The 576,716-nt window shown below is 37.9% G+C and overlaps 2 protein-coding genes across 8 annotated transcripts in view; one reads left to right on the top strand and one right to left on the bottom strand.

The window, feature by feature from the left end:
- Positions 1 to 128,068: 128,068 nt before the first annotated feature.
- On the bottom strand, positions 128,069 to 410,090 carry ZCCHC7 (zinc finger CCHC-type containing 7). Of its 4 annotated transcripts, none has more exons than XM_021004481.2 (9): positions 409,995 to 410,090; positions 399,444 to 400,071; positions 226,861 to 226,904; positions 209,829 to 209,957; positions 208,090 to 208,260; positions 165,448 to 165,483; positions 138,301 to 138,396; positions 133,511 to 133,628; positions 128,069 to 129,386 (listed from the first exon to the last, which is right to left on the bottom strand). In XM_021004481.2, exons 2-9 carry the CDS (start codon positions 400,048 to 400,050, stop codon positions 128,947 to 128,949), a joined length of 1,641 nt encoding a protein of 546 aa, XP_020860140.1. In that variant the 5' UTR covers positions 400,051 to 400,071; positions 409,995 to 410,090; the 3' UTR covers positions 128,069 to 128,946. The 4 variants fall into 4 exon arrangements, with proteins under 4 accessions (XP_020860140.1, XP_020860141.1, XP_078009164.1 ...); XM_021004482.2 differs by having other exon boundaries at positions 409,991 to 410,071; XM_078153038.1 differs by lacking the exon at positions 138,301 to 138,396.
- Positions 410,091 to 473,979: 63,889 nt separating this feature from the next.
- Positions 473,980 to 576,716, top strand: part of PAX5 (paired box 5) — a 354,065-nt gene continuing 251,328 nt past the window's right edge. For 2 of the 4 annotated variants that reach the window (XM_021004586.2, XM_078153036.1), the window contains exons 1-5: positions 488,909 to 488,999; positions 496,158 to 496,323; positions 499,877 to 500,074; positions 507,163 to 507,227; positions 511,952 to 512,080. In XM_021004586.2, the coding sequence (XP_020860245.1) occupies positions 488,957 to 488,999; positions 496,158 to 496,323; positions 499,877 to 500,074; positions 507,163 to 507,227; positions 511,952 to 512,080 (601 nt within the window). In that variant the 5' untranslated portion in view covers positions 488,909 to 488,956. Of the gene's footprint in view, positions 474,423 to 488,908; positions 489,000 to 496,157; positions 496,324 to 499,876; positions 500,075 to 507,162; positions 507,228 to 511,951; positions 512,081 to 576,716 lie in introns of those variants that run through there. The other 2 variants (XM_078153035.1, XM_021004585.2) reach the window with 2 other exon arrangements.

The raw sequence follows: 576,716 nt of genomic DNA, 5'->3' as shown, positions 1-576,716 counted from the left end.
TGGGACCCAGGAATGTAATTCAGATAAAGTTCAATCCTGGGTATTCTCACCTTTGATAAGAGGGGTTAGACTCTCTTTTCTTTGGCTAATTCTTTGGCTAATTCACAACTCTCCCCCCCCCCCCCCAGTCCTGGAGCCCTGGGAACAAGACTTAGGCTTTTGGTCTCCCTAAAGATGAGAGTAGGAAGGTATTCAAAGTACAATACGAATTAGGTATGGGACAAATAGGGCAGCTCTATGGCACAGTGGACAGAGTGCTGGACCTGAAGTTAGGAAGACTCATCTTTGTGAGTTCAAATCTGGCCCCAAATACTTACTAGCTGTGTGACCCTTGTTAAGTCATTTCACTCTATTTGCCTCGTTTTCTTCATCTGTAAAATGAGATGGAGAAGAAAATGGCAAAATGGAGTGGTCTCCAGTATCTTGGCCAAGAAAACCCCAAATGGGTTTACAAAGAGTTGGACACGATGAAAATAACTGAACAATAGTTACATGGGACAAATTTTTATTTCCTACATATAAAAGAAATGCTAAAGGAGAAAAAAGACTCAATTAAGATTATAAGGTCATAGATATGGACCTGGAGGAGACCTCAGAGGGCAGCTAGTCTAAGAATCTTCATTTTTACAGCTGAGGAAACTGAGGCCCAGGGAGGTAAGGCAGGTAGTAAGCTTCACAACGTGCATTGACGATTTGGTAACGTATCTTACAAGTACTATTACAATCTCTTGGAAGGCCATCGGAAATTAAATCAATTTGTGGGACCCCCCAAACAGGCATAACCTATTCCATCTTATTTCTGAATTGTACAAACTACCCGTAACCTTGTTCTTGCCAATAGTGATTTTCTCTGATGAAGAAATTCCCCTTTGCCTCCACTCTTCTGTGAACAAAAAGAGCCTAGGATGTCCAGTCTTCTGAAACTCACAAGGTCACCTCCAAGCTTGGAAAGCAAAGGAAAGAGAAGAATTGAAGACACATAGAAATTTTATAGTTTGGGTGACAGAGGATAGCAATGACATTAAGAGACAAAGGAACATCAGAAGACTTTTGTTTTGGGAGTATTTTGTGTCAGGATGGCAATGGACACTGAATATATAAACTGAATTTAGGTAATGCCTGAGGGAGTGGTCAGTTAACCTGACCATCCATGTTCTTGGATCCAAATCTAGTTCCTAAGAGACAAAAGCTAGGGTGCTGTTGTAGGTCAGGAATGACTCAGGCCAGAGTGGTGCTTTAGGTTCAAACTGAAAGGAGACATTTGTAGCCCAATGAACAGTTAACAAGATTTTCTTCGCCATAGCTTGGTAATTATTAAACAAGCTATCTAAAAGCACCATTAATAATTATACCACCTTTATTAGCAGAAGATCATCATCATCAATAAACCTGGTTTTATTACCAATTTACTAAAACCAGGTTTATTGATGATGAGAATTTTCTCTATAACCTGCCAGTCTCTCTAAATTATCCCTGAAGACATTTTAACAGATTGTGATTTTAATTTATTTTTCCAGAGAAGTTCTAAAATACAATTTGTCTGTTACTACATAGAAGGACAATGAGTTTAGGTTGCACAAAGAAACTTCCAAATTCAACATTAGTATAGCCACCTGAATTATTTGGTTAAGGCTCCAAATTTAGAATTAAGCATTATTATTAATGAATAAATATAACAAATATTAAAAGTTATTAATAATAAAAATTTACATACAAAGTAAACCTTTTAACTACCATTAATTTTCTTCTTTCTTTCTTTCTTTCTTTCTTTCTTTCTTTCTTTCTTTCTTTCTTTCTTTCTTTTTTTTGCTTTGTTGCTGCCTTTTGTTTTTATACTAGAATTACTTCCTTTGAAAACTTTTCCCATTGTCAAAGAAAGAAACATTTAAGTTAAATGTTTGCCGTAATGTAGTGATCCTGTTTGTAAATGCTTTCTATATTGTGCACTCATAGTTCCCCTACTTCTCTGTGAGAGCAGAGAGGAGTGTCTCATTATTTGTTATTATTTTTTCAACCTCATGTATCATATTGTCACATGGCCCGCCTTCTCCGGTCAGGTCCACAGTCCTATGTGTTTGAATGGTGTTTCTGCCCTGTGGTATCACTCAGTAGTTATCCTAGTCTGGAATGCTTCCCTCCAGTCACTTAGTCAATATATGCCCCTCAGGATTTAGCTTAAAATTGACATCTTCCATGCCGACATTGACTCTACTTGGATTCTTCATGACAGATTGCTCAGCATGTATGGAATTCGGGTTTTACTCTTCTATCTTGTACTTTTTCTAACGGTATGTTGTAATTCTACAAACTGAAGGCTACGGATTTCTCAGGCCCCATCCAAATGGTGTTCTACAATTCCAAATGTTTTCCATGTGTTTTATGTTGGTATTCTCTTTTCTCAGTGACAGTTTCTGGACTGCGTGTTGCCTTAGTTTTAAAATGTAATATCACCTATGTTTTATTGTATTTTTATTTATTTTGTTAAATATTTCCCAATTACAATTTAATCTGGTTCAGGCCACGCTGGGAAGTGCTGTCAGGCCACATGCTGCCCACAGACTGAATGACTGATACCTATGCTGTAAATCACAGTACTGTATAGAATCATGGGATAGTAGAGTTGCAAGGGAAGAAAACTGAGTCCAGAGAGTAAAAGTGACTTGTTTAAAGTCACACAGCTTATCAGTGTTTTTGTTTCCTCCCACAGTCTTACACACGTAACAGATACTTAATATGCATTTGCGAACAGGCTGAGTAAATGAATGAATGAGTAAAATGAAAGAATGAATGAATGTAGGGAAGAGGTCTTGACAGCTAAAGAGAAAAATCCAAGACTTTTGGAAATCTGTAATTTTTCCTAATGCCTTTCTTTTTTTTGGTGAGGCCATTGTGGTTAAGTGACTTGCCCAGGGTCACACAGCTAGTAAATGTCAAGTTTCTGAGGCTGGATTTGAACTCAGGGCCTCCTGATTCCAGGGCCGGTGAGCCTCCTAGCTGCTCCCCTTTTTTTGTTTCCTAATGCTTTAAAAATATTAGTCACAAATTTGTTATATTTGACAGTATAGTCACCAACCAGACAACTTAACTATTTAACCAGCATGACCAATGCTAACATTTCTCTCTGTCCCTACTTTTCTCTCTGCTGAATCGGACAGAAGGCTTTAGAAGAGAACAAATCAGTGTCTCCATTTTATCTGAGCAGATCCTCCTGATACCCAGCGGTTGAGAATAGGACTTTGGATTGACTCTTTGTGGGGCAACTTCACTGACCAGGACGAGGCAAACAGGAACTGTGATAAATGTGTTCTGTGTGTGTGATGACCATAAATATGACTGGTGATAACAGCGTTTTCTAACTAAAGAACAAATAGAAAAGCAGATCCAGCCTATTGCTCAGAATCCTTCCTACATTTACCTGGGAATTAGACAGTGTTCAGGGCCATTGCTGTTCCTGTTTGTCCTTCATTCTCAGAAAGGACCATGACATCAGGGAGGTGATGCCATGACTTGCAAGTGAATTGGAGTTGAGTGAGGGAGGCTGTGCAAAGTCACCAGCCTCACTTTCTCCTCCAAAGCCGCCTGGGTCCAGTGGCCAGATACAGATCAGGACACCTGGAGATGGCCCCCTCGGGGCCATTATTGGAGAAACAAAGGATAATGAAAAGTAGATATCTGCCCCAAGGTGAAGAGGAATGAGACTTGTGCTCACTATTAAAGATTGCCCAGAAATACAGGAAAGAATACACATTTTATTATGCCTAGAGAATTCCTGAAGTAGAATAATAATCTCAGGAACATAGAATCAGAACTGGAAGGGTTTGTGGTCCAGCTTATTTTGCAAATGAGCAAACTGAGGCTCAGAAAGGATGATGACTTGCTCATGGTCATGCCACATATGTGTCAGAAGACGGACGGGACTCTGTGCCTCCCTGAATCTAGACCCAGTGTTCTATGTCCTCTGCTCTTGTCACTTAGACATGAGAAATGGAACCATTTGCAGGTGTTAGAAATGTGATGGACAGGGCAGCAGCTGGGAGGGCAGGAGTGGGAGGATGAGGTTTCTTCTCAGTGGGAACTTTCCAAAACTCTTCCTTGCTGATCCATGCTCTTTCCCATTTTCCAAATAAGAACAGTAATGATTATCATCAGATACTTCTGTGCTTCAAAGAGTCACGATCTCATTAGAACGCCATCCGCCAGTGACAGCTGAAATTCATTCACACCCTACTAAATGGTCTTTGTATGATGTTGGTATCCCTAAAGTGTAAGATGACAGGAAATGTAGGAAGGTCTCAGTTGTTGCTTTGGTTTCTTTTTTGGTGAGGCAATCAGGGTTAAGTGACTTGCCCAGGGTCACACAGCTAGTATCATGTGTCTGAGGCCAAATTTGAACTCAGGTCCTTCTGACTCCAGGGCCAGTGCTCTATCCACTTCACCACCTAGCTGCCCCAGAAAGTCTCAGTTCTTCACGAGTTTGAAATGCCAAACAGAGGAATTTCTTTTTGATCCTGGAGGTAATAGGGAGCAGCTGGAATTTATCGAGTAGGGAAGTAACATGAACACATCAATGCCTTCGGAAAATCACTTTGAGAACTGTGTGGAGAATGACTTGATGTGGCAAAAAGAGTTGAGGCAGGAAGAACAGTTAGAAAGCTATTGCAATAGTTCAGGTGATAGGTGATGAGGGTCTGAACTATAGTTGTGGCTGTGTGAGTGCAGGGGGCGGTGTATACAAGATATATTGTGAAAGTAGAAATCACAAGATTTGGTAATGGTTTGGATATGTGGGGTGAATGAGGAAAGGATGACCCTGAACTTGCAAGCCTGGGTTCTTGGGAGGATGGCAATGCCCTTGGCAGTGAAAGGGAAATTCATAAGACAGGAGTGTTTAGGGAGAAATATAATGAGATTTCATGTAAAGTTGAGGTGCCTACAGGACATTCTTTTTTGAGATGTTCAAAAGGAGTTGGTGATACCAAATGTTGCTCAGGAGAAAGACTAGGGCTGGATATATGAAAACTTGGAATCATCTGAGTAGATATAATAATTGAACCCATGATAGCTGATTAGATTACCCAATGAGATCATATAAAGGGAAAAAAAGAGTAGGATCCAGGACAGAACCTTGGGGGTACTGTGGTAGCTCCAGAGGTCAAGAAGGATAAGTAAAGGTCACTAGATTTGGCAGTTAAGAGATAATTGATAACTTCAGAGAGACCAGTTTCAACTGAATGATGAGATCTGAAACCAGACTGCAGAGGGGGTAGGAGGAAACAAGAGTGGGAGAGGAGGCATGTGGCTTGTGGCTTTCTTAAGGATTTTAACCAAGAAAAGGAGAAGAGCTGTAGGATGATAACCAGATGGATAGAAGTGGAAGGGAGAAGATAATAAGAATACAAAAGCCCCTGTTATGTTCTAGGCACTGCGCTGAGTGCTTTTTTTTTTTTTTACTACAAGTATTGTCTGATTTGTCATAACAACCCTGTAAGATGCTGTTATTATCCTCATTTTACAGTTGAGGAAACTGAGGCACACTTGCTTTGAATTACACACCTTGTAAGTGTCTGAGGCTAGATTTGAACTCAAAACTCCCTGACTCCAGGCCCAGCACCCTATCCACTACTGCCTCTGGATGGAGATACAGGTGTATTTGTAGGCATCAGGGAAAGAGCTAATGGACAAGCAGAGCTTGAAGATGAAAGGGAATGGGGATAATTTGGGGAGCAATCAGCTAGAGAAGTCAGGAGGGGGCCAGATGGAGGGTACATGTAGAGGGGTTAGCCTCAGACAGCCCCTTGGGGTAGGATCACCTCTACAACTGAGACCAGCATGAAGGAGGAGAATTCGGGGTAAGATATCTGAACGATGTGAGATAAAGAGGAGGAGAGAAGAGGGAGCTCTTAGCTAATAGAAAGCCTTAGCTTTGTTTTTTTTTTTTGTGAAGTGTGATAGCAGGTCCTCAGTTGAGAAGGTATTGAGGGAGGAATGATGTGAGAGGCTTAAGGAAAGAAGAAGGGGAAGGGAACAAGCATTTATTAAGTGCTTAATGTTTGCTAGGCACAGTGCTAAGCATTTTACAAATACCTCATTTGATCTTCACAACAACCCTAGGAGGTGTTGTTATTATCCCCATTTTACAGCTGAGGAAACTGAGGCAGGCAGAGGTCAAGTGACTTACCCAGGGTCATGCAGCTAGTAAATATCTGCAGCTGGATTTAAATTCAGGTCCTCCTGACACTGGGTCCAGCACTCTATCTACTGTGTCCCGGAGCCACCCTTCCAAACTGACCTTTTCTTTGTTCCTTACACACACACTCCATCTCACATGCCTATGCCTTTGCTCTGACTTTCTTTCAGGTGTGGGATGCACGCTCTTCTCATCTCTGCAAAGTTTGGAATACCTACTGGAGAAAGTGAGCTAGTGAATCAAGTAAGCAGGAATGTAATAGTTTCCTTCCTAGAGTGAAGACTCAATGAGATTAGCTAGCATAAATTTGTAGTGGACTAGCATGATTTTATGATTTCTTTTTCCTCCAACTCTGTTAAACAAAATGTGAGTAGAAATAAAGGAGGATGGGCAGCTAGGTGTTGAAGTGGATAGAGCAACGGCCCTGAAGTCAGGAGGACCTGAGTTCAAATCTGGCCTCATACCAAACACTTGACACTTACTAGCTGTGTGACCCTGGGCAAGTCACTTAACCCCAATTGCCTAAAAATTAAAAAAAAAAAAGAAAGAAATGAAGGAGGACAGTGGGTACAGTCCAGGGCTGGGGATTTGATGAGGTTTGTATGATCAGCGTCATCCTTGACTCTCTCTCTCTTTCAACATATCCAATTGGTTGACAAACTTCGCTTTTTCTACCCTCACAAGATCTCTCGATTCACGGCTTCCTCTTTCCACCCATAACTAGCACCTTAGTTCAGGCCTTTATCACTTCTCCACTGGAATGTTCCAACAGCCTCCTCAATGGTCTTTCTGCCTCAAGTATCTTCTCATCTGTCCATCTTCCCCACTGCTCCAAAATGATTTTCCTTAAACACAGATCTAACCGTGTCCCTCTCCTTCTCAATAAAATCCAATAGTTTCCCATTGCATCTAGGATAAAACGCAAAACTCTCTGTTTAGCTTTTAAACGTCCTTCCCATCCTGACTTCAATCTACTTTCCGAGCCTCATTGTTCATCACTCTTCCTCCTTCACTCTTTGATCCATCCAAACTTTTTTGTTGTTGTTGTTGGGCAGTGGGGGTTAAGTGACTTGCCCAGGGCCACACAGCTAGGAAGTGTTAGGTGTCTGAGGCCAGATTTGAACTCACGTCCTCCTGAATCCAGGGCTGGTGCTCTATCCACTGTGCCACCTACACCTTCTATATGAAGTCTTTCCTGATCTTTTCATCTGCTAATGCTTTCCCTCCTAAACCACATATCTCATCATTTTGCATATTCTCTTTGTGTTTATTTATTTTGCATATGCACATGCATACATATAAAACTATACATCCATATGCGTATATATATACACACAAACACGTGTATAAATATGCATGTATGTGAATGTAAATAGGTACATATGTACACATTGTATCCCCTATTAGAATGTAAGGTTCTTGAGACTGTTTTTTTATTTTTATTTTATCTTCATCCCCAGCACTAGCACAGTGCCTGGCTCATAGTAGGAATTTAATAAATAAATGCTTGTTGATTGGTAGATTGGAGCATGATTGGACCACGGAGCCCCAGGGTAATTCATCCCTTGTTTAGGGAATTCATACCTTGTCCAGGAGACAGAAGAAGAATGAGATTATCCAGATCGTAATGTAGCTTACCTGGTACATCTAACACAGTATTTAATTAAAAAAATAATTTGAGGGTGTACAGCATCTTGGTGGGAAGAGATGGGGGTGTGTGTGTGCCTTTGCATATTGCCACTAGCTCTAGCATGATCATGAGGGCACAGAAAACACACACATGCATGGAAGAAGAAAATGAGGCAACATTCACAATGGACTGTTGGAAGAAAGGGGAAGAAAGGAAGCAGATGGTTGGAATCTGAGAGCATGCAAAACGACTCCCACTCTGAGAATTTCCCAGTGTGCCTCTCTCTTGTTTTGGCATTGTTCCTATAATTAATTTATGGAAAGTACCTAAATTGGGAATAAACACAATCTCACCAAATCCCTTCTAATCTCTGTCTGTGTTTTGGGGATGATACCCTTAAGGTATAGTTTCTTACAATGATTAAATTCTGTTTTCTTTTTAAGAATTAAAAAGGTCTTTTCCCCCTTTCTACAGTTGTATAGGACCTGAATGGTCAAGGTAGAAAGCAAAATAATTTCAAAGGCAATCTATTGTCAGCCATGGTGAGAGGTATTTTTGAGTCTTCTCCACCCCCATGCCCACTTTTGCTTGACTTTCTGGCTAACAATATTTGAATCTCATTAGAAAATAGAAAATATAAGAAAATATCTAATGCAGCTTCTTCCTTATAAGCCACGCAGACTTATCTTCTAAGGGGGCTGTTTGTCTACAAGCAACACCTTCGTCAGGTTAGGACAGAAGGAGAAGCAAAGGAATTGATAAACACTAGGAAAGGTATTGGGGAATTCCTGTCATGGGGCCTGATTTTCTAGGAATCCATGAAGAATAACCTCTTCTCTGAAAGAATAGATTCTAAACTCTTGGAAGATGAACATCTTGTCTATGGAAATAGCACACACTGCCTACTTGAGCTGTGCTCATTGGATGGTTTTAAGTGAGGTTGAAGATGTTCAACGTCTTACTCCATCCTTTCTTCCTCTTCAAAATCCTAATCTAGTCCTTGTCCCCCTGCTCCTCCATCCCCACCCACGAAGTCTTTCTGGTTACTCAGGTTTGTTTGGGTGGAAAGAGAAATTGTCTGGGAGTCAAGAAGACTGGACTTCAGTCCCTACCCACAACATATACTACCTTTGTGACTGTGGGCAAGTCACTTGACCTCTCAGTGGCCCAGGAGACTCTCAACATTTTAAATTGTAGAACAGCACCAATCAGCATTGGTATAATAGGGAACTTCCTCCCTGGAAATTCCCTGTTTCAGAGAAATCACATGTTTGGACCAAAAATACTCCCCCAGACAATACTCTTTTATCATTTGATGCATATGGTCTTGTGATATTCTTTTTTTTTTTAAAGATGGCTTTCTAAAATTTAATTTTAATGCACATATTTTACACCTCTTTAACCCAGTTGTAAGCATCTTGAAGGTAGATACCGTTCACACTTCTAAACTCCCTTAGTACCTAGCATAGCATTCTGCCCATATTAGGCACTTGGTAAATACTGGATGGATGAATGAATGAATGAATGAATGAATGAATGAATGAATGAATGAAAGGAGAAATCTGCCCACCCATGTGAGATAAATACAGAAGCAAACTGTATGTTTCACAACTTTATCTGTGTTTGAAAATGCTGGAGATCGTACAAAACTGAGGTAACCTGGAGGTTCCAGTCAGATGAGGACCTTTAGCCAACCAGGCCCCTGTTGCCACTAGGACTCAGAAATGGGGAACCTGCAGCCTCGAGGCCACATGGCCATCTAGGTCCTCAAGTGAGTCCAAGTTTTACAGAACAAATAATTTTATTAAGGGGATTTGTTCCGTGAAGTTTGGGTTCAGTCAAAGGGCCCCACTTGAGGACCTAGAGGGCCACATGTGGCCTTGAGGCTGCAGGTTTCCCACGCCTTCTCTAGGTTCATTTCAAGGGTTCCATATGTTTTAGCATTCTCATTTTTTTTAGAAGCCCAGTGACTCATGCTGGGGAAAATGCACCTTTCTGAACCTGTTAGAGGAAAGGCAGGTGTCTGGGTAAATAAATTGCCATTGAGTGGGAAGCCTGGTGGTGTGGAATAGGTTCCGGACAAGCAGTCAGATGGTTGGGGTTTGAGACCCACTTAGGGGATTTATTAGCCATGTGACCTTGGGAACCACACTATGTATATAAATGGAAGCTTTAATAATAATGCTGAGCACTTCCTTTGGGGGCTGACAGGTGTGCTGTGATGTGGAAGCAACTCTGGCCATTTGGTTTCACTGCTACATTGGTGGTTAAAATGCAAAATATGCCTCAGCTCCTACACAGATCCGAGAAAGGAAGACACTACAGTGCACGTGTGTCAACCCTCATGGAGACCTGTAAGAGGTAAATAGTGACAACATCATGGTCTACTGAGTCTCAAGGACTTGACTTTATTGCTGTTTTGTTTAGAAACAGAAAAAAATTAACCTCCCTCACTTTCCACATCCAGAAAATGAAAATAAGGAAATAAAAATATATTTTTATATATATATATATATATATACATACACCCCCACATATACATACATATATGTGTATATATACATACACATATAAAATATATATTTATGTCTGTGTATGTGCTAGCGCGTTGGGGAGAGGGGGTAAAAGTGGAGGAGGGAGGGCAGTGAAAACTTCTGGTATCTTTAGCTCTCCACAGATCTCTGCACAGATTCAAATGACTGAGCTCAATTCTGCCGGGATCCTCAGCACCCCATTATGGGACAGATTGATCCAAAATGACATAATGCATGTAAAGTGCTTTGCTTACTTTAAGGAATGAAATAAATGTTAGCTATTATTATGATCAGTATCGCCTCTCTAAAGAAGACCCTTGCTAAGCCTGCAGGTGGATAGTTACCACACAATGCCCTCTGGCCTTCCCCAGCAGTAGGCTTTGCATCCCTCCCCCACCTTTAGCCTCCAGAGACCCTGACCCCAAGCTTAGGGTTTAATTCCAAATCAATGTAAATCCTAGGACTGGAAACTGCCTAACCCAGCAGGCTCCTCTTGACTTGTTCCAGCTTTCCGTTTTCTTTCTTCTCCCCAGAGCAGAAAGTTAGGAAACCTTTCTCCTGGGGCAAAACCTTTTGGGATGGGGGTGGAAGCAGCACAGAGGACAGATGCATGAGATAGGAAGGCTGTGGGAAAAACAGAAGATCCAGATTGAAGGAGAGAGGAAAGAGAAAGTATTGACCTCACCCCCCACCCCCTTCAGATGTCTTCGCCACACAGGAAAGCCCTGTTTGGCCCACATTAATCTCTGCATCTTCCCAAGCTGTTCAGGGTGCCTTCCACCTCAAACCCACACCTTCCCTGGAAGCCCAGTGCCCTCAGACTGATTCATCTGTCAAATGAAAAAAGAGATCTCATGGGACCATTCAACTCAAGCTTTTTAACCCTTCTTTTTAGGAAATGCTTGGGCTAAAACAGAGCTTCATCTTGTTCAGTGTTCTGGATTCCTCTGACTGTCTGGTTAAGCCTATGAACTCCTCATATTTTTAAATGCATCAAATAAGATACATAGGATTACATCGGATTACAAAGGGAACCAGTTATGTTGAAATACAATTATCAAAATACAGTCATCCCCTTTTACATTGCAGGGGTTAGGGGCGTGACAACCCTGGGGATCTGGAAAGTTCTGTGGAAAATTTTTTGGCCCTCCCTTCAAACCAGAGAAGTCTGAGTAATTACGGTATTAAAAGATAAAATATGTTGATATTATACAATACTATACATACATTTTATGCATTTCAGAGTTTCTAAACTTTTTCTGTGTCATCTGTGTGTTCTGCAAAACTCCTCCAAATTCACATTTAATTTCTGATGCTGACCCTCAATGGGGAAGGGATAACTTTATTTTTGTCTTTTTTTTTTTAAGCTAGGCAACGGGATTCAATGACTTGCCCAGGGTCACACAGCTGGTGAGTGTTATGTGTCTGAGGTCAGATTTAAACTCAGGTCCTCCTGAATCCAGGGCTGGGGCTCTATCCACTGTGCCACCTAGCTGTCCCTAATAACTTTATTTTTAAAGGACAGGAATCCCTGCTAAAGGAATGAATTCTAGAATGTTAGAGTCTTTGAGATTCGGTGGTCTAGTCCCCTTATTATATAGACGAGAAATCGAGAGGAACTAACGTGTCTTAAGATCCCAGGCAGAGGTGTGCTAGGGCCAGCTAAAAATGTCTGGTGACAACTGATGGGAACACTGATCCCTCAGAAATTGGCAAATGCTACAGATCAGGGGTTGATTTATTGTTTTGTTGATGACCTAGCCCCAGACTTAAGAGAATGAATAAAAGATTTAATAATGCGAACTAAACTGAAAAGTGCGTCTTGCTTGCATCTCTTACAAGCACATGAATGCCTGTGGGCACAAGTCCAGCCCTGCCCAGCTCCACAGACTTCTTCAAGTTCTCATGCCAACAATTACCTTCTCTTCTAGATATAACCATAATTCTGGATTTTTGCACATAGACCAAAAGTCAGAAAAGGCACCCTTAATTGTGGGATGTGTAGGACAGGGCAGAGACTCTAGAACGTGAACATCAAGGCTTAGTGGAGGAGCACACTTCTTCAGATCAACTAATCCAATCCAATGAGCATCTATGAAAGCACCTACTCTGTGCAAGTTGAGGTGAAAGGTGCCAAGAATGTTGTTGGTGTTGTTGATGGTATTGAGTTGTTTCAGTCATGTCTGACTCTTTGTGACCCCCTTTGAGGTTGTCTTGGCAAAGATACTAGAGTGGCTTTGCTATTTCCTTCTCCAGCTCATTTTACAGATGAAGAAACTGAGGCAAACAGGGTTAGGTGACTTGCCCAGAGTCACACAGCTAGTAAGTGTCTGAGGCCAGATTTGAACTCATGAAGATGGGTCTTCCTGATTCCAAGTCCAGTGCACCAGCTAGCTGCCCAAGAATACAAATAGAAAATGAAAAATAATATCTGTCTTCAAAGAGCTTATATTCAACTAAAGGCATGTAACATGAACACAGATAAGTCTATACATAATTCAAGGAGGGAGAGGCCAATAACAAATGGGGGGGACAGGAAAAGCTCCCTATAGGAGGTGGCAGAAGGGAGAAGCCTTGCTGGAAGCTAGGAATTCTAGGTTATATGACAGGCCTACGCATGGAGGCTCGTTCAGGGAACCCGAAGAAGACCAGGATTACTGAAATTAAGAGATAGTGAAAAGGACCGATGTGATATAAATCTGGAGAGGTAGTCTCAAGCTAGATTGGGAAGGGTTTTTATTTATTCATTCATTCTTTCTTTCATTCTTTCATTCATTCTTTACATATTTATTTATTTCATCTCTTTATTTATTTATTTATTTATTTATTCTTTTATTCATTCATTCATCCATCCATCCATCCACCCATCCACCCATCCATCCATTCATTCATTTGTTTATTCATTTGTTCATTTATTTATTTATTTGGCTAGGTAATGTGGTTAAGTGACTTGCCCAGGGTCACACAGCTAGTAAGTGTCAAGTGTCTGAGGCTGAATTTGAACTCAGGTCCTTTGGAGTCTAGGGCTGGTGCTCTAAGGGTTTTTAAACACCAAGTTAAGGAGTTTGTATTCCATGCAAAAGGACTGAAGAGTTCTTGATCCCAGAGAGGAGTGGTTTTGTACTTTAGGAAGATTATTTTATCTGTTTGTGGGGAATACATTGGAGAGTAGAGAAACCGGAAAGCTGTCATCTAATTAGAGGATATGTCGATATCCAGGCAAGAGATGATGAGGGATAGAACTAGAATGAGGACTGTGGAGTGGAGATAAGGGGACAGATTTGAGATAGAAACAGGAGTTGGCAGCTGATTAGATAAGGAAGGCAAAGAGTTGAGGATGACTTTAGCATTGTGAGCATGTGTGATTAAAAGAATGATATTTTGCTCAACAAAAAAAATTGGGAAATTTGGAGGAAGGGTAGGTTCTGTGGAAAGATAATGTATTCTTTTTTCATAGAGTGACTTTGAAATGCCTGTGGGCCCTTAAGGGGCAGCTAGGTGGTTCATGGGATAGAGCACCAGGCCTGGAGTCAGGAAGACCTGAGTTCAAATCTGGCCTCAGACACTTACTAGCTGTGTGACCCTGGGCAAGTCACTTAACCTTGTTTGCCTCAGTTTCCTCATCTGTAAAATGAGCTGCAAAAGGAAATCTAGTATCTCTGCTAAGAAAACCCCAAATGAGGTCCTGAAGAGTTAAAGAACGTGGAGACGTCCTGCAGGCAATTGCTGAAGTGCAACAAGAGAGAAATTAGGGTTGGATATTTATATAAAGGAGTTCACTTGACTGGGAGGTCATTGACTTGGAGTTCTGACAGAGGTAGTTTCTGAGGTGAGTCTGCCTAGCAGTCATATTTTGAGAAGGCACAGCATTTGCATATGAAAGGATTTAGAACTTTCAGCAAATGGAGAAAACAGTCTGCTTTAGTGATGTGATGTGAATAACTGGAGAACTTTTAGGTTAATAAATGAAGAAATATGGACACTAGTATTGTTCTATGATTACTTACCTGATTATAGATCAAAGATGAGCATTTGTTTACTAACTACAAGTTAAGGTGCAGTAATTTGTAGAGAGAACCTAGCTGCTCAGATTATAGGGGAGAAGTGAGAGAGAAGTAAAAGGACAGATTTCGGAACTTTGAAAACATAACTTTCTCTTTCTCTCTCTGTCTCTCTCTCTCTGTCTCTCTCTCTGTCTCTGTCTCTGTCTCTGTCTCTGTCTCTCTGTCTGTCTCTGTCTGTCTCTCTGTCTCTCTCTGTCTCTGTCTCTGTCTCTGTCTCTCTGTCTGTCTCTGTCTGTCTCTCTGTCTCTCTGTCTCTCTCTCTCTCTCTGTCTCTCTCTCTCTCTGTCTCTCTCTCTCTGTCTCTCTCTCTCTGTCTCTCTCTCTCTCTGTCTCTCTCTGTCTCTCTCTGTCTCTCTCTCTCTCTCTCTCTCTCTCTCTCTCTCTCTCTCTCTCTCTCTCTCTCTCTCTCTCTCTCTCTCTCTCTCTCTCTCTCATCACTTGTTACCAGGCAGATTGTCGGCCAATGAGGGACTAGAGTGTTCTCTACTGCCACCTCCTGCTGAGAGGAAGGAATAAATAGACTATATTCTGCTGTGCCTTATTTCTCAGAGGTATATGAAAAAAGACAGAAATTTCTCTGCTTTGGTGCCCGTTGCTGCTGAGGAGTAGAGCAGAAGGAGAATCACGTACCAGAGAACTGTTGGAGAGGCTTTTGACAACTTTAAGATAAAAGTTGTTGTCTTTTTCTACAAGACCATAAAACTACTTCAGCTGAAGGTGTCTGTTAAGCCTGAAGCTGGAAGTGACAGGTACTACAGTTACTACCAAGGAGTAAGTCCACTTGCATAGAGGAACAGCTCGGAAACTGAGAATTAAAGAATCCACCCAGCAGATTGACTAGCTTGGCCATGACAATGTGATTAGTAAAAACAGTAATAACAGCTAGCATTTATATAGTACTTTAAGGTTTGCAAAGTACAAATAATATCTTATTTGGTCTTCACAACAACCCTGAGAGGTAGCTACTATTATTATTTCCATCTTACATATGAGAAAACTGAGGCAATATTTAAACTCAGGCCTTCTTGTTACCACTTAATTGTGGTGTAACAAACATGGATTAGTTCAGCTTAGCAGTGGAAGCATCTATTCAAAGTAGAAGCTTCAATCATCAAGGAATCAGTCAATCAGTCGATATTGTTAAGTACCTACTGTGAGCCGGACACAGATATAAAAAGAGGCAAAAGATAGTCTCTATCTTCAAAGAGCTTACAATCTAATAGGGGAGACAACATGCAAACAAATGTATACAAAATGAACTATAGGATAAATAGCAAGTAATTAATAAAGGGAGAGCACTAGAATTAAGAAGGATTGGGAAAGGCTTCCTGTAAAAGATTAGGTTTTAGTTGGGACTTTGAGGAAGCCAGAGAAGTTAGTAGGAAAAATTGAGGAGGAGGGTATTCCAGGGATTAGGGACAGACAGAGAAAATGCCCAGAATGAAGAAAGGGAATGTCTTGTTTGTAGAGCATCTAGGAGGTCAGTGTCACTGGACTGAAGAATATCTGTTGGGGAGTAAGGTGCAAAAAGATTGGAAAGGTAGGAAGGGGCTAGGTTAGAAAGGATTTTGAATACCAAACAGAGCATTTTGTATTTGGTCCTGGAGGTGACAGAGAACCACTGGGATTTACTGAGTAGGGGAGTGACGTGGTTGGACTTGTATTTTAGGAAAAATCATTTTGCTGGCTGAATGGAGGATAGACTGAAGTGGGGAGAGGTCTGGCAGGCACACACCAATATGTTATTATTGCAATAGTTGAGGCATAAGGCCTGCACTAGAGTGGTAGCAATGTTGAAGGAGAAAAGGGGATGTTTCGGAGAGATGTCGCAGAGGTGAATTTGATAGGCCTAAGCAACAGCTTGGATATGGGAGGTAAAAGACAGTGAGGACTCCTAGGTTAATACTGGGAGGATAATGTTGCCTTCTAAAGTAACATGAGGAGGGAGAATTTAGAAGAAAAGATGAGTTCTGTTTTGGACATGTTTAACTTAAGACGTCTACTGGACATCCAGTGTGAGATATCTGAAAGGCAGTTGGAGATGTGACCGGAGATCAGCAGAAAGTTTTGTCAAGATAGGTAGATTTGAGAATCATCAGCATAGACATGGTAATTAAATTTATGGAAGCTGATGAAATCACCAAGTGAAGCAGTATAAAGGGAGAAGAAAAGAACCCTAGGATTTTTGGTTAGAGTGATGTAGATAAGGAAGGTCAGATAAGAACTTTTATGGACAGTTCCTGAGACAGAAAGAGGATACTGAAGTCTATAGTTTCAGAGGTCTGAGTTGCCACCTATGTGCCATATATATGTAGCTTACTACCCTGGGACTTTAAGTACATGCCCACTCTCTCCACAAGAACGCTGTGCATTGTTGACAGAATGCAATTGAGGTTTGTGGGTGGAATGTTATATTAACATTATTCATTTACTTTGCATTTTCAGTAAATGTTTTGGCTAGTATTGAGTATTAGTGGCTGATCTGATAGGATTGCTTCCCACAAAATTTATCCTGAGGATCCCAAGAGATAGAGTAGTAGCCATGTGTCAGTGCCTCTGGGGAACCACTCTGACACAGCATGCAGCGGGTGCAGGTGGAATGAGCAAGCCAGCCCTAGTGGAGAGAGAAAGATAGCCTAAGTAGAATTGGGGTTGGTGCCATGCCCAGACGTATAGATCTGTACATCCTCTTCAACATATAATCATTGAACCCATAGAAAAGTTATGAGATCCTTTAGAGAAGGTATAGAGAAAAGAGATTAGGACCAAGTGTTGGGTGAAACCCATGCATAGGGCTGGGCAAGATAAAGATCCAGCAAAGGAGACTGGGAAGGAGGCATCAGCCAGGGATTTTCAAGGATAATGAGGAGGGGTCAGTCAATGTCTTAAGAATTAAAAAAAAAAAGTGCACAGGCCCTGGAGTCCGGAGGACCTGAGTTCAAATCTGACCTCACACACGTGACATTTACTAGCTATGTGACCCTGGGCAGGTCACTTAACCCTGATTGCCTTGCAAAATAAATAAATAATTAAATAAATAAATAGATGAAAGAATGATACATAAATAAATAATAAAAGAATTTTTAAAAAAGTTTGTAGTTGAAAAAATATCCAGGAGTGAGAGTGAAAGTGTCAAAAGCTACAGGGATTGGGACAGCTAGGTGGTACAGTGGAGTGGATAGAGCACTGTGCTGGAATCAAAGGGACCTGAGTTAAAATCTGGCCTCAGACACTTACTAGCTGTGTTACCCTGGATAAGTCACTTAACCTTGATTACCTCCCAAAACCCCCCCCCCCCAAAACTACAGGGATTTCAGGAAGAATTAGCAATGAGGAAAGACCATTGGTTTAACATTTAAATTGCTCAAAATCATTGCTAACTTTGAAAAGAGCAGTTTCACTTGGAGGGGTAAGGTTGCAAGCTATACTGAAAGGGGTTGAGAAGTGAGTGGAAGGTTATGGAATCACAGATGTGGAGCTGGAAGGGATGGGAGAGGTTACCCAGTCTGACCCTCTCGTTTTTACAGATGCGAAAACAAGCTCTTTACCCTGGGTTTAGATGTAGAGGTGATCCTATCCCCTCAACAACTCATTCCTCTGTTTACTCTCCCTGCTGTTCAGTTTTTTCAGTTGCATCCGACTCTTCATGACCCCCTTTGGAGTTTTCTTGGCAAAGATATTGGAGGGGTTCGCCATTTCCTTCTCCAGATCATTTTACAGATGAGGAAACTGAGGCAAACAAGGTTAAATGACTTTCACAGGGTCACACAGCTAGTAAATGTCTGAGGCTGGATTTGAACGAAGGTCTTGTTGACTACAGGCCTGGTGCTTTATCCATTGTGTCATCTATCTGCTAGTTCTTGTGAAATGCAAATCCATAACCAGCCCCCTCCCCAAGAAAGAAGAGAGAGGTGAGGAGAGGTACAGAGAAACAAAAAGGGAAAGGGAGGAGATGGAAGGAGCAGAAGGTAGAAGAAGAAGGGATGGGAAAGAAGAAAGAAGAGAGAAAAAAGGATGAAGAGGTGGGGGAAAGGGGGAAAGGAAAAGAAAAGAAAGCAGGGAAGAAGAGGGGAAGGGGGGATTGGGGGAGCTGAGAATCATTATAAGATTTTGGATTGTGTTGGAGAAATTCCCTCTCTAACAACCTAGAAAGAGAGACCTAGGGTAGAATGAGAACCTTGGGCTCCAGGAGAGAGAATACTAAAGACCACAATTTGATGCAGAAAGGAGATGGAAAGATGGACAGTCTGATGACAAATCAGAGGAATGAACTGGAGTCGTTGGAATCAAACCCTCCATCATCAGGGCAGCTAGGTGGTACAGTGGATAGAGCATTGGCCCTGGAGTCAGGAGGACCTGAGTTCACATCGGGCCTCTGACACTTGACACTTCATAGCTATGTGAGCTTGGGCAAGTCACTTGACCACATTGCTTAGCCAAAAAAAAAAAAAAAAAGAAAAATCTTCCACCTTTTTTGCTGAAGCCAGTCCCAATAGACTAGTTCTAAAATTGCCCACAGACAGTCCCTCGGTGAGTGTGGCTTATAACTTTACTAAATCTACAAAAAAACTTTTTGAAACTCTCCCGGAACAGATTCCACATTGCCTCGTTATTCTGGTCAGCCCTAACATCCTTTCTTTGTTTTCCCCTGCACTGAACTTAATTTTTCTTTAGTTGGTCTGGACCAGACATGAAAGAGAGTTCATGTTTCATTGTGAAAAATCCAAAGAAATTGTATCTTTATAGCCTCAAAAATGGGCAAATCGCTACTATAGGCCACAAAAAGGGGGATTTCCCCACCATTGGTGGAGACCTGAGGTCAAAGGGGGAAGTCCATAGACTTAGGACCAATTTTCTCCTTGATGAGAAGTGAAACCTCAAGAGCTCACTGAACTTCCTCAGTCTGTACTTTTTGGGTGAGAGAGTTAGGAAAGGAGGTAGAGAGATGCTTAGGAGATTAATAGGGCACACCAAATTTGTTGGGGATTTTCAAGCAGATATGTAGGGAAGACATTTTTGCCAATTTGTCTATCTAACCCTGGCCAGAGAGAATGAAATATATATATTTTTTTCTAAGAGTAAGCAGAACTACAAGTGTTATTTCCAATCATTGTACAATATTTAAGATATTCTTTAAAAATAATTGTTTGGGCATCGGGTTTTATTGGATAATGTATTTTGCGCCTTGAGGAAGGGAATTCTTGTCTTTCCAACCCAAGGCCAGGAGAAAACAAGGTGAGATGATTATAAAGTACATAATTGGAAGCTCATATGCATTTGCATAAGACTCTCCTCACTGGGAGGGATTGATTACTTAATGCCCCATGCACAACCCTTTCCTGTGACAAGGAGAAGTGAGATCCTGGTCTTTTGGCTTCAGCCTTCAAGGGAGAAGACCTGTGGTTCTAGATTCTCTTCAGAGATTCTTCCCTGAAGGAAGAGAAAGAATATGGGAAGAAGCTGACACCAAGTAATCAATCTCTATTCTAGTCATACAAGTAAGCTTTGGGTTTCTGCTTACATTCCTACTTGTCAAGTAAAAGGACATTTTTCTTAAACAGATAAGAAAAGGCAGTGTTGCAAAGTGGGTAAAAAGCCAGCCTTGAAGCCAGGAAGAGCTGGGTTCAAATCCTGTCTCTGACACATCCTGACCCTGGGCACATTCCTTAACCTTTCAATACTTTGAGCTACTCTCTAATGGCAGAGAAATTGCTGACTGCGTTGGTAAATACAGCAAATTGGTAAAGAGAATTTCCTTATCCTGGAGTTCTCTATACTGTACTGCTGAAACCATAGGTGCAGTCTAACCCTAACCCTAGTTGAGAAAAGATAATTTGTGCTCCTCACCAAAGCTAATCTCACTACCTATTGAGGCAATCTCTTTCCATCACATGCCCTAGAACAGATTGTCCCCTCTGTCATCTCCACTCTTTCACTTATTTTCAATCTCTCCCAGTCTACTTATTCATTCTCTATAGCCTGTGAACATGTCCATGTCTTCTCTATTCTGAAAAAAAGAACCCACCTTCACTTGATCCTTCCATCTCAAGTATTATACAATACCTCTTTTGCTGTTTGAAGTTAAACTCCTTGAAAAGGATGTCTACACAAGCATGTGGATTTCAGAAAAACCTGGAAAGACTTACATGAACTGATCCAAAGTGAAGTGAGCAGAACCACAAGAACACTGTACACAGTAACACCAACATTGTAATATGATTGATTGTAAATGATTTAGCTATTCTCAGTAATACAATGATTCAAGACAATTCCAAAGGACTCATGATGAAAAATCTGATCCACATCCAGAGAAAGAACTGATGAGGTTTGAACGCAGATCGTAGCACACTATTTTCACTTTATTTTTTTCATGCTTTTTTTTCCTTTTGGTTTGTTTCTTCTTTCAAAACCTAATATGGAAATATGTTTTACACAATTGCATACACACACACACACACACACGCATATATATACATACATATATGCATAAATATATGTATGTGTATATCTTGGGGATGGGGGGAGGTAAGGGAGTGAGGGAGAAATTTTGGAACTCAAAACTTTAAAAAAATGAATGTTAAAATTTGTCCTTACATGTAATTGGAAAAAATAAGATACTACTTAAAAAAAAGAAAAAAGCTGTCTACAAAAAGTGCCTCCACTTTCCTCTTACTCTCTCCTTAACTACTTATATGCCAAATCCGATGGCCTTTACTCAACCCTCATCAACCTCTCTGTAGCCTTTGACACTGTGGACCATCCTCCCCTCCCTCTTCTCTCCAGGCTTTTGGACACTACTGTCTCCTAGTTGTTCTCCTACCTATCTGACCACTCCTTCTCACTCTCCTTTGCTGGACCTCATCCAGCTCATAAGCGTAAGTGGACCACAGGGTTCTGTCCTGGGCCCTCTTCTCTTCTCCCTCTATACTACTTCGATTGGTCATTTCATCAGTCCTATCGCTTTACAATCGTCATCTCTATGTTAATGATTCTCAAATCCATCTGTCCTGTCCAAAACTCTGCTGACCTCTGATCTTGAATCTCCAACCGCTTTTCAGATATCTCAAACTGGATAGACGTTTTAAGATAAATATGTCCAAAACAGAATTCATTATCTTTTCCCCTAAACTGTCCTTGCCTTCTACCTTCCCTGTTACTGTAGAGGACATCATCCTCCCAGTCCTTCAGACTCTCAACCCAATAGCCTTCCTGGACTACTCACCATCTTTTACTCCCCAAGCCAATTGGTTGCCAAAGCCTGTTGATTTTATGTCTGTGACATTTCTTTGATACACTCTCTTCTCTCCTCTGACACTGCCACCACTCTGCTGCCGTTCCTCATCACCTCCCACCTTGATTATTGCAATAACCTGCTGGTGGATTTGCCCGCCTCAAGTCTCTCTCCACTACAATCTGTCCTCCATTCAGCCACTCAAGTGATTTTCCTAAAGCACAGGTCTGACCACCTCATTCTGCTTCCAGGATCAAATACAAAATGCTCTGTTTGGCATTCAAAGACCTTCATAACCTGACCCTTTACTACCTTTCCAGCCTTCTTACACCTTACTCCCCAACACATACTCTTCAATCCAGGGACACTGGCCTCCTGGCTGTTCTATAAACAAGACATTCTATATCTCCATTCTGGGCATTTTTTCAAGCTGTCCTTAATCCCTAGAATGCACTTCCTCCTCAATTCTACCTAATGACTTCTCTGACTTTCTTTAAGTCCCAGCTAAAATCTCATCTCTTACAAAAAGCCTTTCTCAATCCCTTTTAATTCTAAAGCCTTCCCTCTGTTAATTTATTTTTTACTTAACCTGTATATAACTTGTTTCATACATATTTGTTTGCACGCTGTCTCCTCCATTAGATTGGAAGTTCCTTGAGGGCAGGGACTGTCTTTTGTCCCTTTTTGTATTGTAGAGCTTAGCATAGTGCTGGCATATAGTAGACTCTTAATAAATGTTAATTGGTTGATTGATTAACTCCAACAAAGAGAAAATGTCAAGCCCAACTACATTCATATTGAACATTGTGTGAAAAGAAACTATAAAATCTTCTTCCTGCGAAGTCTGTTACATTTTTTCTCAGTTTTTTTTTGTCTATTCCTACCAGAAGGTATTCATAAAATGCCTTACGTTAATATTGTCACTACAACTTTGCTTAGGGCACCAGACTGCACAGTTAAATCTCAGCCAGACACAGAAGTTGAGAAAATGCCTGTTAGTTAAAGAGTTAGGTATAAGTTCTCTGTTTTATAACCTAATGACACATTTTTGAGGATGACAGTATTGCTGTCTAATTTCAAGGGAACTTCTGGTCCTAACATTTCCCCTATGGTCCACAGAAAAGAAAGGGAGGGTTGTGGGGTGGGGGTGCCGGCTACTCCATTAGAGGCCTTTTTAATTGACTGAAAAAGGGGCTCATTTCTATCTCTGTTTTTAGAGAATAGTAGGTCTGTAGAACAATTAAACCTCTTTAGAAGCAATTCTATTCCCTCAAGTAATAAGTACTGCATTTTTAGACTGTTTTACTCAATTAATTTTATCAGTTAATTATGTATTAATGTTTTAAAGAAAATGAATATTTGCTCCATTACTTACATGAAATCATTAAATATGTATTTATTCCTTTTTAATGCACATTTGTTATCTCATACAGATGAAGAAGGCTCATTTTGAGCCATCTGTATCTCTGAAATAGACATTTATACAAAAGACTGGCATGGTACCCTTTCCTCCAGTGGCCCCAGCCCCATATGCCGCCCACCCACAGCCCAACAGTATATCATCTTCCCAGCCATCCCAGGCTCCTGCCTGCTAGACAGACACGGCTGCTCACACCCCTGAAATGAACATGGAGTCATCAATTCTAACCCTTTCAGGGAGATGGGGGATCTTATAGCCATCTCATCTACTCTGCAGCTTTGTACTCCAAAGCCTTGGACATTTGGACCTGCTGAGGAACCCCAAGAAAAGGCCCTGCTGCTGACCTCTCTTACATATGTCTATCCCAATTAGAAAGCGAGACTTTCTTATTTTTTTATTCGCAGTCTTAATACTTGGTACTATGCTTAGCAAATAGTAGGCATTGGATACATAGTTTTCCATTTCCTTCCACCGTTGATTCAAAGGCCAGAGCTTGTTTGGGGCTAGTGAAAATGATACTTTTCAGTCATTTGTGCTGTTTTTCAGAGTTCTAAACCTTCAGAGCATTAATAAAGATACCTTCATGAAGATTACACACACAAACTTGTTTAAACTTTAGGTTAAAAACAGAAAACCAAAATTAGGCCAAACAACTGTATTTCCATAAAAATTAAACTGTCAAACCTAGAAGAGATCTTGGAAAATATTAGAAAGCATTCATTCTACAAGGAAGCCCTGTCAGGCTCTAAGTGTCCTTCTCCTCTTGTCTTTACCCCTTTGACTTCTGCTTTTGCCACCTTTCCAGTATCCCCAATCCCATTTGGATCATGAGAGAAATGATTATTTCTCTCATGTATTAATAACTAATCATTGAAATCAGGACCAAGGTTTTTCCCTCTTTCTGCTTCTTTATCTAGAAATCAACTAGTGTGGGAAATGTTAGGCAAAAACTTACTCAACCAGGCTGAGAGAATTGATGAATTCCTATTCATTGTGTTTGGTCAGACAGGTCTGGGGTTGAAGTGGATCCCCTCTTTGATATGTATATTGAGACATATGATGTATGATACAAATGATACATCTAACTTTGAGCAAGACTTGGGTGAGCCAAGTTATGTACCCCCAAGATCCTCACTAGAATGAGCCCACATCTCATTATAATATTCATTCTCTTATCAATTGCTAACCAATCAGAGTTGATTGCCACCCTCAGGAACATCTGCTTTTCCAAGGGCATATAAACTATGAGCCCACCATCATGTGGGGCATTTGAGAGTGCTACTGATTCTTTTATTAATAACATGCTGGCCTTATTCATAAAATGATTAAATTACCCAGAAACTATGTCTCTCAAATTTTGAAATGTCACAGTGGGTAGAGTGATAAGAAAATTTGCCACCACCACCAGCAAGGCAGGGCCTTCCCCCTTCTCTCCTTACTCCCTTGGACCCTCTCTCTCAGACCTGTGCAGCCCAGAATCCATCGAAGCTGCTTGGCTGCTCTCATGGTTTGGGTGAGATGGAAGCCATCAACTCTATTCCTTTGGCTGAGATTGGAAGACCATTAGGCCTTCACATCTCTCCTGCTACTATATCCTTAGGTCCTCCAGGCATTACTATCTTTATCCTCTTACCTTCCAGACCTCCCTCACTGTGTCATCTGACCTACTGATATAACTTAAAGATATATATACCTGGCCATCTGCCTAGCTTCTGACCCTTAGGACTTCCAGGCCTTTCATTCTGCCTTGAAGCTGAAATTTCATTTGTGTGCTATCTCCTCCAATTAGAGCATGAGCTTCTTCTTCTTCTTCTTCTTCTTCTTCTTCTTCTTCTTCTTCTTCTTCTTCTTTGCTTTTATTTAGGCAATGAATGGGGTTAAGTGACTTGCCCAGGGACACACAGCTAATAAGTGTTATGTGTCTGAGGCCGGATTTGAACTCAGGTCCTCCTGAATCCAAGGCTGGTGCTCTATCCACTGCACCACCTAGCTGTCCCTGAGTATAAGCTTCTTAAGAGCAGAGACTTATGTTCTCATTGTACCTGCCATGCTTGGCAAATAGTAAATGCCTAATAAATATTTCTTGTCCATTCATTCATCATAAGATCGTAGATTTTTAGCCAGAAGGATCTCTAAGACATCTTCATTTTACAGATGAGGAAACGGATGCTCATTGAGGTGAAGTGACTTGCCCAAAGTCGTGCAGCTCATGTTATAATAGCAATATCTACTCAGGTTGCCTGCCATGTAGGCTAGCCAGTTTTCCCCTAAAAAGGCAAGAAAGTTGCTCCTAACACTTGATTGGCCCAGGAGGCTAAGGCTTGAACCATTGATATGACTTCGTAGTCAAGTAAGGGCATGAAAAGGGGCTTTCCCACAAGGAGTCAATGCTCTTTAGACTTGATGAGTGTCCATTGTGAATCACCACACTCTTCTTTGCTGGCCAGACAAATTTTTGTACAGAGATGTATGGAGTTGAATTTATGTGAATCAGTGCTCTATCCTTATTGAGTATCCTTTTAATGTTATGGCTAAATAACTCTTCTTTTGTTAACTTTAAATGTTCTACAAGCATGTCATTTTGTTCCAGTTTCAAACTTGAACTAGTATACTGCTCCTTGGTCCCAGAGTCAGGTCTAGAACCCAGGTCTCCTGATTCCTAAGCCAGTGCTCATTCTGTATCACCATGATGCCACGAATTTGGACCCAGGGCATTGTGTAAGTTTATATTTCATATACAACATAAATGAAGGTCCAGGTAAAGGTCCAGGTAACCATGATTGATTTTTTTTTTTTTTGCTGTGCTAGTAACTGAGACTTTAGTATAGGTCTTTTGTTTGAATTATACGAATGAGTGCTTTAGTTCCCCACTTCAATTTTTGTGGTTAGGCAAAGAGTAAAAGTAATGAATCAAAAGGCCATGTTGCTTGCATCACTTTCTCCAAGCATATACAATCTAATGACCTCCAGCCTCAACCTTATCCTGGCACTGCCCAGAACTTGTAAAGCAATCTTTTAGGGGGATAAGTCCGATGTCGTGAGATCAAATACAATCAAAAGGACCCAGGGGAAGGATTCTCTTGGGGAAAGAGGATGCATTCCTGATTTATGGGCACAGAAAATAAAGCAGAGGTCTTATGGGGTCTAGCCAGAGTTTATTGGAATTTCAAATCCTAAGGGCAAGACCATAAGCAGGAATGGAGTTCACAACAATGGTTTGAATGTTGAGAAATCGGCTCAAAGTTTTTCGTGGTGAACACCTGACAGCGGTACATTCTGAATCAGAAAATACGTTTTTACGGGAGTGTACTATGGAAGCTAGCTGTGTACCCTCCCCCAACAGCAGAGCTGCTAAGGAACTATTAAGCAGTTGGTGCTACTAAGGAACTTTCCATACATTGTCTTATTTGGGCATCCCAACAATCCTGTGAGTTAGAAGTTAGATGTTTGAGTTCAAGGTTCCCAGGTTAGTAGATGCGTAGTTTGCATTTATATATTGCCTCCTTTTCTCCTCACAACAAGCCTAGGAAGTAGCTGCTATTATTATCCTAATTTTACAGATGAGGAAACTGAGGCAGACAACGATTAAGTGATTTGCTTAGTGTTACATAGCTAAAAAGTATCTGAGGTTGGATTTGAATTTAAGTCCTCCTGATTCTAAGTCCAGTGTATTAGTCATTGGGTTACCTAGATGCCTCTTAGCTAATGACACTGAAAGGATAGCAATACATACTCTGCCCACTTCACAGAGAGGTTGGGAGGAATAAATGAAATAGCGTTTGTGTAAGTGTTTTATAAATAGTGTGTTCACTCTGACAGATTCTGTGCTGACCCTATTACTTTGGAGCTGCTGTGACCTCTATTCCTGCATCCAGTGAACCATACTGCTCTTTGGAATTGAGAGCTATAGCTCTCTATATCATCTATAGTTATAGCTATATCTGAGGGTCTAATTCTCTAGCAGCCTAAAGTTCATCTTTGTTGCAGAGGAAATCCAAACCCTTAGGGTAGTACTAAGAGGACTTGAGGCATATATAAGTCCTGGGTATAGAAAATGGAATTCACCAAAAGGACAAAAACTGTCTTGATTTTTAACAGGCTCCTGTGAATTCTTTATATTTTCTGCCTTCTTCCAATGGGACAAAATAAAAGCTGTCCTAAATCAGACATGCTTTGTTATCTTGAATGCTTACTTAGGAGCTGAAGCCCCTTTAACCCAATCTGGGGAAACCAAGGTATGAGCAAATTAATCAAAAGAGACATTTTTGAGACGCCCCCAAGGATGAACCTGGTCCACCCTAGCCCAGAGCTCAAAGAAGGGCCCATAGTATAATGGAAAGTATGTTGAATGAGATAGTTAGATTAGATGAACACTAATGTCTTTTTTCAAATCTAAATCTAAGGTAGTATAATGGAAACATCCCCTGGCCTGGAGTCAGGGAGACCCGAATTCAAATATGGCCTCCAATACCTACTAGCTGTGTGGCCCTGGGCAAGTCACTTAACCTCTATTTGCCTCAGTATCCTCAACTGTAAAATGGGGATGGTAATAGAACCTGCATCCCACGGTTGTCGTGAGGATTAAATGGGATAATATTTGTCAAGCACTTAGCACAGTGCCTACCACCTATTGGCATTATATAAATGCCAGGTATTATGATCGTTGTTGTTAAATCTGTAATCTTGTATCATGGTTCTTGACCATCAGTTACATTTCTATACACCTCATTAATGTCACCACACTTCCTATTCCCCACTGTCTCCTCATTTCCAGAGAGACAATGGAATGTGATGAGCCTATGGGCTAAGAGCATGCATCAGGAATGTCTCTGCCTCATGCCATTGGTTAAATACATAGAAGTGTTTAACCTGGAGAAGAGAAGACTTAGGGTGAGATTCTAGTTGTCTTTAAAATGCTAAAGGACTATCACGTGAAAGGTGGAATAGGTTTGCTCTGTAAGTTGTTGAGTGACCTCTGAGGAGGACAAGACTTGGAACAATGAGCAGAAACTATAGAAGTAGATTTAGGGTTGATATAAAGGTAGTGCCCTCTATGGATTACTCCCACAACTCGCACTCACACTCAGAGGTTGGGTCCCCAGAGGGCAATTGCAACCCCAGTGGGTACCCACTCTGCCTATCTCATAAACTCCCATCGAGAGTGCTCCCTAGGAAGAATCAGCCAGTCAACACCATTAACTCAAAGCAAGTGTATTTATTAAGGTGGCAGCGTCAAAAATAGAAGCTTCAAAAAGGCCATATGGTCCATGCCTATAATCTCTGCCTCTGAGGAGGCTCAGGCTAATGGAGAAGTAAATGAAATAGCTAGAGAAATTGGTTTTATCATGTTCTCAAAAGTAACAAGAAAACTCACTTTATGAGGCATTTATAGTGCAGGACTCATGATTAATATTTGCAAAAAAAGACCACCATGAAAGTAATTGTAACTTAAGGACCAACTCTGTTGTACAGGGTGAAGACATAGGAAAAGTGGTATGAAATACTTAATAAGACCCTTCCAACTAAGTCAGGGAAAAACTTTGATATTTAGTGATGTCATTACAAGGATAGGAATAGGTGAGGATAGTGAAAATCATATTGGAAATCATAGATCAGGAATAAGGAAGGGAGTATACCAAAGACTTGTAGACTTTGCAGAAGCCTTGAAGATTGTTTTCTTCAAAAAAAGAATCAGGAGGCACTGTGCATGGAGAGCATGAACCGTCAAAAAATGAAATTGATCATGTGCTAACAGAACAAGTAATAACTGATTTTTGATGTGGGAGTCATTTCTGAACCAACTATACTTGTTTATAAGAGTCACTCTACTGATTTGTTGGGGTAAAGATCAAAATTAACACAGAGCTAGAAGAAAGAATAAAAATGAGAAAAAGATATGTTATATAATTAAAATAGTTTCATCCTAACCTATTCAAACAAAGTTCTGATAATGAAAAATGGGATAGAGATGAAAAAAGGGCACAGTCCATAATAATTTCACACAGTAATTTAGTCCATGTCAGTCCTACTCAGTAAACTCTGCTGGATCTCCAGGGTCAAATACAGAATCCTCTGTCTGTCATTTAAAACCTTTCAGAACCTGTCAACTGTTCTAGTCTTCTTATACCCTACATCATTCCCCTGCCCCCAAGTATTCTTCAAACAATCAATACTGGCCTCTTAGCTGTTCCTGGAACAAGTTCTTCCATCTCCTGACTCTGGGCATTTTTCTTGACTGTTCTCAATGCCTGGAATGCTCTCCCTCTTCATCTCTGCCTCATTCATGCTCTAATTTCCTTCAAGTCTCAGTTGAAATTCTACCTTCTCGATAGAATACTATTGTGCTGTAAGAAATGATGGCTTCATTGGAATGGTTTCAGAAAAACCTAGGAAGACTTATATGAACTGATGCGAAATAAAGTAAGAAGAACCAGGAGAACAATTTATACAATAACAATGATAGTGTAAAGATAAACAACTTTGAAAGATTTTGGAACTCTGATCAATTAAGAACAATGATCCATTCCAATGTTCAACACAATTCCAAAGGACTCATGATGAAACATGCTGCCCACCTTCTGCAAATGAACTCAGAATGTAGATTGAAGCATGTCTTCTTTTCTTTTTTCCCCATCTTTTTTTCTCTTCTTTTGAACATGACTAATGCAAGAATTTATTTTGTTTAACCATGCATATTTGTAACAAGTTTTATTTTTCTTTCTTTCTTTCTTTTTTTGGCTAGGCAATGGGGTTAAGTGACTTGCCCAGGGTCACACAGCTAGTAAGTGTTATGTGTCTGAGGCTGGATTTGAACTCAGGTCCTCCTGAATCCAGAGCCGGTGCTGTACCCACTGCGCCACCTAGCTGCCCCAAGTTTTATTTTTCTTGCCTCAGTGGGTAGGAGAGGAGGAGGTGGGAGAGAGAGAATTTGGAACTAAATATAAAATTGAATTTTTAAAAATCCTACATTCTACAGCACAGCCTTTCCTGATCCCCTTAGTTTCTAGTGCTTCTGTCTGTAGATTATTTAAAATTTACCTGTGTATAGCTTGTTGGTACATAGGTATTTGCAGGTTGTTTCTCCCATTAGACTGTAAGCTCCTTGAGAGCAGAGACCTTGCACATAGCAGGCACTTAATAATTGTTTATTGACTGACAAGGAAACCAAAAGAAACTAAAAAGCTCCTACTAAGTAAACACTAAGTGAAGATAGCCAAAGAAAACACAAATTTAGAATATGTTTGTTCACAAAACTTATAGAGGATGATGGAAGATTATCAGCAACATAGTCTCATAAGACACACACTTAGCAGTGGTGGTGTGGTGTGGTGATAAGAGTTGCTCAACCACATTTATTTCCACCTTTCCCTATTATGGACTTTGATCAGATAGAATTCCTAATTTGAAGGCTCTTTTTTTTTTTTCTCTAGGAGACAGCTACATAGTATAGTAGATAGAGTCCTGGACCTGGATTCAGGAAGCCCTGAATTCAAATCTGGCCTTAGACACTTACCAGCTATGTGACCTTGGGTAAATCATTTAAGTGCTGTCTGCCTCAGCTTCCTCATTTGCAAAATGGAAATAATAATAGTCAAGTTCTCTATTCCATTAAAGATACATTTTTCCACAATAGGATTATATTCAGCTTAGCAGGGTAAGCTATTCTTGGATTTAAACCTATCTCATTTCCCTTTTGGAACATTCTATTCAAAGATCTCTCATTTTTAGCAGAAGGTGTGAAGGCTTGTATGATGCTGATTGTGTTCTTTGATGGTGAAATTTTTTCTTTCTGGATGAATGCAGTATTTTCTTCTTTGATGTGGGAACTCTGGATTTTCCCTAGGACATTCTGAAGTCTTTTCTTTTGGGAGTTCCTTTCAGGAAGTGATCCAAATTACATGAATATATCACAATAGTATATAAGTAAATTTGAATAAAAGCAATGCATACTAACATTAGTAGGTCTACATAATAACAAAACATGCATAAACAGCAGTGTGTATGCAAATAGACAAATAACAAAATTATGTATAGCTAATAGGCAAATAGGTGGTGCAGTGGATAGAGGGCCAAGCTTGGAGTCAGGAAGACCTGAGTTCAAATCTGGACTCAAGACACTTAGTAGCTGTGTGACCCTGGGCAAGTCACTTACCCCTTTTGGCTTCAGTTTCCACATCTGTAAAATGAGCTGGGGAAGGAAATGGCAAACCACTCCAGTATCTTTGCCAAGAAAACTACAAATGGGGTCACAAAGAGTCAGACACAACTGAAAAATGACTAAACAACAAATAGGCAAATGTTTCTTTAATATGCAAATGTGTAGTAATTATGATGTGCATCAATTTATTTATGCAATTAGATGACAAGTATATTTTACATAAGAAATGCCAGTATTGTCATTTAGCAACATGGGTAACCACATCTCCGATTTCACCTGTAAGATCTTAGGTTAATATGGTCATAGGTCAAATAGACCTATGTCTCTTGTGACCTGATTATCTATCTGCCCCTATACTTGAATTATATATGGTATGGGTTGAAAATAGTCATCATCAAATCTATAGTCCTATATCCCCAATCCTGAACTTGTGAAGGGTCCAGATGAGTAGCTGTATTACTATATATTCTGTGGAGTGTCCTTGTACTCTTGGCATCTTTGCAGTTGAAGTTCTAGGCAGGAAATCTTTTGCTTCTGAGCTCATTCCTCTCCTATTTGGATTGATCATTGGGTCATAATAAGTGTTCTTCATTTGAAATATCTGTTTCTGAGCTATTATCTGGTTGTATTTTATAGCTAGTTTAATGCCTCCTTTTCTGTTCTCTTTGCAGTGATTAAATTTGTGAAAGACCAGCTTGCTTACAGAAACAGTGGAGGTTAAAATTAGTTTAAAGAAAGCTTTGCAAGAAAGCTAAGAAAATCATTGCCAGGGCATTTAAGGATAAAATGAAAGGACAGCAAACAGAAGAAAAATGGAAAAGATCTGCAAAGATTTTTTTTTAATTTTTTAAATTTTTTAAAATTACTATAGACAACAGAATCAACACACTTGGACTTTAACATTCCAGTCTTGAATATGTTTATAGAAGAGATAGAAATAGTATCACAGAGAAAAAAATAAACAGGAATAGTAGCTGGAGTAGTCCAAGTACACATAGAGGAGATCAATACTGAAAGTGACATACTTATGAGGGTATTGACGGATCAAGCCACAAAGCATTAAAAGAAGGGAAAAATGCTGAAGGCATGGGAAAATTTTAGACTATAAATACTGAAAACAAGTGAATGAGAGAAAATCCAAACCAACTTAAGTGCCTACTTTCACTAAGGTCATGGAAGAAATCCAGCATAGAATACAAGTTGAAGGGGATTTCCTCTGGATGATGAAATCTTCCATATGCTCTTGTTTACAGATGCTATCATGATGGTTGCATCAAGCCCTGGAACTCTGTAAAGCCTCCTGAAAGACATCTGTATCCATTCAAAAAAGTTTGACCCAAACATCAGGAAAAAGAAAATGGGCGAAGAATGACTGTTGTCCAATGATGACATACAATTAGATGGACAACCAAGTTTTGGTATCAGAATATGTCAATTTAAGTAAACCAAAGGGTCAAGACAGGAGAGGGTAGCACAAGAAAAAGAGTCAGAGTGTAGTCTACTGGTCTGGGAACCAGAAGTAGGGTAATATCAAATGAAGCTAGAAAGGTAGGTTTGAGCCAGATGGTGAAGGCCCTTGAATAGCAAGATGAGTTTATACTTTGATGAGCAATATGAAGCCTTTGAAGCTTTTTGAGTGTGATATGATCAGAGCAATATATTTTGTTGTTTTTTGGGCTAGGCTTGCCCAGGGTCACACAGCTAGTAAGTGTTATGTGTCTGAGGCCAGATTTGAACTCAGGTCCTCCTGAATCCAGGGCCAGTGCTCTATCCACTGCGCCACCTAGCTGCCCCCGATCAGAGCAATATATTAAGACTACTCTGGCAGTAAGATGTAGGATGGATTGGACTGGGGATAGATGGAGACAGAAAGAAAAGTTAGGAGGTTATTACGATAGTCAAGCAGGGACAAACTAGGGCCCTAACTAGAGTAGGATCATGGATTTCAAGCTGAATGGAACCTTAATAGGCATCTACTTCAATATCCTTCTTTTGCAACTAGGGAAACTGAGTTCCAGAGAGATTGTGACTAGCCCAGGGTCACGCAAGTAGTAAACAACAGAGCTGGGATTTGAATCCTGATTCTCTAAAGTCAAATCCAGAGAGCATTGTTGTGGCATTGCCCTATATCTTGTACCTATAATGGAAATGGAAAGAAGGGAGAAATCCAAGAAATGTTAAGAGATAGAATTGACAAGACTTGGCAACTGGTCAATGGCCCTATCTTTGTTGCATGACCCAGCCTTCTTTCTGTTTCAGATACATGACATTCCATCTCCCATCCCCATTCCTGGAGTGCACTCCCTCCCTTCTTACCTCTGCCTCATAGAATCCTCCTCCTCCTTCAAGTACCACTGCCTACATGAAACCTTTTCTAGTCCCCCCTGCCGTTTTAGCACCCTCTCTCCCAAACTATTTTACGTGTATTTGTATTTATTTTCTTTGTATTTATTCTTGTTTCCCATGTTAGAGTGTGAATTTCTTTATGAATTATTTTGTTCATTGTCTTTGTAACTCCAGCATCTAGCAGACCTGGAACCTGTCGTTGTTGGGTTAATTAGTCATGTCTGACTCTTCATGGCCCCATTTGGGGTTTTCTTGGCAAACATACTGGAGTGGTTTGCCATTTCCTTCTCCAGCTCATTCTACAGATGAGCAAACTGAGGCAAACAGGCTTAAGTGACTTGCCCAGGGTCACACAGCTAGTAAGTGTCTGAGGCCAGATTTGAACTCAGGAAGATGAGTCTGTCTGACTCTAGGTATGGCACTGCCTACTGCCAGTCCTGGCACATAGTAAGCACGTAATAAATGCCTGTTGATTGATTGCTTGATGGTAAAGATTTCAGACTGAGGAAAGAGGAGGCAATTCCATCACAATAACAGCTCACATTTCTATATCATATTTTCTTTATGAGCTATTATTCTTACTCAGATGATTTGTGATATCTGCCTGCCCATTCTGTGTGATATTTATTTACTCAGGCAACATTTATTAAGTGAATACTATGTGCCAGACACTGTACTAAGTGCTGCAAATTTAAAAACAGTCCCTGCCCTCAAGGAGCTTATATTCTTTTTTTGTTTGTTTGTTTTGGCTAGGCAATAGGGTTAAGTGACTTGCCCAGGGTCACACAGCTAGTAAGTGTTATGTGTCTGAAGCTGGATTTGAACTTGGGTTCTTCTGAATCCAGGGCCAGTGCTCTATCCACTGCACCACCTAGCTGCCCCTAAGGAGCTTATATTCTAATGGTGAAAAAAACACATCCGAGAAAACTGAAAAGCTGAAGTGGAGATGAGGGAGGGAAGGTACCTTCATGGAGGACCAGGAGAGAAATTCTGTAAAGACAGAAGCTCAACCAGGAGAGGAATAAAGCATGGCCAATCTTTGCTCATCCCTGACATAGAGGCCCTAGAACACAGAAGTTCCACAACTGGGGTAAGGAAGCTGATATGGAGGAGAGATGAGAAAGCCCCAGGCACTGAGGGAAGTTGCAAGATGAGAAGGCCGCTGAATTATGGGGTTATAAAGCCAAGGAGAGTCAGAAACACAGCCCCCTGGGGAACGTCCTCCATGTCTTTCCACCATCACTTCCATATGAGACACCTTCCTGACTTTCTCCTGACATCAAGAGTGTACCAGTGGAGCGCTCAAGCTGTCTACCTGATGTTGCTTACCTCTGTGTGCGTGTGTGTGTGTGTGTGTGTGTGTGTGTCTGTGTGTGTGTGTGTATGGGGCGGGGATCTAGACTTGTGATTTCATCAGTGTGAGGAACTCCCAATCTGGAAACTCCTTCCACCAATAAAGATCAATATGTCATGTGAAACTTAGAATCTTACAGAGTTGTCTCATACACTGAGAAGTTAAATGACTTGCCCTTGGTTTGTTGTTGTTGTTTCGTCATTCGGTCATGGCCAACTCTTCATGACCCCGTAGACCATAGCATGGCAATGCTGGCCTGGGGGTTTTCTTAGCAAAGATACTGGAGCGGATTACTATTTCCTTCTATAGCAGATTAAGGAAAACAGAAGGTAAGTGACTTGCCTAGGGTCACATAACTAGTAAGTGTCTGAGGCTGGATTTGAACTCAGGTTTTTCTGACCACAGGCTCCAGTGCTAGATGTCTCCAAACAAACTGAGATCAAGTGACTTGTCCAGAGTCACACAGCTAGTAAGTGTCTGAGGCCACATTTGAACTCAGGTCTTCCTGACTCCAGGCTCAGTGCTCTATCCACTGAGCCACCTAGTGGCCTCTGTGGTTATGGTTACATAGTTAATATATGTTAGAATCAGACTTGAACCCAGATCTCCCTGACTCCAAGGCCATCTGCCTATCCCATTATACCATATTACCTCTCATCTTGCCCAAGGTAGTTACCTAATGCTTGTGGAATTGAATTAAACTATTTCCAAAAGGACACTTTTGAAACACACTATGTTGTTTGTGATAAGAGATGGGGAGGCAAGCCCATCCTTCCATTAACAAATCCTTAGTGATTAGGTTATCAGAAAGATGCAGTGATTCACCTGGCATATTATCCTGAAACAGGCTCAGAGAGCGTGACATGGAGGTCAGGAGATGAGTCATAAAAGTTACAATATGGGGAGGGAGAAGGTGGAAAAGAAAAGCCCATTTCTGGCTGACTGGAAGTGAGAGAAGGCCTGAGCAAGGAGGGGCAGCTTAATAGTGTGAGGTCAAGGACCGAAGTATGTTTATGTTCATGCATATATATATATATACACACACATACATTTATATACACATACACACATGCACGTGCATGTATTTGCTCATGTACATGTATGTATATGATTATACACATGTACTATGTATCTATTGGCAGCTTGGTGTGTATCTGATTATATGTATGTACATATGCACATGTTGGCAGCTAGGTGATACAGGGTTATCGGGAGGATCAAATGAGATAATACTTGTAAAGCACATAGCACAGTGCCTGCCACATAGTATGTGCTTAACAAATGCTTATTTCCCGACCCCCTCCCACCCCTCGCCCCATACACACATACCTCGCCATGTACATGTATGTAGCCCAGAGTTGCCATTTCAATGATCTAGGGAACTGTGAGTATGCAAATTCCTCCCATCTAACTTATTATTGAGAGTTTTTCTGAGGCTTTGAGAAGTTAAATGCTATATCATGTTGGGTGAATACCACCCAAGGTTGCTAAAAGGCAAGAGCCCACCCAAATGGAGAGCCACTGGGATATAGAGTTGAACCATTGCAGTTCAAATCCACCTGCTTCCAATCAGGCTCTGTCTGTTCCTTGCCCGACTGTAAATAGAACTGCCATCTTGGCCAGGCATTCTTTTTCTTCAGAAAGTCCCAAGTGTGGTCTGCAGGCCTTCCTCCTCTTGCCCTCGCTAATCACCCCAGCCATGGAGGGCCTGAAACATTGGAAACAATGAACTTCGGATGTACGGTATGGTGTGTATATCACACCTATTATTTCTAATATCTCTTGCATAATTGTAAAATGATAATACAAATGACATTGGGGGTTTGCCAGAGTTAAATTTTAATAGCAAGCCAGTGCCCCCTTTAATGGCATTTTATATATTTAAATTGGGCACGCTCCCTTTGGGAATGGTAATTTTATTCATGGAGATTCTGTCTAATTTGAATATAAAAACAGTATTTAAAAGATATTGAATTTTCTGGTATGTCTGGGTTTTTTTTTCCCCCATAGTAACAGCTCAGGGAGTGCTTCCGGCTGGTCAGGCTTGTTCTGTGATGGTAGAGCTTTGGTGCCTGGCTTTGTTTTTGTTCTTGAAGGCAAAGAATCCTAGAGAATGCCACGTGTGTAGCCATTAGTATGTACTGACTTGTTCCTCAATATTTCAAGAGAAATCTGTAAGGCTTCAATACTGTGATGCGTGGGAGTGCTCATGGATGTGAGCACGCCCTCCAATGGTGCAGATTGTGGCCCCTTCACTCCTCATGGCCTCCAGTCTCCATTTTGGGTATAGCTTACAAAGAGTTTTAAAGCCGGAAAATCATATTAAGAATGATAGAGGCTTCATCTGAAAGAAGTTCTTAGACTGTCAGAACTGGAAGGGAACTTGGGTATCTCATCCACTCCCCTCATTTTACAGAGAAAGAAACTGAGGCCCAGAGTAACAAGTTAGGACTAGAACTGAGGCCTCTTGACTCTCAGTTTAACAACCTTTCTAGCATATTGCCTCTGTGTGTAGCTCTCTTGTTAATAATTTATAATCTTTATGGAGATTGTTAACTTTTCTCCTTTTTATTCATTTCAGTTGTGTTTGACTCTTTGTGACCTTATTTGGGGTTTTCTTAGCAGAGATACTGGAGTGGTTTGCCATTTCCTTTTCCAGCTCATTTTACAGATGAGGAAACTGAGGCAGAGTTAAGTGACTTGCCCAAGATCACATAGCTAGTAAGTGTTTGAGGCTGGATTTGAACTCAGGTCTTCCTGACTCCAGGCCCAGCTCTCTATCCATTGAACCACCTAGCTGGCCCAGATGCTCTAAAAATAATAAGAAAAACACAATGTCATGTTGTAAATGCATTAAATGGCAAAAAATGTACCCATCAGGACCTTGTTATGGCAAGCCATGGTAGGGGAAGAGAGAGATAGAAATGGAGGAAGCGTAATGCGTAGTGAGAGAAACAGGGACAAGAAGAGCTTGTATGGGGAAGTGGCAGAAAGAAAAAGAAGCAGGGAGAAAGGAATGGAGACAAAGAAAGTCTATCATCTCTGAGGTGAGAATGTAAGTCCTGGAAAACTGTAAAAATATATCTTCAGAAATTCCCCACGGTCTCATGCATATCTATTGCTTAACTTACACTTAATAATAATAGCTCACAATGATACAGCATTTACTACATTCCAGGCACTATACTAAACACTTTATAATTATTTTCTCATTTGGTCCTTGACACAACTCTAGGAGGCAGGTGCTACTATTATCCCCATTTTACAGATGAGGAAACTGAGGCAGACAGAGGTTAACTGACTTGTCCAGGGTCACACAGCTATTTTGAGACCAGATAGGAAATCAAGTCTTCCTAACTCTAGGCTGATGCTAAAATTATCCTTGCATAATTTCATTCAAAAAAAAGTTATTTTGGACTGAATTTTACCAATTGTGTTTCAATTCTAGGTCATTCTATGTCAGTGAAACTCAGGCTCTTTAGTGTTAAGTGAGAGTATCATTAAGTCAGTAGATTTTGGAGCAAGACAGGACCTCTGGGATTTAGGTCAACCCCCTGTCCTTAATTTTTACAAAGATGAAAACTGGAGCCCAGAGAGTGTGAGTGATTTGCCTAAGGTCACACAGGGAGCAAGTAATAGAGCCAGAATTTGAACCCAGATCTTTTGGGTCCAAATCTTTCAGTGCTTTTTTCCTACCACGTTACATCTCTAAGAAGCAAATTTTAAAATTATTTCACATGCTTCAGCTTCATCTTCTAAATGCACAAGCATCTTGAAATTCACATTGTTTCATAAAGTTTCATATCTTTTTGTTTCCCTAAGACACCCTTCCCTTTTTGGTCTCCATGTCTTTGTTCATATTATCCCCCAAGTCTTGAACATCCTTCCTCTATGTTTTAGTGAAATAAATTTCAGCTGCATATCTACAGCTATAAGTTTTTATAAGCTGTTCAAAACTAAAAATGTTGATTAATATTTTATAATAAGTTATAGATAAAAATAGTTGATGAAGTATAACTTTTTTTTTGCTAAATAGCTATCATCTTAACTCGGCTTTTACAAATCTGGGACATATTCTCCCAACCCAGTGCATAGCTGGCTATATCTCCCCGTCAGGGTTCTAGGGGTACCCCTGAGGGGTAGCAGTGCTTTCTAATGCTATTGGCTTCAAGTCGCCATTCTGGTACATACCCTCTCCCTTATCAATAGCCAGTGGTTAGCATCCCAATATCATGTAGCCAGTTAATATCTCTTAATGTAATCAATAAGCAATTAACATCGATGAGGCTTTTCAAGGGGCAGCTAAGTGGCACAGTGGGAAGACTGCTGAGCTTGGAGTCAGGAACACTTAAGTTCAAATCTGACTTCAGACACTTACCAGCTGTGTGACCCTGGGCAAGTCACTTAACTCTGCCTTTGTTTCCTCATCTATAAAATGAGCTGGAGAAGGAAATGGCAAGTCACTCCAGTATCTCTGCCAAGAAAACCCCAAATGGGGTCACAAAGAGTCGGACATGACTGAAATAACTGATCAATGAAAGGCTTTACAAGGGAGATTTACTGAGAAGATCTAGCATGAACAGAAGTACAAGCACATGCCTCTGAACTGGAACATGCTCCTCTCTCTACCACCGCAATCCCTGGTGAGAATAGACTGGATTTAAAGTAATTGTTGCTGAACATTTGTGGCGCCAAGCTCCCTTCTGGGCGTGGCATACCCAATGGATGTCCGACACCATCTGTGTCTTAGCTGCCCCACAGTCTACTCTGTCGAGCTGTGCCCCTCAACTGGACTTGGCTACTTACACACTCTACAGTTATCCCTTCCACATCTCAAGGTGGGGGTTAGGGGTGCGGGGCCCCCCAATCTGGAAAATCCATGTCAAACTTCTTGGCCCTCCCTTTGTACCAGAGAAGAAGTCTGAATTTTTTGTGGGGTGTTTACAATACCTTATAAAATTTGGGTTGATATCATGCAATACTCGACATATATTTTATGCATTTCTAAGTTTCTAAACTTTTTCTGTCATCTGCGTCCACCTTCGTGTGTCATCTGCAGCTTCTGCAAAACTCCTCCCCGATTCCCATTTAATTTCTGATGCCAAACCAGGATATATCGAAACCTTGATGGGGAAAGTCACAACGTGGAAGGGGTAACTGTAGTATGAACTCCAGTTTTTGGACGTCTGGTCACTCTTGTGACTTTTTGAAGCTCATAAGGTCATAGCCTAGTCAGTCCATTCTGCCTCCTATAGTCATTCACCTCTAAGGATGGTTAGTCAATCAGTCAATAAGCATTTCTTAAGTACTTGCTATAGGCCAGGAATTGTGGTAAATGGTGGGAAAACCAGGAAATGATGAAGCTGACTTCTGCCCAGCAACAATAAGAGCCTTACTAAATCTAAATCTGCCCAGTAACAGGGGGCCCTATCTGTTGACAAGAAAACCTTGTTATTTTCTGTATATGTGACTTATCCCTGATGTTTGTGCCCATATCCTTGAATATTACAATTTAAGTTCTCTGCTTTGTGACCACATCCCTGAACTGCTTTGTAAAGTACTCAACACACCTGCTTCCCCTTTCCTGACATCCTTCCTTGTGGTTAACTGCCCACGTGGAAGCATGTCCTTCATCCCTAGCGGAGTGCCCAAAACTTGTATGTAAAAATAAGCTCCTGTTTTATCCCAGGCTGCTAGTCCTCCCCCAGGACTAGCCCACCACTTTTGCAACAATAAAGCTCTCTTGACTAGGAGAACCTCTGCCCCCTGAATTCTTTCCAGACAACCCAACTCCAAACATCATCTATCTCTTCATATGGTTCCGTTGACTGGGAAATCCTCCAAGGATCGGATCTTCTCCTAGCCAACAGGTAGTCATCTCTCTCTTTCTCCCTGCCCTCCCCTTTGTCTGTGTCCTGCAACTGGACCCCTCTGGGTGCCTAGATTACCTGGAGGGGCATTGTGGGTCTCTCTGACTTCTACACAGTCAGGTAAGATGGTTCTTGCCGTCTTGAGGGGGCCGCCTCTCATTTAGCCATCTTTTCTCATTCTCCCCCTCTTCAGGATGCTGAAGAGGAGGGGAGTGGCTGTAGGATATTGGACATGGGGCAGGATATTTCTATTCCAATGGATTCTCCCCTCGGTTGCCTCTTAAGGCATTGGGAGAAATTTGGGAAGGGGGACCTTGAGAGAAGGCATCTCATGTTTTTCTGTAATGCAGACTGGACATAATGTAACTTAGAGGATCAGGAAAAGTGGCCAGCCAATGGCTCCCTTAATTACAATACTATTTTGCATTTAGATCTTTTTTTTTTTTTCCGGAGGGAGGGAAAATGGACTGAAGTTCCCTATGTCCAAAATTTCATGGCTCTTTCCCAAGACCTTGACCTCCACAATTCTTGCAAAATGTTCTTTGCATGCCCTCAGTTTGGCCCCAAACTCCCTAAATCTGAGAAGGCACGGAACCCCAAACCCAACATTCTAGATGATCCAGTTTTGTACAGGATTAAATCTCCACCCACGACCCCTAACTTCCTGTCCCTCATATTCCTCACCTAGACCCCTTACCTAGACACCCCCTCTTGACTACCCAATGCTAAGTCCCTCAAACATCCAGGCCAGGGAACCACTTTTTAGTGCCCCCATCCCCAAGCCCCCTTCAATTTGTTCCAATACTCCCTCTAAGAGAAATCCCTAATCCCATGGGGTAGAACAACCAAGTTCATGTTCTCTTTTCAATATCTGACCCTTCCCAAGTTAAAGAGAAATTGGGCAGCTACTCGGTAGACCCCACCAAATTTATAGAAAGATTTCACTCTGGTTCCTTGCAATTTGACCTAACCTGGGGTGACATCAACCTTATTTTTTCTACCTCATGTTCCATTGAGGAAAAGAGAATGATTTAGGATCAGGCTCAGAATTATGGTGATGATCTAACCAGGTCTGCTGCTGGCTCCCATCATTCACCCTGGGGCGGCTGCTGTCCTTCTAGCTGATCCTTCCTGGGACTATCTTGATGAGGAGGATCAGGAGAGAAGGGACCATACAGTCACCTGCCTTCTGGAAGGCATGAAAGGTGGCCTAAAGAAACAAGTGGACTATGAAAAATTAAGAGAAATTACACAAGGGTCAGAGGAGAACCCTGCCCTCTTTAGGAATAAGTTAGGAGAGGCTCTAAGAAAGTAGACTGACTTGGATCCTGAATCTCACAAAGGAGCCACAGTTTTAAGTATGCATTTTATTTCTCAATTGGCTCCAGACATCCACCAAAAGCTTCCATCCCACATTCCCTCTGAAATCTGGAATTCAGTAGATTTAGTAGTCTGGGACCATGGTATCCCTGGGAGGGCTACTCATGTGTCTCCTATTAAAGTACACCTCAAAGACCCCAATGCCTTCCCTCACCACCGGCAATACTCTATCAAGCTAGAGGCATGACTTGGGTTGCAACCTCTTGTTGATAAATTTCTCCAATATGGGTTGCTGGTCCCTTGTCAATCACCTTATAATACTCCTATACTCCCTGTAAGGAAACCAAATGGGGAATACCAGTGGTCCCCATTTACCCTATTGTGCCTAATCCATATACTATCCTGGCTTAGATTCCGGGTGACACCCACTTATTTATCACCCTAGACCTCAAAGATGCTTTTTTTTTTGCATCCCCCTTCACTGAGAGCACCAGTTTATTTTTACCTTTGAATAGGCATCTCCTGGGAGCTGACCCCACACCAGCTAACATGGACTGTGCTCCCACAAGGTTTTAGGGATAGCCCTCACTTATTTGGATAAGTTCTGGGTAGCGATTTAAGGGACCTTCAGTTATCTAACAGCAGCCTCATTAAATGTTGATGACATCCTCATTTGCAGTCCCATTCAAGAAGCCACTTTTATAGCAGCCACACAAGCTCTTAATTTTCTTGTGGTTATAGGGTTTCTTTACGCAAAGCCCACATTGCCTGTCAGTTCATAAAATATTTGGGCCATACTTTAACTCTCACCTCTTTAACATCAAAACAAATAGCAAATCATTCTGTCCTGCCTTAAACCAGCCACAAAGAAACAGTTATGTACTTTTCTTGGTATGGTCGGATTCTGCAGAATCTGGATTCCCAACTTTGGGGTCATTTCCAAACTTCCGTATGCTGCCACACAGGGTCCCAACACCCTTACCTTACCCAAACAGACCCAGGCCTTCAGCACTCTTAAGTCCAAATTAACCTCTGCCCCTGCTGTAGCATTACCTAATCTGGAAAAACTTTTGCTCTTTATGTGGATGAGAGGCAGGGACAGGCCTTGGGATTCTGGGATTTGACCCAAGGCCCATGGCCTATTTTTCTAAGCAGCTTGACTCTGTTGCAGCCGCCTGACCTTCCTGCCTCCGGGCTGTTGCAGCCATTGCCTTCCTTATCACTGAAGCCTCCAAACCAACCCTTGGCCAACCACTGGAAGTTCTGACTCCTCATTTAGAAACCAAAGGGCACCAGTGGCTGGCAAGCAGCCGTCTTACTAAATATCAAGCAATTCTGCTAGATACTCCTGACCTGACTCTCCTTGTATATAACACCTTGAATCCAGCCACTTTGTTTCCTGATTCCAGTGGATCTGGGAGCTTTGCCCACAATTGCAACAAGATCCTTGATTCTGTCCATTCCAGCCATCCTGATCTAAAGGACTCCCCTCTTGGTAATCCTGATGAGGAATGGTATACTGATAGTTCTAGCTCTGTGGAAGGTGGGGTAAAGAGAGCCTGTTATGCCATAATCAGCCTACAGGGCACTAGAGAATCTGCACAAAAGGCCAGGCTGATAGCACTCACCCCAGCCTTGGAATTAGGGAAAAACAAAAGGGTAAGCATCTTTACAGATTCCAGACATCCCTTCCATGTTTTACACACCCATGGTGCTATTTGGATGGTGCAGGGATTCTTGACCACAAAAAACTCCCCTGCTAAACATGAGACTGAAATTCTGCACCTCCTCCAGGCAGGACATTCTCCTGAAGAGGTGGCAGTCATATATTGTAAAGGCCACCAGAAGGGGGAATCTGAACAGACTGTGGGAAACCAACTGGCAGACAAGGCTACTAAAGCCTGTACTAAGGAATCAGCCTTGATGACACCCCTGATACCTCAGTGTACTCCCACTTTCACTCCTCAATATACTACTGAGGAACAGAAACACTATCAGGGGAATGGACTTGAACTCTTGCCTTCTGGTTGATTTAAGTCACCCTCTGTTCAATTAGTAGTCCTAGGATCTGGAATATGGAAACTCCTTTTTGAACTCCACCATACTACATATCTAGGAAAGCATGCACTTTACAATCTGGTGAGGCCCCTCTTTACTGGACCTAAATTGCTAGAAAAAATTAGGCGGGTTTGCAAGGCTTGTTCTAGATGTACCCAAGCCAACCCTGAAGGAGCAGCTAGATGACCATCTCTCCTTACCCCTGTTCAAAATCATGGGACCTTCCCACATTGGCAAATAGGTTTTAACCACATGCCACCCTGCAGAGGCTTTAAGCTTCTCTTCATGCTAATAGACTCAGAACTTGAACTGGTGACTAAGTATTCTCTCACCCTGGGGCAAGTGCGAAAGGCAGTATCTGACTATGCCAACTCACACCTCCCCAAGCCAGACAAAACAGTTTACAGTCCCTCGCTATCAGTTAACCCTGGAGTTATGGTTTATTTAAAATCTTGGAAGTCACAGAGTACTGACCCTTTGGGGGTAAAATGAAAGGGGCCATACAAGGTCATCTTAAGAATCCCTACGGCTGTGGAGCTTGGAGGCTCCCCTAGCTGGACATGTGTCCCAGATAAAACCTGTTTCTTCTATTGTAGGGCAGTCCAACCAGTTCACCTGTGAAACAATCGATCGAGGATCTGGAACTTCTCTTCAAAAGAGACAAAGGACCATTATAATCTGCTGCTTTTCCATCATTTTGTTTTTCCATTTTGCCTTCTATTCCTCTGCTTTTAGCTCTGCTTGTGAAAACACTATCATGTTATTCTTCCTTTTCCTATCATTGATTCCCACGCCAGCCACCTCCTAGGAAGCTAGGCCTGCTTCCCCTCTACTGGAAGTCTAATGCTTTGGTTTAAATGGGGAACTCTGTTGGGAAGGGTGGGGTACGGGATTGCTGGGTATGTCACAACCATTCCCAGGATATGGGTTTACTTCTCATAGCCCTTTCCTTATCCCCAGAGGACTCCTTCGAGCATTCCCCTAAGGACCTCCCTGTTATAGTAGTTGTTTGTCTATTCTCAAACCTGAAAGCCAACGACCCATCTTCTGGCCTGGGGATTACCAATAGACTGCTATTACTAGCATCTCAACTAGTATGAGTGCAGGCAGCAAAGGCCCAGGTGCCATAGACCCCCACTTCCTTCTCATTCAGAACCCTCTCAAATATCTTCCCTTAACCAGTAGCATTCTTATCCTTGTAACATTACCCAACACTTGCCCAGGTATCTCTCTGGTTCTGCAACACATCGCTCATACCAGGAAAAGTGTTGCAATGTAGCTTAAATATAACCACAAGTTCTCTTTGTACTACCCCAGGCACTGTCTTCCTTTGTGGACTAGCCATCCCTGATGTTATCCAAGCCCTCAATATTGTCCTGACCTCTCCCCTTATCAACCATTTGGACAGCACACACTTGGCCAGCTGGTTCCCCCAATACAGATTTACAATCTTATTACTCATTCCCAACTCCCCCCCCCCGCAACACCTGTGTCAAAGGGGGATTCTGGGAAAGCACCCTCTCATATCTATCCAAGAGAGCTGAGTATTTACTCCCTTGCCATAGCCACTTTTCTGCATGAGGCTGTTCTTTCTAACTTAACAGCTACCATCTTACTCCTCACAAATGACACAGCCCATGGCTTATCTGAACATTGAGAGTCCCTTGACTCCTTAGTCAATGTAGTTCTAGACAATCATATTGCTCTCGACTGTCTTCTTGCCCCTGCAGGAAGTGTTTGTGCTTTGGCCAACACCTCTTGTTATATGTACATTAATAATTCCCATAAGGTAGAACTTCTCACTCAAAGGATACTACAGGCTGCCTCTTGCTTACAAGACATCCATTTCAACCTAATATCTCCCTCTACCTCCTCTTGGGGCTCATGGTTATCTCCTATTTTGACTCCCCTTGTAATTATTCTACTGCTTCTGATTTTTTGGGCCATGTTTGTTTAATTTGTTAGTGCACTTTGTGTATTCTCATGTAGAGAAACTTCATTTCTGGCTCCTGGGCCAACGTGTCACCTGGTATAGGACTCTCCACCTTAGACTCCGCTGGTAACAAGTTCAGACTTCAATTCCCCCACCTCTTCTCCTTAGGGACAGCAGGAAATAGTTACCAAAGAAGAGACCACCACCCTTCTTCCCGAAAGATTTCTCCTATAAATAATTAGAGGGGGGAATGACGTGACTGACTTCTGCCCAGCAACAGTGAGAGCCTTACTAAATCGAAATCTGCCCAGTAACAGGGGGCCCTATCTGTTGACAAGAAAACCTTGTTATTTTCTGTGTATGTGACTTACCCCTAATGTTTGTGCCCATATCCTTGAATATTACAATTTAAGTTCCCTGCTTTGTGACCACATCCCTGAACTGTTTTGTAAAGTACCCAACACACCTGCTTCTCCCTTCCTGCCTCCCCTTACACACCTGCTTCCCCTTTCCTGACATCCTTCCTTGTGGTTAACAGCCCACGTAGGAGCATGCCCCCCATCCCTAGCTGAGTGCCCAAAACTTGGGTACAAAAGTAAGCCCTTGTTTTATCCCAGGCTGCTAGTCTTCCCCCAGGACTAGCCTACCACTTTTTCGACAATAAAGCTCTCTTGACTAGGAGAACCTCTGCTTCCTGAATTCTTTCCAGACAACCCGACTCCAAACATCATCTACCTCTTCAGAAAGGCAAAAAAAAAAAAAAACCAGTCCTTGCCTTCAAGGGATTCACATTCTAATTGGGAAAAAAAAACCATGTATACATACATATCCATCTATATCTATATCTATATCTATATCTATATCTATATCTATATCTATATCTATATCTATATCTATATCTATATCTATATCTATATCTGTATCTGTATATATATATATATAGAGAGAGAGAGAGAGAGGATGAATAGATTGTAGTCTTTTCAAGGAGTTTACCCAGGAAAAGGAAGAAAGATATAAGATGATAAGGATGGTTGAATCAGAAGAGGGTTTTTTTCTTTTTGCTTGTTTGTTTGTTTGTTTGTTTTAACAATGGCGAGACATAGGTAGATTTATAGGCAGCAGGGAAGCAGCCAATAGAGAGAAACTGGTGATTAGGGAGAGAGTGGAGATGATAAAGGGGGGCAGCCTGCTGGAGAAGATGGAATGGAATGAGGTACAAGAAAGACTGAAACATACCAGAGTGTCTGAGGACAGATTTAAACTCAAGAAGATGAGTCTTCCTGACTCCAGACCCATGCTCTAAGCACTGTGTAACCTAGATGCTACTTATTATCGGCCATTACACTAAGATATTAAAATGGACATCTTGTTAAAACCATAGAGCCCAATTGTAACTGTTTTCAGTTGCCATTCCTTCTTCTGTATCCTCAGCAATTACATACAAGACAAAACTTTATGACACTCTTGAAAAACGTGTTTGGTTTTCATTTGCTTTATCATAGTTTTTTTTTTTAAGAACTCAGTTTTGGGAAGGTCCAGGCTTGTAATTTCATTAGTGTGGGGGACTTCCATTTTGGAAACTCCCCAATACTGTGCTGATCTCTACCTCTTCTCATTCCCAATGTACTCACAACATACTTTTAAGTCCCCCATCACTTTCTGAAGCCTAGAAGCCAACAGAACAATAAATCAAGCCCTGATTTGTATTGTCTGCCAGTTTCTGAGGTTTGAATGCTCACATTGAAAATTGGACAGCTCTCTTTGAGCTGGTTCTGGGAAAATTGTTGTTGGACTTTCACTACAAAAACTCCCTCCTCTAACACACTTCAGTAACTCACCTGGAACTTAAAGTCAGTGCACCTGGGGGCACCAAAAGATCAAATAAATGGTCCAAAGTCACAAAACTAGTAAATGGTAAAGCTGGGACTTCAAGTGAGGTTTTTCATTCCAAGGCCAGACACTATTACAGTCCTTAAAAGAGAACGGGTGACCAAGGTCTGTTAGGGGAAATTCTCTGTGCCTTCATGAATTATCTTCTCAGGCTATTCAAGAAGCCAGGTCAGTTAAAAATATTTCTTAGCTTTGTCTAGATATCTGGGAGTACTGGAAGAGACAGGAATAATAATAATGATAATTAGCATTTATACAGCAATTTAAGGTTTGCAAAGTCTTTTAAGTATGCAATCTCATTATCTTCCCAAAAGCCCTGTGAGGTAAGTGTGCCTATTATCCCTGTTTTACAGACGAGAAAACTGAGGCTGAGGTAAAGTGACTTGTCCAGTATCACACAGTTAGTAAATGCATGAATAAGGATTCAAACTCAAGTCTTCCTGACTCCAGGTCCAGCCTTCTATTGACTTCATCACCTAGCTACCTCTGGAATATGGTTAGACAAGGGAGGGAATGGAGCATAATAAGACACCTTAAAATATTTCTTTTACTGGTTTCAGAAAAACCTGGAAAGACTTACACGAACTGATACTGAGTGAGTGAGCAGAACCAGGAGAACATCATACACAGTAACAGCAACATCGGATGATAATCAACTATGATAGACTTAGCTCTTCTCAGCAATACAATGATCCAAGACAATTCCAAAAGATTCAAGATGGAAAATACTATCCACATCCAGAGAAAGAACTATGGAGTCTGAATGCAGATCAAAGCCCACTATTTTCACTTTGTTTTTGTTTTCTTTCTTTCTCATGGTTTTCCCTTTTGTTCTGATTCTTCTTTCACAACATGACTAATGTTGTTTAACACGATTGTACATATATAACCCATATCAGATTGCTTGCTGTCTTGGAGAGGGTGGGGGGAGGGAACGGAGAGAGGAGGAAAAAATAAGAAAAAATATTGTCTTTAATAAATGCACACATTTTTTAAATGCCGCGAAATAACCACTGAGCACTCTGTATTTATTTTGTGATAACATATTCTAAAGAGCGATTGATTTATTTGAAGAGAATTGCTCATATGCAAATGGAAATAATCAGTTTCTTCAAGCCAGAGGTTATGGGAGGCTCAAATGAAGTAATGAGGTAACAAGGCACTTTGCAAACCTTAAAATGCTATGCAGTTATCCCTTCCACATTGTGGAGGTTAGAGATGCTGGGATTGGGGTGGGGTGGGACAGCGTGATCTGGAAAATCCACATAAAGTGTTTTGGCCCTTCCTTTGTACCAGAGAAGAAGTCTGAATTATTTTGATTTTAAAAGATAAAATATGTTCATATTATACAATCCTATACACATATTTTATGCATTTCTGAGTTTCTAAACTTTTTTTGTGTCATCTGCTGGCCTTTGGGTGTTGTCTGCGGCTTCCATAAAACTCCTCCAAGATTCCCATTTAATTTCTTATGTCAGCCAGTGATGTAGGGAAAGTCACTATGTGGAAGGGATAAACTGTATAAATGCCATTATTATTGTTGTTGTTATTATTATTATTATTATTATTATTATTATTATTATTATTCCTCCAGATTGGTGATGACTTCATTCCCTGACCTTTCTATTACACTCCTGCTGAACTCAGGCAATGTTGATAGAGTAATACAAGGTATGACCCAGTTTAATAACTGGGCTCTCAGAAAGAAAAAAAAAGGGTTTGCTCATGCACTTTTCAGTTTAATTTGCATATTAACACTTTCATACATCTAGACAATCAACAGACCAATAAATGAAGCTCTGATCTGCAGTGGTTGTGGATTTCCGAAGTGCAAATGTTCACTCTGAATATTTAACAATGGACTCTCAAAAGTCCCACCCCTGCCCAACCCTAAGCACCTCCACAGTTGCCCCAAATGCTAGAGAACTTCCCTAATACATTCTAGTTCCCACTCCCCCTCTCTCTGAGTAGTGTTTCTACATAAACATTAAGAAAGATTTCTTAAGGTGGAAAATATTTCTTGCTTTTTAAAAGTTTTGGGAAGACTCTAAACATTTCAATAAAAGTTAGGTATCTGGCATTTGGTGAGTCAATAAGGGAGAGGAGGTCGAAGTTGGGGGTGGTGCCTGCTTTGGAAAAACTGGTTTTAGCTTTTTTTTCCCCTTTAGGTCCCATGAGGTGGATGGTAGGGCTTGGGGTGGGGGGAGCAGCAGGTGTGATGCAAATTTAGGGAAGCCCAGCTGTTAGCCACCTGCAGGGGCTCAGTGGTTGGACTTGTGGCTTTGTAAGGCTAACTTGCCAGTTTGGTTTCTGGTCTGAGGAAGAGTTGTTCTTTATTTTCTTACAGAGAATCCAATAAAGGCAAAATTTCATATTTTATTTGTAATTTTATAAAGTAATTAAAATGCTTTTTTAAAAACCCTCAATTTTCTCAAGACTAAAACTGAGCTTTTTTTCTGCACTTAATGGGAATAGGAGACATTTAGACTTGAATATGTGGGATGAGAAAGAGGAGAAAGTCTTGTTATTCACTGGACATGATGGAGAGATGTGGGCTAAACAGATGACGCTTAACTGGTTGGAGTGCTAGACGGAAGGAGTGGTCATGAATGGTTCAACAGCTGCTTGGCAGGAGGTCTCTAGTGGAGTGCCCCAAGGCTCTCCTTTGCTCTGGAACATGTAACATTTTTATTGATGATTCCAACAAAGGTATAGATGACATGCATATCAAATCTGCACATGACACAAAGCTGGGAGGGACTGCTAACATGGTAGATGAGAGAGTCAGGATCAAATAAGATTTAAAGTGATTTGCAAACCTTAAAGCACTATATAAATGTCAGCTATTACTAGCCAAAGAAATCTGAACTACCTCCACCATTGGACCTAATTTAAGGAGTTAAAATTTAACAGAGATAAATATAAAGTCCAAGTGCAAATTGGAAGGAGACATAGGTAGATAACAATTCGCCTGAAAACGATCTGAGAGGTTTTTATTGTTACTCTTCAGTCGTGTCCGGCTCTCTATGACCCCATTTGTGATTTTCTTGTCAACGATCCAGGAGTGGTTTGGCATTTCCTTCTCTAGCTCATTTTACAGATGAGGAAACTGAGGCAAACAGGGTTAAATGACTTCTTAGGGTCACACAGCTTGTAAGTGTGTGAGGCCAGATTTGAACTCAGAAAATGAGTCTTCCTGACTCCAGGCCTAGTATTCTATCCACTGTGCAACCTAGCTACCCCCCACTGAGAGCTTTAGAGCTCCATATGTGCTATAATAGCCAAATAAACGAATGTGAACTTAGGCTGAATTAAGAGAATAATGGTGTCCATTTGGCAGTCTTGATGGGTTCAGCCGTGGTCACACCACCACATGTACTTAGTTCTGGGTCCCATGGTTTAAGTAATAAGCTAGAGGAGTGTATGAAGATGAGCAGGAGGGTGAAAAGTCATAACTGGTTGGAAGAACTAAGGATGTTTAGTCTGGAAAACAGAAGATGTTGGCAGGGGCATGTCATGGTGCTTGTCCCCAACAATCCCTGGCAGTTATGTAGGAGGGAGTGGTCTTAGCTTGACCCCAGAGGTCAGGGCTGGGAACAGCAGACAAAAGTTGCAGAGAGGTAGATGTAGGCTTGATACGTAAAAGAGCTTTCTGGCAATTGGAGTTAATCGCTGTGATTAAATTAAATTAACTGCGAACAAAACATTTTAGCCCACAAACTGGATCTGGTTCTAAAAACAAAGCCTCTGTGAAAACTAATTGCTCATTTCTGTGTAATTTTCTTTAGGTCTAAATTAATCTATTAGCAGCCACTAGAAAATAATCTCATCACCAAAGGCAATTCACACAGCATCCAAGACTTCAGCTTTCTTGGTTGGGGGTTGTCTCATTATGGCATTTTGATGGCTCAGTGACTGCAAATAGCTCTGTCCTGGCCAGAAACTCTGAGGGTCTTCCCCTTCCAGAATGACTCTTTTGCAAAGGCAAACTGAGTCATCTTTTTTTCTCAATTCTAACCTAGCCTTTAATCACTGAATGGGCATTGAGACCTGGGAAAGACTTCAGTTTAAAAAGGCCAAGGTCTCACACTGCGTCCAGGGCCATCACAGTCCTCCTGACTTATGTCTTTACACTGGACTCCATTGACTCTGGAGGAGCGAATGAGGCTGATGACTTTGCACTGCAATGCCTCCCTTAAATCCAATTCATTTGCAAATCAAGACAACGTCCTCCTGATGTCATTGGTCCTCTTCAAGAAGGAAGAACAACAATTATGGTGTCCAAATCCCATTGGAGAAAGCTGTCTATCTGAAGAAAGATGAAATCTACAGACCAAGGCTTGCAGAGGTTCTGGTTTGGATGTAAAAGCTGACGACAATCTTGTGAACACAACAGAAATACTCCATTGCATAAGATGGACAAATAATTGAGCAACTGCTTCCTTAAGTGAAATGTCTACTCCCTTCAGGTAGACTTAAAACACCAGATAAGGGCAGCGAGGTGGCTTAGTGAATAGTGCTCTGGACCTGGAGTCTGGAAGACCTCTCTTTATGAGATCAAATCTGGCCCCAGACACTGATTAACTGTGTGACCCTGAGCAAGTCACTAAACTCGGCCTCAGTTTCCTCATCTGTAAAATGAGCTGGAGAAGGAAATGGTAAGCCATTCCAGTATCTTTGCCAAGAAAATCCAAATGGGGTCATGAAGAGTGGGACACAACTAAACAATAATAAAACAGATACTTAACAAGGCAGCAGTACTGACATCCAGAGAGGGAATGGGGCTGCATTAGGAGTGATGAGCTTCCTTCTCAGTGAATTTCCTCAAGACTGGACAGCCACTTGTTGGGCATGTTGAGGGAAGTGAAACAAGGAGTCCTATTTAGCTCCAGATTGGACTGTCCATTGCCCTTGATTAGATTAGGTGGTCCCTTCCAACTCTGTGATTTTTTTTGGGGGGGGGGAGGCAACTGAGGTTAAGTGACCTGCCCAGGGTCACACAGCTAGTAAGTGTCAAGTGTCTGAGGCCAGATTTGAACTCAGGTCCTCCTGACTCCAGGGCCAGTGCTCTATCCACTGTGCTACCTAGCTGCCCTGAAACTTTGTGATTTTACGGGCACAGTTTTGTTAATATGTGCTGGAATTAAGGATGTTTGTAAATTGATAAGGGGAGGAAAAAGGGAGAAAATAGGGAATAGAGAAAAAGGCAAGGGAGTTGTGGAAAAAAGAAGGAAGAAGAAAGAAAGGAAGAAAAGGTGAACAGAAATAAAGGGAAGGAGAAAAAATATAAAGGGGGGGTAGTTAAATAAATATTTAAAAATACATATATAAAATAATGTAAGGGACAAGAAGATAATAACAATAACAAAGTAGCTGTCCCCCTTTTTTCCCATAGTAATGCTGAGTAAAAAGGAAATATGCCATAGGACTTTAGCTGGAATAGATGACTATACACCTTCATTTTACAGATGAGAAAATTGAGGACCAGGATGGTTAAGGGACTTGCTTAAAGTTATTTAACTAAAGCCAGAACTGGGAGTAGAACCAGAATTTATGCATTTAAATAGGGTTGTCCCCTTAGGAGAATACACTTTTCCCATCTGTCCATCATTGTTCATATAGAGTACCAACAAGTAAGTTAAGGTTTATAGATGGCCTAAAAATTGATTGATTTTGGCACCTGCTAACTCCTTTCTTTTTTAAATTCTTCTTTTTTTTTTTTCAATGAACAAGCATTTATTTTCTCTCTCCCACCACCACCCCCTGCCCCCAGGGAAAAAAAGAAAAACAAAACCCTTGTAACAAATATGAAGAATTAAGCAAAACAAATTCCCACAATGGCCATGTTAAAAATGTGTGTCTCACTTTGCATATTGAGTCCATCACCTCTCTTTCAGAAAGTGAGTAGCTTTTTTCATCAGTGGTCCTTTGAAGTCATGGTTAGTAGTTGTATTGATCAGATTTCCCAAGTCTTTCAAGGTAGATCATTTAAAAAATGTTACCATACACATTTTCCTCCTGGTTCTGCTCTTTTCATTCAGCATCAATTCATACAAATCTTCTCAGCTTCTCTAAAACTTATGGCACCCCTTTTCCATCACTGTAAAAGGGGGTCTCATAGAAGTGAGGCCCATTTTGAAATTTTTTTTGGTTTCATGGGCTGCCAGTATGGAATGGCCAACATAATGGTGATGAGTCTTTCTGTTCTTAGCTAGGTTGGTCCCAAGAAAAGTAAACATAGTCTTTCGTTGGGACTGAACTTTTTGAAGCCTTTTCCCAGCATGATGGGACCTGCCTGAGCTTGTGCTCTATTAGCAAAGTTTTCAAGAAGCCAGGGTTAACCTCTGTTCTATGATGAGGCACTCTTCTAGCGATCCCAAGCTGCTGCTCTCTGAAATAGCTACTTTTTTTGGTAGTGGTATTTAGCAAGTCAACCGACACTGTAGTTAATGCCTATAGTCATTGAAGATCTAAAGCTTAGCACAATGCCTGGCATATAGTAGTTGCCTAATAAGTGTTTAATGATTGATTTGAAGATGTTGGAGATTTGAAGTTGAAGATCACCCAAAGAGCAATGAAGATGATGGGTTCATGAGACCTGAACCCCTAAAAGGAAAAGACCATATCTTTGAACACAACCATATGTTGTGATTTGGGGTGCTGGGAACCCTGAAATGCAAAGGTACAGGGGGTTCTACTTCGAAAGAATTCAATGACTAAAGCCTTCTTTCAGTCAGAGTAGTGAGGTTTTATTGTAACACTGGTTAGGCGGGCAAGATTCCTAGTAAATCTGAGGTATTGTGATGCCAATAAAAACTAGTGAGATTCTAAATGAATCTGTGCTATAGTATCACCAACAGAAGCAGGCAGAGTTCCTAGTGAGTCTGTGAATTTGATGAGATGGGACTGATATTTTCATACAGAAAAGGCTGTGAGATCTGGATGGGATTAAGCAGTGGCAAGTAGCCTGGGATGGCCCAGGTGCAGACAACGGAAGGAGTTAAGTGGTCAGAGAGCCACAGCAGAAAGGGCAGTTAAAAGGATCATTGAGTATTTAGGTAGACTGGGATGGACCAGATGCCTCAGGCAAATGCCAGGGACTGGGTTCGGTGGCTGGATTGTATTCAAAGGCATAGTCTTTTCCTTTTAGGGGTTCAGGGTTCCACGATCCCATCAGAGAGGTGAATGGTGGCCATAAGCAGACTGCCACATATTGCAGACAAGAAATTATGAAAGAGAGCTTGTGTAAGGTGTTATTAAAGAAGGGGAGAGAAAGGAGAATAGGCATTTATTTGTACCTATTATGTGCAAGGCACTGTGCTAAATGAATTATAAATATCTCATTTGATCTTCACAACAATCCTGGGAGGTTTTATTGTTCAGTTGTATCTGACTCTTCATGACCCCATTTGTGATTTTTCTTGGCAAAGATATTGGAATGGTTTGCCATTTCCTTCTCCAGCTCATTTTACAGATGAGAAAACTGAGGCAAACAGCATTAAGTGACTTGCTCAGGGTCACACAGCTAGTAAGTGTTTGAGGCCAGATTTGAACTGTGGAAGATGAGTCTTCTTGACTCCAAGCTTGGCCGTCTATCCACTATACCACCTAGCTGCCCTATCCTGGGAGGCAGGAGCTATTATTATTCCCATTTTACAGTTGAGGAAACTGAGGTAGACAAAGGTTAAGTAGTTTCAACCATGGACTGAGGTGTAGAGGGGAAAGTGTAGCTTAGTTTAGGGAGATATTTCTATTCCTTGGTTCTTCCTCTCTCTTCTCAGTAAACATCCAAAATGCTAACTGGATATCGATGACATTGATACATCAATGTCAAAGCATTTGATATAGCAATATCAAAATGGTCAAAATTATGGTGGGGATAGTAGTCACTGGTTATATGATGCTGGGGAGACAGCTGGTAATTGAGATCAGGGGATGATAAAATGGATGGGGGCTTGAGAACAAGAACATTAGAAGATCCCTACAGTGTCCCTAGAACCTCAAAGGAAGATGGAACAGAAGCCTTGTTCTAGGAGCCCATGTGAGTGAGCGTGGAAGAGTGGCATCAACACTATATAGGCACTTCATATGATTTACGTTGTATGTATATATTATTTGTATTATCTCATTTACAGATGGATCATGGTCTGCACTGTTGGAGACAGGACCTGTAGCAATGAGATCTTAGACCCTTTGCAGCATCAAACATGCCTTTCTTCAAAACTTCTTTGGAAAAACTCGTTTTTTTAGAATTGTCTTTTGAGTTTTCAGCCTGGTTGAAAAAAATTCTCAGTGGTGGAAAATCTCTGTCCTTTGAGGGTACACTGATGTTTGGAAGCAGCCAAAAGTGAAACCGGGTGAATAAAAAGAGGGATCAAGCCAAACTATTATATTTTTAGTGGGGGAAAAAAAACCTAATCAGTGACTCCAAAATAATGAAATTGATTTTTCTTGTGACTCGGGTACCTAAAAACATTAGGGAGTCGTGCTTTTAGAAATTTTTTTTACAACTGTTTGAAACATATTTTCTCAGTCTTCATCTACTGCGTTCTCCCAAACTAGGTCTTTGGGTGTATCTGAATGCAAGACATGTCCTCAGACCTTATTTTTAATGCACAAAAAGATTTCAAAACTGGAGAATAAAGAAGGGAGGAGAGGAAAGAATTGATCCTGAGGCAGGAAACAGTTTGAAACAATATAGTTTAATCATTTTGCAAATTACAAACAACCTCGTTAGAAACTGTTGCTATGCAATTTTCTTTCCTGTTTGTTACTTGCGGATTGCTTAGTTATTCTTTTGTGAAGGTCCTGTCTTTGTCCGTTAAGAAACCTTCCATTCAGCCATCTATTAGCACACCTGGGCCCGTTCAGTGGAATAATCTTCTCTTTTTTCTTGCCAAAATGCCTGTCTCCTCTCTACTTGGAACAGCTACCCTCCTAATGAAACTTCCAGAGACCATGTTCCCCTAGGGGAGTTTATCACTCAACATTGGGACTCTTCTCTGGAGTTGTCCCATCCTGATTGGTTGGTTAGCAAGTGAAAACTCACCTTGAGTCACTACACCTAGTGAATACCCAGACCATGCTTCTCATCACAAACAGTCCATCCATCAGAACATCAGGGCCTACCCAGCTTGGGCATCCTGCTAGCTTGCCATGTCATCACAAGTACATATCTTTCTCCCTACTTCCTTCCTTCCTTCCTTCCTTCCTTCCTTCCTTCCTTCCTTCCTTCCTTCCTTCCTTCCTTCCTTCCTTCCTTCCTTCTTTTCCCCCTCACTTCCCCCCTCCTTTCCTCCCTCCCTCCCTCCTTCCCTTCCTTCCTTCCTCCCTCCTTCCTTCCTCCCATTCCTTCCTTCTCTTCCTTCCTTCCTTCCTTCTCCTTTTTTAAATTTTTCTCCTGAGCCGGGTCTCTCCTCAGCTGGAAGCACAATGGCCACTTCCAGGCTTGACCCCACTGCTGAACACAAACACTTCAATTGCTCTGTTTCTGACCTGGGCACGTTTGCTGTCCCTTAGGCAGCCTGTAGTCCCACTCTGCTGAGAACCTGCCCTATTGATATTGTACTTACTGAGGACACCTAATCTATTCCTATTGTACTTCAGAACGCCTGAACTCAAGCAATCTACCAGCAGCAGCTGTCTCAGAAGCAGGGACTAGAGCACAATGCCACGCCCAGCTCACCCCATCACTTTCCACCTCTTGCTTCTGCTCTGATAACAAGAACCAAACCAGTACTTCCATTACCAGTAGGAAGGGCATAACTCTGTCCTACACTATGGCTCCACTTACAATCCCTGGGACTATATCCAAACAGAATTACAGAATTTGAGAAGTGGAAGGGATGTCAAAGGTCATCTTGTCCAACCCATGTATAGAAGTGATACCTCCAAAAACTACTCTCCACTGCCCTCCTCTTCCCTTTGCTGGAAGAACTTCAAAGAAGAGGCAACCTACCACCTCTTAGGTAGCCCATTCCACTTTTGCACACCCTAGATCATTACTAAGTCTGTCCTAGCATCGAGCCTAAAGTAGCCTTTTTGAAACTTCCAACTATTGCTCCTGATTCTGCCCTCTGCAGTCAAATAGAACCCATCTAATCCCTCCTCCTCATGTCAGCCCTGCAATACTTGAGGTCAGCTATTGAATACCCCTTCAGACTTCTTTTGTCCCCAGGCTAAATTTCTCCAGTTCCTTCCCCAGTCCTCATACTACATGGCCATTCTTTGCCTCATTTCTTACCTAGCCTTAATCACTGAATGGGTGTTGCCTCAGTTAAACTGAGGCATGTTAAAGACCTTGGCTTAAAAAGGCCAAAGTCTCCCACTGCATCCAGGGCCATCTCCAGTCATCCTGATCTATATCTTGCCACCCAGGTGGCTGTGGAGAAGAAAGTGAGGCTGGTGACTTTGCCCAGCCCTCCCTCATTTAGATGTGATTCACTTACATGTCATGGCATCACCTCCCTGATGCAATGCTCCTCTTTGAAATCAAAGGTCAAACAGCAGCAACCTACTGCAGGGACTTAAAAACCTCTATCCTGCTTCTCTTCTAGGCTCTGTTCAGTTTGTCAGTGTCCTTAAACTGTGACACCCAGAAAGGAGCACAAAACCCAAATTAAGTCTGATGAGGGTGGAGCACAAGGGACAGTTACCTCCCTAACTGGGGAAGCAGTCCGCTCTAAATGTAGCCCAAGCTTTCTAGCTTTTTTGGCTACTACTTCACACTGCTGACTTGTAATCAGCTTGCAGACACCCCCTTCCCCAATACCCAGGTCTTTTTCTTTTTTTTTCCATTTTTTTTGTGAGGCAATTGGGGTTAAGTGACTTGTCCAGAGTCACACAGCTAGTAAGTGTTATGTATCTGAGGCCGCATTTGAACTCAGGTCCTCCTGACTCCAGGGCTGATTCTCTAGTCACCGTGCCACCTAGCTGCCCTGGTCTTTTTCTTTTTTTAATTTTAACTTTTTTTTCCCCCCCGATTACATGTAAAAACAATTTTTGACCTTTTTTTTTTTTTTTGCAGTTTTGAGTTCCAACCCTAGGTCTTATTCAAAACAACTCCTATATAATATGTAATCATATTTCCTTCATTTTACACTAGCAAAGTTTATTTATTTATTTTTTGTGCCAGAGTATAAGACTATGGATTTCATCTGATTAGGTTCAGTACATTGTTCTAACCCAGATGTTCTTAACTTTGTGTGTCTATATGTATGTGTTAGACTCTTCTGCTCTGGTAAAGACTATAGACACCTCCTGAGAATGTTTTTAAATAATTGAAGGAAATGCCAATTTTCAGTTAGAAGTTAGTCAAAGTATATAAAATTTTTTTCCATATAAATTCACAGACCCCCAAAATTTATGCATTTACCTTTTGGGGAACTATAGACTCCAAATTAAGAGACCCTGCTCTATCCCCCAGGGGCAGCTAGGTGGTTCATTGGATAGAATGCCAGGCCTGGAGCCAGGAAGACCTGAGTTCAAATCTGGCCTCAGTCACTTACTAGCTCTGTGACATCACTTAACCCTGTTTGCCTCAATTACCTCATCTGTAAAATGAGTTGGAGAAAGAAATGGCAAACCACTCCAGTAACTTCGCCAAGAAAACCCCAAATGGGGTCACAAAGAATTGGACAAGACTGAAACAACTGAACGACAATAAAGTTCTGTCCTCCAAGATGTTTTTGGAGCCTCACCCTATCACTCATGTGTGAGCTATATTCCTCCCAGCTTATTGTCATCTGCAAATTGGATGAGCAAATCAACCATGCATTTATCCACTCATTGATTAAAATGTTAGATAGCCAGAGCTGAGCACAGATCCATGGGGCACCTCCCAGGAGTGTGCTGGAGCCAGCTCTGCCTGGTTGTTAAAATTTCTCAGCTGCTTGTTAAAATTTCAGTGTGAACATATATACCTCAGAAATTGGCACTCTCTACAAATCTGGGCCTGATTTATTGTTTTGTTGATTGTCTAGATTTAAGAAAGTGATGGAGATTAAAAGCATTATTTAAGTATTAAAAGTAACTCTAGGAGAGTATGCTGTTAAACATTTAATAGCACCAGCATGGATACCCAGGAAAGACCTCTCACCACACTGATAATGAGCAACCAGTTTTTTAATTCCAGTCCTCCAGCTACTTCTTTTCACCTTATTAGAATGTAAGCCCCTTGAGGGCAGAGATTATCTCACTTTTGTATTTATATCCTTACAGCACAGCTCATAGTAGGTGTTTAATTAATGCTTATTTTTAAATTCATTTATTTTTAGTTTTCAACATTCACTTTCATAAGATTTTGAGTTCCAAATTTTCTCCCCATCTCTCTATTCCCCTGCCCAAGATGGCATGTAATTTGATATAGGCTCTACATATACATCCATATTAAACCTATTTTCACATTAGTCATGTTGTAAAGAAGAATTAGAACCAATTGGAGAAACCACGAGAAAGAAGAAACAAAAAAGAGAGAGAGAGAGAGAGAGAGAGAGAGAGAGAGAGAGAGAGAGAGAGAGAGAGAGCAAATAATATGCTTCAATTTGCATTCAGACTCCATAGTTCTTTTTCTGGGTGTGGACAGTATTTTTTATCTTGAGTCTTTTGGAGTTGTCTTGGATCCTTGCATTGCCAAGAAGAGATAAGTCTATCAAAGTTGGTCATCACACAATGTTGCTGTTACTGGGTACAATGTCCTCCTGGTTCTGTTCACTTCACTCAGCATCAGTTCATATAAGTCTTTTCAGGTTTTTCTGAAGTCTGCCTTCTCATCATTTCTTATAGCACAATAATATTCCATTACATTCATAATTAATGCTTGCTAATTGAGTGATTGCTTTCTTCAGGTCTTTCTGTTCTCTCAACAGTACAGGGATTTATTTGGAATATCAGGAAGGGTCTCTTTTGGGAATACATCGTTTGAGCCTTTTTCAGATGGGCTACTCCATTACTCATCCTGAGTGGTCACTTAGACTTGTAGACTCCAAACTTTTTGATCAAAGAAAAAAATAGTTGAATAAATGCCTCAATTTATATATATTTATTATAAATTATATACATGTACTGCTGGAATGATATAATATGTACATTATAAGACTTATTCAAAAATAGAAATTAAAAATAAGATAAAGATAAAATAAATAATATTTATATTTTTAAAATTACAGTATATTTATTAGTGGTACCTTTTGTTCTCATTCAAATATCAATAAGTGATGTGATTGAATATCCTTTGTTATTTCTGAAAAATCCTTACATATGTCTTAGGAGGTAAAGAGATGTTAAAAAAATGATCAAAATTAATTATTCAGATAATAGCTAGCCATGAAGGTGAATTCCTTATTTTAAAAAAGATAATGTTTTTATTGAGAGATAAAGAAACACAATAAAATATAGATTATAGTAGTAACCTATCAATCAATCATTATCAATCAATAAATATTTGTTAAGTGTCAGGCATTGTGCTAAGCACTGGGGATACAAAAAGAAGCAAAAGATAGCCCCTGCCCTCGTACAATCTAACAGGAAACAACGTGCAAACAAATAAATGCAAATTAAAATAATTAACAGGAGGAAGGCACTAGAATTAAGAGGGATTAGGAAAAACTTGCCGTAAAAGATAGGATTTTAGCTGAGACTTGAAGGACACCAAGCCAGGAAGTGGACATTGAAGAAGGACAGGATTCCAGGCATGAAGGACAGCTAGAGAAAATGTCTGTGGCTGAGAGACAGAGGGTCTCATTTGTGGAACAGTCAGGAGGCCAGTGTCACTGCATGGAAGAAGAGTGTGCATCCAGGAGAAAAGAATTTGAGAAGTAGGAGGGATGTCAAAGGTCATCTATCTCTGGATTCAACTCAACAGAAAGGTTTCAGTATAAAATCTACTCTTTCCTATATTCCATGTTTGGATATTTCAGTTGTGTTTTTGTTAGAGAATGAAGAACAGCAAAGAATGCTAGTTTGGATGAAGAGTACAGAAAAGACAGTCATGTCCAATGAGGCTGGAAAGGCGGGTCGGAGCCAGGCAGTGAAGGGTTTTAAATGCCAAACACAGAACCACTATTGGAGTTCATTGAAAAGGGGTAGAGAGGACTGCCATACAGAAAGGCTATCTTTTTGATGCATGCTACGTAAACCAGTATTGGCAGCTAAGTAGTTCAGTAGTTAGAGCACTAGACCTAGAGTCAAAAAGACAGGGTTCAAATTCAGCCTCAGTCACTTTCTAGCTGGGAAAATCTTGGGCAAATCCCTTAATCTCTATCTGCCTCACTTTCCTCATCTGTCAAATAGGGATAATAATAATGTCTACCCCTGAGGGTTGTTGTAAGGATAAAAACATTTGTAAAGCTTTTTAAAAGACTGCATAAATGCTAATTATAATTGAGGAGGAATGTGAGTCTTCTAAACTGATGGACTTTTTATTCCTTTGTAGACTATTGTTGTTATCAACCCCCACCCCAAAAGGCAGGGACCTTGGAGAGGCACCCCTGTCAATGTATTATATCCTTGTCCAGCATTTGTAGTTGGTAAGAGAGGTTTTTCTTTCCTTCCTTCACTTTTTAATTATATGTTCACTTATTCATTTATACCTATGTACACATACACATACATACAATTTGCCTCTTGACATAGTATCTCCAAAGCCTGACTTTGTATTTGTGGCTGGTTTGCTCCAGGCCTAAAACACAGACTATAGTTATGAGGATTTGGTGACATTTGATGATGGGCTTGTGTCTTATCAGGGGGAGGGATGTCAAAAACTGGGAAGGACACATGGGCTGCTCTAATAACCAGGGTGGCTAGATGTTGGCCCTTATTAACCGGTAGTGCAGGAATTGTAGGCCACGAAGGATAAATTCCACCACTGCCATAAGTCTGGAGTCTCCAAAGACCAAAAGGAGCTGTCACTTGCTATCGGGCTTTATCATTCCCTGGCTGTTGCTAATTACTACTTAAAAGACGATAGATGGATTAATTAAAGGGAAATTGAGCCACAGAACACTACCCCTTACAGGTGTAGGAGGTGGAGGCCCTAGTGGTAAAATTTGTGAAGGCTGAGTTAAGGGCATGAAGAAGGCCAGAGGTTAGGTGGCTCTCGGGTCTGTCCTAGTCCTAATCTAATTTCATGTTCCCAGTTACCGGCTTTTATAGATGAGGTTTGAGAGAAGTGCAGGGATGGGAGTGAGCCTGACTCCCCTTGGTCTAACCCCTCCTGCTCATTTTGGCCCTGCCTTCCTCTGGGAACAAGACTTGGAGGGTAAGACTGATAAGAGGAAGACTGATGGCCAGCCTTTTAAGCCCCTGGTTATGACCTCTCAGAAGAGGAAGGAAAAAGGATGTTGTGGTCTCTGGTCTCTCCATCAGCTCCTTTGTATCCTGACTTTATATTGCTTAAACTATTTATCATATCATATCATATCATATATTATATTGTATTATATTGTGTTATATTATGTTATACTATGTTATATTATATTATGTTATGTCATATTATATTAATTATATTATATTATATTATATTATATTATATTATATTATATTATATTTATTATATTATATTATATTATATTTATTATATTATATTATATTATGTTATGTCATATTATATTAATTATATTATATTATATTATGTTATGTTATGTTATGTTATGTTATGTTATGTTATGTTATGTTATGTTATGTTATGTTATATTATGTTATGTTATATTATATATTATCGACCAAGCTCTATACAGAGACTGGAAACCCCATGCTTGGCAACAGTTTATTGGGTGGCAGTGTTGAGGGCCAAGATACAGATGGAACTGGGGAGGTGGGAGTTAACCACCCCTCCCTCAATGCTAGCTGGGAAGGTGAGTTGCAGACATGGAGCGCTTTTACCTTCACCCCTAGGTTGCTTGATCTGGGACCAGCTGTGGGCCTGTTGGGCAAAGATCAGTTCTTAAGCTTTGGATTGGGAGTTTCTAAGATCCTAGGGAACTACCTTGTCAAATGCTTTCAATCACTTTGGCAACTTTTATTTATTTTTGTCTTCTCGAACATCTTTTAAGCACCTTAGAAACTACTTCTACATGTAGTGTTAGAATATATTATAGGAAGATGCATTGTTATTTGGACCCTCAAATGCAACAGGATCACAGCACAAGGAGTCAGGGTCTTCTGGACACGAAAAGTCAAGTAACTATAGGTGGGAAACCCACTTGGGTTGCACATGGAACCCATCTGGAGGTGGGAGGTCTTGGGGGGAGCTGTCACGTGGGGGACAAAGACCACAATCCAGATAAAGATGGCAGGATTACTGGTACCATGTGCTTCTGTCATAGTCAGCCTGGATGTGTAGTATAGTGGGGCTGGTTTTATTAAGTTGGTGAGGGGCTGTCCTCGTTTGGGCTATTTTTTGGTCAGCTTCAAGGGCAGCTAGGTGGTGCAGTGGAAAGTGTTAGGCCTGGAGTCAGGAAGACATCTTCATGAGTTCAAATCAGGCCTCAGACACTTACTAGCTGTGTGACCCTGGGCAAGTCACTTAACCCCGATTGCCTCAGTTCTCATCTGTAAAATAAACTGGAGGAGGAAATAGCAAACCACTCCAGTAACTTTGACAAGAAAACCCCACATAGGGTCATGAAGAGTCAGACGCAACTGAAATGACTGAACACAATGGTCAGCTTGGTCCCTTAACAGTGAGGAGAGTTCATTTGAAGCCCTTCAATTTGTCCTGTCTGCTCCACATTGACAAGAGCAAGTGGAACCTACCAAGGTATTGCTGAGATCTCACCCTTATATTGGCCATGAACTTTAATAAGGTGGGTATTGTGCCAATGCCCTCCTTGAAAAGATCCCTGATCACCTAGAGGGTGAGGTCCCCATTGAGAGCCTTCCTTTCCCTCTGTCAGCTCTGGCCACTTGGGCAGCCCCTTCTATGATACTTCTCAGCTTACCTTGGTGTGGGGTTTATAAACTGGGTATGAAATCTGCTGCTTTCATTCTTTTTAAAAATTATTTTCTTATTCATATTACTATTTTTAAGGCAATTGGGGTTAAGTGACTTGCCCAGTGTCACACAGCTAGTAAGTGTCAAGTGTTTAGTCTGAGGCTGGATTTTAACTCAGGTCCTCTCAGGTCCAGTGCTCTATCCACTGTGCCACCTAGCTGCCCCTGCTGCTTTCATTCTTGCCTTGTTTCCAGTGAGTCCCTGAGGGGATGGGCACCAGGGTGGTCTTGGATCATTGTGTTGCTAAGAAGAGCTGAGTCTATCAAAGTTGGCCATTGCACAGTGGTGCTGTTTCTGTATAGAATGTTCTCCTGGTTCTGCTCACTTCACTCAGCATTAGTTCATTGAAATCCCCATGGGCCTAGTATTGAAAACACTGCATATCCTCTTATACCCCCCAAATGCTGGATATTCCTTTCAACCTCACATCCACCTTTCCCCTTGGATGGTTTAGGTGAGTTGTCTCCCTGAAAGCTATGAAATGCTTTGCAATGAGTGGAGGGATAGAGGACCCTGCCTATATATATGGGACATGTACAAGTGACCCAACAGAATTTGAATAAGGGAAAAGTTTAGCAGAAAATAGGGGAAAGTGTTGCCTAACTGAGCCTAACTGACCTAGGTGAAAGTCCTGTGGACAAAAGCCCTTGGGGGTGGGCAGTAAGACCTTGGAGGAATTCAGTGATCAGTACAGTCTGGTTTTATTCACTTTCTGGTGGATGGCCCTGTGAGGTAGAGGTGGTAGTCAAGGGACCCAAAAACACAGAGTGGGTGGTAGTACAAGGAGAGGAGAGGTATCATTTCAGGTTGAGAGGCTATTGTAAACCCTTAGCTTCTGCTTGCAGATATAATTTTGCAAATATTCTGGAGCAGAGATACATTTCAAACTTTTGCTTCTGGTAACCTGCTCCACTTCTAGTGGTTGTCCTAGTGAAATCTTCGATCCTTTAGCTCTGTTCTGACTTTTTGACTAGTTTGTGTTTTGGCTTTGTAGGGAGTGGTTGTGATTTTGGCTGTGATGGCTTTTTAAAATTTGTTTAGGCTGCAGGGTTTCTTAGTGGGAGGTCTGTGAACTTTAAAAAAAAATTATTTTGATAACAATTTCAATATATTGGTTTCCTTTCTAATCTTATGTTTCTTATTTCATCACATTATTCTGAGAAGGCTTCATCAGACTATCTGTGAGAATCAAAAAGGTTAAGAACCTGTGATTTAGAGTATGCATTCATGTTTTTCTTGGAGGTGTTATCCGTTAGTACCCAGACCCTAAGTCTGAGTCATTTACTATCGGGCCTGCTGTGGTCATGCTAGGACTGAGGAAGGGGCACAACATCTTTGGCATTGTTCATTTTGCCCAGGCTTTGGGCTCACAACTAAGTTTTATGACATTAATGATTTGAAGTGCACTTATAGTCTTTATTTGTGGAGACCTGGAGCAGGATGGACTAAATGCATTTCAGTCTGCTTTTGGTGAATTTCATTGCATAACCAGTATGAGAAAACAAACAGGAGGTGTAGGTAGCTCTTTGGACCTGACAGATAGCATAAGATGTTGTTGATCTGGGATCTATGAGAAAAGGACAGAGCTATACCTGTCAATGAATATCTTTGCTGAGTGTCTGCATTTAGTAAAAGAGGGCTTTAAAAAAAACAAACAAACCATTATATGTACTGTTGATTCAATCTATCCAAATTCTGCTTTTGCTTTTGGGGCCAGCACACATCTGGTCAAAAAACAAATGGTCTGCTCTGTCCAGATCTTCTGGGTGAGAGGATGGAACCAGTCATGCTGTGCACCAATCTATTCTCCCACTCCGACAAACATTTTAAACTTGTTGCAATCAGGTGTAAATGAACGGCAAAGGTAGCCTTGAATGGGAAAATAAGTTACTAAGGGACAACAAGCAGTCCCACATAAGGAGGGCATGAATAAACTAAATTTAGAGCTAAAAGAATCCTAAAAATCACCTACTGTAACCCCTTCATTTTACAGACAAGGAAACTGAGATAGTGGTGGGAAAAGTGACTTGCTCACTGCCAATAGTTAATAAATAGTGGCCAGAATTTGAGACCAGTTTCTCAGATTATAGCTGCAGTGTTTGCTCCATTATATTAACCTACACTGAGATGGTGATGGAAGTTATGGGTGGACTGTATATATTTATATTATTGGTCCAGGTGATTTCTAGGGTCTTTCTCAGAAATAGAGGGACTTGTGTTCACTGTAGTGTACTATGAAAGAGCTAAATTCAGGGACCCTCTGAAGTAACTAGCTCAGCTTAAGTGCCTGGTGAATCTATTTCTGTTTTTTTAAAATTTCTTTTGTTTGGCTTTGTCTTTAATTTTCTGATTTTATATTTTTAATTTTGTGAATTACCTCATATCTTTTTCAAAGTGAATGGGGTATAAATCTTAAACCAATGGGACTAGAGGATTTGTGAGATCCCTTCCAGCATTATGAATCCACGGGAAAAAATTATGTTGACATCAATAACTATAATTGACTAGAAGGCTTGCTCAGGCAAACCTAATAATTTCTAACTTTGAAATCAGGGCTCAGGAGATCTGTGTCAAAGTTTTAGTTATAGAAAGAAATTAAGATTTTTCTTGAATTATTTTTTGTCGTTGCCCAAATTGGTAGGAAAGGGCGAGAGGTGAGGGTTGTAGATTCTTCAACTTGTCTACTGTTTAAATCAGGTTAATCGACAACCCTGCTCCAGGAAAACTCAGATGCTCCAGGCCTTGATTGAATTCAATCAATCCACAAGGATTAATTAAGTTTATTACGTACAGGCACTTTGCTAGGCTTGAATATGGAGAAACAAGCACAAAATTCTCACCAGGCATGCCAGAGGAGGTAGTCTGCATTCAGGCAATAAATGGACCTGTTCTTTGCCTGGCAGGCTCCTCAGGCAAAACCCACTAGGCTTATTCCATTCAAGTGGGTCTGTGATGCCACATCTGCAGCCACCAATCAGCTCTAACCAGCCTCTCTTTTATTTTATTATTTTATTTTTTTGGTAAGGGCAATTGGGGTTAAGTGACTTGCCCAGGGCCACATAGCTAGAGAGTGTTATGTGTCTGAGGCCAAATTTGAACTCAGGTCCTCCTGACTTCAGGGTCAGTGCTCTATCCACCACGCCACCTAGCTGCCCACCCAGCCTCTCTTTTAGTCATCTGTTCTCATTCCTCTTCAATCCAGCTCTGCTCAGGACAGATCATAAGAATTAGAGATTGTTAGAGCTGGAAAAGATCTTAGCAATCACCTAGTACAACTCATTTTTTTAAATTATTTTATTCCATTTAACAAGCATTATTTTTCTTCCCTACCCAGCCTCCCCAGGAAAGGAAAAAACAAAGCCCTTGTAACTAACCCAGCAATCGATAAACATTTATTAGGCACCTATTATGTGCCAAATATGCATAATCAAACAAAACAAGTTCCCAGCTCGGTCATATCCAAAACTGTATGTCTCATTCTGTTCTTTGAGTTCATCGCCTCTCTGTCAGAAGGTGGGTAACCATCATCACTGGTCCTCTGGAATTGCGGTTACTAGTGCTATAAGTGGCAGCTAGGTGGCACAGTGGATAGAGTGCTGGGTTTAGAGTTAAGAAGACTCACCTTCCTGGGTTCAAATCCAGCCTCAGACACTTACCAGCTGTGTGACCCTGGTCAAGTTACTTAACCCTGTTGGCCTCAGTTTCCTCATCTGTAGAATGAGCTGGAGAAGGAAATGGCAAACCACTCCAGTATCTTTGCTAAGAAAATCCCAAATGGAATCAAAGAGTAGGACATGATTGAACAAGTGGTAGAAACAGGACTAAAGCTGATATCTCATTTTCCAGTGCTGTTTTCATTTTACTAACTGCCTCCAGGATCTGAAATGTAATGTGGAGAGACTACCTCAAGACAGGGATGCTCTGAAATCTTCTACGAGGTCTGGCTGTTCTTTGTTATAGTTGAAAAGCTTCCTGGCAAAGTGTAAGTGGGGTACTGAAATTTAGAGGCTGCTGACGGTACTTATAGTCCGTCAGCAGCCTAGAAATAACTGAATTTGAAACCTGCTTAGGAAAAAGAATTAGTCAGAATAGGAAGCTAACAGGAGGCTAGCTATATTACAGGTGAGTGCCTTGCTACTGGGCTCACTGCCTCACCTTGCATCAGTTTCCCTAGAAGCAGTTTGGAATACAAAAATAGCTAGGTAGGACCTCCTTCCAGGCCAAGTTTTTTCAGGGCCATAGAGAAGAAAACTGAGTCCAGAAAAATGTGTGTAACAACTGTAAAGTCAATCCAGTCAAGTCAAACCAGCAAGCAAAACTTTAAAAAGCCCCTGTCTTCAAATATATTAGCAAATGTAAAAGTAAATGTTAGTATCACCCTGTCAAAATTAAATGATGCACCCACCCCTGCTTTCTGTTAACAGTTGGTAAACTGACTGTTTTGGGAGGAACATATTTTATACAGATATCTATATGGTTGGGAAGTGTCTGTTATATAGCCAGCAGTTTTTTAAAAAGTGAATCATATGATTAAAAATCATTGTGTGAGCTACTTTAATTTTTATTTCAACAATGGTGAAATATAGCTAATCAAATTTATGGATCTTAAACAAATACGAAAGTAATCAAAGCAACAGTATAATCAGTTTTATTCATTCGAAAGTGCAGGGCTATAAGCTTAGGGCTAATCATTGATTGATTTCACTCTCGTGGACAGTTAACACAATCGCTTTTTTTATGTTTGACAACATTTAATGATCAACCAGATTTGAAGTGTGTTCTTTGGTTTCCAGTGAACATCAGCACAGTTAGAGCTTCCGATCATTTTCTCAAAGGGCCTCATCACGCGAGGTACTTTCTTAGATAACTTTCCTCTGTGATAACACTGGAGACAGGGGAAAAGGGGAATCTTTATACTGAAGGGGGGATTTTCTAAATCCTCCTTTGGACTTCTTGATGTTGAGTCATTTCAGTAGTGTCCAATTCTTTGTGACTCCAATGGTATTTTTTTTTTTGGCAAAGATACTGGAGTGGTTTGCCATTTTCTTCTCCAGCTCATTTTACAGTTGAGGAAAACAGGTTTAAGTGACTTACCTAGGGTCACACAACTTGTAAGTATCTGAAGCTGGATTTTAATTCTATCCACCTAGTTGCCCTTCCTTTGGACACTCCCTGGAAAATACCTGTTTTTGTAAATCCTTCCTCACTTTCCTTAGTAAAACTGCTGAGTATTATATTTCAGAATAGACACCACTATAGGAAGTTGGCTGTTATCCTTCATTACTGTTGCATGTTTTACCCTGTACCGGCCCACAAACTTGTATTTTGAAGATGATGGTCAAAATGAATGGATGGTGGTACATCCAAAATGGATGGATGATTTGTAAATGAAGCAGTTTATTTGAAAGTCAAGATGGCCTGCAGGCTAGCTGTCTTAAGCCCTTTGCTAACTTGTTCTCTTGTCAAGAGCTTCATCAGTAAAGATTATAAAGCACTTTTGTCAGCTGGGAAAAATAAGTTTAACTTAGACAAAAGTTATCCTGAGAAGGAAAGTGAAAGAACTCAAAAGCCACTTTTGCTAGAAAACACTTGAGCTTGATAAGCAGAGAGACATGGCGCCGACAGACAACTCTAGATTAGATACAAGCTTATTTGTTAGATGGACAATATCATCTTAAACCTAGATGGTGAAGTGGATGAGGTGTGGAGCCTGGAGTCTGGAAAACTCATCTTCATGAGTTCAAATCTGGCCTCAGACACTTTCTAGCTGTGTGACCCTGGGCAAGTCACTTAACACTGATTGCCTCAGTTTCCTCATCTGTAAAATGGGCTGGAGAAGGAAATGGCAAAACACTCTAGTATCTTTGCCAAGAAAATCTCAAATGGGGTCATGAAGAGTCAGACATGGCCCCCCAAAAAAGGTGAACAACAAAAACAAAACTGTTTTCACTACTTCAAGAATCTATGATTTTAGGGCAGCTAGGTGGTGCAATGGATACAGCACCAAGCCTGGAATCAGGAAGACCTGAGTTCAAATCTGGCCTCACACATGTATTAGCTGTATGACTTGGTCAAGTCATTTAACTCTGATCACCTTAAAAACAATTGAGAAAAAATCTATGATTTTAACATTTTTGAGTATGCAGTAGCATGAGTATTCCCTCCACCAGCACAGACTACAATCCCCTATAACTTCCAGATGGACAGTTCTTTTTTCTTTTTCTTTTCTTTGTTTCTTTTTTTTTTTTTTGGCTAGGCAATGGGGTTAAATGACTTGCCCAAGGTCACACAGCTAGTAAGTGTTGTGTCTGAGGCTGTATTTGAACTCCTGACTCCAGAGTCAGTGCTCTATCCACTGCGCCACCTAGCTGCCCCCAGATGGATAGTTCTTGAGAGTTGCTGTGCTGGGGGAAAAAAAAAGGTAATTAGAGGACAGAGAGTATGACATGGGATCTAGCTGAACCAGACCATCCTAAGAACCTGTGTGGCGGGAAAGAGAACAGCAAACAGGAAAAAAAAAATAGAGCAGATCATCCAGCATCTATATGGGGATCAACTCCCATCAGCAATGATGGGTGGAACCATCTGGACCCCATCACTTCAGTATCTGCCACACTACTAAGGAAGTAGCAATGGCACTTTAGATTAATTTGGGAAGAGATGCTTGACCTGACCAGACAGAAACAAGAAAAGTCTATGCTAGAGGGGCCAATTTTCAAATAGAAGAGATCATGTATGGTACCATTCTTTAAAAAGGTGACCAAGAAGAAATTATTAACTACTATCCCATATGCTTTTCTCATCTCTATAAACTCTTTAGGAGAATGTGCTCCCCCCCCATATACTCATACATTCACACACACATGCATACATATATATATATATATGCATGTATACTCACACACATTTGTATGTATTTATACACATCCTTGATGAAAACAGAAGTGAACAGGCAGGTTTTCATAAGATCCCTCTGTGTTTATTTGCTGATTACTATTAATATTATTATTATTATTATTTTGGCTAGGCAATGGGGTTAAGGGACTTGCCCAGGGTCACACAGCTAGTGAGAGTTATGTGTCTGAGGATGGATTTGAACTCAGGTCCTCCTGACTCCAGGGCTGGTGCACTATTTACACTGCCACCTCGCTGCCCCATTTGCTGATTATTTTTTTAAAATGCTGAGACAGTGTGGTACAATTTTGAGAGGACCTGGATTGAAATCTCAGTTTTTCTACTTACTCCTATGTGACTTGGACAAAAATCTTCACTTTCTGTGGCTTAGCTGCCTCATCTGTAAATGAGAGGATTGGACTAGATGACCTCTAAAATCCTTTCTACTTCTTAGTCTACGATCCTGCGATCATCACAGGGCTGAACCTTGTGGTTTTAAGTGGATGAAGGGCTGGCAGTTTGCTTCAGTTTGTACTGTTGGACACTCAAGCTCTGTCTCTAAGTTGTTGTTTAGTCATTTTTCAGTCATATCCAACCCTTCAGCACCCCTTTTTAGGGGGGGGTTTCTTGGCAAAGATATCGGAATGATTTGTCATTTCTTTCTCCAGCCCATTATACAGATGGTGAAACTGAGGCAAACAGGATTAAGTGACTTGCCCAGGGTCACACAGCTAGTAAGTCTCTGAGGCCAGATTTGAACTCAGGTGTTCTTCCTGATTCCAGAACCAGCACTCAATCTGCTGAAACCCCTAGCTGTCCATTCAGTACTTGGCCAAAAATGAACCCTTAGACTCTGACTCTTAGAGTTAAAAAGGATCCTAAAGGTTATCTGGGGAGTTAGTAGCTTGGAACATTGAGGGAGGACTAGTGCCTCCGGTGTGAAGGTTTGCAGAGCCCTCTGCTCTGGGACTTTGTCCCTATTGGTGGAGACCAGTGCCCTGCACTGCCTGAAGGGCGGGGTAGAGCTGGCCACAATGGGGAAGAACCCTCGGCTTTTCAGGTCCAGTCGCCTGACAGAGAGAGTGGATGGTGTCAACCCCACTTCAGGTTGCTGACGGGAAAATAAGACTCATCACAGTCTTGTCCCCAGCTTATTATAGTAGAGACTACAGGGAATTCCCCGTTGGGTGAGCTCTAGAACTCTTTCTTGGTTAAGCTGAGTTACTTTGTTCCCAATGGGAGAGGTCCTTCACGCTGGATTGTCTGGTATATATCCTCCTATGCATCTCTTCTCTGATTGCTGTTCTGCTTTCAACTTGGATAAATGAGTTTCTTTGCTAATTACTGTGTGTGTGTTCATTGTGGAACCGGTATTTGGTGAGAAGGGAGTCGAGCTTTGGCAATAATACATAGGGTCCTGCTTCCCCCATTGGTGAATACCGATCAGAAGTTAAGCCTGTACCTGAAAACCACATCCCTTAGATTAATAGTATTTAAGGAAACAGATATAATTTTAGCTGAGTACCTCCTGCTCTCTGAGGAGAGCAGAATGGCCAGGCTTCTGACTCCAAGCTCCTGCTTTCCCTCCTGTCAGGAATTAAAGTCTTCCTTGGAGGAGGGTGGGGGCAAAAGAGGCTAGAGATGTTTATTCTGTTTTATTCTTTTTTCTTTTTAGGCAATTGGGGTTAAGTGACTTACCCAGGGCCACACAGCTAGTAAGTGTCAAGTGTTTGGTCTGAGGCTGGATTTGAACTCAGGTCCTCCTGCCTTCAGGGCCAGTGCTCTATCCACTGCGCCACCTAGCTGCCCCTAGAGATGTCTATTCTGCCTCCCTCCTGCAACTTGGATAAAATAAGGTTGCTCCTAGGTATAGTCTCCCATCATCTGAACTGGTGTTCTCCTGAGGGTGATATATATACTTGGTAGAGTTCTCTGACCTTCTTGGGGGAGGGTAAAAATACATAAGGTTTTTGCTTGTTTTTTGGTAAGAGCAGAAGAAGCAAATGGAAGTAATCCACAGCTAATATTTGGCAGGGGATGAGTGGCAACAGGAAAGAAAAGCATCACAGGATTAAACAATTGAGGACAGTATGGATTTGAACTGGCTAACCATAAGGTTGAAATTAGAAAGGGAGGGAAATGAAGTCTAAGTAGGAGCAATGGTGTGAGAAAGTACTGAGAGACAGGGGCACTAGAGGTCAAGACGAAGGCAAAGGATATGTTTAGAAGAAGTAAACTTTAGGTGGAGATGGAACGACAGGTTGTGGTCATATGGAGGAATTTTATGGTTTTTGACTAACGAAATGGAATAGTTGTGGATAATGGTGAAGTCCAGAGTATGACTGTCCTAATGAGTAGCCGAGGGAGAGACATTGAAGAATTTGGAGGTTAGGGAGCTTGAGGGAGCATCAGTATGGATGTTGAAGCTCCCTATTATGATAAGAGAAGGAAATGGGGAGGAAAAGAAGATGGTGAACTACCTACTGAACTCCTTGACAAAGACATTCCTTATGTCCTTTAAAAAGAGTGATGTACCAGTACTTACCCCGTACGCTTCCCAGGGTGACTCAATTTCTAGGCCCCTGGCATTTGCCCAGAAACAACACCTCTTTGAGTCTATGTGTATTATTATTAAGCTGCCACTAGTAGCCGCTATGGTGAACATTCTGACACTACCTCTTTCTCTCCCTATTCTAATATTGCTGACTGATGGTGGAAAAAGGCAAAGTCTGGATGTGGCAATGAGATGAAAGAGTGTTGGGTGTGGGGGAGTGGAATGGGATTAAAGGGGGCGAGTGAAGGTGCAGAAGTTGCAGTGTCCTCAGGGGGGACCCAGATCTTGGCCAGGGCTAGTGAATGAAAAGAGTAGGAGAGAAAGAAGGTGAGAATTAAGGGGATGTTCGTTCATTATGGAATGAGAATTCCAGAGGGCACAGTGGAAGGGCATGGGGGTAGGCAGGTTAGAGTGGGATGTGAGACATGGGCGGGATGGGATAAAGTTGAGAAAGATGGGGACAAGTGAACAGGAGGTAGAAGGTGGGAGTAATTTGCTCCTAGGTGGCAATTGAGTAATATGAGGATAAGAAGAGACACAGGTGGGACAGCTAGGTGGCGCAGTGGATAAAGCACTGGACCTGAAGATAGGAGGACCTGAGTTCAAATCCAGCCTCAGACCAAACACTTAACACTTACTAGCTGTGTGACCCTGGGCAAGTCCCTTAACCCCAATTGCCAAAAAAAAAAAAAAAAGGAAGAAGAAGAAGAGACATAGGTCTTAGCAAAAGGGCCACAGTGGGTGGTAGATGAATAATAATGCTCATAGATTTGGAAGGGTATTGTTGCTGGGCTATAGGATCCCAGTCATTCCTGCCTGTTCCTCCAGTGTGACTAGGGAAGGAATAGGGGAGGCAGTGGTATAGATAATCTTGTATCTTCACTTCCCCTTACCCCAAGCCTGATTCCCTGAAGAGTGATCCAGGCAAGGCCTGGATCTGCACATTGTAGGCACTTAATAAATGCTTCTTGGATTGTTCTGCATTAGTCCTACATCTCATTGTGTGACCTTGAACAAGTCCCTTCACAACCAGGCTCTCAGTGCCTTCATCTGTAAAATGAAGGGAGCTTAATAAATGATTGATGGAAGACATTGTAGCTGAATGACTCTTTCCCAAGGGCTGTAAACCCTTAGGGGTGTGTGACTTTTCTTATTGGAACCAAAGCTGACCTTCATTCCCTTTGGGCCTCAGCCCTTCTGCCTTTGTCCCTAACTGCTTGGAATCAGCAGACTTCAGAAAGGGTTCATTCTCATTTCCAAAGGAGTCAAGCAGGAGCAGTTACAGTCATGCAGAGAGTTACCAAGGACCAAACCCTGGTTGATAATTCCTCCCTGCCTTGGAGACCTTCAGCCAGCTGTGTCCAGAGACCTCCAGCCAGCTGTGTCCACCAGGCCATAGGGGCTGCACTGGGGGCTCAGCTTTTGTCTCAGGCAAGCTGCTGCATCCCTATCTCTGACACCGAGGGCATGATAATGGGGAATCATTCTGTCAGAGCATTTCACAAGGCTAGGGCCTTGTTTCCTAGTTGGGATAAACTATTTGGCCTTTGGACAAGATTATTTTTGCATGAAACGGGATTGTTATCACTTAATTGAAAATAATTATCCAATGCAAATTGACTTCAACTTGTCTGGCTGGAAATAAAGAAGTGAGCATTCGTGAACAGTTTCACTATTGCCAGGGTAGGTATTTTAAGTAAATGAAACTGACAAGATAAATGCTGATTTTCTTAAGTAAGCCTTCTGAAATCTAAAAGGCTAAGCTGAATTACTCATTTTAGCAAGGGACTCAGTATTAAGGTACATGTGTCCAAATAAGTGTTAGAGGGATTTTCCTATTCATTTGCAAAGAAAAGGAACTCCTGACAGAGAGGAGGGAGGCTGGGTAGGAGGCAGCTAGCTGAGCATTACAACGATGCATATAATTCCACTGAGAGGTTCTGGGGGCGTCCCTGAGGTGCCATGTGCTAAACCCTGATTGTGCACGGCCCCTATCTGCCTCCACGAAACAGGAGGAGAAGGTAGAGCTAGGAAGAAGGCAGAATGTCAGCAGAATAAAAAGACAATGAGGCTTTAACCTTGAACTTGAATCCTTAGCCACATGACCCCCTTCAACAAAAACCAGACCCACCTCTACTTCATAACTTACTTATCATGGCAGTGTCAACAGCCTGAAAGGGCTGCGGACCTGCACTGACCTTTGATGAGGTTGAAGTTTAAATGTGTGTTTAATGTACCCTTTGGTGAAGACGTGATATACCCTCTTTACCAACCACCTGGGTTACTGCAATATCCTCTTTTCTGGCAACTCAGCAAAGGAGGCTGTCAGTTCCTAGCTGGAGGAGGGTGTGAACCCAAATCTGAGCCCCAAGTAGAAGTTAATAGGGAGAGTAGCAAGCCACCACTTTTTCAGATTTCTCAAATGTTAGAGGGACTCTGTCATCAAGAAAACAATTAAGGTCAGTTAATAGTAAATGTATGTTGAGTGAATATAAAAATAAAACATTACAGCTCAATTCTTTATTTTAAAGGCAGCATGGACCAGACATTAAAGAGCTGACCTTGGAGTCAGGAAAACCTGGGTTCAAGTATCTCTTCTCACAGCCACTGGCTATGTGACTCTGGGCAAGTTACCCAGAGATTCTGTTAACTGGGCATAGCTTTAATCTGTGGCTCCCACAGTCTTTTTGGATGCAAGTAATGGGAAGGAAACAAATCCCCCCCACCTGTTTTTCTTCCTCATTGTGGAGTGTGTCTGTTCTTGAACTCTATTCTCTATTTCTTCTTTCCAGAGTGCTCTGAAGAGCAAAGCCATCCCCTACACTTCTCAGAGATTTTCTCCCAAACCTTTGACGCTGTGCATTCTGGGATTGCTGTGACTTGCAAAGCAGGGTTACATTTTCATTCAACATATTTTGACTGGGTACCTACTGTGTGTAGGGGGTCATTAGGGGCTCAATAATTTTAGACCACCCATGTAAATTAGAACAAGGACTAAAGACTCAGCCAAGGGTTCTCAGAATTTGAGAGCCAAAATGGACCTCAGAAATCATCAGTTCCCTTAATTTTACAGGCAAGGAGTCGGAGGCCCGGAGGAGTCATAGGTCATAAATTTGGCAGATGTTCTGAATCCTAAGGGTCTAGGTATCTTTCCGCACCATGGTTCTGTCTTTCTGATCTTCCTCCCATGAAAAGCCATAAGGATCACTGTGACGTTCTGAGAGTTCCCCAAAGTGGCCCAACAAATTGGATTTAGGAGAATCAAATTTCTGAGAAATATGACATGTAATTCCAAAGAGTTTACAAAATCCATGGGATACCAGTTGCCCTTTCAGAGTACAGGGATGAAATGCAACTGAAAATGAAGTATGTCTCTGTTACAGATGAATAGTTCCTCTCCAGTTCATAGCACGTGCTAACAAGTGTGCGTGTGTGTCTGTTGGGAGGTAAGCTTAGTCTCAAACAAATTGTCTTAACCACGTGACTGTCTAAATGATCTTTTTATTCCTTTCTCTAGTCTTCACAATTTTATGAGATTAAGCTGTGATTTTACTTTATTTCTAAAGTCATTCATCATTCTAGCGTCCCCTCTTAAAAATTCAATGATGCAAAGTGCAAAAATATCAAATGCCAACTGTTACGTAGGTTCTTTCCTGATCTCCCCAATTGCTGATGCTTCCCCCAAGCTCCTGCCAAAATCGTATTTACTCTGTATTAATTTTTATATATTTTTGTACATGTTGTTTCCCCCGATAGAATATAAGCTCCTTGAAGGCAAACAATATTTTATTTTATTTTTTCTTTGTATCCCTAGAGAAAGTATGGGAAAATCTGATTGGGAGAAACAGAAGAGAGACCTGGGTAATATCTCCAGAAATTACTGAAATACTGTGTAAATATGAATTGTTATAGCTGTCTTCTGCCTCCTTCTTCTCCTCCTAATCTCCTTTTTCTTCTCTCCATCATCACATACAATCTATCTCTTTCCGTCTGTTCATGGCCCAAAAACAGTTTGAAGCCTCCAATATTTTACCACCCATTTTTTTCCTCCTCCCCTGGCAATCTGATTTCCCTTTCCACCACTCAAATGAAACTGTTCTCTCCAAAGTCACTGATGAGCTCCTAACAACCAAATCTGTTGTTTTCCCCTTGGTGTCACCCTCCTTTGCAGCATTTGAATGGTATGAATTCCCCTCTCCTTCTAGATGCTGTCTCCTCTCTTAGCTGAAGCCAGGTACTTCTCCTTCCTATCTCTTTCATCACCTCTGTCTTCTTCACTAACTCCTGACCATCTTCCCTACTTCAGCTGGTGTTCCTGAAGATTCTCTCTTCAGTTCTCTTCCATTTTCTTTAGCATCTCCTTGGCAATCAAATTCATTCTTACGGTTTCAGTTATCTCCTCTTCCCTGTTCAAAACATTGAAGTTATCTGTGACTCTTCTCGTGTTCAAACAGTTTCCACTTCCTGTTCTGTTGATTCTACTTCTATAATTTCCCTGAATCTATCTCTTCCTCTTTATAATGACTATCATCTTCTGGGTACTGGCCCTCTTTGCAAACCATTTGGATTATGGGAATATCCTCTTTTTTTTTGTCGGGGGAAGGAGGAAATTTTAATTTACGCATTTATTCAATAGCCATTATTAAGTACCTTTTATGTGAAAAACACTGAGAATCAGTAAGAGAAGAGCTAAATTCTATTGACATTCCATTAAGCAACACTTATTAAGTACTTGTTCTAAATAAAAGCCAATCGAATTCAAACATTTATTAAGCATGTACTTATGTTCAAGTCACCATGCTAGGCACCAGATTACAAAAAACAAAACAATAGGGAAAGGAAATAGTCCCTGTTCTTCAGGAGTTTGAATTCTTTTAGGAAGCTATTCACTAATTAATGACCACTTAAAAATAACATATTTCACCTCTCTCTCTATCTCTCTCTCTCTCTCTTTCTTTTTAAAATTCTGAACTTAGCAAACACCAAATAAAGAGGCATTTCTATATTCATTGTAGAACAGCAGATTGTACAAGAAACTTTGAATCTCTGTCTCTTACGTATTTCTTTTTAAGTATATAATAAATGCATCATGTAACTTTCAGAGCTGTCCACCTTGTTTATGATTCCTTCTGGCTTTCCCTCTGTTCTCTTCTGGTTTAAAGGTGATGGTAATGGGTGAGATACTTAGCTGCACTCTCCTTCCTGACTCCTCTGAACTGGGTGGGGTGGGGGGGAAGAAGGCAGCTAGGTGGTGCAGGGGATAGAGTAATAGCCCTGAAGTCGGGAAGATCTGAGTTTAAAATCTACTCTAGGATATTACCCCAACCCTTGTTTGCCTCATTTTCCACATCTGCAAAGTTAGCTAAAGATGGAAACGGCAAACCGTTCCAGTATCTTTGCAAAAAAATCCAAAATGGGGTCACAAAGAGTTGGATATGACTTAAAAACAATGGGACAACAACAAATATTCATAGTTAAACAAAAATCACAACAGACTCTTAACAGATCCTCCTGCTTTTACTCCCTCTTACCTGCAAACCATCATGTTCTTTCAAGGCTAACCTATAGGCTGATTAGAACAATTTGTTCTGATGGCCATGAAGGTGGCTAAAGTAGGCAGTATGGAGCACTTAGGGCTTGGTCAGACATTGAAGATGCCAGAGTCATCCACTGCATCCTGAGTGACCTCCATTTGTCTTGACTTTTGTCCTGTGTGGAAAATGACTTTGCTAACCACCTTGATTTGCTTGAGCAAATCCAGGGGAGGCTGGATTGACCTGGGAATCAGAATCAGCCAATCAGGAGGCAGACTGAGTGTCCCTTAAGTTGGACATACCAGAGATCCTTTGCAGTGTTTGCTTGCTGAACCCAGAAATCCCTCAGCTATGCTAGCAACCACAGAACTGACTTAACACCGGCTCTAATGGACAGAACTAGCACAAGCATTCTAGTTCTGGGACCTTGGGGACTTTTCAGCCTGACTCTCTTCCTTGTTCCATCTATGTGAAATGTCCCCTCCCTGGGAAATGGAAACTGAGCCCAAGGGACTGTGACAGTACCCAATTGGGCCATGACATGGTAGGAAAATCAAACCCATGGGCCACAAAAGGTTACTTTTCGTCTTTATACTCTGTTCAGCCTAACCCTAAGCGAGTGCAGTTTTGACTGCAGCTCCCACCGCTTTGAGAGAAAATGAACATGCATACAACCTAATTATATCTGTCTTTCTTAGACCAGACTCTGGAGGATGCCACTGGACTTGGATGAATCTGGAAGAGGGAGTGAGGCTGATGACTTTACAAAGTTTTGCCTCACCTAAATCCAACTCATATGCAAGTCAAAACATATGATGTCCTTGCCCTTCTTTGAGAATGAAGGATGGACAAAGGACAATGACCACCTTTGTGTAGAGATCTGGTTATGTTCCTCTACTTTTAAACTTTGCCAAGGTTCCCTGTTATAGACCAAGTGAGTTCAAATACTTTAGCCAAGAAATCTCATGCCATGCCCCTTTATCTCCCAGCTGAAATGGACTACTCAGTGTTCCCCAACATGCTCCCTGCAATTTCCCACCTCCATCCTTTTGTTTGAGCTGTTCCTTATATCTGAAATGTGCTTTCTCTTGCTCCCTTGGCCTGATGATTTCCTACTGAATGTTATTTTTCTTCATCTACTTGAGGCTACTGCCTTCTATTAACAATCTCACTCTTTTTCCTCTGGCCACCTGGATGGGATTTTTGCAGGAATAATACCTTTTTGGAAATTCATCCTGAAATGGACACAGAATTGTTCCCAGGGCGTGTAGTCACTAATACCTAGGTTTGTCCTGAATTTCTGCAGGCCCTTCCCCATCTTCAAATGAATTAGGTGGGCAAGTCATCAAACTATATGAGTAAAAAAAATCTAAAAATGACAAGTAAAAATCTTCATTTTATGATGTGATCAGCATGGTAAAAGGTCACTAGAGAGTATAGTGAATAGAGTGCCAGGCCTGGAGTCAGAAATGCTCATCTTCCTGAGTTCAAATCTGGCCTCAGATACTTACTAGCTATGATCTTGGACAAGTCACTTAACCCTGTTTGCCTCAGTTTCCTCATCTGTAAATTGAGCTAGAGAAGGAAATGGCAAGCTACTCTAGTATCTTTGCCAAGAAAACCCCAAACAGAGTCACAAAGAGTTGGACATGACTAGAAAATGACTAAGTAACAAAATGATAATTTTCTTACATTTTCATGATTTAATTTTTCAAACTATAAATAACACACCCTTTACAAATACAACTATCTCCTTTAGGGTCATCAGTTCATAGGATTATAGACCCAGATCCAGAAGGGACCTCAGTGGCTATTTAATTCATTCCTTCAGTATACAGATGAAGAAACTGAGTCCCAGGGAGGTTGTGACTCATTCAAGGTCACCCAGGGAATATCCCAGGCAGGCTTTGGCCCTGGATGTCTAACTCTGAAGTGATATTTTTATCCCACTGTCTTACTATATTTACTTTGACAATGAACTGAGTTGCTGTAATGGTTTTTTGTTTTGTTTTGTTTTGTTTTTGAGAGGCAATGGAGTTCAGTGACTTGCCTAGGGTCTTACAGCTAGTAAGTGTCTGAGGCTGCATTTGAACTCAGGTCCTCCTGACTCCAGGGCTGGTACTGTAATGTTAAAAATAAAAGTCCAATTATTAGCAGGTAACCAGGACATGTTTGTTCCTTTGTTTTAAAGGGCAAGAAGATTCTAATTCTTTATTATCAAATACAACCCAGAGTCCGTTCTCCCAAATTTGGCATGAGGGAGGAGATAAATGGTAGAGAAATAGAGCATTCATTAAGTGTTTAATACGTACTAGGCACTATGCTAAGCACAGCACTTACATTTCAAGCAAGCAAAGACAGTTCTTGCTTTCAAGAAGTTTAAATTCTATTAGAGGAAGAAAACCCATAGAAGGGAACTGGGAAGGGGAAAGGAAATTTGTTGAGAGTAAGGCAGCTGGTGAGAAGGTGGAGAAAGTCAGAGTAAATCCAATAGGGAGTGAAGCAAGGGGCCAGGGCTCCTCATGAAATGGTGGTCATAGCTAAGGGGTTGTTGAGGGTCCAGTTCAGAATGTATGGACTGGCCACAAGGCAGACAATGAGTAGAGCAGACTAGGTAGGTAGATAGTAGGTCTGTCTGCTGTTGCTGCTTGGATGACTCTTATCCTCTGTGGGGCTGGGCCAAAAGCCCAGTCGTGGGCACAGGGGCTGGCTGGGTGTCAAGGGCCAGGGATTGCAGCAGCACCCCTCATCCATTTGCCACCAAATCTTCTAGACTTGTCTTGGTGCTACAGATTATGAGATTATTTCTAGTCTGGTAGGCTTGGGGCAGGTGACTCAGCCAGTCTCTGCAGGAAGGTCTCTCCCTCCCTTCTTCACTCAGTGCCATGTTTATTCTTTGTAAACTCCAGTTTCAGTACTAGCAGAAGCCACATCTACCCACCCTCCAGCCCCATCATCTGACCCAGTGTCCCCACCAACCCTGAGGGCTGCTAATAGATTATCACCCACCCCACTCTACACCATGAGTGGGCAGAGGGAGGGGTATCTAGCCCAGTGGACACTATTCCCTCCCTCCTCCTAGAAACACAGATATTATTCAGGGCAATCTTTTGTAAAAACATGCTCAAAACAGAAGCAATTAAAGGTATTCATTCTTCTCTATATGCTAGTTATGATTTTTTCTAAGATATCTGAAAAATAACTCATACTTGCCACTTTCTTAGTTATAGCTAGGAGCCTTTTTTTTCCCTAACTTGTCTGTCCTCTCTCCTCAGGAATCACAGCCTGTTGGGGTTTTTTTTGTTGTTGTTGTTTGATTAATTATTTCCACTATTAACCTAAAATGACAAGCCCTCAATAAGCTTGATGTAGTAAATAGGATGCTGTATCAGAAGTCAGGAAGACCTGGTTCAGATCCCATCTCTGATATTGACCAGCTGTGTGACTACAAACAACTCATTTAACCTATTTGGACCGCAACTGCTTCATCTGTTCAGTGGGGATAATATCTGGAGTATGTCACAAGATCATCGTGTGACCTAAATGAGGTAACCTATGTGCCCTTCTTTGCCAACTTAAATGTTTTATATATGTATTATTTATTTGTTATTTATTTAAGTATGTTAGTTTATTATTATTACCATTTTTTGGTGGGGGAGGGGATGGGACAAGAACCAGTGACTTCATTTGTAAGGATAATTCCCTCTACCAATGCCAATCAGGAACTGCTCTTTAATTTTTATGATCTCAGTTGTTTAGGCAGGGGTGAGAAGTTAAATGACTCACCACAGGGTCCCAGTCAGTATGTGTGTGCCAGAGGCAGGATGTAAACTCAGCTCTTTCTGAGTTGGGCCTACTCTCTATCCATTATACCATGCTTTCTAAAAACCCTGAGGTTTTAATGTCTTTTTCCTACCAGGTTGGTCTCCCTCCCTTTTTCCCTTCCCTTCCTTCCCCCTTTCTTTCCCTCTTTTCCCTGTCTCTATTTTCCCTCTTCTTTCTTTCCTCCCTTTCTCCCCCTCTTTCTTTCCCCATTCCTTTCCTCCTTCCCTTCTTTGTCTTCTTCCTTTCCTTCCCTTTCTTCCTCTCCTCCCTCCCTGGCCCTCAATAAAAAGAATCACAGCATTATAAATACAGAGGTGGATGGCCACTCAGAGGCTGTAGAATCTGAGCCTTTCATTTTATCGGTTAGGAAACTGATCCCCAGGGAGGTTAAAGGACTTGTCACATGTCACACAAGTAGTAAGTGGCAGAGCTAGGATATGAATCCAGCTTCTTTAACTTCAAGTCCAGTGATCTCCCTCTCACCCCTATACCTTTCCCTTGGAATTCTGAGGTTTTACTTTTAAGATCTCTAACAACTCTTGGTCCATGCAGCTGGCTAGGCAGCTGGATGGTGCAGCGAATAGAGCACAGGACTTGGGATTAAGAGGTCATACGTTTGAATTCAGCTTTAGACACTTTCCAGCTGTATGACCTCAGGCAAGTCTGTGCCTTAGCTTCCTCATCTATAAAATGGGGAAAATAATAACACCTACCTCACAGGGTTGTTGTGAGAATCAAAAGATTTAACATTTGTTAAGCACTTTATAAGTACCATATAAATGCTAGCTGTCAGTTTTCCCCTGAAGATTGTTTTTAGTTGCACCTCACAAATTTTGGTATATGATTTTGTCATTATAATTTTCTTTCATGTAGCTACTAATTCTTTGTAAGATTTATTCATTGACCCACTCATTATTTAGGATTTCATTGTTAAATTTCCATTTGAATGTGTATCTTTGTGGTCTCTGAATTATTGCATTATGGTCTGTAAAGAACATATTAACTACATCTGCCTTTTCCCATTAGTTTGTAATATCTCTGTGCCCAAGTATGTGGTCAATTTTTTTTTAAAGTTCCACATGGTGCTGAGAATATACGTTCTTTTGCAGTCCCATTTAAAAGATGCTATAAGTCTTTTAAATCTAGTTTCTATACCAATTTGTTCAGTTTCATATTTTCCTTTCTGTTTTAATCTTTCTGTAAGACTTAAAATTGAGAGACTGAAATCTCCTGTTCACTACTGTGTTACTGTCCATGTCTTCTTGTAGCTTGGATAATGTTTCCTTTATGAATCTGGATGTTAAGGCATTTGGACTACACATGTTTATACTGATATTGGCTTACTATATATGATTCCTTTCAGCATAATGTGGTTTCCTTGTTTGTCCATTTTTATTTTTTGAATGTTTTTGCTCTGTCTGATAGCATGCTTGCAATTCCTGCTTTTTTGGATTCATTCATTGCATAGTAAATTTTTCCCACCCTTTCAGGTTTATTTTGTGTATGTCTTTGGTTTTTTTTGTATGTGTTTCTTTTAAGCAACAGATTGTAGGGTTTTGTTTTCTTATCCAATCTGTCACTTTATTTCATTTCATTGGATTGTTTAATCCATTCACATTTATAGTTATGAGAATTATGTTTAGATTTTCCTCCATCTGTCTATAAAAATGTAAAAATGTTTTTGTTGTGACTTGTCCCCCTTCTCTGATATGAATACAGTGCTATATTCCTTTGTTATTTTGCCTTAATCTTTTTTTTAAGGTGGCTGTATTCCCACCAGCTCTCTTCCTCTCCCCTATGATTGATTTCTCTTGTTTGTTAGCCCTTTCCTTTCGGAGTTTTGCTTACTTGTTCCTTTTTTTCTCTTTTTTTAAATTCATTACATAATTCTTCCACCTCTTTTCCCCCCCTCTTAGTCAAATATATTCCTCATGCTTCTCCTTTAACTAGTCCTGTTCATTTTTTAAAAGTTTCACTTTTTGCACCTCTTTCCAGAAAGGATTTCTCTTACTCCCTTCATTATTCATCCTCTCTGTCTACTCTAGATGCTTATTCTCTGGTTCATAACCCCTATAATTATCTAGTCTTACTCTGTTCTTTGTATTCCTCATGCAATCAAAATTTCCAAGGTATCTATTCTAGGCTTTTCTCTCTAGGCAATTTCTGCCACAGGCTTGTAGAACTTGCCTTGTGGATTCTCCTTTTATATTGTACCTCATACCAGAGCAATGCTGATTCTTGCAGATGTCAGAGAGCACACTGACCCCTGGTAGGTCTCCCCTTCCTGCCATTCATGATTATACAGCCCACCACTGAGCCATATCTTCCTCTACTGATCTTTCCCCACCATTTGACTTAACATCTCCTTCCTGCGTCCATGCCTTCCCACTCCCCCAGGTGCCAGTTGACCCTTCCAACACCCCTCCCCACCAAGGTAGGATGAGTGGACTTTTCAAGCACGAAATCTCCCAGACCACCCCCAATTCTAAGTCCTTATCTCCCTTCACAAAATATCTCTTTTCACTGGTAGAGTTCTAATTGAAGTATATATTTTTTTACTTTCTTTTTCTTGGGTTGTTTGTTTGTTGCTGTTTTTTTTGGTTTGTGTTATCTTTCACAACTTGACTAATATGGAAATGTTTTGCATAACTGCACATGTATAACCTATATCAAATTGCTTGCCTTCCAAATGAGGTGGGAAGTATAGGAAGGGAAGGAGAGAATTTGGAACTCAAAATTTTAAAAAACAAATGTTAAAAATACATAAAAAATCCCAAAAAACAAGACAGAATATCTCTCTTCACCTACAGGAGCATTCATCAGTGGAACCCTCTCCCACCACCAAAGCAAGGTCTCCTTTCTTTCTCTTCCTTTTGAGTTCTCCTTCCCTACCCCTCACTCTTCCCCGGCACTCTCCTCTCTTACTGAGACTGCGGGGGTCACCTACTCCTTATTGCTAGCCCTCATTTCCAACCAGGCATATCACCCATTTCTCTCTATCCCTCCTATACCCTCCCCACCTTCATGTACCCTCCCATGTTGTAACATAGTCCCAGAAAAACCATCGATTCACTTGTAGGCAGAATGACAACAGGTTCTGGAAATTATCCTTGAGGCCTGCCTCCTCTTGGAGTCCCCACCAGACTTCTGCCTTCACCTCTGTCTCCTTGTTACATTGAGAAAGAAGTCTCTTACTGGTCTTTCTGCTGTCATTCTGTTGCTGTTGCTGTCCTGGGCTGCATTTATTTACTCCTCCTACGTTTCTATGGTTTGGGGTGTTCAAGAAGCAAATAATCTCTTTAGTTCTGGTTTTCTTTCTAAAAAAATGTTCCAGATGTTATTGAATGCCCATCTTTTTTTTTTCTTCCTTTGTACGGTTAAGCTCAGATTTGCAGGGCATGTCACCCTGGGCTGCATCCTGAGTTCTATTGCTCTTCAGAATACATTATTCCATTGCTTCTTGTATTTTCTGGTGGGTACAGGATAGTCTTGTGTCATTCAAATTTGCTTTCCTTTGTATATGAAAGTCTTTCTTTGGACTGCTTGCAGAACTTCTTTCTAAACTGAATTGCTGAACTTAACTACTATGTGTCTTGGTGTTTCAGCCTTGCTTTTTTTTTTTCCTGGAGGTGGCCTATAAATTTTTCAATTGGTACTTCACTTTCTGTATCCAGAAGTTCTAGATGCTTCTCTTGTATTATTTCTTGCATTATAATGTTCAGTTCTTTTGTCTTCTCATGTTCTTCTGGGAGACCCATGATCCTTAGGTTGTCTCTATGCCTCCTATCTTCAAGATCAGTATGTTTTACTTGCATAATGAGAATATTTTCTTTTAATGTTATTTTTATATTCTTCTTAATTGTCCCATCCCACACTGTCAATTATTATGTGATTTAAATCTTTATTACCTCTTGCATGAACTACAGCAAGAACCTCTAATCTTTTATTCCTAACACTCTTCAGTAAGACCCCTCTGTTCTAAGCAGGCTGGCTTCCTCTCAATTTAAAATATTCTTAAATTCCTGTCCTACTGTTAAACATACCACATCTTTGGCTCTCTGCTCCTACAAGATTATCACTGTCTATCTCTGACTCCTTTCTTACCTCTCCATCCACATTTCTACTTGAATGTCTCATTGGCAGCTCATTTGTTCATAATTGACATTTTCTTCTCTCCTCAATTTCTCAAGTTTCTTCTTCTATCAACATCATCACATTTTCCCAGTTGCTCTGGCCTCACTTAAGGCCTTCAATAGCTTCAGTTTTTCTCTCAGTCCTTTCTTCCCTTATTGGCTCAGTCACCTAGTCATTTTAATCTGCATCTAAAAATTCCTCTCCTTTCTCGCTGCTGCCACCAGTTCACACAGAGAAAGGATGATCACGTATTGTGAATGTTACAGATGGTATTCATGATTTGGATTGGGCAGCTTGGCTCTGCAACCTGAGGTTTATCTAATGAGAGTGGGAGTTGGTATAAGGATCTTTGGGGCTTATATGGATTATAATACATAGTAATTTGCAGATGAAGATTACATTATTAGCAACTAGGAGAATTGTGAAAGCCTTCAAGAAGGTTGAGAACCTCCTGACAGTCATCACTGGTGGTAATGGTGACTCCTTCCTTCCTTCCTTCCTTCCTTCCTTCCTTCCTTCCTTCCTTCCTTCCTTCCTTCCTTCCTTCCTTCCTTCCTTCCTTCCTTCTTTCCTTCCTTCCTTCTCCTCTTTCTCTTTCTCTCTCCCCTCTCTCCCCTTTCCTCTCTCTCTCCCTCTCTTCTCAATAAGGGATAGCTCTCTGAACAAAAGGAGGGGAGAGGGATATAATGAGAAATGAAGTTGATTTAAAAACAAAAGATAGCAATCATTTTTAAAATCACAGAGCTAACATAAAGTTCATTTGCATAAATCCCTCACCCTACCCCTCTTGCCCACCCCTTTCCCCCCAAAAGGAGTTGGCAAGTTGAACTAAGTCTTGAAGTAAAATAAAGATGCTGAAAGATCTAGATGAGGTAGGAGTACATTCTGAGTAGAAGGGATAGATTGTTTAGAGACTTGCTGATAGTTCAGTTTGACTAGATTGTTAAAATGGATGAAGGGAAGCAAGGTGAAATAAATGTGGACAGATAGGTGGAAGCCAGGGTTGTGGAAGGCTGTGAATGCCAGGCTATTGGAGATTGGAATAAGTGTTCTTGAATTTAACTGAATTGAAGAGAAATAAGTTGCTAAAATCAATTGTGGAATAATGAATATATTAATTGCGTGCGCTAATCTTTCATCAATAGATGAGGTTATAAGGTACTATCTGTGGTTTTATTTATTTTATTTAACCTCAACACCAATGCCTTCTATGCTCTGAAAAAATGAGCAAAGGTCCATTCACTTTTTTTAATTGTTTTTTTAATTTATTTTTAGTTTTCAATATTCACTTCCACAAGTTTTTGAGTTCCAAATTTCTCACCCCTCCCCCCACCCCAAGATGGCATGCATTCTGAATACCCCTTCCCCTGGTCTGCCTTCTCTTCTATCTCTCCCCCTCCCTTCTCTTATCCCCTTCCCCTTCTATTTTCCTGTAGAGCAGGATAGACTTCTGTACCCCATTTCCTGTATTTCTTATTTCCCAGTTGCATGTGAAAACATTTTTTTAAAACATGTGTTTTTAAAACTTTGAGTTCCAAATTTTCTCCTTCCTCCCTCCCCACCCACCCTCACTGAAAAGGCAAGCAACTCAATATAGGTTGTACATGTGCAGTTATGCAAAACACTTCCTCAGTAGACATGTTGTGAAAAACTAACTCTATTTCCCTTAATCCTATCCTGCCCTCCCATTTATTCTATTCTTTCTTTTGACCCTGTCCCTCCTCAGAAGTATTTGCTTCTGATTACCCTCTTTCCCAATCTGCCCTCCTCTCTATCACCCCCTGCTCTCTTGTCCCCTTCTCCCCCTATTTTCCTGTAGGGTAAGACAGATTTCCATACCCAATTGAATGTGTATGTTATTCTCTCCTTAAGCCAAATCCTATGAGAATAAGATTCCCTCATTCCCTCTCACCTTCCCCTGTTTCCCCTCCACTGTGAGAGACTTTTCTTTTCTTTTTTTTTTTGTGAGATAATTTACCCCATTCTACCTCTCCCTTTCTTCTCCGAGTATCATCCTCTCTCATCCCTTAATTTTATTCTCCAGATATGACCCCTTAATCTTCAACTCACCCTGTGCCCTCTATCTATCTATATCTATACATACATACATACATTTTTTTCCTTCAACTACCCTAAAGTCTCATGAGTTACAAATATCATCTTTCCATGCAGGAATGTAAACAGTTCAATCTTAATAAGTCTCTTATGATTTCTCTTTCCTGTTTACCTCTTCATGTTCCACTGGAGTCCTGTATTTGAAAGTCAAATTTTCTTTAGCTCTGGTCTTTTCATCAGGAATGCTTGAAAGTCCTCTATTTCACTGAATGACCATTTTTTCCCCTGAAGGATTATACTCAGTTTTGCTGGGTAGGTGATTCTTGGTTGTAATCCTATCTCCTTTGCCCTCTGGAATATTATATTCCATGCCCTGCTCCTTTAATGTAGAAGCTGCTAAATCTTGTGTTATCCTGATTGTGTTTCCACAGTACTTGAATTGTTTCCTTCTGGCAGCTTGTAATATTTTCTCCTTGACCTGGGAACTCTGGAATTTGGCTACAATTTCTACAATATTCCTAGGAGTTTTCCTTTGGGGATCTCTTTCAGGAGGAGATCTGTGGATTCTTTCAATTTCTATTTTGCCCTCTGGTTCTAAATATCAGGGCAGTTTTCCTTGATAATTTCTTGAAAGATGATGTCTAGGCTCTTTTTTTGATCATGGCTTTCAGATAGTCCAATAATTTTTAAATTCTCTCTCCTGGATCTATTTTCCAGGTCAGTTGTTTTTCCAATGAGATATTTCACATTGTTTTCTAATTTTTCATTCTTTTGGATTTGTTTTACAGTGTCTTGATTTCTCATAAAGTCACTGTCTTCCAATTGCTCTATTCTAATTTTTAAGGAAGTATTTTCTTCAGTAATCTTTTGGACTTCCTTTTCCATTTGGCCAATTTTTCTTTTTAGGGCATTTTTCTCCTCATTGGCTTTTTGGACCTCTTTTGCCATTTGGGTTAGGCTGTTTTTTAAGGTGTTATTTTCTTCAGTATTTTTTTGGGTCTCCTTTAGCAAGCTGTTGACTTGTTTTTCATGATTTTCTTGCATCACTCTCATTTCTCTTCCCAGTTTTTCCTCTACTTCCCTTACTTGCTTCTCAAAATCCCTTTTGAGCTCTTCCAAGGCCTGGGACTGATTCATATTTTTCTTGGAGGCTTTGGATGTAGGAGCTTTGATTTGTTGTCTTCTTCTGGTTGTATATTTTGATCTTCTTTTCACCAAAGTAAGATAATATAGTCTGACTCTTTTTGCGCCGCTTGCTCACGATCCCAGCCAGTTACTTGAGTTTTAAACTCCCTTGTTAAGGTAAGAGGCTGCTTCCAGTGTGGAGAGTGTACTGTCCCAAGCTTCAGGGGTTTGTGTAGCTGTTTTCAGAGATACTTGTAGGGACCTATAAATTTTCAGTTCTTCCAAGGTGGTATGATAAGGGGCAAGGTGTTTACTCCTTTCCTGGCCTGTGACCGCAAGTATTCTTTTCTGTCCTGTAACTGTGAGGAGGGGTTCCTCTTCACAGCCACTACAAGCTTCACCACGCCAGCGCTCCTCCTCATCCCAGCACTGCGGCCCAGAACTGTGACCCAGATCCACACAAAGGCAAAGCAAGAGATTCCTGCCTCAGCACTGGCAAAGAGATCCCTGCAGTCCCTCTCTGATTAGCCACTGGATTCCCCCTCAGTCTGTGGGCCAGAAGTTTGGGAAGCAGCTGCACCCAACCCCCCAGGCCAGGCTCTTGGGGAATGGAGCTGAAACCCGCCTTCCTCTCTGAGCACCGACAGAAACAGACTTTTCCCACTGACCTTCTAAATTGTCTTTGGCATTCGTGGATTGAGGAGTCTGGAAACCTCCACAGCTGCCCGGGATTCAGTCCTCTGAGGCCTGCTCCAGGTTTGCTGCAGCCTGTGCACCCATGCTGCGCTCCCAGCCCTGCGGCGATACACCTTTCTGATCAACCATCCAGGTTGTCTTGGGCTGGAAATTTGTTTCACTCTGTCTTTTTGTGGGTTCTGCTGCCCTTCAGAATTTGTTTAGAGCCATTTTTTATGAGTATTTGGAGGGGTTTGGGGGAGAGCTCAAGCAAGTCACTGCTTTCACTCCACCATCTTGGCTCCGCCCCCCCCATTCACTTTTTTTAACTGAGAAGAGATTGACAATTTTAAAAAAGGGGTTGAAACAAATTTGTATTAAATTCAGTGGAATGGCTTTTGGAATGATAGGCTTCATTTTCTTACTTCATGGGTTCCTTCTGCATAGCTTGGGACTTATTTTTTGGTAGACACCTTAAGCAAAGGACTTGGCTTTTATTTATGCTGTTTTTGTCACCTAGAAGGCCTTTCTTCCCTAATACAAACACATCCAGATTACCTTTCAAGGTCCAACTCAAATTCCATTTCTTCAGTAGGACCTTCTCTGTCATCACATCTGTCTTCCAAGCCCTGTGAGGTGAGCTTGAATGATGAATGAATCAAAAGCATTAATTAAGCACTTACTATGTGCCAGCCACTGTGCTAAGCCTTAGGCACACAAATGCAAATTAGACTCTGATAGGGGGATGTAATACATATAGGAGAATGGTGACTAGGAAGGGTATTTTGGTCTGAGAAGTCACTAGGATGGTGAGTAGAGCCATGATGTAGTCAACTGACATCCTTTTTGAGAAATTCTGGTGGTATCATTTTGATTATTGCTCCTAGAGCAAGAGGTAGAAGTGAGGAATGGAGAACAGAGTGAAGATGACAAGGATGAACAGTTGGATGTGATGGAAATATGGTCTAGGTCTCCAGGATCTAAGGTCAGTTAGATATAGGGGGCCATGTGAGTGCAATCATGACCCCATAGTCCCAGTGATGACATAGCTAAGGGAGCTAATTTCTCCTAGAACATGATTTCTGAAGGTCTAGTGGTTTATTATTGTTGTTTGTCCTACATTTTTCAAAGATCAATGGCATCACAAGGGTGATGTTTTAATTTGCCAGAGAATTGGACTTAAGGAAGGCAGAATTGTACAAGATCATCAGCCTCACTCTCTCTTCCACAGTCATCAAGGTGGCAAGGCAAAAGTTAAGACAACTGATGATGGCCCCAGGATGCAGTGGATGACCTTGGCCTTTCTAACTTTTTTTTTTTTGCTTTTTAGTGAGGCAATTGGGGTTAAGTAACTTGCCCAGGGTTACACAGCTAGTAAGTGTCAGTGTTTGGTCTGAGGTCCGATTTGAACTCGGGTCCTCTCGTGTCCGGCGCTCTATCCACTGCGCTACCTAGCTGCCCTGACCTTGGCCTTTCTAAATTAGGGTCGATGCATATATTTGCAAAACCTACCTCTCCCCTGGCAGCCCATTCTGTTTTTGGAGTGCTCTGATTATTAGGAAGTTTTTCTTGTTCTCATGACTAAATTAATTGTTGGTAACTTCTACCCAGTGCTCCTGGCTCTAGTCTTCTAGGTTAAAACAGATCTAATCCTTCTTCCACATGCAAGCTCTTCAATATTTAAAACAAGTATAAGACATATTGCCACCAACATCTGAAACCCAACCCCCACTCCCAGAATCTTCTTTCACCCATCCTCATGTAACTTGAGGTAGAAATGGCCATTTATCATTTAGAAGGTTCAGTAACAGAGCAGACAGCAAGATGGCTGTAGACAGATGGATGGGATGTGAAGCCTGGTTTCATTATAATGTGATGTTAAAGACCCAATAGAATGTAATCTTCTTGAAGGCAGGGACATTTTTTCCCCTTTGAATTCCCAGGGCCTCATTCATGCCTGATACATAGTTGGCACTATATATGTTTGTGGGGATTGAATAGAACTCTGAATTGAACATTGGTCAGGACTATTAATTCTCATTCCTTTCAGCTCCTGACACCCTCTCTCCTTCAAGTTCCCAGATGCTCTAGGTGTTATATTGTACTATTTCTCACCACGCAGAAAAAATAGATGAATTATGCTACTTTCAAATACTCATTCTCTGGTCATGCAGGGGATGTATCGATATGTCCTGCAAAAAATTGGGATGCTCTCATGTGGCTTCTCTCATCTGTTCTCAAAAGAGTCCTAGGCACATTTGACAGCTGCAATGAGGGCAGGTTTCTAGAAGAGGTATTAATTCAACTATTCTCTTATGATGAGTACCTAATTTGGTAGGAAGGTTTCTAAATTTTCCTTGATCTGTTTGAGTTCTCCTATTCTCTGCTTGGATGGATGATCAGCAATTTGGTGTCCCTCTCTTATCATGACATTATTTGAAGCTAAGCATTCCAAATTTTGGGTCCGTCTAAAGCATTTGGCATTATTCATTCTTAGTATGGGCACCATGCAGGTGAAGTTAAGGAATTATTTTGCTGAGTTAATTGAAGACCCCTTTTCTAAAGCTTACTTTAAAAAAAAAGCAAGTTTATTTTATGTTAAAGTCTGGTGGTTATTTAGTTCTTTTGTTAAAATTAAGTCATTAAAGTAAAAAATGAAAAGACAAAATGGAAAACCATGGTGCATAGAAAATCCACCGAGAGTTTAATAGAGCCTCCTAAGTCACAAACGGAAGTGAGAAGGCTTGAGACTGAGGCTGCTCAATAAAGGGTGAATTCTCCAAACGTTGTGCTTCCTGAGGCTTATATTCTGTTTAAACTTGGAAAGAATAGGATAAAAACTAATTCTAGTGAGAGCCTGGCAACATTCTCAGAGTTATTATGAAGTGGCTTAAGCTTGTGCATCTCCAAGTTGAACCCTAATTAACAATACTTAAGACAAAACAAAACAAAATGTTCACTCCTTGAGATTTAAAGTGGAGTTCATTGAGAGCATCGTCCGTTTAACCCTGGAAGCCCTGTTGGCTCATTTCTGTTTGGGGAATGGTTTTTGCAAGCCCTGGACGGAGGGGAGTTTTGTGCCACATTGCTGTGAGAGGCTGGCGAGCTTCCAATAGAACGTGGCCCTTTCTGCAGTCATCACACGGGTAGGCAAGCAGGCGAGAAGCATTTATTAAGTTCTCTTATGTGCCAAGAGCTGTGCTAAGTACTGGAGATATAAATAAAAGCAAAGAAGAAGAAGAAGAAGAAGAAGAAGAAGAAGAAGAAGAAGAAGAAGAAGAAGAAGAAGAAGAAGAAGAAGAAGAAGAAGAAGAAGAAGAATCCTTTTCTCAAGAAGTTTACACTTCAAGAAGTAAAAGGGGCTGGGAGAGGGATGGGGAGAAGATGCTTGTCCTGGGGCATGGTGGTGAAATCTGGAGAGTCACAAGCACTACTGGGAGAGGAATGAATCATGGGAGGTCTGAGCCCATCCCCAAATGGAAGCCTCCCAGAAAAATCTCACCAATGAGAGAAAGGGGCCAGCATTGTAGAGGGATGTTCCCTGGTGAGAAGGCAGCTGAGTTGTGGTGGTGAAGTCTAGGAGGGTCAGCAGCAGAGCCTGAAGGAGACTGAAGCCATCCCCCAAATTCCCACCTTCCCCCAAGAAACTCACAGTAGGAGAAGGGGGCCTGTAGACATTGATGCCATTGGCCATTGTTGAGGCTTTTTCTATGAACAGTTGAGGGAAGTCTGGCTGAATATTAGATTATGGATGAACTATCTCTCCCCCCTGCCCGGTCCCCCACCCCAAACAACCATGAAGTAGCTGTTTGAAAGGAGCATTCTTCATTCAGCTGTTTTTTTAATTGTTAAAAATGCAATATAGCTTCTAAATCAAGGTCAAATGAGAAAATAGTTGTAAAGCACTTAGCACAGTGCCTGGCACATAGTGAGCTCTATATAAATGCTATCTATTATTAGTCTAGGAATGAGAATGATGGAGTGGAGAGAGGCCAGAGCTGGTTCAAATCCCAGGTCCATTACTTTTGCCCTCTGTGGCTTTGGAAGAGTCACCGAATATTTCTGGGCCTCCATTTCCTCATGTAGCATGAAAGGGGACAGGGGAAGGTACACCTGATGCCTTCTGAGCTCCCTTCTACAATCTCCGGGGGAAGAGTTTTGGAGATAGTTGGGGCTGAGAATTAACAGTTCAGGCCAGTGTCACTGGGGTTCTATAGACTGGGACCCTAAAGATATTCTGCTCAGTCTTTTGGCCGTTGCAATGGTAATAGGCCAGTGAGAGGCAGAGGTCAGTCTTTGGGCATGACAGAGAAGATGGAAAAGTGTCGAGTCCTGTGGAGATTTGGATCAGATGCGCACAAACGTTGGTGGTTCAGATGCAAACAAGGGAGAGAGAGAGAGGACCACGAATCTTCAAGATGGTCTGTTCATACCTCATGCATATTTAGGGGGAGATCTTCTTTGCCACCCACCGAGCTATATCCACCTTTGATGACAATTTCTTTTCCATGCATTTTCTTGGCTATTTGGTTCAGATTGTGTCTGAAACGGATCTTTGGTCTTTTTGTTTTAGTAATCACATTGTTGGAGTATGGTCTACCCATAAAACTACCATGTAAACTAGACAATCCATTCATCTAGGAATTCTGGGCTCAGGCTTGAGTAGGCAAATATATATGCACACATACACACACACTCACACTCACCTTATGGACTCTGTGACATAATAAAGTGCTGAACTTTGGAGTCAGGGGACCTGGGTTCAAAATCAGGTTTCTGCTGTATGAGTAACTTTGGACAGGTCACTTAACCTCAAGGAGTTTCCTCACTTGTAAAACAGAAATGATAATATTTGTATTACTTACCACACATGGCTACTGTGAGTAAACCCTTAAAGCCCATTGCAGGGTGGTTCCAGCTTGGCTGGCTGGAGCCAATTATTAAATTTTCATTGTGAGCATTTATAACTTGGAAACCAGCAAATGCCTTCATATTGGCAAAAGCTTTCAAATCAAGGCTTTATGTATTGCTTTGTTGACTGCCTATATTTAAGAAAGTGATTAAGAAAATGTTGATAATATAGATCAAACTTAAAAGTGTGTTGTATATATTAAAGGAATAGTAAGTAATGCATAATAGATTTGCAGTTTTATGTATAACCATCTTTTTTCTATTCTACCACGTTATGGAAATGCTTGTTTCATTTCTTAAGTTCAGAATAAAATGAACAACATTTTTTTTAAAAGTGTGTTGTGAAGACATTTCTTCCCCCAAGAGAGCCAGTCATTAAACATTTACCAGCACACCCTTGACAAAGGAAATATGAATTATTCTTGTTTCAGCCTGTACTAAACAGAAGGTACTCAGAAATTTTTCTGTTGAGAGTAAGATAGTATTTTTCTTGTGAAAGATACTATTAGAAAGCTTATCTCCAAAAAAGTAAAAATGTACTTCTCTGTGATCTTTTTCCATATCGTAGACAGCTTGCTTATGTATTCCTGGTCACTACTCCCTACCTGCTCTAGGGGCAACTGGATTATTTCTTAGTCCTAGAATAATGGGATGTTAGAATTGGAAAGGATTGTCAATATTGCCCCTTACTATCTGAGTGACTTTGGGCAGGTCACTTGACTTCTCTAGGGCCTCCTCTGTGAAAAGGAGGTTGGAGACAATGACTTCGAAGGACCTTTCTAGCTTTGAGTCCTATGATCCTATGTGTGACTGAGAGTGGAAGATAAATATAAAATGCACACACACACGCACACATATATATGTACACACATATGCATATATGTATATTATGTATATACATATATATTTCTCTCTATGTAGACATCTATGTATATCAATCAGTTTTGTGGAAGATATCACTGTTTTCAAAATGATTATGAGCAATCATAGATAAAAAGGAGAAAATCTTGATAACACAGATACCTTCTTAAGAGGGAAATATAGAATTATGGTATCTGGCTACAGAGTCAGAGTAGGAAGGGGACTTGATGCATTTGACTGTGAACTTGGAAGAAAGGCTGTCTTTTGCCTTTCTTTGTATCCCTAGCATGTCTGTTGTTGTTTCAGTCACGTCCTACTCTTTGTGACCCCTCTGGGGTGTTCGTGGCAAAGACACTGGAGTGGTCTGCCATTTCCTTCTTCAGCTAATTTTAAAGATGACAAAACCAAGGTAAATAGGGTTAAGTGACTTGCCCAGGACCACACAACTAATAAGTGTCTAAGGCCAGATTTGAATTTAGGAAGATGAGTCTTCCTGACTCCAGGCCTAGCATTCTATCTACTGCACCACCTAGCTGCCCTAGCATACAAGAGGAGCTTCATAAGAGCTTATTGACTAATCTAACGTATACATGGGAAAAAAAATCTCTTCTACAATAGACCCAATGGACTCATCTAGTCTTGTCCAAACAGCTCCACTGAGGTGGAAGCCATTATTTCTAATCATTAGGAAGTGTTTCTTTAATTCAAGCCTAAATTTGTTTTGTTGTAAATGTTAATGCAAGAGAAAATCAGAATCTTAAAGTTTTGTTTAATGTGCTGGTAATGTATGTATGGGGACCCCAGCTTTATCCTAAGCATGCTTCTGCAGGTGCTAAACAAAAGACTGTGGTCAATTTATGTTTTCCTATGGGCACTGGTTTTGGGTGCCCCTCTCTTCCATCTGGCTGTTTCACTTTCGTGTTCTCTTTTCCTCACAACATGACTACCTCCATTTTTTCTACTTCATCTCTTGAAATATGCTCCCGATTGGGGTTAAATCCAGATTTGGCCCAGATCACTCCTCACCAGAGTTTGCATGTCCATCTTCTCTTTCCTCTCTAAACAGTGCAGAACTCTATTGCCTTCTAAGCTGGCTGTTTTTATTCCATTTTTTCCTTGCTTCCTTCCCTCCCTCACACTCAGCAATGGTGGTTTCTTATTCTTCTGAAAACGCAACAGCTCAGTCCCCTGTGAATGGGCTCTCTTCCAGGTGTTTACTCATATATAAACTTTCTTTTACCGTTCACTTTCTTTACTTTTACCCTTTTTTGTCCTCTGTCTTTAATCTTTCTACTGTAAGGCATAGAATAATAATGATGATGATAATAATAATGATAACATCATATTTATAAGGCATTTTAGGGGCAGCTAGGTGGTGCAGTAGATAGAGTGCTAGGCCTGGAGTCAGGAAAACTCATCTTCATGATTCAAATTGAGCCTCAGACACTTACTAGTCATGTGACCCTGGGCAAGTCACTTAACCTTGTTTGCCTCAGTTTCCTCATCTATAAAATGAGCTGGAGAAGGAAATGGCAAACCACTTCAGCATCTTTGCCAAGAAAATCCCAAATGGGGTCACAAAGAGTAAGACATGAAATGACTGAACAGAACAAGGCACTTTAAGGTTGACAAATCATTTCCTTCACAATAGTCTTGTGAGGAAGCATTACATATAATCAGCTTTCTATTACAAATGAGAAAATGGAGATTAAGTGATTCGCTTAATATCCAACTAGAAGGTATCAGGCCTGACTGGGATTTCAATTCAGGTCCTTCCTGACAAAGTCAAGTACTTTTTTTGTTTTTGGTGAGGCAATTGGGGTTAAGTGACTTGCCCAGGGTCACACAGCTAGTAAGGGTCGAGTGTCTGAGGCCAGATTTGAACTCAGGTCCTCTTGATTCCAAGGCCGGAGCCCTATCTACTGCACCACTTAGCTGCCCCCAAGAACTTTTTCCATTAGATGATACAACCTCTCTGACTACAAAGAGAGGATCAATAATGGAAAAAATGTGGGCCTTGGAGTCAGGAGACCTGGGTCTATGTTCCAGTTCTATAATTATGGGTGAATCACTTGGCCTCACTGAGTCCCAGTCTCCTAAATCTATCTAATAGATCTAATGGCTTTTTCTCAGTCTTCATCCTTCTTGACCTCTTTGCAGCCTTTGGCACCATTGACCACCATCTCTTCCTTGGTATTCACTACTTTCTAGTTCAAGGGTGGGGAACCTGTAGCCTTGACGCCCCATGTGGCTTTCTAGGTGCTTAGGTGTGGCCTTTTGGCTGAGTCCAAGTTTTATGGAACAAACCTTTTTAATAAGGGGATTTGTTCTGTGAAGTTTGGATTCAGTCAAAGGGCTGCACTTGAGGACCTAGAGGGCCACATGTGGCCTTGAGGCTGCAGGTTTCCAACCCTTGCTCTAAGTTTTTGGGACATTACTATCTACTGGCTTTCCCTTTATGTGTCTGACCATTCCTAAGTCTCTGTCACTGGAACTTTATTCAGATCATGTCCATTAATTGTTGGCATCCCCAAAGCTCTGGTCTGGGCCCTCTCCTCTTCCCCTTATATACTATTTTGCTTGGTGATCTCTTAATCTTTCATGGATTCAATGCTCTCTATTCGGGGGCATCTCCAGGCATCCTGATCTATATCTCACCACTGGACCCAGATGACTCCTGAGGAGAAAGTGAGGCTGGTGACTTTGCTCAGCCCTGCCTCACTTAAATCCAATTCACTTGCATATCATGGCGTCACCTCCCTAATGCCATGGTCCTCTTCGAGAACAAAAGACAAACAACAACAGCTCTCTATACAGATGATTCTCAAATCTGCTTATGTATCCCTAACTTCTCTCTCATCCTCTGGTCCAGGGCTTCTTAAACTTTTTCCACGCGTGACCCCTTCAGCACTTCTTAAACTGTGGGTTGTGACTGCCCAGTCTAGCATCCTCAGCTACCTACTAGACGTTCCATAGACATCTTAAACTGAAAATGTCCAGAACTGAACTCATTCTCTTTCCTACCAAACTCTCCCCTCTTCTGAGCTTCCTTATTAGTACCGAGGACACCGCCATCCTCCCAGTCATCCAGGTTGACCACCTAGGTATCATCCTTAATTCCTTATCCCCCCCCCACCCCATATCCAATCGGTTACCAAGTCCTGTCAATTCTATCTTCACAACATATATCTTGCATATGCCCCCTTTCTCCTCCGACACTGCCATCACTCTGGTGTAGGCCCTCATCACCTCATGTCTGGGCTATTGTGACACCCTTTTGGTTCATCTCCCTGTCTAAAGTTTCTTCCCTTTCCAGTCTGTCTGCCAAAGTGATCTTCTGGGATTTAAGGCATTTATTCATTTATTTTTAGGCAATTGGGATTAAGTGATTTGCCCGGGGTCACACAGCTAGTGTCAAGTGTTTGGTCTGTGGCTGGATTTGAACTCTGGTCCTCCTAACTCCAGGGCCGGTGCTCTATCCACTGCACCACCTAGCTGCTCCTAGTTTTTGCATTTAAGACTTTTTTTTTTTCCCCAAAGTGATCTTAAATCACAGGTCTGATCATGTTTTCTCTCTCTTTAATAAACTCCAGTGGTTTCTTATTGCTTCCAGGATCAAATATAAAAACCTCTGGCTTTTAAAGACCTCCAGAACCTGGATCCTTCCTGTCCTCCCAGTCTTCTTGCCAGTTACACCCCTCCATGTTCTATACTCCGAGTGACGCTGGCTTCCTTGTTGGTCCTGGTACAGAATGCTTCAACTCTCCATGCATTTTAACTTGTGTCTCCCGTGCTCAGAATTCTCTCCCTTCAGGTCTCTGCTTCCTGGCTTCCTTCAAGTTTCAGCTAAATTCCCATTTTTCTGCGAGAAACCTATCCTAGTCTCCCTTAATATTAGCCCTGCCTCTGAGATTATCTTCAGTTTGTCCTGTATATATATTATTTGCACATAGCTATTGATGTTTTCTCCCCCATTAGATTATGAGGGTTTTTGTTGTTCAGTTTTTTTCAATCATGTCAGACTCTTTGTGAGCCCATTTGGGGTTTTCTTGGCAAAGATACTGGGATGGTTTGCTATTTTCTTTCCCAGATTATTTTACAGATGAGGAAACTGAGGCAAACAGGGTTAAGTTACTTGCCCAGGGTCACTCACCTAGTAAGTGTTTGAGGCCAGATTTGAACTCAGGAAGATGAGTCTTCATGAACCCAAACTCAGCATTCTATCCACTGCACTGCCTAGTGACCCAGATTATGAGGGTAGGGACTGTCTTTTACCTTAATTTGTATTTCTAGTGCTTAGCACGGTGCCTGGAATATAGTAGGCGCTTAATAAATGAAATTGTTGATGACTTTAATCTAATACTGAGGTATTACTGATGGGTCCACAGGGGTTAAGGTATTGTGCCCATTGGGTATAGCTCACCATACCTAGATGTGGAATTTGGACCAGATCTGGTACCAAGGAGCCTGGCCTCAACTAGTTTTGACAATCACTCTTTACAACATAGTTGAGGTCTTGAAGTGCTTGAAGTGTTATTCTCCCTTCATTCTTTTTGTCAGTATTAATCTAGAATCTCAAGGGAAATAAACTTTCTAAATTCATTTTGCTATTATTTTAACACCCTGGTGACTTGGTATAGCTCTAAATCTGTTGGTTAATTTAGGTAGCACCATCGTTTTTTATTACATTGGTGCAGCCCAACCATGAGCAGTAAATAGCTCTCTAATTATTTGTCATCTTTTATTTCTGTCAATTAAAACTTGACTATGTCTTGGGAGATGAATTTCATGATATTTTGTGAACTTTGCAGTTATTTTGAATATGATTTCTCTGTTAAGTCCTCCTGATTTAAAAAATATTATTCTGTTGATGTACTAATGATTTTTGTGGATTTATTTTGTATCTTGCTATTTTTCTGAAGCTACTAATAATTATACTTAGTCTCTTTGCTGATTCTCTGGGGTTTTCTAAGGAAACAATCATATCATATGCAAACAGATATAATTTTGTCTCATATTTGCTGATATTTATTTTAATATCACCTACCTCTTGGGGTCATTGATCAAATGAGATAACATTTGGGAAAACTGCTTCTTATGGTGCCTGGCACCTAGCAGGCACAATATAAATGTTTATCCGCTTCCCTACTGTTCAGCCCACATCTCTCCATCTTGTCCACAAGGATAGCATGATCACTGTGTCCAATGTCTTGCTGGAATCTAAGTATGCTATACATCTGCAGCATAAACCTGACTAACCGGTCTAATAATCTGGTTAAATAAAGGTAATGGGACTAATTATGAGAAATTGCCCAGTATTGGCCTCCCTTTAAGATAATAGGCACCTGTGTCTATGACTATCAGTGACATTGAATGTGTTCCAAGTTTGATTTAATCAAAAGGATAATCGTGAGTTCAGAAGAGACCATCCACGATGAGCTCAGTAGTGTGTACCCTGGCAAAATAGCCTTAAACTTCATGGCCAGATTGATAGCAAGAATTTGCTTTTGTGAAAATGCTTTATTATTTATTTATTTTAAACATTCTTTTATTTTTAAATTTTGATTCCAAATTCTCCCTCCCCTACCTCTTGAGAAGGCAAGCAATATGATATCGATTATACATGTGAAATCATGCAAAATATATGTCCATATTAGCCACTTTTTTCTAAAAAAGCAAGAAAAATAAAAAGAGAAAATTATACTTCAATTTGTACTCAGTTCATCAGTTACCTTCTGGAGGTGGATAGCATTTTTTTTTTATCATGAGTCCTTTGGAATTGTTTTGGATCACTGCAGTAATCAGACAAGCCAAGTCTTTCACAGTTGATCATCATTACAACATTGATAATACTGTGCACAATGAATTCCTGGTTCATTTATTTTCATTTTGCATCAGTTCATACAGGTCTTGCCATGTTTTTCTGAAACCACCCCCCTCACCATTTCTTACAGCACAATAGTATTCCATCACAATCATATACCACAACTTGTTCAGCCATTTCCCAATGGATGAGCATCCTCTCAATTTCCAATTCTTTGCCACCAAAAAAAGAGCCGCTATAAATATTTTTAGACATAAATTTTGTCTTTCCACTTTTTCTTTGATTTCTTTGGGATACAGACCTAATAATGGCATTGCTAGGTTTGCACAGTTGTATGATCTTTGGGCATAGTTCCAAATTGCTCTCCAGAATGGTTAGACCGGTTCATCACTCCTCTAGCTGCTCATTAGTGTACTTATTCTTTCCCTTATCCCCTCCAGCATTTATAATTTCTGATAGATGTGAGGTGGTATCTCAGAGTTGTTTTAATTCGCATTTCTCTAATCAATAGTGACTTAGAGCATGTTTTTTCATATGATTATAGATAGCTTTGATTGCTTCTTCTGAAAACCACCTGTTTATAACCTTTGACCATTTATCAATTGGAGAATGGCTCTTATTTTTATAAATTTGACTCAGTTATATACTTAATGTATATTTGAAAAATGAGGCCTTTGCCAGAGAAACTTGCTGTAACATTTTTCAATATTAATCATCTATGATACCCTTTAGGATAATGTAGTTTCCCTGATTATCTCTTTTAATTAGGCGTATTGTTGCTTTTGTTTTGTTTGAGATCATGACTGCTATCCCTGACTTTTTAACTTCAGCTGAAGCATATTAGATTCTGCTCCAGCCTTTTATTTTAACTCTGTGTATGTCTTTCTGTTTCAAGTGTGTCTCTTGTACACAACATATTGCTGGATTATGGTTCCTAATCCATTCTGCAATCTGCTTCTGTTTTATGGGTGAGCTCCACTCATTCACATTCACAGTTATATTTACTGTGTATTTCCCTCCATCCCATTTTCTTCTGCTTTTTCCTCTCTTTTTCTTTTTATCCTATCTGTCCTCAAAAGTCTATTTTGCTTCTAACACTTGCTCCCTTAATCTGCCCTCCCTTTTATCAGCTCCACCCCCTTTCTCTTATCCCCTTCCCTTTGTATTTCTTTATTGAGTAGATTACATTTCTATGCACGTGTGTGTGTGTGTGTGTTTGTGTGTGTATGTGTGTGTGTATGTATTCTTCCCTCTTTGAACATTTCTATGCACAACTAAGTGTGTGTGTGTGTGTGTGTGTGTGTGTGTGTGTGTATTCTTCCCTCTTTGAACCAATTCTGATAAGAAGGAGGTTCAAACATTGCCTACCATCCTCACCACCCATTTCCCCCTCTTCCTTGCATGCCTCTTTTATATGAGAACAACTTCCCCATTTTACTTCTCCCTCTGCATCCTTCTTTTTCACTCATAGCCTTTTACCTTTACTCTGTGTGTGTTTCTCTGCTTCAAATGTGTTTCTTGTAAGGAACATATTGTAGGATTCTGGTTTTTAATCTACTCTGCTATCCGCTTCCATTTTATGGGAGAGTTCATCCCATTCACATTCACAGTTACCATCACTACTGTGTATTTCCCTCCATCCTATTTCTCCCCTGTTTATTCCTTTCTCTCTTCTTCCACTCTGTCCCTCCTCACTAGTGTTTTGCTTTTGACCTTCCCTTCTATCATCCCCCCCCCCCACCCCATACACACCTTTTCTTGTCCCCTTCCTCTCCTACTTCCCCATAGGATAAGACAGATTTCTATACCCAACTGAGTGTGTATGTTATTCCTTGGTTGAGCCAAATCTAATGAGAGTAAAGTTCAAATAATGTTACTCCTTCTCTTCTTTTCCTCCACTATAATAGATCTTTTGTGCCTCTTTATGTGATATAATTTACCCCATTCTGCCTCTCCCTTCCTTCTCCTTGTGCAATAATTTTTCAGCCTATTTCATGACTTTTAAAGTTGAACTCGGCTCCTGGGGTGCAGGTAGCACTATCCCAAGCTTCTTGTGCTGGGGGCAGGGGCAGACAGGGGCCTGGTCATTGACTTACTGTACTGGGGGCCTCCTTGGCTGGTGGCTCACCTGCTGTAGTGGGGCTGGAGGCCTCCCAACTGACTTGCTGTGCTGCTGGCCTGCTGAGCTGGACTTGGGGGCCTCAGTTGCAAATCTATGCTGCAGCTAAGGGCCTCCTGCTGGTTTGCCTAGACACTGCCTCTGCTGGGCTGTGCTCCCCTTTTACTCAAGTGAACTAGACCTTTACTGCAGTACTGCAAGTTATCTTGGGCTGGAAAATTGTTTCACCCTGTCCTTTTGTGGGTTCTGTCACTCCATAATTTGTTTTGAGGCTTGACTTGAAGTTGTTTAGAGGGAAATTGAGGAGATGTCAGGCCTCTCTTGCCTTTTCTTGGCCATCTTTTTTCCATCAAACTCATAATTTCTTATAGTGCAGCAGTATTCCATCATGATTATATACCACAACTTGTTCAGCCATTATAAAACTGTATGCAGTTTTATAACTTTTAGGGCATAATTACAGATTGCTCTCCAAAATGGCTGGATCAATTCATACTTTCACCAACAGTGTCTTAGTGTCCTAATTTTTCCATATACACTCTAGCATTTGTCGCTTTCCCCTCCTGTCATTTTAGCCAATCTGATAGGTGTAAGATGATATCTCAAAGTTGTTTTAATTTGCATCTCTCTAATCAATACTGATTTAGAGCATTTTTATATGACTATGTTTAGTTTTGATTTCTTCATTGAAAAACTGCCTCTTCATATCTTTTGACCATTCATCAATTGGGGAATGACTTGTATCCTTATAAATCCGACAAAGTTCTTTATATATTTGAGATATGAGACCTTTATCTGACAAACTGTCAATAAAAATTTTCTACAAATTTTTTGTTTTCCTTCTAATCTTGGCTGCATTGGTTTTATTTGTACAAAGCCTTTTTACTTTAATGTAATCAAAATTATCATTTTACACCTCATAATACTCTCTATCTCTTGTTTATTCATAAATTATTCTCTTTTCCATTCCAACTAATATGTTTCATGTTCTTCTAATTTCCTTGTATCTCCCCTTATATCTAGGTCATATATCCATCTTGATCTTATCTTGGTATATGTATAAGATGTTCTATGCCCAATTTCTGCCAGACTTTTTTCCAGCTTTCCCAACAATTTTTACCAAATAATGAATTTTTATCTTAAAAGCTTAAATCTTTACATTTTTTTAACTCAAGTTTGCTTTAATCATTTGCTATTGCATATTGCGTGTCTGCTCTGTTCCGCCGATCTGCCTTCCTATTTCTTGGCCAGTACCAGATAATTTTGATAATTATTGCCTTATAGTATAGTTTAAGACCTAGTACTGCTAAACCTCCTTTCCTTACATTTTTTTTATTAATTCCTTTGACATTCTTGATCTTTTGTTCTCCCAAATGAATTTTATCATTTTTTCTAGCTCAGTAAAATAATGTTTTTAGTAACTTTATTGGGATGCATTGAATAAACAGATTAGTTTAAGTAAATTATCATTTTTATTATATTAGCTCTGCCACCCCATGAACAATTAATATTTCTGCAATTATTTAAATCTGACTTTATTTGTATAAAAAAAGTGTTTTATAATTATTTTCCTGTAGTTCCTGGGTTTGTTTTGGTATGTATACTCCCAAGTATTTTATACTGTCTACAGTTATTTTAAATGGGGTATATCTTATTATCTCTTCTTGCAGGGTTTTGTTGTTGATATGTAGAAATGCTGGTGATTTATGTGGGTTTATTTTATATCCTGCTACTTTGCTAAAATTGTTAATTGTTTCCACTAACTTTTTAGTTGAGTCATTGGGATTTTTCAAATGTATTATCATATCATCTGCAAAAAGAGATATTATTTCTTATTACTTCATTGCCTATTCCAATTCCTTCAATTTCTTTTTCCTTTCTTATTGCTGTTGCCAGCATTTCTCATACAATATTGAATAATATTGGTGACAATGGACTTCCTTGTTTCACTCCTGTTCTTATTGGGAAAGCTTCTAGCTTATCCCCATTACAAATAATGCTTGCTGATGGTTTTAGGTAGACACTTCTTATAATTTTAAGGAAAAAAAATCTCTTTATACCTATGCTTTCAAGTGTTTTAAATAGAAATAAGTGTTGTATTCTATCAAAAGCTTTTTCTGCTTCTATTGATATAATCATATGATTTTTGTTACTTTTGTTATTGATATAATCACTTACAGTAATAGTTTTCCTTATGTGAAACCATCCCTGCATTCCTGGTATAAATCTCACTTGGTCACAATACGTACACAATCTTTGTAATATATTGCTATACTCTCCTAGCTAGTATTTTATTCAGGATTTTTGCATCAATATTCATTAATGAAATTGGTCTATGATTTTCTTTTTGTTTTTGCACTTCCTGTTTTAGTTATCAATACCATGTTTGTTTTATAAAAAGAGTTTGGTAAGACTCCTTCTTTGCTTATTATTCCAAATAATTTTATTTAATATTGTAATTAGTTGATCTTAAAATGTTTAATAAAATTCACTTGTAAATCCATCTGGTCCTGATGCTTTTTTCCTAGGAATCTCATTTCTGGCCTGTTCAATTTCTTTTTCTAAAATTCTATTTCCTCTTTTGCTCATCTAGGCAGTTTACATTTTTGTAAATATTCTTCCATTTCACATAAATTATTAAATTTATTGGAATATAATTGGGAAAAGTGACTTCTTATAATTGCTTTGATGTTCTCTTCATTAGTGGTATATTATTCTGTTTTTTAAGATATTATTTTCTTTGGTATTTGCCTCTTTTTCCAAGCTGTTAATCTTCTTTTCATAATTTTCTTTCATCACTCTCATTTCTTTTCCTTGTTTTCTCTTTCTTTAACTCTTCCAGGAATTCTCATTGGGTTAGGGTCCAATTAGAATTTTTCTTTGAGACTTTTTTAAATAGTTGTTTTCCCAGATTGTTGTCTTCTTCTGAGTTTATATCTTGGTCTTCCCTGCCACCAGAGTAGCTTTTTAGGGTCAAATTCCATTTTCTTGCTGTTTGCTCATTTTTTTCCAGCCTTTGACTTTGCACTTCTTGTTTAAGATGCTCCTCGCACAAAACACTGTACCAAGTTTCAGGCCTTTTCATCCTGCTGTTTTCAGAGCCAGGATTCTGTAGTTTTTGATACTTCCAAGGTGGTGTGATCCTGGGAGAGGTGTAGTCACTCCTCTCTTGTTCTGTGCTCTGATCTTTACCCAGGAAGGACCCCTGGTCCTCCCACAACCACAAGCACTAGTACTCCTCTTTGCTTTGGTCATGTCAACACGGTCCCTTCTGTCTTGTGACTGACCACCAGTGCTCTTCTGTACCCTGGAACTACTACCCAGAACTGCATGTGGGCAACAGAGTTGCCAGCTGGCACCTGCTATAGCCAGTGTTAACAAAAGGTCCTCTGTAATCTTTTTTTAACCAGTTGTCTGACCCCCTTCCCATCTCTGGGCTGAGAGCTCCTGAAGCTGCCGCTGCTATATGTGTGGGCTCCAGACAGCACTCCACCGTGGTGCCACAGACTTCCCCTGTGAACTTAAGTTTTATTAGGCTTGAAAAATGTTTCACCCTGACCTTTTGTTGGCTCTGCTGCTTCAAAATTTGATTTAAGTAGTTATCTTCAAGTTGTTTGGAAGGTAATGCTGGGACAGTTCAGCTGGGTGGCTGCCCCAAGCCACCATCTTGCCTCCACTCCTCTTACTTTTTTTTTTTTTAAATGAAGAGCAAGAGCAACCGCATACTCACAAATTGTCTTCTAGTTTAAAATATACTGTAGAACACTCTGTGGTCTGGAGTGGAAAGAAAGGCTTATGAAAGAAAAAAACGCTGCATTTTTAAAAGGCTAACTAAGAGGTTATAACTTATGGTGTATACTTCAAAGAAAACTTAATGTGCAAGCAAAAGCGTTACATGATTGCTTCTACTACTTAGTAAAAGAAACTCCCCAAATGGAGGTTGTGTTGGGAATTTCAGCATATAAAAATCAAGGAATGGATCCCATCCCATGCAGAGACTTGGTCCAATACCAGTATGTTTTCTACAGGGGAAATTCAGCTCAAATCATGAGGTGACTCCAGTAGTCACATAAAGCATTGGCCAATAAAAAGGGACCTGCAATATTATGGACCCCTCACTTAAGCCACATAGGCCCAGCTGCTTGTCCTCCATGCAGCTACACTGCCTATGATTTGGTCCCACCTCCATGCCTTTTGTTTTCAACATTTGCTTTGCCTAAAATGCCTCCCTTTTCATTTTTGCCAGTCAGCGTACCCTATAACTTTTCAACTACTGCTCAGGTCTTCTTCACTCTGGGAGACCTGGACCTGGTAAGTCAGGCTGTTGTTTTGCATCCCCTTAGCACTGTTTCTAGTTTATAGAAAGTTAATTTCTACTTCTCAATGGATTACATTATAAGCTGTTGTGTGAAGGAACCAAATGTTCTTAACTGGGGGTAGGGTCCAAAGTAGTAGTTTTGTTCATTTATTTTATTTCAATTAATGAGGGGTTTATTCAAAATAACTATATTCAAATATTTGGAGGTCTATTATATGGAATAAGGAGTCTGGGTGTCTCCAGAGGGGATGATCAGAACCAGGACATAGAATATTTACCTATGGTGAAAGGACTGCAGGAAAGATCTCCTAGCTCTCATTGTAAGCTTTCAATGTTACCTAGTACGTCTTTGAGACCTATCAGACTTCAAGACAACATACATGGCCCAGATGCAAGCTGCTTAGGGCATGCTGGCAGCTGAAAGAGCAAATGGAAAGCATTGCATTTATTCAATTTCAGCCTTAGAAAATCTCAGTAGGTGTGGACCAGATTGGAGTCCTTCTGCCTCCATCAGTCAGCAACCTCTCCTGCTTTGAGGCTGATTCTAGCCATCTTTATCACCAAATCTAGATCTTTGTGGCTATTTTCCACCAAACTCTCAGGAATTTTCTCTCCTTTCTCAGTGAGTTCATTGCCTGAATCACAGTCTTCCTCACAGTAGGGGATTTCAACATATACACTGATGTTCTCTCAAATACCCCAAGCTCCCATTTCCTCCGTCTGACCAAATCTCATGACCTACTCATTCATTCTGCCTCAGTTGCACAAAAGAATAATCATACCCTTCAGCTTGCTGTCACTTCCAAGTTGTCCACTTCCATGATCAAGAACTTTGAAGTTATTTTATCTGATCACAGTCTCCTCTTATTCTATCTCCCCTGCAGGTTTGCTCCTATCAAACTTATTCTTCATCCTCTTGTGATCTGCAGTCTCTCCTTTCACAGTACTTTGCCAGGTGTTCACCCCTGTTCTGGCTATACATTTTTTACTTTTCAATCTTGATACATTCAGTGAACCAGTTCAACTCTATGCTATAAAGTTATCCCTTCCACACTGTGGAGGTTAGGGGCATCACACTCCCATGATCTGGAAAACCTGTGTAAAATGTTTTGGTCCTCCCTTTGTACCAGAGGAGAAGTCTGAATTATTATGGTATTAAAAGCTAAAACATGTTGATATTATACAATACTATAAATTCTCATTTAATTTCTTATGTTGACCTGTGATATATTGAAACCACAATGGGGAAAGTTGCGATGTGGAAGGGATAACTACTCTTAAATCCCTTTTCCCCTCCAATATCCCTTAATCCCTTGAGCTATCCTTGTTCCGTTCAATGGATTAGTCAAGAACAACCCAATCGACTTCACTGCACCTTTTGACCCTGTCAACCATCTTCTCTTGGCTTTCATGATGCTGTTCTCTCCTGGGTCTCCTCTTACCCTTATCTTCCTCAGGCTTCTTTGCTGATTTATCCTCCATATATCATTTCTTAACTATGAGGGTATCCCTATGCTGTCCCTAATCCTCTTCTCCTTTCTCTCTAGAGTCTTTCACTTGATGATTTCATCAACCTTCATGGGTCTGATTGTTTTCTCTATGCAGGTGACTCTCAGATTGATCTATCTTGCCATTGGCTCTCTGTTGAGCTTCAGTCCTGCATCATTAATTGCCTATTCCAGAACGTAATGTTCTATAGGTATCTCAAACTTGATATGTCCCAAAGGGAACTTATTCTCTTTTCTCACTTATAACCTATCCTTCTGAACTTCCCTATTGGTATTTTTTTTAAAAACGGGGTCTTTCTTTTTAAAATAAGTTTTTATTGATATTTTCTGTTTCTTATATTACCATAGTTATCTCAAATATCCTTCCTCCTACTCTCCAATAGAGTAATTCCTTATGACAACTAGTATTTTTTTTAAGAGAAGAAAAAACATCAGCACCACTGATCAATACATTGAAAAAGTCTGGCAACATTCGCAATGTGTAACACCTGTGGAACTCCCGCCTCCATGAAGGGGTAGGTTGAGGGCGTCTTCTCATATCTCTTCATCTGAGTCCTTCTTGATCTTTATAACTTTGCCGCATACACTTCTGATCTTTTGGTGTGTTATTCTATTTACATTGTTGCAGTTATTGTCTATGTTGTTTTCTTGGCTCTGTTTACTTCACTCTGCAGTGGTTTATAGAGATCTTTCCATGCTTCTCCATATTCATCATATACATAATTTCTTACAGCATAGTGATATTCCATTAGCCATTCCCCAGTTGAAGAGCATCTACTTTGTTTCCAATTCTTAGCTATCACAAAAAGGGATATAAATATTTCTGGAGTATATTCTTAATTACTATTGAGAGTGTTACCATCTTTCCAGTTGTTGTTGTTCAGTCATATCCAGCTCTTCATGAACTTGCAGACCATACTGTCCATGGGGTTTTCTCGGCAAAGATACTAGAGTGGTTTGCCATTTCCTTCTCCAATGGATTAAGGCAAACAAAAGTGAAGTGACTTGCTCAGGGTCACATAGCTAGTAAGCATCTGAGACCAGACTTGAATTCAGGTGTTCCTGACTCCAGTGCTCTATCCACTGAGCCATCTAGCTTGTTGTTCAGTCATTTCAGTTTTGTCTGTCTCTTTCTGACACCATTTAGAGTTTTCTTGGCAAAGATACTGGAGTAGTTTGATATTTCCTTCTCCAGATCATTTTACAGATGAAGAAACTGAGGCAATCAGGGTTAAGTGACTTTTCCAAGGTCAAAGCTAGTAAGTGTCTAAGACCAGATTTGAACTCAGGAAGATGAATCTTCCTGACTCCAGGCCTGGGAATCTATCTACTATGCCATGCTGCTCCCTGCCATCTAGCTTACTCAGGTTCAAAACCTCTCTCCAACTCTCTCTCACCCTCATATCTCACAATATTTCAAATCTTATCATTTCTATCTCCACAACATCTCTCTCTCTCTCTCTCTCTCTCTCTCTCTCTCTCTCTCTCTCTCTCTCTCTCTCTCTCTCTCTCTCTCTCTCTCTCTCCCCTCTCCATTCATATAGCCCCACCCTAGTTCAAGCCCTCACCACCTACCACCTTTTGCTTTGGCCATTGTAATAGCCTCTGGTTTTGTCCTCCCAGCTCAAACTTTTCCTCACTCTAAGGCATTCTCTCCATAGCTACCAAAGTGATTTTCCTGAAGTGCTAATTTGATAATTCCACCTTTCTAATCAGTACATTCTAATAGCTCCTTATGATTTCTAGAATTAAATACAAGCTTTTCTGACATTCACCTCTTCACAACCTGTCCCATTCCTCCCTTTCTATTCTCCTTATACCTTATGCTCCTGCATACACACTGTGTTCTAGCCATACTACCCTTGTATGTTCTATATCTTGACTCCATATCTTTATACTGGCTGACCAGCAAATCCACCTCCTTCCCCACTGCCTATACACACACTTGGTATATACTACTTCCTTAATTGTGCCTTTTGTAATCCTTAGTTTCCTTCAAGACTTAGTTCAAATACCTACTTCCTGATCTTCCCAGCTGCTAGTGCACTCCTGAAAACTAGCTTGTATTCATTTTGTATGTATAACAAAAGCATGGATCTCTCTCTTTGGGCTGAGGCTGGCTTGCTCACTTTACACTCATGCAGGCAGGTTGAAGTGGCTCCCCAAAGGGTAAGCTACCCTCCTACAACCCACTTTCAGTGTCCAAAGAGTAACCCTGATGTAAGGAAATTGTATGTCTACTATTCACAACTGTAGTTCTTGAGCCCCCACCAGTGTGCTCATTTAAACAAATCAACCAAGATGACACCACTAACCCTTAGTAATGAACCATTTACTAAACACATAATAGTTCGCCTATATCCTGTGTCACACTCTCTTGCCAATGCACAGTGTCCATGGCAGTGAGTGGGTGCAAACTTGCAGGAAACTACCACTTGAATAGAGTAACGCAGGTGCACAAGGCAGCTTAAATCTGGACTGTTGGATTTGATTTACTTCATCTCCTTAGGTAATAGTTTGTATCACACTTCACCTTCTGGGTAGGGTTGTTTCTCTTCTGGGCCTCTCTGCTCTCCTACTAGGTGAAACCATTTACCTGCTTGCTGCTACTCTTAGGCTTCTAAATCAATGTGAAATTCTTTTAGTGACAGTAGAAACTGTAAGCCTTAGGAATCTGCAGAACTATTAATAATCTGGCTTCTCCAAAGATATTTAGGTAAGTTTCCTGGGCTCTGAGGGGGTATGTCTCTCTCAAGCCACAGGTGGTAGCAAAGGACAGTGTAGCCTAGATTACCCTTTCCCAGTCGGCTCTACACATGAGTAAGGAGCCTTTTTTCCTCCAAGCAGCTCTTTTGAAAAGCAGGGCTTTTCTCTGATTAGATTAGCTCACAGAAGCAGTTGCAAACTCTGTTTTTCTCCAATTAGATCAACCCCCAGCAGCAGTGACAGAGCTTGTGTTTCTCTATTCTTTTGGTCTTGGGGCCTTAAGCAGTGGCCTCCTGTTGTGAGGTGACTCACCTTTATCTTAGGATGAGAAAGCAAACTTCACATTTCTGTAAGACGCAACTTAAACGGGCCACATGCAATTGTCTCACAGTCACTGGAAAGTTCCTGTTATCAGGGTTTCCCAGCTAGCAACCTCAAAGTACTCATAATAGTCATATGTAAATTAACCGCCGGGGAACAAGACCCCTCGGCCAACTTTGCTTTACCTTTCCCTCTAAGGAGCTGTTTTCTTGCAGGTCCCCTTCCACACTTTTCCCTAAGGGGCTGCTTTCTCTTAGGTTCTCAGAACTTCTGGGGTCTCTCTCCAACTACTGAGAAGCTGATTTTCTCAATGTTTCTCGTGCAAATGTCCCTTCTCCCTCCTCTGCCCCTTTTAATAAATAAAATGTCTAAACACAATCACGCTCAGATCTATACTCTCATATGCATGTGTTGTCTTCCCATTAGAATGTAAGTTTTTAGAAGTCAGGGATTATTTAATTTTTTCCCCTTTGCATCCTCACTGGCACATGGTAAGTGCTTCATAAATACTGCTCGATCTTTGTTGACTGATTGGAGAGGTGCATACAATTGAAATGGGATTTAATCATCCTTTCTCAGCTTCAAGTAAAGAAAGCGGAAAAGAGTCAAGTCAGGGCGTCTCAACAATTGCCTCAATGATGATAGTTAATAATAGACAACATTAATATAGCGCCTACTACGAGCTAGGGACTGTCTTAAGTGCTTTACAATTACTATTTTGTTTGATCCTCACAACAATTCTAGGAGGCAGGTGCTATTATTATGCTCATTTTATAGACGAGGAAACTGGAGCAAAATGAAGTCGTGACACTTGCCCAGGGTCACAGAGCTATTAAGCGTCTGAGCCTGGATTCGAACTCAGGTCTTGCCGACTCCAGACCCTGTGTTCTGTCCGCTTTTCCATACAGTTGCCTCAGCCACCGATCCCTTTAGTGTGTAAAATGGGTGTGGTGTAAGGCATAACAAAGGGACGGAAAATGTGTTGATTAGCTCTGAGGCATGACAGCCTAGCATAGCCTCATAAAAGAGCCATAACTGCTCCCCAAGGAAGTGGTGGCAGCCATGTTCACAGATGATTCTTTCAGCATATGTTAGCTTGGCAGAGGAGCAGCATATGGAAGTTCAGAGGCAGACAGTACTGGAAGAAGATGTAGTATCAGTGAATAGTGGTAGAGATGAAGCGAAACAGAAACTACAGGACCATGTTAAGGAAGATGCAAGAAGGGGACCCAAACAGCAGCAATGCACACTTGGATGATAGATTCATGAGATGCTTCAGCCATGATGTGACCTTTGCCTGGTTTAAGGTGTGAATTTTTGGAGAAGTTTATCCCTTTTCTGGTTAAATGGGTATCTTTGGGATATCCATATATGCACAGTGAGGGGGTGGGAGGGTAGACAGCATTGAGAATCTCTCCTTGTCTACTGGATGCTTCCCTGCTATCTACAAACACACCCATGTCTCTCCTTGATCCCCCTCCCCCCACCCATGTTCAGAAATCCCTCATTTGATCTGTCCATCTCTGCTCGCTCTGGTCCTATATCTCTCTTCCCTTTCAAGTCTTTCCCTTCCACTTTCTCTCATACTCTCTTTATTCAATCAATAAATCAATCAGTAAACATTTATTAGGCACCTACTATGAGCCAGGCACTATGTCAAGCTCAGTCTAACTTCCAACCTTATCATTCAACTGAAAACTGCAAACTCCAAATTTATAAATGCTCTATGATATGATTGTCAAATATAATGGTTTTTTCTTGAGCCTCATCCTCTTTGACCTCTCTGCCACCTTTGACGCTGATAGTCTCTCCTTCATAGGTTTTTGTGACACTTTTCCTTTGGTTTGACCATTCCTTCTCAGTCTCCTTTCCTGTATCTTCACCTAGACCATGCCCATTAACCATGGGTGTCCCCCCAAGCACTGTCCCAGCCCTCTTCTCTTATCCCTCTCTACTGTCTTGCTTCATGATCTCATCAGTTTCCATGCATTCAATAATTATCTAGCCTTAACCTTTCTTCTGATGCCTAATCCTGCATCTCCAGCTTTCAGCCTGACATTTTGATCTGTATGCCTTGTAGACATATTAAATTCAGTGTCCAAAACTGAACTCGTTATTTTCCTTGACCTAAGCCTGTATTAACTTCCCAATTACTGTCAAGGACACCATCATTCTCCCAGGTACTCAGGCTTGCAGCCTAGGTTTCATCTTTGACTCCTCACTTTCCTCATCCCACATATCCAATCTGTTGCTAAATCTTTCCAATTCTTTAATACGTCTTGTATATTCCCCCTTTCTCTCCTCTGCACCAGCTGTCACCCTGGTGTTGATCCTTACTCCCTCATGCCTAGATTATTGCAGTAGCCATCCAGCTTGTCTCTTTCCTTAAGTCCCTCCCCACTCTAGTCCTTTTCCCACTGAGCTGCCAGAGTTATTTCCTAAAGTGCTGGTCAGTTCATGTTCCATCCTCCCCCTAACTCTCAACACAGTAAATTCCAATGACTCCCTATTACTTCCAGAATCAAACATAACACCCTCTGTTTGGCTTTTAAAGCCCTTCCTTTCTGATCTTTTTTACAATTTACTTCCCTCTACATTCAGTGAAACTGGCCTCCTTTTTGTTCTTCCCACGTGACCCTCCATTTCCCGAGTCCATCCATTTTAATTGGCACAAATTCCTGTGCCTGGAATGCTCTCCCTCCTCACCTCTGCCACCTCAATTTTCTGGCTTCCTTCATGTCTCAGCTAAAATCTCCCTTTTGAGAAGCCTTTCCTGATCCCTCTCAATGCTAGTGTCTTCCCTTTGAGATTAACTCCAATTTGCTCTGTCTATATCTTGTTTGCTTGCATGTGGTCTCCTTGACCATTAGAATGGGAACTCCTTGAGGTCAGGGTCTGCTTTTGCCTTTCTGGGCTTAGGACAGAGTCTGGCATAAAGTAAGCTTGTAGCTGATATGCTGGTGAGTTTTGTAGAACTGGTTTTTTACACCTCGTTCTTTTTTACTCTTCTGTTAGAAAGAGAAAGCTCATTGATTTGGTATGAGAGGAATATATTAAGAAATTTAAGTGATGCAAAAGGAAAAGATATTAATTACTTTTCTTTAAAATAACATGCCTCTCTGACATTTAGCTCTTGTTGAGGAGAGGGGAAGTCCATAGTGATCTGAAAAACCAAGTTTAGTTCAGAAGAAAACATGTGAAATTCCACTGAGTAGCCCAATATAAGAAGAAATGTTATATAAATCTCTAGGAAGAAATGATTAGTTCAGGGACAAGAATCTAAAACACATTTTGTTTGCCTGACCCATACAAGGCAGGAATCAATCATCAAGTGTACCTATTATGCGCCAATCACCATGTTAGACACTGGGAAATATAAACAAGAACATCTACACTCTCAAGAAGCTAAGATTTTTTTTGGAAGGTTGAGGTGTGTTGAGTCAGTCCTCTGTGAAAGTCACTTGGGGAGGAGACATCTCTGTATCTCTGTTTTTGGAGCTGTAAGAATGGCTTAAAGAGAAATGCACCAGAGACATGTGCACATTCCCATTCATCTGCCTGTGTTTTGGGTTACACTAGGATCCCATAAAAGGGAATCATAATGGGTCAGATTGGCCTTATAGAGAATATAAGTAGAAAAAGGATCAAAACAAGTACAAAGGTCGAGGGATTGCCTTGGAGTTAGAAGTCTTAGATTCAAGCCTCAGTTTTAATGCTTACTCAGTGATTGTAAGCAACTTACTTAACCTCATTAAACCTCAGTTTCCTCATTGGTAAATTGGGAATATCAGGCTATATGATTGGTCATACATATTGGCTTATACATGTATGGTACATCGTGGAACACATTGGCCACATTCTTTTGAAAGGTCACAGTTTCAAGTGTAAGCTTTGGGGACTTCTGTTTTGTTGTTGTTGTTGTTGTTGTTGTTTTTGCTTTGTATGTGAATGTCACTGGCTTGGCTTAATTGTTCTGATGTAGTCAAGGTTCCATTTATTTACATGAACCTTAAGAAGGATTTAAAACACTGAAAAAGTGGCAGTGTGGAACCACATGACTGTCAAGCTGTGTTTAAGTCCTATCTTTGTTTTTTGCTAGCTGTGTGACTCTGGGCAAGTGACCATCCCCTTACCCAAGGGCCTGTGGGGCGAGGAAGGCAGGGGAAGAGAAGAAAGGAAGTTCATTAAATCTACCTTCAAGGGAGATAATAGAAAGTTGCCTGAGACCACTGCTTCAGATGTTACTGACTCTTGCTCACTTACTAAGTTTCATCCCACCAGGTAACTGGTAGCTCATCCTGTCCAGGCTAGTTTACATTCATTTTGTCTTTGCTTTGACTTGGGGGAGCTATTATTAATTTATTTTAATTTATCAACAATCACTTCCATAAGTATTTGAATTTTAAATTTTTCTCTCCCTCCCTCCTCATCTCCCTCCCCAAGATGGCACACAATCTGATGTAGGCTACACATATACATTCCTATTATACATATTTTCACATTAGTGATGTGAACCAATAGGAGAAACCACAAGAAAGAGAAAACAAAAAAAAGAAAAACATAGCAAATAGTATCCTTCAATCTGCCTTCAAACTCCATAGTTCTTTCTTTGCATGTGGATAGTACTTTCCATTATGAGACTTTTGGAGATGTCTTAGATCCTTGCATTGCTGAGAAGAGCTAAGTCTATCAAAATTAGTCATTGTACAAAGTGGCTGTTACTGTGTACAATGTTCTCCTGGTTCTGTTCAGTTCCCTCTGCATCAGTTCATGTAAGTCTTTCCAAGTTTTTTGAATTCTGTCTGCTCATCATTTCTTATAGCACAATGAATATTCCATTACATTCAGATACCACAACTTATTCAGCCATTCCCCAATTGATGGACATCTCCTCGATTTCCAATTCTTTGACACTACAGAAAGAGCTGCTATAAATATTTTTGTACATTTGGGTCCTTTTCCTATTTTTGTGATCTCCTTGGGATACAGCCCTAGAAGTGCTATTGCTAGGTCAAAGAGTATGCACATTTTTATAGTCCTTTGGGCATAGTTCCAAATTGTTCTCCAAAATGGTTGGATCAGTTCACAACTCCACCAACAATGCATAAATGTTCTGATTTTCCCACATCTTCTCCAACATTTATCATTTTCCTGTTTTTCCAGATTTGAACTCAGGTCCTCCTGATTGCAGGGCTGGTACTCTATTCACTGTGCCACCTAGCTGGCCCTGATATTCTGGACCTTTTTCTCTCTTTTATTGATGAAGACATTAGAGATATAACTTTCCCCCTAAGTATTGTTTTGGCTGCATCCCACAAATTTTGGTATATTGTCTCATTATCATTATCTTTAATGAAATTGTTGATTATTCCTATGATTTGTTCTTTCATTCACTCATTCTTCAGGATTAAATCATTTAGTTTTTTTTGTAGTTGTTAATCATTGCTTCATGGGCCCTTTGTTGAGTATTATTTCACTGTAGTCAGTAAAAGATGTATTTGATATTTCTGCTTTTCTGCGTTTGTAAGGTTTTTATGCCCAAAAACATGGTCAATTTTTGTGAAGGTCCATTGTACAGCTAAGAAATTGGTACACTCCTTCCTGTTCCCACTTAATATTCTCCAGACAGCTATCATATCTAAAATTCCCATCATGTTTATAATTTCTAAAATTCTATTCATCTCAACTTCTTTCTTGGTTAGATTTATCTAGGTCTGAGAAGGGGTAAATTGAGATGCCTCACTATTATGGTTTTACTATTTCTTCCTATAACTCATTTAACTTTCCCTTTAAGAGTTTAGGTGCTATGCATATTTTTCTTATTAATATTAATTTGTTGGCTAAGGTGCCTTTTAGCAAAATATAGTTTTTCTGTTGACTTCTTTTAATTAGCTCCATTTTTTGCATTTGCTTTAAGATCATCATTTCTACCATTATCTTTGTTACTTCAGCCAAAGCATAATAGATTCTGCTCCAGCCTGTTAACTCATGTGTATCCTTCTGTTTCAAGTACATTCCTTGAAAACAATATATTGTTGGATTCTGGTTTCTAATATATTCTACTATCCTCTTTTGTTTTATGAGTGAGTTCATCTCATTCACATTCACAGTTATGGTTGCTGGTTGCATATTTTGCTCCATTCTATTCTCTCAAACTTTTCCTTATCTTTTTCCCTCTGCCCCTTTAAGAGTTTGTTTTGCTTCTTGACTATTCTCTCCCTTAATATGCCCTCCCTTTTATTCTTCCTCTTTCCCTTAAGCCCATTTACTCCTCTTTCCCTGTTGGGTGAAATCTTTCTATATCCAACTCTGTGTGTGTCTATATGTATTCTTTCCTCCTTTGACTAGTTCAGATGAGTGAGGTTTGTGTAATCCACTCTCCTTTACTCCCTTTGCCTTATTTTATTGACTTTTACTTGAATATTCCATTTATAGGAGATTCTTTTCTCCATTATTCCTCTTCCTTCCCCCATTTCCCAGTGTATTCCCTTCCCCCACCCTTTCTATTCTTCTTTTAAGATCATGAAACCATAACAGAATCACTTGAGAGCCCTCTAATTAAACTCCCTTTGTGATCCTTGATGATGACAAAGATCTGAGGGGCTACATGTATCATTTTCTCATGTAGGAATGTAAACAATTTAACCTTGTTTGGTCCCTTGTGATTTTTCACCTTTTTTTTTTTAATGCTTCCCTTGACTTCTATTTTTGTATATTAAATTTTCTACTCAGCTCTGGTCTTTTCATTAAAAATACTTTTAAATCTTCTGTTTCATTAAATGTCTATTTCCCCCCTGTAGGATTATACTGTTTTACTGGGTAGATTACCCTTGGCTATAGGCCTATATCCTTTGCTTTCTGGAATATCATACTCCAGGCTCTCTACTCTTTTTGGATCATTGCTATAAATCTTGTGCGATCTTGACTGATTCCTCAGGACTTGAATTCTTTCTGGCTACTTGCAGTATTTTCCCCTTTTGACCTGTGAGCTCAAGATTTTTGGCTACAATATTCCTGGGAGTTCTTATTTTGGGGTTTCTTTTAGGAGTTGACCAGTGAGTTCTTTCAATTTCTACTTTGTCTTCTGGTTCCTAGGATATCTGGGCAGTTTTCTTTTATGATCTCTTGAAATACGTTGTCTAGGTTTTTTTTTTTTTTGGTTGTTTGTGGGTTTGTCTTCCATTCCACCCCCCCCCCGCAGTAGTTTTTCCTATGCTTCACTTTTTTTTTTTTCTATTTCCCCCTAGACTTTTAACTTCATTATTTCTTGATCTCTCATGAAGTCATTAGCTTCCATTGGCCAATTCAAATTTTCAAGGAGTTAAGGTTTTGTGCTTTTTTCTAAGCTATTTTCTTTTCATAGCTTTCTTTTCTAGTTCTTGCTTCTTTTTCTATCTCCCCCCTAACTGGTTTTAAAAATAATTTTTAGCTCTTAAAAAAACCCCAACAAACTCCTGATTTAACTCTAGTAATTTTTACTGGACTTGTGCCCAAGTAGTATTTTTTTTCCTTTGAGGCTTTGTTTGTAGATATTTCTGAATCATTCTTTTCTTTTGTGTCTGTATCTCGAATTTCCCTATCACCACAATAGCTTCTTATGGTGGGATTCTTCTTCTGCTGCTGCTTATTCTTCCAGCCTACTCCTTGACTTTGTACTTGGTTAGTGCTGAGCATTGGACATTTTTGGGAGGGGTTATCTGGTCTAAGTTTCTTACATCTTGCTGTTTTCACAGATCAGTCTGGGAGCCTGAAGGCTTTCAGTGCTCTCAAAGTGATGTGATCTGGGGTAAGGTCTGTTCACTGCTTGCCTGTCCTGTGCTTTAGAAGTTCTGACCCAGGTTTGGGTCTATTAGTTTGCCCCAGGTTGAGAGTTTCAGTAAATTGGTGTTGCACTCAGTTGTTTGTCCTTTGTTCTCGAAGAGGGCCATGACATCAAGGAGATGATGCCATGACCTGTAAATGAACTGATTTGTGTGGGAGTGCAAAGTCACCAGCCTCATTTTCTCCTCTACAGCCATCTGGATCCAGTGGCCAGATATGGATCAGGACAACTGGAGATAACCCAGGATGCAGTGGCGGATCTTGGCTTTTTCATGCTAAAGTCTTTAACAGGTCTCTTTGGCTAAGGCAACACCCATTCAGCTAAATAAGAAAGGAGGCAGAGAACGGCCTCTTTACCTAATCTGGCTTGGAATCTCTGCAGGTTCAAAGCAACTGCCAGCTCCCCTTTGGTCTGTTAACTTCTGCCCTGGGTTTTCCAATGCTGGCTTCTATGACGGACTAAAGGTTACAGCTGGGTCACTGACCTGCTCCTGGGATCATAGTCACACAGTTATTATTCGCTTCTGAACTTGTTCCTTGTTCAGTACCCAGCTACGGCCCTGTACACTGCAACTGCCCTTCTGTACATGGATGCATGCTTCATGGCTTGTCCAGTTTCTCCACTAACAGAGCAGTTCTTGAGGAGCAGGAGTCCCTGTTTGCTGGGTCTACAGCCCTTGTGTTTACATCCTGAATCATAATGCCATGCTTCTCAGGTAAGTGGGGCTGCCGCTAAGTGTCTGACAGCACCCCATATTTATTATGATTTGGTTCCTGGAGTACTGCTCACATACAGTCTGGATTTGGTTCCTGGAGTACTGGAAGGAAGGGACAGACTCCTAAGTCACTCAGGACAGGTTTACTGGTGGTGCATTGACATTTACCATGGCCAGCGGTTGGCAGTGGGTCAGCAAAGTACAGAGGCAAATGGTACAGATTGGTGAGAGGAAGAACATGGCAACCCAAGAAGGCACTTGGAAAAGATCTAGGTAATGCCTGTAGAGAACAACAATTTTCTTGGCACACTCCAAGAGCATACACGTGGCCCTAGGGTCAGAGGAACAAGGTCGTGATTAGAAGTAGTCCCAGTAGCTGCTTCCTGGGTTGGCTGGGCCAGGCACTTCCTAAGGGAACTTAATGGTGGGTGCCGTTCTGTACCCTTTTTTTTCTGATATGTCAGGTGAATGGGGCACTTTCACTTTGCTGGCCATCAGGGAGGCTTATCACAGCCTCCTAGAAGACCATAATGGGGAGTAAGGCATGTGCCACTAGCCACTAGTGTCACTAGAATAGGTAGGACACAGACTGGGTAAAATGGGAAGTAAAGGGGCCCTTAGGATTATGCACAGTTTTGGAGGTGTACACCCATTCAGAGTATGCTAGTGTCGAAGGATTATATAAGCATTGTGTAAATAAAATCTGTGACCCAAACTTGGGTAGTGGGTGACAGAGTGGCCAGATGGCACCTGTTCCTGTACCCTGGGGTAGTTCAGGATTCCCCTGGGATTTCCTCCCTGCCCTGGCACCGTTTTGGCTCTCAGTCTATGAGCACTGGAATGCTCTATTTTAAGGTATGCTCCTGGCCAGACCTCTTCTGTGCCCATAGACCCCTCTGTCTTCATGGGCCATTCTGGTTTACAAAAAAACGACTCACTGAGACCTTTTCTTGGATTTCCCAGTCAGATTTTGGTCTGGTGTGTTTTCTAGATCTGTGTGGAGGAACTACACCGTACACCTTCCTGCTCTGTTACTTCTCCATCTTGTCTCTATCTCTTATTCACGATTTCTTGAAACACGGTGTCCAGGGCTCTTTTTTGGGGGTAGGGGTGTCATGGCTTTCAGGTACTCCAGTAATTTTTGCATTTTTTTTTGGTTTGACCTGTATTGTTATTTCTGATATGAGATACTTACATTTTCTCTTCCCCTCCATTTTTTGACTTTAATACTTCTTATTGTCTCATGAACATAAATTCTGTTTTTATTCTCATTTCCAGGGAGTCTGTTACCTGGGTAAATTTCTATATTTCTTATACTAAGCTGTTCATTTTTCCAAGTCTTTTCTCTGGAGCTCTCATATCTTTTCCATTTCTTTCCCCTAGAGCTAATAATGGTTAAAATTCTTGTTCCATTTCTTTTGGGAATTTTAGTTACCTTGGAGTAATTGCCTTCTGGATAGATGTCTTGGGCATTCCCTGGATCCACAACAGACCTTGTTTGCACTTTTGTTCACTCATTCTATAGTCTTGTTTCTTGAATCTGGGCTTTGTACTAAGGTCAAGATTTGCACTCTTGTGGGAGAATGTTGGGGTCTTATGTAATCCTGACCTGTATTATCTGGGATCCTGCTGCTGCTTTTTCTGGGTATTGAGAGCTGTGTTCTTTACAGATCTCGGGTGCGTCCTTGGCCAGGGAGCTGCAAATTGTCAGCATCCCTAAGTGGTTTGAAGTGGGCTGAAGTCCGACTGCTGCCCTTCTGGCCTAGTCTTTCCTCATTCCCAACCCCCTTATGCATCTCCATTAGACAGCTGCTGAGCCCAGACTTGTCAAGTAGCTAGAAAGCTCTGTAGATTCAGAGCTACAGTGCTATAGGCTTAACCTTGGTCTGAAGTTCCTGCCTTGGTTACTTAGGCACAAGCCAAAACCTAGGTCTATGGGTGGAGATCTAGAGCTAGAGGCTCACCAAAGGTCTGCAGTACTAGGTGTGGCTCCTCAGCTGTAGGTCCTAGCTTTAGTCTGGGCTATATCTTGAGGTCCTGCTGTCTGCTCAGAGAGCAGACACAGAGACACACAGCTGTTGGCTCACTCTTCTTGTTTCTTGTCTATGTACAGTCATAGGCTCTAGTTCTTGAGCTGGAAGACACGGGCATGGACTTTCCCGGATGGACTTTTTCCCAGTACTGGAAAAATGACACACTGCGGCTTCTCCTTGGGTTTCCTGGTCACCACTTGATCTTTCTCAGGGTTACTGTAGGAAAGAGCTGGGCTGTCCTACTGCTTCCCATTCTGCCATCTCTGCCAGTCTCCTTCGTCTTTCTTGTTCAGTCATGTCCAACTCTTTGTGACCCCATTTGGGGTTTTCTTGAAAAACTTACTAAAGTGGTTTGCCATTTCCTTCTCCAGCTCATTTTACAGATGAGGAAACTGAGGCAAACAGGATTAAGTGATTTGCCCCCAGGGTTACACAGCTAGTAAGGGTCTGAGGCCAAATTTGAACCTAGGAAGATAGGACTTCCTGACTCCAGACCTGGCATTCTATTCACTGAGCCACCTTGCTGCCCCCTTCATCTTAATCTTTTCTATAGTGAATAGCTATTAATTATTTTGTATAAAGATCCCTGTATCTAATAACCCAAGTCATTCTAAGGTACATGTTTATTAGATGGCTGCACAAAGTGAGAAGTTTTTTTTTTCTGTAGGATGATTTTCAAGTTTTGGCTGAATCTTGAAATATCAAATTTGACACTTTTTGGTGCAAAGAGAATTACTGATAGATTAGAGGAGATGGAGGCAAAGGAGAATGAAGACTATTTTTTGGCTTCTCCCTTCTTTAGGAAACAATAACTGCATTATAGTAATTAATGCTGGTAAGAGGAGTGAAGGGGGGAGACTTTTCTAACTTATAGACAGATACTTAATTTAGAAAACACAAACAACATACAAATATGCTCAAACACAGAAAAGCAAAATATGTCTGTCATTCCATTGTGGGAAACAGCAATAAGATAGTGAAAAAGAATAAGGGGAAGTCTGTGGTTCAAGTCCTAGCTTTAACACTTATTTGTGTGATCCTGGGGAAGCCATCTTTGGCCCTTCAGTTGCCTAATCTGAGAAAATGAGACTATCTACAGTACCTTTATTATTAGGTTGTTTTGGGTGGTATTTTTTTAAAAATACATTTTCATTGATGTCTTTTGTTTTTATATCATCTTGCTACATTTCCTACTGTAGTTAAGTAATGCAGCAGACAAAGTGCTGGGCCTGGAGTCAGTAAGATCTGAATTCAATTCTGGTTTTAGCCATTTACTAGCTGTATGACCCCGAGCAAGTCACTTCACTGTTGTCTGCCTCAGTTTCCTCAACTGTAAAATGGGGCTAATAGTTCCTACGCCCCTGGGTGGTAATAAAAGTGCAGTAATGTTTGTAAAGCACTTAACACAGTGCCTCGCACACAGTAGGTGCCTAATGAATACTTGCTCCCTTCCCTTCCTTTGCCTGTATCTTTTCTCCCCACCTCTTCCCAGAGAGCCATCTTTTACAATTTTTTTTAAAAAGAGGAACAAAAAAAATTCTGCAAATCTAATCAACATATCAGACTAGTTTGAAATAATGTGCAATTATTTCATACCTATGGTCCCCCACCTCTGCAAAGAAGGAAAGGTGTCTTTTCTTATATTTCTTCGGGACCCAGCTTGGTCTTTATTTTGCGACTGTTTAATTTTCTTGTTTTTTCTTCCCATTTACACTGTTGTAGCCACTGTGTACATTGTTTTCCTAGGTTCTGCTTACTTCACTTTGTATCAGTTCATTTAAGTCTTTCCATGCTTCTTTGTATTCATCATATTTATCCTTTCTCACAGCAGAGTAATAGTCCGTTTCATTCATGTACTGCAATTCGTTTAGCTATTCCTCAACCAATGGGCAACTACTTTGTATGTTCAGTTCTTTGCTACCATGAGAAGTGATGCGATAAATATTTTGGTGCATATGGGGCCTTTCTTTTTGTCACTTTTTTCTTGAGGTAGCAGTAGGACCTCTGGGTCAAAGGAGACAGATGTTTTGGTTGCTTTCCTCACATAATTCCAAATTCCCAACCCCTGCAACAAATGATGAGGAAAGGGCTTTTTAAGCCTTGAAGTATGTATATTTCTAGTGTTAGTCATCCAGATATCCTTTTTAGCACCCCACTCTGCTGTCTCCCCCACAACCCATCACTTCACAGATCTCCTAATTTCAATCTCCACAATATATCTCCCATATATCCCTCCTCCACTCACACAGCTACCACTGTAGTTCAGATTCTCATCACTTTTCATCTCAACTGATACAAACCTCCGCTCCAATTCATCCTCCATTTAGTCACCAAAGTAATTTTCCTAAAGTGAAGATGTGACATGGTTGAGAAGGGACTCAACTCCAGGCCCAGGATCAACTATAAACTCCTTTATTTGGCCTTTAAGGCCCTTGACAACCTTTCCCCCTCCTGCCCTCTAGTCTTCTTACACATTGTTTCCCTCCATATACTCTCTGGTCCAGAGGGACCTGCTTGCTGTTCCTCAATCCCCCTCTGGTACCTTTGCCCCGACTGTTGCCTATGAATGGCTGGAATGCTCTCCCCTCCATGCACTCTGTCTCTCAGAATTTCCTTCTTTGTTTCCTTCAAGAAGCAGTTCAAACGCCACCGTCTGCTGCAGGCTGTGCCTCGTCCTATGTGGTCCCTCAAGGTGCTAGTGTCTTCCCACCTGAAGCTACCCTGTATCTGCTTAGTATGTGTCTTGTATACACTTACCACATGTCTCTTCAGTCAGGAGGGCTTGAAGCTTGAAGGCACGTACCGCTTTGCTTGCCTTTGCATCTCCATCTCTTAGTATACTGCCTGTCCCATAGTAATCACTTAATATTCACTGATTAACATAAAATTTCCATGTTTTAATTCACACCACACTTTAGCTCTACAGAAAGCCTTATGGATGGGTTTCGAGTGGCCAAGGAAATAAGATGTTATATTTGTTTTTATTAACCTTGTCCCTCCATATAATAGTCACTTATTTTCTTTTCATGTAAAGGACAAATTTATTCACTATACTACTGTGTTATTTTATCTTGGCATCTAGTTCACTTATTCTCAATATAACTTAAAGTACAAAAAAATATATCAGAGCTTCTTAAAAAGCCAGGTAATTTTAGTTTACATTGTAATAAATGTTGTGATTTTTATTTTTTTTTAAAGTTTTTTACATATTTGGGTGCTTGACTTTATTAAGGTGATTTTCACACTGAGGAAAAACATTCTTTAGGGATTACATTGAGACCTTGATTTATTCTCCTTCTCATACATTTGTCAGAACTTTTGTTCCTTTTACTAGCTATAGCAGTATGATTTCTTCTGTATTCCTACAGCTCAGGTTCCTTATCTCCTTAATGCCTCAATAATTTCACAATCATGCTATACTTAGGACAGGACACCTCACTCATTTTCAAAGCCAGCCTATCATATTCCTTACCAAGGATGACTTCAGAACAAGCTTTATAAGTAGGAGAAATTGAACACAGAACAAAGCACAGTTTAAACTTTCCCAATTGGTATAAAAGCAAATCTTGAAAATGACTGAGTAAATCTTCTTATCAATGTTCACTTCTTTTTTACTTCAAGGTTTTGTGTTTTAAAAAAGAAGACGAATGACATTTCATAAACTCTTTTTCTTGGTAGAGTATATTTAAAAGGGCTTCTTTAAAAAAACAAACACCACCACCACAAAATTAAGCTTTCTCATTCCCAGGCTTCTATGTCAAAAGTACAATTTATCAAATAGGAATAGTCCTGAAAATGGAAAACTAATTTACCTTTTTACCTTCTCACACAATAAACAACTTCTTGGTCACAGAGAAAAGCAAATCAATTGCTTAAAAACAGAAGACAAGAGCTCAATGATCTTTGTTCAGTGAGCTTAGCTTCTTTAGAGCTGGAATAAACACATCTTACTTCTTTAATGAGGTAAGAAAACACAATGCCAGGGCCCAGGCAGACAAGGACGCCAGATTCTTATGCAACTGCCAAGTTAGCAGCTGTTTTTCAGCTTTGATTTCTTTTTTCTCTGCTTAATAAGGAATAAACCTTCCTCGTCATCTACTCTTTTTCTCTCTCCTTTCTTATACTTCTCCCATTTACCCCTTTTGGGAAGCTCCCCTCCACTTCTCTTTCGATGATGGTACCCTATGTGGGAGGAAGGCCTATGAGATGAAGAGTGACTTCTGGGTCCTCTGATAAAGTCCTCCTCTGCATCATACCACCTCTGGACATCCCTCTGGGACTTTTTTTCTTGGCTTCTACTGCTCCAACTGCTCATTTTTGTTCTTCTGAAATACTTCTTTTCTTGATGCCATTTGTAGTCTTCCTGTAGGGTATGTCTCTTCTTTATTCCATGGTAGGGACTCCTGTTTGTTGATTCCATTCGGGGTCTCTTGACTGGTCTTGGAAAATCTCCATTTTTTTGAAGTTCTGAAAAATAGAAATGTTTTTGCATATTCAGAATCTGAAGAAACTCATTTCACCATGCAGGCCTGTAAACAATCTACAATCTTAGAGTGTCATGAAGCATGAAGGAATGGCAGAAACTTACATACACTGGAGTCACAGAATTTTAAGAGTTGGCAGGGTATAATCTAAGTCATCTAATTGAATCCTGACCTGATGAATGAGTCCCTCCTACAAAAAGCCTGGCCAGTAATCATACAAATTTTGTTTGAATACCTCCAGTATCTATTTTTATATAGGCTAGGAAATTTTTCCTTATACCGAGTTGAAATCTGCTTTCTTTGTAATTTTTATCCTGGTTTTAGCCATGGTTATGGCCCTGTCCTTGCCTGTCCTTTTCCATAGACTGCTTCTCAAATACTGTAAATGATTTATTATGACTTATTAGTTTTCTCTTCTATAGACCAAGTACCCCCCCAGTTTCTTCAACTAATCCTCATATAACATAGTTCTGTGTTTCATTACTACCTTGGTTGTCCTCAGTTGTACTCATACCAGTTCATCCCTCTTAAAATGTGAAGCCCAGGCCTGACTAGCTCAGAAGAGAGTGGAATGAAGAAGAAGGAGAGAGAACTCGCTTATTTGGGGCATTATCTGGTTTGATGGAATGAATTAGATGACTTATAACAAATGTGGAAATTGAGACATCACACAGGTAGTAAGTGGTAGAGTGGAGATTTGAACCCAGGTTTGCTGACTCCAAATCCAAGTGCTCCTTCCATCATAAAACACTGCAGCTGTTTTACACAATCAGCTAAAATCCTTAAGGGTTTTTTCCCCACCACATAAAGTGCTCTTAAGCCATGTATGTCCCAATTACATATTTGTGAAGTTGATTTTTATTTCAACCTAAGGGCTACGTTGACCCTTATTTAATTTCACTTGTATCTGAACCCTTTTTATATTTCACCATCTTAGTTGTGGCCACTGTTCTAAGTTTTCAAAATACTTTTGAATCTGACCCCATTGGCTAGTGTGTTAATGATCCTTCCTGTCTTCATGTCATTTGGCAAACTCAGAAGCACAACTGTGCCTTCAAGCCAATGGAAAAAAGTCTCAAATAGGATGGGGTCTAGCAGAGGTCTCTGGAGCCAGCCCCACGAAAACTAGGAGGTCACTGGGCAGATGCTGACATTCTGTGGCTCCAGTTGCTCTACTAGTTACAAAATCGCCTTAGTGTAACTTATCTAGTCTATGTGGGAGACTTCAAATGCCACCATGACATGCAGATAAATCTCTAGAGAACTTTTCCTGATTTACTAAACTAGCAACCTTGTACAAAAACCAGGCGAAGCTAGTTTGGCCAAGTTTATTTAAAGGGGCTTCTTAAGACTTAATTCTATTTCCCTTTCTAAATATAAACAACCTATCAGTTTAGAAACCTATTCTAGAATTTTCCTGGGGGCAATAAGCTTCCCTTAGTGAAATCTAACTTCTTTGTGTTTTGAATCCTGGGACATTATTCTAAATGGTCTCTATTAAGGTGAAAAATTATCAGTTAACAAGAATTCTTTTTCCCTCTGGATTTTTCCCCCCTTTTTTTTTTGGTGAGGCAATTTGGGGTTAAGTGACTTGTCCAGAGACACGCAGCTGGTGTGTGTTATGTGTCTGAAGCCAGATTTAAACTCAGGTCCTCCTGACTCCAGGGCCAGTGCTCTATCCACTATGCCACCTAGCTGCCCCTAAATTCTTTAAGTATCTACTATATGCAGGCATCTATATCTTTATATTTCATATAAAGTGTATCTTTATAAAGATAAACACAAAACAGTCCATGTCCTTAAGAAACTTACATTTTATTGGGGAAAACAACATGTATACTGATAAATGAAAAAAGTCACTATAAGTAATGTGGGGTGGGGATTAGCAATGATGGAATAGGAAAGGCTCCCGTGTAGGAGGTGGCACATGGTGGGGCAAAAAAAAAAATTAATTGAGCAATGTCCCTTATTGCTAAACCTGAAAAAGATTCGTAAATTCAACATTTAGAGAATTACATTCAATTTAGGTAGTTAACTAACTCACGAAGAAAACATAAATCTGAGGAGTGATCATTTTAACTTGCATCCAGACCTAAGCACATAGTCAGAAAGACCTAAGTTAGAACCTAGTCTCAGGCACTTACTAGCTGTATGACCCTGGGCAAGTCACTTAATTGTTCTCAGCTTCAGTTTCCTCCTCTGTAAAATGGGGATAATAATAGCACCTACATTCCAGGGCTGTGAGGATCAATAACTATAAAGTGTTTAGTTCAGTGCCTAGGACATATTGTAGAGAGCTATATAAATTTATTATTAATTTTGCAAAATATAAGTTGTCAGATCAATTCAAGAGAGAGTGAAACAGTCCTTGAGGCAAGGGTGTAATCTGGCCTTCAGGAAGACTCTGGACATGGCCCCACATGACATTCTGAACCAAGGACAGAGTTGGGATCACAATACTGGGGGGTGCCTGGGGATTCTACTCTAATGTGGTGGTTAGAGGCCCACTGTGGTGACTTCTCACAGGGATTTGTTCTGAAGCTGCTATTTCGTAACATGTTTGTCAGGACCTGGAGGAATGTAATTAAGAGCCTGGTGTTAGGGAGAGCAAGCAGAGAATAGGAATGATGATGACACGTTATAAAAGTAGTCAGTGGACAAAATCTTCTCAGTGAGGGGAAAAGTACTTGAGAACTGAAAATGAACTACAGAAAATAAAGCATAAACCAAAAAAACAGAGCCAAGGAATGATTATTAAGATTAAAAAGACCTTCAGATCACAGGAGGTTTATCAATCTGTGCCATGGTGGAGTTAATACAAAGCAATGACATGTAAGAGCTGAAAAATAATTGTTTCTCTCTATTGACTAAGCACTGGACTTCTCACTATAAAATGGGCAGGGAGACCTTAAAGGAGGTCTAAAGGGAGCACAAAAGCTTTCGAAAGGTCCGGAAATAATGCACAGAAAATTTAAACAAGATTTTTTTTTTGTACTGAAAGAATAAAGGATGAACAGAGAAGAGATGTAGAAACACCCTCTTCCTTTGAGAGAGGTGGGGTACTATAGATACAAGATGCTGTAGACACTATCAGCCATGGTCACTGGGTCAGCTGTTTTTGCCTGTTCTCTGTTATAATGGGAGGATCAGTTCTTATTTGTGTAAATCTAGCAATGACAGGGATTTAAAACAAAAAGTACCTAATGAAGCTTAACTGAGAAACAAATGAGAATGAAAGGTGCCTTCCTAATTTCCGTAAAGTATACAGACAAGCTGCTCCACACTGCCAGAGAGCAGAGCTGGGGTAGATGAGTTTGCACTACGAGTGACTGAAGTTAAAACAAAACCAAAATCCAAACCCCAAAACCTGACTTTATTAGCAAGAGTGACTAACCATTCCACACAGAGAGGCAGTACTGTTATCCCCTTGCGCAGCTAGTGAGCTGCCTGGCTACCTGAGCTGAAGAGGGAATGTGGCAGCCCAGAAGCATGCAGAGACATGGAGGCTGGGCTCGGATTCTGCTTCTAACCCTTCCTAGCTTGGTGCCCACCCATGGATAAGTCACTTAACCTTTTCATTCTGGGGCCAGAGTTTCCTCATCTGTAATCCAAGCTAATACATTTTGTCCTTTGTTGTGAGGATCAAACACGATAACGTCTGTGTCCTGGGACACGGCAGGAACTGAATCAATGCCAACTATTACTACTGTTCTGACAATAAAGAGTGGATCGGATGTTGGCAACATACCTGTTTGTTCCCATGAAGTAAATCACAGTTAAATACAGACCTTAAAAAAGTACTTACTTGTAAAGAAAATAAATTAAAACAATATTTCAAAACCTGGAAACACATAGACTATGGTAAACATTTTTAGAAATTTACTCAATTGAATATTATGGAGGAGTCAACACTATACAAAGTGGAGATCAAAATACCTCCAATTACTTCTCTAATCACAGAGGGGTCCACTTTTACTAAATCGATGCTACAGACACAAAAAAGTATTATCAGTGCACGCAAAGAGATCATAAGATTATACATTTAGAGCTGCAGGGGATCTCAGGCATCGTTGCAAAAACAATTCGCCAAGACATCCCTTATCATACCTTCTACTTTCCACTGTATTCTTTGTTCTTGTTCCCGGATATCACGCTCTTTATCATAGTAGTAGATGAATGGTACTGTTGGAAACGTCCCACTTAACATCCGTCTTTCTGTGCACTCCTAAAAATTATATTTAATATTACAACTTTAAAGAATCATTGCAGAAATTTTATATTTTTTTACTAGCTTATAGATAATGTGTACTAAGGACAGCTGCAATCATTGTCTCCCAGCTATATGGGAGCTCCCTGCGAAGGTGTTCTGAGGGTACATGGAAGAAAGCGCCCAAGAGATGGAGCCATATTGTAGCCATTTTGGTACATCAGTCAAATGGAGAAGGCATAATGTTGATGCCTGATACCAACTGAGTTGTTACAATGAACTCAAAGCAGGCTGGCATAGTGACATATCACTGGACTTGGAGTCTGAAAGGCATTCCCTTTTGGGGCCTCCATTTACTAGTCACCTCCCTGGGCCTTAGACTCATCTGTAAAATGGAGATAATATCTGTAAAACATACCTTAAAGAACTGTTGTGATCAAATGAGATGCTATACATAAAGTGCTTTATAAGCCTTACATTTTTATATGAATGCCCATTGTTATCGTGAGCTCTTTGAAGCCAGGGACAGTTTTGTGTTTGTGTGTATTTCTCTAGCACCTAATACACTTAATACAATATCCAATGAACTGGATTATTACTTAGGATTATTCACTGGAGTTGTGGTAATTATTGTCGCCACAGCCTTTTTGAATTAGGCCTTGCAAGTGTACAGTCAAGTTCACTGTAGGATCACAATTTAGAGTATATGATAAATCTACTGATTAAATCTAGTCTTATGAGATCTCCAGGGTTAATTGTTCGGCTTTAGGCATCTTTCAAAAATTTTCCCCCAGCACTCCAAACTCCTCCTCAATCTCTTAGTTACAGAGCCATAAAAACTCCAGGGACCTCAGAGCCCCAATATGAAAAAAATCTCTACAACACCCTCAATGAGTGTCCATCGAGGCCTTTTCTGAGGGGAAGCCAATACTTATGGATAGATAGCTGTTCCACTCTGGGACGGCTCCAACTGTGGGCAAGTTTTCTCTTTTATCAAACCCGAATCTGTCTCTTTCCACCTACTGTTCCTCATTCTGTCCTCTGGGGTCAGGCAACAGCATCTAATTCTTATCCCATGGGACAGACCTTTAGACACTTAAAAACCACCATCAAGTCCTACTAAGTTTTCTCTCTTACAGGTTAAACATCCCTAGTTTCTTCAACTGATTCTCATATTGCAATAATGGTAATCTCCCTTAAGGCACTCTCTGCCTTATCAATGACCTTCCTAAAACGTCACATCCAGTAGTCAACAAAACATCCATCTGTGGTCTCACCAGTGTGGTACACAATGATATCATCTCTCTCAAACAGGCCACTCAACCTCCCTATGAAGCCCAAGATCTCCTCAGCTTTTCTGACTGTCTTATTACATGACTGATTCATTCTGTACTAGCAGTATATCAAAACCTGAGATCTTGTTCATAGGAACTGATGTCTAGCCACGTCTTCCACATCTTTGTACTACAGCAAGTGAAGTTGATTTTTTTGGACTCAAATGTAGGAATCTACATTTATTTACCCTCACTAAATTTCTTTGTCCAATCACCCCAATATTTGAGACCCCTAAGATCCTTCTGGATTTTGACTGAGTCACTTATCCTTCTCAGCTTTGTGCCACCTGCAAATTTGGGTGAGCATCCAATCTATGTCTTTCTCCAAGCCACTGATAAAAATATTAACCAATATTGTCCCATGCATAGATCCTTCCCAGGGGTATTCCATGAAGAATTCTTTCTGAGGTTACAAAATAGCTCTCTCACATCACTCTGGGCGGGGCTGTCCTCACCAGGCTCCAGTCAAGGACCATGTCTAGTGCCCGCCTATAGTGGGGCACCTGTTCAGAGAGCCCTGTGAGGTTGAACTCATCCTGGAGAGAGTCTTTACCCGCCTCACAGAAGAATTAATTGCCACAAAGCCCCGAGAACCACGCGATCCATGATGCTTCTTCTGAGCTATTTGTGTTTCCCTCATCGGCAAACACTGGTCTGGGGCTGGAGAGGGAGAAGGTGCTCCCAGGGGGTGGCAGCGGTGGCAGCAGCAATGGCTGCAGCCTGACCACAGCAGGACAAATGGTGGTGGGGAATCACAGATGTTTTCATATCACATTAGAGCTTTTGCAGGTCTTCTGACATACTGTTTACCATTATTCTAAAATTACGGTAGTTATCACCTGCCTCTAGATTGCATATGACTGAAGTCTTCCTACCTCTAGATGCTAGGCAAATCTATGCTTAGCAGCTGCTTAGTCACCAAATAGCAAAATCTGCATTCAGTTTCACATTGGTGAGTATCTATGTTGCTTTCCAGTAGTACCTTTCTACCAACGTTTATCGATCAGTCATTTGCATTGTTTGTTAAAGTTTTACAAAACTGGGTAGGTCAAATAAGATTTCTTTCCATAATGCCTGCTGTAACAGTGTTGGCCACATAATAGGTAGTTAGTCGAGAAAACTGAGAAATAGAGGCGTTTAAGTGCCTTTTTTCTGATCATACCCACATCTAGTGTCAAGGCAAAACTTGAACTCAGATCTTCTATTCTAACTCTAGTGCTCTTCTGATCACATCAGGATGGAATTAACACAAACTATGGATTGCAGTTCAGAAGGTTATTAATGATTTCCATACACAATAGCTAAGTGTTCTAACACTATAAGAATTACAGACTAATTTCTTCATCCTGATCCTTGCAATTACTTGAGCAGTAACTCTTTAGTATCCTTCCTTATCACTTAGCACAGTATCTTACACATAGTAGGAACTCAATAAAAATTTATTTCATTTATTGAATTGAAATGCACAAAATAAATTGGAGGAAAGGAACATTCAAAGACATTTCACTAGACTGGTTTTTGTTATATCTGGATCATACTTGGTTCAGATTTATCCAGTCATTTGGAGTTATATTATACAAAAATATCTTACAAAGTCAAATGTAAATTATTTTTTGATTATACACATCACTAGTCTTTTCCATCAGTATGGAAAATCTATACTTGCTCATATAAATTATTTTCATATTATCTACTTTTTGGATTATCTACACCATTGCTTTTCTCCCACTGTAAATTTGGATAATTGAGAGTTTGTCACCTCTGGTATAAGGATGTCAAGTTTGTATTATAAATTTAAAGTTACCTAATCCTAGATTTCCAGGGATAAATTTCAAAGACTCATAACAGATTTTTATCTTCATTAACAGATAACAGCACATGTGATTGAAAATAAAAATTTAATTTTTTTTAACTGAGAAAATAAAATGGGAATACTTCATCCTTTTGAAGCCCCGCTTTAAAGAGATTACTACTCAGAGGCAATGCAACTATAATTTTTAAATAGCATTCCTTAAATGAACATCAACCCTGAAAGTTTACCACCATGGATACTGTATGAAAAATGTGTATAACAAGACAGAGCTGATAAATTAAACAAACAATACCTAGAAGTGTTGAATTCTATCTATTATAGTACAGGATCTTCCAAGGGAAATCTCAAAGGTACTTAAAATACCATGATGAATTTTACTACATTTCAAATGGGCCAAGTGCAATCTTAGAAATGAAAATTCCAAATTTTAGACAGCATAGTAGTACAGCTTCTAGATGAGTTGATTAGAGACCTCTGATGAGGTAGCCAGATAGACAAGTAACTTTGGACTTATGAGTGAAATCCAATTTCTTTCCAGAAATATATGTCATAAAGGTTAAGCTGTACAAGGTAATAAAGAAAACTTAATATTGAAACTTTATCTAGAGAACATGAAGATAAAAATTAAAAAACAAAAACTTGATTTGGTTGTATAAAATTAATACTATGTACTCATTTGTGAGAACTCCCTGACATTTGTTATTATAATGGACACAACTATTACATAACTATTATGTAAAACATTTTTTCTGGACCTCTGATTTCATTTGCATAGGGAACTTTTGGAGAGGAGCTTCTACTAATGCAGACTGGCACCTTCTTTGCAATTTGTAGTCTTACAGAACTGCCTCGGGGCACTGAGAGGTTAACTCATCTAGTTCTGAAATGTCAAACTCCAATAGAATCAGATTCCAGCAGGCCCCACATTGACTTACAAAACAACAAATTATCATTATCTATGTTGTATTGTATTGCATTTTAAATTTATTTTGTTAAACATTTCCCAATGATATTCCAATCTGTCCCCCTGAGTTTGGTGGGGGCACAGGCTAGTGTGACACCTCAGAGCAGGTGTTCCAGATCTAATCCCAACTTGAAGACTAATATCTACTACTAAGCTTCCTCAAAAATCTTCAACTGTCAAAGGCAGGTGCTGCTTCATTCAATCACATTAAATTGAATACATGTATGTTCAATCTTATGTTGCTCACATAGCATTCATTTATTCGGCATGAACATCGTGCAAGATACAAAGCCAACAAAGAAACATTCCCTGCCTTCAAAAAGTTACACTTCTACTACAGAATTGTTTGCTCACAACTTTAAAAACTTACAGAACACTAGGACTGCATCATGTTACTCTGCAGATAATATAAACTGATAGATCACACTTAAAAACAATTCTCCAAATTTAAAGCACAGCATATATTTAAAGTCACATGTGCTATGACTCTTTTAGCTACTACTCCAAACAGATGGAGTCTGTCATGACCAGATCATGTCATACAGAAGTAGCATTTAGGTAGAAAGTATTAAAACTTACATATCCATAATGGCCTTTCCGAGAACAGTTGTAGCAGTATACTAAGGCTGATCGTCCAAAATAAGTCTTTGGCCTCTTGGGTGGTCCAGGTTTGGTCTGCAACACAGGAATTTGTGAAAGTTCTATTTTAAATTCAAATCTTAAAACAAAATCTTGCCCTTTCCAACACAATTCTTATCAAGTGAGGAAAGAACTCCTTTGAAGTGGTGGTTGTAAATTTTTCTGCTGGGGATCCCAGCTGCTATAAATGTGAACTGTCATCATTAAGAGTTTTCTTGCAGTATTTATGCTTATAATACGACAATGTATCTCAATTAAAGTCTTGCTTTTGTATGATAACACAACATGGAGGTAAGCCTAGGTTCTCAAAGGGTATTCTATCAGAATGCAAGGTCATGTAGCTCCCACCAAGCTGTAAACACTGGAATATTAGGTCTAAGAATGGAAATGTGTGCCTGCTGTTTATCTCACATTTATTTATTTATTTATTTAATTTATTTTTGCGCCTGCTGTTTAAAGAACAGGCTAAGTATGTAGATGTTGACTAGTAATCAAGTAATGAATTATTATTGTTGTTGTTGTTGTTGTTATTTTGCCACAGCAACTCATGAAGGCTGCTATGTACTAAGTCACGGAGATAATGATTTGAGCTAATGGAAGGAATAGTTCTCATATTCCCATAACGATGAAACCAAGATCTTTTTAGTAACATATACAATAATATCTGTACATTTATTTCTTGCATGAGTAATTAACTTTTTAATATAATTTTTTATATAATATTTTATTTCCCTCCCCAATTACATGCTAAAACAATCTTTTACCATTTTAAAAAAAGTTTTGAGTTCTAAATTCTATCCCTCTCCCCTTTCCTCCCTCCCTGACATGGTAAGCAATCCAACATAGGTCATACATGTGCAATCGTGTAAAACATTTCTGTATTAGTCATTTTGCACAAGAAGATTAAAAAAAGAGAGAAAGAAAGTGAAAAACAGCATGCCTTAGTCTGTATTCAAACAATATCAGTTCTTTCTCTAGAGGTGGATAGGATAGCATGCTTCATCATTAGTCTTTTGGGATTGTCTTGGATCATTGTATTGCTGAGAACAGTCAGGTCTTTCACAGGTGGTCATCATATAATATTGTTATTACTGGGTACAACATTCTCCTGGTTCTGCCCACTTCACTTGCCTCAGTTCATTTAAGTCTTTCCAGGTCTTTCTGAAACTGTCCTGCTTGTCATTTCTTAGAGCACGGTAATACTCCATCACAGTCATATGCCACATATACCACAGCTTGTTTAACCATTCCCTTCGATTTTCAATTCTTAGCCCACCAAAAGAGCTGCTATAAATATTTTTTGTACAAATAGGTGCTTTTCCCTTTTATGGATGCCTTTGGGATACACATCTAGCAGTGGTATTGCTGGATCAAAGGGTATGCAGTTTTATAGCCCTTTGGTCACAGTTCCAAATTGAATCCAAATCCAACCTGAATGCTTGGATCTGTTCACAACTCCACCAATGGTGCACTGGTGTCTCAGTTTTGAATAATTAACTTTGGTATCCCTATTGATGTCTTTCTGAAAACAATGCTAATTTTTCTATTAATACTGATGATATTTAAAATTTTTCCTTTTCATCTTTTTTTTTTTGTGTGTGGTAAACCTTCATGAATGGATTATCAATACTTTGTTTTACTTTAAAATCCCTTGCCTCTTTGTCCTATTGCTAATCACATCCTGCCAGACTTCCACCTCGGATTACATCCACCATCTACCTCCTTCACTCTCATTCAAGTGCTGTTGAATAGAGATGGAGTACTGATTATTAACTTGTTTCCCCCTTCCAAACTTCCCTGTTACTGCTGAGGTCACCACCATCTTCTTAGTTCCTCAGGCTTTCAAGCTAGGTGTCATCCTCCGCTCCCATCTATCACCTTGCATACCGATCTGTTGCTAAGGCCTGTCTCTTTCACCTTTGCAACATGTCTCAATATGTCCCCTTCTTTCCTCTGATACTACCACCAAAGTGCAAGTCCAACAATGGCAGCTCATATTCAATAAACTCCAATGACGCCCTATTACCTCCACGAAATACAAAATCCTCTGTTTGGCATTAAAGTCCTTTATAACCTAACACCCCTTCCCCCCAATTTATCCAGTCTTCTTACACCTCACACGCCCCACATGCTCTTTGACCTCATGACATTCTCCTTCTAGCTGTTCCTCCAACAAGCCAATTCATCTTCAGCTCTAGGCATTTTCTCTGGCTGTCCTTTCAGCCTGGAATGTTCTTCTTCCTCATCTCTGCCTCCTGGCTTTCTTCAAGTTCCAGATAAAATCCCATCTTTTACAGGGAGCCTTTCTCAATCTCTTTTAACCATAATGCCTTCCCTTTATTAATTATTTCCTTTTTATCCCATACACAGTTTGTTTATTGTATCTGTCTGACTGTTGTCTCCTCATTAGATTGTGAGCCCCTCAAGGGCAGGGAATGTCTTTTGCTTTTCTTTTATCCCCTGTGCTTAGCACATAGGAATAATGCTTACTGGTCGACTAAGTACACTACACATTTCTGTTATATGGTCTCGACTGGACTCTCACCACAAGGCTATTCTTTTATACCCTATCCAATTACTAGGTCCCTGTCTCCTAAAACTATCTTGTATTTAACTGCTTTGTAAATGTTTGTGTTTATGACTTCGTATTTATACTTACACATTTTATATATATTCATCTCTCATATCAGAATGGAAGCCTGAGAGTTGGGTTTTTTTTTTCATTCTTTGTATTTATATACCTATTACACATTAGGTGCTTAAATAATATTTGGTTGACTAGATATGTGTGTGTCTATATGCATACAGATATAGATATAGTTTCCTCACACATATATTCTATCTTATAGAAAGGGAAATTATAGAGAGATCTAATGATGAGATTACGATGACTGAGAGGTTTCAAAATGTTAAAAGAAGCCTCAGAATTAAAACCCTAAGGAAGAGGAAAAGCAAAAGGGTAACTTATGTTTCATGTATTTCTACTTGATTGCAAAAAGATCCCAATGGAAACTAATTTTACTTATAAAAATATTGTTTAAGAGTATAGAGGATTTTGGCAATGCCAGTCTACATTTAGTGGACTGTAACCTCAAAGCGGTTAGCAGTACAATGAGGTAGATTAAAAAGGTCAATGGGATTGCAGGCTGCATTAATGTATTATTGTGTTCAAAGTGAGAAAAGTAATATTCCTGTTGTACCCAACCCAAGGCACATCTGGAAAACTGTGTCCTAGACACCATATTTTAGGAAGGATAGTGAAAAGCTCTAGTATGTCCAGGAGTGCCACCAGGATTGTGAGAGGACTTAAAATGGCATCACACTGGTTGAGCATGGTTGAGCTGGTTGAACAACCTAGGGATGTTTAACCTGAAAAAGAGAAGACTCAGAGGAAGAATGATGGTTGTTTTAAAAAAAAATGAAGAGTTATCATATTGAAACAAATTATTTTGCTTGACCTTGAAGGGCAGAACTAGAAGCAATGGCTGGCAGATTTTGGTTCACTAATAAGGCTTTAACAGTCCATAATTTCATTAATGTCAGACATTCCTTCCATAAGTGCAGATCCTAGCTCAACAAATCAAGAGGCATTTAGTAGATGCCCACTATGTGCCAGGCATTGTGCTAGGTTTTAGAGATCCACATATAAAGGTGAGTTTGTTGCCCTCAAGGCAGCTTATGATCTCCTGGAGGAATGTGTGTTTACAGATAAGCAAATATAGGACACATGAAGAATAAATACAAAGTGGCTTATTTTCGTGGAGTGGGGAGACTAATAACATGAAGGAATCAGGAAAGTCATTTTAAAGAAAATGTACTTGAGCTAGCAGTTTTAAGAAGCTGAGGTGAGGGACAGTATTTCAGGGATGATATGAGATGGAATCCTGTAAAGGAGGAACAAGGCAGGCCGGTCTGGCTGGAGCCAGAGTGTGAAGGGTTTTTAATTCTAGGCAGAGGTGTAGTAGGTATTTTAGCCTAGAAGCAATGGGGAACTATTAATGCTTCTTAAGCAGAGGACTGACATACTTTCAAATCCTATGAGCTGTATATGCATGTCCTGCCATAAATTCTCTGTATGGGGGCACTGAATGTGCTGGAGGACTTCCTCTAGCTGTTCTGGACGTTACATACTGGTATACACATACCAGTGCAGTCCTCATCTGTCCATCTGTTACCTGCTGTACTTTCTACCCGTCCAGGCTGCTTCCTTTCCCGATCACGTATTTGTTGGATGATATCTTTTAGAAAACTCTCATTCTGGTACCTTATCGTGTGGAGGCATCCCCTGTTCTCAAAGGCTATGAGAGTGAAGTGTACTCTTTTAGATGGGCTTTCAAATTAATGTATATGAAGCGGCTCATCAGTAGAGGCTGGCTATTTGGTGAAAAACCCTTTAGCCAATGTAACCCATAAAATAAAGAAAAACACAAGGTGGTCCTCAGTCTTGTGTAGGCCTCTCTGCTTCTGCTACTATGGTAGCAGAGTGGTGGCAAAGGAAGCTAAGAATTACACAATTTTCATATTGTCTCCACTCTACCAATTAAATCACAATTTAGGGGAAGACCCTAGAAAGTTAAATGGACTGCTTGAGGTAGATTTATGGGAATACGTGGGCACTGACAGACTGAATCTGTACCACTGCAAGGATCACAAATCCATAAAAGCACTGAGGAATCTTTTATACCACTTCTCATACGCAAATTTTCTCTATAATTAACTACAGATTCTTTGCCCCATCACTTTCTCCACTGGGCTTTGTGATCCATGATCAGCAGCCATAAAGCATCACTGGAAGCTGTGGCTAAAAAAAAAGGAGGGAGGAGTTTTGCTTCAGAGAGCAATTTGGGATCATTGAAAGCTGTGACCAATTTTCTAAGTGCAACAGTCAACTTTCCTTTCCCACTCATTTCTGGGCCTGATTCATTGTCCAACTGCATGCATCTGTCTAAGACATATGTACTGATAAAACAGCTCAATAAAGCTGTTCTATAATGGGTCCATTAAATGTGCAGGATGGATGTCCATCCAGCATATATTGTAGTCTAGATAACGGGCATTCTTTATCTACTTGGTCTTTCCTGTGTGTAATGTAAGATTGGACAGTTTTGACTGGATATGGAGCTCACTAATACAATGCTTGATGCAATTAGGACAGTATCTTTCATCCGCAGGCAGGAATATATGGAGGACGTCATCATTTTTAAGGAACCCACTTCTATTTGGACTCCATCCTGGACATCTTCCATAAAAGTGACAAACTTCTTCGGTGACCATATATCCTCCTGTTTTATACCTCACTTGATACTGATAATCAGAGGATTTACTGAATAAAGTTCTCCATGTTACTGACTCTATCAAAGGATCTTATATGATCTTAATATATGCACAAGAGAAGAAGATAATAGAACACTTCTGAATAACTATCACAAACACATTTGTGTTCATTTTATTGGAAACAATTAAAAATAGCTGATTTGTAGTTAGTTTCTTAAACTCTTACATGCTGATAAAATACTTTATCCAGCTCAGTAATTATGCAGAGATATTTATTTATTAACTGTCCAAACCAAATGAAATCTGTTTCAACTCAACTGTTTAGTATTTCATGATGATTTATTTTCTCAGTAAGAATCACAGAAAGTTAGAGGTAGGTGGGGTTTGAGAAATATCATTAAATCCAAACCCCTTATTTTAGAGATGTGAAAATCAAGAGGTAAAATAATTGCAAAAAAGATCTTTTGGGAGAACTGACTGATTCTGATGAGACTCATATCTGAAGGATTTTTGATATAAGTTTGATTCATAGGTCAGTTATCCTTCCTGAAACAAAACAGTAGCTTTTTTCTTTCTCAAGAATACCATTTGTATACTTTAAAAATTTAGTGAAATTTTATGTGTGTGATAATAATTACAGAAATATGTAACTGCACAGAGTAAAGTCTATAGTTTACATTATATAATTTTTCTATTAGTAATTCCTGGCAACTTGGAATGCTACTTTTCTGACAAAAGAGAGAGAGAGAGAGAGAGAGAGAGAGAGAGAGAGAGAGAGAGAGAGAGAGAGAGAGAGAGAGAGAGAGAGAGAAGAGAGAGAGAGAGAGAGAGAGAGAGAGAGAGAGAGAGAGAGAGAGAGAGAGAGAGAGAGAGAGAGAGAGAGAGAGAGAGAGGTTGTTTTCTTGAGATGTTAAAATAGTGGCTATGGGGAAACCTCAGAATCTTTACCCAGAAGATTTTTGTTTGTGGTGTTTATTATTTTATGAATCTAGGTACCTGACCAGCAGATGGAAAACTGGATTCACATAAAACCATTTAGAAGCTATGGAGAAACAAGACTGGAGGGAATTTCCATCCTTCTCTGGTCTCTGTAACTTTGCTCTTACTAATGAAGCAATGTGCCAGAAACATTATATATACCTAGTTATTCTCCTGAACAAGTGGCATCCCTAATGCCTTCTTCCAATATTTCTATTTCAATCCTTACCCAACTCTGCGATGTCCATATTCACTGTTTGTGAATAGTACACAAAGCAACTAGCAGGCATTCTATAAACATACCGTTGATAAGCTTGTCTGGCCATGGAACATGAAAGAAAGGGGAAAAGGAAGGACTTTTGTGACTAGGGAAAGTGTTGGTGTGCAAGAAAGAATTGGTAGCAGACAATACACCCAATACTCTGATATCTTCACTACATCTACAAGACAAATTGAGTGCTCTGGAATGCTGCATTAACTCTTTCAGGTCACTAGTACTCTGTAAGAAATTACTGGTTTTGTATACTAAATGATTGGAACAGATCAATAATGCACTTCCACAAGCACTCAATGTTCCCAGAATGTAGTTGATATATTGGGAAAATCTTAAACAAACAGGTGACATTCAGTGTCAACAGAAACTCAGTAGTACAGTATCAGCCACAAAGATACCCTTTGCTAAAGATTTGCCAGCATGTTTGTACATGTTATACCTTTTATTTACAAAGGGTGATCTGGTTCAAATCCCTCAAATTTAACATCACTGTTTATATATGCCCCTGGATGAAATGCAAACATTTGGATGTTCATTCATCTGAATAATGTCACCAGTGAAAAACTTCCATTATTGCTAATAAAAAAATAGCAGCAGTATTTATACTGTGCTATGAGCTTCCAAACTGTTTCACAATAATTAATTAGTAAATGACATGACAAATGCTATCTCCATGCTCTCTTTTTAATAAACTATCATGCACTAGGCACTCAATGAGAATGAAATGAAATCAGCATAGATCTCACCTAATTAGAGAACATCTCCGTATTAGAATACAGTATTGAAAACTCAGTAATGATTTTCAGTGGACAAGTTCTCGTACTATGTTCTAACAAGACTCCTCAGGCTTACTGAATGTCTCTGAAATATAAGTTTGTGTGACTTTATACTTCTGCCTCAGGGCTATGTCTTTATTTTTAATTAGCAGAAAATGCCCAATTTGTGGGGGGATGTTTACGCTGATTAGTTCCAGTTTGGATTACAATCACACATATGTCTACAACTTACAAAAGTTAAATGCAAGGGGAACAATTTTTTAAAAAAAAAGTTAAGTTCAAAGAGTATATATCTGAAGAGTATTATCCAATGGGTGGGTACCAAATGAAGTATTTATGAAAGGGGGTACCTTATTGTCATAATTTTGGGGGGGTTACAAACATTTAAATAATCTATATTTGTAGGGCGATATCTTGGAGATTACTTTACTATCAATATACAGAAGTAATAACTTGGTAGATAGCATTACCTATGAAAGGTCCATCCCCATCTGCTATTCTTGCTGAAAGCTTTTCATGCCCCAGTAAACTCAGTAAATATCAGAAGATAAAGCATAAGCCTACTACGCCACGGATTTACTTCTAATGTCTCCTCAAAGTGCAGCCCGATGCAACGATTACAAATGATTTTCTTCTAATGTCATTTTACATAACCCTTTTTTCTGCATGAGTAGTTAGTGCCGAATGAATGAATGAATGCCATTAAAACAGTTAATCATTATCTGGGACAGTGGCCTTCCTCCCTCCTCAACTAGGAATCTCCATGACAAAGGCCAAGAGACCAAAACGTCAGGGCTGCCTCAGTGTCCTATTTCGAACAAGTAATTTTTTATGTAAATGAACCTGCTGGGCAGCTCCTTCTGTGACCTTGAGATGCCCTTATCTAAACTGACTATGATCCAATGAGGCCTTGCATCTAGTTGAAGCTCATTATTACCTAGGATATGCAATCAATTTCACTAATTAAAGAGAATTTTCTACTCTAAAGAACACAAAACAGATTTATTTTTACATCCATTCATATGGTTTAAAGATTAGACTACATGTTTTTATTAATTAGCCAAGTTTGTCACATGCAAAAATGCAAATATAAAAAACCAAAAACTAAGACCTGAATGTTTTACATTCAACATAAATTATATAGTCAAGTATGTATACATGTTATGGTACAAAGTTTAAATTACATAGTAGAGCTTAGCTCTTTTCTAAACTTGTTACTGAGCTAAGTACCAAAATTCTTAAATAGGTATGATATTCATGTCTAAGAGTAGCCTCATTATTTCAAAGTAATTCTAAATCAATTTATTCTTCAAATGTCATCTACTATATGACATAAAAATGCAAATATTTAAAAACATCTGATCCAACCAGCTTTACTGAGCCACTCCAAACCAAAAGCTGAAACAACCTATTGACATGATTTTGACAACTGAATATAAAGAGTTGCAACTGCCTACTAGCATTTAGCTATTAACTAAGGTCATGTACAAATCTGCTTATAGTTTGCAGCCTATATTTATAATACACTTACTTTGTTTCCGCCAAAGAACACTGCTTTTTTTCCTTGACTACCCATGAGACTGGCCACACTTTCCTACATATTATACTGGCTCTGTGAAAAATAAATTTAGGAGTGTCCACATACCTCAACAGTGGGAAGGTCAAGAAGAGGGGCAAACTTGAGAATGTAACTCATTCTTTATATGGAAAAAATAAGGAATGGTGGTCCACCAAAACCATTTCTGTGGGTTGCAAAAAGGACAAAGAACAACTAAAAGAAGATATCTGAGCTTTACTTTAAATTTCCTTCCTGCTCCAGGGTTTCAGTCCCCACATTTGTAATAAAGAGTGGCTGGGTACGGAACTAGCTGGAAGCAAGGAACTCTGTGTCCTGTGTTAGGTCTGTCCATTTTTTCCGGCTGCTTTGGGACAAAGCCTTTACCTTCTGTACCTATCTTTATATGGAAAAAAGTAATGATTTACTTTGCTTTACAGATTTTTTTTAAAATTAGCCAAAGAATGTAGAAAGTGTTAAATTTTTAATTTTCTTCTCAGAAAAAAACCCAAACCCAAACATAGTTATATTCCAGTGGACATTACACATTATTTTCTCCATACATCAAAACCTTCTGTTGAGAGCCACTGTACTAGTGTCAGACACATAATATTTTGCGTGATTTAAAAAAAAAAACCCAACCATGTCATGTACCCTACAGACTCTCAATCCATTGGGTAATTCCTTAATTAGGCAGATTTCTGAAACCTGTATTATGTATACAACAGACTGGAACGTCTCCTTTGAAGCATTTTCTAGTCTATCAGGTGATTACATCATTAAGCCACACATGCTACGTAGAACAAATTCCTTATGAAAATTCATGAAAAAATGTACAGCACATCATTAACACGCACAAGTCATATATGCTTTTGATATTTTGGCTGATTTTAAAAAATCCACATAAAACAATTAGATAAGACCATGTAAACATTAGAAAGGTGTTGCTGGTAAAAAAGGAAAAATGCTAAAACTGCATTTCTCATTGTTTGGTTAAGGGCTATTTATTTTACTGGATGACATGTTATTGAATAGAAATATTCATTCTAAATACAGCAGAATTGCTTTATTGCTTTGATATTTGGCACATACAGTTAAACCCCCCTTCCCCCACTGGGAGGTTCAAGTTCTAAAAACCAAAGGGCTAAAACTTGCAAATGACCTCAGTGATGCCCATTATGATTATTCAAGCTATGGCATTCTAAATATATATATGTCTTCTTTTGTATACATATACGTGATGTCAGTGTGAGATTGTGTATATGTGTGCGTGTATGTGTGTGTGTGTGTATCTTCAATCACACAACACTCCCATAACACAGAACAGATATCAATTGCTGTAGAAATCCCACTGTTGAAGATGTAGATGATGATAATTATTATTTTTATTTCTAAACTATTAAAGCACTAGAGAAAATCTGAAAAACTACTTAATGGAGAATGAAATATAAGTATCTGGTAATGTGCAATGCAGGAAGGGAAACATTAATTTTTTTTTGGTCGAAGAGAACAAAAATGAAAATCTCAGTAAGTAGAGAACAATGAACATACACAAGACATTAGGGATAACAGTAATTCACTCTCTGAATGCTCCAAAATCTTCACGGCTTAAAAAGCATCCCAATTTTCTCCAAAGGTGGTGGCATTTATTCACTGGCCCATAGCTAATTTTACATGGAATGCAAAAATGTTAGTTTAAGTTTAATTTACCACCCTATTTAAATATTTCCAATGTAGTGCTCAAACTACAGAGCTCTCCTCTGTCGATTTTAATTTTAAAGTAAGTTAGCAAAGGCTTCCTTCTTAATCCCCCAGAGACTCCCTACATAGTGACACAAACGCCAAATTTACGACAGCAACATAAATGCTCTTAAGTAATATGCAACATTAAGTGAAATCGTTTCCTGGAAAGATATTACAGGTATCTATATTTTATTTGCCATCTTAAACATATCTGGGTCTTTATGACCTTATTTTTAAAATGTATTTCCTTTTTATATTTCCTGGTGCAAATGGACTGCATAAATAAGCAATGTGCTATGAGGCTTCAGACTAGCCGATAAACCCTTTCAATTTTCATGCCAGCTTCTTCTTTTGTAATTCAAATCTGGCTGAAAACTGGCAGCTCTGAAAACTGAAACAAGCGCTGCCACAAATACCTTGTAATGCTATCGACCTTGTCTGCCCATGCAGTGAGAAAGGGGGATGCGTATGTGTCTGCAGTCATCCAGATAACACAACTCATTTTTTTTGGGGGGATAACAGAAACCAGCCCCGGACTGTGCACCCAAAGCAGTCATTACCAGGCAAGCCGGAGAATAAGTCTCTTCAAAATACACAGTGCATTTAAAAACCATATACAAGGCTCAGCCACTGCTTTCATTACCAATTTTAATTTAGCTCCTTCAGTTTGCCAGCCAGATAAACTCTTTAGTGCTGTTTTTTAATCTATTTGCCACATTTTATGTTTAAGATTATAGTAATATGGGACAGGAGAAGGAATCACTTTTAGGGGAAATAAAGAAATAGATCCGTTTATCAGCACCCATCAGAAAGTTCATTAATCAGCCAGGCTTTGTGCCCTCTAAATTGAAAGGTTAAATAATCCTCTCAGGAATATTTCTCGGCCCCTCCGCCAATTGTCCAGAGAGGAGCTGCCATTCACAGCACTCGGGATCGGTGACAGGGTATTTTACCACTGTTTGGACCTCAAACAATGATGGACAAATGGCCTGGTTTACAAAGAAACCTTTTAGTACATGGATAGAAAAGGACCACAAGCTTTGAAGCCTGTGGAGGGATGAGGAGGGCGTGGAGAAAGGAGGTGGGGGGAGGGGATGAGAAAGGAAGAAAACACACACACAAACACATGTGTGCATATATGTGTATATAAATCCATGTATATTTTATCTTGATTTTTATTAGTGACTAAAACATATATATTAGTATATATTAAAAGATATTAAAAGATATACACAGAAAACATTCAAATATATGTATACATTTTGTATCAAACTGTATACAAACCTATTAGAACTACTTGTAAAATCAGAAGATGAATGTAACCAAACAAACCCCAAGGTTTTAATATTTACTGTTACTCTAAATGACTCACAGGCTTCCTTTTTTCTAAGTTCTGCTTACTCTAATGAAATACTCTTAAACATAAGATATGAAAGCTAGAAATAACATAGATGCAATAACCTGCTCAAAAGGCAGGAGTGACAGTGTTAAAATATGCTTAATTTTGTCTGTTAGTCTCAGAATAATAAACAAATATAAAATAAAAATGCTAATTGAAGGAATGTAAATCATATACTTTTGTTTAAATTCTTTACTCCCTTATTTGCTGCAATTCCAACATTGCTAAAGGAATCCAGAAAACATTTTACAAAGATCTAATATCATAACATCTTCCCAAGAAGTTTGTTGGTTTTTGGCTTTAGTAAAATGTAGGCATTCATGTACCATTAAATATAAGACTGAAAGGGTTTTACTTGAAGTAGAATAACCTGAGAAGTTATTTTTTTCTTACTTGTAAACAGAAGATTAAGATGATTTATTATATACTCTGTTCTAGATAGGAAGTTTCATTTGTAATTTTTTTGGTGGTAGGATTAAGATTAGGACATTTTTTCAACATATATGCAGGAACCAAAGATTTACATGATTCTATTTGCTTATAATTAACTATCACTTACACATGAAATACAAAATATGCTATTCACTTGTATCCCCCCTTCCCATCATCCCACCATGTTTTTTAAATAGTATATATTTTATGTGCCCATTTCCATTTAAAAAGGAGTTTGTCATAAAGACTTCTTGTTATGTTATTGGATAAAATGATTAGTCTTTATAATGGCTCATAAAATAAATCGAAGAAAAACAATTCAGTCCTTTTGCGTTGGCAAAACTAAACCTGAACGTCACAGAAAGCAAGTCTATTTTTTCAAAATATAAGTGCCAAGTTAATTGTTTCTCCTCCTTTCTGACAGAATGTAAGCTCCATGAGGGCAAGGATTGTTTCTTTTTTCTCTTTCTATCTCATGAAGTGCAGAGTAAGCTCTTAATCTCTTGTTCCCTCATCTTAATGAGATTACTTCTGGCCAAACTCCAACCTTGCATTATCCTCACTAACTGCCTCCTTTGCTCCCACTCAGGTGCTGCTGATCAGAACTGAGAGAAACAATCAATCCATGCTGATAGGTTCCACTACAAATTAATGCTAGACAATCAAGTCAATTAAATACCTATTATGCTCGAGCCACTATGCTAAGTGTTAGGTATATAAAGAAAGGCCAAAACAGGCTCTGCTCTCAATCTAAGTGGGGAGACAACATGCAAGCAATTACATACAAACAAAATATATACAGGATAACTTTGAGATAATCTCAGAAGGAAGGAATTCTTGCAAAAGGTGGGACTTCAGTTATAAAGGATTCCAGAGAAGCTTTCAGGCCCGAGAGATAATCATTGAAATTGCATGGAGTTGGGAGATGTAGTGGAACAGCAAAGAGGCCCAGCGTCACTGGATCACAGAATACAAAGAGGGAGAGTATAGTGTAAGAAGAATGAAAAGCCAGGAAGGGTCCAGGTGAAGAAGGACATCAAAAGTTAAACAGAACACTTTACATTTGATCCTAGCATTTCAGTGAGCCACTGGAATTTATTAAATAGTGGGATGACATGGTCAGATCTCTACTTTAGGAAGATCATTTCTACAGCTGAGTGGAAGGGGCTAATCTCTGCTGGTCCTTCACTGAAGCAAGGGAAACTTCCCAATTGATTTCCTATCTTGCTTACCACAGTGGCTGTTCCAAACCTTTTTTTCTATCCTCAAGCTTCCTATGTCACCCTCTCTCACCATTTTCTCAGCTAAAGACCTCCCCTCCTATTTCACCAAAAAGACTGAGGCCATTCATCAAGAACTCCTGGTTCTCTCTTCTGCCTCATCTCATATCACCCAGGCATTTCCCTAACTCTTTCTTCTTTCAATTTAGTCTCCAATGATGGGGACCCTACTGCTTGCCAAGGTCAACAATTCTACCCACGATCTTGCCCCACTCCTGTACTCTTCAGAAGACCACCCTCATCATTTCTACTTCTTTAATTTTCAAGCTATCCCTAACAGTTACTTCCTTGCTGCTTTAAGTCTCTCCTATCCTTAAAAAAACCTCATTAGATCCCACCATCCTTACTATATATCAACCTGTATTTCTCTTCTCCTTCTGGGCTAAATTTCTCCAAAAAGCTGTTAGCTATGTGGTACAGTGATAGAATGGAGTCAGAAAGACCTGAGTTCAAATCTGGCCCTAGACACTAGCTGCAGGCAAGTCATCTCTACTTCCATTTCCTTAACTGCAAAATGGGGATTTTAATAGTACTTACCTCCCAGGGCTCTTATGAGGACCAAGTAAGATAATATTTGTAAAGCACTAAGCACAGTGCCTGGCACACAGGTGCGTAATCAATGCCTGTGCCCTTTTCTTCTTCTACTCACTTCTCTCACTCCCTTCTAAACTGGCTGCAATCTGTTTTTGACTTCATTGTTTAAAAGAAACTGCTCTCTCTAAAGTTACCAACAATCTCTTGATTGCTAAATTTAATGGCCTTTTCTCCAACTTCATCTTTCTCAATCTCTCTGGAGCACTGGACACTTTCTCCTCTGGGATACTCTCTAATAGCTGGGTTTTTATGATTCTGCTTTCAGTTGGTTCTCTTACTATTTTCGTAGGGTCCTTTGCAGATTCTTTCCAATACCTTTGGATGTCCCCCAAACTTGTGTGCTAGGCCCTCTTTTCTTTTCTTGAGATATTCACTCTGTCATGTCCAATAATTATCTCTATGTGGATGACTCCCAGATCTGTTTAATTAACCCTAATTCCTAATCTGATGTATAGTTCCATACCACATATTGCAGACTTCAACATCTCAAAATTCAACAAAATCCAAAACGGAACTCCTTTCTCCCTTCCTGCCCCTTCTTCTAAACTTCAACAGTACCTCCATTCTTCCAGTTACCCAGGTTCACAAACTTCATGTCACCCTCAACTCCTTACTTACCTGACCTGTATTTTCTTCCTTGATGACATCTCTTGCTTAAGTCCCCTTCTTTCCATGATACAACTACCATCCTCGTTCTGGCTCTTCTCACCTCTTGTTTATATTAGTGCAGCAGTCTTCTAATATTCCCTCTGTCTCAAGTCTCTCCCCCTTCCAAACCAGTCTCCATTTGGCTACCAAAGTGATTTTCCTAAAACATAAGTCTGACCATATCTCTCTCCCTACTCAGTAAACTCCAATGGCTCCATGTTGCCTCTAGAATAAAACATAAATTCCTGTTTGACATACATTCTCTACAACTTGGCCTTATTCCTATGTCTTTCAATCTTTTAACTCATGACTCCCCTCCATGTACTCAATGATCCAACCAATTTGTTCTGCATATACCACTCCTCTCCATTTTCTTTCTTTGTGACGTTTTACTAGCTCTCCCTAAGCATGTAACACTCTCCCTCTTGAACTCTGCCTGTTGGGATCAACCTCTCAGAGTCAGTTCTTAAAAGTGTACTTCCTGAAAGGGCCCTTTCCTGGTTCTCCTGTGTTTTCTAGTGTTTTTCCCTATATATAGCTATCTTTTATCTGTTCTCTATATATCTTATATGTACCGATTTAGCCAGTCAGTCAGTCAACACGTATACATTAGGTGACTACTATGTGCCAGGTACTATGTTAAGTTCTGAAGATACAAAGAAAAACAAAAGTTAGCCCCCGTTCTCAAGTAGCTCATAGTCTAATGAGAGAGACAACCTTCAGATAATTACGTACAAACAGGATGTATATAAGGGACAGCCTCAGAGGGAAGACACTAAGAATAAGGAGATTAAGATTATGCACATGCTATTTCCTTCATTAGAATGCTTCTTATAGATAAGGGCTGTTTTTGCTTTTTCTAAAAACAATGCCTGGCACATAGTTACCTAATATATCATTTAGGAAATGCTTGTTGATTGAGTTCCTAGAGCTCCCTAAATATCTATAAAACAGAATTCTAAAATGTCAAATTTGCAATGCAGCAAAAATTCTTATACACACTTCTAGAGATGGGAGAGAAATACTGCAAATACATCAAAAGGAAAAACTGAGGCAAATAATGTTAACAAGGAAAATGACCACTGTATATTAATACTGACTTAAAAAATAATACTGCTGGCCCTGAATGGAACGGTCAGTATGGATTTTCCTCATCCAAATTAATAAAGAGTCCCTCCTCATTTTAAGCTTGTGCACCATTCAAAAGAACATCTCTAAAGTGTCAAGCATCCGTGAGCTGATTATGAGTCGGCAATAGACTTCTAAAGGAGGTGCTAAACACTAGAGAATGCTAATTCCTAAGCACTTGTTTAGAAATTCGGCCTGTTAAGGGATAGTTTTAAAATAAATCTCTTCTTACTCAGGACTTGTGAGGGGAAGAGGGAAAATCCCATGAGATGGAGTATTAACAGTGGGAAATCTGTATATTAATAGATCCAGGTTAAAAGTATAAATTATGACAATGTAAATCAAGGTTCTGATGTATAAACAATGAAGGAATGCCATGTAATGATTTGGAATACAATTTATCCAATGGAAAATTTTTGTGGGATGAAACATTTGTATCAGAAAAACAAAACAAAATCTTTTAAAGTCACATAAAAAAGGTTACATTTACATAAAAGAATAGGGATTGAATCTGTGATTGTGTTGATACAGGGATCTCCTGGATAAGGGAATTTTCTTTGACAATGCAGAGCATCAACATCGCTACAACTGATAGTCCCTGTAAGTTGTGTAGAGAGAAATTAAATGTCTTTTTCTCAGGGTCACTGAACCACTATGTTAGTGACAAGACTGGAATCCAGATCTTCCAGACTCCAAGGCTAGTGTTCTGCCTACTATGCAACGTTGCCTCTCACACTTCTATAAAACACATCTGAAGATGTACATATGCACCCATAGAGAAGTGCACAATAATTAAACAGTTATGAAAAGGCAGAAGAAATACTACCTAGGAGCCTAGGACAACTAATTCAATTTGCCAAATTGATAAAGGAAACAAAAAATTCACCAACATGATTCAATATCATCTAGGTGATGTGTACATGATAATTATTTTTTCCAAAGAGTAATCCAAAAAATTACCATTATTTCTAGGGACTAAATTTGTATTTTTGTTATGTGGCTTGCTGGTAGAGTTATGCATTATTCTGCAGTTTTGACAAGCATTTATTAGGCATCTACTAAGTACATGGCCCTGTATTTGGTGCTAGGGATACAAAGACAAAAATATAAAATAGAATCTGACCTAAGAATGAAGGTGAAAGTATGATTTAAGTATTCTGGTGACTTTCTATTAGAAGTAAAGTTCTTAAACTTGGTCATATTATTATGTAATATTTATCAAAGTGTAGTTCCCATGCCTAGGAAAAAGTACTTGTAGAACAAACATTACTTTCTGGTACCTTAAATAGAGAGGGGTGTGTGTGTATGTGTGTGTGTGTGTTTTTACCAATGCTTCTCTTTATCCTGTGCCTCTCCTCACAATTCGGTGACTACCTAGACCAAAGTTTGCTTCCCTGGCTACTATTTCCCAGTGCCCGGTGCATAGCAGGCACTTTATAAATGAATGCTTGTTGACTGAGAACCAACTGGGTTCAGAGACTGTGGAATACACATGCACATGACAGATTAAATGACCAATAACATTAGTTTTAAAAATTTCGATCAGGTTTTGTCAACAATCCATTTATTTTTATGTTCTCTTTCACTGTATTTTTTTTCCCCCTTTATATTTAAGATCATGGGATTTAGAGCCTGGAGGAACCTTTAAAGATCATCTCACACAGATTTCCCCCCCCAAAACTTTCTAATGCATTTATGGTATAATATTATATTTTATTGTGAAGGCATGTATCTTAGGTAAACTTTGTATTTTTCCTAGTGTCTAGCACAATGCTCTGTACATAGGAAGGGTTTAGTCAATGTTATCTGTTGAACATGCTGTCCAACCCTAATTGCACATGTGAGAAAACACAAGGTGCTGGGACTTGAAGTTATTTGCTCACGTTTATGTATGCACAGTAAGCAGCAAGTTAGGTTCTGAACCTAAGTCTTCTGAGTCCTATCTTCTTGCTTCTTCTATACTACACAATGCCTCCAAATTAGAGTTTATTTTGTAACTTATTTATTGCAGTAAAAGAACATGCATGAATTTGAAAACTTTTATTAACTACTTAGGACAATGGATACTTTTAGTGAATTATAATATGCAAATTCTAAATAAGTTTGCTTATCATATCATATTTCAAGGTTATGGTTGAAAATGCCTATGTCAGTGATTTTCAAATATTTAAGAAAGATCTCTTAGACATGTGTATATGCACATATCTGAATATGAAATTTAATTTAACATGTAAATTTAACACGCCAGTAACTCATTTTTTTGGTGTGATTTCATTGGTACAGGTAATTCCCAATGAAGAAACTCTCTTAATCAATGGAGATAGACTGTTACGCAATTTGTGCTCTTAAGGAGTTTTCTGGGTGCACTGAAGTAAAGTGACTTGGCCAGAGTCACAGAGTCAGCATGTATTACATTATGTTGGCACTAAGGCTGGCTTTCTATTCAATTATCAAACTATCAATCATGTAGACATCTACTAAATCATACACACAGCTACTGAAATCCAAAACATATAAGACAGTTCAGTGCTATCTGCTACACCACATCTGCTTCTATCATTGACTGCACTCACCTGATCATAATCACTGAAATGGTTAGTTTCTAAATGAGAGCACTTAAAATGACCACCTACATGCTGAAATGGCTAAAATTACTGTATACATTATATACATATAAATGACATGCCAAAGAGTTGATACAAGCAAGAACTCAAGATTCAAATTTTAAAGAAATAGAATAATTCATAATCCTAAAACTAGCATACACTTTGAAAAAAAGTCTAATTTTAAAATACCACTCATGATCTAAGTCTGATACTTATATTTAAATTCTTGTCATAACAATGACACTGTTTTTTAGGTTGGCTTAGCAGTAGAATAATAGTACACCATTTGATATTTAAACCATTTTTCTTAGGATTGTATGAAAAAAAACCAAATAATTGATGGAGAGATAAAAGACTTCTAAATGGCACCCCCCACCCCAACCAGTCACCAGAGCTAGTACGGCATAATGGATAGAGAGCTGGCCTTGGAGCTGGAAAAACCAGGATTCAGGTCCTACCTCTGACATGGAGTAGATGTGTGACCTTAGGCAAGTCTCTGAAGAAAAGGGGCTAAACTGCATTGGTAGAAGTTTCCTTACCCTCAGCTTCCCTGTATCAATGAAAATACAGACCCAGAATCTATCCAAATACAGAAAAAACACACTAGTTGACTTGAGAAGCAGCATAACATAGCTAGTTGATAGAGGCTGGTTCTGGAGTCAGAAAGATCTGAGTTCAAGTGCTGCCTTGAGACACCTATTAGCTTTGTGACCACGATCAACAACACCATCATTTACTCTCTGGGTGTCCTTGGTTTATTTCTTCAGATCATTAATAGATGGGATTATGCAAATCTGTGTTGGCAGAAGAGTTTCCACCCTGTCTAGCTCACCACAGTGATGAAATCATACGTTCAGATAAAACTGATTTCAACCAAATTTTGCCAATGAGCAAATAAGTCTACAATTTTTAAATGACTATTATAATCTCTGTTCTTAGCAACATATGTTAAGCACACTTGGGAGAAAAAAAATAATAAACCATACATTGTACATGACAGCACTAAAACGCTTTAACAAATCCAAATGGCCTTCTCTACCTTTTCTTTTGCCTATTTATTATCCTAATGATAAATACTTTCTTGGGGATGAGAACAACACTAATAGCAACATATGTATTTTGAAAAAACTTAAGCGGAAGTGAAACCTGAACCCAATTATGTAAATTCTAAATATACCAGTCTTTTTGTAGCAATTAAGCTGAAGGTATAAAGAAAACAGTGCTTTTTGCCCAAAGGAAAGAAACGCATGACAATTTTCCATTGTTTCTAAACTGCAGATTAAATGATTTTGTTTGATTTAACATACTGTACTGGACCTGTGTGATGTCACTGGTATAGGGAACTCCCAGTGAGGAAATTACTTCCACCAAGGCAATGTACAGCTGCTCTGTCATTTAGAGCTTTTAGAGAGCTGTCTCAGGCCCTGAGATGTTACATGACTTGCCCAGGGTCCTAGAGCCAGTACCTATGAGAGGTGGGATTTCAATGCAGGCTCATTCTGGCTCTGAGGCCAATTTTCTTTCCACTATGCTAGGCTGAATATCAATTCAGAAAAGAATGAAAACAAAACTGATAGGATCATAGATTTACAGCATGAAGGGACCCTTAAAGGTCACCTAGTTCAACCTCCCTATTTTACACTGAGCCCTAGAGAGTAATTTGCCTGTGGTTACAGAAGTAATAAACAGCAAAGCTAGGATTTGAAACTGGGTCCTTTTATTCCAAATCCAGGGCTCTTTCTGCTGGACTACAGTATCTCCTGAATTCATTGGTTATTAAGAATTTAAGGACATTTAGAGGATTGTAAGAGAATGCTCTGGCTTAATTCAGACTGAAATAACTTTGTTTCCTAGTTGTAGAATGATTATCCAACTTTCATCCTCAGGGAGCTGAAATCTAAATTTACAAGAGAATGAGACACATTAGTACCTTGTTAATGTGACAGCTAAATACTAAAATCAAAGAAATTATGTTCAAATTCTGTTATGTTAGTTTTTTATTTAAATAAAAATGATTACTGCAGTAAAATACTGAAAATAAACTAAGTCAGGAATCCTAGCCTTGGGAAATGTAGACAATTCAATTTTTCTCTGAAAGGAAGAAAAGTTTGTACTCTGTTGTATCCTAAATTTCATTTTTTTTTTTTAGTAAAAGCAGCAACATTCAAAGCCAATTATACTCTTCTTTGTTTCTCCCTTTTACATAAAGATTTTATACCTTTCTTACAAACTGTAGGAACCTTAATCAACGACATAGATACTTTGGGACAATTATGAAAAATAACACATGGATGAGTAATTTACAACAATCATTTTTTCATTTTACAGAAGCATTGGGAAACTGGTTTTAGATGTATTTTTTAATCTAATAGAATTAATATTTTTCAAATACATTGGCTTTGGTTCTTGTTTTCCAGAATCTTCCAAGGACACATTTTGTCAAAATGTGGTATGATTTACTTGTGACAGATTTTAAAAAATATGTAGTAGTTGGTTTATATGTAAAGATGCAGAATTAATACAAATGGTTGCATTATAACCAAAGTAACGACTCTGTGAAAGTTTTTATCTTAACAACATAACTTCAATTTCCTTCGCAAGTTTGAACTTTATGCTAGTAATTTTAAAATCTGGTAAATTTTGGTTACCTAAAAACTTTATAAGAATATGTTTTGCTATCTGAAAAACTGCTTTTAAAACATAATTATTCAAATACATTTATTATCCCTAAGATCTCAAATATAGTTATTATAGAAAAAATGATGTTATATATAAAATTCTAATTTAGTTGGAATTCAAACAATCAAAAATATAAAATCATCCCAACATTTTTTTTAGGTCTGTACAATGAAAATCATGTTCAGAATGATAAGTGAAGCACTGCCAGATCCTACCATGTCTTGTAAATCAGCAAATAAACTATCACTCAGTGAAAGCTTTAAAATTTAAACATAGTTATAAAATTTAATTAAAACTTATTCCCTGGAGTTTTAAAAACGACAACTTTTCTCTTTTATGTGAAAGTTAGTGATAAGAGAATGGGAAAATGTTTATATCACTTATTTATTTTTCCAAAACCCTTTATAAATTAGAAATAAAAGCAAACTAGCTTATTTGGTTTCAATATGGTAACAATAGGAAGCATATTTTATTGATTTCCAATTCTTTGAAAAAAGGTAATTATGTCACATATGACATAATGGCATTATCTCCTCAAACTAGCCATCGGGATCTAGGGAAGTCTACTATAAAAGTTACTGTACAGTATCCATTTTAAAATTATTATGCTTTACTTATATAACAGAACTCTTAGTTCCTCAGGAAGTTAGCAAAGTAATTTTTAAATACCAAAGCAAAGCTTCTACACTATTAACTTGTTACTAATTAGAATGTAAGCTCCTTGTTTCATGTATTGTACTTATACCCTCAGCATTTAGGATGGTACCAGTCACAAAGCAAACATTTAAGAAATAATTATCAACTGATTGTGAAGTATTACCTTTGGAATAATTTCTATATTGGTAGACTCAACAACTGATGGGAAAAAATGTTTTTAAAGATATTTTAGATCGATCAACTAAAAATACTCCAACTTTCCAAAACAGTTAAAATTTAAACTACCCTTCCACTTTTTTCCAAAGTAATATATGCTAAATTACTGAAAACACTTTTTGTAGTAGATACTATGCTAGTAATCAAAGTCATAAATAAAGGCCTTTAAAGACCATGGAAAAGAATGTTAGATACCTGGTATATGTCAAATTAGAGGAAATCTATTTTATATCACAAAAAGACTTGTTTGAAATAAGCATTTAAAGTGATTTATTATGATGATCTATTACTTCATTTTAAAATAACAATTATCTATTCTATCAACTGGTATTTGGATAAGTATTATTCATTATACTTCAATCCAAAATCCTAGGACAAAAACTTTCATTAACCACACTCACATAGCCACCAAATCGACCTCTAAGTCTATGTAATTATATTTTTTTTTGTTTAAAACATTTAACATACTTCTAATTTTAAATTCTATTCTCTTGACTATTCTGCTCTACCATATAGAACTGGGAAGACTTGGTGGAACAACTTACAAAGCAATGATGTGCACACACTTCTATATTATGCATAACTTAAAAAATCCATATTCAAATTATATCTTGAAAATAAGGAAAGAAAACTGAGTAGTTACTGAGATGGAATGGAATATTAATGTATACAAAATGTCATTATTGGTAATGTCATTCAATGAGCTCAGGTAAGCCCATGGTAGTTACTAGTGAATCCTGACCTTATGTAAGTTCGTCTAATTTCTATTTCCCAGAATAGGAAAGAAAGAAAACAACTGTTCTTCCCCAAATACTTTGAAGCACAGCTTCTACATTAACTGCAAGGCTATTTGTTTATGGCAAGTGTGTCACCTAAATAGCCCAAATATTGTAAAGTAAAGGTGAATTCTGAGCTTAATTATCATAAGGAAGTCATATTTGATAGAGCCACAATTTTCTAAAGTCTAGGCTGCTTACACTTTTATTTACAAAATAATAAAAAAAGGATGGTAAGTTGCACATTATTTTGACAGTGGCACACAAAGAAATAAAAGTATTTTCTTTTTCTATTTTTAACACATGTTAAAACAATCAATTCCTGATTTACTTTTTTACATAAATAAATTAAAAATAAGATTAACTAACTGTCAAAAGCATGTCAAATTATAGTATCCACCAGCTAAGAATTCTGTTAGATGTAAAACTCTGCTGGTGGTCATTTTGCCTTAGGATCTTCAATATAAATGAGGTTGGAAATGATAGGGGTTGGGGGAGGGATCTTATCGTCTGAACATCACTGAATGGAGGTAAACAAAAAGATCAAGAATCAGTTATCTACAAGGTAAAAAAAAATCTGCTTAAAAAAAATCAACTGGAGCATAATCTCAAAAATATCAGAAATTAAAACACAAGTCTTGCCGTTTTGAAGACTTTTTCCTAAACATTCTCAACCTATTTCCTGGTACAAGTCAAAACTGTTTTATTTATTTAATTAAATTAGAATCCTGTTATTTTTATTTAATCCATGTAGACCCCAAACTGAGATGTGAATAATCAATGTATTGGTGAATATAATTTTACAAGTTGAAATATATAAGAAGGTAAAGTCACAGTGAATGGAATATATTTACATAAATAGGGAATACCATCTAAATTTATAGGCATGTATTCCTCAGAAGAATTATGTTACTATGTATCCCATGAGACTATTCACCTATAGATGATGTGTGGTTAAGATTGGTTAAAAAACTGTTCAATCCATACTTGAGTAGACATACCCCATTTGTCTCATTAAATAGATGAAATAATGAATTTACTCAGTGTATTTGCCAATTCCAGGACAATGTACTTTAAGTAATACCTAATTTAGTACCATTAAATAATTCTACTTACAGCAACAGAGTATGTCTAGTCCTTCTTTCTATTTGTATGTTTAGGGATACAATGATCTTTTTTAAGGTGTCAGATTTTGAAGAAAAATAGATTGCTGGCTCATAAATAGGACCTGTCAGTTCATATTAAAAATATCTGTCTTATTTGTGGGAATCAAATATATCTTAAAGGTCTTCATTTAAACATTTTTTTAAGTTCTCAAAATGGAACATCAAATAATTCTATTTCCCAACAAAACATGTTTTATTATGTTTAATGCTATATGAATGCTAAAATTCAGGTAAAAAACCCTACAAAATTCTACTTTTATCCATGAATGGAATTTTAATCATGACAGACTTTTATATTTAACCTACAGCAATTAGAATTTGATTCCTTAGTCTGAACAATGATCTACAAACTAAATTCCAATATTCTGTTTCGTACTTGCTTTTACCATTCCAAGAGACTTGCAATGATGGATATTCTGAGGAGAAAAACTAATTTAAGTCTTAGCTTTTGAATGTTCCATAGTTCTTAATAGACTGAGTCACATGAATGTCTATTAGCAATTGCAACATAAGATACAGTTTTGGTCATTGTTCCTGCTGCTGTTACATTAAAGTGTGAGAACTACTAGGAGTCAATAGGTGGCAGTCCATCTCCTAGAAAAGAGGCTGATGATGAATAAAATCACTACGCATTCTGGTTCTATTTCCAAAAGGCATCCATACTGTTTAATTACATGCTTTTAAATATCATGCTGTTATAATGCTAAGGCATATTTTATATGTACTTTTGTTGTAACTGTTTTAGATGCACAAACATAAAAATATTAGAAATGTGTCTGAAAGAATAAAACACTGGACGTTTGTCCTCTTGTACACTAACATAGTTATCCATTTAATAGCATGTTATATAGAATACTTGAAAACTATGATGTCAAATTCAACGATCTTTTGAAAAAAAATCTATATTCTAGTCTGGGGTAAATTATTTTTAGAGCTACATTTTTGCACTATATATAGTTCATGATGAAAATTTGGAAACAAACCCATTTCTTTCCCTTTTGTGTTTTTCTCCCTATTAAGAAACTACTCATTTTAAAGTCTACATTTCCGGCAACCTATGAAATAAACAGAATCTTTAAATACTTTCTTCACCCAGGTGAAAGTAACTTGTATCTATTTTCATTTACATAGAAGTGTCATTAGGAAAAAAAAAGGAGGAGGATAAAAAGAATATTATAAGGTATTATGTAACAAAAACATTGACGAAATTAGTTTTGCTGTAAGTAAATCAGAGATCTTAAAATATGCAAAACATGGTCATATTTCAATTAAGTATAGGTTGCAAAGTTGCTGCCATGGAAAACAAAATGTCCATGGAGACAGCAAAACCATTACAAAAAATTATTTCGGGACTTCATGTAAAGTAATCAAATCAAGAGCTATTGATTATAGGTGAAGGAAACTATTGTAATATAGGTAGGATATAAATTTAATGTGATTAAATATGAAATTTATATTCACAACATTTGTATAATACTATCTTGACGGAAACTTTTCCATTTAATGAAAAAAACCTTAAAACTGTACAATCATTTCATTTGATAATTTTCAAGGTTCATTTTTTTTTAATCTTTTACAAGTAGACAGTTGTCTTGGTAATGAAGACAACCTACACTACAAATGAGTAAGATATGCGAATGCTATTTTATTAGGGAATTGTCATGGACCTAGAAAAAAACCTGAACAGTAAAATACATAAATACTGAGATACTCTGTAAATAAATAAAGTGCCTAAGCAGGGTAGCTAGGGAGGTGTATCTAATGTTTCTTGACACCTCTCTTTTGGAGTGAAGAATGATAAAGGAATTACTGCTTTCCACTGAGTGTTTTTAAAGAAATAAAGCAAATATAATAAAAGAAAGTGTAAGTACATGATCCCATGCATTGCTTTCTTCCCTACTAACTTTTCATCTCTTAAGTTAAAAGACAAAGAACAAGTACAAATAGAACTGGTCCTTTCCAAGTCCACTTGTTTGCTGGTTTGCTTTTCCCCCCCAAAATCTGTAAGAGTGTCAAGAAATAGAACAATGTATACACACATTTCTCTCTTCCTATTTTACCACTAGCTTTTATGTGAAAGTTGTCAAATATTTAAAAGCCCAAGGAATAAGTTTTAATTAAATTATACAACTATAGCCATTTTTTCAAAAACTTACATTGTGAGTCAGTTAAGATACTACAGGAGATGACAAGAAGGTGTTAATGAATTAGTGAAAATATAATTTAAGCTAAATATTAGGATTGTGTAGCCAATTAAATCTTGCAGCAAACTATCATAAACCAAGAGTGTGCTTTATACTTCTACTTAGCGTCAAATGATGATAAAAAGGAGAAATGAACGGCCTAGATGGTAGCAAGTAGATATTTTTACACCTTGAATGACTTGAGAGTGGCTGGAAGATAACGAAACTAAACTATCCTTCATGAAAGATGTATAGAACTTTTCTAAGCTTAATTTTAAAATTCATATTTTCAAAATTTAATGAAAAAGAAGAAATTATATTGAAGGCACAGTACATGTGTTGCAGATAACACAACTTTTTATTTTTAAAGTTGCTGAGTTGCTACCTAATTCACTTATGGCTCTCAACATAAATTTTAATTTTTTTTTAACATCATAACAAAAGTAGATTGGAAGACAGTGGCAATGTGATGTAATCATTACATGACGCCAGCAAAAAAAAAAAATCGGAACCTTTGAAGAATAGGAAGAGGAAGGATGGGAGTGGGGGGAGAGGGAAGCTGAGGGGAAAAAAGAGTGCCTTATTGCTTCCTCTAGTACAAAAACTCTTCAGATGTTTATTATCTTTCTGCAGAAGATGCTTGTCTATATTTTATGGTCAGCAGTTCACAGAAGAGTAAATAGGCTGGGTCTAGGAGAAAATAAAAAAGGTGTTTCTACTTACCGTTAGGTGATACTGCCTCCATATTTCTGGGCAAGTCTGGAAAATAAAAATATTGATCAGCTGGGAGCATGAAACAAGGTGCTTTACAGCCTGTTGGTTTTGGCATAACACAGTATCCACTGGTGTCGGTCACAGCAAAATAAGAAGCTTAGCTGAAAGGGTCTGCATTTCAGCTTCAAAAACCTGGCCAGACAGTTTAATTGAATTTTACACTGGTTTAACACACTCCCTGCCATTGTCAGAAAGCCAGGAACAAAGTTTTCTCTCTCTCTCTTTTTTTTTTGCTTAGAAGTTTTGGGGACTAAGATGTGATTAAGAGCCATAACTATAGTTAAACTGATAAATACACAGCTGTGTTTAAAAAAAAATCAATAACCCTCTCTGCACATACCTTTTCAACTTGGGCCTTAGGAAATAATTTACAAGCTACCTCTTTTAAAAACACTTCAGTGTGGCCCGATAATGTGTTTCACTTAATTACCATAGGCCATAATTACTTTATGCCACAACTCTCAGGTGCAAAAAGTTTTTTTTTTTAAATAAAGAAAAAAAAACTGTACCTTGCTTAACTTTTTGTCTTAATCTTAGCAATTGCAAAACTAGTACTGAAGTAGCTAAAATAAATAGAAAAACAGCAAAGAAAAAAAACGGGAAAAGCCCCTTTCATATGTACACATACATAAGCCCTCTCTCTTCCCCTACTCTAAACTCTATCCAACTGTGACTCAGTGGGAATTAAATGCTTGTGTTAAGGATACTTTTTTTTTTTAATAAAACAGATCATTATTTTAACAAATCATTAATATCTCACTATCTTTCCAGAAAAAAAAGGATCACTGTGGCTTATTATAACAAAATTATTTGTCTTTTTTATTTCAATATTCATTATAGAAACAAACCAACAGTTAAGAAAAAGAAATATGCCACTGAATTTAGTAACTATGAATTCTTGAAGTGTGATTTTGAAACCAGTTTATATTTAATGTTCTTATTTCCTTTCAGTTTAAAGGATTATATTCCTTGCTTTACATGTTAGAAATGACCCACTGAATGAGTAACAATTATTTTTGAGCACATGAGCACAGAAATTAAATAAATGTCATGATTTTAAAGTGTCTACAGATCTTGGAACACTGAAGAAAATAATGCTTTTGAATGACAAAATCCATATTTATGCCTACCATATCCAATCAGAGAAGAACGAAGGTTTTCTCTAGCTGTGTAGTAACCCGAAATCTGTGTGCATTTAAACTTTAATTTAAACTCTAGGTACTTTTTGTAGCAAGGTGTGGCAAGTCAGCCTATCAGATGGATCACCTGTCTAATTTCCTATCAGGAATGCTAAAATGACTGACATATGTGTGCATATGAGTGTGTGTACACACTTAAAGACATAACCATACATACACACACACATACATAATGTAAACTGACTTCCTAAACGTAACACTGATTGAACTGAACAACTATTTAAAAACATAAGAGGGTGCTTTTGCAAAGCAAAGAACTCTTCTGTTACTTAGTAAAAATGACAGATAGAAACTAGCATGTTTGTATATTAAAAAACCTTAGCAATGGGATGTTAAAACTTCCATTTTGTAAATGACATTATTCACACACATGTTTCTAATACACAACACCATAAAATGTAAACTTCTTCCAAAACAGAATAAGCTTTTACTGTATGTATTCTTTGAGGTAGATTGTCACAAAGATAACCAATAGCTATTTATACATTAGTTACGGGTAGTTTTTGATTACCACAGTGTCCCCAGAATAATACAGTTGAAAAATTGCAATCACTGGGTTGTCATACACTGGCAGAATGCTACTCTGCTATGTGACCTTTACTTGTGCCGAAGCAATTTAATAATAAAAGCGAATTACTTGGTTTTTTGAACAATCACTTGATTGCTTTGGACATGAAGACACCATTTAAAGCAGAAATCTACTGGTGAGAAACGTGAAACTTCCATTTGCATCCAGTTAGAGAAAGGTTATTCCATCTTAAAGATTATAACAGAATCATTTCAGGAAGCTATATTCTCCCTCGAAAACCTCACTTGCTATTTTAATTTTAAGTCTAAGAAAGGGTAAAGCTATAAAAGAAAGTTAATTTTTCTATGCTTAGGGCAAAGATGAAATATCTTTATTTTAAGTGGTCACCAATATAATATATAAAATATATACCACTAATGAATGTTATAATCATATATAATAGAGGTATAATATAATTAACTCTAGTTTTTGTTTCGGCATTTGATACTTTCTATTACTCTACAGCTGATGCACACTTTTTTCTTCATTAAATAACTGTATTGTGTAGTTACGTGTCTAAGATTAAGCTGGAGAGTTATTACTGTATACAAAATTACTTAGCTGAAGTAATTTACTATGGAGGAGTCTAATTAAATATAGCAACTGAAACTTTGATTTAATTTAAATACTGAACAGTATGAATAGTCCTTTATATTATACCTCTTGGTTCACAATAAATACCATGAACTACAGTAAAAAATAAAATTGTACTGACTGGTTGTCCCAGTGAGCTAACTCACCTAACCTGGCATTTAGAAATATGATCACCAAATGTGCCCAACCATAAAAAACAGCCCTTCTACTTAACTTACAATGAACAATATTAACATAAGGAATACTTCTAAATCTATTTTAATGGTCTAATTTCTCATTTACCAACTTTGATTTAACTATTCTTAACCAAGAACATGCTTTAAAAATAACTCATACACTCCTATTCATAAAATTCAGATATGAATCAATAAGCTTGCCATACCAGATGAACTGAGAGTATATATTGTACGTTTTGACCCATATTGCATTTTATCAGGTGCTAATTATTGTTTTATGAGAACACCAGCTTAGTGCATCTGTTGTTTAATTCCCACTTCCCTATTCTCAAATGTGAACATCAAAGAAAATAAAACACTCAATCTCAAACAGCCCCTGACAGCAGACCAAGACTCAAGTGCTCAATAGACAAGGCCCTTGCCACCAGTTCTCATATTTCCACAACAATGAACAAACACAAAAACAGCACTAAGCGGCCTTTCCTCCTTTTGAGCTCCCCTTGGCCAGTTGTCTGCCTTGTACTAGAGAGAACCCTTGAACACAACCCTGCTGGGAACACAACACAGGAGAAAGGATTAGCCTTACTAACATGCTAGCATTTGCAAAAGTGAAGGAAAAAAACCCCAGTACTGTATTTGGTATATGAATAACCAAAATGTATGAGCTGACAAGAGACCGGGACAGGCCTATGGCTCCCTGGGAGAAAATGTAGCTGTGATGAGTGACAGGGCTTTCAGGAAATATGTTCACAATCACAGACAGTGAAGGCCATGACCTAGATCGTTTAAGAGCTTGTCTTGTCAAATTATCAAAAGCTTCTTCCTCTCTGAATAAAGAGTGACATAAGTGAGTGTCAGAAAGCTGCAGGCTGACAAGCCAAGCATACAATAACAGAATGCACGTCACATACATGCCGAACACCACCACTGCTAGCGGCAAATCTTAATGAGAGCGGGGTTGGCCCAAGAGACTTGGGTCCCTGCTGGCACAGCTACTCATCTCACAAAAATCCTTCAGCTCCAAGTCAGTTATGGTCTGACACGACAACTACAATTACTAAACACAACTTTTTAACAGAATCCTCTGGTGCTTTGTCAAAGACTCTGCTGTTAGGAGCTGGCCCACTCAAGTTGCAGCAGCACAACAAAAGATTTAATAAAACAAGCAATATTCATTGGCTTTGGATAATATAGAAGCAAAATAATATAAAAGCCGAAGAAAGAGAATAATTAGTCAAACACATTTGAATGAATGGACACAATAGAGGGAAATATCTCTTTCCCCCTGCCCTATCACTGCCACCTTAACTACCTCATACTTAGGGACACAAAAATAATTCAGATGTTTTCATTAACAGGATTGAAAAGACTCTTGTACATTCAAAACTCTTTTCAAGAGAACTTTTGATAATCACAGCAGCTCAGTCACTAAGTTGTCCAAATAGTTTAGTAGATATTATACAAAAACACATTAACTATTATTTCCCTTAAAATAAAATTCATGCAGCTATTATCTAGGTATAAAACAAAACTTCTAATATCAAAATGATATTAAAAAGACTTTTACATTGTGAAATGGAACACAAATTAAGGTAGACTTGTTGAACAAATCTTTAAGAAACTATAATTAGAATTAGGTATGCTGCTGTATTCAATAACGTTTATTCTTTTCCATTCTGACCACTTGTGGCCATTTATGGCACAAAGGGAGAGAAAAAATATCAAGAGATATTCTGTTCCATGCTGAATCTTCATATTAAGGTTAATGCACAGCCAGTATGGAAAGAACATTTGTTTTGCTGTTCTTTAATTTCCAAATTCCCACCCAAAGGAAAATTGTTTCTTAGAATCATTTGAGTGGTTAAGGAAAACTTTAAATATATCAACATACCACACAAATTTAAATGGGAGGCTCCAAGCAATATCTCTTAGTATCTTTAAAACCATAAGCCAGGAAATTATCAGCCTTTTTGGTGACTACTTGGCTATGCATATGATTTTTGACTTAAATGAATTTTATTAACAAGAGATTGTGGCTCTTGCTAAGATTCTGATAAATCTATTGGCTGTGGGGCCAGAGTAGATAAAGGCAATGTCAGGAAAACCAATATGTATTATTACATTTAATACCTACTCAGAAGCTCATCATGAGAATATTAGCACTGTTAAGTTAGCTGAAATGAGTGGATCCTCTATACTCATTCAGTCAGCTCTGCATAACTGCCAAGACATGGTCAAACTGGGGAATCAGGGGTATTGACATACTCACTGCGATGATAATATTCAAATGGGGAGTGGTCTTCTTTCTTAAACAAATAATATGTTAGATTCAACTGAGATCTACTCAAGGTTTCTAACATCAAAAATATAAACAAAGTTGGATTTGACCAAAAAAGTTTGATCTTTTTACTATGAGATTTTGTAATTAGACACCATGATTATAACTGGATTGCCAAAATCTTTTTTCCCCCTCTAAATATAAAGGTTATTTAAAATCAATTTTAATTGGAGAAGATTTGGCTGTTTTAATTAATATGGAATCTAGAAAGGGAAAACACTTGAGATCACAAGACTGGAAAATTTCCCTAAAAAGATGTGGTTGGTTTAGGTCCATAGTATTTAGAAGCTCATTGGATTTGGAGATGAAAGTCTCTTCAAGATCATTTAATTCATTCAACCTTCCTTCTTACTTCCTAGTACAAATACTAATTTTATTAGTCTGTAAACAAGCAAAACAGAGGCTGAAGAAAGAGATGAAGTGAGTTAGCCTCAAAATAGCTCCAATAGGAAGTATAAAGTTTAGATAATCATTGTACTCAACTTTTCTCATAACCACCCAAAAACCAAGTCTCTGAAGTCTAATGAAAAGTCTGCCATTATTTTGCATCAGAAACATCCCAGAAGCCTGGGTCAAGAAATAGAAGATCTGGAGAGGCTGCACCCTCCCCCTGCTCTAATGTGGAGCTGATTTGGGAGCAGACAGATACATGAAGAGTCAACGCAGATGTAAACTTTTCTAGTCTTCATCTCAAACAAATCAGTATGCCTACACTTATTCTCTCATTTTTGCCTTCAATCTCAGAGAAGTTTCTTTAAAGAGTTACTTCTGGCTTCCTCCTACCCGCATCCCAAGCCCTCTCATGTTAACCCTCCTATATTCTTAACTCACAACTATTCCTTCCTTACACAGAATCATCACGGAGTAGAAGAGCCCTTCAGTCCAAATCACCTAAAAAAGGAAGACCCACTAGAACATCATCTGACAAGTGGTCATCCTGCCTGCTTAAAGACCTTCAAGAAAGAGGAATTCAACACCTCTTGAAGGAATCCATGACACCTTCGGACAATTTTTTTCTCCTGACACCAAACTTTAAATTTGCCTCATTTTAACTTCTACCCATTTGCTCCTGGTTCTGCTCACTGAGGCTAATCAGAACCAGTAGAATCCTTCCTTCCAACAATCCTGGTTGCCCTCCTCTCCCATTTATGTGTCCTTAAACACTGGTACCTGATGGCACAATGGAAAGAATGCTGGGCCTGGAATCAGGAACACCTGAATAAAAAATCCTGCCTCAGACACTTACTAGCTGTGTAACCGCAGGAAACTCACTAAACCTCTGTTTGCCTCAGTTTCTTCAACTACAAAATGGGGATAATAAGCACCTACCTTCCAGGGTGGTTGTGAGAATCAAATGAGATACTTGTACAGCACTTAGCACAGTGCCTGGCACATAATAAGCACTATATAAATGTTTATTCTCTTACTCTTCCCTACCCAGACAGGAATACAGTCTGAGGGCAGAGTACAGAAGACTAATACCTCCCTAATCCTGAAAGCTATGCTTCTCAACGTAGCCAAAACTGCACTAGCTTTCTGAGTTGCTATGTTACACTACTGACTATGTTCAAATTGCAGTTCTCCTCAAGGTCCCTTTGAGAATGGCTGCCTAACCAAGGGTTCTCTACCTTGTGCTTGCAAAGTTAGTTTGTTGTACCCAACACTAAGACTTTATATTTATCTCTAATGAATTTAATCTGATTAGATTCATGCTCTATATTTGACAACGCTCTAGCTTGTCAGAGTCTTTCTGGAATCTTTGGCCCAATATGTTAGCTATCCTTCCCAGATTTTTGTCATCTCCAAATCTGATGAGCATGTGATATCAACCTTTATCACAGTCACTGCTTAAACTACTCAAGGGGAAAGTAGCCAGCACAGATTCTGGGAGGTCCCTCAGCAGGAGACATTCTTCCATATTTTACACTGAGTAAGGAACAACTACTAAATCTGGCCATCCAAAACAGTTCTGAATTCATTCAAAATTACTGTATCTCTCTATCATCCCCATGAAAATAGTATTACATACTTTAAAAAGCTTTAGTCAAGGAAAATTATATCCATAGCATTCCTTTCATCTCCTAGTTTACTAAACTTATCCAAAAGAGGAAATGATGTTAATATGGCATGACTTGTTTTTGATAAAGCAGCTAGAAGGCACAATGCATAGTGATGGTCTTGGAGTTAGAAGATCTTAGTTCAAATTCAGACATTTACTAGTTATGTGATCCTGAGCAAGTCATTCAACATTGCTCAGCCTCAATTTCCTCATCCATAACATGGAAATATTAAGAGTACTTACCTCATAGAGTAAGTATATATATGTTAGTTGTTAATATGTATAAGGTCTTGTGCTAGGCACTAGAGATACACAAAAAATGAAACAATCCTTACTCTGAAGGACTCTGCATTTGAATGGAAAAGACAATAAATACATAAATAAATACACAGAGAATAAAGTAGTTTGAAGGGTGGGCACTACTAGTTAGAAGGGTCAGGAAAGGCTTTATGCAGAAGGTGGCATTTGACCTGCATCTCCTCCTTCTTTTCCTCCCCCTTTTTCTCTTCTTCTTCTTCTGTTACACCTTTACATGTGGGTGTTCTGTCCAAAGGAATATAAATTTTGATTTTTTATACTTGGGTGTCTTGGGGTTTGGGGGCTAGATTTTTTTTTCTTCCCTACTTATTCTATCATTGTTTTTTGTTTTTCAAAAAACTGGGAGAATTAACTCTTTTGTCTCACATAGTTTTCATTCATGATTTCTTGAAATATAGCTCTGGAAAACCAGCTTTGATAATGCCCATTGGGATTCAAAAGGAGTTACTTGACAATGTCTTTAAGCCCAAATCCAGCTCTCCCTGACTAGCCAATAATAGATCCCAGCCCAAGCCTCACTTGCTCATAGTTTGGTTTTTGATGGCTCAGAGTGAGTGTAAATAGCAAGTTGTTTCTGTTCTGGCCAGAAACTCTGAGGGTCTTCCCCTCCCAGAGAGATTTTTTTGGGGAGGCAAACTAGGCTATCTTTTGTCTCCATTCTTACCTAGCCTTTAACTACTGAATGGGTGTTGCTTCAGACAAACTGAGATTTGAGAAAGACCTTACCTTAAAAAGGCCAAGGTCTCTCACTGCATCTGGAGCCATCACCAGTCATCCTGACCTATGTCTTGCCATTGGACTCCTATGACTGGAGGAGAGAGTGAGGCTGGTGACTTTGCACAGCAATGCTTCACTTAAATTTAATTTACTTTCAAGTCAAGACATCACCCTCTGATGTCATCGGTCCTCTTTGAGAATGAAAGACAAACAACAACAAAGGATGAGGGGGTTCCTTTGAAGTGGAGGTGAGGAGGGAGTGCATTCAAGGCTTGGGAGACAGCTAGTACAAAGGCATGGAAACAGGAAATGTTATTTGTCAATTTTTTCCCAACCAAAAGGATTAATTACATCACAGAGTGATGTTTTCACTTCCACGTTAATTGAATTTAAGTGAGGCAGAGTTGCACAAAGTCATCAGCCTTATTCCCTCTTCCAGAGACACTGAAGTCCAGCGGCAGGACAAAAGTCAAGGTGACTGATGATGGCTGAGGACGCAGTGGATGCCCTTGTTATCTTTAAGTTCTGACCAAGCTCTAAGCACTCCACAGGACCTTCAAGGCTGTTCTCATCTGCTCATTCTGCTGGAGGAAGTCTTCACATGCTTGAGGTAGAGTACCCTGCCCCCCAACTCACCAACGGGTTTGAGGCCTGTCAGTTACCCTCAACCTGGTTTAGCCCCTCTGTTGAGATGGTTTTCCAAGGTGTGGCCACTGCACATACTACAGCTTCTTGGAGCTACATGTGAGAGCTGAGTGATGGTTGGACACCAAAGGTGGACAAGCAGCCCTGAAAAGGGCTCAACCAGCCCTCATACCAGAGATGACAGTCCTCCGTAAACATACCATACACCTTGACAGAAAATGTAATATGTGCACAGAATAGAGAGAAGGCTAGTTTGGCTGATTCATAGAGTGGATTCAGTGTGAAAGGAGAACTTCTATGAGGAATGATACAGGGAATCAATTAGGAAAGAATAAAAGGATTGCCTGGATGGAGTGAGGCTTTAGCTGAAGCTAAGTGACAGGATTGTATGATGTGCCCTATCAGTGGGGTTGTATGATGAAGCAATAATCACTTCTTGCCTTGCTAGATGTTCTCCAACCATCTCTTCAGTGCTACGTTCTAGAATTTTCTCAGGAATCAAAATTAAGTTTATTGGCTTATAGTTGGAAGACTCTGTTCTCTTCTTTTTTCAATATCAAGACATTTGCCCTTTTCCAGTCTTGTGATACCTCTTCTGTTCTCCACAATCTCTTTCCGGTGCCCTAGGATTTCGTTCACTGGGGTCAAGTGACTTGAATTCATCAAAGGTAGCTAACTTACTGTCTCCTTACTTAGTTTAACACTGTTCTGTCATTTTCACTGCAATCCTTGACCAAGAATACAGAACCAAACTGAGAATTAAATTGTGGTGTTCTGAAGTTATCATTCCAGCCACCCAAGCGTACTTCTTATTCCTCCACTGATCTCTCTTTTCTGCCAATATAGCTATTTTCCTCTTGTTTTTTGGTTGTTCATAGTTCCCTTCATCATCCTCAGTTCCTTCTGAGCTATAACACTCCTGACATTTTTTCAAGGATGTGCCATGCTCTTATACTCATCCTGTTACCTGGCCTGACTTTAATCTTCTGTACATTTCCTTTTTAAAATGAAAGTTTGCTTGATCAGATCCCAGTGCCATCCACTTCGGTATCTTCAGAAAAATGCAACTTTTCCTTCTCGCTAGAACTGTTTCCTTTGGTATCTTCAGAATTTCATTCTTCAGTATCTTCCTTCCCTACTTGGCTGACTTGCCCAACGGCATTTCAGTTCATAGGATGATAACTATCTGAACCCTTTGAAATCTGTTTTCCCAAACTATGTCCAGGTTTCCTCTCCTCTATCACAAACTCTAGCAGGCATTGGTTCCTCATTACTATTATATCACGTTTTTGCACCATTTTTGTGAGCAGTTTCCCAAAATCTTCATCACCTTCCTCTTTCTATTCAGATGGTTTGTGATAATACAATGAAAAAAATCATTTGTGTTTGTTCCTTCACTGATCTTCCTCCAATCACTCTTCACCATGCTTCCCTCCTTCTGGTTCCTGGATCTAATCATGAGTATGCCTTCTTAATATAGAATGTTATCCCAATTCCTCCCCTTATTTTACCTACCCTGTTTCTTTTGAGTAAAGCAGAAGTGTTTTTATTTTGTTTTTAAATCTTGGGACCCTTTTATACTTTCAAAAATTATTGAGGATGCCACAGAACTTTTGATTATGTGGTTTATATCTGCTGATATTGACCATATTTGAAATTAAAACTGCTAAAATTTAAAACTAATTAATCCATTTAAAAAAACAATAAAACTATTACCTGTTAACATAAATCACTTTTTTGTGAAAAATAACTATTATCTAAATAAAAAAATAGTGAGAGGAGTTGCATTGTTTTACATATTTTTACAAGTCTTTTTAATTGTCCTAAAATATGTGCAGTGTGCAACATTTGTGTACTTCCCATGTCTGTGAAGGAGTGGGTTGGGAAAGTAATAGCTTTTCTTTCCCGTTACACTTATTCTTTATAATTTTGCAATATTCACTTTTGATATTTTGGTGTGTGGTTGTTCTGTTTACATTGTTATAGTCATTATGTATATATTTTTTGCATCTGCTTTCCTTATTCTGCATCAGTTTATGTTCATCTTTCCATTCTTCTCTGTGTTCATTACATTCATAATTTGTACAGCAAAGAAATATTATATTACATTCACTTACCATAATTTGTTTGGCCATTTCCCAATTGGTTGATGTTTACTATGTTTCCAATTCTCTGCTATCAAAAAATTATTAATGTAAATGTTTTGATGTATATGGAGACTTTTTTCTTGCCTTCCTTGAGGTATAACCCCCAGTAGTGGAATCTCTGGCTCAAAGGGTATGAACATTTTAGTTAATTTATTTGCATAATTCCAAACTGATTTGCAAAATGGTGTGCCATGACACTTTACCAAAAATGCACATATGTTTATCTTCCTACAACCCTTCCAACATTGACAACTGATTTTTTTTTTTGGTCATCTTTGCCAATTTGGAGAGTGTGAGGTGAAACTTCAGGGTTGTTTTGATTTATTAGTGATTATTATTATTATTCTTATTCTTATTACTAGTGACTTGGAACATTCTTTCATATAATTGTTAATATTTTGTAATTCTTTTGAGAATTAGTTCATATCCTTTGACAACTATAATGATGGGGAATGAATAGCTTCTTAGATTTGTGTGTGCGTGTGTGTGTGAGTGAAACATTTTTTGCTTTACTGAACTCTATGCTATTGCGTTCAGATGAAAGTGAGGGAAGTGCCAGCCATATCCTACTCCTTTAGATGTCTACTTGTGAATCCTGTTTAAGTGAAATAATTTTCCCTAACCTTTCTCTTCCTTGTTCCCAATACATTCTTCTCCTCTCTTTGTATTCTTCTCTTAAGACCAAGACATACTGGATAAACTCACAGACTTTGTCTACTTAGATTGCCTCTATGATGCTCGTGGATGACAGAGTTCAGAGGGGACACAGATATCATCTCTCCAAATCAGAATGTAAAGAGATCCCTGTTTATTCCTTCAAGGTTGTTCATTCATATTTGCCATCTGATGTTTCTCTTAACACTGGTGTTTGAACTTCAAAGTTTCTATGTAGTTCTGGTCTTTTCATGAGGGATACTTGGAAGTCTTCTTTTTAACTAGATGTCCATTCTTCAACCCCCCTCCCATCCCTCCCTCCCAAAGGCTTATACTGAGTTGTACTGGTCAAATTATACATGGTAAGGCTGTATACCTGTATCCACTGCCTTCTGGAATACTACTTTCCAAGCTCTCTGATTATTTTCCTTTCTTTTAAACTTATATTCAAAATGAGAAAAGAAAAAAAAACACTGCCATGTACACAGCAAATCATATGAGAGGATTCAATATAAAACAAATTTTCATTTCAAGAAAACCCCTATATAATAAATACTACATATTGTTGTCACAGCTGCCTAGCTTTTCTTTGCTTCCTTGTTGGTTTTCTTTTGTTCTCTCTCTGCTATGTACTTTTTACTTTATTTTTTCCCGTCCTCTCCTCCATCCTAAAGAAAGCTACAATTAAGTATGGGTAGATATACATATACATAGATATCTATAAACATACATATATGCACTCATACACATATTTGTAAGACTGTATTATGTTTTTTTCCATCTGTCATCTGTTTCTCTGAAGGCGGACAGCATCTTCCTTCATGGGTTCAAGTCTTTCCATGTTTTTCTAAATCAACCAACTCATCATTTCCCGAACAACAGGAGTATTTGAACCCATTCACATTCTACTGGAGAGAAAGTCTTTCCCCAATTTTCTGCACTCCTTCTATTTCTGGCTACTTAAGTTTTATTTACACAAGAAAATTTTAATTTAAAATAACAGAAATTATCCTTTTTATACTTCAATAATCCTCTACCTTATAATATAGTTTAAGGTTTCATACTGCTGAATCTATTCCCTTTACATCTTTTTCTCCTAGTTTCTTTGAAGTTCCTGAACTTTTGCTCTTCCAAATGAACTCTATTTTTTTCTAACTTAGTAAAATATATTTTTTAGTAATTTAATTGGGATGACATTGAATTAGATTAGTTAGGTGAAATTGTCATTTTAAAAATTATATTGTCCTTACCTACCCTGAAACAATAAATATTACTTCAATTATTTAGATCTCAGTTTATTTGTACAAAAAGTGTTTTGTTTATGTTCATATAATTCCTGTGTCTGTTTTGGTAGATATACTCAGGTATTTTAAATGGTCTAAAACAATACTGTATAATATTGCTGACACATAGTGCAGTTTCTCTATTTTTCACTTTCAATTAAATCTATTTTAACTTTGAGTCTGTCTGAGATCATGATTACTATCCCTGCTTTTTTTACATAATAAACTCTCCTCCTGCCCTTTATTTTATCTTTGTGTATATGTCTCATTTTTATTTTTCCTGAAAGCAACATATTGTTGAATTCAAATTTTTAATTTGCTATCCATTTCCCTTTTATGGGGAAGTTCATCCCATTCACATTCTAAGTCACAATTGTGTATTTTCCTCCTTATTTTTCCTTACCATCCTCACCCTATTTACCCTATCTCTCCTCACTCCTGTTTTACTTCTACCCACTACCTTGCCCTTCTATTCCTTAATTTACCCCTCTAAAAGTCTCTCCCTTATCCTCTTCCCCCACCCTATCTCCTTGCCCTCTTATTTCTTTCTGAATTTAGAAGACTTTTATACATACACGTACACACACATACATACATACACACACCACACACACACACACCCCTCTTTAACCCATTTCCGATGAGAGTAAGGTTCCAGCACTACTTGCCCGCCCCCACTAGCTTCTTTTGTATCAATTTTTCCTTTTATGCCTCATTTGTATGAGATAATTACTTCTTTTTATGTCTCCCTAGTTTTATTTTTTTCTGGGGGGGAATCACCCCACCATACTCAGCTCGGCCCAAGCCTTTCTTTTAAACGACCCAAATAATGATAACAATCATAAAAATACTGCTAATATTTTCACACATACGAAGTAAATAATTTGACCTTATTAAGTCTCTTATAAATGGCCTTATATTTCTCTTGGATGTTGTATGTCACATTTTCCCTTTAAGTTCTGAGGTTTTCGTCACAAAAACCTGACAGTCTTTCAGTTCATTAAATGCCCCCCCCTCCCCTTTTGGTTAAATTCAGGATTATACTTAACTTTGCTAGGTAAGTTACTACCAAGATCTATGATCCTTTAACATAGTAGCTGCTAGGTCTTACATAATACTTATTATAGCTCCATGATATTTAAATTGGTTTTTTTTTTATTGTTGCTTCCAATATTTTCTCTTTGACCTGGGAGCTTTGAAACTTGGCTAAGATATTCCTGTAAGTTTTCCTCTTGGCATCTCTTTCAAGTGGTGATCAGTGGATTTTTTTTCTATTTCTCTTTCGCCTTCTTGTTCTAGAACTTCAGGGCAATTTTCTTCTATAATTTCTTGTAATGTTGTATCAAGATTCTTTTTTCTAATCATAATTTTCTTATATATTATTCCTATATTATTTCTCCTCAATCTGTTCTCCAGATAAGGTATTTTTCTGATGCAATATTTTACATTGTCTTCTATTTTTTCATTTGGTTTTATGATTTCTTGGTGTCTTAGAATGCCATTAGCTTCTCCTTGCCCAATTCTAGATTTCAAGGAATTATTTTCTTCCTTAAGCTTTTGATTCTCTATTTCAAGTTGGAGGACTTCCTTTTTATAATTTTCTTCATTTTCTTGGATTGCTGTAATTTTTTTCCCCTCTCAATCTCTCTTATTTGATTTTTAAAGTCCTTTTTAAGGTCTTCTAAGAACTCTTTTTGTTCTTGGGACCATTTGATGTTTCTCATTGAAAAAGGAGTGCCTTTTGTAGTTCCAATATCTTCCTCTGAATATGAACCTAGACCTTCTCTATCCCCATACTAACTATCTACGGTTGAGTTCTTTCTTCTTTGCTTACTCATTTTTAAAATTTATTTTCACTCCTAAGCCACAGCTAGGGCCCCCAGCCACACTGTCCTGCAAATGGTCTCGCTCCCTCGGTCCCTCTGGTGGCTTCAAACTATAGCTGTCCTCTCCGCCCCGGAACTGAAACCAGGGACTCTGCTCTCCTGCAAGTGCCCACAGCCAACAGGGTCCCTGCTCCTTAATACTGCACTCACCAGGTGTGTGCTAGCTCTTTCTCCCTGCAGCCACAGCCTAGGACACATCTGGTCAGCACAGCTGTGTTGGGCATTCCTAAACAGGGGAACTTCCTTCAATCTTCTTTCTACTCAGCTGCCTCACCCTTACACTGTCTGAGGCTAAGGCTGTCTGTCAACCCAGCTGCTCCCAGGGCTTGCTGTTTGTTGATTTTGCAAAGTAGGCCTGGAGGTCTTTTAACTTCACTCAGACTGAACCTCAGTCCTTGGAGGTAAGGTCTTTCCTGGGGTCTTCTCAAATTGGAAGACAACTGATTTACACTGTTTATTTCTGCTGCTCTGAGGCAATGTTCTGTCTTTTTTTGTGGAGGAAATTTAGAGAGCTGAAAATTTTCTGACCTACTCCACCACCTTCCCAGAATTTTTGGATCTTCTCATATGAGATTATTTATAATGGTGGCTGCTGAACTGTGTGTGATCCTAACTATGGCTCCTTGACACTCAAATTCTTTCTGGTTGCTTGTATTTTTTCTTTGACCTAGAAGCGCTAGATTTTGGATATAATATTCCTGGGAGTTTTCATTTGAGAGTTTCTTTCAGGCAGTATCCTATGGATTCTATTTCTACTCTTAGGTTTTAAGGCATCTTAGCATTTGTCTTAAGATGTCTTCAAATAGGATGTCTAAACTCTTGTTTTGGTCATGGCATTCAGGTAGTCCAATGATTTTAATTTTTCTTCTCCTCGATCCTTTTTATCTTCCTGAAACAGCCCTTTCATCACGCAACTTTAAATTGAAAAACTTTAAAAGGGATTTCAATGCCTATATAATCAAGTTAAAATTCTTCTATGTGGCTTTAAAGGACCTTCATAATATGACCTAAATCAACCGCTCCCATTTACCCAACACTTACTTATCTTCTTCTCCAATCAGGCCAATCTTTTCATTGTGCCTTGCCAAGTTCACGCTGACTTTTTTACTTTACTAACATTCCTTCAATGTGTAATACCTTTCCTTCTTCTCTACACTCATCTAAATCCCATCCATCATTCTAGTCCTAATTTAAAGCTTATCTTCTTAATTTAAGCCTTTTCTGAATACTTCAGCTTCCACTGATCCCTTCTCTGGATTCCCACTGCACTTACATACAGCATCATCTGTGAACTACCTACTGGTTCTTGAATTGTTTCACAAGTGCTTTCATAGTTATAACTAGACACCAAGTTGATCGTGGGAATGGATATCTTAAACTTTTCTTTTATCCTCATTATACCTAAAACAGTGGATAGAGAAGTAAGTACTTATGATCAATCAATCAATACACATTTATTAAATGCCTACTATGTGCCAGAAACTGTGCTAAGTGATGGGGGATACAGAAAGAGGCAAAAGACAGTCCTTGCTCTCAAAGACCTTAAAATCCAATGGGGAAATATCAATATTTATTGGGTGACTTTTCTACCTACAGTAGGAGCTCATATCACCTTAAATATATTACCATTTAGGAATGTATCTATCACAGGGCCCTATAAGATTATCACAGGCAAGTGAACAACTAAAAACCTGTCTACCTTTCTATTCTGTAACTTTAGAAGCTGTTACTTTTGCAAAGAGAAAGAAAAAGAAAATCATTTTCTTTCTCCTAGTCATGACCGGGATAGGGACCCTCTCTAAATCCTTCAAAAACTTTGCTGATAACCACAGCAAAGAAAGGATGGAAGTGGGCTTTTTTAATCTGCTAAATCTACTGAATGGAATACAAAATAATGTTGCATGTGTTGAGGACTGCTGCATAGGTTATGGGAATTTTACAAGATACTAAGATGACTAGAAATAAGACAATTTAAGTTAAATTTCAAAGCAAGTGTTACATTCCTCCAGCCTTTCTTCTCCTGCTCTTCCCCTCCCCCAACTCCTATGATTAATTATATTCAACATAAAGCACAGCAATTTCTTTGGGGGAAGGCTTTTTCACGTTGACCAAAATGAGTACTAATTTTAAAATCTGTAGTACATAGGATTACAAATTTAGAAACTAGAAAGGGTGTCAGAGGTGACTTTATATAATCCCTGTGTTTTAGAGAAGGCAAGTCATTCAATCCTGTTTGCCTCAGTTTCTCATCTGCAAAATGAGCTGGAGAAGTAAATGGCAAACCACTCCAGTATCTTTGCTAAGAAACCCCAAGTCAGGTCACAAAGAGTCAGACAAGACTAAAAACAAATAACACAAAAACAACAAAAACAAAAAACTCACTCTAAATCCAGTATTCTTTCTAATATACCATACTGCCCAATTACTGACCAAATTTCAATATTCATTATTAGGTGGTTTTGGAACGGTTCCAGTGAATTTTTAATTCCTAATTCTGAGATTTACTCCCCATACAATGAACACACAGCCACTCCCATTAACATTACTATGATTTCTGCATGCATACATTAAGGAATCCTAGACCTTCAGGCACTGAAATAGACTATGTCCTTGGAGTCAATCTGGTCTCTCAGGTATGAAACATTTTATAAAATCTATTCAAGAATTATATTTATTAAGAAAATTAATTTTTCAATGTTATGTTTAAATAATATTAAAAGTATGTGAAAGAAACACGCAAAAATAGGCATATTCAAATTAGAATTGAATTTTCTCTCAAAGGCAGCTAAGTACTTTCTCCTCTATGTCAATGAAAAGCACACATGTGGTCTCTAAAGGTAAAAAACTGATTTCCTTAAAATGCCAAGTTGTTTTCTGCCATTTTATTTTCAATGGTGATGTTTTCCAGTTACTGTTACTCTGCTTGGAACTTTACTTGGTACTTTTTGTTACACCACATAATTAGAAACAAAGTGGTGTTTACCAATTGGGGAAGGTAATGTAGTATCATTTTGCTTTAAGAAATGATGAAAATGACATTCAGAGAAACGTAGGAAGATTTTTGTGAAAGGATGCAGTGTAGTGAACGAACTGGGGGAATAATTTATACTACTGTGATATAAAGGAAAATAACTAAACCCTGTAAAGCCAGCTCTGTTTAGTCTCATGATTACTGCGTCCTCAGAAGCCACACCAAGGATGTCTGTTTGTAATTTAGTCCACTGGATCTGATTGCCCGCATCAGATTCAGACAGGGGTCTTCTGGTGCTGGTTGAGCCATTTACTCATTTGATCCTACCGTGAATTACTTTAGAATGTGATACTGTCTGTGTAGTGGGAAACTGACCAACAACGTGAAGATGAATATCCTAAGTTTGGGTATAAAAATTTGGGGTGAGGTGAAGAAAGGACAGACAGTCTAAGACTTGATGTTTCTTTGTGTTAGGGATGCTTATTCTGAGATATGGTCTCAAGTACTTCCACTTTCAAATATGACTGACATAAATCAGTAAATGCAGAAAGTTTATTGCAGTAGTACATAAAATGAATTTTATTTTACTTGTCCAGCTAGGTAGAAACAAAGTTAGACTATTACTATTAGAGAAAATACTAGAATTCTAATAGCTTCTTAGCTTGCTGTTAGTGTTTTAGCCATTCATATTATTTCAGTATTGACAATTCCCTTTTTTTTTATACTCCACTTCTCCCTCATTCCCTACCTCCACTGGAAATGTGATTCTGTCTGTGCAGGGAGCTCCCAGTGAAAGGCAACCTCTGCTGATGCAAATTAACACCTTTTCTGCAACTTGTGGTTTTAAGGTTACCTGGGGACACTATAACATTAAGTGATTTGCCCATGGCCACATAGCCAAAAGGTATCACAGGCAGGACTTCAATTCAAGTCTTCCTAGCTGTAAGGCCAGTTCTCTATACACATCATGATGCTTCCTTTTTTTGGATATTTTTTTAAAAGAAGAAAAATATCCAACTCCAGAAAACAAGGGAAATATTTAAATATGGAAAAACCAACACATGGTTTAAGTACTTAAACAGAATTATTATGAAAAGAAGAATCACTTGGGAAAAGGTTGGGGCTAAAAATGAAGTAACTATATATTGACTTAAAAAAAGTCAGTAAGAAAAAACATTCAAACAAATGGATATTCATTCTATGTACATAAATTTTTTACTGGCACATTTAACTAACCATAAGATAATCACAAAAGCATTTAAAGATGGAAATGGGAAGAGGAAAATAGACAAGAACTGGAACAAATATATTAGCATTTCTATAACAAACTAATTTCATCACCAATGATAGCGGAAACACCCTATTTTATCTCTAATATTGGAGCCTGGATTAGGACTACATGAGGATGCAGAAATGACACTAAAGAAGGTAAAGACAGAGGGAAGGACAGAAGGACAGCTTTAACACACCAAGTACATAAAGAAGAATTCTGTGCTGGAGGACACAATTTTGCAGGTTCCCTGGCAAATGGATTTCCAAGATATTTCAGAGTAGAAAATAACAAACTAAAGGAAAAAAATCAGAAGTATTACTATCAAAAAGAGGCTATTGGAGGGGCGGAGTCAAGATGGTGGAGTGAAAGCAGTGACTTGCTTGAGCTCTCCCCCAAACCCCTCCAAATACTCATAAAAAATGGCTCTAAACAAATTCTGAAGCAACAGAACCCACAAAAAGACAGAGTGAAACAAATTTCCAGCCCAAGACAACCTGGATGATTGATCAGAAAGGTGTATTGCGCCGGGCTGGGAGCGCAGCGCAGCGTGGGTGTGCAGGCCTCAGCAAACCTGGAGCAGGCCTCAGAGGACTGAATCCCGGGCAGCTGTGGAGGTTTCCAGACTCCTCAATCCACGAATGCCAAAGACAATTTAGAAGGTCAGTGGGAAAAGTCTGTTTCTGTCGGTGCTCAGAGAGGAAGGCGGGTTTCAGCTCCATTCCCCAAGAGCTGGCCCTGGGGGGGGCAGCTGCTTCCCAAGCTTCTGGCCCACAGACTGAGGGGAATCCAGTGGCTGATCAGAGAGGGACTGCAGGGATCTCTTTGCCAGTGCTGAGGCAGGAATCTCTTGCTTTGCCCTGTGTGGATCTGGGTCACAGTTCTGCGCAGTGCTGGGGTGAGGAGGAGCTGGCGTGGTGGAGCTTGTAGTGGCTGTGAGAGGAACCCCTCCTCACAGTTACAGGACAGAAAGGAATACTTGGTCACAGGCCAGGAAAGGAGTAAACACCTCGCCCCTTATCATACCACCTTGGAAGAACTGAAAATTTACAGGTCCCTACAAGTATCTCTGAAAACAGCTACAAACCCCTGAAGCTTGGGACAGTACACTCTCCACATTGGAAGCAGACTCTTACCTTAACAAAGAGTTTAAAACTCAAGTAATTGGCTGGGATCATGAGCAAGCGCGCAAAAAGAGTCAGACTATATTATCTTACTTTGGTGAAAAGAAGATCAAAATATACAACCAGAAGAAGACAACAAAATCAAAGCTCCTACATCCAAAGCCTCCAAGAAAAATATGAATCAGTCCCAGGCCTTGGAAGAGCTCAAAAGGGATTTTGAGAAGCAAGTAAGGGAAGTAGAGGAAAAACTGGGAAGAGAAATGAGAGTGATGCAAGAAAATCATGAAAAACAAGTCAACAGCTTGCTAAAGGAGACCCAAAAAAATACTGAAGAAAATAACACCTTAAAAAATAGCCTAACCCAAATGGCAAAAGAGGTCCAAAAAGCCAATGAGGAGAAAAATGCCCTAAAAAGAAAAATTGGCCAAATGGAAAAGGAAGTCCAAAAGATTACTGAAGAAAATACTTCCTTAAAAATTAGAATAGAGCAATTGGAAGACAGTGACTTTATGAGAAATCAAGACACTGTAAAACAAATCCAAAAGAATGAAAAATTAGAAAACAATGTGAAATATCTCATTGGAAAAACAACTGACCTGGAAAATAGATCCAGGAGAGAGAATTTAAAAATTATTGGACTATCTGAAAGCCATGATCAAAAAAAGAGCCTAGACATCATCTTTCAAGAAATTATCAAGGAAAACTGCCCTGATATATTAGAACCAGAGGGCAAAATAGAAATTGAAAGAATCCACAGATCTCCTCCTGAAAGAGATCCCCAAAGGAAAACTCCTAGGAATATTGTAGCCAAATTCCAGAGTTCCCAGGTCAAGGAGAAAATATTACAAGCTGCCAGAAGGAAACAATTCAAGTACTGTGGAAACACAATCAGGATAACACAAGATTTAGCAGCTTCTACATTAAAGGAGCGCAGGGCATGGAATATAATATTCCAGAGGGCAAAGGAGATAGGATTACAACCAAGAATCACCTACCCAGCAAAACTGAGTATAATCCTTCAGGGGAAAAAATGGTCATTCAGTGAAATAGAGGACTTTCAAGCATTCCTGATGAAAAGACCAGAGCTAAATGAAAATTTGACTTTCAAATACAGGACTCCAGTGGAACATGAAGAGGTAAACAGGAAAGAGAAATCATAAGAGACTTATTAAGATTGAACTGTTTACATTCCTGCATGGAAAGATGATATTTGTAACTCATGAGACCTTAGGGTAGTTGAAGGAAAAAAACTGTATGTATGTATGTATATATAGATAGATAGATAGATAGAGGGCACAGGGTGAGTTGAAGATTAAGGGGTCATATCTGGAGAATAAAATTAAGGGATGAGAGAGGATGATACTCGGAGAAGAAAGGGAGAGGTAGAATGGGGTAAATTATCTCACAAAAAAAACAGAAAAGTCTCTCACAGTGGAGGGGAAACAGGGAAGGTGAGAGGGAATGAGGGAATCTTATTCTCATAGGATTTGGCTTAAGGAGAGAATAACATACACATTCAATTGGGTATGGAAATCTGTCTTACCCTACAGGAAAATAGGGGGAGAAGGGGACAAGAGAGCAGGGGGGTGATAGAGAGGAGGGCAGATTGGGAAAGAGGGTAATCAGAAGCAAATATTTCTGAGGAGGGACAGGGTGAAAAGAAAGAATAGAATAAATGGGAGGGCAGGATAGGATTAAGGGAAATAGAGTTAGTTTTTCACAACATGTCTACTGAGGAAGTGTTTTGCATAACTGCACATGTACAACCTATATTGAGTTGCTTGCCTTTTCAATGAGGGTGGGTGGGGAGGGAGGAAGGGAGAAAATTTGGAACTCAAAGTTTTAAAAACACATGTTTTAAAAAAAATGTTTTCACATGCAACTGGGAAATAAGAAATACAGGAAATGGGGTACAGAAGTCTATCCTGCTCTACAGGAAAATAGAAGGGGAAGGGGATAAGAGAAGGGAGGGGAGAGATAGAAGAGAAGGCAGACCAGGGGAAGGGGTATTCAGAATGCATGCCATCTTGGGGTGAGGGGAGAGGTGAGAAATTTGGAACTCAAAAACTTATGGAAGTGAATATTGAAAAGTAAAAATAAATAAATTTATATAAAAAAATTAAAAAATAAAAAAAGGCTACTACTCAATAACTATTGATCTATGTGCCTGTGGTCTCATCTATACATTTTTACGAGAATGAACAACAGATGTGTCAAGGGCATTCTTAATCAAACTATGAGCAGGAAGAGGCAAATTTTCACAACTGATTTTCTATGATAGACTACATTTCCATAGTCATAAAACTAGCTGAAAGAAACAGACTAGCATCAAAATAGAGAAAGAAAATCATAGACCAATTTCTCTAATGAATATAGATGAAAAAATTCTAAACAAAATAGTAGCAGGTAGATTGCAGCAACTTATCACAAGAATAATACACTATGACCAGGTAGGATTTATACCAGGAATGCAGGGTTGGTTCAATATTAGGAAAACTATCAGCATCATTGAGCATATCAACAACAAAACCAACAGAAACCACATGATCATCTCAATAGGTGCAGAAAAAGCTCTTGATAAAATACAACACCCATTCCTATTAAAAACACTAGAAAGCGTAGGTATAAATGGAGTCTTCCTTAAAATAATAAAGAGCATTTATCTAAAACCTTCAGCAAGCATTACATGTAATGGAGACAGGCTAGAAGCACTTCCAATAAGATCGGGGGTGAAACAAGGATGTCCATTATCTCCACTGTTACTCAATATTGTACTGGAAACCTTAGCTTTAGCAATAAGAGAAGAAAAGAAATTGAAGGCATTAGAATAGGCAAAGAAGAAACAAAGCTATCACTCTTTGCAGATGACACGATGATATACTTAGAGAATCCTAGAGAATCAAGTAAAAAACTACTTGAAATAATAAACAACTTTAGCAGAGTTGCAGGCTATAAAATAAACCCACATAAATCATCAGCATTTCTATATATTACCAACAAAGCCCAACAGCAAGAGATAGAAAGAGAAATACCATTTAAACTTACTGTAGACATTATAAAATATTTAGGAGTCTACCTCCCGAAACAAACCCAGGAACTCTATGAACACAATTACAAAACACTTTTCACACAAATTAAATCAGATCTAAATAATTGGAAAAACATCAGTCGCTCATGGGTAGGCCAAGCTAATATAATAAAAACGACAATCCTACCTAAGCTAATTTACTTATTCAGTGCCATACCAATCAAACTACCAAGAAATTATTTTATAGAGTTAGAAAAAATAATAACAAGATTCATTTGGAAAAACAAAAGGTCCAGAATATCAAAGGAACTAATGAAATGAAATGCAGGGGAAGGTGGCCTAGCAATTTTCAGATCTTAAATTGTATTATAAAGCAGCAATCATCAAAACTGCTTGGTACTGGCTAAGAAATAGGGAGATGGATCAGTGGAATAGGTTAAACATGCAAGACACAGTAGTCAATGACTATAGTAATCTATTATTTGATAAACCCAAAGACCCTAGCTTCTGGGATAAGAACTCACTCTTTGAAAAAAAACTGCTGGGAAAACTGGAAAAGAGTATGGCAGAAACTATGTATAGACCCAAATCTCACACCATATACCAAAATAAAGTCAAAATGGGTTCATGACTTAGATATAAAGGCTGATACCATAAGTAAACTGGGACAACAAGGAATAGTTTACCTATCAGGTCTATGGAGAATAGAAGAATTCATGACCAAACAGGAGATAGAGAACATTATGAAAAGCAAAATGGATAATTCTGATGACATTAAATTGAAAAATTTTTGCACAAACAAAGCCAATGCAACTAAGATTAGAAGGAAGGTAGAAAATTGGGAAAGAATTTTTACAACTAGTCTCTCTGATGAAGGCCTCATTTCTAAAATATATAGAGAAGTAAGACAAATTTATAAGAACACAAGCCATTTTCCCAATTGATAAATGGTCAAAGGACATGAACAAAGAGTTCTCAGATGAAGAAATTAAAACCATCTATAGTCATATGAAAAAATGCTCTAAATTACTATTGATTAGAGAAATGCAAATCAAAACAACTCTGAGGTACCACATCATACCTATCAGATTGGCCAACATGAGAAAACAGGAAAATGATAAATGTTGGAGAAGATGTGGGAGAACTGGAACACTAATACATTGTTGGTGGAGTTGTGAAATGATCCAACCATTTTGGAGAACAATTTGGAACTATGCCCAAAGGGCTACAAAAATGTGCATACCCTTTGATTCAGTAATAGCACTTCTAGGGCTATATCCCAAAGAGATCAAACAAATGGGAAAAGGACCCACATGTACAAAAAACATTCATAGCAGCTCTTTTTGTGGTGGCAAAAAACTGGAAATTGAGAGGATGCCCATCAATTGGGGAATGGCTGAGCAAGTTGTGGTATATGAATATAATGGAATACTATTATGCTATAAGAAATGATGAACAGGCTGACTTCAGAAAAACCTGGAAAGACTTATATGGTCTGATGCTGAGTGAAGTGAACAGAACCAAGAGGACTTTGTACACAATAACAGCCACGTTATGCAATGACTAAGATTGTTAAACTGAACCCTTCTCAGCATTACGAGGATCTAAGACATCTCCAGAGGCCTCGGGATGGAAAATGCTGTCCACATGCAAAGAAAGAACTATGGAAGTCGAATAGCTATCACTTATTTTTACCTTCTGTTGAGTTTTGTTTCATCTTTCTGATGGTTCCTCCAATTGGTTTTAATTTTTACTTACAACTTCACTAATGTGAAAATATGTTTAATAGGAATGTAAACGTAAAGCCTATTGTACGCCGTCTTGGGGAGGGTGGGGGGGAAGGAAGGGAGGGGAAAATTTTCAACTCAAAAGCATATGGAAATGATTGTTGATAAATCAAAATAAATTAATAAAATTTTAAAAAATTTAAAAATTAAAAAAAAAGAAATAGATTAGCAGATCTCACTATACTTAATGGTGATTTCACTATAAAAAACAAAGGATTCAGGAAAATACAACCTTAAAAACTTATCTAACAAGGCATCAATGTCATACATACGTCAAGGTCATACAGCATTCTTTGACAGATACAAAGTAATAACTTTGTTCAATCATCCTTTGATTGTCAATTAAGGCAGAAACAGGGGAAAGCTATGACTCCCAAAGTAATCTGCTCCTTTCATGAAGATGCACAGGTTCCAAATGGAAGAGGGATTCCTTACTGATGAAATCCTCCAAGAGTTCCTGTCTGAAGATGACACCGTTTTGCCTATGTCAACCTCTAAATACAGTCTCCTTCATGAGATCTCCAACTACTCAAAATTGGTCTAATGATCCATGAGGCAAAAATAAAGTAGATCAATGGATTATTCAGACTATGATATGCAGTATGACCAATCCAGCGAGTTAGTCCATGTGTGTGTGTTTGTGTGTGAGTGTGTGTATAATCAGACATCATAGATGGATGGAGAGCTGAAGCCATAATCAGATAAGAGAGGACATGGATTGCATTTGGGAAACTGCATGATGTTTTTAGCAATCCCAAACTGTTCTTTGACACCAAAGACATCTTTTAGTTTTTTTAAACATCTATTTTCTACAAATCATAATCCACTATGATTTCTAAAGGAAAAAAAAAAGTCAAAATTATAGGTGATCCAAAGAGCAATGCAGAGATGTATTATAGGGTACAGCACATTAACAATGATGACTTGTACGTAGAAAGTGATGTAAAAGATAGAGGGCAACAAAACAATCAGTTGTTAGAAAAGGAGATGAGCTAGTCATGGAGTCAATGTTATACCACCACAGTAACTAAGAATCACATCATGAGAAACAATTATGAAAAATTCAATGAAATATAGAAAGACTTCTATATTTCTAGAAATGGCAATGGTACTCAAAAATGGTACTCAAGATAAAACTGGAAACAGTGGCTAGACCAAATTGAATCCATACAGAAGGAATCTAGACTGCAGGTAATATTTTTTTTTCTTTTTTTCCCCTTTCCTTTAAAATAATTTGCAATTTAACTGGTATCTCAAGTAAAAGTACGGAAATGGATAGCACCCCTCCCAAAGGAAATAAAGTCATTGTAGACATAGTCATAAATGCCTGTTATACGTAGATTGCTGAGGAAAAACACAACAAAAGATGCATATTGTAACTTTAATGAGCAATTAAATAAAATTATTCTTTTTTGTGTCCTTTTCAGGATATATTTTGTGTTTGCTTGTTGTTGCTATTTAAAAATATTTTTATTGACATCATGTTTTTATACATCTTCATTACTAAAAATATCCCTCCCCTTCTCCTATATAGGAGTATGGAAAAAAAAATCTATTGTTCTTAGTTGTAGTTATTTTGTATTTTGATCTTTTGATTCTGCTTCCCTTCCCCTTTGGCACGCTTGTATCACTCACAGACATTCTTCCCATGTTTCTTTGAATTCTTCATAATTATTTATTATAGTATGATAATATTCCATCACATTAGTATAAAAATTGGTCTAATTCTTCAGTAAATTATGGTTGTGACTGTTTCTGCTTTGGGGCTACTACAATTAGTATTGCTGGGAATATTTTTGTACTGACTGACTTTGACCTCCATCCTCCTACCCCTTTCCAGATTTTAACTTTCCTAGGGTATAATCCTAATAGGATTACGTGGTACAGCCATTTTTGTCACTTTTATTGTATAATTCCAAACTGTCTTTAAAAAAAAATGTTTGAGTCAAATTACAGCTTGACTGCAACAAAGAAGTATACCTGTTTTTCATAGCACTATCAGCACTGAATTTAATGCTGTTTTTTTTTTTAAATTATGTTTGCTGGTCTGATGGGCATAAGATAACATCTCAGAACTGTATTTGTATTTTAATAATTATCAGAGAATTTAGATTCTTTCATGTTGTAATTGACAGTTTCTTTCTTTTGAGAACTTCCTATTCATATCTTTTGACCATTTATTTATGGCAACTCCATCTAGATTTTGGATGTCACACTGTTATCAGATGTTTATTGCACAGATTTTCCCCAACCTATTGCTTCCTTCCTCCCTTTCCCTATCATTTCCCCATAATTACCAGTTCCTATAAACCTCTCTCGCAGTTTTTTTTTTGACTGGGTCTTCCTCTTTCCAAAAGGCTGGAAGTACAGCAGCAATTCACATGCCTGAACCCACTGCAAATTAGCATGGAAGCTTTGACCTGCTCCATTTCTAACTTGGAAATGGAGGTTCATCCCTCCTTATGCAGTCGCCACTCACCCTCCTCCTGAGGGCTCACAATAATAGAGCTGGACTTAATACAGATATTCTAATAGTTTTAGACCTAATGCAACTAGGAACTCAAGTGCCCCACCAATCTCATCCTATCCAGAAGCAGTGACAGATATGCTCTCTCGTGCCCAGCAGAAGCCTCTCTTCTAGTACGTATAGTCAAGCAAAACAAATTCACATGATGGCCATGTCTGAAAACGTATGCTTTATCTCACATCTGCTGAATACCATTTCTCTGCTAAAAAGGAGGTAGCATACTTCACTATCAAGTACTGTGAAATAATGATTGGTCAGTGCACTGAGAATTACTTGGTCTTAATTTAACTTGTTTTAACTAAACTTAATTTAACGTGGTCTTAACTTCTTTTCCTGCACATTATTGACAATCTATTTCTTTCCTTCTGATTCTAGATGTATTGGTTTTTCTTTAGAAAAAGCTCTTTGCTTTTAAACAATCACATTCATTTTGCCTCATCAATTCTAAGTAATGTCTAGGAGATTTTTCCTTCCCCACAGTTGTAAGAGATAGAATGATCCATTATTCTCTGTTAATTTAACATTTAGATAGTTAATGCATTTCAAATTTACTGTAGTGTAGTGAATGAGATAAAATCATACTAGCATTTTTTTTTGTCAAACTGTTACTCATTTAATAGAATAAGGAATCCTTTCCCCAGTGTTTTGTGAATTTGAGTTTTTCAAACATTAATTTATTGTACAAATATGAATCTATACAAGGATTGTCTAGTCTTTTTTTTCCTATTTATTACCTAGTACCAAATAGTTTGACAATCACTGCTTTACAGATAATCACTGCTTTTTATTTATATAGGATATTTTGAGATTGGGCAGTAGAATCCACTTTTCCTCATTCTTCTTTTTAAAGTGCCCCCTTGATAGTTTAGCTTTCTGTTTTTCTTCCCATACATATTTGTTCTTATTTTATCTAATTCTAAGAAATATTCCATTGGTGTTTTAATAGATATTCAATTAAATCTATAAATTAATTTGGGTAGTACCATGTCATTTAGGTTAGCCTAAACTAACCATAAATACTATGTCTCTATTTAATTCCTCTATTTCTCTAAAGTTTGTTTATACTTGTCTTAGAATAAGTGATAAAGCAGAAAGCCTGGCACAGTCTCACATACACCAATGGTGTGGCAATAGTTGATTTCACAGGGTTCAAAGAAAAGATAGGCAGGCTCTCAGGTCCCAAAATTATTTGAGAAGTGATGTTAGAAAGGATGGGAAGGGGGCAGCTAGGTGGCACAATGGATAGAGCACCAGTCATGGAGTCAGGAGGACCTGAGTTCACACTAGCTGTGTGACTCTGGGCAAGTCACTTAACCCCAATTGTCTCACCACAAACAAACAAAAAGAGAGAGAGAGAGAGAGAGAGAGAGGAGAGAGAGAGAGAGAGAGAGAGAGAGAGAGAGAGAGAGAGAGAGAGAGAGAGAGAGAGAGAGAGAGAAAGGATGGGAAGCCCACAGAAGGAAATAAGGCAATTCTGAGCATACAAAGGAAACAAAACAGATAAGGAAAAAAAGAGGGTAAGTTGTTTAAGAAGAAATGTATGTATTCATCCAATACCTCCCCTACCTGTATCCATTCTTTATCATTTTCAGAAAACCAAGATATTTGCGGTCTTGTGGTACTTCTCTCTTTCTCCACGACCTCTGGAATATAGTTAACCTTGGACTGGTAACTAATTCATCAGGAAGAGCTTGGCACTCCCATTATTTACTCATTTATTTTTAGTATCAGCTCCCTATTAGCCATTTTTGTTCTTTCTATTCCAAAGATTATTCTCCTTTGCAGAGAAAATAGAGGCAAAACAAGAATAAACTGGTAGTACAGGGGTATAAATTTACCTGTTCCACTTTTAAAATTTTGACATGCTAGACTGATATTGGTGCCTTATATTTACTGCTTCTACAATTTAATCTTCCGCCCTATTATTGAATTCTATTATTAAAAATATTACCCTATCTTTTAAAAAAGAAATCTCCATTTAGACCTGTATGTACTTTCCATATTTAATTTACCGTGATTTTAGTGTTATGCTCTGTAAATGTTATGGCAAATTGGACAGAGTGCAAGGATCAGTAAGACTTGAGTCGAAGCTGTACCTCTGACTTATAAGCTGTGTGACCTTGGACAAGTCACTTAAACTTTCTCAGTTTTAGGTTCTTCACTTGCAAGATTGGGATAATAGTACCTACCCTCACAACACTGCTGTGAGGATCCAATAAGAAAATGTGCAAAATACTACATAAATTCTAGCTATTAGTGATTAAAATTTATCTTTTTTAATTTATAATTTAACTTATAACTTATAACTCATGGAATATGAGAACATTGATCTACTGAAATATTACTTGTCATTAGAATATTTAAATATGATACAGCAAGCCTGTTTATCTTTCTCAACAGTGTGCAATCTGAATTCAGCTTTGTCTGCTGTAACAATTGTATCCCCTACCTCCCCCAATCAGCTGAGCAGAATATATTTTACCCAAAATCTCTCATTTAAAATTTTTCTGTGTTTTCCTGTGTTAAGGGTGTTTCCTACAGGCAACATACTTGGTTAGATTTCTGAAAAATCCATTCTATAAGAATCCTTTTATCTTTTTTAGGGGAATTCAAATTCATTTATGTTCAGTGTAGTAATTGTTTAATTTAGTATTTCTTCTATCAAACTATTATATTGTTAGTTTTGCCAACAAGGAGTATGTTCTATTTAATTTCTCTAGTACTAATTCAATTCTAGTCTTTGTGTCACACACATCCATGTTAGTGAACACAATTTCTTATTTTATATTATCTCTATACATTTAAAAAGGTGTTATCTCACTGTCTCCCCTTTACTAGATAGAAAGTTCAAGTTTTACTGTGCTTCTTAAGTAAATCCCACAACCAATGTATTCCTTGTCCCTTTCTTTGTCTATACTTAAAATTAAATATTGATACATATAAAATGTTTTATTTCTCCCCCTAAATACTTTTGCATTCCTTGCACTGCTACCCAAAACAATATTGTTGAATTTCTGATTATTTCTCTTATGAAATCTGCTTTTATATATTTGTTTTTGTTTGTTTTTTGACACTGGGTCTTCCTACCCCTCCCACTGGAAGTACAGTGGCCACTCAGAGGTCCAAACCCACTGCTGCTTAGAATGGAAGCTTTCATCTGCTCTGTAACCAATCTGGATTGGTTCGCCCCTAATTCAGCATCCTAATGTTTCCCCCCATCTCCACCCCCTCCTGCCTCGCCCTTTCTGGAGGCTCACCATATCAGCGCTAGACTTACTTCAGATACCCTATCAACTTTAACTCTACTACAGCTCAAAAATTTCCAGTTCAAGTGACCCATCAGCTTCTAGTCTGCCTAGAAGCAGAGATTATAGATTTGTACCATCAGGTGCCATCTTTATTTGTTAATGAAATGAAAGCAATCTTTGATTTGATATGCCCCTGTGGTTTTTACAAAGTGATTATCTTAGTCATATCAGTTCTGTCTTTTGCCTTGTCTATACTCAGGAACTCATAGAATTTATTCATTCTCATTGAGAACAGGCTCTGTTCTCAAGTGTCACCTACTGCTACTTGATTCAGCAACTGGCACAGACCCTGAAATTCCTTTCAGCCCTGGACAACTGTAACCAGTAATCACTCCCTTTCTTGGGAGGCTTTAATAATTTTTTCTCCATTGTCTTCATTCCAATATACTTATAATTTATTCACAGGTCTCCCTTAATCTTTAAAAAACAAAACAAAAATGCTTCTCTCAATCACTGTATCACCATCTCATCTCTAATCTCCTTTATCTCTAAATTGCAAAAAAAAAAAGGGGGGGGGAATTTGATGCCCCTGCTTCCTTATTTACTCTTGAACTCTTCTGTATGTGATTTTCATCCTTACCATTCTACTGAAACTGTTCTCTCAAGGGTCACCAATGAGTTCCTTGGCTCCAAATTCAAAGGTCTTTTCTCAGTCCTCATTCTCTTTGATTTGACAATAATACAAATTTCTTTTCCTCCTTGGCTTCCATGTTTCTGACCACAATTTGTCGATCTTCTAGGGTCTTCCCAGCCTTCTTTCTGTTAGTATTCCTTAAATTCTATTCTTGGTCATATCTCTTGACATTTTTTTTTGAGGCAATTTGGGTTCAGTAATTTGCCCAGAATCACACAGACAGTGGGTGTTATGTGTCTGAGGAGGCATTTGAACTCAGGTCCCTTAACTCCAGGGCCAGGACTCTATCTACTGCACCACCTAGCTGCCCCTCGACATTCTTTCTTTAGGCAAGCTAATTTATCTACTTTCAACTCTTCAACTATACTATTTATGAGGATTTCTCCCAAATTTTTACCACAAGCACAGACCTCCATGTCTATATTTACAACTATCAATGTCATATCTTCACCTGGATGTCCCATCAACACCTCAAACTCAGTATTTCTAAAAATCTAACTTTATTTTTTCTTTTCTTCTTCTTTTTTTTGTTGGGCAATGGGGGTTAAGTGACTTGCCCAGGGTCACACAGCTTGTAAGTGTTATGTGTCTGAGGCCGGATTTGAACTCAGGTCTTCCTGAATCCAGGGCCAGTGCTCCATCCACTGCACCACCTAGCTGCCCCAACTTTATTTTTATTTTTGCCAAAAACCCTTTCTCTTGACTCTTGTATTTCTCAAAATGTCACTATTTACTCAATTATTCATATTAGAAACTTTTGCCTTACACCTTTAACATCTCCTTGTTCCTCCATACCTATATCTCACCATTTAAAAAGTCCTATTGATACTACTATTCCTATCAAATCCATCCCTAATCTTGATAATCATTGCTACAACTCTATTGTTACCGCCTGCCTAAACTAGCCTCCTAATCTGTTTTCTCACCTTCTATCTTTCCCCCCTCTTCTCTTGGGAACTCCTTTAGGAGAGGCAATGAAGACCTTTGATTTTCAGCCACAGAACAGATTCTATGACATTAAAGAACTATCTTTCTCATGGGAAAACACAATAGTGCCTGACAAGTTCCTAACATTTTTTTCATCTTCAATATAAGTAAATCATATTTAACTCATTTGGCATCATTCCAGAAGAGAGATGCACAAGCTGAAAAAAGTGACTGGAATGATGAAATGGATTGTGATTTCATTTCTGCAATATCTTTCAAATGCTCCCCCGTCCTAGACTCTGGCATTGGCTGGTGACAACCCAACACTATAGCGCAGGCCCTCATTACCTCATTCCTGGATTGCTGCAGCAGTTTGCTGGTGGATCTGCTGTCTCAAGTCTCTCCACACACTAATCTATCCTGCATTTGGCCATTAAAATGATTTTCCTAGAGTGGAGATCCAACCATGTCACCCCCTGTTACTCAATAAACTCACCTTCAGGATCAAATATAAAATCCTCTGCTTGGGGTTCAAAGTCCTTCATAACTTAGCCTCCTTCTACCTTTCCAGTTTTCTTATACCTTATTCCCTAATATGTTCTCTTTGCTTCACTGACACTGGCCTCCCAGCTCTACCACAACAAGACGCTCCATCTCGGGATTCCAGGCATTCTCTCTCGCCATCTCCCATGACTAGAATGTTCTCCCTTCTCATCTCTACCTGGTAGCTTCCACACCTTCTTTTAAGTCTCAGCTAAAATCCTGTCTTCTATAGAAGACTTTCCCAACCCCTCTTAATTCTAGTGCCTACTCTCTGTTGCTCATTTGCTCTTTATCCTATATGCACCTTTATTTATATTTGGTTTTGGTGTTATTGTCTCCTCCATTAGATTGTGAGGGCAAGGATTATCTTTTGCCTCTTTTTGTGAGCACAATGCTTGACACATAGTAAGAACTTAATAGATGCTTACTGACTGATACAGGTAACAGAATGAAAAATCATTCTCTTTAGCTATTGTGTTTTCCCAATAATATTCTGTGAACTACACAAGGCCAACCTGCTGTAGCACTTAAGACAAGCCTATGAGACATCCAGTTTGAAATGTCTAAAGGCAAATGGTGATTCAGGATTGAAGTTCAGAGGAAATAGTGAAGTTGGATACCCAGATCTGTGAATCATCTGTATACAGATGATAACTAAATACATGGCAGTTGCTGAGATCACTAAGAATGAGAATGTAGAAAGAGAAAAGAGTCCAGGACAAAGCCTTGGGGAATACCCACAGTCGGGTGTGATATGGATGATGAACCTGCAAAGGAGATGGAGAAAGCAGACAGATAGTGGGATAACCAGGAAAGAGAAGTGTTATGACAATACAGAGAGGAGAAAGGATTGAGGAGGTCAGTGTCAGATGAAGCAGAAATCAAGAAGGATGAGGACTAAGAAAATAGCACTGGATTTTACAATTAGGAGATTACTGTTTGGGTTCAAGGGCATATGCGGAGAGCTCAGCCTTAACAAGGAGAAATGCTATTTTATAATAAGAGACTGTGGCAAAAGAGGAAAGAACGAAGGAAGGATAGAGTCAGGGCATTTTGAGATTAAGAGAATGGAAGAATGAGCTCACTGCAAATAGCCTAAATTTTCTGCGTCAATAAGAAACTCTTCAGCTAAGAGTTGGAAAAAGGAGATATGCTATACATGTCCTAGATGATGTGCTTTATGTCACTGCTTGTGTGTGTAAATCACTGTCAGTATTATGTGGCAGCCTATTTATACCCATTGTGCATTTTTCCATTCCCCTTTGGGGTTCTTCAATATTGTTATTTTTCTGAGATCACAGTGTTCTATTATTCACAGCTATATAGCACAACCAGGAAAATACTGGTGTTGAAAAAATGGGCTTTTGTGGTAGCAAACAATTTGGGATCACAGAATGTGGTGCACAATTTCACAAATGCATTCCAGCTCAATGTCTTATTATTCAAATTCTGGGCTCAGTTCATGTTCTCTCTCTACAGCCTGTCCTCCACACACATGTACGTGTACATACATATATATATATATACTGTGTGCCCTCTCTGCTCCTCATGGAATAGCTCAATGGTTTGTCCATGTAAAAATATGTCATATGCTTTAGTTACTTTATTTTTTCCCTTGTCAATGAACAAGACAATGTTGAGTGACGATGAAATCTCACAGAGTTACTATAGTGATATCTAAATACAATATAACCAGTATAACAATACCATCGATAGAGAAAACTTATTCCCTTTGGCCTTTTACAGTATATTCTTTTTGGGGGGGGTAGAGGGGGTCGAGGCAATTGGGGTTAAGTGACTTGCCCAGGTCACACAGCTAGTTAAGTGCTGCGTCTGAGGCCGGATTTGAACTCAAGTCCTCCTGACTCCTGGGCAGGTGCTGTATCCACTGTATCACTAGCTGCCCCTACAATAAGTATATTCTTAATTAAGATGGCAAACACTTTTGGTGAACATGTCTCCTTATTGATATTCAGTACATTCTAACAAATTATTTCTATAACACTGTCTTATCTATCATGATAGCTTACAATACCTTAACATATACACAAAAGATAGATTATTATGGAGAAACTTGAAAACTTGCATTGTGATGGACTCATTCAAATGTATTTTCATAGGATCATAGATTTAGGGCAAGAGTGAACCTTAGAAATCATCTAGTCCAACCATCTCATTTTACAGAGGAAAAAAATCAAAGCCCACAGAGGTAAAAAGACTTGAGTAAGGTCATACAAGCAATAAATGGAGGTGGGATTTGAATGAAGGTAAAAATATAGCATACATTCCACTGCCCCAGGCTGCCTCAAAATCGGGACAGAAGTTGTATGAAAATGTGCCTGTTCTCTTCTAATTTTTGGATTCATAATCTATTCTCAGAAAAATGGAAATTGTCAATGTTGGAGGGACTGTGGAAAAACAAGCATGGTAATCACTGCTGGTACAGCTGTGAATTGGTTTAACCATTTTACAAAGCAATCTGGGATTATCCTCCAAAAGGTAACTAAAATGCCTATATTCTTTGACTGAGAGATCCTCATGCTAAGCACATAGCACACACATACGTGCAGGCATATGACCCAAGGAGGTCAAAGACAGAAAGAAAGATCTTGCATACAAAATATTTATAGCAGCACTTGCGGTACCAAATAATTGGGGAATGACTAAAGCCACTGTGGAACAAGAACATAATGGAATATTGATGCACTAAAAAACTGTGAATATGAGATATTACTGGGCAAAAGGCACTATAAATATGAAGAATTCAGAGATGTATGGGAAAGACACAGGAACTGAATCAGAATGACTTGTAGACATAAAGCTGTCAACTTAATTAAGCTTTTTATTAAGGTTCAATTTCAAAGCTGGCTCTTTCTGACTTTGTATCTGTAATAAGGGCTCTTGATGAATCTGTTTTCTAGAAATAAGACCCTGATCTTATGACCTTTCTCAGTGGACTCCAAAGTAGGGTCTGATTCTAAAAGATGTGTGATCAACCAAATGGAGGGTGGGAAAACGGTTGCATCCCATTCTTCCCTCAATTGCCAACAATGGAGTTTGTCTCTAATAAAATTATACCTACTATCATCTCCCATTACTCCCTCACTTACTTCACCCCTCCTGTATATAAGCAGCTAATGGTCCAGGGATGGGGAATCTTGGGTGCTGCCTTTCACCTGAGTCCAAGTTCCACAGAACAAATCCTTTTATTAAGGGGATTTGTTCTGTGAAGTTTGGATTCAGTCAAAGGGTTGCATTTGAGAACTTGGAGGGCCACATGTGGCCTTGAGGCCACAGGTTCCCCACCCCTGATAACCTTTCCACTTTGGAGACCTTTAAATTCTCAGGGAGGTTATAATCTAACTGCATCCATATCCTTTCATAAATCCTATATCACCTTTCCTGATATTAACACAAAAGACACTTTTGATGAATGGCTAAGTGCCATTGGGAAAATTCCACCCTTTACCTTCTAGGGTAGCTACATGGTACAGTGGACAGAGTGCTAGGCCTAGAGTCAAGAAGAGCTGAGTTCAAATCTGACCTCAGCACCTATTAGCTGTGTGACCCTGGGCAAGTCACTAAACCCTGTTTCTTCAGTTTCTTCAGCTGTAAAATGAGTTGGAGAAGGAAATGGCAAACCACTCCAGTATCTTTGCCAAGACAACTTCAAATGGGTCAAAGAAGAGTTGGACACAACAACAACAACAACCTTCTAGCATGCCCATCAACTTGTGGCTACAACAGGTACCCATCAGTATTGACTGGCAAGAGCTCTACTGTACCCTACCCCCTTTTGTTTTGGGTGGGGAGCACAAGATGACACAAACAATATAGGACTGACAGACATGGATGAGCTGTGATTTTCATCGAAGATCTCATTATATTATCTTCCTTCTCAAACCCACCACTCTTCCAAACTTGTTTTTAATTGACAATGGTACAATCATTTTCCAGGTTCTACAACCTTTGCATCATCTTTGACTCCTCACTCTCCCTCATTCCACATATTAAGTCAGTTGCCAAATTTTGTAATGTCTACCTCCACAAAATCCCTCTCATCTGTTTCTTCTTATGCAGTTACCACCTAGTCCAGGACCATATCACCTCTCAACTGAACTATTATAACAGTCACCTACTTGGTCTCCCTGATGCAAACAAGTTTCTCTCCTCTCTAATCCATTCTTCACACAGCTGTCAAAGCAATTTTCCTAAAGCACAGGTCTGACCTTTTCATTCCCTTCTTCAATAAACTCCAGTTCTTCCTTATTCATTGTAGGATCAATATGACTTCACCTTTCAAAATCTTAACTTTTACAGAAAATTTTAAAATATACATAATTATTAGTACGGTACTACATGTAAAAATTTATAAATCAGCAAATATGCATACACTGAGGGTGGATGCTCAAAATTATTTTGCTGATAAGGGTGTATAATCAAAAAAACATGGAGCCCATTGCCTTATCTACTAACAGAAGAGAAAAAACTGTTCTAAAAGTGAAGACACCAATAGTAGGCAGAATATATTCTCAAGGCAAAGACGCGACAGATGTCTGGTCAATTAATTTAAAAGACTGAATGACATCTAGAACAAAGTGACATAATAAATGGTAAAGGAGAAACTAACTATGAAAACAATTGCTATTCTTAACATCACAATCTAGGTGAAGATAAAAGCCATATACACAAAAAAATTAGCTTCTTCAGGAGAGCTGTGACTAGAATAGGCAGAGGAAAAGAGGGCACTCAAGATGGATACTATATGAGCAAAGATTGGAGAGGAAAAGCATATGGGAAGTTGGAGAAAGCGGAACAAAGGAAGCAAAAAGAAAATAGATCAAGTTGACTGGAGTGGAGGCTCTCTACAGGGGAGTTGTAGGAAATGAGAAGAAACATAAGTTGGTGTCAAATTGTGGGGAGCCCCAAAGGCAAGGCAAACAAACAGAACCTTACCCCATAGTGGCTTCTGTCTGAATAGTTTTATACTTCCAAGGATTTCTGATATTTCAGAGATATACTATAATGATGACTCTTTACCACTCCTACTATTTTTTGAGAAACAAATTGAGAGTAGGGACTAAGATCTTTATACAGGAAACATTCCTTACATCAGATTACTAAGCAGCTGGACACAATTCAAGAACAGCATACATACATACTACTTATATAATTAAAAGAGGAAGGTAGGAGGTTAATTATGATTTTTAAGATCTCTTTGAATTCTGAGTTAATTATTTTGCTCTGAATTTTCAAGATTTTACTCACTAAGTAAAGGAAATTGTCTCAAATCAGAGCCTCTTTCTCATCAGGCTTAAGAAATTAAGGATTTTACAATGTGCTTTCAATTTCTACAATTAATTCTTTATACTAAATGACTGAATTTTGACTACATTATTATACTGGAAGAGTGAGGAGTTAAAGACGACACAAAGGTTAACCTTAATGACTGGGAAAATGGTGGTGCCCTTGACAGTAACAGGAAAATTTGGAAGAGATGTGGGTTTGTGAGGAACAGTATTTTTGATCATTAAATAACTACATAGCCTTTATTAGTACCCATCTAATATTTGCTTATAACATGTGCTATATTTTGAAATTATAAACTTCTATTTATTTTAACATAATATAATTTAGGCTTTTCATTAAATCAGGCAACTATCCCCTCCCCACTACATGGATCCCCAACCCTTTTTCCTCTTCTAGCTACTTTTCTGAATGATGTATTGCTGTGGTATATAGATACTTGTATTGTCTCACAGGAAATGCATGAAACATGTACAAGCTAGATGGACATCAATCAATATTGGAAAATTTGCAGAATGTGATAAATTTCAGATGCTTTCTCCTACAATATATCAGAAGAACATTAGGCCCTAGAATCAGTGGGTCTAGATTAAAATCCTGCCTTGGGCTATTACTACCTATGTGACCCTGAGCAAGTCTCTTAAACTTCTTGGGCATCAGTTTTCTCATATGTAATATGACCTCTAAGATGACCTCTAAGGTCCCTTCCAGTTTAAGAGCTATACTATGATTCTGTAATACGTTAATGCTATTGCTTATTATGTCACAGTTTTAGACTGGGGAGGAGTAACCCATTCCTATCATACAAGTTTAAATACCTTCCCATAACAACAAAAATCAGAAACAAAAACTACTCAATGGACACATATGATGAAACAAGAAATATTATCCCCTAGTAGTCTCCACCTTTTGGCTGAGGACAGAAGAATTTTTCATTACCTATTTTCTAGAACCATCTTTTTTTTTAAAAAAAAAGATAGTTTCTTTTCATTTTTTTAAAAATTGATATCTTTGTCTTAACATCTCCTTTTCCAAACATATCTTTCACATCTCTCCTAACTAGGTAGATATGCTCTGTAACAAAAATAAAAGGCAAGTGAAAGGAAAAAGGAGATTAGTAAACCTAATAACAACAAAAAATCAACCAAGTCTAACAGTACTGCAATGCTCCACACCCATCTTTCCTTCACCTCTGCATCTCTTCTCCAAGGCCAAACTTGGTCATTGTAATCACACAGCATTCAAGGTTGTTTTATTTATTTATTTATTTACTTATTGTGTGTGTGTGTTGTTGTTGTGTTGGTGGTAGTGATGGTCTTTCCATTTACATTGTTATAATCACTGTGTATACTGCATTCCTGTTTTTGCTAACCCCCTTCTTCATCGTGCCTAAGTCACAGTAATTCTTTCTGTTTCCTGTTTATCTAATCTACGCCACTGATCTTTTTTTAATCAGTAACAAATAGTTTTGATGACTATTACTTTATAGTATAATTTGTTCACTTGAGATTCAAAAACTTTGTTGTCCAAACAAATATTGTTATAATTACATCTAGTTCTACAGAGCCTCCCTTTAGCTGGCAAAAAGTCCTATACCAATGCCTCACTGTGATATAGAAGTGAGCCTTGGTTTTCAAAAGTGCCAGTGAAGCATAAGCTCTGGGAAGTTCTACCATACTATTTATTCTTCCCTGGATAATTTATGTTTTCAGGTTTATCAAACACTGAATTATTGAGTTCAAATATTTGATTCTTTTGTCCTCTCTGTTCCATTGAGCTACTTTTCTATTTTTTAGCTAGTTCCAAAAGGATTTTTATAATTGCTACTTTAATATGGTTTTAGACCTGGAAGTGCTATTCCCATTTTTCTAATCTTTCCCCCTCCCCCATTATTTCCCTAGATATTCTAGAGCTTTTCTTTTTTCAAATAAACTGTTATCATTTTGTCTAGTTCTTTATAATATTCCCTTGGTAATTTAACTTGCAAGGCACTATATCCGTAGAATAATTCCCATAGAATTGCCATTTTTATTATAATAGCATGGCTCAGCCATGAGTATTGATTATCTCTTCAAGTATTTAAGTTGTTCTTTATTAAAAGGAACATTTTATAATTGTATTTCAGGTACAGAGGGTGCTTTAGTAAACTGACTCCTAGATATTTCATGTATTTTTAGTTATTATGAATGGAATTTCCTTTGCTATTATTCCTTTCTGAGTTTTATTATTATTATAATAATAAACAGAAATGTTGCTGACTTTTGTATGCTTATTTTATAACCTGATGAGCTAGTAATGAATAAAAACGTACAGAATATCAATCTGACCGTTCCATTCTTAACAACCATGGTTACTTCTTGATGAAGGGTCAAAAGCACTGATTTTTGGAGTGGCAAATCAGGTTAAGATTGGAGCTTGTTAACATTACGCGATGATCAACTATGACAAACCTAGCTCTTCTTAGCAGTATAACATGCAAGACAATTCCAAAAGACTCATGATGGAAAATGCTATCCACATCCAGAGAAAGAACCATGGAGCCTGAATGCAGATGGAAGCATACTATTCTCTTTTTTTCCCCTTTCTTGTGGTTTTTCTCTTTTGTTCTGATTCTTCTTTCACAACATAACTAATACAGAAATATGTTTAACATGATTGTAATGTGTATAACCTATATGAGATTGCAGTTGTAGGAAGAAGGGAAGGAGAAAAATTTGGAACTCAAAAGCTTACAAAAATGAATGTTGGAAACTATCTTTACATGTAATTAGAAATAATAAAATACTTTTAAATAGAGGAAAAATGACTGGAGCTACCTAACCTGCGATCTGTGAACTCAAAAAATTCTTTTTTGATAACTATATTTCAATAATTGGTTTCCTCGGTAATCCTAAACATATTATTTTATGAAGTGGTCCCTAGACTTTCTCAGACTGCCAAAAAGGTCCACAACATAAAAAAGGCTACTGCTCACCTAGATGAATTCTAAGGTCCCTTCCGACTCTTAATCCATCATCTTCTGATCCTTGAAAATTCATTTTAGGACTTACCTCTTCTAACATCTGTTGAACTGAACTGAAGAAATCTCATCCTCGTGATCATAAGGATCAAAGACTGAGAACTGGAAGGACTATTAATGTTTATCTTAACCAACTCCCTCAGTTTACAGATGGGAAAAATGAGGCCTTGAGAACTTAAATGACTTGCATAAGATCACACAGGTGACAAGCAACAAAGCTGGGACATGAAGTGAAGCTCCGTGACTCCAGATTCAGAGCTTTTTCCTGTGTGCCATCATGTCATCTTATTCTTTTACTATTGTTATTTATCATATTTAAGAGAACTCACAGTATTAAATTATCTTTGTGCCTTTTGTTTTTTTAATTCCTTTACTATACTCCCTAATTAGTATCCTAGAGAGCAGCTGCTGCATCTTCTGTTTCTCAGAGTTCCAGGTGAAGTGCTGCAAACAGGGAAAGCCTTCAAACACTTGTCAAATGAAAAAAGAAGCCAATCTCAATGATATATGAAAACAAACTCTTGGGGCCAAAATACGCCACTGGATTTCCTAAATGAATGAGAAACTTCCCTAATGGCACATTAGTGGGCATACAACAAAGGACTCAAGCACGGAAACAGTACAAGACATAGATGCATGATTTGGCTCTGGGAAGAAGACTGCACATGATCAAGTGGGTGTTAAGGGCAGGTTCTACGACATGGCAGCTTGAAGAGAATGTCATTAACACATTTGTTTGCTGTTGCATCCAACTACCATCCCACCAAAAAGCACTAGAAATGAAGGCTTGTACAATTATTTATCTACTATACTCTACCTGGACAAAAACTGTTTCTTATCTAAACTTTATATCTTCTTTAATACCTTCACACAGAATATACCTACCAACCCAATGCATATTCATATTTGTACCCAAGTCATTTATTCCGTGTTTATTTGTTTTTTACCTCATGAACCGTAAGCACTTAGGAGAAAAACTCATACGTGGAAGCTCAATTCATATTTACTGGTGAAAACTAGAGGAGGATAATCCCACTAAAACTCAGGTTGCCCTCTGATAACCCATTTCTCAGGCTCCTAAGCCCTGGCATGCCATAGTCCTATTTCTACCCTTACAAAGAAAGGTGAGTGAAATACTCTTCAAAGCGACAGGTCCTGAAAAAATAATAATTATATACAGTGCTTTAAGGTTTGCAAAGTGCTCCATTTTATCCTCACAGCAACCTCTATTATTATCACCCCCATTTTACAGATGCAGAAATTAAGGATAAGAGAGGTAGAATGACTTGCTCAGATCACAAAGTGAGGGTCTGAGGTAGGATTTGAATCTATGTCTTCTTTGACTTCAAGCCCAGTACTCTAGCCATTATGCTGCACCGACTCACAAAGTCAGTCCTCAGCTTCACTTGATCCAGTGCACAGGATAAATCCCTCCATGTATCATAAAAAGGAAGGAAGAGAGCTATAAATGAAAACAGAATTATACTGTAAAAGGACACAAGTATTTTTCCTCATTCTCTTTGAAAAGACCAATAAACAGATTTGTAAAATGGGATACTCACATCAGCATAGTGACCTTTCATATCGCACCGTTCACAATGTTTTTTCCATGAAGGTCTTTCAAGGCATTTGTGGGAGTAACACGCAGGCAAAAAACAATCTAAACAAAACCGAGAAGGGCAGTCGTACTGCAGATGTCCTCTCTCAGCACACAGGCAACAAGCACGTATTTTCTGTAGGGAAGAAAATGTGATATGGAAAAACTTTAGCCCTCTGTATGCAAAAAAGGGAGGAAAAAACCAGAGTAAAACTGAACATAAAGTATCACAATAAATATGTTATATGTCTAAAGACTTATGAGAAGAAATCTTACAATGGTAAACCATGAGACATGAGGACCAGGTTGAGATTAAATTTTTAAAATGAATTTGACTGCAGTCTAACATACTGTTCCAAATCCATTTATACACGTGATTGTTTTAGGATATAAAATTTCTCAAGAGCGCTTTTATAAGACAGAATACTAATTTTTTCAGTTGAGAAACAAAATTCTTCTAATGTGACATTAATTAAATTTTTAGCATATTTTTAAGTCAAAAACTTTGAAAGATGTTTGATAAGAGTCATGTTAGATACGACTACTAAAAAAAGCTAAAGAAGTGTTCAGCTACATTGACTGAATCACAATATTAACATCCATTCACACAGGGTGTGGTGAGGGTGGTTAGACCAAGCTTGCAACGAAATTAACAGGCTATATCATCCATAGCAAAGTGACTAGAATGGAGAGTGGGCTGAAAACCATACTATAAGAAAGAAGTGGGGGAGCTAGAAAGTGCAGGGGACAGAATGCTAGGCCTGGAGTCAGGAAGACCCAAATTTAGTTGTGTGATACTGGACAAATCCTTCAACCTCTCTCTGCCTTAGTTTCCTCAACTGTAAAATGAGGATAACAACAGCACCTGCCTTCCAGGGTTATTGTAAAGATCAAATGAGATAATAATTGGAAAAGTGCTTAGCGCAGCACCTGGCATATAGTGTATGCTAATATAAATGTTTATTTAAAAACAATACAACAACTAAGGCTGTTTAGCCTAAGGAGAAAACTAAAGGGAGACATGATAGGTATTGTAATAATACTTGAAAGATTTTTATGCAGAAAGAGAAGACTTTGTGTTAAAGGGAGTAAATACTAGACAAGGAGCCAGGAAAACTATGACTGCATTACTAGCATCCTCATTTATAAAGTTACTAAGTTAGACTACTTAAAATCAGAGGTCATTAATCTTTTTTTTGTTTTATGGGCTCTAGCGAAGCCTCTGGGTCCCTTCTTAGAATAATATTTTTATATGCATAAAACAAAAGATGTAGGATTATAAAGGAAACTAATTGTATTTAAAAACAATCATCAAAATATTTTGTAAAAAAAGTTCAAAGCCCCAGGTTAAGAACCCCTGGACTAGATAAACTGTAATGCTCTTTTCTAACTCTCTAACTTTTTAATATCTAAGTGCAGAATTGGAATAATTTATTGAAAGTTTCAAGTATGCAGATTTCAGCTTATTATAAAAAAGAATTTAAAAAGCAAAACAAAACAAAACAAAAATCAGAGTTGTTCACAAGGGAGTAGGCTTTTTAAAGTAGTTAGCTCCCTATCACCATGAGAATTCCAGAAGATATTGGCCTACAGTCTATCAGGGATATTGTACAAGAGATTCTTACAATAATTGGCAAGATGAGAAGAGCTCAAAAGTTCTCTGACTATAACATCCTTGGAAGAAGTATTAGGTATTTTACCTACCTGTGGAACAGGGCAGTTTTTTGACAAATGACCACGTTTTTCACAATTTCTACAGATGACATTTTTGTCAGCTGAACAGTAATATCTACTTGTTCGTTTACCAGATGATCTTTTATTACTTATTTGGGCCTAAAAAATGAAAATAAAGAATTCTGTTATTTATTAAGATTTGTATCAGTCTGACATATGAACCCATCCAATTAAAAGATAATACTTCCTGGAACTGTCCATCATATTAAAAAATAAAAGGCAATCGAAACAGTGTAAAGTGAAAAAAATTGAGTCGACCAAAATCCCAAAGCCTTGACGAGAAAACAGAAAAAAAATCATAACAATACTGCTTAAAATAAGTGTGTCTAACAAGGCAGGTAAAAATTTATTTCCCTAAAGTCTTGAAAACCTAATCAAAAGAGCACTGAACTGAAATGGAAGGAGGAAGTAAAAAATTGCCTACATATATTTACCAAGCTAGATACAATATCTTACAATTTAAGAATACAACAAAAGTAGAGATTTCCAAAGTTTTAGTAAAACCTATAGTCTCAAATGTTCTTAGACAAATAATCAATAAGATAAAGCAATGATCCTAGGGCAACACAGAAAATTTGACTAGAAGTTACACTGTTTCTCTCAAGTAAGTAGATGAACAATATTTATGTGCTCTGGTAACGAAACAGGTTCAAAAAAGCTCAACTTTTGCCTGTTAATGGGATGCATGGACAACAGTTCTACTGAAAATATCTGAGGGTTTTGGTAGAATGCAAGTTATTAGCCCATTCTACTTTGAAACAGCTCCAATTAAGAAAGCTTGTCTTTTCCTCACATTAAGTAAGCATAAACCCACCTAGTCTTAGCTCTACCCTCTAAGTCCAAGAAGGTAAATTTAACTCTTTTTTCACAAGACACCCCTTCACATACTGGAAGAGAGCTAACCATTCATTCAACCGATCTCAAGCCTTTCAACATCTTGTTTATCCTCCTGTAGATATTCTCTTCCTTATCAATATTGTTCCTAAATTACTGACATACCCAGAACTCTGTGTGGCACTGTTGCCCAGTCACACCTCCCTAAATTTTTGCACTGTGTGAAGTGATATCGTGAGACGGCAGTCATTAATGTAGGCGCACTGTAACTGTCCAGGTATAGAACAGAACAGGCTGACTTGGGAGGTCCTGGGTAGCCCATCAATAATTGAGCAGCCTTTGAGCAAACTGGCCAGGTATTTTATGGTGGGGAGCAAGGGAGGAGCAAGGGGATGAGGCAGTGGATAGTGCCGGGCCTGGAGTCAGGAAGACTCATTTTCCTGAGTTCAAATCTGGTCTCAGACACTAGCCATGGGACCCTGGGCAAGCCACCCTGTCTGCCTCAGTTCCTCATCTGTAAAAATGAGCTGAAGAAGGCAATGCCAAACCACTCCAGTATCTTTGCAAAACAGCAACAACAACAACACACACAACAAAACCCCAAATAGAGTCATGAAGATTTGGATAAGACTAAACAACCAAACAACAAAAATTTTACAGGAAGAATCTTACTCAGTAAAGATTATTCTCTTTTTTTAAATGGTCACTTTACAAACCAGCAATTTTAGTGAAATGTTCTTTTTTCTTTCAGTCAAAGTTAGAAAGGGGAGGAATGACCATTTATAGCCTCAAAGGGCTGGAATGATGAGTTAGATTCTAACAATGTGAAAATTAAAGGAGAGAAAACACGCAATCCTATATGAAGATTTTTAAAAAACAACTGGACAAGAGGAAGATGCATGGCTTAATAGCAAAGGCCTAACAGGCCACAGAGAGCCCTAAACTTAATGAATCATTGTTCAATTTCCACTACTGGTCTGTCTCACCTGTACACTGGCTGCTTGGTCTCTTGGGGATCCTAATAGCTTATGTAAACTCATTCCTCAATTATCAACATCATACAATCTCCATCCTTTTGGTTCTGGACTCTAGGCAGTATTTAAACCCCCTTCTCTGCTCCCCATTGCCTTACTCTGATTCTCCTCACCTTCACCCCACCAATATCCCACTCCAAAGGTAGCCACCCTTTTCACTGCGCTCTGCAGAATGCCTACTCCATTTGTAACAAATGTGTTTTCCTCTTTAAACTTTTCCTTTCTCACTTCTTCTGTCTTCTGGTGCACACTGAAACCTGATTTCCTCTTGATAACACAACTTTCCTGGCCATACTTTTCAATACTGGCTGTACTTTTTCTTATAACCACAGATTCATTACTTATAGCGGAGGAGTCAGAATATTCCATGCTTCCCCTTGCCACTCACAGACTCTTCTTCTACCACCATTATTCAATAATCTCATCTCCTTTCAGTGTCTAGCTTACAGTCCTCTCTTCCCCAACTCATATTCTCATACTGGGGACTTCAACATAATAATGTTTTTCCTCAAACACCCTAACTTCCCAGCTCCCCAGCCTACTCATTTTCCCATGACCTTCTCCATGCTGCCTTGGCAATACACAGAAATGGTCAAATGACATCACCCATAAATTTTCTATTTCCATGTTCATAAGCTCTGAAATCCCTTTATGTGATTATAATCTGATGCCTTCTCACTTTTTCCTCTGGCTTGCAATCCCTAACCCTGTTCTTCATCCTCACCATCACCTCCAGCTTCCCCCCGCCCTTTCATATCTTTTCCAGAATATCTATCACCTTTGTACTGGCTATGCTCTCTTCTGTTCCCCACCTCGACTCTACACTACACTTCTCTAGAGTCCCTTGCTTCCTTATCCTAGCACTAATCTTGACAGACAATTCTCGGCTGTGGATAGCTCCTACCCTCTGCTGCCTTTACTACCACTCACATGCTGCTGAATGAAGTTAGAGAAAATCATGAAACCATGCTGAGTGCTGTTTTTCAGTCATTTTTTCAGTCATGTCTGACTCTTCATGAACCCATTTGGGGTTTTCTTGATGAAGATACTTAAGTAGTTTGGCATTTCATTCTCTAGCTCATTTTACAGGTGAGGAAAGTGAGGCAAAGAGGATTAAGTGACTTGCCCAGGGTCTTCCTGATTCCAGGACCAGCACTTGGTCTACTGAATCACCTAGCTGTCCCATGGGGACTGAGTACACTACAGGTTTGTTACATAGTTTCAACTGGCCCTTCATTGCAGCAAGTCATCCCTTCAGGCATCCCTAAACTTGCTCACTATCTAACACACCACTGTGACTTTTCCAGAACTTTTCATCTCTCTGCAAACTTCCCAACACTCCTTCCTTACCTCTGTCAGCTGAAAATTTTGCCTCACATTTCACTGAAAAAATTGAGGCCATGTTCCAAGAGGTCCCTCTTCTTCTTTCTTCCTTATCCAACGTCAATCACTCAGATGCCTTACGCTTCTATCTCCTTCTTCATCGCTATCTCACACAAAGAGACAGCCCATCTCCTTACTAAGGCAAATCCACCTACACGTATAAGTGATTCCATTTCAACCCATCCTTTCTAGCAGGTTGCCCCCTCTATCTGTACTCTCTCACTAATCTTAAGTCTACTAGATACTTCGTTAGTGCCTACAAACAATCCTATGTCTCCTCTATCCTCAAAAATTCCTAACTTGATATGTCCATTTCTGGGGATATGATTCTTCCTCTCTCCTCCCTTTCATGGATAAACTTGAGAAAGCCCTTTTAGGGAGGTTTATAGTAGAAAACTGGAATAGTGGGGAGAAGGGCTAGATTATAAAGAACTTTGAAGGTCAGAGGATTGTATACTTTATCCTGGAAATGACAGACAGCCACTAGAGTTTACTGGGTATAGGGGTGACACAGTTGGACTTTCATTTTAAGAAAATCACTTTGGACACTAAATGGAGGATAGACTGAAGTAGGGAGAGGCTTATGGCAGGTAGATCCACCAGTAGGCTTTTGCAATAGTCCCAGCATGAGGTGATGAAGTACTGTACGAGAGTGTGGCAGTTATCAGAAAGAGATGTTGCTATGGTGAAATCAATAGGCCTTTGCAGCATTGTTTAAAAAAAAGAAAAAGAAAAAGAAAAAAAAGAACAGCCAATAGGAGTAGCAGCAGCAAGAGGAGAAAAAGGGGATTTTACACTTTGGACTTTGTATCAGGCACTTAAATTGCTGGAGAGACATGCCATTCTGAACCAAAGGTGTGAAAAATGGGTTAAAAACATTATGAAATTAAGTCTAATAAATGGAATTTCAGCAGCAAAGTGGAGGCATAGATTCAGCCTCTACCCATCCAAATACACTGAGACACATTTTCTAAAATGCTCAAGACAACATCAGCAGCAGCAACGGCAAGAACTGTTCTGTAGTGTCTGTTTTCCTTATATGTTGTGTTGTTGACAGGAGGAGTTTCTGTGTCAAACTGAGAAGGTAACAAACTGGATGGTGTTGTGAGGAATCAAGGATGACACTAATGTTGCAAGCCTGGAGGAATGGAAGGATGATGGTACCCTTGGCAGTAATAGGAAAGTTTGGAAGGAGGTAGCCTTTAGAGGGGAAGATAATTAGTTCCGTTTTGGACATGCTGAGTTAAGATGTCTCCTAGACATCCAGTTCAAGACATCTGAAAAAGACATCAAGACAAACTGAAGGTCAGATGAGAGGTTAGGGCTGGAAAGGTAAACTTGAGAATCACTGGCATAGAGATGATAATTAAATCCATGGGAGCTGATGAGATCATTAAGTGAAATACAATAAAGGGAGAAAAGAAGAAAGTCTGTTACAGAGCCCTGTGGGACACCCATGGTTAGTGGATATGTCCTGGATAAGAATCAAGCAAAGAAGACTGAGAAGGAACGGTTGGATAAGTTGGAGGAGAACCAGGAAAGGATGGTGTCCCAGAAATGAGCAAGAAGAGGGTATCAAGAAAAAGAAAGTGATCAACAGTGTCAAAGGCTGCAAAGAGGTCAAGAAGAATGAGGATTGAAAAAAGGTCATTGGGTTTGGCAATGAGGAGATTATTGGTAACTTTGGAGAGGTAGTATCAGTGGAAGCATAATGTCAGAAGCTGGACTGCAGAGAGTTAAGCAGAGAACAAGACGAAAGGTGGTAGAGGCATCTATTGTAGATGATCATCTAAAGAAGTCTGGCCAAAGAGGCAGAAGAGACACAGGACAACTGTTAGTAGGGACAGAAGGATCAAGTAAGGGGTTTTTGAGAATGGGGGAAGAAGTGGACATATTTGTAGGCAACAGGAAGGAGTCAGTACACAGAAAAAACTGAAGATAAGTGAGAGTGGGGATGACTAGGGACAATCTTTTAGAGGAGACAGATAAAAAAATAAGATCATCTGTGCAGGTATACTTGGCAAGGAGTACGGCTACTTCTTTGTGTGAGATGGGTGAAGGGGGAGAAGAGGGAGCTCTTGGAACAGCCTCAATTTTTTGAGGCAAATATGGGCAAAGTTCTCAGCCAAGAGTGAGGAGAGGTGGAAGCCACAGGAAGCCCAGTTGAGGGTGTGTAACATAAATTTGTAGTGGACCCAGTTAGAACATTTGCTTGATTTTCTCCACCTTCACTCAGCTGCATGTTTAAGGAAGCCAGTGCTAACTTTCTGCAGTCAGGTTTCTGACCCATCATTTAACTGAAACCCTAATTTCCAAAGGTACCAAAGAATCCTTAATTGCTATCTAATGGCCTTCTTTCTTGATTTCTCTGCAGCCCTTAAAATTATCAATCATCCTCTTCTCCTAGTTACTCTTAACATCACAAAGTTTTTGTGACACTGCTCCTTCCTGGTTCTCTTCCTACCTTTCTGATGGCTCTTTCTCAGTCTCCTTTGCTGGACCTTCATCCAGGTTGTGTCTGCTAACTGTGGGTGTCCACCTAGGCCCTGTCCTGGGCTATCTTCTCCATTTATACTATCTTGCTTAGTGAACTCATCAACTCCCACGGATTTGATTATCATCTTTTTGCTGATGATTCTCAGATCTATTTATCCAACTCTAAACACTCTGCTGACTTCCAGTTTCATATTTCCAACTACCTATTGGACATTTTTAATTGGATAACCAACTGACATTTTAAATTGAACATGTCCAAAATTCAACTTTTTATATTTCCCCAGAAACTTTCTCCTCCTCTTAACTTCCCTATTACTGTTGAAGACAATACCATCATCATCCCAGTTTCCCAGGCTCACAACAGGTATCACTGTTGACTCCTCATTCTCTCTTACTTCCCATTATCCAATCAGTTGCCAAGTTCCATAGTTTCTATCTTTCCCAGAATTTCTTGTAATTGCTCCCTTCTCTCCTCTGACACTGCCAACTGCCCTGATGCAGGCCCTCAACACTTCAATGTTAGGTATACTGCAATAGCCTTCTGGTTAGTTTCCTTGCCTTAAGTTTCTCTCCACTACAGTGCATCCTCCACTCAATTGTCAAAGTAATTATCATAAAGTCTAGGTTTGACCATGTCACCCTGTGCTTTTCAATAAACTCTGACAATTCCCTATTATTCCCAAGATAAAATATAAAATTCTCTATTTCGCTTTCAAAGTCTTTCATAACCTAACCCTCTCTGGCCTTCCTAGTCTTCTTACATCTTACTCTCCTCCATGTACTCTGTGATCCAGTAACTCTGGCGTCCTTACTGCGCCTCCAACATTCCATCTTCTGATACTGGGCATTTCCCCCCACACTCCCCTTCAGTTTGAATTCTGTCCCTCCTCATCTCAACCTCTTGTCTTCTATGGCTTCCTTCATGTTTCACTTAAAATTTCACCTATCAAAGAAGCTTTACCCAGTCCTCTTTAGTGTCTTCCCTTTGATATTTTCTCCAATTAATTCTATGTGTGTATATGCATGTGTGTGTGTGTGTGTGTGTGTGTGTGTGTGTGTGTGTGTGTGTGTGTATACACAATTTATACCTAATTGTTTGCATGAGATCTACTCTGCTGGACTATGAACTCCTTGAGAACTTGTCCCTTTATTTTTTTGCATCCTCACTGCTTAGTACACAGCCTGGCACATACATATTGAGGCATTTTTTATAAACATCTGTTGCCTTGACTTGGTTAGGCAATTAAAAATTCTCACTGTTCTTGACCTTTGTAGCACCTGAATCTACTGAAAAAGGCCATCAATGAGCCTAGGGAATTGGTTGTACCAAGAGCACTGACATCTGTTCTGCCCTGTCCCATCACTCCTTCAGCTCCTCCTAAGAAGCAGCAACAGGAGGAAGCTGAAGTTGATAGAGACTCAGCCTAGCATCCCTTGCTAACTGGGAGATCTGCCTTTATCAAGGTCTTTGGGCAACCACTACGGAGTTCAAATCTGGCCTCAAACACCTTAATAGCTGTGTGACTCTGGGAAAGTCGTTTTAACCTTGTTTGCCTCAGTTTCCTCATGGGAAAATGAGCTGGAGAAGGAAATGGTAAACCATTCTAGTATCTTTTCTAAGAAAACGAATGAACAACAATATCCTTATGGCAAACACTTTCCAATTCCATTTCTCTATCACTCTATCCATGTATAATCACTGTCTACATAAGAGCAACCTGTCCCCAAACTTAACCTCAAGGAATCATAGGTTTATGGGTAGAAAGGACCTTGAAGGTCTTAACTAAGTCAAATTTCCTCATTTTCCAGATGAGAAAAACGAGGCCCAAAGTCACACAACTATTAAGTGTCCAACTCTTCATGATGCCATTTGAGGTTTTCTTGGCAAAGACACTGGAGTAATTTGACATTTCCTTCTCTAGTTCATTTTACAGATGAGGAAACTGAGGTAAATAGGGGGAAGTGACTTGTCCTTGGCAGAGTCACAAAGCTAGTAAGTATCTGAGGCCAGATTTGAATTCAGTTCTTTCTGACTCCAGGCCTGATGCTCTATCCACTGCGCCACTCTCCGGGTTTCTAGGACCCCACTCTCTCCTGGTTCTTAGTCACCTCTGCTGGTTTATCATCCATATGATGATCCATATCTGTGTTCCACAAGGATCCACATCAGGCTCCCTTTTCTTCTTGATGACCTCATCATAAGTTTAATAATCATCTTTAAGCTGCTGACTCACAGATCTATATATCCAGCCTCAGTATCTTTGCTTAGCTTTAGTCACAAATCATTTAATAGACAATCCAAACTGGATGTCCTGGAGACACCTCAAATTCAACATGTTGAAAAACCAATTCATCTTTTTTGGAAAAAAAATTTACATTTCTCTACTATGCAGAACTGATTTTTTTTAAAGTATGTAACAAATTCAATATGTAACTTTCAAAACTGTTCTTGTCAATGATTCCTTCCATTCTCTTTTGTGAATTTCTTTTAAATGCCTCAATTTTCTTCTCTCTCTCTTTTTTTAATCAACTCTATCCCTTTCTCTCTTTCTTTCACACCTCTTCCTCCTGCACTGGAAAACAAAACAAAACAAAACAAAACCTGTTAACAAATATACATGATCAAGCAAAATAAATTCACACATCCGTCGTGCCCATTATGGATTCTGAGTTTATCATATCTCTGTAACAAGGCAGACAGCATGCGTCATCTTCAGTTCTCTGGAGTAGTAGTTGCTCATTACGTTGATCAGAGTTCCTAAGTTTTTCAAAGTTATTCGTCTTTATAATGTTTTTATTGTATAAACTATTCTTCTGGTTCTGCTCACTTCATTCTGCATCAGTTTATACAACTGATCCCCTGGTTTCTCCAAAATTATCCCTTTTATCATTTCTTGCAATGTGATAATATTTCCACTACATTCATATACCATAATTTATTCAGCCGTTCCAATAGATCAACACTTTCTTAGTTTTGAATTCTTTAACACTAAAAAAAAAAGCCACTATAAATATTTTTGTATGGATGGATCATTTACCTCTTTTTGAGCTCTTTGGTGTATAGGCCTGGTAGTGGCATTATTAGATCAAAGGCAAAGCAGAATTAGTAACTTTTGGGGCAAAGTCCAAATTGCTTTTTAGAATAGCTAGACCAATTCACAGCTCCATGTTAAATGTGTCTGTTCTCCCAGAGCCTTTCTAACAATTGATTTTCCTTTTCCATCACTTTTGCCAATCTGATGGGTATGAGGTTGAATTTCAACACTATTCCAGTTTGCATTTCTCTGTTATAATTGAGGGTTTTTTCATATGGTTGTTGATAGCTTGTTTTTCTTTCTTTGAAAACTGCCTGTTCATATCTTTTGATCATTTATTTACTAGGGAATGACTTATTATTTTTTGGAATTACTTCTTCAAACATCTTGCATACCCAACCTTTACATCAGAAAAACTTACTGTAAAGTCCTACTCACCCTGATCAGTTTCTCTTTTAACTCCAGTGATTTTTGTATGTAAAAGCTCCTCAATTTTTTATAACAGAGATTGTCTTTTTATTGCCTATGATTCTCTCTAGCCCTTGTCTGGTCAAGAACCCTTTCCCTTTTCCACTACATTTTCCCCAAACTTCCCATTTCCTGTTGAGGCTATCATTATCTTTCTAATTACCAAGGCTCCCCACCTCAGTGGGTCATCCTCAAATCCTGCATTATTACTCATCCCATATATCCAATCACTAGCCAAATCTTTTATCTACTTTCACAATATCTCTTTCACATGGCTCCTTCTCCCAAATTAACATAGCCACCACCCTAGTTCAGACTGCTAATTGGTTTCCCTCATTCAAGTTTTTTTCTAGTCAAATCCACCCCCCACCCCAAACCACCCACAGAGACTAGTGATTTTCCTATTGATGTGATGATGTCAGTTTCCTACTCAATAAACTTCAGTGGCTCCCTATTACCTCTAAGATCAAATGCTAACCCCTTTGATATTTAAAATCCTTCATAATATGGCCTCATCCTACCTTTCCAGCATATTACATATTACTCTCCTTGACATATTCTTCGGACCAGTCAAACTGGCTTTTTGTAGTTCCTCTGATAAGATACTCAATCTCCTGTCACCGTGCCTTCACACTGCGTATCGACTATTCCTGAAATATAGTCCTTCCTCACCTCCAACTCTTAAGACTCCCTAGTTTCCTTTTAAAGTCAGCTCAAGCACTACACTCCAAGTGAAGCTCTTCCTGACCAACTTAGCTGCAAATAATTTTCTCTAAAAAGTATCATCATTTTATAGCTGAAATGATGTATGTGCACAAATTTATGCAAGTATGTATTTATCATTATCATTAACAAAGATCACAGGGCTGAAGATATGGTTTTGTGAGTCAATCTCTCTAGGACTCAGTTTTACCATCTCTAAAACTGGGATATTATTTGGCACTGTTTACCTTCAAAGAAATTTTGTGAGTATAGTATTTCGTAAACCCTGAAGTAAAATATGAATGCAAACCATCATTAATTCTAAGATTTTATGAATCTTCAATTAGAGATGGTCACCAATAATTAAACTGTTTATGTAATTTGAGAAAAATCTCTTTCACAACTTCTTGTCCATTCGCTTTTTTTCTCATTTGTTTTCTCAATTCTTTCTTTACGCCTATCAATGCCATGGACATACATGCTTGGTTCTTTTTGTGGCACATCATCAAAAGAGATTACTGTCTTCTGAATATTACTTTTTAGTCCTCTGATTCATAGAGCAGTCGTTAAATTACAAAATTTAAAGATATCTTCCATTTTTATATTACCTATACTTCCTACAGTTATCACTCCACCGTGACCCTTCAGTAGAGCCATCCTTTAAAACAATTAAAAAAAGAGGTAAGCAAAACTAACTAACATATTGAAAGACCACTATATTCAGACTTCCATATTTATGGTCCTTCACTTCTGCAAAAAAAGGGTTGGGAGGTGTTATCTTATATCTCTTCTTTAGCCAAGCTTGTCTGTTATGATTCTGCAGTATTTAGTTTTGATTGCTTTGTTATTCTTTCCATTTACAGTGTTGTAGTCATTCTATATATTGTTTTCCTGGTTCCATTTACTTTACTTTCCATGCTTATCTATATTCATCCTGCACAGTTTCTGTTACCACAAAAATATTTAGCTACATTAATGTACCATAATTTGTTTGGCCATTTATCATTTAAAGAGTTTTGTTTACAGTTCTACAAAAATGCTATTAGAAACATTATGGTGTACTTGGGGCCTTTTTTTTTTTTAAATAAGTGACTTCCTTGGGATATATGGCCAGCAGTGAAATCTCTGGGTCAATAGGCACTGTAATCATTCTTACAAAAATTCTATTTACTTTCCAGAATGGTTAATTTAAAATTCCACCAACAATGCAGTAGCGTGCCCATCATTCCCACTTGGCTGCCTCCCTTCTTATCCTAGTTACATTAGTTTTACTCATGAAATAGCCTTTCAATATTACATATTCAAAATTATATATTTTGTCTTTTGTAACTGCCTCTAGCCCAGTTTTTGTTACCCCCCATCCACCCACCTATACCTATAGCTGTGAAGAATATATGATATGCTTCTCTAGAAGTATATCCTCTAAGGTCTCTTTTTTTATAAGATTGAGAAACTTAATGACAATGTCGTGGTCTGAAATCTTGGTCTCACCTGAAGGAAAAATCTTATTAAGGCTTAATCAATGGCAAGGAAGGAATACCCTGTTCTCAATCCAGGGCTTCAATTTTATCAGACATGCTAAGTTTTTGTAACAGAAACGTCAATAGAGTACAAGAAGGAAACTTGATTCTTTGAAACTAAGATGACAGTGGTAACCAACCTTTGTTCTCTCTTGACCAAAATAAAGAGTTTCAGGAAGATACTTTTTTGTCTCATTGTTCAGGGAATCCTTAAGTTGTCTATGGGTATCCTGTATTTGAGGTCAATGACTCTAGCTTATACAGATATGATATGTTCTTTTAGTGTGGTTGCCATTTTCTTTTCTTTTGCCAGATTTTTCAAAATTTCAGTATTTTCAGATTCCAAAATTGTTCATCTTTCCATTCTTGGGAAAAACTCATTACCGTGGAGAATGTTGTTTGTAGTTTTTTTCCCTCTAATATATTGCTTTTATTTCTGCATTGAGAGCTACAACTTCTAACAAACATTAATTCCTAAATTCTTCTCTTTTTTAAAAATTTATTTATTTTTAGTTTTCAACATTCACTTCCACAAGATTTTGAGTTCCAAATTTTCTCCCCATCTCGTCCCTACCCCTACCCCAAGAATGCAAGCATGCATTCTGAATACCCCTTCTCCTAACCTGCCCTCCCTTCTCTTATCCCCTTCTCCTTCTATTTTCCTGTAGAGCAGGATAGATTTCTATACCCCATTTCCTGTATATCTTATTTCCTAGCTGCATGTGAAAACAATTTTTTAAACATGTGTTTTTAGAACTTCGCGTTCCAAATTTTCTCCCTTCCTCCCTCCCCACCCACCCTCATTGTGAAGGCAAGCAACTCAGTACAGGTTATACATGTGTTGTCATGCAAAACACTTCCACAGTGGTCATGTTGTGAAAAACTAAGTATATTTCCCTTAATCCCATCCTTCCTCACCCCCCACCCCCCATTTATTCTATTCTCTCTTTTGACCCTGTCCCTCCTTAGAAGTGCTTTGGACATCTCTTTCAGGAGGTGATTGGTGGATTCTTTCAATTTCTATTTTGCCCTCTGGTTCTAAAATATCAGGGCAGTTTTCCTTGATAATTTCTTGAAAGATGATGTCTAGGCTCTTTTATTGATCATGGCTTTAAGACAGTCCAATAATTTTTAAATTCCCTTTCCTGGATCTATTTTCCAGGTCAGTTGGTTTTCCAATGAGATATTTCACATTGTTTTCTATTCTTTCATTCTTTTGGTATTGTTTTACAGTGTCTTGATTTCTCTCTCTTTGTTGTCTTCTTCTGGTTGTATGTTTTGATCTTCTTGGTCACCAAAGTAAGATTCTATGGTCTGACTCTTTTTGTGCTGCTTGCTCATGATCTGAGCCAATTATCTGAGTTACAAACTTTTTGTTAAGGTAGCAGTCTGCTTCCAGTGTGGAGAATGTACTGTTCCAAGCTTCAGGGATTTTGTGCAGCTGTTTTCAGAGATAGTTCTAGGGACCTGTAAATTTTCAGTTCTTCCAAGGTGCTATGATCAAGTGCGAGGTGTTTATTCCTTTCTTGGCCTGTGCTCTGGTCTATGAGTGACCACAAGCACTCTTTTCTGTTTTGGCACTGTGAGGAGGATTTTCTCTCCACGACCACTACAAGCTCGAACAGGCTAACGCTCCTCCTTGCCCCAGGACCGCCACCCAGAACTGTGACCCAGATCCAAGCATGGGCAAAGCAAGAGAATCCTGCACCAGCAAAGAGATCCTTGCAAAATCCCCCTCTGATCAGCCACTCCTCAGTCTGTGGGCCGGATATTCCTGAGGCAGCCACTGCCCCGGGGGCCAAGCCTGGGGACTAAGGCTGGCTCTGAGCTTCTCTCTCTCACCACAAACACAGACTTTTCCTACTGACCTTCTAAGCTGTCTTTGGCGTTCATGGGTTGAGAAGTCTAGAAACCCGCCACAGCTGCCCCGATTCAGTTCTCTGAGGCCTGCGCACCCAGGCCAAACTGTGCTCCTCTCCCAGCCTGGCATAATATGCCTTTCTGATCAACCACCCAGACTATCTTTGGCTGGAAATTTGTTTCACTCTGTCTTTTTGTGGGTTCTGCTGCTTTAGAATTTGTTTAGAGCTATTTTTTAACAGGCATTTGGAGTGGTTTGGGGGATCAAGCAAGTCGCTGCTTTTACTTCGCCATCTTGGCTCCGCCCTCCAAATTCTTCTCTTATAGAGTAAACTTTTTTTTTTTTGGCTAGGCAATGGGGTTAAGTGATTTGCCCAGGGTCACACAGCTTGTGTTATGTGTCTGAGGCAGGATTTGAACTCAGGTCTTCCTCAATTCAGGGCTGGTGCTCTATCTACTGCGCCACCTAGCTGCCCTTAAACTTTTGAACCATTCTGGAATTTTCTGTTGCCATTCCATGCTCTCTTGGGATTCCAAAGGCTTCTGTGGAATTCTTTTATCTTATGATATTTGTTAAAAGAATTTTTAATCTTTTTGCCCATTTAGTACTCATCCTTCCTTCTAGTTTGTAGCATCCTCTGTTAATTTATTTGCTTATGATCTAGGTTTTATTGAATTTTTTCCTCTTAAAATCTTTGTCTTTACATTAATTTATCCTTATATTTCCTCCTGTAACTCATTTTCTGACTTCTCTCCCTTTGCTTGTGTGTAATACCTCCAGAGCTGTATTGCAAAGCACATTCAACCTCCTTCCACACTGGCTGATTTAGGTTTCATTTGCCTTGGCCTCTGCCCTGAGTCACTTCTGGAAGCATATTATGGTTCCAGATAGGTTTCAGTCCCCTTTCCTTCAGACCTCGAATAGTCATTCATACTGATCTGGTTCCTTCCTTGTATCTCCTCTTATTTCTCTAGCTAAACTGAGTTAGCCTCTGTCACTTTTTTCAAGATTGGATGATGGCATTCCAGACAATCTCTGCAGCCCTGGGGGTTCTCAACCAAGGAAACACCCCAGACAGTAAGCAGAATGCTTTCCTTTCTCCCATAGCTGGGGGAGAAATTAGTGCTACTTGTTGGAGTGCTAGGTGTGCTAGCAAAGTGCCTACAGCAGGAACAGATCCCAACATGGGGACTATGGATGAGTCTCTAGGTAGCTTTGCACATTCTTACTGAGTGTGAAGGCTGGTGAAGGAGCTTTGATGAGTAATGCTTTAAGAATGAGCATTCTTTTTGTTTCTGGTAATGTTCTCTATCTCCTGTTTGGTCATGAATTCCTCTGTTCTCCATAAATTTGCACAAAGTTAATGCAACTAAGATTAGAAGGAAGGTAGAAAATTGGGAAGGAATTTTTACAACCGGTGTCTCTGATAAGGGCCTCCTGTCTAAAATATATAGAGAATTAAGTCAAATTCATAAGAATACACATCATTCCCCAACTGATAAATGGTCAAAGGATATAAACAGACAGTTCTCAGATGAAGAAATTAAAGCCATCTATAGTTATATGAAAGAATGTTTAAATCACTATTGATTAGAGAAATGCAAATCAAAACAACTCTGAGGTACCACATCACACCTATCAGATTGGCAAAGATGACAAAACAAGAAAATGATAAATGCTGGAGAAGATGTGGGAAAATTGGAACACTAATGCACTGTTGGTGGAGTTGTGAAAAGATCTAACCATTCTGGAGAGTAATTGGGAACTATGCCCAAAGGACTATAAATAGCACTTCTAGGGCTACATCCCCAAAAGATTACACAAATGGGAAAAGGACCCACATGCACAAAAATATTTATAGCAGCTCTTTTTGTGGCAAAAGAATTGGAAATTGAGAGGATGCCTATCAGTTGGGGAATGGCTGAGCAAGTTGTGGTATATAAATGTAATAGAATACTATTGTGCTATAAGAAATGATGAACAGGCTGATTTCAGAAAAACCTGGAAAGGCTTGTGTGGTCTGATACCGAGTGAAGTGAGCAGAACCAAGAGAAAGTTGTACACAATAACAACCACGTTGTGTGATGACTAATCCTGATAACCTTAACCCTTCTCAGCAATACAGGGATCTAAGACATCTCCAAAGGCCTTGTGATGGAAAATGCTATCCACATCCAAAGAAAGAACTATGGAATTTGAATGCAGATTGAAGCATACTACTTGCTATTTTTTTTCCCTCTTCTGTTGTGTTTTGTTTCCTCTTTTTGGTGGTTCCTCCTATTGGTTATAATTCTTACTTACAACATCACTAATGTGAAAATATGTTTAATAGGAATATATATACACACACACACACACACACACACACACACATATACATATATATATATATATGGAGAGAGAGAGAGAGAGAGAGAGAGAGAGAGTGAGAGCGCGCGCCTATATCACATTGTGCACCATCATCTTGGGGAGTGTGGTCGGGAGGAAAGGGGAGAAAAATTTTAAACTCAAAAGCACATGGAAATGATTGTTGATAAATCAAAATTAATTAATTTAAAAAAAGAAAAAAAAGAACAAGCATTCTGTGGTCTTAATTCATAATTTTACACTGTTGCTGCTCTGTCTTATTTATTGTTAATTCAACTGAAACTGCTCTACATGTACTGCAAAATTTCTCTTTTAAGGGTTTCTGATAGTTAGCAGGGCCTATGCAAAGTGCCTAGTTTTCCACTTTGCTAGTCTCTTGACCCAAATGTCAATGTGTTTCTTTCTCTGAGGATTTTGTTAACAATTCCCTCTATCTGCCATACGCTCATAAATATTATTGAAAAATTTAAATGTCTCTAATGAAGATTGCTTCATGTTGCCTTCACACTGACAACATTCTTCTCTTTCCATGATTTTTTTTCTCTTTTAAAGCAGCCCAAACCAACTATTTTGAACTAAAAAGTGAGTCAAATACATTTATGACATCACACACAAACTCTAGGAGTTTTAATTCCCGCCTGCCACCCTTCTTCATACTATTTAGTAAAAATCCAATTTTTAAAAGACTGTATTTATTATTCAAATCTACAAAACTGAGTAATCTTCTTTAATCTTTCTCCTTCAAAACATAAAATGATTCTACCATTTAACAAGATGAATGCTATTAATCTGAAAGTGACAAACACCTGTCACACCCTAAATATAGGCTAACCATTTCCTTCCACTGAAGAAACAGCTATTTCCTCTGTCAATCTTGTTAAAGTACTAAGTGCCAAGCCATGTAGGCACATATACAGTCCATACCAACATGTATACCAAAAACCACAGAATTATGTTCCATTCATCAATATGCTTAAGGAAAAGAGCCTCAATTTCTCAATTTGTAAATGAGAGGTTTAGACCAGAGAAACAGGATCATAAGATTTAGAGCTGGAAGGGTCCTTAGAAATTATTTAGTCCAACTCCCTCAATTTGCAGGAAGGAAATGAGACCCAGAGAGGAAATGATAACAAAGTACAATATTTAGGGTCCCTTCAAGCTAAAAAATGTCTATGGTTTTATTGTAATTCAGTTACTGTTAGGGAAAAAAAGTTGATTTAATTTAGAGCTATAAAGGTAAATATGATTCATGCAAATAAACTTGGAATGTTATTTACAATATTTAAAAGAAATTTATTTTACCTCAAGATCTTTATCACTGATGAACCAGTTCACATCATTTTTTTCTGAAAAACAAAAATAAATATATGATTAATTCATTACACACTTTTTAAAAATACCTTTACATTTTAAAAATAGGTTGATAAATATGGAAGCTTAATTTTCTAAAAAGAACTTGTTAAAATGAATACTTGCTTATGCTATCAGTTCTCAACACTAATAAAAATCCTTTGGCTCTTCAAAGCATTTATACAGATACAGTGCCAGGAACAGAACTCATTTAAATTAAAGATAAAACCAAGCTTGCTGGCTTCTAACTGGCTTCCATTTTGAATCGCATATGTATGCACTTAAAATCAGAATTGTCTCTGATCACGTCAGGATTATCACCTTGCCACTGGGAAGTATGTAACTTAATGCTAGCACTACAGAACATCAAATCTACTGTATAACAGAGTATAAAAAGAAGCAAAACCCTTCAGTAAGTCACTGGCTAGCCTTTAATTTTAATAAGTAAAACCTGAAGGATGTAGGGACAAAATCTGCTTCTTTATATAATACCTTTCTCTCTCTCTCTCTCTCTTTTTGTAGTCCCATTGTCAACTGTAAATGGCTGTTACTTCTTCAGATCAAGTCTGCTGGCAACGTGTTAGAAGGGTACTATGGCTAATGCAGAAGCTGGGGTGTAAACAAAGAGCTGTTGCAGAGTTGTTGTGTTTTGGGTTTTTTTTTAAGCAATAGAAAGATTCTTCCACCCCCTACCTTATTCCTCTATCTCAAATATACCAATCCAGCCTGACTAGTTATTTTATTTTATTCTATTGAAAGGAAATTTGAAGAGCCATGAAGTAATCTACATTTCTCCAGGCCTGTGAGCAGTAAAAAACGTCTCATAGATACTTTCTAAAATAAAGTATTTCTACTAAGAAAACCAGACTGCTTAAAAAAAAAAACACAATTCAGAGGAAGGCAGAGATGTTTCCCTGATGATTATGTTCTTTGTAAGTTTGGAAGCAGCAACCACATAGTAGAAGGAAGAATACATTAAAGACTAGCTCTTTTTATTTTTCCTGTCATAACCACCCACACTAATCAATAGTCAAAGGATCCATTTGGCCTGGATACCAAGTTATGATGTTGAACATCATCTTTGTTATCTCAGGGTCCTCAAGCTTCCACAATATTTGCAAGGAATTTAAAATTTAGTTAGCTTAAGATTATAAGAGGTAAAAGAAAAAAGGAACCTGTTATTTTGGCAAACTACCTTCACCAGCAAGAATACTGTAATGAATATAGGATAGTTTCTAAAGGTCAAATGCACTCTATTTAAAAAGTTAACCCTGAATTTAGTAACATTCTAGGTTATAAACTGGCAATTCCTCAATAACTTATTGTATATTTTTAATAAGTATGATGGAACTAGCAAATTCCTTCATGAGGTTTTGACTATTCATTGGACTGACAGTGTTTCTTAACCAGTACATTAAGGAAAACATTTTGGTGGTGATGCAAGACAAGTTAGTCCTTTCATAGCTCCAACTTGGCTTTTCTTTTATTCAAGAACCCTGAGTTCCTTCCCCTTGTTATTTCTACTCCCTCCTGGATGCCAAATAATAGGACACAAAGCAGATGCTTAATAAATGTTTGTTGATTACCTGACGGCATTTTAATGCAGCACAACCACCAATTGATTATTTCCCCCTGGTTCAGACTGGCGGGAAAAAAAAAAAACTAAAAGCCTCAAACACTACATTTTATGCTCTGCTTTTCTTGCTCATTACTACCCTAAAAGGTGTGCGTCCAGCACAGAGTCTAAATCAAATAATTCCCTATAGATATTGAGACCCTCAGATGTTCGACCAATCCAAGAACACTGCTAAGCCTTCTAATCATAATGAAGTTAGAGGAGTGAGGTAGAGAAAGAAAATACCTTTTTAATCTGCATATCTAGAATAGAGGAGGAACTCACGACCAAACAAGTGATAGAAGTGATAGAATCCCAAAAAATTAAATAGGCAATTTTTATTATATAAAATTTTTTTAAAGTTTTTTCACAGATAAAAAACAATGAAGTTAAAATTAGAAAGGAAATAGGTAATTGGGAAATAAAATCTGCACTGAAAATATTTCTGTGATAAAAGTCTCACCATAATCTATAAGGAATTGATTCAAATATATACATCATAGAGTTATTCCCTAATAAATCTAAACAGGCAACTTTATAAGGAAGAAAGCCAAGCTATCAATGATTATATGAGAAAATGGTCCAAATCCCTAGTAATTAGAGAAATATAAATTAAAGAAATTTGAGGTTCTGCCTCATACCATCAGATTGGCTAAGATGATGAAAGAAGAAAATAATTGTTAAATAGGCTACACTACTATAAATACACTTATCCATTGTAGATGGAGACATGAATTAGTCCAGTCATTCTGGAAAGCAATTTTTAACTATACCCAAAAAGTCACTAAATTTTGACTACCCTTGAACCTCGTCTCTAGGTCTATACTTTAAAACGATTTTTTAAAGTGGAAAATTACCCATAAGTGCCAAAAATGTTTATAGTACCTTTTTTTTTTCTAGTTGAAAAGAAGTGGAAAATAAAGAGATGGCCATCTATTGGGGAGGGGGGTTAACTGGGAAAATTGTGGTTTATGAGTGTAATAGTAGTTCAACATAAAATGTGATGAAAAGCAGCATTTCGGAAAAACCTGTAAATATATTTATCAGTTGTTGCAGGGTGAAATGAATAGAACCAGGAAAACGATTTGTAAACAACATCTTTGTAAAGACAAACAATTTTGAAAGGCTTAATAATTCTGGGCTTTTTTTACAGACTACTAAAATACAAGGTACAAAATAATACTTACATTTTTGGAAATAGCCAATGGGGAAATTTGTTTGGCTATTTGGAGAATTTTTTCTTTGATCTGGAAGCTCTGGATTTTGGTTATGACTTTCCTGGGAATTTTCAATTTGTCATTTCTTTTAGGATGTCATCAGTGGATTCTTATTATTTTCACTGTGCTTTCTTGTTCTAAGAAGTTTATGCAGTTTTCTTTTATAATTTCTTAAAATAATGATATCTAGGCTTTGGGGGGGCGGGAGGAGGAGGGAGTGGAGTCATAGTTTTCAGATAATGCAATGATCCTTAAATTCACTTCCTTGGTCTGTTTCCAGGGCAAGTGCTTCTGATGAGAGAACTTATTTTCATCTATTTTCCCAATCTTTTCATTCACTCTTTCTCTCTGCGTGTGTGTATATGTTTGGTCCACTTAAACTTTCGATTACTTATGTAAAGTTATGTATTTCTTGCACTAAGTTGATAATCTTTTTCCCAAGTCTTTTCTCTGTAGCTCTCATTCATTTTTCAGTTCTTTCATCCAGCTCTCTTATTTTATTTCTAAACTCTTTTCTTTTAAAGATCTTTTATCAAGTCTTCTGGGTTTTCTAATTTTAGCTTTTCTTTGAGGCTCTGCTTGCAGGTGTTCTAATTATTTTCTTTTTCTTGACCTGTTTGTGCTTTCTTGGCCCTAAAATATTTTATTCGTCTACCTTTACCTTCTGGAATGAGACTTCGTGTTGGGCCTTGCAAAGCTCTGTACTCTTTTGGTGAGACATAGCACCCTAACTCTCTCCGAGGACCTCCTCTCCTCCCTTGAAATGTGGCGTCTTCTGCTCCCTCGGGACTGGCTTGGTTGAGAGGGACAGTCTAACTCTGTTACACAGTTCCTACCCTGGTCATTGGCCTATGGGTCAAATTTGTGATCTTGTGCTAGAAAGATGACTCACTATAGTTTTCAGAGTTTGAAGCTCTTCTGATATCTTCCTTGGAACAGTTATTAGAGGAGTGGGAATGCACTATTTTTTCCTATTCTGCCCTCTTGCCGGTACTTCCCTCTTTTGCCTCTTAAAATCCCATATCCTGTCTCCCTATCCCCACATATTTTACAATTGAATATAATGTATTTCTAACCTATGTTGTTTCTCTTGGTGTGAGAAAATGTGTACATGAGGGTATTCTACCTTTCTTTATCTGGATCAGATGAAGGTGAGTCTCATGAGATGCGTTCCTCCCTCTCTATTTGTGTACTTTTCATCTCAAGCATTCCCATTCTGTGAGATAATGAGTTCCAGATAGAGGAGTTTATGGCTGAATTCTCTTTGGTTCTTTATTTTTCACTGCATTTCATAGCTTTAATGGGGTATTGGTAAGGGATCTGGGCTCCTCTAGCCCCTAAAGCTGCCATCTTCCCATAATCTTTTAAGAGCTTTCCCAAAGCCCTGTGCTACAATGTAAAGAAAACTGGTTCTTGAGTTAGAAGACCTGGTTTCATTGCCCATATCTGATGATGCATACTACCTGATTCACTTTGAAGAAGTCTTTTAAGTGTCCTGGGCCTCATTTTCCTCATCTATAAAATGAGGGTGTTGAACAATGGCTTCTGAGGGCTCTCCTAGCTTTTGCTCAATGACCCAGTGTTTTCCTTAGATACTCTTTCCTTCCTTAGCTTCCATAGACACTGTTCTCTCTGGGTTCTCCTCCAACCTTTTTCAGTCTCTTCTTGATTCATGATTTGTCTCTAGTCTGCCAAACAAATGTATTCCCCAAGGTTTTGTCTTAGAACCTCCTCTCTCTTATTATCATCTGCTCTTCTAGGAGCAATGATCACAAATGGTTCATGCATTACAGGGGCAGCTCTAACCTATGTAAACTCCAGTTCAGCCATGCCAACTGGCATAGTGGATAGAGTGGGACTTAAAATCAGAAAGACCTGTGTTCAAACCACGGGTAAATTACTTACCTCCTCTAAGCCTAAGTTTCCTTGCTTGGAAAATGGGGATAATAACTCCTGCCTGCCAGGATTGTTGTGATAGTCAAATGAGATGATACATACACAGACAAAGACACAGATACAGACACACACAGACACACACACACACACACATATATATGTCTATTGTACAAATGTATACATACACATATGATGATGATGACTTTCAAAACAGAACTCATCATTTGCTCCCATAAACCAGTCCCTCCTCCATGTTTGCCTATGTCTACTGAGGGGCCTATCACCTTCTCAAGCATTCAGTTTTATAACTCTGGTTCTTCCCTTACCCTCTATTCTGGGTCAGGACTAACTCTGGCCAGACTGGAGATTCAAGTTCTACTTGAAGTACAAATACTTACAGAATATACAGTGCAAGAAAAGAACTGTTCTTGTAAGAAAGAATTAAAAGAATACAAGACATTGCTTCTCCCCATCTCTGCATGCCTTAGGCTTACAATGCTGGATCAAAAAGATGCCTTGTAGGGCAGTAAAACTTCTGCCAGACTTCAAGAACATCAACTCCCTGAAGGCTGATCTTTTTATGCTATTTTTATTCCAGACCAACAAAATCCTGAGAATGGCTACCTTAAAAGGAAACCATCCCAGGCTACATAAAATAGCCCTCCCTACCACATCGTTCAATCTAGTCAATTGCCCAGACCAGAAGTGGGGAAGCTGCAGCCTTAAGGCCACATATGGCCCTTTAGGTCCTCAAGGGTGGCCCTTTGACTGAATCTAAACTTCACAGAACAAATCTTCTTCATAAAAGGATTTGTTCTATAAAACTTGGACTCAGTCAAAAGGCCTCACCCAAGGACCTAGAAAGCCACATGAGGCCTCAAGGTCACAGGTTCCCCACCCCTGGCCCAGGCCAACTGATTCTATTTCCAAAACATCTCTTGATGAGCTTTTAATCTAGCTAAGTGGTAATGTAGTGAGATGATAATAGTGCATTAGACAATGTAAAGTGGAAAATAGGAGTCCTAAATTCTAGTTTTAGGTGATATACTAACTAACTAGGTAACTTCAGGCAAGTTACTCAAGGTTTTTAGGTCTGTTGACTCTATAATATCAGTTAGATAAAAAATTTCCATTCTGACAATTCTGTCCAAGGCACTGTGGTAAGTAACATAAGAAACACAACGATGAAACAAGACAGTCTATACCTTCAAGAAGTTTATGACCTATTAAGTGGGCTCTAATGTATATCTATAAGATCAGTGAAGAAATGGTCAAAGAATTAGATAGAAACTATTAATAACATGAAAAGATGTTCATCTATAGACAACTTTAAAATACTACCTTAAAACTGCTAGTGGGGAAACATGCATTCTAATAAACTGTTAGTGAGACTTCAGGACAACAATATACAATACACAATACAATAATATACAAAAAGTCACAAAAATGATCGTAACTTTTTACTGTTAGATCTTTGTCACTTTTTAAAAATATTATTAAAAGGCAAAAAAGGGTTATCTGTACATAATTATTCATAACTATTATGTTTCTAATACTAAAGAATCCAAATCAACCTGCATGTTCAAGAGCCAGAAAACAGAACATTACGAAGTGATAAAAATGAAACACACACATTAATATCTATATGAAGTGGTGCAAAGTAAATACAGAAGAACCAGATCTATCTAAACACAGAACACAAGAATATTTTTAAAAAAGAAAAGAACTTCAGGCTGACTTTCAAATTTTCTTTAGCCATGTGGTGTAGTGGAAAGAGCACTGGATTTGAAGTCAGAGAACTTAGATTCAAATCTGAATTTGGCCATTTGTCACTTTGTCATCCTGGGCAAGTCACCAAATGAGGGACTTGGATTAGTTAACTCTCAAGCTCTTTTCACATCAAAAATATGTAATTCTCTGATCTTATATTTTTAAATCCTGTTATCTTAAAGAAAGAATGAAACTAGGGCAGAAAAGTAACACAGTTTTGGTGAATCTGGAATGGGACACAAAATAAAAGCATCTAATTTGCTTATTTTGTTGTATGTCAATTTTTTTTTTGCTCTGCCTTATTAAAGGTAGGGAGTTTAGGTAAGAGTTTGCTCTTTCTTTTGTATATTTAATTATTTTGATTAATAGTTATTAATGGAAACAATTGTGACAAATATCAATAATAAATAATCGTACTGGAGAGGCACAGAAATAAACATAATACAAGGACTAAGATGTTCAGTGAAAAGGTTTGGTCTAACCAAAATGCAAGAAATTTGAAAAAGAAGAGTACATTTTCAACTAGAGGAATAGAGAAAGGTATCACAGAAGAGCTAATATCTGAGTGGAACCTTGAAAGGAGAGAAGAATACATTTCAGGAAAAGGTCACCACAAGAGAAAAGGCACAAAGTGTAAAAAGTATCTCCGTTTGGCTAGAAAGAAAAGGAATGTGCAGCATAAGGAGATTACTGTCAATGGGAAGAGGATGAAAACAGATAACCTCTAAGGTTTCTCTCAGCTCTAATTTTTATTGATTCTACGAAAACTAATACTCTGGTGAAAAATCATTACATTCTTTTCCAATAAAAGTTTTCAGACTGAAAGTCTTCACAAGTAGCTTCTAATTTTGTTATTGCTCAGTTGTTTCAGGTGTGTCCAACTCTGTGACCCCATTTAGAATTTTCTGGACAAAGATCCTGGAGTGGTTTGCCATTTCCTTCTCCAGATCATTTTACAGATGAAGAAACTGAGACAAACAGGGTTAGTGACTTGCCCAGGGTCACACAGCTAGTAAGCATTTGAGGCCAGAACTGAACTCAGGAATATTAGTCTTCCTGACTCCAGGCCCAGTACTCTGTTCACTGTGCTGCCTAGCTACCTCAGTTTCTAATAGGATAGTCTTTTTAGTGTGAGTGCTTTTTAGGAGTATTTGATTTCCTGTTTATAGCTACTGTATAACACATCTTTTCCAAAGCATCTCGAAATCCATGTTGTAGTTGAAAGAGCACTGGATTGCAAATAGAGGACCCGGATTCAAATACTGATTCTGCCATCTTCTGTGTGAGCCTGGGTGAGCCACCTAACTTGTCTGGGCCTTCTTTTCTTCCACTGTAAAACCAAGTCTAAGTCTGCAATCCAGTATTTCCAAATGAAATCTGGGATTTCTACTACCCGATTAGGTTCATGTGGAAATTCTGAAAATAAGTGCTATACAATGCAGTCTAAAATATGAAACTTGTGCTAATTTTCCGTGTCTCTTTTAGTATAAGGAAATAATATAGACTTGAATTTTATTGATAATTTAAAAGTCTATTAATTCATTAAAAGCTTCTATCAAAGCATACAATGTAGTACATAGATGAAGACTGTTTTTGGTTTGCTGCATTGACTCATCTAGATTTCATGGAAATAAAGTAGTACCACAGTGAGGAGGCAGATGGTGCACTAGATGTGAAGACTCAAGACAATGGGCTCAGTTCCCAGGACACACTTGGAAAGTCCTAAGCTCAATGTCTTCATCTAAAACACAGAGATTATATTATTTACAGAGGATCATGGATTTAGGGTTGGAAAGGACCAAGGAGGTCTTCTTCTCCTCCAATACTTTAAATTTACAGAAGAGAAAACTGAGATCCAGGAAGAGGTCACATTCCATGCACAAGAACCCAAAAGCAAACAGCAGAGTTGGCATTTGAACTGAGGTTCCAGGACTCCAAGTTCAGAACTGTTTCTACCACACAAACAATGGTACACGAAAGTAACTCTGTATTACTGTGCAGTAAAAAATAATATGAAAAATTCAGAGGAAGGTGGGCAAACAGCATAAACTGATTAAGAGTGAAATCACTAGTACTAGGGGAACAATTTATACCATGATCACAATGAAAAGAAAACAATGAAAGTCTGCAGCATTCTGATCACTCAGTAAGCCATTATGACCCTAGGAACCAAATGGCATACTTCTACCTCTAGGCAGGGAGTGGTAATTTCTACATGTGAGATGAAGCATAATGTTGTTGTTTAGTCATTTCAGTCATGTCTGACTCTTCATGACCTCAATTGTTTTCTTGGCAAAGATACTGGGGTGGTTTGTCATTTCCTTCTGCAGCTCATTTTACAGATAAGGAAATGGAGACAAATAAGGTTAAGTGACTTGTCCAAGATCACACAGTTAGTGTCTGAAGCCACATTTGAACTCAGGTCTTCATGACTCTAGATCTGGCACTCTATCCACTACACCACCTAGCTGCTCTACATACTAGACCTCTACAGAGTCCAATATACTCCAAAGTTATGAGACAAATGTTTTGTGATCCTTAAAATTTTATATGATAGCAAAACATTATTAATAAAATAATGGAAAAATCTTAGTAAGTCATTGATAATGCTTCTTATATAACCCTTAAATTTAAATCTCAGTTAAAATTATTACTGGAAAGCAAGTTAAACCACTATGGATCTTCCACATGAGTTCTAAGAATTTGTTGAATGCATGTTCTGATGTCAGTCAATAAGCATTTATTGTTTACCATGCCAGTCACTATGTTATGTGCTAGACAAACAAAGAAAAACAAAAGCAGAATCAGTGACCCTCAAGAAGGGGAAAAGACCTTTAATGAAGAAGTACACATGGAAATGGCCCTGTATTTAAAAATATAGACAGTGAAAATGAGAGGTGAGCTCAGACAGAAGGCATAGTGGTGGAAGAGACTGGGAAAGGTCTTCTGTAGCCACTGGGATTTGAGGTAAGCCTTGAAGGAATCCAGGAGACTGAGTTGAGGAGGGAGAGAACCCAGGCACAGGGGACAGACACTGAAAGTGTATGGATTAAGGAAATGAGTATCTTGTGCAAGGAAAAGCCAGAAAACCAAAGTCACTGGATTGCTGAGAGTGTGGAGGGCAGTAAGGGGTAAGAAGACTGTAAAGATGGGTATGGGCTAGGTTGTAGAGCCCTTTAAAAGTTAAATTGAGAATTTTTATATTTGATCCTAAAGGTTGACAGTCATTGGAGTTTACTGAGGACAGGGATAACGTGGACAGACCTAAGCTTTGGCAGCTAAATGGAGGATGGAGAAGAACAAAGAGATCATGGAGTACATGGAGAACAACCAGAAAGCTACTGCAATAATCTGGGAATGAGGTGATGAAGGCCTGCGCCAGGATGTTGGCTATATGAGCTGAGAGAAGAGGAATATACAAGAGATGGAACGAAGATGGAAATGTAAGACTTGGCAAGAGACTGGACATATGGGATGAGAGTGAAGAAATGAAGAGGACATCTAGGTTTTAAGCCCAGGTGACTGGGAAGATAATGGTGCCCTTGATAATAGGGAAATTTAGAAGAAGGGAGAGGAAAAAAAGTGTTCTTTCCACTACCACCTATCAGTCCTTGAGGGTAGGAACTGTTACTCATTTTTACCTTTGCAGCCCTAGGGCCTAGTAAAGTCTCTTGTACCTAGCAGGCATCTTGTACAAAGTAGGTTGTTTAATTAATGCTTGCTGAACTGAAAGTTTGAGACACTGTTGAAGATAACCAGATTAAGAAACCTAACTTTGCCCACTATTTTGTTCACAAAACTCTTTAACTGCAAGAGTTCTTAACCAGGTGTCTATGAACTTAAAATATAGATAGATAGATAGATAGATAGATAGATAGATAGATAGATAGATAGATAGATAGCCATATTTCAATGTAATTGCTTTCCTTTGTAATCCCATATATTTTATTTTGTGTATATAAAACATTATTCTGAAAAGGGATCTATAGGATCCACCAGATTTCCAAAAGGATCTATGACACACAAAAAGTTAAGAATCCCTACTGAAGAGCTTCTCTTCGTTGAAATGTCCTAGACAGCGTATTTATAATCTGTACTGACTAGCAACCATTATTGAATATGGTGTATCTATAAACCTCTATGAGTTTTGGTAACTTTCAAAGGGCTTGGAAGTTGCCATCCACACTGAACAGAAAAAAAAATTAAGAAGTATTTCTGTTTAAAAATGAAACAAAATGAAACTTCAATATAAATCATACAAGAATAATGAATGCTTTCAAAAATTTAAAATACTAAGTATTTTTAAAAGAAATGCACTTCTATCAGTAACAAATTGGAATTAGAAACTTAAACAATTTACTATCCCCTGGGAATATCTCATACTAACTGTCACCATAGAAAAAAGAAAAAGTCTGACAGTTGGATCTATGACATGGAATTTATAATCCCTATGCAGCATGCTCTATTGAGGGCTACTGCAGAGTTAAAGCTGAATTTTTCAATAAGGTTCACAAGTCCCGAGGTTAAATACACATGAATTAAGAATGTTTAATCCAACTACAGATACCATCTTTTCATATTTAAAGTAGCTTTCTTTAAACACTATATATGCAAAAAACATGAGCTGCTTCTAATAGTAAATACACAGAAATCTCCAGCATGGTTTCGGAAAAACATAAAGTCAAATTAAAACAAAAACAAAACCAACTTTCAGCACATGTTGTCTTTCCTTTAAACAACAACAACAAAAAAGAACTATGTGTAAGGTGTATTACCAAAATCATAAACCTTTACTGAAAAATAAGAAAAGTATTATTTCAGACTGTCAGAAAAATAATAACCATTACTTGCAATATTAATGCACAAAAATGATAACACTGCCACGCTTTTACATGTGTATAAGCATACACATAAATATGTATATACACACATAAATAAAAGTTAAACAGTTTCTACCTGTTTTTGTGTACTCTCTTTCAGATATTGTTCTCCTAGAGTAATGGCCTCTGGTGCTGTCTAACATGAATTCACAAAACTCAATGGCTCATGCTTTTTCAAAGCTTAGTGCTAAGTTTGCAGAACAAAGTAGCCTTTTTTCTCTCTTTCTCTCTGTGTCTCTCTGTCTGTCTCTGTGTCTCTCTTTTTGGTGGGTACAAGTATGGGGACCACAGGAACAGTTAAATTCATGGCATGGTTGGTCTACCACACAGTCGGGGGAATTCTTTAAATAGAGCCTGTCACTCTCTTGGCCCATCAATGGGATTTCCTTCTCAAACTGCTGATTCGTTCAGGTACACAACAGAGGAAATTTCAGTTAACCTTTGTTTCACCCCAGGGAAAAATCTGTCTGAAAGTATAAAATGAATAGATTAAAAAAAAATAAGCAGCTCAGCCACAGGCCTATTCTCCCAGTCCTCACTGCAGCTTAGGTTAAATAGAGAAAAAGGGACAGTGGAATGTTTCATTCCTAATGGGAAATTAATGTATAATATGGTACTCAGAAATCTGGTTAGTCACACTTTTATTTTGATGAACAAACCAAACCATCTACACTTTTTGTTTAAGGATGGCCAACTGTTGCCCTTTGATAACAGAAACTGGGGAGAAATGAGCTGTTTACATATAAAGCGTTATTAAGACGATATAATGAGGTTATTATAAAAGAGGCGGTATTAGTGTGGTTAAAAAAAATGCCTGAACTTGTGGAAAAGGGACTGAATTCTAGCTCTGTGGGCATAAGGCTGCTCCTCCCTGACCCTCCTTTTCCTTATATAAGAAAATGAACAGAATAGATGATTTCCAAGTTTCCCATAATTCTAAGCTGTCTATAAAATTTAAATACTTGATAATCAAATTTTAAAATAAATTCCTCCAGTGAAGAAATAATTATTGATTTTGATGTTTCAAATGAGATATCTAAAATGCAACATGAAAGATTTCAGGTTAAGGAAAAATGTAGAAGCATATGGTGGAAAGAAGACCTCTTAATTGAGAATTTATATAGCATAAAGGTAAAGGGAGTCATTCAAATTTCTATTTGTAAGTGTTCTCTTTGCAAATAATGGAAGGACAGTAGTAAATGCAGAGGTTATAGTTGCGGAAGAGAGGTTTTTTGGATGATTTTTTTTTTGGTTATTCTCTGAAAAGTAAAGCTTTTTTATACTTGTTCTTTCTTTGTAGTAACATATGTTTGAAACAAAATAACCAAGCTGAATTACCTCAAAATGATTCTCCAAAACTAAGCAAAAGACTTTATGTAAAATTGCCTATAGTATCCTATCATTATAATTCCTGTAAACAATTAAAGAAGAACACTGTAACTTCCAAATAAAACAGGAAAATCTATTTCTCTTTATGGGAGCGCTGGCATTTTCAAAATAGAAGATAATTTAGTGTCTACTTTGCTTGAGAGTGTCCTCTTTTTGATTTTGTTTCTGCAGGGTAAGGGATATTGCTCCTGCACTTAAAGGTCCCAGGAGAGAGTGGACAAGACATTGGCACCAGTATCTTTTTTGTTCCTTCTAAAATTATAAAGATTTTACTGCCCTCTTTCTATTCAACTGAATTCAATTTTTTAGCCAAATCAGGGATAAAAAACCAAAACAGTCCTCACCTTCAAAAGTCTTACATTATGCTGGAAAAAACAACAAGCATATAAGTAAACTTTCAAAACATATAGACTATATTTACATACACATGCACACACACAAAGTAGTTGGGATAAGGTGGCACTAACAACTGGAGATCAGGAAAAGCTTTCTTCAGGAGACAGTACTTGACCTTTGTTTTGAAGGAAGCTATGGATTTTAAGAGGCAAGGGAGGGCACTTCATGCACAAGTAAAGGTTAAAAACAACAATTAAACATCTATATAAGTCCATTTATATACATGTATACATGCATATACTGAGATAGATGTCACCGTACCAAAATTCAATCTCCAAGCAATATGGAATAAAAAAGCTTTCTAAGTACAGACATAACAGACCGAAATGGAGTGAAAATGGCCTGTAGTCCTATGTCATCTCCATCATTCTATGTTTCTGGAGTTGATCCTTAAGATGTTTTCAGTAAGCCTACAGAAAATGAGCTTACTTTCAGCCAATTACCAAGAGAAGTTATTTTATCTACCATTGTGGTAATTAGCAGAGCATTAAAATTAAACAATAGCAGATTGTTTATCTCAGTTATCTCAATGCTGTTTCTATTTGAACACCCATTGAAAAAAGAATGAGATTATTATGGTAACAATAACAGCTACTAAAACTTAAAAGGGAAAACATGAAGATCTTGAGATCATTAAAAACTTAACAGATTCCAAAAATTATACTAATATAATGAAACAGATGACAAAAACAGTACAAAAATCTCAGATTATTTTGAAAAGGAAATAGGCATACTTAGATTGGAATTATGAAAAGTTCTTTTTGATGACTTGGTACTGGTTAAAAAATAATCAAGAGAACAGATGAGGTACAAAACATAAAGAAGAAAATGAAGCTACAGGAGTAATGAATAACTATTCAACAAAAACTGTTGGGAAAAGTAAATATCAGTCTGTCAGAAATTATCAAAAGCTCAACATTTCACACTATATACTAAGACAAATACCAAATGTATATACAGCTTAGACCTAAAGGGTGACAACATAAGCAAGTCAGAAGAGCAAAAAATCTATGTCTTGGGGAAGAGTTCATGACCATACAAGTGATAGAGAAGAACCCAGAAGACAAAATGAACGTTTTTGGTTGTATAAAATTTAAAGGTTTTTTTGAGAAAAAAAACCAATGCAGCTACGATTAAAAGGAACCATTTAGCTAGCAAAAAAAGGTAATAAGTCTGATAAAGTTCTTATTTCATTCATACACACATGTGCATACATACATGTGTGTATATATACATATACATATATATATGCACACACACATATAACAAATTCAAATTTATAAGAATAAGAGCCATTCATTCCCCAACTGATAAACAGTCAAAGGATATGAACAAGCAGTTCTCAAAGAAATCAAGTTATTAATCTTAGCTTTACTCCAGCTTACTCTCCAGACTGCTCTACTTCAGGACCCCTGCCTGGAAGCCTGCTCCCAGACTGTGGGTTCCTGGTCAGGACCGTCATTTGTTGAGGGGGCTCTAGCCACACTGCTCATTCCACTCCTACCTCAATTCATTATCCAGTCTGCTCCAGCTTTCCACCAGCTACCTTTCTCTTTACTTTATGGATACCTTTCCCCTATTCTTCCCCTTCCAGTTTCCCTTTATACTGTTTTTCTACCTACAAAAATTCTCTTTGAGAGAAGGGATGGTTTTGGTTTAAAATTTTTTATTTTTCATGGTTGTATCCCTAACACTTAGTAAAGTACAGGCATACAGTAAACACTTAATGTTCTGTTTATCTAACACCATATTTTAAAATGTTCCAAATCACTAATAACTAAAGAAATGGCAACTCTGAGATTCTATTTCATACCCATTAAATTGGCAAAAATTATACAAAAGGAAAATGTTACGTATTGGTGGGGTGCCAAGAAAACTGGCATATTAATGAACTGTTGCTGAGGCTATGAATTGGTAGTCATTCAACAAAGTAACATGAAACCATGCCCCCAAAGTAACTAAACTATACATACCATTTGATGCTACATAACCACTAATACTGAGTCTATACTCCAAAAGAGATCAGAGAAAGGGAAAAGACTTACATGTACAAAAAATATTTATAGTAGTTTTTTAAATTAAATAATGGCAAAGAACTGGAAACCAAGAGAATATGCATCTATTGGAGAATAGCTGAATGAATCATTCTATATGAATGAAATGGAATAGTAGTATGCCAAAAGAAATGACAAAAGTGATGAAAGGTATACTTTCAGAGAAACCTCAGAAGACTTGTATAAACTGATATAGAGTGAAATGAGCAGAAACAGAAAAAACAATTTATACTATAACCCTACTGTTAAAATGAACAACTTTCAAAGACCTAAGAATCTGGTAAATGCAATGACTAAGCAAGATTCCTGAGAGCCAGGGATGAAGAATAAGAATGTTAACTTACCTCCTGATAGAGAGGTGATGTACTAATTTGTAGAGATACACATTTTTGGCCATAGCCAACACAGAGATTTGTTTTCAATGACTGCGTATATGTTACATAAGTTTTTTCTTTTTTATTTTATATAGGGAAGTGAAATGCTTTTTAAGTGAAAATATTTTTAAATGGTCCTTTTTGAGTCTAAATTTAACTAGCAGACCAATTATACTTATTTGGAGCAATTTTCTAAAGCTATTATCTGTCATAATCATCATGAACAAATGTATTATCCCATATTATTTGTCAAAAAGTATAAAAATATTTCAAGATCTACGTCCAAAAGTGTTTGCGGCAACTATTACAAAAGTAAGAACCTTAGGAGTAAAGGTAGAGTCATCAAGGAATTATAAGGACAGACATCAAACATGACTAAAATAGAAACAACTTGAAACAGCTTTTAAAATGTTGTGGTAAGGCATAGACTATCATTATCTAGCTAGTATGTGCTGTATTATAACTTCAACTCTTTTTCTCCCAATTAAAGATAACAAAAAAGAAACACTGAAAATGGAATTGGGAAAACAAAAAGCATATCAGAAATTCTAGATTCTTTTAATTAGGGGAAAGAAAAGGCAAATGAGCATTTACATAGCACCCACTACGTGCAAGGCAGTGTGCTAAGTACTTTTAAAATAATACCTCCTTTGATCATTAATTAAATTATTTAAATATTAGTTAAATGTAACTAGTTACTGAAAGGAAAAACTCAAAAGATTAAGATGGCACAAGGAGTCAAAGAAGCACAAAAATTATAAACAATTCAAGATCACTCAAAAGTTTTACTACAGAGGCTTGAGAAATAAATCAGAGACAAGAGAGAATCTCCAAAGAAAGAGGATGTGAAAATATAAGAGGTCCAGCATAACAAAGAAAAAAGTTAGATCAAATGAGAAACAGAAATTTCATTATTGATATAATGAATGACAGAAACTATGTCAAGGCAGCTGATATAACTCTAGTCTCTCTGAGGGAAAAAAAAAACAAGGAAAGCAGAAGAAATGAGTAAGATCCAGAATTGTTGATTCAAGGGCTTCACAATGGGACATGAATTACTAGCAAGGCACTTTAGTAGCTTCTTAGTAAGTCTGATCTCATTTTTAAAAATATAACACATTACACATATTATCAAAAGATTAAGAATACTAGTGTCCCTTCCAAAAATAGTCTGATTATGTGTTTATGTATTTTATGCAAAACACACAGCTTTTACCATGAAAAAAATATAAGCACCAATAACAAAATGATATATTGTTTGAGGAGCAAAACGAGCATACCAGAAAGTTCTAAAGATGCAAAACCCAACTTCTTATTGATTCTATCATTTCAAACTGCTCCAAAGTGCTATTTTTTACACACACACACACACAATGTGTGTGCATGCACACTCTTTGCTGCTTATCAGTCAGTTCTGTACTTCTGTACTTAGTTAATTCTTGTACTACAAATATGTAAAATAGAACCCAGTATAATGAGAAAACTAAATATAGTGTCCACCTGGAAAATTATTTTCTTTCTACAACATGCCACCAATATGTTAATGTCAAGAACAATTCATAGAAAATGTAGCCTTTTGGGGAGACAGCTTTCTAAGACCATCATAGCTCTACCTAGCCTTAAATCCATTATCACCTCTTCTAAAAAGAACTATATGTAGCTTCCAAATTAAAGGAATTTTAAACCAAAACATCTTATTAATCACTTTATTCTGATATAGGCTTGACTCAAATCAGGACTCTGGTAGTTTTAGGTTCAATATTGCAACATAAGATATTCATAGATCATACAACAACAGTTAACAAACATAGATTTACATAGCCATGGCAGGAGAAGAATATTCAACACATTCGGCACTGAGGATACCTGAAGTTGTTTCAAATGAGCCAAGAATGAAGGTTGCCTGCATCTCCTCTATTCCCTAGATCCTAGTGGCTACTTTATACTCGGGTGATGAGAAAGTGATATTAATAGTCTGAATCTTTAGTGCCTTGAGCCAAATAAGTCTCTAGGAATGTTTCAGTATCTTTCTAAGGAAAAAGTAATCTAACTTATAAGGGGAAAAAGAGTTTGAATATTGTTCCTAACACACACTTGATGAATATGGATGATATTAAACTATATAGCTCCAATGAAAAACAAATTAAACAGCTCTTGTGTGATTTTCGTCAATGATACTAAAATATTATTTGGACTCAAGTGTAAAATTCTTGATATATATTAAGGAACAAGAGACTCTTGAGATTTAGTCCAGAGGTTACAATAAACCAATAGAAGAAGGTGATACCTTGTGTTCTCTTCCAGGCAAGATGTACAGTCTAATGATATGATAGAGAAAACTGACTATATTAATTTTTTGTCATCCTGAGATCAAATCTGAATGGGAAGAACATATTTAAATCAATTAATACCTATACAATACCATTCTTAATGTATACTTTTGGAATAGTAAAATATATCATAAAAGATTCAGGGAGCATGTTAACAAAAACCCTGCATAATATTAATGAAATATAAGACAGTGGTTAAAAGGGGAATGATTCCATGACAAAAACTGAAATTCTTACAGCAAATAACAAACAAATCAAAATATACAAAAAGACTTCTGGAATAAGTTGAAATCACTTCATCAAAGTAAAGGCTGATAGCAGGTACGTGTCATTCTATTTATCAATTAAAACCAAACGTGGCTTACATATGGATGGAGCCTGTGAGCACATTAAGATCCAAGCATAGTTCCTCCATGATCAACACCAGTATGAATTCATCCAACAAAATATTGACAGATAAACACTGATCAAATGGCTAAGTCATGTGTATTTGTCTGTGGAAATGGAGTTCAGGGTAGTCATTTAGGGCCAGATCACTGATACTGTCAGTTACAAAAAGCTCATCTGAAAGGAGTTCACATTTAACAATCAATATGGATTATTACGCAAGGAAAGGATGGAGCCGGGTGCAACACATTAATGTAGTTCATAAAAATTTAGCACCTACAAGATACCTACCAAGACATGATCTGATGGTTAGAATTATCTACCTGTAGCTTATTATCTTTCATGGATATACAACCTCAAAATATCTCTAACCTACAATGACCTAGCTATAACAATGATTAAAAAAAAAAAACTTAGAACAGCATTTTAAAGAGATGCTGTCATTCCAAATGCTCATAATTTCAAAGCTACTTTGAACTAAATGCTTTCAAACTACAGTGACTAGGGGATGAGCAAACTCATGAAGGAACAGGATGAGGGACATATCACCCCTACTGCCCTGTCTATGACTTTAGTTGTAGTAAGGGTGCTTTCAGAGAGAGTACAGTGGATGAGCTTACTTCTGAATACTTTTATTCCATTACTTTAAAAAATATATATTTTATCTGCCTGTGCAAGAGTCTCTAGAACACAGAACTTTAGTAAAGAAAATAATAGCAGGATAATGACTTGTTCCAAGGCCATTTCTAGCTGACCTCCATGAAAAACAATGAGAAAAGGATCTTTATAATACATATAATAACAGCCATAGTAATAGTCTTATTAATGTGAAGAGTGGACCTGTTGCAAGGCACTTCACCTCTCTGGTCTCATTTGTTAAATAAGAGGGCTGGACTTGATGACCAATGGTTCCTTCTAGTTCTAAGTCTATAATCTGTACAACAGTTATAGGTAAAACTTATGTAAGATATAAGATATTACAAATTATTAAGCTATGTATTGCTTCATTGATAAATCAAATAAATCTTTATTCATCTAGATACCAAACATAATGACTTTTGAGTTCAAATGCTTGCTTTATTATACTATAAAACAAGTCCACTAACTGTTCTTGATTACATGGAGTAAGGCCAAATATAATCATCCATATATACATATACATATATAAATTTAAAATGAAATTTTAGTTTTATTTTAAACTGCCTTCATAGACTGGTTAAATGATTAAAAGAAAGATCTTTAGTTTCTTCTATTTTATTTTCAGAGCAGGTACTTAATTAAGTTGGGAACTATTATCAAAATAATATTTTGAAAAATTGTTACCCAGAGTTTTCCCCAAACACAGTCATTTTATCTTTTTCTGATCAGAGTGCACACTTAAGGACCTTGCACTGCCTTATTTACAGTATTATAGTACAAATTTCCACCAAACACAAAAGTTTCAGGAGGTAATTTCTTCTGTACAAATTGTTCACTCATACTATCATTAATAAAAATGCTGATTTTTCTTTAGCTCAATTTAAGAGAGAAAGCTAGACCTCTAATTTCATTGGTACAAGAAATAATTAGTTTCCAAACTATCTTTACCTACACAGATCAGCAACTTGTCTAACTAGTCTTAGAGAGCTGCCTGGGGGACAGAATGGTTAAGTAACTTGCCCATGGCCAAAGAGCTTATGTATCAGAACACAAAACCAGGGTTAGTCCTTCTGTTAATTTGGCCTCCTTGCCTCAAGCATCTTTACTCTCCAATCCATTTTCCATTTAGCTTCCAGTGTAATATTACTAAAGCAAAAGTGTGGCCATGTCACTCCTGCTCAAAAAGTTTCAATGTCTCTGCTATTACCTCTAGGATCAAAAACAAACTCCTCTGTGTGTCATTTAAAGCACTTAACAACTGGGCTCCAAACTACCTTTCTAGACTTATTACCTGTTCCTCCCCTTCCCACACTCTTATCATCATGGTCTTCTTGTAATTCCTCAAGTACGGCATTCCATTTTGCCTGATACGCATACTCCATCTTCACCTCATCACAGGTGATCCAAAGCTTCCTTCAAAGCTCAGTTCAAGGGCCATTTCTTATATAAGTAAGGCTCTTCCTGCTTTCCCCAGCTATGAGTCTCTCATCCCTACAAGTTATCTTGGAGTTATGTTCTATATATTTAGCATACAGATGCTGTGGATGTCCATGCTGTTTCTGCCACAGGACATTAAGCACTTTGAGTGCAGGTACTGTTTCATTTTTGTCTTAGTATTCCAAGCACTCAGAACAGTTCCTGCCCCTATTTAAGAAATATTTGTTAATTGGTTGATTGCTGACTCCAAGGTCAGCCCTCTATCCTGCTCAGGAGGCTGCCTATGTGCAGGAAATACAATGTGTGTTTAACAGAAAGAAAGAGCTCAAAGTGGCTATAACTTAGTTTGGCTGAAATACTCTTTTGTCTTTTTGCATAGATTAAAATGCATTTTTATTCCACAGATCATGGATTTACAATCTATGCCAAGCAGAGTTTTTTTTGGCTTACAATACCTGCTCTGTGTGTGTGTGTGTGTGTGTGTGTGTGTGTGTGTGTGTGTGTTCTTTTTGGCTAGGCAATAAGGTTAAGTGACTTGCCCAAGGTCACACAGCTAGTAAGTGTTACATGTCTGAGGCTGGATTTGAACTCAGGTCCTCCTGAATCCAGGGCTGGTGCTCCATCTACTGTGCCACCTAGCTGCCCTCCTGCCACCAATATTTAAGTCAATGACATGAACCCTAAATCAGGATTCCCCCACTGTGATCACACTGGCTACAGGTCTCAGATTCCTTAATCGTTTTTTGATGTCACCCAGAATAGGTGGCTTGAGAAATGAAGTAGGTCATGTTTTCTGCCCATGCCATCCAGGGATTATAAAGAGTAAGAAAAACGCTACCCTAGCTATAGCCCGTGCCATTCAACAACTTTGGCTAGACTTGTAAGTTTTTCACATTATAAATCACATTCCAAAATTTTCAGTTTGTTAATAGTTGCTATCTTTAGGTTTGGGGCTATATAATAAGTTTCTCTTAACAATGATCTCATTTAACACCTAAACTAGAATCTAATTATATGTAATGGGCAGGAAGGTTGGCATATACAAATATTTGTAAACACAGAGCTTTTTAAATCTATCTTATTCATTTATTCATTGTGGGTGCTAGATTTCCCTCATAATAAAAATGTTAAAAAAAAAGGCAATCTTATACACGATAGTTACAAAAATAAATTTAAAAGGTGCCAGTATGATAACTTAACAAATTGACAGTATTATGATGGGAGGATTTCATCCTTAAACCATGACTATGAAAATCAAAGAGTAATGCTAGGATCTTCTTTAAGGATGGTATCAAGAGTTATTCTGAATATTCATTTCCAAATAATTAATTCTGCATACTTCTACATATCATTCCAATACTTCAAGTGAACCATGGATTCAACGGTGTGGGTACTCCCTTCATTAACACATTATACTTTAAATGGATGGTCTTCATCTGTGGCTACGGCCAAAATAGAAATCATTAGTTAATGGTCAACCTACTGGAGACAAGTCTTTCTGAAAAAAGATATGCTGGTTCTATGACCAGATCAATCTTGAATGCCTTTTCAGTGTGGCAGAACTTACCACAGCATTGATGCTGATAACACAGCCATCAAGAAATTATCTTGTGTCTCAATTCTTACCTAACCCTTAGTCATTGCATGGGCTTTGCCTCAGACAAACTGAGACCTTGGAAAGACCTTAATTTAGAAAGGCCAAGGTCACCCACTGCATCTCAGGTCATCCTCAGTCATCTTGACTTCTATATTGCCACTGGACTTTGATGACTTATGGAGGAGAAAGTAAGCCTGACAACTTTGCACAGCTCTGTCTCACTTAAATACAATCCAGGCAAATCAAGATATCACCCTCATGATATTTCTGGTCCTCTTTAAGAACAAAGGAAAAACAATAACAACAATATCACTTCCATAACATGATAAAGCACCAGAGTAGGGAGATAAACTAGCAACAATCCACAACTTAATAGGAAAGGATAATCAGAAATTGTTTTTAATACAAAACATAAACCCAAGGTTAAGACATTTTACTATGTAATATGATAAAAGGCAACAGCATAGGGAGGAAGGGTTGCGTCTGGAAGAAAAGAGTTCAGTAAATCACTGCTCCCATACATCCTGAACACTGAAGCTGATGCAAATGACGTACGGGATTGAAAACAAGAGTATTAGAGAAATCAGCAAGAATAATTTCTAATAATAGCTGAAAATACAACACACAGCACCTAATCTAGATACTGATACTTATTATAATCATATGTATTATCTGATGGGGGGGGGTTTATACCTGTGTGAGGAAATAATTCTTTATCTTCCATTAAAATAAAATCTACAGACCAACTTACTTACTTGAGATCATTTAAAAAATAATGCTTTTCTATAAGACAATTCTGAAGGAAATAAACCAAAGTACACCTTACCAGAGTAATAGCCAAAGGATTCCAAGGGTAGAACTGACAAAAAGAATATACAATAATCCTAGTAGAAAGCACCATTTAAGAGGACAGAAAGGGAGAAGCTGCCCTACTTTAAACATTTCTCAAAAACCAAACCAAACCAACAAAAACCAGGAAAAAATACTGATATAGAGAAGGACGCAAAAGATAACTATAAACTGTAGGCTGACAGAAAGAGTAGACAAAAGGACCATCCTTGATGGTCAAAACCACAGCTGTTTCCATGAATTGTTAATTCATGGAAGTTTGTAAATATATCTTAAAATCAATGTAGTGTTCTGTGTGGTAGAGATGACCAGGAGGGGGCAGCTCACCACTGTAACGATAAAGAAACTCTGAAGAAAAATTCCTACTGCCTGCATCAGAAGAATCGACCTCATCCTCTACCCTCTCAACTAAAGAGGAGTTAAAGATATTTCAGATAAGAGATTTTTTAATGAAAACTTAGAGCTACTACAATAAAAGCAAATGGTTAAAAAAAAGTCTCGTTCTTTTCAAATAGAACCTAATGCTAATAAGTCATTGTAGTAATTTACACTTATTTTTTCACATTTCAATATCCTCTTGAGACACAATAAATTTGCCCATATCAATCAATCTACCATCTGAAATTTTTACAAAAATAAATTAATAGCAATAAAAATGTAGCAAAAATAGTAAATAAAGTAATAGATATAAAATAATAAGCAACAATAGCACCAAGGTTGTGGTCTTTATTCCTGTTCTGGGCCACGCATAAGTAGGACCAGTATAACGTTCAGCTTGCAGATTAAAATGCAATGAGACACTTATGGGCCATAAAATACTTAGTTTACCCTAACCACAAATCAAAAAGGATACAAATGTTGTTTCAGGTGGATGAAGTTCTCTTCTGACTGTTTACAGCAGCGGCAGAACCTGATCAGAATTATGTTGACTCTCACAGAAGCAGGAATAAACTCTTTACAGGTTGTGCTTTTTATACCTCAGGTGGCTAACAAGCCACACCAACAGGACAGCTTCCTTGTCCCTTAAAAAAAAAAACCTAGGGAAAAGAAACATCACTTCTACTACAATCCACCCACAGGTGGCAAGGTACCACAAATATAAGAAGGGACTGTATATCAGTTAAACGGTCATAGGGCTTCTGCTAGGTAACCATGCCTTTAGGGATATGAAAAGCCTGACTCAAGCTACACCAGAGATTTTTTGTTGTTAAGTTGTTTTTTGGTCAGGTCTAACTCTCTATGACCTCATTTGGGGTTTTCTTGGCAGACATGGGGAGTGGTTTTCCATTTCCTTCTCTAGCTCATTTTACAGATGAGGAAACTCAGGCAAACAGGGTTAAGTGACTTGCCCAGGGTGACAGAGCTAATACCTATCTAAGGCAGGGTCTGAATTCAGAAAGATGAGTCTCCCTGACTCCGGGCCCAGCACTCTATGCACTGTTACACCTAGCTGCCCCTACTAGACGAGAACAAATAGAAGAAAAAGAAAAGTGTGAGATGATGCTGTGGAAATATGGTTTATAAAAGTGTCACAACTATGGCGGCTAGTAGTATGAACCAGTTAGTCATGGATGGGAAATATTAGGTCCTACTCTTCCCACTACGTAAGTCTTTGTCATGGCAGCAGAAACGATAGCATCAGCCAATAGTCCTTCCCTTGACTATCAATCATTCATACCACAAACATTTGTTAAAGAATCTACCATGTGTCCAGGCTCTATGCTCGGCTCTAAGTAGCTATACAAAATAACCCTTGCCCCCCAAAACTTACATTCTACTAGTGGCCTGAGGAGAGAGAACACATATTAACAAATAAATACCAGATATATACATGCCAAATTCAGAGTAACAGTAAGGAGGTGTGAGGGCATTAACAACTCAGATAATCCAAAGGGGCTGGCTCCAGAAGCAGAAAATCTCCTGAATTTAAGCTGAAGCCTGAAAGACACTATAAGTTACAAGAGGCAGGGTGAAGGAGAACGGGAACTCTAAGAATGGGTCCAGACTATGCAAAAACATAGAAACAGGAGATGGGATGTAAAATACAGAGAACAGCAAGCAGACCGGTTTTGCTGGGATATAAAGCATGTGAGAGGAAGTAAACAGCACCAAAAGATATTCTTCAGCCAGATTATGAAGGCTTTAAATGCCAAAGGAATTTGTACTAAGGCAACAGAGGGACCTTGAAGCTTCTTAAACAGCAGAATTACATGATCAGACCTGAGCTCCAGGAGTATCATACTTTAGCACCTCTGCAGAAAATGAACAAGAGAACACAGAATTTAGATGCAGAGAAGCCAATTAAGGGCAGCTAGGTGGAGCCGTGGGGCATGGAGTGCTGGTCCTGGAGTCAGGAAGATTCATCTTCCTGAGTTCAATTCTGGCCTCAAATAGGTTCTAGCTGTGTGCCCCTGGGCAAGTCACTTAACTTTGCCTCAATTTCATCTGTAAAATGAGCTAGAGAAGGAAATGGAGCGTCTACAACTCTTTACCAACCATTCCCTCTTGGATCAAATATAAATTCCCTTCTTGTGACATCATTTCTCTCTCCCTCCCTTCTGCCCCTCTCTCACCTATTAAGAAGGCAAGGAAAAACAAAACCCATTACAAACATGTATATTCATGCAAAACAAATTTCCACATTAGCTATGTGCGGAAGGAAGGAAGGAAGGAAGGAAGGAAGGAAGGAAGGAAGGAAGGAAGGAAGGAAGGAAGGAAGGAAGGAAGGAAGGAAGGAAGGAAGGAAGGAAGGAAGGAAGGAGGGAGACACTTCAATTTGTACTCCCAGTTCACTAGTTCTCTAACTGGAGGTAGAAAGCATGTCTTCCATGAGATCTTTGGAGTTGTGATTGATCACTGTGCTGACCAGAGTTACTAAGTCTTTCAAAGTCCATTACCTTTATAATATTGTTGTTACTGTATAAATTGTTCTTCTGGTTCTTCTCCCTTCACTTTGCATTAGTCTATATAAGCTTTCCAAGGTTTTTTTGTGCAGTTTAAATGACACCAGAGAAGGAAAAAAAAATACACACACATACATATATAATTTTCCCAAGATTTATTCCTTTGTGATCATTTTGGGAGTGTTTTCTCATATTTTTTAAAAGACTGTACACTCAGTATACCAAAATTTTTTTTTCTATCTAACCTGATTTAGCTATGCCCCTCCAGGGTCAGAGTACTTGGAAAGTCTGCCTGTAGATTCATGCAAACGTTATTCAGCATCTCCCTTTCTAAGTCCAGGCAGCTTTTCTTTGAACTTGGGACAATTTTACAGGATGGGTTAATGATAGTGGCCAGGGGAAGATGAGTCATATGCTATGTGGCTGGAGAGCTGGGACAGAGTGAGGCAGGGAAATGACCAAGAAAAGGAGGAAGTGTCCAGGTCAGGAACTACTTTGGTTAAGTACCAATGAGAAGAGAGAGTCAGTGACCTTCAGTGTCTTCAGCATCAAGACAGAGAAGACTGGAAAGGCAGCTTGGGAGGAGGACCAGACTGTGCTGTTATTCCTTCTCTGTCTATTCCTCAAAAGCTGCCTATAAGTATCTCTAGCTTAGAAACAGTTACTTACTCAATTCCAGTTCTACCAGGAGAAGTGGCTGCTGAGTATCAGCTTTGTGTTCTTGTATATTGCTTTTAATTGAGATTTATTCATCTACCACAATAAAACATGATAGCCATTGATTCTGATCTTGTTTGAGTGTTGTTCAAAGCTTGGGAAGGATTGTTAAAGTAAAGACTTTTCTAGGGGAGTTTGTGAGACTATTCAGATTGAACTAGGCTGAGGGTGGGATCAGAGAATTTCTAAACAAGGAGAGTTATTAGTGCTTCTGAGCTTTTTGGGGATCCACAAATATATCTATACCTATAGATATGTAGATATAAATAACTCTCTCTCTCCTCTCTCTTTTTCCTCTAACTTTCTAGTCATCAAAGTGGAAGGGCCATGATGGCAATGGGGAAGCAGTCACTTAGCATATAGCAACTTGGCACCTAGTTTCTATCTGCTATCACTTTTAAGCTAACTTCAAGAAGGAAAGAAAAGCAGTCCTCATATATACCACCCCCTACCCATAGCCAGTGATCACCTCTTCTGCCTGGTAGTTAGATCTATTTTGTCAAGAAAAGTTTTAATGAGATAAATTTTTCTGACTTTTTTTTAGTGTATTCTATGTTTTGGTACATTGTTTTATTATCATTCTCTATTATAGAGTCTATGACACATTTATTGATTCTATGATTCATTTACTGGCCCACTCATTATTAAAAATACCATTACTTAGTATCCATCTAGGTCTGTATCTTTTGCCCATATTTCCTATATTAATTAGGTTTTTTAATTGCATTTCTTTTTTGTTCTGGATCTATGACTTCAGTTGTAAAAGGATTTCATGGTAAGTACCAATGCAGAACAGCAAATGTTGCAGCTGAGTCCAAGAATTGCCTAGGAGCACAGAGAGGTTAAGTAAATTTCCTAAGGTCACACAGTGTCACAGGCTAGACTTGAACCTACCTTTTCCTGACTCTTAAACTGAATATAGTCAGTTTAATCCACATAAAGCATGATAAATTTTGTTCTATCCTCTAATTTTCTGAATGTTTTAAATGTGTTGTTTGCAGAAAAAAGAAAAGAAAAGGAAAGGAAAGGAAAGAAAAGAAAAGAAAAGAAAAGAAAAGAAAAGAAAAGAAAAGAAAAGAAAAGAAAAGAAAAGAAAAGAAAAGAAAAGAAAAGAAAAGAAAAGAAATCAGTTGGGACTGAAAAGAAAAATCTATTTCTCAAATCTCTTTCCCTCCTCCCTGGAGAATTGAAAATATCCACATTTAGGATAATTGATGTTTCTTTTCTTCCATTTTTTTTACATTCTCTTCACTCTTCTTTTACTGTTTTGCTTGTACAAATCTGATCCCAGTTTCTTCTAATCAAATTCTTCCTCTTACCTTGCTCTTCTCAATCCCAAATTCCTTGAGTTTACCTTATTTGTGTCTATCTCCCTCTCACATCACTCTTTCTTTTCCCAGCTCAGATAAGAGAAACAAATCCTTCCTGTCTCCTGACCCCATTCCACTTCATCTATTCTCTTAATTTCAGTAATATTAATTTTTAATGTCCCCTTTCTAACAAAATCTTTAACATTCTACCCCTTTTCCTTATCCCATCCTTCTTCTAAGATATTCTAGAACCTAATCTCCCATTCATGAGTACTATGTTTACATAATCCTTCCGGCCTTCTTATCAGGTACAGCATCTGGTGGATATGAGCTTTGCTCTTATGCCTAAGGAGCCCACTCATTAACAAAATTCAAAATCCATTTGCCACCTCCCATCCCCACCTTCCCACCCCTTTATTTTTGGAGGGGCCTAATTCTCAGAAATATGTATCAAGTGGGATGTTGAAAAATCAGGCCCTAGGGCTGGAAAAGATTTCAGATTATCTGGTCCAAACTCATCACTTTAGAGATGAGGAAAGGAAGGTGCAGGGAGTCAAAAGTGATTTGTCCAAGGTTACACAAGAAGAGATAAGACCACAACCTAAGTCTTCTGACTTCAAATACTGTGCCCTTTCTACTATATCTGCACTGAATATGGAAGTCCCAAGTATAACTCCGATTTGTTGCAAGTAAACATTGGACAACTAAATGGCTCAGTGGACACAGCACTGAACCTGGAATTGGGAAGATTTGCATTCAAATTTGGCCTCAGACACTTACTAGCTGTGTTATCCTAAGCTAGTCACTTAACCTCTTGTTTACATTAATCCAATGAAGAAGGAAATGACAAACCACTCCACTATTTGCCAAGAAAACTCCATGGGCTGTATGGTCCACGAGGTCATAAAGAGTTAGACATGACTGACTGACTCAAAAACAACATACGGTATCCTGCAATCATAGATCTTGGTGTTTCCTTGGTTCAACATACAGTATATCGGAATATGCTATGGAGTCAGGCAACAGAATAAGAAAAAAAATTAGAGGAATCTCAGCATTGGCAGGGAGCTCAGAGGCCATCCAGCTAAAAATCTTACCTGAGTAGTAATGCCCTATACAATACCCTTGTCAGAGTAGTCATCCAGGCTTCTGAAGCCTTCTAGAAATAGTGCCCACCATACACAGTCACAACCCATTTCACTTGGAACAATTTAAACTATTAAGAGTAGTTTCTGACATTTCCTTATATCTGACATTCTGTAACTTCCATATATTTCTTACTATTTTAATGCTATGTAAATAAGCTTATGTTTCTATTTGATGAGCTTAGATGCATACCATATTCACATTAAGGTTTTTTTGAGAGTTCATTTTCCTCTCTCACTACCCAAAATACATGTTGTTTGGCTTTGCAGTTCTGAAGTGTAACTACAATATTTTGGAAAATTGAAATTGATGCTTTATTCTGTTGGTGTTCTATAGGTTTTCTCCACCAGTATTTTGCCATCTATTTTCAATATTTATGGACGGTTTTTATATATGGCATAGAGAGTTTTTCCATCATAATATTCTTGAAGACCTATAATTTTAATATTATCTTTTCATAAGACTTATATGAACTGATGCAAAATGAAGTGAGCAGAACCAAAAGAACACTGTACACAGTAAAAACAATACTGTACAATGATCAACTTGCATGACTTAGCTATTCTCAGCAATACAATGATAAAAGACAATGGACTTATGATGAAAAATACTATCCACCTCCAGAGAAAGAACTAACATAGTCTGAATGCAGATTGAAGCATACTTTTTTACTTTACTTTTTTTGGGGTCCATTTTCTTTTGCAACATGACTAATATAGAAATATGCTTTGTATGACTACATATATAATCCATATAAAATTGTCTGCCTTCTCAAGAAGTTGGGTGTGGAGAGAGGGAGAAAATCTGGAACTCAAAATTTTAAAAAAACAAATGTTAAAAATTGTTTTTACACATAATTGAAAAAAAATTTAATAATTACACTTGATTATCTACTCATAAACTATAATTTAAAATATTCTTGGTTTTTAGAGCTATTTCCTATGTACTTTAAACAATTTTTTTCAATAATTTTTCTTCTATCTGCATTTTTGTGTTCCATTGTTCTAATTCAGAGCACCTACTCTTTCGCTCTTGTTCTAATCAATTCACTCCATTGTTAATGATTTCTTCTTTCAGAGATAAAATTGTCCCTATTTTATTTCTATGATATCTTTGCTTAATTTTTTTGTATTATTCTTCTGAAATATTATTTAAGTTCTTGGAATTGTTTCACTGTGACTTCTGGAGGCTTACACAAAATTTACTGTAGTTCTTTTATGTTCTTTTGGTGATATGACTTAATGTACTTTGCAGTAATGAACTTGTTTTTTGTCATGGCTCTTTATTTTGATTGCTTACTTATTTTTTCCTCTTTGTCATGTTTCATCTGTCATTATCACAATTATTTTCCTTTGGTGTCCTTGTTATAATTGTGTTTATTACAGTCAATCCCTTCTCTGCTATGCTGCCTAGACTCAAGACAGTCCAAAGACTATTTCTGCCTCCATTCCAGAAATTGCTGCGGGTCCTCAGAAAACTGAAGTTGAAAAGGATCAGCAGCTCTTCGGAGGCCAGGTCTCTGCTACAGCAAGGTTCTGACAAGTCACTGTGACTGGATCTGTTCTCTACCCTCTTTTCCTGGCTCCTCCTTTCTCTCAAGAATTAACTTTCTGCTGTCCCCAGGCTGTCCTCAGGAGTCCAGTCAAGAAACTGGCATGAGGGAAACTCTTTTGCACTTGAGCTCAACCTTCATCTTCAACCACTGTCTTTCCTTTGAGTTCTGGGCATCAATCTACCCTGGGCACAGGGGATTCCAAGGATACTCTATATTAAAGGGTCACCTCTAAAAACTGATGCCTAAAATAGGCATCTGAAGCTGCTGTGAGAAGGTATGGGGAACTGCCTAAGGTCAGTATTGTTGGAGGCTGACACTGACTGCAAGGATGGGAGTAATTATGTGGTAATAAGGCAGTTTTCACTCATTTTTTCTAGAAAAATTATTTCTGGTGACATTTCTTTTCTTGTTTTCCTTCTTGTTTCTGCTGGGTTGTGGAGGTACCTTTCTAAACCTAGACTATCTTTTTTTCCATCATCTTCCCAGGATTCTCCAAGCAGTTTCATCCTCTAAGAGCAGCAACACTTCCCTGAGGTGGCAGCACCAGTGATAACACTTGAACAAGAAGGAAGTTCCTGGCTCACAGAGAGCTGGGGAAGGCTCACCAAAAGATGAAGCTTCATCAACTAGACATCTATGAGCTCAGGCACAAATCTTTTAGTTTTCTTTGTTCTGTGTAATAAATTGATGAATAGTGGGTAAATAGAACAATAAGTATAAAATATTAATGAAAAGTACATTTAAATGAAACTGTAAACTATGTAACTAATAATGACCAATCTTTGCCCTCCTTCCTTTCCTAGAAGAAGTGGGGGACTAAGTTACAAGGAAAGGCTCACTGAGTCAGGAGCGTGGAAGTAGAAATTCAATCTAGAAGTGACAAAACATAAAAATACAAGATTTCACTAAACTTTAAAACATTTTTTAAAAAAGGTACGAAGATGGGAAGTGAATAGGAAAAGAAATATTGCTCTATGTACAATAAATATGTATTAGCATAAAAGCAAATCCATCTTTCTTACTTTTACTTTTTGATTTCCTAGAATTTTGGACCTAAGTAAAAGCAACTAGTTCAATCTAGTGATGATAAAGCACAGAAGCAGAAAAAGAACTCATGCATGACATATTATCATTCAGGGCATCACTTAAACGTTTTATTTGTCAGCATGTTAATAATTCGTCCCTCTAATGAGAGGAGCTATGTAAATATATGTCTATCTATATATATAATATATAAATACAAGCTATATAAATAAGTCACAAAGAATAAATAAGCATAGCACTCAATACCTTCAGTTACATATGAGAGGTATAACAAGCTTTAGGGGCTGTCAAAATTTCTTTTCTTGTACTAAGTATTGCTGAAGCCTGGCAATCTTTTAGTTATACAAAGATGTTTGTTGTAATGGTATTTGACTTGTATGATAAAGCTGTCACAAAATGCCTTTGGATATAGTATGAGTCAAATCCTGCTCCTTCTGCATTTGTTACTATAACATAGAAAGTTGATACCACAGGTACTATAAACTTGTCCCTTTCTAAATATTATGTACTTTGCAATTTTTAACCTCTAAACATTACTCTCCTCACTTTGTGGAATAAGGAACTAAAAAAAAGAGAGGAGGAGATTTTTGGAACTGTTCAAAATTTACATAAAATCCTTGCCAAAAAAAAGATTAATATTTTGTATTCTTGGTTCCCAACCTTAAGTAACAACTAAATTCATTATAAATAAATTTGTGGGTGTTTCTCACCATAGTCTGAACTTTAAAGACTGGTGTATTAGGCACAGCTCGTGTGTAAAATCTCTAAAAACACTATACTGTACTTAAGTTATTTTAACAAACTAAAATATTATTAATACATGTAGATTTAAAAAATAATTGTTAACTAATTCTCATTGAAATAGCTACCAATGGTTATTGGCATTTTATATTTACTTTCATATTCACTTCACCTGCAGTGATTTAAAGGCAAAAAAAATTGGAAATCTCTGTTGGAGTTTAATATAAATTTATGATGTCAATCCTCATCCTACTATATAGATTTTTTTTCATAATGCACAGCAAATTTAAATGAAAATGCATGTGATGCAAATTTAAAATTTGTTCTTTTATTCTTCAGCCACATTGAGTTTTCCCATGTGTTCAGTGAAATCCATATAGTGTACATAAATAAAGAGTAATAAAAACAGTATCAATAGCACAAAAATGATGATAGGGAATAAATCGCAATGGTATTAATGTCTTTTACTCACTGAGGTTCATTAAAGCAGTAGTGTAATTAAAATCTGCTACTCAGCTGCCATCTTTATTCATAAATTCTAGAGACCCAACTGCCAGCATAGTGAGGAAAAGAACATTAATATTTTTAAATTAATCTTATAGATAATCATACCATAAAATAAAATGAACTTGGAAAAAGGAACAGATGGAGTAATTTGGTTACTATCCTTCATTTCTCACAAGACAAAGGGAGACAATGCTTTGCTCTTTGTTTTTAATAACAATAAAATTGAATTTTCCATTAAATAGCCAATCAGGTAATCATCCTTGTAATTTTCTAGAATATTTTACCTTTTGTCCTGATTCTTAATGTCAATATGCCTAACTTAATTTTGTATTACCATAGCTTTTCTCATTTCTCATTTTGGGAGAAAAATTTTCACTATAAAAGCAAGCAATTAATTTATATGTCTAAAAAAAGATGATCTCTTCTACTTTAATATATGGTGGTTTCAATGATTCGTATCACAATATATTTTTAAGTAAAAATTTAAAACTAATTTTCATAGAGTCCAAAATAGGCTCACTCTTGGATCTTCAGAAATCTGACTCAGCTTTTTTAGCATTTTTAGCAGCATTTGGTAAAAAGTCTGCTAATTTTAATTTGCCTCTAAGTAAATCTGTAGGTGATTTATGAATTCTCTAACACAAAAATGACAATATTACAATTATTATCATAATTCTCCACAGTTATGTTCCTTTTCTAGAAGGGCTGTGCCAGCAGGGGGGGTGATACATACTGAGCTGTAGGTTCTACTGGACTCACAATGAGTGCCAAGAGAATGGGGCTAGTGTAATTTGGAGGGGCTGGTAATTAAATTTTTAAAAAAACCTGCTAGCAAAGATGTTGGAGTTTATCCTGGATTTAAGCAGAGGTTAGATTTAAATTGCACCATTATGGTGATTAAAGAATTATATATTCTTTGCTACTAAGTTTGTGTTTTGTATTTATTGGGATGATTTTTGTGACTAAGTAGCTTTATATTTCTCAATGTAGAGAGAAGCCTGAATTTGGGTCTTTCAAAATGCAGTTTGTCTATTAAAATTGTATTCACAGTATATTAAATTAAGATCAATTATTGTTATGCTACTCAGCTCTCATTCATTTGGGATGCATACATTTAACCTTTGCCTTAGGTTAAAAATTAAAGCTAAACAGAGGTTTCATAAATATCTCCAAGCATTTGGTCATGACACATACAGCTTTTAGATAAATGTATCTAAAGATTTTGTCATAAGTTTAAAAAAAAATTTATGCAAAGAACAAAATTGCTCCCCTCAGGGATCATTTGGAAGTATTCTTCAGAATTCTGGAAAACCAATTTCAGGCTCTGCAAATGGAAAATAGCGGATCCTGGTATTATAAATTAAACTTATTCTCAATTTTTAAAAAAAGTGTAAACATCAAACAATATTATAGTTTGTACATTGCTGAGTGACTCTATTCTTTAGGAAGGTAGCTTCTCTCAAATTAATAAATGCAAATGATCCTACAGTTTATGCACTTCCAAATAAATAGGGGGAAATGAGAAGAAAAGGAAAAATTAAATTAAAACTAATGTGGGATAATACTGCTTACATATGAACATCAAGATGCCAAGGGACCCAATACAATCCTCAGTCTAACATTTTCAATGGCACAGACTAGGGATCACACGATACTGGTGATACTCTCTAGTTACCCCTGGCAACCCTTCTCAACTGTAACGATGCTACCCTACAATAGCTTTCACTGGGCAGCTTTCTCTTCACTTAGCTGAATGCTTTGGGACCATCTGCAGCGGCAAGCATAAAAGGCCAGCTTGCCTGTGGGCCCGTCACTCTGAACACCACCTCTCTGACCCTGATTAAATACAACTTTCAATCCTTTTTGTCCTCCCTGTTGACTTCTCCTATTAAGGGAGCCCTTTGACAAAGAAAGCGGAAGAGTGGACTAACTGCCCCCAAGAAAGGTGATGTCTGATACTGCTCAACACAAGGATTAGCAAGCCAATACATAACAAAAGCAAGTTTGGGGGAGGGGAGAGGAAAAGAAAAAAAATGGCTTTAGCCAGGTCTTTGACTAATTCAGTAGGTACACAATTCAACAAGTAACTATACAAGAGGCTGGCTTTGAAAGAAATAAGTATAGCAAGACAATTTGAAGAGATACCTTTCAGCATCTTGACATGAGGCTACAACACTGACAAAAATACCAGAAATGTGTTTTCTACTTATTTTTTTTAAATGAAAAAGAAAAACTAGAAGCAGCTTCCCTCAGGGAGGAAACAAACCAAACACAATATTTGAACCCCAACAGAGGAATCTAAAGCAAGGAACAGACAATGCCACTTCACACTAGCATTTCTCTAATGTTTACAATAGCCTTGATCACCAAATCACTTTGTGATTCTTTGTAGTTAATGAAATTTCAAAGAAAACTAACTTCACTCAAACGCTTGGGTTCTTCTGTCAAAATGTACTTTTTAAATTTCTCTTAAAATTTTGGAGATGGCAAATTGTCTGTCCAAAGTGGATTAAGTTTAAGGTTTGCAGATTATGCCTATATTGGGACTTGGCATTTTACTAGCCCTCTAAGGTAATCTAGACCCCAGAAGCAGGTCAGTAGGTCAAAATTATCACCTTCAACAAAAACAACATTTACAAAGAGCATTAAAAGCGCGCCCCCCCGCTCCCCCCCCTTTGACTTCTGCCTAACCAGACCTAGTACGAAGAGGGTCAACTCAGTCAACTGATCAACACTCAGCAATACAATACAATCTTATTGACTCCACCTTGAGAATACTCCCCCCACACACACACACACACATAAAAGGCTTCCATTTATGTAATGTCCATAAGCTATATTATTTTTCAGCACAGTGTGGCCTGGAAATCATTAGGAGCCAATCAATCAACCAATCAACAGGTACTTACTGACAGGCACAAATACATACATACACACACACACACACACACACACACACACACACAAAAGTGAAACAATCCCTACTTTCAGGGAGCTTACATTCTAACAGGGGAGGAAATATGTAAATACAGGTTTAACAAAAGTTTGGGAACTGATTAGCATTCTGGAATTTGAAGCCAAATCTACCCTACATAGTGTTACTGACCAGTGCAATCTAATACATATAGAATACACATGTACAAGATAATTAAAAATTAAATACAAGTTACTTAAATAAAAGGTAGTTACAGAAGGAGGGCATAAGGAGTTGTAGTAATCAAGAGAGACTCAATTACAATAGTTGAGTACTACAAAGGAGTACTTTAGATGCCTTTGAAGGAAGAGACCTATTCACTTACGAAGTGAGGAGAGAGTACATTCCAGGGTGCCTTCTATACAAGGGAGAAGCCAGAGAAAAAGCACAGAGATGGCAGATAAAAATGAGAGGAACAGAGAACATCAGTTTGGCTGACTGCATTTAGGGAAGTAATCTATAAAGAGAATGAAGAAATGGGAGCTTTAAAAGTGAACAGTTTCAAGGTCCATATACACCAAAATATTTATAACAGGATGTTTTGTGGTAGTAAAGAACTGGAAATAAAGTTGATGTTCACAGATCAGGGAATGGCTAAACAAATTTTGGTTCTCATTATTATTGTGTTGTAAGAAACTACAAACCTATTGAATATACTGAAGCATGGGAAGACTTAAAATTAACAGATGCAAAGTTAAGTAAATAGAGCCAGGAAAACAATATACAAATGGCTACAACAATGAATAGAAAGAACCGCTACAAAACAATCAAAATTGAATACTGAGTAATTGCAAAGGATTAAGCTTGGCCTCAAAGAAGTGAGATGACATTTCCCCAACTTTTTTAAAGAGGTGGAGGTCACACATGTGGAAAGTTGCATGTAGCATCAATTTTTTTTTAACGTGGTGCTCTGTATTAACATTTTTTTCCCTCTTTTAAAATTCTTAGTTATAAGTGACTCTCTGGGGTGAGGGGGATATAGGAGGAAATCTAGATGATGCAAAAATGAAAAAAAAAGCAACAAAAAACCACAACCTTTTTTTAAAAATCAGGCAAAGATTTCTTGAGTTTTCCAATGACCGGCCTCATCCTTTTGTTCAATGTTTTTAAAAAAAAAAGTTATTGTGTGCAGAATACTTTGCTAGGTGCTTTGGAAGATTAAAAATTAAAATAAAATAGGGTCCTTGTACTAATGGAATTTATAAGGAACAAATAATCATGGCATTATATCAAATGACATCTTTAGAAATACAACAGAAAAACCTATCATTCTCTTATTTGTGCGCATTGAGGGGTTCTCTCAATCATGGAAGGAAATATACCAAAGTTGTGGGAAGATAAAAAACTAAGGTTTTACTGCTGCCCCAAAACCACCAAAACTCCATCAATAACTATAGACTCACCTATATAAAATATTTATGAGAACAACCTAAACATCTACCGAGGGCACTCCCGATAAGGGCATGAGAAAGGAAGAAAAAAGCTTCCCTAAGCACATATCTGACTAAAAGATGTAAAGAACACAAGACTCCCTGTGCTTATTGTTTATTGACCAAAAATCAAAACAAAAAAACACAATTGACTTATTAAAGGAAAATGCTGCCTTAACGGCATCTTCCCTGAATATATCAAAATTATACAAGATTTCTTGAAAAATGTAACAAGTATGATCATTCTCTAATCATTAATATCAAGGGAGGCATAAAACAGAAAGATGCATATTTTCCAATGGTACATGTCATTTTCCTGGACCAGCTCCAAGGCAGAGTTCAAGTCAAAGAAGGATTCCATATAAATGACAAGGTCCTCCAGATGGCTTCTATTTGTGGATAACATTATTCTGATTGCATCAAGTCCCAGAACAGTGCAGAAACCTCCATAATCACTCTAAAGCAGGGATTATTAACCTGAGGTCATTGGGTTCGTGGATGGTTATCAGGAGGTCCATAAAATCAGATGGGAAAAAAATTATCTCTTTATTTTCATTAACCTCTAAATGAAACTTAGCATTTCCTTCAATTATAAATGCAGGTGACAAATCACAGTAGTATTAGCAGCGACTGATCAATAAAAATCACAGATTTTCCTAACACCTTACAAATGTTGCAGATTTCAAAATATCACTTATACTGATCACTACTTTGAAATTCCTTTTGTTATTAGCACTGCTGCTAAATCACATATTTTACTATCAACTATTTCAATAAACTGGTTTCCTTTGTAGTCCTATTATTTTATCTGTGTATTTAAAAACATTATTCTGAGGATGAATGAGAAATAGTCTGTAGACTTTACCAGTAAAGGGGTCCATGAAACAAAAAAGGTTAACAAAAAACACTGTTCTAAAGAGTTTAGCCTATCTAAACAGACAAAGTAGATGAAAAAGAGCCCCTCTCTCTAGCCAAAGACACATAATCAGATAAAGAACTTGTCCATTGGCAATTATACCTTGGACAGTAACTGAATGGACAATGAGCTGGGACAAGAATGGAAAAGGGAAAATATGGAATGGATTGCCTTTGGGAAATTGTACAGTTTTCTCAAAAAAACCCAAGCTTCTCTCTGAAACAGAAGCCCATTTTAAAATACTAATATTCTTCCAATGTTGTTACAGGATTTCAAGTCAAAGAACATTACAATTTCCAAAGAACTAAAACTGGAGATCATCCAGATGTCAATGAAGAATATCAATAGGCCATCACACATTACAAACAAGGAATTACTCAGAAGGGTTTTTTTTTTAGGTGGTGTGGTAGGATAGTGGGGGTCATAAAGTTCTTTTAAAGACCTCCTAACTTCTTCCTGAAACTAAGATCAATATTTTTGTTTTGTTTTTAATTGAATTTTATTTTGTCCACATTCTCTCCTCTTCCCCCCCAAACTGAGAAGGTGAGAAATATGAAGTCATGAAAAACAAATTTCTGCATTAGTCACATTCTGGGGAAAAACAAAACAAAAATAAAGAGAAAAAACCCACTTAAATCTGCATTCTGAGCTCATCAGTTCTCTCTGTAGGGGTTGATGGTATTTTTCATCATGAGTCCTTTGGAACTGTGATGGCTCAACATGTTGATCAGAGAGTCACTAACAGTTGATTATCTTTACAATATTGCTGCTATTGTGTAAATTGTTCTGGTTCTGTTCACTTCACTTTGCATCCGTTCATATGAATCTTCTCAGGTTTTTTCTGAAACCATTCCCAACATCATTTTTTATAGCATAACAGCATTCTATCACATTTGTATACTATAATGTGTTGAGCCATTCCCCAATTGATGGCATCCCCTCAGCTTCCAATTCTTTGCCACCACAAAAAGGGCTGCTATATATATTTTTTATATGTATGAATACTTTCCCTCTTTCTTTTATCTCTTTGTATGGACCTACTAGCAGTATTACTCAAAGGGTATATACAATTTAATAGCTTTTCAGTCACAGATCCAAATTGCTTTCTAGAATAAATGGATTAGTTCACAGCTCCACCAACAATGGATGAGTATACCTATTTTCCCACATGGCCCCCAACAACTGTCATGTCCTTTTTGTCATCTTAGCCAATTTGATAGGTGGAGGCAGCACCTCAGAGTTGTTTTAATTTGAATTTCTCTAATTATTCAGAAATGGTTTTATAGAAACTGATGTTAAAAGACGTCTTTCCTCTCACATTTCAACCCTTTCCAATTTGACTTCCTTTTCTCCTAAACCTACCCTCCTTCTAAACTTCATTATTTCTATGAAGGGCACTAGCATTCTTCAAGTCACTCAGGTTTGCAACCACGATATGATTCTTCCTTCTTCTCCCCAAATCTAATCAATTGTTAACTAACTGTCTAATCAACTCTTATTTCTATCACCACAACATCTCTCATCTGTCCCCTTTTCCCTACTCTCATACACCATAAGTTCAAGTACTCATCACTCTTCCCCTCCACTATTCAAAGCCTCCTAATTGGATTAATTTTCTACATGGGCTCCAAAGTGATTTTCCTAAAGTGCAGTTGTGATCATTGCTCACCCTACTCTGTAAAGTACAATAGAGTTCAAACTGCATCTAGGACCAAATAAAACTTATGTTTAGCTTTTCAAGTCCTGCACAATCTGGGCCTCCTCCCAAGCTACCGATCCAGTCTTATTAACCACTGTGTGTCCTTCTCTGTGCTCTGGCCAAAGTGGTTTTCTGACTGGTCCTCCCACTTTCTCCTCCTTCTCCTTTCTTGGTGGCTTTGCACTGGCACTCTCACAAGCCTGGGATGAACTTCCATCTCACCTTCAGCAAAGAAACCTTTGTTTTCTTCACAACCCTGAACAAGCAAAATCTTCTACATGAAGCCTATCTCAATTCTCCCTGCTACTGGTGGTCCTCTTCTCACTATTTACCTTGTGTTTATTTGTATAGACTTGTCCCCCATCCCTACACTCCACATGATAATTAATTAGGCTTTCTGAAGGCAAGGACTGTAATTTTTTTCACTAAATCAACAGCACCGAGCTCAATTCTAGAATACATTAGGTTGCATTATCATTTTAATACATCCCTTCTGACTACTAATGGATTATAAATTAAGGATCTACTATGTACTAAGCCCTGTACTGGACGCTAGGAGACAATAATTTTTAAAAACTCCTCCCTCCAAGAAGCATCCAAAAAATTAACATGTGAAAGAGGTGAGCTAGTCACGTCTTAAGAGTAAGCAACCAATGAATAGCCCACATTCTCAGTTACTATCCTCTTGATGACTAAAGACTCTAGCCCATTGGAAGGACCCCCTATGGCAAACTCATGGAAGGGCATAGACAAGAACTGCACAGGGTAGGCAGGTACAAATTGACTGTGATCCTTAGAAAGAATACCTGTGTGAATTAGATCAAAGATCCATTTTAAGTAATGAGTAACTAATAGTATAGATGATAAATGCTAGTATTCAAAAGAGGAAAAATCTGTGGAAACTGCTTTTTTGGAAGATAGGATGAGCCTTGAAGGGTAAGACTCAAATAAACACAGAGGGAAGGAAAGAAGGAAACAAGCATTTATTAAGCACCTGCTATGTGACAAGCATTGTGTTAAGTGCTTTATTATCTCATCTGATCCTCACAACAATCCTGGCAGGTAGGAGGTATTACTATTGCCATTTTTATAATTAAGGAAACCAAAGCACAGAGAGATTAAGTGATTTGTCCAGGGTCACACACTAGTAAGTGTCTGAGGCCAGATTTGAACTCAACCCTTGACGACTTCAGGCCCACCACTAGCCGAATTGTGCCACCTTAGATGCACAATAAAGGCAAGCAAAACACAACGAGCAAAAGTTGTAGGGCATTGTCTTTAAGATAAATTTCATTTTGTAGCTCTAATTCCACCCTACTCGTCAATCTCAAGAAGGCATCCTAGGGAACTATTAAGCATACATGGCAGGAAAGGGTGGAAGAGGAAATAAAAAGATACATAAAGTAGTCTGAATAATGAAAAGCAGAATGGAGCAAGTCCTAAAAATAAAGGAAACAAACTCATGATGGACAGAAGATAGAAAAAAATGAGATAACAATGTTTCATCCTAGAGTACAGAGGGCTGGGAAACATCCCTTCCACAAGGACTTTCCAGATTAGGATTGAAAATTTAAGTAATAAAAGAAATTAAATCACTTGCCAGGAAAGAAAGAAAGAAAGAGAGTGTGCTCAAGAAAGAGACAAGTATTCAAGGGGGTCTCAGACACACTCTAGAACACTCTGGAAATAAAGAATGATATCAGGGGAGCTTCTTTTGCACTCATTTCTGAGGAATTAAGATGCAGTTGATGGAATACAGCAAGAAGAACCCCAAAATACAAGCTGAATACAAAGACCTTGTTCTTGCCGTAGCAAATGAAGCCAGTTGAGGGAGCAATCAGAATGAAGATTCTCCTGAATTATCCTCAAGTCATTCTCAAACATTCTCTCTCTTGTTTATTCTCTTCCTAGATCTTTCCCTGACAATTACATACTGAATGAATAAATGAATAAATGAAAAAGCATTTACTAAGCATGTATTTGTTAGACAAAGAGGGAGAGCCATGAAGAATCTAATCACCACTCTCCCTCTAGGGACTTCTCTCTAGTTATTTGTAATCTGCCTAAATTCATTTATAATCTGCCTAAACTCAATGGTTAGCACACTCCCACCCTGTCATACTCTGCTCACCCCAGTGATTCTGAACCCCTGTTATTTTAAAAATCTCACACTCCAATCCTATTGACCACTTCCTTACTGTTATCCCTCTCAACCTGATTGGTCCTTCAATATCTCACTCCACATCCACATCTACCCATCTTTCCAGTGTTCTCTCAGGAATGCCTGCTTCACAGGAAACGAACTTGCTTTCATCTTAAAACATCTTTCATATTCTTGCCATGTTCTGGCACTCAGTGAAACATGGCTCCCTCCCAATGACACGATTTCCCTGGCCACACTTTCCAACATTGGTTGCATTTTCATTCACTTCCTAATCACTGGTCAGTGGCATGGGGTGGGAGGGTGCAAGAGAAGCCCAAGTTGAAATAATTCTTGTTCACTGCTGCCACTTATAAATACTCCCTCTACCACCGTCAGTTAATAACATCTCTTCCTTCAAGGCCAACCTGATCCATATTTATCACTCAGTCAAGATTATGGTAGCTGTTATCTAATGATACTCTCCTTCCTTCCTCAATGAGTTCAGTCCCTGACTCATAGTCTTTCTCTCCTCTAACCCATGCTGTCATATACTAGGGATTTCAACATACATAGTGATACTCCCTCAAACACCCTAACTTCCCAATTCCTCAATTTAATCATTTTCTACTCAGTACCAACTCCACTCATCTCAACTACACATAGACACAGTCAAAATCTTAATCCTGCTGTTTACTCACAAATGTTCCGCTTTCACATTCATGAACTCTGAAATTTATCTGATCACTGTCTTTTCTCATACTACTTTTCCCTCTGCTTTCCAACCTGTAATCCTGAACTTCCTTCACTATGCTCTCCAAACCCTCTCCCCACTCCACATTTTTTTCCCAGGCAATTACCTCTAAACTAGCTACAATCTCCTTTCCCCACCATGACACCTTGGTGAACCGGTTCATCTCTGGTTCATCTTCTATACTCAAGTTCCTTACCTCCTCATCCTTTTCTCCCTACAAAGCCCAAACTTTGGATAACTCCTATGATTCACTGTGGCTGCCCCTAGTGCCAAGCTGAACAGAGCTCTAGAGAATATCGCGAAATTGTACTGATCGGTTACACTACAAATTTATGTTACATAATCCCAACTGGGCCCTCACTGTAGCAAAGCAATCCTTTTACACTGCTCTAAACTGATTCATTGTCCCACTCACCAAAGCAGCTTTCCATCCCTCCTCAAAAGTCCCAGAGCTCCCTTATTTTCCATACACACACACACACACACACACGCACACACACACACTCGCACACACACACACACACATATATACACACACACACACACAAATGTGTGTGTGTATCCTTCTCCAAACATAATAGCCTTTTCTAATATTCATTTGTCCTTACTTCTCTGCAGTCATCTTCTCCTTTTCTCTGCATTATTGTGACATTATGCTCTGTTTCTACTCTTATCTCTCTGACCATTCTTTCTCAGTCTACTTTGCTGGATTTTCACATTCAGGTCACCCCCATTAATCAAGGCTGCCTCCCCAAGAACCTGTCCTGGACTCTGTTCTCATCTTCCTTTACACTGTCTATCTTACTAATCTCATCAGCTCCCATGGATTCGATTATCTTCTCTACTGAAGATGATTCTGTGATCAGTTTCTCCAGCCCTAACCTCTCTTCTGACTTCTAATTTCCCATCTCCAACTTTCTACTGGACACCTCAAATTGGATGTCTTGTAGACCTCTTAAACTCAACATGTCCAATAACTGAAATCATTCTGTTTCGCCCTGGCCACCTCCCTTCAACCATCCTATTACTGTCAAAGGCACCACCATTCTCCTAGTCATGCAGGTTTGCTACCTGGGTATCATCCTCAGTTCCTCACTCTCTCCTCCCTACCATATCCAATCAGTTGCTAAGTTTTATTGATTCTACCTTCATAACATTTCATCTCCCTTCTCTCTTTGGACACTGCCACCACCCTGATAGACACAAATTGGACCATAATGACAAAGTAGGGCATCAGAAAGTAGGGACAAAGAAGCATCTGTCTAAATACAGAAGGGTTCCTCTTTTTTGGGAAGGTATAAATGTTAGAGGAGGGAGGCTAACTTTAATACAGTTGTTACTACATCCACCTTAAAACTATCATCTTAATGTGTAATTTTCCAAACTTAATTCATATAGAATAAATGAGGTTTCAGAACTTAAGCATTGAAATTGATTCTCTTTGAGTTTATTCATCCATTTAATAAATATTAACTAGCTAATAAGGCAAGATATTATGCTAGACCTTATGGGGGATTAAAAAAAATTGGACCCTGACTTCCAGAGTACATTGTTTAGTAGATGAGATGAGCCCTATCCACAAATAATATGTGGAATATAAAGGAACAAAATTATATTAAGATTAAGAAGAAACATTACTTCTAGCTAGGGTGATCATAGAATACTTCACAGAGGAGGTAATACTTGAGCTAGGTTGTGAGGATAGGTAGGACTTTGAAGATGAAACAGAGGTGGAGGAGAGGAAAGAGGAGAAAGGCATTCTCAGAAGAGATTCCATAAGCAAAGACTCAAGTGGGGAGAATGGCAATCTATGTTTGGGAAAAAGCTGTATCTCCAAATTTAGAATTTTGCTCTAAAATGCTTCTCAACTTGTTTGATGTGCGTATGTCTTATTTGGCCAAACAAAATCCTTGACCTATTTTGTATAATTCTTTCATACTCTTCCAAATACCTGAAACAAAAATGGAAATACAATAGATGTTCAATAAACACTTGCCAACTGAATGTTTTAAATCTAATGCTTTTCAAATGATGACCTATGAACTATTTAATGGTCTGGCAGAAAGGTTAGATTATTAATGTTGTGAAAGATCATAGAATCTCTGAAACTCCAAATCAGAAGACACCTCAGGGGCAATCTAATCTAACAAAACACCTGAACAGTTTGAAAACCCCCTCTACAAATTACCCTGTTCTTACCACTCATTTTTACAACAATGCCTTCTACAAAATTCTTAATGCTGCTAAATTTGTAAACTAGTCATAATAAAATTCTGATGTAAAAACTAGCTTCTAAGAGATGGTACATCCCTGTAGGATAGATATGTTGTGCTCATACGCTAGAACCCATATTTCCTGGGTACTAGACCAACAAGATGGCAGGATATAAACTTTCTCCAATTCCCATTAACTTACAAAAAAAAATCATCCAAAAGATGCACCAACTGTACCAGCTGAATCCATTAGGTTAGATATATGCTATATATAGGCACAAGGCAGCAGACACTATCTTGAACAACCTTTCCCCTTTAGTCCTGCAAAAAACCAACCAACCAAACAAACAAACAACTAGCAACCAGAGAAGGAAAGGAAGGGAATAAAGGAGAAAATATAAAAGTGGGGCAGCTTGAATGGCAACAACAAGCATAAAGTGAACTACAAGCTGGGACCAATCCTGTTTCCCAAAGGCTACTGAGAACAAGAATGTGGCCAATGAATACTAAATCTTCCAACATGGGAAAAGGCTGAGGCAGCTTTGTAGTTCATCCATGGAAAAGTTAACCACCAACAAAGAGGGAGGAGTCTTAAAGTAAATAATGAGTGGAATATGGCAAAAAAAAAATGCTAAGACACCAAAGATCTGGGGAGGAATAAAACGCAACAAAACCCAGAGTACAGATAAATCAACACAGAACATCCTAAAAGTAAATGAAAGGATATGTACTAAATTCTTAAAGAGATTACAAAGTTCTCTGCACAAATATTACAAAACAAAGGAAAGTAAACTAATAACTGATGAAATATAGAATACTGTGGAAAACCAAGAGAGGTTGGGATAACAGCAGGAAATTCCAGAATGGTCCAAATGAGAAAAGAAATCAACAAAAGAAAAAAATGAGCAACAAATGTCAGAACTTATATTTCTCAATTGACAAATGCAAAATTCTAATCAGAAGATTAGAAAAAAATAAATTCATAGTGTAGGATTTTCTCCATAGAAGAGAGAAATGAATAGATTTGAAAAAATCAGATTATTTAATTATGTTGGATTAACATGAACTATAATTATGGAATAATAAATTATTACTATAGAATAATATGAAATATTATATAATATTATACCATATAATTATATAATGTCATGGTACGGTATCATACAATATTAAAAAAACTAAGGCAGAAAAAAGTTTTGGCAAAAGAGAAACTATATTCCAAATTGACTTAGCCTTATAATAGCTTGCTGGAAAATAATACAAACTGAAAGAATTTTATAAGAAAACAAGCACTCATGTTTCTGCCTATCCTATAAACCTATTCTGTTCTCACATCAGACCATTTATTGCTATCCACACAATTTCATTTTCACTAAAGTTAGGCTATTACAGGTATCTTGTAAAAAATATCACTTTATAATTCTTTTTTGGAAACAGAACAACATATTGGTATGTACACTTAAAAAAATGTTTTTTAATTCAATGCCTATATAAAGCCTTTTGGTCAGTCTCTTTGACTCAAGGCTCTCCCTTTTTCTTTATTTTAATTTTTAAGTTAATTTATTTTTAGTTTACATTCACTTCCATAGCTTTTGAATTTAAAATTTTCTCCATCTCTCTCCCCTACCCCCTCCCCAAGACGGCATGCAATCTGATATAGGCTCTACATATACATTCTTATTAAACATGTTTTCACGTCAGGTCATGTAAAGAAGAATTAAAATGAACAGGAGGAACCACAAGAAAGAAACAAAAAAAAAAAGGAGAGCAAATAGTATGCTTCGATCTGCATTCAGACTCCATAGTTCTTTCTCTGAATGTGGATAACAATTTCCATCATAAGTCTTTTGGGGATATCTTAGATCCTTGCATTGCTGAGAAGAGCTAAGTCTATCAAAGTTAGTCACTGCATAACGTTGCTGTTACTGTGTACATGTTCTCCTGGTTCTGCTCAATTCACTCAGCATCAGTTCATATAAGTCTTTCCAGGTTTTTCTAAAGTCTACTTGCTTATCATTTCTTACAGCACAGCAGTATTCCATTACATTCATACACCACAACTTGTTCAGCCATTCCCCAATTGATGGGTATCCCTTCAATTTCCAATTCTTACCCACCACAAAAAGACCTGCTATAAATATTTTAGCACACATGGGTCCTCTTCCCATTTTTATGATCTCTCTGGGATACAGCTGCAGAAGTGCTATTGCTGGGCCAAAGGGTATGCACATTTTAATAGCCTTTGGGCATCGTTTCAAATTGCTCTCCAGAATGGTTGGATCAGTTCACAACTCCACTAACAATGTATTAGTGTTACAACTTTCCCATACCTTCTCCAGCATTTATAATTTTCCTGTTTTGTCATGTTAACTGATCTGATAGGTGTGAGGTGGTACCTAAGAGTTGTTTTTGATTTACATTTGTCTAATCAAGTGATTTAGAGCATTTTGTCACATGATTATAGATAGCTTTAATTTCTTCATCTGAAAATTATCTGTTCACATCTTTTGACCATTTACTAATTGGGGAAGGCTCTCCCTTTTTCAATCCATCCTCCACTCAAATGTCAAAGTGATCTTCCTTGCTATTCCTCATGTAAGACACTATACATTCTAATTCTGTGCCTTTTCAATGGTTGTCCCCTGTGCCTAGAATATTCTCTCCTCCTTACTTCTGCTTCCTAGTTTCCCTGGCTTACTTGAAAGTTAAGCTCTAATCCTACCTTCTGTAGAAGGATGTTCCCAGTGCCCTCTAACTGCTAGTGCCTTCCCTCAGAATAAGTTTCTAAGGGATACTTAACAAATACGAAAAACTTGTTATGTTTTTTAACTGAAAGAAAATGAATGGGTTTTATATTTCACAATTTTGGCTATGGGGAAAATTCTTAGCCAAAGAAGGAATACAGGGGATCATAATATCATAAATCTAAAGCTAGAAAGGCCCTCTGACGTCACCTCAAGTCCACCCCCTTTATTTTACAAGGCTCACAGAGTTTAAGTAACTTAATGTCAAGCAGACAATAAAAACACAAAAGACAAAAAACTTAATTTTGATTAAATGAAATTTGAAAAAAAATTTTAGATGAATAAAATCAATGCAAGTAGGATAAAAAAGGAAACAGTTGGGGGAAAGTTTTGCATCAAATGTCTTTGATAAGAGTGTCTGATTTTGGTTCAGGTGGGACCTTAGCACAAGCCTGCCACACAGTACAGATTTAATAAACTGTTTGTTGATTGACTGAATGATTGATCTGTAACTTAACTGGCATAGAGAACTCCTGGTGAGGAAACTCCCTCTACCAATTCAGACTGGCAATTATTTTGCAATTTTTAAATAATAGAGTTACCTAGAGCACCAAGAAGTTAAGTAACTTGCCCCACTGCACAAAGCCAGCATGTGTCAGAGGAGGAATGTGAATCCATACAGGCTCTCTGTCCAGTATGTTATACTGCTGATATCTATTACACATATGTATGTGTGTATATATAAAATGTAAATATATTATATGACATATCATATTGTAACATTATGTGAATATACAACTACTATATGAAAGACAACTGTATAAAACACTGCTCCTAATTACTAATAAAAAGGGAAATGAACATTTAACTTCATACCCATGACACTGGTAAAAATGACAAATGATGGAAACAGTCAGTGTTAGAGGGGCTACAGGAAAATAGGCTACAGTGCTGATGAAGCTAGCTCTCAATCTGTCTAACCATTTAGGAAAATAACTTGGAATTACTCTAAAAGGAAAATAATTTGGAATTACTAAAATGGGTGAGCTAAATGGTCCAAATGCTTTAACCTAGTGATCCTACTGGCAGGCGTATATATTCCTAAAGAGGTAAAAGACAAAAATAAAGGTTGCATATACACAAAAGTATTCACAGCACGAATTTTTGTGGTGGCAAAAAACTGGAAACAGTAGGTGTTGATTTGCTGGGAGCTGATTTAACAAATTCAAGTACATGATTATAATGGAATATCACTCTGCTATAAGATAATGGCAATTATAAAGAATCCGAAGAAGCACAGGAAGCCATTCTGATCTGTTTATTTTAGTTATCATGTATATTATTCCCCTGGTTCTGCTTACTTCACTTTTTGCTGGGTTATGTAAGTCTTCCCATGCTTCTCTGAATTCCTAAGATTCTTCATTTTTAATAGTGCTTAAATATGTCATTACATTCATGTATCACAATTTGTTTATACATTCCCCAATCAATGAAGGGTGCCTGGGACACACCTTGGGGTGGGAGACAGGGAAGGAGTGATTAGGAGTAGAAGAGAGCAGTGTCAAGAAAAGACAGAAAGGAGAGAATGTCTTGGAAAAGAGGGTGGTCAACCATGCCAAATGAAGGAGAAAGAAGGATGAAGACTGAGAAAAAAATTTCAAGTCTGTCAATTAAGAGATCACTGGTAACTTAAGAAATCAGGTTCCCCCCCGCCCCCCCCACCCCATTTCAGTTGAGCAATGAGGTCAGAGGGCCAATATAAAGGGTTGAGGAGTGAGAAGTGAGTAAGTAGAGGTAGAGAGGGTAGATAGCTTTTTAAAGTAGTCTGGCTGAAAAGAGGAAGAGAGCTATGGGGTGATACCTTGAGAGAATGACAAGGACTAGTGAGGGTTCTTTAAATATGGGGAATAATTGGGCCCTTTTTAAAGACAATAGTGAGGGAACCAATAAGCAGAGAGGGGGAGAATGATTAAGGATGCAACATTTGAGTTGACCAAGAGTACATGCACTGTCCAACAGGACATCTTTCATGTATATGTTAAAGAACAATCAGGATCCCCTTTTAGACCACAAAATTAAACTTCTGAAATGGTTTTGTGATTATCAGTATCAACTGAGGCTGAAAACTGGGAGATATTCACTGTCCAAAGATGTCCATCAGTGTCATAGAGGATATTTACACAAAATCCAAATGCAAGAAAATTCTTTATCAATACTGAAGCTCTCCAGATGCTCCTCTTTACAACTGCAAAAAAAGATACAACAGAACCTTCTCATTGAGATTCTGAGCCACTTAAAACTGTTCAGTCTATCAATTTACACAGAAAAATCTAGATGGCTAAAAACGCATCAGGCTCAAATGATAACATGCAGTTTATTGAATTGATCTCAACAAATTCTCTCAAATATGTCCCGTTCTCTTCACTAATACTGCCACCACCTTAGTGACACCATCTCTTGCTTGCACTGCTGCAACATCCTCCTTTAGTGGCTTCCTAGCCTCAACTCTTTCTTTACCCTATTCCCATCCATCCTCCACACTTTCGCAAAATGATTTTTCTAAAGCATAGATCTGATGGTGTCACACTCCTTCTCCCACTCCATCCATTCCTGCCCAAATCCAGTAACTCCCTACTATCTCTAGGATCACAAATAAACAAGCCCTCTGTTTGGCATTTAAAGATAATCACAACTTGCCCTTTCCTACCTTTTCCTTTTTCTTATACGTTACTCTCTTCTGAACACTCTACAGTCTAGCTATAGTGATCTACTTGCTCCTCCACACACATATGATGTACCATCTACCATCTCTTCACTTTTGCATGGGCTAAATGCTCTCCCTCCTCCCATCTGCCTCTTGGGATCAATGGTTTCCTTCAATATCACCTTTTTTAAGAAGTTCTTCCTGGTCCCCCAACAGCTAGTATCCTTCCATCCAATATTACTTTGTATCTGATTTGTATGACAAGTACATCTATCTATTCTGTCTTCTCCTTTAGGATATAAGCTCTTTGAGGGCAGGTACTATTTCATTTTTACCTTTACATCACCTAGCATTTAGCACAATGCCTGACATATGTATTTAATAAATACTTGTTGAATGACTAAAAGTCAATCAATACATCTTATACAAGCATTATGGATGATGAGGTGTCCAGAATTAAGTAGAAGGATTAACGTTTGGGAAAAGGTAAAATACTGTCAATAATCATGTGCTGTTCTATTCCCTAAAACACAGATTACCTTTTTGTCTCCAATATTCTTCTAAAGATGTTATATGCCTATAAATCATGACATTCATTATTAACAGCATAATACTGGAAAAATCAAAGTTGCAGGTAACCAAACATGCAAGGAAAAATTCATAGCAGGTATAAGTAGGCAACAGCATTTCTGAACATGACAAACATTATAAAAGATATCATCAAGGATATGTCTGACTAGAAAAGAGGGTGGCTTGATCACATAACAATTGTAAAGAATAATAAATAACAGATTGACAGCCTAAGTGATGTACTGTTATCCACAAAATACTAAAAGACTTAAAGGAATGTCTCCATTGAACTGGGTAGATTATCTATAGAAGGGTTATGGAAGGACATGAACAATGATCACATAGGATGAAGGGGCATGAATGAGATTCATGGACTCCACCTATAGCTGGGAATCATCTTCCTCTTGCAGTGTGAAATCTCAGGGGGTTTAACTATTATGGGGCAAAAATTCTCTGCCTATAGGAGGATGGCCCCACACACCACCTCCCAAAGTATCAGGCAATTCACCCTTACATATACAGGGCTGTGTAAAGCAGATGTAGAAATCAATACCTGAGGACAACTAGAAATCCCACCTTTTGCTATATATATTAGACATCTGTGCACTCAGAACTTAGGAATGTGGCAAAAGAACTATGCTACATGGTTACAATTAGAAACTAAAAGCATCACAAATAATTAGGAATTTTGATTATGGATATAACTTAAAGAAAGCTTCTGGAAGCAGAAATTCCAAAGGTATTCTACCACTTAATCCTTTCTGAAGTCAAAGTATCTTTCTTATAGTATAATTAGTTACAAAGCTACTGAACTGGCTGAATGTAAATTATAACTCTAACCATAGCTCTGCATGGGCCTAGTAAACCCTTTAGTCTAATACTACAAAGAGTCACAAACAAGTGACTACTCATCCTAGACACGAGATAATTCCTTCTCAGTCCACCATATCCTAGAATCAGTCAGGACTTTAATCAAATCCTATTATAATTAATATATTATAAAAATAAAAAAATTTTTACTGTACCCAACTATCTCTAAAGCCCCGACGGTGGCCATATATACTGTCATACATAAATATATTAAATAAAATTCTCTAACAAAGAAGTAAAATAATCAATTCAATATTTAATAATGGTATACTGTAGAATATTCAGGTGCCCTCTGTAATACTTAAAAAAATATCCCTTCCTGTTAATTTAAAAATTAATAATGTTTTCACCTGTAGATTTTTTAAACTTTTGACGTGCTTCCATAGGTACGGTTTCATTTTATCCTCAACAACGCTGGGAAGTAAAAGTAGTTTAAAAAGTACTATCATTTCCATTTTACAAATGAGGAAACCAAAAGGTTTAATTTCATTAAAGAGATTTAATCTTTTTTTGAACAAAAACCATCAAAAAAATCTGTTTTGCTATTGCATGCCCAGGGACAACCTGGATCATGACTAAAAGCTGATACTTTTATAGCATAATAGTAGAGAGGGTCTAAACAAACAAAAGGCTATATGTTATTCTACTACAAAATATAGTCAAAAAAGATTTGAATGCTTCTCAGTGGAGGTTATTCTGTTTAAAATACTACCATTCTTGTTTGTCAAACAAATTCCTATGGAGAGCTCATTTCCACAGCACTTTAAGATCCATATTATCTAATCTGATCCTCACAAACCCTCTAGAAGGTAGGCAGATAGTATTTCAATCATTATCCCCATTATACATAAGGACATTGGAGCAAAAGAGAGCCAAAGTGATTTGCCAAAGGTCACATAGCTAATAAACAGAATATCTTAGATTAAAACACCCATGTCTTACAATGCAAATACTTTTTCTACTATCAGGCTGATTGAAAAATAAATATCTAATTTGCATTCATGTCGGGAGTATTATTTTGTCATAAAATTACCAGTGTCCCCTTTAAACATGTTGTTTTACAAGGTTTGATTTTTATTATGTCTAAATGACAATTATTTTCCTCATAGAAACATTTTGTCACTTTTATGCTTCACATTAATAGGAAAATAAGATCTAACATATCAAAATTTACCAAGGAGGTTTTATAAAGACCAACATTTTGATAGTACTTTTTTTGTTATGCATTCTTGAATTTCATATAATAAAATTAACTACAATGAATTATTCAGTATAATAAATGCATTATTCCATTCATCACTCATTAAAAACAATAATACTCCCACCAAAACACCCAATTTTGAATTCTGTGGCATAGCAAATGCATGTCAAAGAACATTGGCACTAGCCAATCTTGGAAGAAGCATCATTAAATGATGAGACTAGCATTATATGTTTATAACTTAATACCTCCTTTTTCCTTATAACCTGATGTCATTTTCCTTCTTCCCTTTCTTTATCAGTGGTACCACTATACTCCTTGGCATGTATGCTGGCAACACAAATCTGACCTTTTTTGTGATCTGCACGTTCAGCCCAAGATTAGTCTATCTAAGCACACTGCTCACATCCATCCCATCTTTACCATTTTTGATACCGCCACCAGCTTAAGTACAGGCATCCAGTCCCTCTTATCTGGCCTACTGAAACAGCTTCTTAAAATATTCCTAATTTTTCTTCACTCCAAAGTAAGACTATTCCTCCTAAGGCACAGGTGATGGTGTCATGACATTGGTCAAAAACCATCAGTGGCTCCTCAGTTTTTTTCCTGAATTAAATCTAAACTCTTCAGTATGGAAGTCAACTTCTGTCACACTCTGGTTTCAAGCTACCTTTCCAAGTATACCTCATGTAATCAGACTACCATATCTTACTCATTCCTACAATCTTTATTCTCTCCTTACCCCTCTTCCCAAGCCCCAATAACAATTTCCTGATGTAGCCTTACCCAATTTCCCCAGTTGGCAGTGCATTTCTACCTCATATGATTTCAGAGCAATTTGTGAACTTCCCACTTAAATAGTTAAGCTTTGATTTTTATTAGTTATCCTTATATGCATCACCATTCCAATTCAATTTTAAGTTCCTTGATGGCAAGGTCCATGCTTTATTTATCTTTGCATCTACCCCAGCAAATTACACTGAATATAGTAGGAGCTTAATAATGACAATCCATTTATGTTAAGATGAAAAACAGAAGTAAATTAGCTGTTTTGCTTTTTCACACTAATTCATGACAAAAATGAACCAAGAATATTCTTTTACGCACTTGAAAGTTTAAAGTCTACCTCACATTACATAAGTGGTATACCTCAAAAGCTGCTCTAAAGAAACTTACTATTTAAAAAAATGCACTCATGCAGAATCTATTTTGCAGCAAGTAATATTAGCAAAGCCCAACAAAAAAAATGAACATGACACGTTCATAGAGCTGATTTACTTAAAATGAGGTATATCTGCATTTGTATTATTTCTCTATTGTTATATCTATATTATCATAGTTACTTAAACAATTATTGTTTATTGGAATTTTGTATTTAGAGCTTAATTTGAAAATAATTCTTTATAAGGAAATCCCAATACAATGAAAGTATGACAAGATTTAACTTATATTACCAAACTTCCCTCTGACTCCATTCCCTACCCCTCCCAAACCACCCTATGATATTTGGTCTTTGCCCTGTTGCTAGTTTAGGGAACAAATTGAACAGAGCTAATTCAAGTTCAGCAACTACTACATTCCCACCCAAAATCACCAAAACCACTCTCATGAGGGCAATAGGGACACAAAGAATTATGTATAATTGTTTGATTTACAATGAATTTTAGCCAATTAGACTGTGATGCGGAAACAATGGGAATAAAAACTGATAGAAATAAAAAGACAAAACAGTCCAGATATTTCTGAAAAAGATATAATTTGCAACAATAGTATCTTGGCATGGTGCTACTAAAAATTGGGTTCAACTTGTTAAAATTCTCTATAATTAATACTGTACTAGAAAAATTTTCATTTGAACTTTGATCTGTGATACTTTGCTGATACAAATTTCATTAATCAGTGTGGACAAAGATTCTTTTTGTGTTCAAATCAAGCATATCCAAAAAAATGCATGCTTTACACAATGCCACCCTCTAACAGTCTTTTACTGTGTAGTCTGAACCTAATTGTTACATAATTTTGGACAGTTACATAGTATATGGATACGAAACAAAACAGAGTAATGATGATTCAAAATTCTAAAATCTGAGTTAATATATTGAATTACTGCTTGTTAATGGGAATAAAATTACATGTAAGAAATAGCTAGCATTCTTAAAATTCCATTAAAATGCAACAATATATATGCCTGAGTACCAGTCAATATTTTTGTTAAAAATTCTATTTTTGGCTTCTGTAGAAGAGTCAGAAGACAACTGGCTTATCAAGTTTCTAAAATAGTTGTAAATTCTGACAGCTTGTGTTACAAGAAGCTCTGGGTCTACATTTTAAAGATAATTCACATGATTTTACCATGGAAAATGCAATAGTAATTTCCTAATGTAAGTACGTGCTACATCATATATAGACTGATACAGAAACACAGAAGAGAAAAAAAAACCCAGCTCCCCAACAAAAAAACCCACACAATGTCAGTCAGATGATCAATTTATAATTTTTAAATTCCCAAATCATATGAAATTTCAACAAAAATACTTATGAGCAAACTAAATCTTTTAAAGTCACCTTCTCAAAATTCTGTAGGATAGATTATATAGAAAACTCTATATAACTCTGCAAAAATGAAGATAAAAAAATATATTTAAAGTTTTGAGCCATTTACCCTCTAAAAACTAGTATATTTTCATGTAATGAAAAGAATTTCTACGGAGACATTTCCTCAATGGATTCTTTCCAATGCATTCTATAAAAAGCTTTGATGTTGATGATGAGAATGGGAACATTGGAGCTTCTTTGACATATTCAGTGTGGTGGTGGCCAAAACTCATGTATAGTTTGGCTTTTCTTTAACATAAAAATCATTTAATACAATGAATTATTAATTAGGTTTTTGAACTTTATTTGGATATTTGTGTTCAAACATATTTAGGTCTATGGATTTAAAGGTGATTCTATCAAAGATCAAATAAAAGTAAACAGTAAATATGAAATATATGTTTCAGAATATCTTGCAGCAGTCATCTCAATTTACATTAACTTTTACTAGTATCTTTGTGATCATTAGTAGAGTTTTAATGAGTTTCCACTAAATTACTGTTTCATTTTGTTTTTATCAGTGTAATACAAAAAAAGTACTATAAGCAGTAATGGTAAAACCAAACCTATTCTGAACACAAAATTTCAGTAAGTACTTTGCCCTATGCAGTATTAGCCTAAACACAAACATACAGCATATGTATGAAGTATCACAGAAACACACCCTTGCCTTACAAATAACGGGAAGAAAAAAGAGGTGTCCTAACAAGAGCGTAATAATAATTGAACTAGCCCCAAAGCACAATAATAACATTTGTAATTTTCTCTACTCAGCTCCAAATAAAGCTCACACATATACAATACCAATTAAAGAAAAGTTTATTTTATTTTTTCTATCATTCTTACTGATTTAAAATCAGATAACTGTCGGAAAATATTACCTGATTGTATGTTTAAAATTTTAAAATCAGTTTGTTCAATATTGAGTCTTTAAAATTAAGTAATAATGACTATTTTCTCTACTGTTCAATGTTGAACATCAAACATAGTCTCGTCAATGAATGACAATCAAAAACCTTTTTTATTGTTTATTGTTGTTGGGTTTTTTCCTCAGCTATTTATATACCTCAAGTAACCTCACTATTACTTATTTAAAATTGAAACATGTTTCAGTACATGTAATAAACAATATTTGAAAAAATGCAAGGAGCATACTGGTTGGAATTAGGAAGATAACACTGTAACTTCTTCAGACACTAATTTTTAGAACCTAAAAAATAACAGATTCATGTTTCTGGAATTGTAACTATACATATGATCCTAGGCTGATGGGGGCAACTGGCTTAGTGGACAGCTCTATTGATATTAGCCATCTTCATTAAGTAGTCAGCACCTTATTCATCTTACACTGGGATTTAACATTTTATTTGCAATAGTCAATTTGGATGTTACAAAATTCTTTTTTGTTTGTTGGTTTTAGGAGGGGAGAGAGGGAGTGGAGCACAGCACAGAAAATCAGTGAAATCTCCAGAATGAGCAGCAGGGCACTTCAGTATCTCACAGAGCACCCAGGAAAGCAATCCTATAGAAAAGAGGTTACCGTTTATGATAGTTGTATTTTCTGTGTTATCTAGAGAAAAACAGGTTCATCCATGCAAAATGGACTGTTTTAGAAGATACTGCTGCTAAAATGAAAGACTTTTCAAAGAGAAAAAGTGATTATTCCAGATGAAATGAGGAGCTCCAATGTCAACCTTACTTCCTGAATCAGCAAAAATCAAAGCTTTGCTCAGAATAGGAAATTGGAGATTTTCTTTTATTTTATATATCTTTTTTGCTGAGTATGTTTTAGCTGAAATATGAGAGAACTCCTACGAGACAGCACTTCTCATTTCCAACAGGGCTTTCGCTATGGCATTATAAAAACTACTACTTGGAACTAAGAATACATTAATTTTACTAGTACTAGCACAGAAGAATCAAGAGCTTTAAGTCAGAAATAGCTTTCTATTTTTAATACTTTGTCCCACACTCATTAGTTGTATTTACACAATGTCAAATACTTAGATAAAAAGTAAAAATTTCAATCTATATCTGGATGCTTCCATATCATCTGGATGCCTAACATGTTACTGAAACATCTAGTTCATACTTTTCCTATTTTTATCCTGTGTTAGTATTGCACATATATAACCAAAATTTGAATGACTTTTAAAATAAATTGGGGAATGCTCCAAATGTGAACAATCTAATTTCAGAAATAATACATGAAACATAAATCAGTAATAGCTAAAACATGAAAATTCACCTGTTACCTTTATTCCTTAAATGTTTATATAAACACATTTACATTTTCATATACACATATTTCTTTATATTCTCTTTCTTGTAATATTTATAAGACCTTAGGATAACTTAAATATTTTAGGACTTAGTGCTCAATTTCCCATTAGGACCCTTCCCTCCAACTTTTCCCTTCCAAACAAACAAAAGCAAACAGGCAAAGTGATGATTTGTATGCTACAAGAATAAAATACCAATTATTTTTGAAAGGATATAGTTTTTCTATCTCATTATCTATCACTTCATTTTTTTATATCTCTTTTGGCTTATCAATAGATTCTTTTCTATTAAATTTTAAAATGAGTTGTAAAAAACCTGTATTATTTGGGGATATTTTTACTATATAAAATGTAAACAGACTTTTAAAATGTTATTCAAATAAGTCAAATAAGTGTGTCTTTTATTTTCTCTAGCTTCTGTACAATCTTTTATTGTCATTTTCTCTAATACATACTTGAAATTTTTATAAATGAAGTATTATTAATTATTAGCCTTCCAACAACTTAACTAGTAAGCTTAATTTGGCTAAAATCCCATATCAAAAAAATACCTGATTCATTGGTATCTATTCACTCCCTCCATTCTCCCTATGTAGGAATAAAATATTCCATTACTTAAAAGTATATAAAATGGAACATAAAATATCCCCAAAATAGGAATTTCAAATGTAGCTCTGATGCTTTTGATACCTATATTACTATAAGGGTTGCATTTTGTTTTGTTTTTTGGCAGTGACAGAAGATAATAGGTAAAATGACACTGTTTTAGGAATGAGTTGTATGACATAATCTGACAGAGTGATTTAGACTGGGGACAACAGGGAGATTCACAAAATAAAATACATAAAACAAAGCTGGAAAACGGAAAGGTTAGGGATATATGGATTTATCAAAGGCTTATTTGTAGTGGGTTTATTCAACATGAGAAGTCATAATAGTGAATATATTTGGTCATACCATGCATAGACTAATTTTTACAAAGTAAAAGTAATCAGACATTAATAATTTTTAAAGTTCAAATTAGTAGTCAACTTTTGAACTTTATTGTCCTTCAATACTATACAACTTTGAAATTGGGCTTATGCTGATTACTTATGCTGATTACTTTTCTAGCAGCTACTTATACATATTATTTCCTTATATAAGTACCTCAACATCATTTTTTTGGTTGCAGATACAACCCCTAATTAGCACAGAAAATCTCAAGAGGAATTTTTTTAACCCACTTTTGTTTTTAAGTTCCACTGTCCTAAATATGGCTATATATGTCTATGGCATATATCTTGTTTTAATACTTAGTAAAACTTTCCAATTAAATTTCTGTTCTTTTGCTATTCAGCTATGCTTTACTAGTATCACCCTTAAACACTTGGGATTTGTCTCTAATACTGATTTTTAAAGAGTAAAAGAAAACAATGATTTGGTCTGTTTTAGACTTAACATAGCAAATCTTACTCTGAAATATATTTTACAAATGAAACAGCAGAGTGAAAAGGAAGATTGTTAACAATAGTATAAATACAGAGGGAAATCCTCATGCAGATAGCCCTGCATTTCAAATGTAGGTTAAAACAGTCCAGGCACTTTCAATTATCAAGGAATATTTCCATCATAGTTCACTGAAGCTAATGAATAGCCAGGAACAATTCGGAATAACGTCCTGGTTTAACCAATGGGTGTATTCACATGCTGGGTTTGTTACACTTGTTGTTTTTTGCCTTTTTCCAGTGGCAATATTCTTTACTCAAAAACCCTCCCTTCTTGGTTTTGTTCATTTCTTTTGTGACAACCAAGTGCTTTAATTTGGTTCAGGCTAGCAAAAAACCAAAGGGCTAAAACATGAGGGTCACCAAGGTCCACAAGGTAGATGAACAAATCAACAAAGCAACACCACAGGGCAAAGAGCAAAGGAATTACAATACGAATCTAAGCCTAACAAAAAGAAAACACTACATACAGCACTTGTGACTGGAAAATAGTAAACACCCAGGGAAAGTTGCCTTTTGTTTTCTACTGCTTAAGTTCATTAAAAAACGTCATTTCAAATTAGGACTGATCCTCTCAGAAATTTGACATATATTATGAAAGCTGAGTAAACCCATCCAGAAGCATACAATCTTACAATGAACTACTGCTACTCAATAATTAAGAAATATTATGTCTGAATATGTTTAAGTGTAGTCCCAATCTTTTGGCTTTCTTCTGACAATAGTGAACTCCTTCTGAATTAAGCAGAATGCTGAATTATCCACACTAATACATTTTTCTTAAAATTTGAGTGCAGAAAATAGGAAGATTAACCATAAATATATGACTCCCAACTCACACTGAAGGAATAGCCTTAATTTAGAAGTCAGCCATGTAATTTGTTCTCATTCTAATTATATAAAGACAGGTTTAAAGATAATTTCATAATTACAGGACAGTCCCTTTTTACTTCAACATTCTCCCCTGCTACCTCTTCTTAACAGCATAACTGTATGCAAAGAAAAAAAAAAATCAAACAGGCTAACTTAAAAAAAAAAAAGAAAGGCTTAAAATACGATCATACTGTGAATTGTTGACAGTATATATTTTAGGACCAGTGAAAGTGTAATGATTTGAAACAGATAAAGTGAAAGGGCGGGGTGATATTACAGCATGAAAGAAAGAAAGAAATTACATAGCAGTAAATGCAAAACCAAACTTTCCCTAAAGGCATTTTTGTAAAGTTTGTCTACTTCTGTTTAATCAGTATCAACAGCAAAGCAAACTAAGTTATTAACTAATACTAATTTTATTCCTCTTCCTTCTCCCCAAAGAATCTTCAAATATGTGGGGGAAAATCACACCGTGAAGAATTACAGCCAAAATAACTAAATATTATTTCCATTTAAGGGAAATATTTAATGCTACCTTGTCACAGTAAAAAAAAAGAAAAAAGAAAAAAGAAAAGAAAGAAAAGAAAAGAAATTGACATTTCACACATATGTATGCTGATTAAGGATAATTCAACCACTTTGGACAAAGTTTCAGACTGGACAGACAGCACTGGGTAGTAGTGTACTCAGGTCAATAGTTTCCTTTGTTTTTTTGTTTCAACAGCTATGCTGAAACAACAATACCATATTAAGTGTAAAAAGCAGGAAAAATCTTTGTAGTAGCACCCTAACAGCCACACCTAGCACATTATCCCATCTGTTTGCCTACAAACAGCAACCCTCCTTTTCATCCCACAACTGAGCTACTAGTAATTTAAAAATAAAGTGTCAGGAAGAAATGTGTGGTATCATTAACATGTTGAAAAGGTAATCTTGTTTTTATACCACTTTGTTTTTATTTTACCCAGATTTATATTTCATAATGTTATAAGCTGGAAAATGAAATTTAAAATAACAACCTAGTATTTACACTGTGCCAAATCATTAGCAATATTTCCAAGTGTACTTTATATCGTAGATAAGCAAAAAAAGGGTGGGGGGTGTTTATAATCTCTGACTTTGAAGTGTTTATACACCAGCTAGGAAGCTTTCTTACACATGAAGTGACAAAGAACTTTCAAAGTGCAACATGTCCTAAGAGCAGTGGTAGGAAAGGGGTAGGAGTAGAGAGGGTTAGATCAAAGAATCCTGGGCTTAGACTCACAAGAGCTGATCCTTAAGTCCCAAGGATATCATTAACTGCATAATCTTGGAAGAAGTCACAACTTTTGGGGGCCTCAATTTTTTCTTCAATAAAATGATGAATCTAGAGGATATTTATGATGCCTTCAAGATTTAAACAGTTCTCTGATTCTGTTTGAATTATATAATACAAATTAGGTCTCTGAGCACAGGAGAGTCTTTAGCAGCAAATTCTAGGGGACAGGGAGTGAACGTGTGTTTTATTAGTTCAGGCAAATTCCAGTTGAGCAAACTCCCTCTACCAACTGGTAGTAGGTCAGCACCTCAGAAACTTAAAAGTCTTAGGGAGCTGCTGAAAGCACTGAAAGGCAAAGTCATAATATTTACATTTAAGGGAAATATTTCACTGCTACCTTGTCCAAGTCTTTAGCAAAATGTCACACACAAGCCCTTGGCCACACAACTGATATGTGTTGGTTGCAAGACTTGAACCCAGGTCTTTCCGGCTCTCTATTCATGATGACACTCAGTAAATGAACAATTATGAAATGAGTCATGTATTAAAAGCTTACTCTAGAAGTTTTAATAATTAAGTTTTTATTAAGGTTTGGAAGGCCAACAATCTCATGTCACAAGGATAAGGAAATAAGCATTCCAGGAGAGGGGAATGTCAGGTACAAAGGAACGGAAGGGACAATGAAGTGGTTGTGTTATGGGGTCAAAGAGGAAATAGACTGCCTATGCTTTGAGAATTGAGATTAGTGAAAATGAAAGGAACCAGAGATATAACAACCGGTAAAGGGTTCTTAAACATTAACCCAAGAAATCTGGACAGGATTCTAACAGCAATCTGAGTTAGAATATTGTCTCCAACTACTTTTACTAGCTGGTGCCTCATTTTCTTCATCTGTAAAATGAGGATAACACTCCTTTCTAACCTAACTTAAAGAATTACAAAGAGAGTACTTTGACAACCTTAAAAAGCCACTGAAATGTCAATTATTATCTCTGTTATTCTCTTCCATTAAAAACACCACCAATGAAGCCTGATTCTTTGCTAGTGGTTATGTCACTTGACATATAAACTGTGCAGTAGCCAAATATAAAACTCTAATTAAACTTAGAATCTCATCCAAATTTCTTTTTTTATTATTCAGATATGAAGGAAATTCCTAGTTTTGGTGATAAAGAAAAATTGGTACAGAAAAAATTTTTTTCTGCTTTTATCTTTTCCTAAGACACACAACAAAATTATTAAAATTGCATTTGATTCATACAAACAAGAAAGTCATGAATTCACAAACTCTGTACTTGACACATCTATACAGGGTCCATTCTCTATAGCAATGGTCTCCAAAATGGGGGTCAACTAAGTCATGCCATGACTCCAAGGAGAACCAATCTAAGAGTTATAGTCAATCAATAGTATGGCTTGTCTCCAACAGAATGCCACCTTCCTGTCTGCCCATTATCAGGAAACACTCCCCCGTTCCATCCCCACTGGCAGCATGTCTGTGCAAGCACCAAATCTCTCTACTTCTCTATCTATGTCTATCCCTCAGTATATCCCTTAATCCAGGTGCCCTAAGCAACGTACAGGTTCCACTGGGAAAATTTCCCTCCCTCCACCTAACATCACTCTGTGGCTATAACAGGTAACCTGTGGTGGGGTATGCTTTGTACTCCAGGGCAATGGGTAGAAATTCTGTCCCCACTTTTTTGTTTTCACTGGGGAACTGAACAGAGGAAAGTAGTTATGGATGGTTTGCAATTTCATCACATTTCTCTTCACATTTTCTTCTCCCCAAAATTCACTTTTCCAAACCAGATTCGCAACTATTCCTTATTCTTGATTGATCTTTTAACTGAAACTGCTCTATATGAAGTTATGAATGATCCCTCAATAGCTAAATGTAACGGCATTTTCTCAATCTTCCCTCTCCAGAGCATTTGCCACTACTGACCCTCCACTTCTCCTAGATACTCCTTCCTCTCTGGGTTGCTGAGAACAATATGGGTCACCTATAAAATCTCACATATCTGCACACTTTAAAAATATGGAAACGGGGGGCTGCTAGGTGGCGCAGTGAATAGAGAACCGGCCCTAGATTCAGGAGGACCTGAGTTCAAATCCGGACTCAGACACTTGACACTTAAACTAGCTGTGTGACCCTGGGCAAGTCACTTAACCATTGCCTAGCCAAAAAACAAAACAAAACAAAACAAACCAACCAAATAAAACAAACAAAAAAATATGGAAACAGAATTTTTTAACCCGCTTTAAAATTTTCCAAACAAAATTTCTGTGGATATTGAATGCATTTGTTAAACATAAAAATTTAAAACCTCTGGATTAGTTTATAAAAACAACTAATCTATTGGCAGGAATAATGAAAATTTACTACCCAAATTTCTACAACTTTTGCATAATTGGTAGATAGGAGTAAAAAATAAGTAGTATGATTTAATGATGCACTTCTTTTTTTGTGGATCTTTGTAAGGTATCTAAAACCTATGAACCATTAAAACCAAATACTAAGATAAACTGAACTAAGAATCAGACCTTCAAATTTCTATATCACAGTTAAAAATCAAGATTTTGGAAAAAAAAAGAATTAAATAATTTTCTCACTACAAATAACATTAAAATTATTTTAGTGAAAGCAAAAAAGTTTTGTACCATTAAAGATATTTTCAAAATGTTACTTCATCTTTGTCAACTTTCTGTTTTTGCAACTATATAATTTATTAATGAGTAAATATACATATATTGGGAGTGTATACTCTAAATTTTTTTTTTTTACTGAGAGTATATGATCAAAAAAGTTTGACTACTATTGCTCTACAGAGATAATAAAATAGGAGCAAAAGTCTCCTTCCTACATAGCACCTTCATTGCATACACAAGCCCAGGATTAACTGAAGTATATCTCATAAAGAAAGAGTACAAGGCTTTTTAGCTCACATTGGCCCTATTCACTTTAGTATGTGCTCTTTATGAAGAACTGCAACATGAAAACAGATACCCACATGTGATTTTTGACACACATTGACTCATACTAGCTTCCTCCTGAAAACACCCTTGGTTAGATTAGATTAGATGTCTCTCATCCAATCAGCATGGAAAAGAGGGAGTCTAAATAGGAGGGGCAAAATAGTTTCTGAAGGAAGTTCAGGGAGACAGAGCACCCTCTCAAAGATCAAATACAAGTCTGAGTGAAAGCAAGTCTATAAAACAACCTAAAAGGAAAGAGATTATGAAACTCAGGAGAAGAAGGATGTTTCTGAAGTAAAAATGTAGTAACTGAGCTGGAATTGATAAATGATTTTTCAACTTAGCACATCATCCTTCCAAGGTAGAAAAATTGAGTAACGTGCATAGTTCTGCGCATATGCCTTCTAGACGAGCTTAACTTTATGTCTTATGTAGCCATTTAAAAAATCCCATAGTACTTTATATAAATAAAAGTAAGGAAGATACCATTCTACCCCAGGTTAAACTGTATTTCAATGCAGCATTTTCCTCAATATTATATACTCAACAACCTAGTTATTTATAATTACTGAGATAAAGTTAAGGACAAATAATAAGAAAAAATTATTAAAAAAATAATCATCCTCTGAAAAGCTCAACATATCAGAGGAAGAAAAGACAGTGCTTTGTAAATGAAAAAGTGAGACATACAACCATAGAACTAAATTGAAAAAGGTGATATGAAAATGTCTTGAAGAAAAAAAATCCTTGAAAATTAGACTATATCCAAGGTCTCTAAGGAGTCTTCAGATGTTTCAAAAGGACTGTTAATATACACTCCACTACAGTCTTTCCTACAAATTAATAGAAGAGTACACAGGTGACATGGCTCTGCATTAAATAACATGTGGAAAATTTTAAACAGAGGTCAAAAACTGATAAACATGCCAAGCCCAAGACTCTATCACATTCATGGATCCTACTACCTCCTAACTAGGACTATCTACCAATATCCCAAGAACCCTGATTTTATCTGGTATGTCACCAACAACTCTGCTAGCCATACTCCACTTCCACTCAGGTAGCAAAATACAAGGGACACTTCTTTGAGCTGAGAATGCTTCTGGGAATCCCACTGTGGTCTGGCAAACCAAAAAAAAATATTATTTACATGTTACTGGCAGAAAAATACAGGTAAGTTATAGTATTTTCTGGCACAGATGAGAAGATTGACAACGAACAACCTAACCTTAAGCCATGTAACCTCAGAGAACCCCAGGCAATCCTCCAAGGCAAGCTGCAGACAAACTGCTGATCCCCTCTGGTAAAGTTTCTACACAACAAGTTCCCTACACTGATGAAATATCATGCCTATACCAAAACAAAAATAGAATCTACTGTGAAAGAGTTTGGGATCAGAGTCCAAAAGGAGTAAGTGCATGTTAAACACCTGTAAAACATTTTTTAGGATAATGTTTAAAATAAGTTATATTTGAAAGGAGGCCAAGGATATAAATTTTCAGTAGCATGTTTTGTCCATGGGCTTATTAGGGAATCCCAAAATGGGAGGAAACACTCAGAGAAAAGTAAGAAGAAAGAAGTCAAAAGGTATTCCAGAAGAGTTTACTGCTGATTATTTGCCACAGTCAAGACTAACTCTCAAATTCGTTATTTCTCTCAAACGAGGTTGGGCTCTAATGTGGACAAAGATCATCCTATGTTTCCTTGTACATTTCTTGAAATGAAGAGCGATGAAAATCATTTAGAATTCACCTAGGCTCTAATTTAAGGCATGGAATTCCTTGTCTGAATAGAAAGCAGGGGGTAATCAGAAGCTCATGGAGTCTGCCACCATGAATACTCAAATGGATCTACAAGCTTACCAGTTTGGAAATTCCCTCCAATGAAACATATCACAACCCTTGAAATACATTCATTCCATGAGACTCTTGGCCATGTCCTCCCATAAGTTTGGAACACAGAATGGATCTGATCAGTGTGGTAAAGGTCTTCCTTTCTTTCTTGGGAAATCACAAGAGTGATCACTTGTGCTTCACTTACTTTGTTAATGCATCATCACTCTCTCTCCCTGTGTGATCAGTCTATCTTCTCTTCCTATCACACAATAACTTGATAGTATCTTTTATTACTCTTCTTCAAATTTCTACACTGGTATATGCTGTAGTCTGCTCACATATCCCATGCACTTCTCCACTGTCTTCTGCATAATATTAATTTTTAATTCTTCAGAGAATGTGGTATTTTACATTGCTCTGCCACACAACAACACAGGTAAAATGCTGATATTAAGATAATTGACTTTTGCTTTCCATAGGAACCTTGGGATGAAGCAGATAGAGTACTGGGCCTGGAATCAGGAAGAAATGAGTTTAAATCGGGACTCGGATACTTACTAGCTCTGTGGCCCTAGACAAGGGTCATAGAGCTAGTAACCTCAATCCGTCTTAGCTTCCTCATCAGTATTATTATCCCATCCTCTGGGGATAATAGTAGTACTAACTTTCCCAAGGTCATTGTGAGGATAAAATGAGTCCACTTCTACTACCTATCAGTATTCCAAGCACCCTGATTCTATCTAGTATTTCCCAGATATATACACTAATATCCAAATTCTACCAAATCCAAATGCATATTGTAATCCGGGCAACAGGCACCTTTATCCCTTGGTCTTTCCTCCATGTGGACAGTCAGGCCAAACTCCAAACGACTCTAAATTTCTTCCAGGAGGTCCTACAATGTTCTGGGTCTTGATGCCATCAGCATGATGTCATTTGGAGGACTTGACCAACCACAGATAATCCATATTCAACTTGAACTTCATGCTGCATCTCCCCCATTAAGGTGGTAATCACGTCTCACCTGACGTTTATGATCAGATCATTGAATATGGTTACTTCTGTTACACTTTTTCAGGGACTGTTGGATGCTTTTAATGCATGAATTGGTGACAACACTATATACTCTGTTGGGGGGAAAAGCCTGTAAAGTTTTGTGCTTTTTGATAACTATCAATAATCATAACAGGATCTTATGTCTCTTCGTCAACGGTGAAATGGTAATGATGTTGCCCAATGTTGAATATTTATTGTAAAAGCCTGTCTTTTCCCTATTGATACCCTTACTGAAAACACTCTTAATTCACTTGTAGGTAGTTCACTGATACTTTATATAAATGGGAAAGTATGCAAATAGGCTAGTGATCATTCATATTCTCCTGATTGCTATTTTGGGTGCACTAAGTAATGAGGTCCAAAATTTTTCCCATATCTTTGTAATCTTTCCCTTCTTCAGATACCTTGTATATCAGTCCTTCAACACTCTTACAATTTTATCACATCTAGCACAGATCTATTTTATATATACTTGGATTCAATGCTTTTCCTAACTCTGTTTTCTTTACTAGTATCATTTCTAACTTCCCCATCAGCATGTCTGGGATTGTGACAATAGAGTCAAAATGTGGCATTTCCATTGCCCTTGATGGAGAAAACAGTATTATAATAATTTTCTAAAAATCTTTTCTATTTTTCTCCTGTTTATTGTCTTCTTTACATTTTTATCCTTAAAATTCCTTGCAATGTATGTTTAGCTCAAAGTCTTCCCAAATTTTCTTTAAAATGATTTTACCCTCCACTGCTTCTCTCTTCTTTATGAGATAATATTGCTCATAATTGTCCATCATCCTTCTCATTAAAGTTTTACAAACAAGTATATATATTCTAACTCAGTGCTGTCTTTGACAAACATCTCTAATCATTTGGCAAGTCAATCGATGTTTGCTGACTAAGGGGTTTTCTGAACCCCTTTGTTGGTCTCTTTAATGTAGTAATTAATTTACACTGTTTAAATATATAGATAAAATTAACTAAAGTTAGTATCAATGTAATTTATGTTGTCCATTTCTCATTTTTAATCGTAAATTACTTTTAAAAATAATTTAGGATTGATTATCTTCACTTGTGTGCCATATCTTTTTCCAGCTTTTTTACTTTGATCTTACCTGTGACAAGTTGATGGTCTAACTCTACACAGTCAGCTCAGTCATGGATAACTTCCACATCAATAACAAGTCCTTTTTTTATACGTTAAAATATATTTCATTTGTTCAATGTTATTTGGCACTCACCATGCCCAACTGATGCTTTTCTCAAAGAAACTGTTCATGATAAAAAGGTCATAGACTTTTGTGCAATCTACAAGCATTTGACCTCCCTCAGTCCTTCTCCCTGAACCATGCTCTCCCATACATTTCTTCCCATTCTTACCTTTTCCCACACTTGCAGGGAAATCACCAAGTATCAGGGTGTATTATGACTTAATTTGGGAAATCCTATCAAGTTCTTTATAGAATTTCTCTACCTCTTCATCTTTAGGAACTGACACTTGGGCATAAGCTGCAATCATTTTTCAGGGTAGTCCTTCTGCAAATAGTTATCATGAGTACTACAATATGTGATGATCAGATATCCCATAAAATGTTTCTTATTGCCTTTTCCAAAGACTGCCTTTCCAGTCTTCTTTCACCTTACTCCATCTCCATGTACTCTGCAATCCAGTGACACTGGCCTCCTGGTACTTCTTCAAACAAGACACTTCACCTTCAATCTCCAGGAATTTTCACTGGCTGTCTCCCATAACTGGAATTTTTTCCTTCTTCATCTCTACCTCCTGGCCTGTCTGGTTTCCTTAAAGTGCCAGCTAAAATCCTACCTTCTACAAAAAGTCTCTCTTGATCCTCCTTCATGCTAGTACCTTCCCTCTGAGATTATCTCCAATTTATCTTGTATATATTTTCTTTGCACAGACTCATTTGTAGGTTATATCCCCCATTAGACTATGGGTTCCTTGGCTTCCGAAGCCTTTCTATGAATGCCCAGTAGTTAACACAGCACCTGGCCTCTTAATTAATGCTTACTGACTTGACCCATCTTTCCGTTTTACTACAACTTCCTTCTTTCTTCAAGTTTTATTTGTAATAAGAATATCAACATTAATATGATGCAGCTGCTCCTCCAGCAGTATATTCATTTGTTGGTCATTCAACAAGAATCTCACATTTTGAATTCAATTAAAAATTATAAACAATCTAAAAATTGTGTGTTGGCATTCAGTTAACTTTCCCACCTCTCTGCCACTGTCACTGTGGTACCACGTAGGACTGGGGACTATTTTATATTTTTCTTTGTTTCATGGGCAAATAATTCATCAGAGGCTAACTGGTGATGTGCTTCTCCATACTTAGGTTGGGTCTCAGAAAACAGACTGTTTACTAGATCATACTGGAAAACAGTAACATGGTAAAGAACACATCAGAGATTACAAACTCTGACAGAGGTTTTAGGAACCCAAGGCCAACTACACAATATTCTGGGCCATTAGAGCAGGACTCTGTAGAGGGTCATATGAAAGAATAGGAATGTGTGTTGTTTTTGTTATATTGTTTTAGGGCCAGTTCTGAACCCAAACTAAAAAAAAAAAAAGATATGAGGAGAGAATATATCATCATATCAAATACACAAAAACGCAACCATTTAAAAAATAGATAATACTGTCTTCTCCATCTCAAGTATAGATTTTTACCAAATAACTCATCCATCAATGTGCACATGAATACTATGTTTTGAATAGTAATGGTCTAAGTGCATTATAACAGATACTGTGAAAAGATCCATCCAATCAAATATTTACTAAACACATGATTTCTTTAGTACTCTAGCAAGAGCAGAGAAAAGATAAAGATTCTAATGCATAACCCTCGAGAACTTTGTCAAACCAACAAGGTACACTCACAGAGAGCAAAATATTAACATAAGAATTAAATAATTATACTGCAACAGCAAAAGAGAGATTGCAAGGTAATGGCCAAACATCTAGTACAGATGGTGTTATCAGTACAAAGGAAAGGGTTGCTTACTGGCAACATCCCCAAGTTTGCCAGAACCAGATTAAAATGTAATTGGGAAAGGTTAAACAAAATAAATAAAGATACAATAGAACCCTGACTGTATTAATGTGGTTTTCTAAGCCAATATGCAGCCCATAGGGATCCTTGGTGGTCCCTGGTTTTATTTGAGTTTGGCATCACTACATAAGATTTTCATTATGGGGAGGTGAACAAGATTAAGAAATTGAGGATGACGCCCATCACAGAAGTAGGAAAGTTCAGGAGAAAAGCAACCTGGGGATGATGGATATTGAGCTTTGTTTCTCAGTACCTCAAATACTGAGTTGGTGTTATCTCCAGGATATCCAGCTTAAAATACACAATAGGCAGTTTCTGATGTGGGGACAGGAGCTCAGGTTAGAGGCTGGGGTTGGATACAAAATTCTGGGAATAATCAGCATAGAAATGATAACTAAAGTCATGGGAGCTTATGGGATCACCAAGAGAATGTAATGATAGAAGAAAGCCCAGGACATAATCTTAGCATACATCCATAGTTAGGGACTATGATAAGCATAATGAATCAACAAAAGTGACTGAGAAGCAGTCAGATAAATGAGAACTAAGAGAAAATAGCATCATGAAAACTCACTTAGGAGAGAGAATACAGTAGGAGAGAATCCAGAGATATCAAAAAAGAGATTTAGCAATTAGATCATTTGAAAGTTTGAAAAGAACAGTTGCAATTGAATAATGAGGTGCAAAGGGTTTGAGAGAACAGAACTGTAGGAAATCTATGTAGACAAGGCTCTTTTTTTTTAAATAAGAAGTTTGTCTATGAAAAGGACAAGAGACATAAGATGATCATTTGAGGTAATGGAGGTTATTTCAGAAATAGTGGAGACTTAGGTATGTTGGCAGGCACCAGTGAAGGAACCAGCAGATGGGGAAAGCACAGTTAGGAAGAACTACAACACTGTTAATCTAGATGACTAGCATTAATGACAGTGGTGCTTTCAACACAGTGAGTTTAAAAGGAAGGACAGATACAATGAATTTCACTTTGGAAATGTTTGGTTTGAGATGGCTATGAGTTACCTACTTGGAAACACAAGACTGAAGCTCTGGGGAGGGACTAGAACTAAATTATTAAATCTCAAGTATCATTTACATAGGGATGATAACTGAACCCTTGGAAACTGATGGGATCACTAAGAAAGACAGTGTAGAAAGAGAAGAGGCTTTAGAACTGAGCCTAGGGGAACACCCACAGGTAAGGCACAGAACACGAATAATGCTTTCAACAAAGTAGGCTGGTTAAGAGCCAGACAGGTTAAGAGGCAAACCAGGAAAGAAGCATTGCAAAAACCCAGGAAGGAGCAAGTATCCAAGGACAGAACGTTATCAGTGTTGTCAAATGCTGCAGAGAAGTAAAGGATAAGGACTGAAAAAAAATGTAAAAAACAATTTAGTGTATAAATATGCTGGGAAATCTCTACCTAAGAAAGCTAATAATATATATACACTCACATGGATACATGCAAATTAACCAAAGAGTAACATCCCTTAAAAGTTCTAAAGAATCATCACCAATGTAAAAGTATTAATATGAATCACTGCTAGTGGCACAGCTTTTCGAAGCACAAGTGAATGAAAACTCATAGTCTTTTCTTCTCCAAATTCTTCAAGTGACTTAATAATGTCATCCTTGGGAGAGTATATTCTTACCATCTTAAAAAGGAGAAATGTTACTTACTAGCCGTGTGGCCCTGGGCAAGTCATTTAACCCCAACTGCCTAAAAACAAAAAACAAAAAAAAAAAAAAGGAGAAATGTACACTGAAAAATTGACACACTCTCAAAAGACATTTACCACTATCATGGTCCAAATGGAAGAGGATTTCTCGGTAAATGGTGAAGTTTTTCACACGTTCCTGTTTGCAAGTGATTTGGAGCTACTATGACCAAGCCCTAGAATATTGCAAAGCTTCCTAAATGAAACCTATAATCATTCAAGAGTTCAAAAAAAGCAAGTATAAAGAATGACTAATGTACTGACTGTGATATGCACTTGGATAGCCCATAGAGTTAGTTCACACATGCATATATCTTGGGTAGACACTGTAGATGGAAAAATATAGTGAGCACAGAGTTAAATAAGTGTAGGAAGTGGCCTGGATTAAATCTGGAATACTACACTATGTTTTCAGTGACTACAAATTTTTATCCCAAATAAAGGACCATTTCTTTTAATTCCAAGAAAAGAAAAATTGAAAGACACTCAAAAGCAGCAGAGATGAATCAATTTTTGTTTCTCTAACTCTTTTGAATTTTTCCATTGTGCTTTAAGATGATAATGGATAAACTATTTAGATAAACCATTCTCCAACTGATAAATTATCAAGAGATGAATAGAGTTTTCTGAGAAAGAAATCCAAGCTATCAACAGTTACATGAAAAAATGTTCTAAATAACTAATAATTAGAGAAATACAAGTTGAAATAACTCTAAGAGACCACCTCACACCCATCAGACTGGCAAAGATGAGAAAAAAGGACACAGATTGGACCAGATTGGAACATGTCCCTTGCCTTCCACTTCCTACTCAAGCAGTAGGAAGAAGGGAGAAGGAAAGCAAGCATCACCTCCTTTTCCCAATCCAAGCAAAGCAGGCTCCTGTTTCCCACAGGAGTTCCCCTCCTTCCCACAGGTGCTCCCCTCCCATATCTCTAGGATATCTACTTCCAAGATCCAGGAAGCCTGCCAGGACCTAGCACAGTCAAGTATCCTCTCCCTCAGAAACCAGGTTCTTCTGTCTGCACAAATTATGAAGTATTAGGGCAACTATATATCCACTTTGAGATGTCCAAAAAGTACATGGAGGTGTAAGACTGGAGCTTCAGCAAAAAGTTAAGGCTGGATCAACTTCACAGAGAAGATAATTTAACTGACAGGAGCTAAGGTTCACCGAGCAAGATTGTTGCTTTTCAGTCACTTCTGACTCTTCATAACTCCCATTTAGGGCTTTCTTGGCAAAGATACTACAGTGGTCTGCCATTTCCTTCTGAAGCTCATTTTACAGATGAGGAAATTGAAGCAAACAGGGTTGAGTGACTTCCCAGAGTTACACAGCTATTAAGCGTCTAAGGCTAGATTTGAACCCAGGTCTTCCTGACTTCAGGCATGGCACTATCTACTGTGTCACCTCGCTACCCCAGCAAGATAGTATAAAGTAAAAAGAAAACAAGCTGGAAGACAACCACTGCTCAGGCAATGGATTGGGGCGTATAAATCCAGAAATCATATGAATAGAGATTATAATAAAACTCATGAGAGATGATGAAATCACTAGGAAATACAATATAAACAGAGAGGCAGAGAGAGCTCAGGGCAGATCCCTGGGGAACATCCTTGGTCAGTCATCATGACCTAGATGAAGATTTGGCAAAGGAGGAGAATGAGAAGACACAGGAGAAGAATCTATTAGGAGGATGTACAATAGTCCATGTGAAAGTAATAAGGGCCTCAATTACAGCAATGGCTATGTTGAGTGGAAAGAAGACAACTTTTCTCAGACATACTGTGGAGAAACAAATAAGATTTGTAACTGGTTAGAACTTTAATACTGTCTCTCTCTCCTCCCCTATAATTTCCCATCAATACTGAAGTCTTACTAATTCTCTTTTCATAGTGTTGTCATATTCTTAATATTATCACCCTAATTTAGTCTTTCATCAGTTCATGTCTGAACTATTCCAATAATCTTTTGTCTCCTATGACTCCTATGTTACTACCTGATTCTCTTAGAACCGAGCATGTCAATCTGCATCACAGTTCCATTTTTTACATTGTAAGAATAAAAATAAATGCATTTTGCACTTGCATCTATTCTGCTGCTGTGACTAACAGATCCAAACTGATTCCAAATTTGAAAGCTAAGAGAAACTTGGTAAAACTTATAAGATTTATTTCCTTGTTTGGTCCCCATTGTACTCAGGAACAAATTCTGTTGAAAAGTAGTGTGTCATTTGGAGAGAAATGAGAAAGGATTTGGATTCCTAAACAGTAGTATCCTTGTTACACTTCAATGTATAGGTTCAAAAAATTTCACTACCTAAGTTTCAACCAAAAGTCTAACCAATAGTCTATTAAGACAAAAACATGGAACCTTAGACTGAAAGGAACCTTCAAGAACATCTAGTTCCAAGTTCTTCATTTTACAAAAGAAGAAAGTGAGCTCTAGAACAACAGAATGCTTTGCCTAAGGTGACAGAATTAGAATTTATATATCATGAATACAGAGCGCCAAAGAATGAATCCAAAAGGAGATAACCAGAGATTTTTGAGGTGAGATGAACAGTAATATTCAAAAACAGTAAGAATCTTGGTAATACATTGTTTTTTCTTAATGTTTTTTACACAAACAGAAAAATATTCAAGAATACTGAAAGACCTAACTTAGCTTCAGGGCTGTTAGATATCCAAGAGGCAGCCTTTTAACTTATTTATTTTATATTAACATATTTACTCTTTTAATTCATTAAAACTTTGCCCCTTCCCTTCAAAAAAAAGTTTCCGGTTACCTCAGTGAACCATGCTAACTAATGTAATTCCTTGTCTTTCTCAATATTTTCTTGACTGCATACTTCATGCCATCCCAAAACTCATGCAATAAAAAAAACCAAAACATATATACACACCAAAAATGTGTACTGCATAGCAGTACTCATGGTTCATGTTTTGCATAAGTGTTTCTCTAATAATTTTAGTTATTAGAAATAAAAAGAAACTTCAGTTCCCCTCAATGGTAATCAACATATTAATAAATCACTCTTTGTCCTAACATACCATAGTAACAGCTTAAGCTTCTTGGTCGAGTCTACCAATTCTTACATTTGAACCTATATTTGAGCTCAAGCATGCATTCTTAAAAAAATAAATAAATAAAACGCATCATCCATACTAGTTTTAAAACCAAAGCAGATGAGCTTTGCATGTATAAATGAGAAGTCATACTTTCTGCAGTTCTTTATGGGTCTTGATAGTTTGATGAACTGCCTTAATAGTTTCTCATCTAAATGGTGCTGTGGGCATCACTCTCCTCATTACTGTAACATCAAACATATATTTTCCTACCATTTGGAACAAAATAAAACATGTTTATATAGTTCCTAATCAGTAGAAGGGGAGGGGAAAAAAAATCTAAATGTTTCATTATGATGTGCTGACACATCTCTCAGATGGAAGAAACAGACTTTGTTATTTGCTTTCACGTTCATAGATATAGTCTACGGGTCAGGGAAAAATCAATGTATTAACAAATGCTCTGTAGCCTAATAGTGCAGAATGGGAATTAGAGGAAAACAGCCTAATACAATGTTAAAAAAAGAAAGAATACAAAACATTACCTTGGAGGAAAAGACAGGAGTTTTGAGTGTCAGGAACAGTTAAAGTCTCTATGATCAAGTAATTCTCCTCTGAGTCACTACTTTGTTGCTGGTGTGGGAGTGTAGCAAAAGGATTATTGCTAATCCTTTAGCTGTGAATAATGATTTATTGAACAATTCCTACATAAATTCCAGCTGTGACCATAAAAATACACCCACACTGGCCACTATTCACTTAAACGTAAAACTAAAATGCAAAACATATTTGCCATTCTATGGCATCAGGTTACTAATTGCATAATATACATTTGGAAAAGGGTTTACACATTAATGCTTTTAACTTTTATTTTAATCTTATATCGCACAAGCACAAATGTGGTCCTTCCATTTAGGTATTAATTAAGAGAGTTAGCATTTTGTAGGCTACTTTCTGAAACACTTCAGATTCATTCAGAGAAATAGAGATGCAGGATTTAGAATGAGGTTAAGTGCATCTTTTGTTAGTAACGTATGTTGCTCCCTTTGGTCTCATAAACAAGCTGCTCCTTTTTGAATACAGCAGATCTTCAATTTAAATTTATGGAAAGACTAAAGCAGAAGAGCCTGCACTCAAACAATTTTAATAACCTATTAAGTTGCGACTTCAGATTCATTTTATAACCATGTTCCTTAGGGAGCTGTGCTATCTGGATAAAGATAATTTTTTTTTCTTTTAAAGATAAATAGCATCATTAATCTGCAACATTTCTTTTCTATTATCTTTCGAAATGAGGAGTTATTTTGTTCTGATCTTGAGGTAATTAGCCTTCATTCACTAGCCCGAAAATGTCTGTGTTCTGAAAATTAAAAATGTGTCATTAAGTGGAATTTACCATAATGTCATTTATCTTTATATAGTTCATCAGTGACAGCAATGGGCCTGGGAATCCATCAGCTTTTACCAAGGAAGCATTAAAACAAATTGAAAAACAGAATAATCCCAGGCACTCTTTAACACAGTCAAAGCCATTTGGGTAATTAAATAGTGGTATTTAAAGTTTTAATTTAGATTTTCCCCTCTGTTCATCAGCAGTCAAATGAGATGTTCATATTCATAACTGTTTGTAATAAAAGGTTTCATAAAGCAAGCAGAATATCAATGCTATTAAAATTAAATAGAACATGGAAAAAGCTTTTAGCTGCAGGAGAAAGGGTTTTTTTTGCTTTTTTTCCCCTGCACCCCATTTTTGAAGATGACATCAGAAATAAACACTTGCTTCAACTGCCCTGATCACAATATTAGCAACACAAAGACTCTAGCATTTCTTTTTCCAAATATACATAAAGAGAATAGAAGAATTGAACTGTTTCATGTCTCATATGAGCAAAGAATAAAAGGCTCATGCCACAGCTATTTTTGGCATCATCTTCAATATTATTTCTACTGAAATTCTCCCACAATAAGCATGTTTTATAGCATTACCATATAGACTCATAGAAGCAAAACTTTGCATAATATAAATAAGACATTTAAAAATTGGGATCTCAGTAGGGAGAGGTGGCTATCTCTTGCTAATATGCTTCTCATATGTATCTAAATAACCATATAATTTAGAGATGTGTCTGAACAACTGCATTCCATTAGTTGCAAAGTTACAAATATTTATATTACTGAAATTACAAAACAGAAACAACAAAATCACTTTAGAACATTGAATTCTAATAGAAATCATTCTGAAGTTTAACAATGTCACAATATAAAAGTCTTCCTCCAAGAAAATGAAACATTTTGTAATTCCTACACATCCAATATCTTTAGAAGTATATTTTAAAATCAGGAACAAATGGACAACACAAAGATTACCTGAATTTAGTTCTGTTCGGTACCGAGTAATTCTTATTTTGAACATACATAACTGAATCATGACAATGAATATTTCAGTTTAATTTTATGTTAAATTGCTAAAGAACTAAAGTTCAGAACATTGCCAGTTACATATGCCAATCAATTTCAAATATGTTTTCTCTTTTCAGGAGAAACATAAATAAAATGAATGATTCTTCACAAAATATCTTTGATAAAAAGGCATTTTGTAGGCTAATAGGTAAACATACTTTATTGGGTGAAAATCATGCCAAATACTGTTTACTCATGCTAAATTTTTAAAGGTGTTTTTAGGTAAAATAACTTATTGTCAATTTTCATCTGGTTTTTTAGGGCTTTTACCTACTCCAAACTCAATGTGTGAAATCTAAGTATGAAAACAGTGCCACTCTAATTTTTAATTGCGTTCTACAAACATGACCAATCATTCATTCATTCAATCAATTATCATTCATGTAAATTTGGAGCCAGAAGGGACTTAGAGGTCTTCTGTCTAGTACTGGCTAAGAAATAAGAGTGATGGGTCAGTGGAATACGTTAGGTACACAAGACATAGTAGTCAATAACTATACTACAACCCACACACCCAAGGAACAGCCACCAGAACATATACAACAAATGGTCATTTAGCCTTCTGCTGAAAGACCCCAAGAAGGAAAAAACCATTGCTTCTTCAAGTAGCCCATTCCAATGTAATACAGCACTAACTGTTCGGAAGTTTTTGTGAGAGCAAGATGAAAATTTGACTCTCTGCAATTAGCACCTATTGTCCCTGGATCTTCCCTCTTGGGCCAAACAAAATAAGGCTAATCTTTCTCCATGACAACCCTTCAAAATGCAAAGAGTGCTATCAATGTTCACTGAGTCTTCTCTTTTCCACACTAAACATGCCCCATTCTCTTGACCAAGCCTTACATCATATGGCCTTCCCAACCCAGAATGCCCTCCTCTGAATACTTTTCAGCTTATCAACATCTTTCTTCAACCACTATACCCCAGAACTGAACATGATGCTCTACATGAGGTCCAACAAGGGCAAAGTATGGTGGGGCCACCACCGCTCTATTCCAGGGAGCTGTGGCCTACTCTTAATGCAGTTCAGTATCACATCAGCTTTTCTGGCTGCCATGGCATACTTCTGATTCATACTAAGCTTCTAGTCCACTAAAACCCATGGGATCCTCTTCTTCCCCGTCCCCTGGGGACAACAGGTGTCTAACAATGTTTCCTTCATCTTGTACTTATAAAACTGAAATTTCTGTATGTAAGTGTCAGATTTTACATTTATTCCTACTGAATTTCATCTTATTAGATTCACCCCAATGCTTTAGTCTGCTGGGATCTTTTTGGCTTCTGACCCTACGATCCTACGCATGTTACCAATCCTGCCCAGATATGTATCCAATCTTCCAATTTAAGAAGCATTCCATCTTTGTCTTTATTCAAAGCATTAATAAAAATACTGAACAGCACAAGCTCAAGCACTGATCTGGTACCAAACTGGCAAGAACTGCTTTTTGAATCTGGCTACCAACCAGTCAAGAATCCATGTAATTTTATTATCATCTAGTCCAGACCCGCAGGCTACATAAAGTCAGCAAAAGCCCCCAGAGTGGTAAACTAGATTAAAAAGTAACTGAAAAATGTTAAAAAAAAAAACCATATAACTCAAGTAATTGGCTGGGATCATGAGCAAACTGCGCAAAAAAAAGTCAGACCACAGAATCTTTCTTTGGTGACAAGATCAAAACATACAACCAGAAGAAGACAACAAAGTCAAAGTTCCTATATCTAAAACCTCCAAGAAAAATATAAACTGATCCCAGGCCATGGAAGAGCTCAAAAAGGATTTGAGAAGCAAGTAAGAGAAGCAGAGGGAAAATTGGGAAGAGAAATAAGAATGATGCAAGAAAATCATGAAAAACAAGTCAACAGCTTGCTAAAGGAGACCGAAAAAAATACTGAAGAAAATAACACCTTGAAAAATAGACTAACCCAAACGACAAAAGAGGTCCAAAAACCCAATGAGGAGAAGAATGCCTTAAAAAGCAAAACTGGCCAGATTAGAAAAGGAAGTCCAAAAGCTCACTGAAGAAAATACTTCCTTAAAAATTAGAATGGAGCAAATGGAGGCTAGTGACTTTATGAGAAATCAAGACATTGTAAAACAAAACCAAAAAGAATGAAAAAAAAAACAGTATGAAATATCTCACTGGAAAAACAACTGATCTGGAAAATAGATCCAGCAGAGATAATTTAAAAATTATTGGACTATCTGGAAGTCCTGGTCAAAAAATGAGCCTAGACATCATCTTTCAAGAAATTATCAAGGAAAACTGACCTGATATTTTAGAACCAGAGGGTAAAATAGAAATTGAAAGGATCCACCAATCACCTCCTGAAAGAGATCCCCAAAGGAAAACTCCTAGGAATATTATAGCCAAATTCCAGAGTTCCCAGGTCAAGGAGAAAATATTGCAAGCAGCCAGAAAGAAACAATTCAAGTATTGTGGAAACACAATCAGGATAACACAAGATTTAACAGCTTCTACATGAAGGGACTGGAGGGCTTGGAATACGATATTCTGGAAGTCAAAGAAGATAGGATTACAACCAAGAATCACCTGCCCAGAAAAATGGAATATAATCCTTCAGGGGAAAAAAATGGATATTCAGTGGAATAAAGGACTTTCAAGTATTCTTGATGAAAAGACCAGAGCTGAATAGAAAATCTGACTTTCAAATACAAGAATCAAGAGAAGCATGAAGAGGTAAACAGGAAAGAGAAATCATAAGGGACTTATTAAGGTTGAACTCTTTACATTCTGTCATGGAAGGATGATATTTGTAAGTCATGAGACCTTTGTCAGTATTAGAGTAGTTGGAGGGAAAAAATATATATGTATATATAGACAGACAGACAGATAGACAGATAGATAGACAAAGGGCACAGGGTGAGTTGAAGATGAAGAGGTGATATCTGGAGAATAAAATTAAGGGGTGACAGAGGTGGGAGAATAAAATTAAGGGGTGGGAGAAGGAGAACGGAGAGGTAGAATGGAGTAAATGATTTCACATAAAACAGAGAAGAAAAGACTTTTACAGTGGAGGGGAAATGGGGGAAGGTGAGAGGGAACGAGTGAATCGTATTCTCACTGGATTTGGCTTAAGGAGGGAATAACATACACATTCAACTGGGTATGGAAATCTATCTTATCCTACAGGGAAATAAGGGAGAAGGGTATAAAAGAGGGGGGTTGTTAGAAGGAAGGGCAGATTGGGGGGAGGGGTTAATCAGAAGCAAACACTTCTGAGGAGGGACAGAGTTAAAAGAGAGACTAAAATAAACGGGGGAGAGGGAACGGGACAGGATGAAGGGAAATACAGTTAGTTTTTCACAACATGACTACCATGGAAGTGTTTTGCATGACTACACATGTTTAACCTGTATCAAGTTGCTTGTCTTCTCAATGAGGGTGGGTGGGGAGCGAGGAAGGGAGAAAATTTGAAACACAAAGTTTTAAAAACAAATGCTAAAAATTGTTTTCATATGCAACTGGGAAATAAAATATACAGGCAATGGGGTATAGAAATCTATACTGCACTACAGGAAAATAGAAGAGAAAGGGGATAAGAGAAGGGGGTAAGGGGGAGATAGAACACAGCAGATTAGGGGAAGGGGTATTCAGAATGCATGCTATCCTGGGGTAGGGGGAGGGACGAGATGGGGAGAAAATTTGGAACTCAAAATCTTATGGAAGTGAATGTTGAAAATTAAAAATAAATAAATAAGAAAAAAAATGAAAAATACAATACAATAAAGATAATATTAATTTGTAGTTTCCTAAGTCAATATGAGGCCCTTTCTTCTTTTTAAAAACTGAAAATAAGTTTTATTATATCAAGTAATAAATACACACAAAAGTGCAAACAACAGCTTTAGTCATTTATCTATATTTTAAAAAACTATTCTATGGTAAATTCAAGAGCTGAAACCTATACAGTCTTTGCTGAAAAATAATTATTTGGTTCTTAAGGTTTTAGTAGAATGATTAGTCCTCTATATTTATAACACATGCATTTTAAATTGACTTCAAAGCACAAATGATCATGCAAATGCTTACACACAAAGGTTATTTTTTTAAAGCAGGGTCTCTTATCATGTGGCCATTGAGAAACACCAAACTGCCAGGTAGAACATGCATCAGCTTTAACTCATGAAAAACAAAATCCTTAAAAAAGAGATTCTGGAAAAGGCATAAAGAATGACATGAGCAATTGTGAAGTGTATTCAAAGGGAGAAAATCAAAAGCTTGGGCAAGTTAGCATGGCAGTACTCTATAGCTTGCAGTAACGTAAGCACATCTTTCTACCTGCAGTTTCTGTTCTCAATGTTTTAGAAAAAGTAACCTTAGGGTAGTTCCTAACTACTTATGATGTAAATCCTAACAGCAAAATCATCTTTTCTCCTATTTTTATAGACTATGTATTGGGGGTGGGAGGAAGAAATGGGAAAGAAACCCAAACTGTTAGAAATTTCAAAATAAGGGTTTCACGTGACTGTTTTTTAAAGTCACCAGAGGAACAAATGTTTGCAAGTGAAGAGGGAAGCTAGGATCTTGCATTCTGTTCCAATTCCTGGACTAATCCAGGGGTATGATTTGTGCTTTTCTTTACTCTTGTGTTTAAATTTCAAAGTTTCTCCACAGCCCAGGTCTTTTCATCAGCAATGCTTGAAAGATTACTATTCCATTAAAAGTCTATTTTGTCCTCCATAGTATTATGCTCAGGTTTGCTAGGTAAGTTACTCCTGGCTGTAACTCCATATGTTTTCTGGAATACTTTATTCCAAATTCTCTGCTACTTTATAGAAGTGGCTGCTAAATCATAATCCCAACTGTGACCCTTCGGTACTAGAATTCTTTCTTTCTGGCTACTTGCAGTATTTTTTCTTTCACCAAGAAGCTGCAGATTTTGGCTATGACTTTCTTGAGAGTTTTCATTTTGGGATTTCTTTCAGAAGATGACTAGTCATTTCTTCCTAATTCCACTTCACCCTTTGGTTCTAAGAGATCTGGGCAGCATTCTTTTAAGATTTCTTGAAACAGGATGGCTAGGTTCTTTTGTTTTTGATCATGGTATTCAGATAATCCAATAATTCTCAATTTTGTTTCTTTTTATCTATTTTCTAGGTCAGTTATTTTTGATATGAGACATTTTATATTTTCTTCCATTTTTCAGTCTTTTGACTTTTAATTTCTCATTACCTAACGAAGTCGACAGCTTCTCCTTGGTCCATTTGAATTTTCAGAGTCTGCTGCTTGGGCAAGGTTTTTTACCTCTTGTGCCAAGCTATTTATTCCCTTTCTAATTCTTTCTTCCATAGTTCCCGTTTCTTTTCCAATTTTTTCCTCAAGTACTGTCGTTCTATTTACAAAAACATTTTTAACTTTGAAAAAACATTATTGCGTCATCTCTTCCAGGATTTGTAGTTGAGTTTATGCCCAAGCTGTATTTTTCCTCTGAGGTATGGCTAGATTCTGCTCTTATTTGCCAAGTGAGAGGCTTTGCTGATTCAAAGTGGTAGAATTGTAGGCTCACCTTTTGATCCTGGTTTCCTTTTATTTCTGGATTTCCTGGTTATTCCTCTGAAGGCTGGGCTAAATGCTAGAAGTGAAATCCTTCTCTGAACTTGGAATGTGAATCACCCCAATGCAAATGCTAGTTTCTGAACTTAACTCCACATGTCTCATTCTCACTTCACTCTGGAACTGCAACTCAGGATTTATTTGGTAGTGGGTTACAAAGTTGCCAGTTGGCATCTGTCCCTGTTGCTTTGGTTTGGGTCTGGAAAAGCCTTCAGTGTAAGTTTGGGACCTCTTTTGCTCTTGACCCAACCCCATCCTCAGAGTCTGCAGACTTCTCTCTCTGTCACTCTATGCCAATCTGGGCCTGACAAAGTACCCACTTCGATATTTTTTTTCCTGTATTTCTCCATCAGGATTCCATCTGGTGCATTTTATAGATGTGTTGGAGGAACGGTGGATGGAAGCTAAGCTGCATTGCTTCCTGCTATACTGCCATCTTGGCTTCTCACATATTCTTTTATATTTGAGTTTGACAACACTGATCTAATCTATATACAATAATAACACTATACAGTTGTTGTTTTTTTAAAGATACTTTCTAAATCTTTTATGGTCCATTTGATAGTTCCAAAAGTGTAGACTGGTGTGTGGTAAATGTATACAGCTTTAAATGTGTCCTTCCCATTAATAATTTCAAGATGACACAAAGCTCTTAACATATTTAGTCACAGCCCTTTTCATATCTTTACCCTTCATTTCCCTTGTTTAGAGAAGCCAAAGGAATATACAGATACCACCTTCATCCATTGATTCAATGTGACTTCTATATTTAAGCCTGAAGCCTTCACTCTCAATTTTTCATTTAGTACATATTAGGAATTTTACCCTTGAGATACCAAATAAGATTTCGAAAACACTGATGAAGGAATTGTTAAATGTATTTTTCAATGGAGCCATATAACATGATATCATCCATGTACATTAATCCAAAATATAACATGTTCTGGTTCCATTTCATATTTAATTTGGAAGTCAAACTTTGTTCCATTTATGAGAGATAACAGTAGATTTAAGGATAGGAAGAATCATAAAGGGATTAAACTATCTCCCTGAAAAACGATGGTTTTATATAAATTGTTCTTAACATTACTGTGTTGGTGACGTGTTTTAAATAGAGAACAGTTTTCCATACAGGCATGAAATACTATGATGTTCTCATTATTTATGGGTCTATTTCATATCTGCAGTACATAAATAAGTCATGTGGGAGATACTAAGTCAAAGACTTTGCAATATCAATTAAAGTGGTATAAATTTTCTGATGTTTTGGGGCAGGTTTTCTAATAAACACTGAATAAATAATAAGCTATTCATTATAATCCTGACTTTTGAAACCCATTCTTTTTACTCCTCAACCACTATATAGTAAACACAATTGCCCCCTATTTGGAGGGACCAATGGTGTTCAAGTCAAGTCAACAAGCATTTACTAAACACCTACAAGGTGCAAGGAATTATACTAAGCATTGGGGATACCAAGAAAGTTAAAAGATAGCCCCTGATCTCAAAGAGATTACAGTCTAGTGGGAGAGACAACAAGGAAACAACTATGTATAAACAAAACAGATAATTGACAGAGAGAAAGCACAGACCTGTACTTTAGGAATATCAGCTTAAAAGTTGAGTGGAAGATGGACTCAAGTGGGTAGACATTTGAAGCAGCGAGACCAACCAGCAGGCAACTACAATAGTCCAAGTAAAAAGTGTTGAGCATACACATGAAGGTGGTAGCAGTGTGAGAGAAGGGGCCATATACAAGACATGTTAAAATGGTAGAATGAACAGGACTTGGCAAAAGACTGGATACAGAGGGTGAGAGAGAAGAGCTGAGGATGACACCTAGAATGTGAGCCTGGGTCATGGAGAGGATATTGCTGTACTCTACAGTAACAGGAAAGTTAGAAAGAGAGAAGGGCTTTGGGAAAAGATAATGAGTTTAGTTTTGAACATGTTGAATTTAAGAAATCTATGGGACGATGAGTTCAAGGTGTCTAATAATAGGTAATTGGAGATGTGAGTCTAGAGGTTAGCAGAGAGCCTTGTTAGGACTGGATAAGCAGATTTGAAAATCACCTGCATAGAGATGAATCCATAGGAGCTGATGAGATCACCAAATGAAATAGTATAAAGGGAGAAGAGGAACCAGGACAGAGCTTTGGGGTACTGGGCAAAGACTGAGAAGGAGCCATCACATAGATAAACAGTGAACCAGGAGAGAGCAGGGTCACAAAAACTTAAAGGAAAGTTTCAAGTGTCAAAGGCTGCAGAGAGGTCAGGAAGGATGAAAACTAAGAAAAGGCCATAAGATTTGGCAATTAAGTAATCACTACATTAGTTACTTTGGAGAGAACAGTTTCAGTTGAATGAGGTAGGAAACCAGACTACTGAGAATTAAGAAGTAAGGAAGGCAATAATTGTATGCAAATGGCTTTGTTTCTCTCTCTCTCTCTCTCTCTCTCTCTCTCTCTCTCTCTCTCTCCCTCTCTCCCTCTTCTTTTTTTGCTTTTTGGTGAGGCAATTACGATTAAGTGACTTGCCTAGGGTCACACAGCTAGTAGTGTTAAGTGTCTGAGGTTGGATTTGAACTCAGGTCCTCCTGACTCCAAGGCCAGAGCTCTATTCACTGTGCCACCTAGCTAACTCGAAATGGCTTTCTCAAGAAGTGTAATCACAAGAAGGAAGAAAGATATAGGATCATGGCTAGCAGGAATGGAATGAACAAATGACTGCTGAATCAACAAAGCTTCCCACCTGGCAAATAGGAGCAGAGTCTAGCCATACCTCAGAGACAAATACAGCTTGGGCACAAAATCAACTACAAATCCTGGAAGAGAGGAAAAGAAGCAGCTCTCAATGAATTTGCCTCAATTTCTTTCAGCAAGACATGGGACAAGATTCTGGCCAAGAACATGGGAGGAGGAGCCACAGGAGTTTTGAGGGATGAAAAAGTTGGAAAAGCTATGGTGAGATAGTGAAGCAATTAAGGAGGTGTAAAAAGATACCCTTGCTTCAGGGAGAGCCTCACTAAAATTACATAACATGAACTTGCAGTGGACACAGTCAGCAAGGCTCTGTGATTTTCCTCTAGCTCAAATCAGCAGCACACAAGTAGGAGCAAATGTAGCAGAAGGTGGGTGTAATCCATGGTTAAGGCTTGGTAGGACAAGATCAACAGTAGGAAAAAGAGGCAAGAGATCTGAGAGAAAAGAACAGTACAGATTTGGACTGGTTCACTAAGGAGTCAAGATAAGGAAGAAAGAGTATAGCCAATAGACAGGTGCCAGCTTGGGAAAGAAAGTGGGACACACGGAAAGGGGAAGAGACTGGGTTGAGGGGCAGGGGAGCAAAGGATACACGGTGGCTCACAGAGCATGAGGTTTGCATAATGATAGGGTTCAAAATTACTGGTAAAAATATGATGTGGAAGGATTGTGTTAATCACTGAGGAATCTTGTTATTCATTATGCTAAAATGATACAAGCTCCTTCATGTATGAACCAAGTTGTTATTTTCATTGTGTTGAACTTCTTGTGACCATGCGGAAGAAATTGTCCACATTCTCCTCTTCTGGAGATTCTCACCACTGCTTCCTTTATTTACCAAGTCTGTGATAAAACTTATATTGATACTGAATCGGTTCTTTTGTTCTTTGCCTCTTTGTCTCCCTGTATCTTTAACCTTTTGACTTTTGCTTTCAGTTGCTGAATAAGGGAATTCAGAATATATGATACTGCTTGTTTTCCAGATTCCTTTCTACATAATTCTTTTTCATTGCTTGGGCAATATGTAGTTCAAGTTTTCTGCTCCATGTAGCATCTAGATATTGGTATAATCTTCCCATACCTTTCTGCAAAGCATCAATCCTTCTCTCAAGTAATCTCTGCCATGGTGGTATTTGTCATCTGTTCTTAGGGGCATTTACCAGATAGCTCACTTTTCCTCCTGCAGCTCTTACCATGCAATAGCTGCTACAAATTTTATGATGTGTTATTTCTAAAATGCTTTTATATTTTCTATCAAATACTGTGGAATAATGTATTCATTCATGTGATTAGAGGAGTTACCAGTTTTTTGGAATAATTCTATTTAGGTATAATTGGCCTGCTAGTTAGAGTCATGCAATCAAACTCAGAAAGAACTTTTTGAATTCCTAAATATGCCTATCTCTTTTTCAAAAATCATTTTTTAAAATGGTTCTGTTTTGTCACCCATTACATGACTAGATATAATTTCTGGTGTTGGAATTAAGGGAAGATTTTCAATGTGCTCATTCTTCAAATTTTCCTCTTCAAATTTTAACAGATGCTCTATTTCATCCCTTATTTCATATAATCTAAGTTTAGGGATGATGTTGTTTTCTATGACTGTCCTGTACTGGTTAATAACATATTTCCATATTAGTCATGTTATAAAAAACAACAAAATCCCAAGAAAAATCAGGTAAATGAAAAAAGTATGCTTCAATCTGCACTCAGTGTTCATCAATCCTCCCTATGGAAAAAGATAGCACTCTTCATGAGTTATTTGGAATTATCTTGGATCACTATTGATTAGTACCTAAGACTTTCACAGTTCATAATCATCATAATATTGCAGTTACTGCGTACAATGTTCTCCTGGTTCTGCTCACTTCATTTTGCAACAGTTCATAAAAATCTTCCCATGTTTTTCTAAAACCATCCTCCTCATTATTTCTTATACCACAATAGTATTTCACCACATTCATATGTCACAACTTGTCCAGCCATTCCCTGACCGAAGGGAATCTCTTCAATTTCTAATTTTTTGCCACCACATACACAAAAACAGCTGCTATAAATATTTGTATACATATAGATCCTTTTCCTTTTTCTTTGATCTCCTTAGAATAGAGACCTAGTAGTAGTATTTCTGGGTCAAAGGGTATGCACAGTTTTATAACCTTCTGGGCATCTTTCCAAATTGTTCTCCAGAATGGTTGGACCAGTTCACAACTCTACCAATGCTATATTAAGTGTACCTATTTTCCCACATCCCTACTAGCATTTATCATTGGTCAGTGCCATTTTCACTGAGTATTTCCTAAACGTGGGGCATTGGCATTTCTGATTTGCATCCCACTCAATGCACCTTGCCTTCTTGTGGTACTAGAACAAGAAAACCTAACTCTCCTGTACCACATCAATTTGATCATCACAACTCTTTTCATCTCCTACTATATGTTCCTTCAAATAGTACGCCTTTCCTAACCACAACAGATTCCCAAGTTAAAAGGAATTTTCTTCTCTTCAAATTCTTCATAACTTTTTACCAAGCACTTCTCTATCCCTTACATTTAGCATATTTCCTGTTACATACTTATCTGTGCACCTGACTTTCCCATCTGCAAACTCTTCCTCCTTCAAATTTCTCTCCTGTTAAGCTTACCTACCACCTTTCTAATTACCTAATTTCACAATCTCAGAGTCAACATCGACCCTTTGCTGTCTCTCACCAACTACACCCAATGCATTGCCAAATCTTGATTCCTTCACAAAATCTTTTGCCTTATCCCCTTTTCTCCATATACATGGCCACCAAACCAGATCAGGCCCTCATCTCTCATTTGAACTTCTATAACAATATCTAACCCTCTGGGATCCACTCTCCACACAAATGCCAAATTGATTTACCAAAAGCACAGGTATGACTGTCATATCATCCATTCAAATCCTTTCTCTTGCTTCCAGGACTAGAAGAATGGTTATAACTTTAACAGAAATAGGGTATTTAGGGAAAGAGGAGTGGTTGAGGAAAAAAATAATGAATTATCTGTTGGACACAGATCTAGACAGCAAAAGCCATCTACTCAAGCCTTTCATTGTACAGATAAGGAATTTAAGACTCAGACAGGTGGACTTGCCCAAAGTCATGCAGATAACAAATACAAGAAGTGTGTTTAAAACCAGGTCCTCTGACGCCAGAGCCAGCAAGTGTTCTTTGCATGCTAGCATGTTGAGTCTGAGACACTTATAACACATCCAGTCGGAGATGTCTAAGAGGCACTATAGTGGATGATGTGGGACCATAAAGGCAGCCTTTTCATCTATTTAACTATAAATGACTACTTGGAGGTAAGTGGTCTCTTAGCATGTAGGCATTAGAACATACATGCATAGGGGCTGCTAGGTGGAGCAGTGGATAGAGCACCAGTCCTGGAATCAAGAGAACCTGAATTCAAATCCTACTTCAGACACATAACACTCACTAGCTGTGGGACTCTGGGCAAGTCACTTAACCCCCAACTGCATCACCCAAACCCCCCCCCAAAAAAACCATTCATTCAACCAGAGATAAAGAAGGGGGGCTGGGGAGACAGAGAGAGACAGCACACAGTGTGGAGTAAGATAGAATAAAAAGTAAAACTGAGATAAGGAAAAGGAATAGGAAAGAAGAAGGGATTAGAGTGGGGAGAGAGAAGGAAGAAAAAGAGAAAGGAACAAGAGAATGAGAAAGGAAATAGAGAAGAAAGAGGAGATATGCAGAGATACAGAAACAAAGAAAAGAAAGAGAAAAGGAATAGGAAATGAAGAAAGAAAATTCAGAGGAAGAAAGAATTTGTTACAACAGAAGAGTTGGCTATCATCATCCAGTGGAAGGGCCACCCATCCTCACCAAGTACCAACCAACTTCCACGCACAAGGCAGGCAAGCCAGCCTACATAAAGCTTTTAGGATACCAAGGTATCCTAAAAGATATAGGAGGCAGCATGTACCAGGCAAGTCAAATCACTACCAACATCTTATCCATGATCTCCCATCAGACCTTGATGGAGACAGCCCAGGACCCTGAACCCAAGAGCCTTTGGAAAAGCAATGTTTCCAGCCCAGCGTCTGTAGCCATCATCCCAGGAAGCAATCTCTGTCAAAATGCAGTCTACCAATTACTTCTATAGGTGTTCACAATCACATTTTTTGAAGGTCTCCAAAAAGAAAGTTCTTATCACAAAGTCCTTAGTATTGTCAAATGGTTCAATGGCAGAAATTGATATGATTTTTATCAGCAGAGATGACATTCAAGAAGATGCTCTTTATTATGCTTTGTTGCTATACTCACCCTAAGAGCAATGCCACCTTTCCATCTGAACTGCAGGTGAAACTTCCCAGTGATGGTGTGTCCCCTCATTAGAATGCAAACTCTTTGAGAGCCAGGCCTGTCTTGTTTTTCCATTTATATCCCCAGAACTTTGCACATAATAAGCACTTAACTGATTATTTATTAATTAACTAATCACTGATAAGCATGCAGGCAATGAGAAGAGATCTTATTATACAGGGAAGCCCCATTCCCAAACTAGTCCCCATGCACCCAACCTATTGGTTTCCTCAAAGCTTTTTGTCCCAATGTCTTTATTCTAATGATGCCTCTTTCAAACAGCCTCTACTCTGGACACTACTCTGTAATAGGCCCACCAGGTACAAGGTCAGGTACCAGGGAGACAAATAAAAAATTAAGATGAGGCCGGTCTTCCAAGAAGGGCAGCTAGACAGTGCAGTGGAGAGCTTGCTGGGCCTGGAGTCAGGAAGACTCATCTTCCTGAGTTTAAATCTGGCCTTAGACACTTCCTAGCTGTGCGACTCTGTACAAGTCACTTAACCTCAGTTTCCTCACCCTAAAATGAGGAGGAAATGGCAAACCACTCCAGTATCTCTGCCAAGAAAACCCCAAATGAGGTCACAAAGTGACTGAAAACAATATCCTCAAGGAGCTAGATAGAAATGTCAGAAAAAAAATCAAACTCAACATTTACAAGGATAAATTTAATAGTCTGTCTCTTCTGTTAGAAGAAAACAACAGAATGGATCAAAGAACAACAATCATCAATATATGCTTCCTGCAAACAAGAAAATAAAATACAGAGATTGAAACTAAGAGGCTAGTCTAAAACAAATCAACTGCAAGTTAAAAAAAAAATAACAAGTGGCAGAGTATCAGCAATTCAAACCAAAACAAAATCAAAATATATTTTCAGTAAGATGGTCCTTATACTTTAGATCTCACCATCACTCATAATTAAGCCACCTCTACAATCCCAAAATATGAAATTCACTTCTCTTAGATCATGATCTCCTGTCAATCCATCTGTCTCTTAAGTCCCATGCTTCACTGTGAAAGATGTCCTGACTTCAAACTTCAGTCCCTCTATCTCTCCCTGTTTTCCAGTGAAGGTTGGTAATGTCAAATTGTCACGTAATTATTTATCTGTTTACAGGATATTTCCCCTAAGTAAGCTTTTTGAAATCAGAGGCAATTTCTGTCTTTTTGTACCATGTAAAAGGCATCTGATAAATCAGTCTCCCTCAGAGTTAGCAAGGATTTTTTTAATTGCCAAATCTAATGGTCTTGTCTTTACTTTTATCCTTCTTGACCTTCTTGAAGCATCTGGCACTACTGGCCACTCTGTACTCTTGATACTTCCTCTCCTTTCTAGGTTTTCATTACACCACTTTCTCTTGGTTCTCCCACCTCTAGCCACTCCTCAGTCTCCTTTGCTAGATCATCATCCATGTTATATTCACTAACTCTCGGTGTAAGCCCAAGGCTCTGTCCTAGGCCCTCCTCTTTTTCTAAGACACGACTGAAACAACTAAACAACAACAACAACAAGCACTTCAAACTCAACAGGTCCAAAGTAGAACTCATTATTTTTACTCCTACACCTTAGTCCAAACTACACTATTTCTGTGGAGAGTACCCCCATCCTTCCAGTCACTTAGGTTCTAATCTCAGTACCATCCTTGATTTGTCACTCTCACTCCTCCCATTTATTCAATCAGTTGTCAAATCCTATCATATTCATGTCTACAGTATCTCTCACATATTTCCCCTCTTCTCTATTCATAGAGCCAGCACTGTCATTCAGATCCTTCTTTATTGTACTAATGATAGGGCTTCCTAGCTGGTCTCCTTGCTTCAATCTCTCCCCACTCCAATCTATCTTCCACACAGTTGCAAAAGTGATTATCCTAAATAGAAGGCCAGACCATGCAATCTTCCAGTCACCCTCTTTATCTTTCTAAAATGTGTTTACACATTTATAGCCTCATTACTGCAATCGCAAAACACTAGAAACATCTAAATGTCTCTAAAACACAGGGTCAGCTGATTGAAGTAATGGTATATGGAATACAATCAAGATTTATAGGAATCAGAAATATAAAGAAATCTGAAAAGATTTATGAAGTAATGAAAAATGAAAAAAAGCAAAGCTAAGAAAACAGAGTATACACTAATTATAACCACGTAAAGAAAAAATTGTGTAGGAATAAAGGGACAAAGAAAATTGATGGGGTCTCCAAAAGAAGCAACAACTGGCAAGTTGTTTCTTGCATTTCTGAATGCTGAAATTCATTTATTTAAATAGTTGTAAAGCAAGTTCAATTGATTTTGTTAATATTTACATTTAAATTTTTAATTAATCTTTTAAAAATACATATTCCTTATTCTCAAGAAGCTTACAATTTGGTAATGATAATCCTAAATCATCAAGAAAAAGTCAAATATCTATATGTCCCATATTACTTATGATAGGAAAAGTTATATTTTAAAGACTTCAAAAACAGTTAAGATTTTTAAAATTGATGCTTCAAGGGGTATAAAGCATATATTTGGAAAATTTTAAAATGTGGAAACATGGCCCTCATCATGGCATTAAAAAATCCCCATTACTGTACAGTGATCACTGCACTATGGTTTGGGAGGCTTGACTAAATAGCCTCTAATGTACTATGTTATTAAATTCTATGAGTCTCCTTTGGTCAATACTGAAAGGCTGATAATAAAGTGAAATAAAAAGTACACTGCTATCTTTTTTTTTAATAAGAAAATACCATTAACCCAAGAAAACGAGTACCTTGAGTTGCTTTCCTAATCTGGGTATTAGATTTGTATTAAACTAGTTGTCCATACTTTCTTGCTATATGATCAATGTCGTACTTTTTTATAAGATAGCTGGTTTAAGAGTCTTTTTCTCTCTAAAGCTAACAAATAGGGATCCAACTCACAGCATGGATTCATTAACACTATCCTACAGCCAAATGAGCCAACTTTACTTTTACAGAGTATGTCCAAGTCATCTTACTGTTTTCTACAATAAACTGTACAAACTACTGATTGTATAAACCATTTAATGTTTCTTATAGAAAAGTGGATGCACCACTGATAAAAACAATAGATTTTTATCCAGAATGCACAAGTTGGGGAAATGACAAGTGAAAATGGGTCATGGCTGCTTAAATAGTATTTTCATGGGTCAATGCAATGCAAATAACCTAGGATCTGTATGGAGCTTTTTTCCATGGAAGAACACTAGACTAACAAAAGTAGTGGCTATGAAGCAATGCCATTAGCCTGTCCCTTCCCATCTTTTGCAGGGCAATTTGCAATGATATCTACCAAATCTTTAGGAGCCCTATGATGCATGTCATTGAACCCTGCTGATTTGAACATATGTAGCTTTCTAAAGTAATGCTCAACCACTTGCTTTCCTAGTCTGTTTAAACTTCCCACTCTCCCACTCAGATTATCTGAAGACAAATGATCTGTGCTCATTCTTGCTCTCATTTGTTAGTTACATTTTCAGTAAAAAGAAAAATAAAATAGTACTTGAAGTTTTTTCATTCTACTCACTGAACAAATATTGATTGAATACCTACTACACGAAATGAAGTGTGAGAGATAAAAAGAAAAATCAGGCATTTAACATATCTATTATATATTGCTTTGTATTCCAAGTAAAAACATTTTATTTTCTTTGGCCATCTTGATCACATATATAACAGACACATGGCATTCTTATTCTTCATAAGTTAAAGCAGTGTTCAGGGTTTGAGAAAAGAACACTGGAGTAGTAGTAATAATAAAGCTTGTGTTCTAGTCCTGAGTTTATAACTTAGCAGCCATGTGGTCTCAGACAAGTTACTAAACCATTATGACAGTGTCTTCCCTTTCAAAATAAAAATATTTTAATATTTTAATATAATAATATAATATCCCTTTCTGCTGGGATGATATTTTTTAATTAAGAAAACTTCCCATTTTCCATCCATTTCTACTTTGATCTCCGACTCCCCAAAGCAATTTATTTATTATTTGTTAAAAAACAAATAATCTCCAATTTTCTGTCTCTAGTTTTCATTTTCCTTAAATTTTCTCCCTTGAGCTAGCACTCAACCCCCTCAACCCCAGTTTGTTAGCAGGAAAATTACACATAATCAAAATTGGCACATACTTCCACTTACTTTCCTTATCATTAGAGGTAGAACTCAACAAGGACTCATTCTTAGGGAAGAAAAAGTGTTTTGGCTCAGTAAACTGATATTTGAAAATCTAAATTTGGAATATATGAATGAATAGAGCTTTCTATAAAAATGAAACAATGTGTCTATGGCATTTTTTAACCTGCACAATGCCTCTGTCTTTTAGTTTTAATGTTTTGATTTTGTTCATACAACTTACATACTCTGAATTCTCAGCTATCTGGTCTTGGAGTCATGATAAATTCTCATATTCAACTTTTAACCCATCAACACCTAAGCTATTTTTATATTTTTGCCCACAAGATACCAGCTGTTAAAACCTATTTTTCATAATTCTCTGACAACAATTTTTTGGCATAAAAGCAACTATTTGTTGTTACTCACATTTGCTACATAGCAAAAGGACAAAAAAAAAACAGAAAAAGACAAGCATGGAATAGAGAGAACAGATCCACCTAGGAAGTGGGGAATGAAAAGGATGTTTTAAAATATACTTCAAGAGAACAAAGAATATGGAAGCAAAGTAGAAAGAACATAGATGAGATATAGATTGGTCCAGAGGATTCAAGTGTCGAAGTCTGTGGGTTCAAATTTTAGTTCTTACCACAAATGAAAGTCATAGCCTCCTAAGGGTCTCTGTCTCACTAAATGTAAAAGAGAAAAGCAGGATTAGATGAAATTCTAGTTCTAAATCTAGGATCATATCCTCCTGTAATTAGGGGATGGAAATAGGGCAAGTTAATGGAACAAAAAAATAAACTTGGAACTGGGTCTCTTGTAAGACATACTGTAGAAAATAAAGGTGAAGGGCAGAATTAATAACTGTAGAAGTATAGAGATGGAGGAAAGTATGGAAGTAGCTCCAAAGATGGGAATTCAAAGTATGGAAAAAAAGGAATAAAATATTATAGAGCGTTTGCTATTTTGGTTTTAAAGATACACTATAAGAAATGTTGACAAACAGTTAAGAGAAAGCAAAAACAGAAGTACAAATGAAGAAATGAACAGAGAAGAAAAGAACACAGGAAAAGAAGACAAAAAGTAAAGATGAGAAGCAGAAATGGGGCAAAGTACTTGGGTAGAAAGGAATGAATGTATGTTTTTCTTGTTTTAAACTGTGGGGGGAGAAGGAAGGGAAAAACAAAGAGATGAAAAGAAAGACAACAGAACAATCAAAGAATAAGAATAGTGACCTAAGAGGAAACAGTCATTTTTTTCTTTCTGTCCCCCCTCCCCACCTTCTTTTTGCTTTCCAGTTCCACTGAGTAGGAAAGGATTGATCAAAGTGAAAATGGCAGGGCAAGGAAGAGAATTAATTATATGCGGGGAGCAGAGCCCAGAGCTGGGACAGTAAATGAAACAGAAACAAGAAAGTAAATAAAAACAAATACATGGGTTGCTAAAGGAGACAGGTTGTAAGCACGAATTTTCAACACAAAACATCAAAGAGTTGGCAAAATCACCTCATGAGGTAAGGAAGACATATGTGGCAAAGACAGTTTTTTTAAACGTCTGGCATTCCAAGTATGAATCAGTAGTGAATGGCAGTGGGAAATATTATTCATGAAAAACTGCCATCTCTAAGGTTTCTTCTATCCACCATATCCAACTCATTCCCATATTATCCTGCTTTTTTCCTTTTAAAACCTTAAAGGCTCATCCTTTCACCTCATTTCCTTTTTTAGCAAACTCCTCACCTAGGCCTTGGGTAAGGGCATTTTGCCTCTCTACTGCACCTCCTAAGCCTCCCTTTCCTTACAATCCACACAATGTTGCCAAACAATTCTATAAAGCAACAAATTTAAACCAGACATATCCACAAGTTCCCTCTTACAGTCCCTTAGAAAATTACTAGAACAATGTCCCAAGACTTGAAAGCATTCTATAACCTGGACAAATCCTAGCAAAAACTACCTTAATTTCCTACTATATTTCTACACGTATCAAGAAAATTACCACGTTATCCCTTATTCTCCACATTTTTCCCCAAAGCTAAAATCACTACTATCCTATCTGCCTTCTGCCTCTGAGCTTTTAAAATGTTTTGAAGATCCAAAACATCAAGAGACAACTCAAAACCCATTTCTTCCCAAAAGCCTTCTTTTAAAAAATGGAGACATTCAATCCAAGCACCAGATATGACAGTCAATGTGATTACACAATGGATTTTGCATATGATTAAAGTATGTATATTTATGTAATTTGGATACATACTATTGTTTCTGTGTTTCATGGCTCCCAATTAGACTATAAAGAGGCAAACCTTGTTTTGGTTTTTAAAAAAAGATCTCCCTACTACCTAGTCCTACAATATTATCAACTACTCCATCAGTGTTTGATATTCATGGATGATAATGGCAACATTTCTGAATGTACATTAATTAACTAGGATATTCAATGGAAACTGCCTCCCAATTTTCCTAAATCTCATTCCTATCCTAAAAAAATATTCTGTCATTAACCTACCCCTCAAAGAACAGATCTCTCAGCAATTCTCAAATATAACAATAATTACAAAATAGCAGAGTAAGTAATTGCTATCTTGGCTTTATAAAACAGAGAGAAATTCTTGACAGGTAGCAAGGGGTTAGGCCATAAGAGAGTGAGTCATTCAGTCAACTATCATTTATTAAAAACCTACTATGTGCTAGGCACTGTGTTAAGCACTGGTCATTCATTGTGCTACAAGGAACTTCAATTTAAAAAGAACTGATCTGTTTAGATGTTTGGAGTTATAGTATAATACATAATTCTTATACATCATGAACTTAATGAACAAATGTACTTCCCTAAATTTAAAATGGTAGGAGGTGTAATTTTTGTTTTGTAAAAATGGTCCTCATAACTTTCAGCATTTTCTATCCCTTCCTCCCCACCAAAAAAATCACTGATCACCAACCAACGTACTTTAAATAACTACATTGGCAATAATGTGAACTCTGTTCTTGATACACTTTACTATCTATAACTTCCTATGTCTTTGACATATTCAAGAAGTGAAACTCATGCATAGCATGTTTATATTATTCCCTCCTTATAGAAGGCTCACAGACAATGTAAGGTCTGGGGAGATAAGAGCTGTTTCCAGGACATGAATTCTCATGAGGATTAAGCAACCACCATCTGGGGTTTCAGAGTTTATCTGCAGCAGCTGCCTTCTAAGTATCACACAAGGGGAAAAAAAGTCTAATTCTAAAATGTTTAACAAGTTGCTGTACCTTAGCTTTGATTGTTTTGTGTGCTTTTTTGTAAAGACAACAAATAAACCACAGTGACCCCCTGTCAATATACACTATTTAGTTAATATAGTATGTATATCTCAATAATAAACCATGTACCTGAGTATTTAACTTTTATTAAGAATTTATAAACAAACTAGAATTTTTTGGTACACGCCCATGAACTTATTTAAATTTATAGTATGTTTTCACTTCAAAAGCATATCTGAATCACATGAACAAAACCGTTAAATTTTCCCTCAAGAAAAAACTAATAATTTTATCTTTCATTAATATACTTACTTGGTAATGTGTGAATAATCTCTGATCAGAAAGGTTTCTTCATCAAATGAAGCACTTAAATTTAATAAAATAATAAGATTTCTAAAAAGTATTTCTGCAGAAGATTACAAAGGTATAAAGAAAGGAGAAGTGTGATAAGAAGAAAAAAATCAGCAAATTTGAAAAAGTAGAAATTTAACATTTTATTTAATTTAACACTGTGCTTAAAATGCTCATTCAATAAAATTTATTTTTGCCATTTGGTCTCAAGGTATTTAAAATGAAGGGTTATACCCAAAGTTAGGTCCAATGACCAAAGAATTAGAGACAAAAGGGAAAAAAAAGGAATAGGAGAAATCAAGCATAACTACTTTTTATTACGGATGAGTTTCATTTGTTTCACAAAACTGGAAATCTTGGTATAACCACTGAAAACATGTTGTTCTCTGTCCCAAATCTACCAAATACCCCTTCTGTTTTCACATGCTAAGATAACATATGCTATTCACATCTATTCTCTACAACATACTCTAGTAAAGGATTCATTCAACTATCACTTAGTCCCACCTTGCAAATTAAGCAGATATTCATAATCACAGAATTTCAGAGCTGGAAAGGAACTCAGTAGCCATTAAGTTCAACTCACAGATGAAATGGAACACCCATTATAACATTCCTGACAAGTGGTCATCCAGCTTCTTCTGGAAAACCTCCAAAGTGGGGGAGTTTACTATCTCTTCAAGCAGTCCATTCCAATTACTAGGAATTTTTCATTTCTCTCTCGTTCCCTTCTTCATCAAGCAAACGTCTTATTTCTTCTTTTTCTATCCAAATAGTATTGACCAAAAAACCAAATTCCTTCTTGCTGTCCCTCACCAGCCTCACTTCACTGTGTCCTTTGGCATTCCTAACACTATGTTTACAGGACTAAGCCACCCCCATATTCATCCTCTGTTACCTGGCCTAGCTTCCATCCTTTATATTCCCATGGCTGTCATCATTTATGGCTCTGATTAATCCTGGATAGCCATGACAGACAAGCTAGAAGAATGGCTACTAGTAAAATCCCATGATAAGGAATACCACTGTAAATAAGGATTCTATATAACCAAACTATTCTTCCTACACCAAGAGGCCAATAGAAATAATGAGAGAATCCAGTCCAGTGGGAAAAAATAAGCAAAGATCTACTGCACAATAATAGCATGATTTTAGGCAAGAACTCACAGCCTTTGTCTCTGTGATTTAGTTTCTTTATCTATGAAATAGTTTAATAACTATAATAAGTAAGCTAAAAAATCAGTGTTGTATCCATGAAAACAATGAATTGTAGTATCTCCTAGAAATGTAGTTTCTTTGTTGCTATTATTGGAACAATGAAGTAACTGCAAGATCCAAGCTTTCAGAGTTGTATCTGTGTCAAGTCAAAAAGCATTTATTAAGCACTACTATGCTCAAGGCACTGTGCTAAGGACTGAGGATACAAAAAATGGCAAAAAGCAGTCTCTGCCTTCAAGGAGATCACGTTCTAATTGTGAGAGACATGCAAACAAACTGAAGACAATTTCAGAGGGAAGGCACAAACATTAAGTAGTATCAGAAAAAGTCTCTTGCTGGAGATGGGATTAGTCAGGAGATCAGAGCATCTTGTTTGAGGAACAGCAAGGAAGACAGTGTCACTGGATCCTAGGGTACAATCAGCAAATGGTAATATCCTCTGAGAAGACCAAAATAACTTTGCATAGTCTACTTGTTTAATTCTTTCCATGCGGCAATTATTGATACTGTTTTCCCCAGCAGGCATGATCACAGATGCCTTTATGTACTTGTGTTCTAGTACTACCCATAATGTCATAATCTCAGCAATGTTCACAGAACGATTGTTAATGTGTTATTAACATCTATTAAGCTGTATGGAATTTATCTGTGGAAAATTACAGTAGAAGCAATTCTGGCTCTGGGATCAATTTTCACATTTAGTACTTACTACCTGTATGGTAGCATGGCCCTGATACTCATTTTCCCATTTGTAAAATGAGGGGATGACGCAAGGGAAAGGTTCCCTTCCAGCTCTAGATTTGATACTATGAAGGAAGAAGACCACCCTACCAATTTGATAGCTTTGATTAACAAACGTGGTTGATGATGCATGCAAAATACCACTAAACTTAAAAACACATGAGATTTAACACTACAACTAAAAAGGATCACCCCTCCCTCCAACACACAAACACACATGCACATACCTAAACTTAGCCAGGAACACGACACAAAAAGACAAAGAACTTTTTGTGCCAGACTTGAGCAATAGTTACTGGGGCTATTTTGCATATAAAGTATCCAGCAAAAGAATGATCTGACAGGTAGGAAGAGAATCTGGAGAGGACAGTGTCATAAAAAAATCAGAGCGGAAAAAGTGAGGAGATGGTAGTCAACAGTGTCAAATGTAGCAGACAGGACTGAAAAAAAGTTAAAACAAAACTAATACACAGTTTATTATGAATCAAGAATGGTGGTGATGAGAAAACAGGAAGTGGGGGTTAGGAATAGCTTGCTCCAAGGTGACTAGTGGGGATAACAGAAAAACAAGTGATTGGAAATTATTAGCCATAGTGTGTACTGGATGGCAGATGAAAAAAAAAATCACCTCATACCTAGATTATTGCAAAAGCCTCATAAATGGTCTGCTTGTCTAAAGTCTCTTAGCAGTCTCAACATCAAAGTGATTTTACTATCCTACATAGCAAATCTGACCATGTCACTTCCCTACCTAATTCAATAAATTCGATACTGTTTAGCTTTTAAAACTCCTCACAATCTGATCCTGAACTATCTTTTCAGATTCATTATATAACAGCCCATCCCCTCCCCTCTTCCCTCTCAGTCTGTATTCTACCCCCACTGGCCTTCTCTCTGTTTCTCATATGTGACTGGTCTGACGTGCTAGCCTGATGCCATCACCAGTTCTGGTTCTATGTTGGTACAAAATGAGGTATTTATAGGTGACTGAACAGTTAACAAAAGGTTTCCTTAGCACTAATGTAACATGTAGCTTCAATAGATGCAATACCCTTTGTCCCTATAGGCAGACAAATGGAACACATCAATTCAGCACAGCAGGATATGGTAACTTACATGGTTTTCAGGTATGCAGCAAGTTTGAATGAAGAGGGTCAACCAGTTGAGGGGAGGGGACCTTTTCTGCTATAGGGTGACCAGGAATCTATGTCAACATAGCCAGAGACAACCAAGAAGCTATACCGAGGGAGTCACAACTTGAACCTTACCCCACTCCAGGCCAATCAAGTCACAACTTTGTCAGTTTTTAAGGAAAACCTTTGCCTAATCCATGGTGGGGTTGGAGGAGAGGAGAAGGTGACCCTTATAGGTATTGGTGCCATCACAACACTTTAATTCCTTTCAGTGCTTTTGCACTATTTGCTCCCCCAACCCCATGCCTTGAACACCATTCCTAACTTACTTGCACCTCAAAGAATTTCTCTCTTCCTTCAAGACAGCTCAAGTACCATTTCAGGAAAACTTTCCTGATGTCTTCAATTGCTGGTGTCCCTCCCTCTTTGAATACCTTATACAAGGTGTACCAAAATCTTAAATAGCTTTACATTGTACTAAGACTTTTGGGACACAGCATATTGATCTTCTTTGTATTTATTCTCTTATATACTTATATGTGTACTCCTCTCTCATTAGAACAGTGAAGTAACTGCAAGATCCAAGCTTTCAATCTACAAAGAGTTGTATCTGTGTCAAGTCAAAAAGCATTTTTTAAGTGCTACTATGTGCAAGGCACTGTGCTAAGGATTGAGGATACAAAAAATGGCAAAAAACAGTCTCTGCCTTCAAGGAACTCACGGTCTAATTGGCAGAGACATGCAAACAAACTGAAGATAATCTCAGAGGGACTAAAATACAAACTCCTTTCAATTACAAATTGTTTCAATCACAGTATATGTCTACTCAGTGGCTAGCATATAGTAGGTCTTAAATAAATACCTGATGGTTGATTATATGCATCAAACAATGCTACAGAGAATAAGACCAATCAATTCAGAGAAGAGGTAGTACATTGTGGAGGAAACAGAACTAGATTTAGTATAACAGAAATAAAAATAGCTTCACACCTAGAGGAAACAGGTTTCAATCCCAGCTCTGTGTGACATTGGTCAAGTCATTTACCTTGCCTTTGCCTCAGTTTCTTAAGCTTTAAAATGAGGTGGTTCAACTGGATGATCTCTAAAGTTTTAAAATTACAAACCTATGATCCACGGAATGTTAGAGATGGAATGACTGAAAGCACAGATTACTTAAATCCAAGCCCCCTTTTAGAGATGAAAGAATAAGATAAAAGGATGGTTAAGTGACTTACTTACTCTGTCACTTACTCACAACAGCAGAGAAGGAAGGAAGGCTTCCTGCAAGATATGAACCTATCTGAGACCTGAATGGCAGACAAAAAGGTTTTATATGAGGTAAGAAAGAGGAATGCCAAGAGGGTGCAAAGAGTGGGAGAGAAGGGAGAGGTGTACACCAGGGACAAAGATAATAGCAAGGAATAAGCATTATATCTGTAGCGAAATAAAGAGAATGGTCTACCAGAAGTGGAAGAAATAAAAAGAAATGGAGTTGAAATGAAACCTAGTTAAGTATAACAAATGCTTTTATAATATAACAGCAAAAATTCAACACAATGTTCTCATGCTGATTGCAGTGTCAAACAGTGTACACGGTGGCAATAAGTTTTGACCACAAATGGCCATTTTAATGTTCTATTAAGCTCATTAAAACAGTCCTTAATGGATGTAGCTAGTGCAAGACCACTGCATGTATTTTTCTGTGCTTTATCCAAAGATGTCAATTTCCAAGCCTCTTCTTTTCCCTTACCTAGCTCTTTACAAAAAGATATTATCATCTCTGGATTGCCAGCAACCCTTTTAAGTCAACTATAGATCATTAAAGGAGACGCTTCAGTTTTCACACCTCCTTTCCTCACCATCATTTCCCTAAGGAAAAGCTATTTTCAAAATTGAACATAAAGATATCATTCAACTGCATTACTTATAGAAGATTCCCTGCCTGAGATTCTTCCTAAACTCAATTGTTAATCACCTGATTTATTTGCTGGTTTTGACACTGGTAGCAGATATTACGCCTGTGGAGGATGTCACTTCAGTTTGCATCAGCTATCAACAATTAGTACATGAACTGAAAATAAGAAATATAATTTAATATATCTAGGGAATGCTGATGGCACACTATACACCAAAACAAGCACTATGACAGTACTATGTGTCCCCCACACTGGACACATAATTTATGGTACAAAAAATTAGCGAGTAAAATTCACTCCACACAAAATTGGGGGGGGGGTCACTTGGGGAGAGAAATAAACATAACATTGGTTGGTCAGTTCCAATCAGTAAGTTCATTAATTCAACTTAAGTGTTTGTTGTGCTACCATTCCATTATCCCAAGTATAACGACCCAACCTGTAGTTCTCACAAGTTATTACAAGGAGTCAACAAATTCAGAAGTGTACCCAACACTACCATTTTGATCTTTATTTAGCACCAGCAAATATGCAACAGGAAATATGGGTTTTCCAAATGTATATAGATACTGTGGATGAATCAAATGCAAAATAATTACACCGTTGTGTAGTCTTTCAATTGATGGCTATAATGAGTACAATTAATATGTGGGAAGTTTTTTATGTTAAAAAAGAGTGCTCATACCAGAAAAGTTGGGGAACGCTAGTTTGTGAAACGAAACATACAGAAGGCAATGTACCTGCCCTCAAGACTGAAATATGATCAGGAAAGTAGGGTACAAGGAATACATGGAAAAATAGAAAATAACTTCATTGTAACATTTTTAAAAGTATAAAACTAAGTTTCAGACCAGTCAGTCTCTTGAAGATTAATTGTTTGGAATTCAAAATTTATTTACTCAAAGAAACCATGCCCTCAAATACAAAACTATAAGGCCAATGGTATAATTCAACTCAATAAACATTTATCAGTTGATTACTATATGCACAGAATTGTGCTAGGCCCTGAGTAAGATGAAAAGCTTACATAATAAATCAAACATTTATTAAATACTTGTGCACAGGCACTGTGTTTTTACATGTGTATTTGTATTTCAGGATACAAATGTAAAAATGATACAGTCACTCTTTTCAAGGAATCTATTTCTATTAAGGGGTTTAAAAATGCTCAGAAATAACCAAATATGTATGTGTGTGTTCAAATACATGGTAATAGGAGGCACTACAATTTGCAAGAATCAATAAAGGCCTCTTGACAGAGATGGCACATGAGCTAAGCCTTAAAGGGAGCTATGGCATTGCAACAGACAGAGGCAGGAAGGGAAAGCCTTTCAAAAATGGGAGACAGCCTATGCACAAAAGCACAATTAGAAGACAGAACATCATTTAACCAGGAGAGTAAATAGGCCAGGTTCACTGACTCAAAGAGTACATCAGAGGGATAATATGAAATCACCCTGGAAAGACAGGCCAGAGTCAAACTGTGAGTACACTAAATGTTCAAAAGAGGAGTCTATATTTTAACCCAGAGGCAATGGGAAGCCACTGACTTTTCTTAAAAAAGAAGTGACATGATCAGACCCATGCTTTAGGAATATCAATTAGCTAGCTGTGTGGAATATGGATTAGAAAAGTAAGAGAATGGATTCAGAAAGACCAAAATAAATTATTGCAATTATCCAGGCAAGAAATGATGAGGGCCTTGACTAAGGTGGTAGTGGTATGAGTAATGAAGAAAGGTCTAGGTTCCTGGGATATTGAAATGATAAAATTTGGGCAGGGGTGGGGGGAAGGGAGAGGGAGAAGAGTTGTGACAATAAAGAATGGAGGATGACTCCTAGATTTCCAATCTGGAAAACTGAAGAATGGTGGTTTTCTCAACAGATATACAGAAATTAAGAAGACAGGTAGCACTGACCCTCACGGTCAAGTAACAAAACACTTAATAAGACCTACCCAGCACTTACAACAGTGCTTTTATCAGAAAATGTGTTCCAGGTTGCAACTTGGAGCATATTTACTCCTGCTCCTAAAGCAAAAAATTGTTCAGTCTGTTTTCATTCATGTCCAACACTTCATGACCTCATTTGAGATTTTCTTGGCAAAGATACTAGAGCAGTTTGTCATTTCCTTCTCCAACTCAACAGTTGAGGAAACTGAGGCAAACAGGGTTAGGTGACTTGCCCAGGGTCATACAGCTAGTGTCTGAGGCTGGATTTGAACTAATGAAAATGAATCTTCCAGGCCTGGCACTCTATCTATTATGCCACCCAGCTGCCCCTAAAGCAAAAATGGGAAGTCCCAAATATCACTGCTGCATCAGAGTTCCAGAAGTTTTGAGGGGAGATAATTTTAGGGATCAAGGCACTATGATCAGTGCAAGCTTCTGAAGATCTGGTAGCAGTCATAAATATACATACCAACATGTATATACATAAAAATTTTTTATAAGTTAAGTACCTGTAAGTTGAGACTCTCTCTTCTCATATGTATGTATGTGTGTACACATGTACATGCATGTATGTACAGGTGTATGTGTATCTACCTCCCTGTTCTAAGCTCTGGAATATCAAGCAAGTTTTGAAGTCTAGGGTTAACTGTAAATTAAGGTTCAGCTCTCCCAGTGAGTAAAGTTGAGGGAGGAGGGGGGAAGAGAGAAGCTGCACTTTTCCAGGGAAACAGGAGGGAGGTGAGAAAAAACACTAGTGAAGAAGCAGTAAACTGCCTCTCTTGGGAGGTACCAAGGAGACTGTGATATTATCAATTTGTGTTATTTCTACCTAAGAGTTCAATGGGAGCTCTCTTGTGGCCAGCTGTTTATGAAACCCCTAGAACACTTTCCTGATTTACAACTACAAAAGACAGAATCTCTCTTGACATATTTTAAGTATTGGGTGATTTAAGTTATCTTAAAATAAATGAACCTGTTAAGGGAATTTAATATTTGATTGTTCAATAACTGCATTAATTTTAACAAGAACCTGCATTTAAGTAATTTTTCCTGTGAACAAGAAAAATGATCCTTTTTTTCCTATGAAAATTGTTCAAAATCTATGATCAGGTGTCGGTACTTCTAAAGTTAATTTTTTATGTCCTGTACTTGTAATGTTTCTCCTTTTCTTTTGACTATTGAAAGAAAGGGAAAATATATAAGAAACTGATTTATCTTAACATCTTAGGTTAAAGAACTAATCGGTAAGAGTGAAACTTACCTATTCACTATAATTTTGAAAGCTGATTCTAAAATTACCCACAATTTTCATACATCTATTCAGTCCTTGTATCCTATTATTGCTGATAAGGAGACCTACAACATAGGCATATTTTCTTTTTTTAACTTTTAATTGATATTTTTGTTGATGTATGATGCTATGAAGGTGACTACATCACCTTCATTTCCTATATCTACCACTCCCTCCACTACACAGTAAGCAATCTCTTTTAACAAAGAACACATAAGTAAGAATTAAAGCAAAAACAATTCAGCTACACTCACCAGTATGTATATGGAATGTTCCACACCCACGGCCCTCTACCTCCATAGAGGAAGGAGGTATATTTTCTCATCTCTTCTTTAGCACCAAGCTTGATTGTCCTAATTACAAAGCACTCAGTTTTGTTTTCTGCTCTTTCCATTTAAATTATTTTAGTCACTTAATATTGCTTGTTTAGTTCTGCTTACTTAGTGAACACTGTGCATCAATTCATCTAAGTCTTCCCATGCTTCTCTGAATTCATCCCCGTTGTTATTTACAATGCAGTAGAATCACATTACATTCATGTGACAAGATCTGTTTAACTATTCCCAATCAATGGACATCTATTCTGTTTCCAATTTTTTGTTACACAAGGACCACAATATTTTAAAAAGGTAACACAAGCTTTCTATGACCAAACAAAAATATTCACCACTTTATCGCTTTCCTCACAAATATTAATTTCTTAGTTGCCATTGTCACCCTTCTCCACACAATCCAACAGTTTCCTTATCATGGTATGGAGGTGACTCTTGGTCCTCAATGGCTATGCCGGCAAGGTGAAAACACCTAGGTTCTATCATGCTAGAAAGGCTTTGAATACGGTCCAGGCAACAAAGTCTGCTTTTGTTGAGGACCAGCCCAGCTAAGGTGTTATCATGGTTGCTCAGTTGTTCAGTCCTGTCTGATTCTCCATGACCCCGTAGACCATACTGTCCAAGGGGTTTTCCTTGGCAAAGATACTAGAGTGGTTTCCATTTCTTTCTCAAATGAATGAAGGCAAACAGAGGTTAAGTGACCTGCCCAGGGTCACAAAGCTATTGTCTAAAATTGGATTTGAACTCAGGTTCTTCAATCTAGGCCCTCTGCTCTATCCACTGAGCCACCTAACTACCTCACCCAGCTAAGTATGGAGACACTAATCATCAGTAAGCTGACTACCTGGTGATAGAATTTTTAGCTGTAGGAACTTGTGAAACAAAGAAAAACAGAAAATTTCTGTCCTTGACCAAAAGATGTGGAGAACACAAGATCCCATTTTGCTTATTGCTTGTTGATAACAGAAAAGTATTTGACTTGGTAGAGCAAAATTCTGTCTACCTTAAAGGCTCTTTTTCCAAATAAGGTGGTTGCCATCTATACATCCAAATCATTCAAGCTTCCTTGAAAGATGTAATGGCAATAGCTCTTTTCAATGTTTCTTTAATCATAAATATCAGGCAAGGCATAAAACAGGATTAAGCACATGCTTGCCACAGGTGTTCATCATTATATGAACAAGATCCAGTGCAGAGTCCAAGCAGACAAGACGTTTTCTGTGGATGGTGAGGTACTCTTAAGAGGCTTCTATTTGCAGAAGACATTGTAGTGGTTGTATAGTGCCCTGAACACTTACCTCCTGAGAAGAGGTAAGAAATCACTCAAGGGAGTTTGGTCTGACCATCCATACAGAAAAGATCAAGTGGATGAAAAAAAAAATCTCTATTGCTCAGATTATGGCTTACATTTGGATGGACAAACTATAAAGTTGGTCGATCAATATGTGTATTTGAGACAGACAGTTAAGATGGACAAGGAGTTAGACCAGGAATTTAATAAGATGAGGAGAGCAGTTTTGATTGTCTTATGGAAATTGCAAAGATCCTTAAACGACTCTAAGTTTCCTGCGGAAACAAAGGCCTATATTTTTGTGTCACGGAATGCAACATTCACTAAAGAATTAAAAAATAATATCACACAGAGGGGCAATGGAGAAGCACGTGGTGGGTGAGAGCAAGCTCTAACTGATGAAGAACTCTGAAGAAAAGGAGCAAAAATCATTATCAAGGAAATATGTGATATTAAAAGAAAATGTCCTGGTCATGTAGAGAAAGTAAGGTATAATAAGAAATAATGTGTCAGACGAGTGCTCTCACAATCTCAAGAGAAAGGCCTCTAGCACACTGGGCAGACTTCTCTGGTAGGAAAGGGATAAGGGTTGTACTAGATAAACAAGCATGGATGGGTGGAAATATTCATTGTTGAAGTGAACTCCCAAATCAATGATGTTACATATACATTTGGTTATCTGAATATGATTTTCTGCTCTCACTCAATGTACAATTATTCAACAATAATTAGAAAACCTATGTCCTAAATACTGCACAAGTAGCAATGAAAGATTTTTTTTAAATGTGATGAACACATGTTAATGCAATTGCAGTAACAAATTCTATCAGGAGCCCAAAAGCATTCTTTAAAGGAAACTTAATAAGAATTAAAAAAAAAAAACCTAACCTAAAAGTGCAATTTTTACAATATCCTACACATCGTAAATAATAAATAACAGCTAATTATATTATAACAGGGGCTCTTAAATTGGGGTCTATGAACTTATTTTTAAATAATATTTTAATACATATTATTGGTTTCCTTGGTAATCCTACGTATTTTCTTTCACGTATTTTAAAATATCATTCTGAACAGAGGTCTGTAGACACCAGACAGCCAAAGAGGTCCAAGACAAAGAAACGTTAAGAATTCCTGCTTTAACAAAGTTTTAACAAAATATCATAAGACTATCCTAAATAAAATCCTATGACATTATATATTTTTTCCATACAGTAGATCCTAGGAACACAAAGCTATATTTGAATACAACTTATGTCAGTTAATAAAATCATACTTTGTGCATAAATGAAAATTTTCTAAGTATGCATAATATAAAATAAGTGAAAATATACTCCTGGGATGGAATAATAAAGTCTTTCCTAATGAAAATTTTCTCTTTTTCATGGTTCTTATAGCAACTTTCCTCTTTTAAACAGAGGAGTAGTTACAGGAGATTTTTTACTATCAGAATGTCTGGTCTGTGTAATGCAAAGAAGTTCAGCTTTGACTCACATCCATTGGGGATAACATTTTCCAGAAAATTCAAAAGCTACAACTCACCGCACTTCCATTGTGACAATTATCAAATACCTTTCTCCATCAGAATTTGTGCTCTGCTGCCTGAGAATAAACTTTTATCAATATAATTATATGGCTTTTGATTTATGGATTAAATATAAAGTTAAAATTTTTAAGGTAGAAATTTTTCAAGTCTACCCTCATTAAAAAAATTTACAGACTACCTGTCATTCAAAAGCACATGTTTATCAATACCATTAAACTTTTATTTTTTTTAAGGTTTCCATTTAAATCTGACACTAAAATAGTCACTAAGTTCTACTACAATTCAGCGACTAAGCAAAAGCTAAGTCTTGCTTCCCATGACTAACTGGATTAATTCTTTAGCCCAAACACAATTACTGTTCTCCACACTGTTCCACTGAACATCTAAATAAGCATCCAAAGCTTATTTCGTACAAAGAAAAGATTCAAACCAAAGAATAATCCCAATGTATAAAGTTTACATTTTGTGTAATTTTTTTTTTCTAAAAGGAAAAAATCTATAAGCAGTGATCAGGAAAGAAATGGGGCATCTTAGGCAGGTGTATGGGATGACATCTAATGGATATCTTTGTTGGAACAATGCTGCTGTAAGACGTCTTTTTCTCATACTTAACTTATTTTTCTGACTTCAGCCTTAAGCCTTGAATCCAGTTGATTCCATAGCTGACAGACACATCAGTGGTAAAAAGAGCTGACTACTGAAAAACAAGCTAATATATGGGGGGGAGGGAGGGGAGTGGTTTCATCTTAGAAAGTGCTAATTGTTCTTATTTTTAAAATCTAAGCTTCAAAACAAACACTAACAACTTCTGTAGCAATGTCTCAAAAACTTCATTATCTATCAATTAGCAACATCTAAGGACAGCACAAATGGCTCAGTGGATAGAGCACCAACTGGGCCTAAAGTCAGGAAGACCTGAATTCAAATCCAGCCTCAGACACTAGCTGTGTGACCCTGGGCAAGTCATTTAACCTGTTTGCCACTGGAGAAGGAAATGGCAAAGCACTCCAGTATCTTTGCCAAGAAAACCCCATGAACAGTATGGTCCACAGGGTCATGAAGACAACAAGAACTGTCTAAATCTACTATGGCATATACTTTTGGGGGGGAGGGGAAAAGAGAGGGGTGAATGAAAAAACACTGATGGTGTTGCTAAGTGGAATGGTATTTATGACTACATGTGTGTGTTGAGAAGGAAGAACTAAAGCAAAGTCTTGGAAAATCACACTTGAAGAGAAAGTAACAGGTATATTGGTCAGGAAAATATGTATGGCCCCAGAAACTTAAAGTAATATGCTGATGCACTAAAAACAATAAACTTAAAATTTTAAAACAAGAAGGAAAATAGTTTCCAAGGAATTAACACTACATAGAATGAGACTCTATAGACCCCTCTCTACTTCTCCATACTCTTTCTTCTCTAGGATTTCATGGCACCACTCTGTCTTAACCCTATCTCAATCTCTTTTGCTGAATCTTCATCCATGTTGTGCCCCCTAACTCTGGATGTATCCAAAAGCCATATCCTGCGCTTGTTTCACTGCCTGTACTCCTTCAGTGATCTCTTCAATTCCCACATATTTGATGATCTCTGTGCAGATGATTACCAGATGTATGTGTAGGATATCTCTCTACCGATCTTCAATCTCATAACATCAGCTACCTATTAGACATTTCGAACTGGGTATTCTGTAGTCATCTCAAACTCAATACATACAAAACAGAACTCACTATCTCCACCCTTCCCCCACATCCATAATTTATCCAAACTTCTCTGTTTCTTAGGGCATCCACCAGCCTTCTAGTTATTCAAGTTTGTGATCTAGGAGTCACCCCTCACACAATCAGTTACCAAGTCTCATTGATTCTATTACCAAAACATTTTTCACATTTGTCCTCTTGTACCTACTCACATGACTACCAACCCTGAGTAGTTGGTCTCTCTGCAATCATTCTCTCCCCTTCTCCAAACTACTTTTTGAAAACTATCAAAGTGACATTACTAAATCAAGAGATCTGACTGCTCAGAGAGTTTTAGCAGTTCCCTACTGCCCCCAGGGTAAAATACAAATTATTCTATTTTGCACTTAAAGGCCTTCACTATCAGGCTTTAGTTAATCTCCCTAGACTTATACACATTATTCCTTTTCATGACCTCACTGGTCCAGCCACCAAACTAGCTTTCTGTTCCAAGTACTTGACAAAAACATGTGCCTTTGTGAGCTGTCTCCATGCTTGGAATACATTCTCTGGCCTCCCCCTTAGACTCACTAAGTGTCCATAAAGGCTCAAGTCAAAAACCACTTTCTCCAGGAAGTACTTCCTGTTCCCTCCAGTTGTTGGGTATTTCCCTCCAAAAGCAATGTGCTTGAATATAAGTGCATGAATGTACATATTTAATATGCAATAAACAATATATTGTTTTACATATTTATATATTTATGACAAGGGAACATAAAGTTCCTTGAGCATAGGGACTTTAGTTTTTACATAGCATAATGCTGGCACTTAGTAGGTGCTTAATGAAAGATTAATGATTGACTTAACCTGTGACTGGTACATAGCAATGGAAGGATATACTTAATTCAAAAGAGTCAACAAACTTCATTAAGTTCATTAACAACTTGCTTCATTAAGCAAAGCACCATGTCAGTTGCTAGGGGAAACAAAAATGTTTTTAACTTTAGGAAACCAAGAGGTCCATGAAAAGAAAGGGGTCTAGAAAGAGTGGCCTTGTATTATGATGTGACACCAGAATTCCATTAATCTCACTATCGGCACTTCGTTCTCTCAAACAACTTCTATGGAGCTCTATGCTAAGCACTTTGGAAGGCCCGGGTAAGGAGGAGGATTGGTTTTGTTCCTCTACTGAAGTGGGTCACCACCTTCTCTGGCCCTTAGAGATTAAGAGTCCTCCCCAGGGCACAACAGAGCTAAGGTGTGTGTCTGAGGTAGAACTTGAATGCAGCTCTTCTTGAATCTAAAGCCAATATCTACCCACTAGCCCAAGACAAAAGTTTTACTTAATTAAATTATTAAATTAAATGATTTTTAAAAATATTTTGAAATTTCTATATTTATATATTAATTTTTAATTAATAACTTGTTAAAAGTTAATTAAAATAATTAAATTAATTAATTAATTATGATTCAGTAGCTAACTTCGGAATCACAGGCTTTTCAGAGTTGGAAGGGATCCCAGCAGCCTTCCCATCTATAAAAGGGAAAAAGAATCTTAGGGAGTGAGAGGCAGTCTGGCTTACAGCAGGGTTATCAAACTCCAAAAGAAACAGGGACTCCTAAACTATACATAAAGATCTGGGCAGTTGCACATTGACTTAGAAAACCACAAATTAACATTATGTTCCACTGTATTTTTATATATTTTATTTCCCAATTAAATTTTAATCTGGTTCCCCTCTCTCCCTGGGAAGGGTACATAAGACAGAGCTACCCTTGAACTAGGCAGACCCTAGTTCAAGTCCAGCTTTCTGACACAGACTGACTCTGTGACCCCAGGACAGGTCTCAACCTCTCAGTCCTCCAGATTTCACCAAGACAAGCTCCAATGGACATCAGTAAGGGGAGTTTCCTCACTAGGGTGTTCCCCATACCATTTGAATCACAGGTACAATCCTATGACTGCAAATGCACTGCCCGAAATCTCTGAGACAATATGGAAGAATAGGAGAGGGATACAAAGAGGCTGGAAATAGACAAATACTGTCCAAGTTTTCAAAAGGGCAGAAAGATAGATATTTAAAACTAAAGAACACTAAAGGGCAGCTAGCTGGCACTGTGGATAGTGTGCTGGGCCTAGAGTATGGAAGGCTCATCTTCCCAAGTTCAAATGTGACCTCAAACACTTATTAGCTGTGTGAACCTGGGCAAGTCACTTAACCCTGCTTGCCTCAGTTCTTCATCTATAAAATGAGCTGGAGAAGGAAATGGCAAACCACTCCAGTATCTTTGATCAGAAAACCTCAAATGGAGTCACAAATGGAACCATTCACAAATGAACAACAACAACAACAAAAGAACACTAAGAATGATGTCAAATCCCAGCAAAATTCTGAAACAGTTTATTGAATATACAGCAATGTGTTTGGAGTGATACTTTTAGATAAAGCAAACTGCTATCCATTTTATAAATACTGTTTAAGTGCACTAAGACATAAAAATATAATTCCATAAACTACAACCCTGAAGAAATGCCAAGCCTTATATTAAACTTGTTGGCTTCTTTCATCATATTTCAAAGAACTTGGCCTTTCAATCATCTTATTGATTTTACTTACTTTTTTCTCTAGTTTTCCAGGAAATCTTTAAATTTGTAAATACAAGACTAAAATATTATATGTTTTTAAGCAGAAGAATGCACTAACAACTTAGTAATACTAATACAGTCTTAAAATGAAGATTGTAAATCACAGTTACTGCCAACTGTCCTCTCAAGATTAAACAGTATAATGTCATAAATCCTATTACAGTATATAATCTCTAAATTATATTCAAGAGGATAAAAATATACAGAATATTAATGAATTTTATATCTTCATAATATCCTTTACACTGAATATGTGAATCTAGTTACTTCGGATAAAAGTTTATGAAAATTCATTTCTCATAGCTATTAAGCGCAATGCACTCTGTTCATCCTTAGAATCAGTTACTTTAGAAACGCCATCAGCCCTACAAGTGCATCACCTTTCTCCCCTCAGTTTCCAGATTTATTCACTGGTGTTCCCATTTATGTATGACAAAGAAAATGAAATATCAGGACAATTTAAGACATACATGAGCAGGTATAGAATAAACTTACCTTTAGCATTTTGAAATAAAAATCAAACTGACACAAATATTAGTAAACATTTATGGAAATAATAAAAATAACAATAGCTGACATTTATGTAACACCTACCACGTGCCAGATGCTGCTAAGCGCTTTATAAACACCATCTCATTTGATCCTTACAACAACCTTGGTAGGTAGATGCCATTATTATTATCATCCCCATATTACAGATGAGGAAACTGGGGCAAACTGAGGTTAAGTGATTTGCCCAGAGTCACATAGCTATTAAATGTCGTGAGACTACATCTGAACTCAGACCTTCCAGACTTCAGGCCCAGTTTTCGATCCATTGTACCACTTATCTGCCAAAAACTTTTATAGTACAAAGACCCAGCCCTTACTAGAGAAGAAAACGAATGAATGAATATAATGGACATAATCTACAAATCTCTCGTTTTTCAAAATGAAAAAAGCAATAGATTGCTTAAAGAAATCAGTCAGGTCTGAAGGATTTAAAAAGGTATGGGGACCCTTTTCTTCAAGAGAAGGTGGAAATAAATATAAATGTCACAAGACTTTAATGTCGGAAAGGTCCTTAGAAATCATATAAGGTAATCTTAGGATGGCAGACAGAGATGGAAAGGACTTTGCAATTATCTAATCCAGCACTCTTCCCCCTCCCTCTTTTTTTTAAACAGTTAAAGAAACTGAGGCCCAGAGAAAGAAGTTAAATGACTTGCCAAGATCACACAGGTAGTGTGTGACAAAAGTAGGATGTGAACCCCCAAATGTTTTATTTTACAAATGAGGACCATAATTCCCAGAGAAGGAATGTGGTTTACCTCAAGACCACACAGCAAGCAAAAAAGAAGAGCTAGGACCTGAGCCCAAGACTTCAGACACCAAGTCCAGTGATCTGTCTCCATTGTCCCAGGCCAAATTACAATTTAGGTAGCTGCCCCATTAGTTAAATAATTTGAAATTAGCATGAATGAACTATTAGAGCACACATGTAAATAAGAAGCATATTTTCCAGGTTAAGTTTCCAAATGATGACAAGTGACCTCACTGCTTGGATATGCTAATCAATGTAGGGTATGCAAGATACAGTCAGGGACAAAGGGAGGCAAAACGTACTTGTCACACTCAGAGTTAATATTCAACATGAAAACACGAAAAGTATATTAAACAATCCATTTTCTCTTTAACACATATATATTCATGAATCTACACAAGGGTGATCCAATAATGTCTAATGAAGTTTGTTTATTAAAGCATGGTCTGGTTTATGACCTAGTCTAGTTTTCTAAAGATGGAATATGTTGAGAAGCTATTACATGTTAGTAATTAAATATTCCAGCTCACACTCTCTGCTGAACCCCGAATACCTTCCTTCTACCCCTACCTACTCATTTCCACCTGCTGAAAACCTACTTGACTCTATCTCCTCTGTAGTGTTTTCCCTGATTTTTCCAACTAAGAATTATCTCTCTCTTCATCTGAATTTATGGCACATTGCTTTGCTTTATTAAATAACTACATTGTTTTATATCATAATGATAATGATCTGCGTACATGACTCCTTGATGAGTGACTATCTTATTTATCTTTCATCTCTTCCTCCATCGCTTTACCATGGACAGGGCTCCATCATCTCAACAATACACATTCTCCCCATTACAAAAGACTGCCTGCATCCACATCCTGTATGATTCTTAACAAGTTCTTAAAAAGACTCTTGAAGATCTCCCCAATACACTGGAGACCTTCCCTTAGGTCTCCTAAGATTCCATGGGTATCAGTCATGGGACATAACATCACACTTGTTGTCTAGCCTTTCTTTTCCAATCACACATTTTCTGAACATTTTGTAATCTCCTGTAGCCTACTTATACCCAGCACAGATCTACCTCCATTGCACTCTGAGATATCCACAATTTTAACTCTTTGGAGACTATGGTTTTCTATGACTCACACAGCAAAATGGCATTACTGAATTATTTTTTTTTTTACTGAACTGGTGATTATCGGTGGAGGAAGCACCTGTTGAGGAAATTCCCTCTCTGAGCACACAACAGCAACTGTTCTTTAGTAGTCTATATATAGTCTTAAAAGCTTTACCTGGGGCAGTAAGAAGTTAAATGACTTGTTCTAAGTCACATCACCAGTAACTGCTGAAGTGGAATCTGAGATTGGGTCACTCTGACTCTAAGTTCTGGCTATACACTATACTTCACTGCCTACTGCTGAAAAAGTAATAGAGTTAAAAAGAGAGATTTTGTGTTGAGTAGTGTGGGATCATTGAAAACAATCCACAAATTTTCAAATGCAATCCAGTCCACTATTTTCCTTCTATTCAATTCTGGCTCATCTGTCATGCTTGTCCAAGTTATACGTATTTATGACCTAATTTAATGAGTTGTCCATTCAGCTCCATGTCCAACGGCATTTTCCTCACTGGCCATTTTCTTGACATTCCCTCCAGGCCAGTAGACTTCCAGGGATCATGTCTCAGGAAGCTTAATCTACTCAACTTTAGAACTCCCTCCCAGGGGCCCATCTTATCCTGGGTAGTGAATGTATGGAGTGCAAACTCACGTGGCCTCACATAGCCAGCCTCAGCTATGCTTTACATTCCTCCCTTGCCACCTTCTTGCCATATACCCTGCCACTATATGCTTACCCCTCTAAACTATCCTTTTCCATTTCTATCTTTGGGAATCTTAATCAAATCAGTACCACCACTGCTACTGGAAAAGGCACATTAATCATGGTTCCACTCACCATAACTTTGTCTTCCCAAACAAAAATGCCCCTCTTTTGGCCAAAACTCTTATATATACATATGTGTGTATATATGTGTGTATATATGTACAAGTGTATATGTATATGTATATGTACCTACATATGTGTGTTTCTGTATGGACAGTCTCCCCCTGAAAGAATGTAAGTTCCTTTATGAATAAACAATTCTCATTGTACATTATTGACAACCACATGAAAGAATGTTCAAAATTCCTAACAAGAGAAATGCCAATCAAAATAATCATGAAGTTGCATATCCAGTAAATTGGCAAAGATGGCAAAAGTGTTGAAAGATAAGTACACGAATGCATTGTTGGTGGACCTGTGAATTAGTACAACCAATTAGGAATTATAAAAATCAAGTGGCTAAAATGTCCATACTCTTTGACTCAGAAATTTCACTACCAGGTAGAATGGTTCCCAGTGGAAAAGGAGAAAAGGACAGAAGGAGGGAAGGAGGGAGGGAGGGAAGGAAGGAAGGAAGGAAGGGAGGGAGGGAGGGAGGAAGGGAGGAAGGGAGGGAGGGAGGGAGGGAGGAAGGAGGGAGGGAGGGGGAAGGAGGAAGGAGGAAGGAGGGAGGGAGGAAGGAAGGGAGGGAGGGAGGGAGGAAGGAAGGGAGGGAGGGAGGGAGGAAGGAAGGGAGGGAGGGAGGGAGGGAGGGAGGGAGGGAGGGAGGGAGGAAGGAAGGGAAGGAAGGAAGGAAGGAAGGAAGGAAGGAAGGAAGGAAGGAAGGAAGGAAGGAAGGAAGGAAGGAAGGAAGGAAGGAAGGAAGGATTCAAATGCAGCACATCTTGAGGTAATAAGGAACTGGAAACAAAGTATATGCTCACAGAATAGAGAATGGCTAAACAAATTGTGGCATGAAAATATATTAGAATATTACTGAACTATTAAAAGTTGTGAATACTGAAAAGCAAGGAAAAACTGATACATACCAGTGCAAAGTGCAGTGAGCAGAACCAGACAAACAAAATGCACAATACTACAACAATGGAAATGGAAAGCACAATGACCACAAAACAACTGAAGATGAATGTTGGGAAAGAACAATCTTGATCTCAAACAAAATATATGCAGAGATACCTCCTCCCATTCCTTTGTAGAAATAGAAGGTAGAGGTAGATGTGGAACATTACATATAATGCCAGGTTTTTTTCTATGTTTTAATCAGTTTTGCTAGACTTTCTCTTTTTCTAAAAAAAAAATTTTTATAAAATATGTGTATCTATGAGATGGATTAAATAAGATATGAGATGAGATGGACAGAGAGTGTCACGGAAACAACAAAAGTGAACTTGGACAGACTTAGAGAGATAGTAAAGGACAGAAGGGCCCTGGGTGCATGGGGTCTATGGGGTCACAGAGTTGAACACAACTCAACAACAACATTTGTACCTGTGAGATGGGTAAGGAAATAGTACAAGGGGAAATCTAGATGATATAAAGACAAAAAAAATCAAAAAATATCTTTTTTTGGTTTTTAATGTAAGTTTTAAGGGCCAGGACCGCCTTGCTTTTTGTTTATATGTTCAGCGACTGGCAGTGGGAAAGGAAAGGAACAAGCATTTATTAAGCATTTTCTTTGTGTGAGGCACCATGCTAAGCACTTTATATATATTATATAATTTCATATTCACAATAACCCAGGGATGTGGGTGATATTATATCCCCATTTTACAGTTAAGGAAATTGAGGCAGACAAAGGTTAAATGACTTACCCAGGGTCACACAGCTATCAAGTGTCTGAAGTCACATTTGAACTCAGGTCTTTCTAATTCTAGGCCCAGAGCACTAACCACTGCGTACCTAGTTACAAAATCTTAGTAAATTTCCCTTTTTCTTCTTTCTTTATTTTTTCATTTATTCCACAGTCAAGGGAACTGGGGACTTTCATCCATTTGATTTTAATCCTTAATCTAATTGAAGAGGCTCTGTAATATTTTAGGGCTTTATTACAATCAGTAAAAATGTCATCCACAAACAGGAGTGCTTAATGGATATAATAAATGTTTGCTGAGTTAATGAAAATCACCTTATATTTTTGTAATGTTTTATGGTTTTAAGAGTGTTTTCATGTAAGCTATCTCATTTGGGTCTTACAATTAACCTATAAAAAAGGAGTAGGTATTATTTTCCTTACAAAATAGATGAGGAGGTAGGCCCAGAGAAGTTAAATTATTTGCTAGAAGTCACACTTCTGCATTTCTATTCCAAGATAATGTAAAGTTTTATAAAAGCTTAGGTGAATATGAATCTTTGTAAAGCCTGTATAACAGACAGATTCACAAGTTCTCATATGGCCAGAAGTTTATTTAATGAAGATCCTGTCTTTTTAGTATAGCATTTGTATACAGTAACTATGTTTGAATACCTGTACAAATTTAAATACGCATATAAGCCTATTTTTATTAATTGTTGCACAGTATTCATATCCTTTGTTTTTCAATCTAAGAGCAAGTATTTGTCGAACTAATTTTTCTGCTCTCGTTCTGGTTTTTATGGGCCTGTGTATCACTAAGCAGTTCCACATAATTTTTGTGTTTGATCTATATGTCACATGGCAAGAGCACTGTTTTTGGAGTCACAAGAATTATGTTTGAATCAGCTTTGACCTTGAGCAAGACACTTCAACCCTATGGGTCTCACTTTCCTTACCTATAAAACAAAAGAGTTGGACTGGATGATCTCTTAAGATGCTTTCAAATTCTAAATCCTATGATCTTATGGTTAACACAGAAATTCAATTACAGCCAACTACATACGCACAAGACTATTCTATTTTCCTTAGGAAAAAACTTTTAGCAGCAATTAAATTCGGTCACAATTTTATAAATATTACATTTTACTAATCTTCTCTTACTTTCAAATACAGAAGACATAAAAGCAGAAGACAAAGAGGCGAAGCAGTATTTAGTGCACCAAAAGCCACTTGGGCTTTCCACTCCTCTTAGAAGTCAGTGATCCAAAGACTCCACACTAACAAGGCCATGCACGTTTATGAAACGTTCCCCTTACTGTATCCTCTTCCAAGAATCTGTTGTTTTCACACAGAGGACACATCTGATATTCCCTATCAACACCTTAGATGACACTAAACTGAACTAAATACTAATGCTATTTTTCTCCACTATCAACCCAGTAAAACAAACAAAAACCATGGTTAAAGCAGGACAAAATTCAGAGTGTAATCAGGGCAGAGATGTACTGTCTGAGACATAAGGTCTTCGAAATCAGTGTAGGATCTGCTGCTGCCCTCAGTCCTGCCAGAAAAAGAGAACATGACTTCTTACCACTAAAGCCACGGCATTAGGGAGAATCCTTGATGCTCCCTTTCCTTAAAAACCAAACAGCAATTTAGTACAGGATTTTGATACACTGCTAATACGGAATCAATACATTGACTACCATTATAGGAAAGCAGGAAACTAAAAGGAATATAGCAAAATCCCAAAACTTTTTACTTCTACCATCCTTTAAAAATATTAAAATTATATCATGGCATCAAATTTTTAAATAGGTAGTATGTACAAAGAAAATCCTTCCCCACCCCAAAAAAAGATCTATGCCTAATTTTTAAAAACAGCCATTACTTTTCAATTTTATAGATCAAAGAGTCTTTCTCCCTACTTATTCTTGTCCAAAGACCAGACTAAACAAAGAATTAGAAATAAAGTGGGTACTCACTGACTGAAAAATGGCTAAATAAAATGTAGTATAATATAATATATATAACATATTATGTATAATATAGTATATATATTATATTGCATATAATATATATACTATATATATATATACACATATACATATATATATATACATATACATATATATAAAATATAATATAACCACTAAGCCACAAGAAACAACAATGAAGACTCAAATTAGCATGAAAAGGCTTATGTAAATTGACCCGGAACAAAGTGAGTATAATCAGGAAAATAAACAACATATACAATTACAATAAACAGAAGGAACAACAACAAAATAAACAATTTTCTTTTAATCATAATGACCAAAGCTGGGCCTCAGAAAAGAGTTGAGAAAAATGTACCTCTCTCCTTTGCAGAGGTAGGAGTCTTTGGGCACGGAAGTTTACATGTGCTATCAGACACAGTTGAAATGCTGGTTGGTTTTGCTTAATTGGTTTTTTTTTAAATTTTTTTTTTTAAATTATTGCTATAAAGGATAGCTAGCTAGCTAGGCAGAAGAGTGGGGACAGATATAATCAGAAATTATTGTGATGCAAAACCAAAATGCACCAATACGAATATTTTTTAAAATTAGAAGAATTTAAGAATACCTCAAAGGAACAAATGGTATCATTTGATACACTGCATTATTTTACCCATAAAGCAAATGCTGATAAGAGGAACATTTTTATTTCAAAGTAAAAGTATGATCAATTTTTTGTGTCAATTGATACACCTGGGCTTCCTAGTATTAAAAATAATAAAGACAATATACACATATAATAATGAAAACTCTAATTATGAAAAATGTAAAGACCAATAAGGCTGACCCTTCTGTTTGGAATATATATTTGCTGATAGATTTTAAAGCAAGTTGAATCAACACATTAGGTGGAAGTTGATTAACTACTTCATAGGCATAAAACTATTAAAATAATAATATGATTTCTAATAACAGTAGCTCCTTCTGCAGGTATTAAAAGGAACCCATTATTCTTAACTGAGGAATCACTGGGGTACTGAAAAAGCAAGAAAGCTCATCATTTAGAAAATGGCTACAAGAGAATAAATGACACTTTTTAATATATGTGCATATACATGTAATTAGACAAGAAAGCATCTGTTTATAACTCTCAATCATATCATGCTTTAAGATTAATAAAGCACTTTCCTTACAATAACACTGGTGAGCCAATTATTATATCCATTTTAAAACAAAGAGATTAAGTTCAACCACAGTCACACCACAAATAAGCCACTGGAACGACTACAGCTTCACCCCCATATTTTCTAGTCTTCTAACATAACCCCAAGGCTGCTGGTAAAGATAACCTTTTTTCTATTACATGCAGAAGTCTCCAATATTCCATCAATAAAAATGAGCAGAAAAAGATGATTTTTTTAAAAAATAACCTAACTAAATAATCTTTTTAATTCAGGAGGCACTGTGGCATAGTGGGAAAAGATCCAGGATGAAAAGACCATTGACGATCTGTGTGACTTCGTGCAAATCTCCTCCTCACCTCTCTGAACCAGTCTCCATCAAATGAGGAGAGCTGCACTAGATGATCTCTAAGATCCCTTAAGCTAGTTCTAAATCTAGGATCCCACCGTTTTTGTTTTCAAAAACATTCTCCACATTTCACCTTTATAACTAACATAATTAACAACTGAAAAGTATACATCTGTGTTTTAAAATAAGTATTTTAGTTGAAGAAAAATGTGATACATATATAGAGATATGCTGACAGATACAGACAGAACATTTTGTTGTTTTAGCTAAGTCAGCCTATTTAAAGTTATAAAATTTGGGTCAACAGGATTATAGATTTAGATCTGAAAAGGCATTCAAAGTAATCTAGTCCAACTCTCTCATTTTACAGAAAAGGAAGAGCAGCAAGTTTAAGTGACTTGCCCAAGGTCACAGAAGCAGTCAGTTAGCAGAGCTGGGATCCAAACACACATAATTCAACTCTTAGACTAGCCCACTGTTTTTACGAAACAACGTGACAAATGTTCATGATTAACCAAACCAATGTGAGAGTGTTTACCTCCTAGGTATATGTTCCAATTAACTTTGGCAAATACATAAATCATTACTTTGATCACAGTTTGCAAATTTGCAAAACACACATATGCACTATGCTGCAAAGAGTATCAGATCTGGATTCAAGCTGTCTATGGGCCTCAGTTACATCATCTGCAAGATAAGATGGTTGAGCTAAATGACCTCAGAAGTCCCTTCCACCGCTAAATCTATGAACTAGGTCAACCAGGATCTTTAAAAAATGGAACCAGTAGCTATTTCTCTGAGTGAGGTATGAGTGTATTTCTAAATCAGGAATACATTTTCATAGAAATGACTGATTAAATTGAGTTGCCTGATCATTCAAATTATTTATTTAAATCAAATCTACTCTAACCCTTATTCAAACTAATTACATGTGATCATGTTAAGGATAGCTGTAGAATTCTGATTCATGCTACCATGAAAACAACTTATATTTCAACATATCAGATTATAATATTTACTAAAATAGCACATTTTAAGTAGCAAAGTAAGCCAATCTTTGGTTTGTGAGATAGAGTACCAAATGTGTTTAAAGCAATGAAAAATATTCTTCTATATTTGGCTTTATACTAGCCGTTAGAGACAATTTTTAAAAATTACTGTTTCTTGCTCTTGTACTGTACTAAGTACTAAATGTTATACATAATATTGGGGGGGGTTGTTTGTTTTTTTGTTAGGCAATTGGGGTTAAGTGACTTGCCCAGGGTCACACAGCTAGTAAGTGTGTCAAGTGTTTGGTCTGAGGCAGGATTTGAACTCAGGTGCTCCTGACTTCAGGGCCAGTGCTCTATCTACTTAGCTGCCCCTTATAATATTTGTTCATTAGGATTAAAGTCTATGTTTCGACATTTCAAAACCTATTATTTTGATTTCTGATAGTGAAAATTGCCAAAGAAAAAAATAACCTTACCCTGTTTACAAGAACACCTTCTCGGAAGACCTCTACATTTAAAAATTACCACTAACAATCTCTTGGATATTTTATTTTAAGATAAAGTATACTAGAAGAAATTGCTATTTTTAATAGCCTTTTTTATTAATTGTGTAATTAAATAAAAATCCAATCATTACGTCTGCAGGCAGGCAAACTACCTTTTTAGACAATTTTCCCAAAAAAGCAATCAATCAAATTTTAGTTTTATATATTTTCCCCCCCTTGTTCTTATAGTCAAAAGATGTCTTCACTTGATGAAAGATTCCAGCAGGTCAGTCCTACTCATATTGTCAGTCTCTAGTTCACTACACTTGACTTAATTTATACGCACAGACTTTAAATTCTGAGAATTAAAATAAATACCAAATAGAGAAAAAGAATCACAAGAATATGCCTTTCTATGGGGCACTCATCACTCAGAGGTAAAATTTCTCTCATATGCATCATGAAGGAAGATCCTTTTTCCATGTTGTTGGCAAAACTGTCAATCATCTTGATGAGCAGCAAATAAATGAATGCCCAATGATGGGATTCTGTATTATCCTTAAAAAAGAAATCCATCAACTAAACATCAACAGGTAAATGTTTATACCCGACAGCCATCAATTTCAACTATCCATGCAAAGAGACAGGTGAGCTGGACTGGTAAACCTCGAAATTAGAGCAGTATTAATCGTCTGCTCCCAGCCAATATAAACAGATGTTATTTTCAAACAGGCAAAACCATCTCTTCCACTGAAATTTATTTGCAGTAGATAATGTTCTGCTACATTTTTAATCAAGCAGATGAAGTTACATTTAAATTGAAAATCTGCTGCACTCAACTAATCAGGCAAGTAAAATTCCTAGATGATTGAATGGCATTACATAGCACACTATTACGGCAGGTAAATTGGGAAATTTACCTGTCACACCACACAGTTTATTGTTCAGCCACTGCATCTGCAACTTGGAAGCAAAGAGCTAAGACAAAAAAGGAAAGGCATGTTAAACAAATTTATAAATCCATCATATTTTATGAAAACATTATTAAAGCTGCCAGGAAAAAAAAATAGTCTCTTTTTCATGAAGAAGTCAATAAAGATTTACATGGGTTATGCTTATCTGCTTCATGCAGCATAAATAGCATGCTTGGCTATTTTGAAGATCAAGATACAACCCCAGGGAGAGGTGAAAAAGGAAAAAAGTTACCATTTATCTCACAACAAAACACAAAGGAAAAATTTCAAAAGGCTCCTAGATTGTAATGACCAGATGCCACAAAATTCATTATATTATAGTAAAAGAGAACAGATACAATAAGTAAATACATATAGGCCTACAAAGCAACATGGCAAGGGTGATCTTTGTTACCATCATAATCATTACATGCACCATGGAAAAGAAATTTACATAATTTACATAAAGTCTTTTCAAATTATTTATTGCTTTTAACACAAACTGAGGTGAGTTTCTGAAAGGACTGTAGAATGACTAAGGACTGGGATGCTTGTTGCACTGGTTTCTTTCAATAAAAATCCAAATGGTACTGTAATACTTAAGAAGATATATTTCATATAAACTATTTGTGTACTAAAATAATTTTGCTGCACCACCGGAGATTACATCAATGAGATGATGGATCCATTATGATGCTACAATTTTATCATAGGATGCCACAGATTTAGAGCTAGAAGGGACTTTGGAGATTATATAGTTGAGACTCCTTTTTTTAAATAGATGAGATAACTGAGGTACAAAGAAGTTATGTGATTTATCTGTTCAAGATCACACAGCCAGTTTGCGGTAAAGTTGAGATTTTAACCTGGTTCTCAGACTCCAAATGCAGCACTCACTGCACTGCACCATGCTTATATGTTGCATAATTCTAGAATTATAAAATAATGTATGCCATTAAAAACTGTAAAAGAAAAAAATTACATTATATTAGACCTCAGTTGTTGTTTTACGAATTACATTATACTGGTTATTTCATTTTACTTTTACAACAACTCTACGGGATGTTAAGTAAGGTAAGCACTGTGAAAATCCACCAACAAATTTTAATAAGAAGGAAGAGGAAGGGTGATTGAAGGGGTGGAATAAGGAGAAGGAGTATATGAACCATATTAAGCCATTCTTTACAAAAAAGAGATGGTACTTACTCAGTAAAGCAAGAACTCTAAATTAAGTTTTATGACAATGGGGATAAATTAACTAATCTACATTTTAGAACCTGAACATCTAGCCAAGTTAGCTGACCCACTTGAGGAATAAAATATTTTACATCATTAACATAATGTTCTGGGGGCAGCTAGGTGGTGCAGTAGATAGAGCACCGGCCCTGAAGTCAGGAGGACCTGAGTTCAAATCCAGCCTCAGACCAAACACTTGACACTTACTAGCTGTGTGCCCCTGGGCAAGTCACTTAACCCCAATTGCCTAAAAATTATAAAAAACAACAACAACAACAACAACAACAACAACAAAAACCCATGATGTTCTAATCAGCAACATACCATAATATCATGATATAGGACACAGAAACAGCAATCAGATGACATGGATTCTAGACCAACCTCTCTTTAACTATGCAATCCTGGGCAATCATTTAACATCTCTGATCTTTGGTTTTCTTATCTATTAAATGAAATATGTCTATTAGTGACTAGATATACTTCACTGGTTTTTATATTTTTTTGGAGCACTTTATAATATCCATGCATTTTGCATTTTAATTTTTTATCAGTTATTTATGTACAGGTTTTATCTTGTGTGTTAGGTTGTAAGCTCCTCAGAGGCAAAGTCCCTTCCAGTTCCAAAATTCTATACAATACCTCATATAAGCATTAAAAAATATAGGAATAAAGGGACCATTCCTTAGCTAGTATTATATGGAGAAACATTAGAAAACTTTCCAGTAAGACCAGGGATAAAGCAAGGATGTCTGCTTTCATCTCTATTACTTGATATAATTCTAGAAATGCTAGCTGTACAAATAAAGAAAAGCAAAAGAAATGAGAAAAATACATACAGGCAAAAGGTAAACAAAATTATCACATTTTTCAGATATAATGATGGTTTAAAAAACTCTAGGAGATTCAACTAAAAAATAAAGACAGTAACTTCAGCCAAGTAGAAGGATATAAAATAAATCCACACAAATCATCCTGCCTTTCAGTGTGTTACCAACAAAAGAAATCAAGAAGAAATAAAAAAGAAACTATTTTCAAAAATAACTTCAGAAATATATAAAATATCTAGAAGCATACCTACCAACATATACACACACATACAAATTTTATAAACACAACTACAAAACATTACAAAAATAAAGAGATTTAAATAATTGTACAGATATCAACTATTTAGTTGGTCAGTTGGCACCACCAAAATTAATGTGCAAATACAATGTCATACTAAACAGCCAAAGAGTTAATTAATAAAAACTAGGAAAAAAAATATAAGAAAATCAATTTGGAGGAAGAGAAAGTCAAGAGTCTCAGGGGAAATAATGAAGGAGAAAAAAAAGGAGACCTAAGCAGCCCTAAATTTGAAATTGTATTACACAGCAATAATCATCAAAACTATTTGGTACATGCAATAAACCCCAGGACACCAACTTTTGAGCTAAGAACTCAAATTTAACAAAAACTACTCGGAAACAATGAAAGTAGTCTGGCACAAGTTGTGTTCACAATAACAGCTCACATCATATATTATAATAACCTCCAAACAGACACATTTTACAATTACGGATTGAGTAAGTTCTTGACTAACCAAGTAATAAAGAGGATTACAGGAAACAAAATGGACAATTTCACAACAGTTAGAAGAGATGTAAAAAGACAAGCACACTGAACCCCTGAACTGCTACAACTATTGGGGAAAACAATTCGGAATTATGCCAATATATAAGAACAAATGAGAGGCAATACAGCATAATGGATAGAGAGGCAGTTTCAAAACCAGGAACACCTTTGATCAAAGTTCTACCTGTGATGCATAGTGGCTATGGCTATTAGCAAGTTTCTTCATCCACAAATTTCTGATACTAATGAAATCACAAATCTTGTCTCTATCCCTATATAAGAACAAAAGCTATTCTCCACAAGATAAAAGGTCAAAGGACATAAACAGGTCATTTTCAAAAGAAATTTAAGCTATCAACATCCATATTTAAAAATGCTCTAATTCAATAAAAATTAAAGAAATGTGTTTCTGCATTTCTAATGTTTCATTTCGTACCCATTAGATTGGCAAAGATTACAAAAAAGGAAAATTACAATTGCTGGAGGAGACAGGGGAGGACAGGCACACTCATGCTGTTGGTATAACTGTGAATTTGTACAACCATTATGTAAAGCAATTTGGAACTATATCCTCAAAACCCACTAAATTGTAATACCCTTTGATCCAATGATACCCCTACTAGACATTTAAATGAATTTAAAAAGCATTTATTAAATACTTAACTATGTACAAAGTACTATGATATAGATATACATGCATGTACACGTACACACCCCCACACACCCCCACAAACACACACAAAGCAGTGCTGCTTAAACTGTGGGTTATGACCCCATATGAGGTCACAAAAAATATGGCAACAATAAAAGGTTTCTGAACGTGCAACAACCAAAACTTAATTAAAAATACACACGTAATGAATCTGAGGTGTTTCTGGCAGTACTTGACCACCTTGCACAGGCAACTTCACTGCAGCATTGGTTCTGAACAGAAAGCATACATACTTTGCACTGAGCATGCCCTCAGGCCACGCAGCCAAGGAATGCTGCCAAAATGTGAAAAGGGGTCTCCAGAGGAAAAAGTTTAAGAAGCTCTGCCCTAAAGAGATCAAATAATGAAAGAGAAGACTTTCTATTAAAAAACATTCACAGCAGTTCTTTTTGGAAAAGAACTGAAAACTAAAGGTAGGTCCACAAATTAGGTAATGATTGAATAAATTATCATATGTGAATTTAATAAAATATTATTGTGCCATAAGAAATAACAAAAAAGACAGATTTTGAGAAACATGGGAAAACTTGACATATGTAGACATTTTTTCTGGCTGAAAGAGGCAGACAAAAAATATTTGTGTAAAGAAACCAGATAAAAATTAGCCAGCTAAGTGGCACAATGAAGAGAGCCAAGCAACAGGAGCTAAAGCCTGAGAGGCTCTGCAGTTGCAGAAGCCCACTGAAAGAGAGCAAAATCCTGCTTCTGTAAAAGATACATCTAGCTTCACTGCTCTAGAAGACCATCTACAACCTGAGAGAAGGGAAGCCTCCCAAGAGTCCCTGTATTGTCTGCCCCCTCTGGTTTGAGAGAGAGAAACAAACCATGTGGATGGGGGATAGAGATGGGCTTTGCATCTGCTTTAATGTGAGAAGAGGCCTGGCTTTATCAAGAGCTTATTGGATAAACCAGAACCTCCCATTTGAAAGGCTTCAAAGGCTGGAGAAAAGGTGCATGGTCCTACAGTTACCTACAGCTTGAGAGGTAGAAAACTCCTCAAATTTGCAGAGCAGATCTGAGCTCCAACTTGAGGGAACTGCTTGTCACTAAAAGAATATAACACTTTCTTGACTCCCAAAGTTAATTTACATATTGAATAGCATACCAATCAAACCACTAAAAGGATTCTTACAGAACTAGATTTAAAAAAATTCACTGGGAAGAACATAAATTCTAGAATATCTACAGAAATAATGGAGAAAAAAAAATCAAAGAGGGAACAGCACCTCAGAACCTCAAACTATATTATACAATACCCATCATAATCACTTAGTACTAGTTAAAAAAATAGAAAAGTAAATTAATGGAACAGACTAGGCAAGGAAGAATCAGAAATAAGTGAACTCAGTAACCTAAGGTTTGATAAATCCCAAAATCATATATTACCTAGATAAGAATTACCTATTTGATAAGAACTGAGGAAAACTGGAAAGCAGTCTAGCAGAAATTAGGATTAGATAAACATCTTAAACTATATTCTGCAAATTAGGCTTAGATAAACATCTTAAACTACATTCTACAATAAATTCAAACTGAATCTGTGACCTGAATATTGAAGATTCTACCATAAAAAAATTAAAAGAGAACAGATCATCTACTTTTTACAGCTATGAGCAGAGGATAAATTCCTAACCAAACACAGGATAGAGTCAATTATAAAATAATTTTGTTTATGTAAAATTGAAAGGCTTTTGCACAAATAAAATATATCTAAAATAAGTGAAGGGGGCAACTTAAAAAAATTTTTTTATCAAATGTTTCTAGTAAGAGTCTGATACGCAAGATACATGAACAACAGAAATATATAAGGCCAAAAGCCATTCACCAACAGCTAAGGAGTAAAAGGATATGAACAAGCAGTTCACAAATGAAGACTTGCACACTATTAACAACCATATGAAAGAATGCTCCAAATAATTAATAAGAGAAATATAAATCAAAATAACCCTAAGTTTTTATACCTCACACCTAGGAAACTAGCAAACATGACAAAGAATGGGAATAGTCAACATTAGAAATGATGTACAAAGACAAGCACACTGGACCTGTGAACTGCTATAACCATTGTGAAAAACAATTTGGAATTATGCGAATCTAATTGCTAAAATGTCCATCACTTATAATAGCCAGGATTTATATAATGCTTTAGGTTTTAGCACTTCACATATGTTATCTCATTTAATCCTCCCAACAACCCAGTGAGGTAGATGGTCTTATCCCTATTTTACAGATGAGGAAGGCTGAGGTTTAGAGATATAAGTAACTAGACTTGTGACTATTAGTAGGAATATTATCTTCTGACACCAGGATTACACCTAGGACCTTTGAAGGAGAAAGAGAACACATGAGCAACAGAAGCCAGGTCAAGATGGCGGCTGCCTCTCCTACCCCTACTCCAGGAGAAAAAGCCCAGGCATGCCAGTATATGAAGATAGGCTGAGACAAGTAAGCTAGCCCAAGGAGAAAGGAAGTATGGGAGCCATATCATACACCACATTTCTAGGCTACAATGCACACATAGCTGGATCTGAGGCCACAACCAGGCAAACCTGTATGAAGCGATGCAGAGTAAAGTGAGAAAAAAAAAAGGAGTACAATTTAAACAATAACCACAACACTGAAGAAAAACAGCTTCGAAAAACTTAAGAGCAATGACCAGCGGGGCAACTAGGTGACACAATGGATAGAGCACCAATCCTAGAGTCAGAAGGACCTTAGTTCAAATGTGGCCTCAGACACTTGACTAGCTGCGTGACCCTGGGCAAGTCACTTAACCCCAATATACACTCTCTCTCTCTCTCTTCTCTCTCTCTCTCTCTCTCTCTCTCTCACACACACACACACACACACAACACACACACACACAACACACACACTGACCAGCACAATGACCAACCACAACTCAAGAGTCTTGATGAAGTATGCTTTCCCCACTTGACAGATGATGGACTAGTGGTACAGACTGAGATTCACTTTCATACATATAGCTAATCTTTGAATCTTTTCTGCTTGACATGTTTACTAGCATGTTACAAAGCAGTAGCTTTTGTTGGGAGGAACGGAAGAAAGCAAGGAAAACTAGCCAGAAGGCTGACTAATGATAGTGATGCCAAAAAAGAAGAGTATCAATGAAGCATATTTTTAATGCAGAGAAAGAACAAAAGCAGGGTGAGAAGGAAATACTGCTTTTGGAATTTAGGAGTTTAGTTTAGCATCTACTTTGCAAAAACAGGAAATGAGCTGTACACAATGAAATTTAAGGGTTCATACAGAATATTATGTTGCTTGTACATGGAAATATTCATGTTTGTTTATGTTTTCCAAGTTAGGAACAAAAAATATTTTTTAAAAATTCTAACTAAACATAGACTTCAATGTATGAAACTTATTGGAATAACTGATAACATAGATTTTAATTCCACAACAAAATTTCATATATAGTACTAGGTTACTTATAGGCAGCAAGAAAGATATCAGCTGTCGTACTGCAACTACTGCCTCTCAGCAAGTCTGACAAACAATGCTAAGCTGGCAAGGAACTAAGAAGCCTTGATAAGGTACCTAGAAATTACCTTTGATTAAATGGTGCAATCCTGGCAGGAACTCATCCACAGTGAAAACTGTACTTCGTCTCAATACTCTCAACATCTTTTTCAAGACAAAAACTTTCATATTATAATAGAAGTCAATGGGAAATGGAAGTCAATGGCTTCATAGTAATCTATATTATATTGTTGAAAAGGCTGTAATGGATTGTGTATAACTGTTGTCAAAACACCTTCCCTTTTAATGATCACAGCTGTCCCTTGAGGACAGACTCTTGGCTATAGAAATGACTAAAAATATGTGGGCTGGTAACTGGCTATTTTTCTACATAATAAGGAATCAAGCTATCAGTAAAAGGTTTTCAGGACTTTGATGAACAATACACATCAGGTCCTAGATGGGTTTCTGCTTGTAGTACCATCTTAGCAAAGCATTCCTGAAAACCTTGTGTAATGAAATAAAATCTCTTTTTCATGTCAGATCGTATATTCAAATGTATAATATCTCTGTTTACAAAAACAACAAAACTTCACTTAGTCCAGAGGTTCCTTATCTTTTTGTGGGGCCATTAACCCTTCTGATAGTCTGAAAAAACATAGGGACCCCTTCTCAGAATATTGTGTGATGCCTACATTCATAGTTGAAGGAAATGCTAAAAGTTAGAGTTTATTGAAAATAATTTTTTTTTCTATCTAAGTTCACTGACTATGAAATCTCTGTGGATGTCAGGTTAAGAACTCCCTCACTTAAAAAATAACAGACCTGTAGTCAAAAAGCTACTACTTGGTCTTCTGATCAGAGTCCAAAGCTTTGTTAACTTTTTTATAAACCTACTTTGCTAAAAGATAACACATACAGTACATGAGTGGTCCATTTGTATTAGGACTGACTGGTGTTCGAGTGCGCCTCTCCAAGTTTCCAGAATACATAACTGTTCTCAATTCTAAGGTATGGATGTGAGGGTGAGATATTGATTCCTCATCCATCAAACCGCCACATACTCAGAGACTGCATGCCTGCTCCGGCTAAACAGAGATGTATCTGTCATGAGGGTAGTCTGATGGCCCATATCCTGTAACTGCTGACTCCATTATAGGTGTTTCATTATGAGAAAGGAATATGACAACTTTATGGTTATTATTGCTGAATGAAAGAAGAAGACGATTATTTTCCTCAGTCCATAGTTTAATAATGAGACTTTTTTGATACTAAGAAAAATCATGAAAGTTAAACCACCCTTAGCTTTCTGTTATATATCCTTTCTAGTTTTTGAGGAGGAATAGCTATTTTGCATTTAATGTCCAACTTGCTATTGAGAGTGGAGACAAACACTAAAATAATGCCCTCTGATTTTTCTCAATTATTTTGAAGGCAGTTATACTTTGGAAGGATCAACATCAGTGTGATACTTATTACTGTGGAATATAAACCATGCAGCTGTGGTGTAGTGAGAACATTAGATCTACATCTAGAAAACTTGGTGTTCAAGTAAGTGGAAGAGCCTGAAGTTTTGTGGTCTTGGGCAAGTCACTGCACCTGAACCTGTTTCCTCAACTACAAATTAGGGATAATAACACTCCCAGTTCCTATCCCACAGAGTTGCTGTGAGAGGTTAAATGACTTAATGTATGTGAAGTGTTTTGAAAACTGTAAGTTGCTATGTAACTGCCTGCTAATATTGTTATACAAAGTGAGTATGATAGCTGTATCATTCTATTTATCATTTTCTTTATTATCACCCATTGAAGAATGATTCTATGACTGTTTATGAAGGACAAAAGGTGAGATCATGAAAGAAGTATGATCATAATCTTATTTTAAAGCGGCAACAAATCATATTAACTTTTTTGCCAAATAAAACAAAGCTTGTTTTTCTTTCTGTGGGTGTATTAATAGTATTATAATGTGCTATGACCACTCTGAGTGAAGTCCTACTAGACAAGGAATAGCAGCCAATTCCCAGACTTAAGAGAATTATGCTACTTTACTTGGTGACATAATAAACACTGAAGGTATTATTAAATCACCAGCTCTAGCTGTGCTAGATGTTTTGGGCCACAGCCAGAATCAAAGTTTTGAAAGTTGATTTCCATGCTCCTCATATTTCTTTAACAATATTTTTCTCTTTCTAGCTGTTCTTAACAATAGATTTTTTAAAGTTCTCTCCAGTAGGCAACACATTCAATAAAATCTTAAGGATCAGGACAAACTTAAGAAAGCCAACTGTAACTGCTTGATGCCACTATGAAAATATTTTAATTTTTTAAATGTGTGGTTGCTTAATAGACAACTATACATGACTTGCTATTCTCTAGAGAAAATTATTTTAACCTTGGATTAATTTTTATCAAGATAGGACCTGGGGCATCATGTGGTTTGCTCTCCCACCCTCACCCCCTTATTTTTACAAGTGCATTAAATGAGGCCTAGAGAGGTTGTGACTTGCCCAAATACAAGTAGGAATTAATATGGAGAGAATTTTGAGAAACAAAGGTGGTGGAGAAACTGGAATGATTTTCTTTAAGTTCCGATGTTCTAAACCATTAATTGTAAGTCTTTTATAAAGAAAAATGAGATAACAAATAGCTAGGTGAGGTGTTTATATGAGGACTGTGAATTTATTAGGATGGAAGTTCTATATTGCTACTTGCTGTAGCTGATAATACCTCATGGTCTTATCATTTGGTGAGACTCCAAAGGAATGCTTCTTAGCTTTTCATTTCCAAGATACTGAGGTTGGGGTGGGGTTGTCTCTACAAAGCCAGGCCCTTCTGTCTCTGGAGCTATAAAGGTGTCATTCTGGAGCTAAGGGTTTATGAGGAAACAAAGAACTGGCTTTGGAATAAAGTCCTGGGCTTAATTTCTGTTTCTATCACTGCTTCTGTGATCCACCTTAGGTTAGCCACTTCTCCTCTTGGACTTTGGTTTATTCATCTATAAAATGAGAGTGTTGGATTAGATGATCTCTAAATTTTCTAACTCTCAAATCCTATGATTCTACTTTGTCCGTATACTCCTGATGAAAAGGAGTAGTACAGACAGAGGAGCAAAGGACATTGGCAGATCCTGGCATTCTGGGCAAGCTTGTAAAACAGGTATAGGGTTTAGCAGACAGAATAGCATGACTTGAAGAACCAAATAACTTGATAACATAAATTAGTGAAAAGGCAAAAAGAGCATTTTTACTAAGGATTTATGTCTGCACCATAGCTTTAAAGCCTAAAGTCTTTCCTTCCTAGTAGTTAAAATATATAGAGATAGCCCTAGACATGGTAAAAATGAAGGTTTTTACAAAATTCAGGATACAAATACATATTTTACCTTTTACCTAAAGATTGCCAGATATTCCACATCAAGAACCACTTTATAACTCCTTAAAATTATAGCACCCAATATGCTTTTGGCTTATAAGAAAGCTATACCTTCTCAAAAACTAGAAAGTATATATGGGTATAACAGAAAACTAAGAGTGGTATAATTTTCATAATTATTCTAAGGATCAAAGAAAATGTTTCATTATTAAACTACATACTCAGGCAAAACATCATTTTCATAATATCATGAAAATATCAGATCTTTGCTCTCCTCTAATGGAACAGTTGACCTTTTTGTCAATCAAGGATTCCCTTTGGCAGTCTAGTGAAGCCCACAAACCCCTTCACAAAATAATGTTTTTAAATGTTTAAAATAAAATGCATAGAATTACAAAGGAATCCAGTTATATTGAAATATGGTTACCAAAAAAAATTTTTTTTTGCTTTTTGGTGAGGCAATCGAGGTTAAGTGACTTGACCAAGGTCACACAGCTAGTAAGTGTCAAGTGTCTGAGGTCACATTTGAACTCAGGTCCTCCTGACTCTGAGGCCGGAGCTCTATCCACTGCACCACCTAGCTGCCCCACCAAAATATTTTTTAAACAAGCTCCTGGATGGACCCCAGTTTAAAAACCTCTAGTTCTAAGGCTACCGAATTCATCCAAACAACTAATGAGATTAGAAAAAGAAAGATTATACTGAGCAATGAAAAGAAAACTAGCTGTCATATACTTATTTTAATTTAAGCACATATATTTGAGCATTTTGATTAAGTTTCTGTCCTGGGACTCTACTTGGAGTATCAAAAATAAACAAACAAGAATGAAGCTTCTAGGAGGTATTTAAATTTTGCATATTTTTGTCAGTGAATCTTAATATCATCTTTCAGTTCATTGTAATGTTCCCATTAAAAGAGATACACCAATGCATTTACATTTTTAAGGGCCAAAATCGAAATCTTCAATAAGCTCCTTGATTACAACTAAGGAAAATCTCAAGTAAACAGCTAGGTCTAGATTTTAAGTCATATAGGGTGAGAGAGAGGGCTAAGATTACATAACCAATAATAACTAACTTTTAAAATAGAATATTTTGCGGCATAGTGGATAGAGCACCGGCCCTGGATTCAGGAGGACCTGAGTTCAAATGTGACATCAGACATATAACACTTACTAGCTGTGCGACCCTGGGCAAGTCACTTAACCCCATTGCCTAGCAAAAACAAACAAACAAAACAAATAGAATATTCTGTTTATGTTTTTTAAGAATGCAAGAGATATGTAAAATGTCCAACTCCAGTTTTTAAAACTGAAACTGAAAACATCAAACATAAAACTATTTAATAAATTATTTTTAAAACTTCAATTCTGTTTTATGACCAAGGAAAAAAATTAGTGGGACTGAGAAAGACAGTCACAGCAATATGGTAAAAGTAAAAGTTTAAAAGTCCAAGAGAGTAAGGCAACGACAAAGATACAGTCAAACAGATGGAAAATAGAGAAAAACAAAGTCAGAGGAAAATATACACAGGGAAACAAACACAGACAGAAAGACTTTCAGGAAGTAAACCCCCCATCTTATGAACTTTTATTATTAAAGACTATTAAAGCCATGCCCATAAATGGGCATACTATTTCTTTGAATTTGTCTTCAAGGCCAGAGTTGCCACTTTCCTTAGCAAACGGCCAGCAAGGGCATAAAGTGATCTGAAATGACAGGAATGGTCACTGTACAATGAAGTAAAAAGAACTATAAAGCTACAACACTAAAGTCTCAGCTTCCACAAACTGCATAACACTGACAAATTAAAATAGTAAAAAATATTAAAACCACATCCAGAAAAACTATAACACAAAATAACAATAGCATATTGGGGGAAGAAGGAAGGAGGAAGTTAAGTGCACAGATAAGGAATAGGGGAAAAGATAACAACTAATAGAAATATTGCTGAGTTAATAACAAGTGGTAATGTTAGCCTACGGGCTTCAAAGGCAAGTTTGTTGTTTTTCTTTTTTTTAAGGCAAATGAAATAAAGTAATACTGTTAAATGATTTTCTTATCACATCTGTTAAATGTTATCAATAAAATTTTGAAAAAATATAAACATCTAATCATAGAAAATCAAATACCAACAATGCTTGTTAAGAAACTTTCCTGTTTGATACTGTATATACCCTTTGACCCAGCTTCCCCACCACTAGGCCTATATCCCAAAGAAATCAAAGAAGAAAAGAACTTACATATGTACAAAAATATTTATAGCAGCTCTTTTTGTGGTGTTCCCTATTACCTCTTATGTGTTTTACACCACCTCTGGTAGTGGTGTCAGTGTGCCACTAACAAAACATTCTGTGATGACTTTTGGCATTGTCCCAGTTAGAATCCAGGTCAAGTCTAGGCCAATGGTACCTCCCTTTAGCTCAAGAGCTGCTCACTAAACAGAGTAGGGCCGGAGGATATCAATCTTGTGACTCAGGCAAAGGAAAAAACTTTCCTGTACCTTAGATCCAAAAGTTACTGAGCAGAGCTGAGACTAGAACCCTCAAAAGGGTCTCACTGAAGAGGGGCTAGGCTAAGAGTCTAAACCCTGTACTTCACTGGCAGATAATTCCTTGGGCACTATGTCCCTTTGATCCATAAGCCTGTGCCCCAGGGAAAGGAAGCTGCTCCTCCTTTTGTGTTCATGGTGAAGCCTGTACCCCTAGTAATACAACTAGGACAACAATCTATATGATAACATTACAGAGAAAAACAACTTTCAAAGACTTTAGAATCCTGATCAACATAATAATAAACTAAGAGAATAAAGATAAACTGTCTCCCAGCTCCATTCAGAGAGGTGATGAGTTTAAAATGCAATAAGTAGATGTACATTTTCAGAAACAGTCAATATAAGAATTTGTTTTTATTAAACTATGCCATCTCTTTATTGAAGTCTTTTTTTTTACTTACCCAATGCAGAATGGTGAGGCTGGGGAAGAGACAGACTAATAAAAGAAAAATTCACAAATATAGAGAAAATATTTTAAAGAAATGATTTTTAAAAAGAAACTTCAGTTTTGTTAATGATCTGTCTAGAAATTCATAGGTTTTAAATCACAGAATTGAGTTAGTCATTCTAATTAAAAATAATTTGTTAAAATACATGCTGTAAAAAATATGTAATCAATATTAATTGACTTTGTTGCTCAGTGAGTTATAAAAACTATGTGCTTGTTCTGTACATTAGCATGATTTTATATATCTTCCAAGAGCTTCATGAATATTTGGAACACAAAATGTCTCAAAAAAAATTAATATGATCATCTAATTTCCTCAAGAAATTATGATCAAATTTCATTTCTACAAGAGAGTAAATTTGCACATTGCTGCAAAATTCTCCATAATTTACTAAAATCTGAATAGGTCCCCTATGATTTTTTTTAATTATAAAAATCTTCCATAAAGTCCTACTCTGATTTCTCATCAAACAGCACTGAACAGGTGGTGGTGATCCTAGGTTCTCAAAAATTATGTCAGTGGAGTGTAAGCTCTGATAGTTTTTACCATGTCAGAAAGTCTTCAGACATAGTTCTAGTTAACAGCTCAAATGTGTTTTCTAAAGGCTAAGCTAATGAGCTGCAAAAATGAAACCTCACAAGAAGGCTGAACACTTACAGAGGAATTTTTTTTGAGGCATGGTAACACATGAAACAAAGAAAAATATGGTCCTTGGTCCTGGGAGGTCCTTTTTTGCTTCTACAATGACAATACCGGAGGCAAGAAAAAAGATGATGGTGCTAAGAATCATACAGTTTTGAGATCATCACACTTTAATTTGAATACTGGTACCCTAAGACGAGATTCTTATCCAATGACCAATGCGTGAATATATTGCTAGAGAAGCTCAATCATATCAATCTTGACCTTCTTGATATTAAAAAAAACAAAAGGAAGAAAGAAGAAAGTTGCTGTTAAATAGGATGGTTCACAGGTACTCCTTGGAGAGGCAAGAAAAAGCGATTTAGAGGAGTATGTTTTAATTTTATACACAGCAGCAACAATAAATATTTTTCATGAGATATTTGGGCATCATGTGTTGCAGTAATATTAATGATAAGTATTTTGCACTGCCATGAAAATAACTGCAGCTTATGCACCAACACTGGTAGCTGTGAAAAAAGTAACAGACAAATTCTATGAAGAATTTAATAAAACCCTCCAAATTAAATCAATATATTTTGATCCTTGATGACTTCAACAGAAAGGCAGGAAAAGGCAAAGATGGGGAGAAATATATGGAGAAGCATGATTCAGGAAGAAGGAATGGGAAAGGTTGAAGACCAGCAGATTACAAAGAATTATACCTCTAATATTACCACAGATTGTTTCAAAGATAAAAAGAACTGATGGACTCTAAACATTGCAAATGCCAAATAATGCCGTAAAAAAATGAAACAGTATATTTTAAGAGACAAAAAAGGCGTTGTTATTGATGCTGGATTTTTTCTTGAGGCAGCTGTCTGTATAGGTCAGACCATCAACTCATCAGAGCCAAGATCAGAATTAGGTTAAAAAAAAAGAATGAGGAAAAAACAAATATGGCATATAATTGAAATAATGTAACTCTGGTCTACTGAAATGAGTAATTTACAATCAAAACTGGTAATGGAAAACCGAAATTACATCAATAACAACTGAACCCTGAAGATTAACCAGTGTGTTTGCCACAACACTAGATCATAAGATTGTATATTTAGAGATGGAAGGGACCTTAGAGGCTATTGAGTCCAACTCCTTCACTTTACAGATGAGGAATCTGAAGCACAGAAAGGTTAAATGATATGCCCAGGATCACGTAGCTAATAAGTGTCTGGGACAAGATTCAAAACTTAGGACTTCCTGACTCTTCCTCCTGTACTCTTACCTATTACGCCTAGAAAGCCCTTTAGTCAGCAAACATCTGATTTATCTGCCAAATTCATTAATTCCTAAACAGTACCTGGTTAGAATGTACTCAACTCTAAAATCTTATGAAGAGAGATGACAGGATGACAAACAGTATAGTCTTATAAGGCAAAGAAAGGAAGCAGAGAGTAAAACATGCTTAAGGAAAGTTTGGCAACATATGCAACTAAACAAAGTCATCCCAATTTGGGGACACTCAAGGTTGAAAATAGGAGGACTACAAACAGGAGAAAGATGGAAAAAATTTGCAAAAAATATTGTTAACAAATTGTTTTCTTTATCAAGGACAGCAGAACTGCCACACTTCAACCCTAACATCATAATCCTGCATGAGATTATAGAAGAGATAGAAACAGAACTAAAGAGAACAAAATTAGGGAAAGCAAACTGGATCAAGTGAATACAGAGAAAACCCATGCTGGAGGCAACACAATTTGATTGCACTGAGAGACCAATAAATAAAAAACAAGACGGTGGCATGTAAAAGGTATAGAAAAACTCCTGGACAAGACCAGACTACTCCCCACCAAAAAAGCTGACCAAGATTAATAAGTATCCACCTTATGCTGATTCTCTCATATACATTAAAATCTTTATGAGAGTCATCTAACAACAAATCAAAAGCATCTTCTATAAAAGCATCAGTAGGGAACAGCTTTCACAAATGATACTCAACAGTGGGCCATATCGTTATCATTTCACAATTAACTAAAAGATGTAGAAAATATAAGATCCCACTATATTTGGTGATTGTGAAAGATTGTGATTTGGTAGAGCAAAATGTCAGCTTATGTTTTCTTCTACAAGTTATCTTTGATCCACACATCAAAATCATTCAAGATTTCTCAGAAGATTTAATAACAGAAATAATCCTGTTCAATGACCTTCTGATAAAAACATGAGGTAAGGGGTAATACAGGTAAATGTGCACTCCCTAAAAGTATCCCCATTGTAGTCCATCAATTGGGGAATGGCTGAACAAGTCATGGTTTATGAATGTAATGGAATACTATTGTGCTATAAGAAATGATAAGTAGGAAGACTTCAGAAAAACCTGGAAAGACTTGTATGGATTGATGCTGAGTGAAGTGAACAGAACCAGGAGAACGTTGTACACAGTAATAGCCACGTTGTGCGATGACTAACTTTGATAGACTTAGCCCTTCACAGCAATGCAAGGATGTAAGACATCTCCAAAAGTCTCATGATGGAAAATGCTATCCACATCCAAAGAAATAACTCCAGAGTTTGAATGCAGACCGAAGCATACTATTTTCTCTTTTTTTTCTCTTCTGTTGAGTTGTGTTTCCTCTTCCTTGTGGTTCCTTTTATGGGTTCTAATTCTTCCTTACAACATGACTAATGTGGAAATATATTTAACAGGAATGTATATGCATAGCCTATATCAGATTACGCACTGTCCTGGGGAGGAAGATGGGGAGGGAGGGGGAGAAAAATTTAAAACTCAAAAGCTTATGGAAAAGATTGTTAATAAATCAAAATAAATTAATAAAAAAAATTTTCAAAGAAACATAAAAAAAAAAGTATTCCCATCGTGATGGAGAAGATCCAGCACAGAATCTAGGTGGTCAGTGAGATCCTCTAGATGCTCGCTTGTGGATGATAATTCTGCTAACTGCATCAAGCACAAGGGAACTGCAAAGTCTCCTGGAAGAGGAGTTTGGCCTGACCATCCATGCAGGATGCATTCAGGGAAGACCAAGCAGATGAAGAATGTCTGCTAATTGGATAAATACCCTATAGAGCTCATCTAACAGTATGTATATTTGAGACAGGCAGTACAGATAGACAAGATGAACCCAAAGCTGAACAGGAGAAAAGTTATCTGGATTCCGGTGAGGAAACTGCAAAGCTTCACATGAAGGCAAAGTCTCAAAGAACAGGAGTAAAATATATCATTAAAGAACTGCATGACAGAAAGAGAAGACAGACAAGTCATGTGGCCAGAAAACACTGTACTCCACTGGTAATACTACATTTTCTTCCAACACACTGAGTGGATTCCCTGTGGTAAACTTTTGGGAAGATATGGACAAGAATCACACAAGATGAGCATTGGTTGCTTTCTCTATCACTAGAGGAAACTCCTGAACTATTTCAGCATCTGAATACTTAAAAATCATTTTAATTAACCTAATCTTTTAGAAAAACTTTTTATGTTCCAGATGCTCTGTAATTAACCTTTAATATGCCATCCAATGAATGACAAGTAATTTAACCAATTCTTATACATGTGGAATACTGACATTTCACAGTCTTACTAAAAGGAAGGCTGTAATATCAGTGACAGCAATCAGTGCTGCTGTTGGAGGAAGGAAGAGAATAAAGAGAAAGTGACCATGGTCTATCTATACTTCTCTTCACACATGCTTGGAATGTGAGGATGAGAGCACCAAGAAGTAAGAAAATAGAGAAGACAAGGTAGAAAGAAAAAGAAGGAAGTTGGTCACTGCAGAAAGAGTAACTACGTGTGTGGAACACTGCACATGCTGTTGGACACAGGCTGTGTACTTGTTTTGCTTCACTATTTTTTTCTCTCTTTTTTGATCTTTGTTACAAAGGAAGGTTGACTGGGTAGGAGAAGAGGAAAGGAAATCTTCAGAAATAAAAATGATCTAAAAATGCCATTTATTAAAAAAAACTATGACCCAATTTATTATTGCCTATTCTTCATAATTTCAAACAAGAAAAATGATCTAGAGAAAACAAAGCTGACAAGCAAAAGGAAGAAAAAGGGAAGAAGTGATAAAGAGGAGAGAGAAAAAAAATCCCTCAGGATTAGCCTTCTGTAACTATTTTAAAATCATTACAGCACTGCACTAGCAGTGTTCCAATTATCACCCAAATCCTAAAAAATTATTTGTGACAAATTTAAAAATTGTGCTGTGTTCCTAAGAACATAAAACATAATAAAAACTTCATGTAATACATCTTTTAAGCCTACATATAGATTACAGTTTCTAATGCAGTGCTCTTTTTGCCATGGAAAAGCAGGGATTAAACCACGGATTGAGGTGGACATCTAAATTCCAAGTTAGTTTTAAGGTAAACATTACTCAATAAATAATACAAAAAATAGCTGAGTAACAATGAAAAGAAAATATACATCAACTCCCTCGAAGGATTTCTGCTAATCCAAGATCTATTCTGCTAATCTAAGAAATATTCTCACCTGAATATTTACTAAGTTTTGTAAAGACACCTGAAAGTTAAGGACAGTGAGTTAAGGAGTGAGTTTCATTAGAAGCAGTATGCAGATTGTCTAAGAGAAGGTCTTGGATAAGTAGCAAGAAAAATATAGGATTAAAAAAGCATCATGTACAAGATCAAGGCAGATTCAGGGTAACTAGACAGAGTGAGACAAGGACTTAAGCTTATTCTGAAGCTGCCTCAGTAGTTCATGCCAAGTCTGAAACACACTCAAAAAAACTGGTGAGTTTATGGACTAACAAGAAAGTTTCAATCTACTTTAGAAGAGGCTAGTTAAGGAGCAAACTCCAATTTTTACCTCAGCTCCTTAACAAACTCAATGTCTCAAAAATCCAATGGGGTCCTGTTCAACACTTTAGGACAACCACTGAGCTTGGCCTAAAATCAAGTCATACATCCACACACAATGAAGATGATAAAATTCATTTTATCTGGCTTGATCGGTTAAAACTATATTAGAATAACAACTACAAGGAGCAGAAAGAAAGAACATTCAGGAAAATTCATTCCCTCTTTATTCAATCAAGTTAAATTATTTTAGTCACTTAAAAAGAAAGATTCCCTTCTTTCTAATACGTATGAAAAGCACTTTGTAAATCTTAAAGAGACAGATGTATGAGTCAATCACGACTAAACATCAATTGTCACTGTTAGGAACTTTTTCTTAAAGGCCAAAAAAAAAATCGATTGCTCCAATCCAAGGTCTCCAGAGAAATCTGAATTGTGGTCAACACCCTACTTTAAAAATTAAAAAAAAGTCTTTCAAATTGATTTTAACTTCATGTGTGGTGACATAAAGGAACAGATTAAGAACCTGCAATCTGGTATAAGACTCACAGTAAGGCATATCATAAGGAGAATCAAACCCTGAGTTCACATCCTTGGCCCAAAACCAGTTCTTTGGCTATTTGCCTCCTACTTCACAGGAGGGGAAAAAAAGGCTTAAAGTCTCTTTATCATCAAAGGGCAAACTTTTGTTTGTTTTATTTTGTTTTTAAGGGGGCTGAGGTGGGGTGGAGGTCAGCTGGGTGGGGCAGTAGACTGAGCACTGGGCCTAGAGTCAAGGGGACCTGAGTTCAAATCCAGACTCAGACACATACCAACTGTGTAATTCTGGGCAAATCACTTACCCCTGTTTGCTTCAGTTCCTCATCTGTAAAACGAGCTACAGAAGGAACTGGCAAACCACTCCAATATCTTTACTAAGAAAGTCCCAAATGGGGTAACCCATTTGGTGAGAGTGGAACACGACTGAAACAACTCAACAACAATACAGGGGTGGGGTGGGGATTGTACCTTGAAGGCTGTCTCCTAATAGAAAATTGGGAAGAAGTAAGTGTCTCAGCCAAAATCAGGAAAAATAAATCGTACATAGTCTAAATGCAAGGAATCCCAACTGAAAAAGTATGCTATGGACATTTTACAGGTCATGGGAGAGGCACAGGAGGATGACAGCAGATTTTAGGTGTTTTTTACATTTGTTTCAGATGCTAGAAAAAACTAGAAGTAGAATTTGGAAAGAAATCATGTTGTAATGCCACACTGGACTCATTTGGAATAGGAGAAAAAACAAACATGTGAGTACATAACTAATTAGAGGGGGGAATTACTGTCCAATAATTTATTGCTTATTCCTTGTGCTTTCAAAGAGGAGAAACAATCTAGTAAATGCTAAGCATTATTCATTACAATTTAGGTTAAATGTTGTTGAAGAATTTGGGAGGACGTAGAGAAATCATCAAAAATTCATATAAAAACAAATCCCTCAAGATTCTTATTTGTACATAGTGCACAGCTCCCTGAATGTTATTCTTGTTTTTGATGCAAAAATATGCTTTTTAATTTCTATCTAGGGACATGACTATTTCTGGCACACATTTATTATTTATTTGCCCTCTTTTGTGAAACAAACTGATTGACCTGCAGAATACATCAAGTGCAATTACTGTCACTAAGGAAAAGAACAATGGGTTAAAACGATATTCTTCCTGCAGGACTCAAATTACAATTTAAATGAAATTTCATATTTAATACATCAAACAGTATAAGATAAATGTGGAAGAGAGTAGTGTACTTCAGAAAACAGTTTGTATTGATTTTATGATCCTTCAAAATATTTAGCATCTGGCTTACCTTTCTATATTAGAGTATAGAAATTTATTATTTAAGAAACCAATGGAAAAGGAAAATTCCCTGCTGTACAGGTGTCCCCCCCTCCAAAGCTGTTTGTCTATGTCTATTCCCTTCCTTTACACAACCCCCCTCCTCCAAACTGATTAAAAACCTGAAAAGACCCCAGCAGAGAATCCCAGGCCCACATACTGGGCATGACTGGAGTCCCAGTGATCCTCCTTTCCTCAGGATCATTCATTTCTAAAACCTTAATGACGCTCTGTCACATTCTCATGAAAAGAGGAGGAAAAACTGCCATTAAAAGCTGTGTTCATTATAATCAGTGACTTCTTAAAAATGTTTGCAGTCAAGCAGTGATGTATCTTTGGGGCTCCTTTCAGTCTTTGAAAGTGCCTTTTTGTGGCTCCCTAATGTTTCTGAGAATCTATGTCTAAGAAATGATCAGAAATGCTTGCAAAGCTAGGATGATAAAAAAAAAAGCAGAAATGTCCCATTTTTGTGTTTCATCTTTGACATTGAAAGGATATCGAAGTGATTTTAAAGTATCCTCAAAACAAAGGCAAGATGACACATGAAGTACACATATTATATACAAAACACCATAAGAAAAAATAAACATTCATGGAAAAATCTGAATAATTCTTTTTTACATATAATTAAAAAAAAAAACAAAGCACTTATCTTGTCAAAAGGTTAGCATTTCCCTAGATAGTTATAACAGTTCCTGAGCTAATGCTGTTTACTCCTCTGGAATCCAAGATAGATTTCCACCCTATGCTAGAATTAGGTCCACAATCTAATTCTTCAGTCCTACTGTGCTCAAGGTATATAGTATGGGATGGGGATAGAGAGAATTAGGCTACGAAGATGGGGGGAGGGGAAAAGAGAAACGTAACTCAACAAAAAAATTTTCAATTATCTTTTTATTTAGTGCTAGAGTTTTTAAAAACTATCACATTGAATTTACTCAGCAGTATAGAATCCAAATTCCTTTAGATGGAACATGTAAGTGAAGATGTTTATTTATTCTACAGGATTTCAGCTGATTTTGTATAACAGAATACCACACCACTACATAGTCTACAAGTTTTTCATAGTATTCAGTATATAGTTAATTAACTTCAAGTAAATAAAAATGTCAATCACAATAAATATCCACTAAATCACTGGAGTTACTAAGAATGTACTTAGGAATTTTCAGCTATATTTAATAAATTTGAAAATAGTAACTAATAAAAAATGTATATTGCTCAGAATTACTAACACCTTAAATTTATATACTATCTATCTTCAAGAAGTTCCAAAAGTTTTAGTCAATTATCAATTTCCTAAAATGGTTTACCCACAGTAAATTTTTAATCTCAGGCTGGATATTTCTCCTACTACCTAGGCTGTTTCAAAGCCAAGACAGCCTGCCATCAATTTATATATGTTCAGATGTAAATTAGTTGTATTAGTCTAAGGCAAAACATAATTACTGAGCTAAATCAAAGCCACTGTCTCAATATCCTTCTCTTTCCTCCTCTCCTCCTTCCAACAAAAACTGCACGACGGTCTAAAACCAAATATGAGTGTTCCGGTATCATGTACCATTGGAAACTATCTATTATTCATTGTTCTCCTCCACTTACATGAAAAATCCAAAATTTGCAAGATTTTAAAAAAACTTAATCATTACCCTATGCCTGCCTATAAGTGAGACCAGGATGAGTCTACTTCTTAGTCTCTTCTTACTCCAATGAGGAAGAAATCACATAGTAGTGACAGACGCAGAATTAAAACTTTACAAGTCCAGTTCATTGTCCATTAGACTACTCAATGTTTATAAAATGGAGTCATTATCTAATTGCTTCATAAGTAAATTCAAACCAATGAATATGAAGATATCAGGTTATAAATAGTCTAATGAAATTTTTAAACATTAATTACTAAATATAATTAGACTCATTGAGAAAGGCCTTCATAAGGATGTGTATGTGGTCAACAGGCAATATAAAGTGGTAACTGCAAGATAGAATCAATAAAATAACAAAAGAAAAAACTACTAGTTTGTGGATAAGAATCTGTAGTACCTTTATTTCTATACAAAGTATGTCATCAAACATTTATGAAAATAAATGAAACTGCTGTCATTGATATGATAAAGTAACATTTCTTATTATCAAACTTATGAGTTTAGTCTCCATTAAATATTCATAATTATAATGCCTACTTATCTTCGAAGCTAATATTTACTTGGATTTTCCTATCAAATACAGATGCAGGACAAATTTTAACCATGGATAAAAATGAAACACCTTTTCCCACCCTCCAAACCAGAAATGGATACAAGAAATCTGACATTATATTAAAGAATTATAAAATGACAGTAAGAACTTATAGAATAATAGTAAACCCTATAAGTAACAGACTAAATAAATCATAAGTATATATGGATTTTAGGCCAGAACTCATTACTTTCAACCCTCTAAATATTGTCCCACCATCTGTATTCCTTCTATAATAACAAGTCTTTGTAGGATGGGCAATCCAGGTACCTAAAAGGATAAAAACTTCAATATAAAATTCAGTTAACAGACTCAAATACTGGCTACACTTTTATTTCTAGTATTTTCTATGCTATTTATATTCTTCAAATTGTAGAGATTTGAGAAAGACGGAATAAGTTTTGTTTCTGATTATAGGTTATAATTTTGCTGGAGAAAGGTCTAACCAAAAAATACTAAGTCCCAACAGAAAACTATCCTATCTATTTTTAGATCTTTATAGCAACCTATTAACGAATATTTTGTAAAATGCTTTATTTTTCTTATGTTACATACCCCACTTTCATATCCAAAAACTCTCAACAGAGCTCCTTTATGTTATACAAGACTGTATTTATCACCTACATACTTAAATGTCTATTTTCTCTTCCACTTCACCTGGGTTAGAAATAAATCACCCTAGGAGAATAATTTTACAGAACATTGAAAACATCCCTTAACACAAAATAACATGATCTTCAACTATATGAGATAACATATGTAAAGTGCTTGCAAACATTAAAGTGCTATATAAATGCTTGCTATTATTATTATTATTCTACTGGGTTCTCTTACAAAAGTATGAGTTAGAGACCTAAGAAGTTTCTCAGTCATCCTGTTATTTATGGCATATTCTCATACATGATTTGCTTGGCTTTTACAGTTAATGTAATAATAAAAGGTGCTAAGAAGTACAGAAGTATTAAAGAAGTGATTTAAATATAGAAATATATCTGTAGTAATTGTAAGAATACAAGTAAACCTTTACCAAAAATAAAAAGGCCAAGCTGCCAGTTATGGCCTGGCTTATTCACCAGAGCTCTTCAAATCAATCCAATGTTAAACTTCCCTATTAGGTCAATGAATAGTATTCACTCACTTTCATGAAAAATCCATTAACTACTAAAAACATATAATTCTCAATTTCTCTTGTATACAGTTCTTTTGGTTGAGAAGCTTCCTCTAAAGGACCTTATATATAGTAAGCAATAAGAATGGGAAGGAGGGGAGAGAGAAAGGGGAGTGAAAAAAAAGTCCTACACAAAGAGGACCCTAAGCAAAAAGAGACAAGAATTTTGATTAAAAGACAAACTCCAGATAATGAGATCAATACATGCAAGATTATCCTTTAGTTTTTAAACATCTTGACGGACCTTAGATTCCCCCATCTCCAGAAAGCTTTTCTGTGCTTTGGTGAACAAAACACAGCAACTGGAAGTTACTGTTGATTTTCTTCCTGGTAGTGTAGATTATGGCAGCCATTTTAATACCCTACAATTAATTTTTCAAAAAGGACTATGTTATTTAAAAAGGAGCAACTTTTCAAAATGAGAGCTCTAAATAAAACTTTTCATTTGGAGTTCCTAAGTTCAAATCACAAATGTTTAATGAAGAAAGGTGAAAAAAACTTAAATAGGTTATAAAAAACACACTCTGACATTTGTCTCTTGAAAAGCTAAATACAAACAAGATAAGTGTCAGCTACCATTCACTATCCCTAAAGTAAATACCTGGATCATAAAGTCTTGAACGCTTAAGTTTACCTCCACAGTAAAGCAATCCAGGTTGAGAAAGGCTTTGACATTAAAGAAAACATAAATATTATACCTCCCTCTTACTAGTATGGCAGGCCAAACCAATAGCATAAAAAAAGCAATTATACTAAAAAAGACAAATCATTACAAAGATCCTAAAACAGTATCCATATTTATGTATTATCATTTACAGCCATGTCACTTAGCACTAGGACTGGTTCCTTCCAAGCACCCAAATTATATGCACACATGTGAAAATATGTTATGTATACTTGTGTGCAAAAAGCATGCATACATAACAGTTATTCATCAATCAAGCTACAGTATTTATATTTTTCCTAATTTAATAAGGTTATCTTTTGTGATTTCTATTGAAGGCAGCTGTATCCAAAATTTCAATTATTACTTGGTACTAAAATTTTACATATATGTAAAATCACATATGTACATATATATAAAATCATAAAAGCTAAAACTAAAGAAATAGAATTTTAAAGTTATTGATCTGAATCATTATCTCAAAATAACAAACCATTAAAGCTACACTTATACAACTTTGAATTCTTTCTTATAATATACCACAAGAAAGTTACTTTTAGTATTCACTGTTCTGAATTTGAATATCCCAACTACATTTATACTACAATTTCTCCCTTTTTGTCCTAAACAGCACATTATTATATATTCAGAATGTTTGCAATGCCCTTTTTTTTTACATTCCTAAACAATCATTCATAGAGGAAACCAGACAAAATTTATTTAAGAACCAAATAACAATACTATAAACTCAAATCTTTTAAGAATAAAACAACAAAAAAAGTTTAATATGTTAGAGACAGTGAAGATATGGGGCTTTTAGACCTAAAGAAAAAGATGGCAACAGAAAGGAAAGAGAAACTTCAAACAATGTAGAGGAATATATTCACTGTGCCAGTGTTCAGTATAGTGACATTTTTGGATCAAGTCCTATACATCTGAAAACTTGACTCTATGAGGATTCCTAACACAACTTTAGCTGTAAGAAGACAAACACAGGCATCCACAGGGTAAAACCACTGTTGTTGAACTTTCTATTCACAATCCTTTTACTTCTAATTAAACAATGAAAAAAATATTACAAGGCTAAGGCTGACAAAAAATCATAATGAACCTCTCAGATGAGAAACTAATTGCTACTAAGTACACAATGGCTTACATTTAATCCTGTTAATAACCACACAAAAAAAGAAATAAAAGACTCACTTTTCAGTCATCTCTCTGGACCACTGGGCTAAAATAACAGCATGACTAAATCTGACATTGACCCCGTGGCCCTGCTAGGAGTTAAAAGAATTCCTTTGAGTCTTCTGAGGCCTATTTTAAACTACTCCAGAAGGGGAGGGTGAGCCGTGAGCACTTGTTAACCTTCTCTACAGTAACAGGTCAAATTAGAAATGTTCTAAGTGCTAAGTATATTTACATTTTAACATACACAGCCCTTATACTTGAGATACATTTCACATAACAAAAAATTATCTTGGTAACTAGTTAGTTGATAGAAAGTTTGCAGATGAGTGAAATATAATTGGAATAAGTAAATAAGTACGTTTTCATAGCACAGTGATGCAAATCAGTAAGGTACAAAATATGAGTATCTCCAAACTAATGACAGAGAAGAAAGCTGACCAGTGTGTGGGTGAAAAAATGACTGCCCTAAACTTAGTGGGGAGAGATACTAAGAGGGATAGTGGGAGAAGGTCAGGGATCTATTATTAACATTTTCATCATTTGGCACAAGATAGCTTAGGCAGAGCTACCAAATCCAGCAACACAACACAATAGGATTTCCTTTTTCTGGCTATTTTGTTTGCTTCCATTTATAATATGAAAACACTTTAAAGCAATATGTAGATAAGTCAAAAAACATTATAAATTATAGCTAATACAAATTCTTTGTTTTCTCTTCTTTCTATCCCTTTTAGAATGTAATTTACCTTGCCTTTAAAAAAATTTCCAACAAGGAACATAATACCAGAAAATCATACCTATATCACTAACTAGCTACTTAATATACTGATGGGCACAGAGCAAATGTATCTCACCTAATTTCTAATATTAAACTTTTAATTAAAGACACCCTTTAAAATAATTAAAAAACGAGAAACTCATTCCTACTTTTAGAAGTCTAATTATTGAAAATCTAAATAACATCACTAATACATTTAATACCCTTCTCTCAACTTGTGGCAGTTAAAGTAAGCAGCAGGCTCCAATTAATCTTAATGTACTTCTGAGGGAAAAAAAATGAGGTCCAAATCATTTACATACTGAGCACAATGCTACATATTTCAGAATATTATGAATTAAAATTTCTATTATACACCAGAAATATTTATCTATGAAATGGCCAAGTTCAACTCAAATGTTCCATTTATGAAACTGTCTCTACAACAAAAGTACCTCATTAAATCAACTTCTCACATTCTCTTTCAAGTTCTACAACCTTCATGACTCCTAACTAAACTTCCTAATGTTTTCCTCTGAGATAACTTCTTAAGCTTACTGTGTTACACGTTGCCACGTAAAAATTCAAACCAAAAAAGCACAGGAATACAAGGTCTTTCCTACATTGTACAAACGACTTAATTAGACATCAGCAGCAATTAAATGTCCCCAAGATGTATGTCTTTTTTTTTTTAATTTGGAAAGGTTGTTAAATTCACTAATGGATATAAAAACATTATAACTGATATCATACAATCAAACTTTCTGAAATTTATCATTTAACCAATCTGTTAGAAAACCAGTTGCATTCTCTGTAATAATACATTATAGAAATTCCTTCCTTTTTTCTCTTCATTTTTCTTCCCATTCTTCCCCTCCTGCCAATTTTCTCTCACACACACATGTACGGTTATTTTTCAAAGCCAAACTAGTAAATTATATCAGAACATTAAAATATGCTCAAATTATCCGTATAACAGAATTACAAGAAACTGAGTAAACATCCAATTGTAAGACACATTCATTCCAGGGCCCTACCATTGTACTGAAGGTAAAGGACCCTGAAGCTAACTAAAGTTTCCAACCTACACAGTATCTTACCAAACCTTAGTGGCTTACTTTCACAGCATGCTTCTAGCAAGCCGGGAAGTGGGGGAGTGAGGGAGTGGGGCGGGGGGGCCGGGCCACTGGTTTGGGGAGTATTACCATTATATTTGGGTGTTCATCATTGTATTTTGATCTCTACATTTTAAAAGAAGCTTTTGCCAACTACCTCTCCCTCTCCAAAAACAAGAAAAATAAATATAAAAAGGGGAATGGAAATCTTACTGCAGTTTGAAATAAAGGCTAAAAGGGGTTTCTGACAATTATGACCTTTCAAAAAAGTGGCTGAGGATGATGTAAGAAGTATGTTTGTCTGTTTAGCCTTAGGATCTATGTGAAATTAAAATATGGTGCTACAATCCTTTCCTATCAAAAAGAATAATACAAAGATAGAATTTTTGCTTAATGAAATGTCCCAAAAATTCCTCCTAAGATGCACTAAATACCTTCGTTATTGTATCACTTAACATATCAGACATCTAGAAATATATTTTAAGGATTACTTTTGATTGCTTAATTCTACTATAAAGAAATAAAGCTTACAAATACACAACACAAAACTTTCTAAAGTTGAAGGGTTTTTTTTAAAGCGAGTTATAATTGGGAAATTGACTTAAAGTGTCATTTCTTACCCAATGTACCAAATCTCAAATAATTTTTAGGATGAAATTGTAATAAAAAAGAATTATTATTTTCATTTACACTGCCAATTTTCATTAAGATTTTTAAATGGTTGGAAATCTCTTTCTGGATTTTAGAAATAACTGCTTTCCAATAAAGCATTTGATATAATCAAGATATGAGGAGGAGTGCATTGTGGAAAAAATGCAGCTCAAATGAGTACCTGAACAAACATTTGGTAAAACATATATAAATGTATGTTCCTTTTTTTGTTTTTTAATTATCTAAACTTTTACACAGTCTCAAGGGCCAAACTTGCACTGGAAAAACAGTATTCACTGAAATGTAATCAGATACAAGAACTCTTGCTTCAGAAGGCAGCATGGAGTACTAGGTCTGGAGCTAACTTTGGAGCCAGGAAGATCTAGATTCAAGTCCTGCCTCAGGGACATACCAACTAGGTGACCTTGGGCAAGTCAGGTCACCTTGTAGGTTCAATTTCATAGATGGTGCTGCCCTGATAGCATAAGTTGCTCACCAGACACTTCCTACACTAATAAAAAAAAGAAAGAAAAGAAAAAAAGAAAGGAAAACAAAAATAACTTTTGCTTCTCCTTTAAAAGACATGGTCACAGAGTTATTAAAAAGCATTTTCTAAAGATAAAAGAACAATTTTTTAAATTAAATATGCTAATGTTTGGTACCACTCTCTCAAGATATATACATCAATATATTTCAGTCATAATTTTTATAAAGTTATCAACACATAATAATGTTAAAGTTTGTTCATGACATAGATATTAAGGATTCATAATACAAAATCTTCAAATGGAAAAATCAAAACTCCACTGACAGAAATCAGCAAATACTGAGAATTGATTGAAACTTCCATCCCAAAATCAAATGCGTATTTACATGACTTTATATATGCAACACTAATTACATTATGAAAAAAATTAGAAATATAACACATTTTCTGTCTGTGTATGTATGTTTAGAGCAAAAATTCTTAAACTTAAAAGTTACAACAATGCTAGAACTATGTTTTGCTAGTTAGGAACTCTGGAATTTAGTTTAAGTAAAGTACAGAATATTTTTATTTTAACACCAAAAATCATTATTGACAGGAGTTCTTGTAACTTTACATTTCCCACACATAGCTAACAAATTTCTTTTTGCTTCACAATACCTCAAAATTTAAACTGTTACTGCTACTTAGTAAATGAAACCAAGTACAAAATTAGTCTTTCTTCACTAACCTCCTGTGGATCTAAGTATAATACAATAATTTTTCCTAGTCTAGGTGGGGGAAGATCAAATACATGAACTAAATGAGAGAAAGCAAACTAAAGAAAAATTCTTCTTTCCTTTTATCAATCAAAAACAAAATAGCAAAGAAGAAAAAAGTGAAAAAGTTACCCAGAATATATGACCATGTAAGCATGGGCACTCTTGCAGAAAACCTAGTCTGCAACCCAAAGCCATGGGAAATTTAAATTAGAGCAAAGGTCCACAACAGGCAGGAAAATCTGTACAGAAAGAAAGGGACTGCTGAGGCTGCAGGTATACTCACAGCCTAGAAGATCTTCTGAGATTTAAAAAAAAAATTATTATTAGTTTTATTAATCTTTAAACAATCAAGAGGATTCACATTACACTATAACTTTTTTTCCCCTTAATTAAAATATGTATTTGCATGTATTGTGAGGAAAAAAGGAATTCCCAATACTTAATGCTGTGGTGGGTGGGTGGGTGGATATGTGTGTGTGTCTGTGTCTGTGTGTGTATGTACACGTACTTACATTATAAAAGCTCACAAAGAAGTATTCCCATAGTTTAAAAAAAAAGGTACTAAAAAGTGCTAGCAAAAATGGAAAAATTTAAGACTATTATTTATTTCAATTTAAATGGAATGCTTTGGAACAAAGTCAAATGGAAGATCCTCAAGTACTACTAGCAATTGATATATGATATTCTGCTCCTCTACTTTAAAAAAAATTATGCAAAAAACTGAAGTCTGTACTTTTTCCTCTGGATTTATGGTAAAATCGTGTCCTATCTTTATTAAAAATAACCTATGAAACCAAGAAAAATAATTTCTCAAAGTGGGAAAATCTTACATAAAGCCAAAAGTGCCAGGTGATGGCACCAAACAGAAACTTAGTCACTTCCCTACACTTAGCAGTTGACAGATTTTAAGGTCATCTCTATCTTAAAATTTACACTGTAAAAATTTCTTTTTGAAAGGATTCTATACATATTAAGGTCTTACTTTTCCAGACAGAATTTCAGTCAGTTTTACATTTTTGAAGTAGCAATATTCAAATGCCAATTAAAATATAATCATAATAGGTAAATCCAAATAAATTTTATATTACATTTACTTCCCTATACTACTGAAATCAACCGCGTTGATGAAAACAAAAACAAGAAACAAAAAAACCTGGGATGAGGCAGATACTGGGTGGGGGGCTGAAGGTGCGGGTGGGGGTAAGCAAATCCTAGCAAATGGGAATCTGTTTAAATTCAGGTCAGAATTAAATTTCATTGGTAACCAAAAAACTCTTTGAAAGGGATAATTTGCCATTTTCCTAAATTAAAACATCATCAGTTTTAAGTCTTGCTTTCTGTTTTAACAGATCATGTTCCATCAAGCTAAGAAAATCTTAAGTTAGGCTTTTTTGCAATTAGTTTTATCAGCCCTGTTTTCTACAAATTAACTAACTTACTAAAATCTCCATGTTCTATAAAAGTAGGACAGATACTTAAAAGTTACTGGGCAAGCCTTTACTCCACCCCTTCTCTAGAATATTTTTTTATATTCAGACAAATAGAAACAATTAAATGAATCCTGCCACTAAAGTAATAAATTCTGAGAATTCTATTGGTAACACTAATCTCACTTTTATCTTACCTTTAAAATTTACAAGCTATATTCTTTTTCCTTGAGATAATTAAAAGAATAAGGAAAATAAGCTTAATAGTTAGGTAAATGATGACCCAAGGAGAAAAATTTTGTCCCTTCTTTCAATCACATAACCTTTTTTACTCTTTCCTTCAAAGATATGCTTATACAAAAGGCAAAGTATCTGTTTCGCTTTCTACTGTGGTCTAATTGTCCTACCTATGACAAGAATTGATGGACTAGGCACTGAAATTTTCTATGAAGTATAACTGTCTAGGAAAATACATTTAAAATAACACTTATAACATTTTCAATTTAAATCTATATTACAACTAATTTTTTTTGTATAAACTACAATTCTATAAAGGATCAATGTTGTATATAATCATATCAAGTCCATAATCAGATAAGGCAAATGTTATTTTTTAATAACAGATATAGTTTTAAATAGTTTGGGGAAAGGGGTAGAGGAGGTGTTCTTGCAAAAGCTGGTGTCCAATACATAAATCTATAAACAATTTTCTTAGTAAAGAAAAATAAACTACTCTGAAATTCAGAGTTGCAAAAGATTTCTTACCTATTTTATGTTTTAGAGACAACTTCAGTGTAGTAGAAAAAGTAATGAATTTGAGTCAGTCAATAAATTTTGATGATTAAAATGGGTGGATGGGTGGAGTAGATAAGCATTTCTATGGCTCCTTGTATGTGTCAGACACTGTGCTAGGTGCTTTTACAAATATTCTCATTTGATTAAGACAAACTAATGTTAACAATAAGAATTGCTTTTTAAAAATTAAACCCAAATATAGCATAAATTTAGCCCCAAGATTTGCTTCTACTTCCAAATCCTTGGGTAATTTTTACCCTTTTTTTTGAAGTGGGTACTAGGGCAGAGGCAGAAGAGAAATATGGGTAGGATTAATATCTTTTAAAAATGATTTTACATGATAATATTTAGGTCAAAATTACTGTTCAACTTAACTATGACATTTATTGCCCAAAATTTTTAAATATTTGGTTTGCAAGATATATTGGTTACAGGTAACCAATCAGAAAATTATATTTAGATTCTCTTTATCTTCTATGTTACTAGGATTCATGATACAATGCAGTAAGTAGAAGGATGATAATGCAGTCATTTAATCTTGGTGTCTTTTCATTACAAAATATAACATTCTCAATATACAGGCTGTTCCAAATGAAGCCTGTACCTCTAAATTGAGAACTCCTTGAAGGAAAATATGTGTATAAAATGAAAAAGTAATCAATTAACCAAAGAATATGTGATAGGCACTATATTAGGCTTTAGCAAATAACACTGATTATAGGCCACACTCAGATTTTATTCAAGTTAGATTTTTTTTAGGAGAAGTGAATACTACAATTTAGACAAATACATTAAATCTCTGGATTAGGCAAGTAAAGAACTTTTTAAAATAATCACTGCATTTTGTTAAAAAAAAAGTCTAGTTTGTAAAAGAAATTTCAAGATTTTATGATTTAATGATTTTTAATGACCAGCTCCCACTGAATTTGGTATGTAGAATCTTAAAGATGTTACACCTTCAGAAACATGAACAGTGTATATAACTGATAAATAAAAGAAATACTGGAAATTAGTCAAATCCAATTCTTAGAATGCATTTAATGCATAAGTATCAGTAGTGCCATTAGAAAGAAACGGATACTACATTTTAAACTAAACCAGAACACACATCATAATTTTATTTTGGGAAAATATTTAAGTAAGGTGCCGATCAATAGGTAAAACACAAAAAATTAGCTGAGATGTCTTATAATAACAATATTCCAAACTGCTATTAAAATCCCAACCAAGGCTGCGCTGACATTTCCCAAGCTTCTAATGAGGTTTTCAGTCTGCTGCACAATGACCATAAAAGGCTTTCAAACTTCATTCCATTCACTAGCAAAGTTGAGAGCGAACATTTTTATTTCTTCTTTGCCTATGACAACCTGACCATAAACAGTGAATAGTTACAACACGAGTCATTATGTTAATTAGAAATTAAATAAAAAGATGGCCTCACAATGGTCAATCATAAGATGATATGCTATCACACTAGAGTTTTGTAGTTTAAAAGCAGCCTGGGGAGTTCTGCAGCATGGGCTCCCAAAAGCTTAGCACATAAGGGAGAGCTACTTCACACAGTGCTCAGTCACCAGGCATCAAGTCCTCTAGTTTTAGGTCACTGTCAACAACAACATAAAAGTAAAAATGAAGCTATCTGCTATACAGCAAAGAGCACTCTGCTTAACCTGTTAGTTTTATATCCTTCTAGAACCTTTCACTCAAAGCAAAACTATGGCAGAACTCCTACAAAGATATTTTGTAACTTTTTTAAATGTTTACTAATAACACTACCATTGATTTTAATCATATTTTATGATCAGTTCTATTCCAAATCTGAGTTACATCTTTTTAATGAGGATGTGCCTGCTTTCAGTAATTTTCATAACTAATAACGCATTTTTAAGAGGCTCCAAAACAATTTTCATTTTCCCTTTACTCAGACAGGTCATTATTTGCAGTAATTGATTCAGTTCATCATATTTTTGCTTAAAAAACTGAAGAGCTTTTGTTTTTAAATTAATGGCTTTGTTTATAAACACTTCTGTAATTCTGTCAGAACCAACCATGGCACTACCCTTTTTAAATTTAGTAATAAAACCAGCATATTTGTGATGCTGCACATCAAGATCACTGAAAATAAACCTAATAGGAGATAGTTACTGCCCTATTTACATTTCATCTCTATTGGGAATTTTATATTAGAACTAGGTATGGAAATATATGTTTCACCTTGAGAGGACTGGCTATTAATATTAACACTTTTGCTTTCTTTCTGTTCAAACTTCCTGATTCTAATCAACTATTCATACAGCTATCAATATAGAAAAGATTCTGTAACTTTTAAAAGACTATTAACAGAAAACAAAAGAAAAACAGGCTATAGTGTACATAGACAATTTTAAGCATTTTGAAGAGACAGTCAACTGGGCATGTTCAATGATTAATTCTAAATCAACAGAAAGCCAACTTTACAGTCTTAGTAACCCTCAACCAATTTTCACCGGTTTTCTATATCATCTGAATACATGTTGTAAATTATAGAGAGGAAAACAAAAAGCTTTGCTTGTGCAGTTATCCACAGTTACAACAGTCTGATGCTACTGGACACAGTTTGAGCAATGTGATGATTTAAGAACTCAAATAATCTTATCTATGTGAGGGTGACATGGTCTCTACTGGGTTATCTGGCTAACGTGATTAGACAGAAAATTCACTTCAAAGGTTTAAGAAACTCTTAAATCCAAAATTAAATGTAATTATGTTTCTACACTTTAGCACAATGAGATATTTCCCAGGCTATATAAAAAGGCCTTGAGAAAGAACAAAAGTTTTGTCTTAAGAACTGATCCACAGCGAACAGTCCCACGCAAAAAATATACTTTATACTGCCATTTACAATCTTCGATGAACTTATAGTAAATGGTCCAAAATGGGACAGAAATCATTTGTAAAACTGCATAAACTAGCCAGTTTTTAAACAATAAAGCAAAGGTGAGAAACAGAATTGTGGAATAGGCACTAAGTATTTGAAAAGAACGGAGTTAAAAAAACCTACCAAAAAAATAGGTGCTGCACTAACAGTTCTTTGTTGACGTTAACTACATCTCCGTTAACTCTTACTCTAAATTTTAGCCCATGACTGTGAAGTAACTGAATAGAAAAATGATTTAAGAGTCTATATTTTGGGGGCAGCTAGGTGGCACAGTGGATAGAGCATCAACCCTGGATTCAGGAGAGCCTGAGTTCAAATCTGGCCTCAGACACATAACACTTACTAGCTGTGTGACCTTGGAAAAGTCACTTAACCCCCATTGCTCAACCAAAAAAAAAGTGTCTATATGTTTAAGCTAAAATATTTAATGATCCTCTGAGAAAGAAGGCAGCTCTAAGTTGGTGCTTCACATCAGTCTTACAGCTTATGTTCTCCATACAGATATTAAATAACGAAAAAGGAAGAATTAAGTTTTTGTAGTGAGGCTCCATGTTTTAAGTGTCATGAATTCATAATTATCAAACCTATAGTCAAATAATTACAAAACTTCTCCTAGAAAGTAAAATACAAACATGTTTTGGAAAACAAATTCCCCTACTTCTTAAATCTGGGAAAATACTCTACATGTGACCTTACTGGCTAAGGCTCTACAGTTATCTCTGGAATTCACTTATTCATACTATTCCTGCTCCACAGTGAATCATCAAGAGTAAACTATAGTTAAGTTGGTGTAAATTAGGTAAATTTGATGGCTAAATTGGTTTTTTTGGGGGGGTTAAGTAAGATATATGAAACACAATTTGTTCTGAACTATATGTATAGAAAACAAGATAAAAACATATTTTAAGAAAACATTCTCAATTTGATAACTTAAGACAGCAACGTAAAAGGTCACAGAGAAGCCCAGCTTTCCCAGGTAAACGTAGCAAATACCTGAAAACACTGCGAAAAAAGGAAAAAAAAGTGATAAAAGAAAACCAAGAAGAATCTCAAGTAAGCTCTTCCATCTTGCACAAAACTATACAAAAAGTCAACCAGAAGCAAATGGAGATGGATAAAAGGTTCTCAAAGGGAAGCCAATATAGGCCCAGGAAAATGTTGAAGGCAGGAAAACCAGAGCAGCATCAGGTAAATCAGAACAAGCAGAGAAAAGCCTTGTCAGGGCAGCGACAGAACCAAGGACACCCAATCACCATTATGAGCAGGGTCTGCAAAATCTATACCAGGTTACAGCAATGAGGATTTGAAACTAGATCTTGACCTGTCCTTTCAGAACAGAAGCAGAGACAAAACCAGCTCCCCAAAGCACACTCTGCAAAGAGACAGGCCCTAGTAATGCATCCTACAGACCACTGTAAACTAAAGCAAAAGGCAAGTCAATTCACTACCTGGGCACGACCACCAAAGGTAGATGCAGGAAGCCTAAGACAATGTAATCTTCTATACCCAAATGGGGATGGTCAGGGCCACAGAAGAGGCCCTGAAAAGAAGGAAAACAAACTCCCAATTGCAGATCATTTAAGGAAAAGAACACAGAATCCTACCAAGGGCAGAACCTGCAGTAGACCCCCACTAGAAACTAGAGATTGAGGCAAAGGACAGGGCCCGAAACTGGCCACCCCATCTGAGTCAATGGTGGCAGTGGCCTCTAAATTAGAGACAGGATAGGAACAAAGAAGGTAGATCCAACCCATCCAAGAGTTCCAGAGGGGGACATAAAATCAAAGCTAAGTAGTGAGGCAGAAAATATGAGTAAACAGAAGAAAATACCAAACACAAAAAAGAAACACTAAGGATTAAGCCCAAGAGGTAAACCCAGAAAGAGTAAGCAACCACACAACAACTACAAGTAGAGCCTTAGGAAAAAACAGCTTGGCCACTAGGACTATAAGAGTGACTGGAAGAAATGAAGAACTGTAGGAGGAGATTTAAAAAAAAAAAATAGAAATGGAGTAAGAATTCAGAAATCAAAGTAGAATAAATAACAGAACAAAAGGTGGAAAACCTGACCTGACAAGACTACCTAAAAAACAGAATGATGTAATAACCAGAACTCTCTAACTCTATGAAACAATAAGAAATATAACAAAATTCAAAAAAAATTTTAAATAGAAGAAAATGTGAGATATTTATTATCAAAAACAATTGACTCAGAAAACAGGTCAAGGAAAAATAATTTAAGAATCACTGAATTCCATAAAAAAACATGCCAAAAACACAAAACAAAACAAACCTGGACACCAATGGATTTCAAGAAGTCATAAAAAGAAAACTGTCCATATCTCTTAGAACTCTGAAAGACTTAAGAACTCTGATCAATTCAATAAATACACAGGACTTTAGAAGCCTGATAATGAAGTATGCTTCCCACCTTTAGTCAGAGATTAAAGAGGACTATGCTGTCACTGGGTGCAGGACTCTATCCATTGACCATATACAGTTCTAGATCACAGTCCCAGAGCTTAGAGGAACACTAGTCCCAGAGAGGACAGTTAGAAGAAGCATATATATAGATGAAGGCACAGGTGTGAATTGACTGTGACAGGATGATTTCAAAAAAATTAAATTGGGGGGGAGGGTAGAAAGATGGATGCACTGGGAGAAGGGGGGAGGGAGAAATAGAATAAGAAAGTTATCTCACATAAAAGAAAGAGCTTTTGCAAGGGAGGGGAAGAACGGGGGTGACAGGTACACTTCAACCTTACTCTCATCAGAATTGGCTCAAAGAGGGAATAACATATACACTTAGTTGGATATAGAAATCTATCTTGTCCTAACAGGGAAGTAGGAGGTGAGAGAGATAAGAGAACAGCAGAGGGAAGGGTAAGATAAAAGGGTAGGTTGGTTGGGCAAGGCAGTGGCCAGAAGCAAAACAAACTTTTGAGAAGGGACAGGCTAAAAAGATAGACAGAGAAAAGGATAAATGGAGGAAAACTAAGAAAAAGGGAAATACATTTTGTAACCATAATTGTAAATATGAATGGGAGGAACTCACCCACGAAACAGAAGTGGAGAGCAAACTGGATTAAAATACAGAATCCAACAACATGCTGTTTACAAGAAATGCACTTGAAACAGGGAAACACACAAAGTAAAAATAAGGGGCTAGAACAGGATCTACTATGCTTCAGCTGAGATAAAAAAACAGAAGTAACAATCATGAACTTGGACAAAGCAAAAGCAAAAACAAGATCTAATTAAAAGGGATAAGCAGGAAAACTAAACTTTGTTAAAAGGTACCATGGACAATGAAGTAATATCAGTACTAAATATATGTGCATCAAATGGTATAGCATCAAAATTCTTAAAGGAAAAGTTAAATGAGTTATAGGAGGAAATAGTAAAACTATACTAGTGGGGGACCTCAACTTTTCCCTCTCAGAACCAGATAAAATAACCAAAAAGTAAAAAAGAAAGAAGTTAAGGAGATTAATAGAATTTTTAAAAAGTTAAATATGATAGATTTCTACAGAAAACTGAATGGCAATAGAAAGGAATATACCTTTTTGTCAGAGGTTCATGGCACCTACACAAAAATGACCATACATTAGGGCATAAAAACTTCTGCAATAAAATATTACATTCAATAAAGGGTCATGGGAACATAGATTAAAAATTAATTAATTGGAAACTAAATAATTTAATCCTAAAGAATAAGTGGATCAAAGAAGAAATCATAGAAACAATCAATAATTCCATTAAAGAGAATGACAACAATGACACAACATATCAAAATTTAAGGAATGAAGCCAAGGCAGTACTTAGGGGGAAATGTATATCTCTCAACAATTATATCAATAAAACAGAGAAAGAGCAGATCAATGAATTGGACACAAAACAAAACAAACAAAAATAAAACTAGAAAAGAACAAATTAAAAATCTCCCATTAAACACCTAACTAGAAATCTTGGAAATCAAAGGAGAGATTAATAAAATTGAGAGAAAACCTCTGGACTCATAAATAAAACTAGGAGCTGATTTTACAGAATAAAATAAAATAAACTACTGGTTAATTTGATTAAAAAAAGAAAGATGAAAGCCAATACTAGTATCAAAAATGAAATGTGAATTCACCACCAATGAAGAAATTAAAGCAATTATTAGACACTATCTTACCCAATTATATGCTAATAAATCTGACAATCTAAGTGAAATGGATGAATATTTACAAAAATATAAATTACTCGGATTAACAGAAGAGGAAACAGAATACTTAAAATAGCCCTACCTTAAAAAAAGAAATTGAACAACCCAACAACAAGCTCCCTAAGAAAAAATTCCAAGGACCAGATGGATTCACAAGTGAACTCTACCAAAGATTTAAAGAATCAATTCTAACATATAATTTCCAATATAAACTATTTGGAAAAGAATCCTATCAAATTCCTTTTAGAACACAAATACAGTGCTGATAACTAAACCATGAAAAGCAAAACCATAGAAAGAAAACTAGACACCAATATCTTTAATGAATATTGATGAAAAAAATTTAAATAAAATACCAGCAAGGCAATTACAGCAAAAAATACACTATGACCAGGTGAGATTTATACCAGGAATGCAGGGCTAGTTCAAGTTTAGGAAAACTATCAGCATAACTGACAATAACAAAAACAACAAAAATCATATGGTTATCTCAACTGATGCAGGAAAAGCTTCCAACAAAATACAGCACCCAACATGATTTAACACAAAGGCTCATACTATAAACAAACTGGGAGAGCAAGGAATAGTTTACCTATCAGATTTATGGAGAAAGGAAGAATTATGACCAAACAAGAGATTCAGAACATTATGAAATACAAAATGAATAATTTTGATTACATTAAATTGAAAAGTTTTTTGCACAAACAAAGCCAATGCAACTAAGATTAGGAAGGAAGCAGAAAACTAGGAAAGAATTTTTACAACCAATGTCTCTGATAAAGGCCTCATTTCTACGACATATAGAGAACTGAGTGAAATTTATAAGAATACAAGTCATTCCCCAATTAATAAATAGCCAAAGGATATGAGCAGGCAGTTTTCAGATAAAGAAATTAAAGCTACCTATCTATAGTCATATGAAAAAAATTAAGTCATTATAGATTAGAGAAATACAAATCAAAACAACTCAGAGGTACCACAACACACCTATCAGACTGGCTAACATGACTAAACAGGAAAATGAAAAATGCTGGAGAACGTGTGGGAAAATTGGAACAATAATGCATTTTTGGTAGCACTGTGAACTGATCCAACCATTCTGGAGAGCAATTTGGAACTATGCCCAAAAGGCTATAAATTTGTGCATACCCTTTGACCCAGCAACACCACTTCCAAGCCAAATCCCAAAGAGATCATACAAATGGGAAAAGGACCTACATATACAAAAATATTTCCAGCAGCTCTTTTTGTGGTGGCAAAGAACTGAAAATTGAGGGGATGCCCATCAGTTGGGATATGGCTGAACAAGTTGTGGTATATGAATATAATGGATTTGTGTACTGTATGTAATTGTGGTCTAAGAAATGATGAGCAGGAGGACTTCAGAAAAACCTGGAAAGACTTGAATGAATTGATGCTGGGTGAAGTGAACAGAACCAGGAGAACACTGCACACAGTAACACAATGTGCAGTGACTCATGATAGACTCTTCTCTTCTTAGCAATGCAAGGATCCAAGACAACTCCAAAGGGCTCATGATGGAAAATGCTGTCCACATCCAGAAAAAGAACTATGGAGTCGGAATGCAGATCGAAACATATTATTTGCTCTCTCTCTTTTTTTTCTTTTTTTTGGTCTGTTTCTTCTTTCTCGTGGTTTCTCCCATTGGTTCTAATTCTTCTTTACAATATGATTAATGTGAAAATAAGTTTAATATGAATGTATGTGTAGAGCCTATATCAAATCGGATGCTCTCTTGGGGTGGGGGGAGGGGACATATGGGGAGAAAATTTGGAACTCAAAATATTATGGAAGTGAGTGTTGAAAACTAAAAATAAATTAATTTTTAAAAAAGCAAAATACAACACCCATTCCTATTAAAAACACTACAGAGCATTGGAATAAATGGAACGTTCCTTAAAATGATAAGTAGCATCTATCTAAAACCATCAACAAGCATTATGTGTAATTGGGATAAGCTAGATGCCTTCCCAATAAGATCAAGGGTAAAGCAAGGATGTCCATTAGCAACACTTTATTCAATTTTATTAGAAATGATAGCGATAGCAATAAGAGAAGAAAACGAAACTGAAGAAATTAGAATAGAGAATGAGGAAACAAAACTATAACTCTTTGCAGACATATGATAGCATACTTAGAGGATCCTAGAGAATCACAACTAAAAAACTAGCTGAAATAACTAACAACTTCCACAAAGGTACAGGATATAAAACAAACCCACAGAAACCATCAGCATTTCTACATATTATCAACAAAGCCCAGCACCAAGAGATAGAGAATTCCATTTAAAATAACTGTAGAAAATACAAAATACTTGGGAGTCTACCTGCCAGGACAAAACCCAAAGACCATTGCAAACACAATTACAAAATATTTTTCACACAAATAAAGACAGATCTAAACAACTGGAAAAATATTAATTGCTCAAAGGCAGGCTGAGCCAATATAACAAAAATGGCAATTCTACTTAAATCATTTTACTTATCCAGTGCCATACCAATCAAACTACCAAAAAACTATTCTATAGAGCTAGAAAAAAATAACAAAGTTCATATGGAAGAATAAAGGTTAAAGAATATCAAGGGAATCAGTGAAGAAAATGTGAAGGAAGGTAGCCTAGCAGTACCAGATCTCAAACTGTATTACAAAGTAGTAATCATCAAAACATTTTGGTACGGGCTAAGAAATACAGTAACGGACCAGTAGAACAGATGAGATACACAATACACAGTAGTAAATGACCATAACAATCTACTGTTTGATAAACCCAAAGATCCAAACTTTTGGGACAAGAACTCACGATCTGACAAAAATTTCTGGGAAAACTGGGAAGCAGTTGGGCAGAAACTAGGTAAAGACCGACACCTCACACTCTATATACCAAGATAAGGTCAAAATGGGTACATGATTTAGACAAAGGATGACATCATAAGGAAATTAGGGGAGCATGGAATATCTTACCTGTCAGATCTACAGATGAGAGAAGACTTTGTGACAAGATAGAGAGAACTACAGAACGTAAATGGATAACTTTTATTATATTAAATTAAAAAGGGTTTTGCACAAACAAATCCAATGCAGCCAAGATTACAAGGAAAGCAGAAAACTGGGGGAAAATTTTTACAGCAAGTTTTTCTGATAAAGATCTCATTTCTCAAATATATAGAGATCCAAGTCAAATCTATAAGAATATGAGTCATTCCCCAGCTGATGAATAGTCAAAAGGATATGAACAGGCAGTTTTCAGAAGAAAAAATCAAAGCTTCTATAGTCATATGAAAAAATGTTCTAAATCACTATTGATTAGAGAAATAAAAAATAAAACACCTCACACCTACTGGTTTGGTTAATATGACAGAAAAGGGAAATAACAAATGTTGGAGGGGATATGGAAAAATTGGGACAACAATGCACTTAAGGAACAATTTAGAACTATGGCCAAATAAAATTGTGCATACCCCTTGATGCAGCAATACCACTATTAGATCTGTATTCCAAAGAGAAAATTTTTTTTAAAAAAGGAAAATGACCTTTATGTAAATAAATATAAATAATATAATAAAATAATAAATTATATAATAAATAATTTAAAAATATTTTTATATTTACAGCAGCTCTTTTTGTGGTGGCAAAGAATGGAAATTGAGGGAATCAATCCCCATCAATTGGGGAATGGCTGAACAAATTATGGTATATGATTGTGACGGAATATTATCGTGCTAAAAGAAATAACAAGCAGGTTGGTTTCAGAAAAACCTGGAAAAACTCATATGAACTGATGCAAATTGAAGTGAGCAGAACTAGGAAAACACTGTGCACAGTAACAGCAACACTGTACAATGATCAACTGTGAATGACTTAGCTATTCTCAGCAATACAATAATTCAAGACAATTCTGAAGGACTTACAATGAAAAATGTTACCCACCTCCAGAAAAAAAAACTGAGAAAGTCTGAATGCAGATCAAATAGTTTTTAATTTTCTTTATTTTTCTTGTTCTTTTTTGTTTTCTTTTGTAACAGTTAATATGAAAATATGTTTTTTATTACTGCACATGTATAATCTACATCAAATTGTTTGCCTTCTCAATGGGGCGGAGGGAGAGAATCTGGAGCTCAAAATCTTAGAAACTTAATGTTTAATTATTTTTACATATAATTAGAAAAAAAGAAAATACAAAAATTAAAAAATAAAAATTAGTTGTTAGGTATCAATATTTCAGGAAAATTGAATTGGGGAACATACTAAATAACTCATTTGGCTTATATCATATGAAAAATGTTTATCAACTACCCTGACTTTCACTATCACATTATACATCCATCCTCATTACAAGAATGGCTAATATATCAGTCTTTCTTTGAGAAAAAGATCTGTGAATCATTATTTATATAATGGGTTTTTAATATAAGCCAAATAACTTGTTCAATCAAATCTTAATTAATCAATAAAATTTCAATTACTGCCTACTACCCATTCAGGGCTCAATATATACTTCTAGCTAACTAAAGCATATGACTTAACAACTATCATTGATGAAGAGCACAAGAGTTGTTCATTCAGCAAATAGCTACTGAGCCCCTAATTCAAGATACTGTGCTAAGTGACAAGAAGAAACAGACATGGTCCCTGCTCCTATGGAGCTTATGGAGAGATAAGACATGTATATGTATCTTCGGTTGCAAATTTTGGAGCCATCTAGATTTAATTAGGGCTCTGTGGGTTAAATGGACAGGTTCAGAGAGAGCAGGGATAGAACAGACAACACAAGTTTAACACTGCCATACATTACCACAGTTCAAAGCACCTGAGATAGCTTTGATTCTACAGCATACTAATCAAGAGGTATTCCTAATCACTAGTAAGCTCTAAGATCCCTTTCTGCTCTAAACTTCTCAATAATCCATCTACTGTTTAAGACTATAAAGTACAGAGCAAATGCTTATTTGTACTAATAGCAAGAGTTTCATCATCAGAAATTCGCTATACCAATGAAATATTACAAACAAGAAAATGTTAAATAAAAAGTCATAATAGGAAAATGTCAACAAATACAACTACAGAAAAAAAAAATTATGAGAAAAGAATTAATAAGACCACAGGCGTAAAACATGACTTAAGACTCTAGACCAAAGATCTTTTAAAACATTAGATGTGATTTAATTGTATGTATATGTCAAGGCTTTAACCTCAGCTCTCAGTCCCACATCAAGCCACCTAGTTGGCTCTAACACCCCCATTTCTTTCAAATGTTCCATCATTCTTCCAGCCTTTCAGATCTGTAACTATGGCATCATCCTTGATTTCTCACTCTCTCCCTCACCAATCCAATCAGCTGACAAATTGTTTCTACCTTCACAACATCTCTCTCATTTCAACCCTTTCTCTCAATTCACATTCACCACATTAGTTCAAGCCTTCATCGCCTTTTGCCTAAGACTAATTATTGCAAAGACCTCCTAATTGGTCTCCTTCATTCAACCCACTTCAGTCCACCCTTTACAATTTTTTTTCCCTTAAGTACACATCTAACCACATCACTACCCTACTCAATAAATTCCAGTGATTATCTATTGCCTCTAGGATCAAAGCTCAACTCCATTTAGCTTTTAAAAGTCCTTCACAACCTCACCCCAATTTGTCTTCTGGCTTCATTACAGATTTCCCCCTTCTCACAGTCCACAATTCAGCCAAAATGGCCTTCCTGCTATTCTTCACACGTCGCTCCTCTCTCATTTCTCTTCCTTTGCACTGACCAATTCTAATGCTTGCAATACTGCAGAAAATCTTGTAGAAAAATGTTCTACAAGCAATCTTGTAGAAAACTTGTTATGTGTACATCAGTACTAGAAAAATGTAATTATAGAGGCTTAGTCCTCCACCTCATGGAATCTTTGTCTTTCCTTCAAGATGTAATTCAAGTACCACCCTCTATACAAAGCTTTCTATTTTATCCTAGAAGGAGCCCCTGGAAATTCTTTAGAGGGAGAATTCTTATTTTTGTTGACATTTATCCCTTATTTTCTATATCCCACTTGCTCCAGTTATATCTGTTTTGATACCCAGCCAGTCATCCCTTATAAGAAGAGTTTAAAAAAGAAGGAAATTAATCAACACAAATGATGGTAGCTGACGGTATGTTCATTATGCCACACTGTACCACCTACTTGCAATGGAAAAGAAGACTGAAAATTCTTTATCTTAATGAGAAAGGGTCAGCCTGGACTTCACAGTGCTACTGATCACAATTAACAATTATTCCACGTTTCCTCACCTCAAATTCACACTATCCACTTACAATCTGTCAACTGATCATTGTCACTATCACCTATCACCTTACACATAAATTTCCTTATCCTCAATGACTTCAGCACCTATTTCCCCTCCCTAACCCATCTCCTACCATCATCTTCAGTGAGTTTAACCAACACAGAAAACTATCCTATGACATCACAGTTCCTAAGTAAAACTATCCTATTTAATCCTACAGTTCCTCGCTCTAAACTACAATAGCAAGTTAACAGTGCTCCTTTCTAATATCTTTTCTATCAGCCTATAGTTTTTCATTCACACCACCACCTGAACCCTGTCCTCTATTTCCTAAAGCCCAAACGATAAAAAGCCTAATTAGTCTCCCTGCCTCCAGTACTAAAATGCCTGATCATTCTCTTGCTCAAAAAACTTCCGTGGTTCCTCAATGATTATACAAGTCCACTCCTTAGTTTGTCACTCAATACCCTCCATAATCTGACCAGAACCAAGTCTCCAATCCTCTCCAACGGTGAATACTTCCCCTTCCTTCCCTCTATTCATAGTAGTCTACACGCTGTCCCTGGGCTAAAATACAAGCTCTGCCACTTACTGTGTGACCTTGGGCAACTCACCATCTCCAGCTGCAATTCTCTACATGCGAATAATCGCATTTTTTTCCTCACAAACTACTGTGAGGACCAAATATGATAATATAGATAAAGCATTTTTAAAGCTATAAAGCACTCTACAAATGTCAGTGATTATAATAGTTAACATTCTTAGAACTTTTTTTTATAAAGAAATGTGGTTGCTATTAGTTTAATAAAAAAAAGTCAGATAAGTTTGAAAATTCTGAAATATTTCAAGTTACTTCAGTAACTAAGGAATACGAAAAAATGTTAATAATTCATAATTTTTAAAATACAAAGAAACTAAATTTCACATATGTAACACCAATGTCAGTGTCACACCCATAAACAATGAACTGACTTGAATTTTCTAACGATCAAGGTAGGCAAGCTATCTCTTTCTAAATTAACTGAGACACAAATTTTTCCTTTCTTTGGGCTCAATTTAAAACTGCAGAGCAAAACACATACTATAGATGCTGATGTGTGCTTCCGCTCCAGTTTGCCAAGAGATACTTATTTGCTGGGACACACACACACACACACACACACACACACACACACACACACACGCTGCACCAACTTTAAAAAATCACTTCTCATTGTTATTGCTCCTAGACCATGCCATACACAGACCTGCTAATTTGGAACGCCTTTCCCTCACTTCTGGCCCATTTTACTCCTCCTTGTTTTTCAAAGTACAGTTCAAGTTCCATCTGACATTAGCCCACAGAGAGTTTTCAAACTCCTCTGAACTTCCATAGTATATACTCTTATGTCACTTATTCACTACTTATCATGTAGTACCTGACATTGTTTTATTTCATACACACACACACACACAGAGTTTCCCAACTATAATCTCCATGAGGTCTGGGAATATTTCTTATACTTCTGTACCCCGAAGTCCCTTACACATAGCAGTGACTCAAAAAAAGTTTTTTTAATGTGAAGCCCAAATGTGTATGTTTAAATATATATGTATATACACATGTATACACACACACACACATATATGTATGAATATATGTGTGTGAGTGTGTGTATGTGTGTGCGTGTGTTTGTGTGTGTGTGTATCCCTCACTATTTCAGATTTTTTCTATTCATCAGCCTTACCACAGAGTTTAACAACAGTTTATTTAATGTTCCAATTCTTTTCTCAGAACGTCAGGAAAGTTTTTAATGCTAAATGGTGGTTCTCACAATGTAAATACAGGGCTCTTAAGAGTCAAGGAACCCAAATTCATTACACTAGTATCTACCCTAGTCCTAAAACTCAAGGTAAATATTCCACCCAGTTCTATAACTAATTCATGGCCACTATCTGCACTACCAAACTCTATACTGTCTAGCTTTGGTCTCATAACAATGTTTTAATTCTTCCCTAAGCTACATAGTAGAGGAATCTTCCAGCAGAGTAGGTGGTCAAACATAGGGCTGGTGCTAGATGGAACATTAATCTGTGCCTAAACAACATGGTAGGAGACCTAAGAAGTTATAACTGTCTCAGTCTTCTGAAACTCTGAAATCTTGCCAGACTAGCATCAGAGGAACCATGGGTAAAAGACATCTTCATGTGAAATAACAATGAAAGATAAAAAGATAAGGAATAAAACTTAACAATGGAGATTTATTAGATTCCACCTTTTGTGAAAGTCACAAGACCCAATACACTGGCCTCAACTATTGTAAATGAATCTCTTTAGAGGCAATGGTGCTCCTCAGTGATGAGAGACGATGGTTAACATAACTAACCAAAATGGGTAAAATGGTACTAACCTTCATCAACAGAGGTTTCACAGCCCACAAGGTTGAGAAGAATGTTATCATCTTTGTCATCTACTTCACATTCCAGTAACATCCAGCTCTCCACATCACTTTCTCCACTTTCAGAGATTGTAATCTCCTTCTCTTCATTTGAACTATCCTCTATAACCATAACTTCCTGAATCACATTAGATCTCTCTCCATGTTTTGACTTCTTAATACCTCTCTTACATTTCTTTCTAGACAATTCATCAGAATGCTGATCACACTGACTTTCCAGTACCTGGTTTCCTCTGTTCTTTCTTTTACATCTGTAGACACTATCTTCATCAGACAAAGAGATGACCTCTGAACCATCAGATATCTGGATGACATCAGTATCTGACAGAACAATTAAGTTCTTCTGGTTTGTCTTTTTAATATTCAATGACTCAGGATCCTCAGAGCTCCTTTCTTCACTGTCTTCCTCCCTAGTGATATCACCAAGGTCCTGTGCGTAATGTACTTGGCCATAGAGTTGAAATTCCACTTCACTATCAACACTCAGTTCACTGGATGATTCCTCTCGGTAAAGGTCATCTTCATATGCTTCTATATTCTCATACCCACCAAACATCATGGAAAAGCAGCGACCTTAATGCTGTAAAAGACAGTATCATACAAAGACATGAGTGTTCAGGAAAATGGTATTAAATTTGAGTAGTACATGGCCACGTTATTATAAAAGCAAAATCAGAAAAATTTGATAGTCCTGGGAATTAATCTTTTTAATGGCTTTTCACAACCAAAAATAATTGTAAAAATTAAAGGAGATATTATGGATATAGTAAATATAAACATTTCTGATACCTTTATGCAATAATGCCTAAAATTCTCAATAATAAATAGATAACAATCATGCAAATATTTAAATCCACTGGCAACACTGGGAGTTTAACATTAGAAGCACAGTTTAACAAGGAGTTTATAGAGTTACAAAATTCCAAGTGGAAGAGGCCTAGAAAATATCTAGTCTAGCACCATCATTTAAATTACGAAACTAAGATCTCAAGAGTAACTTACTCAAGGTCATATAAGTAATACAAAAGCAGAGCCTAGATCTGGACCAAAGGTTTCTGTCTCCAAACCTAAATGCTCTCTTTTGCATTAAACCATATTACATTACTTCTTTTAAGTGGTCATCAAGAAGGAAGGGTATCTTTCAAAGCAATTCAAACTACTCCATTAAGATCACCACTTTTCTCATTAGAAAGATTGGATCACTGATCTGGGAGGAAGGGTCCTCAGAAGCCATACAGTTCAATCTCATTTTACAGTTGGGGAAACTGAGACCCAGGCAAGCTAAGTGACTTGTCCAAGGTCCACAGGTAGCAGAGAGAGAATCTCAACCCCTCTTTCTCCAGAACCAGTGTTCTTTCCACACAGCCTCCTTAAGAACAAAGTGAATGGATGAAAAAGCATTTAAGTGCTAAGCACTATGAATACAAATACAAAACTAGAGACAATCCCTGTCCCCAAGGAACTTACATTCCGGTACTGGGAAAAAATACACATCTGGGGAACTATTCCAGAAATGAAGGGGTTGGGAAAGAAGCATACATATACAGACAAAGCAAGGTAATACTAGAGTAGATTTCTAGAAAGTAGGGAATTAAATGAAGCCTGGTTAGGGTCTGACTGAAATAGTGGACCAGGTGAGACATATACCAATCAGGACGGCAGGGGTCCAAGGGTAGAAGTTCCAGAGATAAAGGATTAAAACCTACAGGATATGGTCTCTGGTCTGCCAGCAAGATGGCTGGTGAGCAGATCCCCAGCCTAGGAAGTTGGGAGGAAAATAATAACAAAAGTAAAATAAAAGAACATTTGTAATGAAGCAAAACTAGACTCAGGGCACCCACTGTTAGTATTTATCATGCTGTGACCCAAAAACTAAGAACTTAAAAGTACCCCTCTTTTGTTCCCACACTTGCCCTTCACCTTTTCCTTCTTTTCTTTTTTTTTTTTAAACTAAACCCTAGGTTATCCTCCCTCCTTTTGCAATCAGTTCAGCATCTCCCACATAGTCTTTGTCTCCTCCTCAACTACTCCTGCTCTCATATAACAGGAGACAGGATGAGGGAAGGGAATCCTTTAAATATCCTAACTTCCAAATTCTTCAATCTACTCAATTCCCATGAACTACTCCTCCATTCCACTTCAGCTAGATATTGAGATGCTCGTAGCCTTGATACTGCCATCTCCCACAAGTATTCCAATTCCATGTCTTGAACTCCAAAATTCCTTTATCTGATCACAAACTTTCATCATTTCATCTTTCCCTAAGCTTATAATCCTCAATATTGTTCTTTGTCCCCACCAGGACCTGCAATCCCTCTACCCATCAGTGCTTTACCAGGCCATTACCCCTGCACTGGCTACATTCTCACTTCCCAATTTCAACACCTTACTGAACCACTTCTATTCTATCCTCTACTTTTAAATCCCTTGCCAGTTATCCTGTCACTGATCACACTTTGTCAAACCACAACTCTGGATTACTCACCTCCTTCACCTGTATTCACATGCAGGAAAAGGAAAATGAAATCACAAAGCCATAATGATTATGTTTGTTATCAAACCTCAACTGTAAGACAATCCTCCCTCTGCTATCAATTCAATTCATTCTCACACCAAAATAGCTATTCCAAACCCCAAGACTCTTCAATATTTCAACAGTATCCTTTGTGTTGAGCAACCTCTCCTCCTTGATACTCTTCTCTCTGGGTTTTTAGGACACCACTCTCTCCTGGTTCTCCTCCTATCAAACTGCTCTTTCTCAGTCTCCTCTGCTGAAATCTTCATCCAGATCATGCCCTCCAACCCCGGATGTTCCACTGGGTTCTGTCCTGGGCCCTCTCCTTTTCTCTTCTCCTTTTATGCTACTTCATTTGGTAATCTCATCAGCTTCCACAGATTTAATTATGCTCTTTATGCTGATGGTTCTCAAATCAACCTATCCTGCCCCAACCTCTCTGCTAACCTCCAGTCTCGAATTTCCCACTGCCTTTCAAATATCTCAAACTGGATCTCCAGTAGACATCTTCAACTAAAAATGTTCAAAACTGAATTCATTGTCTTTCTCCCTAAAGTCTCCCCAATCTCCCACCTTCTCTATTATTGTAGAAGGCAACACTACCCTCCCAGTCCTCAGGCTCACAATCTAGGTATCATCCTTGCCTCTTCACTATCCCTCAACAACCCCTCTCCTCATATCCAAACTGTTGCCAAGGCCTATTGATTTCACCTTTGCAACATCTCTCCCATATGCCCCCTCCTCTCCTCTGATACTACTACCCCTCTATTAAAGGCCTTGATTATTGCAATAGCCTTCTTGTGGGTCTGCCTGCCTCAAGTCTCTCCCCACTCCATTTTATCTTCCATTCAGTCACCAATGTGATTTTTCTGAAGCACAAGTCCTATCATGTCACTCAATAAAATCACTCACCTAGTCAATAAACTCCATTGGTTCTCTATTGCCTCCAGGATCAAATATAAAGTCCTATGTTTGGCATTCAAAGCCCTTCATAACCTAACCCCCTCCTGCCTTTTTGGTCTTCTTACACGTTACTCCCTGCCATGCCAATCTCAAACTAGATATCCCACAGGCATGTAAATCTCAACATATGCAAAACAGAATTTGTTATCTTTCACCCTAAACCTTCCCCTCCTCTAAACTTCCCTATTATCACTGAGGGCATGATTGTCCTCCTACTCACCTAGGCTGGCAACTTTGATGTCATTCTTGATCACTCCCTCACACCATACATGCAATCAGTTGCCAAATGTTGCCATTTTTACTTTCCCAATATCTCTCCTACACTTCCTCTCCCCTCACACAGCACCCTAGTTCAGGCCCTCATCCCCCAACTCTCAGACCACTGCAATACTCTTCCAATTGGTCTCCCTTCCACATGTCTCATTCTATTCCAATCCATCCTCCAAAGAGCTGCCAAACTTATTTTTCTAAAGTGCAGGTCTGACCTTGCCAGCCTCTCTACTCAATTAACCCCAGCAACTTCCTATCAACTCTAAGACCAAATAGAAAGTCTTACGTTTAGCATATACGGCTCTTCACAACTTGACCCTTTCCTACCTTTCTAGTCTTTTTTATACTCTGCTCCCCTCTATGTATTCCACAGGAATACTGGCCTCCTTGATGATCCTCACACTCTCCATCTTCTGACTTGATATTTTTGCACCGTCTATCCCCCAGGCCTGGGACAATCTCCCTCCTCACATGGTTGGAATAGCCTTTCAGAATATGTCAAAGAAAAATACGGTCTTTAAAAAAAAAAACAGTAGGGTCTAGATAAAAAAATCTAATAGTGCCCCTAGGAGGGAATAATAGTTATAAAATTTGTTTTTCTACGTACTCTTACTTGAAAATTTAATTATCTGCTTAAGGACATCCAATGAATATACTGAAAAGTCTGGATTTCTTGCTATGATGCTCAAAAATATTTGTGAAATACTAGTTAGCTTACTAAAGATTTATAATTAAAGCAGACCTCAAATGCTTAGCTTAGAAAACAGAAATGAAAAGAATCCACTAACTATACCTTCCTGCTCTGGAAATTAACAGATATTTGATTTTCAGCCCTGAGAAATATATCTACCTATAATAAATAACTACCATCCAAAATATGGAGACATTAGGAAAAGTATCCCTTTGGTCCTCTAAAAATAAAAAACTCAGGGCAAAAATCTTCATTTGAAATGCTAATTCAAGTGACACCTCTGGGGGAATAAAAAACACATCATTTTAGTGCTAGAAGGGATCTCCAAGACCATGTAGTTCAATTTCCTAATTTTATAGACAAGGAAAACAGGGCAGAGAAGGACACAGGCCACACATCAGTAAGGACAGAGCAGTGCCAGAACCTACTTTTTTCTGACCCCCAGTTCCTAGATGGTGCAATGGATAAAGCACTGGACCTGAAGTTGGTAACACCCAAGTTCCTAAAATTGAGGCCATTCACCATGAATTCCCTTTTCTCCTCTCTTCCACATCTCCTATCATATAAATGTCTTCTGCCATCTCTTCTTTCATCCCTGTCTCATATGACAAAGTGGTCCTACTCCTTACCAAGGCTAACTTCTCTACCTACACATGTGATCCCATTCCATCCTGTCTCCTCCAATCTCTCCCTGTCTGCTGGCTCATTTCATATGGCCTACAAACACATCTATGTCTCCCTCATCCTGAAAAAAACCCTCACTTGATCATTCTATCCTCACTATCATCCTATATCTCTTCTATCCATTGTAGCTAAACTCAGGCAGTCCACAATACGTACCTCCACTTTCTCTCCTTTCATTCTTCTTAACCCCTTAAAATCTGGCTTCCAACCATATCATTCTGCTGAACTGCTCTCTCCAAAGTTACCAATGATCTCTTAGCAGCCAAATCCAATGGCCTTTCTCAATCTCCATTTTCTTTGACCTCTCTGCAGCCTTTGACATTGCTGATCTCTCCTTGATATTCTCTTCTCTCTAGGTTTTCAGGACAGCATCATCTCCCAACTACTGACTACTTTTTCTCAGTCTCTTTTCCTAGACCCTCATCCAGATCATGCCCTTCAACCACAGGCATTCCCATTCTGGGCCTTCTTCTCTTTTTACTTTACACTACTTCACTTAATGATTTCATCAGCTCCCACTGTCTTAAAAGACTTAATCTCTATTCTGAAGATTCTCAAATCTATCTATTCTGCTCCAACTCCTCTGTTAACCTCCAATCTCACATCTCCATCTGCCTTTCAGACACCTCAAACTGGATGTCCAGTAGACACCTTCTACTAGACATGTCCAAAATTATGTTTTTCCTTAACCCCTCCCCACCTTCTCTACCTTTCCTATTATAGGGAATTACCATTATCAGAATATCCTCCCAGTCCCTCAAGGCTGCAACCCAGGAATTGTTCTAGACTCCTCACTGTATCTTGCCCCCCATATCCAATCTGTCGATTTCGTCTTTGTAACATCTCCCCATATGCCCCCTTCTCTACTTTGAGAATGCTACCATTCTAGTGCAGACCCTTATCACTGCATTTCTTGATTATTACAATTGCCTGCTTGTGGGTCTGCCTGACTCAGTTCTCTCCCCACTCCAATCCTTTCTCCATTCAGCCACCAAAGTGATTTTTCTTATGCACAGGTCCTACCATATCACTCAAAAAAGTTACTCACCTCAATAAATTCCATTGGTTCCCTATTGCTTCCAGGATCAAATATAAAATCCTCTGTTTGGCCCTTAATAACCTAATCTCCTCCTACCTTTTCAGTCTTCTTACCTTTACTTTCTGCCATGTACTCTTTGATCCAATAACACTGGTTTCCAGGCTATTCAACAAACAAGACAGCCCATTCTTGCCTCTGGGCATTTTCTCTAACTGTCCCTCATGCCTTGAATGCTGCTTCTCCTAACCTTTACCTACTGATCTCCCTGGCTCTCTTTAAGTTCCAACTAAAATTCCATCTTTTAGAGGCAGCTAAGTGGCACAGTGGATAGAGCACCAGCCCTGGATTTAGGAGGACCTGAGTTCAAATCCAGCCGCAGACACATAACACTTACTAGCTGTGTGACCCCGGGCAAGTCACTTAAACCCCACTGCCCAACCAAAAAATAAAATAAAATTCCATCTTTTACATCTTTTTTCCCAACCCCTCTTACACTAGTGCATTCTCTCTGTTAATTATTTACTATTTATATTTATTTGCATGTTGTCTTCCCCATTAGATTGTAAGCTCCTTAAGACTTACATGAACTGATGCTGAGTGAAGTGAGCAGAACTAGGAGAACATTGTACACAGTACAGTAACACTGTGCAGTGACCAACTTTGATAGACTAAACTCTTCTCACCAATAAAAGGATCTAAGACAATTCAAAAAGACTCATGATGGAAAATGCTATTCACATGAAGAGAAAGAACTATGGAGTCTGAATGCAGATCGAAGTATATTATTTTCACATTGTTTTTTGTTTTTCCTTTCTCGTGGTTTTTTCCTTTCTGATTCTTCTTTCACAACACGACTAATGTGGAAATATGTTTAACATGATCGCACATGAACAAAAATTTGGAACTCAAAATCTTACAAAAATGAATGTTGAAAACTATCTTTACATGTAATTGGAAAAAAAATTTAAAAACCATTAAATGAAAAAATGGTTAAAAAAAAGAGATTGTAAATTCCTTGAGGACAGGAATTATCTTTTGCCTCTGTTTCCCCAGTCTTAGCACACGGGTGCTTAATAAATGGATGCTTAATAAATATTGACTGACTGAGTTTAAATCTGGCCTTAGACATGGAATAATTGTATGACTCTGGGCAAGTCACTTAACCTCTATTTGCCTCAGTTTCCCCAAGTGTAAAACGGGGATAATAATAACACCTACCTCCCAGGGTTACTGGGAGGATCAAATTACATAATATTTGTAAAATACTCAGCACAGTGCACAGCACATAGTAGGTGCTTAATAAATGTTTGTTCCTTTCTCTTTTCCACTGTGCTATGCAAAAATCTATTGAGTTACAAATGAGATGTAGTATGAGCTATCCATTTCTGCCATTTAATCAACATAACCAAAATTTAAACACTATTAGGGAAAGAAGTGATATACTTAGTCTCCAGATTCTTTACTTAAAATCTCAGGAAGATTTTACATTCTGATGGTTTTTTTCCCCCAAAGAAACAAACCAACTTAGACTTTTCTCACTGTAAGTTTAGAATGTACTTGTAATACTTTTATAATAGGTCTCTCATTTCTCTATGCTATTACATCTTGACCATGACTACCTGAATTATAATTTTCATAACTTTTATCAGTTCACATTGAAATGCTAGCCTCTGTGGAATTTGTGCACCTTAAAATGCTACAAATATAAAAGTAAACCTTTTTCATTCTTCTCTAATAGGAAACTTAATCTTTTTAAAAATCAAAAACTTTATCTAAAGTTCACATGGGATCCATAAGACCATGTAACAAAGAAAAAAATTAAATACCTAAATTACAAACTTAAAATTTTGAATTCCTCTTGGAATACTCCTAAAGGGAAAGGATTAAGAATATACCCATAGGCACACCCATGTATTATGCCAAAAGTGAACTACAGACACATAATAAGATCTGCTAAACCTCCTATCTGAGCCTGTTACTGAAACACTGGAAAATAAATTTAGCATTCGGGCCCCTGTGGCCTTTGATTAAGAGGATTTTGTACCTTCCATACTTGAAAGCTGTGCTCACCAGAACTTGCAATCTGTTTAGTTTATGTATGCCTGCTCAGAGATTTGCCTGAGGCTTTTTTTGAGTTACAACTCTAATTAAATTCAAATGTATTTAATTTGCTTTAAGAAAAACTTTACAAGAAAGTATGTAAAATGTTTATCATTTGCTCTAGACTCTTCCTGATAAATGTGAAGAATTCCCAATACTTTCCTAAGTAAACAGAGGGGTCCTTTTGTAGAGCATAAAATAAGCCTTTCTTTCATTTCCTATTTGTCAAGCTACAAAATCACATTGATTTAAACACCCAAAATGACCTTACAGGTACCTCATTTTCCTGAAGATGAAAAGTATGAGGGACTGCGATGGTATAGTAATTCTTAATTAAGAGGAAAAATCTATAGCCAAAATTAATAGGTTTGGTTTTTTTTAAAACCTCTATTTATGGACATTCCATTTTAGTGTCCTCAGATGCTTAGGTACTAGAAGGACTCTATGACAAAAAATTATTACAGGATTCTGAGTAACTAGTCTTGGTAGTACAAGTATTTTGAAAGCAAAGAGGCCTTAACTGCCTAAGGAAACTGAGAATACTGCTTAACAGCAAAGACTCTGGGCACAATGAAAATGCCCAACAAGTTCTCAAGTTCTACAAAGCAACATATGTCTAGGACAATAAAATAGAAAAGACCCTATCCAATAAAAAGTAGTATATATTCATTACCTGCAACTTGAACTACCAAAAAAAAAACCAACTATACAACCTAACTTACATAGGCTTACATAGGTTTTAATTAATAATCTCTAAGGTCACTTTCAGCTCTAAAATTTTATCCAATGATGTATTCTCTGCTTGTTTTCCATTACAAGTCTAAGAAGCAAGCTACCCTCACAGAGCTACTGTTCTATTTTCCCATGGAAACAAATTTTACACAACTGTCTCTCCACGTGTACCCTTATTGATTATATGGACCTTTCAGATCAAAGCACATCCACCTAGGAAGCAAAGGGCCCAGATTTAAACTGCTTGCAAATTTATTTTTTAAAAAGGTGACTACAGAGAAGTCCTGTGGCTTCTTTTCACCCTAAAATTTGTGATATACACTGAACTACTGTCAGCATGACAGCAAATCTCAAACCACAAAAAAATTTCTCTAACATTATAATACTATTTAGATTTTAAAATTCCTGGCGGGGTGGAAAACCCAAACAAGTGTTAATACAGTGACCACAAAAAGGAGAAAGATGAAAAAACAAGGGTTTGAGGGTGAACAAATTTCGCTTGGCTAGTTCAATATCCCAACTGCCTTTGAAAAGCTTGGATTTTTCAAAGACATACTCCTTTTAGAAATGTACCCACCACTTCCTTTCATCTCTTCAGGGTTACTAGGCAATCCTTTTCCTACTCTAAATCCTTCACTCACCATGACCTCCCGTACTCCTCCAAAAAAACCAAATTATTCGATTAGTGTATCATTCTTTCACTTGACCCTCTTCCATTCCCCAAATATCAAATACTGATAAGAACAATACCAAAGCGTTCCCAATGCATCAGGTAGTTTTACCGGGGAAAGATAAAGCACTTCTTGAGGGTGGAAAAGGGTGGTACCAAATGAAGATTCAAGATCTCTTTTTTTTTTTTTTAATTACAGTGGTGGAGAAATAGCTATCCCCTGGAAATTTTCCATCACCATCGCTATAGCATGAGATGGTTAATTGCCCTTGGTCTCTAACACCTTTCACCCTTAAGTCTGTTTCAACTCGAGGAATGCAACTAGTGTCTGGGAAAACGCACAGCCTGGCTTGGGATCCCGGCGCAAAGGACAGAGGCTCTTAAGTTCTGGAAGTGACCACTGTCCCTACAACCATCCCGATTGCCGCCCCGAGCCGGCTCTGGGTTGGGGTCACCGCAGGAGCCCCCTCCTCCTGCAGCCCGACCCAAGGGAGGCCTAGCGGGAAGCCCCCTAGGGCGCTCGGGACTCAGACACCCCAACACACAACACCCCGGAGGTGGGGGCGGGGTGGGGGGAGGTGCCAGAGCCCACGCCCACGCCCCGCCTCGCTCCCTCGGAGCTCCGGGAGAGCTCGGTCCCCGAGAGGAGGCTGCGTGGTGACCGTCGCCGCCGTGGGCCAGGCGCGGGCCGGGCCGTGGGGGAGGGGACGGCCGGGGAGCCGAGCGGTGACTGACGGATGGCCGGGGACAGCGGAGGGGCGGGAGGGTGAGGACGGAGCACGTGCACATCCCCGAGCCAAGACCCCTTCGGAGGCGGACCGGGTCCGTCACATACTCACTGCCGCAGCTGCGACCAGGAAGCACCAACCAGGAACCGAATCGCTTAGAGGAACGGGGAGGGCGGGGACAAACTCACGGGGGAGGAGCCTCGTCACGTATTACGGCTTAGGAAACGTACTTCCGGGCAAAAAAAAACCCAATTTCCGCGCACGCGTAGAGTTGTGTGTTTCTCCACAACCTTTTCAACCCTTTCAACCATTTTCCCCCTTTCCCCTCTTTCCCCCGTTTTCAAACTCGCTCCTCTCCTACCCCGTTCCCAACCTTCCCTGTGTCTTTGAATACTTTTCCTTTTCGTTTCTCTTGACCACCCCCAGAGCCTAGGGGTCTCAGGAGATTTCTGTCAGTGAGACAGTTTCTTAGAGCCCTTGAAGTAGTAGGCAGCCGTCCTTGTTGCGCGTGGCAATGAGGGCTCGGGCTGAGATCGAGGTTGCGAGAAGCGGGAGGAATGGGAGAGTGGCCGAGGCTTCCACAACCAACTACAATTCCCATGATGCCCCGAGGACAAGCCCTGGGTGGCCTCCCTCCCCCTCCCTCAGGGTGCCAGAAGGCTCCCTGATCTAGAGTGGCCCTACACCTTGGCCAAGAAGGAGGAGAGGAAAGGAGGGGGTGGTCCGGGATCGCAGTGAAATCAGAACCATCATCCTGTCATGTCTTTCTGTCTTCGGCCTCTGGGGCAGTTGAAGGAATTCTCTGTCTCTGTCTTTGGCTTTTAGAGGAATCCTACGTCATATTTCTTAATATTGAAATTTAAAGTTTAATAATAATAATTAAGCCTTACAATACTTTTGGAAAGGCTTTGTTCTGTGAAGTTTGGATTGAGTCAAAGGGCGTCGCCTGAGAACCTGAGGGCCACATGTGGCCTCGAGGCCACAGGTTCCCAACCCCTGAATTAAACCATAATTATTAAACCTTAATGTGCTAAACTGTGAATTAAATGAGTATCCAACTCACCTCATTCACCTGCCAGGAACCAGATGTGATTTCAGACTATCAAATCAATCAATAAACATTTATTAAGCACCTACTATGTGCCAGGCACTATGCTAAGCACTGGAAAAAAACAAATAGAGCCCCAAACCAGTCCCCACCCTCAAAGACCTTAAAATCTAATGGGGGAGATGACAAGCAAACAAGAATATACAAAGCAAGCTACATACAGGATAAATAGGAGATAATTAAAAGAAAGAATGCACTAGAATTAAGAGGGGTTGGGAAGGCTTCCAGTAAAAGAAAGGATTGTAGTTGGGATTTTATTAAAGGAAGCTAGGGAGGTCAGTAGGGCAGCTGGATTGCAGGACTTGGAATCAGGAAGATTCTTCTTCATGGGTTCAAAACCAGCCTCAGACACCAGCTATGTGACCCTGGGCAAGTCACTTAATCCTGTTTGCCTTCATTGCCTCATCTGTAAAATGAGCTGAAGAAGGAAAATGAATCCAGTATCTTAAACCCCAAAATGGGGTCATGAAGAGTGGGACACAACTGAATGACAGCAAGGGAGGTCAGTAGGCAGAGCAGAGAAAAAATTCTAGAGATCACTTAAGTCTTCTTCTATTATCAGAAATATATAGGGTGATGATCTTATTTATTTCAACAAGCACTTAAGTACCTACTATTTTTCTAGCAAGAGCACTAGGAGCAGGTATTGCAAACAAACAAAACAACAACAACAAAAAACAGTCCCTACCCAGGAAGGACTGTATTGGAAAATTGTAAGCAAGAAAGCATTTTTTAAGGGTATAGGACGGGGGTGGGGAACCGTGGCCTTAAGGCTGCCTGTGGCCTTCTAGGTCCTTAAATGCAGCCTTTTTGACTGAATCCAAATTTTACAGAACAAATCCTTTTATTTTTATTAATACATTTTTGTTTGTCTTTTATATTATATTTTATTTTTAAAATTAACATATTTCAAATACCAAAGAATAAAATAAGTTTCAATGAAATAATCCTCCCAGATTGACTATCACAATTACAACATTAATAAGCCCTCAGGGCTAAATTGATAGCTGCTATGCTTATTATTTAGTTCTAACTTCCCCTGCCTGACTGGTTGGCAAGAGTTTATGGGGGTGGAGTACAGCCAGTCTGTTACCAGTTTTTGACAACAGTGTACTATATTTCTATTTGAAGTGGAATTAGTGAAGAGTTGCACAGCTCAACAGTATTTTTTAATTCTGTCTGTTTAACAGCCTGTCATGCCAAAGAAGACCAAGAGAACATTGAAGGAAGAAAACAGATTTTTTTTAATGAGGATTGAGAATTGAAATATTATCTTGTTTTTGCTAAAGATAAGATGATTTGCTTGCTTTGTGATACTGCCATATCAATATTAAAGAAATTCAATGCTCATCAGCATTATAACACTCATAAGGAGTACAAATATTTTAAATTAGAGGGAAAGGCTCGAAAGGTTGTATTGCAGGAATTAAAAGATGAAAAGCAAAAGCAAAGACAATTCTTTCAAGCAGCAATAACATCTGGAAATAATGCCACTGAAGCAACTTTTAAAGCAGCTTATATACTTCGAGGAGGGTGGGGGGTGGGGGAGAAGGGAAGCCATTCAGTGATGTAGAGATTTTGAAAGAATACATTGTTGAAGTTATAGGATGCTTAGACCCTGATTACATTTCAAAGTACAAACAACTGCCCCTTCAAGGAGGACCATAACTGATGGACAGCATGAATTAGCCTTCCCACTTAACAGAACAACTTCATTCAATGCTTCAAAAGGAAAATATATATTATTCATTTATGTTGGGTGAATCAACTGATACTACTGACTCAATGCAGGTTTTATACTTCAATAGGATCATAACAGAAGATTTTCTTTGCTACAAAGAGTTGCTCCCTTTGGGCACTCTTGTGAACAAAACACAGGGAATAAATATTTTCAACAACTTTCAAGATAAATGTCTTGAAGTTGGACTGAATTTGGTAAATTAGTGAGTGTATGTACAGAGGATGTACCTTCCATGACAGGAAAACATGAAGGGTTTATTGCACAGATAAAAAGGTGTTAACAAATGCTCTCATTTCTTTTCATTGTTGCATCAGCAAATCTCTGTACTAAAGCTACTATTTTAAGTGATGCTTTACGACAAGTTGTAAGTATTGTTAACTTTATTCCTGCAAATGCAACACGGCATCATTGGTTTTATAACAAGCTAAAGTTGAACGCTGAGCTATTCAGCCTGTATTTGCCATATCATTCTAAAGTGCATTGGCTATAACAGGGACTGGTGTTAGCCAAAATTTTATCTCTGCAAAAACAGATAGTTAAATTTTATGAAGAGCAGAATCAGCAATGTGAATTATTGAAAGATTTCTATAGGAATGCTGCATTCCTGTGTGATGTCAAATCAGAACGACTTGAATATTTCTTTGCAAGGTAAAACTAAGTCTATATATGATATGTGGCAAAAAATCCAAGCATTTTGAAAAAAGCTACCTTTTTTCAAAGCACTTCTTTAAAAGGAAATTTCAGATGAACATTTTCCTTAGTTAGCAAAGGTCATTGATGAGCAGGATGATATATGCAAATCATTTGAAGAATATGCAGCTGCTATAGACCTATTAATTGGAAAATACAATGAAAGTTTCACTGACTTTGAGAATCATGACATCACACTCAAATTGGCATTTCAGCCTCACCTAGTTGATATCACCAAAGCACCTAAAGATCTACAGATTGAATTGATTGAGGTCTCAGTAGATGACATTTTAAAGTCATTGTTTGATGCTAAGAAACATCCAGTTGAAATATGGAAAAATGCAGTAAAATACCCACATCTTCAGCAACATGCCCAAAAAAGGCTTTCTTGCTTTTCAACCACTTATTGCTGCAAATCTACATCCTCCTACCTAACCCAAATCCAGACCCTCTTAAGGTCACAAATGACTGATACCCATCTAGAGGATCAACTAAAACTGCAGAACTCCATGCTGCAAACTCCAAATATTCAAATGCTTTCCAACAAAAAGCAGACACAACAAATTCATGAAAAGTTTAGTTAACTTTAAAATGAACAAATACTATCTTTTTTTGAAATTATTAAGTACATAAGTAGTTATATCTTCACAAAATAATGTACATTTTTAAGTATATCTAATTGAAGTTTCTTGAATGCGGCCTTATTTGATTACAGCTAAATATTAATGTGGCAGTCCAACAAGAAAAGGTTCCTCACTCTGGTGTAGGATGTGGTCAACACTGCAATAGGCACTGAGTATCCAAAAACAAAAGCAGAGTCCTTGCCATCCAGGATTTCCTGTTCCAACTGGGGGAAAGTACTTACATAGGCATATACAAAACATTGATATATGAACAATAGATACATGTATATAGAAAATTCAAAATAAATACAAAGTAACTTCTGCGGGAAGGCATTAGTGATAGAATCAGAATAATGATAGGCTTCCTGTAGGAGCTGATATGAGCTGAACTTTGAAGAAAGCTAGGGATTCTAAGAGGCAGAAATGAAGAGAGAATCATTTAGGGAAGAGTAAAAGGATTGCACTGCTATTGTGTACTTGGGTTTTTCTTTTGCAGTGCATTCATGACTGCCCTTTAAAGGGAAGCAATGTAGTCTCATAGAAAGCACCCTGGAGTTAGAGAATCTGGGTTCAAGTCGAGGCTTTGCACTCAATAACCTTCATGATTTGGACTTAAATTTCTTAGCTACTTTGAGGCTTGTTTTCCTTGTTTGTGAGGAACTATAATTATAAAGTCCCTTCTATCTCTAAATCTATGAATTTAAGAAGGCAAGAGATTTAGAAGTCATCAAAGGGCTCAGAAGAAAGCATCACGAGGCAGATAGGTGGTGTAGTGGATAGAGCACTGGCCCTGAAGTCAGGAGAATCTGAGTTCAAATCCGACCTCAGACACATAACACTTACTAGCTTGTGTGACTCTGGGCAAATCACTTAACCCCAATTGCCTCGCCAAAAAAAAAAAAGGGAGAGAGAGAAGGGAACTGAAGAGCTTTTAAAGAAGATGATGGTCAGAAAAATGGGCTTTGGATTACTATAAAACAACTTAACATATAAAAAAAGTCCACAGGGCCTAACTAGGGCTGGTAACCAACTAATCATTTAAAGAATTAGTTGAAAGAATTGATGAAGTTTAGTCTAGAAAAGAAAGGACTCAGAAGTGATGTGAAAGAAGTCTTCAGATATGTTGAAGGGGGGGGAAAGAACAAGGATTTATTAAGTGCCTGTTGTGTATTATGTTTTAGGCACTGTGCTAAGTGCTTTACAAGTATTATATACAGAAAGACTGTGGGAGGGATCTAGGAGTGGCCAGGTAGTTTGGAGTCATTGGAGGTGGGGTCTTAGGAGAATCTGGATGGGCCAGTAAACTCCAGGGACCTGGACCACATAGCCAAGGGAGGTAAGAAAATGGAGGGCCAGGCTAGGTTAAGGGTAACAGAGATTGGGTGTAGCCATAATGAAAGGCCAATTGATGAGATTATAGCCTCAGGGGAATGCCAGAGATTTGGCCACCTGGGAAAGTATAGAGTTTTTCCTTTTTGGGGTTTAGATCCCATCCTCATCATTCCTCCCTCAAACAAATGGGACCCAAATTCTTTTGGGGTAAGGGGTGAAGGTCTCAGCTTCAGAAACTGCTTCCTGCTGGCAAGAGGCATAGAGCTGTCCCTACCTCGAGGGGTCCCAAAGAGGATGACTGGAGCAGAGCCAGCCTGCATTCTGAGAATGATCAGAGGACATTGGCTGGTGCCTGTTGTTTGCTACCAGCTGTAGGTGAATGGCCTGTAGTCTGGAACATCTGACAGAAAAGACTGCAGGGCCCAGATATAAAGCAGAGACTAGATTTAGGGCCCAACTCTGAGAAGATAAAACATCCTTATCTCTGTTTAGATTCAGATGATTCAGTTTTCCAACCATGCAGTATCAAATCCATCTCAGAGCCAGACTTACAAATAACCAGGTGGGTAACATTCCCTTTCAAAGGAACATAGCATAGGGGCAGCTAGGTGGCACAGTGGATAGAGCACTAGCCCTGAAGTCAGGAGAATCTGAGTTCAAATCCAGCCTCAGAACAAACCCTTGACACTTACTAGCTGTGTGACCCTGGTCAAGTCACTTAACTCCAATTGCCTTTAAAAAAAAAAGTATGTCAAAGGAACACAGTGAGGAAACTGAGCCAGGAGGATCCTATCTTAAACTGAGGCTAAAATTGTCCTCTCAGCTTTTCCCAATGCTAACTTCCCACCAATATCACATTCTCTGGGTAACTTGTGGCATTTCTCCCACATGGTAGATTATTGATTATCAATGGATTATTATCATCCATCAGACAACTCAAAATAAAATGCTATGAGCTTTTACCTCAAACAGCAAGTTTCACTAATCACAGTTTAGGAAAAACTTTTCCAGGATTTACATCTCAAATTTAAATTTGTCCTGGTATTAAAAGCCAATTGTTAGAGATTATTCCCACAGAATTGTAAATTCTTAGCAAGACAAAACCCAAACAAGCTTTTTTGGCAAGTTTACGCATTAAAACAATAGCCAACAATAGCCAAAGCATTTTAGTGGTAACCAAATTATGAAAAGTTGCTTGATCTAACTGATATAAAAAGTTCGCCATTACCAATCAGGTGACTTCAGCTTTTTTAAATGCATTTCCAAATTACTTAACACAGAGAATCAACATCTCATCATTAACAGTTAAAAGTACAACTTTAAAAGAGTGTGCTTACCCAAGTTCAGAGGTCAGCTTCTTTATCTCAAACAGGATGTGCTGAACCTGGGTGAAGCTTCCAGGTAAAGGTTGCCCCAGGGCCCAAGGCCATTGCCTGTGGTGCCCCATGCTGTTGCTGCTGCCCCTCCCCCTTCCTTCTTTTCCCAGGTAGGAGAGGGCAAAATCAAAGGTGAGGGGTAAAGGGTGAAACTCTCTGAGAAACCTTATGAGAGGGGTTAATAGATACCATCTTGACTCAAGGGAAAGGAGTGGGAAAAAGGAGTGACCAGGGTTGTAAGGGGGAGTTTCAAAACTTAATGATATATCACAAAACCTCCAGAATCTGCCAAGATGTTTTTAGCTGTTCTAACTTTTCCCTGTAATCTCCATGAAGGAGGATTCAGGGGTGTAGAGGGAAGGGAGTAAGTAAGCCTCAGAGAACCAAAAAGCAGCTGCAGTTTTCCCTAATTCCCTAGCACCAAGAGAATTGACAGAATTAGGCATACACTTCCAGATAAGGCATCTGTCCTTGTTCTCTGTACTGTGGAAGGTGTACCCAGGTCCATGGCCTCGAACTGACCCCGTGGACCGAGAGCCTAGGAGCATCAGGCTGAGTGAGAGACAGCCTCATAACCATCTGCATGAAAAGCACCTCCAACCCTTGGTGCTTTGAGATCAACTCTAACTGCAGAGCAAGAAAAGGGGGGGGGGAGGCTTACATACCTTCCAGTCTTGGCTGGAGAAGAACTTGGGGTTAGTTTCCCCATATGAGCCATCAAAATGTTGAGGTTTAGTGGTTTAGGGGTGCTGGAACCCCAAAATCACAACATGTAGGTCCTGTCTTCAAGAATTTGACCCAACCCTTCTTTCAGCCAAAGAAAAGGTTCATTAGAACATCAGTCATATTGGGCAGACTCTTAAGGAGTCTGAATGTTAGTGAGCTATTGGCTAGATTTTAAGAGTCTGAGCAATGGACAGATTATAAGAATCTAAGCTGTTATTCCCTCCTTAAGCCAAATCTGATAAGAATAAGATTCACTTATTCCCTCCCACCTTCCCTCTGAAGGAGTCTGAACATTAGTAACCTATTGGCTAGATTTTAAGAATCTAAGCAATGGCTAGGTTATAAGAATCTAAGCAGTGGCTAGATTATAAGAGTCTGAGCCTTTGGCCAGATTATAAGAATCTGAGCCATAGTTCTTTTGAACTAGGGTGCACTTGGTATACCTCCCGGTGCTGCCTAATGAATTATCACTCCTATTGTGGGCAGGTGACTGGGGGGTACTAATATTGCTTTCCTTTTTAAAAATCCTTTTTATTACTATAAACTTGAGAAATTAACACACTTGAACATTTTCTAACATAAAGAACAGAAAAAGAGGACATTTGAAACTATGAATCTCCACTATTTACAGCCGGTTTTGGTTTTTGATTTTGTATTTCAAATTTGAATTTAATGTGGTAATTCCAACACTGCCCTATTTGCACTCCCTTCTGAATTTCCTTCTGCTTTCTTCTATTTATTTTAAAAATTCTTCATTAACTCTCTTTTCTTTTCTTCCACTTTTAAAAAAATATGATCAATCAGTCCCTTCCACCTCCGAAAAGCCTTTCCTTATAACAATTAAGTATAGTCACACAAAACAAACCCACACATTGGTAGTGTCTAAAGATGCGTATGTCTCATTCCGTACTTCTAGCTCATCACCTCTCTGTCAAAAGATTGGAAGCATTATATCATTAGTCTTCTATAGTCATGAACATCATTGCTTACTTTTAAGCGTTGTCTTCCTCCATTAGAATGTAAGCTCCTTGAGGGTAAGGACTGTCTTTCATTTTGCTTCTTTTCTTAGCCCTTTCTTAGCACCACCCTTGTATTTGTGTTCCCAGCACTTAGCACAGTGCTTGGCAGTGTAAGCACTTAATAAATGCTTGTTGACTGACTGTACTTATCATAGTTCTTTACCATTATTTTCATTTACAATGTCAGTAATTTTATAAGTTGTTCACTTCACTAATATTGATTTTTCAAAGAGTACTTTCTTTTGAATACATATTTTTTCCAATTACATAGGTTTGATTCAGGTAGATTTCTACCTGAATGTTAAAAATAGTAAGGAATACTAACCAAAAATAATTTTAGAAAACTGTTCTCAACTAATAAACTGCAACATCAGTTCAAGCTCACAAGTCTGAGGTAGCAATCAAGGTGATTCTGAGGAATTCTCAATGACACTGGTACCCATCTGGATTTTTTGAAAAGTTTAACATCCTTTTTTATTATTCATGATTTACAGTTCTCAAAATTACAAGGTGATGGAAAGATCACACAATTTTCAACCAAGCTATAAATCATTCTTCAAATTGCTGGCATGCCTATAATGCCATCTAATTTTTCTTGGAAGCTGACCTTCATGAAGTGATGAAATAAAAAAATTAAGAGAAACAGTTGTTTTCCAAATTATGGTATTCCTAAAATAAGCTATCAGTGATAAAGAGCAACTTTTCCAAGAATCATTTTCTTGCTTATTGGATGTAATTTATTTGTGTCATTGAGTAGATATTCTCTTATAGTTAAAATTGTTTTTCAATGCTTTAGTCTAAGTAGCACTAGCTAGAGGCATTATTATAATTGTAATTTTTAAAACAGCAGAGAAATGGGTAATTGACAAGTGAAAAAACTTCTTTTTATATAAAAGATATGCATTTTTAACAATAAAATGAAATCTGTTTATAGAGGTTATTTTCATTTAATCTGCTTATATCCTACTGTTTTCAGCCTACAACAGAAAGCAAGGAGATACACATCAAGTTGTAAGGCAAGCTTGATGGGTGGAAGCATTTAAAGACAAAAAGGATTCAGAGCTAAGGGTACCAAAGACCTTCTGAAATGCTAAGGAATGTGTGTTGTTCTGTATGTACTACAATAACAACAGACCATCAATAAGAGTCCATTCATGACCTTCTTAACTGTTATAAGTTAATCACTTTATTAGACTTCAGACTCATTACCTTTCTTTGCTACATACCTTTCCCTGTTTTATAACATTGTGACATCTAGAAATTTTCTAGGAATTGGTAGTATTTTGGTAACCTTCTTCTACTTCACCCCACTCCCAACCTCGCTCTTTTTCAGAAAATAGTGGCAGAATATCTGGTCTTCATTACTGGTATTTTCAGGTATTTGGCTTTGTGCTCAAGAATTTTTTTTTAAATAAATGTTGCTTGAAATTTCTCCTAATTTACTTGTTACATCACATCATTAGATAGTATAATTTATTACCATGTAATTAAACTTCTAACAGCAATTATTAACATGAAGTCATGTTCCTCTTTCCTGTTGCCTGGGTTGGCTTGCATGCAGCTGGGGTTAGGTTGCAATTGAAGACTCCATGAGAATGTAGCCTGAACTAAATCAGGCAAGCAAGTGTCAACATTGTTGACTTCATTTGCATTGTTACCTTTCTTCGTGTATATTGATTTTTTTCTCTTCTTCACATCGTACACATCTTCCCAAGTTTCTCTGAGTTCTTCCTGTATGTCATTCTTATGATTTACTCATGTGCCGTTATATTTACCTACCATAGTTTGCTTAGTCATTCCACAATCATTTCAATGTATTTTGAGTTCCCTATCATTGCTAAAAAAAAAAAACCAACTCCAATGAATGTGTTTATACATGTAGCTCTTTCCATACTGTCAACAACCTTCTTGGGATATAATCTTAGTAGAGAAATCTCATAGCCACAGAGTATGAATTACTTAGTAACTTTTCTTGCATAATTCAAAATTGTGTTCCAGGATGAATGAGTCAAAGTATAACTCCACTTGTGAAAAATGAAAGGTTGTTGAATGAATGATTAATTAAATAAATCATACTGTAATGTATTTGTGTTCTCATTGACTGTGTACTCACTTAATTGGAGTAGTTTATAACCATTTCATATCTCATGCTTCTTGGCCATGTCTTTCTAGAAATTTTCCATAAAGTTTCTACATAGTGTAGACTAGTGTAGACTATCTGAAGGACATAGGGACACATATTTTCATCTCATTTGAATTGAAGGTTAGGACTTTGGAGGGAGGAAAAAGATAGAGGAATGAAATAGATGGCTCTAAAAAGCGTTTCTCTTTAGAATGGGATTTGGTTCTCTAGTGCATGGCTTAAACATCCAAATAATAGGCTCTTAGCTATAGCCACTGCATCTCCAGATGAATTCCATATAGTGCTTTAGGTGTCACAGGCACATAAATTTGTCTACTGAATGACTGATTAAAGCAATAAATTAATTTAATTCAAAAGCACTTATTAAATGCCTACTATTTTCAAAACCTTGTGCTAGGCATTCAGCATACAAAAATTATAGGAAGGTAATCCTTACCCTCAGGAAACTTATTGAATAAATACAATATTTCAATAGATCTAGAATATCATTGCTGCTAATACTCTTTCAGGTGGTACAGAGCATAACCTCTTTCATTCTGTGTAATTCTCATCCGTGCCTCTCTGTAAATCTTCCATAAAGGTTCTAAACAATTTGTTCCAGGTCTTCCTCTGGTTTTTTTTTTAATATTCTATTAATGACAGTGCAGATCTCAGTATGTCCATCCATCTTTCATTCTCACTATGTGAATGATCAACCTCCTTCCTCAGTCATATGTCTTTGACATTGTTTTTCCACTACTTTCTATGCCTAAATCTTTGTTAGTTATATGATGCAGCTCACTTATGGCCATTGTTTCATTGCTCTTTGAATGACATATAGTTTTGATTCTTCAGAGAACATGGAGCTCAATGATTCATTCAATAAATCAACAAGCATTTATTAAATAATTACTACATTCCAAGCATTGTGCTTCATGCTGGGTATACAAGAACCAAAATGAAATAGCCCTTGCCTTCAAGGAATTTGCACTCTATAGGAAGTGTAAATATTTATATACACATATAACAATGAGAATCTGTTGTTGGACCCAGAATGGAGCTGGGGCAATTGTCCTCTCCTTCTACACCAAAGGCCTTTCTCAACTCTGGACCCATGCATACACAGGTATTTGTTCTGGAAGATCCTGGCCTCTAAGGAGAGGGGCCAGGCACTTTTGTCTCATTATCTCTGGCTCTGCTTCTACCTCCAACCTGTAGCCCTGAGAAGAATCACTTAAAGCTGAGGTCTGACTCATGTCTAGGGTTTCCCCAAAAAGGGGTGAGTGGAAAGGTTCAGTATAAATCAGGTAGGACAACTATTTATTTATACACACACACACACACACACTACTATTTATTTACACACACAAGAATTGCTAAACTCAAAAGATTCACAAGCACACATTTCTATAAGAAAAATTTATATAAACACCGGTAACTAACTATTATTCTATGTTCCTAAAGTTGTGATTTAAACTTCAGAACATAAAGCAATTTGTGGGATTACTGAAATGGCATTTTGCCTCAGTTTTGTACTGTCCAAAATATTATAGAATAGTATAATTACAGACAGTGACATGAAAGTTATTAGATAAGTTTATTCTTCCCAAAAAATAATCACCTTGGAAATAATGAAAACAAGTGCAGATGAAAGAGAGATTCAACAAACCTGAAAAGAATAGATGAGAGCAAACAGAACTTAGAAGTTAAATGATATACGTAACACAAATAAAGAGAAAATAAGAGGCATCTACTTATAAAAACTGAAGTGGAAAATAGAATGAGAAATAATTTAAGAATCATTCAATTCTCTGAGAACCACAACTAAACAAACAAACAAAGAAAACCTAGACACAATATTCAAGAAATTGGAAAAGAAAACTGTGCAAACCAGAGAGGGAAATGAAAACAGAAAGAATTCACAGGTCCAAACTTTATGTAGAAATATCTTGCTTTTTTAAAAAAATTGCACTCTACCACTTTTCATAAAACAATCTGTGCAGATAATTTTCTTATTTTATTTAATAAAAATTAAAAATTTGTTACAACTTTGTTATACACAAAGTTCAAATCCACAGTAAAATAACATACAGATGTTTGTCGACTGATAAAAATTTTAGATTTGTATTTATGACAAAATAATAACCATGATAACATAAATATTATGATATATGACCTTATTTTTTGGCACAATGTTCAGTAAAACATGGTGTCACTGATAATACTAGTACTTGTAATTCTTTTTCAGCAACTAATCAAGATAGAAATTTTTGTCTTTATAACAGGTACAGCAAAAAAGGCTATTTCACACAAAAAATGTTAAAAGGAGTAATAAAATTTGTATTGCTTTGTTAGATAAATTGGACAACTTGTTATTCACCCATAGCCAAAACATAATAAGATTTTCAAGTTTATATGCTTGTTTCAACATCATGTCTATTAAAAATTCTTTTTTCAGATGGAGTAAAATCAAATGAATCATATTTGTCCATGGCAAATGGGTTCCTATTCCATTAATATTTAGAAATACCTGGGTCTTTAAAATAAAAAAATAGAATTGCTTTTATAGAATAGTCAACTAATTAATATGTGGATCTTTACTTCTATTTCAGTTGCAGGAAGATATATATTTATGTTGAGAAACATAAAAATATTATTTTGTAAATGTAATATTCATAATGAAAAGCAACCATAGTATAGTGGATAGAGAGCTGGTCTTGGAGTCAAAAATCACTAGGATTAAGTGTCACATCCATTATGTTCTGGCTGTACTACTCTGGAGAAGTCACTTTACCTCTCAGTGCACTAGGCAATTCTGTAAGGCTGTATGTTGCAGGGAGGCTGCCATTGTGCAGCAGTAAAGGGATTTTCCTTATCAGGGAGTTCCCTCTATGTTTGAAATCAAGAGTCCTGTTCCTATTTCTATTATACATAGCGCTAATTTTTTCATAAATGAAAATTAGAATTAGAGGGCAAATTGAAAGTACCTAGGAACCAGGGTCAGTTCTCTATTATGAGTGAGATGAACTCTTGAAATACACCAGAAGGCAAAAGATAAAAGTTTACAACCAAGAATAATTTACACTGAAACACTGAATATAATCCTATGGATTTGAATAGGATAGGGGATTTTCAAGCATTCCTGATTGAAAAAAAAAGAGGAGAGCTGAGTTAAAATTTCTTAATTTAAGTGATATAGGAGTCAAGAGAAACATAAAAAGGTAAATGAGCAATGGGGAAGAACTAAATGAAGATGATTTGAGTACATTCTCAGAGGAGAATAAGAGAAAAGTGTTCCTTCAGAATCCTGTCTTGAAAGGATGTAGAGGAAGTATGAAAATGACAAATGCAAAATCTAGGTAGGGCTTTTGTTCTGTTTTATCGATTTTAAAAAAAGAAGGAAAAGAGATCTGGTATCCAAGCTACACACACACACACACACACACACACACACACACACACACACACACAAACATACACTTATATACATACACACATACATATATGTGTGTGCATATACATATATACACATATATGTATATATATATATAGAAAATTGGTGCAAATCAAACTGACATAAACAAGTACCATTCTATAACATATAAATGTTCAAAAAATATAAACAGTTCTTGAAAGTTGAAAGGCTAGTTATCAATGATTACATGAAAAAAAATGCTCCCTATCATTAGAAGAAATGCAGATTAAAACAACTCTGCAGTTCTATCTCACATTCTTAAGATGGGCAAAGATGACCAAAAAGGAAAATGACATGAGTTGGAGGGGCTTCAAAATGTCAGACCCTCCAATGCACTGCTGGTGGAGCTGTGAAGTGATTCAGCCATTCTAGAAAACAAATTAGATCTATACCACAAAAGTCTTTAATCTGTCCTTATTGTCTAAGAGGGGCTCAGTCCTCAAGTATGCAGAGTTTTCTCTGGTGGCAACCTATGTGGATGCTTAGGATGCTTGCTTCTGAAAACAAGGAATTGAGGCCCTTACCTTCCACTTTTGAGCGCGTGCAAGTATTTTATGACTGCTTCCTGTTGGTTTACTGTATGATGATGGGAGGAAGTGAGTGTGCATACAAAAGGCACCAATAGGCCAAATCTCCTATTTTCCTTCTTTCTGGCCACAAGATTGAAAGAGGACTTCCAGAAATATGTTAGGGAGTCTCTAGTGAGCCAAAAATTAAAGGTACCTTTGCTCTCAGTAGGCCAGTCCATGAATGCTTGGTCTCCTAGACAAGCCTACGCCTGGAATGTGGCTGGATCCTGTTTGGTTCTTTCCTTTAGGTCAAGATTCATCATTTGTAACTTGTTCAATATAATTAGTGAAGAGATAGCATGTTCTTGTTGCCATAAACAAGGCTGGACAACTGATTTGTGGAGTAGAAAAGCAGCAGATATTGCCAAAAATCTTTATGAGGTACCAGCCTTTCTCTCCATCTGGGAGTTCCCTATGCCACATATATAAGAACAATGCTAGCCCAGGCTTATAGGCTGTTAAACTGACCATGATACCACAGAAATGAACTGTGTTAATGGGAGGAAGAACAAGAGAGCTGGGTCAGACTTATTTGTGACAGAGCTATACAGGTGTGTGGAGTCTTTTACCTGGGTGACTTTCCCTATGTATCTGTGATTGCATTCCCTTGGGTTGAATGTGTCCTTGTGGAGAATCTCACATAATAGGCTGCACTGAAGGTCTTAAGTCTCAACATGCACTAAAAGGTTACACAATGAAGATCTGGTATCATAAGGTCAGTGACAGCTGAGACCTTAATGATACCTTCCTTGGTATCCTTGGACATGCTGGTGTGAGAGGTCATAGGTACTTATAGTCAGAGCTTTTGGGACCCTGACGGTTTCAAACATGGTGAGCAATGAGCAGGGACAAACAGTATCCAGAAAAATATTTTTTGTTACAACATTCATGAATTATTAATGAATTAACTTTTCTTTCTATGATCTCATGCTTTTTTGCTTTGCTTTGACAGTTCCCTCTTCCTTTTTTTTTTTTAAAGGAATCTTTCCCTTAAGGAATTCCCCTTCCCAGTGATAGCTCATCAAAGGAACATATGAATAGCTGACACTATGTAATGCTTTGACATTTGGCATTCCCATGGCATTATCCTACCTCCAATGCAGAATAAATTGTCAGAGCATGAAATTGGTATTTTTACATATTCTTAATGTACAGATGTCAGTCTGAAAACCCTTCACTAATATTATGATTTCACTGTTTGTTTTATTCTCCTTATATGCACAGACCTATTTTTGTGGGTTTTTTGTTTTGTTTTGTTTTGACTTTGGGGAGTTACATGAAAGGAAGACAAAACTTAAATCATTTCAGTTAGTAGTTCTGTCCAAAAGGTAAAAGTAAACTCTAAATCACTGTGTAGACTCTAAGATAGAATTATAAACCTAAGAAGCACTCCTCAATTTTGGCAACTGTGCTATGGCAGAATAACAAGAAAACAAGCTCCATTTACAGAATGAAAGCACAGTCAGTAACCCATTTTATGGTGCCATATTTATTGACGTGTTCCAAATGAAATCTGCTTATGATTTACACATTTGTTATTCTGTGCTAATTACCATAGCTTTATGGGAGGGTTAGCATTTTTAAAAAATAACATCAATGGATAAGTAGGAAGTTGTGTCCACTTAGAATTTTACACTGTGTGCAAATACTGAAATACTAATATTGAAATATTTGGTAAACATAAACATCTATTTTCACAGATTCTTTTTTCGCATTCTTTTTCTTTATGTGAAATCACTAGATATTATAGAATGAATAAAATGAATTGAATATATACCATACCAAGATAGTAGATTGTCTCAATGCAGTGAACCTCAGAATATGCATCTTGGCATAACCTTGTCTTGATTTCCTTTATTCTTAAGGTCTAATGCTTTGGCTGTCAAATGGCTTTGCCTTTTTCCTGTTGCCTTACTAAAGACTTGTGTGATTTGCTTTTTTTTTTCTTTAAAAAAATGAAATTAACAATCATCAATATAAACATATGTAAAGAAATAAAAAGAAGATAGTGTAGGTAATTATAGACTTCTGTTAATGCAGTTTTGGGGGAGAGGCACTTAGGGTTAAATGACTTGCCTAGGGTCACATGGCTAGTAAGTGTCTGAAGCTGAGATTTGAACTCAGGTCCTCCTGAGAGGACCCCTGCTAGAACCTCTGCTCTAGCCACTACAAAGATTTCCCTGCAATTTTTAAAAGTATATATTAAATTTAAAAATTAGTAACACAATTGCCAGCTGTGTCCTTTCTGAATTTCTCTTTATTTTCTTCTGTGTAATTTAAAATGTTTTAGGGATGCTCTTTTCTTTCTTTTTTTTAAAAATTTTGGCATCTCAACACACTCCTTACCCCAAACAGAAGCCTCCTTCTCACAGCCATCATACTATTCCAGGCCCTCAACATCTAGACTACTTGAAGAGTTTTCTATTTAGTCTTTATTCCTGAAGCTTCTCCTCATTCCCCTTCCAATTTATTTTCTGTGCAGTTAGCTAAGTGATTTCCTCAAATAAAGGTCTTATCATGTGACATCCCCTTCCAATAAACTGCAACATGACCTGTAAGATCAAATATAAACTCCTCTGTTTGACATTTAAATCTTTTCACAATCTGGCCCTTTCCCACCAGAAATTCTAGTGTTTTTAGATATTATTCTTCTCATTCTGCAATCCAATTATAGTTCTAACCATAGTTCTGAACACAGAACACCTCATCTCTCATCTCCATGACTTTGTACACTAGCTATCCTCCATGGCTGAAGTGCATTTCTTCCTTGCCCCTTCCTCTTGTAAAATCCCTGGTTTCTTTCAGGACCCAGCTCAATCACTACCCTCTACATGAATGCTTTCCTTAACTTCCCAGTTCTTAGTCACTTTCTTCCAAAACTACTTGTTTGTGTGTGTGTGTGTGTGTGTATAAATATACACACAGGTATATACATATATGTATGTGTGTAAGTATGTATGTGTGTATGCATATATGTGTATATATATCTATAGATAGATATATATCTATATCTATATCTATACCTATAGATATAGATATAGATATATATCTATCTATAGATATATATAACAGATTCATATGAAAGAGGCAGCTGGTGCCGCAGTACATAGGGTGCTGGACCTGGAGTCAGGAAGAGCTGAGTTCAAATCCAGCCTCAGACACTTACTAGCTGTGTGACTCTGGGTAAGTCACTTAGTTTTGTTTTGCATCAGTTTCCTCATCTGCAAAATGGGGACAATAATAGCACCTTCCTCCCAGGATTATTGTGAGGATCAAATGAGATAATAATTGTAAAAAGTGCTTAGCACAATGCCTGACACATAGTAGGCACTACATAAATGCTTTATATCCCTTGCCTCATCCTTGTCTCCCTCCTTAGAATGTAAGCCCCTTGAGGGCAGTGGTTTTTTCCATTTGTCTTTGTATTCCCAGTGCTTAGTGTGGTTTGTCACATAAGTGTTTAACAAATGCTTATTGATTGATTCTTACAGTAAAATAATATTCTAATACATTCATATACCATAATTTTTCAACCATGCCCCAATTGGTAGGTACCTATTTTATATGAATTTGTGTTCTCCAGTACAAAGCACTGTTACAAATACATTCATACTTGTGTGATTTATTAGTGTTTATGATTCTAAATCAATGGTGTTCAATTATTTTGGTCCACAGATTATTTTAAGAGTTAAGAAAAGCCATTCCTTAGTGGATTTTTATTCAATAACATAACTTGAACACTGGCCAATAAGGCTTTTATAAGCATGTGCAGGGGGTTCACTTGATGCAATCCCTGTGTGGATTTCAGAGCAGACACAGACACAGGCTGGTTCCTATCTACCAGCTCTGAAGATTGGTTGTGGAGCTAAAACTGGGGGCATAAAAAAGGCATTAATTAAAACAGAACTTGCTCCTTGTCTTGGTCTGACTTCTTCCTACCTGGTGAGAGAAAATGCTGCAAGGAGAGAGGCCTCAGGGCCTTCTCCTCTGAGAGCAACATGTGGCTCACCAAACCAGCCTCAGGTCATCATCTCAGGATTTGTTCTTTTGTTTTAGGTAAAGAAGATTGGAGATAACAAAATCTTCTGTCTGTTGAGAGGTCAGGAAAGGTTGAGGTTGAGGATCAGAATCCATTCTGGGTTCTGGAGCCAGCCAGTTCAGCACTGAAGCTCCCCCAATGCATGACCATTGAGAACCAGTCTAGCTATAGCTGAAAAACGGACTTTTTCAGAAGCAATGCTGCACTTGGTGGGAACTTAGTGAAACCAAGGTTACGTACAAATGGTGTTAAGTCAAAGCCCACTGTCTCAAGAGACCAAGGTTGTATAGTAGAAAATGTGCCCCTGGACTAGTACCAGGGAAAAGTGTTTGAATTTCTGTTTTTTTTCAAAATAAATATCCCATTGTAAAAGCTAATAGATGTTAATTGGTAAATGAAACTGGGGTACTAACAGTAGGAGAACCACACCAGAAGAGTAGCTAAAACATTAGAGAAAAAAAACCCCTCAATCCCTTAGGCATTTCTCTATATAAGTGAGGAAATGTAGCCAGCCTTCCTGTGGAAGAGTAACACTTAAACAGGCACTCTTTCAAAAAATTATTTATTGTTTATTTATTTTTAGCATTCTTTTTTTAAAAAATTGAGTTCTAGATTCTCTCCCTTCCTTAAACCCCTCCACCACCCATTGAGAAGGCAAACAATCGGATGTCAATTGCATATGTGAAATCATGTAAAACATGCTTCTATATTAGCCATGTTGCAAAAAGTAGAGCAAGAAAAATAAAATGAAGAAATCATGCTTCAATCTGCACTCAGACTTCATTAGTCCTCTCTCTGGAGGTGGATAGTATTCCTCATCACAAGCCCTTTGGAATTGTCTTAGATCATCGTACTGATCACAGTAGCTAAGTGTTTTACAGTTGATCATTGTTACAATATTGCTGTTACTATGTACATATTTCTTCTAGTTCTGCTCACTTCACTTTGTATCAGTTCATACAAGTCTTCCCAAGTTTTTCTGTAACCTCCCCTCTCATTATTTCTCATAGGATTCTTATAATATTCCATTACAATCATATACCACAACTGTTCAGCCATTCCCCAATTTATGGGCATCCCCTTAATTTCCACTTCTTTGACTACACACACACACACACACACACACACATACACAAAAGCTGCTATAAATATTTTTGTACATAGAGGTCTTTTTCCTTTTTCTTTTATCTCTTTTGGATAGAGACCTAGTGGTATTTCTGGGGCAAAAGGTATGCAGTCTTATAGCCTTTTGGGCATGGAGAACTGGCATTTTAAAAAAAATTTTCATTGAGTTTTATTTTTTCCAATTATATGTAAAGAGTATTTTAACGTTAATTTTTACAAAATTCTGAGTCTCAAATTTTTCTCCCTCTCTCCCCCCTTCTCTCATCCTAAAACAGTAAGCAATTTGATATAAGTTATATATGTGCAATCACATAAAACACATTTCCATATTAGTCATGTTGTGAAAGAAGAAACAGACCAAAAGAAAAAAAATAGTGAAAATAGTGTGCTTTGATCTGCATTCAGAGTCTGTTAGTTCTTTCTCTGGATGCATTTTCTTTCCTGAGTCCTTTGGAATTTTCTTGGATCATTGTATTGCTGAGAGGAGCTAAGTCATTCATAGTGGGTCATCATACAATGTTGCTGTTATTGTGCACAATGTTCTTCTGGTTCTGCTCATTTCACTTTGCATCAGTTCAGGTAGGTCTTTCCAGGTTTTTCTCAGATCTGCCTGCTCATCATTTCTTACAGCACAATAGTATTCCACTACATTCATATACCACAGCTTGTTCAGCCATTCCCCAATTGGTGGGCATCCCCTCAATTTCCAATTTTTTGCAACCATAAAAAGAGCTGCTATGTATATATTTTTTGTGCATAAGGTCCTTTCCCTGTTTTTATGATCTCTTTGGGATATAGACTTAGTAGGGGTATTGCTAGATCAAAGGGTATGCACAGTTTGAGTACCCTTTTGGCATAGGTGAACAGGAATTATTTTTTAAATGATATTTTATTTTTTCCCAATTGCATGTGAAGAAAATTTTTAGCATTCATTTTTATAAGATTTTGAGTTCCAAATTTTTCTCCCTCTCTCCTGCCCCTCCTCTCTTCCAAAAATGGTAGGTAATTTGATATAGGTTATACATGTGCTATCACGTAAAACACATTTCCATTGTTGAGGGCCAGAGGTGGAGAGTCTAATATGGTATAAGGAATTTAGGTTAGAGCTTGACTCTTTCCTTTTCCTACCTGCAAGGGCTTAATTATTCAGAACATTTGGCTCACCAATTTCCCTACCTAGGAGGTTAGAACACTCTGACCCTTAGACCTTGATAGTAAGCAGGTGTGAACAATTAAGGATGGCATAAGGGCTGGGGTTAGTCACATAAGAATGGTGAGAACTCCTCGGGATCATTGTTAGCTTTCACTATATAATCCAGGCCCTCAGAATAATAAATTGGCTCAGTCTTTCACTGACCACCCTGGCCCACATTTCTTCATTTTGCACTCCTCCGTCTGATGCGATACTTAGTCACGGGCAACATTTCATATTGTGAAAGAAGAAACAAATCAAAAGGGAAAAAAAAACATGAAAAAGAAAAGTGAAAAAAATGTGCTTTAATTTGCATTTAGAGTCCATCAGTTCTTTATCTGGATGTGGACAGCATTTTCCTTCATGAGTCCTTTGTACTTGTCTTGGATCACTGTGTTGTTGAGAAGAGCTGAGTCATTCATAGTTGATCATCATACAGTGTTACTGATACTGTGTACAGTGTTTTGCTGGTTCTGCTCATTTCACTTTGCAACAGTTTGTACATGTCTTTCCAGGTTTTTCTGAAATCTGCCTGTTCATCATTTCTTATTGCACAATAATATTCCATTACATTCATATACCACAGCTTGTTCAGCAATTCCCCAATTGATAGGCATCCCCTCAGTTTCCAATTCTTTGCCACCACAAAAAGGGCTGCTATAAACATTTTGGTACATGTGGGTCCTTTTCCCATTTGTATGATCTCTTTGGGATACTGACCTAGAAGTGGTATTGCTGGATCATAGGGTATACAGTTTGGTTGCCCTTTGGACATAGTTCCAAATTGCTATCCAGAATGGTTGGATCAGATCACAACTCCACCAACAATGCATTAGTGTCCCAATTTTCTCACATCTTCTCCAACATTTATCATTGGTTTTTTTTTTGGTCATATTAGCCAGTCTGATAGGTATGAGGTGGTATCTCAGAGTTGTTGTTGTTGTTTTTTTTTATATAATTTATTTATTTTTAGTTTTCAACATTCACTTCCATTAGATTTTGAGTTTTAAATTTTCTCCCCCTCTCTCTTCTCTCTCCCTCCCCAAGATGGCATGAAATCTGATATAGGCTTTATTTATACATGTATGTTAAGCATATTTTGCCATTACTCACGATTTAAAGAACAATTAGAACTAATTGAAGAAACCACAAGAATGAAGCAATAAAACAAAACAACAAAGGAAAAGGAGAGCAAATAGTATGCTTCCATCTGCACTTAGACTCCATAGTTCTTTCTCTGGATGTGGATAGCATTTTCTATCACGAGTCTTTTGGAACTGTCTTAGATCCTTGTGTTTCTGAGAAGAGCCAAGTCTATCAAAGTCAGTCATCTCACAGTTAGCTTCTGTGTACAACATTCTCCTAGTTCTGCTCATTTCACTCAGTATCAGTTCATATACATCTTTTCCAAGTCTGTCTGCTCACTATTTCTTATAGCACAATAATGTTCCATTACATTCATATATCACAACTTGTTCAGCCATTCCCCAATTGATGGGCATCCTCTCAATTTCCAATTCTTTGTTACCACAAAATGAGCTGCTATAAATATTTTTGTACATATGGGTCCTTTTCCCATTTTTATGATCTCTTTGAGATACTGACCTAGAAGTGGTATTGCTGGATCATAGGGTATACAGTTTGGTTGCCCTTTGGGCATAGTTCCAAATTGCTGTCCAGAATGGTTGGATCAGTTCACAACTCCAACAACAGTGTATTAGTGTCCCAATTTTTGCCCATCTTCTCCAACATTTATCATTTTCCTTTTTCATCATATTGGCCTATCTGATAGGTATGAAGTAGTACCTCAGAGTTGTTTTAATTTGCATTTCTCTAATCAAAAGTGATTTATAGTACTTCTTCATATGCCTATAGATAGCTTTGATTTCTTCATCTGAAAACTACCTGTATGTATCCTTTGACTATTTATCATTTGGGAAATGGCTTGTCTTCTTATGTATTTGACTTAGTTCTCTATTTTTTTGAGAAATGAGGCCTTTATCAGAGACACTTGCTATGAAGATTGTTTCCCAGAATTCTGCTTTCCTTCTAATCTTGGTTTTGTTTGTACAAAGGCTTTTTAATTTAATATAATAAAAATTATCTATTTTACATTTTGTAATGCTCTCTATCTCTTGTTTGGTTATGAATTATTCCCTTCCCCATAGATCTGACAGGTAGACTATTCCTTGCTCTTCTAATTTGCTTATGGTGTTATCCTGTATTTCTAAATCATGCACCCATTTTGGCCTCATCTTGGTGTCTGGTATGAAATGTTGGTCTATACCTAGTTTATATACTATTGTTTTCTAGTTTTCCCAGAAATTTTTGTCAAATAGTGAATTCTTATCCCAAAAGCTGGGGTCTTTGGGTTTATCAAACACTAGGTTACTATGGTCATTGACTACTATGTCTGAACAGACATTCTTAACATGGAGTTCAGAAACATTTTTCAATTTGATAACTCCATTTCAAATAATTGGTTTCCTTTGTAACTATATTATTTTATTTCCTGGATTTATACATTTTATTTAGAGAAGTTCATAAGGAAGCAAACAGCCAAGATGGTGGAGTAAAAGGAAGCAGTGCAGACAAATTATCTCTTACAAGTACTCATAGAGAACTAGAAAATATACATAACTGAGTCCTAGTTGGGAAATCCAAGAAAAATATTGATGAGTTCTTTTTCTAACCCAGATCAGCAGAGGGAGTCAGAGAGGTCTGTTGTATTGTTGAGACTTAAAATCAGGTCAGGAAGTTACAATATTCAGACTAGAAGGGAAGTGCTCAAACTTCACCCTGGATCATACAGCTTTGAACACACTGAAAAATTTCAGGGTCCAGTCTGCACTAACCCAAAGATCCTGGAATAACACAACATTCAGTTCTCTAAGAAAGAAGTAGTAGGACCCAAGAGGTCACAAAACAACTAAGTGTGGCCCAGCCATTCTTTCAGAAGTGTTCAGAGTCTGGCCCTGACATAAAGTCTAGTGTCAAGAAGTAAGCCTCAAAGGATAAGGAAATAAAAAGCGAATCTCATCATAAAGTAATATTATGGACTTTAGAATATACTGAAGACACAAACCTGGAAGAAGAGAATGACTTTAACAGATCCATAAACAAAGCCTCAAAGAAAAACACAGCTTGGATAAAGAAAAACACAACTTGGATACAAGTTAAGCTAGAATTGCTAGAAGACATGAAATAAAAGAGTTAAAAAATGGTTTTGGAAGTAAAATGAGAACACTAGACAAAAGAATTGGAAAAGAAATGAGAATGTTTAGGGGAAAATTAGAAAAAGAAATGAGAGCTACAGAAAAAAGAATTGGAAAGAGAATTAACAGCATAGCACAAGAAATATAAAAATCTACCAAAACAAACAATTTGAAAACTATAATGTAATAAATTTAGTTAATGATTCCATGACATAAGAAGAAATATTAATACAAAGTCAAAAGATTAAAAAAATAGAAAAAATGTAAGACATCTCAAAACAAAAACAACTAACCTGAAAAACAAATCAAAGAGATCATTTGAGAATCACTAGAGAATCTAAAGCCCATGGCAAAAAAAAAAAATTTAAACATCATTTTTCATGAAATCATTAAAAAAAAACTGCCTTGATCTCTCAAAACCAGCAGGCAAAGTGAAAAGAGAAAGAATCCATTGGTCATCTTCTGAAAGGAATCTCAAAATGAAAACTCCCAAAAAATATTATAGCCCAAATCTAGAGCTTCCAGGTCAAAGAAAAAAAATATTATAAGTAGCTAGGAAGAAAGCATTCAAATACTGAGGAGCCAGAGTCAGAATCACACAAGATTAAGCAATAATCACATAAAAATACAGGAGAGTTAGAAATAGGATATTCCAGAAGGAAAAAGCTATAGGTTTACAACCAAGAACAATTTACCCAGAAAAATTAAATATAATGCCACAGGTCAAAGAAACAGATTTTTAATGAAATAGAGGACTTCCAAGCATTTATGTTAAAAAGATGAAGGTTGCGTAGAAGTTCTGAAATATAAACACAGGAATTAAGAGAAGCATAAAAAAGTAAACCCAAATGAGCAACCATAAAGGACTAAAGGATAAACATTTACATTCTAATATGGTGAGATGATACATATCTCCTCAGAATGCTATCATCATTAGAGGTAATGGAGGTAGTAATAGAGGGACCTGGGAATGGTTTTGTAATGTTTTGATTATCTTAAAAGAAAAAAATGAAACAATAAGATAAAAAAATACACTGAAGCAAGTGGAGAGGAATGGGTGGAGAAATTTATTCCATAAAACTGGCGTGTGCAAACAAGGGAAAAGAGTGGGTGCAGTGGACAACATTTGAATCTCACTTTGAATTAGTCAAAGAAGAGACTATACACAGGCACACATACAATTGGGTATAGAAATATATTTTTCCTCAACAAGGAAACAGGAGTGAAAGATGCTAAGAGAATATATAAGGGGGTATATTAAAGGAGAAATTAGTCTGAAGGAAAACAAACTCTAACCACAGAGGGTGGATCATAGAGAAGGGTTGAAAAGGAAAGAAAGAAAGGATAAGAACCTGTGATTAGACTCTGAAGAAGGGAAAGAAAAGAGGGATGAGGGAGCAAAATCAGAATGCATCAAACCAAGAGCACTGGTGCTGAGCACACTCCTCTCTCACTATACTCTTTTTCTTTATAAAGAAAAGTAGGAGACAAAGGGAAATGAAAGAGAACAGGATGGGGGACATAGACAAATACCAATTATAACTGAGAATATTAATGGGATGAAATCCTTCATAAAATGAAAGAGGATAGCAGAATGGATTAGATAGCGGACTGCAATGATATTTTGTTTACAAGAAACACACTTGAAAAAGAAAGATGCACACAGAGTTACATTAATGGGATGTAAAAAAAATTATACTTCAATTGAAGTAAAAAAAAGGCAAAGGTAGTAATCATGATTTAAGATGAGGCAACAGCAAAAATAGATTACAAGAGACATAAATTGTATTTGGACATTACATTTGCTGAAAAGTACCATAGACAATGAATTAATGTCAATACTAAGCATATGTGACAAATGGTGCAACATCTAAATACTTAAAGAAAAAATTTAAATAAGTTACAGGGAGAAATAGAAAGTAAAATCATAACAATGGAATGCCTCAATTGCTCCATCTGAGATCTAAACACATCTAATGGAAAAAATAAACCAAAAAAAAGTGAAGAACCTGAATAGGATTTTAGACAAATTAAGCATGATATATCTCTGGCTATTACTGAATGGGAATAGAAACAGTATACACATTTCTCAGCTGTGCATGGAACCTTTGCAAAAAATAAACATGTACCATTAAGGCATAATTACCTTGCAAATGCAAATGGGGAAAATATTAAGCACATCTTTTGCAGACCAAAATGCAACAAATATTAAATATAATAAAAGACTGCCGAAGATGAATAATTCATAATTAACAATTAAGTGGAAACTAAATAATAATCCTAAAGAGTGGGTACAGCAGGCCAAAATGGCAGATTAGAGGCAGCTATCCAATGGAATTCTCCTAACATTCCCCTCCAAACAACTTTAAAATAACTCCTAAAGTAAAATTTTGAGCAGCAGAGCAAATAAAAGGTCAAAGTAAGACATTTTTCCAGCCTAAGACAATTTAGGAGATTGGAGAAGTCTATGACACTGGGGTGGAAACTAGGCCAGAGTGCAGCAAGATTGCCAGTGGTGGGCCTCGGAGGTGGCCCGTAACAGAGGTGGCACCAGTATCAGTAGCTCTCAGTGCAGATATGGTGAGGGGGTCAGACAACTAGTCAGAATGAGATTATAGGGGGCCCTTTGTTGGCACTAGGTACAACTGGTTCCAATTGGCAACTCTATTGTCCATAAGCAGTTCTTGGTCACAGTTCCAAGTTGGAGGAGAGTTTCTAGGTTTCTATAAGAAGAAAAAAGGACCCTCAGTTCCATGAAAGTATCCAAACTAACAAGTCACTGAATATAATACAGACTTTAATCTTTATCAAAGCATTTGACTTCAAACTCATGAATAGTCAAAACTACTCCTCTTCTCTCTCCAGTAGACTTCTATCTCCCCCTGAAATCTCTACAATCATCCAGATTTATACTATTTACCCTGAAATTTTGGCCCAACAATAAGAAAAAAGCACTCAAAGTTGTTAGAGAGCAAGACAATTTATCCCTCCAGTAAGTTCTTCCTCCCCTAGGGACTTATACAATCCTTCAGGCTTATAGTACAGCCCTAAAACTGAAGCTCCTGGCTAGAGAGTAGTACTAGGGAATGTTAAGTAGTCAATCCCTTTTTCCAGATCTGGACAGTTCAGATGACGCACATCACTAGTTCAAGGTCTGTTTGCACTTCCTCATTGTAGCACTGTCCCTTGTTCATCTTTGGATCACAGTCCTGATTGGTCCCAGTTGGGTCTAGGAAACTTATTCCAGGAATTCCATTGCTCTATCACTGCAGCTCTACTGCTGCCAATGCAGATTCTTATAGCTCCTACTTTTGGCTAGGAACTCCTCATTGTTCCATTGACACCTTTATACACAGTCATGTCTGGGGCAACATGATTGTTGTTAATATATAGTTCACTGGTCAAACCACATGGCTGTGTAGAGTTTCTTCTAGGGAAATAGAGTTGGTGTGTGTATGAGCAGCTTCTCTTTGTTCATGTTAGGTTTGGTTCTCTCCATTTGTATGTGCCTCTTCCTTTAGAATCTAAGTCCATAAATACAGGTTTACGTCCTGACTGAGAATTAACATGCTGTCAAAATAGAAAAGGAAATATGGGGTCATATAAAAAGTTAAACTTATCAAGGGATTATCATCTCATTAAGGAAACAAAGGAAGAATTCAGGAATGCCTTTTTCTGGAACACCTTTAATAATATAATGAGATCTCTTCTTCATTATTTTAAAAAAATCCATTATTTCATTGGCATGAGTACTCCTATCAAAGCGGATTTTGATACCTCCACAACTTGATGGACAGCTCTGAAGAATTGCAGGGGCTGAAAGATTTATCATCCTTTCACCAGTGTGGCAAGGAGCTTAGCTGTCTCAGTACTTGGGTGAAAGATACATAACACATTGTTGGGACCATGCTTGGTTTGTCTTGTATGTGCAATGGGAGACTAGCACATTGCTGAATGCCTCTGATGACATTTCAAAAGGAGGAGGCTAAGGATTCTGTTTCCTGGAAAATTGTGATAATATATAAGGAAATGTCTTGGAGAAACTTTGGAGCATGCACTGACATTCTGTAACTGATTCTGGTGCGCTAATCACATGGTTAGGAGAAGCCTCTTTGGCTGCACAGCCAGAACTGAGGGTGCCTTTGAAAAGTACTACCTGACCAGAGCTGAAGTCATTCTCTTTGGCTGCTTTCTTTTGGTGTAACTCTCTTACTGGAAGCACTTGGTGAGAGATAATGTCATTAAGGGAGAAGCCTTGGACTTCATGAGGGCATTTCCACTTTAGTTGACAGAGATTAATTCAAAGGCTTCTTATGAGCTTCAAAAGATAAGGAAACAAGCCTCTGAGAGTCCAGGAGTCTGAGTTCTCACTGGGTTTTGCAATATAGTGTCAATGTCCCAATAACCTTTAGGAGTGACAGGTGGGACCTAGCCCAGCAGTAGCTGAGACAGATTTAAGCAGCAGCCATCCTGAATCTGGATATGAACATGGTGGGACCAATGTTATGCAAAAACTATGTCAAATCTGAGCCCACTCCCCTCAGAGACCAAGACGGTACTGGGAGAATGTGGTTGGAGGTGGATGGGAGGGAAATGTTTATACTTTTTCCTTGATATAATCTTTGAAGTTAATTATCCCTTTGTAAAAGCTGATTGATGTTAAGGAACTGGGCACATAACAGTTGAGGGAACACAGCTGGTTGGGGCTTGAGTTGATGGTACTAAGGAGAGGCACCTCAAACTCCACAAGGGAGCCCATGTAACCTTGAGAGGGAGATGTACCCAACCTGGCTCTGGGATAGTGATCCAGAGAATACTAGCTACACATAGTTGTGGTCACATAAAAAGTTATTCCTCTAAATTTGATCAAGACTACTAATCAAGTCCATTCTTGATTACTCACTTCCTTTTTTTCTCTTCCTATTCACTCTAACTCAGTTCTAGGTCATCTCAATTAGCTATATAAGGCAATGAAACAGAACATGATCGTGATTGGCTATCCAGATATTGCAGGGTAGGCCTGACTCAGGACAGTCTCATGGTTCAGTTCAGGATTGAAACAATATTAAATATTCAAAAAACACCTAAGATTTAATAAAAGGAGCTCACTGAGGCATAGCATAGAAAGAAGACTCAGCAAAGACATGGCATTAATTCAACTGGGAACAGCTTCTTTGCGAATTTGCTATGGTGGCATGCTGGTGCAGGAAAAGCACTCCTGACTCCTCCCTTACTGGTTTTTGTACTTATGCCACCAGAAAGCATTGTTAACTGTTCAAGTCAGCTTCCTGGGCCAATTGTCTTAAAGAGAGTTTTAATATGGTTTTAAAGTAGGAAAAAAAAAGACCATTGGCTGACATAGGATAAAAACTTAGGAAGAGCTAGCCCAATCTATGTGGCAAGGTCTTGGGAAAAAGTAACTCAGAGTAGATGACCAAACAGGAAGACTTCTAGAGAAGGAGGAAGACCATTTAGCTCCTACATACCTATCCCAGCAAAACCCTGAAGTCCAACCAAATGATGCTGAAGAACTGGAAATTCCAGGGATGCCTGTGGATTGGGGAATAGCTAAGCAAGTTGTGGTATATGATTGTGATGGAATACTACTGTGCTATAAGAAATAATAAGCTTGAGGATCTCAGAAAAATATGGATGGACTTGCACAAAATAATGACATACAAAAAGAGCAAAAACAAGAGACTGCTGTACACAGTAACAATAATATTTTAAGGGGCAGATAGGTGATGCAGTAGATAGAATTACAGCCTTGGAGTCAAGAACACCTGAGTTCAAATCTGGCCTCAGACACTTGACACTCATTAGCTGTATGACCCTGGGCAAGTCACTTAACTCCAATTGACTCACCAAAAGAAAGTTAAAAAATTTTTTTTGAGACCAACATTGAGCTACTAAGCCATTTTGACTTTTATAAATACCCAAATTAACTACAAAGGACCTGTGAAGAAAGATGCTATCTGCATCCAGAAAAAGAACTGATACATAGAAGTATGTATAGAATGATTTTATGTATGTACAGACATATATACACATAATATATAATACATACATACACACATATACACAGCCTTGTAGCTTGCCCAGTGAACTATATGTCACCGACAATCATGTTGCCCCAGACATGACTTTATAGAGGTGGCAATGGAGCAATGAGGAGTTCCAGGCCAAAAGTTGTGTGTGTGTGTGTGTGTGTGTGTGTGTGTGTGTGTGTGTACATTTGTGTCTAATGGTAGCCATCTCTGGATGGGGGGGAGGAAAAAGTTACATGGTAAAAGTTACATGATAACTCTATTATATATTTAAAAGGAAAAGTAAGTTGTACATAATAGATTTGTAGTTTCATGTACAATCATCTTTTTTTCTATTCTACTCTCTTACGGAAATGTTTGCTTTATTTCTTTAGTTCAGAATAAAATAAATAAAAATTTAAAAGAAAGAAAGAAGGAAAAAAGAAATAAAGCTAAATGAGGACATTTTCCACCCCAGAACTGCACAAGAGGTCAGCCAGAAACCCAAGGGAATTTCAAAAAGTAAAATGAGTTCCAACATAGGCAAACAAACATGGTCTCCCATAGGTGAGCCAGGGACATATGTACCTGGAAGACTGCATCCAGAGGCAGTGAGAATAAAGGAGGCTCTGCAGAAAAAGCCTCAAGGTAGTCAGAAACACCAAGGGTATGGACCTTGAAAAGTGCTACAGCCTTCAAACTGGAACATCACAGACCCAGGGGCTCTGAAGCCCCAGAAATGATGTCCTGAAATTCCAGAGGGGACCCTGAAGATCAAATATTCTGAACCTTAAAGTTCTTGGGAGGGGGGATGTTAACCTCAGGTGGTAGAAATCAGCATAGGAACCCAGGTGAGAGAGAGAGCAAGAGAAAGAGCAAACATGATGGATTATCATACTTCAAAATATAATAAGGGACAGAACCTGACCTTGGAAAAAGCTCTAGTTCAGGAATTTAAGCTGGAGAGATAAGTAAATCAAATAATAGGCCAATTAATATGAAAAATTATTGGAAATCTAAAGATCTCCCCAAAAACAAGAGAGTAACTATTGCAAGCAGAAATCCAAAAGAAACAATAGATTTCCCATAAGGGAATACCTAGAAGAAATTATGCAAGAGATTTTTAAAAAAACCTCTGGAGAAAAAAAATTGGAAGGAGAATAAATAGTTTAGGAGAGAATGTGGTAAACCATACTCAAGAAATAGACTCCCTGAAAACTAAATAGACCAAGTGAACCAATAACTATATGAGACAGCAAGAAATATTCAACAAAATCAGAAGACTGAAAGAACAGAAGAAAATATGAGATAACTGATATACAAAATAACTGACTTTGAAAACAGGTCAAGGAGAGAGAATTTAAGAATCAGTGGATTGCCAGAAAAACATTTTTTAAAAAAACCTCTGGACACTATCAAGAAATCATAAATGAAAACTTTCCAGATCTGGTAGAGCCAGAGGGGGAAATGAGGAGAGAAAAAATTCGTTGACCATCTCCTGAAAAAAAATTTCCAAAAGAAAAGTCCTAGGAATGTGATAGCCAAAATCCAGAGCTGCTGCATCAATTATGTGTGTGTGTGTGTGTATGTGTGTGTGTGTGTGTATGTGTGTGTGCATGTGTATAAGCATCCAGAAAGAAGCAGCTCTAGTACCAAGGGGCCACCATCAGGGTCCATGAGGTTGTGAGCTCCTTGAGGACATAGATTGCCTTTTTTATATCCACAGTGCTTAGCATAGTGCCTGGAATGTAGAAAAAGCTTAATAAATGCTTGCTGACTGACTGACTGATTGCCTGACTGGCTGACTCGCACAGGACCCAGAAGCTTCTACCCTAAATGAGAGAAGAAAATGGAATACAACAGTCCAAAAGTCAAAAGAGAGAGGTTTGTAACCAAACGTGATTTACTCTGCAAAGCTAAGTATAAGCTTATAGGAGGAATGATTTAATGGGATATTTAATGGAAAAGAGGATTTTCAAGCATTTCTGATGAAACGACCAGAGCTAGACATACTATCATTCTCCTTTACAAACTGTTCTTCACACTGCCACCATCAGAAATCTTACTGATGTAAAATGTGAACAGGTAAGTTATCTGTTCTAAATCCTTCAGTGGTTGCCCATTGTCTACTGATTCAAATGCAAAATCTTTTGCCTGGCAATTAAGGCTTCCTACAATCTGACTGCAATCTTTTTTTTTTCTTCTTCTTTTCTTTTTTTATTATTTATTTTGATTTATCAACAATCATTTCTATAAGCTTTTGAGTTTTAAAATTTGCTTCCCCTCTCTTCCAACCTCCCTCCCCAAGATGGTGTGCAATCTGATATAGTCTATACCTATACATTCCTATTAAACATATTTTCACATTAGTCATGTTGTAAGAAGAATTAGAACCAATAGAAGGAACCACAAGAAAGATGAAACAAAACAAAACAGAAGGAAAAAAAGAGCTGCCATGAGGTCTGGGCTGATGACTTATTTGTCTTAATATTTCTGCTAGTGCTTAACACACAAATTTACATATAATAGGTGTCTAAACATTCCTTGTGTAACAAATGACAAAGGGATGGTTTCAGAGAACCATAAGAACACTTACATAAATTGATGCTTAGAGGAGTGAGTAGAACCAAAACAATTTATATAAGAATATTGCAAAGATAAATAACTTTGACAGATGTAAAACTTCTGATTAATGCAATGTCCAACCGTGCATCCAAGATGCAGAATCAAACATACATTTATGGACATGGCCAATGTGGAAATTTGTTTTACGTAACTATGCATATTTGTTATAAGGATTTGGTTCAATGCCACCTACCGTATAAAGCTGTTGTGAGGATAAAATTGTAATGTGCTTTACAAACCTTAAAGAACTATATAAATGGGAGAAGGGAACAAGCATTTTTATAGCACATACTATGTGCCAGGCATTGTTCTAAGTGCTTTAAAAATATTATCTCATATGATCCTCACAACAATCTATAGAGGTAGATGTTCTTATTATCCCCATTTTATAGTTAAAGAAACTGAGTCAGACTAAGGTTAAATGACTTACCCAGGGTTGCACAGCTAGTAAGTGATTGAGATGAGATTTGAACTCAGGTCTTTCTGACTCCTGGCCCAGTCCTCTAGCTACTGTTCCATCCAGCTGCTTCAGAGAATAAAAAGTATATTAATTTAAAAAAATTATAAAAATTTGCTTATAAAATTTTATAAAATTATCTATTCATAAACTTTATAAGATTATAAACAAAATTATTAAAATAAATGCTGTTATTATTGCTTCTTTTTTAATGGGGGAGGTAGGAGGTAAAGGAAATGAATTTCAATTGAAAAAAATAAATTACATGTAATGCTAATTACCTTGGCCTCACTGCCTGCAGGCCAGGTATGTTACATTTCACCCCTCCCCCAGGGTTCTCTGGGATCTTTAAGAAGATTAGGAACTTCTAGGGCTAAGCTCCCTTCAAATGACTCCAGCCCCCAACAACGGTCTTCCCTCAAATGGAGGGAGTGGTCCCCTGTACTCCTGTTCTATTTAGCTAATAATAGAGTAACTTTCACAAAGGTGTATTAGCTTCAAAAAGTATAATAACAAATATACAAACAACTTACTCCCCAAGATGTGGTACTTAATGCTCCCTCCTCCCCTACTCAGTCATGATTCCAAGCCTAAAACCCACTATAGTCTTGAGTCCCAGGCACTCTGGCCTCTCAAGCCATCTCTGTCAGGCAGGTTGTTTGGCTGGCTGCAAAGTCCTACCTGGAATCCTGGCTCCCAAGTTGCCATGACTTGAACTCCCAGATGTAATAGGTCCAGGGTGGATCACTACTGGTACCTGAAGCTGAGAAGGGCAAATGAAACAGAACAAGAAGCCAACACATCTAGGTCCATCAGTCAGAGCTAGGGTCGAATAGAGGGTGAGCAGAGGAAGGAAGTCCTTTCCCTCTCATTGGTTCACTTCAAGGCTCCCATGCTGTGGTTCAGCAGCAAACAGACACAGGAAGGAGACTGATGTGTTAACCTAGCCAATTCTAAAGACATTGCCCATTTGGGCTAAGTAACCAGTCAAAGGAAGCTACAGGGGCTTCATGTTAGGTAGTCTGGGTATGCCCAGACAAGCCTCCTTATAAAAATATTTTAAAAGATGGGATACAGAGTATTTAGACAGAGAACTCAAACCTCTGTCCCTGTGACTTCCAACTATATATGTAGCTATCACGGCCTTCTTTTCCTCTGTATTCTCTTTATTGTTACAATAACGATGCACACAGTTTAGAAATAATGCTGATCAATCAGAGTTTGTCTATCCAGAAATCAGACTAATTAAACAAAAATATGTATGTAACCTTAAAGAACAGGAAAACCTTGGATTTAACATCTACCCGCAAGGACAGGAAGAGAGGGAGGAAGGGAGGCAGACATTTCACCTTCAACGGGGGCTCTCTGCCAGGGCAAGCTTAACACCAGTTGGGTTTGTTTCTCTCTCTAGTCTCAAGCTTTCCCAGCTGGCTGCAAGAGAAGAAAGTCAGAAGCTCTCAAACGCCAGCTACTCTGACTACTCTTTTCTATTCTGTCTCTTCTGTCTTTCCCTTTCTCCCCTTGGCTCACTGTACTTCCAAATGCATGATTTGGATGCTCCTCTCAAACGTCCTCTCTTGTGCACATTTCTTGTTCCTTTTAGGAATGATTCCACCCTCCTTCACGACCAGAGTGGACAGGGTTTAACCTAGTTGTTTCTTTATTTTTTCACTCTTCTCCCCTCCCCCAGATATTCTTGCAGATAGAGACAAAAGACCTACTGTCTTCCAGAAAGAGTTGGTCTCTAATCCCCATACTCTATCCTTTCCATTTGAATGAATGGGTTATACCTATAGTGTTATGGGGTCATAACAATTTAGATACAAATCCATTTGATTTTCAAGGCTAAAATAAGTGTAAAATGATTCGAGTATAAACACTGGTTACATTTTACACAGTAGTGGCCCTAATGCTTTTTAGTTGGTGCTTACTTGTTAGATTATGAGTGATATACTATAAACCAAGTGGACAAATATCTTCCTACCCCTTCAGTGACTGAAGCTGGGACTGAGCAATGGAAAAGAAGAAGAGGGGATTTGCACTGCTTGAGACCTTACTTTTTCCCAAGGTAAATGTTACCCATGGTCTTTTAAGTGCATTTCAACATACCACAGACTCTTCCATTGCACAGGATATCAATAAGCAGAGTCTGTTTGCCTGTCTTATATGTTGCTGTTTCTTTACCAAAAATTGGTTTATATAGTTAACATGCTTTATTTTTTGGAAGCAGCTTAAAGACCCTCAGCTATTCTGTAAGGCATTCAGATTTATTGCAATGTTTACAATGAATTTGTTGTTCATTAAACAAATTTACCCAGGCTAACCCAACATGAAAGAAATCATCCTGTTTACAGTGGAATCCTGACAAAAATACATGCAGGAAAGATAGACAAACACTTACAAACCTGGATTGCTTAGTGGAACACTGATTTGCTGCCACATCCAATTTTTCTCATTAGAACATGCTTTATTTGAACATGACTCAGTACCCCGTGTAAATGTGAAGTTGTTAATCTTATTACTATATGGAAAACAAATTAATTATTATGCATGATATTGGAAATGGGTGTTGGAAAGATTAGAAAAAATGCACTCATTACTTTAGATGATATCTAGTATATGGGTATGAGTCTATTTTAAGATCAATTTTGATCTATGAATGAGAAATAGAACTAGGAAAATTTTAGCTTTTGTATGCAGGGTTTAAAGTTAGGTGAATGAACAAATTATACTTTGGCCTTCTTTGTTTTATCATTTCAGAGCTGAAAATACATATCTATATCAGTTATTCTGGAAGCCTTAATTTTAGGGCATAAAAGTAACTTGACAATCTGACTGATAAAACTAAACTGATAGTCTGACAGTGAAGAAGCATTTACTAAGTGCCCACTATGTGCCTGGCATTGGGTACACTAGGTGCATAAGATATATGAGTCAGCAACCGCACAGTGGAAAGAGCTCTGGATTTGGAGTCAGAAGACCTGGGTTCAAAATAATGGAACAGTACCTCTGAATTACCTTCCAGCTTTAAATATATGGTCTTAGATGCAATGTTGTACAGAATGGGGCCAAAAAAAATCATGATTGAGTTTGAGTTAAGGAATTCTTTCTGGAGGAAGTCTAATAGTAAACACATACACTTAAAGAAAACTTCGGCTGTCAAGAAGCAACAACTTAAAATAAAAACAAGTTAAATTCATTGGGAATATGATTGTCTTTATGAATTTGTAGCAAATTGTTGTCAAGAATAGTTTCTTTTGATGTTTTCATTTTTACACTAGATTAGACTTACTTTCTTTAAGTCTTCCTTTGACACAATGAAAAATAGCTCTCTCCCAAGAGTCTTGCCTAATATGTATAAAACTCTCAGGGGTGGAGAGGTAAACAGAAAGAGGCATTAAAGGCCAATAACTGTCTTAAGTCTGCTAAAGGAGTCACTGCAGAATAGAAAATGAAGCCCTGCACTTTCTTCCTCTCTCTCTTTTTAAAATAACTTACTTCAATTTAATAAGTCCCAGAGTTTACTGTGGGAAAAATAAGCAAATGTATCTTATGCATAATTTGTGTCCAGATTTCCCCAGATCTGGATAAAAGATTTCCCAGATCCTCTATAAGCATTCAAGGTAATAAATACATATTGGGTATAAGATAACCTTTATTTCACTTTACAGAGAATGCAGAAAGTGGAAAAGGCTCAAAGAGTTTGTAAACAAATATAGAAAACATATTAAAAAAACCATAAACAATCAACACAATTTTCATCTTTCTCTGGCACATCCTATGGTTTCCCCAGACTTATAGTACCATCCTGTAATTTGGACTCCTTGCCCCTAACCCTAACCACCATAAAGGAGGCATATTTTGAGACTGCAGGACAGATAACCCATCCCCATCCGAACTGTACAGTTTGAATAACTAGAAGGTCTTTTGCTCCCCCTCATCATGAAGGCTGTAGGTCCTTGCTGCTTTTCTAGCTTTGACAGCTATGTAGGTTATTGTGTTTTCTAAGAGGTACTTGTAGAAAAATTCCCCTTCTCTTGACTGAATTTCTGAACTCTTGGATTTGTGGTTTGATGATAAGTGGTGATCTCCTGATTTGAAGTTACAAAAAAGAGGGGAATCACCTGATTGGTATTTTATTTAATGAAAAGTAAGATCATATCCCCTGAAATCATCCTTAAATTTATTAAAGAGCTGGCCTTCGTGTCTTATAGATGCACTCTGCTTGTTTAGGCTGTCTGCTTCCTGCCCTTACCCAATGCATACCTCTCTAAGGTCACAAAAGCATTACATGATGTCTTTGTATGTATGAGTCAAGAGAAAACCCTAGAGCTAGTAGGAAGCTAATTTTATTCCAAGATTGCAGCAAGTGTCACTAAGAAATGTAAGACTTGTAGTTGAAGTAATATAAAGAAAAGCAACACCAACTTATGTTGTACATTTGAAGAATATAAGTATTAGCAAACTATTGGAACTTATGACCCTGATTTGTTGTCTCTGGAAGGAGGCAGTAAAAATAGAAGTCATCTGTAAGCAGTGACTAGTGTTTGCACCAGTCATGCAAAAACATACTCAAGCAGGAACCAGAAAACACCCATAGTTGCCAAAGTATCATGAAACAAGAATTCCTCAGTATGTGGATTCCCTGATAGAATCCATTCTGACCAAGGCAGAGACTTTGAGAAAAAGCTACCTAAGGAAATGCTAGTTTTGGTAGATATCAAGAAGTCTGGAACTACACCTTACCATCCTCGAGGAGATACATAGCCTGAGTGTTTCATTTGTACTCCATTAAACATGTTAAGAACACTGAAATGGGAGAAGAAATTTCAGTGGAGCCAACTGTAGTATTTCTAGTACTATACATTCATGCCACTCCATCAGTAATGATATTACAGACTTTACATCAGCATCCTTGTTGAAATTGTGGCAAGAACCCCACTTATCCATTAACTTGTGCCTTGAAGCCTTAGAAGATGGCTAGGATACAAATGCTCAAACCAGAACATCTCTCACCTGAAGGAGAAGTTCTCTGATTAACCATGGCTTCAGCTCATAAGAGCTCTGACAGAAACAAATAAACTATACAAAGCCCAAGTTCATTGTCAATACTTCCCAGGAGAGTTATGCTGAAAAATCTTGATGCTCAAGGGGCACACAATCTACCAGTTTAGTAGAAAGCAACTCCATACAGAGATATTTAGAGAATGAGCAACTTGTCCATTTACCAGATAGTCTGAGAGAGGAGAGGAGCCCCCCCAAAAAAATTCACTGCAACAACTTATTGCCCATAATAGAGTTACTTAAATCATATAAATAAGTAGAGAGAAGTGATAAACACTCCTCAGTAGACTCCAAATAAAGAAGACCACTCACCAGTTATGCAAAGATTATCTAAACCAGATACTGGCTCACATAGTGATGTTTCTACTTAGGGTGCTATTGTACACTGTTACCTAGTTGTCAGGTAGGTGGTTGAGTGGATACAGTGCTAGATTTAAGGTCAGGAAAACCTGAGTTCAACTGGCAGTGTAGAAAAGGTTCTACCTCTAGGTTCAGTTCACTTTCCTTGAATGAAATATGATTTACCTCAATTTGAGGTATGACTGATGGATCACAGGATGATAGATGTAGAGGAAGGGACCTTGGAGGCCACTGAGTCCAGCCACCACATTTTATTGATAAGAAACTAGAACTTAATAAAGCTAAGTGACTTACCTGGGGTCACACACCTATTAAGCTTCTGAGGTCAGATTTGAACTCAGGTTTTCATAACTCTGAATTTTGCATTCTATCTACTGTGACACTTAGCTGTCTGTCAAGTCTTTATTACATGCCAGGCTCTGTGCTAAATGCTGGAGATACAAATATAATGAGAGAACTGGACAATGAGTGCAGTCCTTGTGAGCCTTTACAGACTGCATCAGTAGGTCTAGTTGAGGTAATTCTCCATGTGGAAGTGACTGAGGAGGCTACTTCTAGGAGAGTAGTAATTGTATGTAATGGAAACTCCTTGGAGAGATTTTGGAACATGTGAGACATTCTGTTACTGGTTCTGGCCTGCCATTGTTGTTGGTCCTTCATTCTCAAAGAGGACCAATGGCTTCAGGAAGGTGATATCTTGAGTTGCAAACAAATTGGATTTGAGTGAGGCAGAGCTGTGCAGAATCACAAGCCTTCTTCAATCATTAGAGTCCAGTAGCAAGACATAGCTCAGGATGACTGGTGGTGGCTCCCTCTGGTCTACTAATCACATGGAGAATGATAGCCTGTTGACTGCAGTTGCAAGACCATAACTGGAAGCGCCTTCAAAAGGCTTTAATCTATGTAACTGTCATAAAGTGTTTCAGCAAAAACAACTGACCTGGAAAGCAGATTAAGGAAAGATAATTTGAAATTCATTACTGTCACATCTATGGATAATCCTATATCTCTCTCCAATCCCCTACCCCAACTAAAAATGAAAGTAAAAAAAAAACCCTTGTAACAAATCGGCATAGCCAAACAAAACGGATCACTGCAATGGCCAAGTTTGGCCACGACCAGAAATACATGCCTTTTTTTACATCTTGGGTCCATCATCTCTCTGTCAAGAGGTGGGCAGCATGCTTCACCATAAGTTCTCTGGAGACAGGTTGGTCATTGCATTGAGCAGTGTTCTTGTCTTTCAAAGGTGTTTTTCTTTCCAATGTCATTGTCTTTGTATAAATCATTCCCCTGCTCACTTCACTCTGCATTAGTTCATATGACCCAGGATTCTAAGAAATCATCTCTTCCGTCATTTCTTATGGTATGACTAATTCAGGCAGAATGATTAATTGAGGGACAATGTCCACTTGAACAGAGGGAGTGGAGACATAGTTCAAGGGCAAAACCCCAAAGCATATATTGAATGAATACAGCACATGTGTTGGGGAGCAGTAGCCCTAGTCTGGGCTGCTCCAGAGATTGGGCTTTAGGGAACAGTTAGTATGGTTTTACAACAAAGGAAGACAGGAGAGGGGAGGTCCTGTGAGGCATTTGGGCGTGTGTTCTGGGGAGGAGAGTTCCAGGAATTGGGTGGAGGACAGGAGGAGTGCAAAGTTCCAGGAACCAGGATGTTTGTGCATGTCTGTCCATTTGAGGCCAGTATGAACCAGTTTGAGCCAACCATGTAGTTGCTGGCACAGCAGAAGTGTTCCAGGTTCACCCGGTGCGCACCACAAAGTATCACTAGTATGTAAAATGTGAACAACAATCATTCTGCCTTCTGATTGGCTGATTCTGATTCCCAGGTTATTTCAGCATCTTCTGGATAATAAGGGAGCTCAAGCAAATCAACGTGATTAGTGCATTCATTCATTTCATTTTCACAGGTGCAATAAATAATCCAGAATGTTCATATACCATAATCTGTAGCCATTTCCCAATACATGGGTCTCTCCCCCAGCCATCTTAGATTCTGGTTACATGTTTTTCTTTTTCCTTTTAATCTCTCCTTCAGGGTTAGGAAGTTTGTTTTGCTTGTAACTATTTCCTTTGTGGTATGATCCCATCTCTTAAATCCACTCCTCTATCCTTGATTTTTTATATATTTCTACCCCACGCTCTGAGCATGTTTAAATGTGTGTGTGTGCACATCTATTTGTGTGTTCAGATGTCTGGTACAGATAAGAGTGAGGTTTCTCTGATACCAGCTTCTTCCTTCTCCATTTCTGTATACTCTCCTCACACATCGTAATTATGAAAAATGAGTTCAACCTCCTTCTTCCTTTTTTAATCTGCTCTTTTTCCCCCATCTTAAAATACTCAGAACAGAGCCAATCCACCTCCTAGGTCCTCTGTTTTTCTTTATTAATTCCCTTAGTACCCACTGAAGACAGTAATGTTCTAAAGGAAGAAGTTCTATTTCTACCCCGCTAGACCATTAATCCTACATTGCCACACAGTCCCTCCCAATTGCTTTTATTAATTTACCTTTCTAGAGTCTTCTAGACTCTTGCATTTCTATTCTCTATTCACCTCTGGTATTTTCATCAGAAATACTGAAAAGTCTTCTATTAAAGGTCAATTTCCCCTCCCAGTAGGACTAACTCAGCTTTGCAAGGTAAATTGTTCTTTGTTGTATGTCTGTATCTTTTGCCTTTTGGAATATTGTATCTGAAATCTCTTCTCATTTATCGTAGAAGCTACTAGGGCTTGTGTGATATTGACTGTGGTTCCTTAGCATTTAAACTTTTCTTCTAGATGTTGCAGTACTTTTTGTTTGACATGGAAGTTCTGGATTCTGGCCATAACATTCCTAGAATTTTCATTTAGGGGTTTCTTTTTAGAAGGTGAATAGTAGAGTCCTTGTATCTTTACCCTCTGATCCTACTAGATCTTGACAGTTTTAATTTGTGATTTATTGAAATACTAGGCAGGCTTTTGGTCTCTAGGTCAATTTTTTTTAATATCAGATATATTATACATTCTTAAAATTTTCAGTCTTTAATTTTGTTCTAATATTTCTTTGTTGTCTCATGGAGTCATTGATTTTGGCTTGGTCTTGGTCTAGTTTTTAGGGAGTCTATTATTTGGGTAAGGTTTATCAAATTCTTTTCTAAATTATTGTCCTGATTCTTTCCTCTATAGCTTGTATTTTATTTTTTACCTCGTGCTTCATTTCTTCTAGGTATTTATGTAGTCTTTGAGGAAAAACCCCAAATGTTTTCCTTTGGGTGTCTGCATGCAGTTGTTACATAGTTCTGTTCTCCTTTTAGGATGGATTTTTTTGAGCATCTCTATATCCGCAATATTTTTTTGTGCTGATAGGTGTCTTTTTTGGTTTGCTCACCTCTCTAGCTTTAGTTTCTAAATTGGGCTTGTTGTCAGAGCCAAACTTTAGTCTACAATGTGTTTTGGGAGGTGTGGTGAGTTCTGCTTTGGCTTGCCTTGGGCCACCTGGGTTCTTGTGTTGACCTGCCTATCTCAAAGTTAAGTTATCTTTGAGGTCCAGTGTGCTGCATATTTAAAACTTTATATAACATCTCAAGACAGAGCACTAGCCATGTTGAGGTCCCTAGGTACCTAGGCAGTCCTGTCTGTGTGCTGCTGTTCCATGAGGCCTCCAAGGTTCCTCTTGTGGGGTTCTGATCACTGTGGAGAGTTTTCTGGGGAACTCTCCACTCTTACTGCCTCTGGAAACAGAGCCTTGCAGACTACCTATGTCCCTGGTCATGCTAGGTTTCTGGCAGCCCTCTATTCGTTTGTTCAAAAGCTTCTGACTAACTTGTTTTTGTGCAGTACTAGTAGTGGAGATTGTAACTTACTGTAGTTTCTAATTGCATTTCTTTATCATTATTTGGTCTGGTGCAAATTTCAGATTTTTACTGGAGTAGATGCACTGGCTCTGAGTGATCTGCATTTGATCAGGCCACTGTCTTGGCAGGCAGCCCCCTCTGAATTCTTCATATTCATCATTTTTCAAACTTATTTGTTCCTGATTGGCATTTGTATGCCTACTATAATGAAAACAGGCACATGTTTAAGTACTTAATAATAACAATAATAACAGATGTTTATTTAGACTTTTAAAATAATGTATATACATTATCTCATTTGATACTTTAAAAAGCACTATGAGGACTAGTAAATAACAGGATGCTAACATTATGAAGGCATTAATATAAATTACCTTCTTCTAAGTGCTAAATAAGAGAGGTAGTGTGGCATGGGGAATAGTAGAATCTGAAAGATGTGGTCAAGACCCACTTCTAACATACTGGGCACACCTCAGAACAGTGACTTCACCTGTCAGTGCTCTAGGCAGCCAGGTTGTAGATCAGGGGGCTCTCTAAACCCATGAAATCATAGATCCAATAAAAAATGCTAAATAAACCATTTTTGTTTTACTCTGATTCTGTTCCCATTTCCACAGACCATTTTATTCTTTGAAGATTGTTTCAGTTTTGATACAGGATGAAATCTTGTCTATTATTTATTCATTTTCATGTTAGAGATCCACACAGTGTCTTTTCTCCAAAGAGTTACAGGTGCTGGTCTACTGCTTTGGCTTTTGAGGATCATTTTGCACAGCTCTGAAATGGTTTTATTCATTCTTCAGCATATGAGACAAAATTTGCTTTTATAGCTTTCTTTTGAGTATGTAAACTTCTCTGGAGCCAGTGAAAGAAAGGTAAGGAAATGGAGGAAGGAAAAAAGATGGAAAACTAGAGATCAATTTAACCAACAAGCAAGTCCCTGTCACTTATTGAGCCAATCAACATACATCTCATCCTGCACTGCCCCCTCCCCTCCAGTGTTTAAAACTGATTTTCTTGTCACTTTATCAAGAGAAAGTGCCAGGAAGTACATTTGGAGAGAAGGGGAAAATTGTGCCGTATTTTTGATGGCTAACGATTGACATAATGGAAAGATGCAACAATGGAACTGGAGGCTTTTGAACCTCAGGTTGAATCTGTATAAGTTGTGCTTTTGTTAAGAAAGCTAATGTAATATGTTGGTGTATAAACAGTATGATATGTAAGAATTAGGAATTAATCCTTTCCTTATAATTGGCACTGGTGAAGCCTTTGTTCAAGTCCTTTGTCCAGTTGGGAGCTTCACCTTTTAGAAACATGTGGAGAAAGATAAGGGCAAAACCAGGAGAGACCTAAGAAAGTGATTAAAGCTTGAGAAAATAGAACTGATGAGACAAAAAAAACCCCTATTTCAATATTAGTCTGAATTAATAGAAGTTTAGTGTCCAGAGCAAGGGACAGCACCATTGTATTCTGAGTTGTTCAACCATATCAGGAATACTGTGCTCAGTTCTAGGCACTGTATATTAGGAGGGATATTGTCAAACTGGAACATATCCAGAGGATGGATGATGAGGGAACTTGCAACACCATCCAATGAAGATATGTTTTATTTATGCCTTCATTTATTTATTTATTTTTCATATGCTTGTTTGTACATATGCTGTCTCCCCCTGGAGTTATGTAAGCTCCTTGAGGGCAGGGAATATTTCATTTTTGACCTTTTATCCCCATCTTAGCATTTAGTAAGTGCTTAATAAGTGTTGCTTGACTGATAAATCAACTAAAGGAACTACAGCAAGAGAAGACTTAGGGAGTGAGAGAGGACATGATGTCTATCTTCAACTATGAAAAGAGCTACTATATGGAACTATATCGTTAGACTTGTTCAGCATGGCTCCAGGCCAATGGGTAAAAGTTATAGGGAAGCCAATTTTGGCTCAAAATAAGGAAGACCTTTTTAACAATTAGAGTTTTGGGGAGTTCCTTGTCAGTGAAAGCACTCAGAGACTGGACAATAACTTTTTTGTTTTGTTTTGTTTTTTACAGACAAGATTCATGAACTGAGCAAATAAGATTATATGTTTTCTCAGCTTCCTTCTAATTCTAGACTCTGCTTTCATTTGGATATTCCCACATAAAGAGAAAAATGAACATTGTTATATCTATTATTCATCTGAAAGTTTATTTGGAATTTTTTCTCTGTTCAAAGGCAGAGGAAAAGTTAATATTTATTGTTGCACTTTTTGTAATAGTAAAGAAATGAAAAGAACTGGGCGTCCATCTTTTGGGAAATGACTGAACAAGTTTTAGCCTATCAATGTGCAATGGGGAACTGGCCAACGAAAGCCTAGTCCTAGGACCACATGGATGTCTGGTTAGCCTACTTCTAGGCATGTATGAGGAAGAGCTTGGCTCCACTTCAGTGCATAGACCCATATTCTATGACCATTTCTGGTCCACTTACTGCATGCTGTATGCCTTTTGGTTGGCTGCTGAACTGGAACTGAGCAGGCATACAAAAGACTCCCAAAGGGGGTAACTGAAGTCTCTCTCTTTCCTGGTAGTGATCAAGGCAAGGACTGCCGCAAGCCTCCTCATGGGGAGAGAGGTAATAGTGGCAGCAGCGGCCCCCTGCTGCCAACTATTTGACTACCCAGCTCAGCATAAAGCCATGAGCACATGGCCTTGCTGTTGCTTCTGTCTATCTTATATGTTCTTTCCTGCTTTTGTATGTAAAGGAGTATGACCTTGTGAGATTTGAAAACTCAGAGGACCAGAGGTCAGGTGATAGGAATCCTTGACAGAGTTTGTGGGCAGCCAGACCTGATGAGAAGTGAAGCCATGAGAGATCTTCTTGACCCAATATAACATTGGATAGAAGACAGCCAAGAGAATTCAACCCATCCTTCAGCTAGGTTAAACTCAAAAGTAAATTTGGGGGGAGGAGAGGCAAACGTTTTGTAGTTATCACTTTAGGGTAGAATCCACTCTCCCCAGGGTCTGAGGTGACATGGGGAAGAATGTGACCCTGATTTGGTGGAGGGGGGGGTGGGAATGTGTTTGTACTTCTGTTCTTGCTATAGCTTTTCGGTAAATATCTCTGTTGTAGAAGTTAATTGATTTTATTAAATGATACCAGAGTGGTGATCAACTGTAATTGATAGTGAAGAGATATTAAATGGCACTAGTTAGATAGCACTGAAGAAAGAATTAGTAATTATTATTGAAGGAAACATATCAGAACAGGGACTTGAGGTAACAGCATTAGAAAGATCCCTCACTAACAATGACAGGGGAGATAACTTATCATTGTGAGTTGGCAAAAAGATCCCCAGAGCGTAGGAAGGCTAGGAATGCAATAAAATATTTTTACACCATAAGAAATGACAAGAATTCAGAGAAACTTGTGAATACTTATATGAAATGATGCAGACAAAAGTAGGCGGAAACAGAACAACTAATTTATAGTTATCCTTTCCACATCACAACTTTCCCCTTCATGGTTTCAATATATCTTGGGTCTGTATAAGAAATTAAATGGGAATTTTGGGGGAGTTTCGCAGAAGCCGTAGATGACACATGAAGTCAGCAGATGGCACAGAAAAAGTTTAGAAACTCAGAAATGCATAAAATATATGGATAGCATTGTATAGTATCAATATCTTTTAATACCATAATAATTCAGACTTCTTCTCTGGTATGAAGGGAGGGCCAAAAAATTTTGCTTGGATTTTACAGGTCAAGGCGGTGCCATGCCCCTAACTCCCAAGATGTGGAAGGGATAATGTACAATAATGTAAAGATAATCAACACTGAAAGACTTCAGAATTCCATTTAGTACAGTGACCCATCATGACTTCAGAAGACTCAATAGGGAAGCATACCTTCTGTCTATCAACAAAGAAGTTGTGGACAATAGGTTCCAAATGAAGTACTGTTTTTAGACATGGACAATGTGTGATTTGTTTGGCTTATCTGTCCTCATTTGTTACTAAGGAAAGTTCTTTTGGGTGTAAGGAGAATTACAGGAAAATAGCAATGAAGTTTCAAAAAGACAAGAGAATCAATACAACATAAACATTTTTAAAATGACTTTAAAAGATGGGAAGTTTTCTCTAGCTTACATGTAAATTAAGGAGGGCTATAAAGAAAGCAGGGGTTATTTCTTGAGGAAGCATTATATCAAATGGAAGAATTATAGAACTTTGGTGTTGGAAGGGACCTCAGAAACCATCTAATTCAACCCTTCCCTTAGTATCCTTTCCCTCCTACCTTCCTTCCTTCCTTCCTTCCTTCCTTCCTTCCTTCCTTCCTTGCTTCCTTGCTTCCTTCCTTCCTTCTTTCCTTCCTTCCTTCCTTCCTTCTTTCCTTCCTTCCTTCCTTCCTTCCTTCCTTCCTTCCTTCCTTCCTTCCTTCCTTCCTTCCTTCCTTCCTTCTTTTTCTTTCTTCTCTCTCCACATAGGGTATCACACCCTTACCTGCTGGTGCTCTGCCCAAAGGGAATGTGAATTTTAATGTCTGAAACTTTTTTTGTTTTTGTTTTTCCTCTTAAAGGCCAGCCTTAACCCCAAATCATTCTGGTCCCAGACCAAGTGCTATTTAGTCTCTGTTTGGGCCCTGATTGGCTCAGAATGAATGTAAATAGCAATTGTTTCTGCTCTGGGCAGAAGCCCTGAGAGTCTACTTCTCCCAGATCTATTTTTTTTTTAGAGGCCATTCTTTGCTTCATTTTATTAAGCCTTAATAACTGAATGGGCACTGCCTCAGCAAACTGAGGCCTGTTAAAGACCTTACCTTGAAAAGGCCCCTACTGCATTCTGGGCCATATCCAGTTGTCCTGATCTACATCTGGCCACTGGAACCAGATAGCTCCAGAGGAAAGTGAGGCTGGTGAATTTGCATAACCCTGCCTCACTTAAATCCAATTCACCTGCATGTCATGGCATCACCTCCATGATATCATGGAGAATGAAGGACAAACAAACAGCAGCAAGTATTCCCACTACATTCCCAATAGGTAGGCATTCAACCCTCCCTGAAGATCAAAATTGAAGGAGTACCCATTAACTCCCCAAAATAGCTCCTTCCATTTTGGGAAAGCTCTAATTATTAGAAAAGGGTTTTTTTCTGTTTTTAATAAAGCCTAATCTTACTGTAATTTCCACCCAAAGCTTCTAGTTCTACCTTCTGTGGTCAAGCGAAACAAGTGGAATCACCCCTTCACATTGAATACAGTTCCCATAATTCTTCTTTCTTCCAAGCTTAAACGGTCCCAATTCTTTCAACTAATCTTCATATTGGATGACCTAGAAGTCATTTACAATCCTGGCTACTTTCTTCTGGATGCTTTCCAGCTTACCAATATTTTCCTTAAAATAGGATAGCAAGGCCAGAGAGAGTACTCACTATATCTAACTTAGCAATTACATTCTTTCTTCCTTCATTTTTCAGTGGAAGCTCTCTTGATAAGATTCACAAGCCTTCAGGCAAATATATTCTATTGATTTTTTGTTAGGTTCATTCCATCCCGACCAAGATCCTGGCCAAGACCAAGACCCATTTGGCCCTGATTCAGAAATCTGAATCTCATTTTCCACTATCGTCTCTTTGGGATCAATAGTGAACACACCACCCACATCCCTTTGATATTATATCCTGCCTAGAATTCCATAACTTCGTTTTTGGTCCCTTCTGGTGTTATCATTTGTCATCACATCCCCAATCACCAGAAATGGACATCAGTTGTCAGGCTTGTCAATGCTTAAGAAATCCTTTGACCTGTACTGGATGTGTTACCAAAGGGTCACACATTTTCTGAGAGTTTCCATTATTAGGTCAACACATGGACATTTCTATACTCCAGAATGGAATCATCAATGATTAGGGCATGTATTTCCTTCTTATGGTCATCATTAAATGTCATCTCTCCTGACAGTAGCTGTGAATCTTCATCATCATTCCATGTGGCAAAGGAAGATGCTTTTTCTTCAGAGGTATACTTCCACCATCTATGGGAAGAACTATGAACCCATAATAAAATATTCCTTTTCTGTGTCACACACTTATACCTTCTAGCCTCCTGTCACAGGTTTGGATTTCCCTATACTTTGGTTTCTTTTCTTTTTATCTTGAAGCAATTCTTTGGAGAACTACAAGGGAGTGGAATCATTCTTATAACTGTTTTACCTTCTTCTATCACAAAATGCATTTTGTACACAAGTAGTTAGGAACTAGCTCTTGAAAAAACAGAAGCATAGCACAGTGTCTGAAATTACTGGGACATTCTAATGATGATGATGATGATGATGATGATGATGATAGCTAGCATTTATAAAGTGCTTACTATGTGCCTGGCACTATGAATTATCTCATTTGATCCTCATAACAACCCTTGGAGGAAGGTGCTATTATTACCCGCATTTTACAGATAAACCCTCATTTTACTGAGGCAAACAGAAGTTTTTAAGTCCCCACCAGGATTCATTATTTGTCCATTCCTTCTCATTCACTTAAAAATTATTTCATTTATGTCTTCTATTTTTTATAGCACCATCATTTCTGGTAGTGGAGAGAGAATGCTTCAGATTAAACACTACTTTGAAACAAAGAAAAACAATTGAGGAAAACACCCAATGCAATGACCACTTCCTATAATGTATACATTACTTGCCCTAGCACTCCCCTGTCTCTGCTATGAAAAGTGAGATATGTTTCATTATCTCTTCACTAGAATCATCACTGGCATTTCAGTGATAATGAATTGCGTTTCCTTGTAGTCATCTTTTTCTTTACATCACTGTATTCATTTTGTGTATTGTTCTTTTGATTTGTTAGGCTGAAGTGACCCTGTCTTGTGACTATAAGTTTCACCTCTCAACACTGACATGTTCTTCACGAGACATCAGGACATGCCTTGATCTAATCACAGGTTAGCTGATGTATTCCAGTTCCCCTCTTGTTTTATGTAAAAATTGCATAAAAGCCAAAGAGTCATGAGCCTCTGGGTCCTTGTGCTGAGTAAGAACCTTGGACCCAATTTCTTTCTGCAACCTCATGCCTTGCTGAATAAATTATTGTTTGGATGTAATGGTATCTTTATTTTTCTATAACAGATTCTACTCATTTCATTCTTCATTAGCTCCTATACATCTTCCCATGTTTCTCTAAAATCCTCATATTTGTCATTCTTACTATTAAGCATTATTCTATTATATTCCCGTACCACAGGTCTTTTTCTTTTTTTCAGCCATTCTCCAGTTGATAGGCCCCTACTTTGTTTTCAGTTCTTTGATAACACAAAGAGTGTTGCTATGAGTACTTCAGCTTACATGGGAATTTTTTTCAGGTCTTTGGCCTCCTTAGAGTATATGCCCAATAGTACTTTCTTTGAATCAAAATAATATGGGACAGTTTAATTAATTTTCTTGCATAGTAACTTTCAAATTGATATCCAGTACAAGTGGCCTTTATAGAGCTCCACCAACAGCCGTATTAGTATGCTTGCCTTCCCATAGTGCCTTGATTATTTTCTATTCCTTTTTTTGGTCATTTTTTCCTCCTCATACTTACAGGGTGTGAAGCAAAACCTTGGAGTTATTTTAATTTATATTATTATTCATAATTTAGAACTTGTTTTCCTATGGTTATTTATAATTTGCTATTCCTCTTTTAAAAAGACTTGTTTAAATACTTCCATCCATTTTATTTCTAATTTTTTTATAATGTGACTTTTTATATTTAAGTTTTATGTATTTAGAACTTATTGTGATATATGGTCTTTTGGCCACTTATTTATTGAGGAATGGCTATATATATATATATATTTTTTCTATCAATTACATATATAATTAAGGACTTCCAGTTAAAACAGCTTTTCTAAAAAGAATCCCACAATAAAGAGCTATTAGAATGACAGGGATGTTTATGACACAAATCCAGAACAGGAGAATGGCTAGAAAACATTTATAAGCAAAGTCCCAAAGGAGGAAACATGTATCTTGGGCACAAGTTCAACTAGAATTCTTGGAAGAAATGAAGCAAGAGGGTTTTTTTTTAGCATTTTTTTTTTTTACAAATGAAATGAGAGCATTAGAGGGAGGGAAATGAAAAAGAAATGAAAGCTATGGAAGAAAAAATTGGAAAGAGAATGAATGCCTTGGCACAAGATGTACAATTTGTTGCTTGTCCAGGCAACAAACTCTCTGAAATTAGAAAGGAACAAATAGAAGGTAATGACTCCATGAGGCAAAAAGAAATATTAAAACAAAGTCAAAAGATTGAAAAAGAAAAGAAAATGTAAGTATCTCATAGCAAAAACAACAGACCAGGAAGATAGGTTGAGGAGAGAGCATCTAAGAATCATTGGGCTCTACCCATGACCCAAAAAAGATCTTAGATGTACTTTAAAAAAATCCCATAAAACAGAACTTTCCATATGTCTTAGAATCAGAGGGCAAAGTAGAAAGAGAATCCATGGTTAATTCCTGAGAGAAACAACCAAATGAAAACTCCCAAAAACATTATAGCAAAATTTCAGAACTTTCAGATCAAAGAAAAAACTCCTGCAAAGAAAGAATTCCAGTAAGGCTCACACATATCAGGATAACACATAATTTGGAAGCCACTACCATAAAGGCATTGAGAGTTTAGAATGCAGTATTTAAGAAAGCAGAAGATCTAGGTTTACAACCAGAATAACTTAGCCAGAAAAATGGGGTGGGGGGGAGTGGATTTTTAATGAAATAGAGAATTTCTAAGCATTTCTGATTAAATGACTAGAGCTGTGTAGAAACTTTGAAATACAACCATAGGAGTCAAGAGAAACAAAAAATGGTAAACATAAGTGAACAATCATAAGGATAAACTATTTATATTCTAATATAGAATTGATACATGTATCTTCTAAAAACTCTATCATCAAGGTGATGTCTAATGAGGGAGTCTAATTAGACAGAAGGCCTGAGAGTGGTTCTATTATGGTTTTTTAAATTCTGAACTTAAGCAATAAAACAAGTGTTTCCATAACAAAGTAGAATAGAAAAAAAGAGGATTGCACATGAAACTGCAAATCTATTATGTACAACTTTTAAATATATGATAAAGTTATCATGTAACTTTTTTTCTCTCTCACTCTCTTCCATTCTACCCTAGAGATGGCTACTATTAGACACAAATGTGTATATACATATGTAAAACCATACTCTGCATACTTCTATTTATCAGGTCTTTCACTGGATGCAGATAGCATCTTTCTTCATAGGCCATGGAAAAATGGGTTCTATTGTGTTTTGACAATTTTAAAAGAAGAATGGAAGAGTAGGGGAAGAGGAACACTGTAACACTGGGGAGAGGAGCAGGAAGGGGGAAGAGAGAAGGGTAAAATTCTCATGTAATCAGGAGAACAAGTAGGAGGGGGTAGATGGAGCAGATGACACCTGAGCTCAGGGGTGTGCTGAAGCCAGCTAAAACTGGTTCTTGGGAGGTGATTGTTAAATGTTTAGTGTGAACATTTACACTTCAAGACTTACAAGATTTACACATACATTTAAAGTATGTCATGGTTACTTTTCTCCCCTTCAGAAAGCTGGTTGTTAAACATTTACCAGCCCACCTGTACTTGAGCTTCATTTTTTGTGAACTGGTTAAAAGAGCAAAGAATACACAAACACAAACAGACACAATTGAGTACAGAAATACATTTCACTTAAAAAGGAAGCAGTCAATCCCCTTCATTTTTGTTGTTGCTGTTGTTTAGTCATTTTGTGTCAGACTCTTCATGACCCCTATTGGAGTTTTCTTGGCAAAGATACTGCAGTGGTTTGTTCATTTTACAAATTAAGAAACTGAGGCAAAAAGAAATAAGTGCCTTGTCCAGGGTTACACAGCTAGTAAGTGTGTGAAGCTAGATTTGAACTCAAAAAGAAGTCCATTACACACACACACACACACACACACACACACACACAGACACACACACATATGCCATATCAAACTTGTTCAGACATTCCCCAATTGACTGGTATCCCTTCAGTTTTTAATTATTTGTGCTGTCCTGGGTTAAGTTGGCCATATTTCCTATTATATTGGGCAGTGTAGGAAATTTGAGATCAACATGATCACTAACATTCCACTGGTGTCCTTTAAACCTACCCTAGATGTGGAACCTATTAAGGATTTCTCTATTGAGGAACGTGCAAAGAGAAGAGATTAGCTGGAAGTGAAAGGAGAGAGATTGAGTGGTAGTTGGTTGAGGTCATAACAGAGCTAAGCAAATGTTTCCTTAAGAGGGGAAAAAACGCATGCATGCATACCCTGCATTTCCCTTCCTCCATACCTTAATAGGAGCTGAATGAAAGTTTGTTGAATGGATAAGCAGGACAAGGGCTTAGCTCTTATGACAGGAATACCAGCAGAGGATTCACTGCTCTTATCTTTCCCCTCTTCATCCCACCCCCCAATCTCTCATTCAAAGCATTTTAAGGTTTATCAGGGCACTCTGAGACAGAGAGGTCTAAATGTTTACTTGAAGCATAAAGAAGGAAAGTAGAGCTTAATCAGATGGCAAATTAACTGCATAGAAGACATTGAATGGTGGACACCCACTCCTGAAGGACCAAAGCTGAAGAGGCAGAGCTTCTTGAAGCTGATGGTGGAGCTAATCCAAGGTGAAGCCTTACCCAGTGACAACTGAGCAGTCAATGATGTAGCTACTGCAGAACTGTTCTAGCAACAACCCAAAGACGTGCTCTCTCTAGTTTCTTCATCTCCCTTACCTGCTCCATTTTTCCTTTATGAGATTTATGAGGTTGACTTAATTGCAGGAACTTCCTGTCATGTTTTGTTAGTATGATTTAATTAAATGCTTTATTTGGCTGTGATTTGCCTCTTCTGTGAGTAGTCTTGTCTATATGGGGAGGGGAAGGGCTCAAGCTGACAATATACTTCCTTTCCTCCAATTTGAACCCCTTCACAGTATGTCCCTCCCATTGCAAATGAATTAGCATTTTAAGGGAAGAGACCTATGGAGAAAGAAAGATTAAAAATGGTGGAGAAGAGATAGTTAAGAAAGAACATTTCCAAAAGCAGGGAAGGGGGTAAGAACACAGGTTGAAGGGTTTACTTTATTAAGGAGGAGGGATGTTTCTATTCCTGAAAAAAGGAATGAAAAGATAAATGTAGAAATAGGACTACTGGGGGTGAAAGATTCCGTTAGATGATAGAATTTATGTACAGTAAAGGTAAATCTTCTTAGTTGGCTGAGAGTGAAATAGAAAGTGAGCATAAGGAGATGGGAATAAAAGTAGGGGCTTGACTGGAGAGGAGAAACTCTGGAACAGCCACTGTGAAAAGACTGCTAGGGAGTCAATGAAAGATAAATAATTGGGTTGCCAAGGGATAGTGAGGACCAGATTGAAGTTGAACAGCATGAATTTGTAGTGGGTGGGGTCTATTTCTGTTTTTCAATCCTAGGAAGGCATTAGCAATGCATCATCCTGAGCGTAGAAAGGAAGAGCTTCCATCTCAGAGTCTCCCCTCAGTACTGGTGCTTGATGAGGAAAACATCGGCTTTCAACTGCTGCTTTGCTAGAGTATAGGCAACCAAATAGTACTGAGCAGGATGAGCAAGTTCCAGAGATCCAGAGCATTTTTGTAGGGAATGGGAATAAGTAACTACTGCACTCCAGTCCTTTACAATATTTCCTTTCAGATCTGTGAAATCAGGGAGGTTCACCTCCCAGACCTCATCTATGAATGTAGCATCTCAGCATGCATTTATGCTATATCTATACAAGGTGATAGAACTGAGCCAAACTGCATACAAAAAAAAAAAATCTATTGAAAATGGTGATCAACTGTTCCCTTTATCCCCAGAGGGCAAAACAAGAAAAACCAGGCTTAAGCTGCCAGCTTAGGGAGTGAATAACAGACATTAGGAAAAATGTTCCTAAGAGCAGGGGAAAATGTATCAGGTTGGAAAAATCATTCTTCTCAAAAAAGTCTTTACAATTAGACTAGATTCTTTTTTGTCTGTGGTAGTTCAGATATATTTCTAACTAAAGATAAGTAAATGGGTTAAGTGATTTCCTGACATCCTTTCCAGACTGTGAAAACAATACATACAGAGAACAAAAAGAATGTTTAGACACTAACATTATAATTTATTACTCTCTAAAAATTTAGCATTTGGATTTTTAAAAGAAAAATGTCTGAACTAAATGTTTTAAGATGATGGTGTAACCAAAGAAGTAACCAAGCACAAAAACATAAGTCCCTTCTTAGTTAAAAGGGTTAATCTACCTAATAAACATAGGTTTTCTCCAAATAAACAAACAAAAAACCCCAAGTCAATTGCCTAGTAAACAAGGGATCTTATAAACAAATCATTCCCAGTTGTATGGCTATGATCTGATGCAATGAGTATTGTCAGGTATTCGTGGTTTTTTTTTTAAATAAAAAGCCTTTTCTTCACATTTTCTTTTGCTACCTAATTTCATGCATCAGAGGTCAAAAGACAAAAGGTCAGGCCTGGTTTAAGCTAACTTCTTGCCAAGAGTAAAATCCAGGGAAATGTTTTTCGTGCAGCTTGTAAGTATTTTTGCATTAGCTATAACTTAAAAAAATTTCTCTTTACCCTACCTTATGTGATGTATGTGTAGAGAACAAAATTACATGAGACATCAGTCACCAATGACTACCAAAGTGGCAATAAATCATCTCTATCTCACCCCACCCCCCAATTTCTTCAAGCTATATTTTCATACTTGGATTTGTCTTAAGCTTCAATGCTATTAAATGGCAAGAGAGTTTTACTTATACTTATGGACAGATAGTAAGTGAAATTTACCTATGTACAGGTGAGCTTTACTAATATATAGATACATAGTCTTAAAAATAATTTGAACACCTGAGTGCGTATTCTTGGTTTGTTTTCTAGGGAATCTGTGAAGACTCATGAAGAAAAATACCTCATTTTTCTCTCACTGTAACATTTTGCTTAATGAATAATCATTTTCAAATAGAACTTTTTTTTAGGTTCTTGAAAGACCATTGGCCAACTATTAGGATTTCCTTTTAGTGTTTTCTTTTGTTGCTGATGAATTCTCATTTAGAAAAAAGGGGAAAGTGCTATTACTTTTCATTAGAAATATTTGACATTAAAAAAAACCTTTTTAACATAGTATTTTTCTATATTCAAATACCAACTTAAAGTTTTTATAAGGGGATAGTTTTATGGATGGGGTTTTATTTTATAAAATTGTATATATCAGTAAGGACCTAGTCCCTTAGTGGATCATAGAGGGACAAAAATGTAGTGAAAAGTCAATTCATAAAGTGTAATTTTTCTCTTGGAACTCTGGCTGTAGCATTTCAAGAAATTACTAGGAATTAAGTTTGGTGTCTCTGAGGCTGAAAACATTCATATCAAAGACCCTTAGAATAAGGGGAAATTTTAAAAAATTGCTTCTCATTTGAATGGTCAATAAGTTGAAAAAATTGGGTAGTGATAATATATAAACTGCTAAAAATAGCTGCTTAGTACCTGATTTTAAGAACCATTAATAAAAAAAAATCTTATTTAAACAAATTTAGACCTGATCCAATGCAGCTGTATTCTCACTCCACCTGACTTTCTCTTCAAAGGAAAAAGTAAAACAAAACAAAACAAGACAAAGGGAGTAGCTTGAGGTTTAGATGAAGGCTTAAACAAAATTTGGCATTTTGCTGATATATAACCTAAGCTTCTTGGATGGGAACTTATGTTTGCTATGATGCATATTCATTGAGAGAATTACATATTGTAGCTATGATAGAAATGTGTACTTAAAGGTTCTCGGGAAATAACTGATAATAAATCACTTTACTTTGCCATAGTATAATTTTGGTTTGTGTCTAAAACCATATGAAATATTTTGCCTGACTACTAACTTAGACTTTAAAATCCCTTGGGAATTTATTCATTTTTATGTTCCAAAAGTTTGTAGAAGCAAATTATCTTCAATTGTATTATGTTGAAACAAACTCATGGTGGGTTCATATTTTAAAGTACACATGATACCCAGAAAGAAAAAAAAAATGTCACGTAAGTATTACTGGAAATAGATCCAAGATAACTTTCTAATGTGCAAGTTATAGAATAATTAAGTTAAAATTAAATATAACAAGAATTTGTGTCTTTACAATTAAACTTAGATTCATAGAAGCTTTTAAAGATCACTGTTTTTTCATAAATTATCATAGATTTTGGGGAAATTTAACTACAATTAAGAGCACATTTTTTTTAATTGAAGACTACTCATTTAACTTCACAGGGATACATGTTCTATAAAAACACCAAAGAGAGCCACATAAATAGGTACATTCCTTATATGAAAACATAGTTTCTCCATGTCGGAATCAAAGGTTAGCAACTGCTTATTGGATTTGAATTGAAATTAATCTCCAAACAAACTAGATTTTTGGTCACTTGAGCATTTTCTCTGTAATGTCTTAAGTTATAGCCCCCCAAACAAATAAGGAAAAACTAGGTTTTGTCACACTGGTCGCCATAATGCAATACTGTGGGTGTTTTTATCTTACTTTTAACATTTCTTCACAATGCGTTACAAGCACGTGCTGCGATTTTTAGAAGTCTTTGCTTTCAACCATTTAAAACACTTAGAATAAAAGATGTAGGCATGTCTCTGGCATGTATTATTAGCTGGGACACTGCGTTCAAACGTCACTCCATTTCTCTCGGCTTGCCACGGGTATGAGTTCTTCGGTTTCTATTAGAGGCTAGTAAATGTGATTTGGAGAAAAACGACAAAATGTTCATTTTCATACAGTGCTGTACCTCCCCGGCCTAGGGAATCCTCTATATTTGAAAGTGTTGATTAGGGACTGTGCCTTTCTGGAGCTCGAGGTCACATCAAGCTTAGCAGAGTCAGCCAGGGAGATGCAGGGGGTAGGTTTTCCGATTGGCCGATTGATTGATTGATTGGCAGAGCTAAATCACTGGTAAATTGGCCCCCGGCAGCGTGCGATTATTTCGGGCAAAGTGGCTATGCCTTTGAATCAGCTCTCCGAAAGTAGCCCTTCCAACTCAGCCTCCTAAACTCGCTATTCTCAGGCCCCTGTGCCGGGGGAAGCTGAAGGGTAAGAAAGAAGCAAGGGAGGGGACTCAGCCCAGGCATAAACCTCGCGGTCAAAGCCTGGCGGAGAATTTGTCCCTGATTCTTGAGTACAGAAGCCCTGTTAACCCAGGCCTTAGGTTCCGAATCCTGCCCTCTTCTGAGGCTGTGTCCTGGGCTGGGGGTAGGTATGTATAGGGGCCCACTGGATATTGGCTTCCCCCTGACCTACTGCAGCTCTCCGAAATTAGACCACCCTCCTGCATCCTGGCTGGGGAGAATTTTTGGTGGCGAAACCTGGGCCTGGGTCAAGGAAGCTGAAGACCGTTCTTAATAGCTCCAGACCCCAACTCCCTAGCTCTTGCTGGGCTGGAATGCTAAGACATCTAAGGCCTCAGGTGAAATATCAGGACCATGGCTTCTGGGCCCACTGTCAGCGAAGTTAGCATGGTTCTCTTTAATGGGTAGGAAGAGGCCCTCAGAAAGCAATTTTCTCGTAAGAAGGTGCTGCACATTTTTGAGGCATCTTCCTATTTGCCTAGTCCCGGGATCTGGGAGTCGGGGTTAGGCGGAAGGTGGAGAGATAGCGAGGAAGGTCATTATTACCTCCACCCCGACACCCTCACCTCCTCCTCCCTGTTTCTTCATCTCGGCCCCCCACGCCATTCTCCCCCTACCCCCCCACTCCCCCGCCTCTTCTCTAGCATAGACAGTTTAGATAACAGACATGCGCTTGGGTGTGTGTGTGTGCGTGTATGCATATGTGTGCGCGCGTGTGTGTGTGTTTGCGGTAGGCGGGGGTGGGGGAGAAGGGAAGGGAATGGAAGGCGAGCCCTGCAAGGTTCCCTCACTTGATAGAAGGGAAAGCCATCCTCAGTGTTGGGATCTGAAAGGCCAGCAGTTCACAGAATCATAGGCTTTAGAGCTATGGAAGGGACCTTAGGGATCGTTTAGTCCAACCCCCTTATTTTATACAGGAGCACCGTGAGACCCAAAGAGCAATGGAACTTGCTCAAGGTTGCACTGGTAGCAAAACTGACCCAGAAGGTAGCAATCTTACTGCGATTGCGGTTGCACTTCGGTCAGCCCAGGCCTCGGACAGCTCCTACCCTTGGTTTCAACTTTGTGGCTGCCAAGGCGGCTGCAAGGACTAGTGGGACTGGGGAACAACAAAAAGAAGCGGAAGGGGAATCCTCTGCTTGTTCAGTAGGCCAGGTCCTCCGCAGGACTCCAGCCCAGGTCTGGAGACCGGGGTTACCTTGAGGCCAAGAGGACAGCCGAGGGAACCCGCACGTTTGGGGGCGTGACTGTCCTCTCAGCTTGAGGTGCAGGAGGGAGGGTTCTGTGTGGGGAGGAAGAGGGGGGGAGAGGACAAGGAGGAGGGGGTTCCCCTTTTTTCTTCTGGCTGAAACTTCAAAGTGCGGCCACCCTCCTCCGCAGTGATCCGAGCCTGGCTAGAAGCATTTCTGAAGATGTCTGCATTCCTTCCCTTCCTGCTTTTGATTTCCTTTTGTTCCGGGGGCACTGTAGAACTGAATGAACCTCACCGAGGAGCTTTTCTTTCCCTTCCGTTGAAGCTTTTTAACTGGGAGGTCCCATTTCCCGGCCTCCACCTCTGCCCCCCCCCTTCCTCCACCTGTCCTGGCTACTGCCTCAATGTGTCTGCAAAGCCTTGGTGTGTGCCCCTTAGAGCACACGTTGCCGCCGCAGGGGGAAGAGAGGGAGGGAGGGAGTGTGGAAAGGGGTGGGCAGCCCCAGGGACCCTTGCCACACGTCCGGCTCCTCCTGGCTCCCCAGTGAGCCCAGACCCTCCGCTTCCTTTCGTACCGCTTTTCCTCCTGCTGGGCCCTCGCACGGGTCCACTTTGGGCTTCCAGGCAATTGACAAGAAGCAGTGTCCTGATCCCAAAGTGCGCGTGTCTGCTACTGGTTGTGTGTAAGGAGGAAGAGGGATTGGGGAGAGGGGGGAGGACGAGAGGGAGCTGATTTACCACTTCTCTGGGAAGACAGTGGCCATAACGCCCTGGATTGGAAGAAGTTGTACTGAATTCTTCTAGGCTTCAAGTCCAAAGGCAGATGATGATCAGAATACCGCAAGCTGGCTTAAATGCGTATATAAGTTCGCCTAGATGTCTATCACCTTTAGGAATTTTGTGAGTGGGGAGAGCAAGGGAAAGGAGAAGAGGGGGAGGAGGCCACAGCTTTTCTGAAAGGTCAACAGTTTTCTTCCCCAGACTCAAAGTCACTAAAGCTAAAGGGAGATTCCTAGAGTCAGCAGCAATCCAAACCAGGCCTTTGCTGCAGTCGAGAATATTGGTGGTCTGGGGAGCAAAGAAACCGAACGAAAACAGGGAATTGGGAGTAGGTATTGGAGACCGCGGTAGTTTTTTGAATCCGGACCGACTATGTTTAAGATGCTCAATTCCAATTGTCTTAAATACTCCAGTCAAGTTGAGATTAAGAAACCGGAAACATAAAATGCAGACACATACACATACACGAATGAACTTATTTTTAAAAGAAACATATCCCAAAGAGAAAGTGCTTTTATTCCGTCTCTCACTTAGGATGGGTGGGTGGGACTTAGGGGGAATTAAACTTCAGGGAAAAATGAAGGATCGGATTTTTAGGAGAATCCGTATTTACTTAAAAATACATTCAACGTGTTTTCCACTTCTCTAGGGGGAAAAGAAGCATCCCCCAAACCAAAATATACACTGTCAAATCCCGGTGTCACTCTGACTACGGCTTCTATTTTGTTTCTTTTTCACTAGCTGAACACCCCCACCCCCCACCCCGGTTGTCAGTGTGCCACTCCACCCCTTCCTGCCTCTGCCAGTCAAACAAATACTTAATTTCAATGAACACATTCGTAGTCTACGCGGGACAGAGAAGAGATAACTGTGAAAACAACCAGTGAGACTGTTGTGGGTTCCCCCCTCCCCAATCAGTGAAATAGGCAACAACTGAACAAAGATAAATTTGTAATGAGAACGTAAAGCACTATTTTGTTCGTATATCCCAATCTCGGGGTTTCACTATTATAAATACTTTTGCATTGTGGAAAAAAAGGATTGATAAGGGCAAGCCTGAAATTTGTGTGTGCTAGCTATCCTGGTGTAGGGGTGGAATCGTGGGCAAAAAGACACGTCCGCAACTGTTAGCGGGCACAGAGCAAGAGGTGTATGGCTACAGTACTGCACAGATTGATGTCTTTAAGGGAAGTCCTAGTTTAGGTCGTATTTGCACTGCTCACACATGCTGCTGTAAATACTAAACGAGGAGGAGACTCTTCTATCACCCAAGAGTAAACGATTCCTCACGGCATTATTTGGAAATCGATTATCTTTTCTTGTTACAAATCAGATATTTCTGATTTTAGCCATTGGTAGCAGTGAGTCCCTCTCCTGAACACTTCCGGGATGATGGTGAAGCTAGACGAAGGCTGTTAACCACAGCTGCACCAAAGTAGGTGCCCTTACCAAAAACAGAAACAACAAAAAAAGAACCCTCCCTCTCCACAAAAGGACAGCAGTCACACAACCTGATAAAGTACCAAAAAAAAAAAATTGAAAACATGTTGAAATAAATTTTTTTTAAAAAGGCTTTTGATCCTTCTAAAATGGTAATTTCTCCCATCTTACCCACCTCCCATTCAGTTCAGGGTTAAGTAGGAATTCTCCGAAACCTATCTCTGAGAACTGAGCGAAATGGAAAGTTTCATTTTGCAGGATTTCTTTTCCACACCACCGCGTTCTAAGGAAGGAAACTCTTTGGTAGAATTGAATCGGAGAAGAGGAGGAGGGGCAGTCCTCCTTAAGATTACTGAAAGACGGTAAAACGTTTTTATATTTTGCATTAGTATATAGAGAATGAAATAAAAAAAGTTTAGTGGAGAGAAGGAAATGAGAAACCAAATTAAAAAAAATAATTTTCAGGGAAATACTACCAGGTAGCCTACTGAGGTTCTCTTTATTAACAAGTGATTTTTACAATTGTTTAAATTCCACAAAGTATGAAAATTATTAATAAAGTATATAGATGTTACTTGATATGGTTATTTAAAAAACATTTTAAATCATATGTCAAAATATTGTTTCACTTGCAATTAAAATAAACCATGTTTACCTCCCTTTTCTCCTAAAATTATATCCTACGGAGATTGGTCAGGTTGCTTCTTCGAACATTAATTAATTCTGAAGACTGTTGCCACAGAAATGACTGTTGTGAAGAGAGAAGATATTTTTTTTCCATACTTTTCCTTCATTTGCACAATCAATGTGGGGAAGTAGTTTCCACTTAAATGGATATGTTTATATACAGGAGAGGGTCAAGAACTCCAAAGGGTGGCTTGTTGCACCATATTTGGGGTCAAAATGAACTGAGACAAACGTTTCTGCATGATATGTATCCTAATCTCTAAGATGCACAATTTGCATAATCTGTATTTAATTTAAAAAAAACAAACTCCTTCACACACTACAAATAATTCCATGGCAAAACATATTTTGCTGCCAAAACAAGCTTTTTGTGTTGGAAGCATATTTCATGTGTCACAGAGAAAGGAGAGGTGGGGGAGAGAAATAAAAGCTTCCTTGTTTGGGAGAATGGTCATGGTAAATATTTAGACTGAAATGATTAAAAAAAAATCAGGTCACTTTTATTAAGATGAATTCAGAAGTTACACTGTTTTTCATGCAGGTGCATTTTTATCATTGTTTTCAACCATATCACAATGAACTTTGTGTTTTTAGGGTGTAGTAAAAGGGTCACGTATTTGTTGCTTACTTTTAGGTCTCTTTTTATGCTTTAACTCTAAGGACACGTATTTAGTTTAGCTCACTGTTCTAAGACATCTTTTTCTTCTGTAAAAGTGGGAAACCATTTTGCATAAATGTATCTTTACTATTGAATCAACATCAGCTTTTACTTATTTTTTATGCACTAAATTTGCTAGAGGAGAAGAGTTTTCACTTTTCTCAAACTGCATCTAGTGAAGCATCAACCTATTTTAAATTCAAGAAAAATAAGGGTCTAGATTAAGAAACTATTTTGATACCAAGTTCAACTGTAATGGCAAGGCAGGGGTAGTTTAGCTGACTTGAGGAACAAATACATTTTAGACAGGCAAGAATATTTAAAAATTAATGAGATTTACTAAAAGAATTAAAGAGATTAAAGGAAAATATTTTTAAACAATTGCTTTGAAGTTGATATTTGATTTTTCTCTCAACAGAAGCCTTAGTCCATCATAAAACTCATCTATGTAGGTTACCTATAATCTTATATGTCTATATCTATACACACATATGCATAGATATACACTTACATGCATATTTAGGTACAAATAAATACAATCAAGATCTAGTTATAAGGAATAAAATGAAATAGTATTAATTTTAATATAATAATCTGCCTCTATATTCCCAAAACCATCCTTAAGGGAAAGCCTTTATAAAATGAAGCAGGGAGGGTCAGACAGAGAGAGGGCTATGAACATTTTTCTAGGAGGAGGGAAGATTTTTTTTTTGGGGGGGAAGGAGCTTTTCGATTTGTCCAGTAGCATTATGTGGGCCCTAAAGAGGTTTTTCACAAAAGGGCTGCACACTATATCAGAGATTTGTTTGTTTTTAAAATTAATTTAGGGTAATACGATAAATCCTCAGCTCCGTTTTTAATATCCTTCACTTCCTTTCTTTAAAAAGAAATTTATTGTTATTTTATATTTTAAAATGTTCACCACAGCAGGTTATATGCTCTCTATTCATTCACGATCGTTTTTGAAAAGCTGTTGTCTCGCTAAAGTAAGAAATTGGGCCACAATTGAGTTGCAGTAAAAACCTCTCTAGTTTTAAACAACGATGCATGGCATCATGGGATAATAAGAAGACAGAGAGTCTCAGGAAGGTTAAAACCTTCTATTCCATCTCCTCCGTTTCCATTGACTTTTTACACACACACACACACACACACACACACACACACACACACACATTGTGAAGAAGTAGGAAATAACATTCCATTAGAACAGCGGACTGAGTGAAAACGATGCTCAGCTATGTTTCTCTCAACTCGCCTTTTCTGTTGATTGTAGGAGTCGGTTATGTTGAAAAGTTTATTAATCCTTCCCTCCCCCCCCCTCCACCCTTTGCAACCGTCTCCCTCCACCCCCAATCTATAAAAGCTCTTTAGATGTGTGGTGGTAGTGGTGGTGGAATTGTTTGTTTTTCAATATAGTAAAGTCATCTTTCTCTTGCTTCCCAAACAGTGCTCTGTAAACATCTAAAGTCACGCTTTCAGGCAGTTGGTTGCAAACTTTGATTCTTGCTAGAAACGATGTCAGAGTTTCTTGGGTTTTGGATGCGTCTGGGGACATCTTGTGATGTTTTAGAGAACAGGACATGATCTCACATGGCGAGAAGCTCTTTAGTTCCTTAATCATTTCACGGTTCCTTCGGAGGCTTTTTTTTCCACCTAAAACGTTTAGTTTCAGCTCAGTGATCAGCTGCAAAAGCTCGACGGGGAGCGGAAGAGTTGAATTATTCCGACCTGCAAGCAGCCCCTTACAAAAAAAAAAAAAACCTAAAAAAAGTGGAAACTTTTTTTCCCTGTCCATTCCACCAAGTCCTGAAAAATCAGAATGGAATTAGAGAAAAACTACCCGACTTCCAGGACCGGTAGAACAGGTAGGACTGAGTTTCTTTTTTACAGGGAGTTGTAATACATAATTATGAAACAGACTTTACTATACACGCATAAAATTCATTAAATATCCTGACAGGTCTCTCGATTTATAGTTGTTTTTTGAATGTGTACTTAGATATGTGAATATATGTAGGTTATTTGTGTTCAGGTGCATTATATGCATATATCTATTATATTTATGATATATGATATATAGAAAGACAAGAACTATATATACATATATGTGTATATATATACCTGTAGTGTTTAGATGTATTCATACTAAAATATGTATACATATCCTGTGTTTTGTGAGTATTCAATATAGCATGTCTAGTCATGAAAACCTATAGAATATAGATGCACGCAGGTAAAATAGATGTTTTGCTTTTTATGTTATGTGTATTTCTTATACCTGTGCAATAATGTAGTGTGTCTGTATTGTGCTTACTAAAATGTGCATATGTGGGTGTTCATATTGTGTGTACACATTATAGATTTAATGTGTGAAAAATCTTATAACATATGTATGTATGCATTCTAAAAATGTGTTTGTATAGGCAAACTTATATAACCAGAATCCGAAAGTTAAGGAGAGGACTGAATTCTAACCTCAACTAAATGGTAGAGATTTCTTCTGTGGGGTTTTTGTTTGTCTGTTTTTTTGTGGGGGGAGTGGTAGCTCCTAGGATAGCCAAATGTTGATTCAAAAAGCCAGGTGCTTTCATTTTACTGAGATGTTTGGGTTGAATTGATCACTGTTTGCCTGGGATGTATCTTTTGGATCTCCAAGGGATTAGCTAGAGCAACTATTTTCAAAGGGAAAGTCAACATACAGGGCCTTCGGGCGCCTTCAAGGCTAGGCAGACTCCTCCACTCAAACTATGGCTGCCAGACACCCTTGAGCTCACTGTGTGCAGAAGCTGAATTGCGTTTTCCTGAGGAAATGTGGAGAGAAAAGGTATCAGTTATCGATTTGGGTCTCTGTGCGACACTGGAGCCTTGAGGACAAGCCATATGCCAGTAAAGATCAGCCTAAGCAGCACCCTTGGCAACAATAACGGAGATGAGGACTAGAATGGGGTGGGGGATTGAGGGGTGGATGAAGAGGGGGAGGGGGAGGGAGGTGGGAAGGAAGGAGACATAGGGGAAAGATAGAAGAAGAAGAAGAAGAAGAAGAAGAAGAAGAAGAGAAGAAGAAGAAGAAGAAGAAGAAGAAGAAGAAGAAGAAGAGGAAGAAGGAGGAGGAGAAAGGGAGGGAAGGAGGAAGGAAAGAAAGAAGGAAGGGTGGTGGTGATGAGAATCCTGAAAACCTTTAGGAGAAAACACTAGCTTTTATATGGTTCTGAATCCTCTGGTCCAGGAAGGAGGGATCACAGAGCAAGGGAGGAAGAGGTGGGGAGAAGAGAGGGAGGAGGAAAAAAAGGAAGGAGAGAAGAGGAGAGGAAAGGAGAAATGAGGAGAGAAGAGAAGAAGAAAAAGCAGCAGCTCTAGCCTTGCCTCTATGTGATTCTGCACACTTTCAGAACAGAGAAAGTTGCTGGTCTAAGATGTTGTCCGAGACGTACAATACAGAAGTCACTTTTGTAGCCTGCTGTGTCTGGTGCACATAGTTCTAAGGTGGAGAGGGGAGGACATACTGAGATTGGGTGGGGGGAGAGCAGAGAAGAGTACTGGTTTCCCAGAAGATTGAGAACTGTCTCTATCCTCAGTCCTTTCTTAACCTAATAGTTTCTAACATCCCAACCTTTACCTCCCAACCCAGCCCCTCCCAGTGTCCCTTACCCTGGTATCGCTCTCTCAGTTACCCCCAAACTCATATTGCAGTTCTACAGCTAGGAAAAAGACTTGGGCTTTAGGATTCCAGATTCAGAAGGGAAAAGGGGAGGCTGGGAACCTCGAAGGAGTTTGGGGCATGAGGAGTGGGGGGAATGTATTTTGAATTGTGCAAAAGGGGATAGGAGGCAGGGCAGGAGCTCACCATGGTGGATCCTGGTGTAGGAGTTGGGACCGCAGGTAGGGCCACTGGAGTGCCTGGCATCCGTGTCTGTTGGAGTACTTGTGTACTGACAAGCTGTCTATAAATAATGTAATTTCAAGGAGATCGATGAGCTCTTTTATTAGTTAAATCGCCTGAATAATCGTTTAATCGATAAAGCATTTCATTCCTCTTTTGCTGCAGACACCGGAATGAGGTTGGGTGAGGGAGTAGGAAGGGAGGGCAAAAGCTCTCTTGGACCTGGTTCAGAGACCCATATCCCTCTTTCTTCCACTCCTCTGTCTCCCAGTCTCTCCTTCCCTCTCCCCTCTATTTCTTGTTCTGGGCTGCTCAGGCCCAAGGCCTGACTTTCCCAGCTCATTCCAGCAGAAGAATCTGCACCGTTGCCCTCCCCTGCCCCCATCTGTTTCTTAAGTGTGTATGTTCAGTTGGGGTTGGGTGGGTGAGTGTTGCTTTGCATTCCTCTGCTTTCACCAGTCTTGAGCCTCTAGTTGATAAGGGCAGACTTAAGGATGGATACTATGCTGGACCCTATGTGGATTAGTGGAAAGAAAACTGTTTGGGAATAGGAGAGGGAATGAGAAAGAAGCAAAATGCTGGTTGAGACTTGATCCTTTCTAGGTCAGGTTTGTTGGGGCAGGAAGGAAAGGAAAAAGGTGTGGGGGTTTGGATTTGAGCCTACAGTATGAGAAAGGTAGTAAGATCATTGTGTGGCCTGTGATGGGAGGAGGCCACAAACCTGAAAGGGAGAGGAAGGGAAAATTGGAGAGTAGGGGTAGAGGGCACCAACTAGAAAGCGTGTAAATGTAACCATCTCAGTTTGTCTGCTCCTCTACCCTTGGGTAGTTCTCATACTTCACTTCTGCTAGGCTGGGCCTTACGGGAAGCTTGAGAGGTTTAGATTCCTAGTTAAAGGAAAATGACATATTTTAAGGATTTGGGTTGAAGTGGAAGTTGGAGTTTTTCTTGGAGCCATCTTTTCTTAGCTGATAAATAATGCTTCCAGTTTGGAACCTAGTCGTCAAACCTCTCCCACCAGCACCCCAACTGATCCTCCAAAACTGGTTGAGTCATGAGTTAGGAATGGGGCATTTATATGCTTCAACTCATTTACAATGGAGCAAATTCCGATGCAGGTGCTGAAGCCAGTGTTAATTAAGTGGATTAAGTCAGATTTAGAGAGATGGTTAAGGGTTGCCACAAAGCTCCTTCTTTTTACTGGCTTATTGGATCCAGAGTCACAAAAAAGAAGTCAGTACCAATGTTTGACCTTTATTCCTAGTCTTTCTCTAGACCCCCAATTCTTTCTCTTTTCTGCCCTTTTGGGTCATGATGGATAGGTCTTTGCTCTCAGGTACATAATCCTTTTCAGCCTTCTTCTGGTTTACTGATTGGGCAGATCATTTGTCCTTTGCATCCACAGGGTCAGCTGAGTTAGGAGAACTATCATTGAAGGACCTCAGCTGGAAGGATGTGAGGTTGGGTTGGTATATACCTGAAAATGTTAGGGATGGTATTAATGTCACACCTCACTTTCACTGGTGGAGTCAATTCTTCACGTCTGAAAAGCTTTTCCATTTGAAAAATACTCAGGCTAAAAGTAGGAGTCTGGGCTTCCTCTTTTGTCTTCCTTACAAGACAACCTCAAAAATTAGCATCACCCCTTTTAAACCCAGAAAAATGATCAATTTGACCAGTAATGTACATCCCAGATGTGTCTAAAATCCTGTAGGCTTCCAAATTCTTTTTGGTTGGAGGGGTGGAGTGAGAAGAAAGTAAAAGGATTAGAGAACGCACTGAGATAAATTCGAGTTAGCAATTTCCTAACTCTCTGGCACAGGGAATCAGCCAGAATGAAGAAAAGGAAGAAACAGAAGAAGAAGACAGCCTGGGGGTAGGAAAGGGGAGGGGAGGCTTAGCCTAGTCTCCTTTGAGTCTTGCTCAGGGGTAACGTGGTACTGATGGACACCCTGGTCTCCTGGTGCCTGACAGGTCACTGAATCTAAGCAGTCTGTTAAGGGAGGTGCTTTTCCTCTCTGTGACCCGTGAAATAATCTATAGAATTGTTTACTTTCAGATCAAATCTCGCTGTCAAACACTCTCTGGTCGGACACACGTGGGGACCACACTTCCACTCTCAGCTTCTGCCATCCTGGGTGGGTTTACGTAATCACTCATCAAGGCTTCTAGACTATGTCGTTTCCAGGGAGTAAAAGGAGGAGGGAAGCTGGAGGGTGACCCCGGAGTCCGGTCCTATAATGCTCTCTGCATTATTTATCCTATGTGGCTTTAAGGGGAAGAACAGACCAGTTGTTGCCATTTCACCAAAAGCTAGACCTCAACCACTATCGTGAACGTAGCAAACTATGAAGCGTACAAAACAATTGCTAAAGCAGATCTCTGAGGCGCATTATTCTTCGGCAGACACAGAGGACACTCTGATCCAACAACTTCCCAGGAACCCAGTGACTAGCCGTCATTTTTAGTACTGGAGTTCGGCAGCCTGGGAGCGGAAGGAGGGGTGGATAGGGGGAAAAGGAGGATAGGGAAGATGAGAGGAGGTTGACAAGTTGGAGGTTACCACGTGTACCTCCGGCTTCTGCTTTAGGTCTGAGTTCTGAGAGAGATGGTAAATAATAGCACACTTCTTTCCATTTTTTTAAAAGAACACACACACACACACACACACACACACACACACACACACGAAGAAACAGAACACCTCAGAGCACAATAGCATTTCTGCCTGGGGAAGTTACCGGTTTTTAAGCCTCTTCCAGTCAACTTTTGGTGGTGGTAGTTTGAAGAAGTAAGAAAAACACATAGTTAGACAAGTCCAAAACTTGTCACCCATTCTCCCTCAGTCCAAATTGGGATATTTGGGTAGACGCTTTGATTCTTTTACTTTGCTCCCAGCAAAAATAAAAAGATCCAGTGGGAGAATTGGGACTGAGTATGAGCAGGCGATGGACAGAGAGAGACACAGAGACCAGAAGACGGAGAGGAGGCAGGAAGACATACAGAGAAACATAGAGACAGCGGAGACAGAGACAGAAATAGAAACAGAGAGGCACACGGAGACAGGAGGTGGGGTGAGGAGGGAGAGAGAGACAGAGAGACAGAGAATGACAGAGAGAGAGAGAAGAGGAGAAGAGAGGAGAGCAGAAGAGAGAAGAGACAAAGACAGACCTATCACATTTAAAGCACACAAGCCAAGGAACAAGGCATTCTTCCAAATTCAAAGATATGGAACCACTTTTTTTTTTGTATTGAAGAATCCAGACAATCTCAGTCCTTCACAAGTTTAAAACGTATTTGACAGACACCCTAAAACTCTATTTCTTGTTCGGAGGGGGTGCGGTGGGACATTCAAGCTATCCGAGTTTAGAGGGACCATAGACTTTCAGCAAAGGTCCGGAGAAATAGAATCCCTTGCCCTATTTTCGTTTTCTCAAGGAGACATTCGAAAAGTATTTTCAACGAACACTTTTTCTGAGTTCAAAGTTTTCTTGCCAATTTGTTACTCAGATTGGGTCAGGGCCGTGATACGTTATAGCAGGTGTGTAAGGTGGAAAGATTTGGCGGAAAAGATTGTGAGTAGGGGCTGGGGAGTGGGGTGGGGAATGCAGAAGTCCCACGAACTTCCTGTGCTTAAAATCAGACATACAGCCTTGGATCAGTAGTAGACCCTGGGGGAAGGAAGGGAATAGAATAAGCATCTGTACAGAAGTTACTAAGTGCCCCACACTGCGCTGAGCTCTTGACTAATAGTATCTCATTTGATCCTCACGACAGCCCTGAAAGATAGGTGCTGTTATAATCCCTGTGTTACAATTGAGGAATCTGAGAGTCAAGCTTGCCCCTCCATTTGAGTTCCAGTGTTTGGTATTTCTTACACATAGCATGTACAGGTAAACTCAAAGCAGAAGTCACCATGCCTAGAACAGAATGTTTGGGGAGGTGGGAGAGGAGTTGTGGGGGGGGGGTGGGGGAGAACGAAGGATTCAACCAAACCATTGAAAATAATAATTAAAAAATAGCAACCAAAGTATAAATGTAGTAGTTGGTTCGTGGGAGCAGGAAGAGAGGGAAAGATTGGTTCTGGCGTTCCATCTCTAGCTTCTGCTTCCAATCCTTCTGAGCTAGACGAAGATTGTTAAGGAAATATTCACAAGCATCCCTTTTCATCACCACAGATGGAATACTGACACCCTCCCCCAGAGGCATAGGGATCTCCAAATTGTGCTGAGGAGGAAGAGCAGATCAATACTAAGAGGAAGTCTTTCCTTAAGAAACAATAATTCCTCCTATTTGTGTAACTTTTATAGTTTGCACAATTCTTCACACCAATGATCTCATTTGAGTATCATAGCAGCATCTTATCTTTCAAGATATTGTCACAGTTCCTTAAATAAATCTTCAAAGATATCTAACAATAAAATAATAATTAAATAATGATTAAAATAATAATAATAACTTCTAGCATTTTTACAGTACTTTGAGGTTTTTCTTTTTAGGAGGGGATAGGATGGGATGTGTGATTCTGCATTTAGGAACCACAAACTTTCAGCAAAGGTCGGAAGAAATAGAATCCCTTGCCCTATTTTCACACTTTCACAACAACCCTTTGAAGTCGGTGCTATTATTATATTCACTGACAGATGAGGAAACTGAGGTTGAAGGAAGTTAAGTGACTTGTCCAGAGTCACATGGCTAAATGCCTGAGGTAGGATTTGAACTTAGATCTTTTTCACTCCATGCCAATACTCTATTCACTAAGCCACTTAGGTGTGCCCCATTTGATGAAAATTAGAATGTACAAAATAGATGAATTAGGTGATTCTAGTATTTATTAAGTTCCAAGGACATGATTGCTATTACCATGAAGAGCACAGTGGGAAAAATGAATGAGAATCAAGGGTCCAAGTGTTCAAGAAGCCTTCCAGTCTACTTAGGGACACTTTTGAGCTGGAGAACAGTTCTGTGGCAATGTGATGCCTCCTGCATATTTTACAGAGCTTCCATTTATATTGGCCTTGGGATCCCTCATACCTGACCTCGTTTGTTTATCACAATAACTTCATGAGGTCAAGGAATGTAAGTACTATTATTCCTGTTTTAAAGATGGGTGAATGAGTCCCTAAAACATTAAATGTCTATCTCAAGTCTACACAGTGAGTGGGAAGCTGAAAACCAGGTTTTTCTAGTCACTGAAGTATTTATTAAGGATCTACTGTGTGCCAAGCACTGTGCTAAGTGCTGGGTATACAATGAAAGGCAAAACAAAAGCAAAAGAAAACAAAACAAAAACAAACAAATGGACAAAAAACCCCCACAAAACAACTGGAAGCATATTCCTACTCTCAAAGATGTTGAATAGGGAGACAACAGATAAACAACTATACACAAAATGTATACAGGATAAATAAGAGATAATTAAGAGAGCAAATGAATGTTGGGAAAGATGGTGGGATTTTAGCTGGAATTTGAAGGAAGCCAGGAAGGACAAGGAGGCAGAGATAGTAGGGAAAGAATTCCAGGCATGGGGAGAAGGGGAGTTTTAATTCTTTTTCTGCTATATCAATTGGAGTATAAATAGATGGAGATTTAGGGCATTTAGAGTATGGGGAAGAACAAATAAAGGAGCTAGGAAGGTGATGGATTTTAAAAAATTTCACCACAAAATTCCTTTCAATCATGAGTTCTCTTGGTACTTAAGATTCAATTTACATAAATTGATTTACAGGCCAACTTAGGCCAGACATCTATTGAAAAAGTAGCACACATCTGCATTACAGGAAAGCCTAAGATTCTGGATGGGAAGACATATTTCAGTCAGGATCAGACTTCTTCCCAGTGCGTTTCCCTTCCTATAGGAGTAGACTCCAGTAAAAAGCATAGTAGACCTAGGCCTTGTTCACATTGTACAAGCCTAAGTGAGAGTCATGCAATAATGCTACACCTACTACCACTGTTACAAGTAACAATAATATAATTATAGATGAAAAGTGGTACCTGATGTGTTGTGATTATCGAGGGGTCCCATTTCAATTAAGAGATCCATTAAATTAAGGGATCTTCCAGGGCTGCAACCACCAGGTAGGAAGTAGCTAGGCTTAGGATAGGAACTCATGTTTCTCAGTCTCCTCCTCCTATAGTTAGAGTTCATCCCTTTTGTGTCCTGGAGAAAGTTCATGGCAATAAAATGGGGCAGGAAAGAGGAGGGAAGGTGAAAGGTGGAAAAATAAAGCATCTGGCCCAAAGTGTCACAATCCCAGAGTCCCAGGCAGTATCCCCAGCACCCTTTTCCAAGTCCAAGAGAGAGCCAGTGGGAAAATCCCTCAGATCAAAGTCAAACCCCTGTGAAGATGGCGCTGCACTAATGTAGCTGGGGCAAATCTAAACATCTAACAGAGGGGGAGAAGAAGGGGTAGCCCTTCCCCCACCTCTGGTAAAAACCTGCTAGACTGATCTGCGCAATGAATGTTAGATTGGAAACTCCCTCTGCCGGGCGCAGACAGCGACTGCAGTAGCAGCGTGGACATTTCCCTAAGGTGGGCATACATTGCTCAGGGATCCTGCAAAACCAAAAACCTGGGATGCAAGAAGAAAGCATCTGCAAAGGAAATAATAATGTCGAAGTGGCATCTTCCTCCCCCCATCCCACCGCACTCAGGAAAAAACTTCAGTCTCCCTGCCCCTACTTCCTACAGAGACCACCAGAGAAGTATGAAGAGAAGCATGTCAGTTAATGTTATAAGATGACATCTATCTCCACAACCTGATTTAAAAAATACAGCCCATCTAAGTTCAACCCCCCTCTCACAGACACACAGCCCATCCCCATTAGAAGCAAGGCTGAAGGAGAGAATAGAAACCACCCCCATCCCAATTTCTGTTTCTGCTTTTCTTCTGACAAATGCTTCCTCTTCTGGTGACTACGAGAGGCCTAATGCTCAGGTCCTCAGTGGAAAAGAGTTGACCAGAACAGCAGTTCCCAAAGCTAGAGCTATGGGGCCTTCCTCAAGCCAATACATAGCTAGTGGTAGAGAAACTTCAGAGGCTAGGAATTCAGGAACTCTGGGAAAACAAAAAATGTCCATGGTAAATAACCTTTGGAAGAGGGTGGAGATGCTTAGCTCAGGGTCTGACTGATCCCAAGGAGGGTCAAGAAGGCATTCTTTTAGTAGGAATGAGGTGAAAGGCTTAGGATTTCTTTTATTAGGATTTCCCGGGGCCTTGGCAGGGAAGATCTGCTGATTACATTGCTCTCAGAGCCCCTTTCCCCTCTACCCCACTCCTTTAGGTTAACTTGTGCTCTGAATATACAAGTGTAGGTCCTGTAAACCTGTCTACTGTGTTGACAAGAGGACACATAAAGGAACCTGCCTTGGGAGAAAGGAATTAAATAGTGGGTTGGCTTTGGTTGGAAGCCTGTTGTTCACTTGTGCATCCCAGTCTCTTGCAAAGATTCCACATTCTATGGAAGTGTGCGGATTTGGTTTTAAGAAGCAGGCCCTGTTGGATGGCGTTCACCTTTGCATCTAGGTTTTCCTGCATTTAGAGGAACTTTCCCCACTGCAAAATACCTTTTTTTTTGAGGGGAGGGGGCACTGAGATGATGTCTTTTTTGTAAGAAAAATGTTCCTCCCAAAACATACCCTGTATAAATATTTAAGTTCTGCTTGTCCACTAGCTTCAGAGAAAACGAGTATGGTAGAGGCTCAGCCCAAACCCAAGAAGACTAGCCTTTTCAGAAGCCTAATGAAAGCTAAAAGTTAAAGTAACTGTTGAGCATTAAAATAGAGTTGGGAAATAGACTTCCAGGATTCTTTTGTTATTGTTATTGATAATTTCATTTATTAGTAAAGCCTGGACTCTCTGTGTGTGTGTGTGTGTGTGTGTGTGTGTGTGTGTGTGTGTGTATTACATGCATACAATACCCACAAGGACAATAAATTGCATACTTCTCTATTTTCAGAAACATCCTCAGAACAGGAGACAATATTACAGAACAGCAGATGGGCTTTTGAGCCGTGTTTCTTCTGCTTTTATCTGAAGCCTCGGGGAAGGATTGGCTGTAGTTTAGAGGTCTCAGTGACAACACATACAGCAGAACAACTTAAAACAAACAAACAACTTTTCAATGCTCTAAAGTGGGAAAAATAAAACGGGAGGGAGTGACAATCTGGGTCTTGGTTTTTTTGGGGGGGTGTGGGCATGGGGGTTCAGAAGGTGGGAATGCAGGAGAAAGAGGTTGCCACAGGGAAGAGACAGACAAATAAGAGGTAGAGACAGACACAGAAGGATAGAATGGTTCATCTCAAGTAGTGATTTCATGACTTTTTTTTTCACCTCATAGGTCTCATTCTGGTACTTAGAATATAAAGATGTTTATTTATTTTTAAATTATTTTGGTAAGAAGATTATAACATAAAGATCAAGAAGCATTAGCCAGGGAATATTAATTGCATTGCTTCTGTATTTTAAAAGAACTATCTTGTTGGGATCCACTTTCGGTGTCAGATCTCTTCCATGGGGTATAAGTTTATACTGAGGATTCTGACAGATTGAGAAACAAGACAAGGGAAAAGTCAACTTTGCCTTTATATATATAGAAAACTGTTTAGCCCTTTCTTGGAGATCTTTTATAACATCTAGCCAGTTCATGGAATCTCTTGACTTTAGCTTTGGCTTTCAACCTCATAAAAGCAAAATAAACATTTCTCATCTACATAGGTTATTATTATCTCTTTATTTCAGGTAAAAGAAATACTTTTTTTTTTGGTCCTAGATCTGTAGTTCATCAGTTTGGGAGATTTGGTGTAGAAACTATTTTGGTGTAGAAAATTTTACTGTTGTAGGGTAATTTATTTGCAGTTTATAGTGTCAGAATTGCCTGGGGCACAGAGAGGTTAAGTTATTTGCCAATGGTAACATGGTCATTGTGTGTGAGAGGCAACACTCGAAACTTGACTCTAAGCTCAGCTCTCTATGCTCTGTGCCTTATGGTGATATTGGTATAAAGTAGGATAGGGACTTGGCCTGTGATATCATGAGTATGGGGAGCTCTTTGGTAAGAAAACTTTCTCTTCCATAGTAGGTCGCACTTTCTTTGCTTTTAATCTTAGAGAGTTGCCTAGAGCACTAAGCTAAGTGACTTGCCCAAGGTCATATAGCCAATAAGGGTTAGAGGCAGGAATTTGAACTCAGGTTTTCTTTGAGGCTTGCTCACTATTCACTTTTCCATGCTGCCTTTCATCTTACCTGATTTCTTAAAATTAACTTGGGAGTGGATAGGAGGGTGAAAACAGTAGTAGCTCTTGAATGGAGTTCCCCCCCCCCCTTGGTTAATGCTTGCCTATGTATTAAGCTCAAAACTCCAGCCACATATACATCTACACAACATAGAATTGATGATGCACAAAATTATCTAAAGGGAGACGGAGAATGTGAGAGAAGGGAGACTGATTCTGAAGTCTGTCAGGCATCTGAAAATATACCCGGCAATAACTATAGATTTCATGAAGGCTGAATAATAACCAGAAGAAAAATGAACTGTGTCCAATCTCTATTGTGAAGTATGCCATTTGCTCTGGGAGCGGAGGCCAGGAAAGGCAGCGAGCTTCTTCCGTATTTAATGATCATTATCACACACTCTCATTTTGCAGTTCACTATAGAAAAGGAAGCACCCTTCTGTGACTTTTATAAAAGTGCCTATTTTTTAAACAAAATCGCCAAGGCCTTTGTCACCATTTCATTAGCTTCCTACTAAGGTGATGAGACTGGGGGTGGGGTGGGGCTGGAGGGGTGTGTCTTTTATTTGAAAGGGGTGTGTGGGGGGGGGGAGGGCAGTTGCAGAGAAAATCCTCTCCGAATCAGGAGCTGTGAACTCTGAAGAACCTTGAATGAACACGGCTTCAAAGTGCATCTTATTCGTTTATTAACATTGACACTAATAAAAAAAGACTCCAGAGGCCTCATTTCTCCCTGCTTTTGGGGGGGGTGTGTTGCTTAGACTAAGAACAGCACTTGATTTTACTTAATCAAAACAAATCTCAAACAATCCTCAAAACCCCCTTCACCCTGTTCTTTGTAAACATGGAATTCCTGGGACATCTAGGAGCTGTGTGCATGCCCAGGGTAGACTGGCAGTGCTGGAGGAAAGGCAGAAAGGAACGCGCTGAGGGGCATCATGTAGGATTCGATTGAGAATCAGCTCTCTCCCTTGCAGGGCATTCCTAGCGAGCCAGAGCGTTGGGATGAAGTGCAATAAGCGGACCTAGGGCTCCTAGGCTGCCTGCGTCTCTTGGCCTCCTTCTTCACCCCTTCCCTTTCCCCCTCCTTTCCCTTCAGCTCTGGGCTACCCAACTTCTCCCTCTTACTACGCCCTTCGCGTTTGTCAATGAACGTGGCGCCGCCTTCAGAGCCCAACCCCCCGTTCTCTCCCATTGCTCCGGTGTCAGCTAATCAGGCGGAGCCCGCCAGCCATTCAGCCAATGCGACGAGACCGCGGGCCGGGAGCGCCTTGGGCTCCGTAGATTGGCCGCAGTGGCCTTGATTGACGGGCTGCCCCCCCACGGCCCCCCCCCCGCGGCGGGCTGGCTCCCTCCACCCCCGAGGCTGAGCCCCCGGCAGCGCTGTCCACATGCAGCGGGTCCTGAAAGCCGGTCCCGGGAAGCGCGTTTCTGCACTATGGGCGTGGAATAGCCGGAGGGCAAACCACCAGCGCCAGCGCCAAGACCACCAGCAGCAGCAGCGGCGGCGGCGGCGGCGACGGCGCCGGCGACGGTGGCGGGAGCAGCGGAGACGCTGACATACTGAACTCCGCCTTGCCCGCCACCTAACCCAAGGAGCCGCCGGGGGAACCGCTCTGGTCGCTTGGGCGGCTTTCGGCACAGGAGGAGGACTTGGGAAGCTAGGTCTGCGTCCAGAAAGCCCCGGGGGGACCGCACGGACCTGAAGCGAGGGGGCACGGAGGGCTTGCATCTTGATTCCCAGCTCGGGGCCCCGAGCCGAAGCAGGTGGGAAATCTCCAACGTCGGCCCTAGTCCCTCGGAGGCTGGGACCGCCCGCAGCGCCCCGACAGACTCCCCGCAGGCAGCACCTGGAGTCGGTTGGGTCTGGACATCCGCAGCTGGACAGCGGAAAGAGAAAGAGCCGGCTGAGGCTCTTCGAAGTCTCGAATGGTGGTCGAGGATATGGGAGCGCGGCGGTTTCAGCCGGCATCTAAGAAACTTTAAAGCCAGAGACCAACCCTGCATCTACGGGACCCAGAGCAGTCAAGGACAGCGTCCTCACCCCCATCACTATCCAGCAGTAGCACCAGCACCTTCTTTGCCCCTGGGGCTCTGCCTGGTGTGTGTGTGCGCGAGTGTGTGTGTATGTGTGTGTGTGTGTGTGTCCGCGCGCGCGCGCGCGGGTGGGTGTCTGTGGATGGCAGAAATTAAAGAGAGTCCCCATTTTTTCCACCTCTCCATCTCTCTAGTCACTCCTCTGCTGGGATGTTAAGAATTCACCGCTGTTGCTTCTATTGGACTCATTCCAAGCTTCTCGGTTCTCTCGGGTCCATTTTCAAGTGTCCATTTGAGGCCCTAGGATAAGTTCTTAGAAAAAGAAGAGAGAGAGAGAGAGAGAGAGAGAGAGAGAGAGAGAGAGAGAGAGAGAGAGAGAGAGAGAGCCTTGCCATGGACCTCAGCATGAATTGGGAGGAAAAAAGGGAGGATCTGAGACCTAAACGGTTCTGATTTGTCTTCAGGACTGTGGCATTCTAAACAACATCCCTTGCTAAAGCTTATGTATACGAACGGGTTTTGTTGCAATTGCTTTTTTAAAACCCAGTTGTATTCTGGAAATCTTTACAATCTTGTCAACACAAAGGCATAAACTCACCACCAGGCCAACCGCCGAACAGCTCTCTCTTCTTATCTTCCCCAGTGCCCCTACATGTAGGAATAGCAAACAAATTAATCCCTCCAAAAAGGCTGATTCCAGGCCATTCTTTGGTATATTTATGATCTCGAGTGCTAACTATACATATATATATTTTTGGAGAAATACGCCTTTAAAACACAAGGTCCACAATATCTGGATTGCTGCAGGTGACCTCCGACTTTGGACAACTGCCACCGAAGGAGCTCTGGGTCAGGTGCCTGGGGTTTTCCTTTTTTTGTGACATGCGTATGGCGTTTTGATGCTTTCTTCCGGGGGAAAAAAGCGACCTGACTCAGCCGTCTGTCTTCAAGCTTACGTCTGGAAAAAAAAAAATCTTGCAGTGCCTCCTTAGGAGTTTGGGGACATAATTCTATACCACCGCTAATTCTATCAGCAACTGCATAGCGTAGTGATTGCCCCCCAAACCACTTTCTCCTTTTACTTTAAGAAATAACCAGACTTTGCAATTTGCAAAGGGATTTTAAAAAATACACAAAATTTCTTCTTATTGTTGTTGGCTCCAGTGAGATCTTTGCAGTAGGTGCAAGGTGGTCGTGATCTCATCTGAAAAAAGCGTCTGACTCAAGCTGTGGATCGCTCCGATGGAAATACACTGTAAGCACGACCCGTTTGCAGCAATGCATAGTAAGTAGGCTGCTAGTTCACTTCTCTCTCATTTAGGACCAATCCCACCACACCTTTCTATGGGTCGCAAGGCATCTCCAGGGTTTATTAAATGGGGCTAGTAGATACAGATGTCTCTAGACATCAAGTAGTGAGCCGAGGTGTAGTACTTGACTTGCTCCTCAAAAATATAGAACCTTTCAATAGATAAGGGCAAAGGGATGGGAAGTCCAGCAACAGCAACCTGAAACTACAGAAGCAGCTTCTCTCCCCAGTTACACCTCCGTTCTTGAGAGCAACTTTCAGAATATCTCTTTACCTTCATTTGAACGCAGAAACAAATATTCTTTCCCTTCTCATTTTGTTACCGTACGTAGAAGGCGTTAAAATACCACTGTTGACATTAACATTATTATTATTATTATTCTTTAAAATATTTTTTGCTCTTGTTATTTCTGAAAGTCAGTAAATGTCAGCTAGATGTTTGACCTGGAATGCATTTTTAAAAAACCTTCCTATACAGACTATTGATATTTTTATATTAAATCAAACAAGGTCAATCCACTTTTTGGTTGCAATAGATTTAAAAATCTCACTTTTAGATTTAAGGCGATCAATTAACAATGAGATCTTGGTAAGGGAGCTCAAACAATATTGTTTGATGACTCTCCTCTGACAGGCTTGTTTCTCATTTTTCTTTTTCCTTTCTTTTCTTTTTCCAATTAAGTCCGAGAACTTTCCTTTACAAAGTTGCAGAAATGTGTCAAACTAGAGTCACCACTCCTCAGTTTAAGTGTGTACAAATGAAACTGCTGGCAGTACGGGCGAACACTGGGAAAACAACGTTTAGGAATGAAAGCAGCATCTCATAGTTTGAAGGGAGGGGGTTAAAATTGTACCAAGTCGTTGTTAGTCAAGTCCCCTTTTAAAAAGAACTGCTCAAGGGGTGGGGTACTTTTTTTTCTCTTCCCCCCACCCCTTAACAAACCTTCAGGTCGAGCTCAAGCTGCTGGCTTGACTTTCTACTACGTATAGAAATAAATATATTTGCATATATGTATATATATATATATATAATACACGCATATACATACATACATATATGTGCACGTATTCAATATGTAAAAGTATGATCTCTCTATCACTTTGAAAGAGAAAATTACTATATTTCTTCTTCTGATACGTTGTTAATCCGGCAAGGTTAAAGTCATGCAAAGCAGCGCTGGCATGGCAAAGCTGTAGCCCTAGACTTAACCATGAAGTTAGCAGATTGTGTGTAATGCTTTTGGCTCGAGATTTGTTGTGGTTGAGAGATTTGGGGAAGATTTATCCATTAACACAGTGTTATGTGAAATGACATCTCCTCTCATGGTGAGTTAAACGCTGGATTAGATCTAGAGATTTCAAGGAAATATAAACTAGAACTAATCACATTTCCCTCCTGGGCTCTGCCGCCTTTCGAGCTAAGATCCTGACGTTGTAAAATGCAGTGGCGAAGACTGTGAGGCTTTCTTTTCTTTTCTTTTCTCTTCTTTTCCCCCCTCTGACTTGCTTTTCTTCTTTCCTGCTTTCTTTCTTAACCTCCCCTTTTCTAGATCTACTTTTATTTGTAACATAAACAATTTTGGAGGGGAACACTGAACAGGGTGTCCTGGTCCAAGAATAGAGAAAAGGGCAGACAAACAGAGAAGTACATTTTCCTGACTGGAGGATACTATTTTACTTCAGGACCTCTGGAAAAAGAATCTTGGGTAAACAAATATGCTGCAACTTAAATAATCGACATTTTTATATTTTAAAAGATGTAATTGTTTTGTGAAAAGGGTAAACCTAAATGAACAGGCATACACTTAAATGGGGAGGAAGTCTTTGAAGTGAAAAAAATAGAAATCACTATTAATATCATCGTGGCAAATGCATATTTTGCTGGATTTGTCTTTGTGTTAACTCAAGCAGATGGAGCATAAATATAGGAAGTGACTGGTGACTGAGAGCGCCTTTCCAACATTCACTCAACCAATGGTAAATCTATCCTAAAGTGCTTTAAGGAGAGAGGGATGGATGGAGATCCTCAGACTTTAAAAATAATTTTAAACAAGTATTTACCAATTATTTTAGGGGAGTGATGCAATGTGCCAGTGAAAGAAAAACCAGGGGAGAAGTTTCTGTTTTAATTTCCCAGCTCAGTGGGGTTCTTTTTGACTAAGCACATTCCACTGAACAAAATGGATTTACATGATTTTCTCTTGCCTGGTGGAGGAGTTAATTCAAAGTTTTCTCTCCCTTTATTTCTGGGACTGGAAGCCATGGCCTTGTCTCTGACCTAGGTCTTACCCTGTTAGGGCTCACTCTAGTTATTTGTCTGCTTTTTTTTTCACTTTCAAGACCAAGACGAGGGAAGTTTGCTGAGTGATGCAGAGTTAACAGAGTTAGATTCGGAAGCAGAAATGATCTAAGTAAATAGCTTTACTCTTTGAGATCGTAGGAAAGAAGACACATGAAATTTAAACAGCCCAAGATGAAGGATGTTTGTAAACTGCTGGATAGAATTTCCATGCCCAGATTTTGTGTAAGACATAATAAATGTAGTCTAATTCATCCTTGCAGTGGAGGGAAAGGCTGTAAGCTCTTGTAGGGATTTATTTCTATTTAAATGGCATTAGTGTATTTGTATTAGCTTATTACTTTGGTGTGAAGAGAGTCCTATAGTTACAAGTAGAATAAACATAATATGTTACCAATATGCACAGCTCATTTTGGCAATCTTTCTTTAAGGCTACTGCAGATCTACTCACCTACACCTGTCTACCACTTCTTTCTCATAAATGCTATTCCTGCACCTTATGCCTCTTATGTTGCATGACTTTATTCCTGGAAGAAACAAATGGGGGCTTGACTTTAATTGCTTGTTACCTTAAATACTTAGCCAAAGAGTAACCTTGAACAGCTTGAAAGAATTGGCAACATAGTCAATAGGGATCCAAATAGTGCAGATGGAGCCCAGAAAAGGAGTTCTCTTCTGCTTAGTTTCCTTATTTCCCATTGTGTCTCTTCCTCCCTCCATGCTTCTGGAAGAACACAAGGTTAATTAAGGAGCAAGTTCTTCACCTTTAACACCCCAACATTGTAAGAACATTTAACCAATGTCTTTTCTTTAAATGAAGGAGTGATTCAGCTGAACTATCTTGACTAATGCCCCCTGGGAGTTTAGAGCCCTGGAAACTCTAGGGCTAGAAGAGTTGACCCAGACGGAGCAGTATACAAATAACTTTTCCTTTTAAAAACGCAGAGGATAGGCTTCAGAATCAATCCCCTACTCACATTGATAGGACAAATGAGTTTACTTTCTAGTTTCTACTGATAGTCAAAGGACATCTTAAACCAAATAAATGATGACAGCAATAGAAATAAAGCTTTGAATCAGAATTTCTTTGTTCGATAGGGAATTGGGAGTGTGTGCTCAATTTATCCAATAATATAAGGAGAGGTGTTTGTAAGTATCCTTTCCTAGAGTATACAATTAAGGAAATCTTTGTATATGTATTTACGCATATGTGCTCATGTATACATAAAGAAGGGAAGGATGATGGGAAGTCATAAAAAATTCCAGATCGATTAGATTTCATATTGGGAGGTCAAGAAGAGTTAAATAGCCAGGAAAGATTTTTCATTTGATCTGAGTTTTTTAAGTCTAATTCAGAGGGGGATCACATTGCACAGGCTGGGAAGCAAAGCAGACCCCCCCCCCCGTGAGGTTACACTCATTCCTGTGAGTACATAGACATATTTTACGCACATGGGCATTGGTCAAAGACTAGACACATATTCTTTTAACCCTTATTGAACAGGGCACTTTTAAATTATACCATTAGCTTGAAGGGGACACTTCCTTTGGTTGAAATGCGTAGGACACATCAAGTATAAGAATCCTTGATTGGGCCTTACATTATTCTCTGATGGATTATTTTTAATTACCAAAATTTTTGTCTCCAAAACCTTTCTTCCCTCACCTCACACCCTCTCACACCCAGAACATAGCTAGAAGATACTTAAAATGAAATAGGACATGGAGCTTCCCTTTGGCTTTGCCTGTGCTAATTGGTACTTACTTTTAAGGCTTATTAAATTACCCAACTTCAGGAAAACAGTGCTGTTTTATTATTTTATAGACTATGACATCCAAGTCTCTCTTTATCTGGAAGACTTGACCTGAGACTGACTGTCTTTGCCTTTGCTACTTTTCTCTCTTTCTCTGTATGTCTCTCTCTCTGCCTCAGTCTCTTTCCATCTCTTTTCCTCACCAGCACCTCTGCCCTAGCATTTTAAATGTCTTTATGTAATGATTCCATGAATATATATGCATATATATTTCCTGCTCTAATTATCTATCTATCTATCTATCTATCTATCTATCTATCTATCTATCTATCTATCTGTCTATCTATCTATCTATCTACTTTGGCAGCAGTGTGTGTATATGTGTGTGTATGTGCACGCGTGCATGTGTGTGCATGTGCATGCGCACATGTGTTTTGGAACAAGGGGGAAGTTCAGGTTCCTGTGTTCACAGCTCACAGTAATATTTTCTTTACATTTTCGGGTGAAGTTTCTAGTTCGAGAACAGATGGTTCCCAGCTCAGAGCCTCACAGTTAGCTTCCCAATGTGTATATCATGTCTTTACCTTAAACAGGGATATGCAGACAGAGGCATAGAGTGCCTATGGAAAGAGTCCAGGGCAGGTGAGTATGGCTAGCACGTTGGCACTGGAAGACTTCAGTAAATGACCCACTAACTCTTTGAGAGGAGCAATTGGGAGAGTTTCCTTTAGAAACATAAACTAGGACCCAAGATCAGGGATTTTGACTGGGATATTTGATTTAAAAATGTACATAAGGGGGTAATGTTATTTTATATACACACACACAGAGGACAGTAGAAAATTGAGACACATCTGGGATGTCTAGCTGCTAAACAAACCAGGTGGTGGGCATGGCAGGGGGGCAGGAGATAGAAGACTTAAGGTATATTTCTTTAAACTAACTAGGAACTTAAGGCATTTCTTTATTTTGACTACCTTGATTTGATTTTTCCAAGTAGAGGAGATGTAGGGAAAAGAAAATATTTCTCAGCAAAGAGCTCTTCTTACAACATTTCTTTTTTTTTTCCTTAATATATATTATTAGAGGTAGTGAGGGTGAGGAACAGTGGGAAAAGAACTGAACTGGTAGTCAGAAGACCTGGGTCTACTCTCTTCACCACTAATGTGCTGTATGATCTGGGGGCAAACCTTGGATTTGTTTTCTTCTCTGTAAAATTGAGGCCAAGGAGGGGAAGATTAGATATTCTCTAAGGCACTTCATCCCTCTGAGACTCTTCCCTTTCTATTCTCCTCTCCCCTTTCCCTGGGCCTCCCCCCTCCAACTTGCCCTTTCTCCTTACCCTTTTCTTTCTTTGCCCTCTCTTCCTTCTTTCTGATTCTTCTCTTCCTTTCTTATTAATTTTTCTTCCTCCATTTCTCTCTTTTTACCTTTTCCTCTTTCTAATTTTAATCAATGGTTCTAACACTTAGTACTGAGTTTCTTCCTCCTCTGCACAAATAGAACCTGTGCTTCCCTATAAACTGACAATGGAAATCTCCTATGTAATAGTTCTACAGCATTTAGGAAGATCCGAACGTGCTGGGCTTGTTGCATTATAGGAAGTTAAATCTTAACAGGTTTTCACTGTTACTGAAAATAGCCAACTCACTTATGTAGCTGCAAACCTCAATACCATAAAGTAAGGAATGTGGGGAACTGGAATTCTGAGTCTTTTTTTATTGCCCTGAGTGCTTTCCCTCAAAAGAGACTATCCAAGTCTTTGTCATGATCAAAAACTAACCTGAAGGGGCAAAAGTCTTTCGGTTTAATTCATTTTAACTCTGTTATATTTTCTGCAGTCTCAATTGCTACATGTATAGAAAAATGGATCTTTGTAGATTTGATATAATTTTCATGCCTTTTAGTCATGTACAAAGTGCACTGGAAGGATTTAGCTCCCACTCTCTGCCCCTTGTCCTACCCATTTGGAACTCACCAAATTTAAATCATTCAGTCTAAATCTCGTTTGGAAACTCCTAAACAACTACTTTGTTGAAGAAAATAAATTCTGAAACTGTCAATAAACGTTGGTGAATGGCAGCTGTCTCTGCCTTCCCAGGTATTAGAAATAGAATATTTATTCCATTCATGATACTTTCTGACAATTTCAGAAGACATTTCTCAAGTCAGACAGTTTTGAGTTAGGGTAAAATAGTTACACTGAACTCACCAAAGAGTATCTTCAGTAACTTAGACCTATTTTGTTTTGGAAAGCAATAGAGGCGCTTTTGCCTCCATGACTTAGTCTGCTCTATCTGTTCTGTAAATCGAGGGTATTGCCTCCTCCTCTTGTTTCTGTGCTGACAATGATGCTTGTTACTGCTGTTATTTGTTTTCTATCTCAATGCTCGGTGACATAAGTTGTTTGGCTGATTAACAATTTCGAGCTTAATTATATTTCTCAGTTGCTGCAAGGGGTCACTCTGTACTCTCTTCATCTAGTGGGGTCCCCATTTTACATCATTTGTATATTTCACCTTGCTAAAGGTGAACAGTGCAAATCGGCCCAAGAAAGAATGATATACTGGACTCTTCCAGACATTCACATTTTATTTGTGTGAAGCATAATATTCTCCTACAAGGTTCACTATAAATTACGATGGTAAAATCATTCCACAACAGTTTTACCTTTCCCCTTGATTAAGTTAACTGATTGTTGGGGGTGGTGGGAGATGGAGATATTCCTTTATAACAAATGTCAATGAAGTAGAACAGAATGTATAGTATATAAAGGAAATCTCCCCTTCCCTCTCATTTACTTTGCATTCTCTAAGAGGCCAAATGTTATGTCTGAACCATATAATTTTAAACAGCCATGAATGAGCCATTTGAAATAAAGATTCTTTTAACAAGCAAATATGTGAATTTTCATCTTATTTCTGTGTTGAATATTGAAAGTCCTCTTTAAAAAAAAGTACAGGCAGCCATTCCCAAGGAAATGCTGAATGGCAAAGAGGAACATGATTTCAGAGTACTTACTGTATGATTAAGATCAATTTTTCTTTCCTGTTTTCCCCTTCTTTTTCTACTATGTTTCAGGACATGGAGGAGTGAATCAATTAGGGGGGGTTTTTGTAAATGGCCGTCCCCTCCCTGATGTAGTCCGCCAAAGGATTGTGGAACTTGCCCATCAAGGTGTGAGACCCTGTGACATCTCCAGGCAGCTTCGGGTCAGCCATGGTTGTGTCAGCAAAATTCTCGGCAGGTAAAGGCTGGAGAATCTCACCTCAATTAATTTCCTTAGTAAAAGAAACGAAGTGGTGCCCTCCAAAATGAAATGAGATAAATAACAGAAAATGGAAACAAGAGGAAATGAAGGAAATTTCATTCAGAATTGTCCAGCAATTCCCAATCCCTATTTTTGTTTTTATCTGAATAATTTATTGTCCATTCTGAATCACACAGAAGTGTACTAGTATGTGAAATGAGTGAAGTAGAAAAGACATTTGGTTTTCAGAATGCCTGGAAAATCATTCTGAAGACTAGGGGAGCAGAGGGCTCCTGTGAATTTCTTCTACTCTTCTTAGGTGAATCAAGAGACACAGATGTTTGTGTTGTTGCCTAATGCAAAATGAAAAACCACAAGTTCTAAAATCATTCAAAGAAAGTGTTTTTTGCTTTTAAAGAATATATATGTTTTTTAAAACAGAGTCCCCATTCACTATGTCATTTGCAGTCAATCTATGGGTGAACTTTTATGAAATCTGTGAGTGCTGTTCTTTTAAGGCTTTTTATTTTACTTGAAGTAGAACGTATCCCCAAAGAGATCCCAAAACATACCAAGCAAAACCACTCAGTTTCCCTAAATTTGATATTTGAAAACTGCCATTTTTTTCTGACAGAGTCTTAGAAGTGCTATGAAATATCAGGTATGTTCATGAACATTAAGTCTTATTGTTCTAAATTTTTATTTTACTTAAGAAAAGAATAGATGTGCTTAACTTCTCCAATTGACTATTTGATTTATGTTGTGAACCATTCTTGCCATTAGTTTTAAGTCTTTCTCTTCCTATTTCAGAAAAAAGATTAAAAAATGTAGTTTCACATGCATTATAGTTTGAAAATTGTATCTGAACTGGTAGTTTAAAAAATCATGAGTCAATTATTTTTTAGCTCATAAAATTGATGTTTTCCTTATATAATCTCTTGGTTTGAAAAAAATTTTTTGGTTTTAGTAGCTGTCAAGGAAATGACCTATTGGCAAGTGGAATGATTTCCCTGACTTTAGCCAAACCATACTTCGGTGTTTCTTTGAAGCTTGGTACCTTTGCCCCTCTGTTTCACTCTTCCCATTTGCCCAGTTCCTAGTCTCCAAATCTGATGAGTCTTGTTGGTCTTTATTTCTGGAAATAGCATTTAATGAAGTTTGGGGGAGAGAAAGGGGTAAAGGGGTGAGAGAGAGAGAGAGAGAGAGAGAGAGAGAGAGAGAGAGAGAGAAAGAGAGAGAGATCCTTTGTTTTCACTGAGATATTTTCCATGAGCCTACATTTTATTTAATATTAGAGACCTTTACACAACATGATCCCAAAGCTTCCCCAATGTAAATAGCAACTCCTCCATTTGGAGACATGGGTTGTCTTGTTATGTTCACTCACTATTGCCCCCAGCATCGGGGTAGGGCTAATATGTAAGCAATTACTTTTCTGATCAGCGACACTGTTTAACTCCTTTGGCTTCTTACTGTTTGAATAGATTTATCATTAGACGTAGTTGTGCTATGAAGTTAACAGCTGCTATGGAGCTTTGTCACTTAAGTTGTCAACAATAAATTGGAATTTCATAGCTCATTATTTTCATAACTAATAACCACAGTGGACAAAATGTCATTCTAATTAGAATTGCCTTTTAAGAAACAACTTCAGTCCTAAAATAATATGACTGAAAATTTCTGAATTGTGATCATTGAATCCATAGATTATTTTGTTACCAGAAAATGAAAAGGATAGTGCAGTAGGAGAGAAATTGTCATCTGGCAAAATATTCAACACTGGATCCTTTTAGGAGACATTAAAAGAAAGACAAGTAGAACCCCAACTGGGCTGATATGTACAATGCCAGCACATCCCTGTGAAAGGGGAAGCATTTCCATCATTCATCTATGGGTCTGGGCTGTACAACACCAGGCACCTGATGTTTCAAGTAGTTGCAGCTTGCTTAGGGCCTGGGGACTATGTGAAATTGACACAGAGAACTTACTTTCCTCTTCAACGTATAGCCTACATTGAGCACCTTCAGAGACCCCAGACATTTTGGTGTTAGGTTGGCACCTGTGGTCCATATCTATAGTTCTTGAAACCCTAAAGTCCTGTAAATTCAGGGTTGAGATAGTTTTTGTTTGACTCCTAAGAGCCTTCACTAATATCTATCAGAAGGTAGTTAGAAATGATGGGTGGTGACGATTTGATATGTTCCAGTGGCTTGTCTGGGCTAAAATTAATGATGTCCTTTTATGGATTCACTGCCCAGTATTGTCTTCAGATAATATGCCAGAGTTCGGAAAGAAACAACCATCTCTAGTCATGGTAGACTCATGGGACCAAAGGAACATGATTCCATATCAGGGAAATAAAAAGGCTGAAAATAGATGACTCTTGTATGGTCCTGGGGATCATAATAATAGGTCTCTGATTTGGATTCAGATGTTTTTACATTATTTTTTTTGTTCCCGGATGCAAAAATTACTGGATAAGAAATGGTTTCTTGGGTAATATTTTAAAACTGGGAGTTACTAATTAAAATTTGCCAGTAAGTGCAGAATGAGGAAACAGCTTGATTTTTCTATCCAGTCTTTGTCATGTGGTTGAAATTTGGAAAGGGGGCAATTTCCTGAATAACAAAATTTCAATCTCCCTGCCACCCCTCCAGATTAATTTAATGTTTGTATAACATTTGCCAACTCATATCTTAAGCAGACCTATCAGGATTTGGACTTTGATTATATTTCTTTAAATTTAATCAGCTTGATAATTGATTTTTTTTTCCTGCAGACTTTGTCTATAGTAGTAGACACAGACTTCATTTATTTAAACATTCCAAATTTTTATTCATTTGCTTTTTTCAAAAATTTCAATTTTTTTATAGTTTTATTTTAGCTTAATATGTGCAGTGGCAGGAGGCTGCTCTCTCTAGAGAACAACATGGAGGAAAATATACTTAGATTTTTTTAGAACATTGTAGGAACAGATTGAACAATAATGTTAACTGATTCTTTCCAACAAAAATTTGTTTTTTTTTCAACAAATTTCCTTTCACTAATATTTGCCATACAGCTAACCCCCCCACCGTATTTCAATTAATAAAGAAGGGACTGCAGAATGAAATTGTCCCTAGAAATTATAATTTGCTGCGTGAGAGCTTACTGTACCCAGTTGTGATTTATTTTTGTTTTTGTTTTTACCATTGCTTCTGATTAATAACACACATTTGTAGTTAATTTTGGATCCAAGCAGACCCTTTAATCTTACTCCGAATCTATAACTTGACATTATAGGAAAAAAATTTTTTTACATCATGGTATGTTTTCAATTAATGCAAGTTAATCTGTTCCAAGAGGGGAAGTACCGGTGGTATAACAGAATTTCAGATCATAGGATTCAGGGATGATTTTCAAGGGAGGATTCATCTGCTTCTACATTCGTCTGTATTTTCTACTTCCTCTATGTTGAGTATCATCTTATTTTGTGACAAAAATCAGCTTTTCTTGATTTCTGCCGGTTTCTTATAACTAAGCAATTTTCCCCTCTCCATCTTTGTTACAGGTATTATGAGACTGGGAGTATCAAGCCTGGGGTGATTGGAGGGTCAAAACCAAAGGTCGCCACACCCAAAGTTGTAGAAAAGATCGCAGAATATAAACGCCAAAACCCTACCATGTTTGCCTGGGAAATCAGAGATAGGCTTTTAGCAGAGAGAGTGTGTGACAATGACACCGTGCCCAGTGTCAGCTCAATTAACAGGTAAAGATTTGTGGGGGAGGGTCTTCGGTTTGGGAGTGGGGAGATAGTGTATCAATGTTCAAATGAGATATAATGGAGCAGGGATACAGTTTGATGGGTAGCTTATCCTAAAACGGAAGATCTGCCTTAGTCTTACTTTACAAATGGCTTTTTTCATATTGGTTTTTTGGGACCACTAATAATGTAAAACAAAGAACCAGGGCTGTGCTGGGGGTGTATTTGACCCTTTTCTTCCCTTTCCAAGAGGATGTATCCCCTTCAGATGTTAGCAGTGGATGTGCACTGTCAGGGAGAGGGGAACCATTTTGATGCTCTGCCGAGGCTATTTGAGATTTCTCCAGGCCTAGACAATACCTCTGCTGTTCATTTCCCTAGCTCCTTGGGAACAAAGACAACTCAGAGTGTGCTGGGCTGGGCTGGATTTTCTTTTTTAACATTGGTTGTGTCGATCAATCTCTGTTTGTCAAGCTGAGACCCCAAATGTAAAACAATGAGTATAAAATAATCAGACTTGAGATGGAGCCAGGGGATGGGCTGTAGGACTGAAGCTTTCTGGGATGGGCATGAGTTGTCTCTTTTCCTTATTTGCAAAGGTTATGGGAGCGCTACCTCTCTTTACAGCTTCGGCTTTTCCCCCTCAGAGGAGATAAGTGAGATAACTAACACTGCCCCTCCCCCAAATATACTCAGAAAAGAACCCTTGGCTTGGAAGTAGCCAAAATGGGAACAAAGAAAGTTAAGCTGACTTGTAGGGGAAAGAAATGCCTATCTATTTGACAGGATAAAGGAGTACCAGGGTAAGACCAAATTGTCTCCTTCCATATAACTATCTTCATGATTGTTATTTGTTCATGGTTTGAAAAGACTATTTACTTAGATTGGGTTTTGGGTAGCAGGTGTTCAGTGTTTGAAACCTCACAGTGGCATTGGTTAGCTGTTAAAATAAACCATGGCAAGCTAATGCATATATGGCTAGAAGTACGTAGACCCAGGGATCAAGAACCTTTGTAGGAAGCAAAAATAACATTGGATCTTTCTTGCTTCCATATCAAATTAGGATGTATTTATTAATGATTCCCTCCCTCAACAAAGATATCAGAGGTCCAAAAAAACCCAACAAAGTAGATCTTAGTGGAGAGGCAAAATAATCATAAGATTTAGAGTAGGACATAAAGAGTCATGTAGTTTATCTCCCATTTTTTCAAAGTTGGTGAAACTGCTGTGTAAAGGGTGACTTACTCTTGGTCACACAGACAGTGACAGTCTGGACTCCCAATTAATTCCTAAGACTGGTGCACTTTTTTTCTATTTTTCTGCTACTTCTTCTTGAGAAACAACACACAATTTTTGTGTCTGCTGATGTCATATCCTCCTTGCAGCCTGCTTCCTGCCAAGGGAAAAATCTTTGCAAAATGAGCTGGTTAGGGAAAGCCCAGAGACAACCATAATTCCTATAGGTGATACTGATTTAGGAAAGGGAAATTCCTTCAGCTTCTGGAGTGATATGGAGTCAGAACTTTCAAATTTCAGGTATTTTTAATACAAGTTACTCTAAATGATTTTAATACGGTTGATGTGAACTGTCTGTCTTACATATAGTTTCACGTGGATCATTTTTAGTATATCAGAATTTTTGCCAAGTTTAAAAAATGCTCAAATAATGAATGGATTCAGCTGAGAGAGAGAGAGAGAGAGAGAGAGAGAGAGAGAGAGAGAGAGAGAAAGAGAGAGAGAGAGAACAAAACAAAAACTTAAACTAGGCAGACCTGTTCAGCATCAGAGACAAGAAAGCAAAATTTCTCTTTAAGCAGATTGTGGTGGCCTAATTTTTCTGTCACTCTTGGCCAAGGATAATGTCACTGATGAAGAGAGGATCCCTTTGGTTCCTCATTCATAAGTATATTATATCTTTAAGGTTTTTTTTTGATATATTGTGTTTTCATATAATAGTTACTTTGTCTTTGACTTGAGATTTGCTGATTTTGGGGGTTGTTTTCTTTCCATTTATCTTGTTGAGGTCATTCTCTCGAGATGTATCCTAGTGTAGTGGATGGACATCCGAATTCAGGGTGAGGAATCAGCTCCTGTCTCTGTCACATATTAATTGTGTGACCCTAAGCAAGTCACTGCCTGGACATCTCTCTAAAATGAAACATTGCAGTGCAGGTGCTGACCTGCATTGGGAGGTGGAGTTTCCTCATGGGAAAATCCTTATACTAATAAAATCACGAGTGTGGGCCTTCCCCTGGCCCACCAAAGTGTTTTTAGTTTAAGCATGTATTTCGTGAAGAGTTCTTTATACTAAGAAAAATCACAAGCTGGGTCTCTCCTTCTCTTCCCTCCAAAAGTCACTGTTCTAAGAATGTATTTAAAGACCAGATCTCTTAAACATCTACATTTTAGGATCAAAGGAAAATTCCCCTCACTAGGGCCTAGGGTAAAGTCATAGAATTCCCACTGACTGAATTTGGTGTAACTGGATTTGAGGTCACTTGACTCAAAGACTGCAGGATGTAGTGGGGAAAAGCACTAGATATGGGTGTGAACAGACCTAGATTAAGACAATTGCTATGTGAAAGTCATTTAATCTCTGAGTCCATTTCCAATAAATTTGGGACCAAGAATCTTTATAGAACACAATAATGCCGTTGGACCTTTCTCACCTTCATATTAGCTTATGATGCATTTATTAATGAGAAATAATAGATAAATAGATAGATAATGTACTGCTTCCTTCACAGTAATTTTTTAAGGGAATGACTTTTTTAAATTGTAAAGTGGTATAAAAATGAAATTATTATTATGAAATGATTTTAAATCATAATTAAAAGGACATGTTAAATTGCATTCAGCAAATATTTATTGTTGTCCACACACTCCAGAGACTACTGGGCACTGTCCATAAAACTTTGGAAACCCCTGCCTCAACAAATTGATAATTTCATATGAAATCATTAGAAGACAGTACAAGACTGTAAATAATCAAATGTCAAAATGTGTGGTAAAAATTGAATGTAAGTAATAGTAAAAAAAAATCCAAATTTCTGTAGCATCTCAGTCATGTTTTTAGTGCAGTTTTAAACTACACTAAGACTTTTGGGACACATATATACAGCTTGTTAATTAGGTAGCTCATTTGAACTATAAATTTAAAGCCAATATTAAATATTGTAAATCTACAAATTTTTTTGTATGACTGAAATGCCCCAGACATTTGAACAATTGTTATTGTCACTTATATTCAACGTCTACTATATATCTTGACATTCCATGCATGTATATGTGGTTTTTTAATGTTTTCTGAAACATTTCCTTTTTTCCTTTATTGTATTGGAGAACTTTTTTTTTGCTGTTATTTTGTTCTTCAAATATAGAAAGTAGGAGAATGATTGACCTAGAGAGGTATCTTCTCTTATTGAGAAGCAATGACATAAAAGGTGAGATCTAATGCAAATATAGAGTGAATAACATTTTTCTAATGATCCTTCCCCTTCTTCCTACTTTGTCCCTGATCACCTCTCCCTGGGGTATTGCAATAACTTTCTAATTGGTTTCTCTGTCTCAAGTGTCTTCCTTCTCCAATTCCTCCTCTACTCAACTGCCAAAGTGATATTCCAAAAACACTTCTGGCCAGGTCATCCCCCCACTCCCATCCCCTAGTTTAAAAGGCTGCAGTGATTCCATTGCCTTTAAGATGACATGCAAATGCCTTCATTTTCCATTTAAAGCCTGTCATAATCTGACCTCAGCTTACATTTTCATCCATGACTCACCTTTACACACTCTTATGTTCTAGCCAAACTGCCCCATTTCTTCTTCATATATGTCATTGTTTTGCCTATCTTCCTGCCTTTGCATGGACCAACTCTTATGGCTGAAATGTACTCCCACCTTACCTCTTAGAATAACTAGTTTCCTTCCGAGTTCTACTTAAATGACATCTCCTAAATGAGGACTTCTTGATAACCCCAATACTAGTGTCCCTCCAAATTTCTTTCCATGTGTGTGTGTGTGTGTGTGTGTGTGTGTGTGTATTTTATATTCACTTATACAAGAACATTTTACTTCCTCTAATAGAATGTAAGATCTTTGAAGGGATGGAGTAATCTTTCATTTTAGTCTTTCTTTCCCTAGTACCTAGCACAAGTGTCTGGTATTTAGATACTTAGTTGATTGACTGGTTGGGATTTTTTCTTTCCTTTCTCAGTGGAGTGGTTCAGTGGAAAGAGTTCAAGTCTGACCTGGCCACCAAACTGTGAGCCTGGAGCAATTGATTTTACCTAAAAGAGCCTCACTTTCTTTATCTGTAAAATGGTGGGATGTTTGCACTAATGAAGTAGATCATTTAGCTCTAAATCTAAATTTAAATATGATTCTATGATCTACATGATATTTGAGGGGTAATCTTTTACTTTGAATTAAACCTGAAATTCTCTTCCCATCTTCCCCTCCTCTTCCTCCACTCCAGGCCACTGCTGGGAAAGGGTGGAGGGGAAATGTGTTTTTGGCATCCTGAATTGAAACTCAGAATGCGTTTGCTCACATAAACAATGTTTAAAATGATGGTTTTCTCTTTCTCTTTCACTTCCCTCTACCTAACCCTAGAAATTCATTTGTGCATGTATAAAGCCTTTCAAATGCTTCCCTACTTTATCAATTCTTGTAATTACAAAAGGGGAAAATTTGAATAATCACAAGTGTCTATAATACCTAACATACTTTCAAGTTCTAAGCCTGAGATTTCAAATGGATTTAACATCTGAATAGGCTTTATCGATATATGAGCAAATGAGTTAACATATGTAAAGTGCTTTGTGAGCTTTAAAGCGTAATATAAATGCTATTATTATTATATATGATTTTTGGTGTGTGGCAAAGGGGAGTATATTTCCTTTAAGGGTTGTGGAAAAAACACTGAACTTAGGGTTAGGAGACTAGCATCCTATTGCTGGCTCTGCCATGGGTTAAGTGTGTGACTCTGAAACTCTCTGGGCCTCAGTTTTCTTATCTGTAAAATGATGGTGTCCTATTAGACGATTATTAAGGTCCCTGACATCTCTAATATTCTATGATATTTGTATAGTGTCAGGTAGTGTGCCAATATTCTACAAAATAATGAATGCTAATGTCAATTTAGTTTTCATTAGACCTAATTTAGAGTATATACTGTGTGCTCTTCTCATGTGAATATTTTGAAAATAATTTATATTTGTTAATATTTCTATCATAGTTGATTAGTTTTCTTATTAAAGTCTTCTCTGCTGCAGCTCCTCATTGTAACAATGGTCTGCCCATTCCTTTCTGGCTCTACAGAGTGAATGCTTACATCTCTTTGTGGAAAATGATTATAGGATCATAGATTTTGATCTGGGAGAGACTTCAGAGATCTATTTTGACCCCCTTATTTAAAAAAAAAAGGTTCCTTGGACTAGCCCTGTGATTTCATCAGTGTAAGGAACTCCTGGGGAGAAAGCTCCATCACCATTACAGAACCACACCTCACCTATAACTTACATGTTAGGAAGTTGTCCGGGCCGCTGAAAGCTTAAATAAGGTAACTATAGTACACAGTCAGTGTATGTCAGAGCAGGACTTGGTGCTACGCTTTCCTTACTCCAGGAAGTAAGCCCTTTCTCCATTATGCCACACTCCAAACCTCCTCATTTTATAGACTAGAAATTGTGGCTCAGAGATGATGTGATGTGACCAAGTCCACACAGTTTTTCTCTTTGGCTCCCACAAATTCCATTTCCTTCGTGCAAGCCCCAAAGGACAATTTGTGCAATCACGTTGTCTGAGCATTCCTAAGTCAGGACATTATTGCTTCGATCACTCAGTCAACAATGTGGATTGGATGTCCAATGTGTCCAGATCATTTCATGGTTTCTCAAAGTCAGAGGTGGGGTGTTCCAAGCTAAAATGATACAGTCATTATGTGATGTCCACCTTTCTCAAAGTTGTGTTCAGCTGCGTCCAACTCTTCCTGAGCCCATTTGGGGTTTTCTTAGTGAAGATACCAGAGTGGTTTGCCATTTCCTTCTCCAGCTCATTTTAGAGATGAGGAAACTGAGGCAAACAGAATTAAGCGACTTGCCCAGGGTCAAACAGCCAGTAAATGTTTCAGGCCAAATTTGAACTCAGGCAGAGGAGTCTTCCTGATTCCAAGCCCAGTACTCTAGCTGCCCCTCTCAAAGTTTAGGCTCCTGCAAACAGAAACCTCTGGCAGCTTCGCCTATTATTGTCACAAATGGTAGTCTAGGGACTCAAAAAGAAGTTTTCCTATGAGGCTAGCATTTTATCATCTCTAACATTAAATAAATGGAATTGTAGTAAAGCAGATTGATTTTGATTTATTGAACAACAAAACAAGAGAATAGTTATTCTATAGTCAGGTCTCTGCAGATGACACCACAGATCCATGAAGAATTTGCAAATGTTATGACATATCCACTTCCAGTTTATGGTGTGGTTCTGTAGTCCTTACATAGGCAGGACACTCAATAACAATAGTCCAGAGTTGCAGAGGTAGGACTGTAATTTCCCATATTGGAGAAAACAAATGTGTTGTTCCACCTAGAATCATAGACTGTTAGTCCTTAGAAGTCATCTACTCTGACTTCCCCATTTAACCTGTGAGGAAACTGAGTCTCACAGAGGGGCATGATTGGTACAAGGTAGTATCATGGCCTAGTATCTGGGCTTGTTCTTGTTGGAGTACATGGTGTTTTTTTTTTTTTTCAATAGACACCAAGACAGATTTTTTTTTTTGTCACTGCAAATTCATTCATTATGTTTTGGGATGCTTCTTCTATCTACTACATGCATGTATCACTTGATTGACTCTCCCTCCCTTGGTTTGGATGCTTTTCCTAGTGTATTTAATCCTGGTCTTTCCATCCGCCTTTCTGTCAGTCTTAAAGGGAAGGTGTAAGAAAATATAATCATTAATAATGAGGCCTTGTGATTGAACTGAAATAATTTCTGGGTTCCTTCATGTTGATTGTTTACTTATTCCAGTGGGTTCTCTTTGCTTCTCTGTCATGCCTGATAGTAAGTGGTCCTTTTTTTCCCCAAAAAATTACATTCAGGATCATCCGGACAAAGGTACAGCAGCCACCCAACCAGCAGGTCCCAGCTTCCAGTCACAGCATAGGTAAGAGGAACTTTTTTTTTAAAGATTAAAAAAATGGAATCAAAATATTCTAAAGAACTTTTAATCATTCTTATGGACAGATAATTCTACATAAAACAGTTCAGCACACGTACTAATGTGACTCCTTTGTCATTCTCCAAGGGCTGAACATGGTAAATGAATTTTATAAATACTGCTAAAAGGTTTTGAATTTTACTGATTATTATGATAAATAGCTTTCACCATGAGACAGAAAATTGAAATCTAAGCCAAAAAAAAAAAAAAAGAAACACACTAATGGGGGTCTATAGAATGTCAGATAATTAAAGTAATAAATCAAGAAAGGGATACTTATTCATAACATTTTCTGCATCATTAGTCAGTAAGTAGTTTTGAATGTGTTTTTTTCTTCTATCAACCAACCATTCCATAATTCTTTGTGCACTTGCAGTCTTGAGTGAAGAGGTAGCAAAACTTTTCGAACTTTCTTTTCCTTTCTTCTTCCAATCTAATTTAGATGCAGGCTGACTGCATTCAGTGAGGACTGATCGTTCTTTGATGGGCTTCAGAGACTTTTGCAGGTTAAGATTGATGAACATTGATTAGGGAATGGGACAGTTATTAGTGTGGGACCATGTTAACTGTGACTTTATTTTCTCAGAGACTCACCTTCACTCCAACTCCTGTACGAGAAAAATAGTTTTCCTTCATTTTAAGTAAATCCAAATGAGACAAAAAGGACATCTTAAAAATATTTATTTTTTTGGGAGGGTCAATAATATGTTTACATAAACAGGTAGTAAAAAACTAAATTTGTTCTCCTTTCTGGGTCAGTACAAAGCAAAAGACTGGTCAGTTCTAATTAATTTGGATCTTTGAGTTCTTAAACTTCTCTACCTTTATCAGCTCTGCTTTGAATACATTTGGGATGATGTGTAGTGGGAGTCCTCCCAATTGTGAAAAGAAAAATGAGTTGCCTGCTAAGAGATCCTGGTTGGGACTCTACTCCAGTCTTCTACTATTACAGTTGGCACAACACAAAAAATGTAGTTTGTGGTTGTTCTAAAGACAATTGTTAAAATATGTTTTTGCCATTGGTCCAGATGAATACCAATACCTTCTACCAAAACAACATGTTTTGTCATGGAATCTCAAAGCACTTTCCAAGTGCGGTTTGTCTCTGGCCAGCTGCAGTGGGAACACAAAAATAGTCTTGGGGGTAATTGATGGGTGTCAAGGAGGTGATCCCGTTGGACTTCTGATGATGCAGAGAAAGGTTTCTGGAGCCAGTGAAGGTATGGAGTTTCTGTGATCTCCACTGTCATGGCACACCTGAGTCAATAGCATTTCTCACTGCTACAGGTATTAATTCCCCTATGTCTGACATTCTAAGTCTCCCAGGAACAGAATGAAGTTGATGTTGGCAATTATCTGGTCAATTTAGGCTGTATAGACAGCCAATTCAGATGTCTTCTCCTGGTCTTCCTGTGAGGTCCATTACTCACTTCTTCCACTTACGAGTGGGTGGGGAGAATGCATGGGACTGCAGAAGGCAGAATGTCTTATTGGATTGTGGGGATAGAATATTGGCCTTGGAGTCAGGAAGCCCTGGGTTCAAATCTCACCTCTGACACTTGCTAGCCATGTAATAATAACTAACATTTATTTGGTTAAATGCAATAGATATTTCATGTGTTATCTACAACATTAGACAGACCTGTAATTTCATCAGTATAGAGAACTATGAATGAGGACACTCCCTGTACCTTTGCAGATTGGTCTGTCTGTGGTCTGCAACTTGGTGAATAATATGGGGGCACTGAAAGGTTGGGATTTGCCCAGGGTTACACATCCAGTATGTGTCAGAGGTGAGACTTGAACCCAGATTTTCTTGACTCTGAGATGAGCTCTCTATTCACTTTAATATCATGCTGCTTCTCAAAAAAAAAAAGTAAAATTATAATGTCCTGTATACTTGATCTCCATGTTGTAGGAGGCAAATGTCATTTCAACTATGTTACAGACATAGAAATGGAATTGAACTAGAATATGATGTAGAAGGGCTAATTTATCATTCCAGCACAACGAAACAGACCATTCTCTGGTACTTAGGAAACAGTTTTGGTATTTAAGGAAATACCTTAAACTTCTTCTTCTTCTCTTTAAAAATCTTCCTTGGCACTTAGGAAAAGATACCTTGCACAATGTAGGTGCTCAATACTATTTTGTGGCACCTGAATGATATTCAAGCTGCTGTGTCAGTTGTTTTTTTTCTTTTCTGTGTAATCCTGGGCAAGTCACTTAAATCTGTTTGACTTAGTTTCCTCATCTGTAAAATGAACTACAGAAGGAAATGGCAAACCACTTCAGTATCTTTGCCAAGAAAACTCCAAATGACATCACTAAGAGTCGGATATGACTAAAACAACTGAAAACAAAAACAATGTCGGTTTATAGGATCAGAGATCACTAAAGTAGAGCTCAAAAGTAGCTCAGAGACCTTCCAGTCCAACCTTCTTGTTTTCCAGCTAAGGATAGTAAGGCCCAGGGAGACTAAGCAACTTTGCTTAAGGTTACTCAGGTAGTAAGCATAAGAGGTGGGATTTGAACCCGTGTTCCCTAACTCTCCTGTGCTCCTTCTACAGTACGACATTGCCTCCCTCTAGTGTCTGACACTGACAAAGACTTTATTTCACCTTTTCATTCCAAACAGGATACTTAAATACTGTACCTATAAGAGTGACAGTTCAACAAACATTTATTATTATTTATATTATAATCACACTGATTATTATTTATATTTATTTAGATATTATATTTTTATAACAATATAATATATTATGATCATGGTAATCATATTATAATATAATGTAATTATTATTGTAAATACTCATTAGGTACCAGGCACTGTACTAAGCTCAAGAGACAGAACCTATCCTCAAAGAGCTTACATTCTAATAGAGGAAAGACAATATGTAAACAGAAGCTGAAAAGAGGATTGGGGAGGGGTGAAAGAAGGTATTCAAGGAGTCATGGTGGAGAAAAAAGTCCTGAGAGTCAGGAGCAGAGCTGGGAAGGAATAAAGGAGTGAACATGGATGACTTGGGAATTTCCTTAAAATGAAGGTTCCAGGACGAATTGACCAATCGGAGGAAGGGCTGAAGAAGCAAGCAAATTGGCCTTTTGTCCTTTCATTCCCTTGGTTGTTAATGTAATTCAACTGGCCTATAGGCAAATTTACACTTTAAAATAGTAACAACGTTCAAAGGCTGTCAGGATTACGGTAGAAAAAGCAGGATTATAAACAGATTGTACAGTTGACGTATATTGTAATTCTTAGGACAATGGAAGCTCTGTGTTGGGAGTGTCATAGAATCATATACAGAATGTGAATATTAGAACTGGAAGGAACTTTAGCACTCATCTGGCCCCTACCTTTTATTTTTAAAGATGAGGAAATAGATGCCCAGAGAGGTGAGATGTCTTGACCAAAGTCACATAGTTAATGGCAGAGTCAAGATTTGAACTCAGTTCTCTTGATCCCCAGTCCAATGCTCTTTTCACTATCAAATATGTTAAACTTAGAGGTGGAAGTAAAGTACGTTGATGAAAAACCAAAACCAAAACCTTGATTTTGAAGGCCTGAATCCAGGACGTCATCAACATCAGGCACTCCCTCCAGTGGTTCAGAGCCCAACCATTGCGTGACTTCTCATTCTGTTCAGAGGCTCATTGGTCACAAGAAAGGACTAGATAGATCCAGAGCTGGAAGGGTCATTGGGTCCAACCCTCTCATTTTACAGATGAGGGAACTGGGAGGCAGAGAAGTTAAGTGACTTGCCCAAGGTCACACAGCTAGTAAATGACAGTCAGGATCTTAATTACTGAATTAAGTCCTCTGACTTCAAATCCTTCACACTTTCCTCCATACTATACTGTCAGTTCACATCATCTCTAAATAATACATGAAAGATCCACCTAACGAATTGCTATCCTTGCTCTGGTTCTTTTAAAATAAGTATCCGTGAATTTTAAAAAGCTTGTATACAAAGGCTCGATGAGACTGTGATGTCACAAGATTGTGCAAACTCAATTTCCACACCCCACCCCTCCTTTTAGGGCATGTTTGCAGTTTTGCCTGTTAGAATCAGGGTAATCCGTAGTGGGGATCAGGATGAAACCCACTCTTTGGCACCCCACTCCCAATCCCTTTTACCTAACATTTATATCCAGGTGAAATCAGGTTTACCGGGAGGGTGGAGAAAGTCTTTGCAGGACGGAGCAAGAGATATCGAAGTCACAAAAGGAAGAGCTTGCAGCAGGTTACAAAATCCATTTATCTTCCTCAGTTAGTCCTAGTCCTGCATGGGTGGGGCTGAGACGGATTAGGAAAGATTTGAGGGGAGAGGTAGGAATAGCTGCCAATTGTGTTGATTGCATGGACGCGAGAACCTCATCTACATATCCTACCAATCAGCCCTAGGCTGCTTAAGATACCTATTCCCCTTGCGTGGCATCTGGGGCAAATCAACCTCTTTGGTTTGCCAGACTTTAGCAACGGCTCGGTGTATACATTCAGATTATTTCTTTCAAGGGCTAGGGCAAGGGAAAGAAGATGGCTAACTCCTAGTGACCGTGACGCTTACAGTGTCATACTAGTGGTCTCTCTGAGGCACTCTGCAGCTCTAAATTTTATGAACCTCTCTCATAGCTTTATTTTTTGTGACAATTTGACTTTATTTCAGTCTCCACAGGCTCTGTGACCCAAGTGTCTTCAGCAAGTACCGATTCAGCTGGCTCCTCCTACTCCATTAGTGGAATTCTGGGAATTACATCTCCTAGCGCTGAAACCAACAAACGCAAAAGAGAGGAAGGTAAATGATCATTGTTTCTGGGGCATCGCTGCGCATCACATCAGAGTCACAAACTGAGTTCGCAGTCATGCCCCTTGCGATACAATCACTCTTCTTTCAGATCTGCACCTGGTGTTTTTGTGTATATTGCAATTATAGGCTATATACCTGCTCTAATGTCTTAGGAAAATTTGAGCGATTCATCCACCTGCAAACATGTGGGTGATAGTTTCCAATTAACAATTTCTGGTAAGGGCAAAGATGCAAGTTGAAATGGAAAAACTTCCTTTTTCATTTGATTGAATACATTAACACATGAATAGGGACAGAGTCTCCTTTCCCTTTTAAAAGATAATGCTTTGAGCATTATCTAGGTGAAAAGTACCTAGAGGTTATGGTGACCCTTTAGTACGAGAAGAGATGTTGCTAGGTGCATACATTAATATGTTATTAACTATCCTGGAGGTTTCATATTCTTTTAGTCCAGAAAAAAATTGAAATTCCAAATGCATGAGTAGCACTCTTTATTACTATTGTAAAATATTAAACTTTTTTTTTAAAGGCTTTGATGGAGTCAATTCATAGAAAGGTCTCAATGTTGGTATCATCAGTCTTGTGGCAGCCACTAGAACCAAAGGGGTGCCAAGTAGTAATGTGCTGGGGAGATCTTTAAAAAATGATACACAAAGTCTTGTGAGAGATTTTTGGGGAAAACAGTTCATTTCTCTGACAAAGTGGGAGTGAAAGAACATTTTAATTTTTGCTTTTTACCCCTTTAAAGAAGTGCTGCCAAAGAAAAGCCATTATTTTCAGGAACATGGGGGAGGGAACCCCTTACTATCATATAGAGGCATAGGCTCATTTATGACTCAATTCATCTTAGGAGTGACTTAGTATTGATGTTGATAATAATAATAACCTTCTATTCATAGCCCTTAAGTAATTTTTAGTTGGTTTCATGAGTGTGGAGGAACTCCCAGCATGGACACTCCATCCACCAAAACAGATTGGCAACTAGTCTGTAATTTAGAAGCTTGCTTGGGTCACTTCCAGTGACTTGCCTTTCATCATTTAGTTATTCCATAGCAGAGGCAGAACTTTCTAACTCCTCTGCCAGTCCTCTATCCATCACACAATACTACTTCTCATCCATTCCTTCATGATATCAGCATCGATTTTCAAACTCCCTTGTTTATTAAAAAATAATAACAATAATTTATGTGACAACTGTGGAGCGACTAGGATCCCTTGTCTCAAAGAGAGTGGCCACCTTAACTAAGGTCTTTTTTTCCCCTCTTGATAAGATAGGCAGCTCTAATTGACACTAATGGGATTGAGAGAAGGAATAACTCCTTAGGAGTTAGTAAAACCCTGGTCAGGAAAAGGAGGGGGGAACCCTACAGTAGTCTGAAACCTGAAAGCAATTGATTCAATTATTCTGCTCTTCAGTTCAATTCCCTTTCTAGAATATTTGTAAGGAATGTATATGCACATGCACACATGCTTAAATACTTAAGATCAATAACTAGAAAACTGAGTCTACGACAGCAGATTGTTCCACATTGTGAGTGATACTGGGGAGTTGCTTGATGCTGTGAAGTGTACTCATGACTTTTGGTGGCTTCCTCTCCTCTCTTACTTTTTAACAGATGTCACTAGTCTTTAACCCAGTGGGTTGCTTGCATGGTAGCAACAGGGGCAAACCAAACCAGACAGCCTCAATTGGTTAATATGGCTGAAGGTGTCATTTTTTTTCTCCTGTTGTAATAGGGACTAAGAACAGATGTGTCTTAGTAGGGGACCGGTTGCTCCCACTAACAGTAGAAGGACATGTGATGAGAGGCTGACACAGAGGCAGGGGGTGCTTCGGTAGTAAGTTTTTGAAGGCAGGCTTGGATTCTGACCCATATGCAGACAGACACATAGATAATGGTCCGCACAGCTGTGGCTTGCAGGTTGGGGGATTATAGCTTGTATTGGGTTCTGGCAAGAGAGGTTATTGCTCTGCAGGATGTAGGCACAATCTTCAGCATATGCCAAGGTGAATGGGGGGCAATCAGTCCCTTCCCACCTCCAAATTTTGTACCATACTAAAAAGCTCCTTGCTCCCCTTTTAATGAAGAAATAAAACAACACACACTTGTGTCCTTGTTTTACTTTCTTTCAGTAATATAATAAATACGGATTCAGGCTTTCAGTGGCCCAGTCTTGATGAGGATAATTGTCTTTGGCTCCCTCTATTCTGCTATCTCCAGCCCCCCAAACTGCCCCCCCCAATGTGTGCTTTTTATTCTCTGCAGGGGGCAAGTCTTCTCCAGACTTGTGTAGTCCCACACTGACTGCAAGGCAAGGATGTCTATGGGGAAAGAGAGCATGTGACTGATGAGTCTTTGTACTTTTATACCTTAGGTCCTAGATTCTTAAGCTGCAGTCTGAGAACCTGTGGTTATTGTGATGGTGAGGCAGTCGGGGTTAAGTGACTTGCCCAGGGTCACACAGCTAGTAAGTGTAATGTGTCGGAGGCCAGATTTGAACTCAGGTCCTCCTGACTCCAGGGCTGGTGTGAGAACCTGTTTTCAAAAATATATTTTGATAACTATATTTCACTTAATAGTATTTTATCTTTTTCCAATTACATGTAAAGATAGTTTTCAACATTCACTTTTTCAAGATTTTGAGTTCCAAATTTTTTCTTCCTCCTCTCCTCTCCCCTCCCCAAGATGGCAATTAGATATAGACTATAAATTTAAAAAAATAATTGATTTATTTATATTTAGTTTTCAACAGTCACTTCCATAAGGTTTTGAGTTTTAAATTTCCTCCCCCTTCTTCTCCTCCCCCTTCCCCAAGGCAGCATGTAATCTGATATAGGCTCTACTTATACATTCATGTTAAATATATTTTCACATTAGTCATGATGTAAAGAAGATTAGAACTAATGGGAGGAACCATGAGAAAGAAGAACCAAAATAATATAACAAAAGAAAAGGAGAACAAATAGTATGCATCCATCTGCATTCAGGCTCCATAGTTCTTTGGATGTGGATAGCATTTTCCATTGTGAGTCTTTTGGAGTTGTCTTAGATCCTTGTGTTGCTGAGAAGAGCTAAGTCTGATATAGGCTAAACATGTACAACCATATTAAACATCATGATAGCTGTATTTCAACATAATTGATTTTCTTTGTAATCCTATATATTTTATCCTATACATTTGAAAACATTCTGAGAAGGGGTCCATGGCTTCACCAGACTGCCTAAGGGGTCCAGGACACACAAAAAAGGTTAAGAACCACTGCTTCAGGGGTCTATTTTGAGAGCAGTATACTGTGCTGTGGGTCTCAGTTGTCCTCATCTACAAAATGAGGAAGAATGACTAAGATGATCACTGAAGTCCATTCCAGTTATAACATCGTGTGATTCTGCGAATTTATGTATCTGTGGATTTGGGGGCTGGCCAGAGAGGCAGACAGCTCAGGAATTTAGGAACTCAATCTGTGACAGTTCAAACATTAATGTTCAGTGAATGTTCAGCATGGGCATATTTCCCATTGACGACATGGATAGGGAAAAGAGCTCTGGTGAAGAATAAAGAACTAGCCAGTTAATGTAATAATAATAATAATGATGATAACAAGAGCAACAACGACAACAAACGTTTGTTTAGCCTTTCTACGTGCCAGGCGCTGTGCCAACTACTTTATAATAATGTCTTGTCTGATCCTCACAACAGCCCTGGGAGGCAGGAGCTGTGATTATCTTCACTTTTCCCCTTCAGGCCCAAACTGGAGAAGTCTTTGGGTAGGTTTCTCCGTTAGAGTCCTACTCCTGTGCTTCATTTTGGTCTGGAGATGACTCTAGGTTCTGGAAGGCTATGTGCAAGGTCAGGCAGGTCCTGATGACTTTGAGTCCAGGCCTGGCGATCGCTCTATCTTTTCTGCTGGCTAGTTTAATTAAGCTTGACCCTAGAGGATAAATTATTTGTATCCACAACAACTGGTGAAAGTCAGTCCTTAAGAAGTATTAAGTGCTTATGTGCTAGGTATGTGGGCTAAGTACTAGTGACAAGAAAGAATTATAGAAACAAGGCCCTGCCCTCAAGGAGCATACATTCTAATAGGGGAGACCATGTGTAGATAACTATGTACCATTTAACCACCTTTGCTAAAGCAAATGAGTTGCTAAAGCAAGGAAATATCACGTGCTTTAGGGCTAGGGTGGGTCCAAAAGGAGAGCCTCCATGAAGAAAAAGGCCCAAACATGCAGAGGAGAGGGAGATAGCATGTTTCTCTCATGGACACAGGGCAACAGTGGTGGTGACAGGAACAGGGCAGTTTGATGATGGCAGCTCAGCAGTTTACATCCTTAATCCCATGATTCCAGGGAGATTCAACAAAGGAGCAAGAAACAAGGTATAAAATGCCTTTTTTTTTAATAGTGGCTGCTCCCTCAGGAGTTGGAAGCTGAAAAAAAAAGCAGATACTCTCCATAGAATGGGAAGGACCCAGTGATCCTTGTCTCCTTTCCCTGCCTGACTTCAGCTGAGTAAGACTAGAATCCCTTTCTAAATATTTTCTTTTATTCTGCTAAAGACTGCTAATCTCATTTCTTTGACTGACCTCAACTCATTTCTCATAGACACCCGTGGTTGGCTACCACACCTGTGCATTTCTTTGCGTCCCTTTGCTTGTGGGAGCTGTATCCCAACACATGACTGAAATTTCAACCTGAACTTGCTGTTGTTAGAGAATTCCCTTGTCTCTACCTAAGGACATAATCATGAGGGGTTAATATATTTCATGACTGCACTCCTGAGGGCAGAATTATTATGAATTCATGCTTTCAAGTCTGCTCCCATTGAACCAGGAGACGATTCAATTGTTTTGTCAAGTATTTCTAGAGTTTGATTTGCTAAGAGTAGCATGGTCCTTGAGCTCCATAGCTACACAAACTATATACGAGAGTAGAAGGAAGATAATAATAATAACAATAATAACTAATATTTACAACATTTACTATGTGCCAAGGACTGTGCTAAGCATTTTGTAATTATTATCTCATTTGATCCTCACAACAACCCCGGGAGGTAGGTGCTATTACTACCCCCATTTTAGAGATGAGGAAATTGAGGCAAACAGAGGTTAGGTGATTTGTCTAGAGTTACCCAGCTAGTAAGAGTCTGGCCTGAGCAGGGAAGGCACTAGCAGCTAGGGGGCACTAGGAAAGACCTCCAGCAGAATATGGGACTTGAGCTGAGCTTTGAAGGAAGCCAGAGGAACCAAGATGTGGAGGTCAAGTACATTCCAGGCACAGGGCACAGACAGTGAGGAACACATCCACCAAGGTAGTTGAATCATAGAGTACATGGAAGGAAGTCAAGTATAAGAAGACTAGAAATGTAGGAAGGGGCCAAAGGAGTTTATATCTGATGTTGGAGCTCATGGGGGATGAGGATGGTGACATTGTCAGACCTATGCTTTGAAAATAGCCCCTTAACAGATGAATGGAGGATGGATTGGAGTGGAGAAAGACTTGAGGCAGAAAGACTGAAGGTCAGGAATTAAGAGTTTGTTGAATATTGCAATAATCCAGGTGAGAGGTGATGAGGGCCTGAACTGTGGCAGACAAAGCTCCTTGCGGATCTATAGGAAGGAATGATTTGTAATTAGCCAATCAATTTTTTTTATATGTTAAGAAGGAACTTATAAAGTGCCAGAAAGCAGTTTATCCTTTTAGGTAAGTAAATGTCCTCTTGCAGTCTCGTTTACACAATTTATTTGATTAGAAAACTCTTTTTTCCCCACTGTAACTACAAGTAAACTTCAGTCTATCCCTGTCAAAATTGTCACAAATTGCAAATTAACAGAATCTGAATTAATGAGGCTTTGCTCTATCCAGCCAGGAGTGAAAGGAAGAGTTTAATTTCCTTCTGTGCAATCTAAGGAAGAGCCGAGACCTTGAAAAACTACTACTGAGAGAAGGCTGATGGAGCTGAGAAATAACATTTTAATAAACGATTGTGCATGCTATGTTTGTTTACTGCTAGCCAGTCTAACTTCCCTTGGATCGTTGGGGGAGGGGGACAGTACAGAATTGGAAGACTCCTCCAAGTAGGGGTAGTGTGCAGATAGTTTTCTCTGTTGACTGGTTTGAGACTTGGGAGTTTGTCTTTCTTTTAGCGGAGACTGTTTGAACAGGACATGCACACAAGCTCCCTTCTTGATTCCTGCCGACCACCTGCTGTAGCTTCAGCTCAGCCGTGCACATGTCAGGAAGTGACCTTCATCCCCAGAGCACCAAGAAGGGAGCTGAGGCACTGCACTTGACTGAAATCAGGAAGGGCCACTTTGGGCATGTCCTGTTCAATCCTGTCACACTCAGAGGAAGGCAAACTTCCAATTCCCAAACCATCCTTCAGAGAGAACTGATTGCACCAATGAGTGTGAAACTTACCCAACTATTAGTGGGAGTCTTCAAATTCCTTGACACAATTATCCTTCCTCTCCTTCACAATAATCCAAAGGAGGCTAGGCTGAGTAGCAGTGAACAGGCATAGTCAATAAAAAAAGAACACAGGATTTGAAGTCAGAGGACCTGGGTTCATACAACATGTGTGTATGAGCATAAGGCACTATGCCAGGCGTAGGTATTACAGGCATTACACCAAAAAAAGCACCTCCCTACCTTCATGAAATTTGATAGCTAGGTGGATACCACTTGGGCTTCAGACACTAACTAGCTGTCTGACCCTGGGCAAGTCAATTAACCTCCACTTGCCTAATTTTTCTCATCTGTAAAATGGGAATAATAATTATATAATAATAATAATAATGATAACTCCTATCTCCCAGGGTTGTTGTGAGGATCAAATAATATAATAATTGTAAAGCACTTAGCACAATGTTCAAATAATATAATAATTGTAAAGCACTTAGCACAATGTTTAGTACGTAGTAAGCACTCTGTAAATGTTAGTTATTATTATTATTATTTTATATTATCTTTAGTCCAAATTTTGATTCTGCTATCCCCAGTATGATCTCATGCAAATCATTTGATGTTTTCACACTTTTCCTCTCCTGTTTCTGTAAATGGAGGAGGTTTGACTACATGATCTCTAAGAAAACTCGGGTAACCTGTATTGGCAATTCAGGAAATAATAATAATAATAACAACAACCCTGAAAGCTGGCCACTTGGGCTCTGGTGTTGCCAAGGATTGAGTTAATATGTTGGCCAGGGTGACGTAGCTGCTCCTATGCATCCAAGAGACAGATGACATGGTCTAGGGTTATAAGCAGATATTTTTGGGTACCACTGTGATGATCAGATTGACACAGAGGGCAGTAGAACAAGTGGCCCTCCTTCATGCTCTGTTATCCAAAAAAAAAAAAAAGACAAGATACATTGGAGAGCATCAGAAAAACTGTCAGGCCTGCAGGCAATCTTTCGGTACAAAGGGTTTGTTGAGTCATTTCAGTCATATCTGACTCTCCATGACCCCACTTGGGATTTTTTTGGTAAAGGTACTTGAGCGGTTTGCCATTTCCTTCTCCTGCTCATTTTACAGATGAGGAAACTGAGGCAAACAGGGTTAAGTGACTTGCCTAGGGTTATACAGCTAGTAAATGTCTGAGGCTGGGTTTGAACTCAGATCCTCCAGTGCTCTGCACAACCTAGCTGCCCATAGCACAGAGAGTACTGACCACTAAAAGAGGCAAACTTTCAATGTGCACAAACCACATTAAAGGTGCGAATGTTTTTGTAATATGACAGTACTACCACTTAACAAAATTGAAAACATTTTATCAAGTTATAGGCAAGGACTTCATACTGCTTTTTTGTCAGTGATAGCCTCATCTCCAAGGCACCTAACAATATATTGTAGATTAATGCAGGACAATCATATGAAATCAAAAACCAGATTAGATGAAATAAGAATGGAAACTGGGAAGTTGCCGTGATGAATACTCATACTGGCATGATAAGCTTTCGGAATAAGCAGAAGAAATTAAAACCACATGGGAGCAAATTGTTCCTGCTATTATCCTGTTTATTCTTGAATTTGCTCCATAAATACTTTCAGTAAGTCTACAAAAGACGAGCAGTCATTGTATCCACCGGTACAAGAATCCTAGCTGGGGCAGCTGGGTGGCACAGTGGATAGAGCACGTGGCTTAGAATGAGGAGGAGTCCTCTATCTGCTTCAAATCTGGCCTGAGACACTTACTAGGTGTGTACCCCAGGCAAGTCACTTAACCCTGTTTGCCTCAGTTTCCTCACCTGTGAAATGAGCTGGAAAAGGAAATGGCAAACCTATACGTCATATATCTCTGCCAAGAAAACCGCAGAAGGGGTCACAAAGAGTCAGCTGTGACCAAAATGACTGAACAATAACAAAACAAGAGTCCAAAGAACATTAAACATAGCAACAACAATAATAACATGGCATCTTAGATAGAGTACTAGAGTTGGAATTAGGAAAACTTGAGTTTGAATCCTATTCTAGCTGTGTGAACAATGGTCATCTCTCAAAGCTTCATTTTCCCTATTTGTAAATAAGAGATAATAATAGCACCTCCCTCAAGGGGGTGTTGTGAGAAACAAATGTGCGCTGTAGAAATTTTAGCCACTATCATTTATAGTGAGATAGGGACTCGTTCTTAGGCCGTTTCTAGTTGAATCCCATTGAAAAGGTGAAAAGAATGTGATAACATCTATTTTATATATATATATATATATATATATATATATATATATATATATATATATATATATATATATATAATACATATATACACATGTACGTAAATACACACACACACATATTCAGCTACACAATGTAATACATTTATACATCACAGAATGGAGTAGGATGACCAAGAGTGAGGAAACCACTTTCTGCAAGTACGGTAATGTCTGTTAAAGGGATTCACATTTGTTTAAGGAAAAGATACTCAGGCCATTTGCCTGCCATCTCCTAAGAATCTGTGAAGTTTTTTGCTTTCTCTTTTATCTTAGTTTCAGTCTTGGATTATTCTTCCAGCTAACAGATCCAGAGATAATTTGAGATTTACATTTTGATCACTACCCATTTAATTTCTCTTGGCTTCCTCCTCTGTAAAAATAGCTAGCATTTCATATGATGCTTTAAGGTTTGTGAAGCACTTTACACATATTATTGCTATTATTCTCAGCTTTACAGATGAGGAAACTGAGGCTGGGAGGTGAAGACATGTGGCCCAGGGCCACGTAGCAAGTAAGTGTCTCAGTCAGGATTAGAACCCAAGGTCTTTCTGACTTCAATCCTGTACTTTATCCACTGTGTACTTGGTTTCCTGTAGAATGAAGAAATTGATGCAATCACAGAATCTTAGAGTTGGAATTCTTGGAGGTCATCTAGTCCATTGCATACTGGACTGGGAATCTACTTTACAACATCACCAACAAGTTGTTCTTCTGGGCTTTACTTGAAGACTTCTAGTCAGGGAAAACTTGCCACCTCCCAAAGCAGTCCATTCTCTCCTTGGGCAGCTTAGAATTCTTCTTTTCCTTGAATTAACCTTAAATCTAACTGTCTAAACTTCCAAGCCTTGCTCCTAGTTCAGGGCCAGACAGAACAAGTTTAATCTCTCTTTATCATGACAATCCTTCAGAGAGTTGAAGATAGCTGTAATGTTCCTCCTGAGTCTTATCTTTTTCAGGCTAAACATCTTCAGTTCCTTTAGCTGATGTTTCTATGACACCATCTCAAGTCCCCTCACCATCCCGGTTGTTGCCCCCTGGAGATCTGCTTCAGCTTGTGCATCTTGAAAGATGCTTCCTAGACTGAATGGTAATATGGTCTGACCAGAGCAGGGGGCAATGAGGTTATTGCCCTTCTGTTCATCCATTGTGTGTTGTCATGAGCAACACTCATAATGATCAAGGATTTTTAACCATGAACTTTAAGGTATCTACAACTGTATTTCAGTATAATTGGTTTCCTTTGTGATTGTATGTACAGTTATCCCTTCTATGTCATTGGGGTTAGGGTCATGGTGCCTTGTGACCTGGAAAATCCAGGCAAAATTTTTTGGCCCTCCCTTTTTCCCAGAGAAGAAATATGAATTTTTTCTTTTTCTTTTAAGGTATATTTACAGTACCTTATTGTAAAATTTGGGTTAAATATTTGGTCATAGGCTCTGTGTATCTGCTGCTTTCGTCATTTGCAGCTTCTGCAAAACTCTCTAAAAATTCCCATTTAATTTCTTTTTTCTTTTTTTCCTAAGGCAATTGGGGGTAAGTGACTTGCCCAGGGTCACACAGCTAGTAAGTGTCAAGTGTTTGGTCTGAGGCCAAATTTGAACTCAGGTCCTCCTGACTTCAGGGCTGGTGCTCTATCCACTGTGCCACCTAGCTGCCCCCCATTTAATTTCTTATGCTGACCCATGATATACCAAAAACGTGATGGGGAAAGTTGCAACATGGAAGGGATAACTGATTATGTTTATTCATTTAAAAACATTATTTTGAGGAGGAGTCTTCACCAGGCTGCTAAAGGAGTTCATAACACACACACAAAGGTTAAGCTGGTGCTTAATAAATGCTAGTTAATTGATTGGTAGATATCATTATGCCTCTCAATGCAGTCCAAGTTCATGTTCATTTCCTTGGCCCATGTGTTGCTTTGCCTTAACTCATATTGGACTTTTCCACTAAAAGTCCTCTAGGGTACTTCCCCATAGACTGGCATCTAGCTGTGCCTCCCCTATCTTGTACATGAGAAGTTAATTTATTGTACCTCAGTATGGTACTTCATAGATTTTTCTTTTAGTCTCTGTATACAGTGCCTTGAATTTATAGTAGGTCCCTCAGAAATATATAAAGTAGGTCCCTCAAAAATGCTTGTTGAATGAATGGAATCTGAATAGACCTAGTCTATTACTCTAAATGGTCTTTAAGACTCCTTTCTAGCTATATAAACCCTAAAACACACACACTCCCCCCCATATATATATATGTATATATTCATATATGTCTATGTTTATATATACACATATGCATACAATGTATATATGAATCATTATAATAGTGACAGCATGATTCCATTCAGAGAGGTAGTATGATATTGTGCTAAGAACATTGGACTTGTAATCAAGAGATTTGAGACCAGATCTTGGCTCTGAAACTTATTAGCTGTGTGACTTTGGACAACTTATTGTAACTCTCGGAACATTAGTCTTCTTATTTAAAAAAAGAGAATGGTAATGCTGGCACTACCTACTTCATAATTTATTATGAGGGAATGTACTTGATGAACCATAAAGTTCTATACAAATTTAAGCTATTATTATGTAAGTGAGTGTGTAGAACCCCATGGTTTGAAATTCTGTTCTGTATTAATTCTTAAAATCACAAATTGCATCTGGTGCCTTCTCTAAGAGCTGAGGTTGGCCCAGCTCTGTTGGCAACCTGTACACCTATAGCTGGGCCAGAGGATGACCAGACTCCTAGAGTGTTGTGATGAAGTCCCAACATGGACTGAATTCTGCCCCCTTTTAGCTATCCCCTGTTGTTTCTTATTCTATAATTTCATATCTCCAAGGTATGGCAATGAACCAACAGGCATGAACAAGATGTTTGTCTATGTCGTTCATGAGGACACAAAGTGGATATATATGTATGCATATATACATGCATATGTGCACATATATACACATTTACGTGCTATTATATATGTGTGTACGATTGTTGGTGTGTATAATTGTACCACACATATAGTGGTATGTATACATGTATACGTGTATGTATGCATGTATCTATACATATATGTACATATATAAAAGTAAGAATAAGTATAAGGTGACTGACTAGAAGTCATCAAGTAAAGGCCAGACCACTTGTTGGAGATGTTGTAAAGCCGATTCCCAGTCTGTATGCAATGGACTAGATGACCTCTGAGAACTTCCAACTCTAAGATTCTGTAATTGCATTAATTTCCTCATTTTACAGGAAGCTAGGTGCACGTAACATCCACAAACAAATAGGTTTTTGTAGTTCGGAGAGAGGAAAGATTTTCTCCAGCCTTCACATACGGTTGGGGGTCTGGGCTCCCACAGTCAGTTTGCAGTGACACAGCTTCTCATCTGCCAGTGAAGTTTGGGCATATCCTGATATGTGAAGCTGAAGGACTGGAATGGGGCCCAGGCACTTGCAGTACTGCAACACAAAGGCATCACACATACACACACATATACACAAACACACACATATACATATATGGATACATAGGAGTGTTTATAATAGTATATGTATTCATAAATACTGAAAGGCAGCAGGATTAGGGTTTATGGCACCTCTCGGAGCATTAGTTTCCTTATCTTAAAAATGAGGGTGGTAATACTGTCACTATCTACTTCATAATTTATCATGGGGAAATGTAATATATATGTATATATATTATTGTATACATTTATAAGTATACACACATGTACATATAACACACAGCACACACATAACACACTGCATACATGTAGACTGTTATGTATGTATACATCTAGATATATAAACACAGTACACATATGTACATATACGCATGTGTGCTTTATGTTAGTCCAAGCACAAGAACAATTCTTATTAATTTTTAACATGCAAACCGAAATAAAATTTGTGCTTGAAATATAACATTGTAGATGAGAATCTCTTTTATCTTACATTTCTAGAATCTGTAAATTAAGTAATGTTGTAGTATGGGAAAAAAAGAGAATATGGAAGAGATTGTATGAGTTGATTATATTTATCCTATAGAGTCCTTCCAAGCTGAGTTTGCTTGTCTTCTAAATGGGGAAGACTCAGGGTCAGCGTGTTTTTCTGGGGCCCTATTGCTAAGTGGTGTTTTCTTGAGTATATTTCAGTCCAAGATTGGGAAGCCCTAACAAACTCTAATCCTGCTGCCAGGGTGTCAGAGAAGGTTTTTCCCAGGGGCCATCTGGCTAAACTGCACTTTGAAAGAAAAATGAAATGTCCTTTGCACATCAGGAGGTGTGGCATGAGCTGTAGTTTTGATGCCAGGACATGTGTACCCTTCCGTATTTATGAAGCTAGCAATAATCTCTTTTTGAATGATGTAGACTGAAAACAATTTAATAAAAGGGATAGGGGAGAGAGAGCAAGACAGACAGACAGAGAGACAGAGAGAGAAGGAGGAGGAGAGGGAAAGAGAAGAGACAGACAGACAGGCAGAGAGAGAGCTCATTAAAGAAAGAAAAAAGAAATATGAAATGATTTTTGATAAGTCAGTAAGAATCTGAGTCTCATTTGAAGGTAAACGGTTGGATTTGTTTATTTTTCACTTGGACTGAATCTCAGGGTTGTTTCTTGTGATGTGCTTGTCTCACCATCACAGAGTCTCAATATTTGTGGTAGAGCAGTGCAAGTGAACTGTTTCCATAGGTCTGGGGCACAGCAGAAGTAATGGAAGGATTGGGTCAAACTGGAAGTTCCATTTAGTGGTGGAACAGATAAAATACTAGACTGAATGTCAGGAAGTTCTGGGCTCAAGTCCCATTGCTGACACTTCTTAACTGTATGAACACGAGTAAGATACAACATCTCTGGGTCTAACTTTTCCTCCCCAGTAAAATAAAGGGGCGGAGCTAGAGCAGGGGTTCCTTTTTTGGAATGGACCCTTTTGGCAGTCTGGTGAAAATACAGACTCCTCTGAATAAATTTTTTTTTGCATGCATAAAATAAAATATACAGGTTACAATGGAAGCCAATTACAATGAAATAAAGATATGATTTTTTTTTCCCCATTCAAGTTAACAGACACCCTGAAATTAGCCATGGATCCCAGGTTAAGAATCCTATAGATTAGAAGGCATCTAAAGTCCTGCACAACTCTAAATCTGTAATGCTATGGTAACTGGAAAGGAGAGAGAAAATGAAATATGTGAATGGAGGCAGGGGACACAGCCTTTAAAAAGCTTGAGTTTAAGGTTCAAAGGAAGAGAAGGACCTCTTTAGAGGTTCAGCTAGGCCTACGTTGCATTTATAAGATCACAGATCTAGAGCTGGAAATGACTCAGAGATCATCTGGTCTCCTTATATATAGATGAGAAAACTGTGGTCAGACAGAGGAAATGATTTGACCAAGGTCACCTGGGTATCAGGTAGAAGAGTTGAGATTTGAATTGGGATGCTTGGCAACCAAATCTACATTTCCTGCTCTATCACACAGAGCCTCAAAAGCCTCAAAAAAGTTTCTTCAAACCAAATGGAACCTCTTTTGCAATATGTTGATTCCTCAGTGATGTCACTTTAGCACCACACCATGATTATGATCATGACCGATAGACCTCTGGGAAATGAAAACTAAGCCCTCTGTCTGCCTGCACCTGCCTCTGTGGTTTGTTGGCCCTTCCTTGGCGGTTTTCTTCAGCCTGATACTAAACATGAAACGGAGACAAAAATCTACCCATTTGAAAAATGAGAAAAATGTTTTCACTTTTGTAAACTACAGAGATTTTTATAAAAGCTGGGAAGTCACAAAGGTGGGAAAACCCGTTTTTGTTTTTTGTACAAAGAAAGCTGCTATCTACAGCTTCAGGTAAATTCTGAGTCAATTCGATAAGTTAGTGATGCTCTTCATCTTCTAGTATGCACACAGGGAGATAAGCACGAGGGATTTGGCATTAAGAGGCAGGAAATGAAGGAAGGGACAGTGGGCAGTTTCTCCAGTTTCATCATAAAAATAGATTGTTGCTCTTCATGAATGAAATTCATTCCTCAATATGCCAAATAAGCCTTCAGGAAAAAAAAATAATCCTTTACATAATAACATAGCATGTAACTAAAATGTTATGGCAGGCTCTGTTCCACTTGGTGGGAGAGTTAGAAAGAGCACTGCCTGGCATCTTAGATTCAGTTTCTTCATTTAGTGGCTATGGGCCCCTGCAGTTGGGTTATGACTACTCTTCTTGTGGAATTTGATTCCCCTTTGTGGTCAAGGTCTTCCCCAAATACTTTTTCTTCTCCTCTTTTTTCTTCCTTCTTTTCCTTCGGTCTGTTTGTCTCTCAGGGTCTGCCTGCCATTCACAGTTGTTTTACACCTCTCTGTTGTGAATGGGGCAAACCAGGACAACATGGTGTCCTGGCTGTGAAATGGCTGCTTTGTGTCCCCCTAGGCCAACTTCTGAGGCCTTTTATGAATGGAGCAGTGTTTGCCTCAGGGGTCAGGGACTGTGAAGAGCTCATTAATAGATAATGAATCCCCTCCCAACCCTACCACACCCCCCCTTCCCCTCAAGAATGGTTGGCAATGAAGGTGGTAGCAGTGGTTTGACATAAACAGTGACAGGGTGGGTATGGGCTGGTGAATAGCTGCTGTCTGGAAAGATTGGCTAGACAAACGTCAGCCGGGTTGCTGCTCTCTGTTCTGTGCCTGTGACTTTGATCTCTGGGAGTGTTGGTTTCCGCTGGGCCTCTGAGGGGAACTTATTCAGGATAAGTCCGCACTCGCTGACTGTCTGACAGACTGAGAACAGAATGTACAGAATTCTCTCTCTCTCTCTCTCTCTCTCTCTCTCTCTCTCTCTCTCTCTCTCTCTCTCTCTCCTTCTCCCTTTCTCCTTCACCCTTCCCTCCTCCTCTCCTTCTCTCTCTCTGCCTAACCCCTCCCCCACATACTTCTTTTCTCTTTCTTACTTTTTCTGTCTCTTTTTCCTTTCCTTCTCCTGTTCCTCCTTCCCTCCTTCCTCCTTCTCTCCCTTTCTCTGTGTCTCTTCCTTCCTCTCCTCCTCTCTTCTTGTCTCCTTTCTTTCCTTCTCTTCCTTCCCTCCCTTTTCTGCACCCTTTCTCTTGACCTGTGCCTCTCTGTCTCTGTAAGCTAGGATGAGAGAGGTAAAAATAAGAATGCTATGGAGAAACATGAAAAAAAAATTCTGCAATGTGATTTGGTTAAGGAACAGAAAGAATATGGGGACATTAGAATCTTTGATTGTTTGTATGCCTTTAGAAATACGTCAAGTCCAATTAAGGTGCCCAGGAGATATTTAGGAAGCCTTTCAAAAGCTTGTTCATGGAACTCTCTGGGAGGTACTTGCTTTCTTGCTTTCTTCCTGAAGACAATGGGTCAAAGCCTCTGCCCAGGCTTGTGGAGCTCCTTATCGGGGTCTTTCTCCACAGGCATTCTTGGGCTTAGGTTCTGCCTAGTTAAATAGCTTCGAAAGACCTTGCACTTTCAATTCTATTATTTATATTGTGCTTTTTCTTCAAGGTCAGAAGTCTATGCCTAGTGAGACCCCTTAATGGAGGAGAGATGAGTGTCTCGAGATTTGCAAGTTCTTTCGGTGCCCCCTAGGAGCACCTCTTTGAAAAAAACAAAACCACTTGAGGCATTTTCTCTTGAGCCTCTTTATTCCTTGCTAGCAGTCCCCTATCTGTTGTCAAGGTTGCTCCATAGGGGTTTGAAAGAAGATACTTCAAGTGTGATGGGGTGGGGGTGGGTGGGGAAGATAGACAGTCCTTGTCTCTGCCAGCTTCATTTTCAGAGGCAGAGAAGAATCACATTAACTCATAGAAAAGCATTGTTAGGTCCAGAAAGTCAACAAGCATTTATGAAAAATGTTTACTACATGCCAAGCTCTGTGCTAAGCCCTGGGCATACAGGTAGAAGCAAAAAGATAGGTGGTCCTTGCCTGTGATAAGGTTACATTATAGTGGGGGAAGATACTGTACAAAAAGAAGTTGAAAAGTGTGGGGGGAATATCCAAGTGGGGGGATGGTAGAGAAAGAAGTCAGGAGAGCAAAGGATGAGTCTAGAGATTAAACGGAGTGAACATGGCTGCCTTAGGATAGCTAGGTGGAGAGATGCACAGAGCACTGGGCCTGGAGTCAGGAAAAACTGAATTTAAATCTGAATTCAGGCACTACTAGCTGTGAGACACCTTGGACAAGTCATTTAACCTCTGTCTGCCTCAGTTTCCTCAACTGAAAAATGAGAGTAATAATAGTACCTACTTCCCAGGGTGTAAGGATCAAACGAGACATTTGTAAAGTACTCTAACTGGCATGTGGCAAATGCCTTATGAATGTTAGCTAGTATTAGTAGAGGCAGAATGGGCTGCTCTTCTATTTATTAACATTGTGACATCGAGCCAGTCACTTAAGTGCTTGTGACCTCGGTTTCCTCATCTGTAGAATGAAGAGGAAGTTCTTTTCAAGTTCTTAATCAAATGGTTCTGGGAAATGGAGACAAAAGGAGGCCCTTCTTTTTGTACCCCTCTGTTTTTTTTTTTTTTTATAACTTGGCTCTGAACTGAAGGCTGAATTAAATTGCATTTAGAAATTTTCAGAACCTTCAGTTTAATAATCCTCAGCAATCCCTAAATTTCACAAAACGGGACAGGGGTGAGCAGCATGAAAAGTATCCTCAAGCAGACTATTTAGGACAAATGCAGATGTGTTTGGTACCCAGAGATGTCATGGGACACCGACTCATGTGGATAGATGGAGACTCAGGACACAGCAAAGTCACAAGAGTCACAAAAATCACTTGATGCATAGCAGCCAGAGGGCCAGAACTAGGTAGCATTTTGTAATTTCTCATTTTTAATTATTTAAAAACTTACTGACTAGGTGCTAAGCTGAGGTCTTTCTAAATTGCCAAGGGAGCGTAAATGCTGTTAGCCCCCTCTGTGTTTCTGGCATCCTGAGTCAGAGACCTGATTGCCTCATACTAGTTTTGGCTCCTATGATCCTTGTTCCCATTTGCCTCCCCAAATCATTTTACTATCTAATTAACTCTTGTAAATTGATTACTGTTTAATGACATTTTGGCCTCAACATCTTTGGGTTCAATCATCAAAGGAAAGGATGAGTAGATGGGTAGTGGAATGAAAGCTCTAACCCAAAGTAACTTCAAGGAACAAAATTGAGTGTCAGGATATGTAGATGTAGTAGGTGGTCACCGTACCTCTCCTTTCAGCTCCCTTTCTCACTTAGGGACCTGCACAAGTAAAGTGAGGATAGGTCAGTGGAAAACGTTGTCCTGAGTCCTACATGAGTGAGCAGTAGTGTACTCTGCACTTACTTTTGTCAGTAAAGTTGTCAGGTTTGCTGTAAGAAAGTTACGGTTCCTGCTTGAATTGAAGAAATTAGAGGCAACAGGTTATAAAGGGCTTAAAAAAACTTTTTAAAAGCTCTTCGTATTCTGGCCCCTTTCTACCTTTCCAATTTTCTTATACCTTATTCACCTGTGCAATCCAGTGACATTGGTATCCTTGCTTTTCCTCCCAAGTGATGTGCCATCTCCGAACTGGGTATTTTCACTGGTTATCCCCCTGTGCTCGGCCCTCTTTCCTTCCTGTTCTCCACCCCCTTCCTCTTCCTGGTCTCCATCCACCCCTTCCCCTTCCTTCTCTTTCTTCAGGTTTGAACTGAAATCCCACCTTCTACAAGAAACCTTCCCCATTTCTTAATCTTAGCACCTTCCTCCTGAGATTACCTCCACTTTATCCTGTCTGTATCATTTGTAAAAAGATGTTTGCATGCTGTCTTCCCCTTTACAATGTGTGCTCCTCGAAAGTAGGGCTGCTGCTCTTCTTCTTCTTCTTCTTCTTCTTCTTCTTCTTCTTCTTCTTCTTCTTCTTCTTCTTCTTCTTCTCCTTCTCCTTCTCCTCCTTCTTCTCCTCCTCCTTCTTCTCCTTCTCCTTCTCCTCCTCCTCCTCCTCCTTCTTCTTCTCCTCCTCCTCCTCCTCCTCCTCCTTCTCCTCCTCATTCTTCTTCTTCTTCTCCTTTTCTTTTCTTTGTATGCCTGGTACTTAGTACAGTGCCTGGCACATAGTAGTAGGCACTTAATAAATGCTTGTTGATTTGACTTGAATCAAACAAACACTTATTAAGTGGGCAAAAACTGTATAATGGAAAGAGGACTGATTCTGGAATCAGGGAACCTGTGTTCAGATACCATCTCTTATGCTTACTACATGTGTGATCTTCAGAAAAGTCATTGAACCTGCCTTGGCCTCAATTTTCCCATTTTTTCTTAATTTTTTTTTTTAGATTTTTAGGCAATTGAGGTTAAGTGACTTGCCCAGGGTCACACAGCTAGTACCGAATGTTTGGTCTGAGGTTAGATTTGAACTCAGGTTCTCCTGATTTCAGGGCCAGTGCTCTATCCACTGCGCCACCTAGCTGCCCCTAATTTTCCTATATTTAAAATGGGGGGATTGGACTAGATGCTTCTGGGGTCCCTTCCAGCTCTACATTTATAGCACCATAGTAGAAAGGCCTGCTTAAGTAGGTAGTGAGTTACTCAAACAGAGTTCTTCAGGCAGAAGTTGGATGAATACTTTTTGAAGGAAATTCTAGAGGGCTTTCCTGCCTATCTATAGGTTGCATAAGTCTTTTACAACCTTGAGATTCTATAATACATTTGTCTATTATGAAGCACTATGTAAATGTGAGCTGTTAATATTTTATTTTTTAATTTTTATGATACTGAATCTTCCCATCTCTCCTGGGCTGGAAGTGCAGGAGACACTCAAGGGCCTGATTTCAAACGACCGGCACAAAAGCTTTAACTTGATGAACCAGATTTTTTAAATCAAATTTTTTTCCAACCTGACCCAGTTCACCCCTTCTCATATTTGTGTTGGATTTATGATAGGCAACCAAATGATCTTTAGCCCTCCTACAATTCTGAACTCCTGAGCTCAAGTGATCCACTAGCCTTGGCCTCTCCCGGAGGATAGACTGAACCACCACATGGGATACAGCTATTGTTATTTTAAATAATAATGAAAGAGAACACAAGAATATGGATGATAAATTAAAAGTTAAAGAATTGAAAATTGAAGATTAAATCATTATTTGGGGACAGGGAGACAAAAACTTTAAAAATATTGGTGATGCCTGGTACATGATGCAAGTTATTAGTTTAGAATGTTTTGGTCTATCAGTTCTTCATATTTTAAGTGCTGCCTTTCTCTCTGTCTAGCCCTGGGAACATGGAGAGGTGGAAGTGTGTGCCACTCTTGGCAATTCTCTTAAGGACAAAAGGCCTACCTGCCAAAAATGTTGTTATAAATTGAGACCTATTGACTCTGAAAAAAAAGCCATGATTTTATCTGGTGCCTTTAAAGGGTCAGATTCAGAAAAAGTAATTTAAAAAGTGTAATCAATAGCAATAAACCACGAGCCTAGTTACACACAGAGGAGAAGTTGTTTTTAGAAGTTTAGCTCTGCAGGTTACACAGAAGCTAGATATTGCCTCTGGCCTCTGTTTCTACTCAAAAACCTATGGATAGATATAGAAGCATCTATTTTTCTTAAACACACACACATGTACACTCTCGATTTTAAGTGGAATAATTAACATACCTGCCAGCTTTTCTTCTGCTGGGCCTCTTAGTGCTAAAGTGATTGGCTCCTTGCTTAGACACCTGAAGAAATAGAAATAGAAATAGTTGTGCCTTTGTTGAAACGCTCTGAGGATTAATCAATAAAGGATTGCAAAATTCTTAAAAATCAAGCTCTGCAGAAATACTTAAGAGCCAGCCATCATGGCTTATCTCATTTCTTTCCCTTTAAATTCATCTGTGAATTACAGTGGGCTGTCCAGAGAGGTTGTGGGTTGTCTACTGATGGAGGTTTACAAGTGGAAGCTATATGCCTACTGGTCAGGGACACAGGAGAAGGAACTCTTGGCCAGGCATAGATTTTACTCAGTGGCCTCTGAGGTCCCTTCCAGCTCTGAAATGAGCTGATTCTGACCTGTCTATTCAGCAGACTCACCTGTTCTGGGAGCAATCACTGGGCTTTCCAGAGGCAGATTTGGCACTGTCTACATACTTACTTGGACTGTGGGGTATACACAGAAGAACCTGGCTAATTCTCCCTTCACTAATCCTCCAACTTGATAATTCCCTCCAAATGCCTAGCAGGCTCATCCTACTTTTCAACAACAGATTTAATGCTCAGAGCTGTAGTCAGGGCTCATGTATTAAGACCTTCCTTCTTCTGGGATGATAAACAACTAGATATTTGTTAGGGGATATTAAAGTATTCTTATCAGGAAACATCATAGCAGAATGGGCACTTACCCAAATCAGTAGCCATTAGTTTTAGTAGATTTCTCTCAGTACTTTTGAATTCACTGAACTGGTGATTCAGGATAAAAACTTCTATGATTTGAGAGAAGGTAGGGGTTTCCATAAGTTGTTCTTAGGACTCTTAGGAATCTTAAGCTGGGTCCTTTTCTTTTCCCTCCTTTCTTATAAAGAAATAATATAAGCATTCCTATTCTGGAGGCCTGAAACAATGAGAAAAAAGACCTTAGGGACAAATTCCTTGTCTTCATGACTATAGAGAGCTCAACTCTTTCTTCCATTCTTAACCTGCAATGTATTAGTACCAGATTTGGCCAATGGCAGAACAGGCTAGGCTGGAGCTGGCCAGGAGGGGCCATCAGAGCAGGGCACATGATTAGAGTGGGTCCCAGAAGCCAGAAATGAGAGAATGTCCAGACAGGCAGGCAGTCTACATCAGGGATACCCAGAAGTAGGGAATGTCCTGGAAAGTTGTTGGGACATTGCATTAGGAAAGCTGGGTTCTAAGTAGTAGAGAAGTTCTGGTAGGCATCTAGTCTTGGGAAATGGAGTGAACAAGGCAGGACCCCAATTTTTTAGGAACTGAGATACCAGACTAAGAATCAAAACAAGAACTCAAGAATGGTCAGAGGGGTGGGGGTGGGGAGGAGGAGGAGGAGGGTACAGAGGAGAAGATGCAGACCCGATTATTGGAAATGTGGTCCCAGGTCATGTCAGGATTAGCATGAAGGCTGACAAACTTGGGTTGCCAAGATATTTCTTTATATGTCCCCATGCTGGGGGGCCTGCAGGTATTCCTCAAGTGTTTGTCATCTGTGTTGAATGAAAAGATGTTGTTGGAGGGCAGGGAACTAGGAATTAAAATATATGATAAGTCTAGAGCTGGAAGGGACAAAGAGGTCATTTAGCCTATCCCCCACTCAGTTAAGTGACTTAACTCAAGGTCACAAAGGTTCTGGGCTAGGATTTGAGCCTAGCTCTTCTAACTCTAGATACAGTATTTTTTCCACTGTATAATTCTGTCTTCTAGTTCTGAGTCTATAGAGTGTTATGCACAGTAGACTAGGAATTAGGAATCCTGGGTTCTAGTCTGGACCCTGTCACAAATTAGCTGTATCCCTGGATCTCAGTTTCTTCAACTTTCAAATGAGTGGCTTGGAAACCATGATCCCTGATATGTATTTCTGCCCTAAAATCTCCTTTACCTGTTGGTACTTTTGATTTCAAGATTGCAAAGATGCTCATTAAAATGTACAGGTCAGTAGGGGAGCAAAGGGAATATATGCCAAGGGAGAGGACTGGTTGGGTGGGGAAACCCTCCTCTTTCTGTAAGCTTGCCCATCCAGAAAGCAAGCAAAGCAGCCTTGAAGGCCTAAGGGCAAACTTCACCTAGAAGGCTTATTCCAAAGTAAAATTTGATCCCAAATGATGCAGATCTATAAGTACAGAGTGGCGGCTAAGAAAGGAAATGCAGAGTTTGTTTAGCAAAGAGCACAGAGACAGACAAGCTAAGCTCCTTTAAAACACAAGGATTTCTAGAGGTTGCCTTTTCAGTGGATTACTGTGGAAATAGCTTATTTAGTGCCAACCAAGTCTTCTTCAGTCTTTCCTGTCCCCTTCCCCCTTCCTCCTCCTCCTTGACCTGTGGATATTACATTGCTAGAAGATAACCACGCTAGTATTTTACCACATGCAATCTTAATTTTTAAAAATGTAGCACTTGAAGAAGTTGGAGTTGGAAACAGTTAGTATCAAAAGTAAACCAGCTAGTCTTTGTTTAGATAGCTCCAACATTCAGTATATGGGCAGTTACTCTTGTCTACTTCCTTCCTTAGCTGGCCGTGGAGTGGTCATTTTTCTTTAGTCAGAGCCTATACTACACTCCTTACCCTATAGCAGACCAGCTTTCAGACATAACCATCTTGAGGCAAAATTTTCCCTCTGATGGAATCTTTACTTGCCTATTCTTCTTTCCACCGCTTGAATCTGCATCCTGGAACAAATTCTTTATGTCAAAAATGGAGGAGGGGGAAGGGGAAGAGGGGTTGAGGGAGATGAGATCTCTAATTATGGGTCAGTTGATCTCTTGGTAAAGGTCAGCTATATGAAATTTCCTGCTCACAGGCTGAGTGTGAATAAGGAAGGTCAGGTGTGACACCTGCTGCCAAAATCCAGGAGGAACAGCCTGGGAATGTTTCGCTTGCTCTGGGAGATGGGCTGTTTTGAGCACCATGGTTCCAGTGAGCAGTAACACAGCATGAAAGCTGCATGCTCTGCTTGTGGGAACCCGAGAAGCATCTCAGTTCAGACTGGATGGGCACTGATTTTGTCCTATTGATTTTGATTTTTTGTGGGGAGAGGCATCAATATGAAGTCATCAAGGCAGTAATGATGTCCGCTACAATAAAGACAAAAGGATAGTATGCTAGACCTGGAATCACGAAGGCCTAGATTCAAATTCTGCCTCTGTCATTTTCTTCTGGTAACTTCCTGCTGTCTACAATCACTTCTAGATATTCTTCCTAGAATCAGGGGTTCTTAAGACTTTTGGGATATTGTATAGCATTCTGTTTTCTGTTTAAAGTTCTTTACAACCTTACCTATCTTTCCAGTCTTTATACATATAACACCACTCCATGTGTTCTACAATTTAGTCATACTAGTTTACTTGCTATTCTGCGTGCTTTATGCTCATCTGTTTTGTCTTTGCATTGACTGTCCTTTATGTGTGGAATACTCCCCCATGGTTTTTGGAATCCCTCGTTTCTTTCAAGTCTAAGTTGGAAGCCTAATTTTCAACAGTAGGTCTTTCCAGGTCATGCCACTGCTGGTGCCTTCTCCACTAAGGTTACTTCATATCTGTTTTGCAATTTATCTTATAGATGCCTTTCTTTGTACATATCATCTCCCTCATTAGATTGTAATCTTCTGGAGGATAGATCTCCTGACTTTTGTTTTTGTTTCCTTGGCATGTAGCAGACTGCCTGGCATGTAGTCAGCACATAATAAATATTGATTGATTGATTGATGGAGTGATTACTGGTTGTGTGATCTTGTGTAAGTCACCTCCCTGAGTCTTGGCTTCCTCATCCGCAAAATGGACATAATAGTACTTCTCGTACCTCTCTCATATGATCAGTTGTGAGAATGAAATGAGATAAAGTATGTAGTCACTTCAAAAAAATTAAAGTACTAAATAAATGTTCTTTGAAAGATAGAATAAAATATTGGCTAGAGGGATGGCCTCAGAGTTGTGAAAACCTAGATTCAAATCCTGCCTCAGACGTATCTTGACTGTAGGACCCTGGTCAAGTAAAAGAACATTTCTGTGAGTTCCCCTCAACCCCCCCCTCCTTAAATTCTTAATTCCTTAAGAATGTTAGTTTTAGAACAAATATTGCTGATCTACACTGACAGAAGAATTTTCCTAAAAGTAAATTCCCTATATATTGAAATCTCAAGCTTGGTCTGATAGAGAGAGAGAGAAAGAGAGAGAGAGAGAGAGAGAGAGAGAGAGAGAGAGAGAGAGAGAGAGAGAGAGAGAGAGAGAGAGAGAGAGAGAAGAAAGGAAGGAAGGAAGGAAGGAATGAAAGTAGAAAAGTAGCTAGAGATAAAGAAAGAAAGAAAAGAAGAATGAAGAAAAAAGAAAGGGAGGGAGGAAGGAAGAAAGATAAGGAAGGGGGAAAGAAAGGAAGGAAAAGCAAAAGAAGGAAGAAATAAGGAAACAAAGGAGAGAAGGAAAAAAAAGGCATGAAAAAGAAAATGAAAAGAAAGAAAAAGAGAATGAAAGGGAAGGAGGGAAGAAGGAAAATGGAAGGAACGAAAGCAAAGAAAGGGAAGAAGGAAGAAAGATGAAAAACAAAAAAAGAAAGAAATGTCAGCTATTATTATATAAATAACAAGAGCAGCAACACTTATTGAACTCTTGGTATTCCTTGAGGAAAATGAGGGCATTGGACTAGGTGATCTCTAAGGTTTCATGACTTCATGAAATGGACAAATTGCCTTCCTTTCAACTCTAAGATTCTCTGATACCCTTGAAGAGTCTGAGAAGTGGTTATGAGATATTGTAGCTATTTTTTTTTTTTAGGCAATTGCCCAGGGTCACACAGCTAATAGGTGTTCAGTGTTTTGGTATGAGGCCAGATTTGAACTCAGGTCCTCCTGACTTCAGGGCCGGTGCTCTATTGTAGCTATTTTTCTAAGAACAGCTTAAACAACTGCCTTTCTCCAAAAGTCTATGCCCTCCTATTAAAGGGGGAATGATGTCAATCAATTTATTGGACCCTGAGTCCATTGATGGACTTATAGTACATTGGTAATGATATCAAGTTTTGAGATTTATAAACATACCTTAGAGAACAATGGCACAATGAAAGAGCTCTAGATTTGGGGGCAAGAGAATAAGGGTTCAAATTCTGTCTTTGTTAACTTACTACCTGTGTAACCTTGGGCAAGTCATTTAACCACTCTGGGTCTCAGTTTACTCATATATAAAATGAGAGAATTAGACTAGACTTATAAGGAGATTCTTTACACTTGTGACCCAAACACCCTTTAAGATGGGTCTTTGAACTTATTGTACCAATATTTATTTACCAGTGAGGTCTGGTAAGTGATTCCCTAAATGTCTCCAGCTGAAGGGGAGGGAAGGTTTCCCTGTTATCTGGAGTGGATGTGGATTCGGCCGCCACTTAATAGGAATGCTGAGAATAATAGTAATTCCTTGTACTTGTAGGATGCTTTGTAGTTTTCAAAGCATTTTCACACTTACTTTTTACAAGAACACTGTGAGATAGGCAGGGCAGGTGTTATAATAATCTTTTTCTAGAAGCCTGGAGTAGTGAAGAGAATCCTGGGTTTGGATTTTGCTTCTGACACTGACTGTGACTCTGGGCAGGACATGACTTTTATGTGTCATCAGACAACTTCCTGGAACCTCTGTGCCAAGTCAAATAGTGGTTGTGATTTGCATTGGTGAAGGGAGTTTCCACTTTGGGAGTTTCTCATGGTGAAAAAATAGTATCACAGATTTGGAGTGGGAAAGGACTTTAGAGATCATTTAGTACTACTCATTCATTTTTTAGATAAGAAAACTGAGGCCAATATCAAATCACATATCCTTCACAAATTCCTTAGGTAACTTGCTTAAGGTCATACAGCTAGGTTGTAGCTAGGTCTTCAGATGCCTAATCCACTGTTTGCAGAATTTCCTTCCTTCCTTCCTTCCTTCCTTCCTTCCTTCCTTCCTTCCTTCCTTCCTTCCTTCCTTCCTTCCTTCCTTCCTTCCTTCCTTCCTTCCTTTTTTATTGAGGCAATCAGGATTAAGTGACTTGCCCAGGGTCACATAGCTAGTAAGTGTCTGAGGTTGGATTTGAAGTCGGGTCCTCCTGACTCCAAAACTGGTGTTCTATCCACTGTGCCATCTAGCTGGCCTGTATACATTTCTAATAGAGGAAAACAATATTATGATGGATGGGTTCTGTGCTTTTAAGACAAAAAGTTGTAATTTGTTTTGTCTATATATTTGCATTAACCACATTGTGTTTTAAATTAGGGAATGAGTTGTTATGGGGTATTTCTCTGTCCTTTCCATGGGAACGGCCATTTTTGGGGGTTCACAAGGCCTAAGTGAAACTTAGCAACCAGTTTCAGTTCCTACCAGGGCATGTTCTTAGGAGTTTCACTTTGATTCACAAATTGGCCGGAATCCACAAAATGACCCTGATACACATGTTGCCTTTTCTCCATGGTTTACCTAGAAGCTTGTTTTCCTTTAACCTGTGATGAGTGGTAGGGGAAGCCCACTTAAAGATTCTATTTTCAAATCTTAGAAACTCTAGGAAGCTTTTTTTGTTAATCAACTATTGGGTAACCCATTCACACTTGATTTGATGGAGAAACCTGGGCATAGATCTATGTCTTACTAAATTTCAATCTTGACTTGGTGTGAAAAATGGTTTTCATTATGTTACCCCTTTGATTGAGAATTTGCAGAAGTTTTGAATTGCCTACTGGGTCAAATCCAAATGCTTCTGTCTGTCATTCAGGCCTTCATCATTTACTACCCTCCTTCCTCCTTCCTCACAAATATCTATTCAACTTCATCTTTCTTTTTTTTTGATGAGGCAATTGGGATTAAGTGACTTGCCCAGGGTGGCACAGTTAGGGAGTATCGTGTCTGAGGCCGGATTTGAAATCAGATCTTCCTGACTCCAGGGCTGGTGCTCTATCCACTGTGCTACCTAGCTGCCCCTCCACTTCATCTTTCACCTACAACATAGCCCATCTTCTTACTGTACTTCCCATGTTCGAATTCCCACCTCATTTCTTGTCTTCACTAGCATAGAATTTCTTTTTCTATCCTCTCTTTGGAGTCAGAGGCTTTCGTTAAGACCTGACTCAAGACTTTCCCCCTTCATAAAGGCTTTCCTGAAAACCTCCAACCCTTGGTGAGATCTTCCTTACTTCCAATTTTCTTTTAATTTAATTTTTTAATAATTCTTTTAATTTAATGATATAACCTGCAAGCACATCATGTGCTTGCTTAGAGGTTGTTTTATAACTATTTTCTAGCTGTCTCACCTACTGGCTACTCAAATAGGCAGTGGTACAGTTATTTAAAGCTGCAAAGCAAAGCTGTCTCAACACAGACATTTATCACGTGGTTTTACTATGTCCAAGGCCCTGAGCTAGGTATAAAGCAAGATACGAGAAAAATAAGACATGACCTTTACCTTTAATTATATTCTGGTTATTACAAAATTGAGTCTTCCCCTTTAAGGGCTACCTTCCTTCTGTTTGTTTTCTGGGTACCTATTTATTTACATGTGGTCTTCCCCATTAGAAGGCAAGCTCCTTGAGGGCAGGGACTGTTCTTGTGTTTCTACCTTTCTTTGTATTCCCAGTGTTTACTACGTTCTTTGATATTTAGTAAGCTTTTAATAAGTGTTTACTGTTAATTGATTATAATCTAGTAGGGCAGCTGAGGTGCAGAAAATAAGAATAAAATCTAGTACAATGTGATAAGTGTTGTGGTAACTTAAGTGGTATAGATCTTAATAGTGAAGGTATGGAGGAGGGGATGAAATAAGGGTGTGCTGGAGCCAGGTCAAACCAAATTAGGAGATTGTTAAATTTCCAGTATTGGGCAGCTAGGTGGCATAGTGGATAGAACGCTGAGCCTGGAGTCAGGAAGACTCCTCTTCCTGAGTTTAAATATGGCTTCAGACACTGACTAGGTATGTGACCCTGTGCAAGTCACTTAACCCTGTTTGCCTTAGTTTCTTCATCTGTAAAATGAGCTAGAGAAGGAAATAGTAAACCACTCTAGCATCTTTGCTGAGAAACTCCAAATGGGGTCACAAGTAATTCCTCTTGGAATCTATGACCACTTTTCTTTTCTTTTTTTCCCTCCTTTTTCTTTTTTGTGAGGCAATTGGGGTTAAGCGACTTGCCCGGAGTGACACAGGTAGTGAGTGTTACGTGTCTGAGGCTGGATTTGAGCTCAGGTCCTCCTGACTCCAGGGGCGGTGCCCTATTCACTGTGCCACCTAGCTGCCCCTTCCTCCCTCCCCCTGCCTCTTTTTCAGATTTTACTTAGTATTTTATTTTTTCCCACTTACATGTAAATATAATTTTCAACATTCGTTTCTAAAACTTTGAATTCCAAATTCTCCCTCTTCCTCCCTCCCCACTCTACTTCACTGAGAAGGCAAGCAACTTGATATAGGTTATACATGCTGTAACCACTTTTCTAAATCTTTGTTTTCTCTTAAGATTGTATTTAATTTGCTTCTCTATTTTCCTAAGGCCTCCTTTGGAATCCATTTTTGGTGGTTTCATTTTTTTTTCTTTCCTTCAAGTTCTTCTGTTCCCTCTTCTTATTTATGTCCCTGTCCATTGGGAATAGAAGCTGGAGAGGATGTGATGTCTGCTTTCTCTGTACGGCTAATGTTAAGTAGAGCTTCTGGGGGACAAAAATGACTGTTTCTAAGTAAAAAAAGATTTTGTAGAGTGACTCTGACTATAATGAACTCCAGGATGTAGCTTCAATTCCCTTCATAATTCAATTCCCTTATCTATTCTAGCCTGGACTGTACCAGAGCATGCAGCTTACAAAGCTTTGGGAATCTGTAAAGCACAACTCAAAGCCAATCAGAGGATGAAGCTGACATCCAATGATCCTAAGTTAATCACAAAGAAAGGTTCCATAGGGTTGTGAGGGTCCCTGAGGTTATGGAGGACAATACCAAAATTTTAGAAATCAAAGCCAATCTCTTCATTCTTGCCCTTCTCACTAGCTCCATCTGTGCTCTGATGTCTGCCCTGCTACTACCCCCCCCCCCAGAAAGCTCCACAGGAGACAGAACAAGATTTTCATCAAGCTATTGGTCAAACTCATCAAGATTTCCTGTCATGACAAGCCCATTCTAGTAATCCTGTGTCCAGATGGGCTGCTATTCCCACATATGCACTAAGTTTGCAGCACATGGCTTCATGCCTCAGAGTCATCCTAGATGTGATTGTACCCTTCTGGTCACCTTAGGGGGAGATGTGTTTTTCCTTCAAGACAAGTATGGAGAAGTGAAAGAGACCTTAACTCTGTCTTGACTATGTCTGGAATTAAGGAAGGCAGAAGCTGTAGGGAATGGAGGAAAAAATAAGTAGAGAAAGCATAAAGTCCCAATTAAAATATTGTTGAGTCCTCTAGACTGAATCGCCTCCAAGAAAAATGGGGTATAGATTAATTCTGTTCCCTTAAACTATCCTTCTTTCCTCTTTCTTTTCATTGCACCCATGGTATCCAGAGCCTCATTTGTTTTCCTGGCTGCCCGTGTATTCCTAGTGAGGGCCATTTTCTCTGGGTGTGATCCTGGCCATCCACCTTCTGCTATCAGAATGGCCTGGTTCTCTTGAGGAAATAGAAAATCCACTGGATTAGGAGTTGCTATTTCCAGCCATTTACTAGCTATATTATCCTGGGCAAGTCACGTAGCCATTCTGAGCCTCAGTTTCTTCGTCTGTAAAATGGGGATAATAGTTCCTACCTGCCTCATGGGCTCATTGTATGAAATAAGAAAATGGATTTGAAAACAAAAGCCTTGGAAATTGTATAAGGACTATATAAATGTAAGGGATTTTTGTTATTGTGTCCTGGAAATGGATAGGTCAAGCTAGTTCACATCATCATGTGAATGACTAAAAACAGCTTTCTGGTCGTTGAAAATAGATTGGTGGGAAGATATCTTGGGATATGTGAGGGACTATTTGCCTTCCTTGAACTTCACTAAGCAGTCTCTCAATGGATAAGACCAATCCTGTTAGTCGTATTTATTAATTTTTACATATAGCTAAGCCCTTATTGACTCTAGTAGCTTGGGCTAAAGACTAAAATCTGGTATTTAGCATTCTGAAAAAGTGTTTAGCAGTGATGAAAAAGAGTTACTTGAAAAGTAAAATAAAATTGCAAAAGGATTTAAATGCTTATGTTACTACTCACTAAAAAATTATTGTAAAGTGCTTTGCACAAATAAAGGATTATAGAAATGCTCAGTGGCAGTAATAATACTAGGAGACTATTGCCTTCTACCTAGAAAGGAGAAATTTAGGAGGCTCCTTAGAGTAAGATCATGTTGAATTGTGTGCATTTCTCAAGAAAATATTCAAATACAATCCCACAACTTAGACCGAAAATGTAAAGTAAAACAAATACTTTAAGATCTGGGTCTTGGGACAAGTATCTTCCTCTCCGTAAATCTGGACTCTTTGGTTTATTGGCACTCATTATTATTGTTTTATTTCACTCTATAGCCATGACCTTGGGCAGCTAGGTGGTGCAATAGATAAAGCACTGGGTTTGGGATCAGGAAGATGCACCTTCCTGAGTTCAAATCTGGTCTCAGACACATATTAGCTATGAGACCCTGGACAAATCACTTAACCCTGTTTGCCTCAGTTTCCTCATCTGCAAAATGAGCTGGAGAAGGAATGACAAACTACTCTAATATCTTTACCAAGAAAACCACAAATGAGTCACAAAGAGTCAGTCATGACTGAACAACAACAACAAAACCATGCTAAGTATCCGATCCTAAGGGATACGACATCAAAGACGAAAAATCATCCTCATACTCAAGGGATTTGCATTCTACTAGGAGATACAAGAAGCAAAGGAAGGCTCATCTTCATGAGTTCAAATCCAGCATCAGAAACTTGCTAGCTGTGTGACCCTGGGCAAGTCACTTAATCTTATTGGCTTCAGTTCTTCATCTGTAAAATGAGCTGGAGAAGGAAACGGCAAATCATTCCAGCATCTTTGTTAAGAACATCCCAGATGGGGTCACAAAGAGTTGGACACAACTGAAGTGACTTAACAACGACATGGCCATGACTGTAGACCCATAGACAATACTGATGGAATCTTAAAGTGGTAATTAGTTGAATAAGTGATAACTTACACTGTATAAGCTGCATGTTTCGTATAATATTATATAGGCCCTCCTCATGGGATGGTAATGTTTTATATTCCTGGGAAAATTTTTGTGTAGCAGGGTAGGTGTTCCCAACTGGTAGACAGATCATTAAATAGTGAGCTATCATTAAATACCAAAGATCTACCTAGTAGATTGCCTGCCTTGTTTCTGCTGCCAGGCCCCCTCTCTTTGCCACATATTTACCTCTATGAGATTTGTAGGGATTCCCAATGGAAAGTCACTTGTCCCTTATTGTTATCCATTCTCCTTGGCTCAGTTTAAGGAATTTAACAGTGTTTCTTCTTCATCCTGCTTTGATCCCAAAGATTCAAGGAAAGGAAAATACCCTTACCTCATGAAAGCAATAGTAACTCAAGTGGACTTCTGATTTCAACTATATGGAAGTTCCCTCTAGTGATGCTGATTGAAATCAAACTGAGCCAGCCCATCCCATGTGATTCTTCTCCACATCCTTTTATAAATTCATCAGGAGTCTGCTATGATATGCTAGAGACCTTGTCTTCTTCCCTTTTTCTTGACATTGTAAGGGTGGTATCCACTGGTGATCCCTTGATTTTGCCAATGACCAACCCATTTTCTTTTTCTTCCATGCAATTCCTTGATGGCATTTTTCTGACGAATCTATGGTCTGATTGTACAGACTGCTGACTCAGGAAAAAACCCACATCAGTTACAAATCTTTTTCTCTGTCTGCTAAAATATAATCAATTTAATTTTTGTGACATAATTTTGTGCTTACCATATCTAATACCTACCAATTATTTTCTTAAAGAAACTGTTCATGATCTAAAGGCATGAGGCTTCTGTATAATCTATAGGTTTGGAAACTTTCTGATTCCTTTTTTTCCTGAACCAGGTTTGCCCATACATTTCCCCCCATTCCTATCTTTTCCCATTTTCATGCTGAAGTCACCAAATATCAGGGTGTATGTTGATTTAGTCTGAAGAGTCTTATCAAGTTCTTTGTAGAATTTTTCTACTTCTTTATTCTGTAAAATGATAAAAGTTACCACCGCAATTACTTTCATGCCAGTCTCTTTACAAAAACTTAGAATTAGCACTGATATAATAATAATAACTAGCAATTACATGATTCTTTTAAGGTTTGCAAAGTACTTTACATACATTATCTCATTTGATCCTCACAACAGACCTGGGAGGTAGGTGCTATTATTATCCCCATTTCACAAATGAGGAAACTGAGGCTGATAGAAGTAGAATATCAGTAATGAGTGTCTCAGGCAGGATTTGAATTCAGGTCTTCCTGACTCCAAGTCAGAAGGAAAGGGCAAACCACTTCAGTATTTTGCCAAGAAAACTCCATGGACAGTACTAAAATGATATGACATTGGAGATAGTGGAGGATAGAGAGATCTGCTATGGTACATGGGGTCATGAAGAGTCTGACACAACTGAATGACTGAACAACAATAACTTCCTGACTCCAAGTCCAGCATTTACCCAGTATGATGCCCGAGTCCCCACCCTACCATGATAAGGCTTCAGGGAAGGGCTTTGTGGAGGAATAATACTAACAATATTATACTGATATTTTATATCCATGTATCCCCCTTGCAGTTTTCAGAGTGTTTTTCTATGCATTCTTTTATTTGTTCTTCATAATAACCCTGTGAATATATTATTATTCTTACTATATAAATGAGAAGTCAAGATTTAGACAGATTAAAGATTATGAGATTGGGAATCCCTATTATTGGTATCTCTCTCTGTATATATATGTATGTGTATACATATGTATATATAAGTGTATATATGCATGTACATGTATATGTAAAATATATACTACATATACATGTGGAGTTTTGGTCATCTAAATGTGGGCTATGGGGTCAGGCAATACTTAGGATACATAAATGTGTGTAGCTGACCCTGTCTACTTTATACGCACTGCAGGCAATTAGATTACACACCAACAAATGAGTTTCTTAAATAGGGGAGGTGACAATATCCCAGATAAGTTTCAGTAAAGAAGCTACTTAAGGAAGGGGAGGTGATACTATCAACAGGAAGCCGTCAGCCAGATATGCAGGTGAATGAGCCCAAAGGTAAAGCCAGATGGGACATGTCTCTGTTTTTATGACTCTATGTATTTGTTTTATCTGTGTGGTTTATCATTTTAGATTATGTACTCGGATTCTAATAGGATCTATCTGGTTTACTTGTCTACTTTGTCCTTGCTTTGGAATGTATATAGAGTTCAGGGATAGAAACTGAACTTATATTTCATTGGTATAGGACTGGAGTTCTTAATTTGGTCATCTGGTAAAAAGGCCCCTCCTCCGAAAAAAAATGTTTTTTTAAACACACAAAATAAAACACATAGGAGTACAAAGAAACCAATTATATTGAGTTATCAAAATATGACCCCCCCAAAAAAAATTCATGGACCCCAGGTTAAGAACCCCTGCTAGAACAAATCCTAGCTGAGGAAATTTGTTCTGTCTATGCAAGTTGACAACTTCGCTGAAGCTCACAGTCTTAGAGAGTTGTTCAAGGTCACATAGTCAGTTTGTGTCAAAGGTAGAACTTGAATCCAGATATTCCTGGTTCTGTATCCAATATGCCACACTGTCTCTTATAATAATCAGTGTTATCCTATTGAAAGTCATAAATTAGCTCTGTGAAAACACATTTAGCAAAACAACATTTTAGGGGACAGTGAATTATGTATATGTAATGCTTGTGAACCCATACTTAGGACTATGGTGATAGTCCTAACAGATCAGAATGAACAAACAATACAGGGCCTTGAATTATTGCTAGCTATTTATCTGACTGGCATCTTAGGATTTTGTGGCATGGGGTGAGGTATTCAAGACATTTCTTACAAATGATATTGGTCAAGGAGATGTTATGCGTGTGAATGTCCATTAATGTTGTTGATTCTAGGAGAACCTGTGCACTCTCCAAGCAGTATCCCAGGGGATGTTTTTTCTGCAGCCTGTGGGTGAGAGAAGGAATAGCCCAATTAGGGCTTATGCATAGATGTTAGTATTTCAGAAGAAAATCTTAAAAATGGGATCATTTGGAGTAGGGGTTGATTCAGCTCCTGGCATTAGTGTGTTACAGATGGAACTGCAGGATGCCTTCAAGCAGTGCTGGAGCAGGTGAAATTGTAAGAACTGGAAACCCCCCTGTAGTTATTATTCAGTTCAATTTTAGGATGGGAGACTGGACCAGATGACCTCGAAGGCCCCTTCCAGCACAAAGATTCTGTGGTTCTAATTGAATAAGTTCTGACTGAGGACTTTCTCTGTGTCTGTGAAAGAAAACCTCAAAATACCAACAAAAATCCAAAATCAGTCAATACTTGGTCCCAAGTTTAATTTTCTAAATGAGTTATGTTTCAATATGAGAGAAAGTTTCTCATTAATTTTTGTTTAACCTGAACTGAGAATATCAAAGAAGCCCAAGAGGAAATTTTGGTCCTCAGGCTGTCCCAGCCTTAGCCCATAAAATGGAAATTGCAGATTAGCAAAGTAAAACTTTAAATGGATAATGCCTTTTTTTTTTCCCGGAAAGATGTCAGGGTACTTCTTAGCCATAATTTTATTCATCCCTGCCAACAGGGGCACAGTGAAATGGATAAGGAAAGAGAGTAATAACTTATGTTTATGCAGCACTTTAAGGGTTTGCAAAAAACCTTCCTTGAAATGACCTCATGAGGTATGTTGTACAGAAAATTTAGATCCCCGTTTTTCAGATGAGGAAACTGAGGCTCTCAGAAGTAAATTGATTTGTCCATGATAACTCAGTTAGCCACGTAGGTTTTACATCCAGGTCTCTCGACTCTAAGCCCAGAGTTTTATTTACTATACTATGTTACCTATCTTAGTATCCCTCTTTTATGGATGGGGATTCTGAACCAAAGTGTGGTTAAATGACTCACCCATAGTCACAATCAATTGTTCAACTCATATTCTTCAGCAAGAGTGCTTTACCAGTTTGGGGTGGGGCAGAGATTGGGGTTTGGGAGTAGGGATAATAGGAAAAGGTAGACTGAGTAGCAATCAGTAGTTTCAGATTTTTTTTGGCAGGAGATTTTCTCACTGTCAGATGAGATTGGAAATGGGAAAAAAGGATTTTACAAAAACACCTTGGCTAGGCAGGGAGACAGGTACAAAACCTTGTAGATATCAGGTTTCAAAAATGGAGTAATTCTTTCATGTCTGTCCTTGTCTCAGTAGACTTCCTAAGGAGATGAGAAAATTCTGGTGACTGTGGGCCTATGTTTACTGAACCATATTTATAGAATCATAGTATATTAAAATGGAAGGTTCTTGACCTGTAAGAACAAATCTGTGAACTGTTTTTTTTAAAGTTGCTAACTATATTTCAACATAATTGGTTCCTTTGTAATCCTGTGTATTTTATGCATTTAAAAACCTCATTGTGAGAAGAAGGGGTTCACTGTCTTCACCAGACTGCCAAAGGGGGTCCATGATACACAAAAAGTTAAAACTTCTGACCTAATTGCACACCCTCATTTTATGGAGGGGGATAACAGGTCAAAAGAGAAGAAGTGATTTTCCTCCAGGTAACACAGCTTCTTAGTGGTAGGGTTGGGACTAGAACCCAGGAGTCCTAATTCCTGGTCCATTCCTTTTTCCACTTACTAAATTGCCTTATGGGATCCCTTGCCCCAAATAGGTAAGGAATTGAGTGAGGTTAAGGGGCATATTGATTTGATTCTACCAGGCCTTGCAGATGTGTGTGTGTGTGTGTGTGTGTGTGTATGTTGTGTGTGTGTGTGTGTGTGTGTGTGTGTGTGTGTGTGTGTGTGTTGGAGTGATATAAATCTTTCTGGGAAATAGTGGTGTTGACTGGAGACTGGCATCTCTCCCCACAACACAAGAATAACTGTGCCCCTGCCTATCACCCCAGAGAAAGGAAAAAAAACCCTGAAATTGTTTGCCTGATGTCAGAGATGTGGGGGTCATTCTGGTGAGTGTTGGTATAAGTGTGAGGGTCACCCAACTCTGATATTAAAAAAAATGGGCCAAATGAGTTTACAGCCTGCCATGTGGGAATCTGCAAGCTAGTCACATCGAGCCCGTTACCACAAAATTGATTCTGGAGCCTTCCTTTTTAGAAACCTACAACATACATCCCAGGCAATCATGCAATCGTCTTCAAACACCAAATGAAATGAGTTAATAATCAGTATTTGAGGGAGTACAAAGGTCTTCATGATTTCCAGGAGGATTTTTTTTAATGAGCACACAAATACACATGTGTTCATGTATAACACAGATCTGGTGATCTCTTTCTTTGTCACCCCACCACTTAGATCCTAGAATCATGTATGTATGTGACCATACAAAATAAAACATGACCCTAAAAAAGACAAAGTTGATGAAATCAATAACTTTAAAAAAACAAACTGTAGAACATGGGTGATAATAACTTTATCCTTGATCTGTCTTTCTAACTATACTCAGCCAGGGCTTCCATGATATGTATTTTATAAAATTTACCAGCATTCCTTAAACAACACCAGCAGCAGCAGCAGCCCCAACAACAAAGCAGCTTGCTCGAGGATCTTTCATTTTCCTCTACACTATCTTAACTTGTATCTGTGGACTTTGGAGGCTGACCCGAGACTCCCAGTTTTTCCCCCTTTCCATATTTCCTAAGTTTCTTTTATACTATTTCCTTTTAAATGTAAACTGGAGAACTCCCCTTCACACCTGCATTTCAGCTGATTTGTTCTTGTACAACTTTCCAATAGAGTTGGCCAAGACAAGTTGAATTTAAAAACAAAAACAGGGTCTCTAGCATATTGATCTAAGGCTTAAAGAAGACCTTTGTGTGAATCCTAGAAATGTCTGGCTGGTTTTTGTTTTTTATGTTTTGAGCTAAGAGCAGAACTGAAGTTAGGAGACATGTCAGGAGATTTTTTTTTTTCAGGCTGGTAACCAGAAAAAAAAATAGAAAAAAATACAATAGAATTTAGTTTTACAGAATTTTAGCTGTGTTTTTCAGATCTTAGAAATTCAGAAAATTTAACTCAGCTTCAGATGAAGAAGGAAACTTTTGTAATACTGGTCTGAGCCATGACAGATATTGCAACTCCCATTCAGACTTGATCCCTGTGGGTCCCCCAGCAGACTGAATAGCTGATTGCAAGAACATTTATTTTTATCTGACACTCATCTGGTGTCCCTCCAATTCCAATTAGCATGGCTTTGTCTCAGACCTCTCCGTTTATCACAAAGTGGGGACAGCCTTTCTGAATGTAGTGAAGTTCATGTTCCAAAGAGCAATGTGGTGCTGGGCACTCAATACTCTCAAAACCCAGGATCTTGCCAACAATAGAAATGTTTGTCCTTCAATCACAGCAGAAAGAAGAGACAGAAGAAGGAAGGTTGAGAGCCAGATTGTGAGGCTTTCTGGGAGAACATCTGAGCATGGAGAATTTGTTTTCCTCTGCAGTTCTAAATGAATTCTTCCTGAAATATAGAATGAAGTTATGTGTTTATCTGTGAACAATTTCTGTGTCTTTTTTCCTCTGTCTTTCTCCAGTCTTACGTCCCCATCTCTTTGCTTTTTCTTTTTTTTTTTTTCTTTCTTCCAAGGCACAAATGCTACCCAGGCTTTATCAGTGTTACACTTAATCCATTCACATTTGCTGTCTAAAAAGGACAAAAAGAGCACAAGGGTGCATATCTTTAAAGCAGATCAGGTAATTTTACTAACCAGACATCTGAGTATTTTTTTTTTAAATCTCAAACATTTCTCTGAAAAACAGTAGAAAAGAAATAGGTAGGGTGAACAACTCATAGCTTCTCTTGGGAGCAGGGGTTCTTGGGAGATTTCAGCAGGTCCATCAACCTGGATTAAAAAAAATGGCTTAATAATAATAAACTCAACAATAACAACTAGCATTTATATAAGAATGGGGAAGGTAACAAGCATTTATTGGGTGCTCACTGTACCAGACACTGTGCTAAGTACTTTATAAATATTATCTCATTTGATCTTTATAATAACCCTGGGTGACGGATACTATTACTGTTATTAACAGTAATAATAGCTAATACTTATATCAGCGCTTACTATGTATCAGGCACTGGCAAAGTGCAAAGCACCTTACAAATATTATCTCATTTGATCCTCATGACAGCCCTGGGTGATGGGTGCTATTATTATCCCCATTTTACAGTTGGGGAAATTGAGGCAAGCAAAACATTAAGAAAATGTTCTAGAGTGACAATGCCAATCTCTTTGGGTGACCACTTTATAGACAAACCTTCTTGGATGTAAGTAGGGGAAAAGCAGCTAGCTGGGCGCTGAAGGAGAAGTATAAAGCATCTATTAAAGATGAATTATAAATTGAAGCACTCTGCAAAGGCCTAGGCCCACTGGCAGCACTGCTGGTATCTTCAGGAGAGCTGACCGTGCTGTGCTGCCAATAGTCACTTGAAACAAATGATCCAATGGTGTGATCCCTCAGCTCCCAATAACAGAGGGCAAATGGCCTTCCAGAAGGAGATATAGATTTTCCTTTGAGATATGGAAAGAGAAATAAATTAAATTATGCTAGGACCCAGTGACAAAGGGGGTGGGGAGAAGAAGAAAGAAGTCAAGAGAGAGACAACCTTTCCTCTTCCCCTTTCCAAAAAGAAAATCAGAAGAAGGAAAGAAAGAAAAGAGACCCCTCCATCTCTTTGGAATAATAAGAGAGACAAGCTCCCCCTTGCCGCTTTCCAAAAAAGAAAGAAAGAAAAAAGGAAAAAAAACCAAATTCACCCTCCAATCCTTTGGAGTAAAGAGAGAGACAGAGCCTCCCTTGCTCCTTTCCAAAAAAGAAAGAAAAAGAAAAAAGGAAAAAACCAAACCTACCCTGCAAACCACTCAACCCTTTGAAGCAGAGACAGAAAGACAACCTCTCCTTTGCCTCTTTCAAAAAAAAAAAAAGGAAAGGAAGAAAGAAAAAGAAAGAAAAAAGAAAAAAAATCCAAACCCACCCTGCAAACCACCCAACCCTTTGGCCTGGAAGGCATTTGCAATTTAATTGATATTTGGCGGCAGGAAGCCAATCAGTATAAGTAAATTGACGTTATAAGATAAAAATAATCGCTTAATGGGATACCTTCCCCCATGGCTGAGGCAGCCCAAATAAATGGAGGCGCGCACTTGGAAGCAGCATGATGGCGCATCCCGCTCCAGCCCTCTGCTGCCTTACTGGCAGGGTTCTGTTCAGGCGGCAGTTTATTTTTATGGCATCTGTCTCCACTCCCTGAGAGAAGGCAATGAGCGGTTTCACATTGATTGCCGCCCCAGCCAAAGGCAGCCAGAGCGAGCCCATAATTAATGACTTTATTTGCTGGAAGACTGCTGAGAACAATTGAGTTTGTTATGGTAACAACTGATGCCAGCTTTCCTAGAGGCTCAGGGGAGGTGTTTTAGTGTTGGAGTCCAGCAGCCAGAAGCCGGGCAGTGGACCAGATGATCCGCAGGCAGAGGGAGAACCTGGCAGATGAAGTGTCAATAAAGCTGAGTGATTCAGCCCTTCAGTGATGGAGCCCGGCCGGAGGAAGGGATGAGGGCTTGGGGATGGAGGCATTGCTTTTTCAGAGCCTGGCTTTGAAGATTAATTATGATGATTCCAACCCACAAATGGATTGTAGGATATAATCATCACAGGAGAGTAGTCTCTTGTTCATTAAACTATTTTTTTTTTGGAAGGGGGAGAGATGGTGAGATTAGATTGGAGCAGCAAGACTTTCAGGAGGGAAAAAAAAACCCCAATCTCTTCCCCTTGGTATAAAATAGACAACTTTTCTTCTTTTTCTATATTTCCTTCTAGGGCTGGTTTCTCCTTTCCTTCCCATTCTTGTTTGGGGACTCTAGTGAAAAAATGCTGTCTCCCCTAAGCTTGATGGAAGGAGATGATGTATGACCTTTCTCCCCCCTCCCCTCAAGATACCTTTTCACCTCTTCCCTCTCCCCCAGTTTTCCAGAACCAGTGAATCATGTTGTATTTTTGTGGGATGTCAGGAAAAGTTATTTCCAAGATGGTGTCTTCCCTTGGACTTTCTATCTTGGTAATGATTTCACTTCTCTGTTGTCATCTGAAAAAAGACTCCCATCAACAGGAAAGGATGGCTGGTGCTATAAATGAAGTGCCCTGCACCATTTGAGCCCTGGGCTCCTCATCTATGGCTGTGTTAAGGGAGAACAAGCAGATACTGCTTGTCCTTGGGAAGGAACATGACCAGCGTAGCATCCATCCATCCTGGACTTGAAGCTGGGGTTGTAGGCTGGGAATTCCACCAGTGTCAGGATTTGTAATGATTTATTTTTGAGAGAATCTTCACCAGAGTGAACAGTGTCATTGGTCTGGGAGTTCTTTAAGCTTTTTGGTCTTATTTAATTTTCTCTCTCTCTCTCTCTCTCTCTCTCTCTCTCTCTCTCTCTCTCCCCTCATTCATATATACAATGTGCATATGTATAAATATACATACACACACAGTCTTTTAAAGTATCTCAAAGAGTGATGCTGTTTCTTTGTGCACGTGTGTTTATTATAAAACAGAATTTTATGTTTAGGCTGGTATCAGTGCTTGGTAGATTCATTTCCTGGATGCTGTGTAACCACAGCCTTAAATTCTACAGAGAACATTTATTCTTTTTAAAAATTGATTTATTTTTATTGATGGCATTTGTTTTTGCATCACATTTGTTTCTGAATATATTCTCTCTTCTTCTTTTGCCTAGAGAGATTTCTCTCATAATAAAGATTAAAAAGAAAAAGCAATATAGTTCAGCAAAACCAACCAGGGCAATGACCACATAATTAAAAAAAAAGCTAATGTTTATATAGCATTTACTATGTGCTAGGCACTATGCTAAGTTCTTTACAGTTATAATTTTATTTCATCTTCACAACAACCAGGATGTAGATGCTATTATTGACCTCATTTTACAGATGAGGAAGCTGAGATAAACAGAGGTTAAGTGACTTGTCCAGGGTCACACAGCTAGTAAGTGTCTAAGGACAGATTTGAACTCATTTCCTGCCTCTGGATCTGGCACTCTATTCACTGTGCTTAGCTACCCTATATCTGACACTACGTGCAATATTCCACACTCATAGTCCCCCATATCTGCAGTGAAGGAAGGTATATTTTTTCAACTTCTCTCTAAGTTCTTTATGATTATATAGCTTAACAATTATAATTATATAGTGTTCAGTTTCATCATATTCTTTCCTTCTATATTGTTGTAGTTGTATGCACTGTTTTTTCTCATTTTACTTAACTTCTTCTACATCAATTCATATATATTTTCCTATATTTCTCTGAATTTATCCTATTCATCATTTCTCATGGCATAGTAATATTTCATAACGTTCATGTACCAAATCGTTCAGCTATTCCTCAAATGATGGTTACCTACGTCATTTTCAGTGCTTTGCTACAATAAAAGGTACTGGCATGAATATTTTGGTATATATGGATCTTTCTTTCTATCTTTGACCTCCTTGGGGTGTATGGCTAATAGCGTGATCTCTGGGACAGAAAGTGTGACTACTTTAATCACTTCTTTAACATCATTCCAAATTGCTTTCCTGAATAGTTGGGCCAAATCACAGTGCCACTGATAGTCTACTAGTGTGCTTTTCTTCCTTTAGCCAATCCAATGTTCACTATTTTCATCTTTTGTCATCTTTGTCAATTCACTGGATATGAGGTAAAACTTTAGAATTGTTTTAATTTGTCTTCTTAGTGATCTGGAACAAGCTTTCATAATATTGTTAATTCGTAATTCTTCTTTTTAGAACTATTTGTTCATATTCTTTGAACACTTATCTATTGGGAAAGGCTCTTGGTTTTATATCTTTTTATTAACTTTCTATATATCTTGACTATCAGTTCTTTATGAGAGATATTTGCTAAAAATATTTTTCTCAATCAATAGTTTACTTTTTTTATCCTAGCTTCATTGATTTTGTTCATGCAAAAGCTTTTCAATTTTGTGTAATTGAAATTATGTTTTTTCTCTTTTATGATCTCTATTGCTTGTTTGGCTAAGAATTTTCCCCCTTGCCATAGTTGTTAAAGATACCTCCATTCATTTTTTTTAAATGATGTGAGTCCCCCTTCTCTCCTCTGATACTTGCAACCACTCCAGTACAGGCATTTTAGCTCTTCATGCCTTAATTATTGCAGTAGTCTGCTGGTTGGTTTACCTGGCACAAATCTTCCCCTACCATAGTCCAGCCTCCATTCAGCTGCCAAAATAATCTTTGTAAAGCAAAGATCCAACCATATCGTCTTCCTACTCAATAAACGCCAGTTGCTCTTTATCGCCTCCAGGATCAACTATAACATCCTCTGTTTGGCTTTCAGAACCCTTCATGACCTCCTTCCCCACCCCAGTCTTCTGACACCTCACACCACCATTCACATATTCTTTGATCTTGTGACACTGGCCTCCTTGCTGTTCCTTGAAAAAGATACTCCATCTCTCAGCTCCAGATTTTAACTGGCTGTCCTACTTATCTGGAAGGTGCTGCCTCCTAATCTCCACTTTTTGGCTTCCTTCAAGTCCCAGCTAAAATCCCAACATCTACTAGAAGCCTTTCTCAACTCATCTTAATTCTACTGCTTTCCTTGTGTTGATGATTTCCTATTATCCTGTTTATAAGTTGTTTGTATATAGTTGTTTGAATGTTGTTTCTCCCATTAGATTGTGAGCTCCTAGAGGGCAGGGACTGTCTTTTGCCTTTCTTTGTATCTCCAGTGCTTAGCACAATGCCTGGAACATACTAGGTACTTAATAAATGTTTATTGACTGACCTTTTATATTTAAGTAGACTTTCCATTTGAAACTTATGATTACCTCAGTGGTGTAAGATGCTGACCTAAATTTATTTTTCTGTCAAACTACTTTCTAGTTTTCAAGCAGTTTTTGTGAAATGGTGTCTCTCCCAAATAGTTTATATTGTCAGAGTTATTGAGCACTTTGTTCTTGTGTTCAGTTATTTCTGATTTGTGTTTATATACCCTCTTCCATTGGTCTCTGTTTTGATTTTTATGTCAATACCAACTAGTCTTGATGGTTCATAATTGTTCAATTTGAACAATGGTGCTTTAAAAAAATTTTAAGATCTCAAAGTGTTATTTCCCTTTCATTCCTTCCTTTTTTTTCCCTTGTGATTTTCTTAAAGATTCCAGATATTTTGTTCCTCCAAGTGAAATTTGTAATTATTTTATTTAGTTCTATAAAGTTATCTTTTAGTAGTTTAATTGGAATATCACTAAACCTGTAAATTAATTTATATAACATCATTTTTATTCTATTTGTATGATTTGATTATGAGCAGTGAGTATCTCCATAATTATTTCATTCATTCTTTGTTTCTTCAAAGAACGTTTTATTTTATTTACAGAAGTATTAAGTGGTTATGGTAGATTGACTTCCAGATATTTTATGCATTTTGTAGTAATTCTATACAAGATTTCCCCATTATTTCTTCCAGTTTTTGTTATTGCTGTATAGAAGTGCTGCTAATTGTTATGTTTTTATTTTATATCCTTTAACTTTGTATTAACTAATTTCTTTGCTGACTCTCCGGGGTTTTCTAAGTAAACCATGCTGTCATCTGCAGATAGGCATTATTTTACCTTCTCTTTACCAATGCTTATGAAGAGCAATTACTCTTCTGAGATAAATCTACTCTTTCCTGGGTCACTAACTTTTTGGGAAGACATTTTAAAAAAACACAGCCAAAAAACCCACAGTCTTTTTATATGTAATGACTATCATGCAGTAGGTGCTAAATGTTTGTTGATTGACAAGTAATTAAGAAGATGAGATGTCCTGTCCTTGCTGCTACGGACAAATGTTGTAGGTCTTGGTTAGCCTGGATAGATTTATTCTTATATCTTTCTCGTCGGATATTTTCTGGACTACTATTTATCCTGTATATAGCTTGTATATAAAAGATGGCTGCATTCTAGGGATGAGTACTTCAGTGTAACTTGTAAAGTGGTTAGGAATCCTTTGGGATAAGTTCTTGGGAGTTCTTCCATGCTTCCAGTGGAATTCATCTGCACCTCCTTTGAAGACTGAATTTATCACCCCGTAAGTGAAATGTAGAGAAAAAGAAAAGGATTCAGTTTGAACGCTGGTGTTTTTTTAAAAACAGGTTTCAATTTGCCTAATTGAGATGTCTGAGGAAAGAGATGGGTAATTTGGGAGCCACTGCACATGTGGGAAATGTTGATTTCTCTCTTTATGTTGTTTTGGAGAAGTTTGGGTTCCTTTACGTTGCTGTGTGTATGGTCCAATGGCAACACTACGGGAGAGTCAGCCAGCAAGTGGAAATGTGCAAAGAGCATCAATGGTGTTACTTCTCCCTTCACTGTCCCGTGATAGAGAAGGGTATCAGAGTCAGCCAGGAATGAATTTGAAGCTCAGGGGTTCAGCTGTGTCTCTTACAGCAATGTCATATCAGCGATGGCCCCTTCCAGAAATCCACCTTTTATTGCTTGTTTGCAGATTTCTCCTTATTGTGAGTGTTAGTGAAAATTCCATTCCTTCTCTTGGCTGTGTCACAGGATTAACTGGACAGAAAGGAACCGAGTGTAGGGAAAGCCAGGCATGAAAATGAACAAAACGGAAAATCAGAAGTGAGTGTTTGATGGACCTCAGCTTCTGATGAGTTCATTTCCGGTGGATCTGGGAAATAAGGGAAGAAGTAGACAGTCGTCTTGTCTCACAGGTTCCTATACTCCATCGTGAGGCATCTCTAGGAGTCCCAAACTTACAGGAGACTCCGGGGCATTTGCAAAGAAACTAAAATGCTTGGGTACTCTAATGCTCATGACTAATGAGATGGGCTTCATCTCAGGGGAGCAGCCTGGTGTGAACTCTCCTACCAAGATTGCCAAGGGTGTGTTAGAGAACATAGACAAATATTTAAAGAGCACCTACCTACTACCATAAGGCCCAGGGCTTGGTGAGGTCAGCAGATATGAAGAAATATAACACAAATTTATTCAGTGGGGACTACGAAGGCTGCTTATAATGGACAGGGGAGGGACCACATACATATGCAACATTACCCACTTCACTATTATGATAGGTGGCCTATTTAAAAATGGGCTCAGCAAACGAAACAAAACAATAAATTACTGTGGGCCACCTGATTTGTCTAGATGCACACACATACAGTATGTGTATCCTCAGAGATATACTGTGTCAAATTATAGAAGATAACTGCTTATATATTCATATGCACATAAATATATGCACAGCATGTAGTAACTGTTGTGCATATAATGTGAAAACACAGCCCTTCATTAATAAAAACAATAGCATTGGTGTTTTAAAAAACCCCTGACAACAAAACCTGCTCCTGTATGAAGGTGCCAGAATTTGAGAACTGAAGAAAAGTTAAGAGTTCATCTCATCCACTCTGCTAATTTTGAAGATAACACTCAGGCTCTGAGCTATGAAATAGCTTATCCATGGTCAAAATGCTAATTAGTGTCAGAGCTAGGTGGAGACTTGGGTCTCTTGACTCCTGCTCTAAGGTTCTTTCTGCTCCATCCCATTGTTTCTTGGACGAAGGCACCTCAGCTGGTAAATGCCCTTTCCCCCCTTTAAGTGGGAATTCGGAGACTCTTCCTGGAGCAAGCTATGCCTCTTCTGTCCAAACATGCCTTGCACTTCAGAGGCATAGCCTTTACTATCTGTGAAGAAGCTACTCTGGGTGGCCACTGAATAGGTGAAAATGCAACATCTGAAAGGGCATCATTGTTTTTACATCTCATCAACTTTGTTATCTACTCCTTACATTCTGTAATTTCATCAAGCTGATTGAAGGGATACAGTGGTTTAGGGATCCCCTGGTCTTCACCTCCCAGGGGTGGGGAGCCTTGGGTGTGGCCTTTTGTCTGAGTCCAAGTTTTACAGAACAAATCCTTTTATTAAGGGGATTTGCTCTGTGAAGTTTGGATTCAGTCAAAGGGCCGCACTTGAGGACCTAGAGGGCCACAGGTTCTCCACTCCTGCTTCATCCCTACTCCCTGTCCAGTCCCCTCTCCCCTATAAATATAACATTGTAAATATAACTGTAACTATAATATATTATATAACCATGTATTATATGGTTCCATAATATAATATGTAACTATATTATCACATAATATATACAAATAATATAACATTGTATTAAGGAAATAACATCTGTGAAGATCAGGCAAGGTTTCCTGTAGGTGTACACCTTGGTAGAAGCTGTGCATAGATAGATAAAACCTTGATAGATAGACGTTGTTACTTGTTTATGTATGTGATTAGCCAAAAGACATTTAGTTTTAGTACCTACATGTAGCATTTGCGATCATGTGATTGGGAATCTCTTCATTAATCCAATCAAACTGTCCTTCTTGCTGTCTCTCACATAAGGTATTCCATCTCCTATCTCTGCCCTGTCCCCCATGCCTGGAATGTATTTACTACTCATCTATCCTCTTGAAAATCCCTACTTCCCTTCGAAGCTAAGCTCACATGAAGACTTTCCTGATTCCCTGGCATCTATGGATGATTCCCTCTCTTTTTCTTGAATCGGTTTTGGTATTCATGTTGTATGAATATATGCACCAGCACACATGCATGCACATGCATGCAGCTATGTGCACATATGTGCACTTTCATATACGTTCAAAATATATAGTCATTAAAATTAAAGACTTTTGGTACATCCTGCATATCATGAATCTCTAGATCTATATGTATATGTATACCTATCGTAATCCATATCTTTATTATCTATATCTATATATCTAGCTGTCTCCCCCAATAGACTGCTTCTTGAAGACAAGCACTGTTTGAATTTTGTCTTTATATACAAGGGCTAGCATATAGTAGGTGCTTAATAAGTGCTTGATGATTGGTAATTAAAAAGATAAGGTGTTGGGATTTAAAGCCAAGAGCCAAAAGGAACCTGAGAGACCTCTGCTGAGTCATAAGAAAAGTGTTTTGTAAACCTCTGAGTTATAGGAATGTGTGTTATTCTTGCTATCATGTAGTCCAGTATCCTGACTTTACAGATGAGAAAACTGAGGCACACGAGGAAGGGGGTGAGGGAGTAGATAGTGGTTTTCCGGAAGTGACACAGTTCATGCAATAAAGGTGCCAGGGTTCAAAATGAGTTTTTTTTTAAATTTCCAAATTCAGTGGTCTTTCCACAACCCTAAACTCCCTCTTGTCTTTTAGTCACGTCCAACTCTTCATGACCCATTTGAGGGTTTTTTTGGCAAAGATACTGGATGGGGTTGCCATTTCCTTCTCCAGCTCATTCTACAGATGAGGAAACTGAGGCAAATAGGGCTAAGAGACTTTCCCAGGATCATACAGCTAGTAAGTGTCTGAGGCCAGATTTGAACTCAGGGAAACAAGTCTTCCTGCTTCTAGGCCAGGCTCTCTATCCACCGTGCCACATAGCTGCCTCCACACTCCCTCTTAGCATAAACCAAAACAAAATCCACAAAAAGTAGTGAAAATTTTCCATTCTTTCTAAACAATTGGATACCCTTCAACTTCAAGCTTTCCCTCCCCCTTCATAGATTTGTATAAAAAGAATATTTTCCATAGAATCACATAAATATATTAATAAATAGCATTTATTTATTCAATAAATATGTTGGGTTTTTTTTTTGGTGAGGCAATCGGGGTTAAATGACTTGCCCAGGATCACACAGCTGGTATCATGTGTCTGAGGTCACATTTGAACTCAGGTCCTCCTGACTCCAATGTTGGAGCTCTATCTACTGTGCCACCTAGCTGCCCCTTCAATAAATGTTTTTGAACACCTACCATGATTGAGGTATTATTTTCATACAATATTAAAAAAAAAACTGGATTAATTAGATATGAACACTACCCTTAAGTAGCTTACACTTTAGTAGAGAAACAGATTTTTTTTTTCATTTGACTATCTCTAAACTTGACCAAGTAGACAAATTGACAGTTTCCTTTCTAGAAGAGTTTTCCAAAATTGGGACATCATTTAAAATCTGAGTAACTGTGATGTGGAAGGGGCTGAATTCTTCAAATTGATTTTATGTGCAGGGTGTTGGTATACAACTCATTGGGAAGAGTCCTACAGGGCCACAAAAGTATTATCTCTCATTATGAAAGAGTAATTTCTGTTAACCATTCAGTACTGATTAGAAAATATGTTGATGCATGCCATTTTATTTCAAAGGATCACTGTGACTATATACTTCAAACTCTGGGACATCTTTATACAAATGCTTACCTATCAGTAAATCCTCCTATGTAAACAGAACTCCCACTGTCCTTAAATATGGACATGGCTAACTATACTTAAAACCCTAGGGCTGTCATTTTAGCATTTGCAAACTTGTAGGATTCCTCAGAATCCCATATGTGAAATTATGCTGAGGATCATGATGTATCTGCAATCCATTTATCACATTTTAAAAGATGTCCTCTTTAGTGGGGGGTTGGAGAAGGAATTCTTCACAAAAGGGAAACATGCCAATTTATCTACTCGGTCAATTTCAGACAGTGAAAACCAAAACCAAACAAAAAACCCCGTTTTTTATGTCTCCTCAACTAACACTCTGTTTCAGTACCTTGAAATAATTTTAATGACAGTCTCCCAAGCTTGCAGTGGGTAAAAATGGACACTGTGGACAACATTTACCTCTTTTTAGGTGCATGATACCCATTAATCTAATGATTCTTAGTTTTGGTTTTGAGGACACTCCAAAATGCATTTGTCTAAAGCGGTATGACCTAATTCTCCAAAAATTCAATTCAATTCAAGAAACGTTTATTAAGCATCTACTATATACTCTGCATTGTGCTAAGCATTGGAGATACAAGTAAGAAAAAGAGAGAGTCCCTGCCCTCAAGGAACTTACAATCTAATGGGTTTAATCTAAAATACATGCATGCATGCATATTCAGTATATTCATACCACGTGTGCATGAGCATCACATGACACTTGAAGTGGGAGTGGGGCTGTTGCAGTAGAAGTAGCAGCCCTCATCAGCTTGCGTGGGCTGCTTTCCTCAAATTTACAAGGAAGGCAAGAGCCACACTTTATGAAATACTCAGAGAGTGAGTGTAATATTTGATTTGTTCACCAGGTGGTGCTATACTCAAGTAGCCTGTCAAATGGTTTCACCAGCGTTTTTTCCGTGTGCATGCTCAGGCTTTCTCTCTGGTATGCATGCACAAAGCTCTTACCTCATTAACTCATATAGTCCCAGGCACTGGATGGAGGTGGGGGTGAAGGGGAGGGACAGGGGACAGTAAGACTAGGATGGGAATTAAAAACATGTTGGATAGATTCTAAATAAAGACTAAGAAGCAATGAAATATGGTTCTGAATTATTGGAAAAGGTTGAGCTCTAACCCTTCCCCTGCCATTTGTAATTTCCCTTTTCAGTTAATAACCTCCTGCCCCCCATACTCATAGGATATGCTCAGTTCATTGTGGCCACATGGTTTATTAGACATAGCAAAAATGCAAGAAAAATTGTGCTTCCCCCCATGAGGCTTTTACTCAACTCACTTATGGCCCCTGCTAGCTGTCCTAGCTTTTCTTTCCTGGGTGGTAGAGGGACTGTCCTAAAGCAACCCTCCATTTTCCAAACTTCACCTATTGTTTATGGGAAGGCATAAAGGAAGAGGACTGTGTATATGAGATAGTAAAAGCAAGGGGACAGTGATGTGAGGACTAGTCCTTCCCACCCTTACCTTACCAATCATAGAGTTCTTATTAGCTGCCAGATCAGATAAGCTCTAATTTCATTCCGATCATTTCCTCTACATGTATGCTACCCTGCCTGCTTGTCCTTGCCTCTGGCTCTGGGGTCTGTCTTGCCTCTGAGGATTGATATCAACTCCAGTCCTGGACTGAACTCAGTTCTTCCACTGCTGGTCCTGGTCATGGTAGGTGGGGACCCATAGGCAAGCCAGTGGTCCAAACACCAAAGTCTGCTTTTGCCCATTTGCATGCCAGTCAGGGGAGCCTCACTTTCACTATTTTGCTTCTCATGCAACCAAAATGGTTGGTAGAAAAAGTGATTCTCAAAGGCAATGAAAGAGGAAATGGAGAATTCTAGAAACCTGGTGGCCAGTATTTAGGTCATGACACTTAACCTGTGTCTAACACTTTCCCTTCCTTTTTGGGAACTTCTGTGAGCCCCCATCTCCTCTTAACATGGGTAAATTCCATGATAGAGCTTCCTACCACGTATAATAATTTATTTGCTTATAATAGAAATTCTTTAAAGTCAAAGGTTTGGGTTTTTTTTGTCAAAATCAAAAGTCAAAGTTTTGTTTCTGGTATTTGTACACCCAATGTTTGGCACAACGCTCGGCACATAATAAGTGCTTAACCATTACTTTTTCATTCGTTATTCATTATTCAAGAAGTGGCATAAAAGCACACCATCAGTGTCATGTATGATTGAAAAGGGAGATGGGTCGGTTTTTAATGAAAGTGAGTGACAATCAGTGGATAGCTTGAGTGCTACACTGGCTCATAAAGTATTAGAAGAATCAGAGTAAGGCCATTACCATATTGTAGAAATCTACTGAGGATTTGTTGAAGGAAACCATGTTACACTGAACTTGGAATCATAGGACTTGAGTTCAAATCCTGGCTCCGTGGTACCTGCATGTGGGCAAATCACTTATCTTCTTATTCCTCACCTGTAAAATGAGAGAGTTGGGTTAGATGGTATCCCGGGTCTCTTCCAGTTCTAAATATATATGATCCTACAAATGGATAAGAATTGCACAGGAGGAGGAGGTGTGGATAAGTGGTTGGACAACCATTTGTGGTTATCATCTACAACAATGAAAGGAGCTCGATCACAGATTCATTAAAATATGCAAAGGGCTGTTGGAGCCAGGTCTAACCAGCTTGGGAGAGCAGATTGTTAAATTTTCAGTGTGAGCATTTACACCTCAGAAATCAGCAAACACCATACGCGGAAACACACACACATGTTTTGTTAATTTTCTAGGCTTAAGAAAATGATGGAGAAAATGTTAATAATGTAAATTAAACTTAGAAGTGAATTGTGTGTACACCCCCCTATCCTGAGATCTGGTTGTTAAACATTTACCAGAACCCCCCTGAATATATGTGTACATGCCATATACTTCTCTACTTTTAAAATACCCACACATCCAGCATACTTGGCAGGTAGGTAGTATAGTGGATAGGGCACTGTGCCTGGAGTCAGGAAGACCTAAGTTCAAATCTGGTCTCAGACACTTACTAACTATATGATATTGTGTGAATCATTTCACCTCTGTCTGCCTTAGTTTCTTCATCTGTAAAATGGGGATAATAATTGTATGCAGCTCACAGGGCTGTTGTGAGGATCAAATGAGATGATAATTGTAATACACTTAGCATAGTGTCTAGCACATAGTAAGCACTAAATAAATGTTAGCTATTATTATATCCATTGGTGTGGGATCATAATGTCTCATTTTGTAGCAATGGTTAAAATATTAAATGGTTTAATTAAATGGTTAATATTAAAATGGTTAAAACCTTTCCAGCCAACTGTGTGATTACAAACCTCTCTGAATTTAGCTAATCTGGTTCTTGGATATATAGATATATGTATATGTGTGTGTATGTGTATATATATATATATATATATGTGTGTGTGTGTGTGTGTATATATGTATATATATGTGTATATATGTATATATATGATGTGTATATATGTATATATATGTGTGTGTATATATGTATATATATGATGTGTATATATGTATATATATATGTGTGTGTGTATATATATATATGTGTGTGTGTGTGTGTGTGTGTGTGTATATATGTATATATAGATATACAATCCTATCCTGGCCTGTGTAGGGTGCCCTCTCAAGTTGGTAGAATGGGTTCTACCTGTGTAGCTGTTCAGAACTCAGGATTACTGCAAAGTAGGATTTTTCTGGAGTGCGTGTACCATACAGTATATTTAAGGGCAGGGGAAGGATCTCCAGAAAGCAATAACAGTGTGGTCTCCAGAAAGTCGGATTCATTGTTCAGTCATTTCAATTGTGCCTGACTCTTGGTGATCCTGCTTGGGTTTTCTTGGCAAAGATTCTTCAGGGATTTTCCGTTTCCTTCTCCGGCTCACTTTACAGGGTTAAGTGACTTGTCCAGGGACACCTTGCTACTAAGGTGTCTAAGGCTGGATTTAAATTCAGGAAGAAGAGTCTTCCTGACTTCAGGCCCAGCACTCTATCCACTGCCCCCTCTAGCTACTCCAGAAAGTTGGATATCATGGCATATATTAGGCTGTAATTGGTTTATTGTAGTTCCCTGATTTCTACCAGTCATTGTATTTGTCATTCTGTGTGTGCTCAGGGGAACTAGGAATGTTTGTTCTGGAGAAGAGAAGATTTAGGGGACATGTGATAGTTGTTATATAGAAGAGAGACTAGACATGTTTGTCCTAAGAAGGCAGAAATAAGATTAATGTATGGGGGTTATAGAGAGATAAATTTTGGTAATATAAGGAGGAACTTCCTGAAAATGGGAGCTTTCCAGAATCCGTTGGACATCACTGAAATGTGAGATTCCTGTTTTTTAAGGTGGTTTCTGAATTATCATAAACAGTTTGCATGAGATCAAGATGGACTTGACATGTATTATGGGGCACAGATTCAGGGCTATTGGCTTCCCTTTCTTTTTTCATCGTAATTTTAAAATAAGAGGCTCCTGTTCTACTTATCTCTTTATTTAAAAAAAAGAGGGCTTTCTGGATTGGCTTTCTGGGTGGGAGAGGAGGAAGGGAGATATTAGGAAAATGAAGTGATACTGAATATATTAATAAATTTTTTAAAAGGAAAATTAGGGGTCAGCCAGGTGGTGCAGTAGTAGATAGGGCACTGGTCCTGGAGTCAGGAGAACCTGAGTTCAAATGTGGCCTCAGACCAGATACTTGACACTTACTAGCTGTGTGACCCTGGGCAAGTCACTTAAACTCATTGCTTAAAAAAAAAAAAAGGGAAATTAGAGCTTTTCAAAAAAGAGCTGCTTTAATTAGGTCCTGTCACTAGAGTTTTCAAGCAGAGGTTGAGTGTTGTTGGGGATATTGTAGACGTGATTTATAATTTAGAGCTAGACTAGACAATTTAAAGGTTCTCTTACAATCAGTGGTATGGTAGTAAATGTTTGACAACTGGCTCTCTAAAAAACAAAACTTAAAAAATTTTTATCTGTATTATTAACATTTTCTCCATTACTTTCTTAACTCTAGACAATCAAAAAACCCCAATAAATCAAGCCCTGATTTGTAGTGTTGTTGATTTCCAAGGTGTAAATGCTCACACTGAAAATTTAACTATTGAAGAGCTGTTATGAGCTGGCTCTAACACACCCCTGCTTACAACTCTAAGCTGCCTGTGACAGTTGATTTCCCTTTGCAAGTTATCCAGTCTTTCTTTTATCTTTGGCAATTGGTCAATTATAAAGTATTCCTGGGAGTATTTATTGCTTCTGTATAGATCTTTGAAGGAAATAATCTGTATACATAATGGCAAACTCAAATGCATTATTACATTTGCAAACACTCTCCTTAGGACCATGTCCTCACAGACATGGTGGTTTATTTGTAAAATTGCATTCTCTGGAGACCTTGTAAATTTCAATCAGGCTTTGTTAGGATTGGAGCAACTTTGATGAGCCATGGGGCATATCTACCTTACCTTCTTCTGTAATGTCCAAAGACCACCATTGCTATTGTCATTGTTATTTCAAGATAAGGTGAGAACAAATGAGCTGTGTGTATGGGTAGAAATAAAATCTGTATCTGTATCTATATCTATATCTATATCTATATCTATATCTATATCTATATCTATATCTATATCTATATCTATATCTATATCTATATCTATATCTATATCTATGTCTATGTCTATGTCTATATCTATATATATCTCCAGTTAAATGAAACTTTCTGTGTTTATATAGTTTATTAACCACTGTAGGCATGATGCAAATGAAATTATCTTATTCATTCTTAGATCATTCTTATAATGTGGGCAAATTGCTGCTATCTCATTTATAGACAGTCATTAAGGTACAGAAGAGTCATTTTTTTCCACCCCTTTTTGGATCTAAGATTGCATTGGCAGAGGGAAATCCTGGTGAGGAAATTATTTCTTTTAATGCAAATAGGTAATTTTCTTTTCATTTATTTATTCATTTTTTACAGCTTTTACAACTGTATGACCACTGTAGTCATAGAGAGTTAGCTGGGACATTGAGAAGTTAAGTGACTTATCCAGGGTCACCCAGTATGTGCCAAAAGTAGGATTTTTCACCCAACTCTTTCTGATTCAGAGACTTGCTCTCTGATCATTATGTCACTGTCTCTGAGAAGAATCAGAAGATCATAGATTTAGAATTAGGAGGAATGATCCAGGGCCATCTAGTCCAAAGCCTTCGTTTTACAGATGAGGCACTGGGGCCCAAAGAGCTTAAAAAACTTGCGCAGGTTACAGAAGGAGTAAGTTGCAGAAATGAACTTTGAATCCATGTCCCCGACTCCAAATCCAGCATCCTTTGCATTGCTCCATGGAGAATGGTCGAGAGAATTTGCCTTGGAGCCAGCAACATCTGGGCTCAAGTTCTGTTTCTAATACATGGGCCAGTCACCTAACCTTTTATCTCCTTAGGTAGATTTCAAAGACAAAGCAACAGACAATTTGCAGATTTACAGCAGTGGAGGTTTTTTTCCACAATGGGAGCTCCTCACACAAATGAAATCATGGGTTTACACAGACACAGACACAGACACAGACACACAGGCACACACACACACAAGATTAATACATCAAAAACTGGGTTGCCTAGAGTTGCATTGTAATTCCTACATCTAGCTGTCTTCTCTGTACAAGTCATTAGGCTGTAATGTCTGACTATGTCTTATAAATATGCCAAATAAAAAAGACATATATCTGTATATGTACACACATATATACATACATTTGTATGTGTATATATAACATTGAAATTCTATGTACATATATAAATTGGATGTATATATGCAATTATATATACTTCTGTATTTGTGTGTGTAAATATTTATGTAATATTGCCATTCTATTTAAATATATAAATCATATGTACAATTATATACACATATATTTGTGTGTGTACAGCTATAACATTAAAATATGTATACATATATAAATTATAAATGTGTACATATATACACATTTATAATGCTATAAGGTATAAACACAAAAATCAAATAAGTTTTATAAAAATGCAATTATAATGATTGTATAGTATCAAGAATTTTTAATCTTAAAATTAGTTTATTTGGTAAAAAAATACACTATTAAAAAGCCAGCACAAATATGGATGTGTTTAGCAAAAAATTCTCTAAGTTTTCAACTTGGATGTGTGACAATACACTTTGGTAGACAGACGCAGATCTCTGTGTATCCAAGAGGAGCAGAACTAGTCCAAGTATATCTAACAGGTCAAGCTCTGAAATGAAGAAGCAATAAGCCAGTGAAATGGTACTATCACCGAAACATGATTGATCAATTGAATTCTATCAGAGACAGTGGACAGTGAGATTAACTCAGGCCTGATAGGTTCAATGAGTTAAAGCATGATGTTCATTTCAGCTTCATTTCACCAGTCTTTGCTTGTGAAATTGGTCAATCAATAGAGGTTGAAGATCATATATATATATATATATATATATATATATATATATATATATATATATATATATATATATATATATCGGTGACCATCTTATAGGGAATATAATCTAGGGTAGTTGGCTCCTGACTGTGGCTGCCTGCAGTGGGTAATGGAGATAGAGCTGAAATTCTATCAGTACCATCGAAATGGCCTGATATCTTCTCCAAATGAAAAGTATTTTTGGATCTCTGATGATTTATCTTTTTTTTCCTCCCTCTCACTTTGATCTATGACAAAACCTACACCCATCTTGAAGAAATATAGTGATTTCTCCTGAAAACATTTGTGCAATGATCAGATATATATATACTTCAAAATATAAACCTTCTTCTTCCCTCTCTCTTTTAAAAAAGTTATATTGGCCTTTGGAAGAACAAATACAGTAATTTAAGCACTGAAATGGGGGGAGGGAGATAATGCAAAGAATTTATAGCAAATATGTTTTTAAACATTATTTTGTGAGTATGTAATAAGCAGTGGAGCCAAATCTGCTGAAAAGGGATGGAATGAAAGCAGTTTGCAAGGAAAAAGAAAATCCTTCTAGGTACAATTAAAGCAATGCCTTTAAGCTTTTTTCACACTAATTTAAAAGCACAATTCAGGGCAATAAATCACCCTTTTGCTCCTAGTAATATTTCATTTGTTTCAGAATATTTTAAACATAGTGGTTAACATCCTTCCTAATTAGCAGGCATATCTTTCTAGTAAGGTGGAGTAATTAGGTATGATAAAAGGTAATGGAGTTGGACAGTATGGATTAGAGACAGCAAACTTGTCCTTTAGAAACTCACACATTAGCACTGCTCTGCTGCCTGTTCTTTTAGGTTATATTGATTCATTAAAAAAAAATCCCATCTATTTATTCCAACATCTACTGGTACCCTCAATAATGTGTTGGTACAATTTAAATACCAGAATATATATCGTGGTGTGTAATAGCTACTGCCCTGAGTAATATCCCAATCAAATACACTCAAGTTGGATTTGAACATCTCGACGATTTTACAATTGCATTTTCCGTCTCTGTGCAGAAAGGCGGAGTGAAGCTGATGGCTGAATAATAACGGCCCCTACAGAATTTCCTTTTATTCCAGGCCCATTTCTCTCATTTGGTGTCCCTAACTTAGAAATTACTTTGAAGAAATCATCAGGAGTATTCATTTTGGCCCCAAGGGGCTGGGTAGCATGGGTCCTCTGAAGTGGTATCTCTGCTGGATTGACCCCTGGTCCCTATCCTTATCTGGCTCTTTCTCAAAGGTACCTTCAAAAAGAACTGACAGGAGTGAACTGCATTTTCCAGTGGTTTTTCATTTCTTCTCCAGTCAGTTTATGAAGTAGACTGTCACTATGGATTTTAATAATATACCCTCCCCAGCTCAGCTCTGTTAGTTACTTCCCTCCCTTTGCTTAGGTTATTTATAGCCCTTTATTTACTATCTACTAGGGTGTCCATTAGCTATATTAGCCTTGTGCAGTCTAACCCCATTCAGATTCATTTTTTCTTTTTATGTTGAAAATTGTGTGTGTGTGTGTGTGTGTGTGTGTGTGTGTATGTGTGTGTGGTTTAAAAATATTTGCAAAGATGAGTCAGTCCACTGTCCATCTGAGAAGGGCAGTTAGGAAAGTTAATGCTGACATTTTTATTGCTGAAAGATTGCTTAGCAAGAAGGGTACTGAAATCTTAGTATGGTGGGTAGAATTTGGGAATACACTAAACTGTTCCCTGTTTCAGCCCAGTTAATAATATTGGGGAGGAAGATTAAAGCATTTTGGAAAAGGTGGGAGAGAATGATGAAAATGTGAATAGAGGCCAACAGGAACATTTTCATTAATATGCCCTAGAAGTGAATTATTTCACACAGGAAGATATATATGTATATATTTACATGTCATATATATATATGATATATGTATGTGTGTATATATATATATAATATATATATTTATACATATATAAGACATATCCTAAAGAAGGTACTTTTAAGAAGGCACCAACTAAGGAAGAGAACCAGGGGTCAGTCAAATTGAGATGCTCCTCCAGAGGACCCGGGCTATATAAATACACAGAAACACATATACAGACACAGACACAGACACAGACATAGACACATACACACACACACACACACACACACACACAGAGTGTCCCAAAAATCTTAGTGGAGTTTTAGGTTTTAATAATGTAAAACTGCATTGAGTTTTTTGGGACCCCTTCTCCCTCTGTACACACACACACACACACACACACACACACACACATGCACGCACACACTCTCCTGTGTGTGTCTATATAATATATTACATATCTATATCTAAATATAGATATATATCTTATTAAAGAGACATGTTTATATACACATCTATCTAATTATCATCTATTTATCTATCTAATATGATATTTCTGACCACCAAAGGAAATTCTCTTATGAAATCTAACAATATGAACATAATTTCTAGTATTCTCTGATGGACATTTTACAAAATCTCATTTAAGTTTCAAATACCATCTTTTGTTTTATAGTACCTTCATTTCTAATTATTCCCCTCTCCCTCCCTCCCCATCTAGCAAGCATTCCCTTGTAACAAAAAATAAAAAAGAGGAAGAAAATTCAACAAAACTACCCAATACATCAACTGAATCTGATAATATAAGCAATGTTCTACAGTTGTAGTCCCCACCTCTGCAAAGAAGGGAGAAAAGTACAATTTTTCATTTTTCCCTCGGGAGCCAAGGTTAGTCATTATGATTTCGCAGTGTTTCATTTGTGATAGAAGTTTACAAATTTAAACAGGTAAATACTAAGCTAAAAGTACCAGGAGTTTAGTCATGCTATTCCAATAAAGCCTCTGCCTCCTTTTGGGTGATGTTTAGTACTTCTCCTTTACATTGATACAGACAGTGGACAATGTAGGTGCTCCCCTTGGTTCCAAACACAAGTATTATACTGAAGTCCCTCTGTGTATCAACACTAAAAACAGTCATGTTTTTCACAGGCATTTTTCACTAGGTACAAACTTGGACAACTTTTTTCCAACTGAAGTCTGGTATTTGCTAACTATGTATCTTTGCAAATATTTAATCCATACAATAAAGATTTAGATGCTTTTAATATGGAATTGAAGAAAGAACATAATAGTTATCTGTAATTTAATTTAACTCAAGGAGCATTTATTAGGTGCTTCCTATACACAAGGAGGGCAGCTAGGTGGCACAGTGGATAGAGTGCCATGCCTGAAATCAGTAAGAGTCAACTTCTTGAGCTCAAATCTGACCTCAGACACTTACTGGCTGTGTGACCATAGGTAAGTCACCTAACTTTGTTTTCCTTAGCTTCCTCATCTATAAAATGAGCTGGAGAAGGAAATGGCAGACCACTCCAGTATCTTTGCCAAGAAAACCCCAAATGGGATCATGAAGAGTTGGACATGACTGAACAACAGTAACAATGTATACAAGGAATAAAGCTACACAGAGAAAATGAAAAATAGCCCGTGTATTCAAGGGGCTTATAATCTAAAGTAGTAAGGGATATAATACATAAACAGATAAGTAAATTTGTTTTTGTTTTTTTTTGGCTAGGCAATGGGGTTAAGTGACTTGCCCAGGGTCACACAGCTAGTGAGTGTTAGTGTCTGAGGCTGGATTTGAACTCAGGTCCTCCTGACTCCAGCACTGGTGCTCTATCCACTGCACCCCACCTAGCTACACCACAGATAAGTAAATTTAAAGCATTTTGAATAAGAGGAGAATGCTACCAATTAGAAAAGTCAAGGAAGGGTTCCTGTAGAAAGTGGCTTCTAACTTAAGCCTTGAAGGAAGCAAAAGATTCTGAAAGGTAGAGTTGGGGGGGAAGTACATTCCAGGCATGTAGTTCAGTCTCTGCTAAGGAACAGAGAACAGATTGTGTATCAAGTACAAGGAATAGAAAGGAGACTAGCTTGCTTGGAAGTAGAGTCTGTGGAGGGTAGTAATATGAAAAATGTTTAGAAAGGCAGGTAGGAGATCAATTGTGAAAACCTTTAAATGCCAGAGGAGTTTGTTTTTATCCAAGAGGCACTAGGGAGCCAATGAAAATTCTTGAGCAAGACAATGACATGATCAGAAATAGAGATTTGAAAGGTTATTGTGGCAGGTGCATGAGGGATGGATTGGAAAGGGTGAGAGAATGGAGGCAGACAAAACCATATAAGAGGTTTTTCATGATAGCTTAGTTTAAAATTACAGGGTCTATTCTACTTAAATCACAGGGTTTGTAATATGGGTGTATAATTTCACATAAAGCACTTCATACAGTAGGACTTTGTATTGTTGTAAAATGCTTTGCAATTCTCAAAAGAAAGTTCCATATTGGAACAAAATGTTATGTTTACGAAGCTTAGATTGACTATTGAATAAGAAGCCATCAAATAACATAGCATTCATCAGAAAAAATGGGAAGGGAATAATAGAAAAAGAAAATAATTATTGGAGACTTTAAACTCAAATACTCCTTTTCCTCTGTATTTTATCAGTAATTGTTCCTTTACCTCTTCTTTGTTCATCCTGTGTACCTGTGTCTTACTACCTTCTCTGTGGATTTGGGGACTTTGGGACCAAGGGTAGGAATGTGGGGTGGTATTTGACCATTCTTGCATCTGGCTTGAGAACTATAGTTACCTTCTGTTCTTAACATTGGCCCACGGACCAAAATTTGGTTCTTGATAAGACAGCACTTTGTAAACTTTAATGTGCTATGAAAATGTGAGTTCTTATCGTAATCATCATCATCATCATCATTATCACCACCACCATCAACTAGACGTATTTGTCTTCCTTTGCCTTTTCCAGACTTCAGGCTGCAGTTATGGGAGAGGGCCAGGAGGGCACCCAAGGATACAAAACATGATCTGTGTCTACAATGTCTTTTGTTGAGGAGGTTATAACTGGTTTCTTATGTAGTCAGCCTTCCACATTCCATTATCAAACTCTGTACTCAAAACAGGGAACGAATGATTCTAATTTCTCAGCCATTAAGGAGAAATTTTCTTATTAGCATTTCTTACTTAAAGTAGCAGATTAGAGTAACTTGAATTCGAATTATTCATTCCCCCACTTCCCCACAAATTCAGAACATGTAATGATATTTTTTTTTAGCTAGGCAATGGGGTTAAGTGACTTATGTTTTCTAAGGTGAAATTGAAAATGTCTAAGTTAAAAATGCCAGATCAGTCAAATGTTTGGACTGCTTAAAACAAATATATTCACTAATCTCTGTTTCACTTCCTCTTTCTTCACCGTGAGAGATGGAGTTTGGGTGTGAGAAAGGAGTGGAAAGGCTTGCTATCAAGTTAAAAATTGAGGAACTACTAAAATCTCAGGAGGGAAAAGTTGAAGGCACTTGGGTCTTTGAAAAACATTGCCTGATACAAACTCCAGAAATTGAACCCTATAACAAAATAGGTGACAAAAACAGTGCCAATATCTCAAATAATTTTGAAAAGGAGATGGTCATACTTAGCTGGAATTTTGAAAGGGCTTTTAGTTGGTAGCATTAATCCAAACAGAACAATTATATCAAAATAGGGTAATTCTCAAGAGCTAGAATTTGCTATAATCATCATGACTGAGGGCATTTTCCCACAGTAATTGACAGAAAATGGGAAAATATTTCAGGTCCTGCATATAGCAGTAAGTGTGGCAATTCTAAGAATTGTAGTAAGAAAGGTGGAATTATCAAGGAATGCCAGCCACTAGGGATGGGCATCAGCTACCACCATGGCAGAAGTGACTTAAGAGAATTACTGAAGATCTCCCCCCAAAAAACATTAGAAAACCACATCATTATCTAGATGGTTTACCAGGGGTAAGGAACCTGTGTCCTTGAAGCCACATGTGGCCCTCTAGGTCCTCAAGTGTGACCCTTTAATGGAAACCAGTAATCAGTGAAAGGGCTGAACTTGAGGACCTAGAGGGCCACATGTGACCTCAAGGCCACATGTTCCCCACCCCTGGGCTTTATACAGTAAAAAAACTTGAATGCCATATTGCACAATTAAAGGTAACAAAAAAAAAAGAAACATGAAAAAGAATCTGGAAAACAAAAGTATATCAAATATTACCTTAATCAGCAAATGAAGTGAAATAAGATAATCCAATGAACCAAAGCAGTGAAAAGAACAGAGTAAACAATTCAACATCAATCAAAAACTTTACTACAGAATCATTGAAAAGAGAGAACCCTGGAAGGAAGATGTTGAGAAATGCTGGTCATCTAAATGGCCGTGGGAAGTCCAACACAGCAAAAATGCAAGTTGACTCAAATGAGAAACAGAAAATTTGCACAATGTTGTTATAATGAGTAATAGAAAAACTAAGTCAAAGACTATGACAGAAACTCTGGCTTCTCTACCACAATGGAAAGCAATAGGATTGGTTAAGCTCCAAAATATTGGCTCCTACACTTCCCAGTTGTTCACGAATTACAAGCATTTCCCCCCAGCTTCTTCCTGGAGGCAAGCTTGATCACATGTTTCTTAGTAGAAGGCATCACATATCTATATCTAAAGGATGAAAAAATCAGTAACTCCTCAAAGTATAGGCTAAGTATTTGTGAACTTAGTAGGTAGTATTCACGGCTCCTATCAATAAAGCACGTATAAACTTACAAGAAAATAATATGTTGATGAAAGGGCAGAAAAAGCTGTGTCAAAAAGTCTTAGTGATGTGAAGAGCAACTCCTTATCAATTTAATAATTATTGGACAAGCTGCCTGAAAGTGTTATAACATTTATAATACCTTGTAGATAATCAAAAAGCCTTTGACTCAGTTCCACACTCATGGCTTACTCCTGTATTGCAAATATATGAAATAGGCCCAAATGTAGTAAGAATGCTATCTAAAGAGAAAAATTCTCTATTAAAACATGGCAAACACAATAATACCAAGAATAATGGATATAACTATAACATTTTTCAGGGAGATGGTTTAAGCCCATTAAGGTTCGGCCTAGTCTTAAATCTATTATCATCCTTTCTTAATATAACAAAGTAGGTATGGCTTCCAAATTAAAGAGGGAGTAAACCAAAGATGGGCAGCTAGATGGCAAAGTAAGCCAAAGATGGCACAGTGGATAGGGTGCTGGGCCTGGAGTCAGGAAGACTCATCTTCCTCTGAGTTCAAATCTGGCCTCAGACACTTACTAGCTGTGTGACCTGGGCAGGTCACTTAGCTCTGTTTACCTCAGTTTCCTTGTCTATAAAAAGAACTGAAGAAGACAATGGCAAACTGGGTTCATGAAGAGTAGGACATGACTAAAAAAATAACTGAACACCAACAAAGCCAAAACATCTTACTGGTCACTTGATGGACGTGAATATCAGGCTATGTGGCTATAATGCTTTACATGGTAATGCTTTAAACAATACCTGTATTTCTTGAACTCTTCCTCCAATGTTATACAAATTATTTTTGGTAGTTGATAAGGATAAAATGCATAATGTATGCAAGGGAAAGTCAAGTCAAATTGGTAAGTCAATTAGAACTTACTAAGCACCTACTATGTGCTAAGCACTCTACTGAGTTCTGGGGATACAGAAAAAGTTCAGTCCTCTCCAAACAAAACAAAAACAAACCAGGCCTTGTGCTCAAGGAATTCAGAGTCCAATGGTGGAGACAATATGAAATTATGTTTAAGGAAAGATAGAGACTGGAGGTTTTAAGTTTGAATTAGAAGTTCACATTGAACCAGTGGATGAACCAATGCCTACAGTAGGTTGTCTTCCTCCAGGCAAAATAAATAGAGGACAGTGATGTGAAGGAAAAAACCATTGCTAAATGTGTTTAGAGACTTACTGACATCCCTACATCAATGCTTGGATAGAAAGAACACATTTAAAGCAATTAACACCCAGACAATACCAGTCTTAATGTATCGGAATTGTGAAGTGCAGTGTTAACAGATTTTTAAAAATATCCTAACAAAAAGTCCTCTTTCACCATAAGCAGCTATAGAAACATTAACACTTCCTCACCAAATGGGGGCAAAGGATCACTAGACATTTTTAGAGTACATGAAAAGTAAGCTCCAAGACTACAGAAATAGTTTTAGAAGAAGGAGATATTATTTCACTAAATAAGGCTGACAACAGGTACAGATCTTTGGTCTTCCTGAATATAACCCAAAGTGGCTTATCTTTGCATTGAGCCTATGAAATGCTCAAGTCAAACAGTGGAATCACAAGACCTCTGCATGGACTCAGCCAATAGGTGTGTTGGCAGAGAATCATTAAACAAAAGGCTAATTTATGCAGAT

The sequence above is a fragment of the Phascolarctos cinereus genome, unplaced genomic scaffold (genome assembly GCF_003287225.1).
Source record: "Phascolarctos cinereus isolate Bilbo 61053 unplaced genomic scaffold, phaCin_HiC Scaffold_4;HRSCAF=312, whole genome shotgun sequence".
Classification (NCBI taxonomy): Eukaryota; Metazoa; Chordata; class Mammalia; order Diprotodontia; family Phascolarctidae; genus Phascolarctos; species Phascolarctos cinereus.
Note: the sequence above shows the minus strand (reverse complement) of the source record. Positions and strands in the feature narration are given on the sequence as shown.

What these genes read in the sequence shown, in the direction of transcription:
- ZCCHC7 (XM_021004481.2), bottom strand. Translation starts at nt 400,050, where the DNA reads ATGATGTTTGGTGGGTATGAGAATATAGAAGCATATGAAGATGACCTT. An exon ending in TGAAACCTCTGTTGATGAAG is followed by an intron (nt 226,905 to 399,443) that starts GTTAGTACCATT and finishes TTTGTTTTTCAG; the next exon opens with AAAAAAATGATGTGAACTGG. An exon ending in AATACAGTGGAAAGTAGAAG is followed by an intron (nt 129,387 to 133,510) that starts GTATGATAAGGG and finishes TCTATTTTTCAG; the next exon opens with AACTTCAAAAAAATGGAGAT.